The sequence below is a fragment of the Dasypus novemcinctus genome, chromosome 13 (genome assembly GCF_030445035.2).
Source record: "Dasypus novemcinctus isolate mDasNov1 chromosome 13, mDasNov1.1.hap2, whole genome shotgun sequence".
Taxonomy (NCBI): Eukaryota; Metazoa; Chordata; class Mammalia; order Cingulata; family Dasypodidae; genus Dasypus; species Dasypus novemcinctus.
Window position 1 is genome coordinate 61,783,724 of NC_080685.1, and position 576,716 is coordinate 62,360,439.

The 576,716-nt window shown below is 42.4% G+C and overlaps 1 protein-coding gene and 1 pseudogene across 1 annotated transcript; both read left to right on the forward strand.

Moving 5' to 3' along the window:
• The first annotated feature begins 21,291 nt into the window (after positions 1 to 21,291).
• Positions 21,292 to 460,882, forward strand: CACNA1E (calcium voltage-gated channel subunit alpha1 E). The gene is made up of 49 exons (XM_004461851.3): positions 21,292 to 21,478; positions 114,028 to 114,294; positions 138,570 to 138,675; positions 139,586 to 139,725; positions 223,973 to 224,076; positions 225,207 to 225,359; positions 226,438 to 226,619; positions 307,684 to 307,787; positions 366,947 to 367,062; positions 370,505 to 370,558; positions 371,163 to 371,252; positions 372,234 to 372,443; positions 373,182 to 373,294; positions 375,128 to 375,240; positions 375,571 to 375,702; positions 376,194 to 376,266; positions 377,001 to 377,118; positions 378,938 to 379,005; positions 380,489 to 380,586; positions 384,216 to 384,272; positions 385,438 to 386,088; positions 386,400 to 386,710; positions 388,674 to 388,833; positions 390,012 to 390,141; positions 390,901 to 390,960; positions 391,722 to 391,828; positions 402,348 to 402,359; positions 403,889 to 403,985; positions 407,317 to 407,477; positions 407,996 to 408,133; positions 409,014 to 409,215; positions 409,932 to 410,096; positions 410,760 to 410,870; positions 414,279 to 414,362; positions 415,505 to 415,630; positions 419,282 to 419,347; positions 424,295 to 424,386; positions 425,149 to 425,314; positions 430,439 to 430,566; positions 436,072 to 436,168; positions 438,202 to 438,307; positions 439,216 to 439,323; positions 439,913 to 440,013; positions 440,245 to 440,351; positions 444,584 to 444,695; positions 447,633 to 447,761; positions 448,790 to 448,970; positions 450,019 to 450,209; positions 452,334 to 460,882. The coding sequence occupies exons 1-49, from the start codon at positions 21,375 to 21,377 to the stop codon at positions 452,874 to 452,876; spliced, it is 7,044 nt and encodes a 2,347-aa protein (XP_004461908.2). The 5' UTR covers positions 21,292 to 21,374; the 3' UTR covers positions 452,877 to 460,882.
• On the forward strand, positions 66,146 to 71,345 carry LOC139436300 (RNA-binding protein PNO1 pseudogene; annotated as a pseudogene).
• Positions 460,883 to 576,716: the final 115,834 nt, after the last annotated feature.

The window sequence follows — 576,716 nt, forward strand, 5'->3', positions numbered from 1 at the left end:
TACTTTTCTTTTTTTTTTTTAAAGATTTATTTATTTTTAATCCCCGCCCCCCCCCCCCCGGCCAGTTGTCTGTTCTCTGTGTCTATTTGCTGCGTCTTGTTTCTTTGTCCGCTTCTGTTGTCCTCAGTGGCACGGGAAGTGTGGGCGACGCCATTCCCGGGCAGGCTGCACTTTCTTTCGCACTGGGCGGCTCTCCTTATGGGCGCACTCCTTGCATGTGGGGCTCCCCTACGCGGGGGACACCCCTGCGTGGCACGGCACTCCTTGCGTGCATCAGCACTGTGCATGGGCCAGCTCCACACGAGTCAAGGAGGCCCGGGGTTTGAACCGCGGACCTCCCATGTGGTAGACGGATGCCCTAACCACTGGGCCAAGTCCGTTTCCCCACTTGTACTTTTCTGTTTCTAAATATTAGACATTCTACTGTGTGTGAAATGGTAGTTCATTGTGGTTTTGATTTGCCTTTCCCTAATGGCTAATGATGTTGAGCATCCTTTTGTGGGCTTTTTGGCCATTTGTATATCTTCTTTGGAGAAATGTCTATTCAAGCATTTTAATTGAGCTGTCTTTTTTGTTGTTGAGTTGAAGGATTTCTTTATATATTCTGGATATTAAATCCTTATAATTTATGTGGTCTCCAAGTATTTTTACCCTTTGGGTGAGTTGATTTATTTTCATGATAAAGTGCTTTGAAGCTCAAAAGTTTCAAATTTTGATGAGGTCCCAAATATCTATTTTCTCTTTTGTTCCTTGTGCTTAGTTGGTAAGTCTAAGGAGCTATTGCCTAATGCAAGGTCCTGAAGATGGTTCCCTACATTTTCTTCTAGGAGTTTTAAAGTTCTGGCTTATAACTAGGTCTTTGATTTATTTTGAGTTGAGTTTTGGATATGGTGTGAGGTAGGAGTCTTTTGAAAATGGAGATTCCGTTTTCCCAGCACTGCTTGTTGAACAGACAGTTACTTCCCAATTGAGTGGTCTTTACCCCCTTGTAAAAAATCAGTTGGCCATAAATATGAGGCTGGATTTCTGAATTCTCAATTCGATTCCACTGGTCTATCTCTCTGTTCTTGTGACAGTACCATGCTGGTTTGATTACTGTGGCTTCATATTAAGTTTGAAGATCAGGAAGTATGGGGTCTCCAATACTTGTTTCTCAAAATGACTTTGGTTTACTGGGACGCTTACCCTTCCATATAAATTTGATGATGGGCTTTTTATATTTCTGCAGAAACATTTTTTTGGAACTTTTAGGGATTTTGTTGAATCTGTAAACTGCTTTGGGAGAATCGACAACAGTATTTAGTTTTCTAACCCATGAACACAGAATGTCCTTTCATTTATTTAGGTCTTTGATTTCTTTTAGCAATGTTTTAGTTTCCTATGTACAGTTCCTTTACATTATTGGTTAGATTTATTCTTAGATATTTGTTTCTTTTTGTTGCTATTGTAAATTGAAATTTTTCCGTGATTTCTTCATCAGATTGTTCATTCTTAGCATATAGAAACATATTGATTTTTGTGTGTTGATCTTTGCTGAATTCATTTGTTAGCGCTGGGAGATCTGATATGGAGATTTTCTGTATATAGGGTCATGTGGGCTTTTTTATTTTTCCTAATTGCTCTGGCTAACACTTCCAGTACAATATTGGAATAACATTAACTGTTGGTAACAGTGGTCACCCTTGTCTTGATCCTGATCTTATGGGGAAAGCTTTCAGTCTTTTACCATCACAATGTTAGATGTGGATTCTTCATATATGCCTTTTATCATGTTAAGGAAATTTCCTTCTATTTCTAGTTTTCTAAGTGTTTTTTTTCCTTCTTTATTTTCTTTTAAAATTTACGTTAAAAAATATGAGGTCCCTGTATACCCCCCACCCCCTCTATCCCACTCCTTCCACATCAACAACCTCTTCCATCATTGTGGCACATTCACTGTACCTGGTGAATACATTTTGGAGCACTGCTGCACCACATGGACAGTGGTCTACATTTTAGTCTACACTCTACCCCATTCCACCCAGTGGGCCATGGCAGAACATATTTTAATCCTTAGTTTTCTAAGAATTTTGTCAAATTCCTTTCGGCAACAATTGACATGATTGTGCGGTTTATTTCCTTCATTCTGTTAATGTGTGTTACATTAAATGATTTTCTTATGTTGAACTACCCTTGCACACCTTGGATAAATTTCATTTGATCATGGTGTAAAATTCTTTTAATATGCTGTTTGATTCAATTTGCTAGAATGTTGTTGAGTATTTTTGTATTTATAGTCATAATATTAGTCTGTAGTTTTCTTTTCTTGTGATATCCTTATCTGGGTTGGTAGTAATACCCACCTTTTCACTTCCAATATTAGTTATTTGTGCCCTTTCTCTTTTTCTCTTTGTCAGTCTAACTAAAGGTTTATCGATTTTACTAATCATTTCAAAGAATCAACTTTTGGTTCTGTTGATTCTATTATTTTTTATCCTCTATTTCATTTATCTGTGCCCTAATTTTGTTATTTCCTCCCTTCTACTCACTTTGGGTTTAGTTTGCTCTTCTTTCAGTTCTTCTAGTTTTTAGGTTAGGTCTCTTGATTTGAAATTTTCTTTTTTAATGTAAGCATTTAGAGCTATAAATTTCCCTGTCACCTCTGCTTTGCTGAATCCTATAAGTTTTGATGTGTTGTATTTTCATTTTCATTTGTCTCAAGATATTTCCTAATTTTCCTGGTGATTCCCTGTTTAACTCATTGGTTATTTAAGCATATGTTGTTTAATATTCACATATTTGTGAATTTTCCATTTTCCCCACTGTTATTGATTTCTAATTTCTTTCCATTGTGGTTGGAGAAGATACATTGTATGATTTCAGTATTTTTAAACTTATTGAGACTTGTTTTGTGACCTAATAAATGGCCTATCCTGGAGAATGATCCATGTGCACTAGAGAAGAATATGTATTCTGTTGTTGTCGGGTGCATTGCTACATATGTCTGTTAAGTCTGGGTGCTTTAGAGTGTCTTTCAAATCTTGTATTTCCTTATTTGTCTTGCATGTAGATGTTCTATCCCATTCTTGAATGTAGAGTATTATAGTCTCCTACTATTAATGTGAAACCATTTATTTATCCCTTCAAATTTCCCAATATTTGCTTCTTATATTTTGGGGCTCTGCTTTAGGTACATATATATTTACAAATGTTACATCTTCTGATGAATTGACCCTTTTGTAAGTTTATAATGACTTTGTCCCTCACAACAGGTTTTGATTTTAAGTCTACTTTATCTGATATTAATATAACTACCTCAGCTGCCATTTGGTTACTACTTGCATGGTGTATTTTTTCCAATCCTTTCACTTTCAACCTATTCGTGACTTTAAATTTAAGGTGAGTCTCTTATAGACAGCATATAGTTGGATCATGCTTTTTTATCCATTCTGCCAATTTCTGTCTTTTGACTGGAGAATTTACTTCATTTATATTTAAAGTTCCAAATGATAATGTGGGACTTTCTTTTGCCATTTTCCAATTTAGTCTTTGTAACTTTTATATCTTTTTTGTCCCTCAATTTTTCTGTTAATGCCTACATTCATATTTATTTGATATTTTGTCTTGTACCATATTGAATCCCTTCTCATTTCTTTCTTTATGTATTTTTCATATATTTTCCTTGTGGTTACCATGAGGTTAAAACTTAACATCCTAAATATATAACAAACATATTTGATTTGATACTAATTTACCTTCTATAGCAAATACATACACTCTTCATATAATTCTCTATCCGCCACCATTTTTGTGCTTCTTACAAATTATATTTATGTCCAAAACCATAGTCATAACATTTTATGCATTTGCATTTTAGCATCTATAGCGAGTAAGAAGTAGAGTCACTTACTAAAAAATACAATTGTACTAACATTTATAATTACCCAAAAGGTTACTGTTGCCATTGGTCTTTGTTTCTTTATGCTGTTTTGATCCACTGTCTAGTGTCTTTTCCTTTCAGTCTGAAGCTCTCCCTGCTTATAGGGCAGGTGTACTGGTGATGAACTCCCTCTTTTGTTTATCTGAGAAAGTTTTAATCTCTCCCTCATTTTTGAAAGAAGTCTCACCAAGTATGAAATTCCTGGCGAGCAATGGTTTTCTTTTGGCACTTTAAGTATTTCAACCCACTGCCTTCTTGCCTCCATGGTTTCTAGGGAGAAATCAACACTTAATCTAACTGGGACTCCTTTGTTTATAACATGATGCTTCTCTGTTGCATGTTTCAGAGCTCTCTCCTAGTCCTTTGCATTGAACAGTTCAATTAATATGTGACATATTGTATGTTTCTTCAGTTGTATCCTATTCTCTGGGCTCTTAGAGATGTATATTTATGTCTTTTACTAAGTTTGGGAAGTTTTCTGTCATTATTTTTTTGAACATTTCTTCTATCCCTTTCTTGTTTGCTATCTATCTGGAACTCCCATAATGCATATGTTGGTACACTTGAAGGTGTCCCATAGGTCTCAGGCTATTTTAACTCTTTATAAGTCTTTTGTTTTCCTGCCTCCTTAGCTCAACTCATTTCAATTTTTGTATCTTTGAGTGTACAGATTCTTTCTTCTGCCAGCTCTGTTCTATTGTTGAAACCCTCCCAGAAGTTTTTCATTTCATTTATTTTGGTCAACTCTATTAGTTCTCTTTGGCTCCTTTTAAAAATTTCTATCTCTTTGTTGAGATTCTCAAATTGTTCTTTTTTTATTTTCCTGATATCCTCCAGTTCTTTCTATTTATTTTCCTTCATCTCTTTGAGCATATTGAAGGTCTTTTTTTTTTTTTTTTTTTTTTTAAAGTCTGTCATGTCCTGTCTATAGTCTCATCTTTTTCATTGGTGTTTTCTGGATTTTTATCCTCTTGCTTTGGATGAACCATCATTTCCTGTTTCTTTGTTTATCTTGTAATCATATGTTGCACACTGTACATTTCAATACATTTAAATGTTGACTCTTGTATTTATTTCCTGAGATGTCTGTTTCTTGAGTTTGTTACCAGCTGGTGATATGACAGAGATTTTTCTTGAATGTCAGTAGCTGTATTAGTCAGCCAAAGGGGTGCTGATGCAAAATACCAGAAATTGGTTGTTTTTTATAAAGGGTATTTATTTGGAGTAGGAGCTTACAGATACCAGGCCACAAGCATAAGTTACTTCCAGGGGCTTTTTTCTTTGTGGGCTCAGGGTTTCTCTCTTCCTGGGTGGGGCTTGCTTCTGTTTCCTCTGTGAGCTTACTTCCTGGGGCTCCAGTTTAAGGCTTCAGCATTAAACGCCAACATCAAAACTCCAACATCAAAAACCTTCAACTCTGTCCTTTGCCATGTCTTTTATCTGTGAGTCCCAATGATGTGACCCAATCAAAGCCCTAATCATAACTTAATCATGCCCAGGTACAGACTAGATTACAAACATAATCCATATCTATTTTTGGAATTCATAACCATGTCAAACTGCTATAGGAGCTAACAAAACCAAGCAAATCTTTCTCCATCTTTGCAAATTGGCCTTGCTTTGGCTGGCACTCTGTCAGAGTTCAGTTTCCCCATCAGGAAGCTCAGCCCATGGCAAATGCCATGTGCAGGGCCCTCCCTGTCTTTTTAAAGGGCCTGGATCTTGTCCTGGACTTACACTTGCTAGCAGCTTTAGGAATTCCTCTGTTGACTGGAGTTTGAATGCCGTGTGTACATCCCTGGAAATAGATCTTCCCTCTCTCCTGCCTCCCACTGCAGGACTTAAAGCAGGTTGGCCTTTCCCCAGGCCACTGGCCTCAATAGTTTCGTACACTGCTTTTGTTGTCTCAAGCTGCTCTTGCCTGGAAGGATAATCCTGGGAGATGGGCACTACAGACAGGAATTTCCCAACTCAGTCTGTTCAAGCCTCTCTAATAAAAAAAATATTTTAAAAAAATTTTCTACTTTTAAAAATTAGAGCATTGTAGTTTTCAGAAAAATCATACAGAAAGTACATAGTTCCCATATACATCCCCCCATACCCACAGTTTTCTCTTTTATTAACATTTTGCGTTAATATGATACCCTTGTTACAATGATAAAATAGTATTTTTAATATTATGCTATTAGTTATAGACCATAATTTATATTAGTATTCTCTCTGTTGTATAGTTTTACGGGTTTGTTTTTTAAATTTTATTCCGGTAACATATATATTTAATACAACCTAAACTTTCCCATTTTTTCCACTTTCAAATATACAATTCAGTGGTATTAATTACCTTCTCAGTGTTGTGCCACCATCACCATGATCCATTGCCAAAACTTTCCCATCACCCCCAAACAGAAACTCCATACCAGTCAAGCATTGACTCCTCTGTTCCCCACTCCCACACTTGCCCCTGGTAATCTGTATGCTAGTTTCTGACTCTGAATTTGCAGTGAAATAAGCCAGACACAAAAGGACGAATACTGTATGAGCCCACTTACATGAAATAATTAGAATTCAAATTTATACACGTCCCTTTTTATCTTTGTTTATGTATAAGGGATTAACAGAGTAATAAATGCGGGAAAATGCAAATATTCAAGGAGTGCCAATATACTCTTTAGTGGTACTTCTTGGTCTATATTATAAAAATAGCTGTGCTGGGCCTAACCCTTTGCGCTTCTTTCTCGAATATTGTGGTACCAGAGTTTCCAGTGCCTTTCTTAATCCCCGTGTGTGGAAGGTGCTCGATATATGTTTGTTTAACTGATCTGTAGTCCTTTTCTATCATGATTTTTGCATAGTGGTGTATTAAGTCTTCCCTCCCTCATTAAAGAAACTTCTTTCCTTTTCCTTTTCATGTAGGCCCTGTGGAGGTTCTTAGCAGCCTCTTAAAGCAGAATAGGAAATGCAAATATCCAAGCAAATTGGAAAGTTGCAAAACCAAAGTCCCTTAAAACCACTCTTACCCACTCAAGTGTAGTGGTAAGGATTTCTGCAGAAGCTGACTCTTAATAAGGAGGACTAATTTACCATGACAACCAATTTATGGTGTGGGGAACTGTGGTGCATCTTCCTCCCTCATTCTTCTTTTCCCTCCCTCTCTCTCTTCTCCCCTCTCCCTATTCCTTTCTTTTCTAAATATTTATTGGATGCCCACAATTTCTGGGTGATGAGGATACAGTGGTTAATAAAGGAAGTGTGGTCTCTGGCTTCATGTAATGTAAAGGCTAGTGGCAGGGAGTAGTCATTAAGACTCACCAATGCCGAAAATTTTTGAGGTCTTGCATCCCATACGAATCATCAGGATCCTCTGGTGCATTAATGGATTGTCAAAACGTTTAGGATTTCTTCTTTTCTCTTTTATATAAAATATATCTTTTATCTTTTAGTTACATTATGATGTGGTAAATTTTCAGCAATTGAAAATTCCTACCCCTACCCCCCAGTAGATTGGTCAGTATTCAATGTATTTGACATATTTGTAAATATCTGCATTTGTATTTACTTTTATAATATCACAATAAAGATAGTAATCTTGTAATGGAGACTGCTTCTGCTTAACCAGATATGTTTTCTCCTTCCTAGACTATTTCTGCTCTCCTGCAGTTAAGTGGGGTAAAGCGACTAATGAAGTGTGGCTTGGCCTCTCAACCTCTCAAGATCCTCCCTCCAGGCGCTTTTTCCTTTTCTTTGTCCTAGGGCTGGAGAGGGAAAGTCCAGTGGAGGACTTGCTGCCCCTAGGCTCAGTGTTGGCAAACTACAGACTTCAGGACAGCTGCCTGTTTTTGTAAACAGAGTTTTATTGTGGAACACTTCCATTGCCCCCCAGTTACCCCTGCTTTCATCTATTCTATTCCTCTCTCCCCCTCCCCTCAGGGCCCATGGTGACAACCAAGCTCCATGCTTGAAGGACCAGATTCACAGATACTTGCAAGAAAGCTGAGGGCTTGACACACTAGACTGTCCTCCCCCACTGGGAGCCACCAATTCACTCTTGAGACACCCTTCCCCTGTTTGAGAAGATCAGGCCTTCCCAGGATGGGGGTAAACCTTCCCATTCATTGTATGGGTCTCCACCCATACAAGTGCTCTGACAAGATGAGCACTCACTCACTCCCTCGAAGCCTGCCCCTGTGCCAGATGCCCCCCATTAAGCACCATAAACAAGTAATCCTTCCTTATTATATTTTCTCAGTATTTTCTCAGCATTTTCTCAGTATTATAGTTTCAACCATATACCCGACAATCTCCCGTGTTCCTCTGTTCCCCTCAACCCTCCTTCCAATTCCTTGGGTCATCCGACCCATCCTCCAGGGAGGTGACAATGGTCAACCACCACAACAGGGAACCAAGAAGGCCTAAAACTGCAATCAGGAGAATCCCATCCATCAGCCATGTGGAATCTAAGCCCCCTCTTGATTTAGAGGTGGAGTGGGCATCCCCATCCTAGGACTTTTCAGTTGCTGAAAATTTATTCCTTCACAGGATGGAGGAATAAAATATGGATTAGAGTGGACTTACTGATTTTCTACTAAAGAACTATTGTGACTCTAGCCATGGAAGAAATTGCATCATTGATGTGGAGACAGTGGCCATGGTAGTTGCTGAGGGTAGGGAGAGGAAAGACGAAAGGTGATGTGGGGGCATTTTTAGGCCTTGGTGTTGTTCTAAATGATATCGCAGGGACAGAAGCTGGGCATTATATATCCTGCCATAGCCCATTGAATGGACTGGGGGGAGAGTGTAAACTACCATGTAAACTATAATCCATGCAGAGCAGGAGTGCTCCAAAATGTATTCAACAAATGCACTGAATGTGCCACAGTGATGAAAGAAGATATTGAAAGAAGGGGGTGTGGGGTGTGGGGTATATGGGAACTTCTTATATTTTTTAATGTAACATTTCTTGTGATCTATGTATCTTTTAAAAAAAGACAAAAAAGATTCTATCCATGCAAAAAAAAAAGCATTAATCTCAGATACCCTAAATAACTAGAGGTTATTATATTTTTCTAGTGTATTTAGAAAACAGAAGATTTCTTCATCTCTCTCCCCTATAGAACAGAATTACTTTTAGTAAAATTTTGATGTAAACAGTAGTCAGAAAAGAAATGCAGACAGTTAAAATTTTATTTTATTGAAAGTTGTATATATAATCATGCTTGTAAAATTAATGTTATTTTAATAATGCTGAAATATCTGAGAAAATTAAAATTTAGACAACTTCTAAACCATGCCATTGATGTAATATTTTATTTTCTTGACTTTTTCTTTAGTTTTAAAACAATTAAAAAGAATAAATTTCTGTTTTAAAAAGAAGAGAGTTTTACTGAAATCCAGCCATACCCATTTGTTTCTGGCTGCTTTTGCAGTACAGCAGCAGAGTTGGGTAGCTGTAGCTGAGACGTTATGGCCTTCAAGCCCTAAATTATTTACTGTCTGGCCCTTTAGAAAAAGCTTTTGTGGATTCCTGCCCTTGGGGATGCAGAGCTCCTGAATGAAAGGAACCTGGGTCCCCGCATGACTGGAGCAGAGCCTCTCTTTCTCATCTTTCAGGATAACTTACACCATTGGACTGTGACATGAGAGAGAAAGAAATATTTATTGTGTTAAGCCACTGATATCCCGCGGTTATTTGCCAGCAATTACCTACTTTATTAAAAACTTACATTATTTTAATTATAAAAATGATAGCTAATAGTTCCCAGGTATTTTGTATGTGCCAGGTACTGTTCTATAGGCTTGTATATTCAATTCTCACAGCAACCCCTGGGAATTATCTATTCTTGGACAACTATCTTACAGGGAGGAAATGAAAGGTGCCTAAGTATTTTGTGCAGAGATTCCTAGGTGGTGAGAGTGGAGCTGGGATACAGCCCAGGCAGCCTGGCTCCTGCGTGCAGGCTCCTAACCCCTTCTCATTCTCTCCTATTTATGTAACGTACAATCCCCACGTTCCTTCCCAGATGCTGTCTTATTTGATTCTCACCACAGACTTCTGCAGGACAGGCTATACTATTATCCCCATTATTCAGGCGAGGAAACTGACCTGGAGAAAAAAGGTGAATTGCCCTAGATTACTTGACTAGCAAGTGGCCGAACTGTAACTTGAACTCAAAGCCCCCTGGACTCCTCCACGCTGACTTAGTGAACATTCCGCATTTGAAGCCGACTATTTTCCTTGGGTCTTGGTTTACATTCAAAATGCACCAGCCAGTAAAATCTTGTTGGACATTAGCCCATCCTTGAACAGTAACCATAACAACATAGACGTATGGAGAGGAATGTGGGATGGACAACGCTATGCCAGTCCTGGGGAGGAAAGAGCTCCGTAAGGAGTGAGGGTTGACCAGGGAACTCCCCTTGGGTGTGCTTTGTAAGTATATTTCATGATATGGGCTGAAAATGGCTGAGAGGGACACTGTCCTAGGGGTCTTTAACGTCCTAATTCATCAAGGACAACACCTCTTTCCATCTCATGACAAGCTTTTAGGACTATATGCTGCTTTTAGGACAGTTTCTCAAGGCAGGACCCTGGGAAGCCAGGGATGGGGGGGTTGGGCAGGCTGGGATGGTGGGACAGGAGTGGTGCTTATAAAAAATGGAGATTTCTAAGCCCACTCAAAATCTACTGAATGAGACTCTCTGGAGGAATGTCCCAGGAATCTGTAGTTTTGAATCAGCAGTGTATATGATTCTGGTGTATACTAAAGTTTGAAAAGCACAGCTTTAGGGAGTCATAGCAAATGAAAATGATGTCCTGCTTTTACTCCTTTCTTTGTGGTCAGATAGCAAGCTGGCTCATATAAGAAAATCCCATCGATGAATGTTTATTTCTTCACTAGGAGTATTTCCTTTCAGAGCAGGTAGGTGACAATGATGTAAGGGATCCTGCCCTGCCTTCCCTTTGGTTCGGCAGAAAACCCTTTATATTAGTTCTCTTCTCAAGACAGTCACTTTTAGAAAGGAACTCAGTATTTTTTTTTATTGTCTTTTTAAAAAAAGATACATAGATCACACAAAATGTTACATTAAAAAAATATAAGATCAGTATAGTATCTTAATTGCACAGTAGCATAACTTAAACATGGTTTCTTTCTTATGATTTTTAACTTCTAACAATTGGGAGTTGAGGCCCTTCTGCCCTCTTCTCGCCCAGGCAGATAAGGGAGAGTAGAGCTGGGATGGTCCAGGACCAGTGGGAGGATGCTGTGTACCCATCACTCACCTTTCATACCCATCAGTCCCATTTAAGTCCATTATCTCCTGGTCCATGGTGTTTGGTGCTGTATGCAATGGCGAACTCTTCCTCCTTGCCAGACTCAACACTTTCAAGGTGTGAAGACAGTAAATTCACAAGAGCATGAGCTTTGTAGACTCCTTGGTGTTTCTGTTCCTCATGGAGGCTGTACGTGTTCTGGAGCAATTTGAAAGTGAGGGGCGGAGGGCAGCAGTGGGATGGACATAGATCCAGTGAGAGGTGGATGGATATCTTCACCATGGTGGGCTCACCTTTTGGGTGATAGTTGTTATTTTGAAAGCTTTTGAAAATAGATGAGTAAAAATTAAAATTCTTGGTAGGATATAAAAGGTGACAAAGAGAAAGATGGTGCAAAGAACATAAGATGGTGGATGAAGATCTTGGCTTTGCCTTGGGAAGGGTGAGAAGGAAGAAGGTTTTGGAGGCAGGCAAGAGTATAATGGTTCAAGCACGTCTGGCAGTGCAGGGTGCTTGGAACAGGGGTGAAGGAGGAGGGATCTGATCCCCAGCCCCCTTATCCCCTGCCAAACAGTGGAGGAATTTTTCTGGTGTTTCTGGGTTGCGAATGTGTCACTAAGCCCTCTTCCTCCTTAGGACCCCATAATTTAAAATCACATGCCAGGCCCATTAGAAAAAAATAGCAATGAAGAAAAAAAGAGGGGTGGTGGTGGAAAGTAAGGATTAGAGGTGTGAGACGGGGCTGTTGGAACTTGCATTCCCTCCTTCTTAGGCCAGTATCTCAGAGCAGTAAGACTTGCTTCTCCCTCCATTAGGGGGTGGGGGTGGAGGGCACAGGACAGCAACTTCGCCTTCAGGAAGCTTCTTACTGGTGTGTCCACCCAATTCTCTTTCGTGGACTTCCATTTTCTCCTTTTGCCTGGTTCTTTGTAGAAGCTGCCCCCACAGGCATAAACTGAGTGACAATGATGGAGTCCAAGACATGCGGTTGAGAGGTCAGCTAGTCCAGCCACCTGTCTGTAGTGCTCAGACTCTTATTGAATGACGGTAATATCTGAGAGCTTGTTATATGCCAGGCTTTCTGTTAAATTTATCTCTAATCTTTTTAAAAAACCCAGATAAAAGTAGGTGCTATTTTAAACTGCACCTTACAGATGAGGAAAGTAAGGCAAGAGAGATTAACTTGCCCAAGGTCATACAGCTGGCTTGTAGGCAGACTGGAGAGGAGCTCTTGACATTTAGGCCTCCTTCCACGCTTGGTTAGGTTGTGCCTCTCAGGAATTTCTTTTTCCACCTGCCTTGCCTGGAGTGAGTGTATCTTCTCCTGTCCTTGAACAGAACTGGCTATCCTCCAGAGAAGGTGTTGGGCTGAAAGCAGGTCTCAATTTATTCACAAAATGCTCTTTAAGCACCATTATCAATCAGGATAGGCCAGGTTTTGCTTCCATAATAAACAACCTTAAAATTTCAGTGGCCTTTTTGGTTCATTTCTCACTCATGTTCTATGTCCTTAGAAGTTTATCAAGGGGATACCTTGGATCTTATCACTGTCCTCACTCTACTATCCAAGCTGATAGCAGAGCCACCATCTAGATCATTGCCAGTGACTATGGCAGAGAGAGAGAGTGCTCTAGAGCAGGAGTCAGCAAACAACAGTCCATGGGCCAAAACCAACCCCATTCCACTTTTTGTAAATAAAGTTGTTTTTTTAATTTTTAAAAATTAATTTATTGAAGTACAGCATTCATACATAAATATACATAAACAATAAGTGTATAATAATAGTTGTGAACTTACAAAACAAACATATATAACATATAACTCTCATAACTCACCCTACCACCAATTATTTGCATTGCTTTATATTTTTTAATTGTCTTTTTTAAAAAAAAGATACAGAGATCACAAAAATGTTATTGGACTTACCCCACTCAGCTAACATGGAGTTGAAGAATGTCAACCACCACACCATGGAGCCTAGAGTGCCTACAACTGAAAGCAGGAGGATTGCATCCAGTATCCATGTGGAATCTAAGCCTCCTCTTGACATAGATGTGCAATGGACACAACCAATCCAAGGTCCACAGAGAAAAAGTGGCATTGGTGTGGGAAAAGTGGCCATGGTGGCTGCTGGGTGCGGGGAATGGGAGGAAGAGATGAGATGTGGAGGTGTTTTCGGGACTTGGAGTTGTCCTGGGTGGTGCTTCAGGGACAATTACCGGACATTGTAGATCCTCCCAGGGCCCACTGGATGGAACGTGGGAGAGTATGGGCTATGATGTGGACCATTGACCATGAGGTGCAGCGATGCTCAGAGATGAACTTACCAGGTGCAATGGATGTGTCATGATGATGGGAGAGAGTGTTGCTGTGGGGGGAGTGGTGGGGTGGGGGCGGTGGGGTTGAATGGGACCTCATATTTTTTGAATGTAATATTTTTTAAAAAATGAATAAAAAAATTAAACAAAAAAACAAAAACAAAACAACAAAGCAAACATGCATAACATCATAGAGGGGTCCCACACATCAACCCTCCACCAACACCTTGTATTTTCATGGGACGTTTGTCACAAGTTATGAAAGAATATTGTCAAAATCTTACTACCAGTCATAGTCCCTATGTTACGGTTGGTGCGTTTCCCACTCCCAACCCAGCCTATTATTACTTTTAAAATATATTTTTTTATGACAGAAGTTGTAAACTTATAAAACAATCATGCACACCTGCAGAATTCCCAACCAACACCCTTCCACCAATACACCACACTGTGGTGGAACATTTCCTCCTGATAAGATAATATCACCTGATTGTTACCATGTCCATGGTGTACATTTGGCTCACGTTTTCCGTATTGCCTGACTATCAATACAGTGCATCTTTCGCATAGATGCAAGAATATTATGTTATTACTGCTAACCACAGTCCATAGGTCACTCCAGCTGTACTTTTCCCATGCTTCTCCACATTCCCAACACCCTGCAGTAGTGATATACATTTGCTTTAGCTCACAAAGGACACTCTTGTATCTGTACCATCAACCACAATTCTCATCCACCTCTTGGTTTACTGTGCTGTTTACTTCCTAGATTATTCTCTAGCATTCTGTTATCAGCATTTACATACCTAGACTGCCATTTTCAGCCACATACCCATTTATAAACTATCTGTTACTCACTGTGTGTTACCATCCACTCTATACACTCCCACACTTTTACAGTAAAGCTAATTAAAACTTCTACATACATTAAACCTCAGTAGTCCACTCATGCCTCCTCTTTTTTTTTTAAAAGATTTATTTATTTATTTCTCTCCCCTTCCCCCTGACCCTGCCCCAGTTGTCTGTTCTCTGTGTCTATTTGCTGCGCGTTCTTCTTTGTCCGCTTCTGCTGTTGTCAGTGGCATGGGAATCTGTGTTTCTTTTTGTTGTGTCATCTTGTTGTGTCAGCTCTCCATGTGTGCGGCACCATTCCTGGGCAGGCTGCACTTTCTTTTGCGCTGGGTGGCTCTCCTTACGGGGCACACTCCTTGCGCGTGGGGCTCCCCTACACAGGGGACACCCCTTCGTGGCACGGCACTCCTTGCGTGCATCAGCACTGTGCATGGGCCTGTTCCGCACGGGTCAAGGAGGCCTGGGGTTTGAACTGCGGACCTCCCATGTGGTAGATGGACGCCCTAACCACTGGGCCGAGTCTGCTCCCCCAGGCCTCCTCTTATCTACTTTAAGAATCCACCACCTTAAACCAGGTCTTGAAGATATTTTCCTATAATTTATTCTTGAAGTTTCATGGTTCTTGCTTTTATTTTTAGGTTTTTGATCCATTTTGAGTTAATTTTTGGATAAGGTGTGAGATAGGTGTCCTCTTTCCTTCTTTTGGCTGTGGATATCCAATTCTTTTGGCACATTTGTTGAATGGATTGTTCTGTTCGAGCTGTGTGAGTTTGACAGGCTAGTCAAAAAACACTTGACCATACCTGTGAGGGTCCATTTCTGAACCATAAATTTGGTTCCATTGGTCTATTGTGTCTTTCTTTATGCCAGTACCATGCTGTTTTTTATCACTATAGCTAGGTAATATGATTTAAAGTCAGAGATGAGGGTTCACTTTTCCTTTTTATGATGTTTCTGGCTATTCAGGACCTCTTAGCCTTCCAATTAAATTTGATGATCGTGTTTTCAATTTTTTCTTTAATGCTGGTGGAATTTTTATCAGGACTGCATTATATCTGTATATCAATTTGAGTGGATTTGACATGATATTTAGTCTCCCAATCCATGAGCATGGACTGTTCTTCCAGTTATTTAGGCCTTTTTTGATTTCTTTTAACTTGAATTGCAGTTTTCTGAATACAAGTTCTTTCCATCATTGCTTAAGTTTATTCCTATTTGAGTTTTATCTGTCATATTTTATTTTCACTACTCTTTTGACACTTTTAGCACTTTTAGTTACTTTTATTGATCTAATTTTCATTTCTAGAGTCTCTTCCAGGCCTCTCTCTCCTGTCTTTTCTTTTCAGGCTCTAGCATACCCTTTAGTACTTCCTGAAAATCTGGGCTCTTGCTTAGAAATTCCCTCAGTTACTGTTTATCTGTCAATATTCTAACCTTGCCCTCATAGATAGTCTTGCCGGATATAAGATCCTTGGCTGGAAGTTTTTCTCTTGTAGTATCTTAAATATATCAGACCATGGTTTTCTTGCCTCCATGGTTTCTGGTGAGAAATCAGCACTTAATTTTATTGGGTATCCCTTATATGTTATATTTTGCTTTTTTCTTGCTGCTCTCAGAATTCTCTTTGTGTTTGGCATTTGACATTTGACATTCTGATGAGTATGTGTCTTGGAGTTGGTCTATTCGGATTTTTTTGAATGGGAGTACGTTGTGCTCCTTGGACATGGATATCTATGTCTTTCAATAGGACTGGGAAATTTTCTACCATTATCTCTTCAAATATTCCTTCTGCCCCTTTTTGCTTCCCTTCTCCTTCTAGGACACCCATGACACATATGTTTGCACTGCTTTTACTGTCATTTATTTCCCTGAGACCTTGTTCAATCTTTTCAGTTCTTTTCTTCATCTGTTCTGTTGTATATTCACTTTCAGAGGCCATTTCTTCAAGCTCACCAATTTTTTCTTCTGCCTCCCCAAATATGCTATTATATGATTCCAATGTTTTTAAAATTTCATTTATTGTACCTTTCATTCCTATAAGATCTGCTATTTTTCTATGCATGCTTTCAAATTCTTCTTTGTGCTCATCCAGTGTCTTCTTAATATCCTTAATTTCTTTAGCCATGTCATTGAATTTATTAAGGAGATTTGTTTGAACATCTATGATTAGTTCTTTCAACTCCTTTATGTCACCTGGAGGCTTATCTTGTTCCTTTAACTGGGCCATAGTTTCCTGTTTCTTGGCATGGATTGTAGTTTTTGTTGGTGTCTTCAGATCTGGCTTACTAGAGTATTTATTCTGGCTGCAGTTTTTCTCCTTAGTTTAGGGCTTCCTGCCCTTTTCCCCTTGCTGGTTGTGCAGTAGGAGCCAAGGTTGTAATTGGTGCTATAAGCTGTGGAGGCTCAAGCTGCCTTCATTGCGCCAGGGACCAATGAAGCTTCTCCCAACTTTCTCCTTTGCCGGGGGTGGGGACAGAGTCACAGCTGTGTGGAATAATCCAAGTCCAGGTCTAGAATGTAGTTGCCCAGAGAGACTGATGAAGCTTCACGCCCCTTTCTCCCCTGCCTGCAGTGGGGGTGGAGCTGCAGGTGTGGGCAGCAATCTCTGCAGTGTGAGTCCAAGATGACTGCAGTTGCCCTGGTAGATTTATGACTTTCAGTCTTTGCCAATCAAAGTTACCTGGATGTGCTAGTGCAGGGCCCACAGCCTACTGCCTGCCAGAGGCAGGGCTGATGCCTGGGCTAGGGCTGCAGGCTGATCTGGGTGACAGAAACTGGTTCCTCCCATCACTGAGATTTCGGTCAGCCCGGCTTCCCCTAAGGCTGGGGGCGGAGTCAAAATGGCAGCCACCAGCCTCCTTCCAACTTGGGCTGGTTCACACCCCAGCCATTCCCAGGGTTATATCTTAGCCAGCTGAGTCTACCAATCAGCAGCTGAAATCGGCAGCTAACCATTTTCTCCTCCCCTGTTTTTGGGAAATGGAGCCTCCAACTCCAGCCAGAGAACAGTTCCTGGGGCAGCTCATGCTGCCAGGGTAGGATAATCACCAGTCTCCACGGCTTGGCCGATAATTTCCTGGAAAGGCTGGCACAGGTCCCAGCAGCTTCCTCCCTGCTGGAGGTGGCACTGGGGCCTAGGCTGGAGCTGCAATCTGATCTGGATGGAAAGAAGCTGGTCCCCACCTGCACTGGATTTTCAGTCTGCCCCGCTTCCCCTCGTGCCAGATGCGAGTTAAGATGGCAGCTCCTGGCCTCTTTCTGGCTTGGACAGGCTCAAATTTTAGCTTTTCTCAAAATTATACTTTAGGCTGCTGAATTTACTCATCAGTAGGTGAAATTGGTACCCGACCATCTCTTCCTCCCCATTTTTTGTGAAGTGGAGCTTTCACTTCCAGCCACAGAACAGCTCCAGAGGCAACTTGTGCCTCCAGTGGAGGATGGGCACCGGCCTCCGGGGCGTGGAGCGCTCTACTTAAGAGTCTTCTTGGCAGATGGGCAGCCTCCTCCTTCCGTTCCTTCAAGGATGTTGCAGGATGCCCTTCTGGCCTCCTGGAGCTCCCAAACAGGTGCTTCAGCTAGCTCCAGATAGCTCTGGGTGTTTACTAACTGCCCTGTATCAAGAGCTGACTCTAGGAGCTACCTACTCCACTGCCATCTTGCTGGTTCTCTCTTGTAAATACAGTTTTATTGGAACACAACGACATGCTTTCATTTACATATTGTCTGGCTGCTTTAATGCTCCAAAGGCAGAGTTTAAGAAGTAGTTGCAACAGAGATCATAAGGACTTCAAAGGCTTAAGTTTTTACTGTCTGTCCCTTTCAAAAGTTTGCCAGCCCTGCTCTAGAGGATCCTATACTGGCATGTCAATGCTTAGCCTTGGCGCACTGAATCACTTCCACTCACAACTTAGTAGTCAGAACATCCATGTGGTCCCACAGGGGGCCAGGAAGTGCATCCTACTATGTGCCCAGCAGCAAACAGCACTAATGACCACCTCAAGCGCTCGCAATGTTACCCTCTCTTTCCCAGCCCATAGCTTTGGCCTCTTGGGGAGTCCCTTACAATCAGTTGACTGAGGAAGAGAAAACTCGGGCCTGATTTACAGATGGTTCTGCACGATATGCAGGTACCACCCAAAAGTGGACAGATGCTGCATGCAGAAAGATAAACAAGACACAACTCCCAAGCCCAAGGAGCTCAAGGAATACCAAAATTTAGGGGCTGGGGTGAGAGTAGACTAAGTACAGAGTAGCTTTAAGGGCCCTTCCCTGAAAGAGGGAGACGCTGTCTCATCTGAATTGCCTGGGATAGAAGAATGTTCTCTTGGTGTGATGATAGCCAGACCAGGGCCTGACCGGCTTGGCAAGCAGTGGGGGTGACAGATTCCCCTGATGAACATTTATATCAATAATAGAAGGGTTGTTTAACAGGAATTCTTAAAGGGAAGATGAGATAATTTCATGTTTTGATATTTGTAAAATTGATTCCGTTGAAGCTGGAGCTCTGCAGTGCATATTATTTCTGCTATAATTTTGGCAAAGATGTGATTCAAACTGGCAAAGTGTCTGGAAGGGGAAATGCAATCGGGAGAGAGGGGGTGGGGCGGACCAGGACACAGGCGAGGGGCCCGGCCCAGGAGCCCCCCGTCACGGAGCAAGGGGCACGAGTGAGAGGGGGCTGGGCGGCAGAGCCTGAGCCTACCTCCAGATGCCGGAGGTGCTGAAGCCTGGGGAGGGAGTGGGAGCAGCCTGGGGAGGGGTGTGTGCAAGTGTGTGGTGAGGGAGAGACATTTAAACATCGTAGGAATGCAGGATAATTTTAAAATCCATCAAGTGAAGTTGAGACAGAATGACAACGTGAGGATCATGAATCACTCTTTTTCCGGACCGACCCAGCCATTTGCAAGATTCTGTCTATTTGCCTTCATTTCTCCTTGCAGCCAAGCTCCTCCGGACCCTTTTCCTCCCTCCCCCTGCTCCCTTAACCCAGCCTTGGGAGCTGGCAGGGCTGGGAAGACCAGTGCAGATATTAGGGAGGAAGGAGACAAATGAGGTGGTACCTTAGGGTCCACTCTGCGGGGAAGCCAGGGTGTACGTATCGTTCACAGCAGGCTTGACTACATGTGCACTGAAAGAGGCTTCTATGGGTTCCCTTTTATGTGGCAGAGACAGTGTGATGGATACAGTGGAAAAAGCTATGAGCTCTGTGACCCTGGATGAGTCTCTCCACCTCCCTGGACCTCACTTCCCTCATCTGTGATAGGGTTAGAACACGAAGGTCCTGCCGTTTTAATATCCTTTTATTTTATGGTTTGCAGTTTGACTTGCCATCTAGACCAGGGCAGGTGGGGGCGTGGGTGGTGGTGATTCTGGAGGGCAGCATTCTGGGGGGCCCGGGGGCCCAGTGCAGTCCCCACTGTGTGGTGGGGGTCACTGACCACTGATTGGGTGATCTGGATGCCAGGGCTCCTCGGAGCACAGAGAGCAAGTGGCACTGCGCAGTCAACAGAGCTTGTGTGTCCTTTTCCCTCCAGCTTGACTCTGGAGGCAGCTTCTTGTAGGAAGGGGCCTGTTGGGGGGGTGGATGTTGGGAATTCAGTTGTTGGGCTCCTGGCTGGGAGGGAGAGAGTAAACATACCTTAAAATGCAGTAAGTTCAGCAACTTTTGGGTTGGAATGGCTGTCCCTGGACCTCAGGCTTGCTCTGGGAACGCTTTCTGAATCCTCTGGGCTCCCTAAATCCTCCTTGTACCTGCATTTCCTTTGCCTCTAATTCACTCTGCTTCCTCACTGGGAAACTCTGTTTACACCTGGCTTGAGGGTCATTTCCTCCCCAAACCCTCCAGACCACACCCAGACTGACGGAGGTGCCCCCCCGCTAAGAGCTCCAGCAGCCCCTACCTCAGTCACAGCACATCATGCTGGCACAGGCCTGGCACGTGGCGGGCCCTCAGTAAATGTTTATTGAATGAATGCTTCTTTCAGAGGCAAATCTGGCCTCCTCCTCCTTGGCATCGAGAAGGAAAAGGAGCCTCAGGGGAGCCAGCAGGTGCACCCGATTCCACACATACTCCCTGATCGTGAGGTGGAAACCAGCCTTACTAGGGAAGAAGGAAGCACCCACATAGGGGACCCACTTCTCAAGAGCAGGCCAGCCTAGGGGCTGTTCCTGGGGGACAGGGCGTGGGTGTGGGAGCAGCAGGTGGTGAGTGGAACTTCCTGAGACGCGTGGGTCACTCGGAAGGGGGTTAGGGGCTCCGTCCACTAAAAACTGGGGAGAATGGCCAGACAGCTGCCTGAGGTGGACAACCTTTGAATTCTCCCCCCTTTCTAGTCGTGCCCTGCTGCGCTGGAGTTGTGTATAGTCAGTTCTCCAGGATGCCTTTACTTCTTGTCTTCCGCCCTGGTCGACTTGGCTTAATTCTGGACACGCAGCACATGGCACAAGGTCTGCTCCTCAGTGGGCGCTGCTGATTTCACCCCTCATCTTTTGAACTCCTGCTGTGTGCCAGGCCCGGGAGGGAGCACCGGGCAAGCCAGAAGCCTTGCCCTCCCCGATAACTGCATTAACCCCCGTCTCTTCTCTGTTTCCCTCCTGCCCATTCCCTCTCCGTCACACCTCCCTGCCTCCCCCTCCCTTCTCTCTCGCCCACCCCGCGCCCCTCGCAGAGCAATGTTCTGGGATGGTGCCCGAGATGCGAGGACCGAGCCCAGGCCGCAGGCTGCCCGAGCCCCCCTGCGCCGCGGCGGGCGGGAGCCCTGAGCGCGGGCCCGCGGGCCGCCGCCGCCGCCACGTGCTGGCGCTGCCCGGGGAGGAGGCATGGCGGCCGCAGCAGTGCGCGCTGCTCGAGGCCGACGCCCTGGACGAGGCGAGCTCGCCGGCCGGCTCCCCGCGCGCCGCCGCCGCGGGCTTCGACAACTTCTTCCCGGTGCAGGAGGGCGAGGGCCCCGGCTGGGAGGGCGGCGCCACCCTGGAGGCCGGCTCGAGCCCCTTCCTCCCGGTGAGCCCGGAGGTCATGAAGCGGCGGCGCGGGGGCCTCATCGAGCAGCGCGACATCATCAAGGCCCACGAGGCGCACAAGATGCAGAGCACCCCGCAGGCTCGGCGCAAGGAGTGGGAGTGAGTAGGGGCCCGGGGGGCCGGGGGGGCCCCGCGAGGGGGGGAGGGCTCCGGAGGGGGCTGACGGGCTCCCAGAGGCTGCCGGGGAGGAGGGGGCGATGCATCGTGCCTCGGCGCAGCTAAGGAGGGCTGCGTCAGCTCCTGCTCTAACTGGCCAGCGCCAGCCCTCGGCGGACCTCCCTGGGCCCTCCCGCTGTCCAGCGGGGGTGAATCACTTGGCCCCGCTCCCAACCCCTCCCCCGCTCCTATTTTCCAAGGTCCTGTGGAGGAGGAACTGGGGTCTGTGCCACACTTACTTGGCCTGAAAAGAGGAACCCTAAAATCATGAAAAGTCCATCCAAACGGGAATCCTCTATCTCGTTTTTCCTTCAGGAACTGCTGCTACGCCTGCTCTTTCTAATGTCATCCTGGGATGGATGATTCCGTTTTGGGGCAGGCCCCCTTACGCAGATGGAGGACACTGAGCAAGATCTGTGGCCACCCAAGACCTTGTCTCTGTTCTTGTCGTGTAAAGCAAAAGGATTTACGTTCTGTCTTAGGCCGACTGTAACCTAATTAATGTCTGTTTAGGACTTGGGCTTGTGTTCCTAGGAGTCGTGAATTAAAGGAAGATGGTGTTTCTCAGTCGCCCCAGGTTGGTATCCTACAGAAGGACCTGATTTGTCTTTGGAAGCCAGTGTTTATTCTGCACATTTGCATGTTCTGTGGTCTGATTTATCTCCTCTTGCCTCAGATAGCTGAGTTGTTAGATGCTATCAAGTGCAGAAAGACTAGTAACAGATATTTTTTGGTGCTGGTTATGGCAGAATTTACCTCCCTGGTTTTAGTGGACATTCTGGTTAGTGGAAGTTTAGGTAGATGAGCTGGTCTCTTGGGCTTCACCCCTGGATGTCTGGCATGAGAACCCATGCTTTTGACCCCTTTTGGTGCAGTACCTTTTGCTCCAATTCCCACTGTCCCTCTTATCTCAGCCACCCTTGAGCTGGCCACTACGGGAAGAGCCCTGGCTTGGGGGTTGAGAAATGTGGGTCTACATCCCAGGGTGGCAGAATTAGTGCTGAGCTTGAGGGAACCACCTCATCATGGCTTTGAACCATGGCAGGGGGAGCCAGATGACCATTCGAGCTCCTTCCATATTCAGAGTGACTGTATTTTTCTGTACCTCTGTCTTGTCTTCCCAGAGGACACTGAACAACTTGAGAGCAGAGACCGTCTTACGCATTGCTCGTGCCCCTCAGTACCTGCCATGTGGCCTAGCCTGGCTCCCTGGTTCATGCCACCTTTCATTTTTACTCCAGAAACACTTATGTGGCATTACCAGGTGCCAGGTGCCTAAGTACTTTACAAATATAAATTCATTTAATGCTTAGAACAATCAAATGAAGCTGCTACCATTATTACCCCCATTTTTCGTAACTGAGGCATGGAGACTAAGTGATTTGCCCAAGAGGATTATGGCAACCTCTTAACCCCACCCCACCCTGCTCCCTCCTCTTCCCCTCCAGCCTATTTCCCTCCCTACTGCCAAGATTCCTTTTTTTTTTTTTCCAATTTATAGAGGAGTTGGAAATAATAGTACAGTTTCCATCAAAAATCTTTCTGAAATCTATCACGCAAGCCTCTGCTCAGAATCTTTAGTGTTTGCCTGTCACACACAGAACAAAACTCAAAGTCCTTAGCAGAGCCCACAAGGCCCTACAAGAGCTCCTCTCTCTGCGCCTTTGACTTCATATCTTAATCTCTCCTCCACTCACTCAATCCAGTTACATGGCCGCCTTGCCAGTCCACTCCAACCTCAGAGCCTTTGCCTGTGCTTTTCCCTCTGGAATGCTTTTCCCTGTACACCTGCCTGGCTCCTCCTTCACTTCGTCTAGGTCTCTGCTCAGAGACTCCTTCCAGCTCACCCTATGGAAATAGCATTTCTCCATTGACATTCTCTTTCCCTCTTGATTTTGGTTTATTTTTGTCATAGCACTTACTAAAGTTCCCCAATATGGGTACACACACACACAGACCACCTACGTTTGTGAGTGTGTGTCTGTCCCACACTGGAGTGTAAACTTCTTGAAAGCAGGGATTTTGTTTTATCTCTAGCATTCAGGGCCTATAACAGTGTCTAGTATATAGTTGGCTCACAAAAAGTATTTGTTGAATGAATAAAATACATGTAATAAGGGGAATTGATATCTACTGTAATCAGTTATCTTCCTGGAGGGAGGAAGCCGAGTTCTCTGGGTCAACTGTGTGGTTGTGCAAGTTGCTGACTGTCCAAGGTCCTCACAGTCGAACAACCAGCCAAGGCAGTGAGGAATCTGTTCTCTGCCCTTCTTCAGCAATCTGTGTCTACTCTGTACTTTGGAGAGATGGAGCCTCCCCTTTCCTTCTGTCTCCTGCCCTTTGGCTTTTCCTGACTCATATTCTGTATACAGGATTCTCCTTGGCACTAGCATAGGGGCCTCCTGGTCTTTTGCTACAGTAGTAGATCAGGAAGGATGTCTGTGGGTCAGCCCTGACAGCTTCCAGCCCCTCCCTCAGCTCCAGCCCCTGTGCACCACCCACACAGTTGACCGCCCACAGCACTTTCTTCTTCCCCAACCACACACACACACATGCACACGCACATGCACACACACACACACTGCCAGCTTTACAAACCCTGCATCCTTGGAGCCGAGTCAGGATTCTGGTGGAGCACGAAGCAGACTAGAAACCAACTGGGGAAGCTTCCAGCATTTTAGTCTTTGGCTGGGTGAGTGGGTATATCTTAGGGGCTGGGTGTAGAGGAAGTTGAGAGTGTAGGAGGAGACCTGCAGTGAAGGGTCCCCATTTTCTTATGAAAAGTACTTTAGGAGATTTGGATGAAGCACATTTTCTTCTGCAGAATTTTATTTCCCAAAGAACCTTTTAGAAGGTTTCCTCAGGGCCAGTGTATAGATTATGAGAACCTCTTGGTTAACACTTTCTTGTGTATTAAGGATTGCAGCTTTGGTGAAAGGGATGAAACTTTTTTTTTTTTTAAAGATTTATTTTATTTATTTCTTTTCCCTTCCCCCCGTTGTCTGCTCTCTGTGTCTATTTGCTGTGTGTTCTTCTGTATCTGCTTGTATTATCAGGGTGGCACTGGGAAACTGCATCTCTTTTTTGTCATGTCCTCTTGCTGTGTCAGCTCTCCTTGTGCGGCACCACTCCTGGGTGGGCTGTGCTTTTTTCACGCTGGGCAGCTCTCCTTGCAGGGTGCACTCCTTGCACATGGGGCTCCCCTACGTGGGGGTGCCCCTGCATGGCATGGCAACTTCTTGAGTGCGGCAGCACTGCGCGTGGGCCAGCTCACCACACAGGTCAGGAGACCCTGGGTATAGAACCCTGGACCCTCCATATGGCAGACAGACACACTATCAGTTGATCCTTGTCTGCTTCCCTGAAACAGTTTTTTATTAATACTTTAGTGTAATTCCCTCCAGCATACAAAATGCTTTAATATATACTACCTCATCTGAGCCTCACAATAATCCTGTGAGCTAGCTATTATTATTCCTAATTTACAGAAGAGAAAAACTGAGCCCCATAGCTAGAGGAGGTGCAAGGTCAAAACATACGTCTTTATAATGACACCATTAGTTATGGAGATCTGGCTCTGTACTAGGTGCATTGCATGTATTATTTGCTCTAATGAAAACAATAGGTACTATTATAGGGACTAGAAACATTCCATATGTGAGAGCCAAACTTTTGCATGCTTGCCCTCATGCAAAAGTTTGGCTCTCACATATGGGACTATTATCACACATAGATAAGGAAGAACTTTAAAGTCTGCATGGTACTTAAGTAAGTTCAACTTACTCCCCATAAAGATGGCAGTGGTATTTCCATAATCATAGCACTTATCACACTCCATTGTAATTGCCTATTTACAAGTCTGTGCCCCACACTAGACTATAAGCAGAGAGGTCTGTCTACTCCTTGTTGTGTCTCTGTCACTTAACACATTTCCTGGCACATAATAAACTCGTAATACCTATTAGCAGAATGAAAAAACACACAAACCCTGATAATTTTATTTTGCCCACTGGGAAACTAGAGCTTGAAGACATTGAGTTACTTGCCCAATACCACATAGCTGGGGAGGGGCTGAAGCAGGATTCACCCCAGGTCCTCTGACTCCAGCGCCTTCGCTTGTTCCTCTCAGGTGTTCTGCCCACTTTAGCAGCCCCTGCTGGATTTAGCGCAGCCTGGGGCAAATGACAGGAATCCAATAATACACATTTTGGGGGTTGAATTCTTAAGACACTGCTCGTAAACTGAGGCCTTGGATAGGTTGTAACCTCTCTGAATTTTTAAAGTGGAGGTGGGCAGGGATACCTACGTTGTAACTCTGTTGTAAATTTTGACCGTATTTATTAGACACAGTTGCTGGTGGGCAGATCCTCAAACTGTTGGTGAGCCCCAGAATTATTCTGGGCCTCCGCTCTTCTCTGTGTACACATTCTCCCTGGATGACCTGAACCAGGCCCACTTACCTGCAGTTGACTCCCAAGTGTCAATTTTCTTCGTGTCCTTGGTTCTCAGAGACAAATGCTTGGCTGGCATCTCTGCACTGTGGTTTAAACGAGCATCTAAAACTTCATGTGGCTAAATCAAAACTCTTGATCCTCGCCTGACCCAACCTTGGCTCCTCAGTCCTTCCTACCTTGTAAATGGCACCAGCATCAACCGAATGGCTCAAGCCCAAAGTTCTAAGTATCTTTATTTCTCTCTTTCCCTTTTCCCTCACTTCTGGTAAATTGGCAAACCCCACCAACACCATCTCCCCGGCATATTCCTAGACTAAACACCTCTCCATTCCCCACCACCATCCATCTCTTCCAACCCCCGTGCCTTCTTAGACCACTGCAATGGCCTCCCAACCAGGCTCTCTCCTGACCCCCTCCCTCGCCCGCTGGCCCTGTCTGCCCCCCGCCTGCCCCCTGGCCTTCTCTCAGGACAGGCCTGTTCCTGCTTAGGGCCTCCGCCCTGGCTCTTCCATCGGCCTGGGATGTTTCCTCCAGAGCTTCATGCTGTTGGCTCATTCAAATTTGTTTTTTTTCCCCATGAGGAACCTTCATTTCTTTTATTGAAATATAGCTTTTAAAATTTGTATCTGGATGCTAAGTGTGCTCATTGCCACTTGCATGTCCTTGCCCAGCCCTCTCAGCTGACAGTGCCAGAAAATTATGTGGGTATACTAATCTGTGTATATATACTTAAAAATATTTCCACGTGGAACAATCTATATTTACAGTAACTGAGTCACGCATTCGTACCGACGTCTCTACCTCCAGCCTGTCAGCACACGGGTCGCTCTGGCCTTCTGACTTATTTGTAACCCACTCCGACAGTGAGAAATCCGTCTCCCACCCTCTGCCGTCTATTTAATTGATGGTTCCTTTCCAGTATGCTTGTAGAATGGCTTCACGATTGCTAAATCCCAGGGCAGTGACTTTACTGAGTCTGCTACTTATTCACAGTTCCCTTTGTCTCCCCTACCTTTCAGTCTCAAATTGTGACAGTTTGGATGAGAAATTATATATGGTTGCTCTATAGAAAGCATAGTCTCTGAACTGGAGTGCTCATATTCAAATCTATGTGTCTTTCTCATCTAGCTGTGTGAGTTAGTAATTTAACTTTGTTTTTCCCCTCAAGAGCTAAACTTCAATATCCAAGATAATAGGAAAAATTACAGATATTAGTATATTCTGAGAGCAACCTTTCTTTGACTCTTTTAAAAAACAATTTAATAAACTTAATAAAGTTTACACTTGTTCCCCTATCTTCCTCCACCTGACCTAATCTACTTTCTATCTCCGTGAATTTCTATTCATCTCTTATGAGTGATATTATACAATCTTCTCCTTATGTGTCTTGCTTATTTCACTGAGCATAGTGTTTTCCAGGTTCTTCCATGTTGCAGCATGTCTCATAACGTCATTCTTTCTTATGGCCAAATAATATTCCTTTGTGTATATGGACAACATTTTGTTTATCCATTCATTTGTTGATGGACACTAGTTTTCTTTCCAGCTTTTGGCCATTGTGAATAATACTGCTATAAACATTGGTGCATAAGTACCCTTTGTGACCCTGTTTTCACTCTCATTGGGTATATTCCCAGAAGTGGGATTGCCAGGTCATATGGTAATGCTCTATTTAACTTTTTGAGGAACTGCCATATTGCTTCCCACATTGGCTACACTGCTTTGCAATCCCCTGTTGGTTCATTCCTGTCATTGTTTTGCTAGTTGTCCAGGCTAGGCCTGAAAAACAGAGTTGACTGCAACTCTGCTGGGTTTCAAGGCTCAGCTGGCTTATGAACAATCCAAAGATTTAAGTCTCTGAGAAATATACTTAACAGGTACATTGAAAATTATAGGTTTAAAAAAAGGAGTAGAAGAATCATGATTTGGGGAATTATAGTATAACTATGTTATATTGGGGAAATAGATTTTCATCTATTCCCGGTTGGGCCCACCAAGAGGGTGTTAGTTTCATGAGGCTTTGTGGCTTGTCTACGGTGTCTAGATGTCTCCAGAGCCCTCGGGAGCACTTTTATTTGAGGCTTCGTTTACTGTGACAGTTTGTGAAAACTGCCTGAGACCTGCATACATGAAACCTCTGGAATGACCACCTGACTCACTTTAAAATCTCTTAGCTATAAAAACTCTATGTTATTTGAGTTTTGGTCAATGTCTTTTTCCAAATACTGTGCTGATTAACCCTTGAGAATAATCACTCTGCCAGGGAAGCTCATCCCTGAGAGTCCTGTCCCATGTGTGTGTGAGGGGGGAAGGTAGTTTATTTGCAGAGCTTGGCTTAGAGAGAGGCCACATTTGAGAAACAAGGAGGTTTTCAGGAGGTTACTCTTAGGCATTAACTATAATTAGGCTTAGTTTCATTATCATAGGAGTAAGTCTCATTAGGGCAAGCATTGTGATCGAGTGCTTGGCTTATTGACCTGTTTTCTTTTATTAGGCAAGGCTTACATATTCCAGAGTTGGGCCCGTTTCTTCTCTCGCCTCTTGGAAGGCAGCCAAGCCCCAAGCATATCTAGTCTAAGTGGAGAAGTCATTCCATGTGCTGCCACCTGCCGGCAAAACCAGGCATCACTTGGTTCAGTTCTTGGGCTACTATAACCTATGCAGTGTGTTTGCTGATAAGGTCTCATGGGCTGAATTTGTTGGAAAGGTTTGATTGGATGAGCCCATATCTTTGGTGTGCTTTTAGGAGGGGCATGGACTCTCCAGGTCACTATAATCCCCGCCACTTCTCCTGCCTTAAGCAGGGCTAATTCACTTTTTTTAGATAAATTACTTGACCCTGAAGGCACCTGAGTTTGCAGCCCTGCATGATACCACCCCCTCCCTTGAAGATGAAACAGTTCAGGCTCTTAGGGCTGTAGTATAACAAGCTTGCAGAAACCAGAACTGGTGCCAAGGGAAGACAGAAATCACGAGCTTTCAACACACTGTGTTTTCACTAGCCAACAACACATTTAAAGCCGCAAGCCAAGAAGGGACCTGTAGCATATGCCCTGCCTTCTTGGAATTCTGAGCGGAACAGGAAGCCACTGAGAATCCAGAGAATTGGGCTCCCCTTGGGAAGTGACACGATTAGGGTGACTCCTAGAGATTTCCTTTAAGGAGGGGCCCTTTGGGGGAACTTCAGCACGCCCCTTTCCTTGGGGAATTATTATTTTAATAAGAGGTTTTCTTTCTATTTCCTTCTAGGTCTCGTCTCTAATGATTCTCCTTTCCCTGCATTGCTTTCCCCTTCAAACCTCCCAGCAGTTCTAGAAAAGCTTCCCCTAGAGAACAGGCTGTGGGAATAAGCAGGATGGCGAGCCTGAGCCGCGCAGGTTTGGATGCGGTGCCGCTGACGCTCTCCTCCGGCTCGGCAGGGCTGCGTGGGCAGCGTGGCCAGCCCCTGCCTAAAGAATGAACGTGCAGCCTCTCTGCTCTTTTGCAGAAGCCACTGGGTGCTCCAAAGAAAAGCAGAAGTCTTCCCCAGAGCACAGTGCCGGGAGCCAGGGCTTGGGTGGTTGTGCCGTTCTTCCCTTCAGGGGCCAAGCCGAGGAGGAGGAGGTCGGTGAGAAGAGTTTATAGCCTTGCAGCCTGGTTCTCAGTCCTGGCTGCTTGCCCCAGGTTTTGGACAGAGGCTGAATCGAGGTCTCTGCTTCCTTGTCCTGTCAGAGTCTTGTCCTTGTTTAGAGGGGCAGGTGAGCAAGTCGCTCTCCACCTGGCTGCCTCCTCTCAGCCGCATGGGTCATGTCTGGATATCTTCAGAGGGGAAGATTTCTGAACGTGTTCCAGATCTGAAGGGATTCTGCCCCCTTAGGCATCTTTCTGAAGAAAATAGGCAAAGCGGGGCCCTCTAGTGCGTGCTGCACAATTTGTCACATTTCCTTTTTATCCCGAGGTAAATTTTCCTGTCTTATGGTGCCCCCAAGTGGTTGTTTTCTTGTATTGCACCATAGTGCTCTCACTTGGAAGTTTAGAAGGGACTGAGTCACCCGTCTAATCACAGGTAAGGAAATGGCAGTCAGAAGGCAGAAGGGCCTTGCAATGCCCTGGGATTCCCACCTCAGTCCATTGTGTCCCCGTCCCTCACTGCCCTGCTCCGTCTTTCCATCCTTGAGACCTCACTTGAATATATAGCTGCAGATGATGAGTCAAAGGGGGGTTTCTCTTGGATGGGACAGGATGGATGAAGTCACATGTAGAAAACGAAATACCCGGTGCTGAAGAGGTGAATGTAATTGAAGGGATTTGCTCTGTCCTTTTTGGCTGATTATACACACACATGTATTTATGTATATGTGTGTGTGTATATATATATGAAATTGTTGAACACGGACGTACTCTGTATGTGTGGACACGTGTTTGCATGTACAGATATATAAAATACAGTTGAACACCTACAGTTTTTCAAGCACTTTGATAAACAAGACTCTCAAAAACATTATCTCATATTTTTCGTTTTAAGTTAACGAGAAGTAGATGGACTGGTCCCAGGCTATGCCGCCATTATGCTGGAGACAGCCCCTTTGAATCCGCAGGCTCTTTTCCGTGGCAGCGCCTCCTCTCGAGACATGGCGCTTCTTCAGAGGACTGCGCCTGAGCCAGGTTCCTACCTCACCCACACCTCCTCCTCCTTCATCTCTTCTGCTTTCGGCTCCTTTCACCATCTTCCTCTTTCTCTTTCCAAAGCCCAAAGCAGAGGGAATGAAGAAAAGCGGGGTGGTGTGAGTGAAGGAGGGGCTCCATTTCTTCTCTGCCTCTTCCCTTCCTCGTCTCTTGCCTGGGAACCTCCTTGCAGAGCCGCTGGAGCAAGGCACCCATGATGTCACCCAGGCTCACTGCTCTCGCTAAAATGTGACCCCTTCACCTACTGCTGCTAGTGGTGAGAAATCTGTGTCTCCGCCCATATTTATAATGAGAGCAGGGAGGAATTCGGCAATTCCCTTTCTGCTCTTAAGAGTAGGCCAAAACTGCAGTCAGTTCTGGGGACAGTGCCCTTTGGGGTGGGGGCGGTGGTGGCCCCACTTACCATCTTCACCCCCCTCCCACCTCTTCTAAGCCAGCCGCTCTCCGCGGGGGTTGCTCCCCTCTTCATTTCTATGCTTGTGCTGGGAACAAGCTGTTCCTCTCTTCCTAAACCCCTTCCTCTCTTTCTGTCATGAAAATGGCATCATATTACACATATAGATCTACATTTTTCTTTCCTTCTTTCACTTTTTAAATATGAACAATATGTCCTGGGCATCTTTCTTTGGCAGTGTCTCAAAAGATATCCACAACATTTCTTTGAAGCTGCATAATATTCCTTAACACTCTAACATGTAATTTATTCAAGAAGTCCCTTCTCAATGGGGGTTTCCAGTTGCTTTGTAATTACTAGCAGTAGTGCAGCAGTCTCCTTGTATGTACCTTTATGAACTTGCCCTTTCCTTTCCTTTCCTTTCCTTTTCTTTTCTCTTTTTTCTTTTCTCTCTCTCTTTCTCTTTCTTTCTCTCTGTCTTTCCCTTCCTCCCTCCCTTCTTTCCTTTCTTTTTTTTCTTGGAAAGGGAGTAGACTTTATTAAGAAAAGAGTAAAGTACATGGTCCGAGGCATGCACAGCGGACATACTGCAGGGTGAGTTGTGCTCCTGGAGCCCCAGGTCAGGGTTTTTTAAAGTCTGTTTGCTGTTCTGATTGGTTGCCCCACCTGTCATTTCTCAGGGGGCCAATGGGGAGGCCTTTTTAGGGTATCCGCGGCTTTCCCTTGATCCCAAATCTAATTCCAAATGAGATTCCCGTGGCCGGGCTCTCGCGGGGTCTTTCTGACAGCCATCTTCTCGGGGGGTTTCCGGGCAGGGTCTCACAGCCATGTGGTCTGTGGGCCACATTGTCTGCCGGGCCAGCTGCCTTGAGCTTGCACCTTTATTTCTGCAGAATGGAGTCCTAGATAAGCAGGTCTGTGGGAGGAGACTTTTCCACACTGTGGCCTCTTTGTCCCCAAGGACTGACACTTCTCCCCAACAGCCCTCCTCTGCATCTCAGCCTCAAACTGAAATGTGAACTTCTGTAGTCTGTGTTCTCTCTCTGGCCCCAATGGAGAGGCCCAATGAATTAATAATGCAGCAGCAGGAAACAGAGAGATAAAGTCATTAATTGTCAGTCAGTGTGCCCAACCTCTCGCGGTCCCTAATTAGCACGCTGACAACTTCAGTTTTATCCAGAGCCAGAGCAATGCTTTGGGGACGCTTGCGGCTCAGCTTGTGGCATCCGGCACAGAGGGGGAACCCTGCTGCCTTCCTGGGAGAGGTTGTGGGGCTGGGAGCAGGCTTGCAAGAGGCCTGCTGAATTCAGAACCCTGTGTGCCTCCCGGTGGGAAGAGGGGAAGAGGGATGGAAATGGGGCAGAGTGGGGCGGGCAGGGGATGTTAGTATCAGGTGGTGCTGGCTACGGGGCGCTGGTCTCGGGCCCAGGTGGCCTGTTGGTGAGCCGGACCTGCTGCAGGTGAGTGACGCTTGCGGAGCCAAGCCTTGTTGGATGAAGCATCTCAGGGAGGTGCTCTGCCCCCAATCACAGGCTCCCTGGCTGGAGGGGTGGCCTAGGAAGACGACCCCATGGCCCTCTTTCAAAGCGCATACATTCCTGCGAGGGGTGGCATTGAGCCTGGCACCTGGCAGTGTGCCAGGCCCACCGGGTGTTGCCCGGGTGGAGTCTGCCTCCAAGAAGCCCGGGACCTCCCTGGGCTCCCCGATGCAGATCAGACGAAGCCCTCGGTGGCTCTCGTAGGTAGTGTGGCGTAGCGGGGAAGAGCTCGAGGACGGAGTCAAACCGCCCACTTTGCATTCTGCTTCCTCCACCTAGAAACCGAGTGGCGTCGTGGAAGTCAAGTCCCCTGTCTGGGCCTCTGTTTCTCATCCTTTTCTTACATAGAGCTCTACTTTGCTACTGAGGTGAACTCCAATATGAAGAAAGCCATTGTTTTCCCGTGTGTGATTTAAAAGATCAGAGTCCAGGTGAAATGTCCTCCGTCATCCTGGCTGGGGCTCAGCCCTCCTCCCCCCGATGCCAGCTGTCTCCTCTGTCTTCTCAGGTGGACTCTGGACCCACTTTGGGACCACAGCCTCTGGCCTCTGCTGCTTGGCTCTGGTGCCTGAGGGCCAGCCTCTGTCATTCCCACCCTCGGTCCCTGCCACCTGGAACCTGTGGATGCCCTCCCGTGTTGCTCTCTGGCCTCCCAGCCCAGGCTGGGGCAGGGAGGCAGAAGCTGCCCTTTGTAGAATAGGCTCTGGGAAATGGACCCTGAGACTTAGACGAGTGCACAGGAAGTTTACTAGGAACTACTCCTGCATCACCAGCTGGGGAAGGGAAGGGAGCAGATTTGGACAGAGGGAAGAGTTGTGCTGGAAGCAGTCTGAACAAAGGCCCCCGGTGACCTCCCTGGGGTCATGCAGGATGCTCCTGCTGCCACAGAGAGAGAGGGTGCTGTGGACCCCACCCAGTCCATGACCCCACCCTGCCTCCCGCTCAGATGCTCAGATGGAGGCTCCAGAGCTGCTGCTGCTGGACACAGGGCCTGCAGAACCATCTGGAATGCCAGCCGGGACCTACCCCCAAGAGCGTGCCTCTGTTGTGGGTGGCTCGCCTCTGCTCTGACCTCTCTCCACACCCCTTGTGGAGGTGTTAGAACCTCTCAGGGAGCTCTGAGCTCCCCTCACTCTCAGCAGTGAGGATCCCCTGCCTTGGCATGCAGGCTTGGCTCTGCCTGTCTCAGAGCTTCCTCTCAACATGTTGCAGACAGCGGTGCTTAGTGGAAGCTGGAAATCTTTGGAATTAAGCGCACCTAGTTCTGTCACTTAATATCATAGTCTGGACACATCCTTTAATCTTTCTGGGATTGAGGACATGAACATTTCAGGGGTGTTTGAGAGGTGCTTGATATTCTTACTAATGTATATTATTCGTCTTTCTCTGTCCTGCTTTCCTTAGACTAGGGGTTTTTAACCTTTTTTCCACGGACCCCTTACTAAGTCCGCAGTATACTGTGTATTATTTAATAAATGTATCACACCTGCACAACACGTCCCCAGAAGAAAAATATTTTTTGAATTTAAAATCAAGCTCGTGGACCTGTTGTTAAGAACCCTGCCCTGAACTGTGGCTGGGGAAGGCAAAATGACCATCTCCACAGATGAGGCTACTCGGTGACTCCACCTCCTTCCATTCCTGGTTTGCTTTTAAAAATTATGGATGCCTCGATCCCAACCTTAAAAGATTCAGATTGTTAGTCTTAGGTGGAGTCTTGGCTTCATACTTCTTTTTACAAGCTCCTCAGGTGACCATAATGTGGGAACCTCTGATCCAGACCCATGGCTACAGGGTCTGTGGGCACCAGGTGCCTGCCCAGCCTTCGTCAGGAGGGAGATCCCTCTTACATCTTTCCAGGGCACAGCAGATTGTCTGGGACTTTCTCCTGATGACCTCACATATTCTTTATGGGGGTAGTTTGTTCTCCTGGTGCAGGACCCAGAAGATACAGAGATGTTCCAGAAGACCCAGAGAACATCTCTGAGATGTTATGGATTCTCTGGGTTATATGTGAAATAAGGGGCTAAGACTCACTCACTGGGTGATGATATATGGCTCTTAGATTGAGTCTAAGATTCACATAATGGGGATAGGGAAGGCTTATCTAGACTTGAGTCCAGGTTGAATCTAACAATTTTTAGTTGTCTGATTTGGGTAAATTACTTAACTTTCTTGAAATTCACTTTCCTGATCTGTACGGCAATATATGCCTTATAATAACAAGATTACATTTCTAGAACATTATGTAGTTGACAATGCACATTCACTACCTTATTTAAATTGAGCTTGTAACAACCTGGATAAAGTAAATGGCTCAGAAATTAAATGCCTTACCCCAAATCACATGATAGAGCTGGGACTTGAACCCACATTTTCATTTTCCAAGCAACTTGGCTGAAGGTGGACTTTGCAGTTCCATATGAGTGTAAATAAGTAAAGTCCATGTTACCAAGGAATAAGGCTACTTACATTTATCTTCCATAGGTTCAGCAATTGTTAGACCTAGAGCTATGGTGACTTTCCAGGCTTATGGACTCTTCCAAGGATTGCATGAAAGCTGTGGAACTTCCTAACCTCAGAAGCACACACACCCCAACATAAACAATTTGTGTTACTGATTAGAAAATCAGTATAGATTTTATGAAATAGAAAAAATTATATTCTAAGGAATTAAATCTCTTACTCGGGTTTTCATGTAAAAATTACATGAATGATTTTCTAGAAAAGTTAAATAAATTCAAAATGTGCCAGTAAAACAAAAGGTAAATTTAAGCTCTGCTTAAAATTCAGTTTCAATTGAAGATTGTTATTGTTTGCCTTGAGTTAGGAGCTGAACTTGTGGAGTGAATTTTGATGTGGCAGTATGTAACTCATCTTTGCTATCAAGTTTGAATTTTGGTTTTGATGGAAACATTTACTGACCTTGAATCTCAGAAGTATGTAATGTATCATCTTGAAGATATCCATAACTCTTGAAGTTTCAAAAAGGGCTCCCAAAATAGGAATTCTTTTGAGATGGGATTGGCTTGTTCTAAACTAATGAAAACCAGAGGTCAAGGTTGGCTGAATGACTAGATCTGGAAGTTTCTGACAGTTACAAATTGAAGAAAAGCAGCATAGCTGCTAATTCCTTCATGATCTGCTTCAGGATCCTAACAGCAATGCCAGTGACCCTGGGTGCTTCATGTGGCTTGACAGAGGCATCACTCCCACTTTCCCCCACTTCAAGCCACTGAGCAGGCTAACCATTTCCAGGGCACAAGGCTTCAAGAAGGTCTCTGCAGTTGCTCTTGACCCCTCTAGCTTGGCAATCTGTAGGATGCTCTGCCAAGTTTATTCTCTGGAGCAAATCTGAGATTTGGGGACATTCCTGCCTTTTAAAATTGTCTTCTCACAAAACTCATTTCATACCATGTGATGGACAGAGGCAGAAGAGGCATCTTAAGGTTTGTAGTCTCCTGTATCAGAAGTTGCATTTGGCTACTGTATACAGAGACCCAAAGAAATATGGATTAAACAAATTGGGGTTTTACTTCGCTTATCACAGCAAGCCTGGAGGAGGCAGACTAGGCTGGTGAGCAGTTCTGTGAGGTCTTGACGGTCAGTCCATCTTTAATGTGGGCTTGTTGTCTTGGAGTCCAGCATGGTGGACAATACAGGCAGAAAGGAAAGGAACCATGGTATTGAAGTCAGCCCCTTCTCCAAGGACTTTTCCTACAGCCCTACCTAGTAACATCCACATAGATCTCCTTGACCTGGCCTAGATCACATGACTTCCCTTTGCTGAAGGGGCTGCTGGGAAATGTAGTTTCATTAGAGGAGCACTTTGCTGTCCCTTAAAAAATTAGGGGTCTGTTAGAAGGAAAAAAGGAGAGAATGGCTGTTGGGTAGTGTAGCAGTTTGATATAGTTAGAATTCCAAAAATAGATATTGGATTATGTTTATAATTTGGGCTGTACCTTGGTATGATTATGTTACGATTAGGGCTTTGACTGGGCCATGTCATTAAGGCGTTGAGTCCTCACCCCTTGGTGGGCGGGGACTCACAGATAAAAGGCATGGCAAATAGAGTTGAGGGTTTCTGATGTTGGAGTTTTAATGTTGGACTTTGATGCTGAAGCCTTAAACTGGAGCCCTGGGAAGTAACCTCACAGAGGAAACAGAAGCAAGCCCCACGAAGAGAGGAATCCTGAGTCCAGGAAGAAGCAAGCCCTGAAAGAGAGGAACCCTGAACCCAGAGAGAAGCAAGACCCCGGAAGAGAGGAACCCAGGAAGCCTGAACCCTCACAGATGTCGGCAGCCATCTTGCTCCAACATGTGAAAATAGATTTTGGTAAGGGAAGTAACTTATACTTTATGACCTGGTATCTGTAAGCTCCTACCCCAATAAATACCCTTTATAAAAACCAACCAATTTCTGGTATTTTGCATCAGCACCCCTTTTGCTGGCCTATACATGTAGGCAACTTGCAGTCCCAGCTACAGCTCCATATTTCCCCTGGCAAGAATCTTGCCAGAAGCAAGAAGCAGTGCAGCATTGCCCCTTTGTGTTTGGCAATGAAAGTAAATCCAAAATGTGTGTAAGCTAGGGAGTGGAGGTGGCTCAATTAGTCGGGCACCTCCCTCCCACATTGGAGGTCTGGGGTTTGGCTCCTCTTGCCTCCTAAAGAAAACAAGGAAGAAGAACAGACACAGCAAGTGCAAATAACAAAGGGGTGGGGAGAAATAAGATAAATTAAAAAAAAAAGATTCACAATTACCTGCATGATATAGGAACCATTTTCATGCTGAGAAATTAACAATAAAATTGGTTGTGACAGACTTCCTACCAGAGCTGTCTCCTGCTTGGAAAGGCTAAATGGAGGATTAGTCAGGTGGAATTACTCAGCAAAATAACCAACAAAAGAAAACAAAAGCAAAAAAAAAAAAAAAAAGCTGACAATACATATGTAAGCTTTGTCCTGTTGTAATTTTTCAACTTAAGTGGGATCCAGTGAAAGCAAAGAATGATGTTCCTAGATGAAACGGCAGGGTCTAGTGCAATTTTTGTTGATGGAAAACTCCTCCAGGCCTCACTGCACAGCGATGGTCGTGACTGGGATTTCCCTGCCTCTGGAACATCCCACGCCACCTTACGCTTGCTTGGGTTGAAGTGATACACTAAGGCAAATGTTTAAAGAATGTTTTCACAAGGACAGCTTTCAAAGTAGCAAAAAAGGCCATTAGAAAAAAATAATTTTTAATTTTCCCAAGTTTATGAACCCTCAGATGACAATAATCTCCATTTTCCACAAAGAAATGAAGTATACCATTTAAATGCCCACCAGAATCAAACATGCAGTGTGTGTGTTGGGTGAAGAGCCAAGGGTACTGGATAGAGTGGCAGAAATTTAGAGTTTTAGCTCCGGTCCCTCACTAACTAGCTGTGTGGCTTTCATTAAATAGGTATAACCCCTTAACCTCAGTTTCGTTATCTATAGGAGGAAAAAGTTGGTTTAAAGATTACTTAAGCCACAAATGCAAGCCATCTGTGTAATTTAAAGATTTTATGACCACATCAAAAAAGTGAAAAGATGCAAGTGATATTAACTTTAATAATACATATTATTTGATCCAATATACCCAAAATATTACCATTTCAAAGGGTAGTCAATTAAAAAAAGCTGGTAATAAGGTATTTTACATTCTTCTTTTCATCCTAAGTCTTTGGAATTGGTGTATATTTTACACTCAGAACCCACGTCAGTTTGGGCTAGCCACATTTCACGTGCTTACCAGCCCACGTGGCCACGGGCTGCCTTTTTGACTGAGCTCCTCTAGTGGTCGGGTCTTGGTGATTCTAACCATGGCACTCAAGGTCTCCTCTCTGATTCAGTCTTCGCCAGATGGCTGAGCCACTCGCCACACAGAGCTCACCCAGAACATCAGGGAAGGAAGGGATCAGCCGCACCCACTGTCCCTTCTGTCTTCACCTTTACCTCTCTGCCCTGTGCTTTCCTGGTCGGCTCTTCCTTCCTTACTTGATCTCCCGTTAAGGAGTGGGGCCTTTCCCAGGGTGTCTTTTCATGGCCCGCCGCTGGAGAACCCGCAGCAGCCTCCCAGTCCTGCTTTATCTGCCCTGTTTAACGTTCTCTCAATTTCACATCCCATTAGGTTTGAAATGTTTCGACCATTTAAAAAGATGTACTAGTATAGATTTTTTTCCTCCCTCATTACAAAGACATGCTCTTTGGGAAAAAATTGGAAAATACAGAAGAGTATGAAGAAAAATATATAAAAAAATCTCTCAATCCAATCACTTCTGTCCAACCACTGTAAACATTTTGGTGTGTTCCCCTGTGGTTCTTTTCTAAGCATTATATATACACATAAGTATATTTTTAATTTCTTCTTTTTCCTCCAATTTAGCTCCTACGGAATATACAGTTTTCTGTTTTTCTTCTTCACTTTTCATTACATTGTGAGCACTACAACAATATCATTAAATTTTGTTTGAAAGCCTGATTGCAATGGCTAATGGCTGAAGCTATGGAGAGGGTCGGTGCTATTATGCTGTAGCAAAGCTGGGCGCCTGGATAAGCTATGTTCCTCGCTTGCTTCTTTTTCTTCTGCCCCAAAGAGCCCTTGACCAAGGGAACTACAAATATAAAGTGCAGCAGCCAAATTTGAAAGAAGGGGCAGCTTTATTAACAAAATGACAAGCTCTTGAGACCGGCACTTCCTGCCCCACATTTCCGTGCTCCTTGGTCTAAGCGAAGCCTAACAGTCCCCACCCCTGGAATCTAAGGTGAGCTGGGCGCTTTGAGCAGACCTGGGTGTGACTTAACTTTTTGGCTCTGGGTGGCTTTGGGCAAATTATAACCTCTCTGGGCATCTCCACTTTGATAATATGGAAGTAATAGTAGTGCCTGCCCCACGGAATTGTTGAGCAGATAAAATGAGGTCAACACATTATGGCCTAGTACGTGGAAAATTATCACTAAATGTTAGTTTTACCATTTCTCTATCATTAGACATCTTTGAGGTTTTACATTTTTCACCATTATAAATTAATCAATTGCCCAATAGTCAACAAGTATTTACTGAGTACTTACTATGTGCCAAGCATTTTTCTAAATGCTGGTAATTAAAGGGATAACCCTGACTAGACAAAGTGTCTAATCTTACGAAGCTTACGTTTTAGTGGGAAGATGGATGATATATAAAGAAGGCAAGTTCATGTGGTGATGAAGGCTATAAATAAGAGAAAATAAAACAAGATAATGGCCTGAGCTGAAGCATGGCAACTTCAGGTAGGGCCATCAAGGGGGGCCTTTCTGAATAGGTAACATTTGAGCTGAGACCTGAACGACAAGGAGAAGATCTGGGAAAGGGCAAGTTGAAAGGCCCTTGGTGGAGTGAACCTGGGGGTTAAATCAGAATTCAGGAACAGTGAGTGAGTGGGAGAGGGGATGGGAGGAGGAGGCCCAAGAGGTGGGCAGGACCACCCGGTCCTGGAGAGCTTTGGCAGTCAGCGAAGGCATGTGGGTTTTACTGTAAGCGTAATGGTCACGCAGGAGAGGGACACAAACTCAGTGGCGTGCTGGCTCACACGGCTTGCGAGACGTGGTTGTGGGCGGCTCTTCTAACGCTTTATTTGATGGCATCCTGCTGGTAACTTGAAATTGATCATGTTGAGAGTGTTTACACCAAGGAAATTTGTAGCAGATGCTACAAATCAGTGCTTTCTGTCCCAGAGAACCAGCAGTTAAACATGTACCAGCACACCAGTGAGGCACGCTGATTTAGGTTTTAGTAAAACCTCTTCAGCTGCTCTGTTGAGAATGAATTACAGGGAGGCAATACCTCAACGAACATCCTCAACATACAATTTTGACTATAGTTCTGAGAATTCCTTAGAATACTACAAGTGAAATTACTGCACAGAGTTATCTAATTGCCCCCCAAAGTGAAAATTTTCACAAATTTATCCTTCCGCCAATAGGTAGAGACCATTTCCCCAAACCGTTCCTAACACAGAATTAGCAAAAAAAAAATTTTTTTAAAATAACAAAATAATAAATTTGCTAGATGAATAATGTCTCATATTACTAACGATTGAATGTTTATTGGTCATTTGTATATCTTTATTGAATATTCACATTCTATTTTTCCTTTTTCTATTGTACTTATATTTTTCTTATTGATTTGTCAGAGCTTTTTACTTTATATACTAAAGGTATTAATCCTTTGTCATTTATGTTACAAGTATTTTCCTTAGTTTCTTTACTCCTTTTATGTATTTTTAAAAGGACATGAGGGAACGGACTTTGGCCCAGTGGTTAGGGCGTCCGTCTACCATATGGGAGGTCCGCGGTTCAAACCCCGGGCCTCCTTGACCCGTGTGGAGCTGGCCATGCACAGCGCTGATGCGCGCAAGGAGTGCCGTGCCACGCAAGGGTGTCCCCCGCTTGGGGGAGCCCCACGCGCAGAGTGCGCCCGTGAGGAAAGCCGCCCAGCGTGAAAAGAAAGAGCAGCCTGCCCAGGAATGGCGCCGCCCACACTTCCCGTGCCGCTGACGACAACAGAAGCGGACAAAGAAACAAGATGCAGCAAATAGACACCAAGAACAGACAACCAGGGGAGGGGGGGAAATTAAATAAATAAATAAATCTTAAAAAAAAAAAAAAAAAAAAAAGGACATGAAAGGAAGTAGATGTGGCTCAAGTGATTGAGCACCTGCCTCCCACATGGGAGGTCCTGGGTTCAGGGTCCAGTGCCTCCTAGAAACAAGGACAAACAACAAGCAAACAAAGAAACCAACTCAGGGGAATGGATATGGCTCAGTGGTTGAGCACTGGCTTCCCACATACGAGGTCCCAGGTTCGTTCTTCCGTCCTGGTACCTCAAGAATAAAATAAAATACATCTTTACTCCATCTGAAATCTATTTTGGTTTAAGGTCTTAGGTGAGAATTAAATTTCATTTTACTCTAAATAGCTAACCAACTTTCCCAGTACCATTTACTGAATAAAGTTTTTTTTCTTCATTGATTTTAGTGTTAACCTGTATCATCTGCTGCAACTTGATCAGGGTCTCATTCTGTCTCTGTTTGGCTCTCTGATCTATTACCTCCTCGTTTCCATGTTGTTTTAAGTTTTAGAGCTCTCTAATGTGTTAGAATATCAGATATTGTATTAGAATATCAGATAAAGTAAAGCCCCTTAAGTATCCTTTAGAATCACTTTATAATACAAAATATTATGATTTGCTGGAAATTATAACAAACTTTAATTGGTTTAATTTGAAAGGACATGTTATAATATTTACTTCTTCCATTAGGAATGTGGTGTTTATTCAAGGCTTCTCTTACTCTTCATAGTAAAATTGTTTGCTTCCTTTATGCAAATCCCATATCTACATATTTCTTCTGAAGGTTTTTTTCCTAGATCTAGTTTTCATTGCTATGAACAAATACTTTTTCTAGAAAATTGTTGCTGACATATAGCAAGGTGTTAAGTTTTTGTACATTTATATTGGTATCTCATTGAAACCTAAATTTCCAGGGCCTGCACAGCTCTTCCTGACCTGGCACCCCTGCCCCTCCAGCCTCATCTCCTACACTTATCCTCTCCCCCATGCTCAGGGCCCTCTGACTGCCTCTCACTTCCTCCGACACCCTGAACTCGTCTCTGTTTCTATCTACACTTTATGCCGGTTGTTCCTTCTAGAACAGGGATTCTTAACCTTTTCTGTTCCACTGATCCCTTTGTCTGCCAGGTGAAAACCACATACCCCTTACTAAGTCCACACTATACTGTGTTTTATTTAGTAAATATATCATACCCAACCAACACATCCCCACAAAAATAAAGTTTTTTTTTTTTTTTACAATTTCAGTTCAAGCTCACAGACCCCTTGTTAAGAACCCTTGTTGTATTATAGAACTTGGCATTCTTTTCTCTTTGCAGCTGATTCCTCTTGATTCTTCCTGTCTTGGCTCACACATCCTCACCTCCAGGAGGACATGCCTGACTCTTACCATGACCATTTTTTTAATCAAGTTACTCCCACTGCTTAGGGCAGTACCTGTCATATTGTATGCTGTCACTATATGCTCTTGGAATGAATGAATTTATCAGGCTACCTTCTGAATCCTCAAATTGATTCTTATACAGTCAAAGGAGTTCTTTTCCTTGAAATGTCCAGAAATGGCCTATTCCAGCTAAATGACATTTCTGGGGTTGAGGTATCTTAAGTCCAAAAAAGAGTAAGATGATTAATAATATATTACAGTGCAATTTCAAAACATGTGTTACCCATTAAACTGAGAACAACTAGGAATGACCACTGATTGCTGCTTCTAGTTGCTTGCCTCACCTCCCCTGAGCATTCCACCTGAAGCCCAGAAGATCCCCCTCCCCACGTGCAGCATATGTAGCCTCATATCTCCACAGGCTTCCCTTCTCATTAAGTGATGTGAGTAGTCCAACTTCTGAGGCTTTTATATTCTCTTTTGAGGATTCTTCACATTTGCTCTAGATCCCATTCCTTTTTCTGCCTGAACTATCAGTTTCTCCCTCTCTGTTCAGTCATTTCCATTAGCAGAAGGGCATGCTATAGAATTTCACATCTATTAAAAAAAAGCCCTCCCTTGACCTCATATTCCTCTTTATCCTGCGTCCCATTTCTCTCCTCTCCTTTACAGAGCTGCCCATAGTTGTAGTCTTCATTTGGGTGTGAATTCTTCCTGCTCTGCTATTGCTCTAGTGTAGGGGTGCTCAGCAGCCCACTTTCTTCTCTTCTACCCTCACTCCCTAGGATTTCATTCTCTCCCAAAGCTTTATATAAATCAACATGCAGACGACTCCCACATTTATAGCTCCAGCCTTCATCTCTTTTCTGGGCTCCTGAGGTTTAAGTTCAACTGCATAAGTGGCATCTTAAATCAGGTGTCTAATGGACATCTTCTGCTTAACCTGTACAAACCAGGGCTCCTGATTTCTCCCACACTCACCCTCTAGACTATTCCTTCCCCAGATCTTCCCTTCCCCACAAATGACATCATCATCTATACTATGGCTCCAGACCCAACATATGCTAAAGAGTTAAAGTGCTGGGAGTAACAGCTGCACTTTCCAAGGGCACTAGAAGCACAGCATGTCTTGTCTCTAATGTGTCCCTCCTCTGTAACACAGGTCTCAAGACAATGTGCACAGTTCTACTCACCACTCCTACTTCCTGCCCTTTTCTCTTAGGAGGTTTGGGCCCATAATGGCCTAGAAGTGGAGGAATTGAAGGCTAGAGTAGGCAGTAGTATTCTGTCTACTTCAAAAGTTATACCCATGCAAGAGAAAGTTGGCTTCCTGGTTTTCAGGCTAGTGTAACCTGAATCCCTGTGATATACACCAGGAATTTTTGGTGAGGAATGATGCATTTATGGAAGTCTCTCAGGCCAGTAGGTTTGTTCTGTTCCAATACAATGCTTAATTTTTATGCCATTGGTTTTTGTCTCATTTTCTTTATCATTTTGAGTGTCTTGGTGGGGAGTGAGAATCTTAAGAGATGGTCAGTCAGATGGTATTGTAAACTAGAAATCCCCAGAGGAATGAAAATATAAATGATTATGAGAAACTTCTTTATACTTACAAGAATGACAAAATTCATAAAGATGGATAATACCAATGTTGGCACTGATAGGGGGAGATGGGAACTTTCAGGTACTGCTGGGAAGTGTAATTATTAGAATATACTGAATTTAAATGTGTGTAGGACCTATGATCCAGCAATTCCACTCTTGGGTTTATATATCTTAGAAAATCATTTATATAGGTCTGAAAGGACATATACAAAATATTCATTGTAATATTGTGATTGCTGGGAGACAAAGGTAGCCTAGCTGGCTATCACAAAGGCAATAGATAAGTAAACTGTGGTGGATATAGCTCTGGAATTCTGTGCAGTAGAGAAGCATCAGCTTTGATATACATGCAGCAATGTGGATAGATTTTAAAAAGTGTTGATTGAAAAAAAAATTGGAACTGAATGAGGTTCATAACATGTTATGACTTAGGTAAATTAAAAGTGTATCCACCAAAAATTTCCTATTTTATATGGACACATGAATATTTAAGGTTACGTATTAAATTTATCAGAGGGGATGCCCATACTGGGAGAGAGGGTTGAAATTAGGTATTAGGCCACTTTGCTTCTTAAGTCATCTCTGTGATGGGGAATGACAACATGTTTAAAATCAAAGTCAGAACTCCCAGATTTGAAGTATTTTCCCCATGAGTTTCAGAAGGCTAGATTTATATTTCTCAAATGTGGTTATTTTTCAGAAAGAGCCACATTTAAAATCCAGGTCCATGAGTAGCTTGAGTAGGCCATGCCCTTGACTGTAGCAGTTAGAGCTGGACCCTTTCTCTTTTCTGCCCCCAAACTGCAGATGGTCCCATGAGCAATCAGTCATCCTACTGTCTGGAGGATGACCCCATTCTCTTTGGTGTCCCCAGCACATAGTGCAGTGATTGGCAGTAAATGGGTTCTCGGTACTTGCTTGTCACCTTTAACTTCATCACTTAATTAGCAGCCTCCCTAATGCATATGCTTACCCTGGCTTACCAAAACATTTCCCCTAAGAAAGGGCAGATATTGCCCAAAGAGATGATCTACCAAGAGAATAACATGTCTACTAGTCACAGGTATGAAAATATAAAAATGGATTTTCTTGAGTGATAGCCAATTCCATCCCCACAAGGACGCAGCAATTTTTCTGTGTAAGAAATACCATTTTTGAGGTCAAGTTAATCCAAGCCCACAGATATATATCAAATGCCTTCTAAGTGCCAGGGGACAGAGGCATAGGGGATAATTCCAACAAGATGACCAGAATGCTCTAGATTGAGAGGTAAGTGGAGTGTGGTACATTGAGTACAATTCTTTATGTAATAATAGTAATGATAGGAAATAATGACTTATATTTATAGAATGTTTTATACTTTGCAAAAGTACTTTCGCGTCAATTATCTCAGCATGATTTGGTGACCACAGTTTCAGGCAGTACCTGTGATCAGGTAGTTGTTTTCTTTGAAAAATGATCTCTAACATTGGGCTACCTATTATTTTTAGGTTGCATGAGGGTGTGGAGGGAAAGAGGCAATTGTCATATGCTTCCATAGAAGAGAAAGAAGCAGCTGAGATGGAAACGTTTCCCATCCCTAGGAGTAAAACCTCACATTGGTGATTTCCAGCCCTTCTTACTGATTTCTCAGGGGTGTCTTGAAATCCGTCAAAGGAAATTAATTGTAATTCACTTCAATTTTTAAAATACAAGTATATACTGTATAACATAATGCTTCTGGGCAGGGGTGGACTAGGGAGGTGGACTGGAAGTTGTATGTATATCAAAGAAGCTGACAATCAGCCAAAGAACAATATGTAGGTGAAACTCCCCCAAATTCCCAGAGGTATGTTCTGCAGTTTGTTCACACCTGCAGATAGAGGCAAAATGTGGTGGTTTTGGTTAGTTGAAAAAGTTGAAACAACCAGGGTGCCACCAAACTCTCAACAGAGTGACTGGGGCAGCTGCCACTAAGATGCCCAGCTCTCTCCAGCGTCTGGAAAAGCAGGATTCCTGGTCCCCAGGGGATAGGTCAAATCTGTGTTCCACATGGGTGGCTAGGCCTCATATTACCATTATTTAAAATTTATGATTAAAATTAATGGTTGGTTAATAATTAAGTCCTTTGAACATTTGTTGATACCAAGAAAGGGCTTTTGGATGGCTGCTCACACAATGGTGTTGGCCGTTCTTTTCCTTCCCTAACCAAGTAGGAAATGCCAAGTTTGTTCTTATTTGCAGCATCTGGTTATCACAGACTTGCAAATCACTGTGTGTTCATGTGCTCAAAACTTAAAAAGCATCTGTTGGATGTGGAGGAACTCACTGAAAGCTGGGCCTCAAAGGGATTCATCAAGCACTGCCTCTGTTTTTTTCTCCCTGCCCTTCTGGGTTTGCTTGGAAACTGGAATTTGTGGGCAGTTGCAAGTGTGTTTGGGCTGGAGGCCAACTCTTCTGTGTTCTTAGCCTGATTCTGCACAGAACAGTAGGAAAGGGGTCAGAGAATGTGGCTGGCAGTAGGAGAACCTCTGTTTTGGAACGGGGAAGCAGCATGGGAAAGGGTGGTGGAAGAAAGGAGGGGAGCTGAGAGTCAGGGAAGCTGTAATTCAGCTCCTCTAACAGCTCACTAACAGAAGATGCCATGTCTCCTGATTTGCAAGTTGTGATGTCACAAGATCACAGCATTTTGGAGCGCACAGGGACCTTAGACTCTAGCATGTCATGGAGCCAGTTTCCCAGAAGGAGTTAGAGGGCATGATCATTTCCTGGTTTTTAGTGTTCAGATAAACTCAACATTTTCATACCTTTCTTTCTCCTTTCTTTCTTCCATCTGCTAGAAGGTGGCAAACGTGGCATGCCCATGTTCAACTAGTGCTAGCAACTGATGTTTCAATTCATGCAAGAGAAAGCATCTACAGTGCAGCTGCAGTGATCTCTTATGGGCTGCTCCCTCAGAGAAGGCAGAGTGGAATTCTCATAAACCAAGGAGAAGAAAAGGACAAGTATGAATGGGCAGGCCAAGTGCAAAGGGCGGCATAACTTAATAGGCAGCACACTAGACTTGGCTTCGAGTCTGTCCCTGTCTTCGCAAGCTATATAAGCTTGCAAGAGCTGCTTCACCTTTTTCAGACCCAGATTTTTTATCTGCAAAATGTGGAAAACCATCCCTATTTCTCTGCCTCACAGGACTAATTTAGCAAACAGGTGAAAGCACTATGCAAAATGTTAGATACCAGATGAAAGTAAGTTACTGTAGGAATTGTCTAGCCTCTGGCTTCTTGACCAAAGCTCCGGGCCTACTCTTCAGTCTACCGCAAGTGGACACAAAGTTCATGGTTTCTTTGTCTCTTCCCTGGATTTTCCCCATCAATGAGAGAGTGATCAGAAAATTGGCTTTGTTTCTAAAATATTGAAGGTGACTAATAAAATGTCCTAAACATGGTTTGAGTCCTGGCACTCTGAAACAGTCAGTTGCTGAGAAGTACCAGGCGTGTTGCATGCCTTACAGAGAGGCAGACACCAAGACACACAAGTTCTGAGATGGGTTATCCCACAAGACCTACGAAAGGCAGAAATAGTTATCCCTGCTTTACAGATGAGAAAAACCTGGGGCTTTTGGATCAGACAAAGGTCATTCTGGTGGTAAGTGGTGAAGCCAGGATTGGATCCCAGGCCTGTCAAGCTCCAAAAGCCAGCCTTTCCCCACTGTAGCACATTATATTTGATTGTGCATGTAACCTAGATATGACAGGTCCCCATCCTGCACTCACCACAAAGCAGGACTTAGTGCTTTAATGAATCTGTAAAGTAAGTCCCGCTTCACACCACATCAATGGGAAATGGGACTTTTACTGAAGATTCTGTGTGGCCTGATGAGGAAGGTATTTTATATTGTACGTCATCTAGACAACTTTTGTAAAATTCCTTTTTAACATCTCTGTTCATTTCCCTAATGCTTTTCCCTCAGCTCCACTTCCAAGGTTGGTTTTTCTGTTTTCCCTCACTCTTACCCTCTGGCTACTTGGTGCCCCCTCTACTGTTCAAAGGAACTCAGTGCCACCCTCAGCTTGCATAAACAGCCAGGCAGAAACCCCGCGGTTAGTTCAGCCGACCTTTGATAGCAATGCAGTTAGTCTAGCATGTCCTCAAGTGGCTTATCAAAGTATTCACCCAACAGAGCAGGTGTCCTCCAGGGGTAGGGAGAATAGTGCTGTGAAAAAAATTTAAGATTTTCCTCTATTATTTCATGTGGGAAAGAATGAAATGGGAGAGAGTGTTAACAGAAAGGCATTCATGGAATTATGTTACACTACACAGACAGTGTACCCTAAATTAAACCATGGACTGTAGTTAATGGTACAGCTATAAAACTGGGCTTTCATCAATTATAAAATAAAGTGTTCCACACAAATGCAAGATGTTAATAACAGGGTGGCATATGGGAAACCTGTATTTTATGCATGAATGTTCTGTAAGCCCACAACTTCCCTAATAAATAACAAGGGGTGGGGTGGGGTGGACTAAGCTGTGGAAATGAATGGCCAGAGGGGAAAGAGAAGAGGAGAGAGATTGACATTAAAAGGTAGAATTATAGGACTTGGTGATTAAGGAGACAGATAAAGTAAAGGTTTTTGGCTATAGCAACAGATTGGAATGAGAGCGTTCTGGAAAAGAAACAGATTTGAGAATGGGTGGAAAGAAGAATAGGAATGATAATATGTTTTCTGAATGTAGTGCTTCTTTGTTATCTTCTTGGGACATGGCCATACCTGTCTGGCTCTGGCAGATGCCCTCCTTGCTTTAGCCTTCCTCATCTGCTGATGAGGCTTAGCACCAGTGGGGGAGATGGGGACAGTCGGCCAGCTCATGAGGTCAGACTACAGTTCCACGGTTCACCACTGCACGCGTGCTCCTTAGATCAATTGACTGCTTGGAGTCCCCTGGAACTGATCCCACCTCTGGGGTATCCTCTTCCATTTTTTCATACTGTGCTTCTACTGTCTTCTCTCTCCAACAATTTGTACCCATTGACCTTCTACCTTTTAGAAATTGCTCAAATCTCTGTTCACTGCTTGCATTTTTGCTTTCCAGCACTAGTTGTAGATGTATTCTTAAACAAAACAAAATAGAGGGAAAAGAAAGGAGACTGCTCTCTTGATCAGCTCTCCTATAATTATTTTTGCATTTCATTCCCCTTCATGAATTTGAAGTCTTTGAAGGCAGGAAAGCTGGCATATGCATCACTTTGTTTCTTAGCACTAGCCAATTCTTTTAAATGTACTATGGAATTTAGTATTGAAGATTTTATGATTACTCCATAGGTAAATTAAATACGTACATACATGTATATATACAATATATAATCTCCCAACTCAAGATGTTCCTTCCCTCTTTTCAATTCATCTTTATTCCTGAGTGAAGTTAATCAAACATGAGGGAAATATGAGCACACCAGAGGACCTAAAACCTTGAAGCGCTTTTCCCCAGGCTTCAGGGCTGGAGAGGATGGAGAAGGCGAGGGGCTCTGACCTGAAGACATTTCAGGTGTGGCTGGCTGGGTGTGTGAGCTTTCCTCAGTCCACCCACATGTCTTTATTGCATGCCTGCCCAGTGCTTGGCATTGCACTGGGGGTATGAGGTGCAGCAGGTGATGCACCACATGGGCTCTGTGCTCCAAGAGCCAGAGGGAGAAGCCTGACACAGGCAGCTGGGGAGCATTCCAAGTGAGAGAACTAAAAATGGTAGCATTTGATGGATCTGGCCTCAGCCCCATCTCACTTACTGAATTAATGCTTCATGTAGTAAGGATCATTCAGCTCTGAAAAGGGAGACATCAGTGTGGGGAGCCTTTGCTTTGGGCTCCTGAATTTTTGCTGGTTCAAAAGAAAGATTCCCACCTTTTGGGAGATAATTGGCTCTCCCAGTCCACCGTGCTGAGCACTCAGCATCCAGGGGAGGGAGAGGAATGTAAGGATGCATGCAGGCTCACCTCTGTGCAAATGACTGCCTCTGTGTCATTTTGGCTCCCACCTGACAGTTTGCTCTCAAGATAGAAGAGCATTGTTTTCCTAGGCTGGCTCCTTAAATGCTCTAGCAGGGCTGAGCTCGGATGCCTGGGCACGCTTAGTTATGTTGCTAGACTGTGGTGTTCTTTATGGGGACTTCACTTCCAGGACTGGAAGAGGGATATGGCTGGTGCCACTGGCCCATGGGCTGGGTGCGGCCTCCCAGGATTTGTGAGGTGGCCAACAAAGGGGCTGCCCTGGCTTCGCCGCACAGCCTGGGCCTTCTCAGGTCTTCAGCTTATAAAAGAGGATGAAATAAATCCCAGCCAAATGGGCCCCGGCTTGCTTGGTGCCAAGAGTTGCATTCTGAGCACGTCTCAGGATACAGTGGGCCTAATGGATAAAGCTATTATAGATGATCTAATTAATACAGCAGACCGCTGTTTCATTACAGGGGCTGCGGCTCCCATCAGCTCACGCTGCTTAGAGTTATTGCTGTCAGCTTCTTCTTGTTCCTGGCATTGGGGTGGCTAATGCACTATAGGAAGATTCAGAGGCATTTAATATGATGATCAAATGTCATGCTGAATTAATGCTTACAGCTTCTTGGCCTGAGCTCTCAAAATCTAGAAGTACTCAAGACTGAAAGCTCAGAACTTGTCTGGGTACAAATGCTCTCCCTGCTCACCCCAGGTTCTTCTCTTACAGCACATGCCCTTGGGCTTTTGCCTCCTGCCTTTCTTCCAAGTTGCATGCCACCCAGTTGCACAGCATATCCCATCATGATGAAATGTGCCTTATGTGTCACTGGCAAGCTCTTCTGGTGACTCGTGGGGCTGTGCACCTGCTGGATCATGGTGCTATTTCCAGGTACCCGTGTTTGGTCTAAATGGCACCTGGTTGGTTTCCTATCTCCAAAACACACCGTTCTTTCAATTGCTGTTCTTTGGAGCTGCACCTGTTAGAGCATTTCATAATCCCAGAAGAATCTGAGTTGCTCCTTTTTAAGCTTGCAATGTTATTCTACATTGAAGGGTGATATGGTCAGGCTATACTCCCAAGATTTTTAAGTTCTCCCCAAATGTTGTGCCTTTCACTAACTATGGCCAGGAAGAAAGTGTTTCTGGGTTAGAGCCTCAGGATTCAAATATCCAGAATATCCAGGCTTGCCTTAGGGGTGGTCAACTGAGTAAAGGAAACTTCCTTGTTATTTCCAGTTTGGGTTTTTTTTTTTTTCCAATAAAAATAGAACTCTACTAAAAAGTTAAATCTGTGTATTAGTTTGCTATCACTGCTATGACAAATGACCACAGATTTAGTGGCTTAAAACAGTGCAAATTTATGATCTTACAGTTCTGTGGGTCATAATCTGAAATGGGTGTCACTGCACCCAAGCCAAGGTATGGGCAGACTGCATTCCTTTCTGAAGGCTCTAGGGGAGAGTCTGTTCCCTGCTCATTTTGGTTGTTGGCAGAATTCATTTCCTAGTGTTTGTAGATTGTGGTCTCTGTTTTCTCATTGCCTGTAATCTGGGGGCTGTTTCCTGCTTCTAAAGGCTGCAGCATTCTTTGGCTCATGGTCCCCTTCCTCCATCATCAAAGGCAACAGTGGCAGGTTGAAGTTTTCTCATGCCACATCTCTGTGACCCACTCTTTACCCCCTGTTCTGCTTGTAGGTGTTCATATGATTGGATTGGGCTCACCCTGATAATCCAGGATAATCTCGCTATTTTAAGGTCAGCTGATAGGCAACCTTCACTCAACCTGCTACTATAATTCCTTAATTAACAGGCTCTGGAGATTAGGATGTGGAAATGTTTGGGGGGTATGATTTTGCCTTTCATATATAGTTTCTTCCACAAAGCCCACAGGGCATTACATTTAAATTCTAGAGGTTACAGTGGAGAGGGGAGAGATGAACATTTACTGAGCACCTACAGTATGCCAAGCACCCTGATATGCCTGCCTGTGCATTATCTCATTCTAACATCTTGATATCTGATGAGGTAAGTACTATCGTCATCTTGCTAACCCAGGGTTTAAAGAAATTAAATATGAAAGCTAGTAAATGACAGAGTCAAGATTTGGGCCCAAGAGGGAAGGACTCCAAAGTCTGAACATTGCTCTTTCTACCACATCATATTGCTTCTCCTAGGATCTCAACTGAAAGTCTCAGGAATAAAGACTTGTTTGAATATGTGTGTTTACTCTCGGTTTACTACAGGCTGTTTGAGGTGGAGTGTAGATTATCCATCTCCCTCCACTTCAGTCTCTGATTACAGTATGACTAGTTTTGTATTACTAGAACTTCGAACAAGAGAGGGGGGTGATGAAATGAGGAAAGTCCTCTATTCAAGGGCTTTGGCTGAGCAGAGTTCTAAGTCACTAAAGAGTGGCTTAAAGTGGAACCAGGCATCGTATTTCTGTAGTGTCCTACCCTGGGTGGGAGTGGTGGAGGTGGTCGTAGTTGGAAAGCTGGTTCTGGTCTATCCTCTGTTCTGGGCATCTGAGCTGCCTGGGGCTCTGCAGGGAAGTTGCTCTGGGGTGAGCAGCTCCTGCTATCACCATTTACTGGAAAGAGAGCCATTCCTGGAGTGGCTGTGCCAACTGAATCAGAACCAGACAAGCTCCTCAGAGAAAAACCTTCCAGGAATTGTGGGGTTGGAAGGAGACAGGATGAAGCAGAGGAAGTGCCAAGTTTGGTGTGGCTGTTGGAAGGGTATCTGGAGGCCTCAGATTCTGTAAAACACCTCGGAGGTGTGTTAATTGATCTCTTGCAGATGCAGTTGATTTGGCTTTGGGGAGACTGCTGATGCTGAGGAACGAGTGGCATTTGGGAAGCTCACATTTAGAAGCCAGGGATATTTGGTGCATGCCTCAATTAGGAAGATCTTTAGAGACATGCAGTTCCATCCCTAACATGCCTGCCACAGTAGCAACGTGGGGAGACTGCAGCTATTTTAATCCCATATACTCATATGCATACTCATGTACACACTTAAAAATTTTTTTTAATTTTAAATACTTTCATACTTCTGGGACAGTTACAAAAATAATACAAACCCCATTCAGAGAACTCTAACATATCCCTACTCCCCCCAGATACCCAGATCCATCCATCTTAACATTTTGCCACCTTTACCATATCATTCTCTCTCTCTCTCTGTCTCTTTCTTTCTTTCTTTCTCTCTCTCTCTCATTTATCTTTCTCCCAATCCGTTTTTTGAACACTTGAGTGTAGGTTGTATACATCATGCTCCTTGAACACTTAATACTGCCATTTGCATTTCCTAAGAACAAGGATATTCACTTAGATAACCACCTTAAGTGCAATTATCAAGTTCAAGAAATTTAACATTGATATACAGCTTACATCTATATTCCATTTTTTTTTCACGTCTCAGTAATGCCCTTTTGGGAAGTGGACTTGGCCCAGTGGATAGGGCATCCATCTACCACATGGAAGGTCTGCGGTTCAAACCCCGGGCCTCCTTGACCTGTGCAGAGCTGACCTTGGTAAGTTCAATTAACTGGAGAGTAGTTCAGCAATTCTGCTGAAGCTCAGGGCCCAGCTGGCACATGGATAGTCCAGAGATTCAAGTCTCTTGGGCATACACCAATCCCCGCACCAACCACAGGTTCAGTAAAAGCGACAGAGGAGGCATATATAGAGAGGTCACATCTAAGTCAACTCCATCACATTCAGGAGCACAAATTACGATGTAGGGACCACTGGCAAGGCACTGAATTCCAGAGCCATCTGCCATGACCATAGTACCTGGGTGTCTCCATAGCCATCAGGAGCACCACTATTTACTTTGGCTATCTCTGACAGTCTGCCGATATGCATAAGCATAATCCCTCTGATGACCTCCCGACTCATTTTGAAGTTTCTTAACCATATAAACTCATTTGTCTTTACCGTTTCCCTCTTTTATTCAAGGTCTTTTTCTAGTTGCATACCAGCCAGTGCTTGGTAGTAATCCCTCAGCACCGGTAACTCATCCCCTGGAGTCATGTCCCACACTGGGGGAAAGGTAATGCATTTACTTGCTGAGTTTGGCTTAGAAAGTGGCCACATTTGAGCAACATGGAGGCTCTCAGGAGGTAACTTTGAGGCACTCTGCAGCTCTAGGCCAAGTTGAAATTTCAAGCACACAGGCTCATAAGCATAGTCGTCAGTATCAAGGGCCCATCATTGAACCATCCTTCTTCACTGGTCTTTGCCCTTGCAATTGGGGGATTGTTGCTGTTCCATTGGGGAATGTGACAGAGCTTCCCAGGATGGGAACTTAGCACTTCCTCAGTTGTCATGTGAAACTTTGCCCATTATGTCAATGCCCAACGAACATCCAAACATCTATATACCCTATATTCATGCATCCCCCATCAATGCCACCCCACACCAGGGCTCCTCCCTTGCCATAGTTGAACCCCTCTGTGATCCAAAACTTCTTAAAAAATGAAGCTTAATATATTGCCAAATTCAATTAATAAGAAAATGAAATAGTAACGATAGGGTTAAGGATTAGAAATAAAATACATAATAATTTAGAAAAACTAAAAGTAAAAAGTAAATTGGGGTATTAAAAAATGAAAAATATCATAAAATTTTTTTGACATTTTGCCTTTCATCACTGTTGTGTTGCCTGTATGCACAGTGGCAAGATAGTCTCTTCCATTTCTTCCTCAGGGTCTTACATCATTTTTTTTTTTTTATGTCTTCAAAAAAGTCTTAGGTCACAGTAAAGCCACATTCAGAATATAGGGGACTCCCATATACCCAACATCAAACCCTTTTCCCCCTGCCCCAGCAATGATTTTTTTACATGTGGATGTTACATTTGCTACAACTGATGTACAAATATTGAAATATAGCTACTAACCATGGTTACATTATGGTTTACATTTTAGACTGTACATTTTTATACATTTTTGGGGAGATTTAACAAAGCTTGTATCCATCATTGCACAATCATGCAGAACACTTCCATTGCCCCCCAGGTACCCCCTCTTCCATCTGTTCTACTCCTCTCTCCCCTGCCCCTAGGGGCCAACAGTGACAACCAAGCTTCACTGCTTGAAGGACAAGATTCAGAGATACTTGCAGCAATGCTGCGGGCTTGACACATTAGTCTGACCTCCCCCACTGGGAGCCACCCATGCTCTCAAGAGACACCCTCCCCTCTGAAAACATCAGACCTCCCCTGGATGGGGGTACAACACCTTCCCACTCATTGTATGGGTCTCCACCCATTGATATAATACACTATGACGAGATGAGCACTCACTCCCTAGATGCCTGACCCAGGTGCACCCTGTGCCAGATGCCCCCCATCAAACTCTTTAGAAAATATAATAAGGATGGGTTACTGGTTTAAAGAGTTTTCTCAACATTATAGTTTCAACCATGTACCTGACAATTTCCCATGTTCACCTGGTTCCCCTCCAACCCTCCCCCCAATTCCATGGACCATCTGACCCATCCTCCCAACCCTAGCTCCCCTCAAGCCTTGCAAAGCCCAACCCAATAGTATCCCTATACTCCCATCTTATCCCTTCACTGCACAACTACTTACCTCCACTTTATCATAGATTTTGCCCATGTGGGTGTTGGCTCACAAACTTGCTCTCCTTCCACCCCACATTTCCTGTAAGCCTATCTTCCAGTCTCTAGCTCTCTGAGACAGCTTGGTTTACTTATTTCATATCAGAGAGGTCATGTAGTATTTGTCTTTCAATGCCTGGCTTGCTTCACTCAACATAAGGTCCTCAAGATTCATCCATGTTATCCCATGTGTTAGTACTGTATTCCTTCTTACAGCTGAGTAGTATTCCATTGTATGTATATACCACATTTTGTTTATCCATTCATCAGCTGATGGGCATTTGGGTTGATTGCAACTCTTGGCAATAGTGAATAATGCCACTATGAACACTGGTGTGCATATATTGATTCATGACCTTGTTTTCAATTCTTCTGGGTATATACCCAGCAGTGGAATTGCTGGGTCATATGGCTAATCTATAGCTAGTTTCTCGAGGAACCACCAAACTATCGTCCACAATGGCTGGATCCTTCTACATTCCCACCAGCAGTGGATAAGGGTTCCCATTCCTCCACATCCTCTCCAATACTTGTATTTTTTTAATAACCACCAGTCTGATGGGTATAAGATGGTATCTCATTGTAGTTTTGATTTGCATTTCCCTAATATCTAGTGATGTTGGGCATCTTTTCATTAGCTTTTTAGCCATTTCTATTTCTTCTTTGGAAAAACACCTGTTCAAATCTCTTGCCCCCCTTTTTTTTAAAATTAGAATCCCTACTTTGAGCTTGATTTATTTATTTTTTAAAAAAATTTTAAATTAAAATTAATAGATCATAAGGAATATTACATTAAAAAACTTAAAAAGAACAGGAAATATAAGAGGTTCCCAAATAACCACTCCCCACCACATCATTTTTGTAAATTATATATTTTTGAAGATATATACATCACAGAAAAAAAGTTACACTAAAAAATATAAGAGGTTCCTGTATACCCCTCGTCACCCCCCCACCCCACTCCTCCCACACCAACAACCTCCCTGATCATTGTGGCACAGTCATCGCACTTGGTGAACACGTTTTTGGGGCACTGCTGCACTACACAGATAATAGTTTACCCTGCAGTTTGCACTCTCCCCTAGTACATTCAGTGGGTTATGGCAGGATATATAAAATCCAGCATCTGACCCTGCACTATCATTAAGGACAACTCAAAATCCTAAAAATGCCCCCACATCACATCTCTTCTACCCTCTCTCTGCTCTCAGCAAGTACTGTGGCCACTTTCTTCACCTCGATGCTAAAATTTCTTCTATTACTCATCACAGTTTTATAGTAGACTATTAGTAAGTCCACTCTAGTCCATATTTTATTTCTCCATTCTGTGGACCCTGGGATGGTGATGTCCCCTCCACCTCTAGATCAAGAGGGGACTAGATTCCACATGGATGATGGATGCAATTCCTCTGCTTACAGTTATAGGCACTCTTGATTCCCTGGTGTGGTCTTTTGCCCATTTTAAAAAATGGGTTGTCTTTTTATTTTTGAGATATAGGATTTCTTTATATATGCTGGATATTAGGCTTCTATCAGATATATGGTTACCAAATATTTTCTCCCATTGGCTAGGCTGTCTTTTCACTTTCTTGATAAACTCCTTTGAGGTGCAAGAGGTTGTAATTTTGAGGAGGTCCCATTTATCTCTTTTTCCTTTTGCTGCTCGTGCTTTGGGTGTTAATTTCATGAAGCTGTTTCCTATTACACGATCCTGTAGCTGCTTCCCTACATTGTCTTTCAAGGTCTTCACGGTTTTTGCTTATATTTAAATCTTCGATACATCTTGAGTTGACTTTTGTGTAAGGTGTGAAATGGTATTCCTCTCCTATTCTTTTGCATATGGATATCCAGCTCTCCAAGCAGCATTTGTTGAGGAGGCTATTCTTTCCCAGTCAGGTTGGTGGCCTTGTCGAATATCAGATGATTGCATATGCAAGGGTCTATATCAGAACTCTCAATTAGGTTCTATTAGTATGTCTAGCCTTGTGCCAATATCATGCCATTTTGATCACTATAGCTTTGTAGTATGTTTTAAAGTCAGGTAGTATGATTCCTCTGATTTCATTTTTTTTTTCAATATGTCTTTGGCTATTTGGGGCCTCTTTCCCTTCCAAATAAATTTCATAGTTAGTTTTTCCAGTTCATTAAAAAGTGCTATTTACTTTTATTGGGATTGCATTAAATCTGTAGATCAGTTTGGGTAGGATAGACATCTCAATGATATTTAGTCTTCCTATCTATGAACAGGGAATATTCTTCCATTTATTTAAGTCTTCTTTGATTTCCTTTAACAGTATTATATAGGTTTTTGTGTCTTTTACATCTTTAAATTTATTCCTAGGTATTTGATTTTTAAATTTACTATTGTAAATGGTATTTTTTATTGATTTCCTCCTCAGATTGCTATTATTGGTGTACAGAAATGCTACTAATTTTTGCACATTTATCTTATAACCTGTGACTTTACTGAACCCATTTATAAGTTCTAGAAGCTTTGTTGTAGATTTCTCAGGGCTTTCTATTTATAGGATTGTGTTGTCTACAAATAGTGAAATTTTAACTTTTTCCTTTCCAATTTGGATGCCTTTTTATCTGTTTCTTCCTCAGTGCTTGAGCAAGTACTTCTAACACAATGTTAAATAGGAGGGATAACAGTGGGTATCCTTGTCTTGTTCCTGATCTTAAAGGGAAAGATTTTAGGATTACACCATTGTAAATAATGTTAGCTGTGGGTTTTTCATATATACTCTTTATGATGTTCAGAAAGTTTCCTTCTATTCCTATCTTTTGCAGTGTTTTTATCAGGAAAGGGTGCTGTATTTTGTTGAATGCTTTCTCTGCATCTATAGATATGATCATGTGATTTTTTTCTTTGATTTGTTCATGTGGTGTATTACATTGATTGATTTTCTTATGTCGAACCATCCTTGCATACTAGGGATGAAACCCACTTGGTCATGGTGTATAATTCATTTGATGTGTTGTTGAATATGATTAGCAAGTATTTTGTTGAGGATTTTAGCGTTTAGGTTCATTAGAGAGATTGATCTGTAATTTTCCTTTCTTATGGTGTCTGTTTGGCTTTGGTGTTAGGGTAATTTTGATATCATAGAATGAGTTAGGCAATGTTCCTTCTTTTTCAATTTTTTGAAAGAATTCAAGCAAGATTGGTGTTAGTTCTTTCTGGAATGTTTGGTAGAATTCACCTGTGAAGCCATTTGACCCAGGGCTCTTCTTAGTTGGGATTCTTTACATGTGACTGGTTTGTTGAGATCATCCATTTCTTCTTTCATCAATGTAGGCTGCTTATGTATTTCTAGGAATTTGTCCATTTCCTTTAGATTGTCCTTCTTGTTGGATATAGTTTTTCAAAGTATCCTCTTATGATATTCTTTATTTCTGTGGTGTCATTGGTGATATCCCCTTTTTCATTTCTTATTTTGTGTATTTGCATCTTCTCTTTTTTTTTTCTTTGTTACTCTAGCTAAGGGTTTGTCAATTTTATTGATCTTCTCAAAGAACCAGCTCTTTGTTCTGTTTATTTTTTCTAGTGCTTTCTTATTTTTTATTTCATTTAGTTCTGCTCTGATCTTCTTCCTTTGGGGTTACTTTGTTGTTTTTATACTAATTCCTTCAAGTGTGCTGTTAGGTCTTCGATTTTAGCCCTTTCTTCTTCTTTTTTTCTTAAAGATTTATTTTTTTTTCCCCCTGCCCCTTGTTTGCTCTCTGTGTCCATTCACTGTGTGTTCTTCTGTGTCTGCTTGTATTCTCATTAGGCAGCTCCAGGAACTGATCCTGGGAGCTTCTGGAGTAGGAGAGGCACAATTACTCTTTTGGGACACTTCAACTCCCTGTTCTGCTACATCTTCTTATTTTCTCTCCTCTGTGTCTCTTGTTGTGTTGTCTTGCTGCACCAGCTCTCCATGTTGGCTGGCACTCCTGACTGGGGTGGCTTTCCTATGCTGGGTAGCATTCCCACGCAGGGCAGCACTCCTGCATGGAGCGACATTGCCATGTGGGCTGGTGCTCTGCTTGGGAGAGCTTGCCACATGAGCCAGCTTGCCCTCACCAGGAGGCCCTGGGCATTGAACCCTGGACCTCCTATATGGTAGATGGGAACCCAATTGGTTGAGCCACATCCGTTTCCCTCTTCCTTATTTTCTGATATATGAATTTATGGCTATGAATTTCCCTCTCAGTACAGTTTTTGCTGCATCCCATATGTTTTGATACATTGTGTTGTCATTTTCATCGGTTTCATGGTAGTTACTAATTTCTTTTGAGATTTGCTCCTTGACCCACTGTTTGTCTAAGAGTGTGTTGCTTAACTTCCATATCTTTGTGTCTAATCTGCTTCTTTGGCCCTTGCAGATTTCCAGCTTCATTTCACTGTGGTCAGAGAAATTATTTTGTATGATTTCAATTTTTCTGAATTCATTGAGATTTTCTCTGTGGCCTAGCATGTGGTCTGTCTTGGAGAATGATCCATGTGTGCTTGAGAAGAATGTATATCCTGCTGTATTTGGGTGTAATGTTCTATATATGAGTATTAGGTCCAGATCCTCTAATATATAATTCAAAGTCTTTGTTTCTTTATTGATTCTCTTTGAGATGGTATGTCTAATGGTGATAATGGTATATTAAAGTTCCCCACTATAATTGTAGAGGCATCTGTTCCTCCACTTAGTTTGTCCAGTGTTTGCCTCATGTATTTCTAGGGCCCTGGTTAGTTGCATAAATGTTTATGATTGTTCTTTCTTCTTGAAAATTACCCCTTTTACTACTATGTGGTGTCCATCTTTGTCTCTCACAATAATTTTGCATTTAAAGTCTATTTTGTGCTATATTAGGATAGCTACTCCTGCCCTTTTTTGGTTATTGTTTGCTTGTAAGATTGCTTTTAGCCGTTCACTTTCAACCACCTTGAATCCCTGGGTCTAAGGTGGCTTTCTTGTAGACAGTATATAGATGGGTCATATTTCCTTATGCATTCTGCCAATCTGTGTCTCTTGACTGGTGAGTTTAATCCATTAACAATTCAGTGTTATTACTCTCAAGAAATTACTTACATTTGCCATATTTTCTTTGAATTTGTGTGTGTCATATGTTGTTTTTATTTCTCTTTTTGTCTTTTTAGTTGTTCTTACACTCTCCTCCAACTCTGTCTCTCCTGTTTTTCTCCTTCAACCTGTAGACCTCCCTTTAGTAATTCTTGAAGGGCAGGTTTCTTATTGGCATACTTTCTCAGTTTCTGTTTATCTGTGAATATTTTGAACTCTCCATCATTTTTGAATGCCAGCTTTGCTGGATAGAGTATTCTTGGTTTGGAAATTTTTTTCTTTTTGTACCTTGACTATGTCATACCATGGCCTTCTTGCCTCCATTGTTTCAGATGAGATATCAGCACTTAATCTTATTGAGTTTCCCTTGTATGTGATGATTTTCTTTTCTCTTGTGGCCTTCAGTATTTTCTCTTTGTCTTGAGCATTGGATAATTTGACAAGTATATGTCTTGGAGTAGGCCTGTTGGGATTTAAACTATTTGGGGTGCGCTGTGTTTCCTGGACATGTACATCCATCTCCCTCAATAGGTTTGGGAAGTTTTCAGCCATGATTTCCTCCAACATCCACTCTGTTCCCTTTCCCTTCTCTTCTCCTTCTGGGAGGCCTTTCATGCATATGTTTATGAGTTTTGTATTGTCATTCAAATCCCTAAATCCCTGCTGGATTTTTTTTGCATCTTTTAATCTATCAATTCTACTGTCTCTTTAATTTCAGATGTATTGTCTTCCATATCACTAATTCTTTCTTCTGCCTGTTCAAATCTGTTATTTGCTGAGAGTGTATTTTTGATTTCTTTGGTTGTGCCATTCATCACCATGATATCCATTATCTTCTTGTTTATGTTTACAATTTCATCAGTATACTCTCCAAGTGTTTTCTTAATATTATTAATCTCTTCCTTCACTTCATAAGTTGGTCCATGATATTTGTTTGGAAAGCTTTGATTAGTTGTTTGATGTTCTGTTCCTCTTCCTGGCTTTTAGTTTGGTCATTGGACAGGTCCATGTCTTCCTGATTATTGGTATGGTTTGTAATTTTTTGTTGCTGTCAGGTCATCATTTTATCTTGAACGATTTGTTCAGTTGATTAGCTTCTTCCTCTAGTCTTGGGTTTTATTTAGTTGCTGTTTTTTTGTGTGTGTGTGTTAAGTTTTCTCTTTGACACTTTGTTCTTCTCATTCTATTTCCTTGTTGTCTAAGTTCTCTTGAAGGAAAATTATTAGAGCCAGGGAAAGCAAAAGATGTAAGGGAAGAAAAAGTATATTTGTAATATTGATAGTAAAAGTTAGCCAAAGAACCATATCAGACCTAGGAGAATGAATATTTAACTAATGTAAGCTGTGTAGAGTTATAGGAATAAAAAAGTGGAGTACCTACATTGCAATGGAAACTGAATGTGGAGAAGAATATAGTTTGAATTAAAAGGCCAATGTGATGAGGAGAAAGGGAAAGAGAAAAGAAAGGACAAAAATAGAAAGAGTTAATAAAAGATAGAAAACAGAAGTATTAGAAATAAAAAGCCAGAAAAAGTGCAGGCTAAACAAAGAGAGGTGGAATGTAACAGCAAAAACAGAGGGAAGAAGACAGAAAGATGTAGGAAGGAAAAGAGATAGCATTGGTAGCCAAAATTAATATAAACAAAAAAGAGGAAATTGAGAAAGAGGAAACACCGCAAACAAGAAACAAGCTGGCAGCACCTAATTAAAAAAAAAAAAAGGATGGGAGGGGTGGCTAAAGAGGGAGGAAATAAAGAAAACAAGAAAACAGACAAGCCCACAAGGAAGGAGTCAACCCAACACTAAGAATAAACAGACTTCTCTCTTAAGCCACCACCGAGTTTGTCAGGGTGCTGGTGTTTATCAATAAATTACTCTGCAGCTTTCTCTCTGCAGATTTTGAAGTAAGTTTTAGTGAGTAAATTGAGTTAAATTATATAATAAAAGAAATTCCCACTCCTTGTTTAAGGAAAAATAAGAGACCCAAGGGAAGCTAATACAGGGATAATGTCTATGTTTTCCCTGTCGTAAAGTATCAGCAGATGTTTAATATCCTAGTGGGTCACTACTCTAATAGGAGCCAGGAATCAAACTAGAGACCTTGTATATTCAAGGCTGAAACTCCTCCACTGAGCTAAACTTTTTCTTGTTGCATTTATTAGCTCTTCAGGAAAAGTCCTTTCCCAGGGGCAGGATTGACTCTGCAATTGGATAAACTGCTGATTAGGAATCTGTCCTCCCCCGCCCCTTCTTTTTTTTTCTGACTACTTTCTCTCCCAGGGCAGCAGGAAGCAATATCCTCTGTGAGAGTTCCCTTTTGAAATTCAAATGGGACCCTGGTGACTTAACTCACCACAGAAAAAAATGACTCTCAGTCTCTTTGAGAGAAAGCACACACACCTTGCTGGGAACCCTAAATATGCTCTTGGAAGCTTATTAAGCACTTCTTACTCTCTGCCTCCCTTAGCTGAGTTGCACAGGACTAGTTAATTGCCTGACTCCACCTTCTCCCAGACCAATTTTCCCTATCCTGGGAAGGTTAGGTAAATCAGGCTGCGTCAGCAGATTTGCCCCTACCCTCTTCCTGGTTTCTCCTTAAGCCAGCTGGTATGCTCCTCAAAGCTCAAAAAAGGGGTCCATATAATTGAACCTGCACTTGGGTCATCCCTCTCCACCCTTCACTAGAACCCTCCCACTCTCAGAATTAATCTCCTCCAGCTGTATGACTGGTGAGAGTCGGGGATTGCTGCTGCTTCCTGCCCTGAGGAAGGGGCTTAGCCATCCCACAGCTCCCACCTGAAGAGCCAGAAACTCACAGTTTTACCTTGAGCAATCACTCTTTTTGTCGTGCTCTCTCCAGACTGAAGCCTCCTGCTTTGTGGGTTCCCAAAGAAGCTCACTCAGGCAAGATTTTGCCCCCACTCAGCCCTTTTTTTGTAGGAGAGATGATGTGTGTGCACGTAATCCAACATCATCTTGCCCCTCCTCCCTGAGCACTTTAAATATATCATCCCATGGGCTTCTTGCCTCCATGGTCTCCAATGAGAAATAAGCACCTAATCTTATTGAGGCTTCCTTGGACATGACACACTGCTTCTTTCTTGTGACTTTCAGAATTCTATCTTTGGCATCCAAGAGTTCAATTATGATATGATACAGTGTGGCTTTATTTGGATTTTTCTTGTTTGGGATTCATTGTATGTCTTGGATATGTATTTTAAAGACTTTTTGAAATTTGGTAAGTTTTCAACCATTATTTTTTTGGATACTCTCTCCTTCAGCCATCATTTCTTTGAATATTCCCTTTTTATTCTCCTTCTGGGGCTTCCACAATGCATATATTGGTATGCTTGATGGTGTCTCACAGGTTGCTCAGGCTCTGTTCACTTTGCTTCATTTTTTCTTCTTTCTGCTCCTCAGACTGAATGATTTCAATTGTCTTATCTTCCAGTTCACCGATTATATGTTCTGTCAGCTCCAATGTGCTATGGAACCCCTCTAGGGGACTTTAAATTTCTATTACTGTGGCCTTCAGCTCTGTTTTGTTATTTTTCATAATTTCCATCTCTCTGTTGATATTCTTTTTGTGTTCACTATCATTTCCCTGATTTCCTTTAGTTCCTTGTCCATATTTTCCTTAACTCTTTGAGCAGATTTAGGTCCACATATATTTTTAAGGCTCTCTCTCTCTATATATATTTTTTAAGATTTATTTATCTCCCCACTCATTTTGTGCTTGCTTTCTGCTCTCTATGTCTATTCATTGTGTGCTTGTCTTTTTTTTTTTTGTAGGAGGGACTGGGAACTGAATCTGGGACCTCCCATGTGGGGAGGTAGGCACCTAATAGTTTGAGCCACCTCTGCTCCTTGCTTGTTGTGTCTCTCATTGTGTTTCCTCATTGCATTTTCTCATTGCATCATCTTCTTATGCCAGCTTGCCATGCCAGCCCATTGTGTCAGCTTGCTGTCTTGTTTATCTTCTTTAGGAGGCACCAGGAGCTGAACCCAGGTCCTCCCATGTGGTAGGGGGACGCCCAACTGCTTGAGCCACATTCACTTCCCTAGGACCTTATTTCAAAATTATTAGGTATGTTCCAGATCTGGTTTTCCTTACAGATGGTTTCTAATGAGCTATTCTCCTTTGCCTAGGCCATTTCTTCCTATTTCTTTGTATATTTTGTAACTTTTTGTTGAAACCTGGACATTTTAATATTTTAATGTTATCATTAGAATTTAGACTCTGAGGCTTCTGTTTCTTAATAAGCTTGTATCCAGCCAGTATTATGACAGATGTTTCCTTGACTGCTAGGGCCTAACAAAACAAAAACAAAAATAAAAAGAAAAGAAAAAGAAAAAGCACAAAAAAACCATCTTTCCCAGTTTTTGAAGATTGACCTGTGTAAATGCTCCTTTTCAGGGCTTATGCATATGATGAGTTTAGGGACTAGCTCCAAGTGAAAGCATAGGGGCCTTCCTGGTCTTTTCTGTGTGGGTCCATACGTCTTATCTTGGGTATGCTTGTGTGGCCCTAAGAGTTCCCCTGTTTATGGTTCCAAATATACCCCTCTTTCCTAGGAAACAATTTCTTCATGGTTCCAGGTACTGCATTTCGTGTCCTACAGCCAGCAATCCCTTACCCCAAGCAGTATGACTTGACTGCTCTCCCACAGCGTTCTGTAGAGAGCTTTATGAGCTGCCTTGTATATGCAGGGCAAGGTTTTAGATGACAGGTCCCTTAGGCCACCACTAGAAAGATTAGGTCAGGCATCCATGCTCCCAGTATGTGCTTAAGGGTTGCTCTGGTCCTTCTGGAATCAGGACCAGGGATCTACACTAGCAGTATGGGCTGTCTCTGTGCCAAGCTGGTAAGAGGCAGGGGAGAGACCAGTCAGAGCACCATGAGATCCCATCATTTTTAAGTAAACTTTTTTCTTGATTTGGCACTTGCCCTGTTACTACAATCCATAAACTGTTTTCTAGAACTTTGAGAAAGATGTTTTTCTGCCAGTTCTTGCTTGTTGTTCAAAGCTTCTGTGGTGGGACAGAGCCATGAAACATCTCACTCTGCCATATTGAAAGGGGTGAGTTTCACGTATGCACTTTTAAATAAAGTGATTAGCTTATCTCCTGCTTCATTATTCTTGTTTTTTTCTCCCAGTTTTGGTATTGCTCTGACAGGCAGGCAGTGTACCATGATTCTGCCTTTTCACATTGATTATGTTGACTCTAACATGATAGGATTGGGAGTTGCTGACTTGGTTTTGAACACTGGATGCTGAGGAATTGATAGCATCTATATTAACATTTTCTCCCTTTAACTTTGCACAGTGAGTCAGCAGAACTGTATGAAATGATGTCAGTTTCTTTTTGCTTCTTCCAAGAGGGTGAGAGACCCAGACAGGAACGGGGTGAACAGACAGCTGGGACCTCTTTCTGTTGCATGACCACTACCTCCCCATGAACCACCTGTAGAAGAGGCTGGGCTGCAGACCTATTTGTTTTATTTAACAAATACTGATTACACATCTACTTTGTGCCTGGTTCTGGGCTAGGTGTAGGGATTCCAAGATGAAAAAAAGACAAATGCCTCCCTCAATTAAAAAAAAGAGTATTACAAATTCTGTGGGGTGGTAGGTAGTATATGACATGGGGGCACAGAGGAATGTGTCCAACCTTGTCTTCATGGTGGATGATCATGGAAGGCTTCTTTAAGGAACTGACATAAATGTCAAACCAAAAATCATATTAGAGACATTTAAGTAAGCAAAATGTGTGAATTTGTGTGCATTTATGTGCTTATGTGCATGTAAATATTGGGAGGGAATTTAAGAAGAAATGAAGAAGAGTTCAAGGTAGAATAAACAGCAAGGGCAAAAGCCCAGAGACAAGAGAGAATTTGGAAAATGAGAGACTTGAAAGAAGAAAACTATGGGTGGGTCTTTGAGTGTAGTAAAAGCAAGGATGGGGTGCGGGGTGCAGATGGCAGGAGATTAGGTTTGCAGGGCCTAAGAAACTAGATTATATTCTGTAGGTGAAGTTAAGACACTTTTACTTTAACCTCGGGGTAATGGAGAACTACTGAATATTATAAGGATTATAAAAAGAGTTAGGTACACGATTAAATTTTGGTTTTAAATGGATTATTTTAACTGGGATGTGAAGAATGTCTTGGGAGATGGGTAGCACCAGGGTAAATAAGACCCACTGTAGTTGTATACTTGCAAAAAAACAGTAGCCTGATTTAAAAACTGGCAGTAGAGAAAGTGGGTGAAGTTGAGAGAGATTTAGTAATTGCAATTGATAGAACATGGTGATTAATTGAATGGGGTTGAGGGAGAAGTGGTAGAATGAGATGACCCAGATTTCTGGGTTGGGCAACTGGATGGATAGTAGAGCCATTCATTGCTACTGGGGCCTAAAAGAGCAGGTGTGGGAGGCTGGGATAGAAAAGGTGAGGTCAGTATGGATATGTTGAATTTGAAGGACTTGTGGGATAATCAAGATTGAGTTTCAGTCAGTTTCCACTCATATGGCCAGGCTAATTATCAATACTTTAATACTTCTGAACTGTTGAAAAACACCAATTATCCTGAGCACCTCTCCCCCATATTCCCTCTTTTTACTTTGTTTGTCCTAGATAACCCAGTCTGTAGGACATCCCCAAAATCCAGCAGCTAAATGGTTAATATGTGGCATAGCAGTGGGTCTCCTATTCTGACCAAAGGGGTCTTTGCCCTTGCCAAAGCATATAAGTATTTTGAACCTTTCACTTTGGAGACAGAAAAGTGGAGATGACCTGTGGGCAAGTGGTTATAGAAAGTCAAGAGAACATTGGCTTCTGATCAACTGAGGTGGTGGAGTAAGATGCTCCATGGTGCTATTGCCCTGCAGAATCTTTGAAAAATTAGCAAAAACTGGCAAAGCCTTTTCCTTCAGAATTCCAGAAAACAGTTCAATATTACAGTAACTGGGTGAGTGCTGAATGAAGAAAACACAACTTTAAAAAATGGTAAGAGAAGCTCATGGCACCCTTGCTTACCCCTTTCCCACACCTTCCTGGCATCGTTTGGAGCTAGCCAGCACTCTCATTGTGGGTCCCTGGTCTTGTTCTAGAGGTATCAGACAACTGCAGTGTCTGTATGTCACTGCTAGTTTTTCAGATGGCAGCCTGAAAGACTGAACTGGGAAACTCATCTTGGTCTCATCCTCCCAGATCTTGCCCTTCAGGCAGAAGCGGCTTGAGGATGACTAAAGCAATCTAAGAAACAATTAAGTCAAAATGGCCTGGGGCAAAGGGTAACCTGCTTAAGTTATATAATAGAGCACCCAGAAGGACTAGAGAGTCTATTTCATAAGGGCTAGAGGAGGTATTTGAATTCCTACATACAGGGGAGTTCCTAAGGCCATGAGCAAGCAAAAGCCCAGGACAAGGCACAGGCTCAGAAAAGATGGAAATGACCCTGAATTTCACATTTGTCTTGGGCTGATCTTCTTGATAGGAGAATGCCATCCAACACAGAGGCAATTTGAAAAGACTGTGAAAGGTGTTTTTACTTGGTTTCTTTGTTTCTGTTACCTCCTGGCACTCAAGGGAATTTCTGTCATATCACTAGCTGGATACAAACTTAAGGAAGAGACAATGCAAGGGCTAAGTCCCAAAGTTAAGATTTTAAAATATTAAAATGTACAGTGTGCAGTTAAAGATTATAAGACAAACAAAGAAATAGGAAATGGTGGCCCATCCAAAGGACCATGATAAAAAATTCAGACACCGTCAAGGAAGAAGACCAGACTTTAGACATACCAGACAAAAATTTGAAAAAATGATCCTTGGGGGAGCTGTGCATGTGTTCCAGCTGGAATAGCCTGCCTGGGCTGGAAATTACTGGGGGTGGAAGCTGAAATGGAGGCACAGAGTGCTGGGGCCAAGGATGGCTTCACCCAGGTTACCTGCAAGGGTGACCAGAGGGTGAAGAAACAGCAAGCTGAGCAGCTGTCTGCAGCTATGGAGGGTGGGGATATAGGCCGCATGGACATGAAGGAGGCCCAGCTCATGAAGAGACCCATCTTCTCACCCTTTTCTGGGGTTGGACTCCTGAGTGGGAAAGAAGAAACTAGGAAAATTCCAGTCCTGGCTAACAGATATATGCCATTAAAAGAAAACTGGATGAAGATGTTTACTCCTGTTGTAGAATATTTGTGACTTCAGATATTTTTACGGATGTTAGTGCTCTGACAAAACAAGCTGATTTTGTGAAAGCTTTTATTCTTAGACTTCAGGTGGAGGATGCATTTGTCCTCATCAAGTTGGATGACTTTTCCTAAACACTTTTGAAATTACATATATTAAGCCTTTAAAGGGAGACCACCTCTCAAAGGCAAAAGGAAGAATTGCTTGCAAAGGAGGGAAAACCAAGTTCGTCATAGAGAATGTGATCAGGACATGAATAATTTTGGCTGATTTGAAAGTTCACATCCTTGACTCTTTTCAAAACATCAAGAGGGCAAGAACTGCCATTTGCAACCTTATACTGGGAAATCCTCCATCAAAGATTTATGGCAATATTTGAACTGTGGTCAGCAGAGCAGCAGATTGATTTAGATTTCAAATAAGAGACTTTATTTTGTCTTTGGACTCTAGTGAGAAAGACCTTACATTCTACAAGAATTCACAAAAAAATAGGGGAAGGATTTTTCAGTCACTTTTAAGCCTTGGTCCTTTCTTGCATTCTCAGAAGCATTGACACAAAGGAAAAGTTTGATAGTATTCACACTTAACTGCTTTTAGTATAATTTAAATATCAAAATTTAATACATTACTGTACTTAAACATTGAGTATAATTTAAATTTTCATTTTAAATCACATTTTCAGATTTACATTGTTTATAATTCTCATTTAGAGGGGAATGTCTTGCATAAACAGTTCAGTATAAATTTACAGGTTTTTAAATTTATACATTTATAACTTTTTATAAATTTATAAGCCTTTCTTCTCTATGGATTGTAATTAAGTTATCTTAGGAAAAAAATAATCCTCAGGGAGAAGTTGTGGCCTAAGTGTTTGAGCACCAGCTTCCCACATGGGAGGTCCTGGGTTCAGTTCTCAGTGCCTCCTAAAAACAAAAAAACAAACAACAAGTAAACAAATGTAAAAACCAACTAGGGGAAGCTGATGTGGCTGGCTTCCCACATAAGGGTACAGGTTTTAACCCCCAGCCCTGGTATGTAAAAAACAAAACAAAACAAAACAACAATCCTAAACATGCTCAAGCAAGGAGATAAAGGAAAACACAGAGAAAGAACTAAAGGATACCAGGAAAACAATGAATGAACAATATCAGAATCTCAGTAAAGAGATAGCAATTTTAAAAAGAACCAAACAGAAATCCTGGAGTTGAAAACCACAAAAACTGAAATGAAAAATTCCCTACAGCATTTCAATAGCAGATTGGAGCTAGCGGAAGAAAGAATCAGTGAACTTGAAGACAAGACAATTGGAGTGATATAGACTGAGAAGCCAAAAGAAAAATGAATAATAAAAAAATGAATAGAGCCTAAGAGACTTGTGGGACACCATAAAGCATATCAGCATATGAATTATAAAAGTCCCAGAAAAGGAAGAAAGAGAGAAATGGGCAGAAGGAAGATTCAAAGAAATAATGGCAGAAAACTTCCCAAATTTAATGAAAGACATGAATATGTACATTCAAAAAGCCCACTGAACCCCAAACAGGATAAACTTGAAGAGAACCATGCCAAGACACACAGTAGTCAAACTGTCAAATGCCAAAGACTAGGAGAGCATTCTGAAAGCTGCCAGATAAAACAACATGTTATGTACAAGGGAATCCCAATAAGATTAAGTACTGATTTCTTGTGTAAAATCATGGAGGCAAGAAGGCATGGGACAAAATATTTAAAGAATTGAAAGAAAACAATTGCCAACCAAAAATTTGATAGCTGACAAGACTGTCTTTCAAAAATGACATTCCCAAATAAACAAAAGCTGAGGGAATTCATCAGAACTAGACCTGCCCTACAAGCAATGCTAAAGGGAGTTCTTTGATTGAAAGGAAAGGACACTAGACATGGACTGAAGTGGCATAAAAAAAGATCTCTGGTAAAGGACCGTAAAGATAATTATAAATGCCATTACTATTGTATCGTGTTTTTTGGAATGTATTAATAACTCCACTTTTTATTTCTTATAGGTTCTAAAATGCATAAAAGTAATGAAAAATCTATGACTTTAGATATATAATGTATAAAGATATAATTTGTAACCAGCGGACAGAGGAGTATAGGAACAGTATATGTGTGTGCTATTGAACTTAAGTTGGTATCAAATCAAATGTGATTGTTACAGATTTAGGATGTTAAATTTAAGCCCATAGTCACCACAAAGAAAATATACGAAGAATGTATACAGAAAAAAATGCAAAGAGAGTCAAAATGTAAAATACAAAAAAAAAAAAACAAAAACAAATAAACATGAAAGTTAGCGTTAAAGGAAAAATTGAGGGACAAAAAAGGTATAAAACTTATAATGACCAAATAGCAAAATGTCAGAAGAAAGTCCTACATTATCAGCAGTTACTTTAAATATAAACGGATTAAACTCTCCAGTCACAAGGCATAGAGTGGCAGAATGGATAAAAAAGCATTGCCCAATTATATGTTGTTTACAAGAGACTCAAATTAAATTCAAAGACACATGTAGGTTGAAATGAAATGATGGGAAGATGCCATGCAATTAGTAACCAGAAGTGGGTTGGGGTAGCTATACTAATAGTAAATATACTAATAGTAAATATAGTAAATATATAATATACTAAATATAGAAACATAGTATATTAAATATACTAAATATAGTAAATATACTAATTAATGTCTAACTAAAATAGACATTAGCTTATTAACTTATTAACTTATTTAGTTAATGTCTAACTAAAATAGACATGAAGTGAAAAACTGATACAAGGGACAAAGAGGATCAAAATATAGTGATAAAGAGGTCAATTAAACAGTTAAACATAACAAGTATAAATATATATGCAACTAATGGCAGAACGTCAAGATATACGAAGCACATATTGATAGATTTGAAGGGACGACTAGATGAGTAGATTTGAAGGGAGGAGTAGATGAGTAGGAGACTTCAATATATCACTTTCAGTAATGCACAGAACATCTGACAAAAGATCAGTAAAGAAACAGAAAATTTGAACGATGTTATAAACTAACTAGACCTACAAGACCTACATAGCCCTTCACCCAACAGCAGCAGAATACGTATTCTTTATTGCACGTGGATCATTCTCCAGGGTAGACCATATGTTAGGTCATGGTAAGTCCCAATAAATTAAAAATATTGAAGTTATATGATATATCTTCTCCAATCACAGTGGAGTAAAACTTGAAATCAATAACAAAGGGAGAAATAGAAAATTCACAAACGTGGAAATTAAACAACACACTTTTAAACAACCAATGCTTCAAAGAAGAAATAACAAGGAAAAATAGGAGCTATCCTGAGGTAAATGAAAATGAAAGTACAACATACCTAAACTTATGGGAGGCTGCATAAGCACTGGGAGGGAAATTTATAGCTCTAAATGCTTACATTAAAAAAGAAGAAAGATAACAAATCAGAGACCTAACCTTACAACTGGAGGTTCTAGGAAAGAAGAGTAAACTAAACCCAAAGTATGCAGAAGGAAGGAAATAAGAAAGATTAGAGCAAAGAGAAATGAAATAGAGAATTTTAAAATAGCAGAAACAAACAAAACAACAGCAGAATCAAAGAAACCAAAAGTTGATTTTGTAATGATCAATAAAATTGACAAATCTTTAGCTAAGTTGACAGAAAAAGATGGAGAGGACACAAAAAACTAAAATGATAAATTAAATGGGGACATTACTACTGACCATACAGAAATAAAAAGGATTATAAGAGGATACTGTGAGCATCTGTACAGCAACAAATTAGATAATTTAGATGAAATGGGCAAGTTCCTAGAAGCACACAAACTACCTACACTGAATCAAGAAGAAATAGAAGATCTAAATAGACCAATAACAAGAAAAAATTAAATCAGTCATAAAAAACATCCCAGCAAAGAAATGACTAGTACCAGTTGACTTCACTGATAAATTTCACCAAACATAACAAGAAGGAATAACACCAGTCCTGCTTAAACTCTTCCATAAAATTGAAGAGCTGGGATCACTTCTTAACTTATTCTATGTGGCTAACATCACCCTGATACCAAAGCCTGATAAAGATACAGAAGAAAAGAAATTTACAGACTAATATCTCTTATGAATATAGATGCAAAAATCCTCAACAAAGTACTAGCCATCTGAATCCAACAAAACATTAAAAGAAATATACTCCATCGTCAAGTGGGATTTATTCCAGGTGTACAAGGGTAGTTCAATGTAAGAAACTCAATTAATATATATACCACATTAATAGAATGAAGGAAAAAACCTCATGATCATCCCAGTTGACAAAGAAGACATTTGACCAAATCCAGCACCTTTCTTGATAAAAAACATTTAGAAAACTAGGAATAGAAGGAAACTTCCTCAACATGATAAAGGGCATATATAAAAAATGCACATGGGAAGTGGCTGTGGCTCAATCAGATGAGCTGCCGTCTACCATGCGGTAGGCCCTTGGTTCATGTCCTGGGGCCTCCTTGTGAAGGCAGGCTTGCCCGCACACTGAGGATGCCGCAGAGCACCACCTGGCCAGCAGATCCATGGAGATCAGACTCAGCAAGGTGATGCAACAACAACAACAACAACAACAACAACAAAAAGAGAAGAGACACAAGCGAGAATACAGAAGAGCCTGCAGTGAATGAACACAGAGAGCAGACAGCAAGCAAGCCACAAGGGGTGGGGGTGGGGGTGTATAAAAAAACAAACAAACAAAAAACTCTGCACAGCTAACATCATAATCAATGGTGAAAGACTGAAAGGTTTCCTCTTAAGATCAGAATAAGACAAGGATGTCCACTGTCACCACTGTTATTCAACATTGTACTGGATATCCTAACCAGAGCAGCTAGGCAAGGAAAATAAATAAATGGCAACTAAATTGGAAATGATGAATTAAAACTTTCCCTATTTTTGGATGCCATGATCCAATATACAGAAAATCCTGAAAAATCCACAGCAAAGTTACTAGAGCTAATAAACAAAGTGGCAGGGTATAAGATCAACACAGAGAAATCAGTAGTGTTTCTATACACTACTAATAAACACTCTGAAGAGGAAATAAATTTTAAAAATCCATGTACAATAACAACTAAAAGAATCAAATATCTAAGAATAAATTTAACCAAGGATGTAAAATGTAACATTAAAAAAAATAAAGACAAAAAAAAAGAAGAAAAAAAAAAGGATTTATAAGCAGAACACTATAAAACATTGCTAAAAGAACTCAAAGAAGACTAAATAAATATTAGGACATTCTGTGTTCATGGATTGGTAGACTAAATATTGTTAAGATGTCAATTCTATCCAAAAAGTGATTCACAGATTCAACACTATCTCAACTGAAATAGCAAGAACATTCTTTTCAGAAATGGAAAAGCATATCACCAAATTTATATGGAAGGGCAAAGGGACCTGAATAGTCAAAATGATCTTGAAAAAGAGCAAAGGTGGAGGACCGACAGTGCCTGATTTTAAAAATTATTTCAAAGCTACAGCATTCAAAACTGCATGGTTCCAGCATAAGGGCAGACATATACACTAGTGTAATTGACTTCACAGCTCAGAAATCAACCCACACATTTATGGCCAAATGAGTTTTGACAAGGGGACAAAGACCACTCAATTGGGAAAGAATAGTCTCAACAAATGGTGCTGGGAAAGTAGCATATCCTCATGCAAAAGAATGAAGGTGAACTTCTACCTCACACGATAAGCAAAAATGAACTAAAAAGGCATCAAAGTCCTAAATGTAAGAACCACAACTATAAAATTCCTGGAAGAAAACAGGAAAACATTTTCAGCACCTTGTGTTAGTCAATGGTCTTGTCATCTTGGACTTTATACCAAAAACCCACAGTACAAAAGAAAAAATAGTTAAATAGGACTTCCTCAAAATTATAAATGTTTGTGCATCAAAGGACTTCATCAGGAAAGCAACAATGGAAGCATCAGGAAAGAAGAATGGAAGAAAATATTTGGAAACCACATAACCAGTAAGGATTTAATATATGCAAGTCAACAACAAAAAAGACAGACAACCCAATTAAATGGCAAAGTTTTGAATAGTCATTTCTTCAAAGGAGATATAAAAAATACCAGTAAGTACATGAGAAAAGCTCAACATCATTCACCATTAGGGAAATGCAAATCAAAACCACAGTGAGCAACCACCTTACACCCACTAGGGTGACTGCTGTTAAAATATAGAACATAACAAATGTTGGCGAGGATGTATAGATATCGGAACATTAATTCATTGTTGGTGGGAATGTAAAATGGTACAGCCAATGTGGAAAATGGTTTGGTGGTTCCTCAGAAAGTTAAGTATAGAATTATCATATGACCCAGCAATCCTACTTCTAAAGATTTGAGAGCAGGGACTTGAACAGATATTTTCACACCGATATTCACAGTTGCATTATTCACATTTGCCAAAAGATAGAAGCAACCCAAATGTGCACCAACAGATGAATGGATAAATAAAATTTGGTATACAAAATGTGGTAAAATAATCCATACAGCTATATTATTGAGCTGTAGAAAAGAATGAAGTTCTGATGCATATGACAAACATGGGTGTCTCTTAAAGACATCATGTTGAATGAAATAAACCAAACACAACAGGTCAAATATTGTATGATCTCACCGATATGAAATAATTAGAATAAACAAATTCATATGAATGGGTGTGGGGTGGGTGGGGAAGGAATGGGGAGTTAATCTTAATTGATGCAGAGTTTCTGCTTGGGATGATAGAAATGTTTTGGTAATGGATGGTAGTGATGGTAGCACAACATTGTGAATGCAATTAAAACCATTGAATTATATATTTGAATGTAGTTAAAAGGGGGGATTTTAGTTTGTATATATGTTACTAAAAAATAAAACAAACAAACAATAGGTCGGTACAACACTGTGAACCCTAATGTAAACTATGAACTATAGTTAATAGTATAATTACTATAATATTGTTTCATCAGTTATAACAAAAGTACCACCCTAATGCAAAATGTTTATAATAGGGCTAACTGTATGTGAGGTGTGGGGAATATATGAGAACAGTATATTTTCTGCATGATTTCTTGTAAACCTACAACTTGTCTAATAGAAAATGAAAAAAAAATTGGAGAGGTCAGGACTAGGAATGCTCTCTGAGTCATCAGCCTAAGGTTGAAGCCTTGGAGAGGATGACAGTCCCCAGGAAGAATCTACAGAGTATGAAGAGAGGTGCTCGGGCTAAGCGGTTCAGACTTTACCCTAGAGGAAGTGAGAAGCCACTAAATTATTTTAAGGAGGGTCATAAGATAACTGGCGGGGGTGGGGGTGGGGGTGGGGGTGGGGGTGGGTGGGGGGGTAGGTACTGAGGAGAATGAAAAAGAAGTCTGATAAGGTTGCTGTCTTCAAGGAACTTACAGTCTAATTGGGGTAGACAAGATAAATGCTTCCCCTTGGAAAGGAACTGGCTCACCAGGGGGTGATGGGAAGTAGCAAGTGAATAGCATAGAGAGTAATTGTTTCCAGAGAGAGTCATCAGTGGGAGAAGTCTTCCTCAACCTATCAGTTAGAGTTGCTGAGGGCTATTCAATTTATCTTTGGTGGCATTCCTAATAGAAAAGACTCCTCCTTCCCAGAGAAGATGACTAAGTGCCTTGAGTACTCTTTCAAAATCTTGAAGTAGCAAAGGCTCTTAATAAAAATATTTTAAAATGATGTTTTATAGTTTATAAAGCCCTCTCCTTTGAGTGTTTATTACCTCATGTCATCCCTTCAGCAGATATTTGACATTGTAGACATAAGAAAACTATACAGTTCACTAGTTGCAAGGTAACTAATAAATGATGGAGCCAGGCTACCTATCCAAGTCTTTTATATTCAAAGGTGGGCTCTTTCACACTTCTCCAGGGGTTTACAAAGTGTGTTTTGGAGCTCCTTCAGGGGCTTCTTGGGGTTGCAGGTGATGGGAAGCATCAAGGAAGCAGGGCTCCTACCTCAACTGGGTTGTCAGGTATTTGTCAGTTTCCTACCCCAGTTTTCTTTGCAACTTTCTTTGGAGAAAGCATTTCCCAGTGTATAAAACCTACATTATCCTGTCTAGAAGACTGTCTCTTGGCAAGCCTGTCCCTAAACCACCCTCCAAAGTTGGTGGTGATTCCTTTGCCAAACCACTCACAAGATCTAGCATCTGCCACCTCCTTGATTCCTCTAACCCTACCCTCTGACTCTGTCCCCAGTTTCCTCCCTCTGGACCTGTGCTCTGTGGTGCTGGTTTTTCTCAGCAGGATGTCTGTTTGCTTTCCAACCCCTCTCCCCTTCCCCATGGGCTCCTGGCACTCCAGACACTGGAAGAGTGAATATAAAATTTTACCAGCTTGGATTTGTTCTCAGAAATGCATTGTTGCTGACCCTGTGACCACCAATTTTAGTGTCTTCAAATCTTTTCTTTTAAAAGCATTTAGTTTTTCTCCTCTCCCTCCCCCGCACTGCCGTTTTTGCTGTGTCCATTCGCTGTGTGATCTTCTATATCTATTTATCTTTTTGTCTTCTCTTCTCATCTTTCTTCTCTAGGATTCACCAGGATTCGATCCTGGGACCTCTGATGTAGAGAGAGGTTCCTGTCAGTTGTGCCACCTCAGTTCCTGGTCTCTGCTGTACTTCACTTGACTCTTCCTTTTGTCTTTCTTTTGTTGCATCATCATCTTGCTGCATGACTCACTTGTGTGGGCACTGGCTCACTGCACAGGCACTTGGCTTGCCATGCAGGCACTGGCTTGCCATGTGGGCACTTGCAAGGGCACTTGGCTCACCGCATGGGCACTTGGTTCGCTGCGCAGGCACTCAGCTCACCGCATGGGCACTTGGCTCTCTGCGCAGGCACTCGACTCACCACACGGGCACTGGCTTGCCACTCAGGCTTGCCTTCTCGTCTTCTTTTTCACCAGGAGGCCCCAGGGATTGAACCCGGGTCCTCCCATTGGGTAGGAAGAGGCCTTTTCAGTTGAGCCACATCAATTCCCTGTCTTCAGATCTTGATGGACTTGTATTAGGACACATCATTGCAGCGTTTTCCTGAAACCAGGGTATCTCAAGCATTTGAGTCTACCAATTCCCAATTCTTCAGAAATTATACTTTCATTAGAATAACCCCTTTTCTATTAAAATATTTTTTAAAAGGCTACAGTTCATCCTGATGTATGAGTTGATGTGTGTTAGAGGGTAAAGAGAAAGGCCCAGAGGCAAAGAAAATCGTTTTACTTCCTAATTATGAAGTAAAATTAAGAATGACTATTTCTGCAGTTTTCATTTCTGAGAACTGTCTAGAATTTAATGGCAACTTCCCAGCTCTCACTTTGAGAAGCACTGGCCTAAGCCTTTCTCTTTTTCTTCAAATATTTTTTGAATACCTACACTGTAGATACAAAGCCTAATGCTAGACTCTGTAGGGGATACAACGATTTTAAATGATTTCTGCCCTCAAGGGAATTTATGGTCCAGTAGGAAGAAGCAGTTTATATTTAAATAATATTAAGATGCAGGGAAGGGTGGTTGGAATAAGGGCTGAGGATGGTCTGAAAATGGAAGTAATCAGTCTATTTTGAGTTTCCAAATTAGAACTTGGTATTATGACAGATGACCCTTTTATATCCTATTCCAGAGGTTTGGGGATTGATGGCAAAATCCTACTGGGGATAGAGCACAGGAAGCAGAATGGACATAAGGTTCTGCAGAGTGCAGGAAGCAGAATGGACATAAGATTCTACAAAGGAGAGTTGACACTTTTAAATCAAGTCCCAATTGCTAGTATAGTTGATGGTGGAGAATTCTATACTCAAGGGGAATTCTGATATTTGGAAAAACTCAAGATATTTTAGCTGTGTGTTTTTGAAAATGTATTTAATCACCAGTAGTCCTTGCTCTCATTGCACCCTACAGACTGGCGCTGTGAGAGACAATATTTCCTGCCATTCCACTGGAACAGCTCAGCTGCCAGATCCACAGCTGGGAGGCAGTGCTGTGTAGTGGAAAGGGCCCAGGCTCTGGAATCAGAGACCCAGGTTCAAATCTTTGCTCTTCTTTCCCACTGTCTTGGGTTTGTTACCTAACTTCACATGCTGCAGTTTCCTAACAGTGCAAACGGCAAATAACATTTACCCTGCTGGGTTGTTGAGAGGATGAGATATAGTGCAGGCAAAGTGCTTGGTCTATAGAAGGCACTCACTAAATATACTTTATTGCCTTGATTATGAATCTAAGGGCTTCATAGTGGATTCAAGGACCACAGGCTGTGGGCCTGAGTACAGTTGTTATACTTCACTCTTACAAGTGGTCAGGAAAGCCATGATGTATGGTGGAGTGAGGATCTTGAGATGGAAGGGGCCTTCCAAAGTAGACAATATAAAATAGGGCATTTATAAACAGGAAAGAAATCCAAGGCCTCAAAGAGGTGAAATGACCCCAAAGGCAAAGCAGGGAATGTAACCCGTTTTCTCATGCCCAAAATAATGCTCTTCCCCTACATAATTGCTTCTAGAGTAGGTGAAAAGTGGCCCCGCTCTGCACCTGTGCCGCACTCGGACATGGCCAGCCAAGCACACAGGCTGAGTGCTGAGGAGAGGAGCCCACTCCTGCCGAACCTGTGGGACGTGGGGTAAGAGGTGCTGGAAGGCCTCAGTGCCGTTTTCAAGCAGTTCTATTTCAAAGACTTCAGTAGGACATTTGGGTGCATGACTAGAGTGGCCCTGCAGCCTGAGAAACTGGACCATGTCCTGAATGGTTTAACATGTACAACAATTTCCACATCACCCTGAATGCCATGAGTGCGCAGGAATGTGAACCTGTCCAGTTTTGTCCGACAAGTAGCAGTGTCCATGACATAGACTCTGCCCTTCCTGGTTTAATTCCTTGGGGATAGGGGGTGACTGAACTGGGAATCCAGGGAGAGAACCAAGGAGACCTTGCTCAAGTAGAAAATGCCAAGTCAACCCTGTTGCTTCTGTTTGGGGTGTGCCCTTGCTGTGGAAATGGGTGATGACTGTTTCACTGCCAACACCAGAACTGGAGACCTTTCTCCCAACACCACTCCCCTCATCCTTGGGGCTCTGTTCTGTGTACAGTCATTTGAATAAGCTCTTCCATTTCTTTGTAACCTCCCAGCAGCAATTTCTTTCCTAGTTGCATCTTTCTCCCTCCCTAATTCGCTTCCCAAGAAGCTGTGATAGAACGTAAAACGAACTCCTCTCTTAGAAACCAGAACCCTAAAGTGATGAAAACACAATGTGCTTTTACATCTCAAATAAAACTCTTGTATTTCTTTCTGTCTCTCAAAAAAAAAAAAAAAAAAAAAAAGGAAAAAAATAGGTGACAGCTTTAATCTACCTGTCAGGGGTTTGGGAGTATTCATGAACTAATACATCTCAAGTACCCTTTGCTGGACCACATATATTATAGGCAATTCTTTTTTTTATCAGCATCATCTAAGCATTCATAACATAAAGGTATCAGAAAGTGGTAGGAGAAATGTGCTGTCTCTCCTCTTGCTTTTTATTGCTCAGCTCTCTTCTGCCCTTTGGTTCCTTAACTATTTCTTTGCTCACTCAGTTCATGTATCAGGGTATGTGTACTATGGGGAATACAAAGAAATATAAAGATCTTTCTATGTAGCATGTAGAGAAGACATGTCCAGTTGAAAAGTTGGATAAACAGTACCAGAAAAAAAAAAAAAAACAAGCAAAAATGCAAGCAGTATTGCAAGGAGCTGTATAATCAAATGCTAAATGGGAAATCTGCATCTATGGTTCCCAAATGCCAGTTTATGGATTGGTACCTGTTGATGATTACATTTTCATCAGTCAGCTGTGAAATGAGAAAAAAGGGCAAGTAGGAATTATTTCAGAATGTTAGATTTATTTTATAGGATTTTCTGAGATTATATACTTTAGATGTTTTAGTGCTGATGCCCTCTCCTTTTAGAAATGATGGATAGAAATAGTTGTGGTTGTTTTTCAAAGTTATACTTAGAAAAACAAAAAGTTGGCCATGTTACATTGATTTCTTTAAAAAATGTCCTGGTCCTTGAAATCCAAAAGTAAAGAAACCACTCATGTGCACAATGTCTGGAGTCAAGGAGAGGAGCAAGTATTGAGTACTGCAAAGTTGTGGGAAAGCTCCAAGGAAAAGGATAAACACTGGTAAGGAGCTGGAAGGATGGAAGGATTTGAAAAGGTAGAAAGGTAGTGGGAAGGCCTTCCCATTGAAGGAATAATGTAAGCAAACTTTGGGAGCAAGATTGGAGAATTTGTTTAGGGTAGTAGGGAGGAAAGTTTGGAAGCCTTGTCTATTTCCCCACTGTGTCCATAAAAACATTCACCCAGCTATTGCCATTATAAAAACAGACCTCTGGCTCTGTAAATGAGGCAAATCACTGTCCTGAGCAAGTTGTGCAGCCATGGAATCACTGACTCTAGTCGTCTTGTATTCCAGTTCTGGCCCTCTTACTCTCATGCCTGTGTTTGACCTTGCCTTAACCTTCCCATCTGGTGTGTAGTAACTCATCTCCAGTTCTGACCTCTTACATCCATTCTAGACCACAATTAAGATTCATTGTTGGGTCAGACTGACTTTGCTCTTTCTGGACTTGTCCCTGGGATCTGCACCCTAGCCATACCCTTGAAGGCAGCATGTACACAGAGGTGATCCAGGTTCCATGAGGAAGACCTGGTGAGTAGTGATATGCAGGATGCCTTGAAAGGGATGCCTAAGAGAATGGAAGAAGGCTCCATGGAACATGGTGACTGGGTAGAGAAGAAGGAATCAGTGGCCTAAGCCTGGGTGATAGGACTGGGACAGACACTGTTGACTGAAACAGGAGAGAGCCTATTTGGAGGAGAAGATGAATTTGATTTCAGGGATGTTGAGTTCAGGAGTAGGAAGGGAGGAGAAGGAAGAGAAGGTGTGGTAAAGGGAGGCTGGAAGAGAAGGACAAAGTCTATTTGGAGCTATCAAGGATTGATGATTAGAAACATCTGGAGAGAGACCTCATCATTGCTATAGGTCCAAGTGAATGTGGGGAAGGAGGAGAAGGCTGGAAATGTGTGCAGGGGAGGCTGGGCAGGTGGGCCAGAGACCATGAACTTGGGGCTGGAGGGGAATCTGTGCTTTCAGGACTGAAAGTGTGTTTCGCCAAAGGTGAGCAGCCGAGGGTGAGGGAGAAGAGTGCTTGTTCTGTGAAACTCCATGTGATCCGAGGTATTACCTTGGCACATATTCAAACCCCCACCTGCTTTTCTTGGTTTCTTTGCCCTTGCCTACCTCCTCCTCTTTCTCCTCCTCCTCCTTCTCAGGGGAAAGCCCCTGCTTTCAGGAACAAGTTGCTGGTAGGGCAGGGAGAAGTTAGGGACCAAGGGGGCCACCCCTTCTTTAGGCCTCCCTCAGGGAGGATTTATTTGAGCTTATTTATGGGCCTGGAGTTGAGAGCCCATGTTTTGCTTATTCAACCAGCTTCCCACGCTGCCAGGAAGGTGCTAAGCAGCAGAAATTCATATTCACCCTCTCCTCACCCTCCCCGCTCTCTCTGGTATTCTTCAACTCCAACGGGAGCTAATATTTACCTGCAGCATTAGCTGTGGGGCTGTGGGATGTGACAGCTGGGGGTGGAGAAGACTTTTTTTCTCTTCTTCTCCCCCACCCATCTTTCCCTAGAGGTTTAAAAAGGGGAAAATTTGTAATTGTAATCTTTAAGACTGCCTGGTTGAGATGTCAGAGGACGCCGGGAAGAAAGAGTCAAGGGATCTTGTGTTAGCTTCTCTACTAAAAACAAGGATGGAAGATAAGTGTGGAGGGAAAATGGCCATAGAGATGCCTAGTCACTGGGCAATCCAGAGAGGGGAGTAGCTCCCAGCCAAAGTACCTTGTTTCTTACAAGTGGTGGTGTAAATTCCAGTGCTGGGGATTAGCAGGCATGCATTCGAGAGTCCAAGGCATTTTTGTGATGGGACTTACCTGGCACTGGCCAACATGGGCAACTTTTTCTACAGAGGAGGCCCAGCAGATTTTTACATTGAGAGACACATCGTGCAGGGCTGGGACACACAGCTGCCCCTTATCCCCTGGGAATATGCATAAAGGGCCGCTCTGACAGCCTACTGGGAAGATGACCCATTGCTCCTTTGTGTTGACTTAGCCTGAGCACTAATCTGCTCACCTATCAATAGTCAAATATATAGTAAGTTAAAGCAAGTGTCCAGTGCCAGGAGTAGGAGAAATGTCTCAGTGCAAAATGGTTTGTGAATGACAGAAAGACAAGTAACTGGTAATGTTCTAAGGTCTTGATACATTCCTGCCATGGGGAAGAAGATTTCTCAGTGTTAAAAAAATATTAGACAAGATATCATTTATGGGAGTTTATCTGGGCTGTTTGTGATTCATGAATCAGATAGCATCTAAACCACAGGTGGAGAGGAGCTCCACTGAGAGAGTGGTAAGGGGAACCTTATATAGGGTGAACACAGAAGCAAGTGAGGAAATGTTCTGATTGCCTGACACTAAGTTTCTATAGCACATAGGGGGCTGGGCGTCTTACAAAGTAGGGAGCAGATATACATTGATTAGTATGGTATGCTTTTCAATTCTGAAAAGCTGTCTCCACTGGACTTAAACTGATTTATCACCAGGAGTTGCTTATCTGCAGTTCTGCAAGATGCATTCCATTTTCTCAGGTAGAAACAAGTTGTTTTATCCTCTGGAAAACCTTTTCTTGGAAAGGGGTCCCTCCCAGCAATGCCCAGTATAGGTGGCCATTTTATTTTACTTAATTCCCCCTTTTGGACACTTTTCCAATGATCTCATTAGAAACCTGGCCAGAACACTCCAGTCCCCACCATGGATTTCTTTCCTTGTCAGGCAGTTGAGTGGGCTTGGTCAGTCGTTCTGTTCCTTTCTTCCTTCCCTTTCTTGATTGCAGTGAGGTTCGTTGGGTATCTGTTCAATTACATTTAAGACCCTTGGAGTGGAGTTACTTTCTCAGCTGAGCAGTTTACAGGTATAGCCTTCTCTGAGTCAGGGTGTCTATTATTTTTATTTTTATCTTTAGTCTCAGTCTACTAGAGCCAGTCCCATTTCTAGCTCATTTTCTTTTTGATTAGCTATCTTAAGAGCAACCATCTGTCTTGAATGTGACAAGGAACTTGAACAGAATTCTTGAAACACAGTTCGTACAACAAGAAATAAAAACATATAGACTAAAAATCAGTATTAAAAGCATAAATCCAAGATAACGTCAATAATACGCTTTGTTGCCATATTCATTAAAACCAAGAACCTGGGCCAGGAACTAGGTCTGTCATTGAAATGTTTGGGCCTGACTGATATAATAAAAGACCTTAACTTGGTGCTTTACCTTAGTTAGGTTATTTATCACCGTGTCAGACTTATTAACACAAAGCCACATTTTCCATGGGCAATTAGGGTATCCAGAATCTGCTTGTTTTGCAAGACCATTGAAGCTAAGCTGTCAAGCTCAGCCTAGGGGCCTGGAAGAGCATTAGAGGGTGGTGTTAAGGCTCTGTTTCATAGCCTTAGATATGTTTATAACTGCTCACTCAGGGCATAGGTCCCTAGGGAAGTTATGATGGTGTGCAAGAAGAGTGAGCCTGTGTTACTGTAGGTCAAGGGCTTGATGGTGTATCCTCCCTCTTTTGTTGGTTTGAGGCCTGATGTACAAACGATCCTAAGTTAGCCATCTGACTGATATTTGGGGTAGATGATATATGCAAGATCACAGGATGCAGTCCAATTTATAGGTAGGTAAGAAAACTATGCAGTTATCTGCAGCTTACAAAGGGTATGCAAAATAGCTCAGGCAATGAACAGGGGCAGAGATAACCCACAATTGTTTTCTATCAAAACACAAAATTTCTCTACACTCCCCCTCCTTTAGATCAAAGAAAACCCCCAAAGAAAAATTATTCTTCATCATAAAATAAGGCTGGTTTCATTAGATTAGGCCTGATTATTTTCATAGGTGCAATAATAGTGATTTACCATAAGTTTGCCTGGCTGGAAGTTTTCATAAGGAACTCCAGATTGGACTTTTAAAAGCCTCTTGAGGTTCTGAGGGATTTGGGGAGAAGGAAAGATAGGTGTAATATGGGGGCATTTTTGGGACATTGGAATTTTCCTGAATGACATTGCAATGACAGATACAGGCCATTATATATCTTATCATAACTTACAAAATTGTGAAGGAGAGAGTGTAAACTATAATGTAAACTATAATCCACACTTAGCAGCAATGCTCCAATATGTGTTCCTCAGTTGTAACACAGTAATGAAGGATGTTGTTAATGCAGGAAAGTGTGGGAGGGGTAGGGTGTGGGTCAGGTGGGAATCGCCTATATTTTTAATAGAACATTTACATAATCTAAGTATCTAAGTATCTTTAAAAAATACAAAAAATAAAAAAAAATCAAGTATTAAAAAAAGCCTCGAGGCCTGGAAGCCAAGCCAAGAACTTGACATCAGATTTCATCTGTGGTACCTATATATTTTAGTGAGTTCCTCTTTTTCAAGGTTCTGAAAGTGTCATATGGTTCCTGTGATTGCCAGAAAGAGACCTTCCTTATTGACCTATAAGGCTGGGAACCCTGGAACCAGGTACCAGACCAGTTTTTCCAAGAGGATTTTATAAGTATTGGCTCCATACAGTCAACCTTACCTCCTTAAAAAGTCTCTGATCATGTCTAACTAAATGAGCATCATTCTCAAATATGACATTCTAGTCAAAGCCTTGGTTATATAACCAGTGTCTCCAATTCTGTCCTGTTAACAAGGAGGACAGATTCTTAATTGAAACTATGCAAGTAATTGTTTTACCATAAAATAAGAGTAGTCAATAAGAGTTTCCAAATTCTGGAGAGATCAGGCAGGGAGAAAAACATAAATGTTTTATGATTTATAGAAAGCTTAGGGGTAAAGAGTAAGGGATTCCTTGTGTCTAGAAAACAGAACATTGAAACATCAGTAATAATCCAAAGAAAACTTATAGTAATTCTTTATCAGTTCATTCAGTCCTAGATCTTTAGTCCTTGTTCCACTCAATCTAGTGTTAGCAAGCTCGTGAACCCAGGGGCTTCTTTACATGAAGTCTGGAGATCTTGACTCAGACCAGTAGTATGGTCTCAAAATTACTTAAGCAATGTTGTTAGAAGCCTGTACCCTAGAGTACATGGCCTAGTCCTTTCCATGGGTCTCTGAGACAGTCCTTTTTGTTGAAGAGGAAGTATTCAGGCCTGCATCTGATTGCAGATGTTTGGAAGCATCAGAATAAAAAATATCTGTAGATGACAAAAGATATAAAATGGCCATGGTTAATTTATTACTCTTTTACAAAAGTGAACAATCTGATGAAAGTTCATTAAACATTTTTTTTAAGAATAGCCAAAAATGTGCTAATAGCACTATACTGTTGTCTAATATCAGATAGATCAGTACTAGGCCATCTCATAGACAGTGAGGACATTGACAAATCTCTAGGAACTTTATAAAATTCCTGAGCTATTTATGTTAATAATATTTTACTCAGACAAATTTAGCCTACAGAAGGTTAGAAAATCTTTTTCAATTTGACAACACTTCCCATGCAACTCATAACATATCAAATAAACGTAACTATTTCTAGCACCTCTCTTTTTATAAAACGAAAGAGCAAATTATTTGTGATTTTCCAGGGCCCTCTGGAAAATCCCAAATAGTCTGAGATCAAGAAGATGTCGTATACTCCAGCACCTACAATCTGATTTATTGGACTTACCACACTCAGCTAAGATGGAGGTGAAGAAGGACAACCACCACACCATGGAGCCTAGAGTGATTACAACTGAAAATGGGAGGATTGCATCCAGCATCCAGGAGGAATCTGAGCCTCCTCTTGACATAAAGGTGCAACGGACACAACCAATCCAGTGTCCACATAGAAGAGGTGGCATTGGATTGGGAAAAGTGGACATAATGGACAAAGGGTATGGGGAAAGGCAGGAAGAGATGAGAGGTGGAGGCGTCTTCGGGACATGGAGCTGCCCTGGATGGTGCTTCAGAGGTAATCACCGGACATTGTAAATCCTCACAGGGCCTACATGATGGAATAGAGGAGAGTATGGGCCATGATGTGAACCAATGTATATGAGGTGCAGAGGTGCCCAAAGATGTACTTACCAAATCCAATGGATGTGTCATGATGATGGGAACGAGTGTTGTTGGGGGGGGGGAGAGGGGGGGGTGGGGGGGTGGGGTTGAATGGGACCTCACATATATATTTTTAATGTAATATTATTACAAAGTCAATAAAAAATAAAAAAATTAAAAAAAAAAAAAAAAGAAGATGTCGTATAGTGTTTGATTTGGGGAAGACAAAATATCAAAAGTTGTCAGGTTTGAACATTTTGTTAAATAGAGTAATGGGTCACTGAGAAAAATATTTGGTTTCCTATTTAACCAAAGTGACAGTAAAAAATTTTTGAAAGTAAATAGAGGTGTTAACCTGATTGTTAAAAACAACATCAAATATAAAACAAACACTTAGCTCTTTCAGAAGTGAGAAGACTTGTTCTCTAAAACAATAGAGGATGATAAGGTCAATATAAACTATAGGAGATTATTCTGATAAGATGCAGAATCTTTGTCTTCTAGGCAGATTATTCAGATGGTTAAGAAAAACTTTACAGTCTCTTACTAAGAGCAGACCAATAATGGAAGAAATTTTTTTTGTTTTAACAGAGAAAATCAAATTCTAGTTTTGCATAAAGATACTGTCACATAAGAAAACCCTTAAAAATCTTATAAACCTATCAAATCTAGGCCAACCTTGAAAATGACAAGTAAACATGAAAAATTCCTTTTTTCTGCAGACTTTCTGCATCTTTCTGTATCCATTCACATTTGTCCTACAACTTCTATTTCTCCTTCTGCAACAACCAATCATTTTACTTTAGGACAGAACACTGTAAGCCAACATTCTACAAAACACAATTACTCCTGAAAGTATGTTTGAATAAGAATTTAATTTGGTTAAACACAAATTTACATTTTTCATCATCTTAAATATCTAGTAGATCTAATGCTGGTTTATCTGATCAATAAACCTGTATAAATTTAGGAATAACATACCCAAGTAGGATAAAATTGTATGCTTGCATTGTGCTTAAAATTGATGACTTGGAAGAGAGAACTGTTTTTAACTTTACTAATAATATTAAACTAGTCCTGCATAACAAAGGTCTACCTAAATTATGCAACATTGTATTAAAAAATATAATAAAAATAGCATTCTTAGTTCTATGAATACTCTTTTGTTCATTGGAAATATTTGAAATTTGGTTTCTTTAATTTCCTGGACTTTAGGAGTGTTACTTTATATATAAGTGCTTATTCATCTTTAAGCCAATTTGAATAGATTTCTTTTAAGGTGTTTTATAAGTTAATTTGGTAATACCATCTGGAGGTAGGAAAGTATTATACATCAAATGTATAGACAGGCACAAATAGAGAGCTTATATAGCTTCAATATAAATTTTTTCAGTCATAATTCAGACATTAAAACACAGTAACACATAAAACATAGAAAACACAAGACTTGCTAGTTTATATAAAAGAGCTGGCTTTCTGTCTTTGCCCCACTTTTATATTTTTGTCAGAATTTGTTCTGGCAGATGGGACATGTTGAAGTTAGTTGCTTAATGGGAAGGCCAAAACTTCCTCATTGATGTTTGTGGAGGAGACTTTGATGATTTTTCTTTTCCTTGATGTGTAGTCTTATAGAAGCTTTGCCCTATTTCTTGGGCCTTATTGAATCTTGATCTATTGTGGAAAGAAGGAGCCTTTCTTGGTCAGACCAGTCAGCTCTTGCCTTCCAGTGTTTAGCATCTGAGGTTTGAACCAACATATGTACAAGCTGATATTGGTCAGATAACCCTGGATCATATGTACCCAAAAGAATTCTAAATTATTCTATGGATAATTATGCTTCTCAGTTCTGTCTTTGACCACAGGCTAAAGGTGGTGGTCATCAGAATGCCATGACTCTGTGAAGGGTCTAACTTTAGAAAGGTTAGAACTAGAAAGGGCATCTGTCTAGTTGCCTTTTTCCCCTCTTCTTCAAAGTCAAAGGGTAAAGGAGAAGGAGGGCTGGTAATTGGTCAAAGGGGATAAAGAGAAGGGGCTGAAGGCACAGTCAAAATCAAGTCAGTATATCTACAGTCCTTTCCAGTTGTCTTGACTTCTTGTTTTATTGGCTATTGTCAAGAGTCTTTTAATGAGGCTGTCTTGGAATCACTAATTCTTTTTGATGCCTCAGAATACCAATCAAAATATACATCCCATTGCTTTTGAGAGATGTGGGGTCTCTTATTTGGCAAATGTCTTCTGAGGAAAACTGTTTTATCTAAACTAAAACTACCCCCATTGTGGCCACTGCAATTTCAAACAATCCTTAGTAAAGTCTGACCAGTTTTGTAAAAATAGACAGGGTACACAACTGGCATCCCAGTTTGGGGGATCCCAGTGTCCAAATTTTTCTACAAAGAAGAACCTGTGTTACTTACTCAAGATTTCAAGTCCTTATGGTCAGATCCCCAGACTTGTTTTACCTGGACTCTTAACTGGAACCTCAGTCTAATCCCCAGGCTTTAGCATTGCTCAGAGTCAGAGCTTAATGCAATTTACCAAGCTCAGATCTGAGAGGAACTTCCCCATTTACCTTGGGGCTCTGTGAGAAAACAGAGAGCACAAAGGGTTCATTGGGTACCCTTTGTCTTTTTTTTTGCCTCTGGATCTCCTTTGAATCCCACTTCTGATGCCAAAACTGTTAAAAAAATCTATTAGACACAATATTATTTATGGGAGTTTATTTGAGTAGTTTATGATTCATGTATGGGGCAGCATCCAAAACACAGGTGGAAAGGAGCTCTACCGAGGAGGTGGAGAATGGGAGCTTTTACAGAAAACATGCAGAAGCAAGTGAAGAAATGTTCTGATTGGCTGTCATTAAATTTCCATTTTCCTTGGGGGGTCTTACAAAATGGGGAGCAGATATACATTAATTAGAACAGTATGCTTGTCTGTTCTGATAAGGTATCTCTGTTGGACCAAAATTGGTTTATTACCAGATGTTGCTCATCTGAAATTCTGCAGGGTGCATTCCATTTTCTCAGAAAGCCCATGTGGGTCAATTGTTTTGTCTTCTGGAAAATCTCTTCTCAAGAGAGGTCCCTCTGAGCAATGTCCAGTGTAGGTGGCCATTTTATTTTCCTGAATACCAGGGATGCTGTGGGAAGGGATCTGCATGGAGATGGGGTAAGGGTGAAAAGAGGAACCTCAAAGCTGGGAGTTGGGTGGGGGTGTCACCCTGTGTGGATTCTGGCTGTGGTGTGAGTCCATCTGTGTCTGTGAGCTGGCTCTCTGTAGCGGGCCAGATGCCCTTCCCCACCTACACTTTCAGCTGCCTTTTCCTGCCTTCCCAGCAGCTTACCAGAAGGCCTGTTCCTGTTCTTCAGATTGCTCTTTTAAGCTGTGTGTCATGATTTTCTCTCACCCCAATTTGTCCTCTTGTTGCCGTGGTAGCTGGCTAGGGGTCTTCCTCTGACTGGGGGTGTCCTGCTGGAAGAGTATGGAAGAGAAGACCTCGCACTGGTCCTGGGCTGACATGTCTTGAGCTTCTTGTGCTATAAGTCCCCTTCTCCTCTATGCCCCCCCCCCACCTCCTTGTAGTTCCCACACCTCCAGTGCCCACCCAAAGGCAAAAGCAAGGGCGAAAACAGTAGCAACATTTTTCTTTTGTTCTGGCCATTTCAGAAACAACGTGGTGAGACATGGACTGCCTCTTTCAGGGTGGAGTTCTGGCTGTTTGGGGAAGAAACCCAAGCATACACGATAGGCTGACTTGTCCCATCCACAACTAGAGAGAGAAAAGGAGGCAATAGACAGGGAGCCAAGGTCAGTCTGTGAAAAGCCACCTCTAAGAAACACAAAGAACATGATGTACTGTAGACACTTGACTTCTGTGAACTAAAGCAACCCAAAGCTTGGAATCTCCAAGCCCATGAAAACAGGCCAAGTACAGGCTCTTGATTTCCCTTTTGAGAGTCCTGTGCTTTTGGAGCATTGTATAACCCCATAATAGTCTTTTCACCTTTCTTTTTGGTTTTCTATCACTCTCCATGGCTATTTTCCACAAGATGTATTATAAATAATTTATTTACTTGTGCATGCATGCAAGCATTCATTCATTCAATAAATGTCCAAGAAATAATCATTAGGTACCTACTACATATCGTGTACTGCTCCAGCTCTGATGATACAACAGTGAACAAGATAGACAAAGTCTCTGCTTTCCAGGAGCTTATGTTCCTCTGAGATAGATTAACCGGTAAACAAAATACCAGGTAATCAAAAAGTGGAAGAGTAACATATAGTGATGTCATAGAGTATGATTGGGCTGTCCAGGAAGGCCTCTCTGAGAAGTTAACATTTAAGTGGTCATCTGGGCACCAGGAAGCAGCCACTATGGGAAGATGGGGAAGAGGATTTCTAGCACAGGGACCAACTAGCTTAAATTCCCTAAAGCAGAAACAAGCTTGGCATGTGTGAGGGCGATCAAGGAGGCCAGTGTGAGTGGAGTTAGGAGAGGGTGGAAAAGATACAGTCAGAGAAACAGTGTATGAGACCCCTCCTCTTGGCCTCACCTGCCTCTGGGACCTTTGGCTGCTTGTTCCAGCCCAAGCCCTGGCTCTATGTAGCCCTAGCCAACTCCATGCAGGTAAAACCTGACAGCACCTCACCCCACAACCATACACCAGTCGGCTCTTAATCTGGAGCTTCTCTGTTGACACTGAGGAACAAGATGCTCAGGACTCTCTTGGTAACTAGAAGTTGGAGAAGGAGATTAACAACCAGAGTGACAGCCTTTGACCAATGGGAGATGGAACCCAGCAGATGAATTCTCTTCTCTCCCCTAATGGATGTCCTGAGACACAGCTACCTGAGCTTTTAGCCAGTGTCCAGCTTGGTAATGCACCCTTGTGTTGGCTCTCCCTCCTCTGCCTTACTTCCCTTTTCTCTCACTTGTGCTTCCTTGGGCTTGCACACCTTAAGAAAGGTACCTAAACCTCTGTCTCAGGCTCTGCTTTCTGGGGAATCCAATCTTGGACAAAGAGGCAGGGTAACAGGAGTTTAAATATAATTCTGAGAATTAAGGGACACCATTAGAGAATATTGAACAGGAGAATGATATGATTTGATTTTTTAAAAAAAGTTAGTTGAAGGGAGGCCAAGAGAGGAAGCAGAATCCGTAAAGGCTGTTCCTGTAGTTCATGGATGATGGCTTGAACAAGAGTGGGAGCAGGGAGACCTTGAGCATGTTGTGCCTGTGAAAAGGGCTGTCACAAAACAAGGCTGCCCTGCGTTGGGACCTGGATGATTGGCTGAGAGGCTCTCAAGAACGGACTTGCTTCTTCGTGGCAACCTTTGTGCTTGGAATTCAAATATGTGGCTCAGCAAGATGATAAATTATAGCCTGCCATGGACCTTCATTACCTCTTAAACATAGAGAGGCTTCAGCATGGGGAACACTGCTAGGGGAGAAATGATGATTTTAAAAATAACTCAAGCCAATGTTTTCCACACTGCTCCCTGGGGTCCCATCAAGAGGAAGGAGCTTTTCTACCTTTATTTAATTTGTTTACACTTAAGAGTGGTGTTTCTTTTGCAGGAAGGGGTCCATGGCTAAATATGTAAGGAAATACGGTTTCCATTAATGAAAAGTAATTTAGCTTAAAAGAAGAGATTGGGTCTTGAATTCAGATAGCTCTGAGTTTCAATTCCAGCATTACTAGTTGTGTGGCTTCAGTCTAAGTTTCCTCATCTGCCATGTGGGGAGTAATAGCATGAACTCCCTGGGGTTGTGAAAATTAGATGATGCAAGTGTGCAAAAGGCCTGGCAATGCTCCTTTTCAGTAGCCCTTTTAAAAAAAAATTTTTTTAAGTTGTCTTATTTTTTAAAGACACATAGATCACAAAAAATGTTACATAAAAAAAATATATGAGAGGTTCCCATATATCCCCCCTACCCCCACACTCCTCCCACATCAACAACCTCTTTCATGGTTGTGACTCAGTAGCCCTTTTGAATAAATGCTGTGGGAAAGGGGAAGGTCAGTGCAGACCTAATCGAGGCACATCCTGTCCTCACTGGGAAGAACTCCTTCCTGGGCTTAGCCAGGAGGTTCTGGAGTTTGTGCCTTTCAGGGAAGGAATATATCCTTATAAAACATTTCTTCTGGAACCATTTAGGAGACTGGAATCTAGCCCTTTCTTTTGAGAAGCTCAAAACAGCATCCATCTATGAATTACTATGATGGTGCCCCTGTGAGATAGTTTGAGACAAGTGTTCAATCCATTTTATAGATGGAGCATTCTGACCCTTCCAGCAGTGTGCCTTCCCCCTTTGCAATCAAACTCTAAGGCATTTTTCTGGTTGATGCTGTCTTCTTCTCTTGCTCCACTAAAAATAATGCCAGACTTTGCAGAATAAATCATCAATCCCTGAGGGTGGCTGATGTGAGTAATTCACATGAATCTCAGACCCATCTCAGATTTAATAATGCTTTATTGAAGTTACAGAAGTATTTTGTGTTATTTTTTTTTGAAATATTGAAAAGCACACAAAGAGAAATAAAGTTATCCATAATACCATCATGTACAATTAATCACTAACACTGGATATCTATTCCTCTAGGGTTTTTCCCTCACATACACATATGTATAAACACTCACACACATATACCCACATACAGATTATTATATTAAATGGGGGTTATAAGTGCACCTCTTGCTTTTGTAACCTGCTTGGTCTGATTAATCATTTATTCTGAGCAGTTTTCCTTTGTCATCAATTATCACTTTAATTAATTGCACAATATTTAACTGTATGACTCTTCTGTATGCTAACCAATTTCATATTGCTCATTTTGCTTATAGATTTTTGTATTCAAATTAACAGTTCAGTAGCCAATTTTATACATGCATCTTCATTGCAAATATGATGATTTATAAGGCCAGATTCCTAGAATTGGAATTATTGGGGTGTAGGCTATGTGCATGTTTAATACTCTTAAGAAGTATTGCCAAATCTCCCTCAGAAAAGTTTGTACTAATTACACCCCTGCCAGTAGTGGATGAGATTGCCCATACTCTTGCCAACTTTGGATATTTTAATTAGTGAAACTATCTCCTGGACTTCTTTCAAAAATTTATTTTAATTATTATATCTATTTCAAATATTTAGGAGAGAAAACAATTGAGAGAGACCCATGTAAATGATGACCAAGATTAAAGGGATAATAATGTTTTGCCATATTTTCTTCATCTCTTTCATTTTTAAAGAAATAAAATGTTACAGATGCATTTATGCAATCTCATCCCTTATTCCTGCTACCAGAAGTCACCACCCCTCAGAAATTGGTATTTCATTACCACACATATTTTACTACATAGATATGTATTAATAAACTCTGTGTATGAGCTTTTTCTGAGTTTTTTATAAAGGATATATTGAGAGTGTCCTTTTGCAGCAAAGTGAGCATTTGTTTTTAAGATTTACCAGTGTGATTACATGCACTTTTAGTTCATTATTTCACTTTCTGCATAGAACTCCGTTATGTGAATAAATCACAGTTTATAATTCATTTCTCTTCTGAGGGCAGTTTGGGTAGCTCCAACATTTTTGCTATTACAAACAATGTTAACATCACCATCCTGGTACATGTGTCCTGGGACACATGCATGAGATTTTCTCTTGGGTAGATATCTAAAAGTGGAATTACTGGGTTTAGAAATGAGTATTTTCAACTTTACTAGGTATCAACACATCACTTTCTAGGATGCTTGTGCCATTTACCCTCCCATCATATGCAAAGTGTCCATTTCTGTAGATCTTTGACAACATCTGGGATTGGGATTATCCAGAGTTATTAAAATTTGCCAATCTGATGGGAGTGAAATGGAATCCAATTATGGCATTAATTACATTTTCCCTGATTACTAATGAAGAACTAATAAAATATTATTTATTGGCCTGAATTTCCTCCTATGCAAATGAGAGATTAATTTGTGCCTATATTTCTATCTTGAAGTTTGTGTTTTTCATATGATTTGTAGGTGTTCTTATATATATTCTAGATATAATTTATGGGTTATAAATATTTTCTTTCTGACATGGCTTGTCCTTCTCACTTTGTTTATGGTGCTTTTTGTCATATTGAGTTTTAGTGTGGTAAAATTTATCTTCTTTTTTTCTTTATGGTTCTCTCTCATTTTGTCTTAAGAATTCCTTCCACATACTGAGATAAAAGTCATATTTTTAAACTAAAATTTTTCCAGTTTGCTTACAGTTGGCTCTTTTAATCCAAATGGAATTTATTTTTTGTGTTTAGTGTTTGGTAGGCTCTAATTTTATCTGCCCCCCCCATTAGTCCTTTGTCCCAACACCATTTAATGACTGGACAGTTTGTTTCCACTCTTTCTGGGCTCCTCATAGTGTTCCTTTGTGTATATCCCATCCCCCATGTCTCACTAATTCAATTTTTATAGCTTTGTAGTTTTGATATGTTGGGGTGAATTCCCTATACCCCTGCCAGATTGCCTTGGCCATTGCCCCTTTATTCATCCATATGGTTTTGAGGATCAGCTAGCCATGTTTCATTTAAAAAATGAGATTTTGATTGGAATTGAAGGAAATTCATAGATTAATTTGAAAGAATTGCCATCTCTAAGCTATTTAGTTTTCCCAACACTAACATGACATGTTTCTTCCTATGTTTAGCTTTTCTGTAATGTTCCTCGGGAGATTTTAAATTTTTTCTCCACATCTTTTACTGTACATCTTTTATTGGGTTTACCTTTAGGTACCTTATAGTTTTGTTGCTATTTCAATGGCATCTTTTTAACAAAATATTTTCTGATTCTTTGTTGTAGATGTATCAGAACTTATAATTTTGTACACTGATTTTATAACCAGCATTCTTGTAAAACTCTCTTATTACTTTGAGTATATTGGGGGGGGGGTAGGTTCTGTTGTGTTTCATATGTAGACAACCTAATAGTGAATAATGACAGTTTTGTTTTTTCTGTTATGGTCCATAATACCTTTTCTTTTTCTTTACTTATTGCATTGACTAGTTCTTCCAGCACAATATTAAATAGAAGCAGTGTAAGTGGGTGTCCTAGTGTCATACCTCACTTCAAAGATATGATTTGGTCTAATGTTCTATACTTCTGAACAATACCTTATCTCTGATCACCACTCCCATTTATGTAGTATTGTTGTCTAGTATTTAGTTCCACTTTGTCTTTGTATATGCAAATATAATGTGAAAATAAACATTGTATATCTATATCAATATCTTCTTCTATATCTACATATTTACCTTCCTGTTCACCAACATCTTTGTTCATTATGCCATTTTCTTGCATGCCATTCTTTCCTTTCACATCAATATCCTTTTTGAGGAATTCTTATCATACTTATTTCACCTGAACCTGGGTGGTAATCTCTTCTTTATTTTTCTGAGGGAGTCTTTATTTCAATCTCAATTCTAAGTAATAATTTAACTACTTATTTGTAACACTTGAATATATTATTCTATTACTTTCTAGCTTGATAACTTTCTAGCTTTGATTATCTAATTGTTCTTTCTTGTAGATGATCTGTCTTCTTTCTCAGGATGCTTTTAAGATTTTTTCCTCCAAAATTTTTGGTCTTTAGATATTTCACTAGAATGTATCTAGGTTGGATTTACTTTTATTTATCTTCTCAGTTCTCATTGAATTTCATGACTGAGAATTCATGTCTTGTGCTAATACTAGAAAATTTATTATCCTTTAGCTCTGAAAATACTGTCTTTTCCTATTTTTTACATTTTCTCTTTCTAGAAATCCCATTGGATATATTTTGGAACTTTCCATTCTGTCCTCTGTGTCTTTTAACTTTATTCATATTTGCTAATCTCTTGCTGCAGTTCCCTGGGAATTTCGTCAGATGTGTCTTCCTGTTCACAAATTCTTTCTTTAGTTGTGTCTAATCTAATAGCCAATTTATCTACTGCTTTTAATTTCAATGACTATATTTATCACTCTTTCAACTCCATCATTTCTTTTTTTATTGTACCTTATCATTTTGTTTCTTCATCTATCTTTTCTTTCTTTAGATGTTTTTTCTATTATTCAAGTTTTGAGGACTCTATTCCTCTTGTGTATTATATCTGCTGACTTTTCCCTATTATGTTTCCTTGTATGATTTTAACATTTTGCTTTTAAGCTCAATTTCAGTTGTGCTTGTTTTTTCTATGGAAACGCAATATGGTTTGTGGGAGTGGCCTCAGAGAGTAGGTTTATTTGGTTCTCTTACTTGGCCCAGGGCTATTACTAGGATTAGTTTGAACATTTATTTCTTGGTCTACAGGTTCTTGAATCACATATGTAATGTAAACTCAGACTATAAATCCATTTAACTTGGAGACTTGGGTTTTGATTTCTCAGGGTTTTACTTTTCTCACTTGGGGCCAAGCAGAGGTAGAAGTTTCCTTGTTATCTCCTTGTGCTGTTGAGTTAAATTGGGTGCAATTGACTTTTAAACTAAGGTTGCAGTTCTTCAAATGTCACAGCTTAATGCAGGGTCTTAATTCCAACTCTATCTACATGAGCTCTTAAAACCTTATCTTCTGTGCCTGAATGGGCATTAAAATTTACCCATTAAATCCTCTAGGCTACCAGGACTAGCCACGGCCTCTCTGACTGTTGCAGTTTCAGTTCACATGCTTATCCTTTTGTTTTTCACTTCCTCCTGGGGATTTCCTTTTATTTCTTGCAAGTTCAGCAATATATCTTTAAAATATTTTAAAATATACTCCTGTACCTTATCTAGTTTTTCTAGAAATTTGTAGGAAGAGGTTTTCCTTATTCTGCCATCAGAGTACTGGATCTCTGAATGACTTTTACAAGGAGAATATTCTAAAAAAGGAAAGCATCAGATATTTCCTGGGGAACACACAGAGTCCTCCTAGACTTTATAAATGTGATGTTCCTAATGAAGAGTTAGTAGGAATCCTGGACTGAGCATAGGGGAAGACTTGAAGAAGGAAGTTGGGGAGAAGCAGCAGTGCATTCATGGGCAAGTACTTTCTGTACCTCAGATGGTACAGGAGTGCTTTGCTAATGGCAGTTCACTTAGGAAAGAGATCACTAATCAGTCCTTACTTGTAGCTCCAAAAATATCTTGCCTAAAGTGATTGAGTTCTTTTAGGAAACAAAAGAATCAGAATCATCAAGCAGGGAGATGGTTCTCAAGTTCTAGTGGAAATGAATTCTAGAAATAAAGTGGGAGTAACAGGGGTGTGGATGACAGTAGAAGTTCAAGGACTCAAGCTTTCTTCTAGCTTTAAAAATGAAACATAAAAGGAAAGAGAAGGAGAAGCAGGAGTGAAGGTATAAGGGGTTGTGTTGAAAACATTTGTGTAGGAGTTTTTACTGGGGGTGAAGGCAGTTTGGAAGGGGAAATGCTATTCTTTGTGGGGTCTCATGACTGCATTTCTTAGTATGGAGAAATCCTTGTCTGAGAACCATTTGCTAAGCCTTAAGTTGATGGTATTGGATTGTGATTACCCTGTGGGAGCTTTCAGACTGGGATCTCCTTAGAGACTCTGCTAAGAATATTTTCTTTTATAGGGAGCCATAGAACTCTATGTTGGGCTATGGATCCATCAGAAAAACAGAGGTGCATCTTGCGCCTCTGGGTTCATTCCGGCTCCCAAAGGCTGTGACATACCAGATATGATGGAGGAAAATGAAAGGCAGTGCATGGTGTGGCGAGAGCCATCCATTGGGAGTTACTTCATTTCTGGTTATGATGCTGATGAGTTGTGTGATCTTGAGCAAATCATTTGATCACTTTATACCAGTAGTCTTAGACCAGGGGTGATTTTGTCCCCTCACCCCGCAAGTGACTATTTGACAGTATCTGGAGGTATTTCTGAGTATCACAACTAGGTGATTGCTTCTAGTATCTAGTGGGTGGTGGCCCACGATACTTTTAAACATCCTGCAGTGCACAGGACTGACCCACAATGAGGAATTATCCAGTAATTATCAGTAGTGCCGGGGCTGAAAAACTCTAGTCTATACCTATTTTCTCATTTACAAAATGGATTGTTTAGAAGAGGTGATTTGGATGCATCTGACTGGATTGGATTAGGTCTGTATTCAAATTATCCATCTATCTAACACAGACCACTTTTATCCACATCATAACTATAGAGACATGAATCAAATAAAATAAGTAGAAAACATTTTCCTTTTTTCTACTAAAGAACAAAATCTTGTGCTCAAGATATTGTGAGATTTGCACATATACAACAGCCACTGTGAATGCTTCCACATTCTGGGACATCCATCTAGTTGTCTTACATTTGCAAATTGCACTTGTACCTGTGAGGTTATCCTTGAGGAGTTAAGGAGGATTCTCCCTGAGCTGAACTGATTATCCCTAGACCAGGTTTACCACTTTCAGCATCCTCATATCACCTTCCCAACATGGCTCAGATCCTAAGAGCCCATGTTCTGTTTGTGTCTACTTGGTTTTGCAGGTAGTTATTCAGACATTTACTCATTCATTCATCAGTCTTGTATTCAGCACTCACAAGGCAAAACGGAGTGCATTTGTTGCTATGGAGAATACAAGGATGAATAAGTCAAGCCCCTTGCAATGTAGTGGGGGTAAAGGAATTCATACAACACAGTACCTGAGGTAGGGAATCCTAAAGTGCCAGAGGTACTTAAAAGAGAGAGGGGTCACTTTGACCATATGATCACAAGAGACTCCATAGAAGAGGTATTTTAAATCTAAATAGTCTTTTGACAGGGGAATATGGAAAGAGGGGGAAAGAAGGGAGAAAGAAAAAATGAGAAATGGTATAAAGGAGGAATATTTCAAGATGCGTTTATGGAGCGGTGAGTAATTCAGCTGCATTGGAGAAGGCTGAGAGTACTGCAAAGTAGTAGGGCATAGTACTGGGAGCATAGACTGGTGAGGTTATTTTGTTGAGCCCCAGTCCTTGAAATGAGGGCTTGGATTGGATGATATTTATGTTTACTTCAACCCTAAGATGCTAAGATCTCATGAGTCTGTGTATTTAATAGGCATTAGAAAACTCATTCATTCATTCAACAAAAATTATTTGCTTGATGATTATGTACCAGCTCCAGTTCTAGGCACTGGGGTTACGATGTGAAACAAGCCCCTGAGTTCTCTTGCTCAGAAGGATGGGGATGGGGGCAGAATTGTGTTATGCACTGAACTGTTGTGGTAGAAACTGGAACAGGAAGGTGGACTACGAGCCTCTTCCCATCTTCTGAGCAGAAGGTAGGAAATTCTGAACTCAAATGGTGGTAGTGCAAATGGAAAGGAAAGGAAGGTTGTAAAAGTAGTGCAGAGGGAAAAAAAGAAAGTGACAGAACTCAGGGAATGGCTGGCGTGGGAGGTGGACAGGAGGAAGAGTCAAAGAGGCACCCAAAGTTTCGTGCTTGAGTTAGAGGGAATGTATAATGCTATAAAAAGAGTTAGAGACCTGGGAAGGAGATGGTTTTGAGGGAAAGATGAGGAGTTTGTTTATAAACTAGGGGATTCATGGTTCTTCTGGGCAGTCCAGGTGGAGGATCCCATGGAGCAACTGTAAACATGGTAAATGTGGAACCGGACTTTGAGAAGAATTGGGCTGAAGATAGAGAGATTAGCTTTAGTTGAAGCCATGGTGATGGATGAGATCACTGAGAGATCTTGTTTGCTTAGAGAAGAGGGTAGAAAACAGACTCGGAGGAATGTGCACAGTTAGGAGGTGGAAGAAGAAGAAGAAAAAGTGAAGAACAAGATGAAAATGCAGTGAGGGAGGTGGGAGGTGAATGGTGGATTGGAGATGCTCGGGTGAGGAAGGAGGAAGGTGAGGGAAGCCAATTCATTCTGAGTCCCTGGTGCATCAGAACATGCACATGCCCTAAGAGCCTTCAGGGAAAGACTCCAGTTTAAAAAAAAAATCCTTGAAATGTATTCAGCTGTAAAAGTGTTTAGCCACCTGATCACTTTATCATTTCTTAGTGCCTCAGCTAAAGGGTGAGAAGAGAGAGGGAGAGGAGGAGGCTTTCCAGTGAGTCATCCCTCCTGTATGTTAGAAGTTCTGCTGAAAAGGTTTACCCCGAGAGAAGGCGGCTTAATTTATTTTATAATAGGTTCCTGGAGCACTGTGGCAACAGTAGGACTAGGGAAGCTACAGCCTTTGCCCCTTAGAGGTGTACCACCAAGGGGCAGACCTCTGGGGACTGCCTGATTCATTTTGTCTGTGCCATCCTGTTCCCCATAGCCTGGAGGGCTGAGTGACTGTGTGGGGATTTGTAGCTCATACATATCCCGGCAAAGGCACTTTCAACCCTTTTCCTCTGGGTCTGGCAAGAGAAACCTCTGTGCCCATCTGCCTGACCCTCACTGAGTCCTGACAGACTTCACGCTCTTTCTCTCTGGGCCCTCAAAACCAGCTTGTCTAGCTGTCAGAGTCGGCGTTCGGGCCACATGTAGTCCTTCAGATTGCACCTTGTGGTAAGTGTGTGACCTCTGCCATCAGGCAGGTCTGGCTGCCCAGCTTAGCTGTTCCACTTACTAGCTGTGCAGTCTTAGCTGAAGGATTTAGCTTCTCTGATCTTCCCTTGCTTCTTCCGAAAAGTGGTGAAGCTAACTATGCCTAGCTCATGGGATTCTTGTGCAGGTTAACTGTAGTAACATTCGCAGCACTTGGCTCTTCCGTAAATGCTAGTTATTATTGCCTCTGTGCGGCCTTTTTTCTTTCTTCTGTTTAGCTCTCTTTTTGTTGAGATGTTTTCAGAATTCCTTTCCCTTTCTCCATGCAATGTTTTTCACTAAAAAAAATGTAATTAATTTGAAAAGAATTATAACTTAACACCCCTTAGCCAGCCTCTGTCTGGCTTCCTGGGCAAATGATGGGCCTCACAAGTTTTGATTGTGCTGGTATAATTCCTTCTTGGAAAGAGGGAGCTGTCTTTTGACATTATGTATAATGGCTGGTGTCTATCTCTGCAAACAGAACAATATACCACTCACATTGGCGTGACACTCTAAGTTTACCGTGCGTTTTCACACACATCATCTCAACATCACTCTGTCTGGGTCTTTCACCCCCAGGGAGTGGGCGCCTGGCTTCAGTTTTTAGACGTGTGTGTGTTTGAAGGATTGTTTCTTTTCTTTTAACACAAAAAGCTGACGTTTCAAAGCAGGTGGGGTGTGGGTTAAACACCGTTCTAAATGGCAGACCTGCTGTTCGTGGGGAGGAAGAGTGGCCTGGACGTTTAAAAATAACCTGAACATTATAGACTCCTGTGAATTCTACAGCCCGGAGCACTGTGAGTCTGTGGGTGTTTTACCTGCTGGAGTGTGGGCAAGAAAACAAGCTGAGAGTCAGGAGGATTTAAATTTGCCTAATCCTTTAGTGGCACGTGTTGGCAGCAGAAGCATTCACACACACAAAATAAAGCTAGACCCGAGGATCAGGGCTGATGTTCCTGAACAGTACCAAGAGTGATACCCTTGGACTTGCTGGGCACAGAGCCCTGGATAATATTTGGGTCTGCAGTGCCATGGACCCTCATTTTCTGCTGCTGCACAACTATCCACCCCATCATCCCTCCCCTCTCCTTTACACCTGCAGAGTTTGGCTGTTCACTTTGCTGAAGAGCTACTGGAGACCAAACCACCAGGGTGGGTCAGGGATTGGGACATCTTGGGTAGATATGGCCACTCACTGGAAAACAAGTAAATAATGTGTAAAATCATGCTCATCATGAGTCAGTTGTGGGCAGTAGCATAGCCATTAGGTTTTTAAAATTTATTTTTTATTTTATTTTATTTTTTAAAGATTTATTTATTTATTTATTTATTTATTTATTTATTTATTTATTTCTCTTCCCTACCCGCCCCCCCCCCCCCACCCCGGTTGTCTGTTCTCTGTGTCTATTTGCTGTGTCTTGTTTCTTTGTCTGCTTCTGTTGTTGTCAGCAGCACGGGAATCTGTGTCTCTTTTTGTTGCATCATCTTGTTGTGTCAGCTCTCCATGTGGGTGGCCATTGGGTTTTAAGTAGTTTTAAACAGTTTGGGATATGGCAATGCAGAACTGCAGCAGCAGAAGCAGCAGGTCGGGTTAATATACTCATGTTTTGGAATATAATGCACTTGAGAATCTATAGTCTCATTTGGTCTGTCAACAGCCCCCTGAGATTCAGAGGGCAAACATTACTATTGTCATTTGTGCATGTGGGGTTATTTATACAACCAGGACTGAAGTGCCAGTCTCCTGCTGTTATCTCACACCTTGAGGACTTGTTTATTCTGAGGCTCTTCACCACCTGCTGTAGACAATGGACAAGTTCTTCTCTCTTGGACTTGTAGGGTCATCATGAAAGAAAGTGACCAGTCCAAATCTCTACTAATGATATCGGTGAGAGGCCCTAATGTGGGCTAGTTAAGATAATGGGTTTTGGAGACACTGTTATGTCATTCACCACCTGTCTGACCCTAAGGGAATCAGCTAGTCTCTTTCAGTACTGCTTTTCCTATCTATAAAATGGGAATTATAATAGTACCTCCCACATAGAATTATGGGCTTAGCATGGTACCTTGCATATAAGTACTCAATACTTAATTGCAATGAACATTATTAATAACCCAGTAGCCTGTACTTTTCTTCATAATTATTCTTGTTAGATGGATGTTCATTTTTCTCTTTGATATGAAGTTATGACTTATTAGAGAATCGGAATGATTGTGACAAAGGGCAAATAGCATAATAGGAAGCTTTGGGTTATCATACTAATACTTGACTACTTTACATGTGGTTGTATCTGGTTGTACAATGAGTTATGTGAAAAAACTAATCTTTAAGGGAAAGCACTGTATTCTAGGTATATCTCTGTGCATATGTCTGTCCAAGGGATTGACTTGTTAAGGGTTGTAGGAGTATTTTAGAAATATAAAATCTCTCTTAATTGAGAATTCTGTTTCTACCTTTTCCATTTTTAAATGCCACCATTGGTAATACTTAGAAATATTCAAAAGAGCTTGTAATTTGTCTTATTTGAATGTACTGTATTAAGCCTGTTTGACAGCTCTCAACAGCAAAGACGAAAATTACTTGCATATGTATATATACTTGGCTGGCAAAACTCGAGATCAGATCAAAATTTAGTGTGTGTGCCTTTGCATATAGGTGAAAGTGTGTGTGTGTGTGTGTGTGTGTTTCTTTTACATGTACTACTTTAGAAGAGCAAGTGGCATGATGATATTTGTAGAGAGAAGATTTGGAACCAACTAAGGCTGTAATTGATTTTTTTAAAGCAGAATTTTATTCTTCTAAGTTTCATTTTCTGCATTAAAAAAAAGGGATCTGAGAAAATGTTCTTTATGTAGGGGTTCGGAATGTCTTGTCAGTAGCTGATTCCCCAAATCTTATTTCAACCACATTTTTAAAAGAATAGGAAAGACCACTCGTAAGTAATGAACCTATAATTTAACGATTGGTAAAATGAGGGTGACACTGTTATTGTGCTTGAAATGCTCCCTTTGAGTTAGAGTCACCTAATCTCCTACAAGAAAGGTATATATATATAAAGGTATTCTTCATATAACAGGAAGGTGACTGTTCAACCCAGGAGGAATATCTGGGAATATCTGGCAACAGAGCAGGGACTCTGTGTCAGAGCCAGAATGTGTTAGAGAATGGGCAGCCCCTCAGAAAGGGACCAGATACCTGAGTGTTGTCATTGACCCAAGAGTTGCAGGAGGTTCATTTATTCATTATTCATTCATTCATTGACTATATATTGAGTAAAAGCCAACTATAAGGGCAACATACTGCAGGACTATAGGTAATAAAATGAAGGGAAAGAAGCTCATGCTGTAATTGAGGCGATAAGGCAAATACAATTGAAAATTTAGATAAGAACATAATGGTTAAGTTACATTTATGACAACAATGACCGTAAGTAAACAAAATGGTATATGAATGATAGAGACATTGTGTGAGTTTATAGGAAGTGTATGTAGATCATGGAGTTAGAGAGATTATGGAAGTCTTCGTGAAAGAGGTAGAATTGAACTGGACAATGTCTCGAAGGGTGCCTAGGAGTTTAAAAAGCAGAAAAAAGAGGAAGAATGTTCTTGGTCAGGTACTATGAGTGAGGGCTTTGAGGTAAGAGTAGGTATGATGTGTTTGTTGTAACCCTGGTTGGAAGGGAGAGTTAATATTTTGGTACATGGGGAGATAATGTTGGAAAGAAGGGTTGATGTCAGTTTGTCTTGAATGTCAGGCTAAGGAGTTCGGCCATTTTTTTAGGCAGGGGGCAGCTGCTGTATTTAAGTGATTAAGTGATAGGGAGAATGACGGAAACTGTAACTTTGTGAGGGAGATTTTGCTTTGAAGGAATTATAATGACTTCACTTTTAAACACATGAGTTGATGTAGTGGAGGACTATCCATATAGAGATACTCATCATTTAATTGGACGTTTGGATCTGGAAATGAGTTGAGAGGTGAGGGCTGGAGATGAAGATGTGGGCATGTAGGGGATAGTTGAAATAATGGGTAAGCTATGACCTCTGAGAGAGCAAAGTTAGGGAAGATAAAGGGTGAGGATAGGCCTGTGGTATGCTCCTACAATAAGAAGAGAGGAAGAAGAGGAGTAAGAGAAGGAAACAGTGAGATACTAGAAGTCTGGTGATTGGGACATTGAGACGGGGACTTCTGAGAAGGAGAGAAAATCATGGTGCCAAATGCCGCAGAATGGTAAAGGAACAGGAGGGTAAAACAAGGACCATTAGTAGGTCTCTGGGTGGGTGGGGGTGTCTTAGTGCAATTTCTGGGAGTGCAAGGGGCAGGAGCCTGCAAATGGCCCCACACATCCTTCAAAGCCCAGGTGTACATTTCAAAACTGGCCTTAAGTCCAGATCATATGGAATGTCTTATTCACTCTTATTATTTTATACCAGGTGGGTGTAACCAGCTGCTCAGTGTAGGCGAGCGTGGGAGAGAGAGGGTGTGGTGATGGACAGGTGGTGGCTTAATCGGCTGATGATTCCAACTCAAAGCCCTATAAGAGGCAAGACTGGTAGGTGTGGGAGGATCTAGTTCTTTCATCTGGCCCTTCAGGGTCTTCTGGCCTCTGTTTGAGCCCTGAGCTGCTTTTCCTGTTCCTCTGACATTATCTCCAAGAGCAAAATGTGGCAGAGGTGGGGGGTGGTCAAGACAAGCAAGTTCAGAATACAAGCTGGGTACTTTCTCTCCTTTGCCCCAGCCCCTGACACAATGCCTGCCATGTGAAAGATGTTCATTTTATGTTTGCTGAATGAGTGAATCAGCCTGAGCCCAGCCCAGGCTGAGCAAGCTTCGCAATGTGTGGGCTCTGTTTTGTTTTCTGAGTCAAGAGGCCAAGGGGGCGGATGGATGGGTGTGCTTCCATCAATTGTTCTCACCCTTATGCTGCTGTGCCCTCTGCCCACTCTGGGGAATTGTCCTGCTGCACTTGGCCTGAGCTGGGCAGCAAGGTTGGGCCCCAAGGGTGGGAGCCGAGATGGATAGTGATGGGGCAAGGATTCTGTGCTGTCTTGGGCTAACCTCTGGACCACACACACTGATATTCCTAGTAAGAGTTAATGTCTGTTAGGTTATACCAGTTGGCTGTTGTCCGGGCAAAAGACTGACCTCCTCTTATGGAAAAGAAATTGAGGTGGTAATAGATACATTAACTGTCTGGATGATATATCTAGGTGATCCTGGCTAAGTGGAAAGAAACTAAGCATGGTGACAGATGAATTCATCCTACACATATTGCAGACCCTCCACATCCTGGATGCTCACGCCCCATGTTGCTTCTCTGTGCCTCCAAGACTTCTGCATGCTTTCTCCAGACTGCCCTCAGGAGAAGGTCTGATTCACGCAGTCTCCCTGACAGGAGGTAAAAGGTGTGTGTTTCTGGTTGGTTTTACAAAAGAATAAGAACGTGGATTTTTCTGTGGAACTTCCCTATCACAGAGTTGCTGCTATGCCAGGTGGTTGAGCCATCATTTGGAAGGGATACACAGAAGCAGGGTCCCTGCCCAGGCTCCTGCCCAGGTAAGCCCTGAAACAACATCCAGTTCATGTCAGGTGTGATTTGGGGCCTTGACTATCCATGCACTTAGGATGGGCAGCCTGAGTTTTAGATCCTTTGGGATTGTTTTTTGGAAACTGCATAGCAAGGGAATTATGTAGCAAGGTTATGTAGGAAAACGGTACAGGGAGTTGCATAGCAAGACTCCACGAGCAAAGAATAATTTTGCAAAAATTTTAAAGAAGTAAATGATACTCAGCTTCTGAGTTAAAAAGAGAAGAACACATAAAGCCCTTCTCATGCTCCAAAGCCCGGCTCCAGTAGTGTCTCTTTCAAAGTTTCGTCATTGATTCTTCCCTTTTCCTGCTTGTCTCCGGGGAGGGGCCTGACTCCGTCTCCTCCCAGTGCACTCTCTTAGGGTACACCCCATTCTCTGCCTTGTAGTGAAAGCCTTCATGAGTATGTTTCCCCCTTCTCTTTTAAACTGTAAGCTCTTAAACGCTGTGATTATGTCCAATTTATCTTTGAGCTTCAGAATTCCTGAGAACAATGTGTGGCACATAGAAAAGGCTTAGTGAGTATTTCTTAGATGCCTTTATGAAATCTTGCCTAAGTGAAAAACACGTCTCTGGTCTCTAATGTTTTTCCTTTCATTCTTTTCCCCCTATTCCTCTTTCTGACCCAGCCTCAGACACTTGCCCCTCGGTGCTCTTCTGTCCACTCCCCACCCCTCCCCTAAAGCCATCCCTGGGCTGCACTTCCAAATCGGCTTTCAGAAATAGAAGTCCATCCAATGTGCAGTGTTTGCTGTGTGTGACTGTGGTCATAGCTATGAAAGTGGAAATGTATTTGACAAACAGTTATGTAGCATTTACTGTGTTCCAGGTACTGTCCTAAGAACTTGATACATGATAACTAATATAATCTTCATAACAGCCTTTTGGGTCAGGATATATGCATTCCTGGAAATTTAACCCTCTGGGAGACTCCTTGGCTCAAGGCCACATCTTCCTTTTCCAGGACACTTGGGGTCAAGCCTATGACCTGCCTCATAAGCAAGGATAACATTGTTTTGACATCCATTATGCTAGTAGTGGTCCCACATTGTAAAGATCTGGTCTTGTTATCAGGAGATATGGCTCTGCTATTTCCTAGCTCTGTGCACAGGAACAAGTCTCTGAGTTGCAGATAATAGAATGTACCTCACAGTCCTGCAGTGAAGATATGATGAGCTAACACCACCACAGTTGGCACCTAGGAAATGTTGAGTTGTCATAAATGAATGGTTTTACAAACACTCAGCAAAAGTTGCAGATCTCTGGTTAGCTGATGGCTATTGGAGCTCTGGGGTTTCTCAGGCATAGGCTTGAGAGGTGCTAGTTCTAGAGATGGGCATTACATAAGGATGTGACGTTATGTTTTCACCCCCAGGAAAAGCTGCAAAGTACTGTGGAAGCCACCAGACTCCCGAGATGTCTGCATTGCCATAATGCTTGTCTGCTCTGCTAGGCGTTTGCACATGGTCTCCTGCCAACTTTTTTCTTAAGAACCCACTCCCAAATCCTCTCTGCATCATGTTCCTTAGATCACTGCTTTGCATAAGAGTCTATTTCTTGGGAAAGTTCAACAGAGAAAAAATAGAACAAAAGGGGCTCTGATAGCTTAGGCATAAACTATCGGAGTATAACTGGCAGGGTAGGGATGTTGAGGGAGCAGGGCTGATGGGATGGCACATGACTTTTTGAATGAGGTATAGATTTGCACACTCCTCAGTGAAGGGCTAACATCCTATGAATATGGCCACAGCCTAACAAATCTGGGAAGAGCTTTATGAATGAGGGAAATAGACAGTGTTTCTCATAATCTTGCCACTCATGTCATCTATCCATCTTAGTATAAGCTCCCTTGGTCTGCCTAGACTGGAGGGAGTGCAGTCACCTTATTACCTTCACTTTCCAGAGGGAGCTGTGGGATTGTCTATCAGCCTTCTCCCTCCCCTTCCCCTGCCCCTCCACTCCTACTCCTGCTTGGCCTTGGATGACAGACTGAAAGAGAGGGGCTACAGGAAGGCTTTGAAGTTTAACTGTCTGTATGGGTTAACAATCTGAGAAAGTTTTTCTCTCGTTTTCTCAGCTCCTTTTGGATTCCTATCTCAGGAGTTTGCAGGACACTCTGTGCATAAAAACACAAGCATTCAGGTGCCCCATATTAACTTCCGTGTGTGTGTGTGTGTGATGTCAGCACTTTTGCCCAGTGTGTGGGCCTGCCCTTCCCAGTGAGATAGGCTGGTTACATTGTGCTGAAATTTGGGGCTTGGACCGCAACAAAATCCCACAGTAGGGTAGAAGGCTGGTGATAAGAAGTCACCTCTTTTAGAACATCTAGTCCCTGAGACATTGGTGCATGGGGCCCCGGGCTGCCAAATACCTGTGCACACAGCAGTATAACAAGTGACCAGTAGATGGTGCTCTGACAACAGCAAAGTACAGCTACTCTGCCAGACCCTTCTAGGCTGGAAAGGGATTTTCAGATGGTCTTAAACTGACTTCTAATCCATTATGATCAGTTTCTGATTTTTCACATTTCCATTTGTGGGTTCTGAAGCAGGCAGTGGAATTAAGGGCACTGGAAGAAGGACGCCCACCAAATTCCTTTTACAAAGAGCATTATGGCAATGATCTGATCTTGGACTTGTTCTATGGACTCTCCTGCATCTCAAGGGAAATAGATGTGTTTCCTGTCAAGCACCTTCCCAACATGGTGCCAGGAGCATTTGGCTACTGATTAAATTCAATTTGAGGATGGCAGGCATAGCATTTCCCCAGGCTTAGAGTGACTGTATAGTTTCTTCTCTTGACCATGAACAATTTGGAAGTATACTATTAATTTCCTGAAGGGCAGCGAGGGTATTAGAACCATAAACTGAAAGTTAGAAGATCTGCTAGAAGTCCAAGCCCCCTACTAGATGTGGGCAAACTATTTAATGTTTCTGCAACTCTGCTGCTTTGTCTGCCAAATCAGGATCAAAACTCAGGCTGACATCAGAGGTTTGGAGTGAGAGTCAACTGTGGGGTCTGTGTACACCGAAAACCATTACAAACATATATTAGTCAATCATTAAAATTGTAGCCCTCTTGGGGGCCTGGAGAAAGGTGGGATTGGAGAGCATGAAACCAGTTTAGAAATTTATAGATCTCAAAGGTCTCAAAGAGGGTGGAAGATAAAGTGTGATTTCCTCCCAGAGACAGGTTTGCCTCTATCCCTTTGGGCTGCCTCCTTAAAGAATTCCCAGCCTCCAACTCCCCTACATAGGTGCTATTCAACTTAGTGTGTGCTACACAATCCCCAACCTCTGCTGTCTTTTTGGGAGGCAGGAAGGTTAGGCTCCAACCCCAGTGGGTCCTCACATTTCCATGTATAATATTCTGTCCTAGGGAATCTAGGTCTCTAAAGATTTACCACAGCCACAGAGAATGTAGACATTGTAGAGAGAGGAAAGGGAATTTGCACTGATTCTCTACTGAGTGGCTGACGCTGAGAGGAGACAAGTCAGGGGTCTCTGATCTTCCAAGCACCACTTCTAGGAAGTAAAAGGCTAGAGAGCCCTGCTCACCCTGAATGTTAAACAGACACAAGATAACAAGGCTGCAAGTGACTGGCCACCATCCAAGCTGTGAAGGACAGACCACAAAGGAAAGGGCTGATGTTGCAGCATGAGGATGAGGTCCATAAGGCATTCTAGCCAGTGAGGTGACAGAGTGGATACATTATTTTTGTCATCATCATTTTTTGTTCATTATTGTATCTCAGCACCTAAAACAGTGCCTGGCACATGGAAGATACTAAAAAATAATTGCCGAAGGAATGACTTGGACTATGGTCCTGCTTGAAGACATGGATGTGGGCTTCTTGATTTCTTAAAGGTTTGTCTAATCCTATGTAGTTTACATGGTTACTAAGACAGCAGCTTGTGACTGATTTTAAGTGACTAGCAAGCTGATGAGACTTCATGGTTCACAGAACCACCTCCCCTTTTACTTCTGACTAGGTGTTCAGACAAAAGAGAACCCTCCAGTTAAGATAGGTGAAAGGACAGAGGAAAGCAGTCATGTGAAATCAAAATACCAGTTAGAGCTGACTCACTTGGAATAGTAATTTGGGCCTGACATGGGCTCCACTGAATCCAAGGGTCAATACACTGTCCCCAGGGGTAGCAGTGCCTGCTGAGGATGGGCATGTTGAGAGCATTCCTTTGGATTTCCAGTACCCAGAGAGTTTTCCTTCACACACATTCACATACACACACATTCACATACCTTCTCACACAAAGGCAAAAGACACGTGTCAGTGCTCACATGGCCTTGCCCACACAGGCACACACACGTAGGAACACACACGCCTCTCACTCAGACGTCACCTCACTTTTCACCAATTAATCTCACACAGAGAAGCTGCCTTCCACACACTTTCATCCATGATTTCCAACCTCAGGGCTTTGGTCAGTCTTCTTATTTCCTTTGCCAGTCCCTCCCTCCACTTCTTCCCTTCCCTTTTTCAGGTGGAGAGGATATAAACAGGACTCTATGTTGAGGCCACGACAGGAAAAAGCAGAAGTGTGGACATGGAAGGGGACTGCTGGTCCTTGTCCTCAGTTTAAACCACCGACTCACTTGTGGGGAAGGGCTTGTTCACTAAACATGGAGCTCTTTCTCTGGGGCGTGGAGTGCTACCTTTCCCACTTCAACAGCTCAGGAACTAACTCTGCTTTGTTCTTCATTAATGGGGGTTGGGTTTGAGGTAGTCAGTGGAGCTAATTTGGGGCTAAAAGACTCAGGCAGGAGTCCTCCTCCTATTGTTTAGATTTCCAGGAGTGTGGTTTGAGCGCAGAACTCACAACCTAGAGCCCCAATATCTGGCCTACCATCCCAGGAGAGGAAGCAAAGCGCTCTGCTGGAACCCGATCCAGGAGACTGCCCCAGATAACCCAGTTTGGAGATTTGAGTGCAGAAGCTCTTGCCAGGAGCCAGCACCAGAGCGCGGGGCCTCCAGAGGTCCCTAGTGTCTTCCCAAGGGCCTCCAGGCTGCTAGGTGGGGAAAGGGGGTGGGTGAGCTGCCTCTTACGCGGACATCCCTTGGCAGCATTCGTGGAGCCCGGGAGGTGCAACGCAGTGGCAACGTGACTCTGGTGCGCAGGGCGCAAAGGCCCCAACTCCCCGACAGGGCGGGGGTGGCCCCGGCACAGCGCCGGGCACTGCGCGGGGCCCAGCACTAGCTGGACTGAAGGCGCCATGGGTGCGCGCTTGCGTGTGCGCCCCCTGCTCTTCCCCAGTCTCTTGCGGAGACTGGGCCGCCGCGCCGCCACCTGCGCTCGCTTCTCTCCTCGGCATTACTTGTGGCAAGGCGACTCTTCACTGGCCTTTGCAGAGGTGACCTATCCTTGGGCTAAATAAATAAATAAGCTACCCCAGCATTGAATCCCGGCGACCTCCTGCTGCAGTGGGCCGGGGTCCTTCCGGCCGCGTCCCCGCCCCTCCCCGCCAACCCCCTCCCCCACCTCGCCCTGAGCTCCAGTGCGCGCCTGGCTGCGCCTCTGCGCTCTCTCGCTGTCTTTCCTCTTGGCCTCCCCCTCTCCTTTCCTGCCTTCTTCTCTGCTCCGCGGAGGGGGGCTGTTAGGGTGGAAGAGGTTGACCAAGTCATTAGTGAGGAAGTTCAGTCCTTGGACAACTCCTGTGTCAGGCTACCGCTAATCCCTGCTGCAACCTGTTCCTCCCTCGCCAGTGCTCGCCGGCTCGCCCACCCGCCCTCTCCCGCCCTCTCCCCGGCGCAGCCGCGGATCGCTGTTGCATGCTGATCCGGGGAGGCGGTGGCAGCGGCGGCGGTGGCGGCGGCGAGCGCTTCGGGCGGAGGCTGACACTCGGACTTCGCTGCTCTCTGGATGCTGCTTAACTTCCATCCCAAGCGGAGGAGCTTTTAAGTCATTTGCCGCTCTCACGTTGGATCGGCTTCTTATTTTGGTATTTTGGGCGTTGCGATTTAGGCAGGAACCTCAGTACTGCTCTCTCCCTCCCTCCCTCCAACCTTCGGATGCGTCTGTGCTGGCAGATTTAAAGACCCAAGTCCTGGCTGTGGAATTTCTTAGACGGACTTAGAGGGACTGGCGTTATAAAGCATGTCATCGTGATCCCTTACTCATCTTTTTTTAAAATAAGTTCTTTGTTTTAATTTTTCCCCCCTCCCTCTCCACGCCCTTCCCCCAACCAATAAATCACCAAACTGTTACCTAGCGGGCCGGTGCCTGCCTCTCTCCCTGAACTAGGTGGTGCGTCTGCCAGAAGAGGAGCTATGTTTGAAGAGCAGCCTACTCCACCCCTCTCCTCTCCAGTCCCTGTACGCCACCACACACTGGCATTTTGAAAAAAAAAAAATTGTCTCCAGAAACTGAGCACCCCAAGCCCTCCCCCCCTTTTTTTTCCTTCCCGAGGAATGGAGCTTCGCAGAGGTTGTATTTAGATTCAACAGTTCAGAGCGGCGGGGCTGCTGCTGCCGCCTTTCCAAAGAGCTCGCCGGGCTCCCAGGAGACGGTGGTCGCGGTGCCCGTCTGGATGCTGCTCTGAGTCTCCGTGTGTCTTTCTGCTTGTTGCCGTGTGCCAGTGTTCGGCCGCGATCACCTTTGTGTGTCTTCTGTCTGTTTGAACTTCAGGATGGCTCGCTTCGGGGAGGCGGTGGTCGGCAGGCCGGGGTCGGGCGACGGAGACTCGGACCAGAGCAGGAACCGGCAAGGAACCCCCGTGCCGGCCTCGGGGCCAGCGGCCGCCTACAAGCAGTCGAAAGCGCAGAGGGCGCGGACTATGGCATTGTACAACCCCATTCCCGTCCGGCAGAACTGTTTCACCGTCAACAGATCCCTGTTCATCTTCGGAGAAGATAATATTGTCAGGAAATACGCCAAGAAGCTCATCGATTGGCCATATCCTTTCTTGCCCACCATAACTGCCCTCTCCCCCTTGGCATTTTTTTCGGGTGAGGGGGCGGGAGGCTAGCGTGGGATTTAGCCCCCACCACCTTCCCGGTGCCACTTTGCCCCTTTTTCTGACATGCACAATTTACTTTGGTGCTCTAAGGGGCGAGCTTGGTGCGGTAGAGACCGTTTTGCGCACTAGTGTTTTTCAAGGTAAGACTTTCGGCTTTTGGTTTTTCCTCTGTGGAAATCTGTAGCGCCCTGGGCGTGTGGCGCTGCTGTGTCTGCTCCTGTCTGGGCTGGGCTCTCATTCCCAGGCCTCCAGTTCCTTCACAAGCTGCAGTCTGCAGAGATTGGGTTGTCCCTAACCTCATGACTTTCTTTCATAATTGCGTCTCCCTTTTCTTCCTTTTAAGCCACCCCAGCACCCCAAGTTGGGGAGACACCTGCACAGCCTGCTTGCGGGGAAGTTGAGGTTCCATGAGGGGATTTATCAGTTCAGAGCGCCAAGAGCCCTTGGGCCAAAACTCTGTATACAAACAGACGAATGACCAAAGCAGGCTTTCGGCTGGGGACCCAGCTAACTCTCGGGACTAAGTTTAAGTTCCACTGAAAGTGGAGTGAGTGTCTGTCAGGGGAGGCGATTTCTAATGCCACAGCCCCAAACAGTTCAAAGTTGGAGTTCTTTTCTCAGCCAAGGAAGAACAGCTTGTCAGAGCCATCCTTTCCTTGGCCTTAGGTTGGGTACTCCCGCAGCTTAATATTTGACCCAGCTGAGTGTTTTCCCAGCACCCAGGATACAGGTATATCCTCTGGACCTGAATTCATCAGCTGAGAGCCAGAGGTGGGCAGACAATCTGTCATCCCCTAGTGCCAAAGGAACTGTCCTCCACAAAGAGCTCTTGGGGGCATCCACAAAATTAGCAATATCAGGGTGAATGGGACAGAAAGGAGCTTCTTTGCAGGTTCAATCAAGTGCATCAAACGCAGGCTGCTGATTAGGCATCTCATTGTCTTGTTCTTCACTAAGAATTGGACCTCTGGTAAGACCTTTAGGACTTAGGGGTGGTGGATGGTGAGGGTTTGGTTAGTAGGTGGCAAGCCAGTGGTGTGGTATTAAATATGGGGTTATGCTTGGAGACGCAGGATTTTGATGCTTGTGGAGGGAGATATCTTGAGAGTATGCACCTGCAAGGGAGGCCCCTCCCCTTCTCCCTCAGTCCTCCCCTTCCCGCCCCACCCTCCAGGTGTACAGTACGGAGACAGCTGGAGCTGTGTGGTGTCTCTAGTATCAGCCAGGCTTGCGGCTCGCTTCCCCCAGGGCCTGGACAGCTCCGTAACCCCCTTCCCCCCAGTCTCTGGCCTCGCCCTCCTTCCTCTCTAGTTTCCTGCTTCAGCAGCACCGGGATTGGCTGGCGCGTGGTGCTTCCAGGCAGCACCCCTCATTAGAATCGGAGGAGCATCTCTAAGCAGATATTCTTTCTCCTGCTGCTTGCATCCTCCCACAATCACCCCTGTCTGGGCTTCTCCCACTCTCCCCCTCCCTGCACACCTCTCTCCCGCATTCCCGCAGAGTGATCCCTAGGCCACACAGTGCCTGAGTTGAACGAGTCCAGGGTGGGGACTTGAAGGGAGGGTCCGGGCCCCGCAGTCACGCCTGCCGGTGCTGCACAAAGCAACACAACCCATTGTGTTCTGTGCTGCGGCTGCAAACCCTCCTCTAGGCAGGTCTCTACCGATTTTACCAGAGTTCGCGCTCCCCCCCCCACCCCCGCGCTTTCTACAATTCTACAAATTCCTCCCTCCCCTGCCTTCCCCCCACACATCAGGTGCTGCCATGCTGTTCCCCCCTCTCAGGGTGTGTTTACTCAGGCGCCCACCCTGCGGTAGAGAAAGCCCCCAGTCGCCCCGCGGGGGCCACGTGTGCCAGCAGCCATTCGCTAGCCCCTGGGACCGCGCCGGCGAAAGCCGGGGCCGCGGGGATCCCGACCAGCCGGGTTCAGCGCCTCGGCGCTTCCGGCGGCGGGGCCCAGTCTCCCGGGCTGGGAAACGAGGCACGCTTCCCACACCACGCGGTCGCCTCCCTTCACGTTTTCTCTTCCGCTGTGAAGACTCCGCCTTTCCATCAGGCTTTGCGAGTGCTAGGTGCGCCTGTGGGTCTCACCCCTCCCTTTGCTTGTCTTGGGGCAAAATGCATCAAAGAGCCAAAGGGGAGACTCCAGAGAGTTGATTTCAGAAACGTGCCTTGGCCATGAGCCCCGTCCCCATGATTTCTTCCACGCCGAGAGTTGGAAGTTTCCCAGAGGTTCTACAGTATGCAGGCTGTTGTAACAATATTCGGAAAACATCTGCTAAGATAGTCCCAGTTGGAAAATTAAAAATACACCATGTTTCTCTCTCTCTGGCTTTACGATATAATTGACTAATAATTCCCTCTGGTGGACCACGTGGAAACACTTCGTTTCTGCATGTTCTGCAATACTGTATCTAAATTCCTTATCTCACCTTCCTTTCGTTTCTGTTTAACCAGCTTTCCAAAATATCTTGCTTTTTCTTATTGGGAGTCAGTAAGAGTAGTGGTTACCAGTAAGGCTTTGGAGCTAGACTGCCTGGTTCAAATCCCAGGTCCTTCACCTATAAGCCCTGCCACCTTGTAAAGTTACTTAATTTTAATTGCTCTGTGCCTCAGTTTCCTTAGCTTCAAAATGAGGATAATAATGAGTTACTGAGAGAATTGAATGAATTAATATATGTGAAGTGCCTAATTATTAAGTAAATACTAGTTAATGTTACTAATGGACTGCTTCAGAAATTTTAGTATCCTAAAGGAAGGAGCCTTATTTCAAGATGAAATCTTCTAGATTCTTGTCTTTCAGAGAGAGCAAGCAGCAACATCCATGTCACTTGGGAGCTTGTTAAAAATGCAGAAACCTGGGCCCCACTTCAGACCTAATGAATCAGAATCTGCATAGTAACAAGGTCCCAGGTAATTTGTATGCACATTAAAGTTTGGGAAGTACTGCTTAAGAATTTCTCTTCTTTGTAAGTGCCACAAAAGGAAGGTTGTCCAGAAAACATGTCAATTCCTGCTTGCATACTGATATAGTTAGTGCACATGCAACGTGCTTGAGGATTTTGGTTATTTGTGCACAAAGCCTTTTGAGACACACTTTTATTGACTTCAGAAAGTCTCTGGACTAGGACGATATTGTGCATTTTTGTGTGTTGTGTTAGTGGTCTTTTAGTGTTGCATATTACTGGTCTTAGATTGGCCTGGAAACAAATAAATAAATAGAAAAGGAATGATTTACTTTAGGCTCATAGGACCCTCTGACTTGGGGAGTGACCTTATCCAGTTGTCATAGGGGAGGTCTAGTTATTCAAGGAAGAAATGCCTGAGAGAATCCGAATTTGGCATGAAAGATGGTGGCAAACACGCTGAATGTGTTTCCTTTTCTTTGGAAGCTACATCTGCATAGGGAGATAATTTAATTTTTTTATAGCACTCTCGTATGCAGTGGATGCCATAACCTTTTTGAAAATGCTAATCTGATTTAAAATGTGATACTGTATTTTATATGATTCCTCCTTTTCATTTCTTGCTCATCTAATATATCTAACAAAAAGGTTCTCTTCTTCTTGGGCAGTTATTCCACGTTCTCTATGCCACATGTTTACCAGCTTTTATTCTTCTGTGCCTAGTGCCCCTTACCCTGTGGACTTACAGGATCTCCCTTGTGGTTTGTGAGCTGCCCCACACTTGTTTGAACTTTTCCAGGTCAGGAGGTGAAGGGAAGAAATACTGTGTCTGAGTTGAAAGCTTTGCGCCACAGATGGGCAGTATGAGAGTTTTCCCCACCCACTTGGATGGGTCATCTCAACAGGGAAGCACATGTTTCATGTGGAGATGAACATGATTTAGAGTAGAAAGATGAAATGTGTTTGCAGGCACTGAGATGGCCAATCTTATTATAAGGAACTTGTGGATATTCGCCCATGATTTTTTGTAGAGAATTTCATTGTCACCCCAAAGTACTCTGATTGTGGGTCAGAGATTATGTGCTTTATGATGGTGATTTTCCCATGGTAAATTATCTATTTATTTTGGAAGATTTTTGGTCAGTATTACTGAAATCTTTAGTTCCCAAATCTCCCATTTTGGCGTATACTTTTCTCCTGTTTTGGTTGCCTATAAATATACAGCACTTTGCAGAATAGTAAACTGTAGCCCTGGTAAGAATTTCAGGTTTGATGCAAGTGAGTCACCAGCCAGGGTGTCTTGATTAGGGCAGAGGGTGCCTGCAAAGAAGGACGCGGTCTGTAATTATATCCAGTGATCAGGTGATGCAGAAAGGCTTCCCATCTTGTGTCTACCCAGGAACTGATGCAGGGAGTGGAAGCAGATAGCGCGTGTAGCTGGCATGGAGGCTGCAGGATAAAGGTCTTCATTTTCCTGGGCTTCCGGCACAATCTCTGAATTGTCTGTCAGCTTTGCCCTTGAAATGAGGTATAGGTAATGTTTTCTCCGGGAATCAGGCAGTGACTAGTTGTGGGGACCAGTTGTGATTGGGATACAGCTTGGAGTCAAGGAGTTTTGACAGAAATGAAATGACTTGAGGATGGAGACAAAAATGTCTTGGATGTGATAGTTTTGTCTGTTGGTTTGCATGTCATTATCTCTCCACTTCCCTTCACTTGCTTTCCCTGCAGTAGGTGCAGTGCACATTATGAATTAAAGGGGGGGGTTGAAAATAATGAGAACAGGGCTTTTTTTTTTTTTCCTTCGGCAAGATCTAGACTTTGGGATTATTAGCTTCATCTGAAATTGCTTATCTCTTTTTAGCTTGCTGTACTCAAACTCTGCTGCTTTTTCCTCCTTTTTATAGGAACATCTGGCTTCTTTCAACCTTCATATTCTTAGTTAAAATAAAACTTGAGTCAAAATTTGCTAAGCCCTCAGAACTCCTGCAAACCCTTTGACTCCATGCATTTAATCACATCAGTAGCCCCCCACATCAGCTGTGTGTCTGCCTGGGAGGCTGCAGCTCACCAAAGCTGGGCAGTGCCATACCAGCACTCTGCTGATATGTTTATCACTGATCACAAAGACATGAAAAGAGGGAACCTGAATGTGACTGTGATTAATCCCCTATTATTTGATGGGAGAGAGGCACCGGGCCTTTTCTTCACTTTCTCTGTCTGCCAGAGTTCTCTGCCCCTCTTTTCATCTTTCTATATTTCTCCCTCTCATTTTTAGGTCCAGCCTTTGTGAATAATTCATTATATGTGGGTTTTTCTTGGGATTTTCAGAAAAAGAAGGCTGTTTGTCTTCCTTTTACATATGAGCAGGGCCTTTTCCAGAGGCCACCTTCAGAATCAACTTTTTCTCCAAGCCCTCTGTTGCCTGCTGTGGATTGTGACACGTGAAAATGGAAGCAGGGTGGGGAGGGGAACGACACGGGAATTTCTCTTTTCACATGATTTTTCTGGTTTTTATAATGACTGCCTCTGGCCCTGCCCTATTACATTTGGATGCCTCATAAATTTGCAGCTACTCCCCACTTCTAGTCCAAGACCTTGATTAACTGCAGGGTATATATATGCCCAAGTACTTGTCACTCTGAATTCTCTCATCATCTTGGGTCTTCATACTGATAAAATGCTCTGCCTCTAAGCGAGAAGCTGCCTCTGTAACTGTTTCTTCTCAAATAAATTCCAGTGTGAATTCTTGTAGGGAATCATGGCTGGAGTGGGGGTGGGGGCTTGTAGGCAGGGAATAATCTCATCGTTTGTAGGGAGGTGCTGAAATTAGTGTATGGCTCCCCCCCACACACACACACCATGTGGCTTCTAAAGTTGTCTCTTTCAAAGAGGGATAAAAATGTCAGTGACTCGTATCAATGTTTCTCTTCCCAAGCATTCTAAACCTCCACAGAAAGGACTCATGCGTGGGCTCACATGTCGTGTTTCCAGCATCACTCTTAATTAAGGACAGAAAGTACAGCACAAAGTTTTTAGGTTCCTCCAAACCAGTGGTCTCTTGAATGTTAAACCTATTTAAGGGAGATGTCAGTGTATTTTTGCTCACTGAGTACTCCAAGTGTGCTTACTTATTTTCGCATTCCCTGTGTCTTTGGTCAGTCTTATTTATAAATTCCGCTGAGCCCCTGAGCCCCTGTCTCTGGAGAGGAAGGAACAACTAGAAGGCATGTCCTCAAGAGGGGAAAATGGGCTCGATTAAGGAGGATAGCATCGAATAACTTTAAAAGTGGCCAGTTTCCCAACACTCACCCCCCTCTCCTGCACCTCTGGCAGAGCAGTGGGGAGTTGTTTGGAGCTTCTTTTCTTACTGTCTTTTTGAGCTCCAAATTTGTAGGACTAAACAGTTATACTCTTAGCCCTATTGCAGATTTTTTGGGAAGGCCTGAAACAGGCCTATTTTTAAAGTGGTCGTGCTTCCCCGAAGCAGGTCGACAGGCTTGGGGGTGGAAGCCCTCACCAGGCCTGGGCCCCAGGCTCCTGAGGCCCAGCCCCGTGAGGCCTTCTGGAGAGCCCTGTGCCCAGTGCAGTCCTTTGGCCTGTGGGTGGTTGATTGCAGATGACAGATAATCTAGAATCACCATCCCATCTCTGCATAATTTTGAGGCTACGTTTTTTTGTTTCCCATCTGAGTCCCCATCTCTGGAGAATTTGGAAAACCTGTTTCAGATATACGCCTTAGTGTGCTCATGTTATTAAAACACAGTGCTTTTATCTTCCGTGTAGACTTTCTTCCTCCTCTTTAGGGGAGGGACAGAGGGGATCTAGCTGGATGGTAGTAAGTTAGGGAGGAAAAGAAGAAATGCTCTTCTTTTCTGTGGCCAGCTGTGCCCAGGGGCTGGTTGGTGATGAGAGTCTGGTTTCCTTCCTACTGCTGAGATGCAGGACACCATGAGTGGCCTCCGGACCCAGCAAAGCAGCTCTGAAACCCCACGTGAAGGAGGAAAATTAGTCTCACAAGTATTTCCAACCCTTTACCTTAACTGAAAATTTTTGAACTTTCTGTGCCTCTTTCTCAATTTCCACACCATTGTCTCATGGGGCTGGTCAAAGTCAAAAAGCATGAAATGGATTTTCGACTGTCTACTCACTAATGTCCTGACAATTTCCAGCTGTGTGCCCTTGGGAACTATTTTGTTACTGTTCTGCCAGCTATGTTTCCGTTCAGCAGGTGATTTCCATAGGCATGAAGGCTAATTCCTCATTTAGTCTCTTGGGGTTGAAAGTGTGCATTTACACTCTCCCTGATGCATCAACACCAGTGGCTCTCAGACTTCAGCATGGTACAGAGTCATGTGAGGGGCTTGTGGAAATACAGATTGCTGGTCCCACACCCACAGTGTTTGATCCAACAGATCTGAAGTAGGACCTGAGAATTTGCATTTGTCACAGGTTCCCAGGGCATGCTGATACTGCTGGCCTGGGAATGGTACTTGGAGAACCTCTGCCCTACAGTGTGTTGCTAGTTGTCTGACGAGGCCTCTAGATGAGGCCAGTCTCAGCGATTGCTGGGGAGACTTCCGTCCTCAAGCCCTTTTTCCTATACCAACCCGAAGCCCTGCTTTTAACAAAAGCTTATTCTTTGGGTTTAGGTAGTGAGGCTGTGGGGCTTCCCTGTCAAATGCATATGATCTTGGGAGTGGGAATATATTAAGCTAATATATGACAGTATTAACTTAGAGTTAGTCCTATTCTTTCTAGCCTTACAGCTAATAATAGGCTCTTTGGAGAATGGGCGTAGGACATACTCCATTTAAGTCCAGCATTTAGAGTGCTGGCACATGGTGAGCATTCAGTAAATATTTGTTGAGTGATTTAATTAATCAGTTACTATTGATTTAACAGCAAACATCAGTGAAGTGCCTATTACGTACCAAGTATAACACTGAGCAGGGCAAGATGTCGCCCTGTTGGATACAGGTTGGGTGGGCTTGCCTTGCTAGGAGGGCACCAGATGGCTGGGAGAGGATTGAAGGGTCTTTGCATGGGAAATGGGAGGTTGTAAAAGACAAGCTTTACTTACTTCGTAATTTCCTGAAGATTGGTCCAGTTACACAACACAGGCTTGCCCACTATGAAAAAAAGTACAGAATATCTGTTGTTATCTGGCATTTTGTTATATAGAACTCTATTAATTGGCACCTAGAGCACAATGACAATTGAGGTTTGTAACAATGGCCCGTAGGCACCACGAAATGCTGTAATGCTTTCTGAACATTGCCAATGAAGCATTCATTGTATTACATTATATTACATTACAGTATGTTCAACTTAGTTTGAATGGTATGTGCACTTTATTGTATTCTGTTTTGCAAATTATCAGCTATATTGATTATATCAGGTAACTATCACATTTTTAATTACTTCCCCAGCTACACCAGCTAATGGGAATCACTGAATTGTTCTAGAAATCAGTCCTCATTTCTAGAGATATGGTAGGACCTGGAGGTGAATCTTGGTACAATTGTCATATCATCAGGTGGTATTAGAACAAAGGCATTATTATTTTTTTAAATGGATTTATAGCTCAGCAGGCTTTAGGCTGGGCAAGTTCCTCAGCTGGTAAGCCGGTATTACATCTAAATGGGCGTGCTTGTTTCTGCAGGCTAATGTTGAAAATGAATTACCAAGATTTCTAAGAGGGCTTTCAGTAAGCATCTCAGCAAGAGGTTATCAGACAACACCATCTCCAACTTTCTCTGAATTGTCTAACTTTTGTGCTTGGGCTTGTTTCTATGTTATCATATATTCTCATCTTCCTTCTTGATCAGGGTCATGGGATGTTTAACTCAAAAACTGCTCAATTGTAGGGTGATAGTCTTTAGATGCTTCAGGATCAGTGGCAATCTAGATGACTCTTTGTGGAGTCATCTAGACTCTCATGGACTTGTTAGATCCCTTTAATATGGTATTTATTTGGTTATATTGGAATCACAAATTCTCTTGAAATCTGGTCAGTACTGTGGACCTCTCTTCCCCAGAAAATACACATACAATTTTGCATTCAAAAAAAATTTTGCATGCAATTTCAGGGAGTCCATAGATGGCAATTTTAAAGCACCTAGTATATTAGAAACTTCCCACTTACTGGGATGTTGGGATGCTGGGCTATCAGAATAGTGATTCTCATAAATCAAATCTTTTATGTACAAGTGTGACAAGATTTCTGTGTGAAGGAGATACACAGATATGTTTGGGCTAGTGCATCAGCAAGAGGGCTATGACAGAGAGAGAAGAAACATTTTAACCAAAGACCATTAACTCAATATAGGAACTTTTTCTATATCACCTTGATAAATGGTCATCAAGTTAGCACTTCCAGTGACAGGTGTGCTTCTATTAAGAAAAAACTTAAGGAATGGGAAGATGAAATATTTCTCATAGATTCCAGCTATTTTTCCTATTTCTATTCTGCAAAGCAATACGGAACAAATCTACTTCTTATCCATTTAATGGTTTTTTGACATAGCACAGCATTGTTGGATAGAACTTTCTGTGATGATGCCTGTGTTTTTCATCTGTGCTGTCCAGTACAGTAGCCACCAGCCACATGTGGCTCTTGAGCACTTGATAAGTGGCCAGTGAAGCTGAGTTTTAATTTGTTTAACTTTAATTAATTTAAATTGAAATAGCCACACGTGGCTAGTCTACAGTACAATAGAGCACAGGTAGAAAGGATACATAATGAGTCAGAAAACCTGAGTTACTGTTTGGGTTCTGTCATTTACTGGCTTGGTTTCCTTAGTTTGGTATGGGCTTCTCATGATCTGCTCTGCATCCCCAACTAACCTCAACCACCAAAAACACCTTTTCTCGGCTCTTGCCACAGCATTGCTAATCTCTGAAGGCACCCTCCTCTTCCAGGCCTTCGTACCTTTTGCTCGCTCTGTCTGAAATGTCTTCTCTCTCCCCTCTGCCCTCCTGGCTCTAAGATTTTGTTCCCAGGCCATTTCCTCTGTGAAGCCTTCCTTGATTTCTTTCGACAGAGTAAAGGCATCTCCTTCCTCTGGGCTCCCATATCGTCCCTCATTTATTTGTTATAACATTTACCACTTAATTCTAGTATAGGTTTAAATTATAAACCTATACTCCTGTTAGGGGAGGGGCCATTATCTATTAGTTGTTTGTTTGTTTGTTTTTAATTTTTTCTGTGGTACTGGGGCTGGGGATTGAATCCAGGGTCTCATATATGGTGAGCCGGTGCTCAACCATTGAGACCTATTGGCTCCCCTGAGATTGCTATTTTCATTTGTTTTGCTTGTTGTTTGTTTTTGTTGTTTGTTTTTTTTAGGAGGCACTGGGGACCAAACCCAGGACTTCCCATGTAGGAAGCAGATGCTCAACAGCTCGAGCCATATCCACTCCCTCTATTAGTTTTTGAATTAACAGAAGGTAGGACAGTGCGCATCTGCATTGCCACTCAATATAACTTCATTAGGTTTTTTTTTTTTTGGTAAGAAGTTGCATTTTATTTCTGACTTGAACTGAGGTTATAGTCAGCTAAAAGCTCTGGAACTTTTAAACATGAATTGATGACAATGTTAGTTTTCCCTCATTATGTTCTCATTCAATTTAATTTTTGAATTTAAATTCAGGACTCTGTGTCTATTTCCAGTACTTCCACCTCCTTGTATTAGGTCTGACAGTCCATACTGTAGAGCCTTTTTTTTGAGCAGGGAAACTTTCATTGAGTACCAAAACGTCAGCCTCTCTACATTTAAACAAAAGAAGAATCCAATGAGATAAGTGTTATCCACATTTTAAATGTGGGGAAATGGAAGCAAAAGAAGGTAAGTTGCTTGCTCAGGGTCACTTGAACCCAGGTGGGGACCCACTCTAAAGTTACAATGATTTCCCTCAAACTTTGATTCTGGGCTCTGCTGTTTAAAGAATGAGCACCCCTCCTCCGCCAGCGCTACATCATCTGCAGAATTGATAAGCAAGTGCTTTGTGTTTTCATTTAAGTAATTGATAAAATATCACTAGAATCGGGAACCTCCTTTCTGCTTATCATTAGTGCGTTAGCCAGTGCTCATCGACTGTTCAGCTTTTCTCAGATCCTCTGAACTCTGCTTTAGCCAGATGACGTTTCTCTATTTTGTGTGCAACAATATTGTGCAAGATAATCCTTGTCACCTGCTTTGCTGAAATCAATATACATTTTTAGGACTATTTAATGTCTATTTTAGGCTAGATGTAGTGTTTTGCTTTCTTTAAAGTCTGCTTTTGGTATCATTTCCAGAGGTTCACTTAGACTGTATTTTATTTCTTCAGTAGACAATAGATGCAGCGAACCCTAGGATCTCAAGAGTTGAAGAGATATTAGACGTTCTCCTGTCTGATCAATGCCCAGCTGATAAAAGCTTTGCCTTAGAGTTCAGGAAGGGCTTACCAGGTTCTGCGTGCAGGCATTAGAGTGGCATGGTTGAAAACATGGCTCCTGGGTCCAAATTTCAATGCCACCTCTGCCACTTCCTTACTGAGTGCCTTCAGTAAGCAACTTAAACTTTCTATGCCTCAGATCCCCCAAACATAAAATGGAAATAGTAATTTACCTATAGGGTATATCTATAGGATTGTCATGAAGAGTAGATGAGACAATACAGTAAAATGCATAGAGCATTGCCTGGCGCTTAGTAAGCAGGGAGTAAATCTTAATTGTTACTATATGGTTAATTCTGTATTAATCAATATTAAACTTCTGCAGCTAAGTGTTTTCTTTCTAAGAATTCCATCTTTCTCCTAACTCTTACCAGGTTTCTAATCTGAGCACTGCCAGATAATGTTTATGTGACCTTGCCTTGGTGTATTGACTTCTCTGAGCCTCAAAGTCTTCAGGTATGAGGTGGAGCTCAAATCTCCCTGCTTTGCCTACCTTGGAAAGCTGATGTGCAGCTAGCAGAAGCCAATATGCATGAAAGCCCTTTGTAAACATGCTGGGTATTAATACTAGTGTTAAGGTCAGTAAAGTTAATAAATAACTAAATTTAGTGAGTATGTACTATTTGCCAGATCATTGTGCTCAGTGCTTCCCATGGAATATTGCCTTTATTCCCCATGCCAATCCAGTGGAGACAGGTACTGTTTTCGACAGTGAGCAGGGGTGGGGATCAAGATGTAGAGAGGTTAATTAATTTTCCCAAGCTCATGTAGCAAGTGAGTGATAGAGGCCTGGATCCAGAGCCTGTGTTTGTAAACCACTGTGGCTAGGTGGTTCTTTCATGAGTTTGGGTTTTGTGTTTTTTTGGTCAAAATTATTGTTTAAATTTTAAAAATAAAATTTAAAATATCTACATCAAAACCTGTCTTTCTTCATATGTTTCTAATGCCAGTTTTACACCTCTGCTGTCCCAAAGGACACATTCAGATTCACATCTTCAGGAGCAATAATAATGCAGACTTTTCCCAGCAAGTTTACGTAACTTGGTAAAGGCAGATCCGATATTCAGAACCATCAACAGCCTGAAACAACAGTCATTTTGTTTTTATTTGCACAAAAATGATAGCCCAAATTTTTGCCTTGACCTGGTTGGTGGCAAGTGGAAGGATTATTTCTGGAGTACCAGCTTGAGCTCCGGGCGTTGCTTTTTTTTTAGGGGTTGCCAGCCTTCTAGCTAACTACTCTTTGCTGCTCAGGTTTCTCGGGTATTTCAGGTCTCTCTTTTTGTTCTGTCAAAGAAGGGAGTCACGATTGGACTCCATGAACTGTGGAGGAAGCTTCTGAAGGAGTTGGAGGGAAGCTGGAGGAGCCGTTGGAAGTTTGCCTAATGCGCTTGTTGAAGGTCACCTGACCCTGGGACACTTGAGAACATTTTACCTACTGGAACTGGATACGGGTGTGGGTTGGACCAGAGAATGAGGATGTGCTACTTGGCTTCAAGAAACCAGGCAAAAGGCTCAAAAGAAATTAGGGAGTGGGCCTAAAAAGAAAAGAAAGGAACTGCTTCTCCTTTCTGCTAACTTTGGATTTTTATTTGCATAGAAATTTGTATTTGTGAAATAACAGGGCCATATGGAGGCACAGCGATGCATGTGTTCTGGTCTGTTGATCTGAGGAGAGCAGTTGAAGGGTGTGGGCTTGTCTGGAGGTGGGGTGGGTGGGTGGATGTGGTAATGTGAGGAGGGGGCAGGTCTAGGGAATGGGGGCCTATGTAAATTCAGAGGATCTGGGCATTTTGGCAAGGTCATTGCTCCCTTTGCTTATAGAGTTAAGTATTATGTTTATTTTTGCATCCCCCTCCCACGGCACCCCCCACCCCCCAAAGTTCTGTGGATAAGGATCTCTGGGAAGTCTCTTTTCCCAGTGAAGATTAGAGAGTGGCAAATACCCACCCCTGAACTACAGGCTCAGAAAGCCAGAACTCATTTCTGCCACAAACATCAGTGGACAGACTCCAAAGAACAAAGCAAAGAAATAGATTCTAGGAAATGAGAACTGCCCAGCAGCCTTCCACTCTTTCACTGAGAAAGAGGCTGGGTTCAGGACAATCCCTGCACTATCATGGGATTTGTCAGCTCTTTTTCTCTTACCGTCCTTAAGTTTATATCATATAATTTTACTGACCTTCTATAAGGACCATGATTCAGGACTGGAGAGCCTTTCATTCCTCAGTTCACATCCTTTGAGGTCGGTGGAGGAAACAAACATCAACGAATGTCTCCTATTTGACAGGCACTACACAGGGTGCTTTAGACACATATATCACTTAATCCACCCGGTGTGAAGTGAGATTGCTGTTCTCATTTTGCAGATGATGAGCCCAAGGTCAAGGTCAGTGTGGTCTGACCGACTCCATTGACTACTCTCTTTCCATTGTATCATGCTGCTGCAAGTCAGACCAGAACGCTGGCAGGTACTCTTCCCTGACAGCATCTTTTTAATGAAGCTATGAACTGCTTGCCTGTATCTGCAGCACCCATGGGTTATGAGGCCAAATCCATGAGGGAGTGCAGAATCCATGGATGGGTGAAGAGCAAGGATCTCTCACCCAACATCATAAAATGGATCTGAGACACCTTGCCCTGTGTCATTGGAATGTGAGCTTGGGTTGGACTCCCAGCTCTTTGTTATTTCATCTTCCCTTCATCAAAAGCTCCACAGCCACCGTTCCCTCATCCTCTGTTGAGGGCCATTGACTTGAAAATGCCAGTTTCCCATTCAATATTAGTATGTAAAGTCCGCTTTCTTTTCTCCAGTCCTTGAAGAAGCCTACCCTTGGCCCTCTCTTTTCTGGGGAACCCTTAATGTGTGGGTTCCAGTGTAGAGGAGACAGCTTTTGAACTTTCTGAATGCTTCTGCCATTGTAGCTTTTTAAGGAAGATGGTAAGGGGAGGCTGGAGAAGAGTTTCTCGTATCTAAATAGAGAGGCTAGAAGGGAGTTACAGTGAGCTTATAGAAAGCAAACATATCTTACTCCCCACCCTCCACCAGCCACCAATACTAGGACCCAGCTAACTCATGGAGAAGTTTCTAGCCAATCCAGCTTGTGGACCTCCTACCTCTTAATCTCGAAAATTTAGAAATATTTCAGAAACTTTCAAGATGTTCCAAATTATGCCACGATTTCCGTTTTTGTGGGATTCTTGTTTCCTGGGTAGTTATCTCACCTGATTGAAGAGAACATCAGCTTTTATGGCCTCCTGCATCTAAAGCTGTGCTCTTTTCCCTGGGTGCACATTAGAATCAGCCTGGGAAATTTGAAAAGCCTGATGCCCGGACTGCCCTAGACAAATTAAATCAGCATCTCTGGAGATAGGGCCAGGTATCCTTAATTTTTAAAAGCTTCCCAGGTGATTACTGTGCAGCCAAGGCAAAGATCCACTAATCTTTTAGAGTGAGAGGTGAACCGTTTACCTGAGTTGTTTCTGTTTCTTGTGAGTGTATTTTATCATGTGTATTGGCTGATTTCTCTCTGTTCTCCTATAGGTTACAGTGAACTAGCAGGAGTTCCCCAGGTATCCCAGAAATCACCCTGAGAGAATGGGGCGATTATTTCTTATGTTTCACTGCACCTGCAAAGCCATTCACCTGTGGATGCTTTTGGCCTAGCCAGCTGCACAGGTACCAACCTGCTGTTATAAGACTTCCTGAGGCCAGGACTAACTCTTTAGGGCAATTGAGGCCAAGGGACACAGTGAGTAATGTGATCTAGGAGGCCCTTCCTTTCTACCTGTGTAGTTAACCCTTTGTGCCGATGTGGGTTAATCCAGATTTACTCCCATCAAATACCGGGATCACCTCCTCAGCCTCCTTGACAGTTACCTGGAGACGTGGAGCTTACAGTCAGTAGTGTGCTGGAACTGGCTCATCCTGGCTCTTGAGTATCTGTTGTGTGCATGTCATCTCCACTCCTTGTTCAGTGAGGTCAGGCTGGTAGCTTGAAATTGGCAGTAGAGAATATTTACCCCTCAGAAACTGGCAAATGCTACAAATCAGGGCTTTCTCTCCTTGGAGAACTGATTGTTAAATTCTCATTCGCATAACACGGGGCTTACCACTTGACAAAATAGTCCTTTTACTTGTTTGATGGTGGAAGTTCTATATATCGCCCACCCCCTCCCCCTAGTCAGCCTTTGGGTGGGTGCTCCACCTCTTGATCTTAGTTTTACCTTCCAGAGTGATTTAGAAAACACCTGAGTCCCCTATCCCAAGCTAACCCTTCGGGTATTTGAAAACAGCTGTGTTGTTTCTCACGCGTCTTCTCTTTCCCAAGCTCAGTATACTTAGTTCCTTCAACATTTTCTCATGTGGTTTGCAGGCTCAGTAGGTGTCTTTGAACACTGGGGTACAGTTGCAGGTTTTTCAAAGGAAAACAAAAATTCTACCAGAGATGCTCTCTGGATTCTTTCATAAAAGCCTTTTCATTTTCTTTGTACTTTCAGAGTACTTTCTGGTGCCCCATGAAGCAATTGTTGATAGAAAGCCGTCTGTAGTCTTGGGTGTGGTGGCTGATTGCAGCCCACAGTCTTCTTTCCCTGATGTGCAGGTGCTGCCAGAACTCTTGATGGGCTCAGATTCGTCAGAGTGTCATCAAAACACACATTATTCTGGTTTCTGAAACAGGTAATTTTCCCACCGCTGTTTTGTTTCCTTTCAAAGGCTTTTGATAGTCCCCTTTTCTTTCTTCCTTTTTCTGTAGCATTCAATCATTTGTCTCCTGATCACCAAAACTGTGTGTCGAATGACCGCATTTTGAGTCCAGGATCCAGTCAGACATGTAACAGGTAGATTTGTTAAGACTTATCCAGGTGCATGTAAATGAAAGGGGCCCATGCAACAGAGGAAGGAGGAAAGCCCAAGCTGTCTTAATTTCTCAGAACCACCACTCCCCATCTTTTTAGAATTTGGGGTTCAGATGAATCTGGAACCAACGTTAGTACCGGTTAACCAAAGTAGCAGAAATGGGAACTTCCTTTCAGTCATTTCAGATAGAGCGCAGGGTCAGGGAGTTGGGGAGGTGGGTTGGAGTTCTTTGGTCTAAAAGCAATGAAAAGTGGAATGTGGCTTCATAGCTGTGCTTAAAAGGGTAATGCCAGGGATCTTTTGTTTTCAACAACTGAGTCCATTGACCTCCATAAGAGAGCCGTGGTACCAACAAAAAAGAAGGCCTTTTGGGGGTTTTTCTGCCTCTTTGTTATGTTCTAGATATTGCTTTCTTTGTCTTTCATTCATTAGGTTTTAAGTCTTTAGGAGTAGGTGTAATGGCATTTCCATCTTCTTGACAGCCAAGGAGGGAGAGAGAGAGAGATGTATATGTGTGTTCAGGGCTGCCTGTCAGATGGTGAATTTGAACAGAGGCAGCTGTTGTCATGGTGATGGCAGGTTGCATCCCACCACCATGGAAACCAAAGTTAAAAAACTGATGTTAAGGCTGGAAGTCACATGATGCAATTTTGTTTTGTTTTGTTTTAAAAAAAGTGGTTTGGTTTTTCAATCTGATCTGATATTTTTTTTTTTTTTTTAAGGAAGAGCTTGGGTGGTGAGAAAATTGCAATAAGGAAAGCAAAGCAACAAGATAATGAAATGGGGCAACATGAAGTATGCAGAACCTTCCACCTCATTTTTTCTGCTTATTAACAGTGCATTCCTCCTGCCACGGGGGTGGGGAGGAGGAGAATAGTGTGAATTTCTAGATGTGCAGCCTGCGTCGTGTGCTGACTGTTCACATGGAGAGGCCCTGGGCTTAGCCCTGCTGCCCTTGGGGGGGGTGGGTGGCTCCCTCTTTGCTGATCAGCCCAGGGTGGAGATTGAAAACCTAAACATAAGGACTGAGAAAGGAGATGGAAATAGAGTTGAGGGCTTGATCTATCCCAAATATGAGGGTGGTCCAGAGATTGATAAATTCAGAAGATTGTTTATTGTCAGGAAATTGGAAAATCCATCTGTAGCCCCTGGGAACCTCAAGGACTGTGGTTTCCTCTCTTCAGTCTCTTTTCTGGGGTGGCCTCCTTTGGCCTGTAGACCTGACCTGCGAGGTCAGCTAGAGGAGTGACTGTGAATAAATCTGGAAGGAGCCCATTCAGGAGCTTATCAGCCTCTGGGACTGAGACTCCCATGAGCCTCTCGACTTGGGCTGCCTCCACTGTGTGGCCAGGAAGAAGAGCTGGCACCTGGCCTGTTTTAGCAGTGTTGGCTTTAATTTCATTTTCATTCTATGAAGGCTTGGAGAACTACACTCATGGCATGTGTGGATAGGCTTGGGGCCAGGAAGGGTGAGGAAGATCATCATGGAGGCAGAAGCACTCTGCTGAAGCCCTGCTCGTAGCTGTGACTGTGTCGAGGCTCTCGGTACCAGGTCCCAGCTTGGCACTATTACCTGTCCCTCCAAGACAGATGCAGCTTTATCAGGCTAGGGGGATATGATCTCACCAGCATGATCTCACTGCATTTCCATCAGGGCCTGTAGAAGCAGGAGCCGGACTTCTGTCATGGTTCTACCCCTCCTGTTCTTAGCCCTGGCCTATGGGTGTGATTAATGTCCTTTCTAATCATTGGGAGAGATTGCATCAGAGCCATCAGCTCCATAAATCCTCCTCTGGGGACTGGTGTTTGGATGTGCTCTCCGTATTCCCAGGAGGTTCTGGGCCAAATGTCTTTGCTCTATTCCCGGAGGCCCATTACCATCATTTTCTTTTAAATCCCTAATGGGCTGGGTCTCTTAATGTCAGCCTGTGGCTATAGCCAGCCAGTCAGCCCACTCCCAGAGGTTTTGACCACTAACAGATGCTTTCTCCAAGGCTTCAAGCCACAGCAGATGCTTAAAGACTGATTTATTCAGATAATAAAAATGACTGTGCATTTGTGCAGCACCTCACAGTTTTCACAGGGCTTTCATATTTATGTATCATATTAGGCTTTGGTCCCTTTTGAATTTCTCATTCGGTTCTGTCGATGGCAGTTGCCTTCCCCTGACTCTATAGTCTCACGTTGGGGCAGCGTTTGCAGTGAGAGCCAGGACTCGGTTTTCCACTGCCACTATGTATTCTCCATTACATTCTAGGTCTCAAGGAAGATTCTGCTTCTTCTTATATTAAAAAAAATAGCTTGAAAGTCTTGGATAGCTGTATTTCACTATTGTTCATATATAAAATATCTCTGGTATAGTACTATGGGAGCACCACAGACTAGACAGGGGCCTCTCCCTAATTCTGTCCTCAAGTCAAAATCCCACTTGTTAGAATGATATTTATATGCAGGTAAGGAAGGTGTGCAGAGACAGGCACAAAGACGTCCTGGCCTCATTCTGAAACTCTTACATCTCTTAGAATTAGGCATCCAACAACAGGAGGCTGGAGATATGGAAAAGAGAAAGAACTTTCTGTGGGTAGATTGTTCTGGGCCTTGTGTGAGGGGTGGAAAAGAGGAGATTGATACATGCCCCAGAGGCTGTGGCCTATTCCAGACTCCCACAGGAGTTTACAGGAAGCGCCCGAGTGGTCGCAGGCTACTCCCCACAGAAGCTCATCCTCCATTAGGCCTCGAGTCAGGGAGAGAGCACAGCATTTCTGTCAGCCTGCCTATCCCTGGTGGTTCTGCAGCCCCTTCAGAGCGCGTTCAGTCTCCTTAGTGTTCTGAGGTAAAAGGCTCTGGGAGGAGACAGCTGAGAGCAGAAGGGGCTAAGAGACACCTCCTGGTAGGATGGATGTTTCCCCTGGGGCCCCTAGATTGGCTGCATGAGGCCTGCACCTGAGAAGTGGTGACGGGCGGCTCTCCTGGTTGGGGGAGGGGAAGGGCTCTGCTTGGGGCCTGGCCCTGGCTCAGCTGACAGGCAGGGCCAGCGCTGCCCCCGCAGCCCACGGGTCAGCCCTCTCCCTTGCCCCAGCTTTCTTGTCTTCAGGAAGGAGATGAACAAATGGCAGGTGTGCAGGCCGAGCTGCACTGCTCAAATTAGCTGTGTTGCCAAGGAAACTAGTCAACCATTCGAAGGAAAGAGCATTGGGTAAAGGAGATAAATCAATAAGCAAACCTATTTTTATCATTTCCCTAATGATTGTCCTGAAGCTGCTAGATGGAAAGGGAGAGTTGGAGTGACACAGGTCCTCGTTAATGGGCTCAGAGGGAAAGAGGAGTGAAGGGGTGTGTGGGGAGATTGCCAGGAAAGTTTATGAAATGAGGCCTCTAGCGAGCAGACAGACAGGTGAGGGAGATGAGGCATCTTTACAGGTCTCGAAAGCACTTCCATGGTCATTTCCTTATTGGTCGGTTTCCTTTATTTTCTCCCATTTGATCTCCGAATTCTTGTGCTAATTTCCATGACCCACACCTTCTTTACTCTCAGGTTGGGATGGTTTTTTGTGTACATTTTTTTTTTCTTTTAGAGTAAACACAGTTTTAATTGATTTTATGATTATAAATTAATAATGCTCATTGTAATACTCAAGACAATGCGTAAAGGAGTAAAGAAGAAAGTGAAAATAACCCTACCACCCAGAGAGAGCTCCGTATCCTTCCTGCAAAACAGATTTTTTCCTTTTGTCTTTTTTTTTTCTTCTTTTTTTTTTTACTATGAAAGGGATCTTCTATGCATGCTGGTTTCTTCTTTTGAGTAGGTAATGTGTGTACACAGTGTCGAGTACAAAAGTTCAAATGGGTATACAATGTAAAGAAAGCCTGGGATATCTTTTGCAAGGATGCCTCTGGCTCTGGTTTCCCTATGTGATTCATTTATTAATTGATTGATTAATTGAAAACAGTTATTGGGTGCCTACTCTGTGCCAAGCGCAGCACTGGGCACCAGGGATGCCGCAGTGAACAAGACCAGCAAAGCCACTGCCCTCTGGCTCCCAGGCTGCCCTGCTCCATTGGCTCCATCTGTTCAAGATCTGAAAACACAGCAAACTTGAACCCCAGGGAGGGATGTTGTTCTCCAAATTGTGCTCAATGCCAGACCGAGAATGTAATGGAAGTCACTGAATTCCTGGACAGAAAGAATCACAGTGCTGGACAGACTTCCATCCTGCCTCTGATGGATGGTTACCAAGGATGTTGTGCGTGGAGTTTCCTTTGACCCCTCCAAGGCCCATCTTTGCCTGACCTGCAAGGTGCATTAGCCTGACCCATGACCCCTATTTCTGGGCCAGGCTCTCTCCTTCAGAGATGCAGCAGGGCCTTTGCTCTGAAGTGGGAGTGGTGCCTCTGAGTCAGGACCCGAGGGCGGGAGGGAGCAGGAGAGCTCCAGACCGGAGCCAGCAGGCGTGACCACAGCCAGGTCTTTACACTGGTCCTCAGCGGAGCTGCCCCTCAAGGGAGGCCTCGCATTCATTCACACGTTCTACACCGGGGAGCCTCCTAGGCGTACCAGCACTGCCAGTGGAGAGGTAAATGTTAGTTCTTATTCCAAAATACAGTTTCTTGGGGCAGATAAATATGAGAAGAAATAAATAAAATTCCACGCAGGGGCACAGGGAGAAAGCTTTACAGAGAAGGTGACACTTCAGCTTGGTCTTGACATATGACCAGAAAGGATAGACAGGCCACTGCAGACTGAGGTGAGAGCTGTTCTTTGTGCTTTCTTCAGAAAGAGAGGTTGAAAAGAGAAGAGAAAAGGGGTGTGAAAGAAGGTGAAGGGACAGAACCCAGGCAGAATTGGATGTTCCCTCTGCTCTCCCCTCCTAAGAGTTCTCTGTTCCTGTCCTTTCTTTCATCCAGTCCACAGACAGACAGGAAACCCCATGGTTTCACCTTTTTTGCTGGATGAGAATCTCACTTAGATTCTTAATTGCCCCAGACATGAATTCTCCCTGAGGTCTAGATGATCTGCCAGGCCTGGAGGGATACCCTCTCAAGGGTATGTGCATTTGAAAAGGTTCCAAAATTATAAGCCAAAGGATTGCCACTCCAATAGAATCTTTAGACATCAGGCAGTAGGCAGAGGGTTTGGCTGGGAGCAAGTGGGAATGAGGTCTTTTCAAAAGCAGTTGCCAGATTCCCACCTCTGGGTTCTAGCTTTCAGGGCCTTGGGTCATGCCAGTCACCGGTACTTCAGGAATTCTTAGCCATCCAGATGCCTGACCAGTCATGGGAAGTCTGACTCATCAACCCTCTGCCCTGAGCATCCTCGGTGTTGGAGGCCACGCTTCCTGAGGCCTGCCCCGTCTGTGTTTCCGGCACAGGCCTTGTATCGCCGTGCTTGGCCATTCAGGGCTGACTGCACTTAAGGGCCAGCAGAGGGCTATGTGTTTAGGTTACTTGACTAGGAAAATGCAGATGTGGAAAGGGGAGCAAGGAGGGTGGGCAACAGAGAAGCCAAGGCAGTCCAAGCCAGTATTGCCAGAGTCAGGGAGGCCTTGGAGGTGCCCAGCTGCCAGGACCTGACTGGCCTGCAGACTCAGCACCTGGCACCTGATGTACACCGAGGCCTGCGTTTATCACAGCCAGGTTTTCAGGTGTGTCTTGGGGGGACTTGTCCTGAGAAGATGGGCATGCACATTAGAAGGGCACTTGGGGTGTGTGCTGCCTGCATGTTTTGCCCTAGGGGCTGTGTAGCAGTTTGATATTATTGATGAATTCCAAAAAGAAATATTGGCTTATGTTTGTAAACTGATCTTTTCTTCTGGGCATATGACATTATATTGGATTAAGAGGTTTACTTGATTAAGGACTCAATTTGTAGGCATTGAGTCCCCACCCTTTGGTGGGTGGGGGCTTGCAGATTTGGAGTTTTGATGCTGAAGCCTTAAGCTAGAGCCCCAGGAAGTCAGCACGCAGAGGAAAGAGAAGCAAGCCCTGGGAAGAGAGAACTTGAGCCAGGAGAAGAACACAGAAGAATAGAGACATCTCCTTAGACACGGCAGAAACCCAGGCAGTGATAGACCATCACCTGATAGTCTACAGCTGATCTTGCGGAGAAAACAGAAGAGCTGAGCCCAGAGGAACCCAGGAAGCCTGAACCGTCTCAGACATCAGCAGCCATCTTGCTCCAACATGTGAAAATAAACTTTGGTGAGGGAAGTAACTTATGCTTTATGGGCTGGTAACTGTAAGCTCCTACCCCAAATAAATACCCTTATAAAAGCCAACCGATTTCTGGTATTTTGCATCAGCACCCCTTTGGCTGACTAATACAGGCTGCCTTGGTACCCAGGTATGCTGAGGCCTCTCCATGCAGTAAGGCTCCCCTCTGCCTGGGAAGGGTTAAGCCCCGTGGGGTGCAGAGGCCGGGGGCTGGTTCTGAGGTCATTGGAGCCCCATCCAGTTGTCCGATCTGGTCGCTGAGCCACAGTGCCCAGAGGCTGGCAGGACTATCCTGGGGTGTGTGTCCTTTGTGAGCATTGGGGCGTGGGAAGGAGGGAAGGCCATCTGCTGGAGGAGGGGCTGGGACTCAGCGAGGCAAGGAGAAGGGGGAGGAGATGGCGCTGCCAAATGAAAATGAAAAAGACCCTAGGTCAGTATGCAGCCAGCCACCTCCTTGCTGCCACCTCCCTTCCTAAGACCTGCTGGGGCGGCTCCCGGCCACTTGCACATGCCGCCTCTGCCTGGGTGGGGCAGCCTTCCCTGCCCCCTCCTCAGAGCTGCCCTGCATGTTCGTTTAACCTTGGTACGAACGTTATGGCGGGAGTGGAGGGACATAAGGGGTGTGTGTGTGATGCGCCCTCCTTCTGTCCTTGCTGGGGAGGCCTCTAGGCCCTGCACCCCCTTCAAGGCAGCCTGGGTATGTGGAGCGACAGGAGAGAGGTCCTTCCCATCCCTCCACTTCCCCAGAGCTACTACTCTTCTCTCTTGCGTGAATTTCAGAATCCGCCAGAACGCAGGCAGGACCAGTGGCAACAGCTAGCTCGTGTTTGTCATAACAGTAGTTTCTGAGTGAAATCGATGGTGCAGTGACTGCTGTGGGAGCTGGTGATCCCCTCTTTCCCTCTCTTCTAACAGGGCCCCCTGACCTCCTCCTGAGCTTGCATCAAAATCTTTCTGCTGGAATCAGGATGCTGGCACTTGATTCGTAGCCCTGGTGTTCAAAAAGGCACAGGGAGCCCCCTCACCTGTCTTCAGAAAAATGTAGCAGAATAAAGGCTGAATTCATTATCCATTCATTTGTAGTTTGGTTTCTAGAGGAACGGGCTTTGCTCTCCTGAATTCAGACTCATGAGGTGTCTCTTTGTTTCCTGTAGATACAGAAGCTTAGGGGAAAATAAGGTGGGGAAAAGCAAGCTTCCCGCCCCATAAGTATCTTTCTGAATTGGATATTAAAAGAGAAGGGGGCTCATATGGAGAGAATTGTTCTTTTCCAAGGCCTCTTTCTTTACTCGATTGAGCAGGGGTTCTAGATGAGGGGACTTGAGATGCGAGTCCTAGAGAAAGCCAACCAACAGCCACAGCTGGATCCTTGTTAAAGTATCTGTCTGCATTCCAGTGGTTGGGAATCTGCGGGGGACAGGCAGCCTAGGTGACTTCGGTCATCTCTCTTCCTCTCGTCTCTCTACCTCCATTTCCAGCCCCGGCAAATTCCCAATATGTTGTTGAATTCACTAAGCTCTGTGGGGTATCTGCCACAGGTCTAACTCTGTATTGGCTACATACTTCCTTTTCTTGGAGAAGTTGCTTTGTGTCAGAGCCCAATCAGAAGTGACTATGGTTTCATATGCTAAGGACTAGCCACTGTCCTGTCTGCCTGCTTGTTAATGCAAATCTTTCAAAACGCACAGACACAGTGTGGCTTCGTATACCTGTGTATTTACGCACATGGCCGTGTGGGTGTCTGCATCCTTCCCTCTCTGGTGAATTTGTTCCTTAACTCCTCCTTTCCCACGCCATTTGAGTACATGATCCTGGCCACCATCATTGCCAACTGCATCGTCTTGGCCCTGGAGCAGCATCTACCTGAGGATGACAAGACCCCGATGTCCCGCCGACTGGTACGTGCTTCCCTCCTCCTCACCTTTCCTTCTCCTTTTTCTTCCTTGGTTTTCCTTCTCCCTTGCTCCTTCGAGTTCCCACCTTCTCTCCTTCTTTATCCTACAGTTCTGTGGAGAGTTTATTCTTAGCTAAGGGAAAACTTAGTGGCAAGCGCTATTGGGATTTACGAGAAAAGAGGAATCTTTTTAGCACCTGATCCCAAGGAGTTTTGAAGGCATTGCTAACACCACATGGCAGCCAGACAAGAAGAAAGGGAGGGTGGCACAGGGTGCACTTGTTTTGCTCCCCTTTCCCCAGGGACTTCTTAAGTAGAGAGAGAATAAAAAGGGAGGGTAAAGGAGAGAGAATGGAGGATGCTCAAAGTCTATGTTTATTCATGATCATGAACTTCCCAAATGCTTATGCCCATATTAACTTTAGAGACATGATTTGCGTGTCTAATGTATTCTCTCTAAAAAGAGCAAATTGCTTAAAATCCCAATGTGTGGATAAGTGGCTCCAATCTGATTGCCTCTGGATAAGTTAAGCTTCCAACTTACATGAAGGCTAGCAGTGGAAGGCTAGTCTCCTCCAGGACAGGACCGGGTGACCAGTGATCATCAGGGGAGGAGGCCTGGTCCCCAGGTCAGACCCCCACATCCATCTGTTTCCACAGTTGGTTCCCCTGGGGCTCCCCTTGTTCTTGAACATGCCACGAACCATGGAGAGCCCGCAGCCCAAAGTCTGCCTTCGTCCCTCAGCATCCTCACTTCCCATCTGCACTTGGGACTGGCCCAGCACAGGTGTTCAGGTGTTCCTATAGGAGAAGAGAAAGGGTCAGAGCAGACGGGGTGGCCAGGGCGTGTCCTTGCCTGTGTCTGGTGAAGCACAGTCCTCTCTTACTGGAGCCTCTGTTCCCTGTCCCCACAGGAGAAAACAGAACCATATTTCATTGGGATCTTTTGCTTTGAAGCTGGGATCAAAATTGTGGCCCTGGGGTTCATCTTCCATAAGGGCTCGTACCTCCGCAATGGCTGGAATGTCATGGACTTCATCGTGGTCCTCAGTGGGTGAGTTCACCGCCTCTTTCTCCTTCACTTGTGGGCCTGTGGCATCGTGAAGTGGCTGGTGGGGGAATGACAGGGTGGCATCAAAGCAGAATGTGGAATAGGGGCAGAGGAAAAAAGTTAGAGGCTAAGATACCTGAAGGGGAGGTGGGAGGTGCTCGGTGGAGATACCTGTGACCTTAGATGGAGGCCCTGGAACTCTCAGCAAGACCTGCTGCTGCTGCTTCTGACTTCCCATTCTGTGCTTGGCTGCTGCTGAACACGTCCTTCCCTGGGGCGGGCAGTTTCCCAGCCAGCCTACAGCTTGTCCTTGCCTGAGGGATGCCCCCAAAAGATGGGTCAAAAGAGACAGTCAGTTGTAGTTTCTTTGGGGTGTTAGAGAGACTCCGGCCATATTTTCTGAACTGATAATTGAGACTCGTGTTCTGACAACAGGATTTTTAATGACTTGCACGTCTACTAATATGAGAAAGTATAAAACAACTTCACATTTCAACTTTTGATAAGACATTCCTTTGGAAATGAATGCAGCCCTATGCCAAGGGGGGCTGACCTAACACAGTTGGCACCATGGGCCTTGGGAAGGGTGCCCAGGTGGTGGGCAGGCGTCGCCTTCCTGCTGGTCTTTTTGTCAGGCTGTTCTTGTTACCTGCAGGGAGGGGAGTGGTCCACCCCCTGAGGGAGGCCACTTGGATGCGAGGAGCGTGACATGGAAATCCCCCTATCCAGCACCTGACAGGCACTCATTCAAACCTGCTACGAGCAAAAGTAGAAAGTATGGGGTAGAAAGGTGAGGAGGGGCATATAGGTAGCCAGCTATTATGATTGAAAGGGGAGCATTTAAGGTGAGAAAAAGGAAAAATTTTCAGGGAGTAGCCAGGGGAATTGGGATAGGTGGAGTCTGAGAAGGGTAAGGGCGTGGAGACATTTGCGTCCGCTTATTGTCTTGTGAAATAGACATATTTTGACCTGTAAGCCAATTGTGATTCCAATAATACACTGGAATATATGAAAGGAAGCTTGTAAGCAAACCTTTCAATATAGGGAATAGATAGATAGGGATGACTATTCATGTGTAAAAATATTCATTGCTTTATAAAGGACTTTCTGAAGTTTTTTTTTAATAGAAAATTTTAATACTGCATTTTAAATATGAGTTCATATATAAGGATATAATTTCTATACAGTATTTTGAAATATATTGTCATAGTAAACAGAGCACACCTGGGGCATTGTTTTAAATGACCTGAAAAGATAATATATTGTTGTAGAAAAGGCCTAAATGAGAATCTGAGCCATTTAGAAATGTTATGATTATGTCTAGAAGAAAAGTACTGTAATATATATGTATTACATGTTAAGATTATGGGAAATCTTGGTCCCACTGAGTTCTGTACATATCAGAGACCATTTGAAACTTCTTGTCTGCCTACTTATTTTTATTTTAAAGTTTTATTTGCTCATAAAAGAAAATATGGAACATACAATAAAGTCAAAAGAAAAGAAAAATGTTCACTGATTAAGAAGACTTCATTTTGTGGTACAGCCCTTTTTTATTCTAAGCATGCTCTCTTTTGTAATTTTGCTTTTTCTCAATATGGTATGAGCATATTACATGCTACTCCATATCTTAGTAAAAATCTGTAATGGCTGATAAGCAGTACGTGAAAGATATGTACACAGAGTATCTCTCTATTTTTGCAGTTATTGGACACAAATTGCATTTTTTTTCCTATTATAAATAATGATTAAAGAAGCTCCAATGCATATCTTTTGGATGTCAAATTTTAAGGGGCATTTTGACAGATTGAAGCAGTCCACAGGACAATCATGACCATGACAGTGAGGAGAGATGGAGGGGCTGGGAATGAGAGCTGGGAAGAGAAGACTAATCAGAACAGTAATCACTGCTGTCACATACAGCTTGTCACATAGCTGAGTGTGCCATTTGTTTTGGTTTTCCATAGGGTCCTTGTGCTAGAAGCCTGTGCGCACACGGTGCACGTGAGAGGGCGCAGGCACTGAGCTGATTGGTTGTCCTCTCTGTTCTCCCCATGCAGCCTCACACCTCCTTTTCTTAGCGGCTCTTAAAGCCTTGCTGGCTCTGCAGATTGCCTCTGAAGGTCACGACTGTCCATTGGAACCAATGGGACTTTGCTAGCCCTCTTCCCAGAGATCTTCCCAGTTCTTCAACTCTCCTTAATTCCCATGTGAATGTGCTCCAGGGGGAGGGGCTTGGCACTTCGAGACTCCTGCTGAGGGTTGTGGTTCTTTCTCACAGGAATGAAGAATCTTACAGGAATGAAGTCTCCTATTCACTCAGTGCTTTCATCTACTGCACATTTTCCACACCTGAACACCTCTAAGATCAGGGGTTGTCTGACAGTTAATGTCATGATATAGTTTAATTGGCAGCGTTTTTTCTTTTTTTCTTCCTTAATTGTACATAAAATAATGGGGCATCTTACAATTGATGGGATCTTAGATTCAGTGAAATATGTAATGATATTATGTAAGGCTCATAACAACCCAGGGAGGCAGGCAGAGCAGGCATGACAGTCCTGTCTTAGAGATGCGTTGTCTCATTCTCGGAGAGTTTGAGTCGTTAGTCCAAGATCACCTCATTTCTTGATGTCGGATCCAGGAGCTGAGGCCATACCTTTTGATCTGGGGCCAGTGACTTTAGCCCTGCCTCATGCACAGTTCTCCAGGCCACACAGTGCTCCCCTTTGTCTTCCCGACACTTGCACTCTCTGCAATCCCTGCTGACACCTCTTATTTCCCACCCAATCTCCGGGTGTCACCTCACATTTTCCTTGTGTGCACAGGAGGAATGACAGGTGCTGGAGCACAGCACAGTGCCTAGGGGCTGAGGCAGTGCAACTTCTCAGCTCTCAGTATGACAGGAGGGTGGGGCGGTGGGTGCTGAGGTGCCAGACAGAGCTGGCTCAGGGTGAGACCTGTCATTGATCTTTGCTAGAAGGCAGGTAGTAGGGGCCCTGGGCCACTGCATTCAGCCTGCCGATTCTGACTTTCTGAACTTTAGTTTTCATAAGCCTGTAAATTGAAGAGTTCATGGTTTAGAAAGTGCATTTAGGTTCATTACTTCATCTGATTATCATAGCCCTATGAAAAGGATCTTTTTATCCTCATTGTACAGATGAAGAGACAGAGGTTCAGAGGGAGTACCTGACTTATTTGTAGTACTCTAATACTGCAAGTTCCTTCTTCATGTTCATTTTCTCACCCTGTCAGTCACCTCACAAACTCAAGAGCTCCATGGATCTGTAGCTCTGAGTGCAAGTCCCTTCAATTCCCTTGAAGCACTATGGGGTAGGACAAGGGAGGGGCATAATAGGCAAATATTCCCAACCTAAAGCTGAGGTTTCATGGTGGGTCGAAGAGGATCAGAGCCTCATATATTCATCCTAAGACTTTTCTCTAAGGACTTGGAATAAAATCCCTGCTCTGTAGCTAAGAAGTTGTGTTATTACTTAACTCTTATCATAACGTGATTTAAGGCATAAAGCCAGGATCCGAAGTTCCAGTTGATTTTTTCCATTAATTGGTTTGTTTGTGTGTTCATTCATCAAGTCATTCTTTTATTCTGTGAAAGGAGCATTGTGGAATGCCGAAACAAACGCTGAGCCCAGAAGTACCAAAGTGAATGTAATTTCTGCTAAAAGACAGCTAATGGAATTTGTTATTACTTTAACAAACTTTTACCTTATGGAACTTGGGATCTCTCTTGTATTGGCAACAATCCAGGAGATGCTATTTCTAAACACTTGTCAGGTCACCCGGAGAATTCTAAATTATTTGATGTCAATCATCATTACACATTAGTCTTAATAATAACTCATAGAATCTGGAATACACGGCAAGTGGTAGGGGATGGTGAGAGCTCAGTGGCTCTCGTAAACCATGAAGAAGAGGGAAATAAGGGAGAGCCTTATTCATCCCTTTATTCTGTGTCTGGCATACAGTAGGTACTCCATGAATGCCAATTGAATTGAATCACATTCCCATCCCTAGATTCTCTTGCCATCAAGAGTGCCGAGAGGGGCTGAGGGCAGGGAGGGTTGTCTGTTTCCAGCTCTTCTTCTTGGTCTGGCTGAGCCACGCAGTATCTACATTTCCCTCACGTGTTGGGACTGTCCAGCTTGCTCGCATTTTGATCATTCTGTGAGGGAAATAAATGTTGGTAGCTCAATCTCTGGGCCACCAAGAGGTGTTGGGCTTCCAATCATTTGCATCTTTCCCACAGGTTGTCAGTAGTTACCACTTGGGGACTGCTTCCTGGAAGATGAGGCGCGGGTAGGGTAAATATTAAAAACCCAGCTTCCTAGAGGAGGCTAATCGATGAGCGGAGAGGCGGACAAGGAGAAAGCGGTGGTATCACCGGGCATTTACCGTAAAATCAAAGCTGCTGTTGATTGAGCCATATGCCAAGGATGACTTAGATATATCATTTCAAATCCTAAAAACGGTACCACAATAAATACTAGGACTGACTGTCCATGCCCCTTCACAGATGAGGAAGCTTGAGGCACAGAGGGTTTAAACCACTTGCTCAAAATAACAGTACGGTAAAGCCAGAATAGGAACCCAGGCCTTTTTGCCCCCAGCGTCTGGGCCCCGCCTCTAAGCGACACCACTTCCCAAGCTCAGTGATGGTACCCACTGCCCCTGTGTTGCCCTAGAAATTTAGTCTTCTCTCCTTATTTCCCTGTGCTGCTTCAGATTCAGTCCAAACGATGAGAAGCATGCTGTCCCTTTCGATTTAGGAAATCTTTATTTTCAATTGTGTGCTAAGGATTTGATGATATATTACAGAGCCACTCTTGTCTGTTTTCCCGTTAAAAAGCAAAACATGTTCTGCCATCGGTGTTGCTGGCTGTGCAGTGAAAGATGGCCGGTTTGGATTCTTCTCTGCTAAGGAGTGGAGAGTACAAACTGGGGAGTGGGTGGGTGTATCTGAGCCCGGGGTTTCTTTCTCCTTTCTCTGCTGAGGTTGTTATCCCAGGCACCAGGCAATCATCTGTCCCCACCAGGCTGTCTTTCTCGAACTCATTCAAGAGGTGTGCTTACCCATGATGTGCCAGGCACTGGGCAAGGTGTGGGTGGGTGGGCTGAGGGTTCCCCACCAAGGGGAATATGGCCAGTTGCCACAAAAACCCAGAAGAAGGGGAACTGGGGAAAGCTTCCTGAAGGAAGTAACATTTAAAATGGGATGTGGAATGTGGACAAGTAGGGCTTAGACAAGGAAGGAGCAGAGCTTTTCTGTGAGAAAGCATGCCGTGTGCAAATGCTTGGGGGTGAGAGAGACAGCGGGGCACTTCTGGTCCCTTGGTGAGTGGAATAGTGAAAGACAAGCCTAGAGAGGTCAGCAGGGGTCAGTTTAGGCCATGCAGAGGAGTTTGGACTTTATCTAGAGGGTAGTGGGGAGCTGCTGAAGGCTTTGGAATGATTCCTTCTAGCTCTGTTCTGGAGGCTGCGCTGGCTGTTCTCACCTGAAATCAGCTTTGCAGAAAGGGCAGCATGCAAAAGAGAAGGGAGCCATCTCCAAGTCCTGAGCTGCAGTTTGATAGAATGGGGATAAACATGCAGAGAGAGAGACGGCAAGGAGGAAAAGGAACAGGAAAGACAAAAGCTCAGGAAGCACTGAATTGCTGGGAGCTGTCATTGTATGTGCCCAGACTCCTGCCAGGGGCGCATACTGTGTGGTTCAGCCTGAAGCCTGTTGGTAGGGGGAGGATATCTGGAGCTAAATATATATCAATAGGTATTTTTAGAGGGTTTTCTGTAAGGAGGACGTCCTAATACACGAGCTTCCCCAGCAGCTAAAGATCGAGGAAAGCACAGTTGTCCTCGGGGAGTGCCGTCTCTCTGGTGCTGAGAATGTGGGGGAGGTGTTGCAAATGCAGTCCCGGGGCCCCCAGCCCGATTTAAATCTCTGTGACAATTGTATGATAACACTTGGTATATATATAGCATCTCCACGCCAGTGCCTGGCAAGATTTTAGAGACCTGCCATTTACTCATCCTCCCTGTTCAAGGTGGGTGAAGGGGAAAGGACGATGCAAGGAAAGCATGTGTGGAGGAAAGAGGCAGCAGAGCTTTGGAGGTGGGGAAGCCATGGCTGAGTGAGGAGATGTGAGAGGCTTGGGGCTGCTCAGCAGCCGAGTGCCTGAAAGGAGCAGGTGTGGAGTGCCTGGATGCTGATGCTGGGGACCTCTGCTAGTCCTGAAGCGGTGGCCTGTTCCTTTCTTCTCGCAGTGTAGTTGGCGGCTGCTCGTCTAATGGACCAGCGCTGCCTCTCCTCACTGCCTCACTTGAACAGGGAGGATGAGTAAATGGCAGGTCTGTAAAATCTTGCCACGCACTGTCATGGAGATGCTATATAAAGACCCTTCCTAGTCCACACCGGGGGAACAGGACTACGACTTGCAGCAACGCCTTTTGTCAGACAACATTATTTCTATTCCAGTCACCATTTCCCCCCAGATGGGTGAGTGATGGGAAAGAGAGTTGGAATATGGAATTTAAATTCAGGAGAAGAGCTGGGTGTATTAGTCAGGGTTCTCCAGAGACGCAGAATAGACAGGAGATATTTGTGTGTGCATTTAATATGTATATATGCATACATAGATATGTTTATTAAGGGATTTGTTATAGGAATTGGCTCACAGAACTGTGGGGATTGGTAAGTCCAAATTCTGTAGCACAAACCATGAGCAGGAAACCCTGATATACGTGATCCCGAAATACCCAGCGTGTCTGAACTCCAAAGGGCAGCCTGCACACTGGAAACTCTGATGGAAGTAGAGTTGAATTCCCTAGGAGAAGCTGGCTCGCTAAAGTAGAGGCAGAAATTCTTTCTGACTTCTGAAATCCTTAGTTCTGGCTCCAACTGTTTTGATGAGGAGACTCCTGTCATTGTGGAGGGCTGTCCCCTTTGCTGATTGTAGATTCAATCAGCTATAGATGTAACCAACTGATTATAGAGGCAAATCCATCTACAAAATACCTTCACAGTAATGACCTGGTCAGTGCTTGATTGACCAAACAAGTGGACACCATGAACTAGCCAAAAGGACACATGAAGTTAACCTACATGGTGGACAAAAGACCTACTAACTCTGCTATTGAAGACCTCATTTCCTTCAGGGATACTCCAAATGAAAGTCCAATTAGTAATTGAGTGGCTGTTGAGTTGGGATTATTCCTTGGGTAGTAGGTGATTTTTTGTCATATATGTCATCTGTGTCTTTGTATACCAAGATTCATCACTCATTCACTCCACAGATAGTTATTGAGCACCTACTATGTTCTAGGTGCAAGACATAGGCGTTGGGGTGTTTTTTCTTTCCTTTAAGTTTTCTTGTTGCCACCCCCTTGGATTGACAGAAGTTTAATCTGGATAGAACTGAGCAGGGGCCTAAATTGGCCTTGATGTCAACCAGGAGGAGGGAAAGCCAGAATGAGTGGAGGAAGCTTCACAATACCTGGGTGGTTAGATTTGGGACTTTCTTTTCTAACTTTAAGTGCTTTTAGGAGTGATACAGGGGAAAAATTATGGTAGGGTGCTTTCTAAATCATTTCTTCTTCCGGGGCATGGATCTCCTATTTTAAGGCATGTATATCAATATGTGTGATAGAGGCTGGTGGGGGTGAAAATGTTTGCAAAACAGAGGTGGATGTAGTGCAAATGTTCATACTATAGTTTCACAAGATTGAATTGAGAACTAAAGAAACTTTAACTGTCCAATTTGTGGATGATATATGTCTCCCCACATGGGTAGAGATTTGTGTACTTGTGTCTATGCTATAAATATAGTCCACAATTAAGTATAAATGTATTAGCGTGAAAGTCAGAAAATAGCGGATACGTTGATTGGAGAGAGGCTACCAAAGGTAAGGCATGAGGTGGAGCAGTGGAGATGTTAAAAGGACAAAGAGGGTTTGCTAGTCTAAGAGAGAATATATAAAGAAAAACTAAGTCTGAGGGTAGTAAAGCTTTTAGGATTCATACAGTCCTAAATTTTAGATCAGGAAGAATTACACATTTGTTCAACCTTCCCTTATTGATTTGTTTATTTATTTATTTTTCACAGAAAAGAAAGCCTGAGGCCCAAGTGGTTAAGCAACTTGCCCAGGGTCTTAGAGGTGCCATGTGGTAAGCTGGGGTCTAGATTTTGGTTTGTGTAATTACAAATCTAGGACAGGGTTGCAGTTACACTCCATTTTCCCTAGTAGCGAGAAGCTGCTGCTTCTTTAATGTGTTCAGGTCATTTAGCTGGGGATGTTAAAAAATACAATTCTTTATTATTTGGCTGGGATATATATATATGCCACTTAAATGGACACAGGATCTACTCTAATGAACTAAATGTGAGTCGGAGCCTTGAATTCCAATTCTGACCCTAACATTTGTTAGCTCTGGGACACTAAGTGATACGTAAACCAGCTCAGACTCAGCTTCCTTATTTTAGAAATGAAGGTGATTAGTACCTGCCTTGCTAGGTTTTTTATGACAGGCAAAAAAGGTAGTAATGATGCTGATGACGTCTGCTTTCATTTTACCAGGAGCTTGCATGTATTATTTCAAATATAGATGCTTTCATATATTATATAGTTGCTTTCATATGTTATTTTAAATATAGAATGCAAGGCAAGGCAGATAGCATCTCAGTTATACAGATGAGGAAACCAAAACACAAAGAAACTAAGTGACCTGCTTGAGGCCAAATAGCTACTAAGGGGAGGGATTGGCATTTTAATTCTGTTTAATTTTAATTCTAAAGCTGACCCTATATCTACTGCACAGCACAACCACTTCAGCAAAAGTGCTTTGAAAAACAATAAAATCATATCCCAAATCAGTGAACAATAATACCTTCTCCCAAGACAGCAGTGTTAGGATGACAAATGTTAAAATATGCTTAAAGCACCTTGAGTGCTTTGGAAAAAAGTGTGTGTAAATTGAAAGTATTTAGAAGTACGATGATTCTGTAGATCTCATTGAGAATAGTCATTTATCTCCATAAAACTTGCAAGCACAGAACTAAATCTCACTGAAACCAATACAAATAACAAAACTATGGCTAATTTAAATAATTCCATTAGTTGCCATTTTCTTTCCAAGCAGACGTCTTAAAACAAACTGAACATGGGATGCATCTTATTTCCTTTTAGTGGTGCATCTAATTTTATAAAAATTTGTCAAATCCTCCTATAGTTATCATCATCAACAACAACAAAGGAATTCCAGGAGCAAAAGTTAAAACAAAGACCTTCAGTTTTACCTTTACCAACCACGAAAATAGAACACTTCCCAGATTCCCACTTTTTATCTTCCTTTTCTTTGTGTTTTCCTTCTTACCTCCACCCCCCCTCCCCCCCACCTCTGCTCAACACAAAACATACAGAGGTCAGAAGGGTCTGACCCTTTTCTCCCAAGGCTGGATGTTATAGAAAAAAGCTGAAGAGAATGCCATTTTCATTCACCCTCCAGTCCTCCAGGAGGAATGTCGGATGGGAGAGACGGAGAACCGAGCTCCAGTCGGCGCCCTGAGGAGAGGTGACAGGAAAGCTGAGCTCTGACTTCCTCCCCCTAGTCTTTTATTTCCTTCCGTCTTGGCTGCAGCTCTTCTGTCAGGAGCCGGGGCCTCGGTGACAGAGTGGTTAGAGAAGGAAGCTCAGGTCATGGCTTTTCTCCCTGGCCTCGAGTTCTCGGACAGTGACTGGGAAGCACAGTGACAAGTGTGGCTGCTTCACACGTCAGATCACATTTGCAAAGACATCTCATAATTTAGACCACTGTGGGGTCCCCGGCCCCTCATCTCCTCCCTCACCGTTCCTCCAGGCCTGAGCTAGTCCTCGGGGAGTCAGTCTTTAGCCCAGGACCACGTGACTGACCACGGGGATGCTGAAACTGACAAGGAGCTGGAACTGAACTGGTTTGTGGTATCTTTACTGTTGAGTCTTGATCAAGACGCTGGTGTGAGAGGGGAGGCAACCAGAATGATGCACTTCTTGGCCCACTCAGGGCTGAGCTTGCCTCGGATCCATATGTGATACTTTGAATTATTGGGGGAGTGTGTAGCGGGGAGACAGGAGGGAAGGAAGAATAGACACAACAATATTAGTTGCGCTCTCCTATGTTCCAAACATTGTGCTGACCGCCAGGGATTCCGGAGTGGACAAAGAGATAGTTTCTCTTGTCTTGGAGCTCGCTCTCTAGTGAGAAGACAGATACTAAATTAAACTAAAAATTAATTAAGTTATTCCTGGTATATAAAGTGCTGCAAAGGGGCAATATAGCATGCTAGTGCGACTTTTAATTGGGGACCCTAAGCTAATGTGGGAGGAGGGTCAGGAAGCTGGTGTTAATGTCAAAGACCTAAAGACTGAGTAGTGGTTGGCTAGGAAAAGGAGGGAAGAGGGAAGGGCACAGGATGAGAGAGGTTTAGTCAGTGGATAGGGCAGGTGTGAAGGGCTGGAGATGGGATGAGGTGTCGCAGGTCTGGGAACAGAGAGGTGCCAGTGGGGCTTGTGGTGTAGTGGCTGAGGTGAGAGTCTGGGGTAGAAGGTAGGACCACGTCAGGCTGGACCTCAGTGACATCTCCAAGGATGTTCAGTGGGGAGCCATTGAATAATCTGAAGCAGGGAGGTGAACAGATTTGCAGAAATGAATGGAGGTGGGTGATGTTTGCTGAGAGGAAAGTAGAACAACTTCCATGAAGGACTGTGCCTGTTCAGAATTAGGGAAGCAGAAAGAACGTCCTCAGAGTCCATCTCTTCCCTCTTGCCTCCTCCTTACAGCACTGGCCCTTAACTGTAATTTTGTTGAACCTATTGGAGCTGTACCAAAACCCAGTCTATAGACCTTATAATCTAGCCCCATTACATGCTAAAGCTGTCCTAACCCTGCACAGAGTAGACACATATCCCTGCCCTCTGGGATCACACTCTAAGCATCTCCTACTGATTCAAATAATGGGTAAGAATTGATGAGTGTGTGGGCTTTTATTTTTGATGTTCGGTTGAGAAATTATTTTTAAAAATGCTTTGCTGAGAACATTGCTATATGATTATTATGATTTTATTTCTCTAATAGAACAATAGTCAAAAGATCAAGCCTGCCCACATGCTTGTTTATGGGATATTTCTCTTTTGTTTGCTCCTTAAGCCCATGACACATCGTGGTGCTGAATCTGTAACCCAATCTGCCGAATCTGTATCTATTAACTCTGTAATAACCACCGTAATTGTAACATTTTGTGATTTAGGGGAGCTCAGAAGGGCTCTGTAATTTATCCTCAAGCCATCCCCATCTTGGAAGGGAAAATAGAGGCCCCCTGTTCTCTCTCTGAGTGACCATGTTATATGTTCTAGAGATACACCACCCAGATGGACTTTTTTCACATCTGAATTCTGGTGCTTGAGATGGGGAGGTATTCAGTGGTTACCCCAGCCTCCTGCTCCCTGCTCTTTCTTTCTCCTCCTCCTGCTGTCCCTAGCCCTTCCTTGTTTTTGGTTTTTAACCCTGGTTCAAAATGAAAGGGTGGGCAAGTTGGGAGGAAGGACCAGGGAGGACAGTGCTAGTGCTTTGGTTGTGGTGAGTGAGTCCAGCTATTAGGATAACTCAGACATCCACCCTGCCTTCTCCAACAAACAAGTAAGTGAACAAACAAGTCCAGGTTTGGGCCAGATTCTTCCTGTTGGGAATCTGATCAGCTCCAAACTGAGCCAGCTATTATGACAAATGAAGAGGAGCCCTCATGGTTTAGACTCTCCCTACCCATGACAGATCTGAAACGAAACTAAAGCTAAGCACCGGGGAGGCACCCAGGAAGTCACGCTTCAGAATCACACACTCAAGGAAAGTTAAAAGCGGGAACAGCCCTGAAGAATCATCTCGTCGTTCCCTAGGCTTTCAGCCCATGGGGTCTGGGCCTCTGGAGACCCCTGAAATTACTGCAGTGAGCCTGCAGATCTGTGGCCACGCCCACCATTGTCCTGCCATAAATAACGCTTCCCGTAAATATGCCCCACAGTATAATTTTTCAAAAGTATGTCTATACTGTTGTGAATTAGAAAATTTAAGTACATTGAAAAGCATTGTTGACTAAATAGAGGCTTTAAAATTTTTTTGATTAATATTAAGTATAGTGGTTAACAATTCAGGCTTTGTAGACAAGCAAACCAGAATTCATACCTCTGCTTTGCTGTGTACTAGCTCTATGGCTTTGGGCAAGTGACCCAGCATCTCTAAGCCTCAGTGTCCTCACCTGTATTTAAAAAGGTTGTGTGTGTGTGTGGGTGGGTGGGTGGGTGCAGAGGATAATGCCAACTATTTCACAAAGTTGTTATGGGGCTCCATTAATTGAAATGACTCCTCTAGGGGAGTGAAGTGGGTCTTGAGGTTTGGGCGTTAAAAAGGGAGCTTCACACAAGGACAAGACCTGCCCACCTGGCGTACCCCCTTTACTACAGATGGAGGAGTTCAGTACAGAGAGGGTTCGAGGGGCCTGAACAGCAACCCATACGTGGTGACTCTTGTGTCTAGTTGGAAGCCCTTGACTGGTGCTAAAGCCAGATTTTAGTCAAGTCTGAAAATATTTCTGATGTTTGGTCTGGGGTAGGCACATGAGGGAAATAGAAGTAAAAGTTACAGACTTAGTGCTTGCATTCGTGAGCACAGCAGTCCAGAGCAGAAGTAAAGTATGAACATAGCACAGCTGGGAACAATGCAATCAGGACACAGCTGAGTCCTGGGCTAGGTGCCTCAGTCTGTGGGTTTTTAGGAGTTACTAGAAGAGAGAAAGATGTGAATTGGGCCAGTAGCATCCAGATCTCTGCCCAAGATTAGATTTCCCAAGGTCGGCTTGGGTTTTTTTTGGTCTGTTATTGATTAGAAATGGCTCCTTGGATAGTTCTCTTTTACTGGTTTTTGGTTATCTTTCCTCCACCTTGCATGTACGCATACTTTGTCTTGTTGTCTTAAAACATAGAGATATATCTTTTTTTTCAAACTTTCAGTTTGAATATAGATCTTGATATGATGACTGCTTAAGAAAGGAGAACAATGTTATATCTATAAAGGTGTATCCTTGGTCCCTGAAATTCACCTGTGGAGATTTATAGATTCATTGCAAGACTGAGAGAGACATTGTAGGGGAACTGAACAGGCAAGAAGGTATAATACTGAGTCTACAAAGTCAGCCTCTACTCTTGGTTGCTGCAGAAGGATGTGGGGTGGGGGGGGGAGAGGTAGTTGATACTCTTTTCTCTTGGTATATTTCTTTTCCATTCATCCATCTGTCCAACCAACCAACCAACCAACCAACCAATCATCCAATCATCATACATTGTTTTTTAAGTGCCTCATGAGTGCCAGGTACTACCCTGGGTGGTTGAATATATCAGTGATATGTTCCATGCCCATGTGAACCTATCATCAGTCCAGATTTAGGCGGGTATAAGGTTAATCTGATGTTGCCTGGATTACAGTTGGGAGGGTGGAGAAGTAGTAGTTTTGCGGTGTATACCTTCTGTTATCAACATCAAAGCACCTCAATAGTGCACCCTAGTGGGCAGACCTCAGCTTGAACTTCAGCTTTGTCATTCATGTATCACTTTTGGCAAGTTATTTAACCTATTTGAATTTGGCTTTTTAAATCTAAAATACCTTTCTTGCAAGATTGATGTACTAGATGGAGCAGGGCTAGATGTTTTCACAAATGACTCTCCAAATTTCAATGGAGTGACACAATAGAAGTGTATCTCTTGCTCTTAAACAGGCAAGCCAAGTGTGTTCTAAAAAGTAGAGATCTTTGTCAGCGGGTGACTTTCCTCTACTTGGTGGTTTAGAGTCTAGGCTACTTTGTTCTGGTGGATGTGCCTCCCCTACAACCTCATGGTTTGCATCCCCTCTGAGGAATCAGGAAGAGGATGAAGAAGGCATACTCATTTCATAAAGGTCTTGGCTGACAAGTGACACACAATTTCTATTCACGTGCTATTGGTGAGGGACCAACACGTGGCTTAACCCAGTTGCAAAGGAGACTGGGAAAGCTAATCCATAACTGGGCAGCTACTTCCCAGAAAAAACCCTATACTGTGGAAAGGAGAGCACCAATTTTGGAGGATAGCTAGTGGTCTCTTCATTGTCTATATGAGGGTTAAATAAGAAAATACCTGTGAATTGTCAGGTGTACAATAGATGCACAATAAATGTTTTCTTCTCATTCATAGCACCTATTAATTAAAAAAAAGGTGTAAATTTCTACTAAATATTGAGGCTCAAAAGACAAATGAGAAGATCTCTTCCCTCAAGGAGCTTCAGGCTGATAGAGAGATAATACATGTATATAGACAACATTAATTTGAGCTAAACCCCATTTGATCAGGAATGAAGGCTGTGGGAATAAGTTTATTCTGTTCTATCCACTCAGCTGTCCACAGCCACCATTTATTGAGTGCTTACCATGTGGAAGGCCTAGCAGTGAGCAGTAAGAGCGCTGGCAGTGGAGCAAAATGAGGAGGTGGAAGGTCACTGGGAATTTGGTTTGGTTTTGCTCTAATGCTAGTGTAAGCAATCTTTCAATCAGACAAGTAGTTTATAATATTTCATTTTATTTTTGTGGGTTGTTTTTCTTCTTCCCCAAGGCAATAAGTCTGTCTTGGCCTAGCTTGATCCCGTTCTCCCTGGATATCATTGCTGGTTAACATCTGTTAGACTACATTCTGTGGTGAGTAGGGCAGAAGCTCAGGAGCCAGTTTTAGAGGGAGAAGCAGTTCTCAGTTTACTAACATCTGTTCTGTCCTTAGCTGGCACGGAGGAGGTTGTGAAGTTAGGACTTTAGTCATGCAATGTGAATAACCACCACAAATAAATTGGAGGCAGTAACAATAAATGGTTGTCGTGGATCTTTGGGGACAGATGTTAGTGTGGCCTTAGTATTGGAATGGCCCTTGGGGATGCCAACTATGCTGTTCCTTCTTGCATCTTATGACCTGCCCTCTGTATGGGGTTCTAAAAGAGCTGTCCTCTTTCAAGGGAGGAGGCCAGTTTGGTTCCAGGTTTATGACCCTAAGGAAAGGAGATTCAGAAAGGAGTTGCCCAAGTTATTCCGCCTCCTTGGTATTTCCTATGCACAACTCTGGAAAAGGGCCCCTTGAGTCATCAGTTGACCTTTGTTGTGGTGTCATACCAGGTCAGGAAGTGGGTAGAGGTGGGGTCAGGGGGAGAAGGAGATGGGGTTGTGATGGGGGTAGAAAAGGGGCAAGAGAGCTGGGATCACCTAATTATTCAGGATGGCTGACTTGGGTAGAAGCTGATAGTCAGTGCTAAGTACTGTATTAAACATTCAAAGAATTTTCTCATTTAACTCTCACAACCACCCTATGGGGTGGGTTCATCACCACCAGAAGAGGAGCTGAGGCTCAGCTTGCTCAGTAACTTGCCTCATGGCACACTGCTAGGGGGTGGTAGAGCCAGGTTTCAAATGAGGCAGTCTGACTCCAGAACCCATGTTTTTAACTGCTGTGGTATGCTGCTTTTCTAATTAATAGCCTGCAGAGAGTACATGGATATTGTTGTGTCCGCCTACCCTGTCCTTTTGTTATTCCTGATGCATCTTAATTAACAAAGGTGAAAGGCTGTGTCTGTTGGTATGTCAAAATCCATTCAGGGGAAAATGAAACTCAGTACTGTTTTTAGTTTTGGGGGGAAAAAGTTCTTCTAGTGAAGGGGATTGAAAAACCAGTGGATTATTACATTTTCTGTGTCACTTTGATCTTGAAATCATTTTAGGCATATTGTCCTTTTAGCCCTGTAAAATAGGTTAGTGTTACAACACAGGGCAGCTTGGTAGAGTGGAAAGCACAGGGGCCCTGACATTAGATAGTTCTGCATTTGGAGTCTGAATCTGGCTTTATGACCCTGAGCAAGTTATTTAGCTTCTTAGCAAATAAGAAGTTTCCTCAATGGGAAATCAAGTTTCTGGGGATCCATGAGTATTTTATGAGGATCACATGATAATGATGTATGTAAAGCACCTGGCACAGTGCTTTGCACATAGTAGGTTTTCAATTAAGGATATCTATTACTATTTCCTAGTTTATTGATGAGGATGGGGAGGCACAAAGTGAGAAAATATATTCTCTGAGTTATTCTGTGCTCCACAGAAACTCTTGGTGTAGTTAGGTTGAGGCTGATGCTCCTACAGTTTCAGTTTGTTATTTGGACTGTGTCATACTAGCTTTTAGAATGTACTGCAATCTTGGGTGGGCTTCACCATCCCAGAATCACTTTGTGTTTGATCTGTATTCACAGCTCTTAGTTTACCCAAAATACAGGTTTAAAATTATAGATACATAACTACGATCAGTTCATGATAATAAAGTAGGTCTGTCCCCAGTAAGGCACAATATCAGTTGGACATAAACAAAAACAGTAGTAGGCTGATGTATGTGGCCTTCTTTTTCTCTCCTAACTCTTTTCAGAATTCTCTTTCCAGTTCTGGTTTTAAATTTACCTATTCAAAAATATCTATCCATATTATTTCCTTCCTATTTCCTTATTTATATCCCATCCCTTCATACTTATATTGTCAATATCCCATGATAATTTTATTTAATTCATCTTTTTTTAAAAATATATTTTTATTACAGAAGTGAACTTAAAAACAATCATACACATGTGCAGAATTGCCATACAATAGTCCTTCACCAACACACCACACCATTGTGGAACACTTGTTACAGATTATGAGATAATATTATCAGACTATTACTACTAACTATGGTCCATAGCACACATTTGGCATATTTTTTCCATACCCGCCTATTACAGTACATCTTTGGCATTGATACAAGAATCTTACAGTATTGCTGTTAACTATAGGCCATAGGTTACGTTAATTGTATTTTCCCCATGTTTCTCCACATTCCTACCTCCCTGCAATAGTGATGTACATCCTTTCTAGTTCACAGAAGAACATTCTTGCATTTGTACTATTAACTACAATTCTCATCCACCTCTGGGTTCACTGTATTATTCAGTCCCTACATTATTTTCTAGATTTCTTTCAATTGACATTTACATCCCTAGACTACCCTTTTCAGCCACAATCCCATTTGTAAGTCAGCTGCTACTCACCATAATGTGTTACCATCACCTCTCTCTATTTCCACACATTTACAGTCAAATTAATTAAAACTTCTACATACATTAAGCATCAGTACTCCTTCACAGCCCTCCTCTTATCTTCTAATAACCTATATGCTAGATGTTTATATTTTGTGTTTAATTCATATTAGTGGGACCATGCAGTATTTGTCCTTTTGTGTCTGGTTTATTTCACTTAGCATAATGTCTTCAAGTTTCATACATGTTCTCATATGTATCCCAATTTCATTTCTTCTTCTGCAACATAGTATTCCATTTTATGTACATATCACATTTTGTTTACCCATTCATTGGTTGATGGACACTTGGGTTGTTTCCATCTTTTGGTAATTGTGAATATCGCTGCTATGAGTGCGTCATCTTCTTTTAAGAGAAGAACATAACACATTAATATTTATTGTAATAAATGATTTATTCACTTTTATTGCTTTCATTTATTGTAGATGTTATTATTGTTTCTTCTTTTCTTTCCCTTTTTTTTGTTTTATGTTTTGATCAGGCTTTCCTATAATTATCAACCAGGTTATTAAATTCATGTGGTGAGTTCTATACTTTTTATCTTTTTTGTTTCTTTTATTCCCCATCCCCCGCCCCCCCGCCACTCCTTTCTAGGCTTGTAAGCATTTACACACATACAGCACCAAACATGATGCTGACTTTAGAGTAGATCCTTAATATTGTTTAACTGACAGTTTGATAGTCATACTCAGTTAATTAAAACGAGAAATTGTGTGTTGTAATGGAGAGTTCATCCAGATTAAAAATGATCAAATCCTGGTACTGGTCCTTATGGGTGGTAAGACTGTAAGGCTGGTTGCTTAACCTTCCTGAGTCTTGATTTTCTGCTCTGCAAAAAGAAGCTAATACCTGCCTTACAGAGGTTTTGAGGAATTAAATGGAATGGTATGTATGAGTGCCTGGCACATTCCTTGCTGTACCTGAGACATGTATTTCTTTTGATTTCATAATAGTATTAAGAATCTAAATTTAGGAGTAAAATGGGAATACCCCCTTAATATCCTTTACACAAATCTATTCTTTGGAGCAAAGTTGACCAGAGAATTTTTTTTGCTGCTCTTTGTCTGCTTTCCTCCCAGTCCTTCCACTCAATCAGTAGAAGGAGTCCTGGGAGCACCTTATGCAGTTATCTGTATTCAGGCTATGGTGCTGCAGAGAGTGGAGCCCATTAAAGTTTGATGGTGCTTCTGGATGCTGCTGGGTAGGAGAGGTGAGATGGAAGAGAAGAGAAAGAATAGGAAATCTGGCAGCTCTTGAAGAAGGAAGGAGCAGGCTTGTTTGTATCTGATCTGTGTGTAAATGTGCCTGCCTATGGGTCATTTTTATGCCTGCCTGAAGTTGCATCAAAGTATACCTGCATCTATGCTTTCATCCACACTGTCCATATATTATCCTAAGGAGAACTTTTGAATGCATACAGCTTGGCAGTTGTATTCCCTTTGTAGCTGTCCTTCTTTACCAGTGGTTTGGCTAAACACCTTTAAAAGCCTTTGGCTTCCTTTGGAGAGACCTTTGTTGATAAAAACAGCTCCAGAGCTGGACTCCCCTAGTCTTTCTTTAAGGTCCTCCAAGGGAATGTCCCTTTCTTCTCCCTGCCTCAATAGCATTCCCTGACTGCTGACCGGACTGGGTTTTTTCTTGTAAGAGGTCCCAACCCTAAGAGTTGACTGGGTATAAACTCCCCCAGGTTATCAGTCCTGCAGGTAAAGCCCATGCCTGGAGAGACATTTGAAAATGAGTTTCTGCAGCAAGAACAGTGATTTTGCCCTTACTTTTCTCATGTTTTTGGCCTGTTTAGGAGCAGACCCATTTCCCAACAGGGTCAGCTGAGATGGTTTTCTCTGTATGTATGAGAAGGAAGGATAGCCTGTTTGATGATTTTTGAAAGGCAAAACACCTGCAAACTTAATAATATATTAAAGACAAAAAAAGTGAAGAGATTACAAAAATGATTTGTATGTGTGTTTGTGTGTGTGTTAATGCAAAGAGACATTCCAGAAAGGGTGTCTTTACATACTATTGTTTAGTTTTAAATTGACTTTTTCTCTTTGAACAGTCCTGAAAAATGACTCCCTTTTCCAACATCACCATTTCTACCAGTGTTGTCAGTGGTCTGTATGGTTTCAATGGCGGGACTTTGAAGCTGATTAGGGCTGCTGGGTCTCCTCTGGACTCCACCAGCCCCTGCTGAGGAACTTTGGGCAAACCGCTTAACCATTCCAGGTCGGAATTGGTTTACTTGCAGTCTGGACATTTTGGATGGATGAACTTTAGGGAGTCTTGAACTGCCTAAAATGTCTATATGAGCATTTTCCACCAGGGTTTGATACCGTTTATCAGACAAGCCTATGCCTCACATTTTAAGATCATTCTCTTAAATGATCACTAAGGAATGAGTAAACTTGAGAATTTATTTCAATCTTCGTATCTTTCCTGTCATATATACTTTTTGTTAACATTTGATGTCTCCATCAACCCTAAAGTATAGTTGGTCCTTAAAATCTTATTTTTCTATCTCTTTCTACATCTCTCTCCCCTTGACTTGATCTTCAAGACTTGCATGGTTCCATTCCCTACAGGAGCATCGTAGCTTGACTTCCAGCCTGAGGTCTGTCCCTGTTCTGGTCCATTACCACATGTTCAGTTGGATAGTCTTTCTCTCCCAACCAGGACTTTGACAGCCTTTCCTTCCCTCTTTGATGTGGCTCTCTAGCTTGACCGTCCATACTCTCACTAACTGGAACCTTCTCCTCCCTGTCCTTATGCCTATTGCCCCTCTTGTCTCATTTCTGTTGTCAAGGGCTCCTTCACCCCAGGAAGGCCAGACTCTGTGTTCTTTCTCATCTCAAATCTTTATCCTCTGTCCCTTCACCGTGCTGTTGCCTCCTTTGGTCATATCCTTCCTGCTTTTTACCAGCCCATGCCTGTGACATTCTATCTTGTGCAGCTAGCTCTAGCTCCAGTGACTCCTCAGGAAGATAGCCTTCTTATCTTGGACCCACTCAGCATTTATCTGCATTTTCCCCCCATGAGCAGACACCATTCCCTCTTTTGCTGTTCTTGTGGCCCTCTTATTTCTACATTGCGATTGAGGGTAGAAATCATGTTCTTCTTTCCCTGTTCTCTAGGGTGACTTGAGTGTTCTCAAACATGTAATAGATGCCCAACAAATGTGGCATGAGTGAGGGGGTGAAAAGCAAGAGTCCATGCATACGTACCCATCAGCTGAGGTGGGAACAAAGTCTATGGTCATTATAGACCCAGCTTAAGCCTTATACTCCAGGTCCACCTCTCCAGGGTGTATTTCCCAGTCCTGAGCCCTGTAACAGGAATATAAATCTTGGCAATGACTGAACGTTGGGTTCAGTAATAGTATATGTGTGGGTGCTGAGCTCCCAGTCCAGGTGAAGGTGGAGGAGCTGAGGGTGGAGAATAGGTCACATGGAGTGGAGTCCTTTGATTAGGACCCTGGGGAAGGGCAGCAGTGTTTCTCCCCTCCTGTTTCAGAGACTGTCCATATTACTTATCCAATTAACTTAGAGGGGGCTATTTTCTTTTTCTTTGTGTCTTTTTAAAAATTTAATAAATGAAGTATTAATGCTGCCAATTGTCTGCATGGCACGTATTCCTTTTCCTTCAATCAGTTTCTCTCTCCCTCTTCTCCTTTCTCTCTCTCCCTCTCCCTTCCTTCCTCCTTCCCGCCCTCCCCCTTTCTGGACAATTAGCAAAGTGTTTGGTCTTTGGTTTGGATGAATAATTGATTTAGAGGCTTTGTGAATGATTCATGGGCCATATGCTGGGACAACAGGATGTGTGTGTGTGACACCATCACCTCATAAAAAGTTCAGAAGCTTCTCCAGGCTTGGTGAGGGGCTGGCACAGACTCATGGGGAGGGCAGGCTGCATGTGGTCTTTCCCCTGTATTCTCTTAAAGGTGAGAGGGCTGGAATGTCTCCAGAAAGGCAGGGCTCTTTGCTGTATGTACATTTCTGTTCTTCTAGACCAGTGGTTCTGTTTTTGGTCAGGTTAACCAATGAATTGGGTTTATTCCCTTTAAGCCAGCTAACCACTCTTTCCAAGATGGATGATTAATTTAATTTTCAAAGTAATCAAGGAGAGGAGGTATCTTACCTTTGAAACAGGTTAGCCAGGGAAATGAGGAGAAGAACGGTCACACCATGGCTGACAGACAACATGGCCAACAGACAACATGGCTGCAAGACCTGGCTGAGACCTTGAGTTTAACCTTGAGGTACCGGTTTGGGTTTCTCTTTCCATTACCTCCCCTTGACCCGGATATTCCAAACAGGCTTTACCATTGGCCCCCACCCTTGGTGGGGTAACCAATAACAGCTGGGGCCACTCCCCTTAGCATTAGCAAGGGGCTAGGAATAATTAACAGTTTAAAATGTGACTACACAGGGAGAGTGTGGTCATACTCTCTGCCTAGATGAGCCTGCACCAAATCTTGCTGTGTATTTCTGTCTTTCTCTCCTATTTCTCAGCAAGCTCTGTTGTGTCTCCCATTTCCCAAATAAATTCTTTTTACTGGCCTAACTAAATTGGTGTGTGCTTAATTTATGCAAATAGCCGAGAACCTAGAGGAATCCAACATTTACCTGTCCTCACTTTCTTTCTTTATATCAAAGTCTTTCAGACCTTGCCAGTCAGGGGACTTTTTTTCCTTTCCCCTTTGGGTCTTAACCTAGATATTCCCTGCTACTACGCTAATTCTGTTTCATTGGAGATAGAGAACACCTAGTTACCATTCATTTTATAGCTCTTCCTTGTCTGACTGTTATTAAATGCTTGTGTACAGAAGGCAGACATTCCCACTCTACAAACTCTCTCAATGTTATTCCTTTTGTAGGGGAAAGGTGAGACTCCTGAGTATGCCCTCATTTTTGGAAGCCTGCTAAGGAAAAAAAGAAAAAAGAAAGGTTGTTACATTAAGTCTTGAACCAAGGCTTAGGGAATCAGGCTCCATGTTTTATTATAAAGAGTTGAGACAGAGGCAGTGTGTGAATAAAATCTAAGACTCAGGTAGAGATTTGGCGTTATGCTTATTGGTCATTCAGGTTTCTATGGCAAGGTCGTAAAGATACTCCCCTGTATTTTCTAGTAAAACTTTAAGATTATGTTTATTATATTTAGATCCTTAATCCATCTGGAATTAATTTTTGTGTATTATGTGAGGTAGGCACATGTATCTATATGTTCTTCCGTAGTTTTCCAAAGCCGTTTAGTGAATTATATAGCCTTTGTCCACTGACTTGTAATGACACTTCTGTTCATTTATCAAGTTCCCATATATGCATAGTCTGTTTTGAGGCTCTTTTCTATTCCATTGGTTATTATTTGCCTATTCTATTAATGACTATATTTGTATAAAGGTTTTTCTTTTTTTAAAATTAAAAGAAAATTATTGAAGTATATCACTCATACATAAACATATATAAACAATAAGTGCGTAGTAATAGTTGTGAACTTACAAAACATACATATCATCATACGGGGCCCTCATACCTCAACCTGCCACTAATACCTTGCATTGTTGTTAAATATTACTATTAACCAAAGTATTTTTCCCCAAACCCACCCTATTATTATTATTATATTATTTATACATTAACATACATAAACAATAAGTATATACTAAAAGTGGTGAACTTACAAGGCAAACATGCATAACATCATACAGGGGCCCATGCATTGACTCATCATGAACACCTTGCATTGTTGTGAGACTTTTGTTAGAAATTATGGAAGAATATTGTCAAAATCTTATACTAATTATAGTCCTTATCTTACATTTTGTATTTTCCCCCAACCCACCCTATTTTTATTTTTAAAATGTATTTTAAGACAGAAGTTGTAAACTTAAACAATCATGCACATGTGCAGAATTCCCAAACAGCATTCTCTATCAACATACCACACTGTGGTAGAACATTTTTTACAGATTATGAGATAATATCATCTGATTATTACTAGGTCCATAGCATACATTTGGCATACTTTTTCCATACTTCCCCATTATCAACACAGTACATCTTTGGCATAGATGCATGAATATTACATTAGTACTGTTAACCACAGTCCATAGGTCACTTCAGTTGTATTTTTCCCATGCTTCTCCACATTCCCACCATCCTAAATAATGATGTACTTCTGCTCTAGCTCACAAAGGACGCTCTTGCATCTGTACCATCATCCACAATTCTCATCCACCTTTGGGTTTACTGTGTTATTTAGTCCCTAAATTATTCCCTAGCTTTCTGTCAGTTGGCATTTACATTTGTACACAACCGTTTTAGCCACATCCCCATTTATAAACCAGCTGTTACTCACTGTAATGTGTTACCATCAACTCTGTACATTTCCATATGTTTACAGTAAGTCTAATTAAGAGTTCTGTATTCATTAAACATCAGTAGTCCATCTCAATCCTTCTCTTATCTCCTTTAGGAATCTACCACCTACCACCAGGTCTTGAAGATATATTCCTACATTTTCTTCTAGAAACTTTAAGGTTCTTTCTTTTGTATTTAGGTTTTTGATCCATTTTGAGTTAATTTTTGTATAAGGTGTGAGATAGGGGTCTACTTTCCTTCTTTTTGGCTATGGATATCCAGTTCTCTCAGCACCATTTGTTGAATGGACTGTTCTGCCCGAACTGGGTGGGTTTGATAGGCTCATCAAAAATCACTTGACCTTAGAAGTGGGGGTCTGTTTCTGAACCATTGATTTGGTTCCATTGGACTGTCTTTATGCCAGTTACATGCTGTTTTTACCAGGTAGGTAATATGATTTAAAATCTGGAAATGAGGGTCATCCAACTTCACTTTTCCTTTTTAAGATGTTTCTGGCTATTCAGGACCCCTTATCCTTCCAAATAAACTTGATAATCATTTTTACCATTTATTTAAAAAATGCTGATGGAATTTTTATCAGGATTGCATTGAATCTGTATATCAACTTGAGTAGAACTGATATCTTAATGATACTTAGTTTTCCAATCTATGAACATGGAGTGTTTTTCCAATTATTTAGGCCTTTTTAAAATTTATTTTAACAATGAGTTGTAGTTTTCTGAATATAAGTGCTTTATATAATTGCTAGAGTTTATACCTGAATATTTGTGTTTAATCTGTCATATTTTATTTTCACCACTCTTTTGACACTTTTAGTTACTTTTATTGATATAATCTTCATTTCTAGACTCTCTTCCAGGCCTCTTTCTCCTGTCTTTTCTTTTCACGCTGTAGCACACTCTTTTTAATATTTCTTGCAAAGCTGTTCTCTCGGTTACAAACTCTCTCAGTTTCTGTTTATCCATGAATATTTTATTTATTTATTTAATTTTTTTTTTAAAGATTTATTTATTTTTTATTTATTTCCCCTCCCCCCCCCACCCTGGTTGTCTGTTCTCTGTGTCTATTTGCTGCGTCTTCTTTGTCCGCTTCTGTTGTTGTCAGCGGCACGGGAATCTGTGTTTCTTCTTGTTGCGTCATCTTGTTGTGTCAGCTCTTCGTGTGTGCGGCGCCATTCCTGGGCAGGCTGCACTTTCTTTTGTGCTGGGCGGCTCTCCTTAAGGGTTGCCTTCCTTGTGTGTGGGGCTCCTCTATGCGGGGGACACCCCTGCATGGCACTGCACTCCTTGTGTGCATCAGCACTGCGCATGGGCCAGCTCCACACAGGTCAAGGAGGCCCAGGGTTTGAACTGTGGACCTCCCATGTGATAGACGGACGCCCTAACCACTGGGCCAAGTCTGCCTCCTATCCATGAATATTTTAAACTCACCCTCATTTTTGAAAGACAGTCTTGCCAGATATAAGATTCTTGGCTGGAACTTTTTCTTTTGAAATTTCTTAAATATATCATACTACTGTCTTCTTGCTTCCATGGTTTCTGATGAGAAATTGGCACTTAATCTTATTAGGTATTCCTTATATGTTGTGCATTGCTTTTCTCTTGCTGCTCTCAGAATTTTCTCTTTGTCTGGTATCTGACATTCTGATTAGTATGTGTCTCAAAGTTGGTCTATTTGGATATTTTTATTCAGATGGGAGTACATTGTGCTTTTTGGACATGGATGTCTATGTCCTTCAATAGGATTGGGAAACTTTTTACTGTTATTTCTTCAAATATTCTTTCTGCCCCTTTTCCCTTCTCTTCTTCTGGGACACCCATGGCACATGTGTTTGCACATCTCTTGCTGTCATTTGGTTCCCTGAGACCTTGTTCAATATTTTCCATTCTTTTCTTCATTTGTTCTTTTGTATGTTCACTTTCAGAGGCCATTTCTTAAAGCTCACTAATCCTTTCTTCTGCCTCCTCAAATCTGCTATTATATGATTCCAGTGTATTTTTAATTTCGTTTATTGCACCTTTCATTCCCATAAAATCTGCTATTTTTCTATGAATGCTTTCAAATTCTTCTTTGTGCTCATCCAATGTCTTCTTAATATCCTTAATCTCTTTAGCCATCTCATTGAGTTTATTAAGGAGATTTGTTTGAACATCTATGATTAGTTGTCTCAAGTTCTTTATGTCATCTAGAGGCTTATCTTGTTCCCTTAACTGGGCCATATCTTCCTGTTTCTTGGTGTGGATTGTAATTTTTTGTTGGTGTTTTTGCATCTGGCTTACTAGAGTATTTATTCAGGGTGCAGTTTCTCTCTTTAGCTTAGGGCTTTCTTGCCCTTTCATCCTTGCTGCTTGTATAGTAGGAGCCAAGGATGTAGTTGGTGCTATAAGCTGTGGGGCTCAAGCTGCCTGCATTGCCCCAGGGACTGATGAAGCTTCTCTCACCTTTCTCCTTTGCCAGGGGTATGGGACAGAACCATACTTGTGTGTAATAATCCAGTTTGTGCAGGCCTACACTGTAGTTGCCCAGAGTGACTGATGAAGCTTCAAGCCCCTTTCTTCCCTGCCTGGGGTAAGATGGAGGTTGGGCTGTGGCTTGTGCTAGAGCTGCCATCTGATCTGGATGGAAAGAAGTAGGTTACTCCCAGCACTATGATATTTTCAGTCCTTTCAGCTTCCCCTCATGCCAGGGGCAGAGTTAAGATGGTGGCTACTGGCCTCTTTCTGACTTGGACAGTTTCAAACTTGAGCTGTTTTTAGGATTATACTTTAGCCCACCAAATTTACTCATCAGTAGCCAAAGTTGGTACCCAACTGCCTCTTCCTCCTCTGCTTTTGGGAAGTGGAGCTTCCAATTCTCGCTGCAGAATAGTTCCCAAGGCAGCTTGTGTCTCCACTGGAGGATGAGTACCAGCCTCTGTGGCATGAAGTGCTCTACTTACAAATGTTCTCTGCAGAGGGGAAGTCTCCTTCAGTGATGTTGCAGGATGCTCTTCTGGTATCCTGGAACCCCCAAACAGGTGCTTTAGATAGCTCTGGGTGATTACTAACTGCCCTGTAGCAGGAGCTGACTCTAGGAGCTCCTTACTCGGCCACCGTCTTGCTGGTTGTCTGTTTAATGACTTTTGATAATGATAGTGCTAATTATTTCCTCCCCATTTATCTTCAAAATGGACTAATCTTGGGCATTACAGTTTTATATGAATTTAGAATCACTTGTCAAAATCATAAGGTTTTATTTGGAAACACAGTGGATTTATTGACTGACTGGAGAGAATTGACATTTTCACAATATTGAATCTTACCAATATCTCTCCATTTATTTGGGATGTATTTTAGGTTCTATAAGAGTTTTGGAGAGTTCTCCATCTAGGATCTTCACATCTTTTATTAAGGTTATTCCTATGTATCTTATAATTTTATTATTATTGTGAATGGATTATTATTATTTGCATTTCTAATTGGATGTTGCTAGTGTATAGCAGTGTTACTGCTTCAATTTGTTGATGTTATATCTAGCAATCATGTCAAACCCTTTCATTAATTAAAATCATTTGTAAATTCTCTTGTATTTTCTATGTAGAAAATTACACTAACTGCAAATAACTGTAATTATTTATTTTTCTTTCCAATTCACCTACCATTTATTTCTTTTTCTTACCTTATTGCATTAACTAGAACTTCTTGGAAATTGTTGAACAATGGCAGTAATAGAAAGCTTCTTCTTGTCTTGTTCCTGACATTGAAGGGAATGTTTAAAAATTTTCCCTAGTAAGACGGATGTTTGCTATGAGTGTCATAGTGAAAACCTTTTTAAGAAAAGTAAAGGGTAATGGTTAAATTAATTTGAATAATAGCTCAATATTTTCAGTTAATTAATGAACTAAAATGTTTTGGAAATTCATTCTGTAGAGGGCTAAAATATTTGAAATTATTGTGAATGCTATTGAAAATTCTGTTAAAAATTTAAAAATTAATGATAGTCTTATTTATTTTTGCAGTGATAATATGCATATGGTTTTGGTGGAATATGGTATAACTGTGTATGCAAAGTTTGCACTAAATTAAGAAACCTCTGAAATAGAAACTTACGGATGGGCCCAAAATTCTTAAGATACAGATATCTTGCTATAACCCACTGAATGGACTGGGGGAGAGTATAAACTATAATCCATGCAATGTAGCAGTGCTCCAAAACCTATTCATCAAATGCAATGAATGTGCCACACTGATGAAAGAGGTTGTTGATGTGGGAGGAGTGGGGTGGGGTGGAGAGTTGGGTGTATGGGAACCTCTTAAATTTTTTTAATGAAACATTTTGTGTGATCTATGTATCTTAAAAAAAAGACAATAATATAAGTAAAAATTTTTAAAAAAGAAGATATGTTATTTTACAAGTTGAAATAGAAACAGCTGAAATTTAAAAAGTAACAAAGAGGGGAGTAGATGTTGCTCAGTAGTTGAGCCTTCCCATGTATGAGGTCCTGGGTTCAATTCTTGGTACCTCCTTAAAAAAAAAAAGTAACAAAGAAAATTCAGAAAGTCTATCAGTGAGCAAGACAGGAGAAAAAAGAAACAATTAGAAAGGCAAATAGGAAATATGACAGCAGAAATAAATCATAATAGCTATCAGAATAAATGCAACTAGATTAAATTTATCTTTTAAAGACATGGATCCTGCATTTTTAAATCTTATATATGTAAAAGTCTCATCCAAATAAAATGACACTGGAAAGTTGAACATAGATGGAATGTAAAAGATATACTAGACAAATACTAACTAAAAGAAAGTGGCTGTAACAGCATTTTTTAAAAAAGAATCGAGGTGAAAATTATTATAAAGGACAGTGATAACTTTCATTCTGATTAAAAGAAAATCATTCAAAAAGATTGAAAAGTTGTGACTTTATGCAACCTTCAGCATAAATGTCTGTTAAAAATTTAGTGGTAAGTATTAGATAAAGAGACTTCCAACTGGTTTTTAAACAAATGCAACCAAAATTTAGAGGCTTTTATATGAAGTTCTATACCATTTTAAGCACTTAGGTTGATTAACAAAGTAGGTTCTCAAAGGCTTGAACATTTATAAAAGCTGAGTGATGATGAAAGGCAAAGACTAAAAGCATGTACTGCAATTCTGCCATTCTTTTTTTATTCACCATCAGTATCTTATAAAACTTTTGTAATTCAGCGACTACGTGCATTTCTAAAGGTATATGAAGGATTGGATGTGGCTTGAGCAGTTGGGCGCCCACCTCCCACATGGGAGTCCTGGGTTTGGTTCCTGTGCCTCCTAAGGAAGACGAGCAGATACAATGGGTAGTGACAATGGGCAGGGACAACGACTAGAGACAGTGAGCAGACAGATGAGGGAGCCATCTTGGGGGTGAGGGGAGTAAAAGTATATGAAACTTTTGATGAAATTACATCATATGTATGTGTGTGTATATACATGTGTGTATACATGCATATATAAATATATGAAATACACCCCTGCCCAGCCAACCCTCTCACACATACACAGATTTTATATATATATGCTATAGTTTTAAAAAAGGTTTCAAATACTTTTAGAAATATACATGCATACACACGATTACCTTTATAATTTTTTTAAAGACACTATTATTGTCTTTTACCCATTGTGGCTGATGACAGTTCTAATATCAACCTGATTATTTCTTTAAAGAAAATGTTTTTTCCCTCTCTGGAAACTTTAGGATTTTTCCTTTATTTTTGAAATTCTAAAATTTCACTAATATGTGTCTTACATGATGGTTTTTATTTATTATTTGTTCTTCATGGCCCTTTCAATTCAGAATCACATCTTTATTCAATTCTGAGAGATCCTTTTGTATTGTTTCTACTTCCCTTCAAATTTCTTACTTTAACAAAAAATACTGCTTTTGCTCCGTTTTCTCTCTTCTCTCTTTCTATTATTCATTTTAGGTGATGTTGAAGCTTCTCTGTACATCCTCTGTGTCTTTTAACTTCCTTTATACTTTTCATCTTTTTATTGCTCTGTGTTCATTTCTGGTAAAATTCCACATTTTTCTTTTCCAAGTCTCTAATTCACCTGTCTATTTTGCTATTCAGTCTATTTAATCATTTTTCTTTAGATTTCAGTTTTCAAAATTTTCATTTGCACTATCTCTAGCAAATTTTTAAAAAATGTTTGCAACATCCTCATAATCTCTCCTAAGGCTTTTAATTATATGGATTCAGTCTCCTTGAATATAAATTCTTTTATGAGTTTTTCTCTCTTGATGGTATTGGGTTTCCCAAGCATTTGGTGATTTTTGAATGTAATGTCCTCTTCTGTCTGTCCTATCTGTTTGCGTAAACTGCTTGAAGGGAGAAGGGAATTGTTGGAGGGTTAGAGTCTAGCAAGTGTGGGAGGGGTGAGACCTGATGCTGAGTGGATGACTTTGATGGCCAGTCACCTGGATGCATGCATCCTTGTTCCTCTTAGGCACTGCCCCATCCTTCTCACCCAGCTTCCATGCCCAATGCCCCTGCTTGTGGCCACGTATTCCTTTATTGCCGTCTAGTCCAAAGTAGCTAAGGAGGAGCTAGTGAAAGTGCTTACTGGATCTCTTATGGTACCCAAACTGTCACACCATTGGTTACCCCTAGATACTTCTCCATCCCAGTATCCACCATCTTCAGATGTGGCACACATGTGGTGCCAGATCCACATCTTATAGCAGCCGTATCCTCCTCTCGGTGATATGGCTGTGATTTTCTTTTAAAAATCAGATTGCTTCTACTTTCTGTCCTGAGGATATTCTTCTTGATATCTGGCCTGCCAAAGGTTTGTTTCTCTTCTTGTTTTCCAGTGTGATTATCTTATGTATATATAAAATGGTTTCTAGGAATTTAGGGAAGGAGGAAGAAGCTACAGTGTGTACTCAGTCTGCCTGTCTATAGGAAAAGTTGGATGGTTTTGTTTTTCTCATGGTCAGAGTCAGATGATGATGATGATGATGATGATACCATCATGATGATACTTACCTAATATGGTACATGTTTGACACTATTAGAGACGTTTTGCAAGTGTGAACCTATTTAATTCTATAGCAACCCTGTGATATATATTCTATTACTATTGTCATTTTATAGATGAAGAAACTGAGCAGTAGAAAGGTTGTTAGAAGTCAAACTCAAATAAGTGGCTACTACTTCATAGTGTTAGTTTGAGATTATTGAGTTAATATATATAAAGCATTTAGTATGGCATCTGGAACATTAAAACCACACACACACAAATGGTAACTATTCTTTTTTCTCAGAGCCAGCAACATATCTAGCTGATAATAGGCACTCGTGTGTCAAATGAATGAAAAGACAACAAAAAGTTATATTCCTTTCTTTTGTAGAGAAGTAGTTAGATAAGAAACTCTGCCCTAGTGCTTTCCTATGTAATAAAAAAAAAAACTGTGGGTTTTTGAACATTGGCCACTTGATTCCCACTCTACCAACTTTAATTTTACATTTTTAGGTATTGGATTCTTGGTTCTTAAAATCATTTTACTCTTTCCACTTTGTCATGTAGTACAATTGCAAATAATTTAATCAGTTTATTTTTTAAATCAGTTTTTAATCTCATGTTCAGAGTACTGAAAACCATATGAATTTCTTAAAGGAAACTATGGTACTTTGAGATTATTTTATGAATCTTAAAAAGGGAAAGCTTGTATGTTTTAGTTAGTTTGTTCCTGTGGGTGTGATATCCTTTGAATGCATTAAATTTGGTAGAGGGTCCTTTGGTTAGATTGTTTGATAGGGTCACTTTAGGGCTTTTAATTAGTTGAGTCTCTACCCCCTTGCTGGGTCTGATATAAACCTAGAGACACAGAGAGAGAAAGTCAGTCACAGGAAAAGGAAGCCACCGTGTTTGATTCTGCAACGAGAAGAGAGAGGATTGCAGGAAAACAGAAACGCTGAGAGGCTCAAAAAGGCTGGGCCCACATAGCAGCTCAAGAGAAGACGAGCCCTGCTCTATGCCTGGTTGCCCTCAGCTGAGCTCAAACCTTGGCAGAGATCACAACCATCTTGCTTCAACATTTGGCAGATGACTTTGGTGAGAAAGCACCTCTTATGATGCCTCGATTTGGACATTTCACAGCCTTGGAACTATAAGCTTTTACCCCAAATAAATCCCCTTTATAAAAGCCAACCCATTCCTGGTGATTTGCATCGGTAGCCCTTTGGCAAGCTAAAATAGGAACTGACAATCTCAATTCTCTTTATGTATTACATACATGTTTACATATACAATGTGAGCAAAACTTCCTTCACTCAGTAGTACTGTATAGAGGACCAGCATCTTGTACAACGTCTGGTGCAGAGCCGGTGTGTGATAAAGTACTGCTGAGTAAATGGAATATTTCTCCTGTGTTATTCATAAATTAGAAGGCAAGTGTCTGCCTTCATGAGGCTAATAGTCTAATGAAAGGGGGAGACTTATAAGAACCAACTAGAATACAACACCACAGAAACTCTTATTGAATATATATTGGAGCATGGAAGAAGGAGAAGTTAACTGTTTGGGGGGACAAAAATCACAGGGAGGTGATGTTTGTTTAAGCTGGTTTTGAGGATGGGTAGGTGGTTGCCATTGAGAATGTGGAACAGGGCATTCAAGCAGGGAAGGTGGAGGTTATCACCGGACACAAGCAATCTGAGTAGGAAAGTCTTGAGAATCTACAAAGTGAAAATCTGTTTAATGATATAGTGTGAAACTGGAACGACATCTGTTGAATTTTGGAAAATATCTTGAAGAAGATGATAACTATAGATTTCCAAAATGCAATGTGATTATGCCACTCCTTCTTAAAACTTTGAGTGGTTAGCTGTTGTCTGCAGCAGAATCCGAGAGCCATTCAAGGTCCTCCGTGACCTGACCACTTGCATTCTCCCTTCCGGCTGTATTGGAGTACTTGCAGCTCCATGAATTGAGTGCTTTTTCATCTCTCCTCCCTTTTGTGCATGCTCTTTTGCCTACTATTATACCATCTTTGTCACCCCCCTGGCTCTGTGTGCTCGGCTAAGTGACCGTGCTTTTTCCTCATTTCCCTCTACCGTCCCTGCCTTTCTGGTCAGGCTACTCTAAGCTTTACTACCATAGTTGAGATTGTTAGTGCCTCTTCCACTAGATCTCCCCCACTAGCTGGGGAACTCACTGTGGGCTTGAGGACTTTGAATTACTTGTGTGCCTAGCACTTTGTAGTTGTACACAGCAAATATTGCTGAATGAGCAGATGAATGATTGAAAAAGCTGATGAATGAATGCATGGAAGGCAGATATGAAAGGAAGGAAAATTTAGAGAGGCAGGTAAAATATTTCGAGGATGTTCTTAAGGCTAAATGAAGAAATGCCAGGTTGATCTAATCTTTGTCTCCATGGAGAAAGATAATTCATTCCCAGTATCCTTCCCTCTCCCCTAATTGTCTCTTTAACAGTAATAATCCTGTAGATAAGCTAGCCCCTCAATCCCATGTGCCCTACAATGTCTGATTCCCACTAAAGCCTTACTTGTGCTGAGTAAAAGCAGCCTGAAAAAAAGATAAGCTTTTTTTTTCTTAGTTAATAGAAATCCAACCTCAGAGAAATAACCTCTGAATATTAGATATAAAACCACAACACTACTGAATGGATAAGGCTGCTGTTAAAATTAATTCCTCCACGGGAATGTAGACCAAGTCTAGACTTTGCTTCCCTTTAAGAAGTGATGTACACTGAAGGTGAATCATTTGACCGAAGGTTTTAAGTGAAAATAGGACAAAGTTGAAATTAGAAATAAGAATGTCTGATAACAAAAAAAATTTTCCCATTTGGTCTGTATCCTTATCATCAGCATCCACACATGCTTAATGAACACCTACTATTTGGGTTCAGCATCTTGTTGTATTCTGGTGATACAATGCACAATTAGTGTCTTCAGTTTGTTTATAATGGGAGTGATAGGGGATATTCACAAAATCCCCATAAAAAATTTTCCTAGATACCTTCTGGAGTTGATCATAATTATGTACATACACACAATAAAATTTGATTGGGCCCCTCATCATCAGGCATTTCCTGTATCCTCATCTCCCAACCCATGGCATAGGCCTATTTCCAGTTTACCATTATAATCTCTATGCTCTGTGGCAAAATGGCATGTGTTGTATGGGTTTATATATGTTAGTTTTCACTATGCCATGTGGGTCCTAAGATTTAACAGGATTTTAGGCAAAAAGATTATACCTATATTTTGAAAGGAGCCAAGGCTTTATAACTAACATTTTGCTGCCATAAAAGCAGCAGTTAAAAATATACCTAAAAAGAGATGGAGGGAATTTCTAAGGAGTAGGGTTTTAGGAACTAGGGATACAAGGGGTTATGAGTCTCCTAATTCATAGGTGGACAATGAAAAAAAGAAAAAGAGCATGATGTATATTTTAGTAGTAGCAGAATTGTTGAGAGCAGAAACAGAAGTAAATTGATGCTCATCTCCCAGATTAGTTAAGAACAGCCTAATTAGCTAACGAACAGTTCCAGTCCTGTGTTCTGAAGAGCTGGGTTTCTGGGCAGGCTGCATTGCTTAGCACCAGCTGCACAAGGGTGTGGACATGCTAACACCAAGCAGAGGAACACATGCTAAGGTCTGACCTGCACAGGCTGGTCTTTTTGAGTTACACATCCTTGAAGGAACATCAGAGAGCTCGTTAAGGCAGATGAACAGAGAAGCAGCAAGGCATAGTAGCATAGACTCCAGAGCAAGACTGCTGGGGTTCAACCCCCAGCTCTCTTTCTTACTAGTAGAAATTCCCACCTTCTGGTCTTCATGCCTTAGGTCCCTCCCACATTGTATCAGGGTTGGTCTGTGTGAACAAAGCAGAAAGGAGGATGTGACTTTCGAAGCTGGTCATAAGAGACATGAATGTCCCATGATGATGGAGGAGGAGGTTGTTTTGGGAGGAGTGGGGTGAAGGAGGTGGGGGGTATATGGGGACCTCATATTTTTTTAATGTAATGTTAAAAAAAAAATAAAGACAAAAAAAAAAGATATAGCTACTTCTGCTTGCTCTCTTGGATCACTTGCTCTGGGGGAAGCTAGCTGCTCTCATAAGGACACTCAAGGAACCCAATGGAGAAGTCCCTGTTGTGAGACTGAGGACTCTCAGCCCTGTGAGTGAGCCCTCCTGGGAGCCCAGAATTAGCCAGGCCTTCAGAGAACTGTTGTCCCAGGCTCAGGTCCTGAGCCAGAACCACCCAGCCTAGCCACTCTCTGATTCCTGCCACATTGTGCAAGATAATGAACACTTGTTGTTGCTTTTTTTTTAAAAAAGATTTATTTTTTATTTATTTCTCTCCCCCCCCCCGTTGTCTGCTCTCTGTGTCCATTCGCTGCATGTTCTTCCATGTCCGCTTGCATTCTTGTCAGCAGCACCAGGAATTTGTGTCTCTTTCTGTTGCATCATCTTGCTGTGTCAGCTCTCTGTGTGTGGCACCACTCCTGGGCAGGCTGTACTTTTTTCATGTGGGGCGGCTCTCCTTATGGGCATACTCCTTGTGCGTAGCATGGGGGCTCCCCTACGCCGGGGACACCGCTGTGTGTCACGGCACTCCTTGCGCACATCAGCACTGCGTGTGGGCCAGCTCATCACATGGATCAGGAGGCTCTGGGTTTGAACTCTGGGCCTCCCACATGGTAGGCTCTATCAGTCGAGCCAAATCCTCTTCCCAACACTTGTTGTTTTAAGCCACTAAATTTTACTATGCAGCAATAGATAGCTAGAGTAAGACTTTGTCAAGAACTAGTTTAAAAGATATTAACAGCAGTCTTGATTTGATAAAGAAAATAGTGGCATACTCTCAGTTTCTTTCGGAGTATTTTTGAAGTAATATTTCCCCAGGTAACTTCTAAAATACTAATCTATAGACGTGCTGCAAGATGGCCCACATAAAAGGGGTCTGATGCTTATATAACATTGGGAAATGCTAGATACTAGATCCCCTTCTTGAAAAATCACAGTGCTCATGAAGCATATTAAAGAATCTGAAAAGTCCCAAGTAGGGAGCTATGTGTTTAGTTCAGTGTTTCACAAACTTACATTACCAAGGAATTTCTTTATAAAATAACCCTTTGTAAAATACTGGGAAACCTGTAAGAAATATTCTGTGGTACTGATTGTCAGGGTTGTGTAGTGTCTATCAGAATCACCTAGAGACCACCCTGGGCCCAGAATTTATTATTCAGAAGATTTGGGGTAGGGCCTGAGATTTGCACTTCTAATGGGATCTAATAGGACTTGTACAATGCTGATGCTGGTGGTGGAGTGCTCAATAGGTAAAAGCATTAAAGAATGAGTGTGCAAATGACCAATAAGCACCTGAAAAGATGGTCAGCATCTTGGCCACTAGGGAAATGCAAATCAAAACCATGAGACACCACTTCACACTCACTAGGTGGCTGTAATTGAAAAGACAAACAGTAACAAGTGTTGATGAGGATGTGAAGAAATTGGCACCCTCCTACATTGTTGGTGGGAATGAAAAATGATGTAACCATTTTGGAAAATAGTTTGGCAGTTCCTCAAAACGTTCAACCAGGGGTTCTTAACAAGGGGTCAATGAGCTTGAATTGAAATTTAAAAAAACAACATTATTCTCGTGGGGACTTGTTGGTGCAGGTGTGATATATTTATCAAATAATACACAGTATAGTGTGGACTTGGCAGGGGGCCCATGGTGTTCACCTGACTGGCAAAGGGGTCCATGGAACAAAAATGGTTAAGGGCCCTGTGTAAAATAGAGAGTTACTGTATGACCCAATTTCACTTGTACGTGTGTACTCAAGAGAACTGAAAACCTATGTCCAAAAAACACTTGTACAAGAACATTCAGAACAGCATTAGAATAGCCAAAAGGTGGAAACAGCCCAAATGACACATCGACTGATTGTGTGGTTTATCCACACAATGGAATATTATTTGCAAGAGAAAGAAATGAAGTATTGATACTACCATTGCTGGATTTTGTCTACGGTCTTGACTATGCTGCAGAAATGAATTTCAAGAGGACGTCAAGTGAGTTAGGCCAGTAATTTATTCAGGTGGGGGGAGGGAAGAGAAAAGGGAGAAAATAACAGATCATGGTTCTAGATAGAGAGGAAGTGGCTGAAAAGTGATAAAGAGGGCTGCTTTACAGAGTACAATTCCCCACTATAGATTATAAATGCCCAGATTTTACTTGTGTGGCCATCATGGCAGAGGAAAAATGGCGAGAGCAGGGCGCAGAGGGCAGGAACAGGCACATGGAGATTGGCACCGGGACATGGCAAAGGCAAGTGCGAGGGTCCAAAGGTGAGAGAGCACGATTCAGGCTTTGTGCTTACTCTTTGAATGGCAGGGGAGCAGATCCAGCTGTTTGCTGTTTTGATTTATTACCCCACCCATCCATGCCCCAGGAGGGCCCACTGATAAAGTCCTTCGGGGATATCCGGGGCTTCTCCTGGCTTCCAGAGGAAATCTTTTCCAAATGGCAGAATCTTGTGTGTGTGTTTGGCGGGGGCGGGGTCTTCCGCAGCCATCTTGGGGTTACTGATGTTCACATCAACTCCTAGCCATATTCCACATCTATCTATTGATTCCCTATCTTATTGGCTGGCTTTACTGCAACATGGATGACCCTTGAAAACATTATGCTAAGTGAAAGAAAGACCACATTTAATATTATTCCATTTGTATGAAATGTCCAGAATAGGAGAATCCATGGAGGCAGAAAATGGAAGAGTGGTTGCCAAAGGCTGGAATAAGGGGAGATGGGCATGGACTGATGATTTCTTTTGGGTAATGGTTTCACAACTCTGTGAATATCCTAAAAAACACTGAATTGCACACTTTAAAAGGGTGAATTTTATGGCTTGTCAATTATATCTCAGTAAACTGTTATTAAAAGTGAGTATAGCTTCTAAATTAGGACAACAAAAATACAAATATCCAGTCACAATATACATTATAACTCTATTGTAATCTACAGGGTGCCAAAGACAAACCTCAAGCAGTGGCAGGAGTGGCCAAAGCAAACAGAAAATTGAGATATGGTCCTTTAGCTCTCTTCTCTCCCTCCCTCCTGTGAAAATAATAAATATTTTTGTTGTTTTATCTTGGCTCTGAGTGAGCTGTGGGAGTGATGGAGAAGAAGCGGGCTGGCCAAGACAGTTTTGTAAATGGAGAGTATAAGACCTGCCTCACCTGTCACTCACACAGAGCAGTGAATGGTGGTAACAGTTTAAAGGGTGACCCTTCCTAGGGTTGATTTATTTGCATTGATGAATATTTGTTTGTTTTGCATTTGAAAAAGGCTTAAAGTTCTGACTGGAAAAAGGCTCTGAAAACTTTAGTGTGCATCAGTATCACCAGGGGTTCTTGTTCAAAATTCAGAAATCCTGGCTTTCCCTGCAGAAGGTCAAGAATCTGCATGTTAAGCAATCACCCAGGTAATCCTGATGCTGGTGGTTCTTGGACCACATTTTAAAAAAAAGAAAGAACTGGGAACACTTTTAACCTCTGTTAGGAAAGTTCTTAAATGTGCCTTGCAGTGACATCACCAACTCCAGGACAGTGGGTTCTCTGGGATGGAGGGGCAGAAAGTTGGAGGTTGTAGGGATAGCTGTATCTGGAATGTTCATATCTTTTTGAAAATGAGTTGAAACAAATATAAAAGGTTAACTCCTGTGAGAGATGGAACTTTGTACATTGAGTCTTTTACATTGCTTCCTGAATATCTGAACTATTTCATAATAACAGTATATAGTACTATTTTGTAATTTTTGAACCCTTAGATTTTAGGGCCATTTCGGGGCTCCCTACACATTGAAACAGGGGAGGAGGATGTTCTGGTCCCGGGGGCCCTGGGTTTCCTGTAGTGATGAAGGCTATGGCCTGGCCCCACCGAGCTCCTCCTCCCACAGGCCCTGTGGGTGGGAGGTCCATGTGACTGCCCCTGGCTAGACACAAGCTGTCAAGCAGGGCAGGGTGCAGAGCTCCAGAAGCTTGAGGATGGAATTTCCACCGAGAGGGCAGGAAGGAGGAGGAACGAGAAAATCAGAAAAGCGCAGCCTGCCTGCTTTGTCCCAGCAGACCTCTGCTCGGGAGTTTGGGTGGATTCCCAATTTGGATCACTGTAGCTTCAGTTGTTATCTTCTTTGCCTCCCATCATTTTTAAGATTCCCTGGCTTTTCTCTTGCTTCTAGGAAAGAGAAATTTTTGTTTCTTGGCCAAAGCTAACTCAGGGATCCTCAGTCCAGTCATTTTCTTTGCTATTTTCTTCAGGCATATTCTTTCTTCAGTCACCTTTTACATGTGCAAATGAGGTCACCAAATAATTCTTCAGAGGTGACTGCCTGCAGGGGTGGGTACAAATTGAAGGCTCTGAGTGAGCTTGCAAGTGATGGGGAAGCAGCTGGCCAGCCCTAGACAGCTTTGTAAATGGAGAGGACACAAACAGCAGACACAAAGCTTGGTTTGGAAGGAGTTGTATGCCAAGTCATCAAGTTTCAAAGCGGCCTTGGGCCAACTGGGAAGCCTGCCAGTGTATCCCATCCCCGAGGAAGTGGGAGGTCTGGAAAAAAGAGCTCTGTTCTGAGATTTAGGACTCTCGGGATCTTGCCAGCTTCTTCCTTCCTGAAACTCTGCCCTCTTGTCTAAGAACGGCAGTGCCCTCCATCTTCCTCACGGGATGATGAGAATATATCAAAGCATGAAAAAGCTGATGCTTTTTAATTATGGAGTTGGTGCAATGCCTCACCCTCACTGTTAAGGGTTGAATTGTGTCTTCCCCAAAGACCAGGTCCTCACGCCCTGGTTCTGTGAATGTGAGCTTGTTTGTAAATAGGGTCTTTGAAGATGTTATTAGTTAAGGTGAGGCCAAACTGGATTAGGTCCTAACTTCTATGACTTGTGTCCTCATAAGGAGAGGAAATTTGGATATACACAGACAGAAACTGAGATAGATGGCCATGTGATGGAAGCAAAGGTTGAATTTTGTTGCCACAAGCCAAGGAACGCCATGGAATGCCATCCATGCACCAGATACCAGGAAGAGACATGGAACAGATTCTCCCTTTAAGGGGAAGCATGGCCCTATAGACACCTTGGTTTTGGATTTCTAGCCTCTAGAACCATAAGACAGAAACTTTTCATGCGGTACTTTGTCATAGCAACCCTGGCAAACAGACACCCACCCACTTTCTTCCTTACTCCCCAATTTTCTGTTGTCATTGATCGCTCCACGTGAACCCCTGCTGGGACTTAACTTCTGTTTTCTATCTCAAGCTTCTCTTCCCTTCCCAGATACACTCTCTTCTATGTTTGATGGCTTTTAAGGTTTTTTAAGTTATCTAAGGGACTCTTGAGGGCTCTGAGTCGAAGGGGGATTCTCAATGAATAGGCAAAGACTAGCTCTCCATCCTGTGCCGAGCCCTGGGCTAGCTGCTGTGGGCCAAGCAGTGTGCACTTGGCCTCTTCTCTATCTTAAGGATCTGTTGAGACTGTACCCACCAAGTCCTCTTCTGCCTCCTCATGTAAACTGCCCTTCTCCTGGGACTTGAGATGCTCTGGGCTTGGATGTGGGGCTCTGTTTCAGACCCTGGGGATTTGAAGTTAAGTGTTAGCCTGGGGTCAGAATAGTGAATAGGAATTTTATTCACCATATTTCTGCATTCTTCATACCTGACTGTTGCCCAATTCCTGTCTGTTCTTTTAAAACAAGCAATCTGTTTTTCTCTTCAGTGTCTTCCCAGCCACTGGCCCAGGCCTTCATCCTCTCATAGACTGAATTTCATGGCTCCTTGGTTGGCTTCTTGCCTTCATTCCCTCCCCAGTTTCAGTCTGTTGGACAGTCATGAGAATCTCCTTCAAGCCCCTTCCACAGCAAGGCACATCCCTGAGTGAGAGTCTAGAATGACTTTCTGTTTCCTTTCACCCCAAGTCTGACCTCTTCTGCATGGACTTTGAAGCCTTCCTCATTTTCATAAGGCTGCCTTAACTCTAGTTGTCCCACCATCGCCCCTGCCCCAAACCGTAGGCAGCTGCTTAGCTCTGTTTTCTTGAGCACACCTAGATTACTCTTTCATATTCTAGCTCATGGTCTGCCCACATCTGAAATCCCTCTTTTCTCCTCACTTTTTCATATCCCATGTATCCTTCTCATCTCTCCCCTCTTGAAGCCTTCCACTGTGACCTCAAGAGTCCTTTTGCATTGAGAACTACAGCTCATTAGAATTGGAAGGGACCTTGGAGATGCCTGGGTCCAGCCTCTATCCAGAGACTTTGGGAGTTGAAGTGGCTCGCCTGTGAGTCCATTATTCCAAAACCAGGGCTCTTGGTTCCTAGTGCAGTGTATCTTTGTCTCCCTGTGCTGCCTAGAGATGTAGAGGAAGTGTTCTCGCCCACAGCTAACTGGGATGCTGTCATCCACAGCAAAGGAGATGCAGGGGAAGTAAATAACAATGTTTGTGGAGGTTTTCTTATTCATGCCTTTGCCTTGCAATTAGCACTTTATTATAGCCTGTTCTCATTCTTATTGTCAGTTCCACACATTGAGCCCTTCATTATATCAGAATACAACACTGCCTTGTTGACTAATTATTTTATGCATGGAAGTCAAAACTGTCTTAACTATCTTCGTAGCCCATAGCATCTTGTACAGTTTTGGGCAAGGAGTGGAACTCCCTAGCTACTTGTTAATTCACTGAATTCCAAGGACTATTCCAAACAAGACTCATATTGGAACGGTGAGGACCTGCCCTCCCACCCCATTGCTGGCTTTGTCTCCTGGTTAGAGTTTGCTATGCCCTCCCTCCCTTCTGTTCTCATAGCACTCTGGTAGCACCTTCGTTGTTGCTCTTATCATGTGGATGATTAGGAGCAGCCTCCCCCTCCACCATCTCCTCCTGGATTTTGAGTTACCAGAGACAATAGGAAGTTTCTTTCTGTGTGGTCCATGGGTCCTAATGGTTTCTTTCACATGATTGAGTTGAATATTATGAATATTGACATAGTTAACAGCTTCCTATCCACATGCAGTTTATCTGAACAACCCAGAGCCTCTTTCCACACAGTGGCCAAACCCCAGGCTGGGACTAAGGCCAGGCTGGGAGGACTTGGGATGGCTTCCAGATGGGCAGAGATAGTCAGCATCTCTGAATGTGTCTCCAGCCACATTTCAAAGCCAAATGTACAATGAATTACTTGGTTTCAGCCATCATATTTAGTTGGCCAAGCCTCTTCCTTCCTCTACCAGCCCAGATAATGAAGAGATGGAATTTTTAGTGTTTACTATGTGGCATGGAGAATAAAGCAAATTTCCACGTAACAAGGCATTGGCTGCCTTTTCCAGTCACACTAACTAAAATGGTCTGGGAAGGGAAGGTGTGGCTATGGGTAACAAAGGAAAAGCCAGACAGAGGAAGAGACGTTCTTCATTAATTCTAAGCCTCTGAGTCTTGGAAGATCTAACTTATTTTACAAATAAAGAAATTAAGGCTTAAAGAAAGAAAGTTAGTCCAAGGCCACAGGGGTGCTGCAGAAATTGGGTCAGTACTAGCAGAAAGAAGCCTGAAGACTTGGGCCATTGCTCTGACCACCTGGTCTGGTTTTTCTTAATACCATGGCTACATCATGTCGTTAGGAGAAATGTCAGATATTGGATCGTCAGGCGGTGCTTTGAGGTCATTAAGGAAGGAATTGAAGTGGATGGGTTAGAATGGGAGTATAAGGAATCACCAAGAGGCTGGAGAGAGAAGGGAGGAAGATGGGTTTAAGAGAGAAGGATCCATAGTATTTGCTTCTGATTCAGAATACTTTTTCTCTGGAAAGAGGAATAAGTGAAAAAATAAGAGAAGGCCCAAATCAAACCATACCATAAATTAGCAGGGGTGGATAGGGGTACATACAACAGCTCACCTCCTGGCTGCTTTCAGATTCATTTATCGCTTTACCTTATAATAACACAGCCCAAATTTTTAGAATGTTCTGGAAACTTCTGGGTTTTCAAAATCCTCATGATAGAGGAACAAACAAACCTAAGGGAGGAATGCAACTATGGACTAAAGTAGACATTATTATTCTATTAATGGAAGAACTGGCAACATTGATAAAAAGACAGTGGTCACCGGAGGTTCTGAGGGGATGGAGAGGGAAGAATAGGTGTAATATGGGGCATTTTGGGACACTGGAATTGTTATGTGTGTTATTGAAACAATGGATACAAGCTATTATACATTTTGTCAAAACCTATAAAATTGTGTGATGCACAGTGAAAAACATAATGTAAAATATAGACCATGCTTAATAGCAATTCTTCTATATATATTTATCAATTGTAACAAATATACTACATGAAACATGTTAATATGGGAAAGTGGGGGATGGGGAGGGGTGGCGTATATGGGAATCCCCTATATTTTCTTTTCTTTTTTTTTTAGATTTATTTTATTTATTTATTTCTCTCCCCTTCCACTTCCCCATCCCCTCTGCCCTGGTTGTCTGTTCTCTGTGTCTATTTGCTGTGTCGTCTTCTTTGTCCACTTCTGTTGTTGTTAGCGGCATGGGAATCTGTGTTTCTTTTTGTTGCGTCATCTTGTGTCAGCTCTCCCTGTCGGTGGCACCATTCTTAGGCAGGCTTCACTTTCTTTTGCGCTGGGCGGCTCTCCTTATGGGGTGCACTCCTTGCAATTGGGGCTCCCCTACGCAGGGGACATCCCTGTGTAGCACGGCACTCCTTGTGCGCATCAGCACTGCATATGGGCCAGCTCCACACGGGTCAAGGAGGCCCGGAGTTTGAACCGCAGACCTCCCATGTGGTAGACGATGCCCTAACCACTGGGCCAAGTCCGCTTCCCTCCCCTATATTTTCAGTGTAACATTTGTGTAATCTAAAGCTCCTTTGAAGCTGCCCTGGATGGTGCTTCAGAGGTAATCACCGGACATTGTAAATCCTCACAGGGCCCACTGGATGGAATGGAGGAGAGTATGGGCCATGATGTGAACCATTGTCTATGAGGTGCAGAGGTGCCCAAAGATGTACTTACCAAATCCAATGGATGTGTCATGATGATGGGAACGAGTGTTGTTGGGGGGGGGGGAGAGGGGGGGTGGGGGGGTGGGGTTGAATGGGACCTCACATATATATTTTTAATGTAATATTATTACAAAGTCAATAAAAAAAAAATAAAGCTACCGTTTCAAAATAAAAACAAAAATCCCCAAACATAAAAAAAAAAAAAAAAAATAAAGCTCCTTTGAAAATAAAGAAACAAAAGAAAAAAGATCTTGGTTTTTATGGTTTGGCAATGTTAGTTTGCATCAGGAAAAGTTTAGGGTCCAGATAAAAGGCAGTAATAGTAGGGGTATGGGTGTGTTCTCTTGGCTTTGCCCCACCTTTACATGGTGTGCTCATCCCAGGGCCATGCGGTAGGAGGGGGCTTTCCTATCTGGAATGCTCCCAGAGTGGGGTGAGGTGGCAGGACAGTGCAGAGGCTGGAAATCAACACTTTGTGGGTAGATGTTTTTAAGTGCTTCGTAAATGAGGAGCCAGTGATAAGTTCTAGAGACATAAAAATGGAGGACACAGCCCCTTCCTGCAGGATTCAGAGCATCTTGGGAAATTACTTATAAGCCAATAATTTCAATAAAGGTGAGAAAGGAAAGTACAAGGTGTTCAAGGAGCCTGGAGGAGGAACCATCTAGATGTGCTTGAAGGAGTCAGGAAAAGGGAATCTCAGATGAGCCATTCCTTGAGCAGAGATTCATTTGGAAGGGGTTCATCAGGTGGGTGAGGGCTGGGGAAGACCACAGAGCAAGAATGCGAGCGAAGGCACAGGGGCAGAAGCAAACATGCTGTGCTTAGAGAACGGCAGGGATGAGGTGTGAGACTGCCAGGGTGTCGGGAGCACGAGGAAGTGGGAGGGCAGACCATTAGGGTCTGTGGCCACCTTTGCATGTTTGGGTTTTTTTGTGAAAGCAATAGAGGGTCATCAAAGGGTTTAAAGCAAGAAAGAGATAGAATCCCTGGATAGATCGACCTTCCAATTCTCAGAGGTTTGGATCCTTGCTATGGTGTACGAATCTGTGTGTGTCTGGGGAAGGGGTGATTCAGGAGGACAGGGTAAGGCTGGAGCCAGGAGGAGCAGGTAGGGGGCTATTTTCACATGTTTTACTGTGTAGAAAAAAATGGGGGTTTGAACTTGGACTATGTTGGTGGGACCAGAGAGGAGGGCACAGGTAGAAGAGATATTTAGCGATCTTTCCATTTAAGAGAAGAGGGAAAGGGAAGAATCCAAGACGAATCCCAGATTTGAGAGATGGTGGCTTCCTTCACTGGGAAGTGATAAAATAGCCAAGGAGCAGTCTGGGGCTGGAGGGGGCTGCGGATGACTCTGACTTTGCTGGGTTGGATGTGCCTTTTTGACCACTGGGTGGAGAGGTCTTGTAGGAAGGCAGTTATATGGATTAGCGGAGAAATGAGGGGGGATGGCTAAATGTCAGGAAGGAACTCATCCTGGCATTGGTTTGAGAAACTGGGACATTTTTCCATTCTCTTGCTAGAGATAAGTACCTTTTCTTTGCAGTTGGCAGTAATGTACAGGGGCCCTGAATTACTGCCCAGTGTCTTAGATTCCATCCACTGTCCCTTCTAGTTCTAGGCTTTTGTCAAAAAGCAGGAAACGGTTATCCTTGGGCAGTTTGCACTGAGAGGGAGAAGGGTGTGTATTAGTGCCTTAATTTTAGCAAGACTCTGAAGCTCCTTGGAAGGCAAGCTTTATATAAATAGAAAGTATTATTATTATTACATCCTCATGCTGTATCAGCGCCAAACATTGGAGTTCTCAATACTGTATTTATTTCTCGGGGCTTTGGGAGGGGTGGGGAAGAACGGGACATTTAGGTTGCTAAGTGATTGTGCTTCTAAAAATAATGAAATTCCCCAGTGGCTCCTTCTCCTGTTTTTTTTTTTTTTTTTTTTTTTTGGTATAGTATGAGGATGCCAAGGTCAGGTTCTAGATGACAGGCTGTGTCTCTCTCAAGGTGGCCTCGGGCAGCCTGTTGGGAAGGACAGGATAAACGTTCCCTCTCCAGTCCTCCTACCTGCATCCTCTTGGGGCCCACTACTTTGGGAAACTGCAGGAAAAACTGGGGCTCCCCCTGCTTGAATTGAAGAGCTTTGCTGAGGTAGTCAGCCCCAGTGGTTGCCATGGTAATGGTGGGTGGTGGGGGGAGGTGATGATGCAGCGTTTGGCCTGTGAGGCTGAGGCCCCTGGCGCAGGCTGCTTGGAGCCCTGGCTCCTGACGCTCTCCACATTTATTTAGGATTCCAGAGGGTCACTTGCGGCCCTTTTGAAATCTTCAGACAGGCCAGCCAGCCAGCTCAGTCTGCTGAATCCCTCATTGTTAAAAAACACATCACACAGGTGAAACTCGGGCGGTGTTCAGAGGATTGATTGGAGTGCCACAGTGACCTTGATGGGGGAAGGGGTGTGTGGACGATAGCTCTGGGCAGGGGGGAGGGGGCAGGATCAGAGATGGAGAATTGAAAGTGGCCTTCAAGATCCTCGAGTTCATCAGCTTCTCCTCTTCCCTTTGAAGGGGATCCCTTCAACAGCATCCCTGACAGCTGGTCACTAACTCCTGCTTGGACTTTCTCTGTGATGGAGAGTTCACTACTGGGGAAGGCATACCATTCCATTGCTGGGTGGGCCCAAGGCTTTTTGTTTTTTTGAGGCAAAACCTGGGCCCTTTAGTTTGATCCGTTGGCTCTAGTTATGCCAGGAAGAGAAGTGTAGGCCTTCATGAAAATGACGGCCCAAGACATTCATACTTTCCTCAATTACTCCTCACCTGGCATTGTTTCAAGACATCCTGGGTCCCTGTTTCCCCTAAACCCCAAGTTTCTCTGTGTTACTCTTAAAAGATGAATACAGTACCCCGACTGGTATGACTAATGCAGATCACTTGAGGATGGTAGGACCTGTCGGTAAACACAGCTCAAGATTACTTTTTAGCCCCCTCATCACACCACTGGCTGATAGTAAGCTTGTGATTATCTATCATTCCTAGATCTTTACATAGGAACAGCTGCCATTGCCTTCTATTTTTGTACTTTTTTTGTGATTGTCATCTAAGCTGTTGATAAATATATTGAAATGGACAGAAATAATGACAGAACTCAATTGCACCCCTCTAAATGCCTCCCTGCAGGTTGAAATCAATAATATCACATTAGCAGCTAATATTTGTGTATATATATGCGTGTGCAGGTATACATGTATATATGTATGTAATCTCACATCTTCTGAGATGGTTGCTATAATTACCCTTTTTATTTTTTTTTAACTGATAAGGAAATGGAACCACAGAGAGGTTAAGAAAGTTGCCCAAAGTCATAAGGCTCTAAATATTAATAGTAAAGGCAATTTTGAATTCAGGCTTTTATTCAATGATCAGTATAATCTGGGCAAGATTTTTCAAATGATGGAAACTTTTACCCAGTGGGTGAGCATGTCTACCATGCTGACAGTGTAGCATAAGAGATTTTGTCAAGGGTCTCTCTAAAACCCAGGCAATTCAAATCTTTAGTTTTTTCTTGATTTGTCTAATAATGCTATGGAAAACAGAACCAAGATTAGTTTGGATTGGTTCCTTCTAGCAAATCCTGTGTTAATTCCTGATGACAGTGATAGAAATGCTCCCCACATTTACTGACCCCTTGCCTGGGCTCGTGCGTTAATGATCATCTTGCTTTCTCATTGCTCACAACTTGTTATCCCTATATTGCTGAATTCTGCTAGGGTTGGTTTAATCACTGGTTAAAATTCAAGAATCTTCTTTTTGGAAACCTAGACATTTGCTTAGGTTTCCAGGGTCTCATTTTATACCCACAATTCCTCATAACTTCTGGTTTGTATGTTCTTTCTTTGCTGAGTCTAAAGGAGCGTCGAACCTGGGAGCTGGCGACTGTATTCACGCTCTAGTTCTGTTATAGCTTTTTATCTGAGATGAACAGGAAATCACTTAATCTTCTTCTCATCTCGAAATTGGGGACAATCATCCCTGCACAGAATATTTCCAGGGATGCTGGAAGGCTCATGTGGGAAAGTATTGATGTAAAGTGTTTCTTGGACTTTAAAGCTCCATATTTGAGCTGTTGTTATTATTTAAAATGGTTAGACACTCTCCCTTATATCTTCCTGGTTTTCACTTCTCTCTTTACAGAATTTAGGTTTTTTTTTTTAATGATTGTAAGACACCCAGAAGCATGGCTGAGTATTGGTCACCAGCCCCAGAAAGGGGTACCACACACCAACTTCCCTATTGGTTTGTGCTTGAAGTGGAAGAGATGGAGTTGCAAGACTTAAGGAGGAAAATGTGCATTTTTTTCCTATTTGAATTCCCTCATCCAGAGCACAGCTTTCCTGCCGGCCCCAAATCAGCAGAAGGTCTCAAAGAAGCCACATGGATCTACAAAAGGAGATTGAATACACTGATTTTCTTTTCCTTGTCTTTCCTTTCATTTACCCCAGACTCAGTGGGATAATGTACTGTGATTTCTTGGGATATGACACTGGAGAGCAAACAATTATTTGCCACCAGTAGCCCTGTTTTCTCATTGGGAAACTAAGGCACAAAGAATGGGCAAGGACTTAAATGGTGTCAGAAAGTCAGGAGAACCAGGAGCTGCCCTCTTCCATGCCTGCTCCTGGGTCTTGGAAGGTGCGGTCCACTAGAGCTTAAGAACTAAGAGGTTAGGGGCTGTGACCATCTCGCTTGCTATTGTATCCTTAGCTGCTCATGTTGTCTGGCACCCAATACCTAGACAATGAAGTACACCTACATGAATGAAAAAGTGAAGGGAGAATTCTTTTCCACTGTACTGTGGCTCCTCCAGCCTGAACAACATGCTGCCCTGCTTTGTGAAGAGGAGGCCCAAAGAGCAGTTCAGAAAAGCTCCACCAATTATTACTCTTCAAACCATGTCTGAAAAGAATGAAACGTTCTGAGACTGTTGGAAGCAGGCTAAGATGAGAAGATGATTTTTGAGTGACAAAGGTGTGCTTGGTTCTTCAGCTCCTGTCACCGGCTTCATTGTACAAATGTACACATGTCCTCTCTCACTGCTGAGAATACAGCCGAAGTGAAGGGTGCTGCTGTAGGAAGGGGACAGGAGAGATTTTCTGATTCCAAATCTGGTTGTATCCTAGAGTAGACTAGGGTGTGATACAACATGGCATCGACTCCCCTCTTCCCTCTAGGGTAGAAGGGGCCCAGTTTTCCTTCATATGGGGCTTATTCTAAATACTGCTGATTCTGGGGCGGTGAATTCACATATATTTTCATTCCACGATATCCATGAGGGATACTCTTGCCTCCTCATACTCCACAAATTGCCCTCTCCGTAATAAGAATATAAATAAGGAGGCAAAATTTCAGGTTCCTTTCCCAATCCCAACAAACCTTAACTGCTGGAAGGAACACAGAGGCAGGAAGTGGGGCAGGCAGATTCATCCTTCCCTGACAGCTCATCCCCAGAGAATCTCTGTGGGCTTCAGTCTTCCGATTGTCAGTATACTGAAAATATGTGCATGGGACCTTCTCCCTCAAAGAAGGGTCACCCTGGACTGAGAATCAACTTCCTGTGTCACATTTGCTGGGAGGGTATATGGCCTCAGGCCACACTGTGGGGCTTGAAGGAAGAAGTGAGGATGAGGGTACTGTGGTCAGACTGAGGTAACAAAGGGCTTAAGCTTCCCCTTCTAAAGGGCTGAGGTTCCTGACGAGTGTGGACACCAGAATGTGTGCCGTGCTGCTGGTGCTGCTGCTACAAGGAGGTGTAAACGGGTTTGTAAGGAGAATCAGGGATCGTTTGCTAGTTCACAGCCCTTCTCACAGTTCACACAGAATTTTTAGTATTCCTCCCCTCCCCCATTTCTTTTAAATATGTCAGAGGTGAGCTCAGCAGTCACAGAACATCATAGGTGTAGGAACAGGGAGCTGAGCCCCCCTCCCGCCCCCTTAGCTCTGGGAGAAGGGATTTCAGTGGGTGGGGGAGTGGGTGGGCCTCAGCTCAGGGAGGGTGGAATCAGCTCCCCTCCCTGTGACCTGGGTGCTGGCTTCTGGAAAGCTCAGCCTGCCTTTCCCCAGAGCTTTTCTGACATTGCCATACCAGAGACCCTGGCAGGAGAGAAGCAGGTGAGAGCTGTGGTGGGGGTCAGTGGAAAAGGCTGACTGCAAGTCTGTTACTTAGGAGCAGCTCCTGATTTTCTGGGCAGCCTTAGTTTTTCCCTCTGGAAAGTTAGACCAGCAACCGTAATCTTACTGCGGTCACCCTTGCCGTGCAGTGACTACCCCAATTCCCTTTGACAGCTTCAGACATTTTAACAATCCTTCTGCTGACAACCATGTGCAGCCGGCACGTCCTGTCAGCTTGCGGAGTATTCTGGGACAACCGAGATAATGAACTTCCTTTTCATTCCAGTTACTGCCACCCAAGTTCAGAACCTCATTACCTCGCAGCAGGACTGTGGCAGAAGCCTCCTCCTTCTCCCCCTATCCAGGCATCTCCCTCCTTCCTCTCTACTCTCCAAACCACTGCTGAGTGACCTTCCTAGAGCCTGGCTTTGTCATATTATTCCTCTGGTTGAGAACCATCAATGGCTTTCCAGCCTGAGAGGAGGGAGCATACCTGACTCAACAGTTCTTTGTGGGGGAAAGGACTCGGGGTTCATTTAGAGAGGGAAATGGGATGATGGTATCTGAGCCAGCTTTAACCGGAGTGTAGGGTCTGGAACAAGATTCAGAATGGCCCTGCCTTTTTTTTTTTTTATTAGAGAAGTCATGGGTTTACAGAATAATTATGCATAAAATACAAGATTCCTATATACCACTCTATTAATTAACACCTTACATTGGTGTGGAACATTTACAATTGATGAAAGCACATTTTTATAATTGTACTATTAACTATAGTCCATGGTTTCACTTAGGGTTCCCTTTCTAGTATAGTTTCATGGATTGAAAAAAAAATTTTGTTACCAGATGTACAATCTAACGTTTCCCCTTTTAATCACATTCAGATACATATTTCAGTGCTGTTTATTATGTTCACAATGTTGTGCTACCATCACCACCATTCATTACTAAAACATTTCCATCATTCCAAATAGGAATCCTATACATTGTAAACCTGAACTTCCCATTCTCACCATGTCCCCTGGTAACCAGTATTCTAGATTCTGACTGTATGAGTATGCTTATTCTAATTATTTCAAATCAGTGAGATCATACAGTATTTGTCCTTTTGTGTTTAACTTATTTCACTCAACATGTTATCTTCAAGGTTCATCCATGTTGCTGCATGTATCAGGACCTCATTCCTTCTTATGACTGAATAATATTCCATTGTGTTTCTATACCACATTTTATTTATCCATTCATCAGTGAACAGACACTTGGGTTGCTTCCATCTTTTGGCAATTGTGAATAATGCCACTATGAACATTGGTGTCCACATATCTCTGTTCAAGTCCTTGCTTTCATTTCTTTGGGTATATACCTAATAGTGGGATTGACAGGTCATATGGTAGTTCTGTACTTTGCTTTCTGAGGAACTGCCGAACTGTTTTCCACAGCGGCTGCACATTTTACATTGCCACCAGCAGTGAATGGAGGGCTCCTCTTTCTCTGTATCCTCTCCAACACTTGTTATTTTCCATTGTCTCATTTTTTAACTCAGTCCTGGTCAGACTGCCTCTGGAGTGTTTCTGAAATGGACACTATCTTTCAAGAGGCAAAAAGGAGTGGTTCTTCTGGATAAAATTGAATAATTTGAATAATTAGGGTTTGACTTAAAAAGTGAGTTATAGGAAAATGAGAGAAGAAATAAGGGATGTAAGCCTGGAGAAGAGAATAATTTTGGGAGAATGTGATATTTGTCTTTGAGTACTTGAAAGACTGTCTTACAACTAAATTAGAGTTAGTTTGTAGAACTCTGAGTCAGGTATAGGTGACCTTGGAAGAAAGTGAGCTGCCCATCCATCCCTGCCAAGGTCCAGAGGCTGGAATGATCCTAGCCCAGGAGCACTGGTACTGCAGTTTGGAGACGTGGCTTTTTGTTTTCCAAGGTCTCTTTCAGCTTGAAGTTTTCCTGCAACATACATTTATTGGATCCCTACTTTGTGCCAAGGACCTTGTTTGTACAGGAAATATGGCATGGGCCTTGCTCTCAGAGAACTCATTCCAGTAGGGAAGACAGAGAAGAAAACTGAATCATAAGAAATTACTGGGGGGTGATTTGGGAAGGCATCTGGAAGGAAGTGCATTCTGAATAGAGTTTTGAGGAGCACGTTTTGGAGGAGCTGGCGGTACCTAGCCAAGGAAAGGTATGCACAAAAATGCTGAGCTGTGAGAGCTTGGTACCTGTAGGAAATCGGAATTAGTTCATATGGCTGGAGTGTGACATGCGGGAGGTGTCACCAGAGAGGCTAGAAGATGAGGTGGGGCTAGACTGGTATTATTCTGAAGTCTGTGTGGAGGCACTGGAGGATTTAAAGCAGGAAGCCACATGCCAGACTTGTATTTTAGAAAGATCCCTCTTGGAGTGATGTGGAGATAGGATTGTGGGATGGAGGCCAGATAGTCAGAGAGAGAGAAAGCATTGGTATTCATGTGGAAAACAATGAGGTCATTGGCAGTGGGGATATATAGAGAGAATATGAATGGGGACAAAGCTACAGGAGCTACTATAGGACAGTCCCTAGAGAAAGATGGGTGAGGTGACATTTGAGTTGAGACCTGAATAATGAGAAGGAAGAGCCATGTGACGATGTGGGACAAAGAGAGTTCCAAATCAAAGGGCCAGCAAAGCCCTTGAAACAGACATAAGCCTGGAATCTTCCAGAAACAGAAAGGAGAATAGTGTGGCTTGATCATGGAGATGGTGGAAGGAGATGAAGTGAGAGAGGTAGGCAGGGCCTGTTCTGCCAGGGAAAGATTTGGGATTTTATTGTAAGTGTAATGAGAAGCTAGAAAGTTTTAAGCAAGTTCATCTGATTGTCACTTTAGAAAATTCACTCAGCTTTGTGAAGAAGGGACTGTAGAGAGTACCTGCAGGCTGGAAGCCCCAAGGAGCTTGTTGGGTCAGGAGGCAGGGTTGGGGCAGGGGTGGGGCTGGGGTGGTGGTGGTGGAGGTGGAGGGGTTGTCATTTGCATCCAAGTGGTGGCTGGAGGTTTGGTTGTAGGGAGGCACTAAGGGAGAGTGTGGTCTGAAAAAAAGGTGGAGAAATATGATACCTTAGGAAACACAGCTTTTAAGGAGTGGAGGAAGAGGAGTAGCAGAGGACAAAAGGGTGACTCAGCAGGTAAGGGAAGGATTTCAAAAAGAGCACCAAATACTGCAGAATTGTAAAGTACTACAGTGGATTTTGGACGTGGAGGCCACTGATGGCCTTTCATGAGAGTAATGTTCATAGAATGGTGAGGGCAGAAGGCAGACGGGGGTGGGCAGAGCAGGTGGAGGTTTTGTGGACCAGCCTGCTAAAAGGGACAGTGACTGAAGAAGGTGAAGAGGGGTGCCTTGAGCACACAAGGAAGAGCTCTGCCAGCAGTCTGAAGGTAGAGAGTTGAAGAAACAGGAGAGGGGGAATTCATAGCACAGCCCCACTGAGGGTGTGGGATCCAGAGCATCAGAGTAAGATTCCTTTGCAACGTGAAAGAAAATATCACCTCTGCTTCTTTTAGGAGCAATCAGTTCATAAAAGGTTTTAGTAGTTTTAAATAAAGATCCAGGGATTATTAGAGAATTTTTATATTTGTTGAATTTTACTCATAATTGAAATTTGGCAGTCCAAACATGTCTGTAGCTATTGATACGAATATAAAAGTCACCATCCAGTTCAGTGTCCCTCCCAGACAGGGCCACGAAGAGTGAGTTTTAGAAAGAGCTTATGAGTAGCTCTTTCTGACGCTGGCTTCAGAAGGTAAAAGAGATACTGGACTCAGATGGGATCTCTTTTCACAAGACTTTCATGCTACTTTACTGGAATTGTAGTTGGTGTTGGGGTTTAAGATATATTTAGGGGATTTGAATCTCTGGACTGACAATATGATAGCCACACCCTGAACCTCAATAGACTTCAACTCCTACACTCTGATTTATTGGACTTACCCCACTCAGCTAGCATGGAGTTGAAGAATGTCAACCACCACACCATGGAGCCTAGAGTGCCTACAACTGAAAGCAGGATTGCATCCAGCATCCATGTGGAATCTAAGTCCCCTCTTGACATAGATGTGCAATGGACACAACCAATGCAATGTCCACAGAGAAAATGTGGCATTGGTGTGGGAAGGGTGGCCATGGTGGCTGCTGGGTGCAGGGAATGGGAGGACGAGATGAGATGTGGAGGTGTTTTCGGGACTTGGAGTTGTCCTGGGTGGTGCTTCACAGACAATTACGGGACATTGTAGATCCCCCCAGGGCCCACTGGATGGAACGTGGGAGAGTGTGGGTTATGATGTGGACCATTGACTATGGGGTGCAGTGATGCCCAGAGATGTACTTACCAGGTGCAATGGATGTGTCATGATGATGGGAGAGAGTGTTGCTGTGGGGGGAGTGGGGGGTGGGGGCGGTGGGGTTGAGTGGGACTTCATATTGTTTGAATGTAATATTAAAAAAAAAATGAATTAAAAAAATGCTATAGGAAAAAAAAGAAGAAAACAAACAAAAAAAGTAAATTTCTTACTGAATAAAAAGATACAAATTTTTTAAGGCAAAAAAAAAAAAAAGAGATACTGCAAGCAACTTGTCCTTTTTTTCCCCCAATAGTTACGTTTTCTGATTATAGAAATAATAGATCCTCATTAAAGGAAACATCAGAAGTACAGATAAGCATAAAGAAAATAGAGATCACAATCTTACCACCAAAAAATAATCACTGTAGCCATTTTGGGGATATTTCCTTTCAATCTTTTCTCTTTTTTTATGCATTTTTTTCACATTGTTGAATTTATAGTATACATAAAGTATTTCTCTCTTAAAATTATACCGATTTTCCCTTAAGATTACGTGAACCCCTTTCTTTTGTTATGTAAAAGTTTTGTAGAAATAGCGTTTTAAAGGCTGCATAATATTCCATTGAGATTGTACTGTGCTTTCCCCTATTGTTAGCTGTTCTCCTGCTGTTAAAACAATGAGGACTCTTTTTGTAGTCTAGTTTACTGAGGTAATTTACATGCAGTAATATTCAGTCTTTTTAGATAAACACATTTATGTGTTTTGACAAATATATGTATTAGTGTAATCACTACCACAATCAAAATAAAGAATATTTCCATCACCTAAAAATTCCCTCAAACCATTTTGTAGTCAATTTCCTCTTCCCCAGCCCCTGGCAACTGCTGATCAGTTTTCTGCCCCTACAGTTTTTCCTTTTCCAGAATGTAATACAAATGCAAACATATAGTATGTAGCCATTTGATTCTGGCTTCTTGCATTTATCATAATGCTTTTGAGATTTATCTCTATTGTTGCATATATTAACAGTTCATCTTTTCATTGCTGACTGGTATTCCCTTGCACAACTTTTTTATTCCCCAGTTGATGGACATTGGGGTTTCTTCCAGTTTGGAGCAATTATAAATATAGCTGTGATAAATATTCATGTATAGGTTATGTAGATGTGTTTTAATTTCTCTTGGGTAAATACCTAGGAGTGGGATTGTTGGGTCATATGATAAATGTTTTATTTATTTATTTATTTATTTTTTATTTTATTTTTTAATTGATTTTGAAAAAATATTACATTAAAAAAACAATATGAGGTCCCATTCAACCCTATCACCCCCACCCCACCACTCCCCCCCAAGTAACACTCACTCCCATCATCATGACACATCCATTGCATTTGGTAAGTACATCTCTGGGCATCTCTGCACCTCATGGTCAATGGTCCACATCATGGCCCATACTCTCCCACATTCCATCCAGTGGGCCCTGGGAGGATTTACAATGGTCAGTGGTCCACATCATGGCCCATACTCTCCCACATTCCATCCAGTGGGCCCTGGGAGGATTTACAATGTCCAGTGATTGCCCCTGCAGCACCATCCAGGGCAACTCTAAGTCCCAAAGGTGCCTCCACATCTCATCTCTTCCTGCCATTCCCCATACCCATATCAGCCACCATGTCCACTTTTCCCACTCCACTCCAATGCCACCTTTTCTCTGTGGACCTTGGATTGGTTATGTCTGTGGCATCTCTATGTCAAGAGGAGGCTCAGATTCCACATGGATACTGGATGCAATCCTCCTGCTTTCAGTTGTAGGCACTCTAGGCTCCATGGTGTGGTGGTTGTCCTTCTTCAACTCCATCTTAGCTGAGTGGGGTGAGTCCAATAAATCAGATTGTAGGAGCTGAAGTCTGTTGAGGCTCAGGGCCTGGCTATCATATTGTCAGTCCAGAGATTCAAATCCCCTAAATATATCTTAAACCCCAACACCAACTATAATTCCAGTAAAGTAGCATGAAAGTCTAAATGAAAAGAGGGTAAATGTATTTTAACTCTAAGAAGCTGCCAAGCTGTTTTCCACAATGACTGAACCATTTTGCATTCCCATCTGCAATATATGAGAGCTCCAGTTGCCCTACATGCTTACCAACATCTGGTATTGTCAGTCATTTTACTGATTTGCTTTGTTTGTGTTTTAGCCTTCAAATAGGCATGTAGTGGTATCCATTGTGGTTTTAATTTGCATTTCCCTAATGACTAATAATGATGCATCTTTTTATGTGCTTATTTGTTATCAACATTTCTCTATGGTGAAGTATCTTTGGGTTATTTGATTTCTCCTTTAGTTGTGAGTGATTTTTAAATTTCTGCTATTATAGATAATGCTTCAGTGAACAACTTTGTATGTGAAACTTTGTCCTCATTTTGTAATAATTCCCTCAAAGTACCGAATCAAAGACAGTGAGCATTTTTAATGTTCTTAAATAAACATTGTCCAATTGTTTTTCAAAATGGTTGTATCAATTTACTGCCCTTCTAGCAGTGGTAATTTGATAGGCAGAACTGGCTATGTGTTGTTTTAATTTTAATTTCTTTGATTATAATGTTGAACTTTTTTCATATATTTATTCAGCATTCTCTATTTCTTCTTTTGTCACTTGTCTACAACCTTATCTTTTTTTTCTCATTGGTTGTTTATTGTTTTTGCTCATTGTCTGCTCATTGTTTTTGCTCGATGTTTGCTCATTGTTTGCGTGCTATTTGTTTGTCTTCTTTAGGAGGCTCCGGGAACCGAACCTGGGACCTCCCATGTGGGAGGTTGGTGCTCAACTGCTTGAGTCACATCTGCTCTCCGGCCTTACCTTTTTAATGGTAGATTAACACAGAGTTTTGTCATGGCTGTTTTTATACAGGGTCAGTTATATAGTATGTGAAGCACAGTGCCAAGATGGGTGGTTTATAGTGTATTCATTTATTCATAAAATATTTACTTGGTCTCAGCCTGATTTCTTTCATGCTCAGAGCTAATTTGCATAGCTGGCAAGGTAAAAATAACTTCAGAGCTGAAGTAAAGATAACTGCAATCATGTTAAACTTGGACCCTGGGTCTAGCACTTCCAGAGCCCCTTTCTTAGACTCTATTGCTAATAAACACCCTCTATTGTTCCTTAAAAATCTGAAAAAAAAAGTGTTCTCTTAAATTATTCTAAGAAAATAGCCATCCCACTTAGTTCCTCTGTTATAAGAGTAGCCTCTTGATTCTATTTTATTTATTCCCATTGAAAGTACAATTAAAAACACATACTTTGTTTTTGCTTACATGTAGCTAACAAATAGATTTAGGTAACAAACAGTTTCTGTATATAGTCAATTCTTTTTAATAATTAAAATTGCTTATATTGTATTGTATTACAAATAGATGGCATGGGATGCAATATGACTCAGAAGTACTAAAATGAGTTTTGGTTTAATGACTCTAAAAAGTAAAAAACATTTGTTTTCTCTGACAAATCTTTCTGGTACATTTTGGGGTTTTTCAGACAGTCAATATTTTATAACTTTATGGCTGCCTCTTCATTAAACACCATAATTATGGGTTTATTCTCTTTGCAAGTATGGGAGATAATCTGGGTATTTTTTTAATACTTGTCATCCTAGAAGACAGATAGCATATATACCTGTTATGCAGATCAATATCTCAGGCATAAAAGGCAAATTAAGTGGAACAATGGACAAATATATATTATATATATATATTTTTTTTTCTTTTTTCTAAAAATTAAGGATCCATGATTCATCTGAAGGAATCACTGATTTGAAAAGTCTTATAAACTAAAATAGATCATTTTGGTAGATATTTCCCAGTCATCCAAACAAAACGGCCCCCAACCTAACATAATATGAGAAGGTGGAGTCTTATTATTTAGGTATTTCTTTTCCTTCTACTTTGAAGGATTCCTTTTATCAACCTTCCATCCAGTGAGGACCTACACGCACCAGTGTTTTATATCTTTTGAAGAGAAATCTGGCTTTCTTGAGGATCATGAATGAATGTAATTTTTCAGTTTTTTTGGAAGTGGAAGAGAGAGCATTGTGTCAGTATCTTAGGAATTAAGCCTTTTGCTAAGGCAACATCAAGTATGAAGCATATGCATCCTTTATTTGGTATATTGGCTCCATGCATGGTTCTGAGTTTATCCTTGTTTTTTTTTTTTCCCCCATGTACTCTGTCTTAGATTGCCACAGGACTGCCAATGCAAAGTACCAGAAATGGGTTGGCTTTTATAATGGGGATTTTATTTAGGGTAAAAGCTTACAGTTCTGAAGCCATGAAATGTCCAAATCAAGGCACCCTCAGAGATGCTTTCTCACCAAAGTCAGCCACTGGTGATCCTGGTGTCCTGTCACATGCCAAGATGGTGGCTGATCTCTGCCAAGGTCCTTGCCTTTCCCTCCAGAATCTACCATGTCCCAGAGCTCAGCTGTGGGCAACCAGGCATAGGGCCTGGTCTCTTTCCGGGCCTCCTCTATCAGTCTTGGCTTCTCCTCTTTATTCTGAGTTCAGCTGTGGACCATCAGGCATGTGGTTCATCTCTTCTGCCTTGAGCTGCTCCATTAGTCCAGCCTTTTAGAGGCTTCATGCTTAAGCTTTGGCTGCTAGTGGTCCTGGAGTCCTCTCTCACAGTGCACGGTAAAAATTGGTGGCTTCCTTTCGCTGTATCTCTCTCTGTGTATCTCTATTTATATCAGACCTAGAAGAACCAACCTGGCTTATGGTGATGTAGTACAATCAAAGGCTCTAAAGGGATCTTATCAAGGAATCTAATCAAAGTCCCCTTAACTGAATTTAATGCAATCTAATGACCCCACACCTACAGGAATAGATTATTTTAAGAACATAATCATTTGGGATTAGAAAGAGAACTTCAAACTATCACAACCCCTCTTAGCTCTTACTAGCCCGATGATACCAATAGTATCAAATTTCCCTTTGGCTTCTTATCCAGGTGGTATTATGCAGATGGAATAGGTGAGTGAGTCATTATAAGTTACAGAAATCTAAGTTGGACTAGTTTAAGCAAGGAGGGTCTCACAGAACCACCACACTGCCAAAAGCACCAGAAAACAGACAGGTCTCAGCAGCTGCAGAAATAGGTCCCTGGCTCCAGGGGAATTCTTTCCTTCTTTCATTCCTTCTCACCTCTGTGGGGTCAGCTTTATTCTTCTCTGTCACTGCACCCAGCTTTCTCCTGTGGGAGAACACATAGACAATGACAGCATCCAATCCTTTTATTTAATAGCTTGAGCTGCTTCAGAAGAAATCAACCCAACTCTATTGGTCTCAAGTCCAAACATCACAGGGAAGGAACTTCCTGCTCCAGTTTGGGTTGGATGCCTACTTTCTACCCATAACTGTGGCCAGAAGTGTCATGTGAGAACACAGCAGCCTTTGGAAATACCCACAGGGATGGAGTTTTGCTGTCAGAGGAAGAGGGGATACTGACAATACAAACAAGAGGTGGCCACTTCGTATGGGCAGGGTTGGATGATATGGCTAGTCTTTGTAATCTGACACTGGGCATTAGTGCATTCTTCTAACATGGCAACAGTAGGGGGCTTGGCCCCCACATGGACAATTAGCTGGTCCTGTTCCTCAGCAGGGTTCTGTTCTATCCTAAGCCTGCCATCTCACTAATGCTTGTTTTTCGTCATGGGGGGAACCTGGTGAGAAAAAGTGTGTGGGTGGTAGATCAACAGAAATCCCTCACCACTACTAGAAAAAAGAACTCAGAGAACATGTATTTATGCTAGCGAGTTCTTATAATGTGGGATTTCCCTCTCCAGCAATTTTCCTTCTTTACCAGCTCTCTGAAGCACTGTTTTTGGTAACATTCATATGATGCTGCAATCACAGGGCACCATAAGACTGCAGAGAGTCAGCTCTGTGGTTGTCCTGGAGAAGGCATTTGTCAAATAGATGTGCCTTTGGGGTATATTTCTAGCTATTAGCCATTATCTTTTGATGTTACTGAAAGCACTCCAAATTTGGAATCTAAATTTCTAGTTTTGAGTCTCAGTTTGATTATTTACTATTGAGTGACCTTGGGCTAGCCACTTTATCCATCTGAGCCTTAATTCTCAAAATTATAAAATGGGATAATGGTACCTCTATGAAGCAGGACCATGAAAACTATGAAACAACTATGAGGTAGTTTTCTTTTTAATAGTACCATCATCATCATCATCTGGACCTGAATGACAGTTTTAAAGTTGCCACCCTTCTCGTAGCATTTCTTCTTGCTGTGTCTGAGTGAAAAATTAGGAACTTTCTCAGAAAAGTGAAAGAAACCCAGGGTCATGGATAGAAACTTGACCTTTGTTTCCATTATATTGAGGTTAAGCAAATAAAAGCTTCCTTTGTACATTTCTTTGTCCCTCATCTTACATCCTTTGGGGAGACTCATCTTTTGAATTGAAGTTTTCTTTGAAGATACACTGGGGCCAAGCTTTATGAAACCCCCTAAGAGGCATATAAAGAAGAAAGTGGAAAGGCATTTTTATCAATGCTGACAATCCCTCAGAATTATGGCTTGCAGCTGGGAGTCACCCTGACAATATACTCATTTCTTGAATAACCTGAGCGGGGTTGTGTGTGTTTCCACTCCTATGAACAGGTACCAGTTGTGAAACATGTAACCAGGGCATTTAATCAGCAATTAAGCATTGTTCAGTTTGACGGACCCATTATCTGAGAGATTCTGTTACACCTCAACCAGGGATGAGTTTGTCTGGCAGTGTCAGGAGATTCCTTTAGTTGTTACAACCGTCCCTAATGCGTAGAGACCAGGGATGATGCTAAGCATGCTGTGGTGCAAAAGGAAAGCTCTCCACAACAAAGAATTAACTGGCTCTAATGTCAGTAGAACTGAGGCTGAGAAGTTCATTATCTCCTGAAAATGGCAGTGATCCTGCATTGGAAGAGGGGCAAATTGACCCTATCCTTCTGCCCATTCTCCTCCAAAATATTAGGCCTTCTTGACTATCATTTATTATATATATGTGTATATATATATATTTTTTTAAAGATTTATTTATTTCTCCCCCGCTGTCTGCTTTCTGTGTCCACTTGCTGTGTCTTCTTCTGTGTCCGCTTGCATCCTCAGTGGCACTGGGAAACTGCTTCTCTTTTTTGTTGTGTCATCTTGCTGCATCAGCTCTCCGTGTGTGTGGTGCCAGTCCTGGGCAGACTGCCCTTTTTTTCTTGCAGGGTGGCTCTCCTTGCAGGGCACACTCCTTGCGTGTGGGACACCCCTATGCAGGGGCACCCCTGTGTGGCATGGCACTCCTTGCGTGTGGCAGCTCTGTGCATGGGCCAGCTCGTCACATGGGTCAGGAGGCCCTGCATATCGAACCCCAGACCCTCCCACATGGTAGGTGGACCATGTTCACTTCCCCCAAGGCAATGTATTTATCAAGCTATGATAAGGAAAATGAAACATTTTAATCAAACAGATACAGAAAACTGCTCCATGACAGTTTTGAAGTTTGTGTGTGGTCTCTCTGTAGACTGCCCATTCTGGAAGATGGCAAAATATTGTTGCTACTTCAAGTAGGGAAAGGGTTTCTCCTAGAATACTATGCCTGCAGTTCTTGGAAAAGTGCAGCAAAACCCTTCAAGGCAAACTGTTGCGCCATCCTGGGAAAACACCAAGAAGATGAATTGTGCTATTAAAGCACCAATTCATGTTGGTCCATGTTGTCCTCTTTAGAACACAGCCTCTTTAGAGAGAACTGAGGTGTGTATTGACTGCTCTCTATACCTGGATTTCCAAACTGTGGGTCAGTTCCATTAGAGAATCATGAAATCAATTTAGTTTGAGCAACCAGCATAAAACAAAAGAAAGGAAAATTGAAGATAAAATGTCAGAGTATAGCACATGTAGGAAGAGAATTATTGTTTTATGAAACATTATGTATATTATTATTTTTAAAGATTTATTTCTCTCCCCTTCCCCCCCACCCTGGTTGTCTGTTCTGTGTGTCTATTTGCTGCGTCTTCTTTGTCTGCTTCTGTTGTTGTCAGCGGCACAGGAATCTCTGTTTCTGTTTGTTGCGTCATCTTGTTGTGTCAGCTCTCGGTGTGTGCAGCACCATTCCTGGGCAGGCTGCACTTTCTTTCGTGCTGGACGGCTCTCCTTACGGGGCGCACTCCTTGCGTGTGGGGCTCCCTACGTGGGGGACACCCCTGCATGGCAGGGCACTCCTTGCGTGCATCAGCACTGAGCATGGGCCAGCTCCACATGGGTCAAGGAGGCTCAGGGTTTGAACTGTGGACCTCCAATGTGGTAGATGCTCTAACCACTGGGCCAAGTTCACCGCCCGACATTATGTATATTATATGTATATCCTGGCTTGTGATGAAAAATATGTTTTTTACTCTAGTCTATGGTTAAAAAAGTTTTAAAATCATTACTTTATATAATTTTACTTTTGTTCTAAGAACAGAGGTCAAGTGAAGCCCTGCAGCATAACCTGCAGCATATTGTCCCTCATAACTCTTTGGTCTGAGTTCTGTCTCCTGCCCATTCCTAAACCATATACTACCCAGGACAATGGAATGAAATGATTTGCTTAGACTAAATCTAGATGCATCTTGTTATCAGGGAAAATGGCTGTAGGGGAGGGGTCCTTGGGGACTATAAGGTACCATTGATTCAGGTTCAGATACTCAAGTAAAAACTCTTGTTATACCACCTGGAACTGGAGTTGGGGCTTGGGCATGAGGTGAGATATCAATGGTGAAACAAGGGAAACTTTCCAGCTCAGAGTAGTAGCATGGGTGACCTGATGTTCCGTCACCAAATTTAATCCTGCAGCTGTGTGTGTGGTTCAAACCTCTTAACACAGCCTACAATTTGACATTGTCCAGTCTCTCCAGCCTCCTCACTCTTTACTCTCTTCATCTCTAGGTTCTAGCTACACCAGCTTTGTTTCAGTTCTTCAAAAATGTCCATCTCCTTTCTGCATCTGGGATGCTCTTCCCACAGTGTTTCATCTGACCTGCTCATACTTCACTTTTGAGCTCATATGCCATTTCCACTGTGAAGCCTTCCTTATCTGACCTTACACTGACTGTAATTGTGATCTATTTAATGTCTCTCTCCTTCATGAGGTTTCATGAGGACATCTACCATCTCCATGTTGTTTTCCATGGTAACCCAGTATCGGCTATATAGAAGATGCTCAATAAATACCAGTTGATTGTAGAGTGAGTCCTGAGCTCTGGGATGGAGCTAAGCCTGAGTAAAATAAGGGGTCCTAGTGTAGGAAGGAGGGAGGAAGATGAGGCAGATGCTAATGAACAGCTTGCTTTTCGTGTGCTAATTAAGTTCTCCTTTTGGCTATCTGTGGGCAGGGGCAAACAGGTAACTTCTGGGCCTCTGGAGGGAATCCTGTGCCTAATGCTAACAGATTCCTGACTTTTATTCATGGAGCTCAGGAGAGAACTTGTAAATTTGTTTAGGGCTGGGGCACCAACTAAATGGGGAGCTCTTTAATTGATCTTTTCTGGTTACCTAAGTAGAGTTGCCAGATTTAGCAGATAAAAATATAAGATGAGTATATTTTTTTTAGTAGCATTATAACCCAAATATTGTATGGGCTACATCTAGACTAAAAATTATTCAAATTTTCAAAGAATTATAAATTATCCGAAATTCATTTATAACTGGACAAAATGTACTTTATCTGACAACTCTAAACCTAAGCCTACTATGTCAAGGTATTTTCAATCTTGTATGCATTCAGTGAAAGATGCCTGTGAAAACAGACTGTCAGATCTGGATTCAAAAGGAGGCTAAGACAGAACCCCAAGCTCAAAACAAATGCAGAGTTGAAGAATTCTTTGGGTGACTGATTTAGGGAGAGATGCTGTTATGGTAATTGCCCAGAGCAACACCTCAATCTTCTGCTCTGCTCTGCCATTGTAGCAGTGGCCACGACTAGAAGGAATGGTGATTCAGAATCACAACAGCCTCTCTTCTTTTCTTACCACTGATGAAAAGCAAAAACACAACAGGTAGGCCTAAGTGGTGATCTCCATCAGGAAACAATACCTGAACATGTACTGTGTGTAGAATACTACATTTATGTTGATGGTGACCATTGGTTTGCCTTTCTTTTGGGATGAAGTAATCATTAAACATCCTTCTGTGTACAGAGCTTTCCACGAGGCTCCATGCTTATGGTGACTAAAATAAAGGGAAAATATACCCTCTGCTCTTGAAGAGCTCATGCATATGCTTCTTTGGACAAGGAAGAGCTGAGGTTTTTATTAGCTCAAAATTGTAGTTTCTCAGTGGCCTTACTCTGATGTGTGTCTCTCCATGTGTGTATATGTAAATACTGCAGCAGTCCCCACCTATCATTTAACTTTTGTGTTATAATTGAGAGAGGTGCAAGGAACCATTGTACTCTGCTGGTCCTGAGTGTGATCGGAGGCAGGTCTTTGGGAATTGGTGGTTGGTGGCTATGGAATGAAGGGAATGAAGTTCACTAGTCTATTTGGAGACTAGTCGAACACTATGGCCTTGGTGTTTTTAGAAACACACTGGACTAAGGAACAGGCAAGTTGACCAGTACTAAGAAAATACTGCACAGCATAATGACATAGTAGAAAAGGATTGCCCTGACTTTAACTTCTGGTTTGCCAAATATTTTTAGCAATTTGATTTCTTTTTCTGAGCCTCCATTTCCTCTTCTATGAAATGGAGACAGTTGTAATATTTCGAGTATTTTTGAGGATGTAATGTATTATCATGTTTGGAAATGTTAGCAGATAGTAGGCACTCTGTATTTCCTCATAGCAGTTTTTAAACACCTCTGTTACAACATTCTTAATATTGCATCATAATTATTCATGCATATGCCTGTCTACTTCCCATAGATGAGGGGTTAAAGACCAGTTCCTATTGCTCACTTTTCCTCTAGCCTCCTGCAGAGGGCCTACAGCATAAGAGGCACATAGTTTTGCTGAGCTGTGTATACTTCAATATTGAGGTTTTGCTGGGTGGCAAGCTTTCCTATTTTGAGTCTTCCTTCTTCCCCACCTCCCCCTCTAATTGTCCTGCTGAGGACTGGGCAGATCCATCTTGAAGGATCTGCTCTGAAAGCAGGAGTCTTAGAATATGTTGGAAGAGCCTCACTAGACTATAAGGTGCTTGAGAGTGAATTTCTAGTAAACTCCTGTATGTTAAAACATAAGTAACATTCCAGCTTTGCTAGTGAACTCTTCTTATTGGTAAGTTCTAGGATATCTGTGGTAATTGTCTTCATTTGACCTCAGCACCAACAAGTTTATTAATTTCACCAGGACAGTTCAATGTATCAAGCATTATTAAGCACATGTTACCTGCCAGACTCTGGGCTAGGTGTGGGGGATGTAGATAAGAGCAAGACAAAATCTCCATTTGAGATATTTCAGTGGGAAAGACAGGTAAGTAGATAGGAAATTTTTCTAGGATGTGGTAAGGGCAACAGTGGAGGTAGATATAATTTTAAGGGATCTCAGAGCACAATTCTTTACCTCAGTTTTCTTTTTCCCTTAAGAATATTGTTGCCCCTAACTCTAACAGGTGGACAGGTGGACAAATTGTTATTCCCATCTTCATGATTGTTTGAACATGAGAATTAGGAAGCAGCCAATGACTGATATCCATTAGCTAAAGGCTCAATGAACAACACTTAGGCTCTTCTGCAGTGGAAGAAAAATGAGATGCTTTTGAGAGCCAGGAGAGCCAGGGGCCACAGGCTGCGTGACCCCAGCTGCAGTTTGGTTAGGCATGGCGGAATTTGAGGAGCAGGTTATGTTCAGCTGGGCTGCACCTGGAGGAGAGAGTGAACATATCTTGTGCCTACATGAGGCTCCCACAACAAATACCACATTTTTACTTTTCTCTTTCATATTGACTTTACTTTCGTTTGCTTTCACATGTGAGCGTCCTTATTTCTCTGACATTTGCTTCTTCAGCAGCTTTTATTTATTTCCCACCTTGTTTTTTTTTAGTCTCCATGCTTCCTTTCCCTGCTCATTTCTCTACCATCTCATTTTTCTTTCCCTCTACCATGTCTTCTTTTTCATTACACTTGCATCTTCTTGCCTTTTAATTTTTTCTTTCTGCTTCAATCCTGAGTTTAACATGATACTGAGGTTTTAATGTGGTTTAAGGATAGCAAAATTGGTTTAATTTGTTAAATTATTTTTAGGTAGAAACCTCTCTCAAAAACTTTAGTACTTAGTGTGTATTCAGTACTTGAAAGATAACTCTAATAAAGTTTTATGCTGTGTAGCTTTAGAAAGCAATGTGGGGTCTGTGAGTACAAGTAACACAGATTCAGAACAATGTAATCAGCAGCAATAACACCCAAACAAGTAGAGCTGGCCAACAATAAAGTGGACTGTGTTCTATAGTAGTAAACGTCCCGACATTGAACATATTTGAGAAAAGACTGTAGAACTATCTATAAGGAAGTAAAGAGGGCTTCTACATTGGGTTGCAGATTGTTTTAGATGACCAATAGAGATTTCTTTCAACTCTAATATAATTCTGTATTATTATTAACTCAAAAATATGGACCAGAAAGAAATTTCCCTATCATAAAGAATCACAAGCTAGGCAGACTTTATAAGTCTTCTCTATCTCTCCTGACCCAAAATTTCATCTCCTCTGAGAGGAGAAAGGGATAGAAAGACCTCAAGACAGGTATTAGGATAGAAACCATAGGAACAGTGTGGTTTCCTCGTTTAATGGAGGCTCTTGCCTCCATTATTGTTTCTCCTCTGTTTCTCTTTTTGTTGCATCATCTTGCTCTACCAGCTCTCCTTGCGGGCCAGCACTCTGCTTAGGCAAGTTTACCATGCAGGCCAGCTTGCCCTCATCAGGAGGTCCCAGGAATCGAACCCTGGACCTCCCATGTGGTAGATGGGAGCCCAATTGCTTGAGCCAAATCCGCTTCCCAATAACATCTTACATTAGTGTGGTACATTGTTACAATTGATGAACAAATATTGAAGCATGGCTACTAACCATGGTCTATAGTTTACATTATGGTTTACACCTTGCACCATATAATTTTATAGGTTTTGACATAATGGTTTGTAACAGCCATTGCAATATCACGCAGAACAGTTCCAGAGTCCTAAAATGCCCCATGTTTCACCTACTTTTCCCTCCCTCCTCAGAACCTCTTATGACCAGTATCTTTGTATCAGTGCTACAAGTTATTCCATTACTACAATAGTAATAAGTCTGCGTTGGTCCATGGTCTCATCTCTCCCTTATGTTTGCTCATTCCTCAATATTGAGGATTTGGGGATGGTGATGCCTGCTCTGCTTCATATTGAGAGGGGGCTTAGATCTTATAGGGTGGATGGAAGGAACTGGTTTGCTTGCAGTTGTACATACTCTTTGCTTTTTGGGATGTTGATTGCCCATCATCATTGTTTTGTTAGTTTTCTGGGGCAAGTCAGATGAGTAGGTATTGGATGCAACTCTCCTGAGATTCAGGGCTCTACTCGCATATGAACAGAACAAAGATTTAAGTCTCTGGGAAATATATTTAATGGGTATAGTGCTAATTATAGGTTCAAATAACAGTGGTAAAAGAATCTTGTGTAGGGAATTTATAAAGGAGTCTAATTCTATTATGTTGGGAAAATGGTTATCCTATCATATGTATTACACAGCAAAGCATTAATGGGGTGCTGATTTCATGGGGTTGTATGCCTTGCCTGTAGTGTCCAGATGTCTTTATTTATTTATTTACTTATTTATGTTTTAAAGATTTATTTATTTTTTTCCCTTTCCCCCCAACCCCGCCATTGTCTGCTGTCTGTGTTAATTCACTGTGTGTTCTGTGTCTGCTTGCATTCTTGTCAGGCGGCACCAGAATCTGTGTCTCTTTTTGTTGCATCATCTTGCTGCGTCACCTCTCCGTGTGTGCAGTGCCATGCCTTGGCGGGCTGCATTTTCATGTGGGGTGGCTCTCCTTATGGGGTGCACTCCTTGTGTGTGGGGTACCCCTACATGGGAGGAACCCCCGCATGGCACGGTACTCCTTGCGTGTGGCAGCACTGAGCATGGGCCAGTTTACCACATGGGCCAGCAGGCCCTGGGTATCGAACCCTGGACCTTGTGTATGGTAGATGGACACCCTATCAGTTGAGCCACATCTGCTTCCCTAGATGCCTTTAGAGCAATTGGGAGAACTTCTGTTTGAGGCTTTGTTTACTGTGGCAGTTAGTAAGAGCTACCTGAGAGATACATAAGCATAACCTCTGAAATGACCTGATTCACTTTGAAATCTCTTAGCCAAAAAACTCTTTCGTATTTGATTTTTTGATTAAGGTCTTTTTCCAAATACATCACTGGTTGGTACTTGGTAATAATTCTTTGGTGCCAGGGAAGCTTATCCCCAGGAGTCTTAGCCCATGATGTGGGGAAGGTAGTGAGTTTATTTGCTGATTTGGCTTAGAGAGAGGCCACATTTTGAACAACAAGGAGGTTTTCAGGAGGTAAGTCTTAGGCAATAGATATTATTGGACTAAGTTTTAATTTTACAAGAATAAGTTTCATAAGTACTAGCATTAATATCAAGGACTTGGTGTATCAGTCTGTTTTATTAGGCATTGCCTATGTACTCTAGAGATTCTTGGCACTCTGTTAGAGAATGTAGCAGGACTTCCCATGATTAGAATCTAATATTTTGTTAGTTATTGTGTTGGTCTCCACCCACAGAGATAACACCCTATGACCACGAGATCACGTTCATCTTCCATAGAGGCATGCCCCAGGGGTACTCTTCCCCACACCCCCCCCCCCCCCATTCCCTGCACCAGTGCCTCCCCTCCACCATAATTGCCAAAAGAATCTCAAGCGCAGTCTTCTACCTCCCCAGAGTTCACCTGCTCCTCCTTCCTCCAGCCCTCTTTGGATAGCCCACCCCACCCCCCAGCTCTATGGATAGCCCAACCCACCCATCCAACCTTGCTCACACTCACACTCCAGCATCATCAGCCTTGTTCACATCACTGTACCACCATCATACCCACAACTGCCAAACCTCTCCCATCCACCTTATCATAAATTCTGCCCAGATTGAACATTGGCTCACCACTGTCTACTTCTTTCTATCTCCTGGTAACCTATCTTCCAGACTGTACCTCTGTGAGTCTGTTCAATATCCTTACTTCATATCAGTGAGCTCATGGAATATTTGTCATTTAGTGCCTGGCTTACTTCATGCAACATATGGTCTTGGAGATTCATCCGTGTTGTCACTTTTATCAATACTTCATTCCTTCTTACAGCTGAGTAATATTCCATTGTATGTATACAACGCTTCTTTTTATATCCATTCATCTGCTGATGGACACTTGGATTGTTTCCAACTTTTGACAATTGTGACTAATGCTGCGATGAACATTGGTATGCATATATCTGTTCACATCCCTGCTTTCAATTCTTCTGGGTATATTCCTAATAATGGGATTGCTGGATCATATAGCAGTTCTTCCTGAGGAGCTGCCAAACCATCCTCCATAGTGGCTGGACCATTCTACATTCCTACCAGTAGTGGATGAGTGTTGATATTTCTCCACATCTTCTCCAAAAAACAGAAAGTATAGTTTTCTGTTTTTTAATAGCAGTCAGTTTAATAGGTGTAATCTGATATCTCTTACTTTTGATTTGCATTTCCCTAATAGCAAGTGACATTGAGCATATTTTAGTATGCTTTTTAGCTATTTGTATTTCCTTCTTGGAAAAGTATCTATTCAAATCTCTTGCCCATTTTAAAAAATGAGTTGTTTTACTTTTTATTTTCAAGATGTAAGATATATTTATATATGTTAAATATTAGGCCCTTATTAGATAGGTGGTTCTCCCATTGAATAGGCTGCCTTTTCACTTTCTTGACAAACTCCTTTGAAGCACAAAAGTTTTTAATTTTGAGGAGGTCCCATTTATCTATTTTTTTCTTTCATTGCTCTTGCTTTGGGCATAAAGTTTATGAAACCATTTCCTACTACCAGTTCTTGTAGAAACTTTCCCACATTATCTTCTAGGAACTTTATGGTCTTGGCTCTTATATTTAGGTTTTTGATCCATCTTGAGTTAATTTCTGTATAGGGCATTTGTTTCATTCTTTTGGATATGGATATCCATTTTCCCAAGCACCATTTGTTGAAGAGACTCATCTGTCCCAGTTGAGTAGGCTTGGTGGCCTTGTTGAATATCAGTTGGCTGAATATGCTTGGGTCTGTATCCATGAGCACTTGAGAAGAGTGTATATCCTGCTGCTTTTGAATGTAATATTCTGTATAAGTCCATTAGGTCTAGTTCCTTTAATGCGTTATTCTAGGGCTCTGTTTCTTTATTGAGCCACTGTCAAGATTTTCTGTCTAATGGTGATAGTGTTGTATTGAAATCCCCCACTATGATTGTAGAGGTGTCTATCCCCCCTTAATTTTGCCAGTATTTGCTTCATGTATTTTGGGGCTCCCAGGTTAGGTGCATAAACATTTATGATTGTTCTTTCTTCTTGGTAGAGTACCCATTTTATTAATATATAAATGTCCTTCTTTGTCTCTTACAACAGTTTTGCATTTAAAGTCTAGTATGTCTGATATTAGTATAGCTACTCCTGTACTTTTTTGGATACTGTTTGTGTGTAAAATCATTTTCCTATCTTTCACTTGCAACCTGTTTGTGTCCCTGTGTCTAAGGTGAGTTTCTTATAGACAGCATATAGATGGGTCATATTTCCTTGTCCATTTTTCCAGTCTATGTCTTTTGATTGGAGAGTTTAACTCATTAACATTCAAAATAAGGCAGTACTTACTTACGCAACTTTTCCTTTAGGTTTATATATGTCATATTTTTATTTATTTATTTATCCTTTTAGTTACTCTTACCAATAGTCTTCCAATCCACACTCTTCTCCAGCCCTCTCTTTCTTGTTTTTTTGCTTTCAACCTTCAGAACTCCCTTTAGTATTTCTTGAAGGGTAAGTCTCTTGTTGACAAATTTTCTGAATTTCTGTTTATCTGTGAATATTTTGAACTCCCTCTCATTTTTGAATGACAGTTTTGCTGGATACAGAATTCTGGGCAGGCAGTCTTTTTCTTTCAGCACCACAATGCCTTACCTCCATGGTTTCAGATGAGAAATCAGCACTTAATCTTATCAAGCTTCTCTTCTATATAATGCTTTCTCTTGCTGCTTTAAGGATTCTCTCTTTGTTTTGTCTTGAGCATTTGATAATCTGATAGGTATGTGTCTCAGGGTAGGCCTGTTAGGATTTATACTGAGTGTGCTGCACTGCCTGGACATATATATCTATGTCCCTTGTAAGTGTTGAGAAATTTTTGGCTGTTATTTCCTCAAACACTCCTACTGCCCCCTTCCCTTCTCTTCTCCCTCTGGAATTTCCATAATGCATATTTTTGTGTGTTTTGTATTGTCATTCAATTCCTAATCCCTGCCGAATTTTTTGTGTCTATCTGTTCTATCTGAATAATTTGGGTTTCCTAACTTTGATATCACTAATTCTTTCCTCTGCCTGTTCAAATCTGCTGTTATGTGCCTATGATGTATTTTTAATTTCTTGTATTGTCTTTCATCACTGTAAGATCTACTGTCTTTTTTATGTGTATTTACAGTTTCTTCTGTATGTCTCCCCAGTGTCTTCTTGATATCCTTTATCTCTTCCTTCATTTGTTTAGTTGATTCATGCTATTTGTTTGGCCATCCTTGATCAGTTTTTATACATTGTGGGTCTCTTCTTGCTTTTTAGTTTGTTCATTAGACTGGGTCATGATTTCCTGTTTCTTAATATGGCTTCTAATTTTTTGCTGATTTCTAGGCATCTCTTATCTTGATATGCTTATTCAGTTGGTTAGTTTCTCTTTCTACTCTAGGATTTTGTTTTTGTTTAGTTTCTATTAGAAATCCTCTTTATTACTTGGTTCCAATTATTCTATATTCTTGTAGTTTCCCATGTTCAACAGAAAAAATATTAGGTCCACAAAAAAGGAAAGAACAGAAAAAGAAAAAGAAAAAAAACAAAAAAGAAGGAAGGAAAAGGAACAAAAAAAAGAGACAATAAAAATAAGTAATAAGGGGAGATGGGCAAGATGGCGGCTGAGTGAACATCCCTGTTAGAGTCTTCTGCAGGGAATCGGCTGGGCGGCGTTGGAGACTCTTTGGGACCGGATTGTTTCGGGATTTTTGCTGGTCCGGAGGTGTCTGGACATCGATTTGGAGGGAAGGTAACAGAGAGGATTCATCTGTGAAATATACACGGAGATCCCAGCTACCTGTAGAGGATTCCCTTCTTGGATAGGCGGAGACGAGGCATCTAGCCCCGCTGGGTGGGGCTGAGCCAGGCCGGGCCGCAGCGGCGGACGCCGGAGCGGGGCCGGGCGGGGCCGAGCCAGGCCGAGCTGGGCCGCGGTAGCGTTTGGAGCCGGGCGGGGCCGGTGCAGGCCCCGGCTGCGGGCCGCGGTAGCGCTTGGAGCCGGGCGGGGCCGGTGCAGGCCCCGGCTGCGGGCCGCGGTAGCGCTTGGAGCCGGGCGGGGCCGGTGCAGGCCCCGGCTGCGGGCCGCGGTAGCGCTTGGAGCCGGGCGGGGCCGGTGCAGGCCCCGGCTGCGGGCCGCGGTAGCGCTTGGAGCCGGGCGGGGCCGGTGCAGGCCCCGGCTGCCGGCCGCGGTAGCGCTTGGAGCCGGGCGGGGCCGGTGCAGGCCCCGGCTGCCGGCCGCGGTAGCGCTTGGAGCCGGGCGGGGCCGGTGCAGGCCCCGGCTGCGGGCCGCGGTAGCGCTTGGAGCCGGGCGGGGCCGGTGCAGGCCCCGGCTGCGGGCCGCGGTAGCGCTTGGAGCCGGGCGGGGCCGGTGCAGGCCCCGGCTGCGGGCCGCGGTAGCGCTTGGAGCCGGGCGGGGCCGGTGCAGGCCCCGGCTGCGGGCCGCGGTAGCGCTTGGAGCCGGGCGGGGCCGGTGCAGGCCCCGGCTGCCGGCCGCGGTAGCGCTTGGAGCCGGGCGGGGCCGGTGCAGGCCCCGGCTGCGGGCCGCGGTAGCGCTTGGAGCCGGGCGGGGCCGGTGTAGGCCCCGGCTGCGGGCCGCGGTAGCGTTTGGAGCCGGGCGGGCCCGGGTCAGGCCGCCGCGGGTACGGAGCCGGGCAGGGCCGGTCCAGGCCGCGGTGGCGGGAGGTGGACGCCGGAGCCGGCTGGGCCGCTGTAGCGAGCGGAGCTGGGCGGAGCCAGGCCAGGCCAAGGCGGCGTGAGGAGCCGGGCAGAGCCGGTCCAAGCCTCCGCGGCGGGCGGAGCCGGGCCTGCGGAGGGGTTTCTGGTTTTGTTTTGTTTTGTTTTTTTTTTTTTAATTTTACTTAATTTTTTTTTTTTTTTTTTTTTGAGCATCTGCAGTACCGGGGAGTTCGTGGGCCCTGGGCGGCCTATTGGGGGTTTGTGGGAAGGGAGGTGCTTGCAGACCCATTTGGGCAGACAGACGGGGGGGTTTTAGGGCAAAGCGGGGGGAAGTTGTTGTTTTAGATAGTGTTGCAATTGTGACACGTGTGTACCTGTATCTCTCTTCTCCCTATCCGTTCCCCACTGTTTGCCCATCCTCTTTTTCTTTCTTCCTTTCTTCTTGCCTTTCTTTTTTCTTTATTATAATTAGTTTTTTTTTTTTTTTTTTTTCGGTTTTCTCTTTCCCTCTTGTCCCTCATCTTCCACTTATTTTTACTTTAATTCAAGTATACAATAGGTGCTACAGGGAACACCTCACATTTGCTGGGTTTTCCCATCCTCCACTGCCTCATTTCTGTGTGAACTGATTTAGGCTACCTACACTATCCCCCTTCCCCTGCATCTTGATATCCACTATCATCTACTGTCTCTCCTATATTCCACCCCCCACCTCCCGTTCTTTGATCCACAAAGTGTCTAACTCTTAATTTCTAATACCTTTGTTCTGTTTTCTGTCTATTATCCACTCTTGAAACTATTACCTTTCTTTTCTTTTTCCCTCTCTCATGAAAACAATAGCTGTGTAGTTCATACCATATTCCTCCCAAATTCAGTCATCAACTTCATAAAAGGTACTCTACCTACAGCTATAACTCTATACAATCTACATGAATCTAACCTCCATCCTTCCAGATCTCATATTCCTGCTTTATTAACATACATCACCAATACAACTTTACACTTTTCCCTTGCTTACACAATTGCCTTTCCCCAACACTAATACTTTCCTCTAAAGTGAACTTAACCAACAACAAGTAACTAGAATAAGAAGAAAAAAGTGACAAAGAGAAGATATAACACCTGTGCAAAAATAACAACTAATTAACCTCCAAGAGCAGACAAAGAAGCTAAGGAACTGATTAAATTCGTCAAAATAAAGAGATGACCAGAAAGCAACAAAAATCTACGAACCAAACCAATAATCAGGAAAACATGGCTGAATCCAATCAACAAACCAATAATCACGAAGGGGAGCAAAACTTGGCACAAGCAATGAAAGATCTCAGAACATTTATCACCGACAAATTTGATGCAGTAATGAAAGAGGTTAACAACCTGAAGACATCACTTGGAGGGGAAATTGCAGACATACGCAAAAACATAACAGATATGATGGGAATGAACACCACAGTTCAAGAAATCAAAAATACACTTGCAGCAAATATCAGCAGACTAGAAGAGACAGAGCAGAGAATTAGTGATGTGGAAGACAGTACATCAGAAATCAAACAGATAGTAGAAGGGGTCAATAAGAAGATAGAAAAAATCCAATTAGGATTTAGGGACCTGAATGACAATGCAAAACGCTCAAACATACGTATTATAGGCATTCCAGAAGGTGAAGAGAAGGGAAAGGGGTCAGAAAGAGTGTTGCAGGAAATAATGGCTGAAAACTTCCCAAATCTACTGAAAGAGACAGATGTACATATCCAAGAAGCACAGCGCACTCCACAAGTCATAAACCCCAACAGGCCCACCCCAAGACATATACTTGTCAAATTATCCAATGCTCAAGACAAAGAGAAAATCCTAAAAGCAGCAAGAGAAAAGAAAACCATCACATACAAGGGAAGCTCAATTAGATTAAGTGCTGATTTCTCTTCTGAAACCATGGAGGCAAGAAGACAGTGGTATGATATAGTCAAGGTACTAAAGGAAAAAAATTTCCAACCAAGAATACTCTATCCAGCTAAACTAGCATTCAAACATGGAGAGTTCAAAATATTCGCAGACAAACAGAAACTGAAAGAGTATACCAACAAGAAACCTCCCCTTCAAGAAATTCTAAAGGGAGTTCTGCAGGAAGAAAGGAAAAAACAGGAAAGGCAAAGTTGGAGGAGAGTATAAGACCAACAACAACAACAAAAAAGACAAAAAAAAATATACAAACAAAATATGACAAACACAAATCCAATCAAAATATGGCTAACACAAATAAATCCTTGATAGTAATAACACTGAATGTCAATGGATTAAACTCACCTATCAAAAGATTCAGACTGGGACACTGGATAAGGAAATATGACCCATCCATATGCTGTCTACAAGAGACACATCTTAGACCCAGAGACGCATGGAGATTGAAAGTGAAAGGCTGGAAAACAATCATACAAGCTAACAATAACCAAAAAAAGGCAGGAGTAGCTATATTAATATCAGACAAAATAGACTTTAAATGTGAAACAATTGTGAGAGACAAAGAAGGATACTACATTTTAGTCAAAGGGAAAATCTGTCAAGAAGATCGAACAATCATAAATATCTATGCCCCTAACAAGGGTGCCTCTAAATACGTCAGGCAAACGCTGGAAAAACTAAGTGAAAGAATAGATACATCTACAATTATAGTGGGGGATTTTAATACACCACTATCAACTCTGGACAGAACATCTCAAAAGAGAATCACCAAAGAAACAAAACATCTGAATAGTATAATAGAGGAGCTCGATCTAATAGACATATATAGATCGCTACACCCAAACACAGCAGGATATACATTTTTCTCAAGCGCACATGGATCATTCTCCAAGATAGATCATATGCTAGGCCACAAAGAAAGGCTGAACGAATTCAGAAAGATTGAAATCATACAAAACATTATCTCTGACCACAGTGGAGTCAAGCTGGAGATTTGCAAGGGACAGAAGCCCAGATTTCACACCACGATTTGGAAATTAAACAACACACTCTTAGAAAAACAGTGGGTCAAAGAGGAAATCTCAAAAGAAATCAATGACTACCTTGAAACAAATGATAATGATAACACAACATACCAAAATTTATGGGATGCAGCAAAAGCAGTACTGAGAGGGAAGTTTATAGCCATAAATTCATATATCAAAAAAGAAGAAAGAGCAAAAATTGAAGAACTAACTGCACATTTGAAGGAATTAGAAAAACAACAACAAAGTAACCCAACAGGAAGAAGAAGGAAGGAAATAACAAAGATAAGAGCAGAACTAAATGAAATAGAAAATAAGAAAGCACTTGAACAGATAAACAAGACCAAGAGCTGGTTTTTTGAGAAGATTAACAAAATTGACAAACCTTTAGCAACACTAACAAAGAAAAAAAGAGAGAAGATGCAAATACACAAAATAAGAAATGAGAAAGGCGATATCACCACTGACCCCACAGAAATAAAGACTATCATAAGAGGATATTTTGAAAAACTATATTCCAACAAAAATGACAATCTAGAGGAAATGGACAAATTCCTAGAAACACATAAACAGCCCATATTGACAAAAGAAGAAATTGATGATCTTAACAAACCAATCACAAGCAGAGAGATAGAATCAGTTATTAAAAATCTCCCAACTAAGAAGAGCCCAGGGCCAGATGGCTTCACAGGTGAATTCTATAAAACATTCCGGAAAGAACTGACACCAATCCTGCTGAAACTATTCCAAACCATCGAAACAGAAAGAACATTACCCAACTCCTTCTATGATGCCAACATTACCCTAGTACCAAAGCCAAACAAAGACATCACAAGAAAGGAAAATTACAGACCAATTTCTCTAATGAACCTAGACGCAAAAATACTTAACAAAATACTTGCTAATCGTATTCAACAACACATTAAACGAATTATACACCACGACCAAGTGGGATTCATCCCAGGTATGCAAGGATGGTTCAACATAAGAAAATCAATCAACGTAATACACCATATAAACAGATTGAAGGAAAAAAATCACATGATTATATCTATTGATGCAGAAAAAGCATTTGACAAAATACAGCACCCTTTCTTGATAAAAACACTCCAAATGATTGGAATACAAGGAAATTTTTTGAACATGATAAAGAGTATATATGAAAAACCTAAAGCCAATATTGTTTACAATGGAGAAATCCTAGACTCCTTCCCTCTAAACTCAGGAACAAGACAAGGATGCCCACTGTCGCCGCTCCTATTTAACATTGTCTTAGAAGTACTTGCTCGAGCACTGAGGCAAGAACCAGAAATAAAAGGCATTCAAATTGGAAAGGAAGAAGTCAAAATTTCATTATTTGCAGATGACATGATCCTATACATAGAAAACCCTGAGAGATCTACAACGAAGATTCTAGAACTCATAAATGAGTTTAGTAAAGTCGCAGGTTATAAGATCAATGCGCAAAAATCAGTAGCATTTCTGTACACCAATAATGAGCAAGATCAGGAGGAAATCAAGAAACAAATATCATTCACAATAGTAAATAAAAAAATCAAATACTTAGGAATAAATTTAACTAAAGAGGTAAAGAACTTATACACTGAGAACTATACAAGATTGTTCAAGGAAATCAAAGAAGACCTAAATAAATGGAAGACTATTCCTTGTTCATGGATAGGAAGACTGAACATTATTAAGATGTCTATCCTACCAAAATTGATCTACACATTCAATGCAATCCCAATAAAAATCAATGCAGCCTTCTTTAAGGAACTAGAAAAACTAACTATGAAATTTATTTGGAAAGGAAAGAGACCCCGAATAGCCAAAGACATACTGAAAAAGAAAAACGAAATTGGAGGAATCACACTACCTGACTTCAAAACATACTATAAAGCTACGGTGGTGAAAACAGCATGGTATTGGCATAAGGAGAGACATATAGACCAATGGAATCGAATTGAAAGCTCTGATATAGAACCTCACATATACAACCACATAATATTCGATAAAGCCACCAAACCCTCTCAACTGGGAGAGAGTGGCCTATTCAACAAATGGTGTCTGGAGAACTGGATAGCCATATGTAGAAGAATGAAAGAGGATTACCATCTCACACCTTATACAAAGATCAACTCAAGATGGATCAAAGACCTAAATATAAGAGCCAAGACCATAAAAACCTTAGAAAGCAGTGTAGGGAAACATCTACAGGACCTTGTAATAGGTAATGGATTTATGAATATCTCACCAAAAGCACGAGCAGCAAAAGAACTAATAGATAAATGGGACTTCCTCAAAATTAAAGCCTTCTGCACCTCAAAGGAGTTTGTCAAGAAAGTAAAAAGGGAGCCCACACAGTGGGAGAAAATATTTGGCAATCATATATCTGATAAGAAACTTATAACTTGCATATATAAAGAACTCCTACATCTTGAAAATAAAAAGATAAACAATCCATTTAAAAAATGGGAAAAAGACTTAAACAGACACTTCTCCGAAGAAGAAATACAAATGGCAAGAAAGCACATGAAAAAATGTTCCAAATCTCTAGCTATCAGGGAAATGCAAATCAAAACCACAATGAGATATCATCTTACACCCATAAGATTGGCAGCTATGAAAAAAACAGAAGAATACAAGTGCTGGAGAGGATGTGAAGGAAGGGGAACACTCATCCACTGCTGGTGGGAATGCAGAAGGATCCAACCATTCTGGAGAACAGTATGGCGGTTTCTCAAAAAACTAGCCATAGATTTGCCATATGACCCAGCAATACCACTGCTGGGAATATACCCAGCAGAACTGAAAACAAGAACACAAACCAATATATGTACACCAATGTTCATAGCAGCATTGTTCACTATTGCCAAAAGTTGGAATCAACCCAAATGCCCATCAACAGACGAGTGGATCAATAAAATGTGGTATATACACACAATGGAATACTACTCGGCTGTAAGAACAAACACACTACAAACACATGTGATAACATGGATGAATCTTGAGAACCTTATGTTGAGTGAAGCAACCCAGACATTGAAGGACAAATACTACATGACCTCAATGATATGAAATAAACAAGCTGCCCTAGATAGCAAGAGACTGAACGATAGGCTTGCAGGAAATCGGAGGGTGGAGGAAGGATATGAGCCGATGTCTGCAGGGGTGGAATTTAAGACGAGATGGTGGTAAGTATGAACACAAAGAAGAGATAAAAGGGGGGCAAGGGGTTGCCTTTGCTTGGGGCTTTGCGGGTTTGAGGGTGGCTGGGGAGGGACGGGTGGGTAACGTTGCCCAAAAGTGGGGGGAGGGAGGGGTAGCATACGAACCAGGAGAGGGTCAGGTGTTGGTGGAGAGTAAAATGCCAAGAAAATCATATCAAAATATAATAAAGAGGGTTACCTGTTTAGAATGCTTGGAGGGGAGGGTCTGATGCAGGAAGGGCTCCTGGGGAATGTCTAAATGCTCATTCTGCCAGAGTGGGTGACACCATGGGGTAGAAACCCAAGTAGTGAGAGTGGGGGTGGACCCACATCCTGGGGAGGACTAATGCCATCCAATAGAGGGAACTGTATCCCTCGAGAGAAAGGGTGGCTCCCAGGGCATTGGGGCAGTTGAGCAAGTTAGGCCCTGAACACTATTCCATCTATCTCTGGAAGTGGCTCCTCAGGAAACGGAGGTTGGTTATCACTGAGGGCACCAAGGTGGAAGGGAAAATGGACGTTAAATGTGTGGAACCAAAGTAAATGGGGGGTAAGAGAGGAGTTTCTTGAGAGTACACAAGGATGGATATAAAACATGTAATATTACACCATAACATATAGGAGATGACAGACTGATAATGTAAACCATAATGTAAAACATAGGATAACTAAAAATGTAAAGAACTGTGTATCCTAAAGTATGCACCATAATGTAAACACAGATGTCACCTTGTTAGAAAGCTAATGTCTCAGACTCTGTACATCACTTTAAGTAAATATGATATGAATAGGGCGTAAGAGTATCACTGTGGAAGGGAAAAGGTTTTCTGGTGGATGTGTGAGAGTGCTGTATATTATATATATACATTGCTGTGGTCTAGGACTCCTGTGAAGAAAAGCTGAATAATTAGGGGGGGGGGGGAAAAAAAAAAGAAAAAAAAAAAGAAAAAAATAGGATGTGGAATTTTTTCAAGTCAACATTCTTTATCTAAGTTCTTTATCTAACTTTATCCAAGTTCTTTATCTATCCTTTAAACTCATCGCTATATGCCATTCCCTAGTAAGGGACCATGACATTATATTGGGCTTCAAATTTCGGGGAGTTCTGGATCACAGAGTGTTTCAACAATGGCAATGGAGGGATACTGGTATGGGATACCAATGACAGGTGATATATGACTGACAGGGAGCGGTACAGAACATATGTCCAGGGTGCATGGCAATGTTTGGATATACTCATAGTGGCAACAATTAAAAACCACAGTAGGGGGGGTACTGGGTTCCTGGCCAGTGGTGCTCTGTCGTGGTCCCTAGGGGAGCAGCGACAGTCTCCCAGGTACAGTGGTGGGGACCGGGAGGGAGTGAGGGTTCAACAGTGAGCCCCTGATACTAATGACTATGCTTGTGAGCTGATAAACCCAAAATAATAACAAGGCCTAGAGCAACTTTGTGCCTGGGAATTTCCTTCTGTCAGCCTTCATGTTACTCAAATGTGGCCAGTCTCGAAGCCAAACTCAGCATGTAAATGCAATGCCTTCCCCCCAGCGTGGGACATGACACCCGGGGATGAGCCTCCCTGGCAACGAGGGACCACTATCAACTACCAACTGATGATGCAACTGGAAAATGACCTTATACGGAAGGTTCAATGCGGATCAGCAGAATATCCATGTCTACATAAAATACCATGACTTTAAAATGCTGTTTGACCTAAAGTAAGGGGGAAATGGAAAGGAGAAATGAGTTTATATGGCTACGAGTTTCTAAAAAAGAGTCTGGAGGCTGGCAGAAGGTTTGCCCTCATGCACAACTGAGCAGAGTCAGAGAGACAGATAAAGCAGATACAACCCCCAGATATTGGTTCCTTTGAGGGCTAAAGAGACCCATGGGAGTTATGGTCATGGCCGATGGGGTTAACTACCAGGGCAGATGGCCCCTCTTTGGAAATGGTGTTTATGTGTGATGAATCTGGACTCAGATGGGATCTCCCTTCATAAGACTTTCATGCTAATGTGCTGGAGGTGCAGTTAATGTTGGGGTTTAAGATATATTTAGGGGATTTGAATCTCTGGACTGACAATGTGATAGCCAGATCCTGAGCCTCAACAGACTCCAGCACCTACAATCTGATTTATTGGACTTACCACACTCAGCTAAGATGGAGGTGAAGAAGGACAACCACCACACCATGGAGCCTAGAGTGATTACAACTGAAAATGGGAGGATTGCATCCAGCATCCAGGTGGAATCTGAGCCTCCTCTTGACATAAAGGTGCAATGGACACAACCAATCCAGTGTCCACATAGAAGAGGTGGCATTGGATTGGGAAAAGTGGACATGGTGGACGATGGGTATGGGGAAAGGCAGGAAGAGATGAGAGGTGGAGGCATCTTTGGGACATGGAGCTGCCCTGGATGGTGCTTCAGAGGTAATCACCGGACATTGTAAATCCTCACAGGGCCTACATGATGGAATAGAGGAGAGTATGGGCCATGATGTGAACCAATGTATATGAGGTGCAGAGGTGCCCAAAGATGTACTTACCAAATCCAATGGATGTGTCATGATGATGGGAACGAGTGTTGTTGGGGGGGGGGGGAGAGGGGGGGGTGGGGGGGTGGGGTTGAATGGGACCTCACATATATATTTTTAATGTAATATTATTACAAAGTCAATAAAAAATTAAAAAATTAAAAAAAAAATAAGTAATAAGAGTGGAAAATAGTAAGCAAGAATAAAAATTTAAAAGGTGAAAAAAAGAAACAGGAAAAAAGTAAGATAAAAGGAGAAGGAGAGAGAAAAAAGAATAAGGGTGAAATAAAATATAAAAAGGAAGGAAGAAAAGAAAATATGAAAGGGCAAAAAATAAAAGACAAGAGAAATGGGAAGAGAAGAAAGAAAAGAAGAAAAATAGGAGAAGAAGGAAAGAAAATAAGGGAGAGGAAGAGAAAAAATAAGCAAAGCAAAACAAAAGGAAACAAAAATCTGGGTCTCCCTCTCAGACCACCAGGACATGCTGGGCTTCTCCTCTCAGGCTGCCTCTTTTGCCCCGTCAGTCATCCCCAACCCCTCTCTCTGCAGGTATCTGGGTGGAGAGAAACAGACAGAAAGAGACAGAGACAGACAGACCAAACAGACACACACACACACACACACAGAGGGAGAACAGGCCTCCCTCTCAGGCCACCAGTAACTCAATTAGTCTGCCCCTCTCCAGCTGTTTGTACCTGCCACTCACCCCACAGCCAACCTCTCTGCCAGTACCCGGATGAAGAGAAAACAAAACAAAACAAAAAGAAAGAAAGAAAGAAAAAAAAAAAGGGGAAAAAAGAGAGGGAAAAAATCCTCTCCAGATAAATTTCCCCATGACTCGCCTGGTTTTCCCGGGCCCTAAGCAGACTGGGCACAGGCCCGCCTGTGGGATTGCTCCTCAGTAGCTCCTGTCTCCCCAAGAGCCTGCTGCATGGCTTTCCCTTCCCCAGGGCTGGCTGGGCCGTTTTCATCTTCTTCTGGGCTGGTTGGCACCATCCCTTCTTCTCTGGGGCTGGCACGACTCCCCTTTACCCAGCTGGAACCCCTCCCTCTCCAGCTACCCTGACCTATTGCCCCCTGGCCTCCCTTATGCCTGGCAAGGCCTCCCTGTGCCTTCCTTCCCACAATTTCTAGAGGGAGAGTGCTGCCTGCGGTTCTCTACTCTGCCATCGTGGACTCACCCAGAACTCTCAATAGCCAATGACATGTCCTTTTAATTTTTGGATATTTTTTTACCTACGGCATGGTACTCTACATTTTTAGAGGAGGAAAGTGGGTTCATGTAGATGGAATGACTTGTCTAAAGTCACCCAATTCTCAAGTGAATGAGTCAGGACTTAAATCCAGTTCTTTGGACTCTTCATTTCCTGCTGTGCCTTTTATAAATAATCAAGTGTCTTTGTCCTTTAAAGTACCTGCAGTCTTATGGGATTATATGAAATAAATTGTCTTCTCAAGATGAGGTACTTGCTATACACAATCTAATAGGATTGTTATGAATTTGTGTATTTTTGTGTGTTCATTTCTGTATATGGCTGTGAAATGTGAAAAATGGAAGCAAAGATCCCCAATCCAGGTCATACAGTGGCTTTTGGCAATTATAAAATTGCTGCATGGGGACCAGTGAATTTAGTCCCCAATTATAAGTATGAATGTGATTGATTTGTTCAGTAAAAATTTTCAATGTCAAGGTAGATTATTGTAGTTAATCCTGAGAAATTTCCTGAATGACATAGAGGACAAGGGAATCCAAGAATATTTTGAAATAAAAAAGTAAAGACCTTGGTAAGATGGAAATGGGTAAAGAAGGTCGGCAATGCACAGAAGGGATAGTAGGGGACAAGGTTTGGGGTTAGGAATGGGACCTGTGAGGTCCTTGTGCTTTGTTCATAATTTTGAATTTTGATGATCAGTTTTCTTCCTTCAAAATGAAGATGGCTAAATTTAATTCCACTCAGAAGCACTGGTGATTCACTCAAATTCAGGTGCACTCACATGCAATAGGCATCAGCTTTGTGTGCTTTCTAGGCTGATCCTGCTTCAACCCCATTTTGCCTCTCAATGGAGCAGAGGGGTGAAAGCCAGCCTATGGTAACCTTGACCTTTCTGTTTTTCCATCTGCAGCATCCTGGCCACCGCAGGAACCCACTTCAACACACACGTGGACCTGAGGACCCTCCGGGCTGTGCGCGTCCTGAGGCCCCTGAAGCTCGTGTCAGGGATACCTAGTGAGCATCTGCCTTTCCTCTTCCTTCTCTACCAATAGCTTTCTTTACTCATGTGTCCTTAACAGGATCCAGGGCCTAAGAGAATTTAGGGTAAGAAAAAAAAATCCTACTGGGAGGAAGTCCCAGTGGTAACAAATAGTGGGGATGCAACAGTCTGGTAAGACGTTTTGTTTTTAAATTTAACACCTTTTTTTCTGATTTAAAAGACAATGGAAGACCTTCATAGAAAATGTGGAAAGTAAAAAAAATGGTAAAAAGAACAATGAAAAGCTCTCATTATCCTATTACTCAGAAACAACTTTTGGTAACATTTTAGTATATTTTTCATTTATTTTTTACTTATATATTTTAATATATTAATAATTGGGATCATACTGTATATACAGTTTTGGATCCTGTCATAAACATTGTTTTCCTGACATCAAAAATTACTAAAAAATATGAATTAAAAAATCTGTATTATGGTCTTTCTCATATGTGTCGTGACTTATCGAGCTGCTTCTATGTTGTTGAATATTTAGGTTATTTCCAATTTTCTGCAGACATAACTAGGACTGAAAAACCATCCTTTTACTTTAGTCTTTATTCAGATCTCTGATGATTTTCTTCTGCATTCTTAGAAGTACAGTTGCTGGGTCAAAGGGTATGGCATTTTATTAATAATGATTGTACTATTAATAAGTATGCATCTCCTGATGATGCATGGGAGAGCTGCTTCTGAGATAGAGTGATGGGAAAGATGGACTTGTGCCTGTTCTCATAGGACTTACAGTCCAGCAGGGATAGGCCTAATTTCGTTTAGGAAAGGAGCATATTCCAATAATTTTACTCTTTAAGAGAAATCCAGGAGATGGCATGGGTGGAACAAATGAAGAAAGAGTAATAGGCCTGCAGATGATGAGGAGATGGTGAGGAGGAAGAAGGGATTGATTTCTGGGGGAAGGGGTGAGGGCAATCTTTAGCTTGACTTGTCTGGATTATCCCGTTGGGAACTGTCTTCATCATCTCAGGCCCAGTGGGTCTTTTCCCTCAAAGACTTGTTCTCCTCCTAGGGCAGGACAAATGGGACCTTCTCTATCACATGGTGGCAAGCAAGCCTTCCATTTGCCCTTCCCTTTGCTTCCCTCCAGGTCTGCAGATTGTGCTGAAGTCCATCATGAAGGCCATGGTGCCTCTGCTCCAGATTGGCCTTCTGCTCTTCTTTGCTATCCTAATGTTTGCTATCATTGGCTTGGAGTTCTACAGTGGGAAGTTACATCGAGCATGCTTCATGAACAATTCAGGTAGAGTCACTACTTTCTGTCTTCTACTTCCTCCCTTCCTCTCTCATGTGGTCATTGTGGTGGTTGGAGAAGTATGTCCTATCCACACCCTGGAATTAGAATCTGAAGCTTCCTAGTCACCAGTTTTTTGAGGCTTAACCAACCTAGAAAGGTCACCATTTGACACTGATATTGTAATGTAGATAATCTCTTAGGCTTGCAGTTGGGGGGTTTCAAATAGGAAGTCTCAGCTTCGCCCATCCCCTGGCATAGGACTGTCAGAATGCACTTAAAAGCCACTGGTCTGAAGAAATGTCCTTTGTGCATTAGCCCATGGATCATTGAGATGCAGGAATCTAGAGTTTTACAAGGCCAACTAGGCACCCTCCAGATCTGTGGGGACATATTCCCTCATGTTCCATCTCATACCCTTCCTCCCTTTCTGTTGAGATCCACACCATGGGTGTGCAGGAAAGGAGGCTGACTTGGCTAGTGTGTGGGGGAGATTGGTGGGGAACCCTAAACCCAAATTCTAGTCTCCTTCTATCTTATGCATTTTTTGGAAATGAAGCTGAATCCCTCTGAGAGGAAAGGGGGTAAGGGAGAAATTGAAAACATAGTAACAAAAGTTACCACGCTTTCTTTCTGAAAATAATTTTCAAGGGACACGTTCTAACTTGGATTTTTAAATTTATAGTTTTGCCTTTTACTCAGTCCCATTGAAGGGACTATAGTTTATAACTGCCTCCAAGATACTCAGAGAGTCAGGGTCCATCCTGGAGTGCGAAGGGAGACAATCAGGAGGAGCCTGCCTTCACCTCAGGCTCTTCAGGGTGACCTGAGGCTGTAAATTTCCTACAGCCATGGAGGAAGTGAGGGGTTGGAGGAGAGGTTCCATTTTTCAGAAGAAGTTGGGCCTGAACACACTATGAGGATGCTATGAGGAGTAGAGAGGCCAGAGAGGAGCGAGCCTGAGGCCAAGAAAGGCCAACTGCTTTCTATGGGAAATAGAATGGCTTGAGTGAGGGTTCCTGGGGTCGTTTCCAGCTCATGCTAAGCACTGTGTGGTTCATCCCCCATCCCCCAAATGTGTCTACAGGTATTCTAGAAGGATTTGACCCCCCTCATCCATGTGGCGTGCAGGGCTGCCCAGCTGGTTATGAGTGCAGGGACTGGATCGGCCCCAATGATGGGATCACCCAGTTTGATAACATCCTTTTTGCTGTGCTGACTGTCTTCCAGTGCATCACCATGGAAGGGTGGACCACCGTGCTGTACAATGTGAGTGGAGCTGACGGAGGGGGAGGGGGGGAGAAGCCTGGAATGAGGCTTCTGGCGTTTGGACATGGGGAGAGAGAGCTGCATGCATGAGCTCAATCTAGAATGGCTGCTGACTATAAGCAGGCGGTTTAGCTGTGCTGGTACATACTGTCTAAACATCAGGCTTGGTTCTGGGTGTGTGGACATATGTGTGGAGGGTGTAGACTCAATCGTGGGAAGTCTTAACAGTTTGTATCCCTCCACTGTGTGGCTTATTGTTAAGTGGAAGTACATAGCTTCTTAATGCAATTAGGAAATTGCATCCCATTTTGGATGGCTTAACAAGACTAGTTAAATCAGATCAATTTAGCACTTACACAGTGTGTTCTGCTACAGGTTTGACATGGTGGAGGAGTGCAGGCAGAGGTACCAAGAGGTATAGATTTCTTGGTTGTTGTCTTCAAAGAGCTTACCATCAAGTTGGAAAGATAAGCAGTCATTTTCAAGCTTGGATGCACATTAGAACCAGCTGGGAGCTTTAAAAATTTTACACTGCCTGGGCTCCTCTCCAGACCAATTAAATAGGACTATCTAGGGGCAAGGGCCTGTCATTAATTTAAAAAAAAATCTTCCCAGCTGATTATGATGTACAACCACTGTTAAGAACTACATTACATGCACATAAGAAATATGCTTAATTGTTAAGACTTACCAAGTGCTTGTTAAAAATTCAGATTTACAGACCCCTTCTCTGGAGAATCTGATTTTGTATAGCTTTGTATAGTTTGTGAGCTGTTCTTTTTACAAGTGACCCTAATGATTCATATGATTAGGCATGTTTGGAAAGTTACGAACTGGTGCACAAGACGAGGCTGTCTAAATGCCTGTTACGGAGTTCCTGCATGGGATCAGAGTTAGAGAGGGTAACCACTGAAGTCTCTGCCACTTCCAGGGTCTAATTTTAATATGTTATCAATGGCATGGTGCAAATCTAAGTTCTAAAATGGGAGTAGGAGGGGAAGGTGGTCTAATGTTCATGGAGCTGGAGTGGGCAAAGTTGTGGGGCAGGTTTGCTTTGTAAATGGGTGCTGAGAAAGACCATTCCCCTCCTATGCATTCAGTTAGCTCACCCCAAGTCAGATACCTCTGGCATGCTCACCTTCTCTTCCCTTTGCTCCCACAGTCTGCCCCTACCTTAATGCAGGAGTTCTTAAACTTTTTTGTTCCACGGACCCCTTTGCCAGTCAGGTGAAAACCACAGACCCCTTACTAAGTTCACACTATACTGCGTGTTATTTAATAAATATATCACATCTGCATCAACACATCCCCACAAAAATATTGTTTTTTTTGAATTTCAATTCAGGCTCACAGACCTCTTGTTAAGAACCCCTGCCTAATGTTTTCTTTATTTCCTTCATTGTTTTCTTGATGATGTTTTTAACCTGAATCCACTTGTGTAAATCTTATTGGGTGGAGCGCAGGGTGGTTTACATAGAGTCCTTCAGAAGGTCCTCTGAATATAATTTATACTTGAAGGAAAGAACGTGATATGTCTCAGCAGAGATTCAACCAGATTGGAATCTCCAAGGAGCCAGGGCTACGTAAGGCCTGTAAAGGAGAGGGTTAGTAAATGTCTGTAGTGATCTGGATCCATTGCCATATGGGATAGGCAAGGCAGAACTAAGAAGCTTTGCAAAAAAGAGCCACAGGCTATTATGCTAAAGCTGTAAAGGGCAGTGAAGAATTCCCAAGGACAAGCTTGTAACCAGCAAGCCTGGGGGTTCAGTGTGACTCAGAAGCGCCTTGAGGACACTTTGGGGTTCTCAGTAGTTGGAGCGTGGGCAAGGGAAAGGAAGTAAGTGAGGCAAGGTCAGTATGTGCTCCTAGTTTGAGATGTGAAGGATGCTTGAGGCCGTGTCAATTAGGTTCCTCTGGAAATTACAGCACTGGTCCTGCAGTGGCTGGTGTCACTGGTGTCATTAGTGGGGCATTGGGAGAGATGGATTTCAATTATATGTGTAGACTCACCTAAGTGATGTGATAAATGCATTGAAAGCCTGAAAGGAGAAGTGTTGCATTTGAGAATGCAGGTGTGATCTGTTGGTCCTCTTTCACCCAGGTTCACATGGTACTGAGATAAGCAGGAACACAGCTGAGGAATCACTCATTGTTCTCGTATTAGTTCATTTATTCATTTTTTCAACAAACTAAGCATTTTTAAAAAAAACGAATTGAGGCTCTACTATATGCCAGCGCTGTACTAGGCACTAGGGATGTAGGAGGATAAAAAAGCGCCATGATTCCTACTTTCATGGCACTCTCTTCAAATTCCCATCCCTCTCCAGTTTTCTGTTTACTGAAACCACAGCAGCATGGAGAGATCACCTAGAGGCAGTGATCTTTCTGCTTTCTCTGCTTTTGCTCTATCAACAAAGCAGGAAAGAGAAGAGGTCCAACTGCAGATCCTCTGAAACCTTGCATGGCATTGCCTCCTGGGGCCACAGATGCACATGCCCACTGACTTACAGCCTGTCAGTCACTGAACATTTATTAAAAGCCTCCTGCTACCATGATTGTTAGAGCCAGAGCTAGGAGAACTGATTGACCTGTATGGCTGGTTCCCAAGAAGCTACTGTCTTTTCATGGGGAGGATGAACTCATATCTAACCCTGAAGTGGCATTGCTTTCCAAAGGATTGGATCTAGGGCCTGGGAAACTGGAGGCAGAGGTGATAGTCACAGTTAGGTGGATAACTGCATCTTTTTTTTTTTAAAGATTTATTTTTTATCTATTTCTCTCCCCTTCCCCGCCCCAGTTGTCTACTCTCTGTGTCCATTCACTATGTATTCTTCTGTGTCTGCTTGTATTCTTGTCAGCAGCACCGGGAATCTATGATTTGTTTTGTTGCGTCATCTTGCTGCGTCAGCTCTCCGTGTGTGCAGTGCCATTCCTGGGCAGGCTGCACTTTTTTCGCACTGGGTGGCTCTCCTTATGGGGAGCAGTCCTTGCACATAGGGCTCCCCTACGCGGGGGACATCCCTGCGTGGCATGGCACTCCTTGTGCGCATCAGCACTGCACATGGGCCAGCTCCACATGGGTCAAGGAGGCCCTGGGTTTGAACCTTGAACCTCCCATGTGGTAGGTGGATGCCCTATCCATTGGGCCAAATCTGCTTCCCGATAACTGCATCTTGATTCAGGAGAAGTTAGATGATAAGGTACCCAATTTTCATCCAGTGGAACAAGGACAGTCTGCTTTCTAGGAAGGATAAGCCTCAGTTGAGCAGGAACTGGCATGTCAGGTTAAGCCCAGGCAGAGACCTGTTATGAGAGCTGGACACATTTCTTGGAATTAGGTGTGTCTTCTGTTTGAGGGGTGGGTTCAGGATAGTAGACCCTACATTCTGTTGACTGTAAGGCTTACAAATGTATGATAGAACCACATCATACAAACCTTTAATTTACCTAAATCCAACCATTTAGCTTGGTTAGGAAATGGGAGGGGGGGCATAGAGGGAAGGGATGGAAGAAAAAAATTTTAACAATTCAGACTAATTCACTTCACATTCCTTTCAGTGAGCTCATGCCAATTGAAAGTGTGGAATGAGAGATGCCCAGGGTTCTTGGCTTGTAGCACATGTCAACCTGAATATTTTTCATTCTTATTTTTATTTTAACTCAGGACTTTGTAGTGAAAGAATTTATATATATATATATAAGACATATATATTATATATAGTAGAACTGGTTGCATACTGTGGAATTAACTATGAACAACTAAGTAGCTAATTTAAGCATAATAAATATATGTATGCAAATAAGTTTATTCACTCATGCAGAAAAATCACTACTGTGCCATTTCTACCACCACACCACCACCATCATTAATAAGAGACAAATATAATTCTGTTGACTTCCTTTTCTGCCACTCTTCATTCTGGGAAGGTCCAGTTTGCTTGGCTGCAGTATTTTCTCTAGTTCTGAACAACTCACAAAGGCCACTAGAAGAAGGGGAGCCCCTGTTTCCCAGTCCAAGTCTACTTCTATTCCATGGTGACAGCAAATATGTAAGATTTATTGGTGCCAGGTATACTCAAACCAGTAGAAGAACCTTCAGGCTTACATAGTACACAGAAGCTCTTTCAAGTGTGTTGTCATGGTTTAGCCATTTTTTTTAATTTACCTTTTTATTTATTTTTATTTTTATTTTTTCCTTTTTTTTTTAATTGATTTTGTAAAAATATTACATTAAAAAAAGATATGAGGTCCCATTCAACCCCACCACCCCCACCCCACCACTCCCCCCCCAGCAACCCTCACTCCCATCATCATGACACATCCGTTGCATTTGGTAAGCTCATCTCTGGGCATCTCTGCACCTCATGGTCAATGGTCCACATCATAGCCCATACTCTCCCCCATTCCATCCAGTGGGCCCTGTGAGGATTTACAGTGTCCGGTGATTGCCCCTGAAGCACCATCCAGGGCAACTCCAAGTCCCAAAGGCGCCTCCACCTCTCATCTCTTCCTGCCATTCCCCATACCCATCAGCCACCATGTCCACTTTTCCCACTCCAATGCCACCTTTTCTCTGTGGACCTTGGATTGGTTGTGTCCGTTGCACCTCTATGTCAAGAGGAGGCTCAGATTCCACATGGATACTAGATGCAATCCTCCTGCTTTCAGTTGTAGGCACTCTAGGCTCCCTGGTGTGGTGGTTGTCCTTCTTCAACTCCATCTTAGCTGAGTGAGGTGAGTCCGATAAATCAGATTGTAGGAGCTGGAGTCTGTTGAGCCTCAGGGCCTGGCTATCATATTGTCAGTCCAGAGATTCAAATCCCCTAAATATATCTTAAACCCCAACACCAACTACAATTCCAGTAAAGTAGCATGAAAGTCTTATGAAAAGAGATCCCATCTGAGTCCAGTTTCATCATGCAGAAACACCAGCTCCAAAGAAGGGCCACCTGACATGGCAGTGAACCCCATCTGCCATGACCATAGAACCCATGGGTCTCTTCAGCCCTCAAAGGAACCAATACCTGGGGATTGTATCTACTTTATCTGTCTCATTAGGCTCTGTTCAGTTGTGCATAAGGGCAATCCTTCTGGCAGCCTCCAGACTCTTTTTTAGAGACTTGTAGCCATATAAACTCATTTCTCCTTTCCATTTCCCCCTTACATTAGGTCAAACAGCATTTTAAAGTCATGTTATTATATGTAGACAGGGATATTCTGCTGATCCACATCGAACCTTCAATTCAAGGTCATTTTCTAGTTGCATCATTAGTTGGTAGTTGATAGTGATCTCTCAGTGCCAGGGAGGCTTATCCCCGGGTGTCATGTCCCACGCTGGGGGGAAGGCATTGCATGCTGAGTTTGGCTTCAAGACTGGCCAAATTTGAGTAACATGAAGGCTGTCAGGAGGAAATTCCCAGGCACAGTGCTGCTCTAGGCCTTGTTCTTATTTCAGGCATATAGGCTCACAAGCATAGTCATTAGTATCAGGGGCTCACTGTTGGACCCTCATTCCTTCCCGGTCCTTGCCGCTGCACCTGGGGGACTGCCGTTGCTCCCCTAGGGACCACAACAGAGCACCCCCGGCCAGTAACCCAGTACCCCCCCCAGCTGTTGTTTTTAATTGTTGCCACTATGAGTATATCCAAATATTACCATGCACCCTGGACATATGCCCTGTATAGCTCCCTGTCAGCCATATATCACCTGTCAATAGTATTCTATACCAGTATTCCTCTGCTGCCATTGTTTTTATATACAACTTATATTCTTCCCTCATGTTGCATCCCTTTTCTGCTGCAAGACTCTTTCTAAATGCCTCCCCTTGACCTTGTGTTGCTCTGCCATTGAGAGCATGTAGCTTTGCCATTCTAATGCCATTATGGTAAGTGGGAGAGTGTTACCATTGTCAGGGTAACCTGGAGTCATACCTGCTCAATTTAGGCTCTACCAGAACTTCAACTCTGCTTGGTCGGACTCCACCTTTGTCTTGGCTTCCCTCCCTCCTGTGGTGGAAAGAATGCAGTGCAATCTAGAGTTCTGGCTACTGCTCTTATTTTGACTGCCTCTCCAAAGATTTCCTCAACTTGCAAATTCTCTCCTATTCTTACTAATTTAACTATTTTATTTCTCCTCACCTTGATAGGTGTTCCTTCTCCAGCACAATACATTCTCCTCTGTTCAATACTGTTCAAGCAACAAATGTTACTGTCTCTGGTATTAACTTCTAATCCTCTTCATGTGGGCTCGACATGACTGAGAGAACAGGTCTTCTGATTCTGGTCTGAGTCATTTCTCTGTCATTCTGGTTTTATCTGCTAATCCAGTGAGCTGTTATCTTGTGTCAGGATTAATGTACAGATTGCAGAGGTACCCAGACCTTCTAGAATTGCTGAAATCTCCACTTTTAAAGTCCACTATTTCTTGTCTCTATTTCTGTAGCTTGAGCTATTTCTCTCTCACTTACTGTTGCTAAACTCATGCCAGTGCAGAAGTTTCTTGGAGGCATGCTGTTTCTCCAGCCTTGCAGGTATGCCTGCTCTGACAATTGTGACTGCCTAAGATGTGCTGTGATCCTGTGGTAGAAGAGGTTTTGCTTTACTGGCTTTTGGCAAGAAAAGGCAACATGTAGTCTGGATGCTTTCTGAGAGTCTTCCTCACTCCTCAGAAGTCCTTTGATCTGTAATTAATGCCCATGGCTCTCTTTAAAGTTGCTTTTTCCCAACTTCACATGATCAGTATTTGTTACGTAGTTGCCAGCTTTTAACTTTTTGCCTGAGATTTTGTTTATGTGTGTTATGCATAAGCACCTTGAATAACATCATATCCCAGTATTGATGAAAAACTTCCATTCTCCAGCTTCTTGACTTTTCTCTGATTTTGTGGCATCTACAGGGAATGATTTTGGTTCTGGGGTCCTTGGGACTAGTGATTGTATCTTCTCATCTTTGTATTAATCTCTCCCAGTCCCTTCACTCTATGTCCTGGGACCAGTAGAGCATAATAAAAAATCATTTGCCAAATAGAGGACAGGAGCCTATGACTGTTGCATGGTTATTGAGCAATAAGGTGTGCCATCTGACCTAGATCAGGGCTATACATTTGGTAAAATTTGTAGACACCTATATCCAGGATCAGGCAAGCTCTGGATATAGCAAGTAATAAAACAGAATAGAGGCCCTTCCCTCATGGAGTTTATATCCTTGTGAAAAAATACATGCAAAATAAAAAACTAAAACATGTAGTATAGCAAACAGGGAAGGAGGATACAGAATTCTATACTGGGTGAAGGTTGCAATTTTAAATGTAGTGGTAAGGGAAAGACCACATTGAGAAGATGGCATTTGAACAAAGACTTGAAAAAGGGAAGAGAATCAGCCATGTGCACATCTGGGGGAAGAATGTCCCGGGTAGACAAGACAATGTGTAAAAAGATTCTGAACTAGGGATGTGCTAGTATATTTAAAGAATAGCAGAGAGCCCAGTGGGTTGGAGTACCATATGTGAGGGGTAAAGTGGAGGAGATCAGATCAGGAGGTGATGGAACAGACAGCCAGATCATGTGGAGCCTTCTAGGCTATTGTAAAGATTCTGGATTTTTACTCTAAGTGATATTGGGAGCAACTGGATGGTTTTGAAGAGAAGAACAAGATGATCTGAGTTATATTTTCAAAGGATCACTCCAGCTGCTTTGCTGGAAACAGACTGAAGAAGCAAGGCTAGAAGCAGGCAAACAAGTTAGGAGGTTGTTGCCATAATCTGAGATGGAATTAATGGAGGCTTGAAACAGTAAGGCAGCAGTGGAAGGGGTGAAAAGTGGTTGGATTCTAGATATATTTTTAAGGTTGAGCCCCAGGGTTTCTCTGGTGAATTAGATGTAAGTATGAGAGAAAGCAACTAGAGGGATAGAGTTGCTGTTAACTGCGTTTGGGAAGATGATAGGTGGAGTAGGTTGGGAGGAAGATTAAGAATCCCTCTTGGACATGTTAAACTATGATGCTGGTGTGACATAGGTATGTAAGGAGGGAGTTGGATAAGTGACCCTGATTTCAGGGTGGAATCCTGAGCTGGAGATATAAATTTGGGTATTTTCCAGGCGTAGATGGTACTTAAAGTCATTAGCCTGGGTAAGACCCCCAAGGGACTGAATATAGATAGAGAGGAGGTTCCAGGACTGGATTCTAATGTTAGGATGTTAGGGGGATGAAAAATCAGGAAATAAGATAAGAAAGAGCAGTAACAGAAATACCCAGAAGCCAAGGGAAGTGAGTATTTCAAGGAGGGTGAAGTAGAGGGGTGGTCTGCTGTGTCAAGTGCTGCTGTTGGGTCAAATAAGATGAGGCTAAAAATTAACCAGTGATGAGTAACAGCATGAAGCATGCAAACATGTGTCATGGGTGTCCTGAAGGAGAAGAGAAAGGAAAAGAATATTTGAAGAAATAATGGCTGAAACTTTCCAATTCTTATAAAAGATGTAAATAGTCCAAGAAGCAAACATACTCCAAACAGAATAAATCCTAACAGACCTACTCTGAAACACATATTAATAAGAATGTCAAATGCCAAAGATAAAGAGAGAATTCTGAAAGCAGCAAAAGAAAAGCTATTTGTTACGTACAAGGAATCCTCAATAAGACCAAGTGCTGATTTCTCATCAGAAGCTATGGAGGTGAGAAGGCAGTGGTATGACATATTTAAGGTACTGAAAGAGAAAAACTGCCAACCAATAATTCTTTATTTTGCAAAGCTGTCCTTTAAAAATGAGAGAGAGTTTAAAATATTTACAGATAAATAGAAACTGAGATAGTTTGTCAATAAAAGACCTGCCCTACAAGAATTACTAAAGGGAGTTTTGCAGGTTGAAAGGAAAAAAAAAAGGAGTGGCTTAGAAGTGGTATGAAGAAATGAAGATCATCAGTAAGAATAACTAAAAGGGTAAATGCAAAACTCAATATACAACTCTACCCTTTAATTCTTATAAGAATTAGAATACATGTGAACCAGAAAAAGGCACATTTCCCGATAATACAAATGAAAAATATGAAGTGGTAAAGTAGGACAAAAACAATATAAAGAGGGAAAACAGAGGAATATGGGAGTAGAGAATGTGTATACTCTTGAAGCTAAGTTGGTATCTTTTTAAATTAGTAGGTTATAGATGGAGATTATGTAATATAAACCTTAAGGTAGCTAAAAAGAAAGCATTTAAAATATAAACAAACAGAAATGAGAAAGGGATCTGTCAGATATATCACAAAAGAGCAACTATACGGAAAAGGGAGTTTCAATAAAGGATGAAAGACCAAAAAAAAAAAAAAAGATACGACATAAAAACCAAAGCCAAAATGGCTGAAGTAAATACTGCCTTTTATAGTAATAACCCTGAAAGCTAATGGAGCAAACTACCTAATCAAAAGAAATAGGTTGGCAGAGTGGATAAAAAAGCATGATCCAACTAAGAATTGTTTACAAGAGACTCACCTTAGACCCAAAACACAAGTAGGTTGAAAGTGAAAGGATAGAAAAAGATGTTTCATGCAAATAGTACCAAAAAAAAAGACCTGGGTTAGCTATCCTAATATCAAAATATATTGTAAGTCAAAAGCTATTATAAGAGATGAGGACATTACATATTAATAAAAGGGACAATCCACCAAGTAGAAATAACAATCATAAATATTTATGTACCTAATCATAGTGCCCCAAACTACATGAGGCAAACACTGGCAAAACTGAAGGGAAAAATAGACAACATAGACTGATTCTAGAAGAAATAGAAGACCTCAAAAGACCAATTACAAGTAAAGAGATTGAAACAGTCATCAAAAACCTCCTAACAAAGAAAAGCCCAAGACCAGATGGCTTCAAAGGTGAATTCTATCAATCATTCCCAGAAAATTAATACCAATCCTGCTCAGACTCTTCCAGAAGATGGAAGAGGAGGGAATGCTACCTAACTCATTCTCTAAGGCCAATATCACTCTAATACTAAAGCCAGGTAAAGATACTGCAAGAAAAGAAAACTACAGACCAATTTCTCTTATGAATATGGATGTAAAAATCCTAAAGAAAATACTTGCAAATTGAATCCACGAGTACCTTAAGAGAATTACACACCCTGATCAAGTGGATTTTATCCCACATTTGCAAGGGTGGTTCAATATAAGAAAAGCAACTAATGTAATACACTACATCAGTAAAACTAAGGGTAAAAGCACATGATCATCTCAATTGATGCACAAAAGGCATTTGACAAAGTTCAGCATCCTTTATTGATAAAAACATTTAGAACACTAGACTAGAAGGAAACTTCCTCAACATGACAAATAGCATATATGAAAATCCCACAGCTAATATCCTATTATGTTGAAAAACTGAAAGCTTTCCTTCTAAGATCTGGAACAAGACAAGGATGCCCACTGTCATTGTTATTTCAACATTGTACTGGAAGTTCTAGCCAGAGCAGTTAGGCAACAGAAAGAAATAAAAGACATCCAAACTGGAAAGGAAGAAATAAAACTTTCACTGTTTGCAGATGACATGACCCTATATATAGAAAGTTCTGAAAAATCTATATTGAAGCAACTAGAGCTGATAAATGAATTCAGCAAAATGGCAAGGTACAAGGTCAATATGCAAAAATCAGTAGTGTTTCTATAGACTAGCATATAGCAATCTGAGAAGGAATGAAGAAAAACATTGCATTTATAATAGCAACTAAAAGAACCAAGTATCTAAGAATAAATTTAAACAAAAGTGTAAAGGATTTATGCACAGAAATCTATAAAACGTTGTTAAAAGAAATCAAAGAAGACCTAGATAAATGGACGTACATTCCGTATTCATGGACTGGAAAACTAAATATCATTAAGATGTCAATTCTACCCGAAATGATTTATCGATTCAATGCAATTCCAATGAAAATTCTAACAACCTTCTTTGCAGAAATGGAAAAACCAATTATCAAATTTTTTGGAAAGGTAAGGGCCCCCAAATGGTCAAAAACATCTAGAAAGAAGTTGAAGGACTTGCACTTCCTGACTTTAAAGCTATTACAAACTACAGGGGTCAAAGCAGCTTGGTACTGGCACAAGGACAGATATAGCAATGAAGGGAATTAAACTTTGATTTCAGAAGTAGACCCTCTCACACTTATGGCCAGTTGATTTTTTACAAGACTGCCATGTCCACTCAATTGGGAAAGAATAGTCTCTTGAACAAATGGTCTGGGAGAACTGGATATCCATAAGCAAAAGAATAAAAGAGGACACCTGTCTCACATCATATACAAAAATTAGCTCAATGTATCAAAGACTTAAATATAAGAGCCAGAATTATAAAACTCCTAGAAGAAAATGTAGGGAAGTATCTTCAGGATCTGGGGTTAGGCAATGGTTACTTAGACTTTACACCCAAAATACAAGCAATGAAAGAAAAAACAGATAAATGGGACCTCCTCAAAAGGAAAATTTGTGCACCAAAGAACTTGGTCATGAAAGTGAAAAAACAACTTACTCAATGGGAGACAATATTTGGAAATCACATATCCTATAAGGTTTTAATATCCAGACTATATAAAGAACCCCTATAATCCAACAATAAAAAGACAAACAATCTAAATAAAAATTGGGCAAGTGATGTGAATAGATATTCCTCCAGAGGATATATACAAATAGCTAAAAAGCACATGAAAAAATGCTCAATATCACTAGCTATTAGGGAAATGCACATCAAAACTACAATGAGATATCATTTTACACCCACTATAATGGCTGCTATTAGAAATGCAAAAGTACAAGTGTTGGAAAGGATATGAAGCCATAGGAACATTCATTCATTGCTGGTGGGAATGTAAAATGGTGCGGCTGCTGTGGAAGACAGTTTGGCAGTTCCTTAGGAAATCAAATATAGAATTACCATATGACCCGCCATCCTGGTACTAGGTGTATATCCAGAAGAATTGAAAGCAGGAACTCAAACAGATTTTTGCACACTGATGTTCATAGCAGCATTATTCACAATTGCCGGAAGATGGAAGAAATCCAGGGGTCCATCAACTGATGGATGGATAAACAAAATATGGTATATAATACAATGGAATATTATTTAGCTGTAAAAAGTATTGAAGTCATGATGCATGTGACAATGTGGATGAAACTTGAACACATGTTGAATGAAATAAGCTGACACTAAAGGACAAAGATTGTATATGTTCTCACTGATAAGAGCTAATTATAATAAGGAAACTCATAGAATTAGAATATGGAATGTAGGTTACCAGGGGATAGGTTGGGGGTAGAGAATGGGGATATGTTGCTTAATTTGTACAGAATTTCTTTCTAGGTTGATTGTAAAAATTTGGAAATGGATGGTGGTAATGGTAGGATATTATTATGAGTGAAATTACCAGTGCTGAATTATGTAAGTGAATATGGTTGAAAGGGGAAGTTTTGGGTCATGTGTGTTACTGGAATGAAAGTTAAAAGATAAAACATGGAACTGTGTAAAACATGGTGAACACTGTTGTGGATATATAAGAATGTTCTTTCATGAATTATAACAAATATACCACACTAATACAAGGTATTAATGATAAGGTAGTATATAGAGAAAAATACACCTAATGTTAACTGTAGACTATAATTAATAGTACTACTTTAATATTCTTTCATCACTTGTAACAAAGGTGTACTAATTCAGAGTGTCAACAATAGGGGGAGGTATATGGGAACACTTTCACATGACTTTTCTGTAAACCTACAACTTCTCTAATTTAAAAAATAATAGTAATTTAAAACATTATGCTAATGTTTTTGAAAGAAATCAGACACAGAGTACTACCTATTTAATTATTCCATTTATATAAAATATAAATATAAATAAATCTATAGAGTCAGAAATAGCTTAGTGGTTATGTAGAACTGGGATTTGAGAGTAAGGGCTATGAGTATGAGTTTTTCTTTTTGGAGTAATGAAAATGTTCTAAAATTGATTGTGGTTATGTATGCACAACTCTGAATATTCTAAAAGCTATTGTGCACTTTGGATGGATTGTTTAGTATGTGAATATATCTCAATAAAACTGCTTTTGAAAAAAAAAGAGCTAGCCATTGGATGTTGTAGCCAGGAGTTGTTTGAGTTGGAATGGTAGGGTGAAAACTTGATTGGAAAAGTTTTAAAAGAAGGTTGGAAACAGGGTGTACAGACCATGGTGTTGAGTTTTATTTTAAAGGGGAGCAGAGGAAGTGAGGCAGATGGGGGAAAGAATATATTTGTGTGCTGATGGGAATGGTCCATTAGAGATAAGAAACACTGGTGATAAGAGGGAGGAAAATTGCTGGAGTGACCTCATTTAGTAGATGAGAGGGGATGGGATTTTTTGTGTGTGTGTGCACAAGGTAGAGGGCTTGGCTTAGCTAGAGCTTGGATATTTCACCCGTAGTCCTAGGTGGGAAAGCAGAACAATGGACTGCAGAGGCTTTTATGTGGGTTGGGTTGATGTGGTAGCAGAAGCTGGTGGAAAATTCTCTTCCTATTGCTTCTGTTTTCCCAGTGAAATAGGAAGTAAGGTCATCAGCTAAGGGTGGCTGGAGGAGAATGTTGGAAGTTTTTGGAGAAAGTGCAAAATTATTTTCTAGGAGGGTGAGGGAGTGTTTTAGTTTGCAAAAAGCTGCCAAGGCAATATATCAGAAATGGGTTGGCTTTTACAATGGGGATTTATTAATTAATAAGATTGCAGTTATAAGGCCATGAAAATGTCCAAATCAAGGCATCAGCAAAAGATGCTTTCTCCTCTAGCTAGAACTGTGGGTGATCAGGCACATGGCAGTGTCTGCTTCCTCTGGATCTCATTGCTTTCAGCTTCTGGCTAAAGAGGATTCCTCTCAGCTTCTGTATTCTGTAGACTTCACCTTCTGGCTCCTGGGGCTTTCTCTCTCAGCTTCTGGGCATTTCTTACTGAGCTGCAGTGTGTCTCTTTGGCTCTTTGGCTCCAGACCTACTTGGGGTTAGCAGTGATGAGTTTGAAATGAGACCAGTCAACAGAGTGACACAGCCTCTGATTGTGTCAGATGCTTTAGGTTTAGGCAGAGGAAGTAGGTTGGCTTGTACCAGAGTGTAGTTTTACCAGGTAAGTACAATGACGTGAGAGAAGGCCAAGAAAATGATGGCAGCTAAATAAGGCGGAAAGAGGTGGGGCAGACTGTGAGAAGGTAGAATGGATGATGGGCCTCTTGTGAAATGTTCATCTTGGATCTGCTGGACAAATTCAGGCTGTGGAATTGGCTGAGAAACTTGTCTCCTTGCATGTAGTAAGAAGTGAGTCCAAATGTTCTGATTTTCAGTTTGGTGCTCTGCTGCCCCCAGGAAAGAGAATGAGTGAGCGAATGAGGAAGGCATGTGTACATGTGCTTGCGTTAGTGCATGTGTATGTGCAGTCAGCTGTGACTGCTGACTCCTGCACACCTCCTGCACCCTCTGTGACTTCCCTCCAGGGCACCTGGCCCTGCTCTGGTTGGCCACAGCTCAGTTCAGAATGTTGACTTGGGAACGTTTTGGGACTGAAACCCACCAGGCCGCCCGCCTACCTCACCAGCATTGTACTCTGTAATCTTGTTTTCCTCCTTGGAGTGTCTGTCTAACGCTTTTTTTAAACTCATTTACGTTTGCAGCTTCTGCTGCTGCCTTTGGCAGCCTGTTCTCCATGTTAATTACTTGTCCTCTCCTGCACAATGCGGCGCCGTCCTCCTGCGCCCTGCCTGCAGGGCCACGGCCCTTGGTCCCAAGCCCTCTGCTCCGTGGTTCCCCCAGTGGGAGGAAACTACTCTTCTTTTTTTTGTCACACTCATTTGTTCACATCCACAACTGCCTCCACCCCTGAAATTATTCCTCCTCTTTGCACATCCATCTCGGTTTCTTAATAGTTGGTCAGACCAGAGATGCTATTGTGTTTGGGTTTATTCCAGATGTGTTCTGTCTGCCTCCCTATCTGGAACCTGCGTTTCACACCTCATGCCAGGCCACTCTCTAGACCTTTGGTCTGTGCAGATCCATTAGGCTGGCTCAGCTTCCTTTTTTTTCTTTTAGCCCACTCTAATATACAGTTTAATTTCTAATCCATGACCAAGGGCCTCAGGTGCCTGATGTGTCAGGCAGCCTTTGGCTATGATCTCTCTGTTCTGGAGCACCACCAGGTCTTAGAACAAAGGAGTAGAAAATAGCTGGAGGTGGTGCTTTGGAGACTCAGCAGCTCCTTCAGGTTCTTTCCAGTGGATTTCTGTGGTGCCAGGATCCTTCTGGAATCTCTACCAGGTACAGTGCTGGTCTCTGGCACACTGTGCAAACCAAGAAGTCTCTTTTTATGTTTCCCCTCAATTTATCATCCATTGGAAAAAGTGCTTGTGGAGCAATTTCTTTCAGTGCCTCTCAAAGTGTGATCTGCACTAGAATCACCTGGGGATAATCAGTATAAATGCAGATTCCTGGGCCCCACTCCAGGATCACCAGAAGTAGGGTGAAGGGATCTGTATTCTTTACAATTTCCCTCATGATGCTGATACCACGCTGAAGTTCGAGAACCACCGATCCACGTGACTATAATTGCTGGGCACAGGGAGGGGAGGTGGGAAGAGTGCTGATGGAGATCTGCTTCCTGCTGCCAGCCTGTCTCCTTCACAAGATGGAGTTCCATGAGGCCATGCACTGCTCACATTCTTCTACACGAGGAGATTGCTGTACAGTGGGTTCTCAGGAAATAATTTATTGACTTGAGTCTAGAAGGAATGGTAAGTCGTATGTGAGGACACACATATTCTTGTAATAAGACACCCTAAATGAAGTGAGTGGTTGGGAGATGAATAAGGAGACATGTCTGGGAAGACTGAGCTGAGAGTGATTAATTTAAAGTGAGCTTCCAGAAAGCCTTAAAAGGAGTCCAAGAGTAGCAGTTGTATGTAGATTCTGCCCAGTTTTAAGTGAAGGTGGGTGGGCTCAAGGGGAGCCAGTGATGTTGAAATACGCAGCCCTTTAGTGCTGTGGGGCAAAGAAGTTAGAGCTACCAACAGGAGATCAGGGGTTTCATCTGTCCACTGGGTGCTTATATGCTACTTGACATTTTTACCTTTTTTCAGGGGCGAAACAAAAAAACCTGACTTTGAAAGGGTGGAAGGGTGTTGCGGATATTTTCTTTATCTACCCTCTCCTCAACCCTTCTTCATTTTGGGTCTGTTAAAAAACATTACGTGTAGATTTATATTGTATATCCAAGTCTAATATTTTACAGTTAGATCTCAACTTTTTTTTCCAGTGGTGACCTTCTAGCTGATGCTTCCCGCCATTTCCACCTCCTTATTGCCCAAAGGGAAGGAAGGGTTGAACAAGAGGCTCTTTCCTCCAGGGTGCTTGGTACTTTGCCACCACGCTTTACATTTCTGTACTTCTGGAGAGTTCTTTCTTGAAGGGACTCCTGAGAACCCCATTCTCCACAGTCTTTCTCCTCCATTTTATGGTCTCCCATCGTCTATGTACTAGAGGAAACAAAGGATTCTCTGTCCTCATGGGGAGGGAGAATGGTGGAGTTAATCAGAAGAAAAATATTTCCTATTTGCCTTGGGAGTATAGTTTTGGTTTATCATCTGCAAATGAATATGTCTGAAGTTCTGGGAAATCACAACACGTCAAGTACGATAAAGAAGCCGCAGTGATGAGACCAGCCCAGAGGACTGGGGATGCCTTCTAATTTGTATCCCTGTCAGCTTCTCCTTGATCCTTCTTTCTGAGAAACAGCACCACAAGGGGGGCCCTCTGAGGGGTTCTTGTGGTGTACAGCCTTCTTCACCCCCAGGCAGCAGGCAGGTCACAGCACCTTGTAAAGGTCAGAACATTTGCGTTTCCATCCTCCTGCAGGCATTTTGCTGAGAGCCTCTCCCCCTCCCTCCCCATCTTGCTCTCACTTCTTGCCATCCTTAGGTCACTGGCCTGCCCCTTCTGGACCAGGGATTTGTTAGCTGAGTTCCATGGATGGTCTTTGGTGGCTTCCACAAAATTTGTTTCAATTTTTAAAAAAAATTTCTTATCCACCATATTTCCTTGAACTCAAGATGCCACTGATTACCAAAAATATAGCAGCATTTCTGTGGGGAAGGGGGGACCCACTGATTGTGTATGTATTCATATATTCTTAGTTCCAAAGCCTTCAAGTACAAGGAAAATGTGTCTGAAAACTGAGGAAATAGAAAATTAAGAAAAAAAGCTAATTAAAAAACACCAAATTTGGTGTTAGAGACCAAATTTTCACACATGGAAACCACCCATGGTGTTACTGGCTTAATTCATTTTTGTGCAGACCTTGGAGTTAAAGCGCTGCCTTCATTTGAACTTTGTATAAATGTACTATTGATTAAAAAGCTTGTAGTTTCTCTGATTGTCTTTTAAAACTTCAGGCCTGAGCTTGATTGCACACATAAAATAATATAAGTGAGCATACTATTAGTTATCTGTATGATTCAGGATTTTCTCAATACTGTGAAACTAAAACAAAACACAGAAATAAACTAGATGCCAAGGCTGATTCAAGACTGCTACAGTCATCTATAACCCTGACTTCAAGTTTTTATCTCCCTAAAAGCAACCTCGCTCTTTTGAGTCTAGTGATTGAATGTATATTAAATAAATGTTCTGTATTATAAATTTATATTAAATCTATAAAATACACTGATGCCAAAAGATGTCCCTTTTTGTAAGCATTATATAGTGGTGTTCTGATGAAGATCTTTTTTAATAAAGTGATTCCCGATGTTAAAGGTGGTATAATATATGTAGTGATTAAGAATTCTGGTCTCACCTTTTCTGTTTGTGGGACTTGGGAAACTTACTTAAGCACCGTGCCTTAGTTTCCTCATCGGTAAAGTGAGGTTAATTGTGGTACCCACCTCATAGGACTATAGTGAATAATTAAGTGAGATAGGAAATATATAGAAAGCCCTTTGTATGTGCCTGGCACAAAGTGCTGTGGTTTTAGCTATTATTATTATTTTTAAATTGTGAAAAACACTCATCTAGAGTACATAGACAAAGTGTCTTCTTCCACTGCCCAGTGAACAGATCTGCTTCTCTCAGACCAGTCCCTTTGTGTCGCTCAGACTAGCCATCTTGTACCTTCTAATTCCATCTTTGTTCTGCACATTACCAATGTTGACTCCACGTTCTTTGAATAACCTGAATGCAGTTCTTCCTCCAAAACCCTGATCAATTGCCACCTCCTCCAAAGTGCCCTTTCTTACTATCCCTGGGAAATGCAAAGGAGAGGAGAGCTTGCCTCCTCTGAGCTCTCTCCCCCAGACCTGAATTTCAAGAGCATCCCTTGGCCGCTTTTCTCCAGGTCCCCGGTATGATCACTTGTCTTGTAGGTGCATAAACATCGTTCTGTCTTCCAGCATCAACCACGATATCTGAGACATGGTTAGGTGTTCAGTGAATATCCATTGATTTGTTGATTTCACAGAGTGGCTCATGAACCCGCTAAGGATGGCACAACTTCCATCTTTGAGAGAGCCAGGCTAGCAGGGAATCGCGGCCCATGGTGTGTTTGCAGATGAGGGAGCTGCCACCAGGAGGAACACAGTGCTCAACAATGGGCTGTCACCTCTGTCCACTGCAGTCTCTGCTTTTCTTGCTTCACGCCAACTCAGTGCCCTGCTCCCTTCTGTGGCAGGGAGAAAGGGGAAAAACCTAGGGAAAAGTAGGGGAACAGAATTATTTCAGTGTTTAAAGAAAGGTTTGAGTGTAATTAGCAGTTTATTTCTATGACGTGGTTTGCCTACCTGGTTTGAAACCTGACTCTGAAATGCTCTTAAAGAGACAATCAGAGAGATGTTTAGGTTTGTGGAACAGAATGAAGAAAAAGCATGCCCTGTCTTAGAATGGCCCCCAATTAAAGATTCCCTGGCCCTCCTTTTCTCTCTCTGATACCACCCTCCACACACATACATGCATATGCACACATACACGATTTGTGTTTTGAATCACTTTCTGTTGCTGACCCCTTTGACTTGGCTCACTCAGAGTCTCCAGTTTTGTACTCTTGTTAACATCAGCCTGAAAATGGATCTTGCACCAAGGAGAGGGCAGGGGCCGCTGCTGTACGAATGAGCCCTGGGTCTCCTCCTGCCACGAAACGCTTAACCTCTCTTTTAGAGTATTATATAGATGAATAAATAAATGTGCATCAGTCTTCTCATCAGTAACACAGCAGTGATACTGCCCACTGTATCTGCCTCAAGAGTCTTGTAGGAATTACACGAGCTCATGTAAATGGAAGTGCTTTGAGAAAAGCATCATCCCTTACTATATAAGTGCTCTTTTCATAATATGGAATGTGCACTTCTAAACTCAATTTTGCTAAGTGAGCAAAAAAAAAATTTTTTTTTTTCACATTCAAAGAGGGTGCCTGGATGCCTTCTCCTCAGGGGGCTTGCAAGGCAAATTCTCCCCTCATGCTTTATGTGTATGTATCTGTTTGCTGTAAATCTCAGTGTACCGGGAACTCTCATGTTCTGTGTTCCTGCTTAGTAATACAGTGTTGTTTATATTCTATATATACTGAAACACATAACCTGTATTTGGTGGAAAAAAGGCTTTGAAATGCATTTTAAGTGTTCGTACCAATTCTTGCTACCTTGTGTAACCTCTGAATAACTGGTGAAATGCTGATGTTGCAGCTGCTACCGAATTCTAATATGCTTCAGGACTTTTTACATTTTGTGAGTGTTAGGACAGACCTCACATTTATAGGTACAGCAGTTTTCCCAAGTGGCCTGTAGCTGAGGTCTTGATGAAGTTTTTATCAGTCTGGGATAAAGAAAAACTAATGACAATATACTTTTCATGAAACTAAATTTGTTCAACTTGACATTGAATTTTTAAAAATTAAATGTTAATGTCCTTCCTTGACAAAATTAAAAGTCAGCCACCCTTTCGCAACCCCCAAGTTCTTTTGTTTTTATTTGGGGAGAATTTTCTGATCTGTGAAAACCAAAAATTCTGCGATCATTAATGTAAATATATAATTGTGAATGCATGGCTTTGCTATTACCAGCTTGATGCTTGAGCTTTCTTTTCCATTTCAGTAACTTTGAGCTTTTGCATTAATTTTGAAAGGAATCACTTATGTGAGTTGTCACTGAAGAATGAATATCTCGAAAAACCAATTAGGCTGATAGAGTAAATCCCCTAAGGGTAAGGTAGTATTAGACACTGGACTGTACTTGGAAACCTTAGGTTCCAGTACAGGTTTTATTTTTTATTCATCCTCTTTGCCCACCTCCAGGCCTTAGGCAAGTCCCATGACCTCCATGAGACTTATTTTCCTCTTCTGTTAAACTGAAATTCAGTTCAGTACTTAGTTCATACTATGGTCGTAAGAATCAAATAAGAACATACATGTGAGAGTGCTTTGTGCACCAAGATGTGCCTTATAAATGCAACGTATTATTAAAATACTTGAGGGTGATGAACAGTAACAGTAGGAGGATTTCTATTATCGAGCTTCATAATGCAGATTTTTTGTACCATCTTTATATGTATCTTGACAGATATGGTCAATGGGTTCCCTTGGAAAAAAGGTAAAATATATATTCAAAATATTGTTAGGATCTCTCTCTTTCCTTTGTGCACAAAACATCATAATAGCATGACCCTTTTTCAACTGTTTCCTTGCTAATGTAAAAGAAAGCCACCATTGCCTGAGTAATCTTTGTAAAAACAGCAGATTTATAGGTGAAGCAGCAAAGAAAGGGAGTGAGGGAGCTTGAGTCATTTCCCCAGGGACTCCATCTTTCTCTGAATGTTTCCAGGTGTGTGCCCCACCTGCCTCTGAGGGTACCTCACACAGATGCCACCAATGACCCAGCAGTGCCTTATTGAATTAGAGGGGCTACTGTTAAAGATTTGGAAGGACAGACAGGCCCAGTGGGCAGCAAAGGCAGGACACCCAGATGGTCACACCCCCTTCACACCCCTCTCTCCCATGCATTCAAATTCTTGGCACATACGTTCTCCAAACACAGGTGGGGCTGGGGCAGCCAGATGGGCGAGCCCATCTCCATAGGTATCTTCCCTTTATCCCAGTGTTGCCAACCAGGCCTGTGTCTCCACCTGCCTCACTTCTCACCGGTTTCCCACAGGCTCCTTTTCCTTGCCAGTTGCATTAGAGTGTGTGACACAGGGGGCATGCACCCAACCAGCTTGGGAAGGAATAGGAGAGAGGCACCCCTGACTAGCCAAGTTACAGAGATAACACTCCCCAAAAGGGAGGGTGTCTGTGGCTGGAACAACAGACTTCATTGCCTTCTTGCAGCCAGCAGTCCTAGTAACCTTCTAGGACCTCAGTCTACCCAGGAACGTGGACTTTGCCTACCTTCCTGTGCTACTGTAAACAGCTGAGAGTATTGGCACGCCATGCCTGGGAAAGGTTACCACGGAGAGTAATTGCTGGTGTTGAGTCTGTGTGTGCATGTGTGTGACAGAGCAAGCGGGAGGGTGTGTGCCTCTCTTTTGTACCCAAGTTATTTATTGCATTTGTCTTACGACTTCCATTTAGAGCTAAATAAACTGCAAACTAGGTTATTTAAACTGGATCTTGGGTGCCTTTAGCAAGGGGGAAGTGGGCGGTAAGGAGAGAGAAAGATGGGAGATTGGGCTGAAAAGATTCAGAGAAAGGGGCCAGAGAAACACAGCACGGCTTTTTCCAAACCTTCCTTAGGGTACAGCACAAGTGTGCTGTAGCTTGTGTACATCGATCCCCTTCGAAGGAGGATCTTGAAGACCTTTCTCTGTCTTGTGCATTCGGGAAGCAGCCTTCTGTGGATGTATCTCCTTTTATAATTTATTTTTAAAAACTGAGGCACGGCCCAGGACTGTAGGTTGCACACAACCTGGATCTGGCTGCCTTCCCTGGAAGGGAGGGCCTGTCATTTTGCCTTCCTGTCATGGCTACGTCCCTCCCCTACCTGCCCTGGCCTTGTGTAGCTTAACAGATGACAGAAATGAGAAGAAGGGCATATTGTATCCCTGGAGCAAACAATAGTCATTTTTTCCAAGTGAGATTTTGGAGTGGTTGCATCTCCCCAGAATAGAGCCCTCCCCATGCTCACACACGTATGTGTGTCTATTTAAGCTCAAATTCCCTAAAGACCTGGGTTGCTTTTTGTTGTTTCAGGAGACTCGGTTGGTCAGAATCACTCATGAATTCTCTTTTGTTCAGATTTGATAAAGAGTTTTTCTTAGTACTAGAAGTACTGTATGTAATTCACCACGTGAAACAAGATGGAGTGAAGTAGAAAGAGTGAGAAAAGATAAAAACTGGATGATTAAAAGTTTTAAGCTTTGTTATAAGCTGAGAGTATGAGTCAGCCACACATATGTCTTGAGGGAGAGCTTTGTGCAAGGCCAGGTTTTGGGGCAGGGGCTTAGGTGTCCAAAAATAAGGGAGAAGGATGCCCAGGAGGAGTTGGGGGGGGGGGGGGAAGGGGTAGTGTGGAGGAGACGGGGAGAGGGCAAGGAGGAAAGGGGCAGATTGTAAGTGGGGGCGAGTCCTCGCTCTGCCCAGCCTCCTCCCTTCGCCTCAAAGGAAGGAAAGATCCTGGGGCTTTAATCATCTCCCCATCTCTCATTTATCTCCTGGTTTAATTAAATTCCTGTTCTAATTTGGAAGAGCTTGCATATCCTTTTCTGCTGTGGCAACTGATCTCTTTTATGAGACCCACCCTGGCACTCAGAGGAGCTTATGACCTCTATGTGGGTTCTCTATGGCTTTTGCAGTTGTGGTCAGCTCAGCAGTGAGCAGAGGTTGGCTTGAGCAGAAGAAAGGGAATATCTCGCTCTTGTCAGTGCCTCGTTATTTCTCTGGCTTCCTACTCTGCCACCTTCCCTTGTTAGCACCTGGGGAGGGAAGCATCTCCTCTCATGCACGTACCTTTCCATCTTTTTCATTGTGTTGCTTCTCTTCTCTTAGGATGAAACACACTTGCTTGGAATCTCTTTGAACTTTGGGTAATGCTGAAAAGAGATATGAAAGACCTGAAATACATGGCTATTCATAGTAGCTGCCATTCATTTTCTGCCTACTGTGTGCCAGGCACAGTGCTAGGTACTTTACACACGTGACCTCAAATTCTTACAGTAACCTTGAAGGTGATTCTGACTCTTAAAAATGAGGCATTTGAAAGACAGAGAGGCTAAGTGACCTGCCTAAGATCACACAGCTATTAAGGTGGAACCTGGGTTAGAACCTAGTTTTGTCTCACTAGAAAAGACCAGACTTCTTCCATATTGCCATATGATAGAGCAGAATGGGAGAGGAGGTAGTGGATGGTTTGGGCAGTTCAGTTCAACTTAATTTGTAGGACAAACATTAGAGTGCCAGGACCTGTGCTAGGTGTTTGAAGGTAGAAGAGAGTTTTTCCTGCCCTTAAGGAAAGAAGATAGAATTGTGTTCAATGGATGGCAAGATAAAGTACTATAATCCTTTCAGGATTATGGACCAAGTACTGTGAGGGCATAAAGAAGTGCCCAGTAATTCTGCTGAGGTGGTCAAGAAAGGATTCATAGAGAAACCTTATGGAGACAAAGAATTTCACCAGATGGAAAAGGTGGGCAGGAGGGGGGATGATAAGAGCAAAAGCACAGTGGGGGCATAAAATTTGTACACCATGTTCAAGAAGTGGCCACAATATAAGCAAATGTCTAGAGATGAAACTGGGAAGGAGATTGGGGGCAAATTATAAAGGACTTTGAATGTCCATTGATGTCTACAGAATTTCTTCTATGAGGGCAATGGTCTCATTACTTGGTATAGTCAATAACTTATCTGCACTTCCTTTTGTCTGACACTGACTTCATTCAGGCTCTTGGCAGAGATCCTAAGGTTCAGATGTGGAACGGATTAAATGAGCCTGAGTTTGTCCTTTTCATATTTCTCATGATCTTTAAAAAATTTTTTAAAATTGATTTTGGTAACAAATGTATATATAACACAAAATTTGCCATTTAAACCATTTTTTAAGTATATAATACAATTGCATTAATTACATATACAGTATTGTACTACCATCACCACCATTTTCATCACCCCAAACAGCAGAAGCTGTGTACCCAGTAAGTAATAATTCCCTATTTCCCCTTCTCCCCAGCCCCTGGTAACTTCTAATTTACTTTCTATCTTGATGAATTTGGTTTTCTGGGTATTTCATAAGCAGAATCATACAATATTTGTCATTTGTGTCTGGCTTCTTTCTCTTAGCATAATTATTTCAAGGTTCATTCATATTGTAGCATGTATTGGAACTTCATTCCTTTTTATTACTGAATAATTTTCCATGAGTGTATATACCACTTTTTGTTTATCCATTCGTTTGTTGATGGATACTTACGTGGGTTATTTCCACCTTTTGGCTATTGTGAATAATACTGTTATGAACATGGGTGTGAAGTATCTGAGTCCCTGTTTTCAATTCTCTTAGAATGCTGGGTCATATGGTAACTCTGTTTAACCTTTTGAAGAATTGCCAAACTGTTTACAACATTGGCTGCACCATTTTACATTCCCATCCACAACACATGAGGATCCTAGCGGGTGTGAAGTGGTATCTCATTGCGGTTTTGACTTGCATTTCCATAATGACTAAAGGTGTTGAGCATCTTTTAATATGCATGTTGGCTATGTGTACATTTTCTTTGGAGAACTTTCTATTCAAGTCCTTTGCCTATTTTTTAATGCAGTTGTTTGTCTTTTTGATGCTGAGTTATAGGAGTTCCTCGTGATCTTTTAATATGGCCTACATAGCCATGATTATCTGCTCCCTGCCTGCTCTTCTGTCTTATTTCAGGCCCCTGCCTTCTTCCTTCATGCCACAGTGACCTCTGACTTTCCAGCCTCTTCCCCACTTTAAGGCCTTTGCTCACACTGTCCCCTCCCTATTCTTCATCTGGTCATCTCTTACTGATCTTCCAGGTCTCAGCCTGTTAGTCCCTCAGAGAGGCATCTAGTAGATGTTCAGTAAAGATCTGATGAATTACTGAATGGATGGAGAAATAAGTTAATGAATGGCATGGCTTTGAGCTATCAGCAAGGAAGTTCCTTATGCGAGGTGAGAACACAAAACCTATATTAAATTGTGCATGTTCACAGGAATTTTCTAATAACTGCATCGTTTATTCAACCCATATTTGTTGAGCACCTACTGTGGCTAGGCACTGGGGATACGGTGCTGAATCAGCAAAATCCCTGCCCTCGCGGGCAGTGTCATCTACTCTGACCCACTGGTCTTCACTCTGTTCACATGTTACTCACCTGTTACATCATTCTTAGACCCAGTAGCTACCCGGTCTTAGAACCATGATTGACTCCTCTCTTTTTCTTATCCCACATTTAATTCATCAATAATTCCCGTTGGCTCTATATTCAAAATTTGTCTGGAATTGACCACTGTACGTCATGACCTCCAGACCTACACCCCAGTCCAAGCTACCGCCACCCCTAGTCGGAGTTACTGCAGGGCCTCCTGACTGTGCTCCCTGATTGTACTGTCATTCACTTCAGACAGTCCCTATGATCCTGGTAAATGTAAACCAGAGCATGTCCCTCCTCTGCACAGAACCCTCCAATGGTTCCTCCTCTCTCTCTGAGTAAAAGCCAGAGCTCTTACGGAGGTCTCCAGGGTTCTGCACGACCTGCTCCCCATGACCTCTGCTCACTTCCTGCTCTTCCCCTTGCTGACTGTGCGCTAGCCACATCAGGCACACTCCTGCCCCAAGCCCTGCCGCCGTTCTGTTCTGTCTTCCTGGAATGTTCTTCCCAGTTACCAGCATGGACTCACTTTTGCCCCTCCTCAAGTCCTTTCTTGACGCCCCTATGTAAAAACAAACTTTCCCCTTCTTACTCGCTTTCTCTCCAGAGAACTTATCACCACCTACCAGAGTGTATTCTTTCCGTAGTTATTTTGTTTGTAGCTAACTTGTCCCACTAGTGTAAGCTCCAGGAGGGTAGATGTTTTGTCTCATTACTGCTGTGATCAGTTCCAATCAGATCAATACCTACAAAGTAAATACATCATAATTATTTGCTGAGTGAGTAAATGACAGAATATGAGTTCCTGGGGGTGGGTGGTCAGCATACTGTATCTTTCCCTGTTACTCCCCTGGACTTGCACATGCGCTCTGATGACCAGTGGGGTATATTTGTGAGATGGTTGTCTGCAGTCAGAGACCCAATCTATGCTCTTAGAACAGCATTCCCACGGGAGAGACTAGCTGGCCCTAGCAGGGATACATTTTCCTGGTGTTCTTATTATCAGGCCAACTAGCCAGCCCAGCTTTGGGGTTGGATGACTCTGCAGAGGAGCGCTATGAGGTCATATTAACAAAAGCAGCGGTCATTCATGGAGCATCCACAAGCTCCATATTCATGCATGAAAGTAGCTGTGAAGTCCCTGGCTGGGAGATGGGCAATGAGATCAGAATTCTCAAGGAAGCCCTCATGAGGCCTTCTCCAGGCCTGCGTCTGGTGCCACAGCAAGCCTCAAACACCACTGGGTAGAGGGGAAACGGTGAATGCATCAGAGATAAGTGAAATGTAAAACCAGGAAGGAAACCAGGCTTTAAGAATCAGAACACTCCTTGCTTATGTCTTCGGTGATATTTCATGTGGTCAAAGGACCAGGGTGTGGAGCGATAGAGAAAATTGTGTGCAGGCAACTTTCTAAGCACTTTACAGATATTAGCCCATTTAATTTTCCCAACAATCCTTTGAGAAAAAAGAAACCTACTCTATTTCCATTTTACAGTTGAGAAACCAAGGTAGTCTGTGCTCTTAAGCTTTATGCTATAGCTCTCTCCAAGTAAGTGTTGTTAGAGAAGCATTTAGAAGGAATAGAGAAGTTGTTTTATATACCTACATGTTACATTTTGATTTGTAATATTGTTGTGGGGAGTAGCTGTGTGTGAAAACTGACTTTAAAATTCAGCATGGATGTGTGAACACTGTAATTAGTATTTGCAAGAGAGAACAGGTTTTCTTTTTTTTCCCCCACTGCACCTAGCTGGAGGCTTTGCTCATGACACTTTTTATTTTTTACTTTTTGTATTTTCATAAGAGAGAATGTTAAAGTAGGGCCGTCCTTTTGATGAAAGTACTGGAGGATTTGGGACCCTTGTAGCCCAGCTGGGTGCTATCAAGCGTGTTTCACTTTGATCCCTTGGACTGAGGAATTCTTGCTCACCCAGGAGTGAGTCTGTGGCCCATGGAAGACCCAATTCCTTGTTGTCTCCTGATTTTTCCTCTGCTGGCCCATCTTCCCTCCCTGGCCTCCTAGAAGGTGGCCACGGGAGAGTGGAGATCGGGCTCGCAGCCATCCACCACGGGGGCCTCTGGGGCAGCTCAGACAGAAGACAGGGCTTGGGGATCAGCCTCTGACACATCTCCCTCCACACTCTGCTCTCTCTGTGGGCAGCTCTTCTCGTTCTGGAAGCACTGATTTTAAGAGGGGGGCCAGGCTTCCTGCATTTGCTAGACTCACCCTGATTTGAGAGGAAAGTCCTCACTGCCACCCAGAAATGGTTCGCAGCTGTCCAGTCTTCAAATTCTATTTCCTTCTGAGGCCTGTGGCGGGTGGGCAGTTCCACCTTGACCCTGTCTCAGACTGGGGTCCCATTTGCCACCTGGGTGTCGGCCTTTGGGGAACCCTCCCTGCCTCTGTCTCCCTTCTTTGCGGGGAGTAATCAGGGCCCTGCACCTCTCTACCTTCTTCCCGATACCTGAGTTCAACAAAACACAGAGAACTTCCCCCCTTCTTCTGGGTTGGCACTTTACATGAAAGGGGGCAGTTGTGGAGTTATTTGGGAATGGGAGCTGAGACTGGCCGTGCTTTCCTGGGGACAGGACTGGGAAATGGGGAGCAGGAGGAGAGGGGGCTTGGCTTCCAGAGGCCACCAGGTTCTCTGCACAGTGCCAGGCCTCAGGCTGCCTGTCATGAGGCTTCTAGTTCCGCTTTCTCTCGACATAGCGAGGCTGCTGCCAAGCCACCTGAGATGAAACTGGGTCGCCTGTCACGATCCCTGAGGGACTGGGTAGAACTGTGCTTACTACACACCCTGCCCTACTTTCACCTCAAGCTGGATCCAATCCCGTTCCCAGGTGTAGAAGAGAGGAGGCTTCCGCAAGCTACTTCGGTTTCCTCAGGCGGGGATGTGGACCAGGGGTGCTTGCTTCCTCCAGCTGAGTTTCTGAACAGAGGTCAGATTAAACCTCTGAACCCTTTCGAAGTCCAGTTTGTAGAACAAGCGGAGGACAGTGACCCTAATACCTTCCCCGTGTGATGAAATGAGAATGGCCCCATTTGTCATTCTGGGGGTGGAGGAAGGGATAGGCCGCTATTTGTCTTCTCTCAGAAAGCTGTGCTCTCTAGATAGCTGTTCTCTGAGATTGGAAATAAGAAGAGGTGTCCAGAGAATAAGGCTGCGTGGGGAGGGAGAGAAAATAGAAAGTCATTTTGAGTGTATGCATGCATGCCCATACATTCACGTGTGTAACTTAGGAGGAAATTGAGGAGGAAAAAGAAAGAAATTAGAGCAAGCAGGAGGAGAGCCGAGATAGGGGAGAAGGAGGCAGGAGGTGGGCAAAAGGAAGCTTGTCTGAGGAGGCAGTGTCTCAGATTCCTAAGAAAACACCACAGGCTCGGTGGCCTAAAACAGCAGAGATCTCTTCTCTCACGGTTCTGGAGGCAAGAGGTCTGAAACCAAGGTGTTGGTAGGGCCATGCTGCCTCCTCTGAAACTGGTGGGAAGGATCCTTCCCGGCCTCCTCTAGCTTCTGGTGTCTGCCGGCAATCCTTGGTGTTTCCGTGTTTGCAGCAACAGCACTTGAATCTCTGCCTCAGTCATCACATTCTCCCTTGTGTCTGTCCCTCCATCTGTCCGAATTTCCCTCTTCTTATAAGGACATCAGGCATTGGTGATGTGGCCCACCCTTCTCCATTGTGACCTCACCTTAATTAAACTAATTCTGTCTGCAATGGCCCGTTTCCAAATAAGATCACATTTTTAGGTATAGGAAGTTAAGACTTGAAAATATCTACCTGGGGTACACAAATCAAACATAGCAGGCAGGGAAAGAACCACCTTTAAGGGGAGAGAGAGAAGGAAGCGAGGGAAGAAAGCAGATAGGGTTGGGAGGTCGCGTGTGCGCCCAGTTTTCCAAGGGCTGGGTCACCACTTATCCTCTGAGGCAGGGCAGTGAGACACGTACAAGAAAAGAAGAAGCCCTTTTATTGTGTTTTCTTTTCTTTATGTTTTTGAAACAGGAACAGTAATAAACAAAACAGAAACATGGGGGAAAAAAAGAAGGGAATAATCTGTTATGGAGGTATGAAAATTTAATCAACACTCTGTGTCCTTAGCAGTTTGGGAGCAAGCACAGACCTTATCATCTGTGCAGCTATTTCTGTCACCTCCCAACGGCCCTCCAAGCAGCACCCACCACTGTCCGAGTCAGGAAGACAGAGCCTGGGACCCCACGGACCCTGCTGAGGACCTAAAGGGGAAGGTATCTTCTTGGGGAGGTTTCAGCAGGCAGAGATTTCAGGCTCTACATGGTAGGTAATCATCCGGATGGAGAATTTAATGTTGAAATTTATCCTGATGTGCTGGGTATAAATGTGAGGTAATTCAACCATGATGCCTTCAGTACATAGGTCAGTATATCTTGCTTTACCTCTTAGAGGCATTCAGCACAGATACCCCCTTTCTCCCTGTCCCTGGCTTTAGCACCATCACACTGTCCTGTGTCCTTTCATCTTTTTGGCTGTTCCTTCTCCTTTGGGGCCTCTTTTCACTCATTCTCTCCCTAGAATATCCTGGTGAAAATCCTTTGACTATATGCTGATGACTCAAATTTATATTTCTAGCCCAGAACTCTCTTCTGAGCTCCATGTATCTAATTACCTACTGTTGGCACTGTTTCTAAATACCTCAGACCAATAAATTTTACATGGAAATCTTGATTCCCCTACTATTCTCTTTTTCAAGTCTACTCCATCTCAGTAAAAGAGACCCACAGTTAGTAGTGGCACAAACCAAAAGCCTTCATGTCATCCCTGGCTCTTCCCAGCTCTTCATCTGCTGCTTCCCATGAAACACCAAATCTTATGGCTGCTACCTCCAAAATCTATCTGGGACTGTGCCCATTTCTCCATCTCCCTTGCTACTGCTCTAATCCAAGTCATCATCTTCTTTCCCCTAGATAACTGCAACTGCCTCTTGGCAATCTTCCCAGTTTTCCTTCTTGTTTCTCTTCTGTCATTCTCTACCCTGCAACTGAAATGACCTTTAAACAATGCAAATCTCCCATGTCACTTCATTTTTATGACCCTTCATTGGGTTCCTGCTGTTCTTTGAGATATAGACCAAAATCCTTAATGTGATCCACGAAGCATTTAGCCTCTGCCAGTTGTTGTAGCCTCATTGGCCCTTGTTTTTTGCGTGGTAGCCTCTGGTCTTTGTTGGATCCCCCCCACCAACCTCAGAACCGTTGGACATGCTATTCTGTATGTGTGGTAGTTTCTCCCCCTTCTGGTTATCTCTTCCTCATCTTCTAGATCTGAGTTTAAAGGAAATAATCTCAGGAAAATCTCCCCTGATCTTTAGCCCTACAAAAACTCAGCTTTCTCCAGAAATCACACTCAATTATTTTTTGGGAGAACTTATCATGATTTTAATATTCTAGTTATTTGTGGAACACTTAATGCCTTTCCTCCTACTAAATGTAAACTCTGTGAGAACAGGGTTGTGTCTGTTCTGTTCACTGTGCCAGGATATGGAATAATACCAGGCCCATTGTAGAGGTTGAACACATAAGTAAATCTATCTTGAACACCCTCTGAGGGTGGAGCTTTGATTCAAGCCCAGGGTGATGGTGGGGCGGGGCAGGATGATCAAAAAGGTATAATTAGGTCCCTGTCCTCCCTGGCCCCTTTCTGTTTTGTGTTATCATTATCAGCTTCTATATGCTGACATACGCATTTCTCCCAAGGAGATATTATAGGATTTTTGAGGATTTTGTCTTAAACTTGGTTGTCACATTCTCTGGACTTTATTTCCTTTGACTCTGTGTACCCATAGGTACCTCCCAGCCCCCCTCTTGCCAGATGCATCTTCCTCCCCTTCCTTACTGGCCCATATCCTCAGGATCCCAGCATGCTCTGTGGCCCAAGCTGCCTGAGTTATGACAACTAATAGCTTGTGTTTTCAGCCATGTCTCTTATTCTCTAGAAGCTTCAACTCTCTGCAAAATGAGATTATTAAGGGTAATTGATACCTTGTCTATCTTTCAAGGTTGTTGTGAAGAAAGGATGAGTTCACTTTTGTCAAGTACTCTGAAAACCAGAGTGGGTATTAAGTAAGGAGGTTGGGGAGTGCTAAGAGATGAGCAATCAGCCTAAGTAGAGTGGAGAAGAAAGGTTCCTGGAAGAGGTGGGATTTGGATGGAGTCTGCAAAGATGGTGTGGCAGGCAGGAACCTGTCTGGAAATGGAAGGCACACTCAGCTGTGTTTTGTTTGTTTGTTTTTAAAACTTTATTTTGTACATTTAATAATTGAAAATATAAACAATATTTGAAAAATAAAAAGAAAACACACATGAATAAAAACATTATTTGAAAAAAGAAAATACTCATGAATAAAAACATACATTTCTCTATTAAATGTACTTTTTTTTGAATCATACAATATGCTACACAATATATTTGGTTCATAGTAATGCAGTCACGTACTATTTGTCCTTTTGTGTCTGGCTTGCTTTTCTCAACATACTGCTCACCAGATTCATTCATGTTCAGCTGGGTTTTTGAGGAGGATCTAATAAAGGGAATACTTAAGAGATGTGGACAGGAATAATGGAACGAACCTAGTGATGTTTACAGGCTGGCTACACTGGGAAGTCATATCCAGTCAGGAGGAAATGGGGTTATCAGAGCCCAGTGAGAACTGGAACCAAGGAAGAGGGGCTGCTGGACCATGGTTAGCATGGTTAGAATTGGAAGAGCGACCTAGTCCTTGCCAGACTTGACATATTGATGCTAGGAAGCAGTGTGGAAAGACATACCTCCAACTGGTGCCTTCCATTAGAAGTTAGAGGGCAAGGGAGCCAAATGACAGAGTTCGTAGAAAGTATTAATAGCTTCTTGGGACATCAAGAAAAGTGAAAAAGAGATGATCAGGCAGATAGAGAATAACCAGCAGAGATGGGTATAATTTGGGAAGACAGAAAGGAGCAAAGAGTGATGAGGATATCCAGGTAAGGATAAGGGTGTGATGACAAAAAGGAGACAGGCTGGAAAGTATTTGACAAGCAGTTGCAGAAACCTATGGGAAATAATAGTTTTGAAGTAGGGTGGTTGGACCAAACCATGAAGGCTATTGGATTTATTCTGCAGACAGAGGGAAGTTACAGCAGATGTTTAAACAGAGAAGTACCATTTTGAAAACTGTGTTTGGGAAAATGCCTTTGGCAGAGGTGTGTGGGTGGAGGGATGTAAGGAGTGACAGGGAAGCTGTAGTAAAGGGGACAGATGAGGGAACAGAAGGCCTTGAGTGAAATGATAGCTGAATGAGAATGGAAAGTGCTGGATAAATGTGAGGACATCCACAATATGGATGGATGAGACTTGGATGTGGGGTCCTCAGCCATTAGATAGGTCCACAGGATATCTGGATGCATAGAGAGTCCCCAGACCCTGGCATTTCTGGGAAGGATTCTTTATCTCCCTGTCTTCTATTCCAGTCCCAAGCTAGGGTCTTTGTGACCAGTGCCTTTCTGTTCTCTTCCTTGGGACAGCCCTGCTACTGCTGCCTTCTTTCTTATTTCTGGAGATTTCTCCATTCCATATTACTAATTGCTTTTTACTACTGTAGGTTCAGGAATGATGGATCAAGGTTTTTGATCCTGTGGGGCTGGTGCAATGGTGTCTCCTGATTGTTTCAAGTCTTCTGCCACAACCTGCACCTGGCAGGCAGTGCTAGACGCAGAGAAGACAGCCGGACCCAGGGGTGGGCCCCCAGGATCCACAAAGGGTGTTAAGCTTGGGAAGTGGAAATGGAGAGAAAGCATGCCTTTCTTGGCTTTTTTCCTGCACCTGAATGAATGCTTTACTCACCAGTAGCACTTCCTGCCCATCTATCTGGTGCTATTCCTTTATTGTAATGCCAGTTCTTAGTTAACATCTGCTGAGCACAAAAGGGTGCATCAGGGCGATGTGGAGAACAAAGTGAAATACTGGCAGTGCCCCCTGGGCTTCAGCCTGAAATAAGACAAACGAGAAAACAAAATAAAAAATGTAACCCCATTCGATGAGAGCCTCAGGAGAAGGAATGGCAGTGGCATTTTTTCTTTTGTTCTGGCTGTCTGGCCCTCTCTTCTCTCTCTCCTTTTTTTCTGCCTTCTCTCCCTTCCCTTTGCTCTCAGAGAGGTTTGTGTTGTGTTTTATTTTGGCCAATAGTCATAGAATGGACACAAGATGTTTGGAAGGGGTGAATATTGAGGGGAAGTGGATGTTAGACAGAAAAATAGCCAGGGATGCTAGGAAGGGATTAGGAATAATTACTCCAAATGTGGCAGAATAGAAGTTAGGAGAAGGATAGAGTGGGCAGCTGAATGGGGCCCATCAGATTCAATGTGGTAGAATGAGCTCAGGGACAGGGTGGGTAGTTCGTGCAGCCTCTGCATGGGCATCTGTGTGTGAATTTTACGAAAATTACCAGTAAACCAATACAAACCATAATAATCATTTATTCATTATGTCTGAAAGAACTGTATTTAGCCCCTCATTGCATTATCTCATATAATTCTTATTATCTCATTTAATGTCACAACAATCAACAATTCTGAGCTGGAAGTCCTTTTAGCCTCAGTTTATAGATGATAGAACTGAGGCTAAGAGTAAGTCATTTGTAAGTGGCACAGCTGGACCTCAAAATCAGGTGGGCCAGACTGGGGCTGTCCAGGGGATGTTCCATCTGGCCCACACTCCTAGACAAGAGCTGATTGGCTAGGACAGAGCACGCCTCCACCCTCATCTCCATCCTCCTCATGTGCATTGAGTTGGCCCATCTCGTATCTAGCACTGAGGCCCAGAGATGCCAACCCACTGTCCCTTAGATGGATGGTCAAGTAAGGCTGGGAAAGCTGTATCTGTTGGGTGTGTAGAAGGTGACTTTCTGACCTTGGACATGTCCTTTTACTGTAAAAGCCTTGCTTCCTACATCATGCAAGAGAAAGAGAGAAAAGCTGTTTGCTTCTAGTACTTCAGAGAAGGTTTGTAGCTTGGGCTAATTACCAGAAGGCCAGTCTTTGCAGAATCCCTTCACATAAGTGCCAACTGGCTATTTTTTGTTTGTTTAAATTATTTACCAGTTTTTATTGTTAATAATCACCAAAAAATGTACTAATGCTTTTCAATCTAAATTTTTGGACTACTTGAAAAAGGCTTACTAGTTTGGGGATAGAGTTGTGTGGAAGAATAACTAAAAAAAATAAAAATCTTTTTATGTCTATTGAAAATGGGGTTATCTAAGGCCATAGAATGGAAGGCCCATGGCTTAGGGTAACCTAAGAATGTAAAAAAATATTTCCCAGGGAGTAGTCATCACCTAGTTTTTAAAAAAGTTTTTCATTGATTTTTAAAAATTTCTTCCTGGCCGGGGGGTCACTGTTGTGGGCCCTGGGAGAGCAGCGGCAATCCTTCAGGTGCAACGGCAAGAACCAGGAAGGAAGGAGGGCCCAACAGTGGGCTCTTGATACTAATGGCTACACTTTTGAGCCTATGCACCTGCAATAAGAACAAGGCCCAGAGTAGCATTGTGCCTGGGGGTTTCCTCCTGACAGCCTTCATGTTACTCAAATGTGGCCACTCTCACAGCCAAATTCAGCGTGTAGATGTGATGCATTCCCCCCAGCGTGGGACACGACACCCGGGGATGAGCCTCCCTGGCACCAAGGGATCACTACCACATACCAGCTGAAGAAGCAACTAGAAAATGACCTTGAATTAAAGATTCAATGCGGAACAGCAGAATATACCTGTCTACATATAATAACATGACTTCGGGAAGCGGTTTGACCTAATGTAAGGGGGAAATGGAAAGGAGAAATGAGATTATAAGGCTGTGAGTCTCTAAAAAAGAGTCTGGAGGTTGTCAGAAGGAATAGCCCTATGTACAACTGAACAGAGTCTAAGAGACAGATAAGGTAGATACAACCCCAGGTATTGGTTCTTTTGAGGGATAAAGAGACCCACAGGTTCTATGGTCATGGCAGAAGGGGTTCACTGCCATGACAGATGGCCCTTCTTTGGAGCTGGTGTTTCTGCGTGATGGAAATGGACTCAGAGGGGATCTCTTTTCACAAGACTTGCATGCTACTTTATTGGAATTGTAGTTGGTGCTGAGTTTAAGATATATGTAGGGGATTTGAATCTCTGGACTGATAATATGACACCCAGGCCCAGAGCCTCAACAGACTTCAGCTCCTACACTTTGATTTATTGGACTTACTCCACTCAGCTAACATGGAGTTGAAGAAGGTCAACCACCACAACATGGAGCCTAGAGTGTCTACAACTAGAAGCGGGAAGAGTGCATCCAGTACCCATGTGGAATCTAAGCCCTCACTTGACATAGGTGTGCAATGGACACAACCAATCCAATGTCCACAGAGAAAATGTGAAATGGGTGTGGGAACGGTAGCCATGGGGGCTGCTGGGTGTGGGGAACGGGAGGAAGAGATGAGATGTGGAGGCGTTTTCGGGACGTGGAGTTGTCCTGGATAGTGCTTCACGGACAATTACGGGACACTGTAGATCCCCCCAGGGCCCACTGGATGGAACGTGAGAGAGTCTGGGCTATGATGTGGACCATTGACTATGGGGTGCAGTGATGCTCAGAGATGAACTTACCAGGTGCAATGGATGTATCACGATGATGGGAGAGAGTGTTGCTGTGGGGGGAGTGGGGGGCGGGGGCGGTGGGGTTGAATGGGACCTCATATATATTTTTTAATGTAATTAAAAAATAATAATAAATAAATATTTTAAAAAAATAAAATAAAATATAAACTTGACAAAAAAAAATAAAAAAATAAAAATTTCTTGTTGCCAGATTCTAAAGATACAAGGAAATTCAAAGAAGAAAATTAAATATGAGCAAATAAAAATTAGATTTAATTTGGCAAGTTTCATCCTCTGCCTAGGAGAAAATAACTACATGAACTTCACCACTGTCACAGGCATTCTGGCTTTGCTTTCATCTTTTTTTTTTGGTAGCTAACAATATGTGATTTCATTGGAATATAAACTGGATAATTTTTCCAGCCTTTCTCCTCACCAGCATCCCAAATCACATACCAGTAATCTACGCATAAAAGTTTGCAAAGAGAGGAAGTCTCCTCCCAACTATGTCTTCAGATAATTGGGAGGATTTGTGGAATATGTATGAGGAGTTGGTGGAAGATAACATAAGAACATATCCTTTTCTACAGCACTCTCTACTCTCTACTATCTACTAAAAGATAGCCAGCCTCTGTTGGGAATATATAATTAAAAATAAAATCTTTCCCAATCCAGAAAACCTTAGTACAAAGGTAGAAGAGAAAGAAAAGCTATTTTGTTATTGAATAAGCATTACCAGAATGTAATGCATCACAGGCAATCCACTAAACAGACTGCAAAGACAGAAAGCAAACTCACCCTTTTTATGTAGCTAAGTGGATACAACCCATAACATACATGTTCTCAAGATATTTCTTTTATCTTTATGACCAGAGGAAGGTTAGCCATTTGGAGTCAGGCCTATTGAAGATGGGCCCTTCGCCCCCAAGAAATTGGGAGATTGAGCATTATCTTCCTTGGTGATTGCATTTCGAAGAGATGGGTCTCAAGTCCTGGAGGAGACGCTGCTGAGTTGTGAGACTGGCAGGGAACTTCTTTAACATTTGACCTTACACCTCATTCCACAATAATGTGTACCTTTGATTTTGAAGTTTGACCTGGCAAATATTCTAAATCATTCCCTGAAATAGAGCAAAAAGGTCTGATCCCAATGTTGTTTCTCATGCTTAAGTCATCAAAGAAGTTGAGAGCAGTAGGTCTTGTGATTTTGAAAATCTAAAGTCATATTTTCAAAGATACTTAGGTAGCTATGATAGCACTGGCATTCTGAGATTCAAGTCATACCTGTTCACATCAAGGTGGACTTCTCAGTGTCAGCGGGGCATCTTACCTCATTCTGATGAGGCCAGGCCATGCTTGCACAACATCATGGGGCTCTGCTCTGGTGTAAGTAAAAACAATGGAAAATGGCTATTTTTCATTGAACTTTGTGAATTAGGAAGCACTATGTTGAGAGCCTTAAATATATCGTCTCCAAATCTTACAACAACTTTGCAGTATAACATTATTACTGTTTTTTAGATGAGGTCTGTGGTAGTTTGAGATTATTGTATGAATCCCAAAAAGAGAAAGATTATGTTTGTAAACTAATCTCTTCTGGGCACAATACCCTTTGATTGAATTAAATTCAATTGAGGGATCTTTGATTAGACTACCTGTTAAGATTGCTTTTAGGGCTTTTTGATTCAATCAAATGAGTAAGGTTGAGTCCTTGCCCCCTTGGCTGGGTCTGATATAAATGGGCACCCACAAAGACACACTGGAAGAGAGAGCTCTGTCATTTTTTATCTTGCCATGTGACGGAAAGGAAAAGGCTCAAACAGCTAAGGCCTCGGGATGAGGCCTCGAGATGAACCATTTTGCCTAACAGCTTACAGCTGAAACCAGGAAGACAGGCGAATGGCTGAGACTGATACAGAGGACCCAGAAAGAAACAAGCCCTATGCCAGGAGAAAGAGGACTACAGGATCACTTAAGCATGAAATCTCAAGAGGTTGGGGCCCATGGAGCTCAAAAGGAAGAGGAAACCCAGAGGGGAAGGAGAAACCAGGCAGAGATTGTCCATCATCATGCTTCAACACGTGGCAACTGACTGGTGAGAAAGCACCTCTTGTGGTACCTTGAGTTGGACTTTCCATGGCATTGGGATTGAAAGCTTTTACCCCATATAAATATCCTTTATAAAAGCCAATAGATTTCTGGTACTTTGCATTGACACCCCTTTGGCAGACTCTAAGACAAGGTCACACAATGAATAGGTCTGTCTGAAGACCCATTAGTTCATACTCTTAATCTTTACCCAGTACTGAAAGACCTGCCTCCTGCTGCTTGGTTGACTCTACGAGGCATCTTTTAGATACCTGAGCATCATGAGCCAGACCTTGGGAAAATTAGGACATGGTAAGTTATGTCTTCTAGCTGCTAGCCTTCCATTCCTTTCCTAGTAAATCCTTTTTAAAACTCCCCAGCCCTATCACCACCCCCAACACACACTTTTATCTCTTAGGACTCTCCCCTATCACGTTGTCTTCCTCATTCATTCAGTTTATCAACTGATATTTATTACATCTTCACTGTGTATCAGGCACCCTCGTGGGCACTGTTCTTAGTGAGGGTTAAGTCAGTATTTACTCTTGGAAGCAGTTTGTACTAAGGACTTACTTCTGACTGGAGAATGGAAGACCTTGTCAACAGTCAAAGAAACATAAGACATAAGCAGGCAGATGGAGAGGTGTTTGGGGCAAGTGCATTCCTGCTCTGAAGCAGATAGCTGTCTTCTCTCCTCAAGGGTAAGATCGACCTGAGGAACCTGAGAAATACCTGGGTGAATTCAACATGATTTGCATCCCCTTCCACAGCTTCCTATCCTATTTGGTGTTTTGCAGATTCAGTAAGGCCAGGGTGCTATCTCATGGTGAAAATAAAGTCTCCCTCTAAATGTCAATGTCCAAAGCTAAGAGAAGAGGCTTTCAAGTCACCTTGCAGAAGCTCTCCCTCCCGGGACAGAGGCAACACTGTTAGGGGGTTAACATATCAGAAGAAAGTGTGGCCATCAGAGAGGGTGCTGGTGACTGTGGAAGTAAGGGAAAGACCAGCCTCAGAGGAAAGCATAGATAGGACCTATCTCAACATCTGCAGGGGAGATGGTGTTCTGCCCAAAGGCTGGACTCTCAGGTCTGTCTGGAGTAGAGCTAGCTGAACCATGCTGTTGCAGCCTACTACCACTGATTCCAATCCCTCTTCTTGCTCTGAGCAATCTTCCAATTATAAATTGGCTTCATACATATTTTGCCTCTGGTGGGTTAACTGAGCATATGGTGGGCCCCTCCCTGCATGGTTTTATTTATCATTGGAAAACTTGGTCATGGTGAGTCTGACCTGAGAAACAAATCCACGCTCATTGCTGTTGATGCATTTGGTATTTGAGCCTCCCATGCTAAGGGTAAGACCTTGGAATGTGTGGAGCTTCCTCAAGGAAATGTATCACTAGGGGCTACCTAGAAGAAGCTTGTCTGGCTCTCCTATGATAACCTTTCGCACCTTCCCTTCTCTGATTTGATGCTATCCAGCCCCCTGGGCCTTCTTCAGTAAGAGCCAGTGGGTACTCCCACGTCGTGTAGATGGAGATTTCATGCTCTTTCCTGCACCACCACTCCCATCTACAGTGTCTAGCAAGATACCCCTTCATTCACATTCCGAAAATACACAAAACTGCCAGATTGACGAAGCGACTTTGTGTATCCCAAGGTCATAAAGATATTCTCCTATCTTACTTTCTAGAAGTTTTATTGATTTACTTTTCACATTTAGTTTGCAATCCAACTGGAATTGATTTTTATGTATTGTGAGTGGGAGTTAAATTTCATTTTTTCCCCCATATGAGCATCCAATGCACCTAGCCTCATTTATTGAAAAACCTATTTTTCTCTATTACTGTCTCTGTCACCTTTATCATAAATCATGTGACACAGGTATGTGAGTCTCTTTCTGGACTCTCGATTCTGTTTCATTTTGTCTCCTTGTCTCTCCTTGTGTCATTACCAAAGTTTCTTAATAACAGTAGCTTTATAATAATAGATTTTAATATGTAGTAATGCAATTTCTCCTAATTTATTCTCCCTTTTAAGGTTTGTCTTGGCTATTTTTTAAACGATATCAGCAATTCCATATACATTTTAGAATTTACTTGTCAATTTTCACCAAAAAATTTTTTCTAGGTTTTGGTAGGAACTGTCTTGAATCTGTAGATCACTGGGGATAACTGATATTTTTACAACACTGAACCTTCCAATTTTTGAAAATAATATATATATCTCCATTTATTGAATTTTATTTTTTAACTTTTCTCAGTAGTATGTAGTTTTAAGTGTAGAGGTCTGATGTATTTTTTTTTTAATACCCCCCCTCGTGGCTTTTTGCATGCTGTCTACTTTCTGTGTCCATTCGCTGTGAGTTCTTGTCTGTATTTATTTTATTTAATTTATTTTTTTAATTTCCCCTCCCCCCTGCGACTTGCTTGCTGTCTGCTCTCTGTGTCCATTCACTGCGTGCTCTTCTGTGTTTTTGCTTGTCTCCCTTTGTTGTTGTGTCACCTTGTTGAGTTGGCTCCCTGTGGTGCTTGCCCCCTGGGTGGCACTCTGTGGCACTTTTGGACTGGGCAGCATTCCGTAGTGTGCAGACAAGCCTGCCTTCACAAGGAGGCCCTGGGATGTGAACCCAGGGCCTCCCATATGGTAGATGGGAGCCCAACTGATTGAGCCACAGCCACTTTCCCTGTCTGATGTATTTTTTAAAGTTTTGCTGCTGTTGTAGTTGGAATTATTTTTAAAGTTTTGTTTTCTAATTTTTTGTTGCTATTAGATAAACATACAAATGAATTTTGTATAATTTAATGTGTGTCCAGTTTTGCTAAATTCACTTAATTTTAATAATATATCTGAAGATCCTTTGGATTTTCTACATACATAATCCTGTCATCTGCAAATAATGGTAATTTTATTTCTTCCCTTCTAATCCTTATGCCTTTTCTTTTTCTTTTTTGTCTTATCTACATGGTTATATCTTTAGTACAAATTGAATAGAACTGATAATAATGAATATTCTCATCTTATGCACAGTCTCAGTGGAAAAGCTTTCAATAGTTCCCTGTTAACTATGATGTTTGCTGTATGTTTTTCATGGATACCCTTTTTACAGATTAAGAAAGTTTCTTTCTATTTCAAATTTGCTAAAGTTTTTTGTCAAAGTCAGGAGGTGAGTTTTATTTTCCTGCATCTATTGCATTTATCACATGATTTTTTCCCTATATTCTCTTAATATGGTGAATGGCATTGATTTGCCAACATTAAACAAACTTGTAGCTTTGGACTAATGCCAACTTTGCTGTGTTGTGTTATGTTTTTCCTATGTGATAATAGACATTGGCTTGTAAAATTTTCCGTTTTTGAAATGTTCTTGTCAGGTTTTGAGGTCAAGGTGGATTTCCCCCATGAAACAAGTCAACATATGGTCCCTCCTATTCTGTGGAAGATTTTGTAAGACTGGAATTCTGTTTTTCTTAGAAGTCACTCATAAAGGCATCAAGCTTGGAGGATTTTTAAAACTTTTCTTTTGTTAGGGCTTTATTCCAAGTTGCAAGTTTGTGTAACAGTGGAACATCTATCAGTGTAATTCACCATATTAAAAGAATAAAGGAAAAACTTACATGATCAATGTGATGATGAAGAAGAATAAATAAAGTTCAAGTTTTGTTTTTTTGTTTCTTTTGTTTTGTGCTTTGAAAATTACAAAATTAATTTTTTTGATAGATTCAGAACTATTCAGTTTTCCAACTTCTTGTGTCAGTTATTGTAAGTTTTGTTTTTTAAGTAATTTATTCATTGTATCTTACTTATCAAATTAAGTACCTGCATACTATCTTTTTAATGTTCATAGGCTCTGTAGTGATATTCTCTTTTTTCATTCCCTATATTGGTAACCTCTGCCTTCTCTCTTCTCTTTTATTGGTTGATTGATTGGTCTTGCTAGAGGTTTATCAATTTTATTAGTCTTCTCAAAGAAACAATTCCTGGCCTTTGTTGATCTTTTGCATTGTAAATTTATTTTTTATGTATTTGTTTCTGTACATGTCTTTATTATTTCTTTCTAATTTGGGGGGTGTAATGTGCTATTCTCTTTCAGTCTTTTTGTGTCTCTTAATATGTAAGGAGCATTTCTTGTAAGCAAAGTTTGTCCTTGAATTAGAGTATTTAGGGCCTGGTGTTTCATCATGATGTACCTGGCATAATACCTAGCACTTCCTAAATGTTCCATCAGAAAATATTTAATGGAGGAGTGAATGAGCACCAAGGTCTTTGTCAAGAGCAGGAGGTTGGGACAGAGATGGTCTGAATTTGTCTAGAGATAAGTAAATTACTGCAACTCTCTTGGGGGCCCCTTGTTTATTTGCCTCAGACTAACATTTAGCCAGCTTTCCTGCTTCTCTGTTTTGTGCCAGTCTTCCTATCAAGGACTTCTGTTTCTCTTCTTCCCAGCCTGCATCACTCACAAGTATAGCAGTGAGAGTTAGTGAAGGCTTAAGTATGTAGCATGTCCTTTGCCAACATTCCCAACAGTCCCTCGTTTTCACTGTTCTCCCGGAGAAAGATTGCCTCCCACACCTCTCTCTTTTACAAAAGAGCCCAAATAATTCTGGTTATTTTAAGGGGCACAACGTTGTGACAGTGATAGAGTGATGTGGTATTAGCACAGTGACTCCATTGGAAGTGCCATTAGGGCTTTTCATGTCATCTGGGTGACTGCTGCTTTGTCCAGATTTAGCTGAGTGAGCCCCAAAGCTGAGGGCGTTTATTTTCAGTGTGGGAAGAAAAGGTTCTGGATCTGCTTGGCAGTTCCTTTTTTTTTTAAGACTCTAAACTCAATATGGCTTTTACCCCCTGCCTTGCTCCAGAGACCCTGTGCTGCAGACAGATGAGTCCCTACATGCCATTTAATTTGTCTACAGAGGTGTTTTTAAGATTTACTGCTGAACCAACTATGAATTGGCTATATGTCTCTGTATGGAGGATATATAAGACAGAGGAAATAGATGAACAAGAGAGAAATGTTCTTGGAAAGAGTGGGAAGATACCAGAGAAGGGATGACAGTAAGCATGGCATGTAATCTTTAGAAATCGTCTGGTGTTCTCCCCTTTCCTTGAGTAAGTAAAATATCCTCATCTATATTTTATATACAAGAAAATTGAGTCCAGAGACATTTTGTTACTTGAAGAAGTTGAAATCTGATTGTGCTAGACTGAAAATTTCCAGGATCAAAGACTATATTTACCTTGGCCACTGTTACATTTCCAGAACCTAGCTGCTCAATAAATATTTGTTGAATTAACACCAAGCACATACTTGCTGCCAGAAAAACATCTTTAAGGATGCTTTTTAAGATATTCTTCAGAGTATCTGGTTAGTCTGACCCTAAAGTACTTCATTACTGTCATGTTTTTGATTCATAGATTCAGTATGGTAACAGATAAAATAAACAGCTCTCATATTGATTAAATTAAGGTTCATTGATTTAACAGATTTTTATTGAGCATCTGTCATGTGCTAGGAACTGGTCTGAGTACTAGGATGCAGCAGGGAGCAAAACAGTCCAAATCCTTGCCTTCATGGGACTAATGCTTTAAACAATGTAAAAAACAAAATAAATCAGTAACAGATATAGTGCATTAGATCTTGATACAATACAAAGGGACATGTATACATGATACAATCCAAGGGGACAAGGAAGGGCATGGACAATTTTGGTGAGAAGTCTTGATGGTGTAATTTTCTATAGGGTATTCAGGAAAGGCCTCATAAATAATTTGCTTTTACCTTCTCGATACAGAGGTGGAGCGGACATAACCATCCCAGGGTCCACAGGATGGAGAAATAAAGTATGGATTAGAGTGGACTTACTGATATTCTATTTTGGAACTACTGGAATAGTAATGGAAGTAAGTGTAGCACTGAGATGGAGAAAGTGGCCATGGTAGCTGTTGAGGGTGGGGAGTGGGAAGAAGAGATGTGATGTGGGAGCATTTTCAGAACTTGGAGTTGTCCTGGATGGTACTGCAGGGACAGTTGCTGGATATTTTCTGTCCTGCCATGGCCCATTGGGTGGACTGGGGGAGAGTGTAAACTATAATGTGGACCATTGACCATGTGGTGCAGCAGTGCTTAGAGATGTATTCACCAAGGGCAATGAATGTCCCATGATGATGGAGGAGGTTGTTGTTATGGGAGGAGTGGGGTAAGGGGGAGGTATATGGGGACCTCATATTTTTTGAATGTAACATTAAAAAAAAAAAAAAGACAAAGAAAAACAAATATTTGGAGAAAAAAAAAAGAATTTGCTTTTGAAGAAGACCTGAAGGAAGCTAGGGAATGAGCCATGTGGATATTGGGACTGAAGGAACAACATGTGTGAAGGCTCTGGGGTAGGAGTCTACCTAGAGAGCTAAGAGTGTAAATGGGCTTAGTTAATACAGGGAAATAGTAGGAGAATGAGGTCAGATATAAGGAGCCAGGTCATGTGTGGTCGTGTAGACCATGATGAAACTTTGACTTGGGTGAGACAGGAAGCCTGTGGAGAGTTTTGAAGAAGGCAGGGACTTGATTCAGCTTATATTTTAACAGGGTGACCCTGGCTGTTATGTTGAGAATTGACTGAAAGAGGGCAATGGTGGAAAAAGGAAGATCAGCTAGGAGGTTATTATTTTAATCCAGGCAAGAGATGATGATGGTGGTTTATACCGGGGTACTAGCTGTGTGTGAGTGGCGAGGAGTAAAATTCTGGATAGGTTATGGAGAAAGGCTGATCAATTTATTGATGGACCAGAAGTGGGATTTGAGAGACAGAGGGGTAAAGGGTGATTTGAAGGTTTTTGGTCTGAGTAACTGGTAGGGTGACATTTCTACTAACTAAGATGGGGAAAATTGGGGAGAGGAACAGGTGTGTGAGGGAAATATCGGGAATTCAATTTTAGACATGTTAGATTTTAAATAGCTATTGAACATCCAAGGAGGATCTTGAGTAAGCACATGGAGATGACTCTGAAACTCAGAGGAGAGGTTTGTGGTGAAAATATATATTTCAGAGTTATACAAAACATGTAGATATTTTTAAGGCCATGAAAATTAGATGTGAACAAAGCTGATGCCTTGAGTTCTATTGCTATATGGCCTAGATGGGTTTGCCTAGTTTGGGACAACTGATTATTTTCAGGGCCACTAACCCAGGTGAGCTGTATAGTGCAAGTCTGTAGTAACTCTCCAGGTGAGCCTGGTGAGAGAAGAGCAATGGATCAGCATAAACCAGGTATATTACTGGGAAAGCAGCCTCATGTGATGAGTCAGCTATGCCATCATCTGTGCTGTGAAGGGGAGCATAGCCTGATTGTTATTACAGATATGCAGATACACTTTAGCTGAATAATATCATCTCACAATGCTGACACCCTCATCCATATGTTGAGATATGGGCCAACATGTGCCATTGAATTCATTTCTAGTTTTTCTTAGTGTTTTATTCATATCAAGGTGAGAACTAAAATGGGCCAGAAGTAACACAAATCAAAGCAAGATTGGTTAACACTTGACTGCCCATGAACTCTGAGAACATAGCTGCTCTCAATAAGTTGTCAGAAGGCATCCTCTTCCAGGGAATCCCCAGTGGACTGTGTTACATTCATAGCAATATGCTGTTTACTGGGGGTGCAGAGAGGTAGACGACATGGAGATTTCCCATAAAAGACTTATTTTCTGATGGATTTACATGGAAGGTCAAATAATAAGGCAAGATGGAGGACTCTTGATGGCAGGGGGATGGGGTAGGTAATATGTGCTATGAGAAATTCATCAAAGAGAAAGACTCCTGAGTGCCATGAAGTCAGGAAAGGCTTTTTCACACAGGAAATGGGGCATGAGCTGGCCTTTGAGGAATGGAGGGACTTAAGAAAAAGAAAGAGGGGAGAGAGGAAAGGCTGCCCTGTGTGGTTGTACAGGTAGTGCATGGACAAATCTACAGCATCATTTATATCATAATCCATGTGCATAATCAGTGGTCCCAAGAGTAAAGAACAGCATGGGCAAAAGCAAGAGAGAGAATTGTGCATGGAATGTTCATTTGTTTGATGCTAGTCAAATATTTATCTGCTTATTCAGCAAATGTTTATTATCTGCCATCATTGAGCATGCCAAGTTGACTAGAGTGGAAAATTCAAGTAGGAAAATAATGACAAATATGTGGAGGTTGGTGCTACATTATGTGAGGCCTCAAATGCAAGCTAAGGAGTTAGAACTTCACTTTCTGTGCAACCAGGTAGCTATTGAAGTTTCTTGATAAGTGGTTGAATGTTTTAAAAATATTGCTCTGGGAAGTTATCTTGGCAGCAGTGTGCATGGTGGCTTTGGTGGCTTTGGTTGTGAGATGACTGGTGATGGGAGAGTGAAGGAAGATCATAGGCCAGGAGAAGAGTTGGGAGTGTTAAAATAATGCAATTAGGGATAAGAGGAAGTCATGGAAACAAACATAGAGTCTCAGGGTTGACTGTACACCTGCCAAGTAGGTGCTTGGAAAGTGCTAACTGCATCCATGGTTCCCTTATAGATGTAAAAGAGAGACAGAAAAAATAAATGCAGGTATGTCTCTCTCCCTCAATAACCCAAAGTCTTTGAGTATAAACTGCATGTCTACATTGATATGTGGATAAGTACAAGTCAGCCTGCCAATAAGTGAAGACTGAACTTAGATAAGCAGAAAGTGATATGGTGGGTAAATTTAATAATCACTGAGACAGCTAGCATTTATTCGCTCCTAAATGACTTAAATCATGACCATATATCATCACACTGGATTCTTATTACAACCCTATGAGATTGGTATTATCATCCTCATTTTATGATGAGGAAGCTAAGATGTTGAGAGGCTAAATGACTTATGTCAACCAGCCTGTAAGTGGCAAGGCATGTCTCAAGCTCCTGACTGCAGTCCAAAGATGGTGCTTTGTTCACTCCCATGTCGCCTTGTGGTGTATTTTGTGTATTTCTTCTGTAGCCACAGGAGACACTCTGGGTAGGACTATATGTGTGGTAGTGGGGCTTTCTCCAATGCCAGTTCTTTTTCTCATGGGCTGGGCCCTGGCAGAGCCCTTACCTGTGCTAATCCCACTTGCTCTACCATGGATAGGTAAGGACACTTCTACACACAGGGTCAGCTTTATCAGCTATAGTGAAGGTCATGACCGGCTGTAAGTATATACCCTTTTCAAGGGGCATATAAGATCCTGTTAGAGCCAAAACAGGCTCTAGTTTGGGACAAACTAGAATAATTACATTGTCTTGGGGTGGCAGGGTCCCCAGTCCCTGTTGTTAGATGGCTTAGGTCAACAGGCAGTGATTCATCAGAGCTGCCTCATGCCCATTTCCATTCTCAGGTTATATTGTAGGAAGCACTGGCATATCCAAGGGTAGAGCCTGTATTTTCTTCCCATGATTATCTTCCAAAACCACTTGGAACTCTGGCAAAGCCAGCTCTGGCTTAGTGGATGGCTGTTTTCTTCAAAAGGGTCATGACCCTTTTATCATTGACCCTTCCCTGATTATGAAGCAATTTTAGAGTAGTTGAAAGGGCAGTTTTTTCCCACTCCACACTTAGTCCTCCTATTGTCTCTCCCACCTCCAACCCTCTTTCCGGAGGGTCCTTTGGAGGCTGGATCCAGAAGATACAAGGGTGGGTTCAGATGTGATAGGTTAAAAAGACTTGATAGTCCACTTTGCTTAGGAAGAAGCTTTATCCAGGCACCTCCCAGCAGCAACCACCAACCTCACAATTGGACCTCCTGTGGTGAAGAAAATTTTCCAATTTCCTTTATTAAGCTAATTAGGGAAAGAGAAAAAAAAGACCTTTCTTCTGAAATCAGGTATTGCAGCTCTGACACAATGATTACCAACCATCACCAGCTGCAATTAAAGTTAATTCGGTCATTCAGCAAGCATTCTCCCACCCCATTCCCACTTTTCTGATTATTCAACCTCTCATTAAAACCTTCAACATCTTCAAGAAGTTTTCTCTGACTGATAGGGCCTACATCATTTCTTCATTGTAAAATTTCATGCCTCCTTCTCAAAACTTCTATATCATTTGATATCTATATTACCTTAGAATCTACTTTTATGTATATATAAACACATACAAGGACAAGGAGTATACTTTGTATTATTTTTGTCTGCCAAAGTTTAGTAGACAGTAGGCAGAGTAGATGCTCAAATGTTTATTGAATGACTGAATAATTAGGGGACTAGTCTGAAGCAGGAGTATTTCTTTGGTTTCATAAATTTAGAAAATTCTATGTAATCAAAAACAGTACTTAATAGATTATGTAGATGCTGAAGATTATGAATTTTGAACAACTCAAACTGAAATAAAATGCATTTTAAATTTGAACAATATGGAACAAACCCATTTTTCTTAGATGTGGGACATAAAACAAAGTGCACAGGAGTAATCTTAGATAACCTGAGTCCTACTTCTGACCTGCTCCTCATGAGCTTTTGAACATTGGGCAGTTAGCCTCTTTCAGGACCTTTCACCATATGAACAATGAGGGGATGGACTCTTAGATAACAACTAGGTTTTACCTTGCATGCAGTTTTCAGCCTGGAGTAGTGTATTAAGAAGGATTCTGTTCTAGCCTATCTATGAAGAATGGCTTGATTGCTTAGCCATGTCTACCAAATACAGAGGAGGGAGGAAAGGTGGAGAGATGCTTTGAGCAATAAAGTTCTGTGAATTTATGGTTCAGAGAAAGTACTTCAGAAACTTGCTTGCTCCCATAGTCATCACTAAGAACATTTGTTTGCATTGCTCTGTTGATAAGTAGGAGTGCTCATTAACAGAGATTTCTGGTCAACCAAATACTGGGTTGGTCTAAATTCAGGAAAACATGCACAAGGCTTAGGACTTCATACATAAATTAGCTTAATTGTATTGAGGTAAAATGTGCAATTAAGAGGGTAGTAGAGTGGTTATCTCAAGCTGGTGATTGTGGGTAATTGTCCTGTTTATGCTCTCTGTATTTTTCAAATGTTCTTGTATTATTTTTATAATTAGAAGAAAATAATCCTATTAAAAATGATTAGCACTTTAGCAGGGTAAAAGAACAATAGAAATACCATTCAGTTCAGTTCATTTCAACAAACATTTATCTATATCATTTGATAAGTATTTATTTAGCATTTGCAATGTTACAGGTACTGTGGTGGTTACCAATAAATATGATTCAGATGGACAGCTGTGCATAGGATGTTTTAATTTGCTAGGTTGCCAAAATGCAGATACCATGAAATGGGTTGGCTTTTTAACAATGGGGAGTTATTGGCTTACAAGCTTACCATTCCAAAGCTGAGAAAAATCCAAATCAAGGCATCATCATGGGATGCTTTTTCTCTGAAAACTAGCTGCCAGTGATCCTGGACTCCTCTGTCACATGGCAAGGCACACAGCGGCATCTATTTCCCTCTCCTTTCTCCTCTGGGCTTCCTTGCCTGCAACTTCCTGTTTCCATGGCTCTCTCACTTTCTTTCTCCATATTCATCCCATTTGTAAAGGACTCCAGTAAGAGGACTAAGACCCACCTTGGACCATGCTTTCATTGAAGTAACCTAATCGAAAGGTCCCACTTACAGTAGGTTCACACCCACAGGAATGGATGAGCTCTCAGGTCATGACTTTTCTGGGATCCATAAAAGCTGCAAGCCATCACACAGGACAAGATGTACAGAAGAGAAGGCTATTGCACTAGGCCTTGGAGGAAGAGTTAGCAATGTGTAGATCGAATATGGAAGGTGGACATGTCAGGCAGTGCAAACATCACCTGTATCTAGAAAACACAAGGTGATTTAGGAACTGCAGAAAGTCACGTGTAGGAGATAAGGCTCAACAGACAGATTGGGCTCAGAGTGTTGTGCTCATGGCTGTAATTAGTAGGCAAAGTGGAGACATGCAGGGCTTGGGAGAGAGGAAGGCCATCATGAGAGCAGTTATTGGGAAAGCTGGCAGTGGCTGTGGGGTGAGTTAGAGTGGACTTGTCAGGCCAGGTATAGTTAGCTCAGGTGTGAAGGACTGTTGTTCAAGCCTCTCTAGAGTTTTTAGAAAAAGGCCTTTCAAGATGGTAGGTACCTTTGTGATCACTAGGCTTCTCTCTGATGTTCTTAATTAGGGAGAGGAAGGCTTAAGTTGTGTCACTAACATGCTTAGCTAGTGGGTGAGGCTAGAGGGTGCTAAGCTTTTGAAATTGTAATACAATAATTTCATTGGTTTTGTGTGTCACATCCTCTCAACCCAATTCTGCTTTCTCCCTCTAGCTTTTTTCATTTTTGTTTTAGTACTAAAGTAAATAATTTTTTATTAAGAAATCACACGTGAGATTTAGAAACATTCTGTAATGTTGTAAACCAGAGTTTTTAGTCACAGGGCTACATAAGTCATATTTTTACCAAAGCAAAGTCACTAAGAATCTAGATGGGGATGAAAGGTGTTGAGAAGGGCCAGTAGCCCTCAGGTGAGTGGGTTTTGTCAATAACCTTTGAATCTTGTCCTAGGTGAAGAGCTCAGCTGTCTTACCCCAAATTCATGAGTCCACTTCCTGAGCTAGTACTGGTGATCTTTGGGAGAGTCTCAGGAACCCTCCACATTCACACACTCTGTAGCACTCTACCAGGAATAGAAACACTCTTGAGTAATGCACAGGATCATGTGTGGCAGTCAATGTCCACAGCACTTACACGGCGGAAAAGTGGCTCTGTTTCTAAGGAACTCTGTATAACCACATGATCTTTCTTTTGCTAAAAAATTACAATCTTTTCCCCAGGGGATCATTACCAGTGGCCTTCATATGTAGTCTCATAGTCAATTCAAAAATATGTTGCTTCTGGAAGATGTGAGCTTCCAGAATACCACCACATAATCATTTGTTATCATAGAAAAGTCTTTTAGATGGGGTGTTGATGTCAAGATTAACTCAGAGAAAATTGGCTGCACTTAGGGCTGAATGATAGTGATCATTCCAAAACTCATTAAGAGTCTGAAAAATGAATAGTTAGACATTATCCTTGACCAAAACCATTTGTCCCAGAGTGAAATATGGTACTATAGAATGGCAGTACAGCAACCCTGAAGTGTAGGCGGGCCTTTCTTTATGAACCATGCATGTTCTTGAAATCTTGTATGTCAATCAGCTTTTTGTAAATAGGATCCTCCCCCCCCCCCCCCACAATTACTTACCCTGTAATTTTGGCAATGTTTAACATTTGCATTCCTGATTGATCTTGATTTGGCTGTTAACTGCTAACATTCAGTTTGGGATTTTTTTTAGTGCTTCTTTCTTGATTTCTTGCCTTTTCTCTTTGCTTTCTTTCAGCAAGTACTTAAGGAGCAAATACTATGTGTCAGGCACAGAAATAGGTGCTGGAAATGTAAATAAGAATGACAAGTAAGAAATTACCATAATCACCATATGCGGCCGTAAGTGCATGAGTTGGATTGAATAGTGTCGCTGCAAAATTAACCTCTACCTGGAACCTCAAATATGACCTTATTTGGACGTAGAGTCTTTGCAGATGTAATTAGCTAAGTTAAGATGAGGACATTCTACATTAGGGTGGATCCTAAATCTAGTGACTGGTATCCTTATAAAAAGGCCGTGTGAAGATAACAGAGACAAACACATGGAAGAAGGCGATGTGACGATGGAGGCAGAGATTGGAGTGATGCAGCTCCGAGCCAAGGAATGCCGAGATTGCCGACAACCACCAGAAGCTTGGAAGAGGCAAGGATGGAGTCTGCCCTAGAGCTTTCAGAGGAAGCAAGGCCCTGCTGGCACCTTGATTTTGGAACCAGGAGTGATTAAATTCTAAACCACCCAGTTTGTGGTGATTTGTTACAGCATCCCTAGGAAATTAATAGTGTGGTGCAGAGGAATGCAGACAGGCCTGCCGTAGGGCAGGATAGCTCTGAAAGGAGGAGTAGGGAAGGCTTTCCTGGGTAAATGTTGCTTGAGCTAAAGGATACAAAGATGGAAGGAGGAACTTGCATTCTGGGTAGTGCCTGCCCAGAGATGACTGGGGTTAGAAACATGCTGGATTTAACCAACTGAATGGGCTTTGGTGTTGAGCAGGGTCTGTATCGGGACAAGCAGTCTGCAGTTGATTGTCTTTACTTAGCTTTCTACATGGAATGAATAGAGGGAAAGAGCTGTTTTGCAATCTTATTTCCCTAGTTTCGGGGAAGGGTTATTTTATTTCCTTTTTCCCACCTTTTCTGTCAAACACACTTGTAGAGTTTCTGTAGTATGAATCCTTTTGTCTTAGTTCAATCTGCAAGATTAAAATCTTATTTTTCATGAAGCAGAGTTCCCCAAATAAGATTGAGAGGGAAAAGGACAAGAATATTTTAATACCCAGTGGAAAACTTTAATATTTGACTCAGAAACTTTTAAGAAGTGATTATGTATGAAGCACAATATTTTCTATGGAAAAAGACATGATAGGTTAAATCAGAAGATAATTGATAGAGAAAAGTAATACATAAAGCTAAGTTCTAAGTATACAAAGAGCCCCTACAACCTTATAAGAAAAATACAAAGAATCATGTAGAAAATGAACAAAGGATATAAGTAAGCAATTCAAAGAAAAATAAATCCATATGGCTAATACAGTATGGCTGAACAGACACTAATACTCAGAGAAATGCAGATTAAAGCAATAAATAGGGCCTAATTTTCATCTATCAGTTTGGCCAACACTTGTGAAGGTGTGGAAGAACAGGCATCCATGAATATTTGTTGGAGTATTTGGTGGATTGCTACAACCTTTGCAGAATATTTGACAAATACCATTAGTACTGAAAATACATATACTCTTTGACCCTGCCAGCCGAAGTGGAGACATCCACCTATTGAAATAAAAGTACCAGTTGGTAAAGATTAAATATATAAGAGAATGTATTGCAGCATTGTTTACAGCTCCAAAAACTAAAACAAACAGCGGGTTGATCAGTGAAATATTGGATAGCTCTTTGTGCATGTATGAATGTGTGTATTTTAATGAATCTGATCTTTATGTTTGTCCTGGAAGGACATTCTTAATATTTTAAGATAAGAAAGAAAGTTATAGAGTAATGTGTATAGTATGATCCCATTTTTACAAATAAACAATAGGAAAATGTTATGTATGTTTGTGTAAGTTTGAATGCACAAGGGAATAGGTGGGGACACATACACATCATGCTGGGAAAATTTACCACAGGGCCGTGGAATGAAGGGAAGGTGGAGGGGGGCGGTGAACAAACCTTTTTTCCCCCAAGATTTGACCATTACTTGTTCATACTGTCTCTGTAATTTAAAATTTTTAAAGTTTATAAATAAAATGTAAATAAAGTTAAAATAAGCACTTAAAAATTAGAACAGATAGGATGCTTTTCATGCTACCATCTGGCCATAACGTTCTTTAAATCAGCTCTATAACAATTACATGATACCAAGTGAAATCAACCCAGCCTCCTGTCAGTGGCTTTGTCATCACGCATAGGACAAGGCTATGTAATTAACATTAAACATTAGCCCCCCCCTCCTCCCCAGCAATAGGACCTAATATTCATTCATTTCTTACTTTGGTTATTATTTAAAGAGGAAACATTTGTTAATTACCTACAAGAATTCCATGTGTACTGGCTTTGAGCCTTCCTCACCTCCCAGGTGTTTTTTTTCCAATTCTGACTTCATTCCTCCCATGCCTGGCAGGCCAATACTTTCTGGAATTGCCCTCAGGCACCTGGAAGGAGCCCTGTTTGTCACCCTCAGCTGGGGCTGTTGCTCCTTGGGGGCCTGCTCTCCAAGAACAAACAAACCTGGCCTGCCGCTGCATCATAGGGCAGCTTTCCTGGGCCTGGTGCCCAGGGCATGGACCTGCCAGCCTGGTTCTTGATCCTCAGCTAATTGGGTGATTATCCTCAGTCTCGCAGTCTGGGCTGTGGTGCTAATGAGCCTGGGCTGAGGTTGGAGACCTGGGACAGAGAATGGACTTATTCTGGAAAAAGATCTAATATTTCAGGTTCAAGGATGAGTTTTCTTTTGATATAGAGTCTTGTAGGACTGGGACCACTCAAGCCCTCAGACCAAAAGACCATATTCCCTTCCTCTGAAAGTCTTTTTTGTTCTTTGTTTCTCTCTATCATTTGTTATGCCTTGAGTCATTATAGTTTCACATTTCCCTGATTGGATTTTTATTATTATTATTTTTTTATAGATCACACAAAATATTACGTTAAAAAATATAAGAGGTTCCCATATACCCCACTCCCCACATCCCTCACATCTCCCACATCAACAACTTCTTTCATTAGTGTAGTACTTTGATTGCATTTGATGAATACATTTTGGAGCACTGCCACACAGCATGGTATTAGTTTACATTGTAGTTTACTGTCCCTCCCAGTCCTTTCAGTGGGTTATGGCAGAATATATAATGTCATGCATCTGTCCCTGTAATATCATCCAGGACAACTCCAAGTCTCGAAAATGCCCCCATATCACACCTCTTTTTCCCTCTTCCTACCTTCGGCAACTCCAGTGGCCACTGTCTCAATGATATAATTTCTTCCATTACTAGAGTCACAATAATTCTATAGTAGAATACCAGTAAGTCCACTTTAATCCATATTTTATTCCTCCATCCTGAGGACCCTGGGATGGCAATGCCCACTCCATCTCTAAATTGAGAGGGGGCTTAGATCCTACATGGCTAATGGATGGGATTCTCCTGCTTGCAGTTATAGACTCTCTTGTTTCCTTGGTGTGATGGATTACCATCCTCACCTCCTTGTTAGCTGACCTGGGTAAGTCCAATGAACTGGAAATTAGGTGCTGCAACACTGCTGAGGCTCAGGGCTCAGCTGGCACATGGACTGTCCAGAGAGTCAAGTATCCTGAGCATACACCATCCCTAGTGCCAACCACAGGTTCAGTAAAAGTGACAGAAGAGGCATGTGTAGAGAAGTCACATCTAAGTTCAACCCCATCACACTCAGGAGCACAAATTTCAAAGTAGGGCCCACTGGCAAGGCACTGAACTCCAGAGCCAATCTGCCATGACCATAGGACCTAGGTGTCTCCATAGCCCTTAGGAGCACCACTAGCTGGGGTTGTATGTACTTTGTCTGTCTCTGAGATCCTGCTAAGACATGCATAAACGCAACCCCTCTGATGACCTCCCAACTCATTTGTCTTTACTTTCCCACTTTTATTCAAGGTCTTTTTCTAGTTGCATTACCAGTCAGTGCTTGATAGTAATCCCTTGGCACCAGGGAGGCTCATCCCCAGGAGTCATGTCCCATGCTGGGGGGAAGGTAATGCATCTATATGCTGGGTTTTGCTTAGAGAGTGGCCACATTTGAGTAACATGGAGGCTCTCAGAAGGTAACTCTTTGGCACTCTGCAGCTCTAGGCCAAGTTGAAATTTCAGGCACACAGGCTCATAAGCATAGTCATCAGTATCAAGGGCCTATCCTTGGACCATCGTTCTTCACTGGTCTTTGCCCTTGAACTTGGGGGATTGTTGCTGTTCCATTGGAGAATGCAACAGAGTTCCCCAGGATGGGAACTCACTACTCCCTCTGTTGTTTGTGAAACTCTTCCCACTATGTCAATACCCAATGAACATCTGAACATATTTGTATATCCTATATGCATGACCTGGAGAAGAACTCCTTCCCACCCATGCATCCCCTATCAATGATACCCCACACCAATACTTCTCCCCTGCCTGAGGTTAGGGCATGTCTTCTAATAGCTCTGTGCCTACCTTCTCTGCCGCCATCTATGCTCTGGACATTAGATGGTGCTTAGTAAATAGGTAGGAGCCAGGAGTGTTTTCAGGATTCTGGGAGACTGTTTTGGATTTTATCCCCAAACAAAGGCGGCCTTGTTGCAGTGTGGCTGGACAGTAGGGTTGGGCTTTCATCCCAGGATGTCCCTACAGGCCCCCTTAGCCCAGTGAAACTCTTCAGTGTAAAGTGAACCTTTGAGTAGTTGGGAGGAGGAGAAGGAGAGGCGAGGTCCTGGGGTTCCAGGGACCCATACTGAAGGTGATCCTATTGAAATACCTGCTGTATTCCCTCTCATCCCAAGCTGAAAGCAGAGAGTGGAGGAAACCTCAGTTTTACTGTTGTTGTTGTTGTTGTTGTTTTTGTTTTTTTGATGATGATGATGACTGACTCTGTTGGGGCCTGTAGAAGGTGCCTGATCCACACAGGCCTGGCTCCACAAGACCAGGAAGACTAGCTTTACCTCAGGTTTTGCATGGTATTAGGAACATGGCCCAGTGGTCCCAGAATTGCACTAGAACTCAGATTTTCAGGGGATTTCAGAGTCAATGCACAAAGCTCAGGAGACCCATGTAAAAAGCAACAAATCTGGGGAATTCTGAGGGGAGAATTCATCCTAGTGTGACCCCCAAGGACCTCAGATGGAACCAGCTTCACCCTGGCACCAAATAAGCTGATGCAATATTGTCAGCTACGCATTCTTCATATGAAACATCTTTTCTCAGCCTCTCTACCTCTACCCGGCATAGGGCTATGATTGAGGGATATCAAGAGAGGGGTGAGCTTACCTGTTTCTTTGTGCTGAAAGAGCAATATTTGTTCATTTTCCCTTTTCTCTTATACCTCTGTTTCCAAAAGAGCCAGTTATAGAAGGTATAGCATAACCCATGAATACAGGTTTGGGAATAAGGGAGCTAACCTCTTCCAAGCATTGTCACTGGCTTTCTATGTCACCTTGGAAGGAGGTAGGTTGGAGGGAGAATTCTTCTGGGGATCTTCCCTTCCCCAAAGAGCTTATAAATGCTCTCACAGGGATGCTGAAGCATCAAGTCAGCAACATCTGTCTTTACACATGTGAGCCAAGTTTAATATTTGATTTTTAAAGAATTAATCATAATAGCTCCTATAGCCTACTTCTTTGGTTTGATATGTGTGGCCCATTTTTACAGAGTCCCTCTATTAGAGGGATTTCATTTATGAAGTTGCTTATTGCTCTGTGTGCCTTGGTTATAAGCCATGGGTATAATGTGGAAATGAAATTTATACCCCCTGAACCCAGGCAGATTGATTTGATTCTGGGTTGAACAGAATATAGCCTGTACAAGTCGAATTTGTTTCTGGAGAATCTCCTGTCTAAGGTGCTTGGAGGAAACAGAGACATTCAAGACCTACTTCCTCTCCTCAAAGAATGTACAGTCCAGCCAACAATTTTATGAAGTTTCCAGGAGATACACATGTGATAGCATAGCCTTCTGAGTTTAAAGACTCAGCACTTATTATTTCTAATGTCAACTCCTTTATATTAAGCACTGACTGAGACATAGGTAGTATCTTAGATTAGGTACCCTGAAGTTGACTGTGCCTGGGAGAATTGCATGTAGAATGTTTATTGGGGTGTGCTTTTAGGAGATACACCTGAAGGAGGTAAGGAAGGCAAGGCTACACAAAGGAGAGTGATCCCACAGAAGGAGAGGCTGACTTAAGATGCCAGAGCTTCATGGCCCTTCAGAGTTGTCTAAAATGGAGGCAAGGGCAGTTCCCAGTGAGGAGTACAGCTGTGATCTGCCATTGGCAGATATTCCTAGCAGCTGGAGGAATGGGAGCCTCTGCCCCAAAGAGGGGGGCTGGATGGGGCACCATGGTATCTATTCCAGGTATTTTCATTCATTATCATCACCAGGGCTAACATTTACTGTACTTACAGAAAACTTTCTGCCTGCCATACCTTGAGCTGAGTGTTGTAGCTACATTATTTCTAATCTGTACATTTTAGAGATGAGGCAGTTAAGGGACAGAAAAGGTTAAGTAACTTACCCAAGACTGTTCAGCTGACATATGGTAAGCTAGATTGGGGGAGAGGGCAGGTGTTAACTATCAAAACTACTCAATCTCCACAGTACTGTTCTGTGATAGAGGTTATCATTCCCATCATACAAATTGGGAAACTGAGACACTGAGAGGTTAGGTGATTTCCCTGTTGTCACAGAGCTAATAAGTGAGACTGGGGTTTTCCCATTAGACTATATTGCCTCACAGAAATAACCTATTCAGTGAGAGATACTCAGTTTGGGCCAGAGTATATAGCACAAACTTGGGGTAATTTATGGCTCTTTTCTCTATTATTTGAACAAAATCATGTCCTTTATTTTGGGTAAAAGAACATGGTCTTTAAAGTCAGGCAGGCATAGGTACAAAACCTTACTCTTCCCTTTACTAGTTCATACTACTTAACTTCTCTGAGCTTAGTTTCCTCATTCATAAAATGGGAGTACTGGCAGTTCCGTTTTGAGGTTCAAGTGAAATCAGGTATGAAGAATCTCTCAGCATATTCTTTCTCCATCCTAAAAAGTAGCATTCAAGTGTGGACCGAGATTTTGACACCAGAGACCCTGAACAAAGAAGTGGTTTATTGATTTCCTCATTTGCTTCCTTCTCTCACCTGGAGAGAAAGTGAGACCACATTCTTTCAAGCAGTTTGCTGAGAACTCTAACACAAGTCTGTTAATCTAATCAGAACACAGTTCTTCTTGGAGACAAACATAGCAACAGCAATTATATCTTACTTTTAATGTCTAATTGACTGTAAACTCACCTTTACTAAGTTATTTCCATAAAACATATGGAGCATTGTGCATTTATCTTGTGTCCTCCCCCTGCAGCCACCATCTTGCCTTTATTAGTGAAGCCACTGAGACATGTGCTGGCCTTGGGGGTTCTCTGGGTGCCCCAGGCATTCCCAGCACTGGGCTGTGACAGTCTTGTGGGCCTTCTGCTCCTCCTGTCTCCTTCCTTCTCTCACTAGAGAGAATCTTCATGCCAGTTCTGTTCTTATTCTCCTTCTTCACCTCGGTCTCCTTGCCTGGCTTCTGGAGTAACCCTTTTCTGGATTCTGAACCTGCCTTCTCTGCTTCTAACCCAGCAACACCTTGGAGCTCTCTCCTTTTCTTCTAACGCTAGTCATTCTTTCTCACCGCAAGTCTCAGCGCAAGCTCTCCAGGCTAGACTGTGTTAAAGGTGGGAATTGGGGTGGAGTGGGGCAATCCCTGGTGCTTCTACAGTGATTTTCAGCCAGGTATGTCTTCACTGCCTATCAATATTCATAAAGAAGCAGCTTTCCAGGAACCCAGCCAGGAGCCAGAGCCTGTGTGGGGAGATTTTTTCCTTTAAGCTTTCCCTTCACTGTTTTTTCCACCTCACTGAAGCTTTCAGGACTCAGTGTCTAATGACTGGTCATCCTAGAGGAGGTGGGAGGGACTGTATCTGTTGCTATGGCAGCATCCAGCTGAGATCAGGAACCCATTTCATTCATTCCCGGGCAGTTGTGAGGTGAATCAGTCTCTCCTCGCCCACACTTCTTTCTCCATCTCTCCCCATGGCCTTCATTCTTGTCATCATTCTTCCTCCCCACTCAAGTGCAGGCTTCTTCCTTTCTCACATGCCTCTTTCTTTTCCCCAAGAAAAAAAACCATGTTTATTATTAATTCTTTTACATACCTCTATAATACCTTAGTCTTACTTTTTTGGCTGCATCTTCTTTGTTTGCGTCTTCATAAGACAGTGATTTTGTAATGTCATTTTCTATAGAGTAAATAGAGATAATTAAAACTTTATGTGTGGTTGATGAAATTTTGATTTTTAGAAATATTATTAGTTTAGTTAATTTGTTTCAGCCTCACACAACATCATTGTAATGTGATAGAGTTTTTTATAATTATTGTCAGATAACAATAATTACCTAACAAGGTTTTTTGGTGTGGTATTTTTTTCCGGTTTGTTTGCTTTGTTTTGCTTATATCTAATGCCATTTTTTAGAGAGTAGTTGTGGGTTTCCAGAAGAATCATGCATAAAATGCAGGATTCCTGTATATCATCCTATTATTTACACCTTGCATTGGTGTGGGACATTTGTTACAATTGATGAAAGCACATTTTTATAATCGTACTATTAATGATAGTCCATGGTTTAATTTAGAGTTCACTGTTTGTGTTGTAGAGTTCCATGGATTTTAAAAAAATTTTATTCTAGTAACATATATACAACCTACAATTTTGCCTTTTAACTACATTCAAATGTATACTTCAGTGTGGTTAATTGTGTTCTCAATGTTGTGCTACCATCACCACCATCCATTACTGAAATTTGCCCATTGTCCCAAATAGAAACTTTATACACTCTAAGTCTTAAGGCCCTACTCCCTATCCCCACCTCAGCCCTTGGTAGCCTATATTCTAGATTCTGACTCTTATTGAGTTTACTTATTCAAATTATTTCATATCAGTGAGATCATACAGTATTTGCTGTTTTGTGTCTAGCTTATTTCACTCATCAGGATGTCTTCAAGGTTCATCCATGTTGTCACATATACCAGAACTTCCTTTCTTTTTAGGGCTAAATAATATTCCATTGTATGTATATACCACACTTTCCTTATCCATCATCGGTTGATGGACACTTGGGTTGCTTCCATTTTTTGGCAATTGTGAATAGTGTTGCTATAAACATTAGTGTGCAAGTATCTATTCGAGTCCCTGCTTTTCAGTTCTTCTGTGTATATACCTAGAAGTGGTATCACTGGGTCATGTGGTAATTCTATGTTTAACTTTCTTAGGTCCTGCCAAACTGTCTTTCAGATGCATCTGTTTCTCTTGGATATATTAGCAAAGTAATTGAGACCACCAATGGCTTCCCTTTTTTCTAACTAAACCAGTAGTTCCCAAACTTTAGTGGGCATTGTTGTCCCCTGGAGGACTTCTTAAAAACACAGATGGCTGGGCCTCATCCTCAGGGTACTAATCTGGAGCACCACTGATCTTTTGAGAATTACTGGTCTAGACTGCATTAGCCCAATTTGAATTAGTTGTGGCTGTAATATTCATGTAGATTTTGATTCTTAATGACTAGCTCATTCATCCATTCATACAACAGATGTTTACAAAGAACCTATTAGTGTCAAATACTGTGTTAGACACTTGCCATACAAAGAAACAAAAATCCCTGCCCTCCAAGAGCTCACAGATTTTTATGAAAGACAGACAAGTGAATAAATCATTATTATTATACTGTGCGATAAATATTATACTGATCAGCAAATAGTAAGAGGTTTAGGAATAGGCACCAATCACATTTCTCAAGTAAGTAAAATAGGTAGGTGAAATGAATAGAAATAATAGTAGTTTGTTCTATTTTATATCTTTTTCTTTATCAAGGGTTGAATAAGGGGAACTGAGCCTAAGCTATGGAAATAATAATATTAACATCCAATGTTTGTGACACATCTGCCATTTCATATACTACACCAAGTACAGAGCACATGGTAGAGAGGGCTGGGGTCAGACTGCCTGGATTGTAGTCCTGGCCCAGTTGCTGACCCACTCTGAGCCTCAGTTTCCTTCTCAGGGAGAAAGACTGCTGGTGCTGTTTGTATTAACTGGGTATTTTCCTAGCAATGTCCATCAGGCAAAGAGATTGTTTTCTGCTGCTTCTCCAAAGAAGCCGCCACTCTTCTCTTAGATACCCCACCCTTTCCTGAGAGATGTGGTTCCTTGTTCTTCCAGATCAGGGAGAGTTTCCTTAATGTCTGGGGCCCCACAGGAGCCACAGTCCACATTTGTTTTGAGTGTGACTGCCTCCCTCCCATCCAGTGTCACAGCTGAAACTGTAGCTGTAAGAGAAGACAGTCTACCAGTGTTGTTTTAATCCTTTTCTGAGCTCATCAGAGATAAGAACTATAGAGCCTTTCTTCTGGATAGGATTATAGAATGAAGTCCTTTGTGGCAGTCCTTTGTGGCAAGATAAACCTGGGAAGGGCTTATGCAGTGATAATCCCTGATAAACCCCTCTAATCATCCACTAATTCTGCCCTCTTAGCATGAGAAAAACCTCTAGGCATTTAATTAGCGCTTTGAGAAATCCTCTCTCTCAACCTTTCTTTCTCTTCTCCCTCCTGCTTGCCTTAGATTTCATCAGAACCATACATTCAGCTTATTAAGTTATTCGTTTATTTATTCACGTAACAAACACTTGCTGAGCACCCACTGTGAGATAGGTTGGATTCTGAAGCAGATACATTAAACAAGTAAAACCTAGTGCTTGTTATCAAAGGGTGTCATGTCTCATAGAGGAGGGTGCTTTGTAAGCCAACATTGATTGAGTGACCGAATTCCGAGTGGCATGACAGAATGAAGAGTGGGGAGTGGTGGGAATGACTGACTGGCAAGGTTTCCTAGAGGAGATAACATTGAATCAGGGTATGAGTAGAGGCTTTCCAGTGGAAAAGGTGGGGAAGACATTTTAGGCAGTGGAGTTGGCATAAGTAAAAGCATAGAGACATGAAAGAACATGGCAAATGGGCAATTGCAAGATGCTGGGGGTGGTTATGTGACTTGGTGCACAGGGAGGCAGGGACTGGCAAGAGATGAGCTAGAGATGTTAGTCATGGTAATGGAGTTGGCAAGGGCAGCCCTTGGTGGGTTTTAAGCAGGGAGACAGAGAGAGAGAGAGATTGGTTAGAAATGACAATTCTTCCTCTTCTCTGAAGACTGAAACTGTGGTTGGAATTGCTTGTCCCTCTTGAGTGTTGTTCAGAGCTCCCTGATAATAGGATGGCAGGTGCATAGCTAGCCAGGGGACTTGCTGTGACATTCTCCAGACCTTATAAGTCAGACATCCAGGGCAGAGAAGAAACCACTAAGTTAGGGTGTAGATGCAAGGCCATTGAAACAATAGGCTCTGCTGATATTTGCTCAGGATTACAGTATGAAATTGGTCAAGTTCTCTGCTGGCACAGTTGTTGTAAATATCTGCATCCAGATAGTTCTCAAAAAATTGATTACTTCTCCTTACCCTCCCCCCTCCCCTAAGAGGCAGCACAATATAGTATCTTGAAAAGAGGTCAAACCTGGGTTTGGAGTCTGGCTCCACAACATACTACCATAGGTGGGGCCTTGGACAAGACCTCTAGCTTTTCTGAGGCTGGGTTTCCTTGTTTTTTACATGTAAAATTACAATAACATTTCTCTTGCAAGTAGTCATGTGGATTAGAATGAATGTATGTTATATGCCTAGCTCAGTCTCCAGCATAGAGTGGATGTTCATTAAGTGAAAGCAATGATTATTTTTTTATCCTAAGTTACATACATTAGAGCAGGGGTCCCCAGGCCCCCAAGTGGTCCATGGAGAGATTTCAGGAGGTCTGTGAGCTTGAATTGAAAAAAAAATTAACTTACTATCTTTATTTTCTCTGACTTCTAATGTCAAGTGTCATAAAACTACCACTACATTATGAAAACGGGTCCCTGGAACAAAAAATGTTACGAACCCCTGTACTAGAACCTTAAGGTCTAAGTCATGGGAAAATGTTTAGAGAAAGATGTTTTAATCAGGTCTCCTCAGCACTTGCAGGAGTAGGTCTGATTGGGTTCAGGTTGGGTCTGTCATCCAACCATTTATATAAATTCTCATATTTCTCACCCATCATCATGGACCTTAGTGCATTCCACCCTAATGAACAGTTGTGAAAAGAATGGAAAAAGTAAAAAAGGATTTTTCTCCATTGGTTTCCAGATTTGGAATAATCACAAACATTATTATTTTATTATCGGAATTATGTTTCAACCTTGTATCCAAAAACTACCAGGAATGTTGGTTGGAATGAGAGTGGTGTATCTTAGAAGAAAGAGGATGAACCAAGATGAATTTCTACAAAGGCAGCAGGAAAGTGAATAAGACAGTAGAAATCAAGAGATACGGAAAAGAAAGGGGTTTGGGGAGTGGTCCAATTGGAACTTGAGAGTTAGGGTCTGTGAGAGAAGCAAAGTAAGAAATATGGGATTTGAGTTGGAAGGGACCTCACACCTGTCATCTGATATAGGCATCTACTCAAAGGAGGAATTCCTCCTCAATGCCCCTGACAGGTAGAAGTCTGTCATAGGATTTCCTGTTCTCTTTCACATCATGGCATACAAAGAAAACTGATAACATTTATTGGGGAAAATGGACAAGCATGAGACTTCTCACAAATGGAGAGGACCAGCCCAGGGATTCTGGCCGCCCCAGGTTCTGCCAGTGGCCTTGAAGGCTAAGGGAAGTGATCTGTAACCTATTGTGATACCCCAGAATGTTATGAGAAATTCTAATCCAGTAGGACCATCTTGGAGAGCTTCACTCTTCTTTTTTTTTAATGGATTTTTTAAACTTTATATTGTACTTTTAATAATTGAAAATATAAACAAAAACTAAAAAGAAAACACAGTTGAATAAAAGCATACATTTCTCAATTAAATGTACTGGATACCTATACTTTTTTTTTGACTCATACAATATATTACACAATATATTTGGTTCATAGTAATGCAATCATTACTATGGCTTATTTGTCCTTGAGCCTCACTCTTGTACTCTCAGCTTCTCAGGTGATAAATAGGTACCTAAGATTGGACATTTCATACCACCAGCATCGACACCAATGCACGTTTATTGAGCACATTTTCCACAGGTGCCATCTTGGGTTCTGGAGATACAAAGACTTAAAAGCCACGGTTCCTTGCTTTCAAGCAGTTCTTATTCTAAGGAGTAAGAGTGCTTCCTGTGGCCACAAAATAAATGAAAGTAACTGTCCTGGGGCTTCTTTACGGAACCAGCTGAGCTAACCAGCTTACATGGGAAGTATTTGACACAAAATCATTAATTAAAAGAGAGCTGTCCAACAATAAATTAATTCACCTCCTGCTCAGAAACCATTAAGAAGGGAATAATGAAAGTCAAGGCAAATGATTATCTGGAGCTGTTTTCTTGATACTCTGTTGTTATATGTTGTGCTGAATATTTAAGTTGGTTAAATGCATTTGCTATATGTTAACAGAGATACCATTTTACAGGTGATACCTGAAGTTCCAGAGCAGGAAACTCATAGAAGCCTGTGAAACAGAAGAATGCCATTGATTTTATAATCTCCTATTAGTCCACAACATTATTAGGAATCTTCTGTTTGTAGAATAACGTTTCTAGGCATTAGTAGAATGAACAGAGAAATAAAAGGTGCACTTCTATCTTTGAAAAACATTTAGCCCTAATGGAAATGGAAGATTAATATGTGGAAGAAACAGAACACACATAAAGGAAGTCTGTAAATAAGTATAAATACTTACCTAAGTGCAGCACTTAATGTTCTATTTTCTATTATAGGTATTTGCACTCATGACTTAGGCTCCTTAGGGATAACAAAACCTTTGAGGGCTGTTTTGCTTTCTCATTCATCTTGTGCATAGTACACATTCTGAAATGTTGAATGAGTATGTTTTCTACCATGGGGCTTGTCTAAGGACTGGGGGAATTCTGGAGGGAAGGAGAGTAATGTGCTCAGGGGAAGCCCCATAGAGGCTGAGCAATGTTTTCAAGTCTGATTGGATGCAAGGTTTGTCAGAAAAGGAGACAGAAGAGGGAAGAAACAAGGAAGAGCTCATGGGAAGTGAGAAAATCCAAACAGTTTAGGCTCAGGGTCTTCCATGACCTGCTCCTTGTCTTACCTGTTGTGCCTGCTACTGCCAACAGCAACCCTTTGTGGCTTCATCATTCCCAACCTCTTCCCTCTCCTTGGAATATCTTTCTCTATTGATCGGCCAATCTAAAGCCTCCTTTTATTTAAGTCCAGGTGAAGGAATAGCTCCAGAAAGCCTTCCATGACATCTTTAACTCCCTTTGCTTCTTTCTTCGTTTAATCTATCAACAGTGTTTGCTGGTCTGAGTGGAGTGCTCTGGCTCTTCAGAGGAAGCAAGAGACACAATCATAGTCTTTGACCTCGTAGAGCTTCCAAGTGAGATCATGAAGCTAGATGAATTTCATACAAAATAATGAGAGAGAACCAGGCCATCTGTAATTAAGTACTAAACTGAGTGGTCTAGAATAGAAGGGCTATGCAAAGGGGACTGGAGGCCAGGAATCCTGCCTTCTAGCTCTACATCTGTGACCAGCTAGTGGAAAATCTTTTGGCAGTCACTTAGCTTTTGACCCTCAGTTTCTTTATCCATGCAATGTGGGATTTGTGGAAGATACTGTGATCCCACCTAGCTTTACAATCTGCAAGATGATGAAGGTTAGAGTTCTTATATGAGGCCGAATGAAAAATAGTGATTGGTTAGCTGGAGAGTCAAGGGAACCAATGAAAAAGCAACAGATAATGGTTTAGAAGGATGAATTCAGGATTATTCCTTAAGGACTATGGGATAAGAGAGAGAACCAGCTTGGAACTGGTTGAGGACCTGTTACCCTGTATATCCAGCATGTTCTTTCTAGAATATGATGACTCCTACACCAAGCTTTATGTGGAGGTCTGTCAAGCCTTATGTACTGTCTTCTTTGCCCCTGGACCTCAAAAGAGGAATTTTTTTTTTTTAGATTTATTTTTTATTTATTTTTCTTCCCTCCCCCCACCCCCCCAGTTGTCTGCTTTCTGTGTCCATTTGCTGTGTTCTTCTGTGACCGCTTCTGTCCTTATCAGCGGCATCGGGAATCTGTGTTTCTTTTTGTTGCATTATCTTGTGTCTGCTCTCCGTGTGTGCAGTGCCATTCTTGGGCAGGCTGCACTTTCCTTCGTGCTGGACAGCTGTCCTTACGGGGTGCACTCCTTGCGTGTGGGGCTCCCCTACACAGGGGCACCCCTATGCAGGGGCACCCCTTGCGCATATCAGCGCCGCGCGTGGGCCAGCTCCACACGGGTCAAGGAGGCCCGGGGTTTGAACCGTGAACCTCCCATGTGGTAGGCAGACACCCTATCCATCGGGCCAAGTCCGCTTCCCAAAAGAGGATCTTAAATTCACCTCTTCTCTCATTGTCTGAGCCCTACTGGTGTTTGGCCATCTTAAAAGAATGTGTCAAGTTTCCCACCAGCAGGCCCTGTAGAAGGAGTAATGTAGTTCATCACCCCAGAGTACATTTTCTTTAACTTACCGGCTTTGGCCAGGAAAATGACCTATATATGATGGTGTCTGGGAGACCCACTAAACTGAGGGACAATATACCTGCCTTTTCCCATAGTAAAATTTAGGGTCAGCTGCCTCTTTTTGGGCTTCCCAGCGGCCCCAGGAATGCCCGACTGCCCAGCACCCTGTGTGGCAGTTGTAGGGAAAGAGAATCTTCTTGTTTATTTTTTTCTAGTAATCTTTAATTTTTTTCCTGTGACCATAAAACAAAACTTTCCAACTTTACTGCAAAAAAGTTGAAAAGTATATAAAAGTATAAAAAGTTTTAAAAATCACCCATTTCTATCCTCCATTTATCATCACTGTTAACATTTTTTACTATTTCTCTATTTCAGCTAGAAAGGGTTCATCTTAAAATGCACGCTATTTAAAATAAATTATTAAACTAATAAAATATTTGATTTTATATTGTAAAAGTTTTAAGCCTTTTATTATTAAAAATTTCAAATATACACAAAAGTATAGAGAATGATATAATGAACCCCCATGTAATCCAAGTCCAGCTTTAGTAATTATGAGACCTTTTTTAAAGGATTCATTATGTTGGGCTTGTGGGATAGAGCTCAGAAAGAGAGGTGATAGGGTAAACATCCCATGACCAAAATGATATTGAAATTATTGGGATTTAACCAAAAAGATTTTAAGCAAAGCAGGGTCCTGAGCCATGTGGGTGTTAAGGCACTTGCTTGAGTGACCATGAAAATAGCAACTGCTTCCACCCCTCAGTTTGCTATTTACTCTTGAATGTATCCCAGGAGTGAGGATGAATTTACAGTGACACATCAGTACCTGCGTTCTCAGCACCGCTGGGCGATTAGCTGCTGACATCCAGCATGGGAGGCAGTGTGTGGTCCCGAAGTTGAACAGAGCTTCCTGGCTTTGAGCTCCTGACCCTGGTCTCCTTAGCATCAGATTGCTGGGGCACTCTTGTTCTCTGGTACTCCTCTTTGCTAGAGTGAGTCTTCTTAGTTTTCCCTCTGGCAAGAGAAAGCAGAAAATAGGTGGTAAAATGCCCACATCATAAGTTACTCTTTGAAGTACTTGTAGATCTGAAGCAAGATCCAGTGACATCCTATTTTAGTTTCCTGGCTGCTAAACAAATATCATCCAAAGGGCTGACTTAAACAATGGGAATTTACTGGCTCATGGTTTTGAGGCTAAGAGAAGTGGAGGCATCATTAAGATGGTGCTTTCTCCCTGAAAACTGGCGTTCTGGAGCTGGCTGCCAATGATCCTTGGTCCTTGGCTTTGCCCCACATGGAAATGTTTATGGCAGTGTCTTCTCCTTTCTCCTCCGGTTTCCATTAACTTCTGTTTGTTTGTTTGTTTTTTTCTCTTTCTCCTTGGCTTCTCCCCTTGTGTCCAATTTCCTTTGTGTATAAGGACTTCAACCACGTTGCGTTAAGGCCCACCCTCATTCAGTTTGGGCACACCTTAACTGACATCTTCAGAGGTTCTGCTTACAGATAGGTTCACACCCACAGGACCAGGGGTTGGGACCTGAACATGCCTTTTGTTGGGGACATGAGTCAATCCCTAATACATCTTCAATGGCAGTCACTGTATTATTCAGGTAAGTGGGGAGAAAGTAACTGCTAGCCATCAAGTCGAGGGGGCTTGAAACAGCCAAAATGTGTGGGGAGCTTTGATTACTTATAATGGGCCCCTGGCTAAGCCAGATGCTGCCTTCAGAGCTTATTTATGTGGGGAGACTTAGTGTGTGTATTAAATATGCTCAGACATCTGAGACATAATAAAATGCTTTGCCTCCTGGGACTGACAGGTTCAGCCTCCTTGCTGAGTGGCCGCAGGTGGTTATATTTCACTTGAGGCTCTCTGTCCTCAATCTTCCCACCTGCTCCCCTACCCTTTTCTCTTGCCTGTGGGCTGGGAAGACAGTTCTTTTTCCTGCTGCCAGATCACAGAGTTGACTTGGCGATCTTTTGTTCTCCTCTAGAAGGAGGTAATGTATGGGTAGGATTGCTTTTGAGGGACATGGGGCTAAACAGGGTTTAGAGAATCAAGTGTTCTCAAGATGTGCAGCCATTATTGTTCTAGATTGTGGGTGCAGTTCTGCTAGTAACTTGCTTATATCCTCAGGGAAGTCACTTCCCTTTTCTGAACTTCAGTTTTCTCTTCTAGCAAGTAATGGGGTTGGACAGTGTGTTCTCATAATCTTCTTACACGACTATTGTTGGACTTCCTGGTATTCAGGAATTCATGTTGGACCTTTCAGAGGCATTTAACTGCTCAGTGGCTTCCAAAGCAGGCTGTGCACTGTATCCTTTCCCAGGTGGGTGTGGTAAGAGGCGTACAAGTGGCTCTGCCCTTAGAAACCCCATCCAACTGGCAGGACTCACGAGAGGAGTTCACCAGCTTTGTGAAATCCTCTGTTCATTCTGTTCAACTGTTATTTTTTGTTTGTTTTTATTCTATTAATATATATACAACCTAAAATTTACCCTTTAACCAAAATCACATCTATAATTCCGTGCTGTTAATTATTTTCATAGTGTTATGCTACCATTACTACCACCCATTACTGAAACTTTACAATCAACCCAAATACAAACTTTGTACAATGTAAGCATTAACTCCCTCTTCCTTATTCCTACCCCATTTCCCTGGTAACCTGTATTCTAGATTCTGACTCTATGAGCTTGCTTATTCTAATTATTTAATATCAATGAGATCATACAATATTGGTCCTTTTGTGTCTGACTTATTTCATTCAACATGATGTCTTCAAGATTCATCCTTGTTTTCGCATATGTAGAACTTCATTCCTTTTTACAGCTGAATAATATTCCACCATATCTATATACCACATATTGTTTATCCATTTACTGGTTGGTAGACACTTGGGTTGCTTCCCATTTTTGGCAATCATTAGTAATGCCACTATGAACGTCAATGTGTTAATATCTGTTCGAGCCCCTACTTTCAGAACTTCTGGGTATATATTGGAAGTGGGATTAGGGATTGCCAGTTCATATAGTAATTCTATACTTAACTTTCTGAAGAATCGCCAAACTTTCTTCCACTGCAGCTGCACCATTTTACATTCCCACCAATGAGAATGAGTGTTCCTATATGTCCACATCCTCCCCAACATTTGTAATTTCCTATTTTTTAAAAGTAGCCATTCTAGTGAGTGTGAAGTGATATCTCACTATGGTTTTAATTTGCATTTTCCTAATAGCTAATAATGCTGGCATCTTTTTATGTACTTTTTGAGCATTTGTACATATTCTTTGGAGAAATGTCTATTCAAATCTTTTGCCTATTTTTCAATTGAGTTGTCTTTTTCATTGTTACCCTGTAGGATTTCTTTATATATTCTAAATATTAATTCCTTATCATATATGTGGTTTTCAAATATTTTCTCCCATTGAGTAGGTTGTCTTCTAACTTTCATGATAAGTCCTTTGGGACACAAAAGTTTTAAGTTTTCATGAGGCCCCATTTATCTATTTTTTCTTTTGTTATTTGTACTTTGGGTATAAAATCTAATTAACCATTGCCTAGCACAAGGTTCTAAAAATGCTTCCCTATTTTTTTCTAGGAGTTTTATAATTTTGTTTCTTACATATAGCTCTTTGATCCATTTTTTATTCAACTTTTATATGTGGTCTGAGGTAAGGGTCTCCATTCATTCTTTTGCATGTGGACATCCAACTTTCCCATTTGTGGAAGAGACAATTCTTTCTGAATTGAGTGGACTTGGCATCCTTGTCAGTAATCAGTCAGTCATCAATGTGAAGGATTATTTCTGAAATCTCAGTTTGAATCCATTGGTGTGCCAGTACCTTGATGTTTTTATTACTGTGGTTTTGTGTAATTAGTTTTAAGATCAGGAAGTGTGAGTCCTCCAACTTCATTCTTCTTTTTCAAGATGGCTTTGTCTATTTGGGATTCCTTACCCTTCCATATATATTTGATGGTTGGCTTTTCCAGTTCTGCAGAGATGGCTCTGGGAATTTTGATTGGGATTATGCCAAAGAAGAAACTGACATCTCAAAAATTTTTGGTTTCCCAATCCATGAATACAGAATGTCCTTCCACTTATTTAGGTCTTCTTTCCCTTCTTTTAGCAATGTTTTTAAATTATTCTTTGTACAAGTCCTTTACATCCTTGGTTAGAGTTATTCTTATATATTTGATTCTTTTAGTTGCTATTGCAAATGGAATTTCTTTCTTGATATCCTCTTCAGATAGTTCATAACGAGTATATAGAAACATTACTGATTTCTGCATGCTGCTCTTGTACCCTGCCATTGTGCTGAATTTGTTTATTAGTTCCATAGCTTTCTTGTGGATTTTTCAGAGTTTTCTATACATAGAATTATGTCATTTGCAAATAGGGGAAGTTTTGCTTCATCCTTTCCGCTGTGGATGCTTTTTATTTCTTTTTCTTGCCTAATTGCTCTAGCTAGAACTTCCAGCACAATGTTAACAGTGGTTATGACAGTGGGAATACTTGTCTTGTTCCTGACCTTACAGGGAAAGCTTTCAGTCTTTCACCATAGAGTTGGATATTATCTGTAGGTTTTTCATATACTTCTTTATCATGTTAAGGAAGTTTCCTTTTATTCCTAGTTTTCTAAGTGTTTTTATCCAGAGAAGATGCTGGTTTTTTTCAAATGTCTTTTCTATATTAATTCACATGATCATGTAGCTTTTTTCCCCTTTGTTTTGCTAATGTGGCTCATTACATTATTCGATTTTTAAATATTGAACTACCCTTGCATACCTTGGATAAATCCCACTTGATCATGGTGTATAATTCATTTGCTGTGCTCTTGGATTTGGAATTTGGTATTTGGTATATTATTAACCACAATCCTCACCCACCTCCAGGTTCACTATGCTATTCAGTCCCTAGATTATTCTCTAGCTTTCTTTCAATTGACATTTATATCCCTTTCAGCCACTGTCCTATTTATAAACCAGCTGTGCTAGTTATATTCACTATAATGTGCTACCATCAACTCTATCCATTTCCACACTTTTACAGTCAGCTAATTGAAAATCGTATATACATTAAGCATTAGTATCCCTTCTTAGTCCTTATCCTATCTCCTAGTAACCTATAGTGTAAGCTTTAACTCCATCTGTTTATTCTTCATATTTAGTTCATATTAGTGAGAACATATAATATTTGTCCTTTTGGGTCTGGCTTATTTCACTTAGCATAATGTCCTCAAGGTTCATCCATGTCATTGTATGTGTCCCAATTTCATTTCTTTTTATAGCATCACAGTATTCCATTGTATGTATATTCCATATTTTTTTATCCGTTTATTGGTTGATTGACACTTGGTTGTTTCCATCTTTTGGCATTTGTGAATAATGCTGCTATGCACATTGGTGTGCAGATGTCTTTTCACATCACTGTTTTCAGTTCCTTTAGATATATCGCTAGTAGAGTGATTGCTGGATCATACGGCAGTTTCATATTTAGCTTCCTGAAGAACTGCCAAACTGTCTTCTACAAAGTCTGCACCATTCTACATTCCCACCACATCTTCTCCAGCACCTGTTTTCTGTTTTTTAAAATAATCCATTCTAAGAGGTGTGAGATGGATATCTCATTGCAGTTTTGATTTGTAGTTCCCTAATTGCTAGTGATAGTGATGTCTTTTTTTTCATGTGCTTTTTTGCCATTTGTATTTCCTCTTGGGAGAAATGTCTATTTAAGTCTTTTGGCCAATTTTTATTTGGATTGCTTTCCCTTTTATTGTTCAGTTTTATGATCTCATTATATAGCATGGAAATCAAACCCTTATCAACCCTTATTTGATATGTGGTTTCCACATGTTTTATCCCATTGAGTGGGTTGCTTCTTTACGTTCTTGACAAAGTCCTTTGAAACAAAAAGTGTTTAAGTTTGAGGAGGTCCCATTTATTCATTTTTTCTTTCATTGCTTGTGGAATTTATGCTTCTTTATCCATTCTGCCAATCTCGGTCTTTTGACTGGAGAATTTAATTCACTTACATTTAAAGTATCTACTGGTAATGCAGTAATTTCTTCTGTCATTTTGCTACTTTTTCTTTTCAAGTCTTATACCTTTTTGGACCCTGAATTCTTCCATTAATACTTACTTCCATATCTATTTGTTTTATTTTTTGTTGTTGTTGTTATTGTGCCAATTTGAGCCCCTTCTCATTTCTTTCTGAATATGTTTTTTTAAAGATTTATTTTATTTATTTCTCTCCCCTTCCCCCCTGCCCCCCATTGTCTGCTCTCTGTGTCCATTTGCTGTGTGTTCTTCTGCGTCTGCCTGCATTATCAGGCAGCACTGGGAATCTGTGTCTCTTTTTTGTTACAACATCTTGCTGCATCAGCTCTTAGTGTGTGCGGCACCACTCCTGGGTGGGCTGCACTTTTTTTCACGTGGGGTAACTTTTTTTGTGGGGTGCACACCTTGTGCATGGGGCACCCTTATGTGGGGGCGCCCCTGCCTGGCACTCCTTGCATGTGGCAGCACTGCGCGTGAGCCAGTTTACCACACGAGTCAGGAGGCCCTGGGGAACGAACCCTGGACCCTCCATATGGTAGACTTATGCTCTATCAATTGAGCCATGTCCACGTCCCCAAATATGTTTTTTATGTGTTTTCTTTTGGCTACCATGAGGTTAAAATTTAACATCCTAAATCTATAACAATCATATTTGATTTTAAACCAACTTATCTTCATTTGCATTCACTGTTCCTCTACCCCTTTGTCCTTGGAGTTACATGGCAAAAATGCAACACAATAGCACTGGCATTTGTGATTATTCATATGGCTACTTTTATGGGCGTTCTTTACTTCTTTATGCTAGTTTGAGCCACTGTGTAGTGTCCTCTCCTTTTCATCTTGTGAACTCTCTTTAGCATTGCTTGTAGGCCAGGTCTAGAGATAGGAACTCTCTTAGCTTTTATCTCAAAACATTTTAATATCTCACCCATTTTTTAAAATCTCATTTTATTTTAGGATTTATTTTAACTTATTCCCCTTACCTCATTGTTTGCAGTCACTGTGTCTATTCATTGTGGCTCATCTTGTGCTTGTCTTCTTTTTCAGAGGCACCAGGAACCAAATCTGGGACCTCTCATGTGGGAGGAAGGTGCCCAACCACTTGAGGCATCTCCACTCCCTGCTTTGTTGTTGTCTCTCATTATGTTTTCCTCCTTGTATCTCTCGTTGCATCATCTTGTTGTGTCAGCTTGCTGTGCCAGCCTGCTGTCCTGCTTGCCCTCTCTAGGAGGAAGCAGAAACTGAACCCAGAACCTTCCATGTGGTAGGTGGGAGCCCAATCACTAGAGCCACATTTGCCTCCCATTATTCTAATTTTAAAGAAGATCCTGGGCATCTCTGGCAGGTTTGGTTAGGGTCCCAGACTTCCATGTTTCTAAAAAATTTCCTGGTGAGGCCAAGTGTGGTGGTCCAGGGAACCCACTTTGAGTACCCAGGGATTCAAAGACTTTCATTAGAGGTAACTTTTGTGAGTTACAGCTTTAGGATGCCCATTAGTTTCTGCTTATTGCCAGTCAATGAGGGAAGAAGGGGCAGGATTTCCTTCTTAGCTTGCCAAGCAGAAATCAGAAGGGCCTAAAATTTCAAAACTAATTCTAATAGTTCTCAGTGGGAAAAGGGCAAGTCTGAGAAAATGGAAAAGGACAGGTCAGAATTATGAATGAGGCTTCATAATGGTTGGAGACTTGATAAGTTGCCCCCTCTGTGGGAAGGCCACATGTCACCCCATGTGGGCATGCCCCATTCCTGCCCCTGCTCTTGGGCTTTCCTAAAGTCATGTTTTCTCACCTCTGGGCCCTGGCATTTGCTATCCCCACTGCCTGGAACCCCTTCACCCCCCTGGTATCTGTTCCACCCCTCACCCTTCAGATTCCAGATCCTCAGGCCCTCTGCAGCAAAGATCAGAGCTCCTCTCCTTGTCATTCAATCTCAGAGCCCGCTGGACTTCCCAGTGCTGAAGGGGAGGTCAAGGACACTTACTGGCTGAGTGGCTGGTGAGAAGATGCTCCATGAATGATATTCCCACAATGAAGCTCTGGGCTTGTCCTCACAACATTTATTAAAGAGTGTTGAATTAAGAGCCATTCCCCTTTTTTCCTTTCAATTAAAACCCCACTGTTGGGAGAGTGGGTGTGGCTCAAGCAGTTGAATGCCTGCCTTCAACATGGGAGGTCCTAGATTCAGTTCCCTGTGCTTCCTGAAAAAAAACAACAATAAACAACTAGCGACAAACAAAACAAATGAAAAAAACAGCTCAGGGAAGGCAATGTGGCTATGGTTGAGTGCCGGCTTTCCACATATGAAGTCCCAGGTTCAATCCCCGGCCCCCAGTACCTTCCAAACAAAACAAAACAAAAAAACACTGTTCAAGTCAAGATGGGATCAAGGGCGTTGGGAGAAACTGGGTTGCTCACTACCCCTGGGTGCCAATTCTGGATTATTTACCCTAGAAATTCCATTCCCCTTTCCAACGACTGGTTCAGGCATGGACATGTTCCATCTTTCCAATCAAGAAGTTATGGGACATTGCTGGTGGCATAAGGCCCTTGGAGCTTGGGATAATGTCTAGAGCTGTGGCAGCCATTATAACACCATGAGAGACAAAATCCCTGAAGTTGGCAAAAATCTAAGAGGGTATAAAAAATGATGTCTTTGATGATGTTGTTGAGTCATCTCACTTGCAGTCTTCTTGTGGAGTGAGATAAACCCCTGTCTTTTTGTTGGCAAGGCTGTGGGGAAAACAAGTACCTATGATAATGGTGGGAGTGCCATTTGGTACAACCACCAAAGAAGGGAAGCTGGGGACATCTCTCCAAAGTACAAACAGACGCTCTGACCCAAGCAAATCCTCTTCTGGAAATCTGTCCTACAGATAAATCTGTGCCGGAAAAATGACAACACTCCTGACATTCCCTGCTGTATCACATGTAACAGCAAACTGGGTAATAACCCAAAAGCCATCAAGAAGAGTTAAAAAGAAAAAAAAAAAAAAAAAAAACTGCAGGTGAGCAGATGTAGTTCAAGTGGTTGAGCATCTGCATCCCATGTACAAGGTCCCAGCTTCAATCCCTGGCACCTCCTAAAAACAAAACGAATGAAAAAAAAAAAACAAAAAACCCAGCTCTCACTGGGGAGCAGATGTAGTTCATTAGTTGGACACCTACTTCCCATGTATGAGGTCCAGGGTTCAATCCCAGCACCTCCTAAAAACAAAACAAAACAAAAACAACCAACAGGACTGTCATGCAATGGAGGATGCTGCAGCTAGAAAGGGATGAGAAAGATCTTTAGACACCCACTTGGAATTAATGCCAATATATGGTGAAAAGAGTTAACATGCACAATTTGGGATATGGTTTGCTATCATTTATGCAAAAAAACACAGACCAGGAAGTGCATTTTTGCTTGTAACATGCCATGGTATCTCTGGAAGGACTCAGAAGGCACTGGAAAGCTCACCACTGAACTGGGGACAGGGTCTCATCCATTTTTAAAAGAAAGTCTTTCTGGATATGAAATTCTTGGTTGGCAGTTGCTTTCTTTTAGTACTTTAGTTATTTCATACCACTGCCTCTTGTCTTCATGATTTCTGATGCTAAATCAGCTCTAAATCTTATTGGAATTTCCATAACTCCTTGCTTTTCCCTTGTAGCTCTCAGAGCTCTTTCCTTGTCTTTGGCATTGGAAAATTTAATTATCATATGTCTGTGTGTTTTCCTCTTTGAGTTTATCTTCTTCAGGACTCACTGCACCTTTTGAGTATGCATATTCATGTCTTTCACTAAATTTGACAGTCCCCACTCCTGCTTGCCCTGAGGCTGGGGAAAAGGAGATAGTAGCCACTGCAGGGAGGGTGAAACTCATCAGTAATTTTTTAAAAATCATAATTTACCAGCCTCTTTCTCCCATTCCTCTCTAGATGCTGCATAGTGATCTGCTAGATTCTAGAGTTTCGAAATGGGTGATTCAGACAGTTCCTGCCACTTAAATCATTGTTTTGTTGGAGGGACTGATTCCTGAATCTTCCTACTCTACCATCTTCCCACAATCCTCTCCCTGCCCAGCTCCTAATTGTTTGGTCTCGCTATCTCCATCTTTTTCTCTAATTGTGCTTCTCCACCCCTGCCTTCCATCCATCTTCCCCCACCTTCCAGAGATTAATGCGATAATTGCCGCATGTGCCTGTTTACGCAGGGAGTGGGTGAGCTCACCACCCCCACTTAGGCTGGTTCCCAAAGGAACACATTCCCACCGTGTCAAGACTGGTACCTGCTGAGCACACCCTGCGCAGGTGGGCTGCCACCCCCAAACTGCTTTCCCTGTCTGTCATCACCCCTGTCATGTGCACATGTGCTCATGTGTGTCACTCAGGCAATCAGCAGGTGAGGAAGACAGAGAGCTGTCAGCATGTCAGTCTAGGGGAGGGTGCTGGGGGCCCCTTAAATAAGATGACATTGCCACAAAGAAAAGCTTTCTCTTCTGGAATGCCTGTCTCATGGAAGGTGGTCCATAAAATGGTGTGGAATGAAGAGGCTGGCACTCTTTGTGCAGCATTTTTTGTAGGGTGGAGCCCTGATTTATACTTAGCTGTTCCCAATAGAGGTCTGCACAGTGAAGATTCCACTATGAAGGATCGCTCTTGGAGAAGTTAACATGTCTGTACATGAAAGGAGACTCCTGAAAGGAGACTTGCTGGGGGAAATGGTGTTATGATCCCTCAGGAAAGCAGCTTGAGACAATTGTGACTCTGTCACAGTAGAAAAGGGGGTGCAGCGGAGAAAGGATGAAAAGGAGGAATTCTCCCTCTTTACACAACCCTCTCTTCCACTGAGACAGACACATGCGCATGCCGCAAAAGAGACAACAGTCACCCTGGGGTTGAACTGGCACCTTTCTGCTTGGCATTCCTGACTCCTTTGCACAGCCTTCAGGCCCTCTATGCCTTCAGATCATGAAAAAAATCACAAAAAAAACTGTGATTTTTTTTTTTTTAAATCTCAAAAGGCACTTGATCAGTTGTCTCTCCTACACTGGACATTTTTAAGGTTTTAATAATGATGAATCAGAATAGATTGAAGCCTTAATTAGCATCAGAAAGAATCTTGCCATTTTGGAGGAGGTAAGTGTGAAGCCCTTTGCTTGCCTACTCCCTGCTGAGGTGTGTCCCCTTCTCCTTCTGGACATATCCTTGATCCATTGACAAGCAGGTGATGTGACGGGGAGTCCACCTGGTGACGCAGGAGAGGAGGGGACGGACTGAGAGGAAGTTGAGGGAGAGAGGAAAGGAGTAGAGAGGGTGCGGCGGGTCTATTAAAAGGTTTGTGAATAATCTGGGGGGAACTGCTGCTCTGCTTCCACAGAAGAACCTTTTAAGCTGTCAGTCATCTTTAATAATCCCTTAGGACATAGTGCTTCGGTGTCCTGTGTCCTCCCAGCTCTTTTTTTCTTTCTCTCTTCCTTCTCTTCCCCTTCCTCCTCTATTTTCATTCAGTAGGCCCCAAGACTGTAATGGAGAAAATTTGTAACAATTCAAACAAATCTCTACCACTTGAAAGGGGGCAGCAGAATGAATTCGATTGGTATATTTTTAATGAGAGAACTATCTTACAAAAATTCTGGCCATTTATTGATTAATTGATTGTGCTGCCTAAATCTTCTACAAAATGTTGATGATGAACCATGTCTTTTAATTCAGTGGTTTGTTAAAATATTTTGGTTTTGCTTTATCCTGCATTAAAGCAGGAACTATGTTTGCTCACTTCTGTACCTGGTACCTCTCACAGTGTTTGGCACAGATGGAAGTTCAATTATGGTCATCCAAATGAAATTGCTCTGAACCATTCACAACTAGCACAGTCACTCTGGAAACAATGGCACCTTAAAAATAACAATTTCTTCATTATCATTTGATGTACCAATTAATGTGTATGGGCTGCTGAGATCTGGTCTAGATGCTGGGAGCAAACTCACTTCTTTCCAAAGATTGCATGGCTAAGGTGAATGAACCAATTGTTGGGAGCACTACTGCGGAATCATCCAGGCTAACCAACCTTTGCAGGATATTTGATTTATAATCATGAATAAAGATGGTGTTAGTTATTCAAGTGTCATTCAGTTCATCCATCACCTCACAGGAAGGTCCATGCCTCAACTATCTCAGAAAAACACAATTTTCTGTTTTCATTAAACCCCTTCACTGTCCTTGGAAGTTAGTTCTGCATCTTCCCTCTGATCATCAGGAACAGTTTTCTCCAAGGTTTGGCCCACAACCTCCCTGCTTGCATTTAACTAACTAGACCTGGTTGAACCAAAGAGCTAGATCTTGCACACTGAAATGGGAAGCTCACTGCCATTGTGCTATTCAATTCAGAAGATGTGTTTTTGTTTTTGTTTTTGTTTTTTTAACTTTTATTCTGCATCATTTGCAATCATATCTCTCTGAACAGTGTAGGGGCAAAACAAAAGATGCAAATTTGGGAAAGGAGGTTGCCTTAAAAGCTATTTGTAATGGAAGAATCTACTATCCAGGGATAGTTGCCCTGTTAAGGGAAATGGATAATGCATGATGAATGGAAAGCTGTATTCTATGGACTGAAATGTTTGAATGGGAGGCAGAGAAAAATATGAGATAATTAGGGAGAAAAGCAAGATAGAATGTTATTGAATTCCAGAGGATGCAAGAGGACTATCAATCAAAGCAATTTTGCAAAATTTAGTGGTTAGGGAAAAACTGGGTAAGTCACAGGGATCAGAAACATTTTACCTTAGAAATTTTGGATTCAGAAGAGGCGTATGTAAGAAGATCACATCTGAGTCCAGCTCCATCACACTCAGGAGCACAAATTCCAAAGTATGGCCCTCTGGCATGGCACAGAGCTCCAAATCCATCTGCCATGACCAGGTCTGTGGATCTCTGTAGCCTTCAGGAGAACCAGCACCGAGGGTCCCTACTTTGGTTCTCCCTGGGGTCCTGCTGAAGTGTATGTAAGCATGACCCCTCTGATGACCTCCAGACTCTTTTTGGAAGACTCTTAGCCATATAAACTCCTTTGTCTTTGCCATTTTCCCCTTTTATTCAAGGTCAAAAAGCAGTTTTTAACACTTGATCCAACATGTAGGCTGAGATATTCTGTTCGTTGGAGTTGACCTTTTTATTCAAGGTCTATTTCTAGTTACATCACCAGACCTAAGGAGACATTCTGCAAGTGTTACTTCTTTTGGCTAAGTCATGTGATATAACCCTCCCTCGGCCCCCTACCGTTCAAGGGTGGTACCCATCTTGTGGTCCTAGGTCAGAATATGGATTTGCGTGCTGTTTTTAGTTCATGTGTGTTAGCATTAGAGAGACCAGTCTTCAAATCTAGATTATTCCTTTGTCTTTGTTCTGTCCAGGGCCTTCTTGGGGCCCACCTCTGTACTATGATGGAAGAAAGAAAGCCAGAGCCCATGGTCAAGGGCTGAGCTGGGTATAGATGACCCTAATTTCCCTCAAAAAGTTCTGTCAAGGCCTTTGCCAGTGCCCATGGAATAAGGTATTGGCACAGTCTGCCTTCACCTCTTTGAGAATCTGTCCATATTAGAGTGCTAGGGCTTAGAGGCCACATCCCCAATCACTGTACAACTAGTGAATGTTTGCATGACCTTGGACAAGTATTTGACTTTACTTGGTACAGTTTTCCCATCTGCTAAGTGAGGGTGTTACAGTATTCCAACTCAGGATATTATGGTGAGGCTGATGCAGAGTCTTTCGCTATGTACATGGGACAGTAGATTTAGCAGACAATAATCCCAAACTGGGAGTGGAGGGAGGCAATGTGTAACCATATTGTTCTGTGCTTGTTACATCATCCTATGTGTGAAGCTGCAGGAATGAATGTCGACTGCCTTCTGGTAGACGGTTTTGATTGATTAAATAATAAGGAACTATTTTTCTTTCTTTTAGACCAATGATGCCTTAGGAGCCACCTGGAATTGGCTGTACTTCATCCCCCTCATCATCATTGGATCCTTCTTTGTTCTCAACCTAGTCCTGGGAGTGCTTTCCGGGTAAGCCAGATGTTTCTCTGTCCTCTTACCTTCTCTGCTGACTGTAAACCACTGCCTCCTGATTCATGGCAGATTCATTCATTCAGCCTTCATTTAGAAGACGTTTATGAGCAGCCCCTGTGCATCATATACTATTCTGGATCCTGGGAATGCCATAATGAACAGCCATTCTAATCATCTTGATTATTCTTAGAAACCCTCAAAAATCTTGTGATTGGGTCCAACAGTAGACACCAACCATATCCAGTGAGAGTTCATTTATCCATCCATCGTTTCCTCTAGCCTCTTCACTGGGCTGGTTGTTAAATAAGATACAGGATTTACCCTCCAAAGATTTCCTATTCTTGTGTATAACAGATAAGAAATCCCTTATTTGTGGCTCAAATTAGTTTACATCACTCAGCAAATACTCAGTGTCTAATACCATGGTAACTTTTGCAAGGAGCATGTGAAGTATAAGGTAGGCATAGTTCCTGCCCTTTGGAAGCCTATGGTTTCTTGAGAACCCAACACAAACACTTGAAACAAGGAATAGAAGTTCTTTTAAAGTCTGATATAAGAGAGAGATATTTGTTTGGGAGTTGGGACAAATCTCTATAGTCTGAAGTCAGAGATTACTTCAAGAAGAACTGAAATTTTGCTTTGAATATGAATAAGTAATAGGTTAAATGGAGTATTTGGGAGTGAACCTTCCAGGAAAGGGAAAAACATAAAGATATAGAAATGAAAGTTATCATTGAGTATAAAGAGATTGCAATGAAACCTAACCTAACTAGAGTGTAAGTTTTACTTTGGGGAATAAAAAGTATAAAATACGATGGCTAAGACAGGGATAGATTTTAGAGAATCATGCTGTTTTCTAAACAAAACTGAACTTAATTTCTTGTCAGAGTGAGCCCCCATAAATTCTTCAATTGAGTATTTATAAGGTGGTGCTTCTGGTTAAACATGGCAGATTGAACTAAATGGTCATCTTTTAAAAAATCGATTAATACAGGAAATACATTTTTAAATGGGCACAAGTAGAAGAAATGACAACAGATGAGAAATGTCAACAAAACTTTTGAAGTTATGGAGTGAATGGTAACTGACTTAGTGGTAGGAAGCTGAGTTGCCTGCAGTGGAGAATTCCAGTTAAAAAGGCAAAATGATTGTCCTATAGAACTGTAGAAAGTCTCAGGGATAAGAGACAGCAGGTATCTCCGTGATCTGGAGTGTGGGTGGCACTAAAAACAAGAGGATTGGTTGAAAGTTCTTTGTGAGGAACACCTACGTGAACTTCACCCTCCTCTCCCCCAGCTCCCTGCTGTGTTGATACCTTAAATCGTCTATGCCTAGACAATGCTGGCAGGTATCTGCCCCATCCAAACCCCATCCCAACAAAAGTCAAGAGATTATTCTCTGGAGAGGCTGCATCAGAGAAGCTTTGAATGGTGACATTAGGTACCTGTGAGGGTGTGGATGACAGGCTGTACTGAAAATGGAAGGGTTAAATGAAAGTCCACCTACTGGATACCAATATACCTAGTCTACTTATTCTGCTTGACTGTCATAAATATAGCGATCTAGCAGAAGTTTAGAGGATTCCTTTCTGGGGAAATAATCTGTTTTAGAAAGATCTATGTGTACTGACCAGAGAAACAGCTTTCCATCCCATCATCCTCAATCAGGCTCACTATGCTAGCTTCCTATGGTGACCACAAGAAAGCAGAAAACTAGGTGGCTTAAAACAACAGAAATTCTGGAGCCTAGAAGTCCCAAACTGGGCAGGACCGTGCTACCTCTGGGAGCTCTAGGATAGAATTCATTTTCATTCTCCTCCAGTTTCTGTGGCTCTATATGTTCCTTAGCTTGTGGCCACATCAGTCTAATGACTGTCCCCTCCTCTGTATCTGTGCAGTCTCCCTCTACCCTCCCTCCTATAAAGACACTGGTCATTGGATTTAGGGCCTACCTAGATAATCCAGGATGATCTCTTTATCTCAAGATTCTTAATTATATTGTCAGACACTCTTTTTCCCAAATAAGATAGCATTTTCAGATTGCTGGAATAAGAATTTTGTGTGTGTGTGTGTGTATGTGTGGCCACCATTCAACCCATTCCATAAGATGCAGCCGTGCACACAAGAGTTTCCAATAAAATTTCTGTGTCTTGTTCTTAAATATGAACACACAGCTAGGGATCATCAGCATTTGAGGAAAATGTCCAAGACAAAAGTCCGGAAACAAAATGATTAATAGGAAAAAGGAAATTAAGGGAATATGAGCAATGCAGGGAGCAGAAGACAACTATTTTTTTTTCTTTTTAACGTTTTTAATTCTTATTTTTAAAGAAGCTTTAGATTACATAAATGTTACTTCAAAAATGTAGGGAACTCCCATTTACCTCACTGCCTCCCCCCTCCCACAATTTCCACATTAAAATTTTTTACCAGTGTGGTACATTTGTTACAATTGATGAACACATATTGAAGCATTATAGTAACCAAGGACTATAGTTTACACTTTGTCTGAGGCAATTTTATAGGTTTTGACAAAATGTATAATGGCCTGTACCTATCATTGCAGTGTCATGCAGGACAATTCCAGTGTTCCAGAAATGCTCCAGGTTACACCTGTTCTTTCCTCTCTCTCCCCTCAGAACCTCTGGTGGCCACTGCCTTTATATCAGTGATACAAGTTCTTCCATTGCTAAAATCATCCTATGTCTACTTTAGTCCATAATTGCATTCCCCTCTTATGTTTGTTCATTCCTTGATCTTGAGGATTTGGGGATGGTGATGCCCAGCCTGTCTCCAATTGAGAGAGGGCTTAGATCCCAAGGGGCAGATGGATAGAACTGTATTGCTTACAGTTGCAGACATTCTCCACTTCTCGGGATGAGCATTGCAGAAGACAACTTTAAAAACTTAATCTTTAGCAGAGAGAGAAGAGAAATAATAATAGGTTGCTATAAAAAATTTTTTTTGAAGTTCAAGAAAGATCTTGGGAATTAAAAATGTAATAAATAAAAAATAGTAAATGATTGGAATATAAAATTGATGAAATCCCCTGGAAAGTAAAACAAAAGTAGAAAAATCAGAGGATTGATCCAACATTCAACTAATAGGAGCTGTGGAAAAAGAACTGAAAAATTGAGAGGAAGAAATAAAGAAAAATAAAAGAAACTTTCCCAGAAGTGAAAGACTCAAGTTGCCAGATTAAAAAATCTATTGAGATGTGTGTAAGAACATTCTTTTCAGTATTGTTTGGTAGTGGTGGGGAATTAGAAAATACCACATACACATGGCAGCACAAAGTATCTTTAAAATACAGAATTTAGTGAAAACAAGAAGGAAAAAATGCAATGTAAAATACCATTAGCAGTTAATATCTCCTGCTAAGGTTGCCACTACAGATGCAAGGAAAAGAAAGTTCTTGTGCTTTCTGTCTGCCTGGTTGTGGCAGCCAAGATTGAATGGGAGAATACAGGAAATTATAAAAACATGGGGAAGGGGAAATAATCTTTGCAACCAGAAATAAACTTGTAAACAAAAAAAAAAAAGAGAAAAAAATATGTGCATACAAAACATAATATATACTTTGTAAAAATACATTAAAATATACATTAACTATATTGTAATGATTGCTTGTATGGCTGGAGAATGGCAGATGAGTTTAGAGATAAAAGTGAACAAATAAATTTAAATAACTAATGGTGAAAATGTCCACTGAGTACTCAGCACAACTACTGAAAAAAGACCTAGACAATGATAAATCATCATGAAATTTCAGAACATCTGAGTAAAGAGAATATCCTAAAACCTTCCATCAATTGGGAAAGGGGTAGAGTTTACCCAAAAGGTCTCAGGAATCAGAATGGCATTGGAATGGCATATTCCATGACAATGTTGAGTGTTGGAAAACAGTGGATAAAGTCCTGAAACTTTTGAGGGAAAATAAGTTTCACCATAGAGTTCTATATCAAACCAAAATACCAATTATTTTGGTATAGCAGTATTTTCAAACACCTTTGCTCAAGAAGTTACTAGAGAATATGCTTCTTCCAAAATAAGAATGTAATTTAAGAAAGAAAAAGACAAGATGCTCATGAAAGAAGGGATTCCATAGAGAAGAGAGGTAAAGGGAATTCCAGGATGATGGTGAAGGGAAGTTTAGCAGGCCTATGGAGCATCAAGTTCAGATTTGAATAGGATGACAGAAGGCTCTAAAAATATCTTAAAGAAAAAAGTGAAACTGATATATTTCCTATGTTTGATTTTATCTACAAGTGTTTTCTGGTTTTTTCAAAACTAGATATATACACACACATACGTATAATATGTATACATACATATATACACACGTATATATAAATATATATGTGTGTATGTATGCATTTGTACACACAGACACACACTGATCTAAGAAATTTCACAAAATACAAAAGTATTACCACCAACGAAATATAAGCATAGTAAGTCTTTTATGCAGATGAGCTGTCAACCAGATTTGCATTATTAACTTTGAATCTTGAGATTCCCCTGTATGGTGCTATAATTGCCTTGAAGGAATGGGGGAGGAAAAGGGATGTCCAAAGCTAGACTTTTCACTTCTACACTAAGGAAATCATGAAGCAATATCTGAAATTCAAAGATAAATTTCAGTGTAAGTATGTTATTTAAAAACTCTGCACCTTTCATTCCCATTCCCACCCCCCTGCTCTTGGTAGCCTGTACTCTACTTTCTGCCTCTATGAGTGTGTATATTCTAGTTATTTCAGACAACTGTAATCATAAAGTCTTTATCCTTTTGTGTCTGGCTTATTTCACTCAACCTGATGTCAAGGGTAATCCATGTTGTAGCATGTATTAGAACTTCATTCCTTTTTATGGTTGAGTAATATTTTATTGTATGTATATACTACATTTTGTTTACCCATTCACTTGTTGATGGACATTTGGGTTACTTTCACCTTTTGGCTACTGTGAATTTGCTAGTACACTGTGAACATTTGTGTACAATTATCTGTTGGAGTGCCTGCTTATCAAGTCATGGTGGGATTGCCAGGTTCTATGGTAGGATTGCTGGGTCATACGGTAGTCCTGTGTTTAAAGTTTTCAGGAACCATCAAACTGTTTTTCCCCAGAAGCTGTACCATTTTACATTCCCACCAACAATGCACCAAGGTTCCTATTTCTCCATATACTTACCAACACGGCTCTCTTAAGGCTCTAGGAAAGGATCCTTCCTAGCCTCTTCCCAGCTTCTGGCAATCCTTAGCATCCCCTGCCTCTATCTTCACATGCCATATTCTCTCTGTTGCTGTGTTCAAATTTCCCTCTTCTATAAAGACAACAGTCCTATTGGGTCAGGGCCCATCCTGACCAGTATGAGCTCATCTTAATTAATTACATCAGTAAAGGTCCTACTCCAAATTAGGTCGCACTCACAGATACTGGGAGTCAGGACTTGAACATATATTTTAGGGGACTATGATTCAACCCATAACATTGTCATAATAATGCATAACAATTCAAACCATAATAATTCAATCCATAACAATTCAAATAATAATTCAATCCATAACATGGGAGAGGCCTGACTGCAGTCTTCTTTCTTCATGTGTTCCAACTAGGAGTTCATCTCTATTTTGTTTAATTTGATCTGATGTTCTATATTCTTATACATATCCTAAGTGTGTCCATATTTTAGTTTAGAAAATTCAAGTTAGGTTCTTAATATTTGATAAGAGAGAAAGGCAGATGATATGCTACCAAAAGTGGCTGGTGTTGCAGCTAAGGCTCAAATTATTGGTCAAGATATTTCTCGACATAGCTGGAAATGGAACAGAGCATCACCATCCAGGATAGTGCCTAGTGGCTGACTGTATTCACCCTGATAAACTCTCTCTGGTTTGGAATTTTATCCTTTTCATTCTCCTATACCTTTCCGAGGGTGGGAAAGAGTGAAAGAAGAAGCACAGGTTTTAGCATCTGAGGGTCCTGGGTGAGAAGCTTAACCCTGTCACTTATTAGCATTTTGCATTTGAACAAGTTACTCAGTCTCTCTGAGCCTGCTTCCTCCTCTGTAAAATGGCACAGTAATGTCTTTCTCACAGGAAAGGTGTGGCTTGGGGTCTGGCATGGAGTCTTTCCTAATTCTTATTAAATAACTGCCAGTACCCTCTGATAATATTGGCATTCATCCTCTCCACCTGGTCGGCCATGGTGGCCATTATCTGAAGTGGATGATTGACTCCATCCAGTAAGGGGCCATCAGCTCCTCTCCAGCCAGTTGGGAGATGTCACAGAACTGAATGGCAGGTACCTCCTTAGCACTTCTGAAGAAGCCTAGGAAGTCACAACAGCAGCTGGGAACAGCTGGTGTGAATAAATTCTGACATTTAAAGGAGTGTTAACAATAGGGGCCTTACAGGCTGGGATGGAAGTATTTCTGTCCTTGTTTCTTTTTCACATTCTAATATACAACCCGTTGGGGGAGGGGCTCACTGTTGTCTACAGGGGTCAGCAGCAGCTGGTGCTTGTGTGGGAGGGACCATGGGCTCTCCCTTCCACTTATTCTGGCTCTCAGTGCCTCCTTGGAGTGAGGGATTGATTGGGATTTGCCTTCCAAAGAGCCGGGGAAATAGCTCTGAAGGTTTCATCACCAGGGCACATGTTCCCAGTGACCTGTGGGCAGTTTGGATGTTCTTATAAAGCTGCCCCTAAAGCAGAGAGAGAAGGCAGTGGAAGGAGGAGCACATGTCGCACCTGTGCCGGGCAAGGGATAAAGACTGTTGGGGTGAGAAGGGGCAGAGAGCCTGTACTGGTGCTCGGGGACCATTGCATACCAGGCGTGGCCATGACTGAGGCACCCATCCCAGGGGCATGGGCACTCGGGGAGGTGGGCTGTGAGGTCTGAGCTTGTGGGTTTCAGTGTATTTAAAGAGGAAGTGTGGATAGAAGCACTGTAGCATTTTCACTTGTCTCAGAGGAAATGGGATTTGATGAAAACCATTAGCTTAGGCTTGAAGAGAAGCAGAGCTTCCTGTCTCCATGGAAACAAACCAGGGCTGCACAAGAATGTCCTGAGGTACCGTCAGGGGCTACAGGGCAGGAGACACACAAACAAAAGATGACCTTGAGCTATCCCAATGCCAACACCCACTCCTTCCCGAGGCTTCTGGGGAGAGGGAGGTAGACTTGGAGGAGCAGATGAGCTCTTTCCAAACCAGGGCAGGGACAGACAAGCCAGGAACTGCTTACGTATACAAACCAGGAACAGCGTGGAAATGTCATAGGTTTTAAAAACACCTTTGCTTCCATGATCTTATTCATTCCTTGCAACAACTCTGTACGGTAGATGGACATGGTCTTTATAGATGAGAAGAGGGGGTTTAGAGATGCTAATCTTCAGCTAGTTATAATGGCAGAGACAGGGCCAAGGGTAACATTTTCCAACTTCTGGTGAGATGCTTGTTTAATATACCAGATGGCCTCCATCCAGGGAATCTGGCATTCAAGGTGGCACAACTAGAGAAAGACTGGCAAGGGTTAGCCCAGAATATTGTCCTGACCATACGGATTTTTTTTCAAAAAATTTTTAATTTTGATATAATTTCAAACTTATAGGATAGTTGCAAAAATAATACAAACTCCATACAGAGAACTTCAACTTCGATATACCCCCACCCAGATAACCAGATCCACCAACTTTTAACTTTTTGCCTCATTTGCCATGTTGTTTTTTTCCCTATTCATTTATCTGTATTTCTTACTTTCTAGATATTTGAGAATAGATTGTATACATCGTGCTCAATGTACTTTTCCTAAGAAAAAGGATATTCTTCTTAAATGCAGGTACCAAGTTCAGAAAATTTGAACTTAAATATAGTTACCAAGTTCAGGAAATTTGACATTGAGATAAAGCTTATAGCGTATGTTCTAGTTTTTCCATATTTCCAATAAAGTCCTTTTGGACATTTTTCCCTCCATTATTAGATCCAGTCCAGGATCATGTATTGACCTTAGCTGTGATTATTTCTTTAATCTTTTTCTCTCAATTGTATGAACATACAGACCATTTAGAACACATGGAAATGATATAAACATCATTTCTCATCCACTCCCAGGCATGTAGTTCAGTATGATTGATTACACTCACAATATTGTGCAACCCTCACCACTGTCCATTTCCAGCACCTTCCTTCTACCTCAAATAGAAACCCACACCCATTATGCCCTTCTTCCTCCTCCCCCTCCCTGGTAACCTGTACTCTGCTTTCTGTCTGTATGAATCTATACACCCTCCTTATTTCATATAAGCAGACTCACACAATATCCATTCCTCTGTCTGACCATACTGATTTTGAAGCAGCTTATCTCTTGTTCATGCACTGACTCACACAATCTGGTCTTTTCATAATATAACATGACCTAGTACATACAGGGTAGAAGATGCCAAGGCCACCTGTCAGTTTCTTCCCACCTGCAAGGCTTATCCCTGGGTTGGGCTTCACTGCTTTGGTTTTCTGTACCCACTGTTCAGATTCTCTTGCCCTAAGACTTGTGGGGAGTTGTGAACTGTCCGTGTTAGAGGAAGACTTTTTCTGGTTGCATCTCTTTAATGAGTGGAATGGCTGCTATCACCAGAAAGACAACAGCCACCTGTCTTACTACCAAGTCAATTGCTGACTGGGTTTAATGATTAAGTGCAGTTCATCAAATGTTTGTGGAGTGCCTACTATGTACACGACATCTTGCTGGTCTCTTAGATTACAAAAATGTGGTCACCACTAGAAGCTCATAGACTAATTAAGGAAATCATTCAAAATACATATAATGTAAGTTCAAATATATCCTGAATTCTAGCCCCCTTAAAAGCTATTTATTTAAAATTTATTTATCCAGGTCACATATTTTGCACACCTATTATTTTGCAAGAAATTTTTGAAGATAGAAAAGAGAACAAAACATAGCTCCTGATTACAATGAATAGACTAAAAAATGTATCTTCAGGGTTAAACACTGATTTTCTGAGTCACCTGCCATTGCTTCTCTGGAGTATTTCTCAAACCTGATATAAGATACAAAGGGCTGGTAGTCTTAAGAAGGAAATTATTTATGTGCAGTGCAGTGGTCCAGATGAGATCTCTGAGGGATGTTGGCAGATAATAGTCTGATGGGTGTCTGATCCTTCTGAAGCAGGCAGACATCAAAGGCAACTGGCTAAGATGAGCATGTGAGTAACCTGCATGGTAATTCTTCTTCTGGGCTGCTGAGCCTGGAGTCAACCAGGGGGAATTCTGACCTTCACTCAACCAACAGTTATTGAGCAGGGGCACCAGACCAAACAAGGACCATGAGGTGCTATCTTCAAGGAGCTTATAAGTTCAAGTAGAGAGACAACACAGGGTGGGCATTTAAATTGGAAAGGGACAAGGATCTGGTAAGGCAAACTAAAGAAGGTGACATTGGTACATACTTCTGAAGAATAAGTAATAGGTAGCTAAGTGAAGAAGAGAGGAAGGCAAGAGGCCTTCTGGCATGTGAGGAGAAGGAGAAAAGATGAAGTTAAAGGGGTAGTCAGAGGTTCAACATAAAGACCCACATGTGCTAAGCTAATGGTTTAAACTCGATCCCAGACATTTGTGGAAGCTACTTAGGTGTTAAGGGGGAGTATGACCAAATTTGCATTTGAAGATGATCACTCTGGAGAAAGTATATAGAGAAGCAAGACTGGAGACAGGGAGACATGTTAGGAGGTTATTGCCAACAACTCAGGAGAGAAGCAATGAGGCCTCAAAGGAGTGCATCAGTGTGGGGATGGAGAGGACAGGGAGGATCCAGATGTTGATGACATGGGATCTATAGGACTTGGTGACTTTGCTGGTGTGTCTGAGTATGTATGGGGATGGAAGTAAAGGGGAGGTCTCTTGGACTACTTCTGGTTTCTGAATTGAGCCACTGTGTGGCTATGAGGAGCCTAGACAGAGAATAGTTTTGAGGGAAAGAATTTAGGTTTTGGACCTAATGAATTTGGGAAAACATAACACACCCTTTTGACTAGTTCACAGCAGAGTAGGGTTTCTTTTACATTGATTATTATTTTTCAGGTTATAATTTATTGAGACATACCAAGCATTGTGCCAATCCTACAACATGCACTGTTTCATGTAATTCTCATAACAACCCTATGAGGTATTACTATTCTCTTTTTATAAATAGAGTAACTGCGACAGGGAGTTTGGTAATTTGCCTAAGCTCACAAAGCTGTTAAGCAGCTGATTCAGAATGTGGACTGAGGTTTGCCAGGCCCAAAGAAATGGACTCTCTCCTGGGTCAACTGCATGACCATGAGGTCAGATGTAAAGCTAATGAGAGTGTCTTTGTTGAAAGGTGCTGCATTTCCCTAAGATAGTGCTTTGTATGTTAATTGTCAGAATGATGTCTTAGAGTGAGATAAAGCCAATTTACGAAAGAAGGGACTTTACTGCTAGCCTCCATGTCACCTGAGGAGACGTGCATGGAATGTGATGTGACTGCTCAGGTTACATGCAGTTCTTTGGTGCATTTTGGCTAGAGCCTAGGTCCCCTAGCTCCCTGTGCTCTTTTCCTCTGCTATTGGTATAGCCTAATAGTTAAGATACAGATTCTGTAGATGCTGTATCTTGATTTGAATCCCATTTCTATTACTTCTATTACTTGTTGGCTATATGACATTAAGCAAGTTGTTTCACTTTCTATACCCTCAGTCAACCAGTTACAAAGAATGATTCTAGTATGTACATATAGGATTATTGGGGAAACTGAGTCAGATCATGCACATTAAGTGGTTAGTACCTGGGAAAGAGTAAAAACTTAATACTGTAAATGTTGGCTGTTGGTAGCAGATTTCTTCTCTGTAGGACCCGGTGCATCCTACAATGGGGTGGTGCTGGCAAAGAGCCATTCTTCTTACCCACTCGGTACTCATTGACTCAGATCTTTTCCGATAACACTGACCACCGATGGGGCCTTACAAGGAACATGGTGTCCTTAAAGATGGGCTGTGGGCTTATGCCCCGTATCTGGCCATCACGTTAGTTATCGAGCCATTGGCCTTTCTGACCTCTGCTCCTGTGGCATGGAGTAGCCCACCTCTTAGCTCTCTCACAGCCTGTTTCACTTTGGATCTCCTTCCTGAGATCTTCCCAGATCCGTACCCCCATTCCCATTCCACAATTAGAATTAAAACCCATCTCCCACATGCTCCCTTCACACTCTGTATCTGCCCTCTATAGACTCTGCTACTAGTTAAAAGCATTATAGAACGTTATAGAATTTAATAATAACAGAAAGGTAGAGCTAACATGTACTGAGAGCTTGTCATTTTCCCAGTACTGTGCTAAGAAATTTATATACATTATTCCAATTAATTTTTATAACACCCTTATGATTAGGTACTATTATTAATCCCATTTATGAGGCAGTGGAGACTGAGAGACTTTAATAGTCTTGCCTAACCTGGCACAGCTAGGGAGAAGCAGAACTACCTGGCCTCCCTAAGGGTCCTCTGACTTTCTGGTTTTGGGGTTGTCAATGTCCCTGTCACCCATTAGGTTTTGTTTCTTATGCTGGAGATGACTTTCCATATATTTAAATCTCCTAAAACATAGTGTTTTGTTGTTGTGCTCAATGAATGATTGCTAACTTGAAGGGAAATCCAGTAACAACAAGCCCCTCTTAGTTGGCTCTATACCCCTTTATGATATCCTGGAGGATAATATTACAGAGAACTATGGAAGAGGCTGGTATCGTAAAAGTCAGGAACTTAATCACTGGTTTAGAAATGTAGACCAAAGTCTAGAAAAGTTGGTTTACTTTGCAGTGTCCTATTCTATGAGATCAGTATCATCACCCCATATTAAATGATGGTCAGAGCTTATAGCTTATAGGGGTTACAGACAAACAATTATCATAGGTTCAATACTTTTTAACCTAGATATTGGTAATTTTTTTTCTTTTAGTTAATGGTTCATCTCCTTTGCCCATTTTCCTATTGGCATTATTTATTGTTTTCATATGAACTTAAAACGTTTGTTTGTATAGTAAGGATAATAACTTTTTGTGTCATATATGGCAAATATTTAGGGAATAATCACCTGAAAGGATAGTTAAAGCTATCATCCTATTGGGAATTGTGGGCAACTAAAGCTGTTAGAAGCAGAAAAAGACTAAATAGTTACTCTTTTTTACTTGTGTAGCACTTCATTAGGAAAACATTTCATGTGTATTCACTTGTTTGATTCTCACAAAAATCCTAGAAAGTGTATAATCATTCTTTTACACAAGAGGAGATTGAAGGCCAAGGTGATATACTCTAAATCATACATCTGGAAGTGTGGTTTCCTGAGGTTTAGTCCAGTGCTCCTTGTTCCACAAAGCACTGTCTCCCATGATAGAGTTGGGCATTTCCCTTAGGCTTTTGGCTGCCTGACCTCTATTCAAAATGTCGAGGGGTGATTTAGCAAGCCAAAATTGGGCTTTTTAAAATTCCATTTATTAATTCGACAAATATTTATTGAGCACCTACTCTGGGTGCTGGGGATACAAAATCTCTGCCCTCATGGAGCTTATATTCTTGTGTTACAGACATAATCTATATTATATAAAATATCACTCCCCATTCTAGGACTCATTAATATCAAGGAAGAGGAATAATCAGTGCTAATATTCTGAAATTGCCCTGTGTTGGTTACACTGATCTTATGGGCTGAGATTTTGGGGATGTGAAAATGTAATTCAGATGAAGAAGGCTCTAATTCTCTTATTTTGTTTAAAATTATGTCCCCTCTGAAAATCAAACTCTAGTGCACTCTTGCTTTTATCTATCTAGGGAAGCAGAAATGGTGCCAGGATAGGAGGCTCTGGGGGCCTGGACTAAGGTAGGAGGATCTTTGCCTAAAGATGGAAAGATCATTGCCAAATCGAAAGGTAAAGTCGTGTCTGGGAGAAGCTGAAAATCATATCCAGAGAAATCAAGCCTGAGAGGCAGAGTAAAAGAGTTAAGGAAAAAGGCATAATCATTGAGTAGAACACTCAGGATAAATAATCAAAACAGGGGACTATTTTACATGGATTCCTCCTTTTTATAGAGAGGTTAAAAAATTGGATTTGGGATTTCATTAGATGGTCTTTTTTTGTGGTAAAGACAACTGCCAAATACAGATATGCCTCCATTCAACAGAAAAATTCTGTTGAAGAATTTTTCACTCATACAGAATTTCTGGTTGCTGAAACAATCTTGGTTCTCTCCTCAGCTGTATCCTAACTAACTTAGTATAGATTAGTCCGATACCTTTTCATGGGTGCACATACACATCTATACACACATAAACATGAAGACATACATACATATTTTCATACATGTGCATGATGGCTTATATTCAAGCACAGACTCTCATACAGACACATAATGTGTTCCAGTCTTTGTCCTTCTATGAAGTACTTAAGAAATTAACCATTCTCTGAATTTGCCTTGCTCAGTGGCTCTATTTAAACCTATTTCAAGAATGTTGCCATCTTCAAATCCAAATTTACTTATCTGTTTTTCACTGGAAGAGCTAATTTTTTAAAATACATTTTTAATTTTTTTAAAAGTTACCTAGATTACACAAAATGTTAAACAAAAAAATATAAGTGATTCCCACATGCCCCACTCCCCACACCTCCCACCCTTCGCCACATTAACAACTTCTTTCATTAGTGAGGTACATTCATTTCAATTGATGAACATATTTGGAGCATTGCCACTAAGTATGGATTATAGTTTACTTTGTAGTTTACAATTTCTCCCACTCAATTCTGTAGGTTATGGCCGGACATATAATGGCCTTTATCAGTCATTACAGTGTCATTCAGGACAATGGAAGAACTAATTTTTACTTAACATAATAAAATAATATGAAGTAATGTGTTAGAAGATAGCTTTGCTGACAGACAAACCTGGATTTAATTTATTTCTTTGCCGCTTAATACATGTGTGATGACGTTGGGCAACTTCCTTAAAATCACTAAGCTCCAGCTTACTCACCAATAAAGTAGGGTTGTTATGAAGGTTGAATGAGATGGATTGAATGCATATAAAATGCTTACCATACTGTCTATCACACAATAAGTACAAAATGTCAGTACTATTATTACAACCCTAAACATATATAATAACATTAATGACAATGATTATAACCAGTCTGAACTTACTTTCTCATTTTCTGCCCTCTGCATGATTTTACACTTTCTCTGTATGTTCTTCATGTTACTTACTCCGAAGTCCCTGTTCTTATTTTACCCCAGGCATCATTCTATACCAATACCTAGATGTAATATATGCTTAGTGAGTATTCGGGGATGATGAGTTGATACCCCTTCCTCTTGATCTCTTTCCTGAGCTCCAAAGCACATATCTTTGCTTAGGTGACCCTTAGGTATCTCAAACTGATTTTTTTCCTCCTATTTCCTCCACTAAACACATCCACTACTCTTCTATATTCTCTATTATTGTTCATTATATTCATTATCCACAGTAGAACACTTCGTCAATCATGTTACTTTCTTCTCGCTTATTTGCCACATCTAATTGCTCATCAGGACCTATTGCTTCCACTTTTGAAAGGTTTCATGAACTATATCCTGGCCTATAGCAATTACCTTTTTAAATGATCTCCCTACTCTATTCCAACCTGTTCTCCGTGACTAGAGCAGCCTTTCCAAACCAGACTAAATTATACCATTTGTTTATTTATAATGACTTCGCATTGCCTAAAAATAATAGAATCATCTATTTATCCATTTAAGTTTTGACAAATAAGTATAGTGCTTATACTGTTGTGCAGGGAATGTTCTAGATGCTAGGAATAAAGCAGAGAACAAAACAAAGGAAAATTTCTTCCCTCATGGAAATTACATTCTCATAGGGGGAGATTCTAATGGACATATATTCTGATTTAGGTAAATGAAAAGATAAAAACGCTCTTCTTGAAAAGGAATACTTTAAATTACAAAAGAAGTCTGTTTTTCCTACTTTAGTCTTCAACTTTACTATAATGTTAATCAAAATACAAACAAGATTTTTACTTTACTAAATTATATTAAAATTTATCTGAAGACATAAGCATGTAAAAATAGCCAGGCCATAGCTTAAAAAGAACAATGAGGAACAGGGACATTTTCTAACAGATAGTAAAATATATTATGAAGCTACAATAATTGAAACAATGTGCTATAATGCAGGAATAGAGTGATCAAAAGGAGACCCAAATATATATGTGGAATATTATAAGAGGAACATTTCAAATTAATGAATCATTCAGTGAAGAGTGATGAGTCAACTGGTTAGTCATTTGGATCACCATCTCATATCTTATATCAAAAAAACTGCAGATGGAGCAAGTACATATGTTTTTTAAATTAAACCATAAAAGTATTCATATAGTAAGTTATGGACACTTTCAAGAATCTTTAAGGGGGAAGGCCTTTCTAAGCATAATACAAATCAATAAGCCATAAAGGAAACAATTGATACATTTAAATATGTAGAAATAAAAATACACAGCAAACTATAATTCATAAGGAAGATCAAAAGTCAAAAATTGAGTTAGTTTTGGATTTTAGATTATTTGGAAATAGGAGAAAGGTGGGAAAAAGGGTGATTGATTAATAGTGATTCTGTAAAGAAACTCTAGTTGAGGGTGAAAAATGCTCTCAAACATTGATACTGAAACGTACAGGGAAAAACAGAAGTGAAGATTTTAGGTGGTAAAATAGTCAGGACATGGTAAGTGAATGGCAGTAATTGATTAGGGTAGGTCGCCTAGGATAGATACCAAGATTCAGTGGCAGATGTCTTGGAGAATTTTGGTTCCATTTACTGAGATGAATAATAGAGGAAGAAGAAAGCTCTTATTTTGGGAGAACGATAAGCTAAATTTTGAGCATAAAGATTTTGAGGCTTAGAAGGGCCAAACAAATAGAATCAACTAATATCTGGGTGTTTAGAACAAGGGAGAAAGATGTGACATACTGCCTGTCAGAACATGATAGAGAAAATGGTGCAAATAGATGAGGTTATCCATGGAGGTCACACAGAGATGAGAACACAGAAGGATAGGAATAAAGATTCCTGGAAACCCTAACCATTAAAAAGTTAGAATATCAAGGTTGTTCGAAAGAATATCAGAAAAGCTCATGTCATTAAGGGCAAAGAAGTACAGAGTTTTGAAAATGAATGAGAAGACCCCAAATGCAGAATATGTGATACAGAGATCCAATACAATGACCACTAAAAATATAATTGTTGAAGTTGGCAATATGGAGGATCTGGCTGGCCTTTTTTTTTTTTTAATTAAAAAAAAATTACAGAGCCACAGAAGTTGTAAAAATATCTTGAATAGCTATTGTACAGTATCAAAACCAGGAAATTGCCATTGGTATAATCCATAAAAGTATTCAGATTACACCAGTTTTACACACACTCATTTATACATGTGTTCTGCACACACTTATTTATACATGTGTTTGTGTAGTTATTGTTAGTGTAGCAATGTTATTATGTGTGGATTCATGCAACCACCCCCACAATCAAGATAAAAAGCTATTCCATCACCGCAAGACTTCTTCATGTTACTCTTTTATAGCTACACCTACTGCTATCCACCCCAACCCCAACCTCTAGCAAACACAGATGTGTTCTCAATCTCTATAACTTTGTTATTTCAAGAATGAAATAAATAAATAGAATCATACAATATGTAATCTTTTGAAATTGACTTTTTCCGTTCACCATAATTCCCTTGAGATCCATGTAGGATGTTGCACATATCAGTGGTTCGTTCCTTTTTATTGCTGAATTCTATCTCATGGTATGGATGTTCCACAGTTTGTTTAATCATTCACCATTTGAAAGACGTTCGGGATGTTTTCAGTTTGGGGCTATTATGAATAAGGTTGCTATGAACATTTGTATACTGGTTTTTGTGTGCACATAAAATTTTGTTTCTCTGGAATAAATAAATGCCTAAGAGTGTAATTGCTGGGCCAAACAATAACTGCATGTTCAGTTTTATAAGAAACTGCCAATCTATTTTTCAGAACAGCTGTGCCATTTTACATTCCCACCAGCAATGCGTGAGAGTTCAGATTTTTCTACACCCTCAGCTGCTGGCTTAAATTTTTAAAAATCTGTAACATACAATAAACATTGACAAGGGTCACAAATTTATGCAGAAATTATAAGACAATATAAATAATGTAGACCATTGATTTCTGAATAGATCATATTTTAAAAAATATTTTGGCCCAGTAAATTCTCAGAGAAGGGGAACAAACAGAAAACCTTCCAACATTGGATAGGTAGAAAAGATGAATATGAATTTAATAACTTTTTAATTTTAATATTTAAAGGCTTCAAAACAGATTAGTCACAAGCAAAACCTCAACTTATAGCTTCCCTCACCATCAATTTATTAAAGAAAGAGCCCAAATTAATATTCCTTGACTGTTATGACCTCTCAAAGCTCAGTGCCAACCTACTTTTCCAACCTCAACCCCATGCTCCCTCTCCATTAGCCCCATCACACAGTTCACTGTTCCTGGATTCCCCAGGTCTGCCTAACTTTTTGTTGTTGTTGTTAAGAAGTAACTAACCACCACTATCATACCCTCCCCCACCCAGCTGCCTTAGTTGCCTCAGGAACTCTGCCTCATCCTTCAAGATCAAATCCCCTTAAGTTTTCTGATCCGTGTTCCCTTTACACTATGTAAGACCCCTCTCTTGAGCATCTGTTGTCTCATTTTATAATCATCCATGGAGGTCTCTGCCCCTTTCACAGGATCATGAAGGCAGACACCAGGGAGAATTCATTTTTATTTCCCCAGCACTCAGCAAGCATAGTTAAAAGGCAACACAGTAGGCTCCCAGTAAATGCCCTCAAATGAATGAAGTAAAGGTCCACTTCACGGCTGTATTCCTCAGAGATTTGTCTGCATTTCTAAGTATTGTTTCCTCTATGTATAATTCCCCTGAAATCCAAGTTTAAAGTTAGCTGAGGAGCTGAGCCCAGAGAACTTTAATAGAACCCCATTATTTTGGGGGGTCAAGGGACAACTTACCATAGACCTTCTCCATTACATGGATAAAGAGGGAACATTTGTCATTATCATCATGATGGATACAACCCAGGACAATTAATCACTACTGTTGTGAGGGGCTTTTTAATGAATTTTTACAGTCATGATTTATCCTGTATGCTAACTTCATTGTAACTTTATGCCAAAATCTTACACTTTTCAAGGTTAGAAAAGTATTTCTTTGCTTTCATGTATGTCTCTTTTTCTGGTCTATGGAATCTCATAGTAACTGACTTCACTACATGGAAATTTGTAATAGTGTCAGAGCCTCACTTCTTTTTGTGTTTATAACCCACAGTCAAGTCCCTATAATTAGACGTGTATTCTGTGCACTTGAAGACATGTGCAAACTGAGGTAGCTGAATAATACCTCCCAGTTTCCCTGGTTGATAATCACAGCCTTTACAACCTGGTTATATACTGGGTGCTTGGCATTTCTAGCTGTTAAGTTTGGAGTCTGCTAGAGGTATAGTAGAATTAAAAGTTCTTTGTTTTCCCCTTGGTGTCAAGTACATCACTACATTCTCAACACTTAATTATCATTGCGTCCCAAAATATTCCTCATTTATAGAAAAATATTGAAATTATCCTTTTCCACTGAAGAAGCAAACTCTGATATACAAGGAAAGCACTGGGAAGTCATGTTCCATAGAGGGCCCAGGAAACAAACAGCAGTTAAGAGCATTTGAGGGGAGCAGGCGGAACCCCAAAGCCTATTAAATGTGCCACACTACTCTTACCTCTATTAGACTAAACTTGATAACAGATCTGTTCAGCTGCTGACAAGTCCCTAGGCTAAAGTTTGTTCCTTCAGGATTTTTTAGGCTCACCAACCCTCACCCTCGCTGACTGAAAGAAAAGTTATGACGTCCGCTCACAACCTGCTGTGCTATACATAGAGAAGTGTCTCCTCATCATCTTGCTACCACAATGCCACTTTATTCTGTCCATTTAGGTCAAGGCACCCCATATGGGGGAAGGATGAGGATATTACTAGCCATTCATACCTCAGGCAACAGGTGTCTGAGACCAAGAACTGAGGGAAGAAGTACAAGCTATTTTGTTTTTTGTATGTAAAGGGAGGTAAGGGGGAGAGATGTTCAAGTGATCATTTATGAAAACATTTGTTCAGCCAACACTTAAGCCTCATGTGTTGGTCACTCTGGATTTAATAGTGAACAAGGAGGTATGGTTGTTTGCTAATCCTCATAGACATCATGTTCTACTGGGTAAGACAGAAAATAAGTAAACAAATAACACATATAATGGTAAATTTATGAAGAAAATGAACAGAGTTTGGATAACAGCTTTGGCTCTCTGAGGAATAATTCAGACTTGAGAGAATTGCTGCCAGAGCCCCACTGCCTTAGCATGACCCTATATAAATTCTATGGCTACTCTTTCCTCTGCCGACATTCCACCCCCTCATGGTTCCTCGCACGGGAAATGGCGTGTTTTTCTCGAGGACACAATGTGAGTTACTCTGAAAATGGGATTTCCCATCCAAAATGGCTTAAAAAAAAAAAAGTAACAGAGCAGCAGGATCTTGAATGCATTAATAACCGTGTGTGGGGCTCCCCGTGCCTGTACTGGACAGTGTTAAAGTGGATGCCTCTCATTTAAGCAGCAAGGAAAGTTGCCCTAGTGGATTAAAGAACTTAATATTATTTCTAGAGAAAACGAGGTGGAATCCAGGACTGTGAATTTATTGGCATCTCCAGCCTCTCCATCCCCTCATTGTAATCTGTATATATCTATGAATAGAACAGACAAACAAAAAAATAACAGGCCTTAACCAGTCAGAGGGACCCTCAAGACCAACTTGTGCCCCAGTTTGAATATCCCCCGGAGAGGAGGCACTTTGTTCAAACAGTCTTTCTTTTATGGCCTCTTTCCTCAGCACTGTCCTCAGAAGCAGTGTCTTGTTTCTAGGTTGGGCTAGGCTGGTCATTTTTACAGATAAGTTAAATAGAAATTATCTCTTCCTTCTAGGAATTCTTGCCCATGTAGTTTTTCAACCCTGGTCAAGACTTGCTCCTGGTAAAATTTGACTAACAGGTGGTATTTGTATTTGAGATTACTCATCTTTGCTTTTCCTCAGTGAAGTGCCACCCCTCCTCCTCCCCATCCTTTTGTCAGGGAGGAAAGTTATGCAGACCCTAAGGAAAGGGCTTGGGTGTGGATGGTTTATTTGGGAGGTGATACTTCACTGCAAAAGGGAAGGAGTGGAGAAATTGAGGCAGAGAAGGGGAAAAGAAACAAAAAAGCCTGTCTTAATTGGGAGGGTTACCAGGATGGACTGCTGAGGCTTTAATCCACAGGGGAACCCTCTAAGGAGCCATGTGGAATGTTCCTCAGAATTGTTGGGGACTTGGAGTGTGTGTGTATGTGTGTGTGTATCCATCACCTCCTGTCCCTCCTTCAGTGAGGACGCTTTGGGGCTGCCGCGCTTGTGGTCTAAGCCAGCTCCTGGGGAGACCAGAAAGCCTTAGGCAGAGAAGCAGAGCTGTGAGGACACTTGAGGGGAGAGCAGTCAGACCCACAGGATCTGCCCACCGCAGCTTCAGGTGAACTCAGAAGTGGTCCAAGGGGATATAGGGTGGGGCTTCCAGAGCATACACTACTTGCTGTCCTTTCAGGGACTATTTCTTTCATTCATTCAACTTGTGTTACCATCCACTGGGTACCAGGAACAGTTCTTTTTATTTAGTGTTAAGGAAGGCTAAAAGAAGAAAGGTAGAGAACAGAACCAAGGTCTGGAGTGGGCTGGGAGGACGGGTGGTCTACTGCCCAGAAAGAGGACGTCCCTCAAAAGACCAGGGCATAGGTGCTCTGGGGATTGTATGATGCTTAGAAGCCATGAACTGGGCAGGACGTTCCTATCACTCCCTACAAGGCTCACCAGAGTCCCCAAATTTTCATTCGACATGACCTCACCCCTCTCTTGCAGCCTGACCTCCTCCTGCCAGCTCCGTTCTGCTTCTGCCCCTTCAGCTGTCCATGCCCTGACACCCAGCCTGGCAGCTCCGAGTCGTTATCCATTTCACTTCTGCTGTCTCTTCTCCCCACACACACACACTATTCCATGAGACCCCAGTGTGCACTTGTCCTGCCCAGCCTTCCTGCCCTCTTCACCCTCCTCACCCTGAAGTACGGTGCTCTCATTATCATTATTTCATTCCCCATCTATGCAGCTAATCTTATTAAGGGCCAATTTAAGCTGTATTAGAGTCTGGAGCTTGTATGACTTAAGCAACTGGGATCTCCTTTTATTACTGATAATGAATGATTTAATAAGTAAGCAGAGTCTCAGTTAAAATATCCATGTTTGATGTCACAGAGTCTAGTCTCAAACTCAGGAGGTCTGTAAATTAAAAATATTGGGTCTCAGTAGCCAGACGGTCATTCTCACTTAGAGCCTTTGGACACTGTCCCCCACATCTGGCTCAGGCCCCATCTGTCGGTTCCATACCCCTCAGCCTGGAATTCCTATGTCTTCAACCCCAGTCTTTACCTCTCCCTGGTGGGAAGTGAAGCAGGCGCGTGGGGCAGTCAGGAGGAAGGAGGCACCCTGCTGCAGGCCACGGCCCTGTGCACGGCTGGGATACCTCTCCCAGCCTTCTGGAACCCAGGATGCAGAGCCAGAGAAGGTGCTGACCCCTCTAGCAGCTTCGAGTGCCAAACAACCTTTCACCCGCATGCCAGAGCACGAAAGCTTCCTTCACTGGCGTCAATCAACCAGGTGGGAAGCAAGCATCAGCCTTTCTCCGTCTGTTCCCTGTAGAAGTTCAGGCTCTCTCTTTCCTGTTTTGGTTTCTGATCCCTCTCTGTCTCCTCCCAGTTTTTTGATAGCAAAGGTTAATGTTATAATTAAACAATCCATTTAGCAAATTTTCTTTGTCTTGGGATTTCCTTTCCTTTCTTTTTGGCAATAGTAGCTCCTCTGCTCTCCAGAGAGAAATCCCCTGTGAAGCACGTCCGTGGTGTTTTCACTTTCCCTCATCTACAGTTATTTTAATGCTGTTTTCAAGGGCTACAAATGGTAAATAAGATACAGCATGCCCATGGTTTATAGAAGCAAGAAGGGATACATCTGCCTCTTTCTGCAGGAAGAGAGAAGGCGGAGAGGAGGAGGAGGCACAGCTAATGGCCTTGGCCAAGGCCTTGCTCCCAAATGACACGGGTGAATTGGAGTCTAAGAATATTAATTGAGACTGTGAGAAGAGGGGCAATTTCCAGTACCCAATAGGGACGTGCTGCGTTGAAACGGGGTGTGAGGGAATTTTACCTGGGGGTAATATTGGTCTTATTTTCTCCTGCATTGTTTTTTGTGCTAAACACGTATGTATGTGGCAAGAGACGGGGATTGGGAAGGAGAGTTCATGGAAGGGAGAAGAGGAGGAGAAATAAACTTTGAAAATTCCAGTTGCCATGGCAACATAATGAGCTCCAAAAGTGGTATCTCTGAACCAGTTTTGCATTGGAAGGCAGCAGAGCCCAGAAGGGAAAGAATTAAAATAATAAAAATAATAAAACAGTGATCATCAAGCAAAGGGCACATCTGAAGAGGCTGTTAGCACTTTCTTGCCGTTCTCCCAGGGCTTGGGTTGTTGACGCTGCTTGTTCCTGGCTGACCTTGGCTGAGAACGCAGGATTACCATTGGGGCTAGAATGCTTTTCACAGCCTCCCGGGCCCTGGACAATGCGCAGCTAAGGGATTCTGACAAAAGAAACCGCATTGTGTGTGAAGCCCATTGTGTACAGTCCTCTGAAATCCAGGCTATCTTCCTGTTCTGTTTCTCCTTGCTTTCCTCCCTCCCTCCCATCCCTGGCTACCTACCCACCCTTTTTTATAGCCTAATTTTGCTCCTTTAAGTGAATTTCACTGTAACCCAAGTGACAGTGTGTGTCGCATCTCTCTTAGCATAACAGTTTAGAACATAAAGTCCCTGTTACTGGGCACTGATTATAATGATCAGGCTCTTCTCTCCAGTGAAGTGCCCTAGAGCTGTTTGGGATTTACACCAAAGGAGGAAGCATTTAGAAGCAAAAAGTGTGAAGGCAGAGAAGGATTTGTATGTAATAATTTGTTTGTCTACCATACGCAAATTGAAAATGTACCCAAAGCTTCAGTGTTTACCCTGAAAAAATTTTTTTTCTCAAGGATATATCCTAGCATTTCCTTGGCTTGGTTCAAGTATCATTCATTTTTTTCCTCACTGGAATGGTTATGGACATGGCAATACATAACCTTCTGTCATATACTCAGTGTTTATCTAACAGCGTTTTGAACCAGTCCATGGAATTAACATACTTGTTCTTAGCATTGGTTGAATCTGGGGATCCTGCTGCCACCTTGTGCTTGCTTGATATTGGTATACACTAGACTGTCTATTCCTGCATGCCATCTTATCTCTACCACCAAGCAGGGTACCTGGCAGACCATAATTATTTAATAAATGTTGTCGAATGAATGAATGAGTGCTTGATTATGGTTGAATTATCAGGCCCTCCCTTTTATGTGTGCTCTGGCTAGACTCCAACAAATGGTTGTGTGGCACTAAGCCACGTCAGCGTCAGTCCCCTAAGGAGAACAGCGACTGTCCCTGAAACACACCAGTCATTAAGTTCTTTGAATCAGCAAAGACTAAATCTGCTCATTTTCTGGCTCCTTCTTTAACAGTTAAATTTTTCTTGTTTACATAATGCTCCCTGTGTTTTAGAACATGTATCCTTTTCCCTGGCTTCAGTGTGGAGGAATTCCCTTCAGAAAACACTGTGGGCCTCTTTCACCACGCTTACTCGTTCCTCTTGATTCGTAATTCGTGAGCTTAGAACGGGGTAAGTTCCTCCCAGCCTTCCTCTTTCTTAGAACTGGCCCACCCTCCAGATGCACGTGTCCGCCCTCCTTTCCACTCTCTGTGTACAGGGATAGCCCCACAGGGCAGGCCTGGGCTCATCCAAATGTGGGGGCAAACTTTTCTGAGGCCATTAATCCATGATCTAAAGCCATGTCTCCAATTGGTTTTGTCAGAAATATGCTCATATTTTGTCTTCATTTATCTGGATCCTGTATTCCCATATCTCTCATTTGGTTCCATAATCAGGAGGAGAATAAAAGGACAATTATATATTGATCCCCATGGTACTGCTTTGTTTGATTAGAAAGTCATTTTTTTTTTTACCTTTAAATGTAATTCAAAAGGATGAAGTATAATCTCAGGTGTGGTTTTTCTCACATGCAAAGAATCCGGAGATTTCAGGGCCACACAATGTAGATGTTTGTATTGAGAGTCAGTTGGCAAAAGAGTTGTCACATCTTAGAAAATATCTTTATAGCACACTTTGCTGGCATATGACCTCTGGGGAGTTTGAAAGTAGTCTGAGAACTTTTTTGTCCTCCCCAGGGAGCTAAAATTTACCAGCCACATTATTTCGTATCAGTGGTCACTGCAATAGGCCATCTGTGGCTGGAGAAATCACCGAGGCGTCCATCCTAGGAGGCAGCTCTGTGAAAGAGGTGGGATTTGAACTGGGCTTTGAAGGGTGGCTCCAACTGAAATAAGGTGAAGGGTGGTAGGGTGTGGGACTGGATGGGGTGAGGGCATTTTAGGCAGGAGGAACAGGGAGGGCATCAGCTTTGAGGCAAGCCCTCATTTAATGCGGGTTGGAAAGGATATTGCATCTGAGAGTGGTGGAAACAAGGTGGGCTTAGTCAGGTCTGACCCAATTATGGAGGGACTCACATCAAAAACAATTAGGGGGAAGCAGATGTGACTCAAATGATAAGGCCTCCGCCTACCATATGGGAGGACCCAGGTTCAATCCCTGGGACCTCCTGGTGAAAAAGAAGAAGAGAAAGTGTGCCTGCACACCAAGCTAGTGCCTGTGTGGTGAGCCAAGTGCCCACCTGGTGAGTCAAGTGCCCACGTGGTGAGCTGAGTGCCCATGTGAGGGCCTGCTTGGCAAGCCAAATGCCCGTGTGGCGAGCCGAGTGCCCCCCATGGTGAGCCAGTGCCCATACAAGTGAGTCACGCAGCAAGATGACTACGCAATGAAAGAGAGATGAAGAGGGGAGTCAAGGTGAAACACAGCAGAGACCAGGAACTGAGGTGGCGCAATTGATAGGGAACCTCTTTCCGTATCAGGAGTCCCCAGGATCGAATCCTGATGAATCCTAGAGGAGAAAGACAAGAAGAGAAGACAAAAAGAGAAATATATTCAGAAGATCACACAGCAAATGGGCACAGCAAAAACAGCAGGGCGGGGGAGGGGAAGAAAAATAAAATAAATAAAGTGCAAAAAAAAAAATGCAATTAGGCTTTATCCTGAAGGCAGTAGTTACTGTGGGTGCTAGATCAAGGAAGCAGGATAACCATGCCAGGAATGGTATTTTAGGAAGATTTAACTTGCAGACCTGTTATGTGGGCAAGGACACTGGCTTGTCTAGGTCCTCCCCAACTCTGTAATCTTCTAGGAGCTCTGATCTGCCCTAACATGATGACCATGGCTTTAATCTTCTAGGAGCTCTGATCTGCCCTAACACGATGACCATGGCTTAGCCCTTCTGCCAGCTACTCGGTGCTGCAGGCAGACATCGTAGCACAGAAGTTAGGTTAGACTGCTTCCGAAAGAAGACCGGGAGAGCATTTATTCCTCCCAGACCACAGCACTGAGATTGGACATTGTGATGCAGATTCTTCAAAACAGTGGGTTTAGTTTGTTTGGATAAATGTGAAAACAGAAGCAATAAATGTTACCATTCACCCGTATAACCTACCACCACCTAGGAATAGTAGCAAAGGGCAGTACATAGTATTAATGATGGCAGTAATAGCAGCTAGTCTCTACAAAGCGTTTACTTTGTGTCAGGACTTTCCTTACTGTGTTTCACTGCATCTCTAGCATAGATGTCTCTAACAGTTTGTCTTTAACAAGGGCACGCTGGACAGGGATTAGGATTTTTATAGCAGGGATAATATGAACAAAAAAGGCAAGCCCTGATGTGAAATCTCTGGAAGGGCCTCTTCCCCCAAATGGGAGGCAGTCTAGTATGTGGTTTTGGAATTAGAGGGCTCAGGCTTGAATCTTAACTCTTCATTTAACCAGTTGTATGGCCATGAACAGATGCCCTAGCCTCTAGGTTTTCCAATCTATAAAATGGGGATTATTATATTTCATAGGGTTTTTTTTTTATTGATTAAGTGAGATGATGGATGCAAAGAACTTAACAAAATGCCTGGCATGTAATAAATGTTCAATAACTTACAGCTATTATTGTTTTTGGCCTCCTGTGAAACATAAATTTTCTATTATCCACTTTATATTTGAGGTAAAGATTTATAGGAGCTTCTAAATAACTACAAATATAATATACGGTGAGAGTTATACGTTTCCTCCGTCATGCTCCTTTAATACTTTTGCCTGATTCATTTATTAGAACCTAAGAATGACAGAGCCCCAGGAGAGAGCAACCCAGGCAGGGCGGGATCACGTTAATAACTAGGGAGTGGAGTTGTAAAAGATGAAAGGATCTGGAAGAAGGAAGGAAGAAAAGGGAAAGTTAACAAAATGTATTGAATAACCACAATATACCTGGAACTTAAAATATACATATTATCAATTTAATCCTTACAATATCCCACTAAGGTAGGCTATGTTCTTCCCAATATAAGGATGCAAAAATAAGGACTGGGGGAACCTGAGTAATTTGCCTGTGTATTTCCAGCATGTCAGTAGGAAATCAGGATTTGAATTTAGGGTTCTCTAGACCCAAAGCCAACTGCTTAGTGCTATGCTTGGCCGCCCCTCAGGGCAAATGCCTAGTGGAAGAAGGCAGCCTCAGCAGGTCAAGAGTCCAGGGGGCAGCCTGTGGTAGAATGAGGACATAATGCCTAATATAAACATTGAAGACAAGTGGTGTGTGTGGGGGGGTGGGGGGTGGGGGGGGGCGGAAGTATGCTTTCCAGCCCCTTAGGGCTACTTCCAGCCCCTTAGGGCTGATTTGACCTAACAGAAAGGAGAGCGAGCCTTCAGCTACGCTCGCAGGGCACACTACCCATTGGGACACAGCTGCAGTGGGTGGGGTTCTGCGAAGGGCTTGGGATGCCATGCTGCTCAGCACCCTTCCCTGTCAGTGGCTGGGCACAAAGCAGTCCCGATTGGGCAGCGACCCAGGGAGCCTAGGACAGGCAGACACCTGGTACTTACCTTGGCAGTGCACGGAATCTATAAATAAACCCACGTCCAGGAGGGCACCAAAATCAGAGTGAGGGCCGTTGTGCTAACGCTGGCTCACCAATCTAACGAGCTCGACAGAGAGCAGGAGTCAGGTACAGACTGGAGGACCAGTGAGTAGAAGAAAGACAGTGAGTGAAGAGAATCAAAATGGGCGCTTTGAAGATGGCCCTGGAGGTATATTCCCTGGGCAGAGGGTGGGCTTTTGATGTGGTTCCTGGGCCCTTTTTGTGAAGGTGGAACGGGCAGTTTTTGAGGAGCCAGGTCTGATGAAAGATGTTTGCATCTCCAATGATTGGGGTGATGACTGTGATTTGGGCTGGGAGCATAAACCAAGGATATGACATACAAATGGGTCTGAGTAAGTGAAAACTGCCACAGTGAGAAGTGTGTAGGCTGCAAACCAACAGGGCCAAGGAGAGTCAAAGAACTGTGTGTTCTGCCAGTGCATATTCTCCAGTTCATGCGCAAACCATCCCGGTGCACCCTGCTTCTCAGGCTCCCTGTCTCCAAGAACCAAAACAAAGAAAAATCTCCTAAAAGTGTTTTTTACGTTTTGCCAGACATAGGGCCACTTACTTAATGGCAAGTTTCACCACACCCCTGTACCTCTTCTCTGTTATCGTCAATGAATTCATATTGCCAAATCAATGTTCTCTTTCAGTCATTAAGCTCTTTCATCTCCTTGAAGCTTTTGAAAATGTTGATGACTTCATTGAGACCTTTTCTCTTCCCCTAGATCTCTCTTTTCTTCCTACACTTCTGACCACTCCCTTTCAGTATGAGAGTGTATTAGGCTTTGTCGCTGAAACAAACAGCTCCACAAACTCAGTAGCTTAAAACAACAGTTATTTTTGCTGCAGCTCCAAGGTCAAAGTCACTTACCATAAATTCCAGAGACTCAGGCAGACAGAGACTCCATTATTTTACAATGCCACTGTCTCCATAGATGTTTCCACAGAAGAGAGGACTTGCAGAGTCACCGGCAGTTAAATACTTCAGCACATAAATGCTACATAATAATTCTAGCCACGTTTCATTAGTCAAAACTAGACACATGGCCATCTAACATCAGAGGGGAAGAAGAGCAGGCCTTGTGTACTTGGAGGTATAGGAGAACTGGAGATGGGTGAGCATTAGTAATGTCAACTTCACTCTCTGTGCTGATTTCTTTTTCTCTAGGCTCCTGTGAAACATTGTGTCCCTGTAGAATCAGATGTCTACCCATAAAGAGCTATTCCAAGCCTTGTTGTCTTGGCCGCCCTGTGGGGTCTCATTTACTTCTATAGCTATCAACTTTCTATGGACTGATGGGCCTTGGGCCACATCTCCAACCTCTGCCTCTATTCTGTACTACAAAGCCATGTCATTGACTGCCAGATAGATCTGAATGAATTACTTCAAGTTTACCATACTGCAAACCAAACTAATTTCTCAAACTAAAATTCCACCTCCTCTTGTTTTTGGTACTCTCTACTAACACACCCAATTAATTAGTCAATTTGGGGGTCTTTAGAATTCTTGGTTCTTTCTTATCTGACCAATAAACTCCTTCTTGTTCTGTAAAATGTCTGTTGATCTATCCTCCTTTCCATTTTCCATGTCCTTAGTCACGTCAGGCCCAGGTTCCTGCACAGCCTTGCAAATGGTGCCCCTTCCTTATCTGTAGTCTTCTGCACAGAGGTAGTGATTTTCCTGAAAAAGATTTAATCATGTTGCTCCTTCTGTGAAGAACTTCCTACTACCCACAGAATAGAGTATATCACATAAAGTCCTAGGGGGTTGGGGTTGTACTTGAACAGAGCCAGACAAGATTTTAATCCTGGCCTACCACCTACGAGCTGTGAGTAAGTAATTTAACCTCATTGACTCTCAATTTTCTAATCTATAAAAAGAAGATAATAACACCTGCCTCACAGGATTGCTTTATTTTTTGCTCATATTACATGCCCATCATCAGGCCAGCTGGGGGCTCTGTACTGAGTTATTGTTGTCCCTTCACCAGGAGTTTAGGCCCGTGGAGCTCTACCCACTGACCTCATCACCTCCTACTCTCTTCCTTGCCTTCCCTATTTCAGCCACTCTCACCATGGCAGAGGGTAAAGAGAGCTTTGGAGGCTTTTGCATGGGCAGTTAAGTATTTGGTCCCAAACATATTGGCCAGAACTGGTTAGTCGCTGCCCCCTTTCACCCAGAGAGTCAAAATTATTATTGAGTGGCATTAACGACTACACCAGTGTGCTGCAGCAGTTCCCGTGACCCTTCCCTGGGCACAGCCTCTGTGCTTGATCCAGCTCTAACTCTGGGACTCCACATGACCCCAGCTCAGTCAGCCTCCTCAGGCTCTTCCTCAGGAGAGGATGGGACACACAATATTTAAAATACACCAGGAATCTGCAAAGGTGCTTTAACTAGAAGGATTGCAAACTATGCCCAATATCTTTTAGTGAGTTCTCATCACCAATGAAGAAACTGAAGGACCAAGAGGTGTAAGACACCCCACTTAGCTGCTCCCTGGCATCTCAGACTCAGCCTGTCCAACCCTGAACTCTCATGACCCTGTTCAGCTGATTCCACCATCTAGTCTAAATGTTCTCAGTGCCTGAAGTCACCATTGATTCTCTTCTTCTTTTCAAAACCCAATGTCCTCTTCCCTAGATACTTTCTCTTACTTCTCCATCAAGGCTGGGGCCTCTCTCCTCTCTCTACTTTATCCAATCCCCATTATGGCATACACCATTTTTTAGTGGCTTGCTCATCTGTCTCCTTGGAAGATTGGAGTTCCTTAAACAAGGAATGGCATCTTCTGTGTATTTGTATTTTCCAATCTAGTAAGTGGGAATTTAACCAGTGACATTGGATACAATTCTGTAACTGCATGATTGGGAACAAAAATTCCCTCAGCCACACAAACAGGCACTGGCAGAGTTTGTACCAAAATCTAGAACTCCTGATTCTTATTTCCAATCACTTTCTACTGAATTTTATTTAACATGAAAGTATGCATTCTCTTACTGGATTTTTATACTCAAGCTTAATATTCAGTTTATAATCTTTTAGTCTCTTATAGGAATGTGTTCCTTGCTCTTATTTAAGAGAATCAGACTGTTTTAACTTATTCCTCACTAGGTTTGCCAACTTGCATTATTTGTTTCTTGCTTGGTAATAATACCACATCCATTCAAGATCGCTGTTCTCCCTAAACAAAAGGTTTTTCTAATTTTTATTTTTTTTCCTTTTTAGTGTCACACTCAAGAAAATGAACAGGTTAATTCTAATTGGCAGTTTGACAGCCTTTGATTTAAAGTACTCTATATGGCTTTGAGGACTTTACTGTATTGCAAAACCTGTATTACTCTTGAAATACGCGGGGTCAAAGTGTTTTGTAAACTGTGACATGGTATAAAACTATAGATAATATATATAATACCCAGTATAATGTCTGGTACATAGTAGATGCTGAACAAGAATTTGGTGAACAAATGAAGTTTGTTTTGTTTTGTTTTTCAGGATGCATGCTTGTACAGAAAATGTTTCTTTGCCTAGCTAGGTAGCACATAGTCCAGTTTTAAATTTTCAAATTATTTTTACACCTATTATTTCATGTTGTCCTCACAGCAGTTTTGTTGCCACGGATTATACTCCACAGTTAGACAAGCTATGTACTGAATGCCTGTATAGGTCTCATAGGGAACCTGTAATCATCGTGCTCTCTATCCCTTACCAATGCATCATTGCACCATCTTCCCTCTTGGAAGTCACTCCCAATTCTCCACCCAGCTCAGACTTTCTTGCGATGCTTCTTTTTATTTCTGAAAGGGTCCCAGACTCTTCTCCTAATGCTCCAATTTGTCATGTTTGGGCAGGCATTTCCAATTGTGAAAACTATTAAATGTATCAGTAGTCCCCTCTCTAACATGTGAATAAACATCTATAGAGTCCCTACTATGAACCAGGTGCTGTGTGAGGGTCTGTGGGAAAATCATGAATAAACCTACTTTTAAGGGACCCTCTCAAACTTTGTCTAGCAGCTTTTTGCAATAATTCCCCTATATCCCATAGTTTTATCACCCATGGTTTCCCAAAGCATGCTCATTAGTACCCCAGTTGTTTTGCATCTTATATAGCATGCCCCTTTCCTTTATATTTTTCGGCCACTGCATCCTAGCTCTCTAAATTTCACTTCCTGGGAGCAGCTGGATGTGACTCTCATTGGGCTTCATTTGAGTTGTAACCATAGAGTGCTCAGGCTAGAAAGGCCCTTTGAGAACATTTTATGGTTGAGGGAAAGGCCCCCGAGGGCCAGCAGTAGGGCTAGTGTCCTAGCCTCCTGGCTTCTAATGGCTTCTTTGTCTGTTTACCCTTGTCAGATGGGCCTTTTGACATTTGATTTCCATCCTTGTTTTCTCCTCCCAATTTGGTGCTGAGGTCATAGTCTCCATCCTTCATTACAGAGCCTTGGAAGCCAGAAAGCACCCAGGTTTCCATTACAGAGCCTTGGAAGCCAAAAAGCACCCAGGTTTCCAAGTGATAGCTTCATGTCTGTGAGGGTCGACCTTTCAGGCTGACATACCATGGCAGGTATCAGGATGATAAGGTTCTTTTAACCCTTATCAATATCCGAATAGTGCATCTTGGTTTGCAAGCAGTAGGAATTATAAGGCCATCCTCACCCAGTGAGGGCATGTTAATAGGGCGGTCCAAGGCATGGATGCCAGTGGGAACTCCCCTGGAGAGTGTCCTGTAAAGACTCTCTAGCCCACTCAAAGAGGGATGGAGAACGATGGTGACTTGTGATGTTAATTTTTATTATTATGCCTATCGGTACTATAAGTATGCCTTTAGATATCTGCTTGGAAGGCAGAGGGGGAGGTTCCTCAAGTTCCTCTTAACTCACAGATTTCAAGAAAAACATGTGGTGGGAGTACAGAAGGGCTCCCATTGATGGGAGGAGTGTGCCAGCCGAGGAGAGGAGTAGCCGGAGGAGAGGGCTATTGGGGCCGGTAGGTGCCTGGGCAGAGCGAACAGATGCCATTCTCCCACCAACCTTCCCAGTCTCCTCATGGGATTTTCCTGTTCTGTCCTGCTCTTTACTGTTCCTTCAATGAGCTCTGGTGTCTGTGACCCTTTCTGTTCTGGAGAGTATTCATGGCAAGATTCATCTCCTCACTGGGAGGTAGGGCCTTGCCACTGACTTGAATGACCATGGGAGTGGGGAGGGCTCCCCACCTTGTTCTTTTTGGCCTGTCAAGCCCACCCCTCGGTCTGCTAGATCTTGGGCCTTTGAAAGGATGGCTATGTGCACAGCTCAGGAGGAAGGTGTGCCAGAGGCTGCCGGCTGGGTCTGAGAGCCCCAGAGGCTCTCCTCTACATCTTATGAGAGTCAAAATACAGATGGCTTTTTGCTACTTTTATGACTTTTTGAAAAAAGTGTTATGTGGGGCATTTGTAAAAGGATACAGCTGACAGGCACAGTTCCTTGAATGGAAGAAAAACCATTTCCTGTTTGTGTTTTTAGGGTTTTTATATTCATCTGCAATAGTATTTCATTTATTACTGTTTTCAGAACACCTCCATATGTATTTTATTCCTTTATCCCCACCAGAACTCCAAGAGACATTATTATCACCATTTTGTAAAGTAAGAAACTGAGGCTGATCCATGACTTACCAAGATTCACGGAACTAGGATCTTTGAGAGTCTGGACTTGAAATTAGTTCTTCTCCTCCAACTCGAATATATTCATTTTTTTCCCCCTTTGTTTTTCCTTTTCAATTAGCAGGGATTCTTAACCTCTTTTGTTCCATGACCCCTTTGCCAATCAGGTAAAAACCATGGACTCCTCAGAATGTAGCAGCAGATAGTTTTATGACACACCGCACCAAGATTAATGTTTTTTTGAATTTTCAATTCAAGCTCACGGACCCCTGAAATCTTTCCACAGACCCCCCAGGCTGACCCCTGGTTAAAAAGCCCTGAATTAGAGAAATTGTAGGTTTATAGAACCATCATGCAGAAAATAGAGTCCCCATATATCACCCTTCACCACATACATACATTTTCTTTATTAACACTTTGCATTAGTTTGCATTAGTGTGGTACCTTAGTTACAATTGATGAAACAATATTATCATAATCATACTATTAACAATAGTGCAGAGTTTATGTTAGGGTTCACGGTTTATGTTGGACAATCCTCTAGTTGTTGTTGTTGTTGTTTTGTTTTTTATTCTGGTAACATATATACAACCTAAAATTTCCTCTCTTAACCACATTCAAATATATAATTGAGTGGTGGTAATTCTGTTCACAATATTGTGCTGCCATCACCAACCATCCATTGCCAAACCCTTTCCAGTATCCCAAACAGACACTCTGTATTAATTAAAAATTATCCCTCATTCCCTGCCCCCACCCCAGTCCCTGGTAACCTGTATTTTAGTTTCTCACTCTGTAAATTTGTTTATTCTAATTATTTCATATCAGTGAGATCAGGCAATATTTGTCCCAGTACGTTTTTTATTATGCAGCATAACTCCCTCATAACCATAAATGCAGTATGCTTTCTTGACTCACTGTTCATTGACATAAAAAAAGTTTCATCTGAAATATTTCATATATGCAAAGAAAAAAATATATATTATTTTATGCATTTTTGCACTGTATATGAGATATAAGTAAAACAAAATGACTATCTGGGCATTCACAAAGAAGCTTTAGAAATACAGCATTACCAATACAGGAAAGCTGGCAACACTTCCCCAACTATAGTTTCTCCTCCTCCCCCTCCAAGGTACTGTTTGTTATCTCTTTGTTTTTCATTTAGGTTAACCACTTATGTATGCTTCTCTACACAATATATTATTGTTTGAATGTTATATGAATTGTAACATACAGTGTATGTTTCTGAGTTCCGTTCATGTTGATTCATTTACTTTCATTGCTGTTTAGAATTCCACTGTATAAATGTGCTACGAATTATTTACCCATTCTCCAGGTGGGAGCTACTGCTAGGTTTTTCCTGATGCAAATGATGCTGCCATGAACAGTCAGGAATTGGGTCTCTAGGCTCATATGCCTGTTCAACTCTACAAAATAATGCCCAATTGTTTTTTAAGCTGTTTATGCCAATTTACCATTTTGCCAACATTTATAAAAGAGCCTTTTGTTCTACATCCTTGTCAGCACTTAAACTGTTTGGCTTCTTACTGTGTGCCAATTTGATGGGTGTAAACAGCATCTCATGGTTTTAATTTGCATTTTCTTGATCACTAATGAGGTTGAGCACATTTTCAAATGTTTATTGCCCATTCGTATTTCCTCTACTGAAAAATACCATTTCCATTTATTGTCCATATTTCTTTTGGATTGTTTGTCCTTTTCTTATTGATTTATTAAATTTCTTTGTATAGTCTGGATAAGCATTCATTAGTTTTGGGTTTTCTTGTTTGTTTGTTTGGTTGGTTCATTTTATGTCTTAAAACAACCTCCCTCAGTTTGTGGCAGGTCATCATTTTGTTCTATGGTGTCTTAACTATAAACACAAGTTCCAAGTTTTGCTGTGCTTGTATTTATCCATCTTATTCTTTATGATTTGTGTTTCTTTTAAATCTTGTTTAAAATCCTTCTCTGCTCTAACATAATAAAGATACTTTATTCTCAAGTTTTTTATGTTTTCATTTTACATGTAAGTCTTTCATCTACTTAGAATTGTTGGCTGTTTGTGTGTGTTAATGGGTTGAGATAGGGACCCATTTTCATTTGTTTTCCATATAGATAGTGAATTGTCCAGCACTATTTATAAGAAAAATCTTGGCTATTCTGGGCAACTTTTCTTTTCCTTGTAAATTTTAGCATCCTTATCAAGTTCCAAGAAAACCTCTGTTTTGGCATTTTAATTGGAATGTTTTGTATCTATAGCTTAGTTTAGGAAGAACTGACATTTACAATAATAAGTCTATCCATAAACATATGGGTGCCTTTATTTATTTGTGCCTTCTTTCCTGGTTTTCAGTATAATTTTATAACTCCAGAAAGTTCATGTATATCTTTTGTTAGATTTATCCTAGGTACCTCATGTTTTTTGTTGCAGTTATAAATGGTATGTTTTTGGTGTTAATTTTCTAATTGTTTTGGTATTTAGAGTTTCAGCTGATTTGGGGAATTTTTGTTTTTTTAGACATTGGGGCCTGGGATTGAACCCAGGGCAGAGAATCCTTGTATGTGGGAAGCCAGCACTCAATCACTGAGCTGCATCAGCTTCCCTGAGTTGGTTTCTTCGTTTGATTGCTTGTTGTTTCCATTTTCCTTAGGCAGCCCTAGGATCCAAACCCAGGGCCTCCATGTGGGAAGCAGGTGCTCAACTGCTGGAGCCACATTTGCTCTCCGGATATTGATTTTTTATTCATCAATCTTATAATACACTCTTAATTCTGCTACATTGTATGTACATTCTTTAGGGTTTTCAACACATTGACAATCTTATCAGAGAATCTTAGGTTTTAGTTCTTTTTTCCACTCTTTCTGCTCTTTTAATACTTGTTTTACTTCACTATCTAAGCTCTCCAATCATTTTAAAGGAAGTGCTTGCTTTTTTTTTATCAAGTTTAATGCATGTTGTAGGTCACGGGAGTTCCTTTCATGTCTAGTTTGTTAAGTTTTCTTGTCATTAATCAGTGTTAGACTTTATAAATGCTTTTTCTCTGCCTCAATTGGAATGATTATATAGCTTTTAACCTTTAATTTGTTAATGCTATGAATTATATTAATAGATTTCCTAAGGATAAGCCAACCTAATCTTCCTTTGATAGACACAGGTTGGTCATAATATATTATTTACACATTGCTGTATTTTATTTTGAGTAGGATTTTTCCATCTATTTTAATGAGTGGAACTGATCATAAATTTCTTTTCTCATACCAACCTGTATTTGCCTGATTTTAGTATCAAAGTTTAGCTTCATAAAACATTTCCTCTTTTTTATTCTCCCCCTGAAAGATTTTTACAAGTTCGAAATTATCTGCTTCTTCTAAGTTTAATGAACACATGAAAAATCATTTGATGCTGATGGTTTTTTGGGTACGTGTGGAAAATTTTTACTGATTCACTTTCTCTGATGGTTATACAACTATTCAGACTTTGTACTTTTTAAATTCAGTTTGGTTCATAACATATTTTCTATAAATATGTCCATTTTCTTTTAACATTTACATTTATTGGCAAAAATTGTTCTTAATATTCTCTTATCTTTTGAAACACTGCTGTATTAGTAATGTGTCATCTTTTCCTTTCAAATTGCTTGTTTGTGACTTTTATTTATTCTTTTTTTTTTTTAAGATTTATTTTTTTGATTTATTTCTCTCCCCTTCCCCATGCGCCCCCCCCTGCCACCCCCTTCCCCCGGGTGTCTGTTCTCTGTGTCCATTTGCTGTGTGTTCTTCTGTGACCGCTTCTACCCTTAGCAGCAGCACCAGGAATCTGTGTTTGTTTTTGTCGCGTCATCTTGTTGTGTCAGCTCTCCATGTGTGCGGCGCCATTCTTGGGCAGGCTGCACTTTCTTTCCCGCTAGGTGGCCTTCCTTCAGGGCATACTTCTTTCGCACTCCTTGCACGTGGAACTCCCCTACGCGGGGGACAACCCTGCGTGACAGGGCACTTCTTGTGTGCATCAGCACTGAGCATGGGCCAGCTCCACATGGGTCAAGGAGGCCGGGGGATTGAACCGCGGACCTCCCATGTGGTAGATGGACGCCCTATCCATTGGGCCAAGTCCGCTTCCCTATTTATTCTTGATCAACCTCACCAGAGGTTTGTCTGTTCAATGAAACACCTTTTTACTTTTCTGATCACACCTGAATCATCATTTTCTATTTAATTTTTGCTATTATCTTTATATCCTTCTTTCTTCTATTTTATTTATACTCTTCTAACTCCTTGTTCTTTTTTATACCCCTTTGAATGATTAATTAATTTTCAATCTTTCTTATTTTCTGATATTCACATCCACTGTTATGCATCTTCCTTGAAGGACCTTTTTTTTCCTCTCCCCTTCCCCACCCTCCCCAGCCCAGTTGTCTGCTCTCTCTGTCCATTCGCTGTGTGTTCTTCTGTGTTCACTTGCATTCTTGTTGATGGCACCCGGAATCTGTGTCGCGTTTTGTTGCGTCATCTTGCTGCATCAGCTTTCTGTGCGTGTGGTGCCATTCCTGGGCAGGCTGCGCTTTTTTGGCACTGGGCAGCTCTCCTTACGGAGCACACTCCTGCGTGTGGGGTTACCCCACGTGGGGGACATCCCTGTGTGGCACGGCACTCCTTGCGCACATAAGCACTGCGCGTAGGCCAGCTCACCACACAGGCCAGGAGGCCCTGGGTTTGAACCTTGCACCTCCCATGTGTTAGGCTTATGCCCTATCCGTTGGGCCAAGTTTGCTTCCCTTGGAGGACCATTTTAACAGCAGTCTGTAGTTTATGTTTTATATAAAATTTTCAATTTCATGCAAATTGGAGCTTTTAAAATTTCTTTTTGATTTTTGTCTTTGACCAATGAATCACTTAGAAGTTAGGTTTTAAATTTCTAAATATATAGAGGGGCTTGGATTATCTTTTGTTATTATTTCTAATTTAATTATATTGTGGATAGAACATATGATCCATATGCTACCAATTCTCTGAAATATATTGAACTTTAGGTTGTAGTAAGGGGTCAAGTTTTTAAAATGTTCTAAGTGTGCTTGAGAAGAAGAATATGTATTCTGTAATGTTAGGGTGTTCATTAAATAAATATTTTAATTTATGTTTTTAAAATCTTCCATATCTTTATTGCTTCTTTTTGTATGTTTGATCTGTCAATTATTTTAAGAAAGACTGTAGATTAATCAGGGATCTCCAGAGAAACAGAACCAACAGGGAAGACAGATAAATTTACTGTTAGAATCGCTGTGTAAGAATTGGCTCATGCGCCCATGGAAATTGGGAAGTCTGAAATCCGTAGGAGAGGTTGCAAGTTGGAAATTCAGTGAAGGTTGATGTTGGATTCCCCAGGAGAAGCTTGCTGTCTGAAGTAGAGAAAGAAACTCTACTTTCTGACTGCTGAAATCCTTGTTTCTCCCTTCAAGGCCTTGTACTGATTGGGTGAGGAGACGTCTGTCATTGCTGAAGATAATCTCCTTTATTGATGGTAGATGTAAACAGCCATACATGTCATCAACTAATTATTTAAATCCATGATATACCCTCACAGTAACAATCAGACCAGTGCTTGCTTGACCAAACAGCTGGACACCATCACCTGGCCAAGGGGACACATGAAATGAACCATCACGGGCTTGTTGAATTCTTCCACTAAGAAAGTATTTACCAGCTTCTCCTTAGAGTTCTACCCATTTTTGTTTTATTCATTTTGAGACTATTTTATTAGGTACACATGTATTCAGAAGTGTTAATGTCCTGTGAATTCCACCTTTACCCAATAGCAAATTTGTCTTTTTATATTCTGATATATTCATATAGTATTGCTTTTCTTTCTTTTGTTTTCAGACTTATTTAGACCTTATATTTTAAGTTTATCTCTTTGGCTGGATCCTTAAAATCTAATCTGACAATCTTCTGTCAACTGGATAGTTTAATACGTTTTTATATTTTATTTCTTAAGAATTTGGATTTATTTTGGACCTTGTTTGTGCTTTTTTTTTTAAAGTACTTTTTCTATACCTCCTTTTTTTTTTTTTGCATCTGGCTTCCTATGATTATTATTTTTCTTATTTCACTTATGCTCTCTATCAATATTGAAGTTAACATTCTATTTCTGTTCTTTCCATGGCTATATTTTAAATTTTCAAGGTATTCTTAACTTAATGAACTTTCTTAGAAACCTAATACCTTAACTCCTCTGCCACAAAAATCTAAGTACTTGGGAACTCATGTCACCCTGTTTTGGAGCTTAGAAGTTATTACTGACCAGAATCTAGTTCTTATTTGTATTTTTTTAACCCAGCAAACAATAAAACAATGATTATTTTAAACAAATATTTTTGGTTAGATTTACCCAAATGTCAACCAGATATTTTGCTTATGATGCTTTCTTCCATCTTAGACTTTCTCTTTTCAAGAGTAAGAGTACCTCCCTCAGAAATTCCTTTAGTGGAGTTTTTGGTACCTGCTCTTTCAGTTTTTATTTATCTGAAAATATTTTTACTTTGATTTCATTCTTAAAAGTAAGTTTTTCAAGATTCACAACTAAATGTTGACTATTACTTTGTCTCAGCATTCTGAAGATATATAATCCTTGTGTCCTGGCTTACATCACTGCTGATGAGATGTAATTTTGATTCCTTAATAAATTAAATATTTTTATCTCTTAGGCTCCTTTTAAGACTGTCTTTTTGTTGTTCTGTAGTATTACTCTAATGATTCCAGTTATAGATTTTTTTAATCATGTATGTATATATCTTATCTGTGCATTTGCATTGTTCATCAGTCTGGGAAATTTGGCATAATCTTTTAAAGTATTACCTCTCTCTTGTCTTCCTATTTTTTATGAAATTCTGACTAGACTTATATCATGCCTCTATCCTATCTAAGATTTCTGTTAACTTCTCTTTGATATTTTTTTAAACTTTATTTCAACTTCAAAAAATAAAATAACAGACAAAGGGCAGCTAAACAAATTATGGAAGGATTACTCTAAAAAATCCTGTCCTGTACATTTATCTTATTTAATTCTAAAAACAAACTGAGTTGTTGCTCCAGTTTTTGAAAATATGAATAAATGAGCACAGGTTAGTTAAATGGCATGACCAAGGTCTCCTTGTCAATGATGAAAATGAAAAACAAATAGTTGATCATATTCATATTTCATAAAATTAAATCCCATATTCTTCTAAAAATCTTTAGCATTGGTATAGTACCTTCTTTGCCTTTTCTACAAAAGTATTACAATATTAACTGTTAACTAGAGTCTATAAATTAGTTGTATTTTTCCCGTGTTTCACCACATACTTAATACCTTGTAATAGAGGAACATACTCGTATTTGTATTAATTAACCACAATCCTTGGGAAGCGGACTTGGCCCAGTGGTTATGGCGTCCGTCTACCACATGGGAGGTCCGCAGTTCAAGCCCCAGGCCTCCTTGACCCGTGTGGAGCTGGCCCATGTGCAGTGCTGATGCATACAAGGAGTGCCATGCCACACAGGGTTGTCCCCGCGTAGGGGGGCCCCATGCACAAGGAGTGCGCCCCATAAGGAGAGCCGCCCAGCATGAAAGAAAGTGCAGCCTGCCCAGGAATGGTGCCACACACACGGAGAGCTGACACAACAAGATGACGCAACAAAAAAAGAAACACAGATTCTTGTGCTGCTGACAACAACAGAAGTGGACAAAGAGAACATGCAGCAAATAGACACAGAGACCAGACAACTGGTGCGAGGGGGAGAGGAGAGAAATAAAAAAAAAATTTAAAAAAAATTAACCACAATCCTCATCTACCACCAAAAAATCACTATATTATACAGTCCCTAGATTATCCTCTAGCTGTCTGTCAATTAACATTAACCTCCCTAGACTACCTTTCAGCCATAACCACATTTATAAATCAGCAGTGTTAGTTATACTCATTATAATGTATAACTCTACCTGTTTCCACATATTTACAATCAACTTTACTAAACATTCTACATACATTCAGCTTCAGCTCCCCCTTTTCAACCCACATTCTGTCTCCTACTAACCTATACTCTATTATTTGCCTCCAGAAGTTTACTAATCGTACTTAGTTTTTATCAGTGAGAGCATACAATATTCATCCTTTTGTGTCTTATTTCACTCAACATAATATCCTCAAGGTTCATCCACATTGTCATATGCATCCCAAGTTCATTTCTTCTTATAGCTGAACAGTATTCCATCATGTGTATATACCACATTTTGTTAATTCATCAGTTGACAGGCACTTGTGTTGTTTCCATCTTTTTGCAATTTTGAATAATGCTGCAAATATCTGTTCACATCCTTGCTTTCAATTCTTCTGAATGTATTTCTAGTAGTGGGATTGCTGGATAATATGGCAATTCTGTATTTAGCTTCCTGAGGAACCACCAAACTCCAGAGAAGCTGCACCGTTTTATACTCCCACCGTGAAGAACTGTTCTATTTCTCTGCTCCTTCTCCACCAGCACTTGGAATTTTCTGGTTTTTTTTTTTTTTTTAATAATGACCATTCTGTGAGGCATGAAATGATATCACATTTTAGGGTTTTTTTTTTTGTTTATTATTTTTATTCCCCCACCTCCACCCCAAGATGGCTCCCTCATCTATCTGCTCATTGTCTGCTTGTCTTGTTTAGGAGGCACCGGGAACCAAACCCAGAACTTCCCATGTGGGAGGCAAGTGCCCAACTGCTTGAGCCACTTCCACTCTCTGCTGGTTGTGGCATCTGCTGGTTGTGGCATCTGCTCATTGCAGCATCTTGCTGGTTGTGGCATCTGCTTGTTACAGCATCTGCTTGTCATCTCTAGGAGGCACTGGGAATTGAAACTGGGGCCTCTTGTGTGGGAGGTGGACACCCAATTGCTTGAACCACATCTGCTCCCCTGCATTGTAGTTTTGATCTGGATTTCCCTAATAGCTAGCCATGTTGAGCATCTTTTCATGTGGTTTTTGACCATTTGTTTTTCCTCTTTGGAAAAATGCCTATTCAAGTCTCTTACCCATTTTTAAAATTGGATTGCTTGTCTCTTTATTGTTGAATTGTGCAATCTCTTATATAACATGGAAATCAAACTCTTATCAGTTATCTGGTTTCTGGAAAATTTCTCCCCTTGAGTAGGCTCCCTTTTCACCTTCTTTATAAGGTCATTTGAATAGTAGGTGTCTCAGAGTAGGTCTATTCAGTTTATTGTGGGGAGTGTGTTGTCCTTCTTAACTATTGGTAATCAATGTCCTTCATAAGAATTGGGAAGCTTTCAGTTATTATTTCCTCAAATATTCTTTCCACCCCTTTTCCATTCTCACTCCTTCTGGGACATCTATAATAAATGTGTTTGTATATTTATACTGTCATTTAATTTCCTGAGATCGTGTTCAATTTTTTCCATTCTTTGCTCTTTCTACTCTTCTGACTTCTCAAGTTCAGATTCTTCAATGTCCATTCCACTTATTCTGTCCTTAGCCAATTCAAATATGCTATTATATACCTCTAGTATAGTGTTCTGTTTTATTTTTGAGGTACCGGGACTAGGGACCGAACCTGGGACCTCATATGTAGAGAGCCAACGCTCAACCACTGAGCCACGTGGGCTTCCCTGAGTTAATTTGCTCATTTGTTTTATTTGCTGTTTGTTGTTGTTTTTTTCAATAGACACCAGGAACTGAACCCAGGACCTCCCATGTGGGAGGTGGGTGTTCAATCACTTGAGCCACAGTTGTTCCCCTTTAATGTTGTTTTAATCTCATCCATTATGTCTCTCATTCCCTTAAGCTGTTACTTTTCTTTGTAGCCTTTCGAAGTCTTCTTTATGCTCACACACTATCTTCTTAATACCCTTTATCTCTCTAGTCATAGTTTCCTTTAACTTCTTTAATTGATTTAGGAGATTTGTGTGACCATCATTGATTAGTTATCTTGAATCCTGTGTTCATCAAGATTATTGGTTTCTTCCTTTGGCTGGCACTATCTTTCTGTTTGTTAGTATGACGTGTAATTTTTGCTGATATTTAGGTATCTGATTATGTTGGTGATTTTACTCTGTTGGTCAATTTCTCTCTCTCACCTAGTGTTTTTTTTTCCACAACTCTTCTTTGATTTTTGGCTCAGCTTTTCCTAAAACTTTATGATTGCCCTGTTTAAGTTATCAAAACAAGGCCAGGGACCCACTAATGGAGCACAGACCAGACCAGTGGGGCTTGGGAAAAAAACAAGAGACAAGCCTTGTCTTTCTTTGTTTTCCCAGCCAGATAGCAAACGGCACTCTTTGGCAATCCTTTCTATAGAAACGGATCTTTCGATTTCCACTCACTGTATTTTCTGAACCAGTGATCTAAAGCCAGGCTATGCTGTTTATACTTGTTGGAGAGAAACCATGCTCAGCCCTCCACCATACCCTCCCCCTTACAGGAAGGAAAATGTCCTTTCCTCTTGCTGTTGACCACTCAGCTGCAAGTTTTACTGAGGCTGTTCGCCTTGAGTGTAGGGAATGGGTGGCATTTCCAGCACGGGGGCTAGTAACTCATGGTTTTTCTTTTGACCTCTTCATCTCTCTGTCCCCAATACCTCCTGGACAATGTATGCAACACTCTCCTGATCTGCACATCCCCAAACCAGCTCCTCAGACAACTTCTGCAATTTCTTCCCTGTTTTTTAAAAGAGCTACACCCTGCCTAACCTACCCTAACAATGATTTTCCCTTTTCATTTTTCGCATCTATTTCACTGCATTATCAGATATATCCCCTAGTTCACTGACATTTTCTTCAACACTGTTCTGCTGTATAACTTAGCTTTGAAATTAAATTTGTATTGAAAGCAAAAACAAATTATCAACATCAGGGATGAAAAGGGAGACATCACTGCAGAGCCTACAGACATTAGAAGAGCATTCTATGAATAATTTATGCCAGTAAATTCAACAACTTAGATCAAATGGAAAGTTCCTTGAAAGTATAAATTGCAAAAACTGACACAAGAAATGGAGAATCTAAATAAATCCAAATCAATTAAAGAAATTAAACTCATAATCTAAAACTTTTTCATCAAGAAACCTTCAGGCTAATTAGCTTCACCAGTCAATTCTACCATATTTTAAGGAAGGAAAAATACCAATCCTTGACAAACTCCTTTAGAAAAGAGAAGATAATGGAACACTTCTCAATTAATTGCATGAAGCCAGCAGAACTCTAATTCTTAAGCCTGACAAATATAAGAAAAGAAAATTACAGAACAATATTCATCATGAACATTGATACAAAATTTCTTAACAAAATATTATCAAACAAATCTGGCAGAACATAAAAGATGACCAAATGCAAGATTGGTTTAACATTTGAAAATCAATCAATGTAGTATACCACATTAACAGTATAAAATGAAAAAAACATAAGCATCTCAATAGATGCACAAAAAGAACTTAAAATTCAGTACTCCTTTATGATGAGAACTCATAGTAAACTAATAATAGAAGGGAACTTTCTCAGTTTAATAAAGGGCATCTGCAAAAATCCTACAGCTAACATACTGAATGGTAAAATATTAATCCCTTTTTCGCTATGATCTAGAAACAGACAAGGGCTTTCACTTTCACCTCTTCTATTCAGCACTGACTATAGATCTTAGCCATTGTAATAATACAAGACAAAGGGGCACACAATTTGGAAATGAAGTAAAACTAATTTTTTCAATATAAAAATTATATGAAATGGTTGTATATTTTGATAATCTAACAATAAACTCTACAAACTGCTTGAGCCAATAGTGAATTTAGCAAAGTCAGCATAAAAATTGTGTCATGTATACTTCCAACAATTTAAATGTCAATTTAAATGAATTAAAAATGAATTTAGATTTCCAATCCAAGAACACAAAATGCCCTTCCATTTATTAAGGTGGTCTTTGATTTATTTTAGCAAGACTTTGTAGTTTTCCATGTATATGTCCTTCACATTCTGGTTTAGATTTATTCTTAAATGTTTGTTTCTTCTAGTTGCCATTGCGGGTGGATTTTTTCCTTGATTTCCCCATCAGACTGTTACTAGTGCATAGAAACAATATTGATTTTTTATGTTGATCTTTTACTCTACCATTTTGCTGTATTCATTTATTAGTGCTAGTAGCTTTGCTGTGGATTTTTCATGATTTTCTGTATATAGGATCATGTTGTCTACAATCAAGGAAAGTTTTACATCTTCCTTTCAATTTGGATGCCTTTATTTCTTTTTCTTGCCTAATTACTCTGGCTGGAACTTCCAGTACAATGTTGAATAATAGTGGCGATTGTGGATATCCTTGTCTTGTTCCAGGTCATAGGGGGAAATCTTTCAATCTTTCTTCGAGTATAGTATTAGCTGTTAGATCATGGACCTAAATAGAAAACTCAAATCCATAAAGCTTCTAGAACAAAATATAGAAAAATATCTTTGAGACCTCAGGGTAGGGAAATTTTTATTGGGCAGAATACAAAAAGTGCAAACAATAAAACCCAAAAATTTATGTTGTAATTTGTCAAAAAATGTCTGCTGATCAAAAGACACTATGAAGAAAATGAATACAGGCAAGCCACAAACTGGGAAAAAATATTTATATAGCATGGATTTGTTTTTGTTTCTTGACCTTAAATATTTCTTTTACTTTCCTGAAAGCTTAGTAATGCATTAACTACTGTAACTAATGCTTATTGTAATTTATCCAACATCCTGGTATTTTGTGTAAAGTATTTCAGAACACTCTTGCACCATTTCTGCCAGAAGTAGAAGTTAGTTCATTGCCTTTGCAGATTCTCTATAAAATACAATGATTTTTCCATCAATGTTAGATGGAAATATAGTTATATCATAAGAAACGCTATCTTATTTCATACCTAAACAAAATTTTTATCCAAATCCTATCTAATTACCCCTTCAGAAGTAAGGCCTGTACTAAGTAGTTTTCTGATAGGAGGCATTATTACAAAGTAGTCAGTAAACTTCTGGGAAAAAAATGTTGACATGATCTTTCTTTTCAGGTGTCAGCCTTCCTGTAAGTGGGGCTCTGGGTACACACAAGTGTATGTGTATACCCATATGCGTGCATGTACATTTTCCTGGTTGTGGATATATCTACATGTATTCACAGATAATATTTTCAGATAAGATATGTTTTCAGAAGAATAAAGATGTGGAAAGAAATAATATTTTAACTTGAACTTAGAATTCATTGCAATGTTTGGATGCAAGATATATGAGAAAAATGATCATTATTAGCAGAGCCTGTTTACTTGCAAAAGAATATGACTTATTTACACTGTTATACATTAGTGATTTTAGTGGGCATCTGTTTCTAGTAACTACCATTTGAGAATGTGGGGGCAATGTAAATTTCCTCCTTGTACACAGTGAGAATGTGAATTCAGTGCCTCCTGTGGCTCTCTCCCCTAAGCTCCTCAGAGTAGGGCAGAGTGAAGACATACAGCATCTATGTCCACAAAGTGCTTTCAATTTCTGAATTCTTCTTATCAAGGACTTTTAACAGTTTGTAGGTGAGCATCAGTGCACGGACCATACAATGAGTGGTACTGCTCTGGGAGAAGCAGGTCTACTCTGAAGGAAGGTTTTCCCTTCTGCTGAATGTAAATACATAAGAATGAACTTTGGTAGGGGAAGAACTTTGATATTTCTTGTAAATCATGCTGGCTGGAGATTATGGTCCAAGCTGTCAGTTCCTTTGCTAATGCTTTTATGTACATGCATGTCCAAATTCTGGAGTCTTCTATGAAGAAATCCTCACCAAAAACTGTATTTAAAAATGCTCCTTCTAAAGGTAGCAGAATTATTTTAAAGCCTATGAGGTGTGAGCAGTTAGAGTTGAGAAGTAGTCAGTGGACAAATGCTCAGTCACAGACTTTGTAAGAAGATAAGCTTTTCTCCTCTCTGAATGTCACCTTCCTTTTCAGTGTGTATTTATATTCTCCTTGACTCAAATGTCTATTTGAATTAATAATCCAAGGTGATAAATTAACAAGAATTATCCATTCATAATACTTTGGACTTTAAGAGGACAGCTACTTTATGGTTTCAAATTTGGGTTTAACTCACATGTATTGAAGGTGAGGTACTATAAGTGCCTTTGCTTATGTGAACCCATTGACACAATAGCCGAGTGAGGCTGGTATTTTTATCAATGCCATTTATTAGGAAATGGAGCCTGAAAGACCTCCAATGACTTGCCCATAGTCTATGATTCAAAACTACTCCAAACCCAGTTCTTGTACTATACCACAGGTTTAATTATCTTGTATGATATTTTGTCACTTCAGTTTTTTTCCTATTGTTTTTGAGTCCTGATTAGAACAGTCCAAAATACAAAATACCCACCATAAGCCAACCTTTTAGGAGGAGAACATCTTTGTACATCACTTGCTTTCATAGTATTTACCTCTAATAGGCACTGACATTTTCAATGAAGTAATAATTGCATTTTAATGAGGAACCAGGTTAAAGACAGGCTAAAGGAATTGGTGATTTATCACATATCCTCAATTTAAGAAAGACTTCTAGATAAAAAGTGATAACCATCAACTTAGTTGAGGCTCTGAAGGCATAAAGCCTCAATTGTAGCAGAAAGTATTTAAGCTGAATATACTGAAGAATTTCATATCATGAAGATGCTTTAAAGTTTCAGAATGGTTTTGGAAGTTCATATAAAGTGTCAAAGAAAAGATGCACAACTTTTTTTCAGATTGGCTTGATTGAGGCATAATTCTTGGAGGTAGAGGGATGGACCACATTACTGAAGATATGGCCTGCAGTGGTCATGACTTATACAGGTGACATCCTGAGGAAGGAATATATAATTCTGAATGTTCTGTTGCTTTGATACATTCATTCAATATTCATATACATTGAGTTCTTTCTGAGCACCAGGAACTCTTTTGCCCACTGAGGACCTAATGGTAACCGTAGGATACCATAGGTAACCATAGCATAAGAGAGCCCTAGCTTACATTCTTGTGGACAGACAAAATATTTGAATAAAGTAGCTTTTTTAGTGATAAGTACTATTGATTAAATGAAACAGGTTAATGTAGTAAGGTAGGTAGTAGAGTTGTTAATTTGAATTTGTGATCAGGGAAGGCCTGCCCAAAGCCAAGGACACAGACAAGGGTCAGATCCATGGAGGATCTTGCAGGCCAAAGTGAAGTGCTTTGATTTTAACAGTGAGGAACCAGTGGAGAGTTTTACGGAGGGGGGTGACATGACTTATTTCACGGTTTCAGACTGGTTGCTGTGAGAAACATAGGGGGATTGGGGCAAGGGTGGAAATAGAAGACAGTTAGGGAGGCTACTGAAGGTAGGAAACATTGAGGCAATAGGTGATATCAGAGTGGATGAGGACGGTAGCAGTGGAGTTGGAGAGAAGTGGAGCAGCAGCAATCGCTCAGTCCCTTGTCCTCCCAGAGTTCACAGCATAGTAGGGTCACATGTAAGAGGGCAATTACAACACAAGAAATGGGAAATTGTTGAGGTACAGCTACTTCTAGAATGGATTGTGTGATTTGGGGCAAGTCTAGGTGCTACTCTAAGCCTTGATTTTTTTTGTCTGAAAAAATGGAATTACATATGAGGGGCATTCTACTATGCCCTGAATGCATACATGAGTGGATGCATAATGAAAACTCTTAACCATCCCATCATGGGAACATTTAAAGGATAATGAGTGGACAGGCCTGTTCAGCACTAGCCTACTACCCCAAGTTTCTACATTTCTTCCCCTCTCTTCAGGAGTCTTTCCTCATTAGGCTCTTTCGGGCTGTTTTTCTTCAGGCTTCTGCTTCTTTCCTCACTCACACCATTCTCTTTCTCTTAACCTTGGGCCATATCTTGGTTCCACTTCTTCCACCAAAAAGCATAAGAAAGGATTTGTTTTAAGCTGATCTGCTAGGAAAGGGGGAGAATCTTTTGTTGTTAAACCAGGAGATTTTATCTTCCTGAAAGGAATCTTTAATGTTTAAATTATCAGGGGATTTAAACAAAGGATTATGGGAAATTGCAAGATTTTTACAAAGGAGAAAAATGCCCACACAGTCTTAAGTGTGTGAAGACTCAACCTGGCTAATAAACTCTCAGTCACTGCCTGGAACGTGGGCACACCCACTCCTCAGGTGCCTCTGAAACTTTCGGGGAGGGAGTTGATGCCACTTCTCAGAGGAAAATGTGTCTTTTAAAAGAACACAGCCATTTGTTCGTTGTCAAGATGCCTCTTTCATACCGTAATTAGAGTGTGGTGGGGGGTCTAAGAGGAATAGAAAGAAGAATATGAAATGCTCACTTCCCCATGGCTCATTCTTCCTGCTCCACAGGCTTTCAACCCACTGAAATATTGTGACTGAAACATACACTATTATGTGCAGATAGAGAAAGAAAGCAACATGCGTGCCTCTGAGTTCATGCCTTCATAGAGCCGTGTGCCAAAACGAGGTGACACAGACTAATGGATAATTAAATGAAGGAAGGAGAGCTGAATTCTGCTTGATAAACTCTGCCCTTCAGTACATCACTTTGACTCTTTGGCCTTCGTTTATCCCATCTGCAAAATAGAATAAATGGGCATTCCCCTCGTTCCCTTCTTAAAAGGTCGTGAGGACAAACCTGGGAGAATTCGATTCATAACCTTTCAGTCTTCAGGGTGCCTGCTGTTTCCTGATCACCCCAGCTTGTGGAAAGGAATGATGAAGTAGTTGGAATGAAACAGCATGGCATTCAAGAATATTCATGTTTATTTTTTGTTTTATTTTGAATTTTATTTGGAGCAATAGCAACAGTGATTTCTTGATTTTGTTTTGCTGAAAAATCAGTTAACATCTTCCTAGCACATGCCAGCAGGAGAGAAGAAGGAAAGGTGGTGGAGTCAGTCCAGGATGAATGTATTTAATTCAGTGTGTCATTCTTGAAGTGATGGATAACAAAGAATTGGCGCTTTGGAACCCAACAATTTTCAATATAAGTGGGTCAAGATATCTGGCTGCCTACTCAGTTTTCTAATAGACATCTCAAACTCAGGTACACAGCAGACTCCTGATCTTCCCCCAAAACCTGTTCCAGCACCTTTTCCATCTCCATTCATTTAATTTCATCCTCCCAGTTGCTTAAACTAAAAGCCTTGGGGTCATCATTGACTCACTCCTCTCTTACACTCCTATTAGCTCCACCGTCACAATACCCAGGCCCCTGGTATTTCTCAGCGTCTCCATTCCTCAGTCGGGCCAAGGCCCCCACCGCCTCTAACCTGCAAGGTCTCCCTGCTTCCACCCCACACCCTCGTCACTCTATTCTCAACAGGAAAACCAGAGACATTCTTTAAGAATGTAAAGCTTGAAACTTTAGAAAGGTCATGTATTCCTCTGATGAAACCCTGCTAATGGTTTCCTGCTTATACCAAGTAGAAGACAAATCTCTGTAGGGTCTCTCCGGCCCTCCACTATCTCTACCTCCAGGCGGTCTGTTCCCCACACTGGCCTCATGGCGCTCGTTTCCCTTTTACTCGGTCTCCACCAGCCACGTTGGTCCCTTTCTGTGCCGCAGAAGCTCCCGCAGGCCTGCTTTCGGCCTCGCGGCTCTGTTCCTGCCCTGACCATTGCTTCTTGCCAGACTGTTCTTCCCTGGATATATCGCAGGGCATACTCCCTCACACCTCTCTGTCTTTTCTCAAAAATTCTGCTCAGTGAGGCCTTTCTGGGCCTTGCACTTATTAGTATATAGCATATTTTATACTGTGCTTATATATCTTGTTTAACTCTTGTGAGCTTCACTAGATTTTAGGCTTCCTGGGGGCAAGAATTTTGCTGTTAGGTTTGCTACTGTACCCCCATGTTCTAGAACTTCCATATTGTAGGCACTCAATAGTTTTTAGAGGTTGAATGAAAGCTTGATAATAGATTATCTGTAATAAGATACACTCTCAGGAGTGTCCATAGTACTAATGATGACCGCTCGGAGCACCTGCTGTGTGCCAGACACTATACTTTGCACTTTCCATCCATTATTTAATTTAATCCTTACAACAATTCTCTGAGATGGGTGTGGTTTTAGTCCCATTTTAAAACAAGGAAACAGACTCAGAGAGGTTAAGAACTTGCCCCAGATCACACAGTGATGGAGCCAGGGGTCAATCCCAGGTGTGTCCAACTCCAGAACTGTTAATCATCATTCTTTAACACTCTATTAAGCTGACTTCAGGGTTAAAAAAAGCAAAAAGCAAACAGGAAACATATTCCAGCTCCTTCATCATCTCCTTTTCGTTAATTGCCTGGCCTTTGACTGAAACCATTCAAATAAGCAAACGAACCAGATTTCAATATCAGAAGAGAAAAACAAGCCATCCTAAAAGAATGAGCCTCCTTTGAGTCCCCATAACTCCTATGTCATGAAGACGTAGAATAGCACTGGCTCTGGAACTTGGAGCTCTACGTGATACTCCCTGATCAGCTACCACATGCTGTAGACCTTGGACAGGTAAATTGCCTGGCTTCTCTTTGCCTTAGTTTCCTTGTACATAAAAGGCTGGGCTTGGACAGTGATATATCAGTGCTGCTCTACCTGCTCCTCTGGTCTCTGAGTCTAAGCTGTTTTCTTTCTTTCATGACTTTTGGGTGCAGGGTGAGGTATAGGTTACAGCATTGCATGTAAGGCCAGTTATTTGCTTTTACCACATTAGAGGAACCCCTCCCAAAGCTCCTGATCTCTGTGGAGGAGCGCTACAGTACAATATGACACCTGAGTGTCTGTATCCTGCTTATTAGAATCAACACTGGGTGGGAATTTAAAGCTGTTTTGGCCTTTATGTGTTGACACCCTAAGTCTCCTTAAATCCTTTCTGGAACAAGTCAAGGTATAATGCTTAAATAACTGTAATACTGCTGAACTGTGTGACCTTCAGTAAGGTGTTTACCTTCTCCAGGATTATGTTTGTTCCTCTGAAAAATGGGAGGAAGATGTTCTCCAGGCCCATAAGAGCACCAAAAGGCAGTCTTAGCCCCTACCCCCCAGCCCATCTTCTGATGGGACTGAAATTAAACTCTTCTCAACACACAGTTGCCTATCTGACTTTCTACCAATTTCTCTGTTGGTTTTAGAACATTTAAGGTTGAGGAATTGTATCTTGATGCCTAACCCAGGGTCCTCGTTCCTGAAGCAAACATCGTACAGGAACAGCGGCAAGGCTGCCTGGAAGGTAGCAAAGCCCTCTGCAAATATGGACTCTCAAAATGAACGCGGCCATTAGTGTGCTTGCAAAGCCCGTCTACATATGCTTCTGCGTGCCAGTGTGAGCACGTGTTTGTCCATGCCGATATGTGTGATGCAGCATACGAGTGTGTACAGGAGTGTGGGTAAACAGACCGTTGAGTTGCACAGGCCAGCCCATCCTGGCGGGCTTTGTCTTTGTTTTGGTTGCCATGACAGCAGTGAGGGCCTCTGCATCCACAAACAAAGCTCTGTGTCTACTGTCTCAGGAGGAGGGGTCTGGAGCTGGAGGCTAAAACCGGAGCCAGAGAGTCTTCCAACAGAGGGTTTCTTGCCACTGCCAACCCAACAGAACATCTCCCTCACTAGATAAATATAGATACTGTCATTTGTTCTGTGACTCTGAGGTGATATAACATGGATAGGAATTTCAGGCCGGAGCAAGGCTTCAGCGAATCTCGCTTTTCGTCCCCAAGAGTTAGAAACCTTGTAAGAAATTTTAGAAATATGAATGACCAAAACCCTTCGCCTCACCCTCTGGGCTAACGCCAGTCACTTTCATTTATTAATATACAAATTAGCCACTTTGCAAATTACCCATCTCAATGGCTCCTTAGTAGGCCCATAACTTCATGAACTGTAAATCAATTTCAATATTAACCTAAAGATTATTCAGAAGACAACTCTGCCTTCAACACCCACATGTCCCCAGTCACACAAGATAGATGTTTGGGTTTTATATGTCTGAGATTATCTATATGATTCTTCTACTTCTTGAGCATAATATAATTTTGGCTATGTCTGAATATTTGTATTTTTACAAATTGTGCATCTCATGCAAACTGCCAGAAAACAAAAACAGTCACATATGTAAATTCATTGACTAAAAGGAGAGAAGAAAATTGTGCTTCACTATGCAGTGCAAGGAGACTAGCTTTCCTCTAGGAAGCAAATCACGCATACTTTTGTGGGAACCAGAATAAAGCCTCCTCCAGGGTCGACTCTAACTCACCTCACTTTACTGTAGGGGGGCATTGCTTCATCAGGGGTACTGCAGGCTATCCTCCCAGAAAAAAAAAAAAGAGCCTAAAATCTGAATAACAGAATTGGGTAAGGAGAGGTACCAACAGTGGAACCCATTTTGGATTTTTGTCCATGACACAATCTCTTACAAGAATTCAGTCAATTCAGTCACGATGCCCAGCATACGCCAGATTTGTTCCTGCTTCCAGCAGTGAGCAGAGGGTTGTTCCGTGTCCTCCTAACGCTAACTGTTTGATGAGGGAACTGAGACTGAGAGGTTATTGCCCAAAGTATTAGCTGCAGAAGAAAACGAAGATACCTAGCTCAGAGAAAAGACCTTGTAGTACCCCTGCTATATCACACAGGGATTTCTTTTTGCCCCCTTGTTTGGAATTCTAAAATCTAGATGCATCCCATCCTGACTTCTTTACCTCTATGGGTGTAGAAATTCTGAATGGAGCAGTGAAAAGGAGCTGGTCACAGATTCTCCTCCCTTAAGCCACAGGCCAGTGTCAAGAGGCCTTAGGAACCAATGTAAATCAGATTTCTCCCTTATAAATTTCTGTTTCCTGCTCCGAGGAGGTGGATACATTGAGATGATCAGGTGGCCACTCTTAGAGGTACTCTTCAATAGGCAGTTTGGCAGTGGCCATCTGAGTCACAGAGTGAGGACATCCTAAGCTTTTCCTTTGTAGCCTTTGGAAAAGAATCACCAGGAGCCTCAGGATCGTCTGTGAAGAGGAGACATTTTTCAGGTCCTCAGGGAAGAGAGCGGGTCCAGGGGGTAGAACATGTACTTTCCAACATGCTTCCCTTTTCCAGGCCTGAGTTAGGTATATACTCATGAGCCTGGTGGGCAGATTGAAGCCAAGTTAGAATATTCACTTTTTTTTGCCAGGTAATAAATAGATTTGAATTCTGTTTGCCCTTGTTCTCTTCAGAATGCAGTATGCATATGAATAAATGGTGACAATGATATGGACACAAAATCAAGTAGGACATAACCAGTTTGACTAATGTTGTGAAATTTATTCTAGGCCCTTGTGTTAACACAACACAGAGCAATGGTGCTTCTGTCTCAATGGAAAGGACAGTCCCTTTAAAAAAAGAAAAGAAAAGACAACTCTGTTTTTATGTGCTTATTTTCCCTAACATTGGAGTGCAACCAAATCTCTTCTGTAGATATGAAAGATTGCCTTCTAGATAGCATGGAAGACATTTCTAGGCATTGTGGAAACAGCACTTAGTCTGGAATGGAAGAAATTGGTTTGAATCCCGAGTCTGCCTCTTGCTACTTAAGGGGCTTTGGGCAAGTAAGGAAACCTTCTGGATCTCCCAGTTTTTTGTAAATGCAAATGAAATAATTTTCCTGTAAATGACTGATAAATTAAAGTTTCCATGAATGTGTTATGAATATTAGCTACTCTTAATATTTTATTTCCTTAATCTATGTATTTGTTTCTCCAGATACCTTCTACCAATGCAAGGCGCTGTGTTAAGCTCCCTAGGTCCTCATTAGGATGTGATATGATGCGGCATTAACTTGCCCTCAAGGAGTCTGCAGACTAGTCAGTTTTAAGATATGGGGATAAGCAATTATGACAGCAAAAGAGAGAATGAGAAGTTTTGCTAAAGAGACAGGTGCCCAGATTTTCTGCTTGAGACACCCCAGGAAAAAAACAGAAAAGGTTCCTTGCTATATCAACTGCTTAATAAAAAAGGGCCACACATTCAGCCTCTTTCTCCTCCACTCAGGAGCAGGAGCTGCTTAAGAAGTATCCCCACCTGTGCAAGTTCCCAGCTTTACTTCTTTTAGCCAAGAAATTTTTAAAAAGATGAGGCCTGATTTGTTTGGGCTCTGAGCCTATGAGTTTCAGCTAAGGTGCCAAGTGGAAGGATAGGAAGAATGGAGGCCTGCAGTGGCAGAGGAGAGCTGGGAAGCCAGCTGGTGAGATTAGAGCCAGAAAATTTCCAAATACACAGAGAGATTAGACTGGGATTTGTTGGCCTGTCAAACTGGAAACCAAGCTACATGGTCATTCTGGGGACCAGATGAGATGGCACACTTTATGTTTCAAAGACAAATTCCACAGAGATTTTAATGAAACTCAACAAAGAGAAACTGTGGTGGCGGTGTCCAGGAATTCCTTGGAAATACTGCATTTCGACTAGCTCACCTGGCTCCCTTTGGGTGCATGCAGAGATGGAGAACTCCATCATTTAACCCTTTGGGAACCAGGGCAGAGTAGCAGTGTGCTTACAGTCAGCCTGATATTTTTCATTTTAAAAAAATCTATTGAACATATACCATGTACCAGGCCTCTTTGAGATAAGTGGGCAATGATGAGTAAGGTGCTATATTTCCACACAAAGGTCAGGTAGAGGCAGAAACAGTCACATCTGCTATCTCAACACAGGGCTGACTGTAAGATAAGCCCTAAGGGAAAGGTACAACGGGGGCTGGAAGACTAGGAAAACTAAGTAGAAGAGGTAACATTTCAACCTGGTCGTAAAGAAGGATTTTGACAGGCTATTAGATGACAAGAGAATCCACACAAAGAAGCAGCCTAAATAAGTCTTGAAAAGTTGTACTACATTTTCAGGAACAATTGAGCAGCATGCTCTGGTTGAAGTCTGGGCTGTGGTGGGCCTCAGGCAGGGGCTGAATGGGAAATGTGGGAGATGAGGTTTCAAGAGGAGAGTTAGGTTCAGATTATCAAAGACTTTGAAGGCCATGTTGAGCGTCCTTCCTTCAGCAGCTGGTGGAGGAAGTTGTCAAGGAGGCTGGGTCATAGAGTAGAAAGAAGATGGAATTTAGAAAATGAGAGTCATGGTTTCTCCTATTATTTATTTGTCCTTGGACGTTTGTCCTCTCAAAGAGCCACTTCCTTAGTTTCTTTTTTTCTGAGCTGGAAAATGGGGATGTTGATGGTAATGCAAGCACTGTATGCCACAGGATAATTGTATTCTTTGGTCATAGGCTGGTTAAATTCTACTTCTTTCTCAAGGTCTTAGTGAAAATATTATCTCCTTAATTAACCTTCCTGGATTCTCACACAGTTTTTTTGTTTTTTCAAACCAATATATATACATATGAAAAGATAGTTCCCCTGGGCTAGGTGGATATCGGAGAGTATGAAGAACATGGGTTCTTAGAGAGACAGACTGGGTTCCAATCCTAGTTCTATTTCTTACTTGAACTCTAACAAGTACTTAATTTTTTTAAAGTAGAAAGGAATTTAATATAGGGTATGAGGGACTTACAAAATCATGGGGGATGAAGGGGGCAAGGAACAGACTTTTGACTAGACCTCCCGAAATAACTCCACAGCAATCCCAGAGTCTGACCTCTGAGGGAATTTGCTGCCTCTGTCACAACAGGGACACTGCCATCCCAGCTGCTGGTTCCAGAATTACACCCCTTAACAACAGTTTAGGGGTCAGGAAGCCACCAGCAGAACTTCTCTTCCCATTTAAGTCAGTTCTGATTGAGGGTCTCATGGGTGCATCTGATTGGTGAAATTAAATCTATCTGGAATCCTAGCTTGAAGGGAGTCTGGAAAATATGTCTTTAGCTTTCTAGCTTTGAAGGAACCAAGTCGTTGGTGTTGTGAAATTTCTCAAGTCTGAATTTTGCAAATTGCATTTCTATGTTGTGGTGGAATATTTTCTTATCTTCTGTGTTTCCTGTAAATTGGAAGTGAGATCTAAAGGTTTGATCATATTTGGATTTGACCTTTATGTCAAGAATACATCCTAGGGGTGTGTGTTCCTCCATCAGGAGACACATAATGTCTGGGTGTTTAACTTTGAAATTGAGGACTACCTGTTCTACCTTCTTTTCAAAATTGTTGCAAAGATTAAATCAACAAACTGTATGATGGTGCTTGGTAAACTGGAAAGTGTTCTGCAAATATTGCTCATTACTGTTGTGTTCTAAGTTTGGAAGTGATAAGATCCAATGTAGTCATTAGAAATAGAATGCTATTGTGAGATGGATAAAATGAAGGGAAGAAGATGGTTATTAAGAGTCCAGTTAGGTAGCTTTTGCAGTAGTCCAACCAGGAGAGGCTGAGGTCCCAGACTGAGACTCTGGCAATGGGGATGAAGAGAAAGGCTGGATTCAAAGGCTCTTTTGAAGATAGAACCAACAGAACAATGGCACTAATTGGATATGAGGAATAGAAAGAAGCCAAAGAGCCAAAGGTGAGAACTTTGGTAGATGGCAAGGCCATGGACCAAGCTAGCACCTTGTTACCTGTTCATTGCTGGTGGCCAGAAAGGAAGGTAAGGAAAGGAAGCACCCCAGGATTTGAATTTTGTTACCCTGACCTTCATTGGCCCTGGTCACTCCTCATTTTCACTTCCCCCTCTCACATCACCTTTACTAAAAGCCTCTGAACGTGCAATTAAGCCCAGGAGAATACATTTCTCCTTCCTGTATGCTTGGGCCTCTTGCCCTCGCCCTGACTGTAAACCTTGTGAGCAGTTGCCTGTGCCCGAGGAAGCCCACTCTATCTGGGCAAGATGGCCATGTGAGGGGCAAGCGGGTATCTCTCTGCGTCATGGCCAACCAGTGTCTCCCCCTCCCTCCTGCCTTGTGGCTGGGGCACTTCCCTCAGCCCCTGGCTCATTTCTTCCTCCCTGGACATGGAAGGGAACTGCCAGCACCCCCATGTTCATGCTTCAACTGTTTGTTTATGGGGATATCCATGTATAAATGGAACTGCTTCCAGGGCAGAAAGAGGACCTAAGCCATGAATGGAGGGCAAGGGGGTGTTCTAGCCTGGAAGGGTGTTTAGTGGTGAGAAGGGCACTCACAGAGGTGATTTCTGGGAGGACCTATTAGCAAATGAATTTTTTTTTTATTCCCATTTGCTCGCCCATTAAATTTTATCATCTTCCTTTCTTCCAGGGAGCCCCCATCCCTCTCCCCTCTTCTTTTTCCCATGGGGCTTTACCCTTCTCTTCCTCTTGTGCCATAGAGTGGCCTTGGTCCCTGTGTCTGTCTGGACTTTGTCTTCTTCCTGACCTGTACCCTGGTTTTCCCTTTACCTGTTCCCATTCCCTTTCCCCCAGCTCTGTCCCACCTTATCTTCTTCTGGAGCCATGTGCCCTTCCTTTGTCACTTGCTTTCTTTTTTCTCTCTCTTTAATTAGGAGATAATGAGGAGTGAACCCAGGACCTTATGCATGGGAAGCAGGCACTCAGTCACTGAGCTACATCCACTCCCAAATGAGAATTGGTTTTGTTGTTTGTTTGTTTTTCGGAGGTACGGGAACCTCTTACGTGGGAAGCAGGTGCTCAACCACTTGAGCTACGTCTGCTCCCCAATTTATTGCTTATTTAACCCACTCCAGCCACCTTCAGGCAGCATGTCAGTCCTTCAGGTCATCTGTATCATTGATTCTCGGTGACAGCCCGAACATAATAATTGGTCAATATACACTAATCACTGTTTTTATTAAAAGCATAAAGGGCAGCTGTGCCCCTCAGTTAAAGGCATATATTGTGACTAGGGAAATGGAAGACTGCATTTTGAAAGCAAGTATGTCAGAAGTCATGGCTAAGCAAGGACCTTTCCAAATAGAGCAAGCAGGGGGTGTCAGTGCTGAGTGGAATGAAGCTCATCTGGAAGGACTTCCTGCTTGGTGCTGAATGAAGTGCTTTCCTGTGCAGCAGTTTAAGGAGATCATAGTTGCAGCCAGGGACAAAAAAGGGGAAATGGGCATACAAAAATGTCTACCCAATCACTCTCTTTTATTTGCTTCACCATTTCTCTTAGTCACGGCACTATCCAAACCCAGTGACCCTCTTTCTTGTCCACAGAGAATTTGCCAAAGAGAGAGAGAGAGTAGAGAACCGAAGAGCTTTCATGAAACTGCGGCGTCAGCAGCAGATCGAGCGTGAGTTGAATGGCTACCGTGCCTGGATAGACAAAGCAGGTAAGGCGGCTGGAGGAGGCGCTGAGCGGCTGCGCCCTGCACAGACCGGCAAGCACCTCTCTCCCTGGTGCTTCCATTCAAAGGGGTCACCTAGACTGAGAAGACAAAGCTCTGGATGCTTTGTCTGCTTTCTTCCTCCTGGGCTCCTTCTCCCAAAGACCTTTCAAGGGGCAGGCATTTTGGCAAGGTGATCTTCCCAGAGCTGAAGTTGTGCTGGTGACACTATATTACAAAACAACATTTCTTCAACAAACATTGAGTGTTTACTTTGCGCTGGGCCCTGTTCTAGACACTAGGGATGTAAGAATGAATAAAAGTGACCACCAACACAATGAGCTTGGGAAACTTGCCATCTAATTGGGGAAGGCAGCAATAAGCAATAAACAAGTAACTTTCAGCGTATGTTATAAGGTGATAAGTACAATGGCAAAATAGGTCAAAGTGGGGTTCTGGGGTATGGGGTGGGTTGCTGTTTTAAATCGGGTGGTCAGGGTAGGCCCATTTCCAGGGAGACTTGAGGGAGACCAGAGAGTTAGCCAGGGGAAGAAGGCCTGGGGTGGAGCATCCCAGGACCAAGGCCCTGGTGCGGGAGCTCACCAGGAGTGCTGATGGAACAGGAGATGGAGTGAGCAGGAGACAAGATCCAAGGGAGGATAGGGGGACTGGGCAGCAGATCATGTAGGCCCTCATGGGTCATTGTAAAGACTTTGGATTTTACTCTGAGGGAGGCATGAACCCTTGGGGGTTTTGAGCAGAAGAGTGACATGCTCTGGTTTAAGGTTTTAAAGGATCACTTGTTTGCTGCATGGAGCATAAACTGTAGGAGGGCAAGGCAAGAAGCAGGGAGGTGGTTGCAATAATCTGTGCAATAGCCAATGGTTAGAACCAGTTGTTTCCAAAGTCCTCAGCTATCATCAGTTCCCCACCCTGTGGTTCAGCCTCGGGAATAGTTCTTTGCCAGCTGTGAAAGTCAGTACAAACCTATCATGATTTCATCAATCCACAGTCGCTAGATTCTACTTTGCCTTGGCTCCTTATGAGAGCATCCATCACCCCATATTTGTCAGTAAAAAGCATGCATTTTGTTTCTTTATTATTTTAAAGGTACATTGCGTTGGTGTTATATATCTTCATTTTCTTCCTGAACAAAGAGTAATTTTTTTTAATGAAAAAGAATGCATATGGCAGTCAGCATCTTTTCTGTGTTCCTGGTAGAAAGCATAGCATAAATGTGAGCACTGCCAGGGAAAGTTTGGAGTATGAGTCAGTGCTGAATTGCCCAAGCCTTCTTCTTTGTAGAAGCTTTGGAATGACACCATGACTCTTAATCCTACTACCAAAACACAAAAGCTCTCTCTAAGGTCTGCAGTCAACTTTTGATTATAAGGAGGGAAAGAGTACAGGTGTGATCAAAGGTACCATTTCAAAGCCAGATAGAAACCTTGCCTTTTGGGGACTATTCGCATTTTCTTGCTGCCTCTGAGTGTGAGCCCTGTGCGGTGACTGTGCTTGCATTTCCCCCTTTCTCCTCCACGGTTGTTATGAGGCAGGGAGGGGGTGTCGGGGGGATGGTGAACATGAATCCTCCCTACTTCTTCCCAGAATGGTAACTCAGCCTTAACCATGAGCAGATTTGCCTCTGGGCCAGGCAGGCAGCCCGGTCTTGGCTTCCTCAGTGGAGGCACTGTCTGACAGGCCATCAAGCAAGCTGGCAGTGGAGCCGAAAGAGCCTGCTGGCTGGCCCTACCACCTCACAAGGACAGGCAGTGCAGCTCGTGGCTCCTTGTGGCTCTGCTTTTCAAATTCATACAAAATCCCAAGGCATCACTTTCTTCCAGTTGGCAAAGACAGCTTTCTCCTCCTTCTAAGAAAAAAGACGCACAGCGACGTCAGATTGTGCTTCCTGGCCCTTCCCTTTACAAATGGAGTGTGAGTGAATCAGAGACATATGGGTTACATTTCCCTGGAAAGACGCTCAAGTTCGAAAGCGAACTTGGCAAAAGGCATCGGGGTGGGGGCGGGGGCGGTTTCGGCATATCCAGAGCCCTTGAAGACTTTCCAGAGGTAGTTGGCAGCACCACACCCTCTGGCTCTACCTTGAAGGTCCTCAGATCTGGCCCCCGCAAAGCCCAGATACCGTGCAGAGAAAAAGCAACTCCTTGACTGAGGCAATTCATGTTGCTGCTATGAGGTATTTTAAACAAGTACCTCGTTTTAAAATGATGCCCTCTGAACATGTGCTATAAAATGACTTAAAAACCCTCTATGTCTGCATAAAGGAGCACCCCACCAATAACATTTGACCTGTTAACTTAGAGTTTTGCCAGAGGCTGTACTTAAAGAAGGAAGCTAAGCGTTTATGATTTGGTACAATGGCCATCCTGTGCAGTAAATCCAAGTCTCAAAATGGTCCCCTCCCTGGGGAATATGTTATTTACTCTCAGTTTTATAGGCAGGTGGAATTATGGTAATGGCTTTGCCCTCTCCTGCTTGTCCTTTTACTTGTTACAAGTGCTTACATTAAAACATTGTTTAATAGGCTCTGCCACAAGCTTTTGTCCCAGCAGCCGAGATCTGTAGGAGGTGGCTTAGGCCTCTAGCTCCTGGGCCTTTGGGCTAAGAGAGATGGGGTCAGAACCATCCACAGCACTCAGGACCCACCCAGTGTGGAATGGAGGGGCTCTTTTGTAGGGACATTTGGAGGGATGCTAGTGAGGCTCATTCCAACCAATTTTGGTAGGAAATAACGTCTCTCTGATGATGAGACCTCTGTGGAATACATGGCTGCTCCTTGAGAGACCACATGGGAAGAGCCGGAGCCTGGGGCCAGGCGTCTTTGGCTCAAGCTGTGCTCAACCAAGGCAGGGTGGAGGTGGTGGGGACTGGAGGAGGCAAGCCCGCGAGCCCCGCTCCTCCCTTGAGGGCCATCAGCCATCTTCCCCTATCCCTCTTCAAAAAAGCAAACAAGATAGACCCCAAAACATGGGGGGAGATGTTAGGACACAGCAGAGAAACTGAGGAACTCCTATTGCTAGGAAAAGCCTCAAGGGGTTAGGAAAGACAGGAAAGTGGTGGAAGAAGAAAAAAAAAAACAAATGGAAATTTTTCATTCGTATCAATTTAGGACATTTTCATTCAAAATTGATCACTTCTTTCTCTCCCCTCTGGGTGTCCCTGGAACAAGTGTATCACACACAAAGCTGAATTCCCCCCACCATCCCTCAGGGCCCCTCATTGCAGACTCCCTTCTGTCCTTATGTGCCCTCCCCAGAGCTCCTTCTGTGACCCTTCATTTCTTTCCAGTGCTGGTGCCTGTGACCAGCTCTGAACTCTTTGCTCTCTCCCTGTTGCCCTGGAGCCAGAGCAGTCCCTGAGGGATTTTCATTTTGCAAAATCATTTGGCATTTACAGATAATTTACTAAACCATTTGTTTCCCTACAGAGGAAGTCATGCTTGCTGAGGAAAATAAAAATGCTGGAACATCGGCCTTAGAAGGTAAGGGGGTGCTCCAACATCCTCCATCTGCATTTGTCCCGTCTTTAAACAGTGGCAATTTCTTTTGATCAAAAAAGAGGCACTCTGGGATTTGAGATGAAAATCTGCCATAAAATCCCTCATGCTTTAAAATGAAGGGAATTGAGTCACAGATGTAAATGCCTTTAAAGTGGTGGAAATGGAATCCAAGAGTTGCTTTGTTCCAGGGCGTGTGATGAATAATGTGCATTGAGAAGGGCACCTCATAACTAATGGTAGATAAAGGGATTTTCTTTTAAAATGTGTGGGGGTCATCTTGGGACCACTTCCGTGACCAGGACGTAGCACTGTTGATGAAGAGCCAGGACAAATAGATAAGGAGTACTTACCTACTGCATTTAGAGAAGCTCTAGCAGTGATTCTCCAGCCCTTGGATTCCAGAGGGCACTTCAGAGCAAGGGACTCATGTTTCCTAGACGACCTCAATTTCTATAACAAGCTCAGGTATTAAGGCAAGTGCCTGTGTCACAGGCATCTAGCCCAAGGCCTCTTGCCTTAAAGTCTTGACCAGAACGATCTGGTTGTCCTGGTGGCCTCTCACTGGCCTTTCCCCTTCACTGGTTAGTGCTTCGAAGGGCAACAATCAAAAGGAGCCGGACAGAAGCCATGACCCGAGATTCCAGTGATGAACACTGTGTTGATATCTCTTCTGTGGGTGAGTAGAAACAGTTAGAGCTTCTTTTCCTTCTCTGAATCTTCCATAAAAGGGAAGAACCTGCTTTTGAGAAGTACCTCCCCTGCCTACAGAGGGAAGAAAATCCAAAGAATCCATACCTTGAGGATGTAATCAGGGAAGATGTGACTCTAGATGACAATGATTTACAGAAAAAACTGGACCAGGGCGGGAATGGTGCTCAGATAAAACAAGGAGTTCTGAGCTAAAAATCTAATCCAGGTTCTTCAGTTTTGGCAGATGTGTCCCTTTGGAAGATGTAGATTGTAGATGTAGCTCCTGGGTGTGATAAAGAGAACCCATGTTGGAATATTGTTCAAAAGGATCCTGAGAACCTCTTGCTTCTTAGACCAGTGGCCCGGATTAAAGAATTGGAAGTCATTTGCTTAATTCACTAATACCCAAATGCTTCCATTGTGTGACATTAAATAATTCCTACTGACAACCCTTAAACATGACTGGTGTTCTAGCCCAGGTTCTCATAGAGATTCTGGTCGATGGCAGGTTTTTCCTTCCCAGAAAAGGGAAAGTTCTCACTTCATACTTAAAAGTAGAAAGGATTTACAGAGCTCACTGCTGCTTTATGCTGCCAGCTGTAGAAATATCACAAATGCGGCAGATTCCAGTGTCTGAAGCATATTTAAAAGGAAAGGCCAGAGAAAAGTCCAATCTGTTACAAATATAAACAGGATCCCATTAGGATTCAAAATGCTTGGTGTTTGCTTGGTGTCGTGCAGGAAATCTGTCAATTTCCTAAAACCAATAATGTCCAGACAGGAAAAACAGGGATCTCTGCTTGTGGAAACGACTTGGGCTGCAACATGGGGATTCCCCAGGCCTGCAGTGAGGTGGTCTCTAGTCCGGGGACTGAAGCTGCCCACCCAGCCCTTTGACTGTCTCTTGTCATGCCAGGGGATCACAGGAAATTTTGCTCCTCATTCTTCTTATTTCTCTGCCCACCAGGCACACCCCTTGCCCGAGCGAGTATCAAAAGTACAAAGGTAGACGGGGCCTCCTATTTCCGGCACAAGGAAAGGCTGCTGCGCATCTCTATTCGCCACATGGTGAAGTCCCAGGTGTTTTACTGGATTGTGCTGAGCCTTGTGGCTCTCAACACTGCCTGCGTGGCCATCGTCCATCACAACCAGCCCCCCTGGCTCACCCACCTCCTCTGTAAGTGAACTGTGGCTGGTGGCCCTTCCTATGGGACTGCTTGACTGGAGTGTGGCTATAAGAGGACAAGACTTAATGCAAGGCCTGGCAGTGGTTCAGGCAGCCCAGAGCTCTGCCTCTTTACCTTACCTTAGGGGAATACTGAGGGAGGTCAGAGCTGTCCTCAGGAGACCAGATTGTCTCAAACAAATCTTTGCTGATGAGTCAACAAGATGGTGTTATATCTTGGATAATATAAGGCCTTCCGCTAGTTCCCTCTGGAGTCACAGTGAAGAAAGTTATTGGGAGCAGTGGACATCTCAACTAGACCAGAAAGGAAACTTGCAGGTCAGCTCTGGGTGAGGCTGCCTCTGAGTGTGAGCGGAGCCCGGAGTCTGTCAGGGCTAGGGCAATTGAGAAGGGTTCAGCTCTTTCATCAAAGCCACAGTAAAGCACTTTCTTTCTCCCCTGGGAACTGTCTACCCTATAAAGGCCAGTGACAGACCCACCTGCTGAAAGAGAACAAGGCTGATCTGTTGAGTGTTCCTAGAACTCACCCCAGGCCAGAGTGTTCAGACATCCTGAGACTTGGCCCTGCACTGACCTGACAGTCATCGACAGCCTTCCCAGTTGTGTGGGTCCTGCTTGTGTCTCGTGTCGCTGGGTGCTCCTCTGTGCCCGTGGGGGGTCCGTTAGGATGGGGAGTGGAAGAGTACACACCATCTGTGGAACAAATGTTTCTGCTTTTAATGCTTTCAGACTATGCAGAATTTTTGTTTCTGGGACTTTTCCTCTTGGAAATGTCCCTGAAGATGTATGGCATGGGGCCTCGCCTTTATTTTCACTCTTCATTCAACTGCTTTGATTTTGGGGTAAGTGTTGGGAAACCTGCCCATCCTTCTGCTTCATGTTGATATGCCAAAGTTTTAGATAAGCAGCTTGTTCCATTACTCAGCATGAAGCATTGCCATCAGAATCTATAAAAGGAGACTAGATAAGACTAGGAGAGCTCAGGAGGGAGTGAATCCTAGCCAGAGGGGTTTGTTTGGGTTTTCTAAGCTTTTTAAAAAAATTGTTTATTAAAGTGTAACATATATACTGTAGAGTGTGCATGTCTTAAGTGTACAGCTCTATGAATTTTTAAAAAACAAATACAGCCATAGCCAGAATTCCAAATCACTTCTCTTTCATAGAAGCCTGGTGGGGGGTGGGGGTGGAGGACTTGAATTTTCAGAAGGTGATTTGATTCGAAAGAGAAATGTATTAAATGTATATATATATATATATACTTGTGTATTAAATATATATATATATGTTTGTTTTCTAGTTCAATTTAAAACTGAGAAAATAATCCAGATATACCCTCGTACACACACACACACACACATACTTCAAATCCCCACAGTGTTTCACACAGCTCTCCAATTTACAAATAATAATGGTATATACATTTGTATATTGCCAACATTTTTTTTTTTTTTCCTTCTCTGCTCCCTTACAAGAGTCCTATACAACTCTATTATGTTATCAAGAGTTAGCTTTTTGGAAGTGGATGTGTTCATTGAGCACCCACCTCCCATGTGGGAGGTCTCAGGGAAGCCAGTGTGGCTCTATGGTTGAGGGCTGACTTCCCATATGTGAGGTCCTGTGTTCAATACCTGGTCCCTGGTACCTTAAAGGAGAAAAAAGGGCGGGGGGGGAGGGGTAGCCTTTCTGTTTACACATGAGTAACTAGAGGCCGACTCATGTTAGGTCATATAGCTAGTTAGCAGCAGAACTAGGCCGCAGAACTTTGGGTTCCTGAACCACTTCTCTTCCTGCCAAACCCACTTCTTTTCTGCCAAATCTTCAGTTAGGTGCTAAAGATTTTGAGTACTTGCCAATCTGCAATTTAACTTGGAACATATGGTTCTGGGTACAGGCAATTTTCAGGCATAAGAGCCAGTGAAAGACCATTTTAACCTTAGCTTCCTCATGTTCAAGTTGGAAATAATGACAAATAGTTTTCAGGGTTGCTATGAGGATTAATTTTCATTAATTCTCCTAGCACACTGTCTGGAACATAGTAGACATTCAATAAATACATAATGAAAACAAAGAATAAGTTGAATTTTATTTTAAAATTAGTATTTTCTATACCATCACATTGGGGTATATGAGGCCTGAATGACTGAAAGATTTTTAATATATAGTTGTCCAAAACATTCTTGTTAGCACCAAAGACTAGGACAATGAGAGAATGTGGATTTTGTCTCAGAGATTTTGTATGAGAACACAACCTGTCTTAATTCAAATTGGTTTCCCAGTTTTGGGTAGCATGCCTTTATCTGTTTGTTCTTAGTGTTACGATGTAAGAAGAGTCATGGCTGCCGAACTTGTACAGCATGGAGCCATGTGATTGACTGTTGTAGTTTTCACTCAGGACGGGACAGGAGTCAGAAAACCAGTCTTCAGTATGAAAGATTAAAGTTACCGAGAGAAATGGAGAACAGTCGAGAGGATGGTGGCAGAGTCTCATTTTAATGAGACAAGCTTCACAAATGGGTCGCCCTATCTGAAGTGAGAGTGAGGGCTGAGTGGGAGGAGAGAGTTTGAGTTTCACCATTGCCCACTGAGAGTGTTTGTTTTGTGCTGAATCCCAGGGTGTTCCTTTCTTTTTCTCTTTTTCCTCCTGCTCTCACCGTGACTGGATTTGGCTTCTTCAGGTCACTGTGGGCAGTATCTTTGAAGTAGTCTGGGCAATTTTCAGACCTGGTACATCTTTTGGAATCAGTGTCTTGCGAGCTCTCCGGCTTCTAAGAATATTTAAAGTAACCAAGTAAGTGATCAGAATTTGGACCTCCTCTCTCCCTTGTTGTATTTCTGTTCCCATCTCCAAAGACCCCTTACCACATGTTTCGCTTCCCCACCCCAAACCCTGCCCCTCCATTCTTCAGCTTCTTCTCCTCTAAAGATCAAACCAGAAAAATATCTATAATGCCAGATCCTGTGCCACATGTCCAAAGGAAGCACATATTGCTGCTATCTCCACTGCCTACAAGTTTACAAATGCAGCTTATTTCATAGATCCCCCAGGCAGATGCCCAGCTGGACTTGAGGATGACTCAGCCCTTAGTGTTCACAACTGTATCGTCTGGGTTTATTATAGATATTGGGCATCCCTACGGAATCTGGTGGTTTCCTTGATGAGTTCCATGAAGTCTATCATCAGTTTGCTCTTCCTCCTCTTCCTCTTCATTGTTGTCTTTGCTCTCCTAGGAATGCAGCTGTTTGGAGGCAGGTAAGCACCACAGAGCTTTCTATCCAAATGAGCTGTTCAGTGCTGTGCCTGAAAACCCAGTCTTTAGCCTATGAGCTCTGGGGTCATTAGTTTGATCATCATGCTACCATTTTGTTTCCTCTTATTCTTGGCCCAAATCTACCACTGAATCCATCTGTGGAACAAACGTCTCTGCTTTTAAACCTTTTAGACTATACAGAATTCTTATTCCCAGGACTTGTCCTTTTGGAATTGTCTTTGAAATGTACAGCATGGAGCCAGGCAACTGAGGATCAACCCTTTTTATTTCTGGCACCCTTCGAAGTGCATAGTCCATCAGTAGAAGTCACTAATGTCATCTTTATAAAGTTACATGGAACTGGGGAAAAGTAGAGAAGAGGGGGCTATAGAGAAAGGGGAAAAGAAATGATGCAAAGTGTGTAATCTTGGGAAGGGGATACTTCCTGTGTGAGATTTTTCATCCCTTTCTTCTCTCTGAATTTCCTTTTTAGGTTTAATTTTAATGATGGGACCCCTTCAGCAAACTTTGACACCTTCCCTGCAGCCATCATGACTGTATTCCAGGTATGAAGCCATCTGACAGTCAAAACACTGTTACAGAGGTCTCTTGGACTACACACTACAAGGTGGTGGTGTCTTAAATGTTAGGAGAACCCTGTTTTTCCTCTCCAGACTCCTACCAGAATATATTAAAAGAGCTTTATTGTGATTATGTCATTGGCCATCCACCTTCACTTGTGAGGTTGTAGGAGATACCAAGTCTCAGACTTTCAGTCACAAATCACTTTTATACTTTTCTGAAATCTGGGAGCATCTTTTAATCTATGTGTCCATTTAATGAGGTATCTTTGTCACTCCTCCCAAAGCTTTTTAAATCATAGGACAAACTCACAATTAGTGGTATCTTAAAGAAAAACACTTTTTAGCCAGAATCAGAGGCTAAACCAGAACCCAGGCTTCCTCTGGCAGCTCTGGGCTATTCTGGCCAAGAGCTCCCACCTCGCCTGTGTGTGTGATTTCCACCTGGGCTGGCAAAGCTGGAGGTTAAGGCTACTCTGCGGTTGGAGGAATCATAGCTTTCTTTTCTTCCCTAACATTTTCAGTGCCTAAAATTCTCTTTCATATCAAAAGGAAGTTTATGACTATGCATGAAAGTGTTGTTTTTCTTCTCTCTGGTAGGATGGTCAAGCAAGGAGGTAGATGGAAAAGACCTAAGCCAAGAACACTGCCCTTTATAGTTAGCCCCATTTTCTCAACCAGCCCAGGTCCCTGATCTGCCTGTTGTTTCCTCCATGTAGATCCTGACAGGCGAGGACTGGAATGAGGTGATGTACAATGGAATTCGCTCCCAGGGTGGGGTCAGCTCAGGCATGTGGTCAGCCATCTATTTCATTGTACTCACCTTGTTTGGAAACTGTATCCTTTTTAAGATGCTCCTCTTTGTGTTGCCTGCCTGGTGGTGGTGGTGATAGAACTGGAGATGGGTGGGCAGGGGAGATGGACATTGCCTGATATACTAAGGGAAATAGGGGTCCTGATCTTAAGGTACTTGTCTGCTGATTGGGTAAATAACTAACATTTATTGTATCTGTGCTATATGTGAGACCCCAAACTAAGTGCTTTACTTGCACTATTTCATCTAATCCTTACCCCATGAGTCTTAGAAGAAATAATTTCATCAAAATCAGCTAGTAAATTGTAATGGGAGACTATAAGCCAAAGTCCATCCAAATCCAAAGTCCATACCTGGTCTCATCATCTAGACTAGGAAGATTAAATCCCAGCTACTCTGTTTTCTAGCTCTCTGACCTTGGGAAAGTCACTTACTTTCACTTAACTTCTGTTTTCACATCTGAAAGGAGGATATTAATAACAATATCTATCTCCTTTGTTAGTTGTGAAGACTATTAAATGAGAAAGTCATTGTGAATGGGCCCTAAGGAACTACAAATTGTTCTACAATCATTAGGTATTTGGCGGAGGCGGGGAGGGGGAGTAGTATTTGCTTTGACTTGGGATTAGTATAGTAAAAACAGGGAGCCATAGAACACAACTGTATTTTTGCATTTTCCATAGTCTCACAGAGAAGAGATGTTCCTTTAAGTTTTCTGCTCTAAAAAACTTTTAGGGTCCACAGCTGACTATAAAACCAAACAGAAGAAATTCATAAAAAGAAAGCCAGGTGGTGAGTCACAGAAATGGTAAGCCAGTTTGTCACTGTGACATCTTTTTTTTTTCCCTAAATTATTATGTACTCCACTTCCAATGTTTAAACCCATCACTACTACTTCACCTTCCCACCAGATGAACTCAGCAACACACCAAGCCTCATCTTTGAAGAAGCCCTGGACCACCAAGGGGCCCAACCATGGCAGGGGATGAGCACCGGCCCCGAGTGTCACCGATGGGGGGCTCATGGGAGGGAGCTCACCCGGGCATGCACATAGAGCACATAGATATGTTCGGATGTTTGCCGGGCATTGACACAGCAGGTAGAGCTTCACACAACAACTGAGAGAATGATTTCCCTTTTATGCTGAAGTTAGTGAGACCTGGACTCTTATGCTAGGACCAGTTCTGTACTCCACAAAACACTGACCTCAAAGGCAGTTGGAAAATTGACACTTTGGGGTTTAGAGCATGGAACAGAAATGGGTGACATGATGATTCTTGCCTGTTCTGTGACATTTTGTTAAATGAAATATGGTAGCTTGGCAGGACCTTAAGAAGACTGAGCAAAGGTAAGTGAGCATCCCATTATTGTGAACTGGTCAGTGACAGGAGCTGCAGGATCACATTTCTTTTCATCTTTAAGGACAGAAATAGCATGATGCCCTTTGGTCTAGGTAGGCTACAACTTCAGCCTCCCAGAAAGGAGAGAAGGAACTCATTGAGCTGCCTATACAGCTTCTTGTTCAATAATGCTTGCTATTGCCATGGGGAGAGGCCATAGCTCTCTAAAGGACTCCTCACCTCATCTTGGACCCCTTGGTGGTTTGATTCATGTATTTCCTTGTCCCATGCAAAGAGATGATATGTGGAAGGAGGGAAGACATCCTTTTTCTCCCCCAGAGTTACATAATATCCTCTTCCTTCTCTCAAAGTCCCTTCTATACTCCTTGGGGCAGCTTCTGTTCCCATTAGTGTCCTTGGCAGGAAAGACAGGAGAAGCCCTCTCAGCCTTGCTGAAGCTTCTTGTTTCTTTTACTTGCCCATCCTTAACACATCACTTCAGACACGCTGCTGAATGTGTTCTTGGCCATTGCTGTGGACAATCTGGCCAATGCCCAGGAGCTGACCAAGGTAAGCATTATTCTCTGGGGATCTGAGAGTTCTTTAGTACCATTGGGTGCCTTCTGGCCTTTGGGAGTCTCCCCAGAAGTCTCCTGGATGGGCTTAGGAATGCCCCTTCTAGAAGTATCAGGACAGTTGGAGAACCATGCACCCATGAAGGAAGACTTGTTCACTGTCATTGAGTTGTGAACCTTAGACCTGTCTGGGTCTCTGTGGGACACAGAAAATAACAACTCAAGCTCCATGAGCCCTCAAAGGGGTCCTCTGCAGGTTGTGACATGAGTAAAGAAAACACTAGAGCCCTGGATTTAAGTTCCATCTCTGCTACTGTGGCCTGTGGCAGTGTAAGCTCAATCATGTGACTTAACCCTCTGGGTTTTGGTGTGAGAGGAGGCAGGGGCATCACGGTCCCTAGGCTGTGACCACCATGAATTTCCAGGGGTTCTGGTCATCCTGGAGAAGTGTCAGTGTAGCCAATCACTACATATCTCAAAGAACAGATCCTTTTTTGACAGATTCATTGCTCCAGGGGGAAGAGGCAATACTAATTGCAGTGGGATGGACTCTGGAGATGAGCAAAAAACCTTCCCCACACAATGAAATTTTGGGCACAGGCACCTTGCATCCAGGTGATAGTTTTTGAGCATCCTCTGTGTCTCTGTGCTACACTGGCTGCTCTTCCCTACCTTCCTGAGGGTCTTCTCATCTGCAGGGAATGGTAGGGAAAACACCAGTTTCAGAATCTGAAAATCTGGGTCTAAGTCCCCCATTTGCTGGCTGTCTTAGCCTGGGCTAGATCCCTGGTCTTGACTAGCATCAGTTTTCTCATCTGTAAAATGGGAATGATATATCTGCCCTGCACACCTCTCAGGATTACTGTGCTGATGAAGTAAAATAATGTATGTGAAATCGATAGCATACTATGAAGATTCAAGTATTATTAGTAACTGTAGTCATTTTACCTGAGCTAGATTTCCTTGGTGCCATCACATAGAGGGACATTTACAAGCAGAAATGTGGGGCGGAGGGGTGTCTGACTACTTGGCTGTGCACAGAGCCTTCACAGCCTCTGTGCTTTACTCCAGGAGTTCTGAAAGGAAGAACTCTCCTTGATTACTTCTACCCTTACAGAACATCTGGGAAGTGCTGGCTTTTGCTACTGACCTCCACAACTCTGGCCAGCTCCACTGAGGGCTAGGTATTGGAGGAGACTTTCATCAGCTCTCCTAAGTGGCCTGAAGGCAGGGAAGAGAGGAGCATGGTCGACTCTGCTAGTGGGGGGAGGCTCTGTATATCACTTCCCCTGTCCCTTAGGGGCCTTGTCCCTGGCCATCTGATTCTCTGGGCCAACCCAACCTCATACTGCTTTGTTTAACCTCTTCCCCACTTTCCTCACTTCACCTGGTCTTCAGAACTCCTTCCAGGTAGAGGCAAGGGAAGCTAATCTCCTTCAAAGGGCTCCCAGGCAAAGCCATCTTTGCTTTGTGTCTAGGATGAGCAGGAGGAAGAGGAGGCCTTCAACCAGAAACACGCGCTGCAGAAGGCCAAGGAGGTCAGCCCGATGTCTGCACCCAACATGCCTTCTATGGAGTGAGTCAACTCTCCCCACCTAACTGACCACTGCGCTCCTGTGGTAACAGCCCATTCATCAATTCCAAAAGCTCTTTACTGTAGGAGCTTGCCTAATCTATGCCAGGAACGGTTCCTGGGAATAGAAGCAGTAGGATGGGTCTCTCTTCTCATGAAACTTTTATTTCAGTGAGGGCGATAGACAGTAAACACACAAATAAGTGCAAATAGAGATAAATGTGATAAAATAAAACAGAGTAGTAAGGCAGAGTGTCAAGGGTCAGGGGAAGTACTTTAGTTAGCACAATCAGGAAGGGGTTTCCTGAGGAGGCTCTATTTTAGCAGAGACCTGAATGAGCAGAAGGAAGTGGTCACATGACATTTTGAGAGTAGTGTTCCCTCCAGGCTCAGCAAGGTCCAGCATGGCCGGTGTGTAGTGAGTGCAGGGGAATAGAAAGAGATAAGGCCAGGGAGATACAAGACAGCTCATGGAGGTCCTTAAGGCTCATTTTTCTCTGCATAGAATGGATTGTAAGAGTCAAGAGCAGAGGCAGGGACACCAGGTAGATGGGGGGATGAGGGAAAGAGAAGAGACAAAAATGGTTCCCAGGTTTTAAGATTTGGGGACTAAGCAATGGGTTCATAGTGTTTACTGATACCTCGGGAAATGGTGGAAATCAAATGTTCATCTTGGCCACGTTAGAGATATTTATAGCACAGCCCAGTGGAGATGTGGAATAGGCCAGTGGTGACATGAGTCTAGAGCCCAAAAAACAAGTCAGCATTAGAAATAAAGGTTTGGGGGTGGTTGTTTGCATGGAGATGGTACAGAAGCCATCAGCATGGGTGACACGACCTCAGGGAGAGTGTGAATTGAGGGGCAATTGCTGATGACAGAGGGCTGAAATACTCTTGTTTATAGGTCTGGCCAAGAAGATGAAGGAGGAATACCCAGGAGTTAGGAGAAAGAATAGGGAAACATGGTGTCCTGGAAACTTCAGAAGAAAACTTTTCAGGAAGGATAAAGTGGACAGTGGTGTTCAGTGTGGTTGAAATATCATATAAGATGAGGACAGAAAAGTGACCATTGGATTTATCAAAGTTAAAGTTGTTAGTGAGGTTTTAGCAGTAAGGTGGGAACAGAAATCAATTGAAGTGGATTATGGCAAGAATGGGAGGATGAGAAAATGGAGCAGCAAATACAGACTCTTGTAAGGAGCCGATCTAAAACTTAAGTTGTTAACTAAGGTAGGGTTTCAGCCCTACCCTGCCGAATTCTGAAGGGTGAGAGAGGAATATGTTGGAGGAGAGGCTAAGAAGAGGCTCTAGAACCACAAAATTCCTGTTGTTGCTTCTGGCCCTGTGTGAATGGCCCTGGGGTGTCTCGGGGGAGGGACTGGGATCCGGGTGGGTGGAACTCTATCCTGGCACCAGACCCTGCCGTCCATGACCTGAAGTCCATGAGGAAGGAGCCCACAGAGGCTGGTTGCCAAGAGCTTGTGTGGCGGGGCTCCTGAACGGCCTGCCTCACCTTACAAGGCCATTCAGGAGGTACATGGGGGCCTCTTTTCCCTGCATGCCAACCGTCTTGCACTCACCCTTCAAACTGTGGAGGTCACACCTCTGTGAGTGAGAGAGCGTTCTCCTCAAACTCATTAAAATCAGTGGTGAAAGACAACGCCTCACCTTCCTCTCAAATATTCTCTTGGCCTTGATGATTTCTACTCCATCTTTCCTGAACTCACGGGTTTGAGTTTAACACAGGCACACACACAAGTAGACAAAATGATGATGGGTAGGAATTCCTGTCACTTAGATCCCTTAGGAGTGGCACTGTTTCCTGGAATGAGAATGCCTGCAGGAGGAGTGGGTTTGGAGAGGTGTGAGTGGGAAGATGCTTGACCCTGAGAAGAAACTCGGCATGTAAGGGAGGAAAGAATGAATGGAATGCCGGTAGGCGGAGGGCTGTGAGGACCCAGCAGTGCATGCATCAGGGCACGTGAGGGGAAGGAGGTGCAGCGGCCATCCAGGTGCAGTGGAAGCCCAGGCTTGTGTTGTGGAACATGCGCCAGGAGGGTGGGTACCACTGGTCTGTGCCCCCAGGAGATGTGCGGGCTGCCTGGGTGTGCAGGCAAGAGTGTTATCTAGACTGCAATATAGATAAGTGTGGACATCCATGGAGTGACACGGAAGAAGCATTGTCAGGAACAAAAAGGCCTGAGTGCCAGTCCTAGTTCAGTCACTGATGTGCTCTGTGACCTTGGAGGGCACCTTAGGATCTCTGAACATTGGGTTCCCCATCTTTGAAATGGGAAGGAAAAAATTGGCCCTTCCTGTTCCGTGAGGTTATTGAGGGGTATACCAGGGGTCAGGTTTGCACGAGGTGGAGTTGTATGGATGCTCCTCTGTGTGTTTTTAAATACAAAGGTATATGTTAATGATGCTGGGAGGGCTGTGGATTTGGATCTTTGCAAATGTAAGCGGAGCAGTGACGGGAAGGTTGTCTGATTTGTGTGGGACCTGGAGGTGTGTCTGTCCTTTGCTTGGCCTGTGTGTGTGCGCATGTGTGTGAGTGTGAGAGAGACATGAGAGAATTCTTCCATGTAATTACACTTTCACGCTCATGCTTTTGTCGGACTGGCATTTGGATATTTGAGAATTTGCAGATAGGTGGTATAATGTGCTTTTCCCGGTGGGTATGCATGCTGGCTGTCTGGAATGAGTGCTTCTATTTCTATATGTTCCCGTGCTTCTCGGCACACACCCCCACCCCTCCTGTGCATTGCCGCATGGCAATGATGCATTCGGTTGGAGAGCACACAGGCATCTCCACCTTGATGTCAGTATCAGCGGGTGTGTACGTTCTGCTTGAGTGTGGCTGCACACATGTGCAGACACCAAGAGAGGCTCCCGACCAGCTGCCTCTCCTCCCTGTGTCCCACCCTGTGTCAGACTCCTCTGCAGACGTGAGACGTGGCAGCTGAGCAGCGTTAGTTTGCCTCGCATGTTCTTCATGGATGGGTCAGTTTTGTCAGGTGAGGGGCACCATTCACATCACAGAGTTCATGAACGGCAGCCCGTGGAGTGGTGGCCCTACCTTTGGCCATGCGCTACTTTCCTCCTTCCCACAGTGGCCTCATTGTGTGCACAACAGAGCATTTGTTTGTTCACCTGCATGTTTTGGGAGCTTAAGACAGGATCTGCTGTGGTTGGGATGAGCTGAGAAGTCACATCCATGTGGATACACTATGCTGTCCTAGACATGCTCAGGGGAAAATACTTCATTTGAAGATGTTTATAGGTTTTCCAAAATAGGCCTCTGTGGATATTTAGGTGCAAGTATGCGTGCTGGTGGGGCATGAGTTTTGAGCATCTGAAGCAGTTTATTATATGAAATGGTACATATCCTTTGGGTCTCTGCCTGTGTACTCCAAAAACTAGATCCACAGATCTGCACATATCTAAGAATTCAAAAGTAACCTTGGAGAACTGAAGGTTGGGAGTCTACAGAGGGCAGACAGGCAGGCACAGGGAGGCTGCAGGGACCTGCAGAGGACTCTGTGCCTCTGTCTGGAAAGGTGCTGGTGGCTGTGGGGCTTGAGGGTCCTAGCAGTTGGGGTGAACTGAACCTGTTCGTTTTTCTTTCCCAGAAGAGACAGAAGGAGAAGACACCACATGTCGATGTGGGAGCCACGCAGCAGCCACCTGTATGTGTGTACCGGTTTGCGTGTTTGTGAGTGGTTACGTGTGGGTGCGGGAACAATGTGTCTTTGTCCTTGCCCTGGACAGAGCAGCACTGGGTGTGTCTATCAGCGTGGGCCTTGGTGTGTGTGTGTGTTCTGTGCACATGATTTGTGGGTATGCCCCTCTGCACCCTCCCACATGTGCTTACTTCCGTGTGTGTCTAAATTTTGTGGACCCGTGTGTTGTTTGCTCTTCTCTTTGGCCTGTGAGTGGTCATGTGTTGGTGTTGGGAATTAGTGTTGGTCGGTGGTCCTTAGGCAGTTGTGTACAGTTATACGTGTGTCTCAGTGAGGGTGCGTGCGGCACATGTGAGTGACCCCTTAGCAGTTGGTAGGTGTGTGCCCACGGGCATATGTGAGAGGAGGAGGGGCCCACCCTCTGCCAGGTGCCTTCTCCTGTGTGCTCCTCCATACATGCCATGTTCGTGTGTTCTCGCCAAGTCATGAATGCTCGTCTAGGCCCCCGAGCTGGCGGTCTCCACACGTACTCTTCTGTGACCTTAATTCACTGTTGTGGATGAGACCCATAGCACTCTTCTCTTCTGAGGGCGATTCCATGACTTCTTGGAACGTGCTTCTGCTTGCCATCGTCCTCTCTCTTTGATGGTGTCTGTACCTCTCAGCCCTTGCTACCCCAGCTGTAACCTAAAAGGGAAAGGAGAGGGAGAGGACAGGAGGAGGAGGAAAGGATCTGGGGCCTCAAATTCAGGGCCATTGGTGGGCACAGAGTGGGTGCAGGGTGATGCCCTGGAAGCTGAGCAGGGCAGGCGAGTGAAGACCCGGTAAGCCTTTGTACTGCCTGCCCTACGAGCAGGCTAGAAGACCTCCTGACCCCCGGGACTTGGAACTCAGTCCTGGGGCTAATTACCCACTCCCGACCCCCATCCCACCCGCCCTTCGGGGACTGCAGGGCAGGGTTAAGAGTGGGAGAGCCCCACGGCCTGGGAGGCACTGGTCCAGCGGCCTGCTCGTGTGTGGCCCACTCCTGCGCCTTGCATCATTTTTCTGTGCTTCCTGTCTGCAGGTCCCGGGCTTTCCCCTTTGCGCCCCCCCCCCCCCCCCCCGTGTCCTGCCCTCGGGCCTACAGTTGCCAGGCTCTGACTCCGGCCCCGCACTTTCGCCTTTGCAGGAGGGAGCGGCGGCGCCGACACCACATGTCGGTGTGGGAGCAGCGTACCAGCCAGCTGCGCAGGCACATGCAGATGTCCAGCCAGGAGGCCCTCAACAAAGAGGAGGCCCCACCAATGAACCCCCTCAACCCCCTCAACCCCCTGAGCCCCCTTAACCCGCTCAATGCCCACCCCAGCCTCTACCGGAGAGCCCGGCCCATCGAAGGCCTGGGTCTGGGCCTGGGCCTGGAGAAGTGTGAGGAGGAGCGCATCAGCCGCGGGGGGTCCCTCAAGGGGGACGGAGGGGACCTGTCGAGCACCCTGGACAACCAGAGGAGTTCCCTGTCCCTGGGCAAGCGGGAGCCGCTGTGGCTGGCCCGGCCCTGCCATGGGAACTGTGACCCGACCCAGCAGGAGGCTGGGGGAGGAGAGACGGTGGTGACCTTCGAGGACCGGGCCAGGCACAGGCAGAGCCAGCGGCGCAGCCGGCACCGCCGCGTTAGGACAGAGGGCAAGGAGTCCGCCTCGGCCTCCCGGAGCAGGTCTGCCAGCCAGGAGCGGGCTCTAGATGAAGAGGTGCCCGCCGAGGGGGAGAAGGATCGGGAGCCCAGGGGCAGCCACGGGGGCAAGGAGGCAGCCATCCAAGAAGAGAGAACCCAGGATTTAAGGAGGTAAACTAAGGAGCGTCCTGGAGGCCCTGAGCATGAGCTGGCTTTACGAGATCTTTGATCTAAGCCCTTCTGGGCCCCCTGTTGAAAATGGGTCATTCAAGTCCACGTGGTGGGCGGATGGACTGGAACGAGGCAGTGGACACTGCCTGCAGGCCTTCGCTCCCCTCTGCCTGGTTGTGCGGGTGGTGAAGTGGGAGGCTGTGGAAGGTAGTGAACACTCTGTGGCCCCCTCACCTTTCCCTCTTGCCAGGCCATCTTGGAACAGCTTCTTAAGATCTGAGCACCAGTTCTCTTTTCCTCTGCCTTCACAGGACCAACAGTCTGATGGTGCCCAGAGGCTCTGGGCTGGCAGGAGCTGTGGATGAGGCTGACACCCCTCTAGTCCTGCCTCATCCAGAGCCAGAAGTGGGGAAGGGCGCAGTGCTGACAGAGCAGGAGCCGGAGGGCACCAGTGAGCAAGCCCTGCTGGGGGACGTGCAGCTCGACGTGGGCCGGGCCATCAGCCAGAGTGAGCCAGACCTCTCCTGCATCACGGCCAACACGGACAAGGCCACGGAGAGCACCAGCGTCACCGTGGCCATCCCTGACGTGGACCCCCTGGTGGATTCGACTGTGGTGCACAGTGAGCACACAGTCCCTGCCCCTCTCCCCCCTTGCTGCCCATCCCACAGGGCTGGGGACACTGGGCATCGGCGTCATTACGGTAAAGCGTCACTGAAAGCCCAGCCAGCTTTCTTCTTCTGCAGATACCAAAGAGTGGCAATTTGCAAGAAACCGTGAATTAGGATTTTCCTAATCTTAAATTTTGCCCATATAATTTCCGTAAACCTTTGGCTCCTGTGAATACACTAGAAGCTCTAAAGAGATCAAATTTGATTTTTTTTACCCAGTTATATATTCAGCTATTTTGATTTAATGTATGGATATTTGATAGCATTTGTCATGACCTCCAAGGTGCTCTACCATCTGGACAATTAGGGAGCCTCGGGTGTGGTGGAAGGAGCCTTGAGTGAGGTTGGCAGGAGGCTTCGCTTTGGTTCTGCCTCTGCCTGGTGACTGACCTCACAAAAACCTGAGTCTCTCGAGGCCTCAGTTTACCATCTATAAAGTGAGCACATTGATCTAGGTGACCTTGAGGCCTTTCCTGGGACTAACGGTTTATGATTCTATTATTCTTATCAACTCTTTTTCTCTCAGGAGCTTTTATTCACTTTCTCTCAATCCCAGTTCCCTCAGGCAACAGATTTTAATCTAAGAGACGTTGAAGGGAAAAACCAGGAAAAAAAAGCCCTTGACCTCCTACCCCATCCCTGCCCTCACCCCATACCCCACCGTGAACTAACCCCACACCCTGGCCTGCGCTAACCCCTCCCACTGCCCTGACCACTCCACTGTGACAACAGAGCTCTGCCTTTGCCCCTTTTCCTCCCTGACTTCTTCCATAGCTCTCTTTTCAAATGATAGTTAGTCCCTTCTTGCACTCCCTGTTTTTCTTCCTTCCACTGCCCCGTCTCTATTCCTTCACCTTCACTATACTCAAAACAACATTGTTTTAAAAAGTAAAACCTCCCATGTCCAGTCCTTTCTGGCATTGACCAGGACATGTCTTGGGGTCTCAGAGTTGGATCCTCTTTTGGTCCTGCTTTATTTTATATTCTAACTAATAAGTGTTTTAGATCCACTTTTGTGAGAAATAACCTTCTCTTCTCATTCTGTGGCTAGTCCATGGCCTTGGCCATAGGTAAGAGAGCGTTATCAAGAGGCTTTTAGAAGGTTCCTGATAGGTTATCCTTTAGAAGGTTTGGCCAGGGACAGAGCAGTAGAAGTTTGCTTGTACAAGGCTCCGGTGTTGAGTCATTCAGTGAGCAGAACAGTGGGACAAGTTAACATATCCTGGTGTCCTCAGCCTTGTGCTGACTTAACCGGCACTATGACTTGAATATAGGCACAGAGTGGGCCCTAGGGCTCTACTCTGGCCCCAGCTCCTTCATCCTCCAAATCCTGGAATGCAGTCATGGACCCATATTGACAGGAATATTGCATTTTCATTTCTTCATTCATCATGACTGAAAAAGGCCTAGCCAGAGAGCCAGCTGCAAACAGGAATGTTTTCTTTACATCTTCCGTGGCAGCTGACTACTTCATTGAAAGGATGGAGGAACCTATACTAGCTATATGACCTTAGGAAAGCTAATTATATTCCTTGGCCTTCAGTTTTCCCCTTGTGTATTGGGAATATTCATACATGTTGCTCAGGATATGTGAAAATTTCATAAGTAGATATAAAGAGAGAATCCAGTATAAACTCTAAACAATAAAACCATAGAAGGAGAAACATGATTATTATTTTTATGGCATAAAAGGCTATACCATATAAAATTAAGGAGAGGATGGGCATAAGAGGAGAAGAAGGGCTTCACTCAGGGCAGTCTGACAGTACTCACCCCCACTGTGTGCTGGGTACCTTGCAAGGTGCATCCCTCTAGCCTTGTCCCACCTGTCCGTCCTGTTCCCAGTTGAAAATAAAGGACACTATGCTCACATGTAGCAGGGTTTCTGAAGATTTGAATATGTTTCTCTTGCAGTTAGCAACAAAACCGATGGAGAAGCTAGTCCTCTGAAGGAGGCAGAGATCAAAGAGGATGAGGAAGAGGTAGAGAAGAAGAAGCAAAAGAAGGAAAAGCGTGAGACAGGCAAAGCCATGGTGCCCCACAGCTCCATGTTCATCTTTAGCACCACTAACCCGTAAGACATCCCGCATCCCCTCCCCTTCAGGGTCAGAGTAAACAGCCAGGGCTCGAGCCAGGGTGGGTGATGAGGAGAGAGCAGGGTGAGGCCCAGTCATCTTCCTGGACTTCCCCGGTGGGGTGGGGTAAGACTCCTGAACATCCAGGATGCCCACTAGGCAAGGTGGGTTATGGTCTTAAACTGCCACTGCCTTCTGTGTCCATAGCCAAGAGTGTCTTAAGACAGGATGCATGAGGAGTGTTGGTGGGTGGGGTTGGGGGAAGAAGGAGCTCTACTTGAGGTCGTGTCATTGAATATTCTAGTGGTGGACAGAGCCAGGAATGTGGAGCCCAGAATGCCCAGATCATCCATTGGCACTTAAGAGTATTGATCCTACTGCCCTATATGGGAATTCTGAAATGGGCTTGATCCTCAAAGCCGAGGTAGGGGTATGAAATGGGGTTGGCTTCAAAGAATCTGTAAGGTTAAAATTAAGAAAGATGTAACTTGGAAAAGGAAGCTGACTTCTGCCCTTGAAGTGATCAGATAGACATGTAGAGTAGCTTCTGAGGCCAGGATGGCAAGAAGGCTGTCAGATACCATGTGAGCAGGGCTCAGGCAAAGATCTGGAACCCAGTTTAAGATATGTCGGGCATCCAAAAACTAGAACATAATTATTTAGAGGACGTAGTTCCTAAAAAAAAAAAAAAAAAAGAAAAAATGTAATTCCTTTAATCACAATATTTGGGGCCCATGGCAAACCTGTTTCAGCTGTCATCTGTAATCTTAGAACCAAGGTCTATGTTTATATGTTCTCCAGTTCTTTATAATTCCCTTGGTGTTCCCAGTTCCCTTGGAGTGGGAGAATAGACACAGATACATTGGAGTGTCTCCTCAAGTTTGTTAGTCTGATGCTGGCTGCTACCCATGGCTCAGACATGCTTGCAGATAATTGTGTCTTGGCTTGCATGCTGTAGCCACTAACCAATCTGATTACCTTCCCCCACTGGGGCTTTAAATCAAGGGGCAGCCTGAGAAATTAAATTGTTTTCCCTGGCGGCTTCCTCTGGGGAGGGCCTGGCTGTCTGGAAGAGGCTGGCATGAGTGTGTGTTCTGGGGGAGGAGGGTGCTGAAGTAAGAGGGGTGGGACTGGGAGGAACGTGGGGCCAGCTCACCGGAGCTCACACAACCCACAGGATTCGGAGGGCCTGCCACTACATCGTGAACCTGCGCTACTTTGAGATGTGCATCCTCCTGGTGATCGCAGCCAGCAGCATTGCCCTGGCCGCCGAGGACCCTGTCTTGACCAACTCTGAACGCAACAAAGTGGGTGCCACTGATTAGTCTCCTTAGTACCTGGTACCCAGCCCATCCCGGCACCTCCACATCCCAGCAATGGAGGTGAACTGGGATGGGCAGGAGGAGAAGGCTGTTCCTGGGAAATAAGAAAGGTTTGAGAATTGTTCATCATCTTCCTTAGGGTGACGTATGAGTCATAACAAAGGACAGCCCCCTCCTGAGCTGCCCCACACAGCTTTATGCTGCCACAGCAGGCTGCACACCCAGAGCCAGCCAGGCTTTGAAGGGGTTTGCAACCAGCTGTGGGCTTGGATGTGGGGTCTCATATGGGGTGATGGGTTATGTGTGTGAAATTGGGGAGCTGCAGTGCTACCACAGAGAGTGGAAACCTCCTGGAGGTCCCAAGGAGTATGAGGAAATATGGGGGAGGTGGAGAAGAAGAGTTGGCAAGAACTCCAGACCCTGAGCCAGAACTGGAGGGAGAGGTTTGTGGGCCATTTCAGACTCAAGAATTTAAGTTCTAGACAAGGGAAAGGAAGGCCCAAGGGTCAGCCATGGGCCCTGTCATTCCAGTAGGTTCCATGCCCCTTTTCTCGATGCATTCATCCCCTCTCCAGTTAGGGGTTATAACCCCAAACCTTCATTCTGAGATAGGAATGAGTGGGGGGGAGGGGGTGGCATGCAGGGCTGCATGTGTCAGTGGCAAGGCGGGAGTGTGTGTGGAGCCTGGTGGCCACACGTGGTCCTCTTCCCCTCCCCTGCCCTATCACCATATGTGTCTTACAGGTCCTGAGGTATTTTGACTATGTTTTCACTGGCGTGTTCACCTTTGAGATGGTTATAAAGGTAAAAGCCTCTAGAGAAAACAGGGGCTCTGGGGCTTGGATGGGTCATCTCTCTACTCCTCTTAGTGTAGGGCCTTTCCCCAGTGCTGTCACCTCAGAAAGGCCTCTGCTGACTCCATCTCTGGCCTCAGAATCCTGGAGAAATCTATCTTGGCAAGACACAAGTGGCTGGAAATGTTTAGTGTGAGGCAGACCTGTGGCTGTAGCCACAGGAGGTGGCAGGTCTACTCCCAGGCAAGCAGTAGGAGGAGCAGACAGTCCTCCCCAGAGGACTTCCTAGTTGGAGCTTAGGTGAGTGCCAAGGCTAAGGGTTAGGTAGAGATGGTCTTCTAGGACTCCATCTAGTCCCAGCCACATTCACTCCCCTCCAGTCCATTCTCCACCCCCCTAACACCCTACATTTCTATCTTGTTCCTAGTCCCCATCTCACCATGGGTGTGCCACCCATCTGGGATTTTACCCATCTCTGCATTTGTGGGGCTGCTTGGTACTCTGAGCCACTAATGAATTGAGGAGTGTGGCAGGGTTCTGTGACTGTCAGGGTCCAGTTGAACCCGGGCAGATATGAGAAGGTACCTCAGTCCTCACAGTTATGTGGAGAGAGCCTGTTTGACCTCTCCTTCTCCTCATCTGGTCCCAGTATAGGTTTGTTCAGATAGTGGCAGTGGAGGGATTGCCATGATGAACCCAGAGCTCATGGCAAGCACTGTCCACACCTCCTGGGCTCACCTGGGGCTATTCACCTGCAACCTTCTCTTGCAGATGATAGATCAGGGCTTGATCCTGCAGGATGGGTCCTACTTCCGAGACCTGTGGAACATCCTGGACTTTGTGGTGGTGGTTGGAGCATTGGTGGCCTTTGCTTTGGCGTAAGTGGCCCTTTCTTTTCCTGTTCTATTTCCTTCCCTCCCCTCTTCCTGGAGACCCTGTGGCTGATTTGAAACCTTCTTTAGTGTCAGCCTGAGAAAGGATGCACTCAGAGTGGGGCCAAAGAGTGCTACCCTGGAGACCTGCTTCCAGGTACCCTCAGCAGAGCTAAGACCCTCACAGCTTCAGCTCACATTCCCTAAATGGTGGGACTGGGGAAGTGGGGGATAGTGGGTGGGGAGGAACATGGAAAATGGCTCAAAGGTCCTGGGATTTCATTTCTTGGTGAATAGCAAGCAGGGGCAGTCATTGACCATGTGGGTGGTATAGACCCAGGGATGGACTCAGAGACAGCTGATGTGGCCTTTCATTGCTTGATTCTGTCAAACAAAGGAGCAGGTTGGAAGAAAGCAGGGTGCAGTGGGTGGAACAAAGTTGGAGGTCACAGAACACTGGGCATGGGGAGCTCTTCTGTCCATGAATGAGCATGGACACCACCACCTCATTCTGAGGCCATAAGAACCATACCGATATGCTTCATCTCCAAAAGGAAAGACATCCCCAGCCTTCCTTGGTAAAACACTTAGGAAAACCATCTTTAACTGTTCAGATAACTCTAAGCCGTGTTCATTACATTTGGGGAATTTTTTTCTTCAAACATGATTCCAGTTCTAGCAGCTTTTTAGCCATGTTCTGACATTTTCTGTAGACTCTACCCCAAGGAGAGGGCTCTTCCAGTCCTCCATGGTATAGCTAGGAATAGGGATGCTGCCAGGGCCTTATCCTAATCAGGTGTCTGGAGTATTGCCCAGTAGGACAAAGGACGGCTTTTTGGGCACTGTCTGTACCTTGTTCTACTGCCAGAGTAGCTTCACCCTCTTCCCAGGTGGCATAGAATTCCCTGAACCATCCCGCCAGCTTCTCTGAGTACAAGTGGGAGCCAGGTCTTCAAAGCAAGGCTCTAGCTATACTACGTGATAGGGCAGAAGGAAATATTCAGGAGCTGCAGTCGTGGAGGGCTGCTGCAAAAGGAAAGGAATGAAGTATCTCTAGGTGCCCTGCCCAGGTCCAAGTGGTCAGAAAGGAATCATCCCATCCCTCCTTCTTTGCAAACACCATCGGCTTCCATCCTTCATCCATTCTGGCAGAGAAGGAGGTGGGATGAGAATTAAAAAGGAATTTGTCCTCAAGTGACCCAGGGTAGGGTGCTCTGACCATAGAAGAGATGAAAGGCCCTGGCTGTGCTAAGAGTCTAAGATCTTCCAGACCTGAAAGTGGAGTGTGTGTCCATTGTTGTCCAGCCAAGGGGGGTGGGAAGACCCTCCAAGGAGAACCAGGCTGAGGATGGCTTGTGGCCCTGAGCTAGGCTGGCGATGAGGACAACTCCAGTGTCCCTGTTTCCATGTGCTCTAATGCTAATCCCATTAGAGTTGTGCAGAATCACCTGTGTCCTTCACAAAAAGGAAGTCTCCCACTAGACATGAAATTGTACAAAAGCACCTGAACTCTGTATGGTTTCATACCTGGGTAGAAAGAAACTTCCTACCGAGGAGACTCCCTGCTCCTCTTCCGTCTTCCTGGAAAAGCAGCATTAAGTCTGCCTTTGTCCTAAATAGGCCCACATTTTTTGTTAGAGATAAATATTACCCATGGATTTTGAAAAGGTCAAGTTGCCTTCTCGTTTTATCAATTCATTTACATACATTAATTACCATATTGTTGTTCTCTCTAATGTCAATAAAACATATTGTTTCTGAAGAAATACAAAAAGAGGCGAGAGAAGCATGTAGGAAACAACCCACCCTGTCTTTAGGAAGAACAGAATTCTTGGGGGCGACAGGACAAGGAGGCAGAAAGCATGTGGATTTGGAGGCAGGCGGATCCTGGTGGGAATTCCAGCACCTCTACTTGCCGGCTGTGTGTCCTTGAGCAAGTTACTAGCCCTCTTAGCCTCCCTTTCTTCATCTCTGAAATGGAAACAAAATAATGAGCGTAAAGTGCTTACACGGGACCTAGCACAGTGAGCAACTGATACATGGAAATTTCCTTCCTCATCCTTCCATTCTTCCATCACATCATGAAATCTGAATATTGGAGCAAAGTATGGTTGAAGATGAACCCAGGCTGGTTTCCAAGATTCGGGTGTCTTACACACACACGTGCCCGCACATGCGTGCACGCACCTGTGCACTTAGTAACCGGGTAGGCATGTTGGTGGAGGGTGGGGGTGTGGGGAGAAGGGGCCCTTTAGAGGGGCCCCCTGTTTATGGTCCAGCTATCTTGCCTCAGATCCAGACCAGTGACAATGTGCTGTAGGGTTGTCATCTGTCTTGTTCTTTCTTTATGCCCCTTGAAACATGGCAGTGGTGGCTTTGGTACTGGTGGCAACGGGAAGCCTTAACAGCCCCGGAACCGAAGCCTCTCTGTTGGTCCTCAGACCAGGTACAGTTCAAGGGACACCAGGGATCCCCTGGTCCTGGGGTTCACGCTCGTATGATGGATCGAGAGCTTATGATCCATCATTTGCGTTTGGCAATGTCACTTCTTGAGATATTTTCTTCATTTCTGTCTGAAATGTAGATAGTTGTTGCTCATCCTTCTCCATCCACTCTCTTTTATGTTCACCCTCCCAGGCTTGCCATATACATTTCCCCTCCCCTTTCATCTGCTCATGAAATAGGCTCACACTCTACCCTCCTCAGTTCTCTGTCACCTTTGCTGAGGTCCAGGTAACGCTTTTTCTTGCTTATATCCCTGATTCTACTCTCTCCCATTCCTCGTGAAGGGCACCAGAGAATTCAGCTTTCCCATCACTTTGGTAGGGCCAGCAAGAGTTCTGCTTTCTGGCAGAGTGAGGGCCTGACCTGGGGCAGAGAGTGACAGGGAGTCCCTGAGCCTATGTCGCACCTCAGGGCTCGTGGTCTGGGGCTCAGGCCAGCAGGGAGTCAAATCCAGATTTGTCTGTGGCATTTCAAGTCTCCCCTCCTTGTGGTTACAACTTTTGTTGTCCGGATATATTTGCCCACTGTGAATGTTTACCATTCAGGTAACCTTACTTCTGTACTAGTGTTTTTCCTCCCTCCTTGAAATTGAACCTTGCCCTACGGGGCCTCCTAGGAAGACTGGTGCTCAGTCAATTTGAGCAATTTGGTTGCCATGGCAATCTTTCGTGGCTGGTAAGAAATCAGAGGTGACTTGAGCCCTACCTCCACCAATAGCAGCCAGAGCCCTCAGGACCCAGCCCAGCTCCTGAGAGCCAGAGCCCCTAACCAATGGGAGGGAATGACCTCTAGCTGAATTCTCAAAGAAAGCAACTTTGTTCACCATGTCCTTCTACCGCAGGCCTGCACAGAGGTGGCTGCACCTGCCATCATGTATGTTTTCTATAAGCATATATGTTTATGTAGTGGCTGAAGAGAAATCTCTGTTCTCTATAGCTGCATACATCACGTAAAGGGATTCTTTATAATGTAAACCTGACAAATTCTGTTTGGGAACTTTGTTGACTTTAGAGGAGGAGGGAAGGGGATTTATTTTGTAAGCATGGGTGTATCAGGGGTTAAGAAAATAAATGGAAAGACAGCCGTTATTGAAACTTTTCTGCTCTTCCCAGTGCACTTTTACATTATAAAGCATTTCTAAGATCACACAGGTTTCCCCCCTGAAGCCCAACACCTCCGCAGGGAGGTGGGTGGAGTTGGGCCGAGGCTGGGCACTGCTCTCCCTCATCCCATTGTCCTCACAACACCCCACTTTCTGGGCCATATGGAGACCCAGAGTGTTTGCCAACTATAAACATCCTGAGCTGTGCCTTTTCCTCTTTGAGATTTCAAGAAAAGTCTGGTGAGTGACTGGGTCTGTGAAACCTTTCTTTTATCTTTTTTCTTTCTTAAAAAGGGGGATTCTTCTGTTTTATCATTATTTTATTCTGAAGGACCAGAAACTGTTTTCTCCAGCTTCTTCACACCCTATTGCCATCACTTCTGCATCCTGGCCCCCTTGGTGGGAAGGCAGAGATGGATACAGCCTTGGCATTTCTGGGTATCAGCACTTCAGGCACATTTCTTCACTTCAGGGCACCCTTCACGGTCAGCTGCCTTGTAGGGTAGTCATAGGATCACCAGGCCAGCTTGTATGCAAGAGTCTTACAGGATGCTGCATGGTGAGGATGATGCTGTCTGGGTCCTCATGCTTTGTGTCTTTAGTGTTTAGTTAAGGGATTTGAGCAGGCAGGTGGACAGGGACAGGAGCTGGCAGAGGGTTGGAATATGTATGTGCATGTATGTGTAATATTACCCCTGCACTCAATCCAGGAACCTTACCCTCTCCATTTCCATTGCTCTACAACATGTTACTTGACTAACTCAAGTTGAATCAGAAGGTGAGAGATCCTGGATTGGGTTCTAAATAGTAAGCTCACAGCTTATAATTGCTTGTCAGTACAGATGGTTTAATAGAAAATAACTAGCAGTTCTCCTCCCACCTCCTCCCCCACCTTGGGACTTCCTCTGACCTGTGCCTCAGTTAGTCATGCAGGCTCTCTGGCAGCTGAATGCCAAGGCCTCCCATTGCCATTTGCCATTGTAGCAGGGCACGGGGTGAGGTCAGGACTCCTTGGCGCACGAGGGAGCTGGATCACAGCCACACTTGGCCTTTGGTTATTCAGTCCTTAGCCAGAAAGGAAAAACATGAGTCAGTCTGTCTCTTGATGCCAGAAGGCACCAGAGTTCTCACATTAGCTTTTATTACATCCTTTTCATTGAAGTGTGTCACTTTCCTGACACTTGACACTCTGCCCTAGTCTTGAAGATGGATGAGGTCCACTGAAAGCATTCAGAACTAGTAGAGCAGCAGAGCCTGTGGAATACACGGGCGCAGACAACAGAACATGCTACCTGGTTCTGGTTTTGTATTTGGGGTTTGTGTTTGTGAATGTGTGACTGTACACACATGAGAAAAGTGAATCTTCAGAACAGAAATGCTTGTACCTGCTCACACTCAGCAGATCATATAAACAATAGAACCAACACTTCACCACATACCTGGCTGTCCCTTGTTCCTTTTTTGTGCTATTTGCCTGTGTTCAAGGCAGATACCCTCAAGCCTCATGCTTTGCCTATAGGACTTCTTTCTTGACAGCCCCTGTTCTTCTAGAACATAAAAGGGAGTCTCCCAAAGAAAGCGCTGACTACACATTAATCTTGTAGGGAAACCAAAACAGCAAGAGTGGACAAAATCCTGCTTCAAGCAAAGAGGACCCATTTAGCACTGAACAGACAGGCCATTCCATTCTACTGCTCTGTGGAAGAGAATGAAGAATTATAGTTAAATCTAGCCATTAGGTAGCCCATTAACTGTGGATTTAGGACACTGGCTGAGAAGGAATTAGAAATCTCCAGCAGAGAGAAGGATGTTGTTCCATGAAACTCTAGCTTTGTCACCTCAAAAGTGACTTCATTTGACTTCGCTTCCAGGCATGGTCTCTAAGAAAATTAATGCCTTTGGGCTTTGGGAATACTCACTGCTGTATTATACCTTAGGTACCTTGAGAATGGGGTTTGGGAGGGAAAAGGGAGGCACCAAGTGGAAGCCACGATGAGAGAGTTTCTGAAAGAAAGAAGTTCCTAGTCTACCCACACTGGCTGTTAAGCTCAACGTGCATGTTTTTTGGTGAACACTGGGAGATGTGTTGTCTGTTGCATGTGAAATTGGTGCTGCTGAGCAACCCTCTATAGAATGTGCCTTTGGAGTCCTTTAGTGGAGTCAGTGGGTGTGAAAGCCCAGGTGTTTCTCTTTATCAGCAACACAAATGGTTGCTCTGAAATGGGATCTCAGCTTGTGGCCACAGAGCCGTGGAAAATGAAACGTTCCAATCAGGGAACAGAGTCCCAACCACATGGTAACCAGCAATTGGGCTAATGATCTACAGAACACACCCTGTACAGGAGCCGAACCTTCCTGAAGGGAAGAACCCAGTTATCTAGGGTTAGTGAAAACCCGTCACAGTGCCTTCTAGATTTAAAAGTGGATTTTGAGTAACTCAAGGTCAGGAGCCCTCATGATGAGACCCAGAAAAGTATCACCTCAAGTCATCTGAGTCACCTTCAGTCACCTCCCACCATAGAAGAATCGCCTAGCATTATGAATTAGTCTCCAGCCGGGGGAAGTAAATTGGCTGGACTTCAGCCGGCATCAAAGCCACTGATGTTCTAGTAAGTTCTAAGCCATTAATCCCCGTAAACTGAGTGATGGCCTGGTATGATGGATCTCTCCTCAACCCACAGCACCTTCTGTCTCTCCCGGAAGACAGATAAGAGCCAGGCAGGGAAGGACATTCCTAACCTTGCCGTCAGGGTGCTCTGCCTGTGACTTTTTCCTTCCCATGGACCCTCCAAGGATCAGATGGGTTAAGAGGAGAAGGATAGAGGGCATGATATTTGAGCTCAGAAGCTTCTGCCTTTCTTTGCTGTTTCCTTCTCTGGTTAAAATTCCCCAGTGCTTCCCATTTCAACTGGCAGTGTGAAATAGTAGATGAGAACATAGGCTACCAAGTCAGACAAACTTAGGTTTAAATCCAAGCCCAATAAATTATTAACTGTCTTAAATTCTCTGAAGCTTTGCTTCCTCATCTGTAAACAGAAATTAAAAATAACTATATTTTAGTCTTGTGAGAATTAAATAAGGCAGTGTTCAGTCTGTGGCCAGGTACTTAGTAGGTACGTAATAAATAGTAGTTATTATTGCCCACCAAATAGTATTCCAGATGTTCTGGCAAACCTTGAAGACTTCTCACCCTAAGACCCCTGGTCCTCCCACCTTGCACTCCAGCAAGCCTGGGGCACTGGCCAGGCCCCTAATGAAAGAGATTCCTTCCGATCCCTGTGCCATTTCCTCCTAAGTTTGTGGGGGAAGGTGCACTTAAAGGATGGAGGGGGGAAGTGGATGTGGCTCAACTGATAGAGTGTCCATTTACCATATGGGAGAGTCCAAGGCTCGATCCCCAGGGCCTCCTGACCTGTGTGGTGAGCTGGCCCACATGCAGAGCTGCCGTGCGCAATGAGTGCCATGCCCCACGTGCAAGGTGTGCAGCCCGCAAGGAGAGCCGCCCTGGGTGAAAAAGAAAAGAGCGCAGCCTGCCCAGGAGTGGTGCTGCACACACAAATAACACAACAAAAAAGAGACTCAGTTTCCTGGTGCCACCAAGAATGCAAGTGGACACAGAAGAACATGCAGCAAATGGACACAGAGAGCAGACAATGGGGCGGAGGGAAGGGAAGAAAAATAAATAAAAATAAATCTTAAAAAAAAAAGAAAGGATGAAGGACTCTTTAGAACCTGCTGTTCCCGCTCTGTCCCCATGGAAAGAGAGGCAACTCCCAGCAGAAATCAATTTGAGAGCATGCCCTTTGAGCAGAGGGGGAGCTGGGACCTGAAGAGCCAGATTACAGTGAATGATGAGTGATTACATATGAGAGATTTGGAGGACAACTTCACAATTGAGCTGGAAGATTCTCCTCTTTAACTGATGAGATGAGAGAAGAAACATGGCACTTTTTTGGAAACCAGCCAGGAACTCACCAAATAAGTAGGAAATAAATGGGTAATAGGTGGCCCAAGTGAGTCCTAATTAGAGTAAGACCAGTGCACACTAGTGTTTGGTATCAGCCACAGATTTTAGTATGAGAGTCAATTTTTAAACCTGATGAAATTTTACTAATTATCTAGGTAACAAGTCTAAAATTTTGAATTTAAAGATATTGAAATCTGGTTATACATTTAGTAGTATAGACTAGCAAAGTGTCTAATATATTTAAATGATTTCTAAAAAGCCTAGGAATTATTTCCAAAACGCTGTATCTCAATCTGCTTGAAGAGTTTGTCTTCCCCTACAATCTTTCTGATCATCATAATGTCTTAGACAACTCTTGTATGCGTGGATTTGGGAAAGGTGCTTTGGCCCAGTGCATGTTGAAATTATAATATAATTTAATTGATGGGGGCTAAATTGTTATGTTTTTCCTGACTCTGTGGCTTTGTTATCTCATACCCCTTTCATTTCAAATCAATCCTGAGCCTGTTTAATAAAACCAATGATGCAAACATAATTTTTTGCCATCATTCAAAATCATAGCCTTTCAGTGGTTTCTCTGCAGTAAGAGACCTGTTTGAAAGACATGTATATAATAACTAATCTTTATTTCACCTTTGGCCTGTGCCTGATTGCTGACCCAGTCTTAGGTCCGTGGAGTCAGAAAAGGACAAATAACCCCCTAGTACTTTGGCAGCTTACAATCAGCTCTTAAGCTCAGAGTGTACCATCAAGGAACCCCATTTTCCAAAACAAGAGAAACACACACACAATGGTCAGAAATCCCCCTTGTTCCATGACATGATAGTTTGCTAGGATAGGATTCTGGGAAAAACTAATTATAGAGAACAAATTCTACCCTTTGTCCAAGTGTGTGAGAGGAAAAAGAAATACTGGGTCTTCCTTCATAAGATCAATATCTGTGAGTATGGCCCATTCAGATGCTACTGGGATATAAAAGACTCTCTAGATTAAGGACCTGGGCTAAGCAGAAGGTTAAAGCTCAGAGTTTGTGAACCACATGTGGATTTCCTACCCTGTTATCTCATTTTAGGGATACAGAAGATTCTCCCTTGGTTTTTCCTTAAGACACCATTAGCCTGGGTAAACAAGGGTGACCTATGTATTTGTTTAGGTAAATTTTTCAATCCTATGAGTGTATTTTTCCAGTGGCACTAGCTTACTATTACACTTTTATTTGTTTGCTTATTTACTTAAGATCTATCCTTCCTGCTAGACTAGGTAAGTGCCAAGAGGTTAGGGACCTCAATTATTTTGCTCGCTATTGTATGTCCAGCACCTAGCACAGTGCCTGGCATATTAAAGGACTCCACAAACACTGTTACAAGAATGAAGGAAGATATAATTGGCTGATCTACAAGTACCCAGTCTTGTATGGGACTAGATCCTGTTATCACTCAAAGGAAGATATGATCTCTGCCCTCTGAGTACTTGGAGGTTATCTCATTAGGCATTTAAGATTTATAAGACCTTGGTTTTAATTCCCAAATCACCATTCAGTTGGCATTTATAGTGCAAATTAATATAACTTTGAATATGGGATGGTTTACTGAGTAAAATGGTCATTAGAGGTCTTTGCATGTGAGACATGGTGTTATAACATAGGCTTGTGGTGCATTTTAAAAAATTAAGAAAAGAAAGGGAAAAAAAATAACTTTCATAGCAACCATCACCTGTACCCCAGAGGACCTCTTAATCATTCACTGGGTTCCCCTTCCTACTCTCCAGCAACTAAGGACCAAAGCCCAAACTCTGGGCACTTCAACATAGAAACAACCCAGGATGGGGCGTCATTAGATAGCGGTTCACCTCTGGCACTGCAGCTGACTCACTTAGTGAGGTATTTTTTCTTGGGGCTTCAGTTTCCTCCACAGTTCAGTAGATTTGTAGGGTCTTTTTCAGCTCCAAAATCCTGTGAGCTGTTTGATCAACCCTTGAACCAATGCTTATTGATGCAGAGGCTGAGTGGTTAAGAGCAAGAGCTCCTTGCATCATATAGATTTGGGTTCAGGTCCCAGCTCCACCAGCCATACTAACCCTCATCTGTGAAATGGGCATAATAATACCTGCATCATAGGATTATTGGGAAGTTTCAATAAGAGTGTACTGAAAGTGCTTAGCACAGAGTCAAGCCCAGAATAAATATTCAAAAATATTCACTCTTATTATTTCTGTCTCAGAAATATTTATATGCTTATTCCTTTTTCTGGCTAAACCTCACCAATAGAGCTGGAATGATTTTTCTTTGGGTTGCATAGTAAATAGATCCTGATGGACAGTGGGTCATTTAGTTTACCATGTGGCATCCTTTTGTGTCACATGGTACCAGGGCGTAGACAGACAAACACCTCTCTTCTTATTTAAAGGTGACTTTATAGTTTTGCTCATCTGTAATTTGTGAGAAGCCAGAGTAGCCTTCTCAGAGTGGTCACATGTCCTTCCTTAAATGAACTCCTCCATAAGTATAAATACTCGACTGTGACTTGAGATGCCTTTCTCAAGAATACCATTTCAGGCCCAGAAGAAGATTAATTTCTCTAACCTGGTTTCGAATAAATTCCCTGGAAACAGAGTCTAAAGATCACTAAGGAAACGAAAGTGAAAGCCTACATTTAGGAAACTTCAATTAAACAAGGCTCCATGGAATACAGTGCAATCCCTGGGACGATATCTATAAGAGAGAGACTCACTAGGGCTTGCAAAGGGCCTTTGCCTGCACAGGTTGGAGAGGTGAGTTTGGAGCAAATGGTATACTGGCTTTTCCTTTCACAAAGTGTGGACCCTACGAGTGCCAAGGCTGTGGGCAGGTCCCCTGGGGCCTGTGCTTGTAAGCTTTTCTTTTTCTCCTCGAAGTTTTCTGACTGTCTGCCTTCTCTCCACCCTTGACTGCTTTCTGATTGGATCCTTCATAGGAACGCTTTGGGGTAAATAACTTCCATTTTTTTTAAGTAAAGTACCGGGGGTGGGGGAGTGGGTTGGAGGAGGGAGCATGTATGGTTGGGAGAGGAGGAGCTGGCTCATTGAGAAAGGAACTGTTAGTTGATAATGAGTGGTGAGTTTTCATTGATATCCAAGAGACCAAGCTGAGGAGCCACCAAGCCGCCTTGGGAAAGTGAGTGTTCCTACTGTTTTGGATATATTTAGTTTATGTATTGCCTCTTTTAGATAGGCAGCTAGCTGGACCAAATACAATAAAAGAGTTCATAAAATATACTAAAACCCCTGGGTGCAAAAGACCATATACAGTGATATTTGGGAATTGACTATCTTCAGATTTAGGGTTGAATAAAAGTGAGTTGTAGGCCATGGCCTGTAATCATTAAGAAAGACTTAAAATTAACATTGTGCAAAATCAGCATCCCTTGGATTACCTTAAATGCCTTCCTGCCCAGCCTTCTGTGAAGGAATAGATGGACCTGTATCTCCCTGCTGGGCAATGAGTGTGGTGGCAGGGAGGGTAGAGTAAAGAGCAGGTGGAATACTCCTAGTTGCCACCTGATGATCTGGTTCCCACTCCCTCCAATTGTTGATGTCATGGTAATTTTGGACCAACATGCAAAAAGAACCCAAGCTTGAGTTTGCCATGGAGGGTCTCATTTTCCACTGTCTGTGTGTTTTACGGTTTGCAGTTGTTTGAGTTGAAGGCAGAGCTCTCAGGAAATGAACAGCGAGGAAGGAGAAATGCAGGCTGATTTAGTCATCTTATTCCTGAAAATAAAGAGAAATGTATTTTCTCTATTTTGGAGCAAGCACTTCTAAGAGGCTGAATATGAATGGATATTAGCCACAGGGCAAGGGTAGAGGTGGCCAGGGGCTGCTCTCCACAGCTGGCACTAAGTGCAGAGGCTACCTGAAAGAGGAAGGGATTCTGTGGGAAGACCCAGCCACACAGGGATAATTGGGGTGCAAGCCCAAGTCCTGGCAAGAAGCCTGCCTGATCTGCTTCCTCTAGCGCTCCTCTACTGCCCTTCCTCGCCTTGCTTTCTCCCTGCACTAGTGAACCATGCAGAGGTGACAAAGGAAGTGCTTTCAGCTGTGGGGTCCTATTCAGCATACACCATTTGAGAGCCTGCTACTGGCAAAACCCAGCGCAGGTTACCAGTCAAGTTCCCGAGAATTTGCCAGTGCGGTAACGAGCAGCATTATACTGGCTGTTAGGGAGAGAAAGAGTTGGTTAGCGTGTATGTGCAGGGGTGGCTCTTGGGTGTGATGCATCCCTGTGCGTGCATGAGCATGCCTCTGTGGGCGTGTGCATGAGCGTATGTGTGCCTGGATACAGGCCAATAAGGGACTTGGGAATTTTCTTGAAGCATTCTTCTATGGAGTCTCCTTAAAGACGCAATCTATTCTCACCCCATTTCTGACTCCTCCTTGTCACAAGTGCAGTCATGGGACTACCGCTTTTTCTTCTCCCCCGTGTTCTCACGATGCCCTGGGCCCCTTCCCCCTGCAGGACCAACAAGGGCCGGGACATCAAGACCATCAAGTCTCTGCGGGTGCTCCGTGTTCTGAGGCCTTTAAAGACCATCAAGCGCCTGCCCAAGCTCAAGGTAACGTTTGCAGAGTTTCCCGTCTTCTCCCTAACCATGGCTGGCCTGCATTTGAGAATTCAGTCTGGAAATAATCCTTTTACGCACGTGAAGATGGAGGTTATTTTCGTCTGCCTGGGCTAAGGGTCTTAGTTTCAGAGGAAAATAACCAAAAGCCCAAGAAATCTGTATGGGGCTTTTGCCTCCTGAGTCCCCGGCCGGGCAGTCTGTGACCCCTTTGCTGTGGCTGTCCTACTGGAGGAGCCCTGCAGCTTTGCCGTGACACCTCCCGTGAGCTTAAGCTGGGCCCAGAACACCAACACTGCAGCAGGAGGAGCCTTCCGTCTGCGCTGTAGTCTGCACGCCAGGTCAGCCAGGTGCCTGGGACATTTCCTTTTCTCATCAACTTGCTTGAAAACAGAGAGTCCATTTTTAGCAGAAGCTGGGGCCAGGCCCTGAGCTTTAAGGTGCCTCTGTCCGGTGATCTCCCTGCTAACCCCAGTGGGCGTCACCCTCCATGGCCTTTCTGCCTGTCAGGTGTGGGGTTCTCTAGCATTCAAGTCACAGGTGCTGGCATGTTGACCTTGCCACCCCACAAACATGCACACGTGGCCTTACTGTTGTTCATGGAAGCTGGGGCTCCATGGCAGAAAACTTCCTCCACCCTGAATTCCTGTAACTGAGAGCCAGCCAGTGCCAGGGAGAGGTCCAGGTCTGCTGGCTCGCAGGCCCCTCCCGCCACTGCACAGGCCACACAGCCAGCTGAGCAAGCCTGGGTCCCAGCCCTGAGCTGCATCTTTCTGGTGCTACAACGGGATGCTTCCCAGAAGGCAGATTGAATCACCCACCTGCAACGTCACATGGAAAAGTGCAGCGCTTCTTGAGGCGTGGGTCCCAGACTCTGCATCAGGATCAGTGGGGATACTTTTTTTAAAGATTTTTATTTTTTCTCTATATACCACAGAACTTGTCATGTTAAGTGTACAATTCAGTGTCATTACATTTACAGTGCTGTGCCACCATCACCACCATCAATTACCAGAACTTTTCTTCACGCCCAACAGAAATGCTGTCCCCGTTAAGCAGTAACTTCCCATTTCCCCCTCCCCCCGCCCCTGGTAACCTCTATCCTACTTTCTGTCTCTACATCGTAGCTATTGCATGTAAGTAGACTCATGCGATAGCTATCCTCTCTCTGGCTTATTTTACCTTCAAGGTTCATCCATGTTGTTCCATGTATCAAAACTTCATTCTTTTTAAAGCCAATATTCCATTGTGTATATATACCATATTGTGTTTACCCACTCCTCTATGGATGGACATGTGAGTTGATTCCACCTTTTAGTCATAGAGAATAATGCCACTGTGAACACCAGTATCTATTTGAGTCCCTGCTTTCAATTCTTTGAGTACCTGGGTTGCTTCTTAAAATGCTGATTCCTAGGCCTACCCCAGCTAAGCAGAGTCAGCCTTCTTAACAGGCTCCCCCATCAACATGAAAAGATCCTGCTTGAGCGCCAGACTCTGCTCTGGGACTTGGGACCTATATGACCCAGGCAATTTACTTACAATTTTATCTTCTTTTAGCTGGAAAATGGAGATAACCTTATAACCCATACATTTGTGGTATACACAAAATGAGCTGACATGAGTGGTCCCTATAAGAAAACCCAACAATGCCTCTGGCATGTCTGGGCATGCCATGACTGCCTCAGAGGACAAAGGTGGGGGAGGGATCTTACAAATGGCACTGTCCTCTATTTTCCAATCAATCCCAGTTTCCACTGGCTCTCAGAATTACTAATATCCTCTAACCACCAACCCATCCTATACCGGTCTGGGAGCATTGCTTCCTTTAGCCCTCTGGCTCTGCAGAGAAGAAGGTGAATGAATAAGGATCCTCAAAGGCTGGGGACTGCAGGAGACTTACTTCTGAATGGCCCTGGGCTGGCTGAGTCGTGGCTTCCTCTTAGAGCCTGTGCCCTGGCCCACCCAGGGACTCCGTGCAGGGGAGACACGTTTGTGCTCCTAACGAAGTGGCCCCCGTGACCTTGCCGCAGCCTCTGGTGGTCTTTTACACAAGGCTGTTCATTATAATCCTCTCCACCAGGTAACAGGGCTTGGTGCGGTTCAGTGTCCATAAATACTCATTCCTTTCTGCTGGTCCTTCAACAGAATCTGGGTAGGATGCCGGGGGCTTAACCGTTGTTTGCAGCAGCCCAGGCTCCAGTGGTAGCATCTCCTCTGAGCTGTGTTCGAGTCCCGAGGAACTTACAGATGGCTTGATGAGATTAGTGCACAAGCTGGAGGAGGAGGCCCCAACCTTGGTTAATTCTGTTAAATGAGAAAGTGCCGGTTCCTCACTCTGCAGCTCAATAACCCGAGGGAAATGTAGGTGACTCTGTGATTCCAGCAGGCTGTGTGCCACTCTCATTCCCCTCAGTGTTGAACTAATTAAACCAGTGATGCTTCACCAACACTGTGGAGAAGCAAGTCACAAATGTGGCACTACTGTGGGGCTGGACTCTCCAGCAAGCTAAACCTAAAAACCTAGAAAATAACCTAAAAAGGGCTTAAAATGTGTCAAATTCCCATGTAACTCTTCACAGCTTAGGACCTGGGATGAAGGTCTCCAGAGATTCAAAACTGAAGTGTAAGTTCCTGATTCTGTCTGTCCAAGCCTCCCCTTTCCAAGAGAGGGAGGCGATCAGTCACTTCCCACATCACCTCTGGTAAATCTTCATCCCAAATAATTAAGTGCTTAACTTAATTGGAGCCAATGTATGAACTTATTATAAAAATGATTAAAAATGATAGCTCATTTATTCCCTTATCCTTCTAGAAAGCTAAGGATAAACAGTGTATTTTCAGAATACAAATCAAATCTAAGAACGTCACCAAATAGTTGTAAGGTAAGGGACAAGCTGTTTAACATCCCTGAACTTCTCTTTCCTCGGTTGTAAAATGAAGCAAATGGGTATAACTGATCTCCAAGCAAGCTCCCTTTCTGCTCTAAACATCTGCATTTCACACCAAGGGGAACATCCCTCTTGGGGTCCCACAAAGGACCCCCTCAGTTGCCTGATGTCCTCTAGTAGAGTCTCTATTGTTTGGTTTTATTTTCAGATTCAGAGCTTGTGTTTGTTTCCCTTCCCAGGTGGGGGGGGGTCTTGCAGCTGTGACCAGCTTGGAAGCCAGCTCTCAGTCCCCTGAGCGTCATCTCTTAGGGGGTGATACCTCCTGGGGCACTTCTCCATGGCTGGGTGGCAGTGGCACAGCCCCGCCCAGCTCTAGGCAAGCACGCAGGCCTGTTGCGGGGCCCCGCCCCAGGACTCTTGGCTTCTCTCCGCAGGCTGTCTTCGACTGCGTGGTAACCTCCTTAAAGAATGTCTTCAACATCCTCATCGTCTACAAGCTTTTCATGTTCATCTTCGCGGTCATTGCAGTTCAGCTCTTCAAAGGAAAGTTCTTCTATTGCACAGACAGTTCCAAGGACACAGAGAAGGAGTGCATGTGAGTGCTACTGGCACGTCCCATGCACGTTCTGTAAAGCATGTCCTGGTGAGGCCTACTGGACCCTCCCTGTATCTCCTCCTCCTCTCTCTTTCTTACCTATCTCCATTCCTATTTTAGGAGAACAAGAAAATAGGAAATCTGTTAACTTTCATTGAGACCTCTTTCGTGCCAGACACAGTACAAGGTGTTTTTCATTCAGATTATCATTTTAAATCCTTATAATTACCTTGTAAGATTGGTTTTATTTGAATATTACACATGGGAAAACTGAGGCTTAGAAAATTTGAGTTGCTCAAGGTTACACAGCTGAGTAGAAAAAGGATTAAGATTTGGTGCTGTATCTGTTGGGTGCCAAATCCCTTTTTTAATCCAAGATAATACCATGTGTTTATTAAAATTCCTTCTTCCTGGCATTAGTATGCTGGTCATTACTATATCACAGAATTGAAGTCTACAGGTTTTTTTTCTCTTCCATGAGCTATAGTGAAGAGGCCCTATTTTATCTCTGGTTTTAGAGGCAACTATGTAGATCATGAGAAAAACAAGATGGAGGTGAAGGGCCGGGAATGGAAGCGCCATGAATTCCACTATGACAACATTATCTGGGCCCTGCTGACTCTCTTCACCGTCTCCACAGGGGAAGGATGGCCTCAGTGAGTGATGGGGTCGAGTTGGCATGCTTGTGTGTGAGCTGTGAGAGGGCCACGTGGTTGCCTTAAGAAGCTGATTCAAGCTGAACAAAGCTAACCCTTTGCTATTGTTCCAGTAGAAGTAAGTGGTTGTGAGTGGGTGAGAAAGGCAGAGGAGAGAAAGAATGAAAATCCTTAAGGCAGAAATCGAGAGGGAGAAGACAAAGTCAGGGAAATATTTGAAACCCTTGATGTTTTAGCCCATAGTTGAGGAGTGGAGTGGAGCTATCTGACTTCTAGAGAACAGATGCGTTGTGAACAGCTCTCCATTCCTTAGAGGAGAACAAGAGGAGGGACGTTCCTGCAGACCAGTTTAGACAGATTTTCCTCTAGGCTGGCCCTGCACTGAGAACCTGATGATTAAGGTTTTAGGATGAGCTGTAAAAACTCGGAGGTACTACCTGTGATCACGCCTCTTATAAATAAGATAACAATGCCATTTTCTATACTGTTCATAGCTGAAGGCTAATTTTTTCAGAGGCTTGGAAATTACTAAGACTACTTTCTGGTGGCAGCATACTCTAATTGACAGCAAAACACCAATGGTAAACCAGGAGTCTATTGGTATTGGACATGACAGCCTCAACTATAAAATAATGTCACTCCAACTGCTTAGGAGTTGTAGGCATGGTGGAATAGGGGCTATAAAGAGCAGTGGATTGGATGCCAACTAAGTCTTCACCAACTCGGTTATGGATATCCAAAGTTAATGGAAGATATGCCAAGTCAGGATCATCAGATGGAAAAAATATAATAGGAGGCCTGTCTCCGAGTGAAGCCTTGAGTCAAAGCAGTTGCCAAGACTGCCATCAACCATTCGTGCCTCCTTCTTCTATCCTCACAGAGTTTTGCAGCACTCTGTAGATGTGACAGAGGAAGACCGAGGCCCAAGCCGCAGCAACCGCATGGAGATGTCCATCTTTTACGTCGTCTACTTCGTGGTCTTCCCTTTCTTCTTTGTCAATATCTTTGTGGCCCTCATCATCATCACCTTCCAGGAGCAAGGAGACAAGATGATGGAGGAGTGCAGCCTAGAGAAGAACGAGGTAACAAGAGGTGATCTGGAGTGTAGGACAGCAGGGGTTCCACAAAGGACCCTCAGACCAGCAGAGTTAGGAAGGAAGACTGAATTTTCTTGACTTTATTAAGAGAGAGAGAGAGGATGGGATATTATTTATTCAGTCATTAAATAAACATTTTTAGTACCTACTCTATCTAGGGCCCAGGTATAAGGTGCAGGGAACTAGAAGGTACATAAGATGTTTAATATACGGTCCATATCTTTAAGCAGCCTATTGTGTAGAGTGGGAGTCAAAGATGAGTGCTTTTCCAGCAAAAAGCATAGTTCTGGCACTGTAAGATTTTTTTTTCCAGAATTGTACTGAGCCAATAATTGTTGGGGATCATAAGAAAAATGCAAATAAAGTACTATGGGCATAGGTAAGGAGATAGATTTTTACTTCTGACTAAGAGCATCAGGGACAATTTTCTGTCTGAACGTCTTAGGCATATACTGTGTGAAAAATATTAATAATCACTAAGTCTTTGCACCACATGACAGAAAGCCCTCACCTCACCCCAGCTCTATGTGTTCATTTAAGGTGAAAAAACACCTAGAGTTTTGCCAAGATAATCCCTGATTGTCCAAGCTGTTCTACTTTTTTTCTCACACCATCCTCTTCTAATCATCTAATGGAGAGCACACCAGTGTGCAAGGTGTAGGGAATTTGAACTTGGACTAATAACCATAACTTTCCTGCAGAGGGCATGCATTGACTTCGCCATCAGTGCCAAACCGCTCACCCGCTACATGCCACAGAACAGGCACACCTTCCAGTACCGCGTCTGGCACTTCGTGGTGTCCCCGTCTTTTGAGTACACCATCATGGCCATGATCGCCTTGAACACTGTCGTGCTCATGATGAAGGTGAGTGGATGGAGATGGGGAGAGTGGAGCAGGCTGACTGCTTCCTCAGAGAGCAGCTGGGTGTGCCCCTGAGACACCGGAAATAGGCTCCACTTTACCCATCTGTGCCTCCTTACCTAGTTTTCCACCATGGAACCTCTTTCTGATCGTATTCAGTAGCCCCGCTCTGGGCCTCTTAGGGTCCAGTGAATCAAAATGCAGTGAAAAATACAGTAGCAGTCCAGCAGCTTCTGAGGCCTGAGGTGGTGATGGGACTCAGCTTCAGACAAGGGTAGAAAATGTCAGGGCACACAAAGAGCGGTCTGGTTCTGAAGGAGTGCTGGAACATTGAGAGATTTGATCCTGTTTAACACACCTGACCCTACTGAATGACTAAGTCGAAAATGTCTCTACCTTGCCCACCTCCATTCCTTTAGGAAGACTGGCTGTTTTGCTAATATGTATGGGTGGGCCATGGGAATGTTTTCTAGGTTTTATTTTGTTTTATGGTGCTATATAGGATATGAAGTTGCCCTCTCCAGCACACAGCACCCACCTCTCCTCCTGCACCACTCACGAGGGTCTCATAAGGGCAGGGATGACTGATGGCCAGCCTTCGTGCCATGTGCTGTGCCTCACCCGAGGGCTGTCATCTCCTCCTCTCCCCCTTCCTCTTCCTGGCAGTACTACTCTGCTCCCTGCACCTATGAACTGGCTCTGAAGTACCTGAATATTGCCTTCACCATGGTGTTTTCCCTGGAATGTGTCCTGAAGATCATCGCTTTTGGCTTCTTGGTATGTCACTGGCTCTCTGCTCGCACTGGGCCTGCCTTCACTTCCTTTGGGTATGTTCCTGGCTTTTGCGGTAAAGGGGTGGTTACTGCTCTTTCAGAAACAGTTCACACACCTGCCCACCTAATTGACTGCTCAGGAAACTGCTGCAGAGACAAGATGATGTATGAGGGTGTTAGGGGAACGGGCAAAAGGAGCAGAGCCACCGGCGCATGCTCATCTTGCCGTCAGCCCTGTTCCTTGTGAATTCTGTCAGCGGTCAGGGGTGACTGGGTTTTACTAGAGCTGCGATTTATGCATAGATAAGGCTGCAAACAAGGATTGCACTAAGAAACCTTGAGTGCTTACTTACTGGTAACACATGTAAGAATCCTGCAACTAAAATGGGACGATATCTGTCCCTCTTAGCCTCAAACATAACAGGTAATAGTTTACCTGTAATCTTTCTGTTAGTTACATGGAGGGTGTTCTCTGCAACAAAAAATAAATGTTTATTACATAAGATGACAAAAGCGAATGGCCTTTAATGTGTGTGTTTAGTTATGTGTATGTGGTGGTATTCTGGAATTCGATTTTGCAGGGTTGGGGTAAATTTTTCTGGCACGAGCCCTCCTTTTACTTCTCAACTCCTAATTATAATTGGTGATTCCTTGCATCTGTTCTCAATGGTGTTAGAAGTTTGCTTCAGTGTCCTATAAACAAAACAATCCCCCTGACATCCCCCACGACTTGCTTCAGCATGTTCATTGCAATCAGTGGTACAGATAAACCCACTTGACAGCTGTTTCACACTCATTTAGGATGCGAGCTACAATTTCAAATTATATGTATATATGGCTTTCCCCACAAGAAGAAAAACTTGGCTTATTATCTAAATAAGTGTTTGTCTGGTAGCAGCTTTCACAGGGATTCTGGGTTGGATTTGGTAATAGTGAACAGTGACTCTGGGGATTGCTTTTGGTCTCCTAATGGGTCTTTTAAGTCATTAATTGGATCATTTGGGGTGGAGAGTTGTCCCACTTCATGCAGGTGGCTGCATTGTTGCTTGCTTGACCCCCTTTGGAGTGTTTTGAGACTTGGGAAAATAAAAAAATACAAAGAAACTACTACCAACAAAGGTGCTTTTATAATACAGTCTAGCCCTGAGCAGGGTGAACTGAAAGAGAGGGAGAAGCTGGCACCACAAAAGGGCAAGTTTTTCTATGCTTCTTGTTTAGAACTTAAGTCCCCAATTACATGTCTAGTTGTGGTGACTGCTGAATACATACTTACAGGTTTAACTAGATGATTCGGCCCAAAGCCTGCCTCCTTACCCCCACATTTTCATTCAAGGTCTAGAAGCATTTTCATACTATAAAAGGCACCACCAGTCCCAAATAAGTCTTTACATTGACAGCACCTTAGGTTTCCAGAATGCCCCTATATGTTCTTTTTTGTCAGATCTTTTCAGTGACTCAATGAAGTAGGCATGGCAGGTGTCATCATTATCATTATCATCGTTATTATCATTTTAATTGGGGACATTGAAGTTCAGAAAAATTATATAGCTTTTAAAATTACACAATAAAAGATAGTGGAATTGGAAAGCAAAGTGGAGTGAAAAGGGAAGGGAGAAGAAAAAAGAAAGGAGAGAATATACATTGGTTGCCTGTTAAGTTGCAAACTTTATATATTATTCATTTTGTCTTCATAATAACTCTATTAGATAGGCATTATTATTTTCTTTTATAGGTGGACTGGGGCTCAGGAAGTATGCATAATTTGCCCACTGATGATAGTAAAAGGCAGAGTCAGGATTCAGATCCAGCTCTGTCTGCCTTCAAAAACCATACTTTCCCCACCATAATCTACTCTCCTGTACTGTACTATGCTATTCTATACATTCTGTATTGTAAAAAATCCTCATTTGGAATCCAGGGGTCTGGTCCTCTGAGATCTAGACCTGTGCTCTCTCTAGGATATCTGGACCTAGCCAAGAAATAGAAAGCTCACCCCAGTTTGGGCATTAGGAGAGCCCTGAGAATAGAGAAATTCAGATGCTCAACTTGGTTCCACCAGTGATTGACTAAGTATCCAAATGGAAAGTAAGTTCGTGAGGCTGTGTCCTTCAGTTTCTCTCAATGTCCCAGAGATACATGTGGTTTTGGAATCACACAGACCTCTCCATGCCTCAGTGTTCTCATACATAAAATGGGATAAGAAAAGCTACCTTATATGGTTACTGTACGTATCTAATTAGGTAACATACATGAGTGCAGTCTTGAGGAGGTGCTCCTGAAATGTAACTTCTTTCTCTCCATATTCCTTTTCTGTCTCTATTGTGCATCTCTCCCCTCTCTCCCTGCTAACCCTACCATCCAACACTTACGAATATAGTGCATTTATCACTACCTCCCTGTAGGATCTGTGGGAAGATTAAATGTGTCGAAACGATGCCAAGGGCCTGGCCTATGCCTAGAATATGTGCTAGGGATTCAGTAATGCTGGTTCCCCTCCTATAAAGATGCTGTGAGGATAGGAAGGGATATACTTTTGCAGCTTTCCAAGAGTCTCTTAAGAGGGGTGCTGCCCAAGAGCACGTGGATGGCTTTTTGGAGACCTGTGTTGCATTCTTTTAAGGAATATAGTCCAAGGTCTGTGTTCACCAGAGCCCAAGAGATGCATACATAGCCCTCTGTCCTATTAAGCAAATGTGATCTGGTGGGTGGATTTTCCAGGTCCTTCATTTCTCCTCCATCTCCTTCAACCCACTCATTTTGTCACTGCTTCCTCATTTTTTACTTAGTTATATCTCCATGCAAGATGTAACAGAGCAGAGTAGGAGGGAAAAGATGAAGTCTATTCACCCTATTTCCATTCAGCAGTTGATTTGACAGGGCTCAGTGGATTTAGAAGGAGATTTTTGGAACACCTGCAACATTTACTCACTTATGATCTTTGTGACTTTTGTTGATAGTTGAAAGCCAGAACTGTATTTTATAGGGTCACATGATACAATAAAGATAATTTGAAAGTTGTAGTTGTAGAAAATCTCAGAGTAATAATTGGAAGTAATCTTATTGTCTTGTAGGTGACTATGATGATCTTTTCTATTTTGGATTTTATGTTTGTGGCCACATATCTCTTTCTTAATTATGACCTTTTTAGTGAAATCTTAAAAAACAAGATTTTCAAATAGTTATGGAGCTGCTTTCCAGATGAGAAATTCCCAAATTAGTGAAAGAGAAACAGCATTTTGGGTTAGAAATAGGAAACTGAAGCCAAAGTTAGAATGAACTGGTGCCTGAATCGACAAGGTTTAATTCCAAGTGACAAAGTTACATAATGAAAGAGGTCTTTTTTCCTTTTTTTTTTTTTTCCCTTTGTTTTCTCTCCTTTTCTGATGTTCTCATGGCTGAATTCACTTGGCAGAACTATTTCCGAGACACCTGGAATATCTTTGACTTCATCACAGTGATTGGAAGTATCACAGAAATTATCCTGACAGACAGCAAGGTAAATGGCTCATAAAACACTCCCTTGTCTTTAAGCGTTGCCCTGAAGTAGCATTTTAAAAAAAAATCCTTTGCATATTCAGTTCATCTTTTTTTAAAAGATTTATTTATTTATTTATTACTCTCCCCTTCCCCCCCACCCCAGTTGTCTGTTCTTTGTGTCTATTCGCTGTGCGTTCTTCTTTGTCTGCTTCTGTTGTTGTCAGCGGCATGGGAATCTGTGTTTCTTTTTGTTGTATCATCTTGCTGTGTCAGCTCTCCGTGTGTGCAGCGCCATTCCTGGGCAGGCTGCACTTTCTTTTGTGCTGGGCGGCTCTCCTTACGGGGCATGCTCCTTGCACGTGGGACTTCCCTACGCGGGGACACCCCTGCGTGGCTTGGCACTCCTCGCGCACGTCAGCACTGTGCATGGGCCAGCTGCACATGGGTCAAGGAGGCCCAGGGTTTGAACTGTGGACCTCCCATGTGGTAGGCAGACGCCCTATCCACTGGGCCAAGTTCACTTTCATTCAGTTCATTTTTAATCCATCAAACCAAGTATGTAGTCCTCTATGTTGGAAGTTCTGCCTCGCTCCTGAGCATTACCAGAATGCAAACATTGCAATGGCGCTGGTTCCACAAGAAGCCTAGCTGCATTTACATAGCTCAAATAGTAGGCATCTAATAGGGTGAGTGGACTAGAGGGTGTCAAAGAGTCCTGTTCTGTCAGATACTTTGGAAGATACAAAGAGGCACTGTGTCTTTGCCCTCAAAGTTCTTAGAGCTGAAATGTCTTCCTAAATATGTTCATCCTAAAGAGGACTTGGAAAGCTCATCTTTGACTATTGGAGGGGTCCCTGGACGTGCTCTCTTTGCCGTCTAAGTCCAGTTAGGGCCACTTGGTAGAAGAGCAGGGAGGCAGGTTTTGTCTGACGTGGGCAGGGCACCACTATGAATGACTTCTCTTGGTCCTTTTACCTGGGAATAGAGGGAGGCCTGGGAAGGACCTTGCTGCCTGCCACCTGGATTCAGGGTTATAAACGAAAGACAGAAACCTCATCTCATTTTATGATCTGAAGAAGGTTTAAACATGCCAGTACTGGTGGCTAGATTTTCTAAATGACCATAATGGCACTAATTACGTGTTTGCCTTTGTTCCACCAGCTGGTGAACACCAGTGGCTTCAATATGAGCTTTCTGAAGCTCTTCCGAGCTGCACGCCTCATAAAGCTCCTGCGGCAGGGCTACACCATACGTATTTTACTTTGGACCTTCGTGCAGTCCTTTAAGGTAAGAGGACAGAGGTGGCCCTGTCACAGCAGATGGTGCAGCCAGGCAACTCTGGGTCACTCGGTATCATTACTCAAGTCCCTTTACCTCTGAGAAGTTGACACTAGTAGAATGAGCAATTGTCAGAAGCATTAGATAAATACAGCAGTCCTTAGTTACAGCACGGCTCTGATGGGCAGTGGTCAGCTTATGTCTACTGCATAAAACCTCATCCTACAAAAACACCTCAACTTTGTCACTCAGGCATTCTCTGTGCCCCTGAAGCAGGGGGTGTGTTTGAGAAGTTGCTCCCCTCCCTACGTGTTCCAGATTGCCCCGAGCAGTATCATCCATATACAGAGGCAGCTGACTGTGGCCGATGTCTCCTGCATCTTCAGGGAACTAGTCAGAGGATTTATTTCATGTCATCACTTTCTAACGGTCTCCTTGAGTTGTTTCATGGCAGATGCCTCACACCAGTCCCACCTGTGTGTCTTTACCAGTAACTCCTGAGCCACTGAATATATGGCATGCTGATGCTTACCCCCAAGTCCTAGAACAAATAGGAATGCCTGGCAAGGTTAATAAGGTGAGCTGCCTTTGAACGGGCTCACGGTTCCATATAGAGGCGTAGTGAGTGTGAGTTAAAATTTGACACCCAAGATCCACTTTAATGGCAGAGACCTTATAGTAAAAGAAATTTTCCAAACATATTTTAAATATCTTCAGGCTCTACCAAATATCATAAATAGTTGTTTTTTAAGGTTTGGGGAATCCTAGGTCTGTTCAAATACTTACTATTTTGCTTTTCTACTAAAAAAAAACTTTTCAATGAATGTGTTTTGAAAATAAATTTTAAGACGTTAAGTGACTCAAAGGTGAAAAGCCGTGAATTCACTGAATTGCCTTAATTTTAATTATTTGTTAATTTTAATTAGAAATTAAAGAAGGCAAGCCAGTGAATGTGTGGTTTCTTGTCATTTGAAGAGGGAGCCCACCCCACATCTTCATTATTGATTTATTTCTTTGTTGAGGACCACACGGTTTGATATGTGAGATCATTTGTAAGGATGTTCAGGCTCCTAGGGCATTTTTTATCACATCTAAAATTTGTCATGATAGGTGCCGCAAAGGCCTCAAGGAAAACTGTTTTCCCCAAGCCAGAGGACAGAGGAAAGATCTGAAACCTCAGCACGGGTTTACCATTTGAGTCTCCGGTGAATTTGGATTTAGAATTTGAAACACAGCCACCCTAAAACCTTCTTTTTAAAGACCTGCCCAACAAACTACAGGTGTTAGTGAGAAATATACATCAGATTTTCATATTATCATGATCAACAATCCTCTGTAAAATTATGTGCTATTGAGGATAAAGAAAAGGATGTCAACAATTGATAGTCAAGTGTTTGGCTTATTCCAGTGAATACTATAGAGAACAGTGAAGATGGGGGAGTCTTCCACTGGGTGACACTGTCATAGATAGGTATTTTCTTTCCAGGACAGTCCAAGGACATAGTATAAAAGTTGTTTCTTTTTTTTCAAACTTTATTTCAAAACCAAAAAATTAAAAAAGAGGGCAGCTTAATAATTAGTGAGGAAGCATTATCTAAAAAAGTTCTGTCCATGCACTTTTATCTCATCTAATCCTAAAAACAAGCTCAATTTTCCTCCAGTGTTTAGAAAGAGAAACAATGATCACAGATTTGGTTAAATGATATGATCATGGTCTCTTTGTTAATGAAGTAAACGAAGAAGAGAAGGGGAAAAAAGCTTAATCATATTCATATCTCATAAAACTTAATATTCTTTTTTTAACCTTCACAATTGATATTGTACCTTCTTTGCTTTTGTGACAAAAATATTACAATATCATTGTTAATTATACTCTATAAGTTACATTAGTTTTATTTCCCCATGTATCACCATATTCTTAACACCATATAGTAGAACATTTCTGTTTTATGTTAACCAAAATCCTCATCTACAGCCAGAATTACTGTTATACATTCCCTGTATTAATCTCCAGCTACCTTCCAACTCACATTAACCTCCTTAGACTGCCTGTTAGCCACACTCACATCACAGATCAACAGTGTTTTTACTCTACATACATCCAGCATTGGCTCTCTCATTCCGTCTCCCACCAACCTACACTCCATAGTCCAACTCCGTAAGTCTACTCATTTTGTTTCTTAATTCAGTTTAACAAAAGCTGCCTCTGCAACTACAGAGCAGAGAGCCACACAATTTAAAAAGAACCTTTCCATTGCCTCTACCTCCCCCACCCAAACCTGAGCAACACACTGTCCTACCACTACTGGACGCCCCTCAGAATGTCTTCCCTCTTTTCCCTTATTCTGTGTTCATGATAACAGAGAACAGAATGAATCTTTGGTTCTCTCCCCAAAGCTGGGGTAGGAGGAGCTGAACTAGGAACTGGAGGTAATGACGTGGAGAGGGGCAGGGAGAAAAGAGGAGAAGGCAGCAGCACCCCACGTGGCAAGAATCCTGCCTCCCTGATACCCCCTTTCAGCGGGAGGATCCACATCACCTCTCGATGCAGCCACTCCTCTTCACAGGTCCTGGGTATCAGCACTTCATCAGAAAGTACTTCATCAGCACCAACTTTTATTTGCATTTGCATTTTATCCTGTAGTCAAGTTGTAATCAGACTCCCAAGACTCTTCATTTAGTTAGCTCAGTTGATAAGCTCTGCCCCTCATGCCATCTAAAAGCTTTCAGTCCCATCTGTTAGGATTCAGAGTGTGCATTCAGGACAGAGGGTGGAGACTCATAGTGGCACATCCGCCAATATGGTAAAGAAGGACTTCCATGTCTACGCTGAAATCACTCTAGAACTATAGTCACCCACCCTGGCCCCAGTGCCAAACTGCCTTACCTCTGCTTTTTCCCAAAGTCCCCAAAGATGAGTCCCTGCCTTAACATTCCTTTACTCCTTCACTCCTCCCATTCCCACAACTGAAATGTTTTTTTCCCCCAAAGTGACAGTAAGCTGGCACAGTGTGGAATTTTGTAGATATATGCCATGTAGATATATGGCAAGGTTTTGTGGTTGCTAATACTAAAGTGGGCTTTTTGGAAATTTGTACAACACATAATGGAACATCAGGAGACTTAAGCATTGGACAGTAATGTTTCATCAGAGGATGAAAGAACTTTCTAGGAACTGACAAACAAAGGAGCCCTTGGCCATTTTGCTTTGCTTCCAGGTTCTCCTCCATGAGCTTTGCATAGTGTGTGGGAGTCAGATGGGATAATATAGGGATTTGGAAGCCAGAGCTAGATGCTTGCAGTGTAATTTGCATCACAATTACCCAGGTTATTAATATTCTACTGCCAAAGTGGGATGAATCCCAAGGCCAGGACATTTTCCTAGATCTTCTTGGAGATAAGGGCAGTGCTCTTGGGTGAGTGGGTATTCTTGACGGAAGATAAGTTTCAAGGCACTCGGTGGCTAACAGATTCCATATGTCAGAGGACACGGGCACCAGCTCAAGCCTTATACCTGAAAACTGAATAGCCCCAGGGAGTAAAGAGTCCCAGTCTTCTGTAAAAGTCAGCCTCAGGAGGCAAGAGTTAGTGACTGCAGGGTATTGAGCCTGGAAGCTGTCTACCTTTTAATTAATGGTCATATTTCTACTTTCCTTCTAGGCCCTCCCCTACGTCTGCCTTTTGATTGCCATGCTCTTCTTCATTTATGCCATCATTGGGATGCAGGTGAGCTGGTGCATCAGGGGCCTGGTGGGGGACAGCTGTCACTCAGATATCCCTGGCTTAGTAGCCTGAGCGCGCAGGACTGAGGGTGGTGTGCACCTCTTCTTGCTTAGGGGATACTCCCAAGGGCCCTGCTGCAATGTGATCTTGGAAATTCCACATGTGCAGTGGTTTCCATTCAGGTCACCCAGGGCACCAGGCGATGGTGATGCTGACATATCGGCAGCTGGACTTCTGTGGAGGAAATCACAGAACTGAATTAAAGACAATGTCATGGTTCTGAGCTAGAGGGAGCCCCCATGAGGCTGGGGAGGGAGAAGAGCTTGTGGTGACCCATTTCTCACAATGGTATTTGGATCTCTGGTACTTGGTGTAGGCCTAAAAGGTCAGATGGTTGTTCTCTGTCCACGGTGAAACCACAAGAGCCTGAGTTAAGTCTTGAATGGCTGAGATTTATGCCGTAAGACCTCTTCCTCCCCCACTGAGGAACCCTGCTGGAGTTGCATTTTCCTGGAGAGACCAAAGGGGCACAATTCAGCTAATTTCTTTCTTAAAGGAACTTGCAGCTTGCTGCATAGTTTCTTGAGATACCACATTCTTTCCACTTTCAGGACTAGAGGCAGGAAAGGTTCCCAGGGAGGGGCCTGCTAAGCAGAAGAGGCCAAAAGGAGACAGTTTCAAAAGCAACTGTCATTTGTGGTGGGTGAATTCCTGCTGTAAACAACCAGCAACACCTCCCATGAACATATCGGGGTGGATACATAAGTTTCTGCTTGTCTCAGGGTGGTTCTCTCTGAAGCAAAGCCCCTCAGATTGGAGTTGTCGTGACTAAAACCCGGCAAAGAATTTCAGCCAAGTTGCGGCATCCTGCAGTCAGGCAGTCTGGCTGCCTTTGGCCTGGCGGCCGTCTTCTCCCTGTATCTGCCATCTGGGGTAGCAGCAGCGTCTCCCAGGCTTGCTGCATCAGCAGCGCTTTGCAGAGGGTCTCTGAAATGTCTCTTCTTCTTGCTCCTCTCTTTTGCCTGTACTTCATAGTTTTGTTCTTCCTCTAGCTCCATTACTGGAGAGTTTTGTTCTCCTCAAATGCAACAGAATGTCAAGTGCCGAAAAACTGTGAGCCTTGGTTGAGAAGTAATAAGGGCTCCTTAGCAGGTGCTATTTCATTAGAGGGTTAATGACAATACCAGGGGTTTTGTAAGCAGAATTACTGCTGATGACTTCTCAACTGCCTAATATTTAAGTCTAGAATGAAAATGTTCTCAAATAGCAAAATAAGAACATGATTAAATCAACATCTTTTTGCCCATGCTTACCCTCCTTTCATCTTCAAGCAAAATAATCTAGAAAAAGACCTTCTCCAATACTGACCTGCTACTACCGGTACTATAATAATAATAATGCTGATTTCCATTACCTGAGTTTCGTGGTATGTCAGGCACTGTGCTTAATATGCATTTTTCTCCTTCCCTCCACAGTCTTCCTTTTCTTCCCACTCCCTTCCCAACTTCTTATTAATATATAATCAAGATATAGGAATAATGTGTTTGGGAGTGATGTGATGCATGATTAGGTAACTTATAAAATGCTCAAGGTCTTAGATACTAATGGAAGAGAACTGAGATTTAAACTCAGCTTGGTTTTCTCCATAGCCATGTTCTCAACTCTCTTCCCACAAACAAACAGAAGTATTTATTTGACCCGTTAGTGAGAAGTGGGAGCCGTTCAGTTATGAAATTGTAACCATTACAATCACTGTAATGTCTAACATATCATTCTCCTTAGACTTCTTTCCAAAAAATCAGAGCACTGTCTCCATTCCACAGAGACACAAATGGCATTCCCACTGTGACTTGCCCTTAGTTGACCCTTCCCTCATCCTGGTTCGTGCCGAGACCCAGCACTGTTCACGAAGCAGGAGCCTGAGGTTGTTACTAGAGAGATGCCATCCAGTGTAGTCAAAAACAGTAATCCATACAAATACAGAGAAAAAAGTGCAGGACTTAAGCTTTGGAAAAACATAAATAGCAACAGGATGTATCTAGGAAAAGTATCCTTATTCTGAACTTTCAACGACTTAAGGAGAGAGAGCTTTGCAGAAGGATCTGAAGATGGAGGGAAGAACTAACCTGCTGGGTTTTGGAAAGAGCCCTGGGGCTACAGGTAGTTAGGGGATGAGGTATTGAGCCTCAGCCCTGCCACTATCCAGCTGTGCAAATTTGGTCAAGTCACCAAACCTGGGGAACGGACGTGGCCCAGTGGTTAAGGCGTCCGTCTACCATATGGGAGGTCCGCGGTTCAAGCCCCGGGCCTCCTTGACCCGTGTGGAGCTGGCCCATGCGCAGTGCTGATGCGCGCAGGGAGTGCCGCCCCACGCAGGGGTGTCCCCCGCGCAGGGGTGTCCCCCGCGTAGGGGAGCCCCACACACAAGGAGTGCACCCGTAAGGAGAGCCACCCAGCGCGAAGGAGGGAGCAGCCTGCCGAGGAATGGCGCCGCCCACACTTCCCGTGCTGCTGACAACAACAGAAGCGGACAAAGAAACAAGACGCAGCAAATGGACGCAGAGAACAGACAACAGGGGGGAGGGGTGGGATTTAAATAAATAAATAAATCTTTAAAAAAAAAATGTCACCAAACCCCTCTGGGCCTTAATTTTCTTACCAACAGGGGTTAGATAGATAGTTCACAGGTCCTTTCTAGTTCCAAAGTTCTGTGGATCCAAGAAAATGGATTTAAACCTATATTCTTGCTATGCCTTCTGGTAGGTCTCAGCATCCAGCATCCTTTCTTTCTCTTCCATGCCCTTTTTTTTATGCAGTGTTGGGGAATGAACCCGAAACCTCGTACATTTAACCACCGAGCTACTCCCACTCCCCTCTTCCACGCCCTTTTGATGTAGGAGAGTTGGGTTACTGACAAGTGAAATGCTTAAAAAAAATAGTGAAAGAAAGTTTTAAAGGCCACTTATCACAATAAATATGTATTTTTGGTTTGGAAAGTATCTTAGAAGAGATTAAAAATAGCTGTAGTTTCTTTGGCTGTTACACACATGCCATGTGCAAAATGACAGTGAGCCCTCCAAATAGTTCATAATTGGATGCCTGTTTGAGAAAATCATAACAAGGGCAACTAACAATGGTTTCACAAGTGTTATAGGGAGAGAAAACTCGGTAGGTTGTGTGTATGTGACACAACAGGGATAAATTGTGGCTTCTCTACCACGAGTGTTGAATGAAAGAAGAGAGAAGGCGATGGGAACAATGGCAAGGATGTAGGACAGTTTCCTCCCAGGGTATCCAGGACTAATTAGATTAGGTTGTTTGGGTAGGTTTGTTTTAATGCTACTATTTATCTTTTGGGTGTGCTCTACCTTCTTATGCTCCTCTTTCCTTTCTTCCCCCCTACAGCAAGGTTGCCACCTCCATACCCCCTGACAGACAAGTAATATTTGGGTTTTGAAAAACAACTATCGAGAACAAATTCCCAAAGCAGGTGTCAGTGGGAGTTACTTGAGCAAAATAGCTGGGGGCAGAGATTGTTCCTCAATTGCATATTGTAAAAACTGAGAGGGGAAAAATGTGTTCCATTTAGCATATACTAGATAAACTGAAGCATGTTAAATGTAGGCTGAACATTATCTCAAATGGCTGGAAAAGTAACCCAGAAAGCCTTCAGTTGTTTAAGCACTGACTTCTGAAACATGGTTGAGGATGGAGGGTACTTGGGTAAAAGCACCATCTTCATCCAGAGAGACTTAGGGTTGATCTCAGCTCTAGGCAGACTGTCATTACTCACTGTCTGTGGCTGAAGATCTCTGGGTGGTCCCTCTTTTTCACATGAATTGCTCTGGCCTCATGCTAAGTTCAATGACCAGGAATGGAGTGGTAAGCTTCACCCTGTGGCCAGATCTACCCAAAGCCTTTTTCTTTTTCCTATTCAAAGTATCCAGTTGTCCAGACATTCTCCATCCTATTGGTCTAGACTTCATTTTAGCATCTACATAATGATCTCTTTGGAATGGGAATTGGGTCTGTTGGATGGTATATGTATACATGTGGCTATGTGTGTGGGCTTTTTCTCACAGACTTAGATTATAGACCTCTCAAGCGGAGATTTGACTGCCTGGAGAAAAACATATTATAGGAAGATAGAGAGCTCCCTCTCTGACCTAGGTGGCTTGAAAATTCCAGGGCAGTATCTTCCCAAACCATAATTCATATATATATATATTTTTTTTCTTTTTTTCCCAAATACAGATGTTCCTATTACTACTACCTGTGACAGGAAGAGAAGGATGATTCCTTCCCTGTACTCCTGTTATGGGATAATGCTTTTTTTTTTTTATTGATTTTGTAAAAATATTACATTAAAAAAAATATGAAGTCCCATTCAACCCTACCACCCCCACTCCACCACTCCCCCCTCAGCAACCCTCACTCCCATCATCATGACACATCCATTGCATTTGGTAAGCTCATCTCAGGGCATCTCTGCACCTCATGGTAAATGGTCCACATTATAGCCCATACTCTCCCCCATTCCATCCAGTGGGCCCTGGGAGGATTTACAATGTCCGGTGATATGGGATAATGCTTTTGATAAACTCCTTGAGTACCATGGTGACAGGAACCATGGGAATAAAGAGACCAAATTAGGGGTGGGTGGAACTACATATAGGCAGAATGACTTTAGAAGGCCTCGCCTCCTGCAGCCCTGGCAAGCATTAGTTCCTTTGACTTTCCAGAGCAGTGGATACAAGCACAGCTGCATATCAGGCCAGGAAGTGGGCATCCACCAGTCTCTCTGGCTTTGCATTGTCTTTTCAGGGTGAGGCCACTTGAAAAAACCATGTGTGTGGACTTGCAAACCCTGCAGGTTCATCTCATGCCATGTGCTGGACACATGACACAGCTCAAGAGTTCTCATTGTCTGCTGTTCCTTTTCTCCCCAAGGTGTTTGGAAACATAAAACTAGATGAGGAGAGTCACATCAATCGGCACAACAACTTCCGGAGTTTCTTTGGTTCCCTCATGCTGCTCTTCAGGTACCTGGATGCATAACTGTTGTGGCTGGGCTCTCAGATGGCAGGGAAGAGAATCGGTCTGCCTCTTCCTTCTGGCTCCCTTTACCTCTCTCTCTTTTTTTAAAAATTTATTATTGATTTTATTTATTTATTATTATTTTTGAAGATACATAGATCACACAAAATCTTACATTAAAAAATATAAGAGGTTCCCATATTCCCCACTCCACACACCCCCCACTTCTCCCACATCGACAACTTCTTTTATTCTGCCTCCTCTGTGGAATGAGGTAGGGAAAGTGTGTGTACTGTGAGCACAATGCCTTCGTGAAACCACCCTGATAACATTAGAAAAGTTATATCACCCCCTTGACTCCGTAGTTAGTTTGCAAGTTGCAATTTCAATGTGTACATTCCAGAGTTCTGGGAGGAAAAAGTGGAGGACAGTTGCTTACAGACCAAATCCCATTTAAGGGCTGAAACTATGAATGGCCAGATTTATGTGGGTGTCTTAGAGAGTCCCTCCACTATCTCTACCACTCTCCGCAGAGACCCCGCAATAACGGAGAAGCAGTGGGTTAGGTGGCCCAACTCAAGAGGGACCTCATTGGTGCTCTTCATCGCTGAAGGGAAAGCACTAGAGGGAGCTGGAGCTGGTGGGTGGAAAGGTGCCTGCTGGGGCCTAGGGCAAGAGGAAGACAGGATGGGTGAATTGGGAAAGGGCTGAAGACAGGATGGGACATGCAGACCTGCTACTGCTAACCAAAATGGCTTTGGGCTCAGGAGTGCAACAGGTGAGGCCTGGCAGGAGATCATGCTGTCATGCCTGGGGGAGAAGGGCTGTGAGCCTGACACCACCGCGCCTTCCGGCCAGAGCGAGAACGAGCGCTGCGGCACCGACCTGGCGTACGTTTACTTTGTCTCCTTCATCTTCTTCTGCTCCTTCTTGGTGAGTAAACTTATGCTTTTGGCTTGAGATGTGGCCCATCCCATCCACCCCAGCCTCTCTGATAAACACACAAGACATGTTTCCTCAGAGTGCATTTGTCTGTCCCTGTCTCCGTCCCTCCCTCCCTCCCTCCCTCTCTCTCTCCCTCTCTCTCTCTCTTACACACACACACACACACACACCCCAGCCCATATTAACAAATAGGTCCTCAAGAGAATTCTTGGAGGCCAGGATGTTTATTCCACTTCTGGGTACATGGCTTCAAATGATTGAGAAAGTCCTTGCTGCTGCTAGGGATGGAGTGTGAGAAGAGGTGATACGTGGAGTATCGTTGAGGGAATAGAGCTATGAGCTTCATGCTGAATCTGTTGCAACCTAGAATAAATCCTTTCTTCTCTATACTTCAGGTATTTTATCTTACAAGTGGGGGTGAAAATATATTGCCTATTTATAGACTTTTGAACTGTTTGCAAGTACCTTGAAAATATAAGGTGATGGCATTAATAAGAGGAGAATGGTGACAATAACAATGCCATAAATGTGGTTCTTACTTGAGATGTCATTACATTTTATGACAAGTGGCCAACTAGGTAGATGTGATAGGATATGACTGATCTGGGCATTAGTAAATATTGAGTAATATCTGTAGAGCACACTACTTAAAAAGTGGCAAGGAGCCCAAGGTGCCGTCTTAATTTTTTCTTTCGGGAGAAAACATGAATCAGCACACCAACATCTAGAAATCTTACCCCACACCGTCAGAAAAGCAGTGATAAATCAAGTAAATGGACGAGATGCTGCCAGATCAATAAGCAGGTCAGTCTGGAGTTTCTGGCCATGCTGACCTCTCTCGGCTGAGCTTCACTGCTAATGTCACATGGGCTATACAAAAGGCAGATGATTGAAACAAGCATGACACTGAAAAGTGGTCAGTTTCATAGCCATTCTTCAAAAAAAAATTAATTATCTCATCTCATTCTCTTTAAAGTGAACAGAAGAGCTCAAGGAACTATTAAATGTAGCTGACAGGCTAATGTAGCAGGGCGTGCACTGCTGGAGCCTTCGGTCTCCCATGTTGCGGTTTTAGCTTTGTCATTGGTCTAGCCTTGGCCAATTCACTTTCCCTTTTGCAGCTTCTGTAAAATAGGAGTAAAAATGACTTGGTGAAAAGAATATATATGCATGGTGAGCTGATACATATGTTGAATATAGTTCCTTCTTTTGTGTGTGAAAGATTTTTCAATTTAAGAAAAAGAACAGTAGACCATTTAGAACTATGTGAGTGCAATGGATAAAATTAGCAAATAACTGAAAGAGACTTTATTATGATGATATTAATTGGAGTTTAAAGGTTTTTTTAATTCCTGTATTTAGCACAGTCAGCACATTTTTATTCAGTAGCTATTATAAGACTTGCCCTGAGCTAGGCACTGCATGTAGAACTGTCAGTGTAACACAGTCCCTCCTTCACCTACAATTGAAGGGGTGAAACAGGCTTATGGGGGTATCAGCGCTTGGTGGTGGGTGAAAGCTAGCATGTAGGAGGCATATACGTGTCTCAATTTTACCCTACATGGTTTAAGTGCTTAATAATAAATATTTAAAAGAAACAAGATATAACTGGCACATTAGAGACTACAAAGTTACTTTTAGAATTTTGAGATGGAGAGATGCTGCATAAGTCACATTACCATTCATTTTAAAGAGGCCACATTCAGTATTAGATGATCTATTTTCAAATTTTGTTCCTACATGAAACTGATTTTGTGACCTTGGGCAAGTCACATAGCTTCTCAGTTCAAATCAATCGCTCTACAAAGATTTCCTGATGCCCTTTAGGGTGCCAGGCTGTGTGCTTGGAGATAAGAATACAAATGTGAAGAAGCAGCACCTCTGCCCTCCAAAGGGTTAGAGTGGGCTCTTCAACAAGCAGTGGTTATGGATGTCATAGCATAGTATTAAAGACTTGACAGATGTAGAACAATAATAATAGTTATTTTTATTAACATTAATATTTAGTTACTGTGATTGGGGTATAAAAGAAATGTGTGGATACATGGAAAACCCTTTATGACCCAAGGCAGTGGTTACATTAAATCTCTGCAGCTCCACTTTCAGAGACAAAAAGAAAGGCCCATTTTAAGATTAAGTTCAGCTGCATGAGACAGAATCCCCAAATAACAGAGGCTTAAGCAAGATGAATGTTGATGTCCTTCCTCTAACAGCCAAGTCTGGGGGGAGGCAGTGCATGCCTATTCTGGTGACTCTACAGAGTTGTGAGGGCCCCAGACTCCTTCCTATTTTCTGCTCCATCACCCCAGGGAATGGCCCTTGTTCTCATGATAGGTATTGATAGCTAGACCTTCGGCCATTCACTTATATTCCAGGCATCAGGACAGAGGAAGGAAGGAAAGAAGGAAAGAGGGAGGGAGGGAGGAGACTGGCTATTAGGATGCAGCCATCATTCTCTGAATTACAGAGATTTAAACCATTTTCTTCTTTCAGACTTTCTCCTTATCCTGTATACCCTGTCTCCATCCACTTGGCTATATAATCTGGAAATCATCAATAGACTCCTGTTCTCTAACCCCATAGCCCAATGGTCTCTATAAGGCAGGACTCTTTCACGTGCAAGTGACAGAAAGGCCAGATAAATCTGACCTAAACAAAAGGGATTTTACAGGCTTGTGTAAATGAAGAGTCCTGGGGCAGGATAGGTTCCTGAAAGGCTTGATCTAAGGACATCACCAAGACCAGGTTTCTCTCTATTAATAGAACTCTTGGCTCCACCCACCTCTGTATTAGCTCTCGCTTCAAATACCCGCACCCCTATGGCTCCAAGATGAATGGAGCAGCAGCTCTAGACTGCACTCCTCACCCATTCGAGACCAACAGGGAAGAACAAGAGTCTTACCCACGAGCTTCAGTACTGCTTCATTGGTGCTCTCTGGATCACCACTCACTTGGCCTGGGAGAATGAGATTTAGTGATTGGTAGAGGCCTGAGTCACAGGTGGTTGATGAATTGTATTAACTAGGAATAGACAAGGGGTGGATGCCCAAAGAGACTGGAAGTACAGTAAACAGGTGGCTAAAACCCAGTAAGACAGTGCTGACAGTGTGGTCCTCAGCCCTGGAGATTTCCCAGGCTGTCACTCCACTCTGGTGTGTGCTCCTATCCTTATCCCTGGCTTGGTTTGAGAGCCCCACAGCACCCTCCTACCTATCCTCAGTCCCCCTCCTGTGTCCTGTTTCTGCCTACCCTCCACACTGCTATGAAGGGTTCTTTCTGAATATAGATACCCTTTGTTCTCTCCTAGTTTAAACCTCTTCAGTGGCTTCTGTTGCCTGTTGAATAATCTAGACCAGAGGTTGGCACACTATGACTCAGAGGCAAAACCTGTTTTTGTATGGATGTCCCACAAGCTAAGAATGACTTCAACATTTTTTAATCATTGGGAAAAAATTAAAAGATAAATAATGTTTCACTGTGTGAAAATTATATGATATTCAAATTTCAGTGTCTACAAATAAAGTTTTATTCGAACACAGGCATGCTCATTCATATACATCTCTATGGCTGCTTCTGTGTGACAGCAACAGAAGTGAATAGTTATAAAAGAGATCATATGGCCTAAAACATTTACTATCTGACCAGTTTGTCGACCCCTGATCTAGTCTCTTAAATGTGGTTTACAAGGTGCTTCTGCAACCAGGCACATGGGCTCAGCTGTGCTGCCCTCCTTGAGTTCCCTGGATGCTCCCACCCTGCATGCCTCTGTGTTCTTGTTCATCCGTGGCTCCTCTTAACACCTCATCTACCTGGCAAACAGTTTCTGGTCTTTCAGGACTCATCTCAAGCCTCAATCCTGTTACAATTATTTTTTTGGCCAGGAGATATTTCCTTCATATTCCTTTCTGCCCCATTGTAACCTGTGTATCTGTCTTTCATGGCTTTTCATATTTGTGGCATTCCTGTGTTTCCTTATGTTTTAGTTTGCTAGGCTGCCAAAATGCAATATTCCAGAAATGGGTTGGCTTTTACAATGGAGATTTATTTGCTTGCAAGCTTATAGTTCTGAGGATGTGAAAATATCCAAATCAAGGCTTTATCAGGTGATGCTTTCGCCCTAAAGCCCAGATGCTGGTGATCCTGCACTCCTGTGTCATGTGGCAAGGCACATGGTGGCGGCTGCTGGTCTCTCCCTTTTCTTCTGGGTTTTGTTGCTTCAGCTTCTGGCTTCCTCTGGCATTCTCTCTCTCTCTCTTTCTCCAAGTTCATCTGGATTATAAAAAATTCCAGTAGGAGGATTAAGACTCTCCCTAGGCCATGCTTTATTGAAATAATCTAATCAAAAGGTTCTACTCACAACAGGTTTACATCCACAGGAATGGATTAACTCTAAGCATATAATTTCCAGGGATCCATCTAGCTTGCAAACTCATATTATGCATGTTCTCTACTAAATATGTCTTTGAGAGTATTCAAATAACAATACTTGCAGAAGGTCTGCTATGCTTTAAGCACCGTGCTAGGCATGAGAATACATGTCTCGACAAGAACTTCCTTTTCTTGAACCTCCAGCCCCTGGAGCTCTGTTTGGAACCTGGGGGGAGGACAATAAATGTTTGTTGAACAAGTGAGTAGACAAACAGGTTCCTGGAAACCATGTGAAAGCCATGAACAGCTTCAAGTAGTCAAACAGTGAGCCATGCATTCAGCTCTGAGGTTTCTCACCAATTCTCCTTTTTGCTCCCTTTGCGGAGCAAAGATGGGATACGAGGCAGAATCGGGCCTTGAATTCATCTAGCCTCTCAGAATGTTTTGGCTGCTGTGCTCCCCCTGCTGCTACAATAACAATTAAATAAATTGAACAGATAATAAAAGTGACCATGGAGTACTTTGCAAGTATAGCATGGCATACTAAAGTGAAGTAACAGTGCTCACACAATGAGATATGTGGTACAAATAATGAAAATGTGTTGCACTCAGCAAGATCAGCAGTACTTTAGTTAGGAACTTCAGCATTTACAAACTCTTGAATTCTTTATTTGCCTTGAAACCTTTTTTTTTCCTGCTTCCTTTGGGTTTACTGTAACTCCTCTTCTCCTCCTTGCCCTTCAGATGCTTAACCTGTTTGTGGCCGTCATCATGGACAACTTTGAGTACCTGACTCGGGACTCCTCCATCCTGGGGCCTCATCACCTGGACGAGTTTGTCCGTGTCTGGGCAGAATATGACCGAGCTGCATGGTGCGTAAGCTGCTCAGACACCCCAGCAGGGCACCTATCAAGGGCCTCAGTTGTTCTCAAGGAAGAGGTTGAAATCAGAGCCCCCTAAGTGCTTGTCTGTTACAGAAGGAGAGGAGATTTCTCCTAGTTGTGGTCTGAGAAAGAGTGCTAGTCCTCAGTTTGGCTCTGGTATTAAGACAGTCATCAAAGACTTGTCTTTTCTTATCTTCCTCTACTCTCTCTTTCCTTCCGTGATAGGACTTGCCCTTTCTTTGCCAATCCCATCACACAGTCCTCACTTCACAGTATTTGGGTGAATATTCAGGGGATCTTCTAATGATTTCTCTCTTCTCCTCTTCCCTTGGTGGTCAGTGGACTCCTCTGAGTCACCAAGGAGGTTGACAAAAGTTGTTTGGATCAGCTGGACATCTGGCCACATGGTCAGTACATCAGTGTCTTTTCTCTCATAACTTTGAAAATATATAAAGAACATAGCAAGTTGTTCTTCCCACTATTCCCTTAAACACTTTTTGATTTTTCTTGCTTGGGACTAAATTAAGTGGCAAGAATTTGCAGGGGTAACCTTTCCAAGTCTCTTCCACTCGCCATTGATCCTGAAGTGATATTGTGCCTTCTAGGCTTTATAGCAGGGATTGGCAAACTACAACCTGTGGGCTAAATTCAGCCCACTGCCTGTGTCTGTAAATAAAGCTTTATTGGGACAGCCACATCCAATCATGTATGTATTATATATGACTGTTTTTGCATGGCAAGGTCAGAGTTGAGTAGCCATGGCAGAGAAGATATCCACAAATCCTAAAATATTTACTCTCTGCCCCTTTACAGAAAAAGTGTGCTGGCCCTGCTTTAGAGTACAGGAGGGCAGCATGTCAGCCCTCACAGTAGAGGAAAAGGAAAGAGTTCTTATGAATGCTCACTTTATGTGAACTTTTCTGCCCCTGGTCATCTTAGGCTTAGGATCTCAACTCACCAGTCAATCCATTCTGGTCCCCCTCTGAAAATATTTTGGGAAATGTCATCATCCTTTACAGGAATGGGCCGTGTTGCTTCCACCTGGAACCCCCTTTCATAATCTGAGACTCATCCCCACATCTGTCCTTCTGTGAGGCTCCTGAACTTGGGTTAATGCTCTAGGGACTGGTAGGGTGAATCACAAATCCTCTGTAATCATTACTGTCTTAGGACCCAGAGTTCTCAAAATTCATGCTTGTTATAATGACTGAGACACACCTTTTACTTTCTGGGCTTGCTTCATGGTGGATTGCCTCCTTCAAAAAGAAAGGACTGTGTTAGAGGGGCTACAGCCAGGCCCGCATCTTATCAGCTCCGTGGCCCTGGACAAGTCATGTGTGAACTCATGTGTGTAACTGTTACTGTAATTGACAATAACCATGTGGAGTATAACTGGAATGGAGGGAAAATTGAGAAGAAGCATGAATGCCCATGGGATTGGAGCCTAAGAACGGACCTCTTCATCCCCCTGGGAGAGGAGAAACCAACTGACAGCAAAGGAGTTCATTGCTTGCCCGGCTCCACTCAGGTGTCACTGGCACTTAGAAAGCCCAGCTTCCCATGGTTTCAACGTTATCTTTGGATCCAAATGCTATCTGCATTAAACTTACTCCTCCCCACTCATTTCAACTGCTGGGAAGAAATGATTCCATGAGGACTAATGTTGGAGATTTGGACCCGAAGGGTATCAGGAATGAAAGAAAGAGAGAAAGAGAGAGTGAAACAAAGAGAGAAAGAAAGAGAGAGAGCTGGGATCAGGGGGTCACTCCTCAGACAACTTTATTTTCTACATGTGGCATTATATATACTCAAACTATCAGGATAACAAGCAGTGTAACTACACATTAACAAGACTCGTAAATTAAAGAACTTATCTCAAAGTACAAAGATTTAGTATTCCTTTCAAACTACAGAGTGTGTTTGCTTGTGTTTCTCCCTGCCCCAGACAGCTCTATACTGTTGACTTGAGAGGCTTAATTGCTGCCTTCCTATGTTAAAAGCATAGCCATGGAAACAGCACGTCTCCCTTTGTGAGACCACCATGCCTCAGTTTCCAATAGACTAATGAGGTGACTCAGGCACGGGAACTTTGCACAAGCAAAGAGGTAAAGGAAAACCTTTCTGTGTGTGCTTTGAAATCCACAGTGTGGCTTATTTTGACAAAGTTTCACTGGTCTTGTCTATGAGATGAGGAGGGTGGGGCGGGCGGTAACTGACAAAAGCTAAGCGAGCCAGAGTCTTCAAAAGGAAGACTGACTGCAGGTTGCAAAGAACATCAGCCTGTGGCCACTGCCAACTCATACGGTTCCCAATCTCACTAAGAAACAAACTAAAAGACTAAAAGGTTAAATTACATCTCAGGAGTTCAGAGACTTGGAAGTACTGATGAGCTGCTGTTGGGAAGGACAGAAAGCAACACCACCAAAATCAAGAAAAGTCTATACAAAGTAAAGCTGGGCCAAAGCACTGGCCTAGATGTGGCCTCTGGTAAGGGCTGGATGTGCAGAGGTGGAGCTACTATGCTTTTGATTTCCAGTGGAATCCCTGCTGTGTACCAGCTTTCGTCTCCAGAGCCCTGGCCTGGTGCTCCCTTGTTCTTGCCCCTAACCGGGCAGATGCTTGAAGCCCCTGGAAATGAAACCAGTGTTAATTCTGACCCTTCCACAGGGGGCCAGAACTCTCTAGAGGGTTTGTACAAAAGGAGGCTGGTGAGCTGGGCCCCACTGCTCCCGGAATTCTGACTGGATCTGACTGAGCTGCCTGTGAGTGGACGGCGGGAGCCAGCTGGGGGGAGACTGCACACGGCCCTTCCCAGAGCACTCTGAACACAGATCCCAGCAGGCTCCTGCTGAGCAGAGAGGAGCTTGCCCAAGCCAGAAGGAGGAGGGAAAGATCTGTCACAAAGAGAAGCAAAGCCTTTTACAAATTCACTTGTGCCAACTGGACTTCTTGCTGGTTAACCTAATGGGAAATTTGTCTCTCACGGTCTGCAGAAAGACACTGACTTTCCTGGTTACTCAGACCTGACAAGCAGGTCTGAGTAACTGAATGTAATCAGTGTCTGTGAAAAGCAAACAGTTCTGCAGTCCACTTCGCGACAGCTTGACATCTGCTCTCGACAGCTGTCAGGCGCATTTGCAAACTGGCATGCTTTGATTCTGAGAGGCCTGGCTCAAGCCACAGTCCAGCTTCTGCATCTGGCCAGGGATTGAGAGATATGTATCTTGGGGTGCTCTTGGTCATTAAGGAAATTATGTTAGGCATTGGTGGGCTCTGATTTCCCATAAAAGTAGTGGAACAGGAATTCCGCAAGCTGATGGTTTTCCGATGCTTACCATTCTTGGTCTCTCCTGGTCTGGCTTTGCCAGGCCCAAGGAAAGAAGCCGCTGCTACCTCCCGCAGCCCTCCCCTTCAAGGCTAAGCTGCCATTTCTTTCCCACCCTTCTCCAAGTGTCCTTATTAACCCACCTGTGCTTCCTTTACAGCGGCAGGATCCCGTATAAGGATATGTACAAATTAGTGCGGGTGATCTCGCCTCCTCTGGGCCTGGGAGAGAACTGCCCCTACAGGGTGGCTTGCAAGGTTTGCCTCCCAGTCCCCAGCCATGGCGCGGCAGTGGGATACACCAACTAACCCTCCTCTCCCTCCTCTGCTCACCACCACTGCTCCACACAAGGGAACCTTCATGTTGCTTTCCTTTGAGTTTAAAGAGGTCCGAACCCTCCCAGAACCAGCAGCTGTTACATAAGGAAGAGGGCACGACTTGAGGGGAAGTCAGAAAAGAGCTAAGGACTTAACAATGAAGGCTGATTTGACCTCTCTCACCTGTATGCGTAGTCACACACACACTCTCACACACACAATCCACTCCACTTTGGTCTATAGATTTAACCAGAGGAACTTTTCCTTCCTCCAGAGAATCTTTTTAATCCAGCAAAGAGTGCCAGTTTCCCTTCACTGGAGACAGCAAAATGGCATGCCCATCAGCCATATATACTGTATCAAAGCGTGATTCCAGCCTTCCCTTCCTCAGCCACACTCACAGCTCCTGGGTATCTTGGCCTGCAGTGATTATAAAAGGAGATAGGACAGAAAGGAGGTGAGAAACAGTCGAGAATGGGAGGAAGAGGTAAGAGTAGGTAAAAGAGTCAGATTTGGTGGTGTGTAGAGGAATGTAACAGCTCAGAGAGCCTGGGAAGGGCTCAGTAGATGACGAAGGGCTCAGTAGATGACCAAGGGCTACTGAGCGGCTTCCTTGCCTTGGAGTCCTGCCTTTTATTGTTGTGGTGGGGCTGTGGGGCCTGTCATTTGCCAAGTCACTGCTTGTGGGTGAGACCACAGACAATGTTCAGGGGCACACAGGACCTCCCTCTTCGACTCTCTAATGTCCCAGCGGCTCTACCAAGCTCCCATCCAAAGGCAAGCCTGCTAGTTAAGGAAAACTCTCCAGGTGCTATTGGAGGGAGGCGTGGGCTTCCTGGAGCACACACAGCTCAGGCAGCTGGAAGAAGATGTAGACCCAGGAAGGATACCAGCCCGGGCAGCGGGAAGAAACTGGCTGGGGATGGGGACACAGTGATTCCCATACTCGGGAGGCTGAACAGCTGCCTCTGCTGAGACTCTTTAAACTCCACCCTGGTGAAACCTGCAGCCGCATGTCGGGAGAGCCGGGGAGGGCCGCATGGCATGCAAGATGCTCTTCCTCTTCCTGGTTTTGTTTCTTCTGTCCCCAGCATGCCGTTGGCCTGGTGCATGCTGGGGAATAAAGAGCTCTCTCTCCCACAGAGCCAGGTGGAAGCAACTCAGCCAACCCTTTGACAAGCAACCACAGCCTACCACATTTCCGTGCAAGACGCTGCCTCCTGCTGCAAACACACCACAGAGAGGGGATACACGACGTTCCACCTGTGGGTGCAGGGAAAGAGAAGGGCCTGATTTCCAGGCCAGCACCCTCAATCCCAGCTGGGGCCAGCAGTTCCAAAGGCCTGACTTGCAGGCCAGCACCCCAGCCCCATTGCTGGAGCACCGTCTATCCGGTTTATACCACTCGCGCACAGCCCTGGGAATTAAAAACAGCCTTGTGTCATATTGGGGATGAATGACGTGAACAGGGAAGCCAGAGTCCTGCCAACCCAGGAGGAGACAATGAGTCCTGCTGACGGTGCACAAGGAGAGTCAGAGGGACCAAAGGTTCCACCGGTGTTCCCGGGTCTGTGTGGGGCGTGATATAAATCCGCACCAGGATGGAGTCACATGTATGATTTGCCTTGATTAACGGGTTTCCTATTCTTTTCCTGTTTGTCCATTTTGGTTTTTTTGTTTGTTTGTTTCTCTTCTGTTTTCTGTATTATTTTGTTTGTTTGCTCTTTGGGAATGCCTGTTTCTCCCCTCCTACCTGTCTGCATCCTTCTCCCCACCTCCTTTCCCTTTCCCTGCCACCCTTCCTGCCCTGCCACCCCACCCCATCCCTACTTACCACCCCTCCATGAGCAGTGGCCGCATCCATTACACTGAGATGTATGAAATGCTGACTCTCATGTCACCACCGCTAGGCCTCGGCAAGAGATGTCCCTCCAAAGTGGCATATAAGGTAGACCACCCCTTCCTTTGTTCGGGGTTAGTGACCAACAGGAAATGGGATCCAGTTGTGGGGAGGCTAGAACATGGGAGGAACCTGGGCTGGGGAGGCGGAGGAGGGAACTAGGGAGAAAAGAAACAATGAGACCGAAGAGGCAGGAAGGTTCTCCAAAGGTGCACAGAAGGATGATGTCATCGAACAATGCAAGGAATGATTTGCAATACTATTCAAAGTTTTTTCGTGTTTTTTTTTTTAACTTTTTATTTTTTTATGTGTTACTCTTTCTTCAGGTGTGTGGCTTCTTGTGAGTGGATGGATAGAAAAGAAGTGCTAAATAGTGTGTACCCATTTAGTGGAAGTGGAATGGTAGCCTCTAGGGTAGCATATATGGGCAAAAAGGAAGCCTAGAGAAAAACAGTTATCTGAACTGATAAAAAGAGAAACATCATCAATCAGATTAACCAAGGATATAACACAGAAATTCCCCAACATTGTTCAAGGAGAAATTTTTAGGAGAGAAAAATGCTCATAAAAAATTTCTTCTTCCAAGCATAGGAAGAAACTATGGCCTAGGAGCAAGTCTGCTAGTCCATGATATACTCAGGAATGCAGCTTTCTTCCCCCATTAGTCCAAATACTGGGTTCTCTTAGAAATACTCAAGAGAAAGGGTGATGAGGGGCCTAAGTTGCATTCAGCACTGGATCCACCTTGGCACAGCTGAGTCATGGAGCCTGGCACTGGAACCTCTGGGTGAATCCCCATGGCTTGCTTAGAGCAGCAGTGTAAACTGGGAGTCACCTGCCATTGTAGTGCTCATAAATTTGGGGCATAAATGTTGCACGTTAGTAATAGAGTCTGTTATTGCCCTTTGGTTTGTAAACTGACCCAAAACTCTGGAACGCACCCAGATTATACCACAGTAATGTCACCACTTCTCCAGAAATTTAAATGAGTGGGAGATAGGTGGGACTAAGATCCAAACATGAAACTGACTTTACACTTCATGGCACCATGTCTGTAGAATTACTTTAAGCAAGAGGCCCTAATGAAGTATTAGAGACCCTCCCTTGGCCAGGCTGGTGGTTCTGCCAGAGGACCTTCTGCTGCTACTTCCACGTTGGACCGCGGGCCATTGCCTTCTACCCCAGGACATGGCTCCTCATGCATAACTTAGCGGCTGGCATCCTTTTGGTTCATGATGGCCACATCCAAAAGTGCTAGGCGGAGGAATGTGGCCTTGAGTTCTTTGCATTTCTGGGCTGAGGCTTGTGGGAGAAGGGGTATGGGGATGAAAAGAAAAGTCTCAAGAATTCCAAAAGCAAGATACTCTCTGGAAAGTGGATTTGGCCATTTCAGTTTGATTCCTTACTCTGGGGGAAGGGAACAAGGCCTGCCCACTCTGCTCCTGCCTTGGACACCCTTCTCTCATTCTCTTTTCTCTGCTCTCCCCATCCTTCTTCCCCTATACCCTGTTTGCACTCTCTCCCTTTTCCATCCTGCTCTACCTCATCCTTGGATAAATTGGACTTATGCATGTTTGATCATGTGCTGGCAAATTCCATCTTTTAAAGACTCAAAAAGGGGGCGCCAGGATGCATCATTCAAGTCAGATAAATCAAAATCTCCCCTGTCACTATCTTTTCTTCACAGTTTTGGGGGCATTCATGAGACAAGCAGCCCTATGGAGCTGTCTTGGAACAGAGAATGGAGCCACCTCCCAGAGCTGACTCCTTTCCCTGAGCCATTTCTCTTAGTAATCACCTCCCATCCCTATAAAAGACATTCTTAGGACTGTGGGGGAGTCCTACAGAATAATCAGGGAAAACACTTTCCCTTGGAATTTGGCATCATTTCCTAGGAAAACAAAATAGCAGCAAACGAACCTTAAGTGAGAAGTAGGGAGAGGAGGACTGGGAAAGGGGCTGGGAATCCTTGCCCTTCTTTTTTGTCTGTGCATTTGAGCTCTGCACTTTTCATCCCTTCTCGCCATGGTGTCTTTCGATATTTGTTTTTGCCTGCTGTTTCTTTTCTCTCTTTCATACAGAGATTGGTCCTGATGAATATGCCGGTGGCTGAGGACATGACAGTCCATTTCACGTCCACACTTATGGCTCTGATCCGGACTGCTCTAGACATCAAAATTGCAAAAGGTGAGCTTAAGAAGGGGGAAAAAAAGGAAAGAAAGTGCTTCTGGAGCAATTCACACAAGGCAATGAATGATAGAAATAATTGAACATTTATTCACCTGGCTAGTAGCACACCAATACAATCCAGTGACCCAGAAATCAAATGACAAGGGTGCTAGTTTCACCTGAAACACTCAGTAATTGTAATATTTGTCATTTCCTCATAATAAAGCAAATGATTTGCTCATCTCTAAGGCTCCTTTCATACTGAGTAGTATATGATCTTCAGTGTGTGGCACATCAGTCATTCTAGAAATATTTGTTGATGGAATAAATGAATTTTAATTATGTTCTTTTTTACATGGTGTTGCTACTCTAAAGTCTCAGAAGGCCCCTGTGACAGGTGTGATCATAAAGGCTACGGTGACCCTTTACTCAGCTTGATTTCTAATACAGTGATTTAGGAGAGAAAGAGTTTCCTACTTCCAGATAAACCATCAGTGCTCTGCTCTTGCTAGCTCCAAATTGTTTTTAACACCAGGCTGCTCATGCTATGCAGTCAGAATTGCTGGAAGAATATATGTGTGTATAATAAGGCAGAGAAACTTGCTTGTGACTATTTCCATTTTCTCCTCTGACATATTGAGCACCTGGGAGGCTTTTAGAATCAATGAGGAAGTTGATATTGGTCTCGGGCCTCAGATCTCTGTGACAGGATATCCCTGAGTCACTGAAAATGGAAGCCAAAATGAGTTTTGCTTCTTCAGCAGGACGACCTGGTATTGCGAAATCCACTGTCACTAAGTGCCAAGAATTCCTCAAAGAATATGAGTTGATGTGCTGATTCTGCTTCTACCCCCACCTGCTCCCTCAGTCCTTGTTATTTCTGTGCATGTTCTAGTTTATTGACTCGTAGTTGGTCTGATTCCCAGGTGGTGCAGACAGGCTGCAGCTAGACTCGGAGCTACAAAAGGAGACCCTGGCCATCTGGCCTCACCTCTCCCAAAAGATGCTGGATCTGCTTGTGCCCATGCCCAAAGGTGTGGGGCTCCTCCCGCGTATCCTCACTCCTGTGGGCCCCACATGCCAGGGCCACGTATTTGGGGGCACACAGAGTGATCAAGGAGATAAGGAAAGGTTGCTCTTTGATCCTTAGGAAACTAAAATCCCCTGCTTTGTAAGTCCCTTTTGCCATTTTGAGTTGAAATAAATTTTCTTCAGAAAGGGCAACGTGGGTTATGGGTGAAGTTTCTTGAATGTATAGCTCTTTCCCTGCACATGAGACTGTTCAGCAAACCCTTATGCAATTAGAAAATGGGTGCTGTTGCTTAGATATGGAAATCTAGAACAGTAGGAGGTGACGCTTACTAATGTATTGTTTATTGTCAGTATCATCACCATCTGTGGGTGTCTCAGGGGACAGAGACAAGGCACCTGTTCACTTTGTCTCATTGGTGCCTAGCACCATACCTGGCACGCCAGGAGCCCTCCATAAATGTCAAATATTTGGGTAAAAGTGACTGAGGGTGCAAACCTGTTTCAAAAAGTACTTAACAAAGCTTGGGCGGTGTCATCACTTTCTCACCGGTCTTCTCCCCATTCACCACCATGCCACATTTGTGTTTCTAGCCTCTGACCTGACTGTGGGCAAAATCTATGCAGCTATGATGATCATGGACTACTATAAACAGAGTAAGGTGAAGAAGCAGAGGCAGCAGCTGGAGGAACAGGTGAAGGTCAACCACAGTGCAGCGGGTGGGTGGGACATGAGATACTTTAGGGGCATGAGGAGTCCTGTGATCCTGGAGAAGAGTGCCCTGAGAGTGCTCAGAAGCAGGAATCAGGGTCAAAGGCCAAACTGATGGAAACAGCATCAGTCCTGTGCCTGTATTGTCCCCTCCCTCCACAGCATATCCCACAAAGTCACTTGAGTTCTTTTTTCTCCCCAACTTTTCATACAGAAAAATGCTCCCATGTTCCAGCGCATGGAGCCCTCGTCTCTGCCACAGGAGATCATCGCTAATGCCAAGGCCCTGCCTTACCTCCAGCAGGATGCTGTGTCAGGCCTGTGAGTAAAACTTAGCCATCCATGGGCTCCCATGCCATCGTGCCCTCCCAGAAACCTATTGCCCAGAAGTGCCAGAGGAATAACGTAACTTTGAACCAAACACTTTCTCTTCGAGGCTCAGCAATGTTTGCATTTAAGTGGGTTTTCTGCAGGGATAAAAGGAAAGCAAAGTAAGCATGGGTACTACCATGGCCAGGTGCAGAGTCAGTGAGCACTGGGAAAGGACAAGGGAAGAAGGCCTTTTGACAACTCCCCCCCCCACCAGGGACTAGATAGGGCCTTAGTTGTAGTTCAATTGTGAAAAATCATCATTTTCTAATCTAATTCTTGGTTATGACTTGCCTTTGACTCTGGTATCCTGCTAGGAAATATAACTTCCCTCACTGGTGCAATGTTTGCTGAAAGAAAAAGGGGAAGTTCCTGAGTACCTTCTTTGGTGGAGGCTTCTAAGAAGCACTACTTGCATTCTCACTTCATTTTCCCTACAGTAGCCTACCATATCCTAGAGGCGTATCTTAGTAGCCCCACTGTACAAATGAAGAAACTCTAGGCTAAGAGAGGTTAAATAAGTTGCCAAAAGCCATGTGGTGAGTAAGAAACTGAACTTAGATTTAAATCAATTACTTCTGACTCCAGAGTCTTTCCACCATACCATGTTATCTGTAATGAACAACAAAGTACTTAGAGCAGTCATAACACACACACACACACACACACACACACAGTGTGTTTTAAGCTCTCTATAATGGGAATTTGCCAATTCTTCTACATTGTAGTCCTTAGCCCCAATTTAGTTGTTAGTCATAAATGATCTACTATAGCATACATATCTCATTATAACATTATCTTTCAATTATCATCAAGCATGGCACTGAGTACCCAAAAGGCATGAGACCCTCTACTCATTGTAAGTGACTTTTTATGGTTGGGTTTAACACATCCTGTTACTCACAGAACCACTAATCAGTAATTAGCACAACTTAAAGTCATTATCAGGAGAATGAAATCCAGGGCTTAGGAATGAGACCTCTCTTGGAATGCCTTTTAGAATCTCTTACACTATTAATTTCTTTCTGCCTGTGGTCTCAGAGACCTGTTTTTGAGAAGTGCTGTTTTTGGAGGTCACAGTCCCACACATTGGAAGAGGAGGACCAGAGTCATGACAGGTCATTTTTCAAACAGTTTCGTGTGTTGAGTTAGCAGGGTGTGAATTCTCCCATCTGTAGAAAGCAAGTAGCTGCTTATCTTTGGTCTTTGCAGAAAGGAGGTAAGACTGTGTGGTGTGAGCAGTAAGGCCTCTTCATTGGAAGGGTTTACAATATTTTTCATAAGGATGAAGGACCCCCCATTCCACCATTTAGATCTCTCTTTTATCTCCAACTTGCTCTACAAATTAACCCCCACACACAAAGGATCACCCCAGCCTCTCTCCCATATGTTTATGGATTCGCTTATTCATTAATCAATATTATTGAGAGCCAGTTTGACCCAAGTGCTTATCTGGGCACTGGGGATTCAGCAGTGAACACGATCACTGTCCCTGTGGAGACAAATCTTGAAAAAGAAATGACAAGGCTGATAAAGGTTACAAGTACAGAAGGATAGGCTATTGTGAGGCCACATAAAGGAAATAGCTCAACAGTTTTGAGGGTTTGTGAAGCCTCCCTGAAGAAGAAACTTTGAAACTGAGACTTGAAAGAAACCTCTCCAAGAGAAATGAAAGTGTAAGTTTAAGGAACCTAAGATCTGTCAGACTGGTTGGAACACAGAGAGCTCAGAAGATGTGGCATATGATGAGTTTGGAGAGCTAAGCAGGGGCCAGGCCTTTGGAGGACTTATAAGCAGGAGAATGGGGTTTTTAGCACCAGAGTGACACAATCAGATCTGTGCTTTTAAAAGACCATTCTTGAATGCAGTGTGAAGGATGGGTTGGAGGGGAGCATTTCTATAGACAGGAACATGTTTTAGTAGTTTATTGCATTGTGCAAATAATCAATGATTGAGGTTTGGACTCCTAGGATGAAAATGGGAGGAGGTGGGTGGATATGAGAGATAGTTAGAAGGCAGGGTGAATAAGATTTGGTGACTGAGTTGCTACATAGAGTGAAGGAGAGGGAGGAATCAAAGATGACACTCGGGTTTCTGATTTGAGCCTTCGAGCAGTTGACAGAGCATTTACTGAGATGGCGATACTAGTAGAGCAGCAGGCTGCTTTCTCAGGACCGACTGGATCCTGTGTCTCTAGAACCACGTATTCAAGGAGAGACTGTGCTGGGAGTATGGTGGTGAACCTGACAGGCAAGGTCCCTGCCCTCCCTGCATTTACATCTGGTGGAAAACCAGACAGCAAGCTGCTCATTATTGGAAAGAAGAAAAGTTGTCATTTCAGTGATTCAGTTCCAGTTCTGGTAAATGCTAGGAAGGAAAAAACAGTGTGATATGAGTGGAATATTGGGAGGGAGGGGGGTGGTCAGAGAGAATTTTCTTAAGGAAGTGACATTTGATATTTTAAATAAGCGTTTCAGAGAATGAATCCCAAATAACATGGGAATATGTTTTGGGCTTTTGGAGGGTGGGGGAGATTGGAGAGAAGCATTGTATACTTTGGGAACAGTATGTATTAAAGTCTTGAGGCAGAAAGAAGCCTGGCCCATTCAAAGCACTAAAAATGGCCAGTGTGTTTAGAATTCAGGGAGTAAGGGGGAAAGGGATGCAAGATGAGGCTGGTGAAGCAGGGACCAGATCATGAAAGGATAGAGGCCATTTAAGGATTCTGGGCTTTATTGCAAAAGCAATGAGAAGCCTGGCAAAGATTTTAAGCAGGAGATCATTCTGGGTTCCAATTATTCAATTCCTTGAGGTTCTTCAGTGATTCTAAGGGGCCTGTCTACCTACTGTGTGTTCTGCAGTTATTCATTCTCTGTAGGACAAAAAAGAGCCCAATATTTATCATAGCTTTGCTCATCTCATTCCCAGTGGTTCTCAGAAAAGACACAGTGAGGAAGATGGCTGACATTTCAGCAGGTCATTTAAATATCAGATCACTCTGCAGCAGTTGTGAAAACTTAGCTAAGCCCTCATTGGCAGCATGGGGACAGATTAGGTGATTCTCTACTCTTTTCATCTTTCCTTGTGATCCCAATCTAAGGGAGGTTGTACCTGCTGATTATTTTTAAAAGTAACTGGCAATCCAAATTTTCCACTAGATGCAGAATCATTTGCATTATGATCCACCTCATGAAGTGGCTCTCTCTGGAAAGATGGGTTTCCTTCTTTCCCTTATAGCTCCAACATAGCTGGTAGAGCTGCTTCCCAGCCACTGACCTCTCTCTCTTCCCCCATCACCAGGAAGTCCACTCTGGGTTCTTAAACACATTAAATTGTACCTGTTTCGTACTGATGGAAGTAAATGGCAGTGGGAGCCAAATTCCCAGGGAAAGGTGGCTGCTGTCTCTTTCTCTCCTAACCATTTCAGTGGATCCCATTGGCTAAGAGTGTCTGAAGGTATCAAACAAAAGGTTTATTAACAATCATTCTGTAACAGTTCTCTACTGCTTTCATTCAGAGGCCTCTAAACGCATGGCAGGCTTTGTCCCTGTCCTCTTCCCTCACCACCAACTGAGCGTCCTCCTATATAGCCATCAACTCAGAGGTTTTTCCCTCCTCAACCCACCTGTAAAATCATTCTACCCAGTTCATAGAACCAATAGGCACAGTGTCTGACACAGAGCAATCCTTCCATAAATGTTCATTGAATTGAAGTGAAATTTTTTAGTTTGGCCAGGGATGTTGGCACAATAAGAGAGTCGGAGAAATTTTTAAAGACCATGGCTGCTTAATATTTAAACAAACTGTTCACTGTTTAAACTATGGCATTTTTCTGCCACATGAAACAGGTTTAAAATCCAGCATTGGTCTCCCATATGGCTGAGTGTGACAAATGATGTCATTTGTCACAGATATGCTAGTTGCCAGCAAATGATGAATGGTTCCAAATGCAAGTTGAAAACAAAAATTTCCCTTTTTTTTTCCAGCGTATTTTTAAAAAATCTTCCATTCTAGGGCCAGGCCACATGTAAGTTACCAGGCTTACAAGCCAGCCAAGTCTACAGGATGCTGCCCTTTCTGAGGTCTTGTCTGGTGTGGGAATTGGTAGTTGCTATGCATGACTGTTTCTCTCTCTCTCTCTCCCTTTCTCTCTCATTTCTTCTGAATTTGGCGTCATTTTTCAGGAGTGGCCGGAGTGGATACCCTTCAATGAGTCCACTCTCCCCCCAGGAAATATTCCAGTTGGCTTGTATGGACCCAACGGATGATGGACAGTTCCAGGAACAACAGTCTCTGGTGAATGAATGAATTACATGACCTCAAAAGTACTTCCTTCGTTTCCTGATCCCTTCCACTCTTCATTTTCAAATTTTACATCATAACCATGATCAATCAGAAAACCCCTTTCTGGCAATCTGACCAGTTAAACCTGTGTGTCCTCACCCAACTTTAGAGCTGAGTTTCTCATGTTCTCTGACAGAAGCCCCTAATCTACTGCAGGAACTTGTATTGCTCCTGCCCCTGAGCATCAAGTATAAAAGCAAAAGTCACATATAAAATCTTGCCTTTGATGGGGAGCCTTGAGATCAGTCACTATAGAATGAATGGTACCAACAGTGTAGCATAGGGTAGGGAAGTACTACTTATGGGAACACAGAAATGTCCCATACCAGTCCTTAGGGATGGCTGCCTCTTTGAGAATACAGGAAGAGCATGTATGGCCATTACTAGGTATCTCCAGGAGAAACAGAGGAATCTCTTGCCTCTGAATGGTGTGGGTTTGGGCAAATTGACCCTTTTGGTCACAATTCTGCAAGGTCACATACAGATTAACAAGTCCCTAAAGTCACTTTCCTGAACTCAAAATGAGTTTGCCATTAGTGTAAATGGTGAAATTCTATTGAGTCATGTTACATAGCTTGGAGAAGAGACAGCAGATTGAAGTTTAGGTTGTGCTAAAGTTAAAATACAATTCCCAAAGATAATAGATTACCATTATTCCAAGTTCAGGGGCCGGGAAAGCAAGTTCCTTCCCGAGCTTAGAATTAAAGCCCAAGTGTTCATTGGCCTGTAGAAAGAAGACAGAGCTGCAGCCTTTGTAGAAGTCCATATAGACAACTTGCTATAAATGAGTTCCACATTGCTTTGGTTATAATACATATGTGATTTTTCTTTCCCTTTCATTTTCCTCCTGACCCCTCCCCTCTATCATCTACCCCAGTTCCATCCTGAATGGACGTCCTGGGCAGGGTGTGGGTGTGGCCTCCTTGTGGAGTGCACGTCTGATGGAATGAGTGCCCTTCAGAGGTGGAACAGATAGCTCAGCAGCTCCCACAGATGGGTGATTACATCTCCTGCAATAGCCAAGACAGAGAATTGTGCATGGTTGTATTAGAGGAGGCAGCCAGGTCAGATTCCTCCAGGAAGTGAGTGAGTGCTGAGGGTGTTCTTGAGGGGATAGTGATTCTTGGCGTAATTCCCTGCCTTTCCCTCTCAGGAACTTAGCACAAAGGCCTGAGGAAGAATTGGTACTGATAATTTGATCGTTGGAAGGGCCTCTCAGCATCCTGCAGCTTGCCTGCCTGGTGACATATCTGCTGGGGGTAAAAATAAAAATCTCAATAATGCGTCCTTTCTTTCACAGGGAGGCTTCCTTGATTGTTACATCATTTCTGCGGGTTGCCCAGGGCTGAACCATAGTGCCAGGACTCTCTGGATATGTGTTCATCTCATTGTCAGCACTGGTGTCTGTAATTCAATTCAGATGTCAGCCCGTGCCACCCGCTCACCACTGTGTATTCTGCCCATCCCCCGGGCCCCTGCTCCACATCTTGAGGCGTGGCCTTGACTCGTGTGTGTGCACATGGAGTGTGCGTATGTGTGTTTCACACTGCCTCTGGCACCGTGGACTGCAATGTTGTTACCACATCTGTTTGGAGTCGGACCTGTGTGCTGTATAAAGCGTGTCCTGCAAACTCTGTAACTCCCTCAAGTGCACACCTCACACGACCTAAGAAGGCCCAGGGGTCATGGAGGCTGAGGGATTTCCTGGGCGCACTTTCCTCTGGGCAATGCCCTACTCTTATATCCATGTTTTAAGGGTGGCATTTCCTACAAATAACGTAGCTTTTCTCTGGTATACTCTCTAGATGGCTCAGATGTTCCTAGGTCACTTTCTTTGGTGGCCCATGTAAAGCTTTCTGAGGCAGCTCCATTCTTTATGCAGTGACACCATCTATCTGTATAGAACATATTACATTTGCCAAACTGGCATTCATTAGCCAGAAAGATAATATAAAAGACAAGACCTTAGCGATTTCCAGTTCAACCTTGGAATCCTCTAGAGCAGTGCTGTCCAAGACGCTCGTCAGGGGCTACATGTGAGTAGTCTGAATCAAGACTTGCTCTAAGTATAAAATATGCAGCAGATGTGAAAGACAGTATGAAAAAAGAATGTAACATATCTCATTACTTTTTATATTGATTACATGTTGACATAATATTTAGATATATTGGGTTAAGTAAAATGTTACTAATATTTCACCTTTTTCTGTTTACTTTTTAAAATGTGGCTGCTAGACAATTTAACATTGCACGTGTGGCTTGCATTCTCTCTTTTGCACTGCACTGGTAGAGAGCATCTCTGACAGGCAGTCACATGCTTTAATGGTTTCAATCTTAAGAAAACTGATCTAATAAAGTTGTGTATCATAAGGCTTGAGAAGATATCTTTTACTGACATCAAGAACTGGTGATCTCCCTTAAAATACTGCTATTTAACTGACTAAAGGCTTATTAAATTCAAAACAAAGCAAAATCCCAATACCACCACCTCTCAGAAAATAAATTTGACATATCTAAAAGTTTTCTTAGGGCAATGTTTGTTCCACAAAACTATAAAATCTGAAGCAGTAATCAATGAAAAAGATGATTCTTGACTAGAAAAGATGACCTTGACCTCTCAATCCTGATTAAGGAAGTTTAATTTAAAAAGAGGAGCCTCACTGAATTCAGAGTATATTCCTGAGTTGTTTGGGACATTTGGTATACCACATAATGTGTGCACATAGACATGTATACACACACACACACACACACAAGTGAAAGCTTGAAAATACAGGTCCATTGTCTGAAAGCCATTCTCAGTATGAAGGAGGCAGAATCATCCGCTGGAGGGGAGAAGAAATGAGACGGAACCAAGTCCCACAAGCTTGGCTGTGTGTTTATTTCCAGGAGCCAGAGGTTAGTGAATTAAAAAGCGTGCAGTCCTCTAACCATGGCATCTACCTTCCTTCGGACACCCAGGAGCATGCGGGATCTGGGAGGGCATCCTCTATGCCACGCCTGACTGTGGATCCCCAGGTAAAAAGCAGCTACCCCCCACAAATGCAGTGGCTTCCCGGGCTGTATGGAATTGGTGGGCTACAAAACAGTATCTGATACTTTCAGGTGCACCCTTGACCTGCCCCTGCCTGCTTCCTTTTGACAGGCCTCTTTAATAGAGCCTGCTTCTCCACAGTGTGTTTTCCAGGAACCCTCAGCCACTACAGCCTGGCCAGCAAAATGGCATAACTCCCCCTGGAGGGACTTAGCAATCTCAAGACTCAATCAGCCGTGCAACAAATGTTTTCCAAGGTTTTCTCCCTGTATTTTTCCTTCCTTTTCTCTTGTCCTGGCTCCCCCAACATATGTGTAGTTACTCACACACACAGCTCTGTGTCAGGACTGTCTGTCCTAAGCAGTGCAGGCCACGCCTCATTTCTTTGTTTGTTTACTTGGCTTCTATTTTTCTGTCTGTCTGTCTTACATCAAGTTTTGACAGAGACAAGAAGGTTTTGTGGATCTGTTTTGACGTCTGTGGCAAATCAAAGTGCCAGCGTTTCAGGTGGGGCTGGGGCAGGCCTGAAGTTGGGGGGAGTGCAGTGCATTCCCAGTAGATGTTAAACGGCCAGCTCTCTTATTAAACTTCAGTTGCTATGGGACAGTGCCTTCTCTGGGCTGGGCAATGTTAAAAAAGGGCAGACAAAGCCATGATGGTTTAGTCTTTTTACAGTTGTCCTCCCATATTTCAAAAGAGGTTCAGTGTTTGCTACAGAAGCTCTCCCAGTGCCTGCCTGCATTCTGCTTGGTGTTGCCCTCATGCAATCAGCTATTTGCTTTCCTGAGTATGAAGAGAAGACCCTGGACCAGTCCCAGTTCCTGTTAAATTACCTAAGGACACTTTCTGGAAAAGCCTCCTCTAGCTAAGTTCTGAGCAAGAGGGATTCAATGGAATGACGCCTTGAAGTTACAATTTGCAACCTTCAACTTTCAGTCCTCTTCTTCCTTACCTTTAGATCCTTTCAGTAATTAACACAGACCTTGTGATCCTCTGGGGTTCTTATTTCCAGGTGGTGACCGACCCTAGCTCCATGAGACGTTCTTTTTCCACTATTCGGGATAAGCGGTCAAATTCCTCATGGTTGGAGGAATTCTCCATGGAGCGAAGCAGTGAAAACACCTACAAGTCCCGTCGCCGGAGTTACCACTCCTCCCTGCGACTGTCAGCCCATCGCCTAAACTCCGACTCAGGTGAGACTTCTTCAGTGTTGGCCTTATTTGTCAGGCAGCAGGCTCCTGCCCAGGGACCATTCCCACAAGAGCTGAAACTCACCTGGAACAGAATTCAGATAAAGGTAATGGAAGGAAGAGAGTTTGTTACCATTGGGGGACGTGTGCCAGATTTAGCCAGTAATAGGCCAGCACCCTCTATTTTCATCACTGAGGTTGATGAGATGCCTTTCTTCAGCAGTAGGGATATAGAATCATTAGCATTGAGGTTTTCAAACCATCTTCTGTAAAACCTCTGCGGTTGCTTGGGAAGTTACCTCCCTAGAGGAAGACTCCCTAGGGGAAACAGAAAAAAAGAGAGTCAAATAGGCTGGACTTTGACCACCAATTCCACTTCAGTCAAAACAGTGCTACTTGAAATTGTCTTATATATTTGAGTTTCATTTAAGCTTTTTACTTTTTTAAGGAAGAGGGGTCATGCTGCTAGAAAATATTAGAAAAGCATTTGTTTGGTTCAAACCTCTTTATTTCACTAGATAAGGAAATCAAAGATAAAAGAGCAGTGACCTGTCCCATATCATAGGGCCAGTAAGTAGTAGGATTGCAACTAGAGTTGAGATCGTTTGACTTCAAGCCCAGTGTTCTCCCTATGTCATTGTTTAATTCATAGAAACTTGATTTCCCTCTGCTGGTGCCATCTCCACCTCCCCCCGCCCCCCATCCCACCAAGAAGCTACATTCCTGTGTTTATGGAGTTCCTGGTCCATATTACTGGCAAGATTCTGTCTTTATTGTGTCTAGGGTAAACGAAAGTAGAAGAGGGAGATTACATTCTTTGATGGACATGTCTTTCCAGTGGCAACTTGTGACCTTACCTTTTGGTCGCAAAAGGGTTTGCTAGCTTTTTTCTTCTGCCTCCCTTTCAAATCACCTGTCGACATGCCTGGAGTAGCCGGGATCCCTTAGGGACCCTATCCAGGTGTGATGTGAATCCTGGTGAGACTTCTTTTCATCTTCAGTGGCAGGTGTGGGCTGAGTTATGACCAGTCACTATTGTCATCTCTCACAGGCCACAAGTCCGACACCCACCGCTCAGGGGGCAGAGAGCGGGGGCGATCAAAAGAGCGAAAGCATCTTCTCTCACCTGATGTCTCCCGCTGCAATTCAGAGGAGCGAGGGACCCAGGCCGACTGGGAGTCCCCAGAGCGTCGTCAGTCCAGGTCCCCCAGTGAGGGCAGGTCACAGACCCCCAACCGACAGGTGAGCATGGAGAGGAAGCTGAGCCTTCAGCAGGAAGACAGGCAAGAGTGGGTCTGTAACATTAGGTGCAGAATTAGATGTCTTTAAGCACCCATAAGGACCACAGTTTCACAGGGACCTACATCCAATGTGCATAGAGATTAGCTACTTAATGCTGTGTACTCAGAAATAAAATGAATTCACTGAAAACCAGATTTTTCACAAAGAATGATAATGGTGTCTAGACGTCATCCCAAATCACTCCTCAGAATCCATAGGTACAAAGTCCTGACAAATAAGTTCACAAATATCTCTGCCAGATTTGGAAGGATTGTCCTTTAGCCAGAAAGGTTACTTTGACCAGTCACTTGATCCTTAATTTTTGTGGCCATAATGATTCATCTCTCAGCCCAGGCTTCATTAGTCCAAGCAATTCAGCCTCATTTACCTTACTGCCAGCCATTCCAAGAGGAAAACCATACCTCTCTTTCTAGCTTTTTGCTGAAATGCCAACATCTGCCTGAGAAATAACTGCTAGAGCTGAGTGAAAAAATTCTTGGGCCCTGCCAGCTTTGCCTCCCACTCCCGGCCCTCACTTCAGCCCTATCTGCATTCAGGGCTCTATGAGTCCAGTCTGGACCCGCTCTCAACAAAAATGATCAGTGTGGAAGGGGAGGGCTGCCGCAGCAGACTTCCAGCGACAGGCAGTTAAGTTTATCTTCAAAAGCGGTGGTTTTCAAATTTCTATTTTCAAATTTCTACGCAGCTCAGAATCACCCAGGGAGCTTGTTAAAATGGCACATTCCTGGGACCTCTGGGATTCTATTTCAGTACTTGAAAGTAAGACCCAGAAATCTGCATTTTAAAGGACCCTTTCCCAGGAGAGTCTTAAGCAGGTGGTTCTTAAGTCACACCCTATCTGAGAAACATTGCCAGGCAGTGCATTTACCAACACCTAGGCTCAGCTACCTTTGGGGGGCTAGGTGAGGAGGTCAAGGAAGGCCTGAACCCATAGATGAGCATGTGGGATGTAGAGAATGAGTTAACCCTCTTCTTACCCACAGCAAACCACTGAAGACAAGAAGTGAGGGAATGGAATTTGCAGTTGCCTTAGACCTGCTTCCGGAGAAGGGTTTCCCACACAGAGCAACTCTAGTACATACAGTCACCTTTAATGTAGTCATATTTCTCAAAATTTGAACAGGTAGCATCAGCATCACCTGGAAGTTTAATAGAAATGCAGAATCTCAGGCCCCACCACAGATCCTCTGAATCCAGGAAAGTCATATGCACATTAAAAGTTGAGTATCCCTGATATGAATCCCTGCCTCTCTGAGTAGACATGAATTGTAGGTAGAGGGCATGCTGTCAGAAGCTGAGCTGAGCTGAGGGAGGGCTGAGCTGCCAGATATCAATATAGCCGATTAAAATAATCAAGCAAAAGTGAAAGCAGTTAAGTTGTGGGTCATTTACTGCAATAGTATGAGCAAGATGTTAAACTGAAGAAGATGTCAACTTTAGTTTTATTTTTCCCATGGAATTGCACCACCAGTAGAGCGTCAGTCAGATAGATCCGCACAGACGTGGGATCCCAAACAAAAGGCTGCTGCAGTTTTATGGACCCAGAAGCTGTGGGGAAGGAGAAGGGGTGCTAGGAGACAAAGAGTACTGAATACTGAGTCAGAAAGGATAAGTCTTCAGTCTCCCCACCCTCCACCTCCGCTGTAAGGAGGTCTCAGCAGAGACGCCTAAGGAGGGCCTTGGTTTTGAGCCCATGAATGAGAAGCCAGTGAATGAAGGTCCTGTGCTAGGAATGCAGATTTGCACAAGAGCAGTCTTTGACTACTGCAATTCCCTTCAAAAACTGCAATGCCTGGCTGTGCACCGAGTCCAGTGCGGGGAGGGCAGCTTTCTACCAGGGAGGCCTGTCAGGTAGTCTTTGTAATTGCCTGTGGTCAGGCCTGAAATATCGCACATGAGTTTTTGGCCATGATTGCTTAGCTTCCAGTTGAGCCCTCCCTCTCCCAGAATTCAGACTTTGCAGGCTCTCTGTAGGAGGGGGTAGGGACCCCGAATAGAGTCCCAAATGGGGTTCCTATTGGCCTATTGGCCCAGTCTGACACACCATGTCTCTCCTATGTACAGGGCACGGGTTCCCTGAGTGAAAGCTCCATCCCCTCCATCTCTGACACCAGCACCCCAAGACGAAGTCGTCGGCAGCTCCCACCAGTCCCTCCAAAGCCTCGGCCCCTCCTTTCCTACAGCTCCCTGATGCGACACTCCGGGAGCATGTCCCCACCCGCCAACGGAAGCGAGGGTGGCTCCCCGCTGACCTCCAAAGCTCTGGAGAGCAATGATGCCTGCCTGACCGAGTCTTCCAACTCCCCTCACGCCAAGCACAGCCAACACTCCTCCCCACAGCGCTACATCTCCGAGCCCTACCTGGCCCTGCATGAAGACTCCCATGCCTCGGACTGTGGCGAGGAGGAGACGCTCACCTTCGAAGCTGCAGTGGCCACTAGCCTGGGCCGCTCCAACACCATCGGCTCAGCGCCGCCCCTACGGCACAGCTGGCAGGTGCCCAACGGGCACTATCGGCGGCGGAGGCGTGGGGGGCCTGGGCCAGGCGTGATGTGTGGAGCTGTCAGTGACCTCCTCAGTGACACGGAAGAAGACGACAGATGCTAGAGGCTGCTCCCCCCTCCGATGCATGCTCTTCTCTCACGCGGAGAAAACCAAGACCGACGGAATTAGGAAGCCAGTGCGGCCCGGGGGGGGAGGAAGAGGGAGGAGGAAGATGGAAGGACAAAATGCAGTATCACAGAAGAGGAAGGACAGAAGGAAAATCAAACCCACAAATTGCTTCATTTCCCTTTGCAAGATGGGCACTGCCATAGTTCTGCCTCTTTGCAGGGGAAAGAAGATGCAGGAACACGGAGGGCTCTTCCCATGGGAGAAGGGACATGAGGATGGCTTTGCTTCCCCCTGCCCCTTCCCACTTTTCTAAAGGCTGTGGAGGGATCTAGGTGTCCTGTGCCTCCATTCATTGCCCTGAGACATCTGGAAGATTTCGTGGCTCATCGCTGGAGAGCAGTGGAGGCCACAGGAGAGAAATCTCCTTCCTCACCAACTCTTGCTCCTCAGTCAGCTCTACTGTCACTAGGTCCAGGGGCAACAGCATCTCATGCATTATCCTGTGGCTTGCTTCCCGTGAAGAAGCACAGGCCAAGTTGAAGAGTATTGGATGACAAGGGTAGGAGGCAGGGAGGGAGGACAAAGCTGAAGTGAATGGGGTCAGGGTGCTGTGACAGCAGCAGCAAGGGCTGGTCTGGTTGAGAAAAGCCATAGCCCAGCAGCCCAGGCCGTGGGAGAGAGGGGCGGAGAAATAGAGAACGGGTGATGCTGGTGGGTACCGTCCTGCGTCTTTGAGACCCGTTGCCCACACACTAGGTGCTGTGAGTGTTGGTTAGATTAGGCTAAGGAGGGCCCTGGAGGTCCACAAAGGTGCCCCAGGCTCTGGCAAGGGGTGAAATTAAAAGTATTTAATAACCCATATAGCAGGGCAGATTTCAGCTGGAGGGCAGGAGCCCCGGGTAACCTATTTATTAGATGCTGGCCATGGGGGAAGGGTAGCAGGAGGTCCTTAAGGGACTCAAGACAGAGTCAGTCTGCTGGCCTATCTAGCAGTAATTCAGAATGTGAATCATGCTATGGCCATACCTGTGCATTCTGGCTCAATGTCAGCCCAGGTCCTGGTCAGAGGCAGTGGGCCTTTGCCAAGCAGCATGGCCAGTGCTGTACCAAGCCCAGGGAGGCCGAGTGCCAGAGGCCACACCTTCCCTTCCACTGCCCTGAGGGAACAGTACACACGTGTCTAAGGTGGGCCACACACCGTCCATTAGGGACTTTAATGAAGATAGGAATGGCAGATGGGTTGAAATAAGAGAGGCTTCAATTGAAGAGCCAGTTTCTGTTTACTGAGGCCCTCCTATGAGAAGAGACCTTCAGCCTGGCAGCTTCTGCAGCTGGCTTGTAGTTGAGGGTCAGGATGTCTGTAAGGTGATGAGTAAATATACCTCAGCTTAGACCTGGGCTCCAGGCCTTGGAGGGGCCTCATCATACATGTGACAAGACGGGGTCCCAGTGGCCCTGAACATTTCCCTGGGGAGGACTGGGGTTCATCCCTCCCCAGAATGCCAGCAGGGCAGGAGAGAGCCTCAGGCCACTTGTATGTCATTCCTAATCCCCAAAACTCAGAAACTCCGCCATTTCTTGGCTAAGCATTACCCCTTTGGTATAGAATATTCATCTGTTTGGTTGAACAAATCATGGTCTTTACCTGAAACAGGCTGGGACATGCACCATCCCCTGAAGTCCCTCTCCAACCCCCAACACTGTCACAGTAGATAGAAGGATCCCCTGGAGAGGGGTGCCAGGCAGGGCCCCTGGTCCAGCCAGCAGCAGACAGAGCCCTCCTCCCGGGACCCCCTAGGGGAGACTCTGGGGAACCCTGGGCTCAGATCTCAGTGGATACACACTCGAGTGCCTCCTCCAGCTCAGACAGATCCCGCCTCTTGGGCAGGAGCAGTTCATGGTTATTTTTCTTAAAAGGAGTCTCTGTTTTCTGAAGAAGTTGTTTCTTTTTCTTTTTCTTTTTTTCTTTTCTGGTTGAAATAGAAATAAGAATAGTGGCTTCATCTCTGAAAGCCAAATTTACCTTTGTAGCCACAGAACCACTTGCCTTGGCCCTCATTTTCTAGATAGTGATGGAGCTTCATGAACTGTGGTCAGCCCCCAAACCAAAGTGGTCCCAGGGCCAGAGGCCAGTGAGGCAGACCTCCCACTCTTAGACCCTCTTTTTCCGTTTTCCTCTCCCACTCAGCACGCCTGTGCTCAGGGGTAGCTGGGGTTGTGAAGGTGACTAGGTGACACCCAGATCTTACCAGGCATGGTCATTACATAAGACCCTGACACTGGGCCTTGTATCGTTTTGAAGGTTTCTTCTGCGCAGTGTCATTTCATACCAAAGTGCTGCTATGGCCTGTTTTGTGTGCACAAAATTACTTTCTTCCCCCTTGGAAATGCAGCTCTACCAAGGGCAAGGCCCACAACAGGACAACCATTCTGAGCCAGCATGTCTATTGCATGGTGTGTTGAGAGAGGGAATTGAAGCAATACCTTAGGCCATTTCAACAGTGGCAGAAATTTAGGCTGGCAGAGCAATTACCAGAAATGGAATTTGCCTGCAAATGGCATCGTGAACACTAAATTTACTGTGTCAGGAAACCTTCCAGGACACCTGGACCCCTTGAACTCCCACACACAGAGGCACAAAAGCATTTGAATCCTGAATACAGTGTTGTAAAGCACTGCAGGTATGGTCCCCTGACAGACTGGTTGATTTTTTCTAGTACCCATGAACTTATGAACTCATTTCTTTTATTCATCTTACCCTGGCTAAGAAATCTAGTTTCATTTCCCTTAGCCTGTGCTTACCCTTTCATTAAGACCAGAAAATAAAAGAGAATTCTCTGCTAAGTTACAGAATCCATTATCATCCTGTTCTTTGGTTCTCTTTGATTCTGAATAAATGTGAGCTCCAGCTTTCCCTGTAATTGTCAGCCAGGACATCCCTTCTTAAATTTCATATTGTGCCTCTTTTTCTCTTTCAAAGAGGCACCTTTAGATATCAAAACCCATACTTCCCTTTGCTTTAAAAATTTTATCAGCATCTTGAGGAATTCTAAGCAAAAGAAAATTACTACCAGTGTTTGGGATACATAGCCTGATAAAATTTTGGAACTGGAATTCCCTTCAGAAGAGTCTTTAGCCATGTGGTCAGCTTCCCTTGCTAGTGTTAGTCTTTAGCATCTCCTCAAAATAAGAAAGAAAGAGGGAGGGAGGAAGGGAGGGAGGGAGAGAAGAAGAGAAAGACGGAGAAGAAAGACTAGAGAAAGAGACAGACAGAAGGAGGAAAAGAGAGGAAACCAAGGCAGGGAGATGTTCTAACTAGGTATGTATTTAGATACTCCTTCACTTAAGGTTCCAGACATACTTCTGGCAGGGAATGCATCTCTCTGTATCTGTCTGTCTGTCTCTCCCTCCCTCTCTTTCTTTCTCACTCACTCACCAAAAGAGCAGAGTGCCAGATCTCCAGACATGGGGGTAGAGCCCTAGGCTCTAGGCCAAGGTGCCATGTGAGGCAGGTGTCCCTGCCCCAAAGAAGGGAGGGTGGTCCTCTAGTGCTTGCCCCAGGCTCCATGTGAGCCTTGAGCATGATTGCCTGATTTGGGGCTGTGCCACTCTTCTGACTTAAGAAGCTATTTCTACTCCAGGCTTGACCTCTACTCCCCACGTGATGTCCTTCCTGATAGAGTACTGAGATCATGAGAACATTTCCCTGAAGATGTTCTGGACTGTGCCCTCTCTTGAATCTGGGGCCACAAAGAGAAGACCCCTGATTCCACCACTCAGCCAGCATCTCCCCTCCCTACTCACATCCACCACCACCACCCCATATAGTCTATGTTATGAGACTGACTGACCTTTGCCCTTTATTTCCCCATCCTGGCCCTTGTTTCCTGCATGTTAGCATTGACCCAACTCCTGAGATGGTTAGATCTATCAGTGCAAGCTTATTGGCTGATCTGATGCCCTCAGCTGTGCTCTCTGCTATTGGTATATGTTCTCTTTCTTGTGAAATACAGTTTGGAACTCACCAGATGATATTCATAAGGTAATCTGAAAAGGGTGCAAGGTGCAGGGACTCTTGAGGTATGTGTATGTGAAATGTTTACATACTAGATAAAAAACCTCACTGCAGGGAAATTGGGTCTCTTCTGGCATAATAGAACATGATTTTGAAATAATTTTGAGTTTTTTTTTAAGGAAAGTTCTCAATTTTTCATTGCACCCTATTTATAGTTTGCTTTGAATGTATCCTTAGTAGGAGGAGTCAGGGAAAAGTTTAGGGATACGTTAGCTCATTTCTTGACTAAGTTATAATACATAAATTTAAGATATATATGAAAAGAGAGTGCGTATGTATAACAGGATGGCAGCAGATAGTCATTACCTTGCAGGGGATTTGTAAGACTTGAAGTCAAGGAATCTTTCACTGCTGTTTTATTTATCAGTTTCATATCCATTGTGTTTTGAGAATGATCCAGTGCTAGTGTGTGCAGAGAATAATGGCAAGGAGAAATGCTCCCATGCCTTGGGGTAGACCAGGAGGTACAGGAGAGGACTGTGTGATGTAGAAAGAAGCAAGAAGTGAGATCCTTGCAAGTGGCCAGTCAGGGCATGAAGGCATGACTCTAGACAAGAGCCCCATGCGGAATCAGGTTCAGGTTTGGATAAGGAAGCCTTCATCTCCACACTGAGACTCTTATTTTAACAAAGCCAAACAAAATTAACTCAGGGGTTGTGATCTAATCTTTCCGTGAGGTGATCAGAGGAGATTCCAGATTGATAAGCATGTCTATCCCAGCAGCTTTGGTTTTCTTGGTTGGTTTGGTTGATGTTTTTCCTCTGCACCATGCAGTCCATCATAGCCAGGTCTACCTGAAAGAGAGCAGCAGCAGGTGCCTTCCCTGCCGGCTGCAGTGGGTAGGCTCCGTTACAGGTTGCTGAGGTCTTTTGTCGCCCACACAGTCAGAAATCATACACATGGCACTTGGAAAGACAAAGGACTAAGAATAGAAGAACTATCTTTGTTTTTTTGGCGGCCATCTTTTTCCTCCCTCGAATCCTCCTTTCTTCTTTGACTTTCTGAGGCTTGTGCATCCCAGAAAGGTTCCACCAAAAAGAATGGATTCACAGATTGTCCCAACTGACCTGAAGGACTGGGAAAGTTCGTCTTAATAAAACTAAAGCCAAGTGGTTGGGAAGGATGAATGGGACTCACAGCTGAGTCTAATCAGATGACTCATGAGGCTGAGGTTACCCCAAACTGCCCTCCCATTTTGGAATTCTTGCTACTGCTCCTCCACTCCATGCCCAGCTGGCCCCTGCTGTAAATAATGGAATCAGTATCTTGACCTTTTAAATGCAACAAGAGATCTTATGATAAGCCATGTTATTATGTAAATACATCATCAACACTTGATTTTTTTAAATTCCTGGGCTTATGAAAGAGTTGAATAGATAGAAAGTGGTATAGGCATTTAAGTTTATATTATTTGAGTTTTTTGTTTGTAACATACCTTCTCTAGGGCAACAAAGAAAGAAATTTGTGCTCTGCAATATTTCTGAATCAGCTTCTCCTTAGTAATAATTTCAGTCAAATTTTACAATATTTTAGTCAAAAACCTAAAGTTACAGTACCTGCTCTGCTTCTGTCTCTGGTCAGTTCTTTGTCTCCTTTTGCTTTCTGTCTAAGTCTGTCTTGTTTCTTGTCTCTCCATGTCTCTGTCTCTTCTCTTTCTAGGAACTTAAAATATAACCTAGGTTAATGAAAAACCAACAACTTTAGAGAAAGGCAAGGAAAAATGGAACGGATACAGAAAATTTCAGGATATCTTTAACCAATAAATAAAAAACTTAAGTCTTAATGGGAAGATAATTTTTAACAAATAAAATAAAAAGTATAATGTGGTAAGTGAAAGTTATTAAGGGGTCAAAATAATTATATTTCAGGCTTCTTATACTGACTTGTGTCTTCAGCAAGAATATTCACATCTACTTTCTTTTCCTTCTTAGGAAAATTGAAATACTAATGCTTGGATAGTTTATGGATATATCAAATGTTTGGAAGTAACATACTTAAAACATTTAGTCTCCACCAATCAATTTAGGAAAACCTTCACTCTTTATATCCCACTAAGGATCATGAAATTCTTGGCATTGTTATATTTAATTTTTTCAAAGAAATATCCTATTTAGTGGAATCTGAATCCATGATCTGCTTTAATTTCATCCACTATTCTTCCCATTTTCCCTTCCTCTTCCTATTAGCTCTCTAATTTGGAAAACGAAAAATCTAGACTTTGTTTTTTGTTTACCACTATCTTCTCTGTATGGGCACCTAAGCCAGTCATAGAGTACATAGCCACAATCTAACACGTAAGAGTCCTTACCCATACATCTTCTCCAACCCAGCACTGGAAGTAAAAGCGAATAATTTCTTCTCTTTGTACTGCAAGTTTTCCTGAGATGAGAAGGGATTGCTTTCTATATTGGAGAGCCAGATCCTAGAATTTGCACCAGATAGTGCCACTTCCTCCTTATTTCACTCAAAGGATGACTCTAAAATTAAAAATTTGATGAAATTGGTCTAAGTTGCCAAGTCTGAATTTGACCTTATTTGGTGACTCAGTTGTTTCCTTTCCAGTCTAATTTCTTATAGCAATGACCTGTACCACTCAAGAACCACCACTTAAAGCAAGTCTATTAGAAACTTTATAAGGGACAGACAGGAAAAAAATACACTCCTAAATTTCAAAGTGCCATTAATTAATTTTTAAAAACAAAGGTAATATGAACTGAGGGCTAAACAATGTATTCTAACTGCCAATTAAATATACAGTAGTTCTGGTCTTAGTTACATTTGATATGGAGTTGTATAACATTGAGCAGATCCCAACAGATTTAGTAGAAACATAGGTTTTGAATTTTAATGGCTACCATTGGAGATATCCCTTAGCCTACTGGCTGAACTTCAGTCAATGGTTTTATATCCTAGTGTTTTGTGAACAAGCCAAAATTTATACAAAGCCAACCTAAGTGCTGCAATTACAGAGGAACCTCCTCTTGGTGACATTAGAGAAACAGTTAAACTTCACTCAAACTGAGTCCAAGATTTGGAACTCACCCAGAAACACAAATGGAAGAGAAAAACATAATGCACGAAGCTTACTTGGCATTTCATAGCCAGGACAATAGGGGTAGAATGTAGGAAGGCAAGCTATAGAACAAAGAAGAGGTTGAATTGGAAAATACCAGCTACTTCCAGGAAGACTGTGTTAGCAATGTAGGACCTTGAATCCTCTTTTCCTCTTAGATAATGGGTAAACTTGTTAGCATGATACTGGATTCAGAGAGGTTCTTACCTTTAAACTTACCTAGGGTAGTGGATTCAAAGGCCTCAGAGGATTAATATATCCATGAAAAACTTTTCCAGACCTGGGAGATGGAGAGAAATAAAGTTCTTGCTTTAAATCAGTCCAAAGACAATCTTTATGGCTTTGACTCTTCTGTAGGGTAATGGCAATAGTGAAGAGATTACATTGGTGCAAGAGCCATGGGAGGGGAGAGGGGCTGGTGAGTGGGACAGGGATGGGCTTTATCAGGAATAGATTTCAAACTCTGCAGGATGCACAGTTACTAGCTTCAAAAGATGACGTTGAAAGGAGGTAGATTACAGGGTGTCTGGTCCATGCCCTCTGTCCTTTGGGTAAGATGAGTTCAAGAAGGAAATTGGGTGCTCTGCCTCGGGCTGTTCAATCTCTGTACCTGCGTTTTAAGACGTGTGAGTCAAGGCCCGTGAGATACTTCCTTGCCAGCAGCATCACTGTGGCACACCAGCCCAACACCCCACCAAGAATGGTGTTTGGCAGCCACTGCTGGCCCACCCAGAGTATTGGTGCATCTCTCCTAAAGCCAGAGTTCAGCACTGCATGTTGACCAGGTGGATATGGATATCCTGTAATATAAAATGCTCGTTTGGATCCAAAAGGAAAACCATTATAAATAAATGAAAGATGAATAACTTTAATGTTTTTTGGGGGGTGGGGTGGTGGGGGTGGGAGGGGACCAAAGAAAAGATTAAGTAAATAAAAACTTGTTGTAAAGAATTAACTGGTCCGATTCCCCTTACTTGACTTGTCTCTTTGCTCCTGTTAAAAAGGGAGACCACAGGAGTGGAGTCTCACCAAGATCTTGGGGTGCGTTGGGGGCAGGCTTTGCAGGCAGGTGGTTTAGACCTACCCAGCCCAACTAATTTTGAGGAACTCTGGAGTTTTTCAAAGTCCAAGGACATCCTGGACCTGGAGAGTTTTCTTTCATTAAAAAGCCTTTTACCTTGGAGGAAAGAGAAAATCACAGGCTCCAGACAAACTGGTTCACTGAAAAAGTTGAGCAGATTTTCTAATCAGAAAAATATCTCCAGATACAGAGTTTAAATGGTAAGCAGATAATCTCTTCATGGAACAACAGGGTTTCATGACTCAGGGAACTTTGACCAGCCTCTCTTCCCAAAGAAGGTGAGATTTATGGGACACCAGCTTACCTGCAAGGTCCTGGAAGGAGCCGACTCCCCAAGACTCTGAGGAGAACCATTCTTCCCTTTACCTGCATCACTGCTCAGTTAACCACATAGCTTCCTTAATTAGTACAAGGACAGAAACAAGGCCTGGATGTAGTGAGTCATTTGATTCTTCAGTCTGAGAACAACTTTCTGTTTCATTCGCACTAGGGACACAACATCTTCTAACCCTACTGCCAAGTCTATTATTTTAATCTGAAAAGGTTTTGTTTTTTTTAATCAATTAAGCATTCTCTAGGGAAGTCATCAATTTCTGAAGTTCGATCAAAGAAATCTCCTTGAGCCCTAAGAACACAGGTTTAGGATTTTAGTAGGTAAAGTATTTCTTATGATCAAAACCACCTAAAAATGTGGTGGATGGCCATCTCTCAAAGATGGTCTAGGTCCTTGGAGGCTGGATTGGAAATCTCTAGATCCTGCCCATCTCTTAGATTTGTGTTATTTTCTAATTATAATTTCTTTCTCATGCTGTCTTCATCATCGGAGTTGAAAAGACAAATTTGTTTCTTCCAATGTACTATTTTTATGTGATGACTAGTGTGTTTGGGCAAAGATGGGTCCAATATATGGATTGATGAGTTTTTCTGGTTTCCATCTTGTCTAGAGTGTTTCAGGGGCTAATTGGCACTAGGAAACACCTAAGGAAAAAAACAGACATTGTTCTCTCCAGTGTTTCTGTATTATGCTTCCTAGTATTGGTTATCTTTATACAAAATGTCTGTAAACTAAATTTTGCCTCTGGGATATTACAAACTTGCCTGTATTGTGTACTACATTACTTTACTAATGAGCTGGGAAATTTTCCAAATCAAAAATCAAGATTTCAGTTCCATAGATATGTAAACAAAAAATACTAGGTCTAGTTACAGGTGCATACTGCTCAGAACATCTTAAGCATAAGAGGCTATAGCTCAAATCTGTGTACCATCCACCATTCATTAACTGTGAGCCCTTGAGCAAAATACTTCACATCTTGAAGATTCACTCTCTTCATCTTTAAATTGGGAACAATAATAACTCTTCCATAGGGTCATTGTGCAGAGAGAACAAGTTATTAAGAGAGCAGCCAATGTCTGTTCCACAATATGCATTTAAATAACACCAGGCTTCACCATCATCATCATCATTGTTATCTAAAAGTCCATTCCCCAAAGACAAGTATATAACCCACCAAACTTGAAGGACTGAATCATGCTAACCAGAAGAATGTGCAACTTCTGTTAATGAAACACAGAGGACAATTTGATCCTTAGGTTTCTAAGGAAAAGGGAATAAATTAGCTTTTAAAAGCAAGCAAATCATTATTACCTATTTTTAAATAATGCCTCTACTCTTGTCTCAGAAACAAGTTTTAATTTGCTTATTCTTCACTTCTAATTTCCATATTCATTTAATAACAAAATGGGAGAAACATTAGTGGGAGATAGTAATTGTAAAAGTAGCAATAAAGTTAATGGTGACATTAGAAATACTGTATGCACATAAACAGCAATATTCAAGGGAATTTGAAATATCAAGTAACTAATAATGGCACATGTAAGTGCCTCATAAATTCAGCATCAATGGCCTGATTATTACTCCATTAAAAGAAAGAATACATGTAAGAATAATCCTTTTAAGACCATTCATAGGTGGTCAATAAAGAACAATTAGCTCATAAGACCTCAGTTCTGGATATAAGTAAAAGTGCACAAGTCTTCCTAGGGGACTGCTGGAGAAAAATCCAGGATGCCACAAAAACAAAGCGGTGTGACTGAAGCCAGCTGCTATGAGGCCATCCAGGAGGAGAACTCCCGGGCCTCAGACCACTGCTTCCTGAACTCTGTCTTCTGCCAAGTGTTGCCAGGGCTGGTTCCTTCTGGAAGCCCTGAGAGATAAATCTCTTTCCTGGCCACCTGAATACCTGGCACAGGGCCCCTTCCTCCATCTTCAAAGTACATCACTCCGGCCTCTGCTTCCATGCTCATCGTATCACCTTCCCCTTTGAGTTGGGCTCCTCCTTCATCCTTCATATAAGAAGCATTGTGATTATATCAGCCTACCCAGTTAATCCAGGATATCTTTCCATCTCAAGATCCTTAATCACATATATTGCTTTGGCTATATGAAGTAACATTCCCAGGTTCCAGGGATTAGAACATGAACAATTTTGAGGGACTGTTATTCAAACTGCCACAGATAGTACCCTTCATTCCTCTGAGCAACAGCAGCTCCATGCATCTTTAACCCCCAGTAGAAGGCAGTGGGCTTAACTAGGACTGGTGGAGCCTTCTGGTTTCCCCTGCCTAGTGTTGTACTGCCTGTGTGAGAACTTTCCAGTTTCCCACAATGGCATATACTGCTCCATCACTCACATACTCAGCTTCTGTAGAATATTTCTCATGGAGCAAGACAAAGAGCAAAAGAAATCAGATCAGAGTCTCATTTTCTAATAAGAAAATTCTCTCTCAGAATCATAACAAACAGTTGAGATAAATCACAGAAGTTTGACTTATATTGTCTAAGCATTCTTTGTTTCATTAAAATAAGTAGTGTTCCCTTTATATGTTTACAATTTGATTTTGTTCACAATAAATTGATTCATAAACATCTTTGAGGAGTACATCTTAAACATAAAGCAAAATAGACATCAAATATTGTCTCAGGAGAAAGAAACTAGTTGCTGAGGTAAAATTTGGCCGGTGGATTGTTCTTCAAGTATCCAATTAAAGCACTAAGTCCTTGGCCCAGGACTCGCTTGCCATTATTTGTCTGTCCCAGACCTACCTGACCACCTTTCTTTCTTAACTTCCAGGTATTTGGAAACTGTCTTTGTTTCTCAATCACTTTTCTTTGCTATATTAGTGTAGCACTTTTCTTTTGCTTTTTAACTATAGGGCATTCAGTAAAAATGGAAGGGAGATCTTCACAGAGAAATCATAATTGTGAACAGTTCCTAGTGAAGTTTTAAATATTTTCTTGCCACTTAGAAACAATTCAAAATAAAGCATCTTGCATGGACATGAGTGCTTCTTCAGGGGAATTGCTAACCCTCCTTTGCCAGGTACTAATGGGTGGGTAAGGTAGAGCTAACAGAGGTTCAAAGGCACTGAGGGGGCCACCTGACTCCAACTGAGGCAACCTGTGGTGGGGTTTTGCAAACTGAGCTGGACTCTCCTATGGAGAAGAAGCTGCCCCTCAGATCGTAGCTGAAATGTGATGACTTCAATATTGGTCAACCACTGGAGTTTCATATGCCAGCTGCTTTAGAAGACTGAGGGGCTAATAGAGATTTTGAGGCACCATAATTGGCCACCTGCCTTCTTTTCCAGCATAAATTTTCTTGAGAGAGGGACAACAAGAAAAGGCATAGGAGAGGGAGAAAGGGGTGGGGGTGGGGAAAGGAGAAGGAGGAGGAAGGGGGAAGGGAAGGGGAAGGGCAAGAAGGAGGAGAAGGAGAGCTAATGTAAACAACACACAACTCCAATGTTACCATGCATCACAGTCTAGTCGCCAAGTGAGGAAGAAAGGCTCTTTTTTAATTAGAAAAATAAGCAGGTTAGTCACACACTAATAGAGACCTATTTTTGCTTGAATTAGGTCAGTCTTCGTTAAATGCCTCTCTAGAAATAGGCGGAGGTCGAACTCCTCATGGGTGGTTTGCACTAATGCAGCAGAGATGACTCACTTTCCCTGATCTTACAAGCTGCACAGATGGCTGGGAGCAGCTGACTGAAGCCTCCCTGCCAACACCTCCTCTCCCCACCCAAATGAAGTCCCCCACAATCCCCCACACCTCCATACCCTACTCTCACCCCTGCCATCTTTCCTAGGAGCAATGAAAATGTACTGCACAGTGAACAATAGTGGTTTCTGGTTTGATCCTCACACCAGTGGGACAAAAAGCATCTTAATACTTTGCTAACCAAAGCACCAGGGGCAAATAATTCTTGGCTAGTTGTGTACTTGTGGCTGGCACAGAGGAGCTGCTGGCATCTTTGGGAACTGGTAGGTCTCTCCAGTGATATAAACAATCATTGTATCTGGGTCCTCATGGGGTGGCCAAATCCTCTGTTTGCCAGGATTGTGTCTGTTTTAAAACTGCAAGGCCCAGGAATATTCTCAGTCCCAGGCAAATGTGACAGTTGGTTATCCTAGGCTTCTACACAAAGAGAAAGCTGCATGGCCAAATCTTTACTTGGAAGATTTTCCAGGTCCCCAACAGTGGATGAAAAATTATTAAAAGAGAAATATTGAAATTGGATCATCTGATGAAATAGTTTTTAAACTCTACATCAGAATCCTGAGCACATTATTAAAAATGTAAATTCCTGGGTTCTACCTCAAGAAATTCTGATTCAGTAAGTCTTGGGTGCCACCCCAAATTTGCAATTTTACAAGCACCTTGGATGACTCTGATTATAAGTGGTCCAAAGACACATGTGAAAAACAGGGTTTTAATTCCAGCCACACATTTTATTGATAAGAAAACTGGGACCAAAAAAAGATTATGTTGGTTTCTTGAGTTGATACAATAAGCCAAAATCAGCCTGATCTAAAATAACTCCTCAAATACACATATTCCTCCTAGACCAAAGTTATTTCCGTTTATAGCATTTGGGAACTACATGGTCCTTTGCGATTGCAAAAGTCTGTTTATCTCGTCTTAGGAAATAGCATCTACCCTAAAAAATATTTACAAAAAGGAAAACTGAGACTCACAAGAGGATGCCATATTTTATGGAGTTTGACTTTTCTTTCTGTTTGAGACACTGATGTCAGCTTCAAAGGAATGGACGCTGTAATGTCTTGTTTTCCTTCTTGGGGAGTTTCTTAGAAGTGCCAGATTCTTTGAGCCAGTTTGCTCTTCTATACACAGTTCTCTCTTTCTCTCTTCCCCTGCCATTTGATTTTATATTTTGCTTTTATACCTGAAATTATACTGCAAGTATTCAGGAATCTCCCTAGTGTAATTTTCATCTATTGCTCATAGGCTTGTCTTCTGAGGCTGCCTAAATCTAACTCCTCATCCAGGGGACATTTCTTCAAATATTTGATGACAGTTATCCAGACTTCTCCAGGCTAAACATCCTAATTTCTTCACATGCCCACTCCTCTTTCCAAACTCCTCATTACCCTCCAGTTGTGATCTAGAACATTGCTGTCTTCTTAAAATATGTCATCCAGAGGTGAACCCAGCTCCCCAGCTCCCCTTACTTCCCCCACACCCAGGATCCTTTGTAAGAACTAGCTGAGAAAGGTGAAGAGGAGACTTACATATCACAGGGAAGTTTGAAGATTTCCAAGACAAAGAAGAATCAGCAAAGAGGACCCTACAGAGGGAATGGAGGGGAGATTTACAAGGGGATGACAGAAAAGCTTTTAAAACAGGGCAAGGGAAGAAAAAGTGAGACTGGAAGAGACACATTGTGAGTGCAACAAAACATCCATTTGGACACTCAGAGTCTGGTCAAAGATTCTGACCTCATACATGTCACACAAAAGATGGGTTGGATACTTTGGTGTTGGGGTAGGGAGAGACTAATTTTCACATTCCTTTTGATTGTGTGTACCATAAAGATATTGCTGAGGACCTGAAGAATAGAACTGACTGAAAATTCTTCAGTCTTCAGTTCATATAGCAGAAGGAGTGAAGAAAACACCTGTACCTCCTACCTTTCAGGTGTGAACTGGGGATTACTTTAGCAATGATGACAATAAATTGACTGGGAAAGTTCTTTCCAACATGCCTGTCCTTCCAGAATTTGCCCTCCCATAATATTAAAAACTATAGAGGCAGACAGTATGGGACAAAGGTCTGCTGGTTTCAAACACCAGGGAGAGGGAGGTTTATCTCCTGGGAGAGAGAGGGGACAACCAAACTCCAGTAAATAGGGTAGCTCCAAAGCAACTAATAAGCAAAGCCCAGGACAAGACAGAGGTCCAGAAAGACAGGGAAAACCCTGCACACGGCATTTGTCTTGGGCAGATCTTCCTGATAGGAAGACTGAAGCTCAAAAAAATCTCTGTCTTAACATAAACTGGCTAAAAAACCAGGAAGCAGATATCACAGGGAATAAATCCCAGAGTTAACATTTTAAAATATTCAAATGTACAGTGCACAAAAGAACACAAGACAAAAAAGAAATAAGTGATGACCCATCCAATGGAAGAGATAAAAACCCAGGAAACATCAACAAAGAAGATGAGAATGTGGGCATTCTGAACAAAGCCTTTAAAAACATGATGTTAAAAATGCTCAAGGAGTTGAAGTAAAATATAGAGAAAGAACTAAAGCAAATAATGAAAGCACTGAATGAGCAACATGAAAGTCTAAGGAATGAGATAGAAATCTTAAAAAGGAACTAAACAGAACTAGTGGAGTTGAAGACCACAATAACTGAAATGAAAAATATCCATGAAGTTTTCAAGAGCATATTGAAGCTGGCAGGAGAATCAGTGAACTTGAAGACAAAACATTTGAAATGGGTCAGGCTGAGGAGCAGAAAAATATATGTATCAAAAGAGAAAATAGCCTAAGACACCTCTGAGATACCATTAAGAGCCCCAATATATGCCTTGGGGGAGTACCAGAAGGAGAAAGAAAGAAAAAAAGGGGCAGAAGGAATATTCAAAGAAAAAATGACAGAGAATTAACCGAAGTTAGCAAAAGACATGAATGTTCACATCCAAGGAACTCAGAGAACACCAAACAGGATAAACATGAAGAAAAATATACCCCATCATATACTGATCACAATATTGAATGAAAAGGACAAGGAGAGAGTTTTGAAAGCTGTAAGAAAAAAAGAACTGTGTACATACAAGGGAGTGCCAGTTAAATTGAATGCCAATTTCTCACCAGAAAATGTGGAGCAAGAAGGCAATAGATTTCCCATCAGAAAATGTGGAGCAAGAAGGCAGTAGATTGGGATATCTAAAATGCTGAAAGGAAACAATTGCAGCCAAGAATTTTATATCCAGTGAGATTCTTTTTCAAAAAACTAGAGATGGATTAAGACAATCTCAGAAAAACAGGTGTTCATCACCACCAGACCTGCCTGCCTTTTAAGCAATGCTAAAGAGAGTTCTTCAGACAGAAAGGAAAGGACACTAGACAGTGGTTCAAAGCAGTATAAATACATAAAGACATGTGGTAAAGTATAATTACTGTTTGGGTAATTGTAAATGCCAGATTATTGTATTGTATTGTTTCCTATGTAATTCCATTTCTTACTTCCTACAGGTGCAAAAGTGCAAATGCACAAAAAGTAATGATAAAGCTGTTTTTGGATAAAAAAGGTACAAAGATGTAAGTGATAACAATTACAAAAAAATGGTGGTGGTACAGAGGGGTATAGGAAAAACATATGTACTTTCTATTGAAGTTAAGTTGGTATCAAACCAAATATGACTACTATATATTTAGGATGTTAAATTTAAGCCCCATGGTAACCATAAGCAAAATGGATGAAAAGTGTATCAAGATAGAAATGAGAAGGCACCCAGTATGGTAAACACACACAAAAAAAACAAATGTAAAAATAGGCATTCATGGGAGGGAGGGACAAAAATGGTATAAGACTTACAAAGGCTAAATAGCAAAATGGCAGAAGAAAATCCTGTATTAACAGTAGTGACTTTAAAAGTAAATGGATTAAACTTTTGAGTCAAAAGTTATCTGTTGGGAGAATGTCTGAAAAAGCATGACCTAACTGTATGCTGTCTGCAAGAGACTCACCTAAAATTAAAAGATACAAGTAGATTGAGGGTGAAAGGAAGGAAAAAAATATACCATGCAAAAGAAGTTATGGTAGCTATACAAATATCATAGAAAATACATTGTAAGTCAAAATAAGTAAGAAGGGCAAAGGTAGTCATTATATACTGATAAAGCAGACAATTAAACAGGAAGATGTAATGATTTAAAAGTATGTGTGCACCTAACAACAGGGCCCAAAATATGTGAAGCAAATACTGACAGGTCTGAAGAGAGAAACTGACAAAAGGAGAAATTAATAGTAAGAGACTGTACCACAACACTTTCAATAATGGATAGAGTTTCTGGGAAGATAGAGAATTAGAGAGGTAGAGGGTTCACTTCTATCCCAGAAAAATACAAAGAGGACAAACAGAAACTGTCTGGAAAACTGTTCAAGGGCCTAGGACACCAAGGTGAAGGTTAGACACCACCCAGAAGAGAGAGAAACAAAGAAAAGGAGACTTCCAGCTGGGAAGATCCCCGAGTAAAGCTGCAGCAGCAGCTGCTGGCACCCATCTCCCACCCTCAGAACAAAGAGCAGTGTATCTTCTGGTGTCTGGCCAGTAGCTATGGACTGAAGGGGTTGCAGGGGTCCACTTCCCCTAGAAAGAGGAAAGGGAAGGATACAGCCTATGGAAGATTTTGGTCTGCTGCATCCCAGTGGTCCCACACTTCCAGGTGGGTGGAGCTGTAATACTGTTTGTCCTGGGATTCAGCAGGGAACTAAAGATAACCTTCCTTCTCAAGCACCTTCCCTACTGACCTGACTGGTTGCTGACAATGCAAAGGGAAGTAGAGTGGAAATATATTTCCTCCCTGGGAAAAGGGAGGGTGTGGCCATCCAAGGGAGGAAAGCAGCTTGTGAGAAAGTTTGATTTGCCAGGCTTGGCTCTGAAGATCCTTCCCTGAGGTATACTGCTTCTGCATTGCCAGGAAGCACTGCCCACCCAGAATGAGTTCCAGTGAATGCACCCCCCCCCTCCCTTCTGGGATTGGAGCAGAGAGGATTGTCACAGAGTGCTATCTGCTGGCAGGCTAGTAAAGTGCTTGCCAAGAATGGAAATAAATAAATAAACAAACAAATAAATAGGGCAATCTGGTACCTTTATTGCCCCTCTCTCCAAGGCCCTTAGAAAATTGTCTGCACCTCCTTACAGGGTCCATAGCCCTGGTTTGAGCAGTTGAACGGGCAATCTTAAAGATCTAGAACAAGCTGGACCAAGAATCAAAGAATGGTAGCATACAGCTACTTACAAGTAAATCCCTAGACAAGAGAGATAAATTATCAGAGTAAACTCACTATCATAATCAGATGTTCAGACATCAGCAAAAAATCCATACTTAGAGAAATGAAGATATGGCTCGGTGAAGGAACAAATGCAAATGCAAGCTCCACACAGGACACAGGACTTGAAACAACTAATCAATGATGTTCATACAAATCTCCTAAATCAAATCATGGAGTTGAAGGGGGAAAAATGGCTGAAAAAATAAAAGACATTAAGAAGACACTGGATGAGCACAAAGAATTTGAAAATTTGAATAAAAAAAATAACAGAGCTTATAGGAATGAAAGACACAATAGGTGAGCCCAAAAATACAACAGAGGCATACAACAGCAGATTTGAAATCATAGAAGAAAGATTCAGTGATGTAAAGGACAGAACAAATGAAATTGAAAAGGGAAAAGATCAGGAAAAAATTGAGCAGAGGCTCAGGAAGTTGAATGACAGCATGAAGTGCACCCAAACGTGTGTCATGGAAGTTCCAGAAGATGAGAAGGGAAAAGGGGCAGAAGTGGTATTTGAGAAAACAATGTCTGAAAATGTCCCAACTCTCATAAAGACATGAATATACATGTCCAAGAAGCACAGTGTACTTCAATCAGAATAAATTCAAATAGAACTATTCCAAGCCACATAATATTCATCATATCAAATGCCAAAGATAAAGAGACAATTCTAAAAGCAGCAAGGGTGAAGTGAAACATCACAAACAAGATACACCCAGCAAGACTTAGTGCATATTTCTCTTCAGAAACCGTGGAAGTGAGAAGTATGATACAATTAAGATACTAAAGGAAAAAACTGCCAACCAAGAAACCTTTTCTGGCAAAATTGTCCTTCAAATATAACAGTAATTTTAAAATAGTCACAGATAAACAGAAACTGGGAAAGTCTGTCAACAAGAGTCCAACTCTGCAGTAAATACTAAAAGGAGTTCTTCTGCCAGAAAAGAAAAGAGGTTTGAAGGAGAGTGTAGAAGTGAAGACTATCAGAAAGGGTAACCAAAATGGTAAGAAGACAGACAAAAGTGAGATGTGACATCTGAAAGCCAAAGGATAACAAAGTTGAAATAAGTAAAGATTTTACAGTAATAACATCTAATATTAATGGATTAAACTTCCCAGTCAAAAGTCATAGGTTGGCAGAATGGATAAAAAACATGAGCCACCCATATGCTTCCAGCAGGAGACTCACTTTAGACCCTAGGATGCAAATAGGCTGAAAGTGAAAAGTTGGAAAAGATATTTCATGCTAACAGTAACCAAAAAGAGAACAGGGTTTCTATACTGAAGTCAGATAAAACAGAATTTAAATGCAAAAAAGTGATAAGGGATGCAGAAGGTCATAATGTATATAAATTGAAAGTCCACCAGGAAAGTGTGACAGTCATAAATATCTATGCACCTAACAAGGGTGCCCCAATATAGATAAGGCAAATGGGAAAAACTGAAAGGAAAAATAGACATCACACCACTCACATCCATAGGTAGAAGATCAACAAGGAAACAAAACTTGAACAATGTGGTAAATAAGCTGGACCTGACAGACATATATGGAACATTGTACCCCAAATCAGCATGTTATATATTCATTTTAAGTGCTTATGGATCTTTTGACAGGATAGACCACATGTTGGGTCACAAAACAGGTGTCACTAAATATAAAAAGATAAAAAGATTGCAATTAGGGAAGGAGATGTGGCTCAAGTGATTGGGCTTCCCCTAACCATGTGGGAGTTCCCAGGTTCATTCCCTGGGGCCTCCTGGTAGTAAAAACAAAAACAAAAACAAAAACAGCATGTCCTTGTGGTGAGCCTGCAGAAGTGCAAGTGAGTCACACAGCAAGATGAAGATGCAACAAAAGAGAGCTGAAGGGGAGAATCAAGGTGAGGTACAACAGAAACCAGGAACTGAGGTGGCACAAGTGACAGGGAGCCTCTCCCCACACCAGAGGTTCCCAGGATCAAATCCTGGTGAATCCTAGAGGATAAAATGAGAAGAGAAGACAAAAAGAGAAATAGATAGAGAAGATCACAAAGTGAATGGACACAGACAGCACAAAAATATCAGGGCAGGGGAGGAGGGGGAGGGGAAAAAAGACTGCAATTATACAAATCACCTTCTCTGATCATAATGGAATGAAGTTGGAAATCAATAATATTAATGTGTGGAAAGGGAGAAAATTCACAAATGTATGGAGGCTAATCAACACACCCCTAAACAACCAACAGGTTAAAGAACTTGCAAGAAAAATTAGTAGATATGTTGAGATAAATGAAAATGAGAGCACAATTTATCAAAACTTACGGGATACAGCAAAGGCAGTGCTGAGAGGGAAATTTATACCTCTAAATGCCTATAGTAAAAAAGAAGAAAGAGCTAAAATCAAAGACCTAACTGAACACCTGGAGGAACTTGGAAAAGAATAGCAAACCAATTTTAAAGCAAGCAGAAAGAAAGAAATCACAAAGATTAGGCCACAATTAAATGAAACTGAGAACAACAACAACTACAACAACAAAACAATAAAGAAAAATAAACAAAACCCAAAGCTGGCTCATGGAGAAATCAATAAAATCAACAAGTCCTTAACAAGACTAATAAAGAAAACAAGAGAAAAGATACAAATAAAATAATAAATGAAAGGGGGGACATTATGACTAACCCCACAGAAATAAAATGGATCATAAGAAGATATTTGAGAAAGAGTATGCCAACAAATTAGGCAACCTGGATGAAATGGACAAATTCCTAGAAATGCCCAGAAAACCTCCATTGACTCTACAATAAATACTGGAACTCAACAAACCAATCACAAATAAAGAGATTGAATCAGTCATCAAAAATCTTCCAACAAAGAAAAGTCCAGGACCAGATGCTTCACAAGTGAATTCTCCCAAACATTTCAAGAAGAATTAACACCAATCCTGTTTAAACTCTTCAAAAAAAAATTGAAAAAGAGGGAAAATTACCCAACACATTTTATGAAACCAACATCACTCTAATACCAAAGCCTGATAAGGATACTACAAGAAAAGAAAATTACAGACCAATCCATCTAATGAACATAGATGCAAAAATTCTCAACAAAATACTTGCAAATCAAATCCAACAGCATATACAAACAATCATACATCACGTTGAAGTGGTTTTTATTCCTGGTATGCAAGGGTGGTTCAACATAAGAAAATCAATTAATGAAATATACCAGATTAACAAATCAAAGGGAAAAACACATGATCACCTTGATTGATGAAGAAAAGGCCTTGGGCAGAATTCCACATCTTTTCTTGATAAAAACACTTTGAAAGTTAGGAATAGAAGAAAAGTTCCTCTTCATGATAAAGGCATATATGAACACCCTACAACCAACATTTTACTCAATGGGGAATGGTTGGATGCCCACTGTCACTTTTGTTATTCAAAATTTTGCTAGAAGTTCTAGCTAGAGTAGCTGGGCAAAAAAAAAAAAAAAAAAAAGGAAATAAAAGGCATCTAAATTGGAAAAGAGAAAGTGACATTCTCACTATTTGCAGATGGCATGATCTTATATTTTAAAAATTACAAAAATCTACAACAAAGATACTAGAGCTAATAAATACGTTAAACAACGTGGCAGGATACAAGATGAACATGCAAAAATCAGTAGCATTTCTGTACACTAGAAATTTACAATCTGAAGAGTAAATCGGGAAACATTCCATTTACAATAGTAACAAAAAGACTTAAATATCTAGGAATTAATTTAACAAGAAATGTAAAGGATCTGTGGTCAGAAAACTACAAAACACTGCTAAGAGACCTAAACAAATGTAAGGACATTCCTTGTTCATGGATTGGAAAACTAAATATGAGGACGTCAATTCTTCCCAAACTGATTTATAGGTTCAATTCAATCTCAATAAAAATTCCAGCAGCCTATTTCACAGAAATAGAAAAGTCAATTATCAAATTTATTTGGAAGGGAAAGGTGTCTCTGATAGTCAAAAACATCCTCATAAAGAACAAAGTCAAAGACCTCATACTTCCTGACCTTGTATTATCTAGCTACACTAGTCCAAAGAGCCTGGGACTAGCATAAGGACACACCTATTGATTAATGCAATTGAATTGAGAGTTCCCAGAAGTAGATCCACACTACCAAGGTCAACTGATTTTTTAATTATTATCTTTTTTAAAAAAATACATAGATCACACAAAATCACAAAATATTACATTAAAATATATAAGAGGTTCCCAAATACCACACTCCCCACCCCACTGCCACTCCTCCCACATCAACAACCTCTTTCATCAGTGTGGCACATTCATTGCATTTAATTAACACATTTTGGAGCACTTCTACACTGCATGGATTGCAGTTTACATTGTAGTTTACAGTCTTCCTCCAGTCCATTCAGTGGGTTATGGCAGGATATACAATGTTCTGCATCTGTCCCTGCATATCATTCAGGACAACTCCAAGTCTCAAAAATGCCCCCATATCATACCTCTTCTTCCCTCTCTCTGCTCTCAGCAACTTCCATGGGCACTGTCCCCACCCCAATGATACAATTTCTTCCATTGCCTGAGTCACAATAGTTCTATAGTAGAATACCAGTAGGTCCACTCTAATCCATATTTTATTCCTCCATCCTGTGGACCCTGGGATGGCTATGTCCATTCCACCTCTAAATCAAGAGGGGGCTTAGATCCCACATGGCTGATGGATGTGATTCTCCTACTTGCAGTTGTAGACTCTTTTGGTTCCCTGGTGTGGTGTTTGACCATCCTCACCTTCCTGTTAACGGACCTGTGTAAGTCCAATGAATTGGAGAGTAAGTGTTGCAACTCTGCTGAGTCTCAGGGCCCAGCTGACACATGGACAGTCTAGAAATTCAAGTCTTCTGAGCATACACCAACCACAGGTTCAGTAAAAGTAACAGAAGGGGAGGGAACCAAGATGGCAGCAGAGTAAGGAGCTCATGGAGTAAGCTCGTGATACAGGGCAGTTGGTGGTCATCCAGAGCTAACTAAAGCACCTGTTTGGAGGACCCAGGAGACCAGAGGAGTATCCTGCAACATCCTTGAGAGTGTGGAAAGAGGAGATGGCCCATCTGCACAGAGGATTCATGAGTAGAGCCCTCCACATCACAGTGGTACACCAGCTGCCTCAGGAGCTATTCTGTGGCTGGAGTTGGAAGCTCCATTTCCCTCAAAACAAACAAACAAACAAACAAACAAACAAACACACACACACACACACACACACAAAAACAGGGGAGGAAGGCATGGTGTGGCACTGACTTCAGCTACTGATTAGTGGACTTGGCTGGCTAAAGTATAATCCTAGAGCCAGCTAGGGTCTGAGCCTATCCAAGTGGTAAAGAGTCTGGTAGCCACAATTTTGACTCTGCCCTTGGCATGAGGGGAAGCCAAGCTGACTGAAATCCTGTGAAGTTAGGGGCTGGCTTCTTTCCACCAAGATCTGATTGCAGGCCTAGCCTAGGCTCCAAGGCCACCTCCAGCAGAGAGGTAGGTGGTGGGACTTGCACTGGGCTCTCCAGGCAACTGCAAGTGCACTCCACTGGCATAGCTGAATAGCTAGACACTTAGGGCTGCCTCCCCACACTCCAAGAGAATAGGAGAGGAGCTGGGTATCCTTGGCATCTCCAGGCAATGGCAGGAGTTTTCAGTCCACACAATCAGGTTTGTTGAGTGCCTTTGCGCCCATCTCAACCTCTGTCCCTCCACAGGATAGGAGGGGACTGGTGTTCTCTCTCAGGGAAACTTCAGGCAGTTTTAGCCTGCACAAGCCTGACTGTTGGGCACTCTGTGGCTCTACCTCCATCCCCAATAGGACAAGAGATGGACTGTATTTGCTCAGCCTCTCTGGGTAACTGCAGGTGTTACCCATAGTAACCAGAGTGGGCTTTTGGTTTACACAGACTGAACTGGGGGGTACTTGTAGACCCACCCTCACCCCCTAATAGGAAAGAAGGGGTCTGGTGTTTCCACAGCCTTTTTGGGCAATGGCAGACCTTCAGCCTGCATGTATTGGACAATTGGATGCCTATGAATCCACCCCACCCCCAATAGGATAGGAGGGGTCTGGTGTCTCCGTAGCCTCTCTGGACAATGGTGGGTACTTTTGGCCAACAGAGACTGAACTGTTGGGTGCTTATGGATCCAGCCTCATACCTTAAGAGGATAGAAGGGGACTGGTGTTTTCTCAGCCTCTCCAGGCAATGACAGGTATTCTCAGGCTAAAGGGACTGAACTGTTGAGTGCCCATGGAACCACCCCACCACCCAATAGGATAGGAAAGGACTGGTGCTTCCTCAGCCTCTCTTGGCAATGGTGGGTACTTTTGGCTTACAGGACTGAACTGTTGAGCATTGGTGGTTCCATTCCCACCCCTAAAGGGCAGAAGGGACTGTACTCTCTCACCCTCTCAGGGCAACTGCAAATGTAGTTGGCCCACAGAGATTAGATTGTTGGGCACTCCAGAGAGTCCATTCCCACCCCCAGCAGGGAGAGGGTTTGGTGCTACATCAGTTTATCTGAGCAACTGTGGTCATTTTGGACCCACACAGCATAGATTGCTGACCATAACATAGCTCCATCCTTGTCTAAGGTAGGGGAGGAAGGGGTGTGAAGCCTCATCAATGCTTCCAGGAGATTACAGGTAGTCTTGTGCCCAACTTGGATTATTATACATGGCTGCAGCTCTGTCCCTATCCCAGCAGAGGAGAAAGATGGGAGCAGCTACATCAATTCCTGGGGCAATGTGGGCAGCTTCAGCCTCCATAGCTTATAGCACCAACTACATCTGTGGCTCCCACTACACAACCAGCAAAGGAGAAAAGACAAGAAATCCCTTAACTAAAGGGAGAAACTGCACCCAGAACAAATACATCTAGCAAGCCAGATGTGGAAACACCAACCAAAAATTATAATCCATACCAAGAAACAGGAAGAGATGGCCCAGTTAAAGGAACAAGATAAGCCTGTAGATGACATAAAGGAGTTGAAATAACTAATCTTACATGTTCAAACAAATCTCCTTAATAAACTCAATGAGATGGCTAAAGAGATTAAGGATATTAAGAAGACTTTGGATGAGCACAAAGAAGAATTTGAAAGCATACATAGAAAAATAGCAGAACTTATGGGAATGAAAGGTGCAATAAATGAAATTAAAAATAAACTGGAGGCATATAATAGCAGATTTAAGGAAGCAGAAGAAAGGATCAGCAAGCTTGAAGACATGGCTTCCAAAAGTGAACATACGAAAGAAAAGATGAAGAAAAGAATGGAAAAAATTGATCAGGGTCTCAAGGAATTAAATGACAGCAAGAGACATGCAAACATACATGTCATGGGTGTCCAAGAAGGAGAATGGAAGGGAAAAGGGGCAGAAGGAATATTTGAAAAAATAATTGTGGAAAATTTCCCAACCCTGTTGAAGGACATAGATATCCATGTCCAAGAAGCATAATGTACTCCCGTCTGAATAAATCCAAATAGACCAACTCTGAGACACATACTAATCAGAATGTCAAATGCCAGAGACAAAGAGAATTTTGAGAGCAGAAAGAGAAAAGGAATGCATAACATATAAGGGACACCCAGTAAGATTAAGTGCTGATTTCTCATCAGAAAACATAGTGGCAAGAAGGCAGTGGTATGATATATTTAAGATACTGCAGGAGAAAAACTGCTAGCTGAGAATTTTATACCCAGCAAAATTATCTTTTTAAAATGCAGGTGAGATAAGAATATTCACAGATAAACAGAACCGAGAGAGTTTATAAAAAGACCAGGATTTTCAGGAAATACTAAAGGGAGTGTCACAACCTGAAAAAAAAAGACAGGAGAGAGAGGCCTGGAAGAAAGTCTAGAAATGACAACTGTATCAATAACAGTAACTAAAAATGTCAACAATTAAATGACAGATAAAATGCAAAGATCAAAATGGATGAAATAAGAACTGCCTTTACAGTAATAACATTGAATGTTAATGGATTAAACTCCCCAATCAAAAGACATAGACTGATATAAGTATAGCTACCCCAGCTTTTTATTTTTTGGTTACTGCATGCATGGAATATCTTTTTCCAACCTTTCATTCTCAATTTATTGGTACCCTTGGGTCTAAGGTGAGTCTCTTGTAGACAACATATACATGGCTTATATTTTCTTATCCATTCTGCCAGTCTGTGTCTTTTGATTGGGGAGTTTAATCCATTAACATTCAACGTTATTACATGATCTTATCAATTGATGCAGAAAAGGCATTTGACAAAATACAGCATCCTTTCTTGATAAAAACACTACAAAAAATAGGGATTGAAGGAAACTTTTTCAACATGATAAAGGCCATCTATGAAAAACCCCAGCTAATACTGTACTCAATGGTGAAAGACTGTAAGCTTTCCCATTGAGATCAGGGACAAGACAAGGATGCCCACTGTCACCACTGTTGTTCAATACAATGCTATAGGTTCTAGCTAGAGCAATCAGGCAAAAAAAAAAAAAAAAAAAAGAAATAAAAGGCATCCAAATTGGAAAGGAAGAATTAAAACTTTCACTATTCACAGATGATATGATTGTATATCTAGAAAGTCCAGAAAAACCTACAACAAAGTGGCTAGAGCTAAGATGTGATTTCAGTAGAGTGTCAGGATACAAGATCAATACACAAAAATCAGTGGTGTTTCTATACCCTAATAATGTACAATCAGAGGAGGAAGTCAAGAAAAACATTCCATTTATAATAGCAACTAAAAGAATCAAATATTTGGGAATAAACTTAACCAAGGATGCAAAACACTTCTATTCAGAAAACTATAATGCACTGGTAAAAGAAATTTAAAAAGACCTAAATAATTGGAAGAACATTCCATGCTCATAGATTGGAAGACTAAATATCACTAAGATGTCAATTCTACCTAAAGTGATATACAGATTCAATGCAATCCCAATAAAAATTCCACCAGCATTTTTTAAGCAAATGGAAAACACAATTATCAAATTTATCTGGAAGGGCAAGAGGCCCCAAATAGCCAGAAACATCTTAAAAAGGATAAGTGAAGTTGGAGGTCTCTCACTTGCTGGCTTTAAATCATATTACCTACCTACAGTGGTAAAAAACAGCATGGTATTAGCATAAAGATAGATACAGACCAATGGAACCAAATTGATGTTTCAGGAACAGATCTTTACATCTATGGCCAAGTGATTTTTGACAAGCCTGTCAAGCCCACCCAGTTGGGGCAGAACAGTTTATTCAACAAATGGTATTGGGAAAACTGGATATCCATAGCCAAAAGAAAAAAAGAAGACTCTTATCTCACACCTTATATACAAAAATTAACTCAAAATGGATCAAAGACCTAAATATAAAAGGAAGTACAATAAAGCTCCTAGAAGAAAATGTAGGGAAACATCTTTAAGACCTGGTGGGAAGTGGTGGATTCTTAAACCTTACACCAAAAGCACAAGCAATGAAAGAAAACATAGATAAATAGAACCTCCTCAAACTTAAACACTTCTGTGATTCAAAGGACTTCATCAAGAAGGTGAAAAGGCAGTCCACTCAATGGGAGAAAATATTTGGAAACCACTTATCTGATAGGGTTTGATTTCCATTCTATATAAAGAGATCATACAACTCAACAATAAAAGAACAATCCAATTAAAAAATGGGCAAAGGATTTAAATAGACATTTCTCCAAAGAGGAAATAACAATGGCCAAAAAGCACATGAAAAAATGTTCCATATTACTAGTTATTAGGGAAATGCAAATTAAAACAACAATGAGATATTGCCTAACACCGCATAGAATGGCCATTATTTAAAAAACAGACAACAATAAGTGCTAGAGAGGATGTGGAGAAACAGGGCCACTCCTTCACAGTTGGCGGGAGTGTAAAGTGGTGCAGCCTCTATGGAAAACAGTTTGGCGGTTCCTCAGGAAGCTAAATATAGAACTGCCATATGATCCAGCAATTCCTCTACTAGGAATATATCCAGAAGAACTAAAAATTATGCCACGAACAGACATCTGCACACCAATGTTCATAGTGACATTATTCACAATTGTCAAAAGATGGAAGCAACCTAAGTGTCCATCCACCAATGAGTGGATAAACAAAATGTGGTATATACATACAATGGAATACTATGCTGCAGTAAGAAGAAATGAAATTGGGACACATGTGATAACATGAATGACTCTTGAAGACATTATACTAAGCAAAGTAAGCCAAACACAAAAGGATATATATTGCATGGCTTCATTAATATGAACTAAACATGAATAATTAACACATGGAATTAATAACCTAGAGATTAGGTTATTAGGAGATAAGAGGAGGGTTGAGAAGAACTGCTGATGCTTAATGTACATAAAAGTTTTAATTAACTTGACTGTAAAAGTGTGGAAATGGATAGAGTTGATGGTAACACATTATAGTGAGTAGCAACTGGTTTATAAATGAGATTGTGGCTGAAAAAGGTAGTCTGGGGAAGTAAATGTCAATAGAAAGAAAGCTAAAGAGTAATCTAGGGACTGAAAAATACAGTGAACCCAGAGGTGGATGAGGATAGTGGCTGAGGGTACAAATGAAAGAGAGTCCTTCTGTGAGCTAGAGCAGATGAACATCACTATTACAGGGTGATGGGAATATGGAGAGGCATAGGAAAACTATAATTGGTGTGACCTAGACTGTGGTTAACAGAAATACTGCAATAGTATTGCATCCATGCCAAAGCTGTACTGTGTTGATAATAGAGGTGTATGGAAAAAGTGTGCCAAATGTATGCTATGGACCACGATTGGTGGTAATAGTCTGGTGATATTATCTCATAATCTGTCTCAAATGTCCCACCATGGTGTGGTGTTGTATGGGAAATCTACACATCTGTATGATTGTTTTGCAAATTCACAACATCTGTAACAAATATATATATATATATGTATTTTAAAAATAGTATGGGTTGGGGGAAAAATAAGGACTGTAACTGATAATAATATTTTGATGATGCTCTTGCATAGTTTGTAACAAATGTTTCACAACAATGCAAAGTGTTGGTGGAGGGGTGATGTATGAGACCCATGTGATGTTAGGTATGTTTATTTTGTAAGTTCACAATCTTTACTATACACTTATTGTTTATATGTGTTCATGTATGAATGATATACTTCAATAAAAATATATTAAAAAAATATATATGGAGGGTTCCCAGGTGCCCCCCCCCACTCATCCCACAATGGCAGCCTCTTTCATCAGTGAGGTGCATTCATGGCACTTGGTGGACATGTCTTGGAGCACTGCTACACCACATGGGTTGTGGTTTACATTGTAGTTAACAGTTTCCCCCAGTCCATTCAGTCAGTTATGGCAGGATATATAATGTCCTGATGGCCCTTTTAAAAATATAGTCTTACGTTCTTCTTCCATGGATGCCTACCATACTTAGAAGGAAATACCATATCTCCATGAGAGGGGACAGATCATTTAGTTCTTTTATTTTTTTTAATTTTTACTTATTTCTCTCTCCTTCCCCTCCCCCCAGTTGCCTGCTCTCTGTGTCCATTCACTGTGTGTTCTTCTGTGTCCACTTGTATTCTTGTCAGTGGCACCAAGAATCTGTGTCTCATTTTGTTGAGTCATCTTGCTGCATCAGTTCTTCCTGTGTTTGGCGCCATTTCTGGGCAGGCTGCACTTTTCCGCACTGGGTGGCTCTCCTTATGGGGCACACTCCTTGCGTGTGGGGCTCCCCTATGCAGAGGAAACCCCTGCATGGCAGGGCATTCCTTGTGCGCATCAGCACTGTGTGTGGGCCAGCTCATCACATGGGTCAGGAAGCCCTGGGTTTGAACCTTGGGCCTCCCATGTGGTAGGCAGACACCCTATCCATTGAGCCAATCTGCTTCCCTCATTTGGTTCTTAATATCAGTTGGAGAAACCCTCAGCTCCTATTAACACAATATATTAAAACTAAATACCCAGGATGAGACTCCCTGGCACTGAGGGAGTATTACCAAGTGCCAACTAGCAATGCCTTTAGCAAAAGGCCTTGAACAAAGGGCAAAATATTAGATACAAATGAGTTTTTATGGCTAAGAGATTTCTAAGTGAGTTGGGAGGTCATTCCAAAGTTATGCTTATACACATCTCAGGAAGAGCTCTCTGACTGGCACAGTAAACTGTGCCTCAAGCAGGGGGCTCCTGAGGGCTGTAGAGACATCTGGACTCTACAGGCAGGGAAGACAACCCAGGAATTCAGGACCCTGTCAGTGGGCCTTACCTTGGACTATATGATAACCTATCTCCCCAGTGTATCAGAGTTGGACTCATTTAAAATTTTCCTACACATGGCTCTTATGCCCCTTTTATTTGAACCTATAATTAGCAGTATACCTGTTTAATATATGTCCTAGAGACTTAAATCTTCCAGCTGTTCATATGCCAGTTGAGCCCTGAATCTCAGCAGAGTTGCAGCCAACACCTACTTTCCAGTTCATCAGACTCACTCAGGACATCCAACAAAAGGATGATGATGGGCAATGCCCATCCCAAAAAACAGAGAGTATCTACAACTGCAAGCAAGGCAGTTCCATCCTTCTGCTCCATGGGATCTAATCCCCCTCTCAATCTGAAGTGGAGTGGGCATCACCGTCCCCAAATCCTCAAGACTGAGGAATGAACAAACATAAGGGGGGAATGCAACTATGAACTAAAGAGACTTATTATTTTTCTAGTAATGGAAAAACTTGTAACATTGGTATAAAGGCAATGTCACCAGAGGTTCTGAGGGGAGGAAGAGGGAAGAATAGGTATAATATAGGGCATTTTGAGGACATTGGAATTGTTCTGCATGAAATTGCAGTGACAGATACAGGCCACAATACATTTTGTTAAAACCTATAAAACTGTGTGGTGCAGAGTATAAGCCATAATGTGAGCTATGAACCATGGTAAGTGGCAGTGCTTCAGCACATGCTTGTCAGTTGTGGTGGGTGTGCTGTGCTGGTGCAAGATGTTGTTAATGGGAAAAATTGGTGTCACCAATTGGGGATGGATGTATGAGAATCCCCTATATTTTCTATGTAACATTTATATAATCTAAAGCTTCTTTAGAAATAAAATTTTTAGAAAAGAAAATTTCTAACAGAAGAGGCATGTGTAGAGAAGTAACATCTGAGTCCAACTCCATCACACTCAGGAGCACAAATTCCAAAGTTGGGATGACTGGCAAGGCCCTGAACTCCAGAGCCATCTGCCATGACTGTAGGACCTGGGTGTCTCCATAGCCCTCAGGAGCACCACTAGCTGGGGTTGTATCTACTTTGGCTGTCTCTGAGATCCTGCTGAGACATGCATAAGCATGACCCCTCTAATGATCTCACAACTCATTTTGAAGTCTCTTAGCTATATGAACTCATTTGTTTTTACCTTTTCCTCCTTTTATTCAAGGTCTTTTTCTAGTTGCATCACCAGCCAGTGCTTGGTAGTAATCCCTTGGCTGGTGCTCATCCCCAGGAGTCATGTCCCATGCTGGGGGAAGGTAATGCATTTACATGCTGAGTTTGGTTTAGAGAGTGGCCACATCTGAGCAACATGTAGGCTCTCAGGAGATAACTCTTAGGCACCCTGCGGCTCTAGGCCTAGTTGAAATTTCAAGCACACAGGCTCATAAGCATAGTCAGCAATATCATTGGACCATCCTTCTACACTGGTCTTTGCCCTTGCACTTGGGAGGATTGTTGCTGTTCCATTGGGGAATGCAATAGAGCTCCCCAGGATGAGAACTCAGCAGTTCCTCGGTTGTTATGTGTAACTCTACATACTATGACAATACCCAAGCCTAAAAAGTCCAACTTACTAGGACAGAACAATCTCTTCAACAAATAGAGCTAGGAGAACTGGATATCCATAACCAAAAGTATGAAAGAAGACCCCTATCTCACCCTCTATAGAAGAATCAACTCAAAATAGATCAAACCTAAACATAAAAACCAGGACTATAAAACTTCTAGAAGATAATGTAGGTAAACATCTTCAAGATCTTGTGGTTGGTGGAGTTTGCTTAAACCTACACCCAAAGCACAAGCAATGAAAGAAAAAAATAGATAAATGGAACCTCTTCAAATTAAACACTTTTGCACCTCAAAGGACTTTGTAAAGAGGGTTAAAAAAAAAAAAGCAGCCTTGTCAATGGGAGAAAATATTTGGAAATCACACACTCAACAAGGAGTTAATATCCATGATATATAAAGCAATTCTACAAATCAACAATAAAAAGACAAACGACCTGATTGAAAAATGGTCAAAAGACCTGGATAAATATTTTTCTAAAGAAGAAATATAAAGGAAAAAAAAAAAACATGAAAAATGTTCAACATCACTGGCTATTTGGGAAATGCAAATCAAAGTTATAATGGGATATCATTTCATACCTATTAGAAGGACCACTATTTTTAAAAAAAACAGTAAACTACAAGTGTTGGAGAGGTTGTAGAGAGATAGGAACACTTATTTACTATTAGTGGGAATGTAGAATATTACAGCTGCTGTGGAAGATTCTTTAGCAGTTCCTAATGAAGTTAGATAAGGATCTGCCATGTGATCCAGCAATGTCACTACTAGACATAAACTACCATGAGGAACTGAAAAAGGTACATGAACAGACATCTTTGTACAAATGTGCATAGTGGCAATATTCACAATTACCGAAAGATGGAAACAACCCAGGTGTCCATCAACTGATGAATGGATAAATAAAATGTGGTATAAATATACAATGGAATATTATTCAACTGTAAGAATAAAAGAAGTAGTGAAGCATAGGACAACATGGGTGAATCTGAAGGACATTATGTTGAGTGAGTCAAGCTATACACTAAAGGACAAATATTGCATAATTTTGCTATTATGATTTACATATAATCAGCAAACTCATGGAGTTAATAACTAGAATATAAATCACCAGAAAATAGAATGAAAAACAGGTTTAATCTGTGCAGAATTTACACATATAATGCAGAACTATTCCAATGTCCCCAAAATGCCCCAGGTTACACCAATTCTTCCCTCTTCCTGCTCTCAGAACCTCTGGTGACCACTATCATTACATCAATGTTTCAAGTTCTTCCATTACTAGAATAAAAATAAGCCTACTTTCGTCCATAGTTCCATTCTGCCTTTATATTTGTACATTCCTCGGTATTGAGTATCTGGGGATTGTGATGCAAATTCTGTTTCTGATTGAGAGGGGCTTAGATCCCATCAGGTAGATGGATGGAACTGTCTTGCTTGCAGTGGCAGATACTCTCTCTTTTTTGGGATGGGTGTTGTCTGTCATCATCCTTTTGTTAGTTTTCCTGGGTGAGTCTGATGAACTGGAGAGTAGGTGTTGGTCACAACTTAGCTGAGATTCAGGGCTTAACCAGCATATGAAGAGACTGAAGATTTAAGCTTCTGGGATGTGTATTTAATGTGCATAGTGCTAATTATAGGTTCCTTTTTGGTTTCATTATTGCAACATGTTCTCTAACACCTCAGGACTTAATTACAAATTTTTATTTACCTCAAAAGTCTTTCCCAGCTATTTTTTCTTAGCTTCCTACTCAATCTTAAGGAAGAACTGAGGCAGGAATCCTTTCCTGATTCTATAAGTCTGGATTAAGCACCTGTCCTATATGCTCCCATAGCACTCTGTACTTCCCCTATTATTGCAATAGCACATGATCACACCAAAATACATTGTGTCAGTCCACTCTACTAGAATGTAAGCTATATGAGGATCAGGAACTGTGATTTTTTAAAAAAACTTTTTTATTGCTTGCACACAGGAACCTAGTAATAGTTTTAGATTTACATTAGAAATTGTGGAAGAACTTGCTGAGTGTTTCACAGTATTCATTCCCCTTATTCTTTTTAGAAATAGAATCCCTCCCAATATTTTAGAAGGACGTATGACTACCAAACCAGAGACAACATTTCCCAGTCAACATTACAGATAGGTGTGGCCACTAAGTTTTCACTAATGAAATGTAAGCAGAAGTGATACATACAACTTCCTTAAAAATAAATGTTTGTCACTTAGAAAGAAACTGGGTCCCTGAATGACATTCTAGAGTAGAACTACCTGACCTAGGATGGACTGACTGCCTAACTTTGGGCTATTAGATGAGGAAGATATAAACCCATACTTAGTTTGAGTTATCCTGTTTTGGGGTATTTTTGTTATACCAGCATAGGCTTTAACTAAAATAAAAACAAAAAAACAAAACCAAAGAATGAGGATTTGAAACAGGCAGAGGAGAAGTGCTGACTTTTCAGAGCCTTTGAAATTCTAAGTCCTAACATAATAGAAGCTCTGTCGATTGTAAGCGATGGCAATAGCACTCAGGTCCCCCTAATACTGGAAGGGATTTCATAAGACTGCATATGGACATAAGAAGAAGAAGAATCTTAGCCTTTGATCCAGGTATCACTGAGACTGGGGGATCTTCATGATACTGCAGCGCTCTGATGACTTGACCAACATGTTTAATAACTGATTCCTCAGAAGTGGGCATCCACAATGGTAGCCCTAGTGCCCCCTTGTCCTCATTTTCATGATTCGGCTGCTTTCCCCATAGTTTATGCCCTCTGGGTCTTTCCACTTCTTTCTCCTTTTCCCACTGATCTGAATCCCTCAACTCTCTGGATTAAAGAAAGGTTCAAGAAAAAAGTTTGATGAATCTGATTTAATTGCCATCATCCAACTTGGAGAGAGTACTACCTTCATCTTATGGATCACTGATCAGACTATAGATGGGCTGCCCTTCTGTAAGATATTCCCCATGGACCAATGAGCCTGGCTTAGATGTGATTGGGGGTCATATGGTACAGAGTATGGCCATGTCTGTGTAAGAAACTATGATATTTTTACCCTCAGCAAGAGTGTGGGAGTACTATATGTCCATCTTTACACCAACACCACACTGTCATGATTACAGCAGCTTTATAATGAATCTTGAAACCAGAGAGTGTTAGTCCTCCAATTTTTTCCTTTTTCAAGATTATTATAGCTATTCTAAGTCCTTTGTATTTTGATGTAAATTCAGGATCAACTTGTTAATTTCCTCAAAAATAGCTTAATGTACCAATAAGTGGTATTGCATTGAATCCTCTTTATACATTGCTAGTAGTGATGAATTCAATTTACTAATATTTTATCAAGATTTTTCCATTTATGTTCATGAGAGATATTGGTTGGTAGTTTTCTTTAACATTTTTGGGATAAGAATAATGCTAGCTTTATAAAATGAATTGGGAATTTTTCTCTCCTTCATAATTTTCTGAAAGAATTTGCATAGGATTCATATGATTTTTCCTTAAAAGATTGATGAAATTCACCAGTTAAAGCCACATGGACATGGAGCTTTCCTTGTGGGAAGGTTCCTAATTTCAAATACAATTTATTAAATAGATATAGGGCTAGTCAGAATTTCTGTTTCTTCTTGAGTGATCATTGGTAGCTTGTTATCTTCCAAGGAATTTTTCCATTAAATTTGCATTATCAAATGTATTGCTATACAGTGATTCATAATATTCCCTTATTATTCTTTTAATGTCTGTGGATTCTGTGATGATGTCTTTTCTTTCATTCCTGATAATGTAAATTTTTGTGATTTTTAAAATTTTCCTTTTAATTAGTCTACCTAGAAGTTTATTGACTTTGATTTTTTTTAAAAAAACTAGCTTTTATTTACTTGTTTGTACATTTTCTATTGCATTGAGTTCTATCTTATCTTTGTTTTCTTTTTTGCTACCTACTTAGAGTATAATTGATATTCTATTTGTAGACAGTTAAAACTAAATTTCCCTCTAAATATTCCTTTATCTGCCGTTATTTATTTCATATGTTACATTTCATTTAAAATATTTTTCTGATATCATCTTTGATACATAAATTATTTAGAAGTTTCTTCTCAAATTTTAAAATAATTATAAATTTCCCATATTTTTTTATTACTAGTTTCTGATTTAATTCCATGAGGTCAGACACCATACCATGCATGAGTTTATATACCTTTTAAATCTGTTGAGACTTATCTTATGCTCTAGCATATCATCTGTTTTGATGAGTGTTTTTCCAACTTGAACTTCTCTTAGGTCAAGCTATTTGACATGTTGTTCAAGTCTCTTATATCCGTCCATGTTTTCTGTCTGCTTGTTCTATCAATCATTGTCTTAGTTTACCAGGCTGCTATGACAAATACCACACAGTGAACTGGCTTAAACCATAAGAATTTATTAGCTCACTGTTTTAGAGGCCAGAAGTCCAAAATCAAGAAGTGAGCAAGACCATACTTTTCTTCTTAAAGTCTGTAGCATTCTGATGCTGGCTTGCCACAATCTTTGGGGTTCCTTGGTTTGCATTTTGCTTACCATCACATGGAAAAGTCCTTGATCTCTTCCTGTGTTTCTCTAACTGACTGTATCCTACTTTCTTCTGCTTATAAAGTACTCATAGTCTACGGATTAAGGCCCATCCTGATTCAGGTGAAGCACACCTCTGTAAGATCTTACAAAATACTATGCACAAATGAGATCACACCTTAACTGATAATACATCTAGAAAGGGTCCTATTTACAAATGGGTTCACACCCACAGGAATATGGATTAAGATTAAGAACATGCCTTTTTTTGGATATGTAACTCAATCTACCATAATCGCTAAGATAGGAATGTTGAAATCTCCATCTATAATTGCCAGTTTGTCTCTTGGTCCTTTCAGTTCTTTACTTCATATGTTCAAAGATCTGTTATTGGGTGCCTATACATTAAGATTGTTATGTTTTTAAGATGTATTGACCCCTTGATCATTATGAAATATCCCTCTTTATCTCTGCTACTATTTCTTGTTCTAAAGTCTACTTTGTCTATTATTAGTAGGTACTAAAAGCTTTTTTATAGTTAGTATTGACATATGTGACAGTTTGAAGCTGGGTGGATCCCAGAAAACCCTGTTCTTAAAGCTAATCCATTTCTGTGCATGTAAATATATTGTAGATGGGGACGTTTAATGAAATTACCTCTATTAAGGGCCTTTGATTAGATTGTGACTCAGGTTAGATCTTAATCCAATTATTGGAGTCCTTTATAAATGTAGGAATAAAAAGCCACAGACACGGAAAAAACCTGAAGAGATGGAGAGAAACAGGTTAATAATAACATGTTAAAATTCATTTAAAGAATTTTAAAAATAAGAAAACAAAGTATTTCATATTTACCTACATGTTTACTGTTTCTGCTACTTTTCACTCTTTTCTATAAATTTAAATTTATACAATGATTTCTGTAGTGCAAGTTAGCTAGTGAAAATTCTCTCAGCTTTTGTTTATCTTTAAAAAATTTTACTTTCTCCTTCATTTTTTTTTTAAATTTGTTTTTATTTATTTATCTCCCCTTCCCCCCACCCCCGCCCCAGTTGTCTGTTCTCTGTGTCCATTTGCTGTGTGTTCTTCTTTTTGTCTGCTTCTGTTGTTGTCAGTGGCATGGGATCTATGTTTCTTTTTGTTGCGTTCTCTTGTTACATCAGCTCTCTGTGAGTGCGGTGCCATTCCTGGGCAGGCTGAACTTTCTTTTGCACCGGGTGGCTTTCCTTACGGGATGCACTCCTTGTGCGTGGGAATCCCCTACGCGGGGGGGCACCCCTGCCTGGCAGGGCACTCCTTGCACGCATCAGCACTGCACATGGGCCAGCTCCACACGGGTCAAGGAGGCCCCGGGTTTGAACCACAGACCTCCCATGTGGTAGACGTACACCCTATCCACTGGGCCAAGTCTACTTCCCCTCACCTTCATTTTTGAAAGGTATTTTCACTGGGTATAGGATTATAGGTTAATAGCTTTTATTCCCTTTCATCAATTTAAAGCTGCCATTTTATTGTCTTCTGGACAATATTGTCCAATATTATATTGTTTCCAATGAGAAAGCTACAGAAATTCTTTCTCTGGACATAATGTGACTTTTTTTCTTGGCTGTCATTAATCTTTTATTTTTATCATTGTGTATTGGGAGTCCTAAAGACCACTTTCAGGTTCACAAGAATGACTCACAGAACTCAAAAAAGCTGTTACACTCCTAGTAAGGGTTTATTACAGTAAAAGCATACTGATTAAAATCAGCAAAAGTAAAATACAGATAGGGAAGTGTTCAGGAGAGACAAGGCACGAGCTCCTACTTTTCATCTCCCACTGGTATTATACAGCCAGTGCTTAATCTTTCCAGCAACAATGTGTGACAATACATATGAAGTATTGCCAACCAGGAAAGCTTGCATGAGTCTTCATGACCTGGGTTTTATTGGGGATCAGTCATTAGCCATGGAGCAATCATGTGACTGACCTTAGTTACTCAATTTGTAGCTCCTCCAGAGGTCAAGCTATTACTCATGGCCCAAGGTCCTTGCTGAAAATCACATTCTTAGCAGAAACCACTGGCATGGTCCAAGGAAGCAGGTTTACAGAGATACTATTATCAAGCAGGATGTTCCCAGGGCTTGGAGGTTATCTCCCAAGGGCAAGGTCAAGGGCCAGTCTTTCTTTAGGTATGTTCAGGGTTTTAATATCTCAATCTCACTTGAGTTAACTCTTTATATACAGTTAACACTCATGCCTGCTGAGGTAACCCTTTACTGCAAAAGTTTTCAGCAATTTTACTCACAATGTGCCTCAATGTGGAACGTGCTCATGTATGTGTATATCGGTGTGTGTGTTAATCCTAGTTGGGGTTTGTTAAGTGTTTTAAGCCATTGGCTATAGTTTTTTTTTTTTAAATCAAATTTAGAAAATTTGCAGCCATTATTTCTGCAAATACTGTTTCTATCCTTCCTTCTCTCCTTCCCTTTTGGGACTCCACTTCTATATATGTTAGACTTACTAATATTATACACAGGTCCCTGAGCCTTGGTTACCATTATTAATATTATTCCTACTAATAATAGTAATAGCCTTTATCCTCTTTCAATTTTTTAAACTTTCTTGCTAGTTCTTCAGGTTCACTGATTTATTGCTGCAGTATCTAATCTTCTGTTAATCCTATCCAGTGAAAGTTTCATTTTGAATATTTTATTTTTCATGTTGGAAGCTCATTTGATTATTACTTTTATATATCCCATTGGTTTTCTCATTATTTTCATGGTTTCATTTAAATACTTGTATAAAATTATAGTTATAGTAGCTATTCTAACATTTGTATCTCCTACTTCTATCATGTCTGTCATTTCTGCATCTGTTTCTACTGAATAATTTTTACCATGCTTATGAGTCAGATTTTCCTGTTTCTTGGCATGTCTAGTAATTTTTATTGGATACTGAAATTTGTAAATGTTATGTGTGTCTTTGTTTGCTTGGTTGCTGAAAGCAGATACCATAAAATGTGTTGGCTTAACAATGGGAATTTATTAGCTTATAGTTTTGAGACTGAGAAAATGTCCAAATCAAGGCAATGCTTTCTTTCTGAAGACTGGCTGCAGGTGATCCTTGACTCCTCTGCCACATGGCAAGGCACATGGTGGCATCTGCTGGTCTCTTCCTTTTTTTCTGGGTTTCATTGCTTTCAGCTTCTTGCCTCTCTCTTTCTTTCTCTCTCTCTCTCTCTCTCTCTCTCTCTCTCTCTCTCTCTCTCTAGCTCTCTTGCTCTCTATCTCTCTCTCTTTCTCTCTCTCTCTCCAGTTTATAAAGGACCCAAGTAAGAGAATTAAGACCCACCCTGGGCTATGCCTTAACTGAAGTAACTGTATCCAGAGGTCTTATTTAAAATAGGTTTATACACATAGGGATGGATTACCTTTAAGAACATGATTTTCTGGGGTACATACATTTCCCAAACCACCGCAATGTGATAGTATCTGAGTTGTGTTACCTTTCTTTAAAGAATATTGGGCAGGTAGTTAAGTGATTTGCAGACCATTTGATCCCTTTGATGCATATTGTTTTAGTTTGTGAAAGGCTGCTGATGCAAAGTACCAGAACTGTGTTGGCTTTTATAAAGGGTATTTATTTGGGGTAAAAGCTTATAGTTACAAGGCTCTGCAAAGTCCAAATGTGAAAGCACCATAAGAGGTGATTTCTCACCAAAGTCAGCTACTGTTGATTCTGTTGTCTGGGCATTTGGCAAATCAAGATGTTGATCTCCATTGAGGTCTCAGCCTTCCCCTCCTGGCTTACCATCTCCTTTTGAGCTTCTCTGTGGGCCCAGCCTCTTTGAGACTCTCAGAGCTTCTTTTTTCCAGCAGTCCTCTCTCTCACACTACAGAATCAAATATGCCAGCTCCCTTTTCCTCTGTTTCTCTTTCTCTGTGTTTTCATTTATATCAGACCCAGCAAAAGCACAGAAACTCAACCTGAGTCAGGCTCACTGAGGTAGTCGAATCAAAAGCCCTAAAGCAATCTTATCAATTAATCTAATCAAATTCCCTTCAAGTGAATTTAGTGCAATCAAAGGATATCACATCCAGAGGAATAGATTAGTTTACAAACATAATCGTTCTCTTTTTGGGATTCATAAATTTCAAACTGCCACATCTATTTTTAAATTTTGCTAAGACAGGTGTAGAGTAGTCCTCAGCCTGTGATAGAGTAGCCCGACAACCAACGTGTGTTCTATTTGGGGTCTCCACTGAATGCCCTAGGGTGATCACCAATGACTCTCAGATCTGGCTGATCTGAGTTTGACCACCTCCTCACAGCTCAACATCTCACAGAGCTAGCTATATGATATCCAAAGATTATTCTGATTACAATTCTTTGGGTGTTCTTTGCCTGGCTTTGTGGAGTTTTTCCTCTGTGAATACAAAGCCTAGCTTTCAGAAAAGACTCATGAGAATCCTTATGCAGGTTTCAGAGTTCTTTTTCTACTCAGATACCATATTTATGGCATTTTGCACTATAACAGCTATCCATCTTAGCTGCCTTGAGCTCTAATTTTCTGATTTCCATCCCTTGAACTCAGTGAAGCCACTGGACCCACTTGAGTTGATGACCACCACAACCACTACCACAAAGCCCATGGTCCAGGAATGCCTCCAAGTAGAACTTTCTCCATTTAGCCATTTTGGGGTTATAATCCTGTGCTGTCTGTTGTTCAATGTCTGAAAACAGTTGTTTTGTGTATTTTGTTCAGTTTTCTAGGCACTTATGACAGGTTTACTTTTGTCCTTATTATTTCATCATGGCTGTAACCAGAAGTCCAGCTAAAAACATTTTAATCCAATTCTATAAAAATAGTTTCCATATTTATGCAATCATTTTAATAAAATAATCATAAGCAATATATTGAGAAGAAAGAACAAAGACAGAGAAGAGGGTGAAAGAGGATGATTGCAAAATATGAATTTAGGCCCCCAATTGAGGCAGGTTAGTAGAGGGAAACAAGGAGAAGACAAGCCACAATATGACCTACAGACAACATGGCCATGAGACCTTTCACCTTGAGGTCCCAGCTGGGACTTGACCTTAAGGTCCCAGTTAGGACTCTTTTCAGGGCCCCAGATAATCCCAAACAGGTCTCCCCATTGGTCCCACATAACTTCAAACAAAAGGACCTTCCATTGGACCCCACCATTAGTGGGGTAATCAAGAACAGCTGGGGTCCCTCCACTTAGCATTAGCAAGGGAAGGAATAAATAATAGCTTCAAAGGTGACCACACAAGCCAAAACCCTCTCTCTCTGCCTAAAGGAGCCTGCACCAAATCTCAGTGCATATTTCCATCCTCTCTCATTTCTCAGCAAGTTCTGTTCTTTTCTCCCATTTCCCAACAAATTCTTTCTACTGGCCTGAAAATAAGTTGGTGTGTTCTTAAATTACTTTATGAGACATAGCCAAGAACCTAGAGGAATCCAACACTTCCCTGGCTTCATGACTTTTTAACCCAAATTTGAAACTGTTTATCATTAGTTTTGTTTTAAAAATATAAAAGGAAATATTTAGCTATTTTAGCATAAGCCTTTTCTCATTGGCCTCTAGATAAATACTGCAAACTCTAAAAATATTTAGGCTGAAAGGAATAGAGTCTCTTGCCTTGAGGGAATTTTTGATACGTACCTGTAACTCCACAGATTTAGATTTAGTTACCAGTAATAAACCCATCCTGGTGTCCCTAAAGTCCTTTCATCCTGAAGACTGATCAGCCTTCCTTGTGAACCTGAGAGATTAGATCAACAAAAGCCCACTGATGTAGCCCTGAAGGTATACAGCTGAGTGAATATGTGGAGAAGATAAATGGGGTGACCAGAAGCCAATACCAAAACCTGGTGAAATTTATGAAATAACTAAATGGATGCGTCAAAAGTGCCTAAATGAAGCTGAAAATATCATCTGCTGAAAACTGTCATTTAAAAGCCCTTACTTGTTGTCATTTACTCCGAGCTGAAAGCTATTGGGGGAAACAGGTGGTATTTATATATGTCTGGACTACCTTTGCTGCCTCTCAGTCTATAGCTATAGTACATTCACAGAAATCATTATGTCCCATCACTGTAAATGATTAGCATCATAATTCCCAAGTACCTTCCTCTTACAAGTATTCACATTCACAAGAAATAAAACCCTCTACCTTGTAAATTCAATAATGAGGGCCTCTTGGGGGATTCTTCCCTTTGCTTTGATCAAACTTGTAGAGCAGAAACTATTACTGCTGAAAGAAGAAAACTTTTAGAAAGAAGTATATTGTCTCCTCGAAATTGTTTTCTGTGTGAAAGCTGCAAGGCAGTAAGTAAGGAGTACACACACAAGTAGGCTATATGTCTATACATTTAAAAACATAAACGTGTATTTGATTTAACCGTTCATTCCAAATGGAAATCATTTACTGAGACCTTTCTAGATACTAGGAACTATATATATGGGATATAACAGTGACAAATAAGGCAAGAACATTGAATGAAAGAAGCTCAAAATCAGATGAGGAGACTGAAATCTAAATATATTATTTAAGATGCAGCAAACAGTGATAATGTAATATGCTAAAGAAAGGTACATATATACAATCTGAGAGAATTAAAGTGCCAACTAGTGCCTGACATGTAGTAGTGAGGCAGGATAGGATAGGGATCTAAAAAAGAGGGGCAGAAAACCCAATAAGCCACACAAACACCACATGATAAGAGAGACTGAGGCAACAGCCTGCCAACTTGCAACAGCCTGCTGACTGGCACAAACAAGTTATCACAAGGCAATTTGCAGCACACTCCCAATGGCTGCATTATCAGAAGGCAGCCTGCAACTCATCACATCAAGGAAGAGAGGGAAGGGGCAGGAGGCACACCCACACCATCACCCACCCACTTTCATATCACCTCACAGAGCAAACTCCAGCAGGGCTCATGAGCAGTGGCCAGAGACCAATCACCGCCATGTAACGTGCCCTACAGAGCTTGCGGACAGAAGACAGAAGCCAATTACCACTGGACCATAACTTCTAAAAATCAAACCACCCAATTAATCTTCCCTACTTTATCTCAAATATGCCAATCAGTACAGACCTAACTCCTGGGGTGGCCCATAAAACAGGGAACCTCAGAACAGAAGGCATGTGTCTCTACCTTACTCATGTCTGAGTGTGTACTTTATCTTCATTAAACTCATTGTTTAACTTTCTTATAACTGTGATGCATCTCTAAATTCTTTTTTACAATGTAACCAAGAACCTAGACACCAACTCCAGCAACATATTTGCGGTGAGCCAGGCAGGAGATAATCTCTGGTAACCCACTCCTCCACCTGACAAGACCAATGAGTATTTGGCTTCTAACAAAAATTTGCCTATGTGTGTGTGTCTCTCTCTTTCTCTCTCTTTGCCATTCTGAACAGGTCTTCAGCTCTGCTCCTAAAGGACACAGCCTCGGTTTACCCAGAGTTCTCCTGCTCCTTCTTCAAAGGTGGTAGGGGCAAACCTCATGCCATGCAGATCCAAGGAGGCTCTGGGTGACAGGTGACACAGTGCTTGAAACCTGACTGGGGACATTCCCCAAGTCAAGTAGGAGTCCAACAGAAGCACAGGAACCCAGGAGATCTATATCATCCTAAAATACTTTCTAATTCTGCTCACCCACCCCCCAAGAAGTCATGAAATCAATCTTAGGCACTTCAAGGGGGAAAAGGGTCTGTAGAAGAGTTGTGTTCCCTTACGAGTCAGGTCCCTGACCTGTAATCTCTAGCCATTTAGACAAGGATCAAAAGTTTACCCCTCAAGAGAGTAGACTTAAAAACTGCTGGGGGGAGCTTACCCTCCTTCTGGGGAAAAAAACTCACCTTGGTGGTTTCGTTCTGGAAACTAGGTCCAGACATCCACCAAGACCTAAGGTGCCACGGGGATGCCTGGCAGAATGGCTTCTGTGTTTTCTGGATGCCAGGAACCAGAGCAGTAGTTCCAAATGTCTCCCAAGACCTAAGCATCTTGGGGGCTTTGGTTTAGAGGACTTCACACGTCTCCCAGAGCCTAAGTAACCTAAAGACTCTGATTGGAGGGCAAAAGTATCTCCAAATGTCTCCCAAGAACATACTGGCTTGGGGTCTTTTGTTTGGAGGGTTCCAAATGTCTCCCAAGTCTATGTGACATGGGGACTTCAGTTTGGAGGGCAAAAAGGTTTAGTCAGGTGAGAATCTGGGATACCAGATCAGCTGACAAACAGCTCTTCTCCATTTTCCCTAGAAAAATGGGCATGGCTTTGCCCATTCCAGCAGACTCCCCATTGGGGTTTCTTCTCAGGAATTAGGACAAACTAATTCAGTAGGCACTGATGGTCTAAAAAGAAAAAAAAGACAAATTAGAGGACAGCAAGAGTGGCCTCTGATCAGGACCCTAAATTCCAGTTAAATCTATGTAAGAGGGAAGGATGGGAAAAGTAGATATAAAGGCAAGACACCATGTGCTCACATGTCTACTCAAAAGGATGAGGAAATACACTACCAAACTGGTCAATTATAACAAGCTCAGGGAAATTACTCAGAGGTAGGATGAAAAGATTCTGACTCTAGAAAACAACAAATCCTCCTAGAAACTCATTTTATTAGCCAGTCTGCCTCAGATTTTGTAGGAAGCTGCAAAAACTTTCCCTGGGTCCCCACACTTCCATTAACTCCTTTTCAGAAACAGCCTTCACAGTTATCAATAATTGAGACTGCCACCAAGAGGAAGCAGGTAAGGCGGGGCAGGTAAAAAAAGGCCTGGGGATAGGTTCAGCTTTTAGCTGCCACCATTGAAGGTACCCTGTCACCTCAGGGCCAACTGAATTCAGGCTTCCTCATCAGCAAGAACCTCCCTCGAGTGTGGTGAGGCAGGCCACATCCAGGGTAGGATGTCAGGGACCTAGGCCAGGCATGGCTCCCTGGACAACACTGCAAACCATCAATCTGGATGGAGGAGGATAGGGTAACTCTTGACATAGCAGGTAAGATTATTAATTTCTTAATTAACACAGGAGCCCTTATTTGGTCCTGACCTGCCACTCCAGACCTCTCTCATCTCGGTTGTACCTGATAAGGGGAGTGACTGGGGAATAAAAATCCAGGCTATTTACTAAACCTCTCCCCTGTAGAATAAGCAGTACCACCTCACAAAAGGGCATTTGACAAAATACAGCATCAATTCTCGATAAAAGCACTCCAAAAGATAGAAATTTAAGGAAATGTTCTCAAAATGATAAAAGGCATATATGAAAAACCCACAGCTAAGATTGCACTTAATGGTGAAAGACTGAAAGCTTTCCTATTGAGATGGAGAACAAAGCAACAATGCCCACTGTCACTGTTGCTGTTCAATATAGTGCTAGAAGTTGTAGCTAGAGCAATCAAGCAAGAAAAGGAAAGAAAAGGTATCTAAATTGTAAAGGAAAGGGAAGTGGATATAGCTCAAGCAATTTGTCTACCATGTGGGAGGTCCTGGGTTTGGTTCCTGGGGCCTCCTGGTGAAGGTGAGCTGGCCTGCATGGAGAGCCAGCACACACAGGGAGCTGATGCAACAAGATGATGCAACAAAAAAGAGACACAGAGGAAAGACATTGAAAGACATAACAAAACCAGGAGCTAAGGTGGCTCAAGCAATTGAGTGCCTCTTTCCCATATCAGAAGGTCCCAGGATCACTTACTGGTGCTCCTAAAGAGAAGAAAAGAAGAGGAGATAAGCAGACACAGAAGAACATGCAGCAAATGGACACAGAGAGCAGACAGTGCAAGCAGCAAGGATGGGGGTGGGGGATAAAAAAAACACAAATTTAAAAAAAAGAAGTAAAACTTTCACTATTCACAGATGATAATATTCTAAACTTAAAAGTCTTGAAAAATCTACAGTAAATTTATTAGAGCTCATAAACAAATTCAGCAGAGTGGCAGGATACAAGATTAATATCTTAGTCAAGAAGGTGAAGACAGCCTACTCATTGGGGAAATTATTTGGAAACCACATATCTGATATGGATTTGATTTACATACTATGTAAAGAGATCATTCAACTTAAAAATAAAAGAGGAAGCAATCCAATTAAAAATAGGCAAAAGACTTCAATAGACATATTTCCAAAGAGGAACTGCAAATGGCCAAAAAGCACATGAAAAAATGTTCAATATCATTAGCTATTAGGCAAATGCAAATCAAAACTACAAAGAGATATTATTTCATACCTTACAGAATGGCCATGATTTTAAAAACCCAAAACAGTAAACTACAAGTGCTGGGGAGGATGTGGAGAAACAGGAACACTCCTTCACTGTTGATGGGAATATAGACTGGTGCAACCTCTGTGGAAGACAGTTTGGCAGTTCCTCAAGAAGCTAAATATAGAACTGCCATATGCTCTGGCAATCCCACTTCTAGGAATGTATCCAGAAGAACTGTAAACAGGGATGTGAACAGACATTTGCACACCAATGTTCATAGTGCCATTATTCGCAATTGCCAAAAGATGGAGACAACATAAGTATCCATCAACTGATGAATGGATAAAAAAATGTGGTATATGCATATGATAAGAAGAAATGAAATTGGGACACATATGCCAACATGCATGAACCTTGAGGACATAATTCTGGGTTATATAAGCCAGACACTAGAGTACAAATATTGTATGGTCTCACTAATATGAACTAATTATGAAAAATAAACTCATGGAATTGAAATCTAGAGAATAGGTTACTAGGAGATAGGAGGAGGGCTGAGAAGGAGTACTGATGCTTAATGTATGTAGAATTTTTAACTAGCTTGACTGTAAAAGTGTGGAAATGGGTAGAGTTGAACATAACACATTATAGTGACTATAACTAACATGGCATGTATATAAATGTGACTGTGGCTGAAAGGGGTAGTCTAGGGATGTAAATGCTAATTGAAAGAAAGCTAAAGTGTAATCTAGGGACTGGATAACATAGTGAACCTAGCAGTGGATGAGGATTGTGGTTATTAGTACAAATCAAGAATGTTCTTCTATGAACTAGAACAAATGCATGTCATTATTTCAAGGCAGTAAATATATAGTGATGCATGGAAAAAATACAATTAATGTAACTAATGGACTATAGTTCACATCAATATTGTAATATTCTTGCATCAATGTCAAAGAAGGCACTATATCAATGCTAGTAGTCGCTAATGGAGGGATAACAGGATTTTTCCTGTTGGACTAAGAAAAATATTCAAAAATTTACTGAGGTGATGACTGCACAACTGTAGGCAGAGCCCCTCCCCCTAGGGCTGGCAGCCCGGCCACAGTGATTCCTGAAAGCTTTGTTGTGCTGAGGTGTTCCCAAACCCTGAGCGGGCTGTTTCAGGGGCTTGCAGGGCAGGAGGTATCTGGATGTCGATTTGGTGAGACAGTGACAGAAGAGATTCTTGTGAGAGGTGGAATTTTGGGTTTCTGACACGGAGGTCAGAAGTTGTGGGTGGGACCCCTCCCCCTAGGGCTGGCAGCCCGGCCACAGCGACCCCTGAAAACTTTGTTGTGCTGCAGTATTCCAAACCCAGTGTTAACTGTATACGTGGTTCCAGGTCTGTATCCCCTAAACCCTGGTAGCCCACGCTCCAGAGACTCACACACCTTGAGTCTGCAATATCATGGACTTCCCATTCCTGAATGCACCATGTCCTGAGGTCTGTCTGAGGTCCTTGATTACCCTAGCCCTCTGCATTTTTTTTTTCTCCTTGAGCTTGGAGGAGTATACCAGCTGACCTGGGGAGAGTCTGGGAAGAAAGGAGAGGTGAATCTGCTGAGGAAGCCCAATTAACCTAAACATCCTGGGATAGGAAACTCGGTCTAGGAGAAGGTGGAGTCAGAAAATCAATTAGACCTTCCCTAGCACATGTAAGGGGGAGGGACTATAGGATGTGCTAGCCAAGCTTCCAATAGCATATTTGGGGTTTCTGGTGAGGTGTAGGTGCTCTCACACTGGAAATAAAGAGTCGTAGTCTTCTGTGTTGAGATGGTTCAACAAGGACCCACTTGAATCTCCTACCAGACCTCTCAGGCAGCTTTCCTGCTGCCCTGGGAGAGAGAAAAGTGAGAAAGGGAGAAAGGGGAAAGGTCAGATCCCTAAGCATTTTATTAAACTGCAAAGAAGATTCCTAGCTAGAAATGTTGGTTCTTTTCTTTTTTCTTTCTTTTTTTTTTTTTTTTTTGGCGTGGTTGCTAATATTGCATTGTCTCCTGGTCTTTTCTCCTATTTTATCCCCCCATGTCCATTTTCATTTATTTAGTTTTCTTTTCTCTTTTTTTCCTTGCTTGTTCCCCCTCCCCTTTTCTTTTGCCCCCCCATTTTCTCTCCACTTTTTTTCCTTTTCTCTCTTTTTCTTTTTTCTTTTGTTTTCTTTATATAATAGGTGCTGCAGGGAATGCTTCACATTTGTTGTTTTTCCTCATCCTCCACCTACACTATTCCCTTTCCCCTACATCTTTCTATCTTCCATCATCTACTGTCTCTCTTACATTCCACCTCCCTTTCTTTGGCCCCTGAATTGTCTGACTTTTTATTTCTAATACCTTTGTTCTGTTTTCTGTCTTTTATCCACTCTTGATATTATTGTCTTTCTTTTCTCTCCCCCTCTCTCATGAAAACACTGGCCTTTTAATTCATACTATATTCCTCCCCATATTCAGTTGACTGTCTCGTTATGGGTACTCTACTTACTACTGTACCTCTACACAACTTACATGAGTCTAATATCCATTCTCCTAGATCTCACCTTGTTGCTCTAGTAACATTTATTACCAATACTAGTTTATACATTTTCTTTTCTTACCCATTTTGCTTACCCTGGTCCTAATATTTTCCTTCAAAGTGAACTTAGCTAGCAACAAGAAAATAGAGTAAGAAGAACAAAGTGACAAAGGGAAGACATAACACTTACACATGAACAACAACTAAATAATCCCCAAGACTAGACAAAGAAGTTAAGGAACTGATTAAACATGTCAAGATAAAATGATGACCAGACATCAACAAAAAACTACAAACCAAACCAATAATCAGGAGAACATGGCGGAATTCCAATGAACAAACCAAAAACCAGGAAGAGGAGCAGAACATCAGACAAGTAATTAAAGATCTCAAAACATATATTAGAGATCAACTTAATGAAGTAAAGGAAGAGATTAACAATATGAAGAAACCACTTGGAGAGAATGAAGAAGAAATTGCAGACATATGCAAAAAGATAACAGATATGATGGTAATGAACACCACAGTTCAAGAAATCAAAAATACGCTCTCAGCAAATAGCAGCAGAAGAGAGCAAATAGCAGCAAATAGCAGCAAATAGAAGAGGCAGAGGAGAGATTTAGCAACATGGAAGACAGTACATCTGAAATCAAACCGATAGTAGAACTGATTGATAAAAAGAAGGAAAAAATCCACCTGGGATTCAGGGACCTGAATGACAATGCAAAATGCACAAACATATGTATTATAGGCATCCCAGAAGGAGAAGAGAATGGAAAGGGGACAGAAGAGGTGCTGGAGGAAATAATGGCTGAAACCTTCCCAAATCTACTGAGGGAGATGGATGTACATGTCCAGGAAGCCCAATGCACCCCAAACACCATAAATCCCAACAGGCCGACCCCAAGACATATACTTGTCAAATTATCCAATGCTCAAGACAAAAAGAAAATTCTAAAAGCAGCAAGAGAAAAGAGAACCATCACATACAAGGGAGGCTCCATAAGATTAAGTGCCGATCTCTCATATGAAACCATGGAGGCAAAAAGGCAGTGGTATGATATAGTCAAGGTATTAAAGAAAAAAATTCCCAACCAAGAATACTCTACCCAGCTAAGCCAGCATTCAAAAATGATGGAGAGTTCAAAATATTCACAGATAAACAGAATATAAAAGAGTATGCCAACAAGAACCCAGCCCTTCAAGAAATACTAAAGGAGTACTACAGGAAGAAAAAAAAAAAAAAAAACAGGAGAGGCAGAGATGGAAGAGAGTGTAAGAGCAACAAAAAAGACAAAAAGAGAAGGAAAAAAAACAAACAAAATATGACAAACACAAGTCCAACAAAATATGGCTAACATAAATAATTCCTTGAAAGTAATAACACTGAATGTCAATGGATTAAACTCACCTGTCAAAAGATTCAGACTGGAAGATTGGATAAGGAAATATAACCCATCTATATGCTGTCTACAAGAAACACATCTTAGACCCAGGGATTCAAGGAGGTTGAACGTGAGTGGCTGGAAAACAATCTTAAAAGCAAACAATAACCAAAAAAAAGGCAGGAGTAGCTATATTAATATCAGACAAAATAGATTTTGAATGCAAAAAAAAAATGTGAGAGACAAAGATGGATACTAAATATTAGTGAAAGGGATAATCTTTCAAGAAGAATGAACAATCATAAATATTTATGCTCCTAACAAGGGCGCCTCCAAATATGTAAGGCAAACACTGGAAAAACTAAGTGAAAGAATAGATGCCTCTACAATTATAGTAGGGGATGTTAATACACCACTATCAACTCTGGATAGAACATCTCAAAAGAGAATCAATAAAGAAACAAAAACTTTGAACAGTATTTTAGAGGAGCTGGACCTAATAGACATATACAGATCATTACACCTGAATACAGCAGGATATACATTTTTCTCAAGTGCACATGGATCATTCTCCAAGATAGACCATATGCTAGGTCACAAAGAAAGGCTCAATGAATTCAGAGAGATCAAAATCATACAAAATAATATCTCTGACCACAGTGGAGTGAAGCTGGAAATCTGCAAGGGCCAGAGGCCCAGATTTCACACCAAGATATGGAAATTAAACAGCACACTCTTAGAAAACAGTGTGTCAAAGAGGAAATCTCAAAAGAAATTAATAACTACCTTGAAACTAATGAAAATGATAACACAACATACCAAAACTTATGGGATGCAGCAAAAGCAGTACTGAAAGGAAAATTTACAGCCATAAATTCATACATCAAAAAAGAAGAAAGAGCTGAAATTGAAGAACTAACTGCACTTTTGGAGGAATTAGTGAAAAAACTACAATGTAACCCCACAGGAAGAAGAAAGAAAGAAAGAACAAAGATGAGAGCAGAACTAAATGAAATAGAAAATAAGAAAGCACGTGAAAAGATAAACAAAACCAAGAGCTGGTTCTTTGAGAAGATCCATAAAATTGACAAACCCTTACTAGACTGACAAAGAAAAAAAGAGAGACGATGCAAATACACAAAATAAGAAATGAGAAAGGAGATATCACCACTGACCCCACAGAAATAAAACTATCATAGGAGGATACTTTGAAAAACTATATTCCTACATAAATGACAATTCAGAGGAAATGGACAAATTCCCAGAAACACATAAACAGCCTACACCGATGAAAGAAGAAATTGATGATCTCAACAAACCAATCACAAGTAAAGAGATAGAATCAGTCATTAAAAACCTCCCAACTAAGAAGAGCCCCAGGCCAGATGTCTTCCCAGGTGAATTCTACGAAACATTCCGGAAAGAACTAATGCCAATCTTGCTGAACTCTTCCAAAAAATTGAAACAGAAGGAACATTACCTAACTCATTCTATGATGCCAACATTACCCTGGTACCAAAGCCAAACAAAGACACCACAAGAAAGGAAAATTACAGACCAATTTCTCAAATGAATGTAGATGCAAAAATCCTCAACAAAATACTTGCTAACCATATTCAACAGCACATTAAATGAATTATACACCATGAACAAGTGGGATTCATTCCGGGTATGCAAGAATGGTTCAACATAAGAAAATCAATTAATGTAATACACCATATAAACAGATTGAAGGAAAAAAATCACATGATTCTATCTATAGGTGCAAAAAAGCATTTGACAAAATACAGCACCCTTTCTTGATAAAAAATACTGTAAAAGATCAGAATACAAGGAAATTTTCTGAACATGATAAAGAGTATATATGAAGAACCCAGAGCCAACATCATTTACAATGGTGAAGTCCTAAAATCTTTCCCTCTAAGATCAGGAACAAGACAAGGATGCCCGCTATCATCTCTTCTATTTAACATTGTCTCAGAAGTACTTGCTTGAGCACTGAGGCAAGAACCAGATATAAAAGGCATTCAGATTGGAAAGGAAGAAGTCAAAATTTCATTATTTGCCTATGACATGATCCTATACATAGAAAACCCTGAGAGGTCTACAACAAAGCTTCTAGAACTCATAAATGAGTTTAGTAAAGTCGCAGGTTTTAAGATCAATGCACAAAAATCAGTAGCATTTCTGTACACTAATAATGAGCAAACTCAGGAGCAAATCAAGAAACAAATACCATTTACCACAGTAAATTAAAAAAACCAAATACCTAGGAATAAATTTTTTAAAAAGATCTATTTATTTCTCTCCCCTTCTCCCCTCACCCCCCTGCCCCCCACCCCAGTTGGCTGTTCTCTGTGTCTATTTGCTTCATGTTCCTTGTCCGCTTCTGTTGTTGTCAGTGGCATGGGAATCTGTGTTTCTTTTGGTTGCATCATCTTGTTGTGTCAGCTCTCCTGTGTGCGGTGCCATTCCTGGGCAAGCTGCACTTTCTTACATGCTGGGCAACTCTCCTACGGGGTGCAATCCTTGCGTGTGGGGCTCCCCAGCACGGGGACACCACTGCATGGCATGGCACTCCTTGCATGCATCTGCACTGTGCATGGGCCAGCTCCACATGGGTCAAGGAGGCCTGGGGTTTCAACCGCAGACCTCCCATGTGGTAAACGGACACCCTAACCACAGGGCCAAGTCTGCTGTCCCCTAGGAATAAATTTAACTAAAGATGTAAAAAACTTATACAGAGAGAATTACACAACACTGTTCAAGGAAATCAAAGAAGACCTAAATAAATGGAAGAATATTCCCTATTCATGGATAGGGAGACTAAATATTATTAAGATGTCTATCCTACCAAAACTGATCTACACATTCAATGCAATCTCAATAAAAATCAACACAGCATTCTTTAATGAACTAGAAAAACTAGCTATGAAATTAATTTGGAAAGGAAAGAGGGCTCAAATAGCCAAAGATATATTGGAAAAGTAAAACGAAATTGGAAGAATCACACTACCCAACTTCAAAACATACTACAAAGCTATAGTAGTGAAAACAGCATGGTATTGGCACAAGGAGATACACACAGACCAATGGAACCAAATTGAGAGTTCTGATATAGATCCTCATATATATAGTCATATAATATTTGATAAAGCCACCAAACCCTCTCAACTGGGAGAGAATGGCCTATTCAACAAATGGTGCCTGGAGAACTGGATATCCACATGTAAAAGAATGAAAGAGGATTACCAACCAACACCTTATACAAAAATCAACTCAGGATGGATCAAATACTTAAATATAAGAGCCAAGACCATAAAGACTTTGGAAAGCAGTGTAGGGAAGCATCTATAGGAACTCATAATAGGAAATGGTTCCATGAAATTCACACCAAAAGCACGAGCAGCAAAAGAACAAATAGATAAATGGGACTTCCTCAAAATTAAAGCCTTCTGCACCTCAAAGGTTTTTGTCAAGAAAGTGAAAAGAGAGCCTACACAATGGGAGAAAATATTTGGTAACCATATATCTGATAGGAGACTTATAACCTGCATATACAAAGAACTCCCATATCTCGAAAATAAAAAGACAAACAATCCATTTAAAAAATGGGAAAAAGATTTAAACAGACCCTCTCCAAAGAAGAAATACACATGGCCAAAAGCACATGAAAAAATGCTCCAAATCTCTAGCTATCAGGGAAATGCAAATCAAAACTACAATGAGATACCATCTTACTCCCATAAGATTGGCAGCTATGAAAAAAACAGAAGAATACAAACGCTGGAGAGGATGTGGAGGAATGGGAACACTCATCCACTGCTAGTGGGAATGCAAAAGGATCCAGCCATTCTGGAGGACAGTATTCTAAAAAAACTACCTACATATTTACCATATGACCCAGAAATTCCACTGCTGGGTATATACCCAGTAGAACTGAAAACAAGGACACAAACCGATATATGCACACCAATGTTCATAGCAACATTGTACACTATTGCCAAAAGTTGGAATCAACCCAAATGCCCACCAACAGATGAATGAATAAATAAAATGTGGTGTATACATACAATGGAATACTACTCAGCTTTAAGAACGAATACATTACAAACACATGTGATAACATGGATTAATCTTGAGAACCTTATGTTGTGTGAAGCAACCCAGGCTTTGAAGGACAAATACTACATGACCTCAATGATATGCAGTAAGTAAACCAAGCTGCCTCAGAGAGCTAGAGACTGGATGATAGGCTTACAGCAAATTGGGGGGTAGAGGAAGGATGTAAGTTGACACCTACATGGGTGAAATCTATGATAAACAGGAGGTAAGTATTTGTACAAGGAAGGGATGAAATGGGGGCATAGGGTTACCTTTGGGTGGGACTTTGCAGGCTCGAGGGGCCTAGGGATGGGAGAATGGGTAATACTGCCCAAGAAATTGGGAGGAGGGTGGGGCAACATATGAACATAGGAGATTGTCAGGTATTTGGTTGAGAGTATAATGCTGAAAAAACTTTTTCAAAAATATAATAAGGAAGGTTACCTGCGGCGGCTTGCTCGGTCGGTAGAGGTGGGGTCTGGCTGCGGACGAGGGGTGGGTCTGGCTGCGGACGAGGGGTCGGTCCCGCTTGGGACGAGGGGTCGGTCCCACCTGGGACGAGGGGTCGGTCCGGCAGCAGACGAGGGATCGGTCTCACAAGGGGTTGCGCGGTTCGGCTGACGGGGTCGCCCGGCAAAGCCGGCGACGAAGGGGTCGCCCGGAGAAGCCGGCGACGAAGGGGTCGCCCGGAGAAGCAGGCGACGAACTGGGGACAAGGGAGGCCAGGCCCTTGTCGGGGGCTCTCAGGACTGGAGGGCGCACGGCAGAAGAACTACCGCGGAGACAAGGTAAACACGCAAGTCCACTTTACTGAGGGAGAGGCAACAGTTTTATAGGGGCTGGGGAAGGCTGATTGGTCGAAGCCACGCCCTGTTCTGATTGGTTGCCGGCGAAAGGTCAGTGGGCGGTACTGGACGGGGGAGGGGTGGTGGTTAGGGATTGGCTGTCGCTGTTGCTGGGGGAAGGGGCAGGGTCCAGGGATTGGTGGCTGCTGTTGCTGGGGTGGAGGGCAGACTTGAGTTTCCCGCCCACACCTGGCTGTTGCTGCTGTCGGGGGAGGGGAAAAGGGCGGGCTGGATTTTTCCGCCCACACCTGGCTGTTGCTGCTGTCGGGGGAGGGGAAAAGGGCAGACTGGAATTTTCTGCCCTGCGCCTGCGCAGGGAGAAGGAAGAAGAAGGGTGCCGCCCCACAGGCATCGTGTGGCGCCATCCGGGAGGAGGGGCGGCCACGGAAGCATGGCCGCTGAGAAGGGGAGACCCGAGGGCACTCTGCGCCCATGCCGAGCTCCCTTCGGGGGTGGCGGTGAGTCCGACCAGCCACCCTATTATGGGGGCAGCGGCTTGGCCTGCCGCGGCCACTCCCCTGCCAGGCCAGCAAACCACACTTCAGCCCGAGGGGTGACCGCATTTCCCCCTTCTTTTCAAATAAGGGCCAGGATGGCAGCAGCAACAAGTAGCCGAGGCCCAAGAGGCAGTAAGCAATGAGGGAAGCGGGGCTGAAGAGGGAGGTGAGTATGCCGCGGATATAAATGTACAATTTGGGGGGCGGTATCTTGCCGTTGCAAGCAAGGGTGGCCAATGTCCAATTCTTGTTGATCTCGGTGGCTATAAGGTCCATGTGCTGTTAAAAGTCCAGGATGACAGCACGTTGTAGATATTTGATCTCTTCTTGGCGGCGAAGAGCGGTAGAGGCAGACTGTGTGATGGTCTGGAGGATCGCAGCGGTGAGGACAAGTCGCGTCAGGGCACCAGCAGCGATGGTGGCGGCAGCGTCGGGAGTGGTGGAGACGTAGGCGAGGACAATAAGAAGGCCAAAGTCTTCACGGGCGCGAGAGAGGCCGATGTTAATGGGGCGGGCCGACATGGGGCGGCCCAATCTGCAACGCAGTAGGGGTTCAAGCGAAAAAAGGAGGGGGGCGGGGGACGAGAAAGGACGCTTTGGATGGCTGAGAAGAGGAGTGAGGTTGAGACAGGAGGAAGTTCCGCAGAAGTATAGGGAGGCAAAAGCAGAAATGTTATTAGATGCTAGAAAGCAGGCCGCGGGCCGGGGAAAGCAGGTTGCGGGCCGTTTAGCGGGGCTGGAGCTGCTTGAGAGCGATGGCGGCATGGGGGGCTGTGGTTACAATCTTCTGGGGCGGTAGTGGCTAGACAGATGGTGGAAAATATTATCAAGAAAGCAAAGGTTATGAGGAAGAAATGAAGTATTAAAGGCTGTGGGGGAAGTGAGAAGATCATTTAGAGGATAGGGTTGAGAATGGTATGTTTAAGACAGAAGCTTTGTGGTTTGTAGGAGACTGCTTTATAAACGAAGGAGAATGAGGGCAGTAAATATAGTAACGATAGATAGGAAGATGACAGTGAGGAGGAGTCTTTGTTTAAGGTTCCAATTGTCCAGCGCAACAGTGGCTAGGCCGATAGCGAGGGGTGTTGCTAAATAGACAATGGCTGCAAAGACAAAATCATCCTCTGTTTCCTTAAGAATAACTTTTCTTTAAATACTTAGTAGCATGCAATATTAGAAACTGTTTCCTAAAAGCAAGTTGGCAGGGGAGCTTGGTTGCTGTTAATCTTTCCTGTTATAAAATTACCTTTTATTATTATTATCATCAATTTAGTTTTATATATATATATTTAAGAATGACCTTTTGGAATTAGCCATTTAATACCTTAATGTAAACTATTGAAGATAAATTTTATCTTTTCAGAACACATTCCCTTACGTAAAGTTATCACAATACCTTTTACACTTGCCGCATGCAAATTAAATTTCAAGAGTTTATGAAAAATTAGCCATCTTACTTTAGGACAAAATACGTCTTTTTGCAAAACTTATTACATTTCCGTTAGCATTTTTACAAACTTTTAACCTTTTTAATATTCATATAAGTTTTACATTCTTTATATTATCCTGTGAAGAAAAATAAGTTATTCATTTTAATCTAGGCAAGAACAACTTTTTATGAAGACGTACAGTTAATTTTGTTAATTAAGACTTACAATTTTTTTTTTTAATTGTAGATATCTTATTAACATTTAAACTTATGTATTAATATAATAAACTTAAGTATTAATATAAGCGCTTATTTAATTTTTGGCCATTTGAATAGAGCTCTTTTAAAGATTTCTAGTAATTTATATTTACCATCCGGAGGTATCACAATATATGTTGACATTGAACGAACAGACATACAAACACAGAACAATTACAACACATTAACAGAAATATATAATTTATTTACAGTTGACTCATAACTCTTACTTTCTTGGTATAGCTGCTTTTAAATCCTTTTTTATATAGCATATCATAGATTATACCCTTCAAGATTTCTTCTGGACTTCATGTTGCCTGTAATAAGCCAGGAGGGAATCTTTTACCTTCCTGCTCCACAGCAAAAGTGACCCTATCTATAAGGCGAGTATAGGTGTCCAGGTCCCAAAGCTGACACGTGGTAAGCCACGGATTAAAGGGGAGAAGAAGGTCCCAATATACTTGAAGCTGTTTGAAAGAGATCTTACACCGGTGAGTGTCTAGGAGACCGGCGAGGGCCCGAACTTGTGGGGCTTGCTTAGCAGATAGGATGTTACCCATTGCTAATGGCCTTTTGGAGCCGATAAGAAAAGGGGCCCTTACCTTGAGAGTGCGGCGATGGGAGCCGAGGTGCGCGGTGAGACGAGGGGTCGGAGCCGATGGGACTCCGACGGTGGTCGTGGGCCAAGAGAAGGCCCCGACGAGGGGAGGGCGGGACGACGAGCAGTGGAGCAAGGCAAAGGGGAGCAAGCACAGAGGGGAGGAGGCAGAGGTGAAGGCAGGGGTGGAGGTGCTCAGGCACGCGCTCCTGAGAGTTTTATTGGCGCCTCTTAATCATAGCGGGTCGGTATAAGCCCCCGACATGGAAGGAGAAAGCCATCCAGCGATTCTCCCAGACCGCCGTGGATCATATGAGGTCACCAAGGTTCAGGAGCAGCAATGCAGAGTGAAAAGATAGGGGTGAGAAGAGAGGAGAGCGTAGGGCTATGGTAGGGTTACTTCAGACGTGCAAGCGCGTGCTCCCGAGAAATCCAAGGCTCCTCTTAATCATAGCGGGTCGGTATAAGCCCCCGACATGGAAGGAGAAAGCCATCCAGCGATTCTCCCAGACCGCCGTGGATCGTATGAGGTAGCCAAGGCTCAGGTAGCAGCAATGTTGCACGAGAGAAGTCCCAAGGTGAGAAGAGAGGAGGGGGGGTGCCGCCAGGTTATGGAGTGAGGCTGTGGTGGAGTTGCCTTGCCCCACGTTGTGCTGTAGTGGGATTGCCTTGCCCCACGTTGGGCGCCAACTGCGGCGGCTTGCTCGGTCGGTAGAGGTGGGGTCTGGCTGCGGACGAGGGGTGGGTCTGGCTGCGGACGAGGGGTCGGTCCCGCTTGGGATGAGGGGTCGGTCCCACCTGGGACGAGGGGTCGGTCCGGCAGCAGACGAGGGATCGGTCTCACAAGGGGTTGCGCGGTTCGGCTGACGGGGTCGCCCGGCAAAGCCGGCGACGAAGGGGTCGCCCGGAGAAGCCGGCGACGAAGGGGTCGCCCGGAGAAGCAGGCGACGAACTGGGGACAAGGGAGGCCAGGCCCTTGTCGGGGGCTCTCAGGACTGGAGGGCGCACGGCAGAAGAACTACCGCGGAGACAAGGTAAACACGCAAGTCCACTTTACTGAGGGAGAGGCAACAGTTTTATAGGGGCTGGGGAAGGCTGATTGGTCGAAGCCACGCCCTGTTCTGATTGGTTGCCGGCGAAAGGTCAGTGGGCGGTACTGGACGGGGGAGGGGTGGTGGTTAGGGATTGGCTGTCGCTGTTGCTGGGGGAAGGGGCAGGGTTTAGGGATTGGTGGCTGCTGTTGCTGGGGTGGAGGGCAGACTTGAGTTTCCCGCCCACACCTGGCTGTTGCTGCTGTCGGGGGAGGGGAAAAGGGCGGGCTGGATTTTTCCGCCCACACCTGGCTGTTGCTGCTGTCGGGGGAGGGGAAAAGGGCAGACTGGAATTTTCTGCCCTGCGCCTGCGCAGGGAGAAGGAAGAAGAAGGGTGCCGCCCCACAGGCATCGTGTGGCGCCATCCGGGAGGAGGGGCGGCCACGGAAGCATGGCCGCTGAGAAGGGGAGACCCGAGGGCACTCTGCGCCCATGCCGAGCTCCCTTCGGGGGTGGCGGTGAGTCCGACCAGCCACCCTATTATGGGGGCAGCGGCTTGGCCTGCCGCGGCCACTCCCCTGCCAGGCCAGCAAACCACACTTCAGCCCGAGGGGTGACCGCAGTTACCTGTTTAAGAAGCTTAAAGGGGATAATCTGACACAGGACAGGTTTCTAGGGAGTGTGTGAGTGCTCATTTTGTCATGGTGGGTTATATCATTGGATAGAGACCCATATAATGAGAGTGAAGGTATACCCACATCCTGGGGAGGACTGATGTTCTCAAATAGAGGGAATTGTATCTCTCGAGAGAAATGATGGCTCCCAATGCATTAGGGCAGTTGAGCATGTCAAGTCTTCAACACTGTTGCAAGTATCTCTGAACATGGCCCTTCAAGCAATGAAGATTGACTATCACTGTGGGCCCTGAGGGGAGGGGGGAAGAGGTATTGAATAGATGGATTCAGTGTAACTGTGTGAGCCATAGAAGTGTTCCACAAGATTATGCAAGGATGGATCTAAGACATATTAAATTATACCAAAAATGTATAGGGTCTGATAGGCTAAAATGTAAATCATACTGTAAAACATAAGATAACTAAAAATTTAGAAAATTGTATAGTCTAAAATATAACCCACAGTAGTAAACCCAAATGTTACCTTGTTTGAAAGCTATTGTCTCAATATCTGTACATCAGTTTCAGTAAATATAGTATGAACATGTAAAAAGATTATGTTGGATATGTGGGAGTATTGTATATTGTATATATGAATTACTGTGATCTAAATCTTTTGTGAAGATAAGCTTAATAATTAGGGGAAAAAAAGAAAAAGAAAGGACATAGACACTGAGGAAAAGATGGAAGAAGTTGCCTTGCCAATTTACATACAGGGCAACACTTATTGCAGTGATGGAAGGCAAAACATCAAAAACAAAGCTTTTGCATTTTTAAATTTTTTGATACACCAATTTATTTTTACCTTAATTTTTCTAAATTAATATGTATTCTATATCTAACCTTTAAACTCATCATATATTCCATTTCATTATTATAATAGAGCCTGGCAATATATTGGGCTTCATTTTTGAAGAAGTTTTGGATCACAGAGAGGTTCGACAATGGCAGGGGAGGAATACTGGTGTGGGATGTTACTAACAGGGGACATATGGTTGGCAGGGAGTTCTACAGGACATACATCCAGGGTACATAAAAATGTTTGGATATTTTCATATTTGTTACAATTTAAAACAACAACTGAGGGAGTGCTGAGGTCCTAGCCAGGGGAGTTCTATCACAATCCCTAAAGGAACAGCAACAATCCCCCAAGTGCAACGGCAAAGACCAAAAAAGAAGGAAGGTCCAACAATGAGTTTTTTATACTAATGACTATGCTTGTAAGCCTGTACACCTGAAATAAGAACAAGGCCTAGAGCTGCAGGGTGCCTAAGAGTTACCTCCTGAGAGCCTCTGTGTTGCTCAAATATGGCCAGTCTCGAAGCCAAACTCAGCATGTAAATGCACTGCCTTCCCCCCAGCATGGGACATGACTCCTGGGGATGAGCCTCCCTGGTGCCAAGGGATTACTACCAAGTACCAGCTGATGATGTAACTAGAAAATGACCTTGGATAAAAGGGTCAACTCAGACCAGCAGAATATCTCAGTCTACATATAATACCAGGAGTTAAAAATGCTTTTTGACCTGAATAAAAGGAGGAAATGGAAAGCACAAATAAGGTATATGGCTATAAGTCTCCAAAAAGAGCGAGGAGTTTATCAGAGGGGTTGCCTTTATGCACACCTGAGCAGAGTCCCAGAGACAGATAAAGTAGATACAACCCCAGGTATTGGTTCTTCTGAGAGCTACAGAGACCCACAGGTTCTGTGGTTATGGCAGATGGAGATCAGTGCCATGTCAGTTGGTCTACTTTGGAGTTTGTGTTTCTGTGTGATGGAGCTGGACTCAGATGTGATCTTTGTCCACAAGCCTCTCCTATTACTTTTAATGGATCTGTAGTTGGTGCTGGGGTTTAGCGTATACCCAGGGGACCTGAATCTCTGGACTGACCATGTGATAGCCAGGCCCTGAGCCTCAACAGACTTGAAACTCCTACACTCTGGTTTATTGGACTTGCCCCACTCAGCTAACATGGAGGTGAAGAAGGTCAACCACACAACAGGCTGCCAAGATTGCCTACAACTGAAAGCAGGAGAATTGCATCCAGCATCCATGTAGAATCTAAGCCCCCTCTTGATATAGATGTGGAGTGGATACAACCATTCTAAGGTCCACAGGATGGAGGAATAGAGTATGGATTAGAGTGGACTTACTGATATTCTATTCATGAACTATTGTGATTAGTAATCAAAGAAAATGTGGCATTGGTGTGGAGAAAGTGGCCATGGTGGTTGCTGGGGGTAGGGAATGGGGAGGAAGAGATGTGATGTGGGGACATTTTTGGGGGTTGGAGTTGTCCTGGGTGGTGCTGCAGGGACAGTTACTGGGCATTGTATGTCCTTCCATGGTCCACTGGGTGGACTGTGGGAGAGCGTGGGCTATGGTGTGGATCAATGACCATGAGGTGCAGCGGTGCTCAGAGATGTATTCACCAAGTGCAATGAATGTCTCATGATGATGGAGGAGATTGTTGTTATGGGGGGAGGAGTAGGGTGAGGGGGGTGGGGGGTATATGGGGACCTCATATTTTTTGAATGTAATATTAAAAAAATAAGTAAAGACAAAAAAATAGAAAGAGACCACAGAAGAAATGTTAAAGGAAGTCCAGTGCTCAGGCAGAAGGAAATGGCACCAGATGGAAATACGGATCTACACAAAGAAATGAAGAGCACTGGAAATGATAACTACATGAATAACTATAAAATGTTTTTAAAAATTATCTGAATATTTATAAAAATAATAATATACATTGTGGTTTATAACATCTAAAAGTAAAATGTATGGTAGCAATGGGACAAAGGCTGAGAGGGGAAAAGAACATATGCTACTGTAAATCTCTTATATTATACTAGACATGGTATAAAATCACTTGAAAATAGACTGTGATAAGTTAAATATGTATACTATAAAACCAAAAGTAATCACTAAAATAATAAACAGGAGTTATAGTGAATAAGTAAACAAAAAAGATTTTAAAAAGTACTCAATTAACCCAAAAGAAGGCAGATGAAAAGACAAAAACAAAACAGATGGAACAAACAGAAAGAGATAGGAAGATGATAAATTTAAACCTAAATATTTAAATAATAACAATAAAAGTACATAGTCTGAATACATCAGTTAAAGGTAAAGATTGTCAGATTGAGTGGAAAAGACCCAACTATATTTTGCACTTTAAGAAATGCACTGCATGTAAAATGATTTAGGGAGCCCCAGATGACTTGACTGATGAAGCCCCTTGGTGGCATTCAAGGGAAGGTTGAAGAGTTTGCAATGTTTTCCACAAAACAGAAATACTTTCAGCAGCAGAGCAACCTGATCCTTCTTTGTAGTTTCTCAAAAGCAGGGATTTTCATTCTTACTCCCCTCTAATATGGAAATGCCTATTAATGGCTTAAAAGGGTGGCTCTCAAGTTAAGTGAGGAGCACCCAGAAAATGCTCTCCTGCGGGCAATGGTCATATTCACCCGATTTACAAACCCAGGTTAGAGCCCCGACTATTATTCTGAAAAGGCCCAGCCAAGCCACATGTTCGATGATCAAATCAAAACACATGGGGTGCCTGTAGGGGGGAGCGACCAGTCCAGACTGCACACTAGGTTCTTGAAGTTGAATATTTTCTCTCTTTGTGGCTACTGCCTGGTTGCATTTGGACATCAGAGAGTGGTTTCAGTGGGAAAACTTCAGCGACTGGGGATTAAGGACTGTAATTCTGACATGGGCCTAGAAACTTGACATAAACTCAAGCAAAGGTCACCCTCTGAAATGTAGTAAATCCTGTGATGGAAGATGGATTGTAGTTAATAAAACAAATCTGAGAATGTTCTCTCATGAATATAACAAATATATAATACTAATACAGGGTGTTAATAATCAGGTGGGTTGGGGGAAAATACACCAAATGCAAGATATGGGCTACAGTTAGTAGTAATATTTTGACAATGCTCTTTCATAGTTTAACAAATGTTTCACAATAATGCAAGGTGTTGGTGGTGGGGTGACATAAGGAAGCCCTGTATGATGATATGCATGTTTGTTTTGGAAGTTCACAACATACTATACACTTATTGTTCATGCATATTCATGTGTGAATGATACACTTAAATAGAATTTTTTAAAAATCTATAAATAATATATCTCTAACAGTAAAATAATTAATGTGAAAAAAATGTGCTTCAGAATGTACTGGTATTCTACTATAGAATAATTGGGACTCTAGCAATGGAAGAAAGTATATCATTGATGTGGAGACAGTGGCCACAGAAGTTGCTGAGGGCAGGGAGAGGGAAGAAGAGGTATGATACGGGGGCATTTTTGGGACTTGGAGTTGTCCTGAATGATACTGCAGGGACAGATGCAGGACATTATATATCCTGCCATAGCCCACTGAATAGATTGGGAGAGAGTATAAACTACAACATAAAGTATAATCCATGCTGTGTAGCAATGCTCCAAAATGTATTCATCAAAAGCAATGAATGCACCACGCTGATAAAGGAGGTTGTTGATGTGGGAAGAATGGGAGTAGGGTAGGGAGTGGGGTATATGGGAACTTTCTATAATTTTTAGTGTAACATTTTGTGTGATCTATGTATCTTTAAAAAAATACAATAAAAGGATTTCATTTTTTAAAAAACTACATAAGATATCATTTCATGCCTTTAAAAAAAAAGTAATTTTGAAAAGCCAAAGTGCTAAACTAATATCAAAGTATATTGCAGAGCAATTATTTATCATAATGACAAATGGATCAATTCATCCAGAGGAAATAAGTAGATTAAGTTTGTGCATTAAATAAAGTTTAAAAACACATGAAACAAAAAACCAAAAAAACCTCATGAAACAAAACTGATAGAACTGCAAGGATAAATAGACATATTCATAATTATTATTGGAGATTTCAATACTGATCTCACAATTGATAAAAACAAGTAGACAGTTAACTTGAATAACACTATAACCTAATTTGACCTAACTGTAAGGCATAGAACATTCCACAAAGAAATACTAGAATACACATTATTTCCAACTGTAAAACAATATTTACAAAGATCATATTCTGAACCATAAAATAAGACTCAATAAATTTAAAAGGATTCAAATATACAAATTATAATATCTGTTTACAAAGGAATTAAATAAAAAATCAATAACAAAAAACAAAACAAAACAAAGATCTCAGGAAAAATTCCCAAATATTTGGAAACTAAATAATCTTTTTCTAAATAACACATTAGTCAAAGATTAAATTAAAAGTTAAAAAGTATTTTGAATTGAGTGAAAATAAAAGCACTACACATAAAATATGTGAGATGGTACTAAAGCAATATTTAGGGGAAATTTATATCAGCAGTACAAATATTAAAAAATAAGGTCTCAAATCAATGACCTCTGCTTTCGCCTCAAGCAAGTACATAAAGAAGAGCAAATTAAAGTGAAAGGAAGTAGAAGAAAGGAAATAAAGATCAGAACATAACATAGATCAATGAAACAGAAAACAGGAAAACGCTAGAGAAATATCAATGAAACCAAAATCTGGTTCTTTGAGAATTCAAATGTTAATTCTCTAGTCAAACTAATTGTTAAAAAAAGAGAGAAGACACAAACTACTAGTATCATAAATGAGATAAAGAACATTACTACAGATACTAGAGATATTGAAAGTTAATAAGGGAATATTATAAATAAATTATGCTAATAAATTTGTTAACTTTAGACGAAATTTGTAAGTAAAAACATTTCTACAAGGAAAACTCCAGGTTCAGAAGGCATCACTGGTTAATTCTACTAAATATTTTAAGGAATAATTAATACCAATTCTACATAAACTTCTACTAAATTGAAAAGGAGGGACTACTAGGACGCTAACATTACTCTGATACCCAAACAAGACAAAAAAACATTACAAGAAGTACACTATCACTCAATAACTTCATAAGAATAGATACAAAAATTCTGAACTATAATTTAGCAAATTGAATTCAACAATATATAAAATGGATAATATATCATGGTCAAGTAGGATTTTCCAGGAATGCAAGGTTGGTTTAACATTAAAAAATCAACAATTAACATAATTTGCCTTATTAATAATCTTTAAAAGATTATTAGTCTTTTTATTTTTTAATAATTTCAATTGATGCAGAAAAAGTATTTGACAAAATCCAGCATTCATTCTTCATTAAATCTCTCAGCAAAATAGGAATAGAAGGTAACTTCTTCAAACTGATATACAGCATATATGAAAAACTTAGCACTAGTATATTCTAATGGTTATGTTTACAAATTTCAATATTCATCTTTTACTTATTAAAATCTATCTTAAATATTGTAAATATCTCCCCATAAAACAGTTTAACTGAATTTAACCCCAACGACTTGCCATTTGTTGTTATATCCTCTAGTACATACATAATAAAAGCCACAGGACATTATGTCATGTTCATCATCACCATCATTGTCATCATTGTTTTAAACCAGTCAGCATTCTTTTATAGTTACCCTCTCCAGGACTTTGCATTCCTTCCTACAATTCCATGATTCAATGGCATATTTACCTTCAACCTGAAGAACTTCTAATATTTCTTTAATGCTGATCTGTTTGTAAAAAATTCTGTCTATATTTTTCTGAAGATGTTTTTATTTTATCAGTTTTTCTGTTTTAACTTTTTACTTTGAAAATTTCAGTGATAAAAACATTGAAAGAATTATGCAAGTTGGAAGAATAATACAAATAATTCCTATATACCTTTCACCTAGATTCTCCAAATAACATTTTTTACATTTGCTTTGCTCCTCTCTCCCTCTTTATTTCTCCCAATATATGCATGACTGTCTGTCTGTAATTTTTATGAACTCTTGAGAGTCAACTGCAGACATGATTCTCCTTTATCCTTCAATACTTCAATATGAATATCCTAAAACTGTAGCTATATTCTTTTACAGAGCCACAGCATGGTAACCAAAATAGGGAAAACTGATACAGGTATCTAATCTGCATATTGTATTCACTTTTATGCAGTTGTCCCAATAATATTCTTCACAGCTATATTTCTCAATCTTTTTTTTTCATTATTTCCCCTCCGAAGGGGAATTTTAGACAAATTTTCTTAATTCTACCATGAAATTTTAATAACACAGATCTACTAATATATGTATGTCTATGTATATTTTGTTTTTGTATTGTGAAATTTTGGAAGCCTGTTGTAATATCTGACATTTGAGTCCCTCTCCCAAGAATGAATTTTTGTCCCCGTGAGGGGACCTTGTTGAGAACTCATTCTTCATAGCAAAAGAAAATCCTGGATCATGTATTACATTCAGTTGTCACATTCCTTAATTTACTTTAATCTGGAATAGTTCCCCACTTTTTAAAATTTTCTTTTATTTATTTCTCTCCCCTCACCCCACACCCCACCCCACCTCCAGTTGTCTGTTCTCTTTGTCTATTTGCTGCATGTTCTTCTTTGTCCGCTTCTGTTATCAGTGGCAGGGGAATGTGTGTTTCTTTTTTTGTGTCATCTTGCTATGTCAGCTCTCTATGTGTGCGGTGCCATTCCTGGACAGGCTGTATTTTCTTTTGTGCTGGGCAGCTGCCTTACAGAGTGCACTCCTTGCATGTGGGGCTCCACTACACGGGGACACCCCTACATGGCACGGTACTCATTGGCCCAGTGGTTAGGGCGTCCGTCTACCACATAGGAGGTCCATGGTTAAAACCCTGGGCCTCCTTGACCTGTGTGGAACTGGCCCACTTATTCTTTGTGTTTCATCAGACATTTTTTAAGTATACTGACCAGTTACATTGTAGAATGTCCATTGATTTGGATTTACCTGATGTTTTATCATGATTACATTCAGGTTTGTACATAACGTCCATTTGTCCTATTACTGGTGGTTAACTTTGCTCACTTGTTAAGGTGGTATCTACCAGGTTTCTCCTCTTTAAAGTTACTATTTTCCCTTTATAATTAATGAATATCTGTGGACAAAGAATTTTAGCATGTTTAAATATCCTGTTATTTCTCAAGTTTTCATCCACTTGTTTTAGCCGCATTGATGACTTTTGCCTGTTAAGTATTATGATTCTGATTGCCATAATTATTATGATTGCCAAATAATTGATTTTCTAATTGCATCATTTCTTCTACATTGACTTTTTACCATATGAAAGAACTTTCTATTTTTTCCCTTTTTTTTTTTAAATTGATATCAGCATGGAATTGGGAGTTATTTTTTCATTTCACCTTCATTTTTTGAAAGATAATTTCTCAGCTATAAAATCATAGGTTGGTAGCTTTAAAAAATCTGCCATTCCATTGTGTTATGGTTTCTGCTGAATGGTCAGATGTTTGATTTATTATTGCAACTTTTAAAGTAATGTATTCCTCCTCCTCTACCCCACCCCATTTTTTGGCAGCTTTTAGGATTTTATCTTTGCATTTGGTTTTCAGTGGTTTGGCAGTTTGGCTATAGGTACTTAGTTTGTTTTTCTTTGTATTTATCCTGTTTGGGATTTGCTGAACATTTTAAGTCTATGCATTGAAGTCTTTCACAGCTTTGGTAAATTCTTATCCACTATCTCTTCAATTATTGCTCTGTCCCAAACCTTTCTCCTTTCCTTGTAGGATTCCAATGTTAGACATTTTTACTGTGTTACACACATCTATTACTCTCTTGTGGTTTTAAAAAAATTCCTTTTTTCACTCTCTCTGCTCCATAGTGAGTATTTTATCTAGATAGGCCTTAATTTAATTAACTCTATCTTCTCCTGTGTCTAGTGTGCTGTTAAACCTATCCAACAAGGCCCTGAATTTCAGATATTTTATCTTTTAGTTCTAGAATATTTCCTCTAATACTTTTATGGTTTCCAATTATCTGATGAAATGCTTAATTGATCCACTTGATCATCTTTTTCACCATGTTGTTTAAGATAGTAATCACTGTTACATTAAAGTCCTTGTTTACTAACATCAGTATCTGGATTATCTGAGGATCTCTTTCTTTCTTCTTGTGTTTCTTGTTGTGTTATCTTGTTGTGTCAGCTTGCCATGCCTACCCATCACGGCTACTCACTATCTTCTTAAGGGGTACCAGGAACCTATGGATCCACAGACTTCCCGTGTGGTTGATGGGAGCTCGGTCATTTGAGTCACATCTGCTTCCCTCCTCTCACTTTTAAATTATTAATTAAAATAAATTAACTGAATAATTTCAGAAATTTGGAAAGCCTAAACATCCACTTATCATAATGATGTCTTATTTGGGTGTCTGTGAAATTAAAGGAGGAATTTTATAAGATATTGGATTCAATGTTAAAAGATACTAAAATCTTAAACATTTTTTTTTACAGATTTATTTTATTTATTTCTTTCTCCTTCCCCCCCCACTTGTCTGCTCTCCGTGTCCATTCACTGAGTATTCTTCTGTGACTGCTTCTATCCTTATCCGCGGCATTGAGAATCTGTGTTTCTTTTTGTTGCATCATCTTGCTGCGTTAGCTCTCTGTGTGTGTGGCGCCATTCTTGGGCAGGCTGCACTTTCTTTCACACTGGGCGGCTCTCCATATAGGGCACACTCCTTGCGTGTGGGGCTCTCCTATGTGGGGGACACCCCTGCGTGGCATAGCACTCCTTGAGCACATCAGCACTGTGCCTGGGCCAGCTCCTCATGGGTCAAGGAGGCCCGGGGTTTGAACTGCAGACCTCCCATTTGGTAGGCGGATGCCCTATCCATTGGGCCAAGTCTGCTTCCCAAAATCTTAAACATGTTAAAGAAATATCATATAGAAATATTGAGAGAAAATGAGATAAAATAGTTGTTGCACTTATGGCTTGTTTATATTCATAAATTAATTGTGATTATACATTTAAAATGGAGGAGGCATGAATTAAGAAGCCATTTTCAGTTCCCTATGAGATTTAATTTTCTGGATCTCCACCCTTGGTCTCCTCTGAACGCACCTGACACAGAGCCATGCCATAATCTTGAATAATGGCATGCTAGTAAATATGTTAACATTGCATTCTTCAAGGAAAAAAAAAATCCCTCCAATGTATAGCATTTGTCAGTTTCTGTGATGTAAATACTCCCACCCAAGCCAAAATAAACCACTAGCACAGCACTGAGTCTTAGAACTGACTGAGCAGAGGGTGTTGAAAGGTAATTCTTTAACGAAGTTCACTCGAGCTCACTTGAGGCCTTATCACTAGCCACTCTGGCATGTTTGGATTGTGCTCCAGGTTTCCCTGAGTGGCTTGCCCTTGTTCCCTGGGCCATTATTTATTCAACCAGACAATTCAGAAAACCAGCAACTCCTACAGAAGTGCTAAGGTAATTATAATAATAGCATAAAAATGTTCCTAAAATCCAGGAGTGCTGTTTCAGGTGGGACATTTACAAAAATGGTAGGCACAGATTTGTAGTGAGAGCCAGCTCTCTCTGTGGGAAAGGAATCTCAGCATAAGAAAGAGAGAGCCCACTGATAAAACCTGGAGCAACTGCTGGACGTAGAGTTATCCCCCCCCCGCCCCCGCCAGAGAGAGTGGCAGAGAAGCCTAAGAATCCTGAATCTGCTAGACTCTCGGGGTTAGCAGAGCTCTTGGGGATCATTTTTCATTAGCTCCCATTCAGGACAGGGGTCACTGCCATGGGAGAATGCAAACATTCTTCTCTGATTTAGAGATTTATTTCTAACTCTTTACTCAGTTTCTCTACCCTCTAATTAAGTATTGTCCTAAGAAAATTATGATTCAGACAACTCTAAATTATACTGAGTATCTATCTCCTAAACAAATATGGACAAAACTTAAAAGAGGGGTAGGAGTATTTTCTATTGATTGCAAACTTCAGATGATTGGCTCAGGCACAGTCCGTATGTGAAACCTGCCATAGACACAGGAGAGGCAAGTGACTACACTAATACCAAAAATTTGGCATCACTGGCTTAAAGAATCTGCCCCTCTCAAGTTCTCCTAGGTCTGATAATTGATCGTCACAGCAGTAAGGAAGTTGAGATGAAGGGAAACCTCAAAGCAGAGAGAAGTTGTTTACTTTCTTTCATGCAGTTCTTCATCTTTTATAATTCATAGGTGAGACATAGATATAAAAATAAGGTGCCATCAAGAATTTGGAAAGAGGATAAATTTGCCTTCCAGAATAATGACTCAGCACATAATAGACTATAACAGAGACAGCCAAATTTGGCTTAAAAGACAGCAAAATTTGATCATAACCTGAATGAATGGATGTATGCGCAGACCCAAAGAGAGAATACAATGATCAGAATGGGGTTAGTCATCAAAGGAAACTTAGATAAAGATAATTCAGAGAGGGATGACTTAAGCTACATAAAGGGGACAGAAAGTACAAAGCAAAAGGTCAATATTGCAGAACTTCCTAGCAAAGTCCAGGCCAGAAGTTCTGCCTGGAAAGTTGGCTTATTATGATCCTTGTAAGGTCCTCTCTTTGGTGTACTGAAACGTTTCTAGCCTTCTTACCTGAGGAGCAGACTCTTTTCTAAATAAATGCCTTTGTTCTAGAATACTTAGCTTTCTATATAGATCTGGTTATATTTAGAAAGAATTTGGTCAACTGGAGGAAGGAGGTTGTCCCAGAGAGTTGAGAATAAGGGGAGTAATAGTTCATGCTTTAATCACAATATCACCTTCCTCAACACTGAAAAATGTTTGTATCATTTATCTACTATGGTATGTGCAAAGTGCTGTGAAAATAAGCCAGAAGATTATCCTGACTTCTAGACTGATTATGCCTACAGAAATCTTATTAGCACACTTGAATTACGTTCTCTATGAAGAATGAGTTTGTAAATCAAAGATAAACCTCAGGGCCTGTTGGAACAAATCCCAAATCAATAAAGTACTAGGATGCCTGCAAAAGTGCTTTTAGAAATATTGAGTATTATCTAAATTATTATTAAGGGCAATGGTTGTCTATGTGGTTGGAAGATTCTCTGTGGGAGTCATAAAGATCCTTCCCACTCCTGCCTGACCCAACAGAGTCAAGTTAAGTATTTTGTGGAAATACTCAGAAGAAACTACAGTGGATTTTTTTTCCTGAAGAAAACCGAGCACCATAATTTCCAACATGACCATATTAAACCTGATTTGGTTTCTTGAACATTTCTCCCAAATAATCAAAGGGGTAACAGAATTTCCTAGTAGAGAAAGACCTAGTAAAGTGGTCTTATGGCTTGTGGCATCCAGCAACTTTTGCACTAGGTAAGCAGATCTCGGAGGCTGTGTCTCGAGATTTCAGGGGGTATTTTCTATGAAACCTCAGTTCTTTGATTTTCAATCTGTCCAGCTTTTTCTTGGTATAAGAAACACCAAGAAACGTCTAAGTTCATTACATGTCAGGGCGGAAATTGTAAATTGATATATTTTCTTAAGGTAAATATCCATTGACAATGGAAGACTAAATCCTAATGCTTTTTTCTCCTTCTTCATACCTTATCACCTTATTTAGTTGGAGAATCTTCACCCTCTTAGCTTCCTGGATGTGCTAAGAAAAGTTGTTCCAACCTTAGAGGTTTGTCCCGGAGGAGGGATGAGCTTGTGTTCATCCAGTTGAAGAGGGTAGAGAGGGGATTACAGGTGAAGGAAGGAGCGTAGGCGAAGGGAGGGAGGAGTAACCAGAACCTCAGGCGCTGGTCAGAAGAGGCTGTGAGAGAACAATAAAGGCATATGGAAAATGCAGTGGGGACTTGGGAGGAAAAAAGGAGAGGAAAAGGCACAGGGATAAATGACTGAGACAAGATGGGAGGTTGCCAGAGTGCTGATTAGACCAAAGAAATGTATTATAGTAGTCATAATGCCTTGAATTAATTTAGTGATTTACAGGGTCCGACATCATTTCATATCTGTTATTTCCTGTACACCTCACAGCTTCCTGTTTTATAGGTGATAAAATTAAGAAGCCAAGAATTTAAGGGGCTTGTCCAGAGCTGGGTTAGAGCACAAGAGTGACTGGCTCCAGCCTGGGCTATTTCCACATCATGTGAGTTCTGAGAGGCTTCTTAAAGTCCAAATTGGAGGAGTAAGTATACCATCGTCATCCATCCTACAAAGGACCGGCTGTGTGGTGATGGAATCCTGCTGGAGCAGGTTCTTTTGAGAACCTGCAGGGCAGGAGGTGTCTGGACGTCATTCTGGAGAGACTGCAGCAGAATTGGTGTTTGCTCAAGGTAGAATTGTGGGTTTCTAACATTGAACTCACAAGCTGTGGAAAGGTAAATCCCTTCCCCCTAGGGCTAAGATCCACAGCATTCACTGAGAACTGAGAGTCCTGGGGCTGAGTTTCCAAGCCCCATGTTCCCCAAACGTGTGACTCCCAAGCCTGTGTCACCTGAACCCCCACGGCCCACGTTTCACAGACCTACATACCCCGAGTCCACATTCTCCTGGTCCTCTATTTCCCAAGCCCAGCACTCCCGGAAATCTGGCATTGCCCTACCCCTCCGGTCTCAGACTAACTCTGGGTGAGAGAGGGTTTAGGTGGGAGTTGCAGAAGGGTGCAAGGAGTGCAGATTCAATTTTCTGGTCCCCCTCTTTTATTGACTTTGGAGAAGTATATCAGCCTAGGAAGAGAGAAGAGGTGAATCTACTGGGAGAGGCTGATTTACCTAAACACCCTGGGATAGGAAACTTGGTCTGGGAGAAGGTGGAATCAGAAAATTAACTAGCCCCCCTGTAGCACACCTAAGGGAGAGGGACAGTAGGACGTGCTCTATAGGTACCCAATATCAAGCATATGTAGGGTTCCTCTCAAGAAATTAAAAGACATTACTTTCTGGGAAACGGACTTTGGCCCAGTGGTTAGGGCGTCCGTCTACCATATGGGAGGTCGGCGGTTCAAACCCTGGCCTCCCTGACCCGTGTGGAGCTGGCCATGCTCAGTGCTGATGCACGCAAGGAGTGCCTTGCCATGCAAGGGTGTCCCCTGCGTGGGGGAGCCCCACGCGCAAGGAGTGCGCCCGTGAGGAGAGCCGCCCAGCGTGAAAAGAAAGAGCAGCCTGCCCAGGAATGGCGCCGCCCACACTTCCTGTGCCGCTGACGACAACAGAAGCGGACAAAGAAACAAGACGCAGCAAACAGACACCAAGAACAGACAAACGGGGGGGGGGGGGGCGGGGAAGGAATTAAATAAATAAATAAATCTTTAAAAAAAAAAAAAGAAAAACTTGTAAAAAAAATAAATAAATAAAAGACATTACTTTCTGAGGTGAGATGGTTCACCAACGACCCATTTGAATTTCCTACAGGAGCCTTAATGCAGCCTTCCTGCTGCCTTGGGAGAGAGGGAAGTGAGGGAGGGAGAAAGGGGAAAGTCAGACTCCTAAGCAGTTTATTCAATTGCAAAGAGTATTCCTTGCCTGAGACCTTGTCTGGTCTTTTTTGTTGGTTTGTTTTCTTTGTTTTTCCTTCTTCTTTATCCCCCCCAACAGCCCCCTTTTTTCTTTTTTTTTTTTCCCATTCTCTTTTTCTTGCTTCCTTTTTTTTCTTCTCTCTTTCTTTTTCCTTTTTCTTTCTTTCTTTTTTTATATTAGGTGCTGTACGCAACATTTCTTATTTGCTGTGCTTCCTCACCCTCAATTTCCTGTTTTCTGTATGTATTGATTTCAGCTACCAATGCGATCCCCTTTCCTTTATACCATTCTCTCCATCATTTATTGTTTCTTTGACATTCCACCTCTCTTTGTTTAGCCTCCAATATTTCTGACTTTTTACACCTAATACCTCTAATCTATTTTCTATCATTTACTCCCTCTTTATATTATTGTCCTTTCTTTTCTTTTTCCCTCTCTCCTGACCACACTGGCCTTTTAATTCATACTATATTCCTCGCATATTCAGTTTACTATCTCATTAGAGGTACTCCACTTTTTTATGGTTATAACTATACATAGCTTAAATGAGTTCAATATCCATTCTCCTAGCTATCACATGGTTCTTCTGCTAACATTCACTATCAATACTACTATTATATTTTTCTTTTCTGACCCCTTTTGTCTTCTCTGGACCTAATATTTTCCTTCAAGGGAACATAGCCAACAACGAGGAAATAAAATAAGAAAAACAAAGTGAAAAAGAGAAGACTTAACATGCACACAAAAACAACAACTAATTAAACCCCAAGACGAGATGAAGAAGATAATCAACAGAATAAACCCAACAAGATAAAATGATGATCAGACAGCAACAAAAACTACAGACCATACCAATAATCAGGAAAACATGGCCCAATCCAATGAACAAACTAAAAACCAGGAAGAAAAGTGGAACATCGAACAAGTAATTGAAGCTCTCAAAACATCTATCATGGACCAATTCAATGAAGTGAAGGAAGATATTAAGCATATTCAGAAAACACTTGGAGAGCATACAGAAGAAATTGTGATCATGCACAAAAAGATAACAGATATGATGGGGATCAATAGCACAGTCCAAGAAATCAAAAATACCCTTTCAGCAAATAACAGCAGATTTGAAGAGGGAGAGGAAAGAATAAGTGATGTGGAAGACAGTACATCTGAAATCAAACAGATAGTAGAATTAACTGATAAAAAGATAGAAAAAATCCAGCAGGGACTTAGGGACATGAATGACAATGCAAAACATGCAAACATATGCATTACAGGCATCCCAGAAGAGGAAGAGAAGGGAAAGGGGACAGAAGGGGTGTTGGAGGAAATAATGGCTAAAAGCTTTCCACACTATTGAGGGAGATGGATGTACATATCCAGGAAGCACAACAAACCCCAAACAGCATAAATCCCAATAGGCCTACCCCAAGACATATACTTGCCAAATTAACCAATGCGCAAGACAAAGAGAAAATACTAAAAGCAGCAAGATACAATGGAGCACATACAATGGAGATTCCATAAGATTAAGTGCTGATTTCTCATCTGAAACCTTGGAGGCAAGAAGGAGTGGTATGACATAGTCAAGGTACTAAAAGAAAATAATTTTCAGCCAACAACACTCTATCCAGCAAAGCTTGCACTCAAAAATGATGGAGAGTTCAAAATATTCACAGATAAACAGAAACTAAGAGAGTATGCCAAAAAGAAACATGCCTTTCCAGAAATACTAAAGGGTGTTCTGCAGGAGGAAAGAAGAAAACAGGGTAGACAGAGTTGGAGAAGAATGTAATTACAAATAAAAACTACAAAAAGAGGGGAAAAAATCAAGCAATATATGACAAACACAAATCCAAAGAAAATATGGCTACTATAAGTAATTCCTTGAAAGTAATAACACTGAATGTCAATGGATTAAACTCACTTGTTAAGAGACACAGACTGGAAGATTGGATAAGGAAATATGACTCATTTATATGTCACCTACATCTTAGACCCAGGGATTCAAGGAGATTGAAAGTGAATGGCTGGAAAAGAATCTTACAGGCAAACAGTAACCAAAAAAGGGCAGGTGTAGTTATATTAATATTGGACAAAATAGACTTTAAATGCACAACCATTGTGAGAGACAAAGATGGACACTACATATTGGTGGAAGGGTTAATCTTTCAAGAAGAAAGAATCATAAACATTTATGCCCCTAATAAGGGCCCTTCCAAATCTATGAGGTAAACACTGGAGGAACTAAGTGAAGGAATAGGTGCTACTACAATTATACTTGGGGACTTTAACACACCACTCTCACCATTGGACAGAACATCTCAAAAGAGAATCAATAAAGAAACAGAGACTTTGAACAATATATTAGAGGATCTGGACCTAATTGACATATACAGAATATTACACCCAAATACAGCAGGATATACATTTTTCTCAAGTGCACATGGATCATTCTCCAAGATAGACCACATGCTAGGCCACAAAGGACGTCTCAATGAATTCAGAAAGATTGAAATCATATAAAATAATTTCTCTGACCACAGTGGAATGAAGCTAGAAATCTGCAAGGGCTAGAGGCCCAGATTTGGCACCAAGATATGGAAATTAAACAGCACAGTCTTAGAAAAACAGTGGGTCAAGGAGGAAATTTCAACAGAAATCAATAACTATCTTGAAACTAATGAAAATGATAATACAACATACCAAAATTAATGGGATGTAGCAAAAGCTGTACTGAGAGGGTAATTCATAGTCATAAATTCATACATCAAAAAAGAAGAAAGAGCTAAAATTGAAGAACTAGTTGAACAATTGGATGAATTAGTGAAAAAAATAAAAATAAACAAAACCCAAAGAAAGAAGAAAAAAGGGAATAACAAAGATTAGAGCAGAACTAAATGAAATAGAAAATAGGAAAGCACTTGAAAAAATAAACAAAATCAAGAGCTGGTTCTTTGAGAAGATCAATAAAATTGACAAACCCTTAGCTAGACTAAGAAAGAAAAAAATACTTGCTAATTGTATTCAACAACACATTAAACAAATTATACACCACGACTAAGTGAGTTTCATTCCTGGTGCAAGGATGGTTCAACATAAGAAAATCAATTAATGTAATACACTACAAAAACAGATTGAAGGGAAAAAAAACACGTGATCATATCTATAGATGCAGAAAAAGCATTTGACAAAATACAGAGCCCTTTCTTGATGAAAACATTGCAAATGATAGGAATAGAAGGAAACTTTCTGAACATGATAAAGGGTATATATAAAAAACTCACAGCTAACATCATTTACAATGGTGAAATCTTGAAATCTTGCGGTCACCCCTCGGGCTGAAGTGTGGTTTGCTGGCCTGGCAGGGGAGTGGCCGCGGTAGGCCTAATTCCGCTGCCCCCATAATAGGGTGGTTGGTCGGGCCCACCGCCACCCCTGAAGGAAGCTCGGCATGGGTGCAGAGTGCCCTCGGGTCTCCCCTTCTCGGCAGCCATGCTTCCGCAGCCGCCCCTCCTCCCAGATGGCGCCACCCGATGCCTTGTGGGGCGGCACCCTTCTTCTTCCTTCTCCCTGCGCAGGCGCAGGGTGGAAAATTCCAGTCTGCCCTTTTCCCCTCCCCCGACAGCAGCAACAGCCAGGTGTGGGCGGAAGAATCCAGCCTGCCCTTTTCCCCTCCCCCGACAGCAGCAATAGCCAGGTGTGGGCGGAAAAATCCAGCCCGCCCTTTTCCCTTCCCCCGACAGCGGCGGCAGCCAGGCGTGGGCGGGAAACTCGAGTCTGCCCTCCACCCGGGCAACAGCAGCCACCAATCCCTGGACCCTGCCCCTTCCCCCAGCAACAGCGACAGCCAATCCCTAACCACCACCCCTCCCCCGTCCAGTGCCGCCCACTGACCTTTCGCCAGCAACCAATCAGAACAGGGCACGGCTTCGACCAATCAGCCTTCCCCAGCCCCTATAAAACTGTTGCCTCTCCCTCAGTAAAGTGGACTTGCGTGTTTACCTTGTCTCCGCGGTAGTTCTTCTGCCGTGCGCCCTCCAGTCCTGAGAGCCCCCGACAAGGGCCTGGCCTCCCTTGTCCCCAGTTCGTCGCCTGCTTCTCCGGGCGACCCCTTCGTCGCCTGCTTCTCCGGGTGACCCCTTCGTCGCCGGCTTCGCCGGGCGACCCCGTCAGCCGAACCGCGCAACCCCTTGTGAGACCGATCCCTCGTCTGCTGCCGGACCGACCCCTCGTCCCAAGTGGGACCGACCCCTCGTCCCAAGCGGGACCGACCCCTCGTCCAGAGCTGGACCGACCCCTTGTCCGCAGCCAGACCCCACCTCTACCGACCGAGCAAGCCGCCGCAGTTGGCGCCCAACGTGGGGCAAGGCAACCCCACCACAGCACAACGTGGGGCAAGGCAACTCCACCACAGCCTCACTCCATAACCTGGCGGCCCCCCCCTCCTTTCTTCTCACCGTGGGGCTTCTCTCGTGCAACATTGCTGCTACCTGAGCCTTGGCTACCTCATATGATCCACGGCGGTCTGGGAGAATCGCTGGATGGCTTTCTCCTTCCATGTCGGGGGCTTATACCGACCCGCTATGATTAAGAGGAGCCTTGGATTTCTCGGGAGCGCGCGCTTGCACGTCTGAAGTAATCCTACCACAGCCCTACGCCTTCCTCTCTTCTCACCTTGGGACTTCTCTCGTGCAACATTGCTGCTACCTGAGCCTTGGCTACCTCATACGATCCACGGCGGTCTGGGAGAATCGCTGGATGGCTTTCTCCTTCCATGTCGGGGCTTATACTGACCCGCTATGATTAAGAGGAGCCTTGGATTTCTCGGGAGCACGCGCTTGCACGTCTGAAGTAACCCTACCATAGCCCTATGCTCTCCTCTCTTCTCACCCCTATCTTTTCGCTCTGCATTGCTGCTCCTGAACCTTGGTGACCTCATATGATCCACGGCGGTCTGGGAGAATCACTGGATGGCTTTCTCCTTCCATGTCGGGGGCTTATACCGACCCGCTATGATTAAGAGGCGCCAATAAAACTCTCAGGAGTGCGTGCCTGAGCACCTCCACCCCTGCCTTCACCTCTGCCTCCTCCCCTCTGCGCTTGCTCCCCTTTGCCTTGCTCCACTGCTCGTCATCCCGCCCTCCCCTCATCGGGGCCTTCTCTTGGCCCGCGACCACCGTCGGAGCCCCACCGGCTCCGACCCCTCGTCTCACCGCACACCTCGGCTCCCATCGCCGCGCTCTCAAGGTAAGGGCCCCTTTTCTTATCGGCTCCAAAAGGCCATTAGCAATGGGTAACATCCTATCTGCTAAGCAAGCCCCACAAGTTCGGGCCCTCACCGGTCTCCTAGACACTCACCGGTGTAAGATCTCTTTCAAACAGCTTCAAGTATATTGGGACCTTCTTCTCCCCTTTAATCTGTGGCTTACCACGTGTCAGCTTTGGGACCCGGACACCTATACTCGCCTTATAGATAGGGTCACTTTTGCTGTGGAGCAGGAAGGTAAAAGATTCCCTCCTGGCTTATTACAGGCAACATGAAGTCCACAAGAAATCTTGAAGGGTATAATCTATGATATGCTATATAAAAAAAGATTTAAAAGCAGCTATACCAAGAAAGTAAGAATTATGAGTCAACTGTAAATAAATTATATATTTCTGTTAATGTGTTGTAATTGTTCTGTGTTTGTCTGTCTGTTCGTTCAATGTCAACGTATATTGTGATACCTCCGGATGGTAAATATAAATTACTAGAAATCTTTAAAAGAGCTCTATTCAAATGGCCAAAAATTAAATAAGCGCTTATATTAATACTTAAGTTTATTATATTAATACATAAGTTTAAATGTTAATAAGATATCTACAATTTAAAAAAAAATTGTAAGTCTTAATTAACAAAATTAACTGTGCGTCTTCATAAAAAGTTGTTCTTGCCTAGATTAAAATGAATAACTTATTTTTCTTCACAGGATAATATAAAGAATATAAAACTTATATGAATATTAAAAAGGTTAAAAGTTTGTAAAAATGCTAACGGAAATGTAATAAGTTTTGCAAAAAGACGTATTTTGTCCTAAAGTAGGATGGCTAATTTTTCATAAACTCTTGAAATTTAATTTGCATGCGGCAAGTGTAAAAGGTATTGTGATAACTTTACGTAAGGGAATGTGTTCTGTAAAGATAAAATTTATCTTCAATAGTTTACATTAAGGTATTAAATGGCTAATTCCAAAAGGTCATTCTTAAATATATATATATAAAACTAAATTGATGATAATAATAATAAAAGGTAATTTTATAACAGGAAAGATTAACAGCAACCAAGCTCCCCTGCCAACTTGCTTTTAGGAAACGGTTTCTAATATTGCATGCTACTAAGTATTTAAAGAAAAGTTATTCTTAAGGAAACAGAGGATGATTTTGTCTTTGCAGCCATTGTCTACTTAGCAACACCCCTCGCTATCGGCCTAGCCACTGTTGCGCCGGACGATTGAAACCTTAAACAAAGACTCCTCCTCACTGTCATCTTCCTATCTATCGTTACTATATTTACTGCCCTCATTCTCCTTCGTTTATAAAGCAGTCTCCTACAAACCACAAAGCTTCTGTCTTAAACATACCATTCTCAACCCTATCCTCTAAATGATCTTCTCACTTCCCCCACAGCCTTTAATACTCTATTTCTTTCTCATAACCTTTGCTTTCTTGATAATATTTTCCGCCATCTGTCTAGCCACTACCACCCCAGAAGATTGTAACCACGGCCCCCCATGCCGCCATCGCTCTCAAGCAGCTCCAGCCCCGCGAAACGGCCCGCAACCTGCTTTCCCCGGCCTGCGGCCTGCTTTCTAGCATCTAATAACGTTTCTGCTTTTAACAGCTCCCCATACTTCTGCGGAGCTTCCTCCTGTCTCGACCTCACTCCTCTTCTCAGCCATCCAAAGCGTCCTTTCTCGTCCCCCGCCCCCCTCCTTTTTTCGCTTGAACTCCTACTGTGTTGCAGATTGGGCCGCCCCATGTCGGCCCGCCCCATTAACATCGGCCTCTCTCGCGCCCGTGAAGACTTTGGCCTTCTTATTGTCCTCGCCTACGTCTCCACCACTCCCGACGCTGCCGCCACCACCATCGCTGGTGCCCTGACGCGACTTGTCCTCACCGCTGCGATCCTCCAGACCATCACACAGTCTGCCTCTACCGCTCTTCGCTGCCAAGAAGAGATCAACTACCTGTAACGCGCTGTCATCCTGGACTTTTAACAAGCAGATGGACCTTATAGCCACCAAGATCAACAAGAATTGGACATTGGCCACCCTTGCTTGCAACGGCAAGATACTGCCCCCCAAATTGTACATTTGTATCCCCGTCATACTCACCTCCCTCTTCAGCCCCGCTTCCCTCATTGCTTACTGCCTCTTGGGCCTCGGCTACTTATTGCTGCTGCCATCCTGGCCCTTATTTGAAAAGAAGGGGGAAATGCGGTCACCCCTCGGGCTGAAGTGTGGTTTGCTGGCCTGGCAGGGGAGTGGCCGCGGTAGGCCTAATTCCGCTGCCCCCATAATAGGGTGGTTGGTCGGGCCCACCACCACCCCAGAAGGAAGCTCGGCATGGGCGCAGAGTGCCCTCGGGTCTCCCCTTCTCGGCAGCCATGCTTCCGCAGCCGCCCCTCCTCCCAGATGGCGCCACCCGATGCCTTGTGGGGCGGCACCCTTCTTCTTCCTTCTCCCTGCGCAGGCGCAGGGCGGAAAATTCCAGTCTGCCCTTTTCCCCTCCCCCGACAGCAGCAACAGCCAGGTGTGGGCGGAAGAATCCAGCCCGCCCTTTTCCCCTCCCCCGACAGCAGCAATAGCCAGGTGTGGGCGGAAAAATCCAGCCCGCCCTTTTCCCTTCCCCCGACAGCGGCGGCAGCCAGGCGTGGGCGGGAAACTCGAGTCTGCCCTCCACCCCAGCAACAGCAGCCACCAATCCCTGGACCCTGCCCCTTCCCCCAGCAACAGCGACAGCCAATCCCTAACCACCACCCCTCCCCCGTCCAGTGCCGCCCACTGACCTTTCGCCAGCAACCAATCAGAACAGGGCGTGGCTTCGACCAATCAGCCTTCCCCAGCCCCTATAAAACTGTTGCCTCTCCCTCAGTAAAGTGGACTTGCGTGTTTACCTTGTCTCCGCGGTAGTTCTTCTGCCGTGCGCCCTCCAGTCCTGAGAGCCCCCGACAAGGGCCTGGCCTCCCTTGTCCCCAGTTCGTCGCCTGCTTCTCCGGGCGACCCCTTCGTCGCCTGCTTCTCCGGGCGACCCCTTCGTCGCCGGCTTCGCCGGGCGACCCCGTCAGCCGAACCGCGCAACCCCTTGTGAGACCGATCCCTCGTCTGCTGCCGGACCGACCCCTCGTCCCAAGTGGGACCGACCCCTCGTCCCAAGCGGGACCGACCCCTCGTCCAGAGCTGGACCGACCCCTCGTCCGCAGCCAGACCCCACCTCTACCGACCGAGCAAGCCGCCGCAGTTGGCGCCCAACGTGGGGCAAGGCAACCCCACCACAGCACAACGTGGGGCAAGGCAACTCCACCACAGCCTCACTCCATAACCTGGCGGCCCCCCCCCTCCTTTCTTCTCACCGTGGGGCTTCTCTCGTGCAACATTGCTGCTACCTGAGCCTTGGCTACCTCATATGATCCACGGCGGTCTGGGAGAATCGCTGGATGGCTTTCTCCTTCCATGTCGGGGGCTTATACCGACCCGCTATGATTAAGAGGAGCCTTGGATTTCTCGGGAGCGCGCGCTTGCACGTCTGAAGTAATCCTACCACAGCCCTACGCCTTCCTCTCTTCTCACCTTGGGACTTCTCTCGTGCAACATTGCTGCTACCTGAGCCTTGGCTACCTCATACGATCCACGGCGGTCTGGGAGAATCGCTGGATGGCTTTCTCCTTCCATGTCGGGGGCTTATACTGACCCGCTATGATTAAGAGGAGCCTTGGATTTCTCGGGAGCACGCGCTTGCACGTCTGAAGTAACCCTACCATAGCCCTACGCTCTCCTCTCTTCTCACCCCTATCTTTTCGCTCTGCATTGCTGCTCCTGAACCTTGGTGACCTCATATGATCCACGGCGGTCTGGGAGAATCGCTGGATGGCTTTCTCCTTCCATGTCGGGGGCTTATACCGACCCGCTATGATTAAGAGGCGCCAATAAAACTCTCAGGAGTGCGTGCCTGAGCACCTCCACCCCTGCCTTCACCTCTGCCTCCTCCCCTCTGCGCTTGCTCCCCTTTGCCTTGCTCCACTGCTCGTCGTCCCGCCCTCCCCTCATCGGGGCCTTCTCTTGGCCCGCGACCACCGTCGGAGCCCCACCGGCTCCGACCCCTCGTCTCACCGCACACCTCGGCTCCCATCGCCGCGCTCTCAAGGTAAGGGCCCCTTTTCTTATCGGCTCCAAAAGGCCATTAGCAATGGGTAACATCCTATCTGCTAAGCAAGCCCCACAAGTTCGGGCCCTCACCGGTCTCCTAGACACTCACCGGTGTAAGATCTCTTTCAAACAGCTTCAAGTATATTGGGACCTTCTTCTCCCCTTTAATCTGTGGCTTACCACGTGTCAGCTTTGGGACCCGGACACCTATACTCGCCTTATAGATAGGGTCACTTTTGCTGTGGAGCAGGAAGGTAAAAGATTCCCTCCTGGCTTATTACAGGCAACATGAAGTCCACAAGAAATCTTGAAGGGTATAATCTATGATATGCTATATAAAAAAAGATTTAAAAGCAGCTATACCAAGAAAGTAAGAATTATGAGTCAACTGTAAATAAATTATATATTTCTGTTAATGTGTTGTAATTGTTCTGTGTTTGTCTGTCTGTTCGTTCAATGTCAACGTATATTGTGATACCTCCGGATGGTAAATATAAATTACTAGAAATCTTTAAAAGAGCTCTATTCAAATGGCCAAAAATTAAATAAGCGCTTATATTAATACTTAAGTTTATTATATTAATACATAAGTTTAAATGTTAATAAGATATCTACAATTTAAAAAAAAAATGTAAGTCTTAATTAACAAAATTAACTGTGCGTCTTCATAAAAAGTTGTTCTTGCCTAGATTAAAATGAATAACTTATTTTTCTTCACAGGATAATATAAAGAATATAAAACTTATATGAATATTAAAAAGGTTAAAAGTTTGTAAAAATGCTAACGGAAATGTAATAAGTTTTGCAAAAAGACGTATTTTGTCCTAAAGTAGGATGGCTAATTTTTCATAAACTCTTGAAATTTAATTTGCATGCGGCAAGTGTAAAAGGTATTGTGATAACTTTACGTAAGGGAATGTGTTCTGTAAAGATAAAATTTATCTTCAATAGTTTACATTAAGGTATTAAATGGCTAATTCCAAAAGGTCATTCTTAAATATATATATATAAAACTAAATTGATGATAATAATAATAAAAGGTAATTTTATAACAGGAAAGATTAACAGCAACCAAGCTCCCCTGCCAACTTGCTTTTAGGAAACGGTTTCTAATATTGCATGCTACTAAGTATTTAAAGAAAAGTTATTCTTAAGGAAACAGAGGATGATTTTGTCTTTGCAGCCATTGTCTACTTAGCAACACCCCTCGCTATCGGCCTAGCCACTGTTGCGCCGGACGATTGAAACCTTAAACAAAGACTCCTCCTCACTGTCATCTTCCTATCTATCGTTACTATATTTACTGCCCTCATTCTCCTTCGTTTATAAAGCAGTCTCCTACAAACCACAAAGCTTCTGTCTTAAACATACCATTCTCAACCCTATCCTCTAAATGATCTTCTCACTTCCCCCACAGCCTTTAATACTCTATTTCTTTCTCATAACCTTTGCTTTCTTGATAATATTTTCCGCCATCTGTCTAGCCACTACCACCCCAGAAGATTGTAACCACGGCCCCCCATGCCGCCATCGCTCTCAAGCAGCTCCAGCCCCGCGAAACGGCCCGCAACCTGCTTTCCCCGGCCTGCGGCTTGCTTTCTAGCATCTAATAACGTTTCTGCTTTTAACAGCTCCCCATACTTCTGCGGAGCTTCCTCCTGTCTCGACCTCACTCCTCTTCTCAGCCATCCAAAGCGTCCTTTCTCGTCCCCCGCCCCCCTCCTTTTTTCGCTTGAACTCCTACTGTGTTGCAGATTGGGCCGCCCCATGTCGGCCCGCCCCATTAACATCGGCCTCTCTCGCGCCCGTGAAGACTTTGGCCTTCTTATTGTCCTCGCCTACGTCTCCACCACTCCCGACGCTGCCGCCACCACCATCGCTGGTGCCCTGACGCGACTTGTCCTCACCGCTGCGATCCTCCAGACCATCACACAGTCTGCCTCTACCGCTCTTCGCTGCCAAGAAGAGATCAACTACCTGTAACGCGCTGTCATCCTGGACTTTTAACAAGCAGATGGACCTTATAGCCACCAAGATCAACAAGAATTGGACATTGGCCACCCTTGCTTGCAACGGCAAGATACTGCCCCCCAAATTGTACATTTGTATCCCCGTCATACTCACCTCCCTCTTCAGCCCCGCTTCCCTCATTGCTTACTGCCTCTTGGGCCTCGGCTACTTATTGCTGCTGCCATCCTGGCCCTTATTTGAAAAGAAGGGGGAAATGCGGTCACCCCTCGGGCTGAAGTGTGGTTTGCTGGCCTGGCAGGGGAGTGGCCGCGGTAGGCCTAATTCCGCTGCCCCCATAATAGGGTGGTTGGTCGGGCCCACCACCACCCCAGAAGGAAGCTCGGCATGGGCGCAGAGTGCCCTCGGGTCTCCCCTTCTCGGCAGCCATGCTTCCGCAGCCGCCCCTCCTCCCAGATGGCGCCACCCGATGCCTTGTGGGGCGGCACCCTTCTTCTTCCTTCTCCCTGCGCAGGCGCAGGGCGGAAAATTCCAGTCTGCCCTTTTCCCCTCCCCCGACAGCAGCAACAGCCAGGTGTGGGCGGAAGAATCCAGCCCGCCCTTTTCCCCTCCCCCGACAGCAGCAATAGCCAGGTGTGGGCGGAAAAATCCAGCCCGCCCTTTTCCCTTCCCCCGACAGCGGCGGCAGCCAGGCGTGGGCGGGAAACTCGAGTCTGCCCTCCACCCCAGCAACAGCAGCCACCAATCCCTGGACCCTGCCCCTTCCCCCAGCAACAGCGACAGCCAATCCCTAACCACCACCCCTCCCCCGTCCAGTGCCGCCCACTGACCTTTCGCCAGCAACCAATCAGAACAGGGCGTGGCTTCGACCAATCAGCCTTCCCCAGCCCCTATAAAACTGTTGCCTCTCCCTCAGTAAAGTGGACTTGCGTGTTTACCTTGTCTCCGCGGTAGTTCTTCTGCCGTGCGCCCTCCAGTCCTGAGAGCCCCCGACAAGGGCCTGGCCTCCCTTGTCCCCAGTTCGTCGCCTGCTTCTCCGGGCGACCCCTTCGTCGCCTGCTTCTCCGGGCGACCCCTTCGTCGCCGGCTTCGCCGGGCGACCCCGTCAGCCGAACCGCGCAACCCCTTGTGAGACCGATCCCTCGTCTGCTGCCGGACCGACCCCTCGTCCCAAGTGGGACCGACCCCTCGTCCCAAGCGGGACCGACCCCTCGTCCAGAGCTGGACCGACCCCTCGTCCGCAGCCAGACCCCACCTCTACCGACCGAGCAAGCCGCCGCAAAATCTTTCTCTCTAAGATCAGGAACAAGACAAGGATGCCCACTATCACCCCTTCTATTTAACATTGTGTTAGAAGTACTTGCTCGAGCACTGAGGCAAGAACCAGATATAAAAGGGATCCAAACAGGAAAGGAAGAAGTCAAAATTTGACTATTTGCAGATGACATCATCCTATACATAGAAAACCTTGAGAAGTCTACAACAAAGCTTCTAGAACTTATAAATGAATTCAGTAAAGTTGCAGGGTGTAAGATCAAAACACAAAAATCAGTAGCATTTCTGTAACTGATGATGAGCAATCTGAGGAGGAAATCAAGAAACAAATACCATTTACAATAGTAAATTAAAAAATCAAATACCTAGGAATAAATAAGTAAAGATGTAAAAGACTTATACACAGAAAACTACACAAAACTGTTCAAGGAAATAAAAGAAGACCTAAATAAATGGAAGAATATTCCCTGTTCATGGATAGGAAGACTAAATATTATTAAGTTGTCTATCCTACTAAAACTGATCTATACATTCAATGCAATCCCAATAAAATGAACACAGCATTTTTTAATGAACTAGAAAAACTAACTGTGAAATTTATTTGGAAAGGAAAGATACCCTGAATGGCCAAAGATATATTGAAAAAGAAAAATAAAATCAGAGGAATCACACTGCTGGATTTCAGAACATACTATAAAGCTACAGTAGTGAAAACAGCATGGTATTGGCACACAGATAGACACACTGACCAATGGAACTGAATTGATAGTTCTGATACAGATCCTCATATATACAATCATCTGATATTTGACAAGACCACCAAACCCACTCAACTGGGAGAGAATGGCCTCTTCAACAACAGGTGCTTAGACAATTGGATATCCATATGCAAAAGAAGGAAAGAGGATTACCATCTCACACCTTATCCAAAAATCAACTCAAGATGGATCAAAGACCTAAACGTAAGAGCCAAGAACATAAAGACCTTGGAAAACAATGTAGGGAAGCATCTACAGGACCTTGTAATAGAAAATGGCTTCATGAACTTCACACCCAAATAATGAGAAGCAAAAGAACAAATAGGTAAATGGGACTTCCTCAAAATTAAAGCCTTTTGCACCTGAAAGGAGTTTGTCATGAAAGTGAAAAGAGAGCCTACCCAATGGGAGAAAATATTTGGTAACCATATATCTGATAGGCAACTTATATCCTGCATATATAAAGAACTCCTGTATCTTGAAAATAAAAAGACAAACCATTTAAAAAATGGGAAAAAGATTTGAACAGACAATTCTGCAAAGAAGAAATACAAATGGCTAAAAAGCACATAAAAATGCTCAAAATCACTAGCTATTAGGGAACTGCAAATTGAAACAACAATGAGATGCCATCTTACTCCCATAAGACTGGCAGCTATCAAAAAAAACAGAAGACTACATGTGCTGGAGAGGATGTGGAGGAATGTGAACACTCATCCACTGCTGGTGGGAATGCAGAAGGATCCAGCCATTCTGGAGGACAGTTTGGGAGTTTCTCAAAAAGTTAGCTATAGATTTGCCATATAACTCAGCAATTCCACTGCTGGGTATATATCCAGAAGATCTGAAAATAAGGACACAAACCAATATATGCACACCAATATTCATAGCAGCATTATTCACTATTGCAAAAAGTTGGATCATCCCAAATGTCCATCAATGGATGAATGGATAAATAAAATGTGGTATATACATATAGTGGAATACTACTCAGCTATAAGAAAGAATACATTACAAACACATCTGATAACATGGATGAATCTTGAGGACCTTATGTTGAGTGAAGCAAGCCAGGCATTGAAGAACAAATACTATATGACCTCTCTGATATGAAACAAAAACGAAGCTGTCTCAGAGAGCTAAAGACTGGAAGACAGACTTAAAGGAATTTGGGGGCTAGAGGAAGGCTGTGAGCTGATGCCTACATGGGTGAAGTCTATGATAAGCTGGAGGTAATTTTTTGTACAGGGAAGGGATAAAATAGGGGCAGGGGCTAGAGAAAGGCTGTGAGCTGATGCCTACTTGGGTGAAGTCTATGATAAGCTGGAGGTAAGTATTTGTACAGGGAAGGGATAAAATAGGGGCATCGGGATAATTTTTAGGTGGGGTTTTGTGGGCTTGAGGGGAGCTAGGGTTGGGAGGATGGGTCATATGACCCAAGGAATTGGGGGAAGAGCTGGGGAAAACAGTTGAATATGGGAGAATGTCAGGTATATGGTTTAAACTATACTGTTGAAAAAACCCTTTAGAAAATATAATAAGGAAGAATCATGTGTTTAAGGTGCTTAAAGAGGGGGCGGGATCTGGTACAGGAGAAAGCTTCTAGGGAGTATGTGAGTGTGAGTGCTCATTTTGTCATAGTGTGTTATATCATTGGGTGGAGACCCATACAATGAGTGTGAAGGTGTACCCACATCCCTGGGAGACCGGATATTCCCAAATAGAGGGAATTGTGTCTCTTGAGAGAATTGCTGGCTCTCAATTAGTTAGGGCAGTCTAGTATGTCAAGCCTCCAAGATTATTGTAGTATCTGTAAATCTGGTCCCTCAAGTAGTGAAGATTGATTGTCACAGTTGCCCTGAGGGGAGGGGGAGAGAGGTATAGCATAGATTGAAGCAGGGCAACTGGGGGAGGGGGGGCAATGGAACTGCTCCACAAGATCATGCAGTGATGGATATAGGACATGTTAACTTACAACTAAAGTGTATAAAAGTCTATAAACTAAAATGTAAACCATAATGTAAAACATAAGGAAACTAAAAATTTAGAAATTTATACAGTATAAAATATATACAATAATGTAAATCAAATGGTACCATGTTTGATAGCTATGTTTCAAAATCTGTACATCAGCTGTGGCAAATATAACATGAACATGTACAAAGATCATTGCTGGGAAAAGGGGAAAAGGGTTTGATGTTGGATATCTGGGAGTCCCCTTTATTGTGTATGTGAATTACTGTGATCTAAAACTTTTTTGAAGACAAAATTAACAATTAGAAAAAAAAAAGAAAGGATGTAGACACTGAGGAAGAAATGAAAGAAAGTGCCTTGCCACTGTGCATACAGGGCAACACCTATTACAGTGATGAAAGACAAAATGTTAGAAACAAAGATTTATAATATTTTTCATTTGATTAATACACCAATTTATTTTTACTTTATTTTAATATTTCTAAATTATTATGTATTCTATTTCTAAACTTTAAACCCATCACTATATTTCAATTTCCTATTAATTGAATTTGGCAATATATTAAGATTCATTTTTGAAGAAGTTTTGGACCACAGAAAGTTTCAAATATGGCTGGGGAGGAACTCTGGTGTGGGGTGTTATTGATGGGGGGCGACAGGTGGGTGGGAGTTCTCCAGGGCATGTATATAGGGGACATAAATATGTTATGATATATGTTGGGTATTTTTATAGTAGTTACAGTTACAAACGTCAACTGAGGGAGTGCTGAGTTCCTACCCTGGGGAGCTCTGACACATTCCCCAATGGAACAACAATAATCCCCCAAGTGCAACGGCAAAGATCAACAAGGAAGCATGGTCCAATAATGAGCCCTTGATATTGATGACTATACTTAGGAACCTGTGTGCCTGAAATATGACCTAGGCCTAGAACTGCATGTTCTAAGTGTTACCTCCTGAGAACCTCCATGTTGCTCAAATGTGGCCAATCTCTAAGCCAAACTCAGCATGTAAGTGCATTACCTTCCCCCCAGCATGGGACACGATTCCTGGGGATAAGCCTCCCTGGCACCAAGGGATTACTACCAATCACTAACTGATAAAGCAACTAGAAAGAGACCTCGAATAAAAGGGTCAACTCAGACCAGCAGAATATCTCAGCCTACATGTTGGATCAAGTGTTAAAAACTGTTTTTGACCTTGAATAAAAGGGGGAAATGGCAAAGACAAATGAGTTTACATGGCTAAGGGTTTTCCAAAAAGAGTGGGGAGGTAATCAAAGGGGTCATGCTTATGCATACCTCAGCAGGACCCCAGAAAAAGCCAAAGTAGATACAACCCTAGGTACTGGTTCTCCTGAAAGCTATGGAGATCCACAGGGTATATGGTCAGGGCAGATGGATTTGGAGTTCTGTGCCATGTCAGAGGGCCCTATTTTGGAGTTTGTGCTCCTGAGTGTGATGGAGCTGGACTCAGATGTGCCTTGTCTACACGTTCCTTTTCTGTCACTTTTACTGAACCTGCAGTTGGTGCTAGGGATGGTGCATACTCAGGAGACTTGAATCTCTGGACTGTCCATGTGCCAGCTGGGCCCTGAGCCTCAGCAGAGTGGCTACTCCTACTCTCTGGTTTGTTGGTCTTCCCCAGGCCAGCTAACAGGGAGGTGAAGATGGTCAACCACCACACCAGGGAAACAAGAGTGCCTACAACTGCAAGCAGAGGAATTGCATTCATCATCCATGTGGAATCTAAGCCCCTCTTGATCTAGAGGTGAAGAGGACATCACCATCCCAAGGTCCACAAAATGGAGAAATAAAATATGGACTATAGTGGACTTACTCTTATTCTACTATAAAACTATGTGATGGGAAGGAGACTTGGCCCAATGGATAGGGATAGGGCATCCACCTACCACATGGAAGGTCTGTGGTTCAAACCCTGGGCCTCCTTGACCCATGTGGAGTTGTCCCATGTGCAGTGCTGATGCACGCAAGAAGTGCCGTGCCATGCAAGGGTGTCCCCTGCGTAGGGGAGTCCCACGCGCAAGGAGTGTGCCCCATAAGGAAAGCCACGCATTGCAAAAGAAAGTGCAGCCTGCCCAAGAATGGCGCCGCACATACGGAGAGCTGACACAACAAGATGACGCAACAAAAAGAAACACAGATTCCCGATGCCACTGATAAGGATAGAAGCGGTCACAGAAGAACACACAGTGAATGGACACAGAGAGCAGACAACCAGGGGAGGGGAGAGAAATAAATAAAATATAAATCTTTAAAAAAAACTATCGTGACTAGTAATAGAAGAAATTTTAGCATTGAGGTGGAGAAAGTGGCCACAGTAGTTGCTGAGGATAGGGAGAAGGAAGAAGAGATGTGATGTGGGGTCATTTTGGGATTTTAAGTTGTCCTAAATGATATTGCATAGTCAGATGTTGGACATTATATATCCTGCCATAACCCACTGAATGTACTGGGGAAGAGTGTGAACTACAGGGTAAACTGTTATTTATGTAATGTAGCAGTGCCCCAAAATGTGTTCACTAATGCAATGAGAGTGCCACAATGATGGGGGAGGTTGTTGGTGTGGGAGGAGTGGGGTGGGGGGTTGGGGAGTATACAGGAACTTCTCATATTTTTAATGTAATTTTTTTGTGATGTATATATCTTCAAAAAGTACAACTTACAAAAACGATGAGGTGTGAGATGGGGAGTGGGTTATATGGAAACCTCATATGTTTTTTGTTTTTTTATGTTTTTCAATGTAATTTTCCTTTTGATCTATTAACTTTAATAAAAATAAATAAAATTAAATTAAAAAGACCAAGTTGCCCTGAGAGGGGTCACTGTGCAGGTCCTAGCACAACCATTGGCAGCACAGACGGTGACACATATGTGTGAAGATGTGGCTATGGTTCTCCAAAATATTAGGGTAGAAAATATTTTCAACGTAAACAACGGTCCATGAGATAATTCACTTGTCCATTCCTGAGGCCCTTTTCTAAAAGTCTATTATTAGTGACTGTGAGCCATAGAGCTCCTGTCTGAAGCTGCTGTGACACATTACACAAAGCTATCTATCTAGCCATGTTGGAATGAGTTCAGTAGAGTGGACTACCATTATTTCCTGTGGATTAAGTACTTAAAGTGTGCAGGTCTAAAGTGTCAGTAAGTGCACCTGTCCAAACAGTAGCTAACTATCATTCTGTTCCCTGGGGGGATATGCCTCTCTTCCTAAACCATTGTCTAAACAGAACATTGACCTTGGTGAAACTGTCTTAGAGTTACACTTCAATCTACGATCTTTCTTCTGTCCCTGCCTCCCTTCCCCTCTCCTTCCTTCCTCTTTCCCTTCCTCTTTCCTTCACAGAGGTCAGAACTGCATTGTGGTCTGATTTCTCTTCCAGCTTCCTTCAGTGCTCTCCCCACATTCCCTTACTAGCATTCCTCCTAAGACATCTCCTGCATGATTAACCCCATGTTGGCATCTGCTTTGTGGAGGACCCTGACTAGCAAAGTGTACACACACATACACACACATATAACCCAATTCATTCTGGTTATCAAATTCTGATGGTTTGAAAACAACAATAGCAACAAATCAACTGCTCTATATGTGATTCTCAGTCATCCAAAACATTGCTGAGATCTGTTTGGCTGAATTTGATTGTGATTCAGTTGGTCTGACCATCAGTGAGTGGATCTCTTTCACAAGGGAGCAGAGCTTGATAATCATTCTGGTACATGATAGAGGCCAGTTGGGGGGGGGGGGGGGGGAGGGTGGAAGGGCAGTGTGTGTTACCTTGTCTTGCATTGTAATCTAATGTGGAGGCAGAGGACACTGAAGTTTTGCATCTTCAAGGTCCTAAGCACTCACCTAGTTCTCCTCAAAACAGAGCTATCTCTGATCAGGCCCATAACCAAATCTCAGGATCTGTTTGATCATCATGAAATGGGGATAATATATAACATCCTCTTAGGCCTCAGGTGCCTAAGTGAGTGACGTCTTCTCTAGGGAATTCTTCTGATTCTGGGGCAGTGAGACAATAAGGTTTCCAAACAGTGTTTGGGTTCCCCTCTCTCCCATAGTTCAGTGAAGATAAAAATCTCCTTTAGCTGGATTCCAGAGGAGGAACTGATATCTGAAGTGGTGAGCAAGTTAGAAAAGCCACTGTGTTTTTATCCCAAATTAGAGCCTTGAGGACAAGAATAGCTTTTGCAGCAGCACTCATCTGGGTGAAATTACAAGGGACATCAGTCTACATACAGGTCTCTTGCTGTAGGTTGCCAGTATTGGGCTCTCCCCCAAGGGCTGTGTTCCTTCCTCTGTTCAAATCTATGGGTTCCCAAGGGAACTCAGAGATTTTCTTGTTAAATTAACCTCGGGTTGGGGCCCTTTGCAATTCATTAGTCCTTGGGCCTCAATTGTTCAGTCTTTTGAATAGAGTAACATAAAATCAATATCTATCTCCCTCAAAAGGAGACGGTCAGCTTTACTGGTAGCTAAGAGTGAGGGAGATAGAAGACATCTTAGAGCCAGATAAGAGTAGACAACTATAAGAAACACTTCCTGGAATATAAGCATTGAAGTAAGACAATGTAGGATTGACTGGCTTTAGGCAAGACAAAGGGCCATAGCATCAGAAAGGAAGTATCTTCCAATTTTGTATTATCAAGGGAGGAAAACAGGACTTCCCTATATTGAATTGCTTACTTGACTTTGGGAAGGGAAGATACCATTTTCTCTGAGGTTGTTTTTTAGCATAGAGCTATGGTTCTCAAGCTTGGTTGTGCATCAGAATCACTTATTGAACCCAATCCTACACTTACTGAAAGAATCTGGGGGACTACTGCTTTTGGCTAAGATGGACTATCAGGGACCATATTTATTCATCTAAATAAAGCAACCAAAAAATGAACAAAATATATAAAACAATGGTTTTCAAGACAATGGACACCAGGATTTGAAAAACAGTGATCCCCCAAACAATGGAAAGACATGAGGTGAGCCTTATAATTACCGCAGTTTTCCACCTTGAGCAAGTTTCTAGGCTTTGGTGCAAGGTGGGTCCCAGTGAACTCCCTGAGCTAAGGAGAGAGGGCTGAGTGTCTGGTGAGAGGAAAATGGTAGACCTCCTAGGACAGTACCAGGGAGGAAAGGGCTACACAGAGAACCCTGAATATCTGCACAGTACCCCTTAGCTTCATCTGAGTATTGTTCAATGCTTTAGTGTATGAAAACAATCTGAGGCTGGGAAAAAACTGTCTGAAAGGATGAGCAGTAACAGTAACTGGCACTCACATAGAGCCAGGAATAGTGTCTCTTCTCAGTATTCAAAATGGAAATCCCCAAGATTCATGGGGCATTAGGTAGTTTAAGCAGAAATGTTTTGCCTCAGTTATGAGGAATAATTAGCCATAGAATGATCACTGTTCCAATCCTGCCTAACAAATCATAAAGGTAAGACTGGAAAGAAACAAATTGCTTCCAAGTAACTTAGCTATGTCCTAGAACAAAACCCTTGGGTTAGCCAAACATTTCTTATATAAGACACCAAAAGCAAATTTTAGAAGAAATGGGTAAACCAGACTTTTTCAAAATAAAATCTGTTCCTTGAAAAAAACTGTTAAGAGAATGAAAAAAAGGTCACAGACTTGAAGGAAACATTTGCAAAGCTCATTATTTGATAAAGGACTTGTACAGAAAAAATATAAAGAACTTTCATACCTTAATAATAAGAAAATAAACAACGTATTAAAAATAGGCAAAAGATTTGCCCAGTCAATTTACCAAAGAATATACATGAATGCCACACAAGGACATGAAAAGATAGACAACTTCATTAGACATTAGGGAAATGCAAATTAAATTTACAATGAGATACCACTACACATTTACTAGAACCAGAAATTGGACTGATAAATGATTTTACTAACTAAACCGTCTTGATTTGCCTGAGTTTCCATTTTATCCAGGGAATTATAAAGAAGAAATGGAGGTTAACTGAAACAGGGTGACATACCAATAATCCTTTGTGGTGTTGATAAAAACCCCTGCCCCAGCCTGGGAGGAAGAACTGTAACAAAGAGTTCAAGCTGACACCAGCTAAGTCTGCTGAGCTTCACCAAATGGCCATAATCTTACAACAACCTCCTGCTTGCTCATTAGGGAACTGGGCCTCAAGGACACCCTGCCCTCACAACCCCTGTGGTGCCTGTAGTAACCATAAACCATATTCCCTTTATCCCTGCACATTCCCCCATATCTTCCTTCGTTTCAAGCACCGTATAAGCTGCCCCCTCCCCCAATTCACCCCAACAACCTCCTTTGGTGCTGCTCCTGCATTAATGCAACTTTAGCTTAACAAATTTGCCCTGCACCCCCTTTTTAAAGTGTTTATTTTATTTTCAGCACAACAGTACAAATCTGTAAATCACTCATTAGTATTGATATCTATACTAATTAATGAACATGGGATTTGTTTCATTTAGTTAGGTCTTCTTTAATTTCTTTCAACAATTATTTGTAGATTTCTATGTACAAGTCCTTTACAACATGAGTTAAATTTATTCCTAGGTATTTTACTCTTTTAGTTGCTATTGTAAATGAAATTGTTTCCTTGATTTCCTTTTCAGATTGTTCATTGTTGGTGTATAGAAACACCACTGATTTTCGTGTGTTGATCTTGGACCCCAACACTTTACTGAATTCATTTATTAGCTCTAGTAGCTTTCTGGTAGATTCTGGTAGAGTTATTGGAGTTTTTTATATATAGGAACTTTCTGTTTATAGGATTGTGTCATCTGCAAATAGGCATAGTTACACTTTTTTCACATTAGAGGCCTTTTATTTCTTCTGCTTGTCTAATTGCTTTTGCTAGAACTTCCAGTACAATGTTGAAAGGGAAAGCTTTCAGTCTTGTCTTTCACCATTGATTAAGATGTTGGCTGCGGGTTTTTCATACATGCCCTTTATCAAGCGCAGGAAGTTCCTTTCTATTCCTAGTTTCCTGAGTGTTTTTATCAAAAAAGGGTGCTGGATTTTGTCAAATGCCTTTTCTATGTCAATTGAGATGATTGTGTGAGGTTTTTTTCCTTCATTATATTAATGTGGTGTATTACACTGATTGTTTTCTTATGTTGAAAGTAACTACTGATAATGTAGGATTTATTTCCAACATTTTGCAATTTGGTTTTTGTAAGACATATCTATTTTGCGCTTCATTTTTTTCATTACTGCCTTCCTTTCTCTTTAACTGATCTTTTGTAATGAACCATTTGGTATCCCTTCTCATTTCTTCTGTTTATGTTTTTCAGATATTTTCATTGTGGCTATTTAACACTCTATGTATATAATAATCTAATTTGATTTGATAACAGCTTAACTTCAATAGCTCACACAAACTGCATTGCTACACTCCTCTGTCATACTGTCTTTATGTTGTTATTGTCATGTTATGTCTTTTATGTGTAAAACCATAGATTTTTCATTACCACTTGCATTTTAGATCCTGTAAGAAGTCAAAAGTAGAGTTACAAACCAAAAATGCAATAGTACTGGCATTTATATTTACCTGTGTAGTTACCTTTACAGTGAGCTATTTCTTCATGTGCCTTTGATTTACTGTCTAGTGTCCTTTTCTTTCAAACTGAAGAACTCCCTTTAGCAATTTTGTAGGATCAATCTAGTAATGACAAAAATCTCTTGGGTTTTGTTTATCTGGAAATGTCTTAATCTCTCCCTCATTTCAGAAAGGCAGTTTGCCAGATATAGAATTCTTGCTTGATAATTTTTTTCTTTTAGCACTTTAAATATGACATCATATTGCCTTCTTGTTTCTATGGTATCTGATAAGAAATTGGCACACAATGTTATTGAAGTTGTCTTTTACATGACATGTTGCTTCTCTTTTGTGGCTTTCAGGAATCTCTCTTTGTCTTTGGCATTCAACAGTTTGATTATATGTCTGGTGGTGGGTCTCTTTCAGAGTTTGTCCTGCTTGGAGTTCATCAAATTTTTTTAATGTATATAATCATGACTTGCATTAAATTTGGGAGGTTTTCAACCATTATTATTCAACTATTATTTCTTCCCCTTTCTTTCTCTCTTCTCTTTCTTGGACATAATGCATACATTGATATACTTAATGGTGTCCCATAGGACTCTTAGACTTTGTTATTCTTTTTTCCTTTCTGATTCTTAGACTGAGTAATTTCAATCATCTTATCTTTAAGTTTACTGATTCTTTCTTCTGCAAGCTCCATCTGCTGCTGAACCTCTACAGATCTTCAGCTCCAGTATTTCTGTTTGGTTCCTTTTTATGATTTCTATTTCTTTATTAAAATTCTCTTTCTGGTCATCTATCATTTTCCTGATTTCCGTCAGTTTTTCTGTAGTATTAGATAAACTCAGCATGGCTAAAATATTATGGTATTACACTGTACCTTATAATGTTAGAAAAGGTCAGTGCAACTCTTGCTCACATGTCAGCAGGCACACACAGCTACAGATTTAAATTTTTTTGTAAAGATCAATTTTTTATTTTATTTCTCTCCCCTACCCCCCAACCCCCCCCATTGTCTGCTCTCTGTGTCCATTTGCTGTGTGTTCTTCTTTGTCTGCTTCTGTTGTTGTCAGCAGCATGGGAATCTATGTTTCTTTTTGTTGTGTCATCTTGTGTGTCAGCTCTCTGTGTGTGCAGTGCCATTCCTGGGCGTGCTGAATTTTCTTTTGCGCTGGGTGGCTCTCCTCATGGGGCGCACTCCTTGCGTGCATCAGCACTGCACGTGGGCCAGCTCCACATGGGTCAAGGAAGCCCAGGGTTTGAACCGGAGACCTCCCATGTGGTAGACGGATGCCCTATCCACTGGGCCAAGTCCGCTTCCCCAGATTTAAAATTAACCAGCTTTAGCTCTACCAGAAATGTATAACTATTCACTTCCTTACTCATTATCTTTACTCACAGCCATCATTATCTGTATCTTCACATCTGTGTTATCTGTGTCTTCACATTCATACCACTCCCCATCCCCAAGATTACTTGACCCCCAGTACTATATGTATTTTAAGATTAACTGAGAAAGCAAAAACTAATTTTTCCAGACCCATCTTAGAAATGTCACCTTCATGATTAACTTTGTTTCAACTGGCATAAAAGTTGTGAGAAAAATCCTTAACAGGAAGGCCAATTTGAGAATGTATATCTCTCAACTCCCACCAGCAAATAAATCCTCTTTTCCTTCCTAGCCTACTTCAATGTGTCTGTCTGTTCTGCCATCCAAGCAAATGAACCCAGCTAAGGACCACCTTCTTCAATTTGGTACCCAACATGGGGCAGGCATCTTTGTGAGAATGACACTGCTCAGTGAACCCCTGGACCCCTAAGGTAAGACATCCATGAATTCCAGCTCAGTGGTTGCTGGAGGGCTTTACTTTGGAAGTCAAATGGGAATCTCTTGCCCTAGGCATCTGGAATCCCTGAAGGAAGTGGGCTACTGTATCAAGCACCTAAATAGTCCAACTCAGGTTACTTCCTCACCAAAGTCTGTTGCCACATGTTGAAGCAAGATGGTTCAGTCTTCCTCATCCCTTTAAGGTTCTGTGGGTCCAGCTTCTTCTGATCTCAGCTGTAGGCTAGAGGCTCTTTTCTTTTCAGGCCTTCTCAGCTGCTCAGGGCTCTGGAATCTTCAGCTGCAAACTGTCAGGCAAAAGGCTCATCTCTGTCTGGGGCTTTAGCTGTTTGAGCATTCTCCTTTCTGTCACATGGCAGGACCGAAATAACCAAGTTCTCTCCTCCTCTGAGTTTATGGAGCTCTCTTTATTCCAGTGCTTTCTACTCTGTCTCCTTGAATGAGTGTCCATTTATATAGCCCACCAAGGGGGTACAGACTTAAACTGAGTTACAACCCTACTGACGTGGTCAAATCAAAGCCCTAATCTTGATTTAATCAAGCAAATGCAAAACTTTTAAATTTAATGCAACCAGAGAGAATCATACCCAGAGGAAAAGACCAGTTTACAAACATAATCTCTCTTTTTGGAATTCATAAATAATCTTAAACTGCCACCGCACAAAGGAAAATGGGTTCTGGTCTGCATGTGTATGTGTGTTTGTGTTACTCTTGTCATCCTCAGCAGCATGTTAGCTCCTGTCAAAGCTGTAAGTGGCATTTTGCTAGGTTCGGTTTTTAGACTTGAAAGGAATAGGGAAGGGAGCAGTCCCAGGCATAAGAAAGTGTTGCTGAGCTTGGTTGCCTAGGTGTTGATTTCTGTACTTGTTTAACTGGAACGGGAAATAACCAGAGTTCTGAAGTGAAGAGAAAAAGCAATCAACTGGGTTGCATCATTAAACATTGGGAACAATTTGGGTATGAACCTATGACTAAAAAGAGAATGAGCCATCTTTATAAGGAAGTTTGGCTTCAATAAACATTAGAAGGTGAGCAGAAATGGCCAGCACAAGGAGCTTTAGAGTATACTACTATTCTACAGTTAGAGCAATTCTGTAGAAATTGAAGTAAATTCCTTACATCCAATGTTTTATGGCATTAGCCCAAAATGAGAAATTTCAGAAAAAATGTTCTGGACATGGTGTACTGCCAATTAGTTAGGCCCCAGGTCCCCAGCACACTAAAATTAGAGAAAACAATGACTCGCCACCCCAGCTGGCTAAGGAATTAGTTAATCAACCGTCTGTACAAAAGCCGGAGTTCTGTAATTGCAAAGACAAGGGGAATAGAAAACCAGAAAAAACCCTCCCAGACTCTACAACTCGGCTGATGAGATCTTAGATGCTATTATTGTCTCAAGTACCTTGAGAACTGAGAATGCCATTGCTCCTATACCTTCCCCACCTCCAGATCAGGGGGATGAAAACAGATTTAAATTGCCATTAGATCCCTCAGAAATGACCTTCCCAGGGTGGTGTAGCTCTTAGGCAGAGTGACTCTGCTTCAGGAGGGCAAAGCCAGGGCCAATTCCCTCACCAGCAAGTACCTGCAAGGACAACCTAGGGGCTTTATATATACATACTCCATTCTCAACATTGGATTTATGTAATTGGAAAGATTGGGTCCCTAGTTATGTAGAGGGCCCCAGAAAAACGGAAAATCTTTTTAAGTCTACATTTGGAACTCATAATCTGAATTGGGCAGATATTCAGTCTTTACTGAATATTCTTTTAACCTTAGAGGAAAAGTGAATTGTACCAGAAAAAGTTTAAGATGATGCTGAATTTCTGGCCAAGAGCAGCCCTAACAATTCCATTCGCGTCCCTGGAAGCCAGGCAGTCTCAGTACCTGATCCTAATTGGAAGCTGAATGAACAGGGGAACCAAACAAAACCGGATCATTACAAAGCATGTGTAATTGCTGGGCTTAGAAGCGGGGTCCCAACAAAACAATTTGGCAAAATTCAGGAAATTGTCCAAATGCCAGATGAAAATCCACCGGTATTCCTCAAAAGGTTCCTTAAGGCATATAATCAATTCACTGACTTAGACCCAGAAGCTCTTGTTAACCGGTGAAATGTTAATCAATCTTTTATTTGTCAGATTGCTCCTGATATTTGTCACAAATTGCAAAAAAGTAGAAGGAGGGTTAGGACTGCCAGTTTCAGCCCTGGTAGGGACTGCTTTTAAGGTGTTCCAAAACTGAGAAGTGGCCCAAGAAGAATATCAGAAAAACAGACAAACAAACAAATAAAACAAACAAACAAACAATCCCACATGAAGCTAACTCAAATGCTAATCTTTTAGGAGCAGTCCTGAGCAAAACCCTCCAGCAACCAAGGGAGCCAACCAAAGGTAAGACCAAGATCTCCTGGGCCCCTAAAAGCCTCTGGACCTCCAGCAGTGTGCTTATTGCCAGGAAGATGGGCATTGGAAGTGAGAATGTCCCAGTCTCACCGGAAAAGCGCCGCAAAGACTCCTAACCCGGCAGCCCAACACCCACAATTTATGCAGGACGAATATAGCCATCTAGAGTGATGGGGCCTGGGGCACTTCCCATCAGTTGGGTAAGGGAAACATCCAGATAGCCACAAGGAACCTTGGATCTCTCTCAAGTGGATAAGAAATTAGGAAACTTTCTGTTGGGTACAGGAGCAACTTTTTCAGTTTTGAATCAAAACCTTACTCATAAATTAAAGGAGTCTGTGTCTGTTATCGGAGTGTCAGGAATAATAACTGATTCTTCCTACAGCCACTTCAATGTTAGGTTGAAGACACCCAAATGAAGCATGGATTTCTCTACATGCCTGAAGCCCCATCCTCGGCTTACTTTCAGAGTTAAAAGACTTACTTTCAAAGTTACAAGCCTCCCTCTCTTTTTCACCCAATGAAATTAACATACAGGTTCTGGCAGTGCACTCTTGCAAGCAACCTTTCTGTGCCTGATACAAAGCACCAAGAAGTTTGGAGTGCCTGAAGAAATAAAACAACAAGTATGGGCTACTGGGGGGACCTGCAGGGCAGGCAAGAGATGCACAAGAAGTAAAGGTAAGACTGCAGCCAAACGGCACTCTCCACACTTAAAACAGTACCCACTTAGATGTGGAGCTAAAACAGGCATCTCGCCTCTGATTAAGAAATTTCTTGGCTGTGGACAAATTAGACCCTGCCAGTTGGACTTTAACACACCTATCTCACCAGTCTTAGTAATACAGATATGCACAAGATTTACGAGCTATCTGTAAGAAATAAATCTTCTTCTGGAAGAAAACAAGGCTCAACTAATTGTGAAGAAGAAAAGAATTTATTCTCTATCTTGTAAGAAGGGGTGCATGACCAGAAAAGATGGCTGATGCCCCAAACAAAGGAAAATGATACAATTTACACCCCTAAGCCTAGCACACAAGCCCTTCCTCTGCTTCTCCATAGGTTGGATACTTCAGAGGTTACAGCCTATCCGAGAAGTCTAACTTTCCTGTCAAGTCTTCCAGTTTAAGATTAACAGTTCCCACCCATCACATTCCAACCCTTTTGGCTTTTACCTGCTTTTTTTGCCACATAAAGAATGGAATTTATTGGTATTGACTTAGCTCTTTTCTGTGCATCTTTTTTTTTTTTTTTTTTCTGGCTATGGATTGGCTTAAGCTGGTTTTTGTTTGTTTGTTTGTTTCTGCTTAACCTGGGAGTGGGAGACTGAGGCAGTAGGCTGCCAGGTTACATTAATTAATATTTTCTTCCTCCCTGCTTTATATTACCTTTATGTGAAAACTAAACTGATCCCTGTCTCTTACATATCGACCAGGAATTAGAAGATAATCATCCAAAAGCACCCAATCCATATACATTCCTTGTCAATATCTCAGATGCTTATACTTGATGCACTGTTTTAAACTTAAAAGACACCTTTTACTGCATTCCCTTAGAAAGAGAATCATAAAAGTTTTTTGCTTTTGAAAGAGAAGATCCAGATACTGGAATGAAACAACAGTATTGTTGGATTGTATTGCCACAAGGACTTAAAATGCCTGACTCATTTGGACAGGCACCGTCCTAGGACTTACAGTGCACACAGTTCCTAAAAGGGCCTTCCTCAAATCAGAATACGATAATATTGATAAAAAAGGCTAGCGGAAAAAAGGATATAAAGTATCTGAAAAGAAAGACCAGTTTCACAGAGCCATTCAAAATGTAGCTGATCAATGTGGAACATGTGCTTAGGTTAACGCTCTACCAGTCCAAAGGTGCCCGCATTAACCAAGGGAGTACAGTACCTAGGTTTGGGCAAATTGATTTCACTGTGATGCTAGAAGCCCCTGGAAATAAAAAAAAAAAAAATGTTTAGTGTTTGTTGGCACCTTTACTGAATGGGCAGAAACTTTCCCTTGTCAGACTGAAAAAGCCCATGAGGTTGCTAAATGCCTCCTAAAAGACTCCCACTCTCCATTCAAAGTGACAATGTTGCCGCTTTTGTCTCTAAAGTAGTTAAAGATGTTTCCAGTTTGCTGGGTATTGATTGGTGACTACACTCTTCTTATAGACCTCAATCCATGGGAGAAACAGAACATATGAACTGAATATTAAGTGAACATCTAGCAAAAAAAAATCTGCCTAAAGACACAATTAAAATGGGTTAAAGCTCTACCCATTGCAATCCTGAGGATAAAAGTAGCACACCAAAGCAGGCTAGGTCTAAGTCCTTATGAAATGACCTATGGAAGGCCATTTCTAAAAGTTGAATAGCTGGCAATATGCATCCTAGCTCTGAATTAGCTACCAAACAATATGTAAAATCCCTGGGAGCTACCCTGACTCAGATAAATAACCATGCTTCCAACTATTTTAAATTCCTCACAGATACTCCATTACACAATTATCAGCCTGGAGACTGGGTGTGGCTGCATACTTGCAAAGACCAACATCCATCCCCAGGCACAACTAAACCCAAACAGGGTTGGACCCTACCTGGTGTTACTTATCACTTACTCTTCTTTTAAGTTACAGGGCATCACCTTGCATACATCCTACCAGAGTTAAGCTACAAATGTTCCTGTATGGCAATACCCCACCAATCAGCAGGAAAGCAGCTGTGGCCATTGACCCTCCCAAAGACCCGGAGTATATGTCCACTTGTGAACCATTAGAGGACTCAAACACTTGTTTGAAAGAATACCTGCATAAATAAACTATTTTTTTTAATGTTCTTTTCTAAAGTTAGTTGACTAATGTTCTCATGTATTTAATTTCTAACTCTCATGTCCTGCCTGCAAAAACACAAGATAATAATCTATTCCTTCAATGGATATACTCTTATGCCACCTTTATAAATCAATCTAACCATTGTATTTATGGACAATTACCTATTTCTAGTGCATCTGGCCTGCCTTGGTGAATATCTCCACTACAAGGAACGGACCGGAAAGCTTCAAAGTCATTATATAAAAGAAGTGCAAACTAGACAAAAAGCACTAAGTGACAGCTACCATAGCATAGCCCTAACAAACACAGCCATGACTTTAATGTGTCAGGTTGTTTTCCAAAACCAAATGGCCCTAGATATCTTAATTGCCTCCCAAGGAGGGATTCATTCTATACTAAAAACAGAATGTCATAACTATATCCCTGATGAATCAAGGAATGTCTCCTCTCTTTTAGCCCATATGATTAATCAGATTCAAGCCTCATCTGCTCCCACCACTAGCTTTAGTCTCTATGATTTATTCAGTTGGTTACCTGCAGGAATTGGTTCCTAGTAAGGATCTTCCACCAAACAGGGCATGTAATTTTTCTAATAATAATTCCAAACCTTGTGCTTCTTAAATGTAACATCTCCTTGTGTGATTGAATATTAATGCAAATGATTACCAAACCTTTTTCCTTATTCAGAATTTTCAAAACACCTTCCTCTTCTGAGTTGAATCAGCATTATCTGCATGTCATACGTCAACATTTCCATCAAACTACCGCTTAACTATGATGCTCCATCTCAGCAGGAAGTAGCCAGTTTGAATGACACCCAAATTTCCAAGATTGAAAACGTATACTTAACCTGGGGGATATTGAAGTACTAGAAAAACCCAGTATAGCTTAAATATTAAGGCATTGTACTGTACCTTAGAATGCTAAAAAAAATTCAGTGTAACTCTTGTTCACAGGAGGCACACAGAGCTACAGATTTAACATTAACCAGATTTAGCTCCACCAAAGATGTGTAATTATGCACATCCTCACTCATTATCTTTCCTTGTTATCTGTATCTTCACATCCATGCCATCCCTCATCCTTACCATCCCAAGATTACCCGACCCCTGATACTGTGCATATTTTAAGATTAACTGAGAGAGCAAAAACTAATTTTTCTGAACCCTTCTTAAACATGTCACCCTAATAATTAACTTTCTTTGTTTCAATAAAAGCTGTAGGAAAACCCTTAACAGGGAGCTGGTTTGAGATTGTACATCTCTGATCTCCTTCTGGTAAATAAAGCCACTTTTTCTTCCTAGACTAGTTTGGTGTGTCTATCTATTTTGCTGTGCCAAGCAAATGAACCCAGTCGAGGACCATCCTGGCCCCTCTTCATTTCTTTAGTTCTTTGGGCAATGTTTAAGACAATTTTTAAGAAGTCTTTGTCTTGTATGTACAAAATCTGGTTTTGCTTAATGATCGTTTCTAATGCCTTTTCTTGCTCCTTTGCATGGGCCATTGTTTCCTATTTCTTTGCATGCCTTCTAATCTTTTGTTGCATATTGAGCACTTTAATATTTTAATGTGTTATTTCTGGAATTTAGTCACTGAGGTGGCTGTTTCTTAAGCTTGTATCCAGCTAGAGTTATGACTGAGATTTGCTTGAATGTCAAGGTCCTCAGGATGGAGGAATAAAATATGGATTAGAGTGGACTTACTGGTATTCTACTACAAAATTATTGTGACTCTACCAATGGAAGAAATTGTATCATTGATGTGGAGACAGTGGCCACAGGAGTTGCTGAGGGCAGGGAAAGGGAAGAAAAGGTGTCATGGGGGGCATTTTCAGGACTTGGAGTTGTACTGAATGATATTGCAGGAACAGATGCAGGACATTATATATCCTGCCATAACCCACTGAATGGACTGGGGGAGAGTGTAAACTACAATGTAAACTATAATCCATGTGGTATAGCAGTGCTCCAAAATGTATTCATGAAATGCAATGAATGTGCCACACAGATGAAAGAGGTTGTAGATGTGGGAAGAGTGGGGTGGAGGTGAGCAGTGGAGTATATGGTAACCTCTTATATTTTTTAATGTAACATTTTATGTGATCTATGTATCTTTTAAAAAAATATATAAAAAAAGAAGAGAGGAGAGGAAAAAGACTTTCCCCAGTTTTTGCAGATTGGTGTGTGCAAGTGTTCTCCTTTAGAGGTTAGCTGTTACAACAATAGCCTAAATAACAACCATTATGGGCTCCTGGTCTTTTTGAGCATTCATCTTGTCCTAGGTATGCACACGTGGCCTTGGACATTCTCCTGTTGATAAAGATCTGAATGCCCACTTTCCCCCTAAGATGTAGTCTTTTCTTCCTGCCTGGGGTGCTATATTGTGTATCTTAAAACCCTAAGATCTACAATTTGATTTTTTTTTTCTCCTTATAGTGTATTAGCTATCCTTTGGGCCACTTCTACATGCTGAGAAAATTCTGGTTTGGCAAGCCTGCTATGTGTGTCCTGGTTCAGTCCTTCAGGCTACCATCAGGTAGATGGGTAAATACATATGCACCCTAGTGTTGCTGGATTTTCTCTAGATTCTTGGCTAAGCTACATAAATGAATTTTAAGAGTAAGCCAGATTAGTTAGGTCAGTATTTATTAAGGAATGGAGAGAAGAGAAATGGGAGAAATAACAGATTAATGGACCCAGGTAGAGATGAAGGGGCTGAAAGGTGATAAAGGGGGCTGATTTACAGACAACAATATCCCATTACAGATTAGGAAATGCCCAGGTTTTACTCGTGTGCTGGTCCAGGAAGGGGGGAAAAAGGCAAGAACAAGGAAAAAAGGCAAGAGCAGGGCCGGTCTCTTTGGTGCTTGCTTCTTAAACCATTAATTATTCTGCCCCTTTGCTAATGACAGGGGAGGAGTCCCAGTTGTTCCCTGTTTTGATTGATTACCCCACCTATCAACTCCCAGGAAGGCCCAGTGATAAGGCCCCTGGGGAATATCCACGGCTTTTCTTGGCTTCCAGAGGAAATCTCATTCTGAATGGGAGTTCTTGCAAAGGTCTTCTGGCAGCCATCTTGTGGGGTATTGATGATCATGTGTTTGATGGTGGCAGTTTTTCTGCCAGGTTCCAGATCTGCCTATTGATTCCCTAACTAGCCTGTCTCATTAGTGTGTGCATAAGAGTTACTTTGCTCCCTCCAGAACTGGGACCAGAGTCGTGGCACTGAGAGTGAAGGGCAGCTCCACAATGGGCAGAGGGAGGGGATAGGGAGGGGCCAGTAATGGCATCATGAAGTTTTCCTATTGTATTTAAGTTGTCTTTTTCTTGATTTGTCCCTTGCCCAGTTACTGAAAACCTTTTTACTGTTTTCTGAGCTCTAAGAAGGATGTTACTGCCTGTTTTTGCTTATTGTTCAAAACTTCTTTAGGAGAATGGAACTCTGGAGTGTCTTACTCCACAATATTGGTGATGACACTTGTGATTTTTTAAGCATGATATTTCCATGTTTCTTCTGATCCCACTTGTAGGTCTCCAATTTCAGTCTGTCATAAAATAGTTGCTTAGATATATGTTCAGCTGTCATCTGTCCTTTAAACATACTCACCACAAAAGGTTAGTACACATCTGGAATTTTGAAACTGCCAAATGACTTTTAGTGAGAACATCCTTTAATTTCTATATAGGTTTGCACTTCCTCCCCTAACCCTTACTCACCATTTCCAGAGAAGGAAGATGGCTGGTTTGTTTCTTCAGTAGAGTCCAAAAAATAACAGTTTTACCACCTTGTGACAGAGACTTAGGATTTTTTTTTTCAAAATTATTAAGGTAATTATTCGCCTGCTCAAAAAATCCTCCACAAAAAATACTGTAGGAGAAATATGCTGGCTTCGTGAAAAAGAGCCTGCTGAGACCCACCAAACACTCTAATGACTTTTAGCCCCCACGATTCCTGACTATAGGAATGCCTTCATCAGGAAAAATATAGGGATGCACTGCTTGGGTTTATGAAGGCCTTGGTCAAGGGGCTTGTGTTAGTCAGCCAACAAGATGATGATATAAAATACAAGAAATTGGTTGGTTTTTATAAAGGGTATTTATTTGGGGTAGGAGCTTACAGATACCAGGCCATAAAGCATAAGTTACTTCCCTCACCAAAGTCTAGTTTCACATTTTGGAGCAAGATGGCTGCCAACAGCTGCGAGGGTTCAGGTTTCCTGGGTTCATCCCCTCCAGGGTCTTGCTTCTCTCTGGATTCAGGGTTACTCTGTTCCTGGGGCTTGTTTCTCTTTCCTCTGTGTGCTTAATTCCTGGGTCTCCAGCTTAAGACTTCAGCATCAAACTCCAACATCAAAACTCCAACATTAAGAACCCTTAACTCTGTCCTTTGCCATGCCTTCTACCTGTGAGTCCCCATCCCTCGGTGGATGGGGATTCAATGCCCTACTAGCATAAGAGGTTACTTAATCAAGTAAACCTATGAATCTGGTATAATCTAATATGCCCAGAGGAAAAGATCAATTTACAAACATAATCCAATATTTCTTTTTGGAATTCATCAATAATATCAAACTGCTACTGGGCTGAAGTCTTGAAGAGCCTGTGGCTAGGGATTTGGATAAGGTAAGTTCTGAGAAGTGAACAGCCAGCTTTTATCTTACTGAAGTGATTGAGATCTGGACTTTCCAAATCGAATCTATACCATCACTGGACACTCAATGCTTCCTAGCTGCCCTTCTCTGTATCACCCATTTATCTTGCCCCTTTCTGTTTCCCCACCTGCATGGGGCTATTTCTGACCTACTCCCCCACTCTTCAACCTCTGACCCTACAATGTGCCCTCACAATATCTGAATCCCATCTGAGTGCCAGAATTGGCTCTTAGTTCCAAATAAGTATCTGAATAAGCAGAGGTGGAGGAGGAGGAGCTTAGCAACGGCACATATGAGAGAGACTTTGGGGATTACGGGACAGGAGGCTAAGGATGAGTCAGTGCTCTGTGCTGTGGAAGCCAAAGAACAGATTCAACTTCAGCAGTATTGACATAAGTTAGGGGATTTGAAAGAGGGAAGTGGTGGCTCTTCTACATTCTACAGCTGTTGGAGCTTGCACCTGGAGCATTGTGGTCACTTTGGGACTTTGAGCTTTGGATATAAAACAGACAAATAAATGACATTTAGAAGAAATTAACTAGCAAGATATTGGAAATTGAAAATATGTGAACTGAGGTACTATTGAAGGGTCAGTCTGGACTACATAGACCATCTTCAAATAAAGATTCACACCAATACTGAGTTTCTACAGTTATGGAGCTCTGTCTCTTAATTTAAAAATGCAGGTTGCCTAAGAGTGATGGAAGACAAATATATTTGTTGTTTGATCAAGGTTACTTTAGCAAATATTGAGGCTGGGTTTGTTTGTTTGTTTGTTTTTAACAGTAGACTCTTTGGTTTTCTAATTCCTGTTAATACTGCATAGTTTGGATATAATACTATTTCTTTTTTTTTTTTTAAATCAAATATTTTATGGTCTTTTTAGAAAAAGATACATAGATCACACAAAATGTTACAATAAAAAATATAACAGGTTCCTCTATAACCCCCCTCTCCACCTCTGACCCCCACTCTTCCCACATCAACAACCTCTTTCATCAGTGTGGCACATTCAATGAATTTTATGAATACATTTTGGAGCACTGCTATACCACATAGATTATAGTTTACATTGTAGTTTACACTCTCCCCCAGTCCATTCAGTGGGTTATGGCAGGATAAATAATGTCCTGCATCTGTCCCTGCAATATCATTCAGTACAACTCCAAATCCTGAAAAATGCCCCATATCACACCTCTTCTTCCCTTTCCCTACCCTCAGCAACTCCCATGGCCACTGTCTCCACATCAATGATACAATTTCTTCCATTGGTAGAGTCACAATAGTTCTATAGTAGAATCCAGTAAGTCCACTTTAATCCATATTTTATTCCCCCATCCGGTGGACCCTGGGATAGTGATGTCCACTCCACCTCTAAAACTAGATGGGGCTAAGATCCCACATGGCTGATGGATGGGATTCTTCTGCTTGCAATTGTAGAATCTCTCCATTCCCTGGTGTACTGGTTGACCGTCCTCACCTCCCTGTTAACTGACTTGGGTAAGCCCAACGAATTGGAGAGTAGGTGTTGCAACTCTGCTCAGGCTCAGGGCCCAGCTGGACAGTCCAGAGAGTCAAGTTTTCTGAGCATACACCACCTCCAGCAACAACCACAAGCTCAGTAAAAGTGACAGAAAAGGCATGTACAGAGAGGTCACACCTGAATCCAATCCCATCATATTCAGGAGCACAAATTCCAAAGTAGGGCCCTACTAAGTAGGGCCCACTGGCAAGGCACTGAACTCCAGAGACATCTGCCATGACCATAGGACCTGGGTGTTTCCATAGCTTCAGGAGCACCAGTGCCTGGGGTCCTTAATACTTTGGCTGTCTCTAAGATCCTGCTGAAATGTGTGTATGTGCAACTCCTCTAATGACCTCCTGACTCATTTTGAAGTCTCTTAGCCATAAAAAACTCATTTGTCTTTACCATATCACCCTTTTGTTCAAGGTCTATTTCTAGTTGCATCACCAGCTGGTGATTGGTAGTAATCCCTTGGCACCAGGAAGGCTCATCCCTGGGAGTCATGTCTTATGCTGGGGGGAAGGTAATGCATTTAAATGCTGAGTTTGGCTTAGAGAGTTGGCCACATTTGAGCAACATGAAGGTTCTTAGGAGGTAACTCTTAGGCACCCTGCAGCTCTAGGCCAAGTTGAAATTTCAAGCACATACACTCATAAGCATAGTTTTCACTATCAAGGCCCCATCATTGGACCAGCCTTCTTCACTGGTCTTTGCCCTTGCACTTGGAGGATTGTTGCTGTTCCATTGGGGAATGCAACAAAGCTCACCCAGATGGGAACTCTGCACTCCCTCAGTTGTTGTGTGTAACTCTACCTACTATGACAAAAAGCAATGAATATCTGAACATGTCTATATACCTTATATGCATGCCCTGGAGAACTCATTCCCACCCAGGCATCCCCCATCAATGACACCCCACACCAGTGCTCCTCCTCTGCCATAGTTGAATCCCTCTGTGATCCAAAACTTCTTCAAAAATGAAGTGTAATATTTTGCCAAATTCATTTAGTAGGAAAAGGAAATTGTAATGATAGGTTTAAAGATTAGAAATAGAATACATAGTAATTTAGAAAAACTAAAATAAAGTAAAAAGTAAATTGGGGTATTAAAAAATGAAAAACATCATGCAACTTTGTTTTTGACATTTTGCCTTTCATCACTGTAATAGGTGGTGCCCTGTATCTACTTTGGCAATCTCTTCCATTTCTTTCTCAGTGTCTACATTCTTTTTCTTAAAAAAAATTTTATTATGTCTTCAAAAAAGTTTTAGATTCACAGTAAAGTCACATATACAATATAGGGGACTCCCATATACCCAACTTCAAACCCTTTTCCCCCTTCCCCAGCAATGATCTTTTCACATGTGGATGTTGTATTTGCTACAGTTGATGTACAGATCTTGAAACATAGCTACTAACCATGGTTTCATAATGGTTTACATTATGGTTTATACTTTAGACTGTACACTTTTATAAATTTTTGTTTACATTATGTTTTACATTTTAGATAATACACTTCTATAAATTTTTGGTGAAATTTAACAAAGCTTGTATCCATCATTGCACAATCATGCAGAACACTTCCATTGCCCCCCAGTTACTCCCTCTTCCATCTATTCTATCCCTCTCTCCCCCTCCCCTCGGGGTCCACAGTGACAACCAAGCTTCACTGCTTGAAGGACAAGATTCACAGTTACTTGCAACAATGCTGAGGGCTTGATACACTAGTCTGTCCTCCCCCATTGGGAATCACCCATGCTCTCTAGAGACAACCTCCCCTCTGTTTGAGAACATCAGGCTTCCCCAGGTGGGGGTGCAACAACTTCCTGCTCATTGTATACATCTCCACCCACTGATATAACACACTATGAAAAGATGAGCACTCACACACCCCCTAGAAACCTGCCCCAGGTGTACCCTGTGCCAGATGCCCCCCATCAAACACCTTAAACCAGTAACCCTTCCTTATTATATATTCTAAAGGGTTTTCTTAACATTATAATTTCAACCACATATCCGGCAATCTGCCATGTTCACCCACTCTCTCCAAACCCTCCCCCCAATTCTGTGGGTCATCTGACCCATCCTTCCAAACCTAGCCCTCCTCAAGCCTGCAAAGTCCAACCCAATATTATCCCTGAGCCCCCGTCCTATCCCTTCACTGCACAGCTACTTACCTCCATTTTATCAAAGATTTCACCCGTGTAGGCATCAGCTCACAACTTCTTCTCCCCCTCTATTTCCTGTAAGCCTATCTTCCAGTCTCTAGCTCTCTGAGGCAGCTTGATTTGCTTAATTCATATCAGAGAGGTCATGTAGTATTAGTCCCACAGTGCCTGGCTTGCTTCACTCAACATAAGGTCCTCAAGATTCATCCATTTTATCCCATGTATTAGTATTGTATTCCTTCTTACAGCTGAGTAGTATTCCATTGTATGTATATACCACATTTTGTTTATCCATTCATCTGTTGGTGGGCATTTTGGGTGATTCAAACTTTTGGCAATAGTGAATAATGCCACTATGAACTTTGGTGTGTGTATATCGGTTTGTGTTGTTATTTTCAGTTCTTCTGGGTATATACCCAGCAGTGGAATTGCTGGGTTATATGGCAAATCTATAGCAAATTTTTTGAGGAACTTCCAAACTGCCCTCCAGAATGGCTGGATCATTCTACATTCCCATCAGCAATGGATGAGGGTTCCCATTCCTCCATATTCTCTCCAACATTTATTGTCCTCTGTTTTTTTTAATAGCCACCAGTCTAATGGATGTAAGATGGTATTTCATTGTAGTTTTGATTTGCATTTTCCTAATAGCTAGTGATATTGAGAATCTTTTCATGTGCTTTTTATCCATTTGTATTTTTTCTTTGGAGAAGTGTCCATTCAAGTCTCTTGACCATTTTTTGAATGGGTTGTTTGTCTTTGTTTTCAAGATACAGGATTTCTTTATATATTTGGATATTAGGCTCCTATCAGATATATGGTTACCAAATATTTTCTACCATTGGGCAGGCTGTCTTTTCACGTTCTTGATAATCTCCTTTGAGGTGCAAAAGGCTTTAATTTTGAGGAGGTCCCATTTATCTATATTTTTTTGCTGCTCGTGCTTTGGGTGTGAAATTCATGAAGCCATTTCCTATTACAAGTTCCTGTAGATGCTTCCCTACATTGTCTTCCAAATTATGGTCTTGGCTCTTATATTGAGATCTTTGATCCATCTTGAGTTGATTTTTTGTATAAGGTATGAGATGGTAATCCTCTTTCTTTGCTAATGCATATCCAGTTCTCCAAATACTATTTGTTGGAGAGGCTATTCTCTCCCAGTTGAGTGGACTTGATGCCCTTGTCGAATGTCAGATGACTATATATGCAAGGATCTATATCAGAACTCTCAATTCAGTTCCATTGGTCAGTATGTCTGTCCTTGTGCCAACACCATGCCGATTTAACCACTATAGCTTTCTAATATGTTTTAAAGTCAGGTAATGTGATTCCTCCAATTTCATTTTTCTTTTTCAATATGTGTTTGGCTATTCAGGGCCTCTTTCCCTTCCAAATTAATTTCATCGTTAGTTTTTCCAGTTCAATAAAAATGCTGTGTTGATTTTTATTAGGATTGCATTGAAGCTGCAGATCAGTTTGGGTAGGATAGACATCTTGATGATATTTAGATGAACAGTGAATATTCTTCCATTTATTTAAGTCTTCTTTGATTTCCTTTAACAGCGTTGTGTAGTTTTCTGTGTATAAGTCTTTTACGTATTTACTTATTTATTCCTAGGTATTTGATTTTTTACTTACTATTATAAATGGTATTTTTTTCCTCCATTTCCTCCTCAGATTGCTCTTTATTGGTGTACAGAAATACTACTGATTTTTGCACATTGATCTTATAACCTGCAACTTTACTGAACTCATTTATAAGTTCTAGAAGCTCTGTTGTAGATTTCTCAGGGCTTTCTATTTATAGGATCATGTCATCTGCAAAGAGTGAAATTTTGACTTCTTCCTTTCCAATCTGGATGCCTTTTATATCTGGCTCTTGCCTCAGTGATCGAGTGAGTACTTCCAACACTATCTTAAATAGGACGGGTGATAGTGGGCATCCTTGCCTTATTTCTGATTTTAGAGGGAAAGATTTTAGGATTTTACCATTGTAAATGATGTTAGCTCTGGGTTTTTCATATATACCCTTTATCATGCTCAGAAGGTTTCCTTCTATTCCTATCTTTTTCAGTGTTTTTTTTTTTTTCAGGAAAGGGTTCTGTATTTTGTCAAATGCTATTTCTGCATCTATAGATGGCCATGTGATTTTTTTCCTTCAATCTGTTCATGTGGTGTATTACATTGATTGATTTTCTTATGTTGAACCATCTTTGCATACCAGGGATGAAACCCACTTGGTCATGGTGTATAGTTCATTTGATGTGTTGCTGAATATGATTAACAAGTATTTTCTTGAGGATTTTAGCATCTAATTTCATTAGAGAGATTGGTCTGTAATTTTCCTTTCTTGTGGTGTCTTTGTTTGGCTTTGGTATTAGGGTAATGTTGGCATCACAGGCTGAGTTAGGCAATGTTCCTTCTATTTCAATTTTTGAAAGAGTTTAAGCAAGATTGGTGTTAGTCTTTTTTGGAATGTTTGGTAGAATTCACCTGTGAAGCCATCTGGCCTGGGGCTCTTCTTACTTGCGATGTTTTTAATGACTGATTTTATCTCTTTACTTATGATTGGTCTGTTGAGATGATCAATTTCTTCTTTTGTTAATCAGGGTGCTTATGTGTTTCTAGGAATTTGTCCATTTCCTGTAAATTGTCCTTCTTGTTGGCATATAGTTTTTCAAAGTATCCTCTTACCACAGTCTTTATTTCTGTGGGGTCAGTGGTGATATCCCCTTTCTCATTTCTTATTTTGTGTATTTGCATTTTCTCTTTCTTTTTCTTTGTTAGTCTAGGTAAAGGTTTGTCAATTTTATTGAACTTTTTGAAGAGCCAGCTCTTTGTTTTGTATGTTTCTTCTAGTGATTTCTTGTTTTCTATTTCATTTATTTCTGCTCTGATATTTGTTATTTCTTTCTTCTTCCTCTGGGGTTAGTTTGTTGTTTTTTTTTTAACTAATTCCTCCCAGTGTGCAGTTAGGTCTTCAGTTTTAACTCTTTCTTCTTTTTCATTGTATGAATTTATGGCTATGGATTTCCCTATCAGTACAGCTTTTGCAGCATTCCATAAGTTTTGATATGTTTTGTCATTTTCATTGGTTTCAAGGTAGTTACTGATTTCTTTTGAGATTTCCTCCTTGACCCATTATTTGTCTAAAAGTGTGTTGCTTAACTTCCATATCTTTGTGCCTAATCTTGTTCTCTGGCCCTTGCAAACTTCCGGCTTCATTCCACTGTGGTCAGAGAAATTATTTTATATGATTTCAATTTTTCTGAATTCATTGAGACTTTCTCTGTGGTCTGGCATGTGGTCTATCTTGGAGAATGATCCATGTGTGCTTGAGAAGAATGTGTTTCATGATGTATCTGTGTGTAATGTTCTGTATGTGTCTATTAGGTCCAGATCCTTTAATATATTATTCAAAGCTTTTATTTCTTTATTGAAATGTTCTGTCTAATGGTGATAATGGTGTATTAAAGTTCCTCACTATAATTGTAGAGGCATCTATTCCTCCACTTCGTTTTTCCATGTTTTACCTCATGTATTTGGAGGCACCTGGTTAGGTGCATAAATGTTTGATTGTTCTTTCTTCTTGAAAGATTACCCCTTTTACTAATATGTATATCCATCTTTGTCTTTCACAATTGTTTTGCATTTAAAGTCTATATTTTGCCTGATATTAGTATAGCTACTCCTGCCCTTTTTTGGTTATTGTTTGCTTGTAAGATTGTTTCCCAGCTGTTCATTTTCAATCACTTTAAATCCCTGGGTCTAAGGTGGGTTTCTTGTAGACAGCGTATAGATGGGTCATGTTTCCTTATCCATTCTGCCAATTTGTGTCTCTTGATTGGTGAGTTTAATCCATTAATATTCAGTGTTATTACTCTCAAGGAATTACTTACATTAGCCATATTTTCTTTCAATTTGTATATGTCATATGTTGTTTAAATTTATTTTTGTCCTTTTAGCTGTTCTTACACTCTCCTCCAACTCTGTGTCTCCTGTTTTTCTCTTTTCTCCTGGAGAACTCCCTTAAGTATTTCTTGAAGGGCAGGTTTCTTATTGGCATACTCTCTTAGTTTCTGTTTTCTGTGAATATTTTGAACTCTCCATCATTTTTGAATGCTAGATTTCCTTCCAAGAGGACGGAAACAAACATACAAACAAACATACAAACAAAAAATTCTTGGCTGGAAATTTTTTTCATTTAGTAAATTGACTATGTCATACCACTGCCTTCTTGCTTCCATGGTTTCAGATGAAAAATCAGCACTTAATCTTATTGAGCTTCCCTTGTATGTGATGGGTCTCTTTTCTCTTGCTGCCTTCAGTATTTTCTCTTTGCTTGACCATTAGATAATTTGACAAGTATGTGTCTTGAGGTAGGCCTGTTGGTATTTATTTTGTTTGGGGTGTGCTGTACTTTCTGGATATGTACATCCATCTCCCTCAATAGGTTTGGGAAGTTTTCAGGCATTATTTCCTCCAGCTTCTGCTCTGTTCCCTTTCCCTTCTCTTCTCCTTCTGGGATGCCTATAATGCATTTATTTGTGCATTTTGTGTTGTCATTCAAATCCCTAAGTCCCTGCTGGATTTTTTCTATCTTTTTATCTACCAGTTTTACGATCTGTTTGATTTCTGATGTACTGTCTTCCACATCACTAATTCTTTCCTCTGCCTCTTCAAATCTGCCCTTATTTACTAAAAGTGTATTTTTGATTTCTTGGATTGTGCCACTCATCACCATCATATCCATTATCTTTTTGCATATCTTTATAATTTCTTCTGTATGCTCTCCAAGTATTTTCTTAATAACCTTAATCTCTTCCTTCACTTCATTAAGTTGGCCCATGATATTTGTTTGGAGAGCTTTGATTAGTTGTTCAATGTTCTGCTCCTCTTCCTGGTTTTTAGTTTGTTAATTGGATTGGGCCATATCTTCCTGATTATTGGTGTGGTTTGTTATTTTTTGTTGCTCTCTGGTCATCATTTTATCTTGACGGGTTTGTTCCATTGATTAGCTTCTCCATATAATCTCTGGCTTTATTTATGTGCTGTTTTTGTGTGTATGTTAAGTCTTCTCTTTGACACTTTGTTCTTCTTATTCTATTTCCTTGTTGTTGACTAATTTCCCTTGAAGGAAAAAGATTAGGCCCAGGGAAAGCAAAAGAGGTAAGAAAATAAAAAGTATAACAGTAGTGTTGATAGTAAATGTTAGCAGAAGAACCATGTATGACATAGGAGAAGGAATATTATACTCATGTAAGCGTGTAGAGTTATAGGAATAAAAAAAGTGGAGTACTTACAATGATGGGAAACTGGATATGGAGGAGAATATAGTATGAATTAAAAGGACAGCATGATCAGGAGAGAGGGAAAGAGAACAGAAAGGACAATAACATAAAGAGTGAATAAAGATAGAAAACAGAATAGAGGTGTTAGAAATGAAAAGCTAGAAAAATTGGGGGCTAAATAAAGAGAGGTGGAATGTAAGAGCAACAACAGAAGATAGAAGATAGAAAGATGTAAAGAAGATAGCATTGGTTGCCAAAATCAGTACACACAGAAAAGAGGTAATTGAGAATGAAGAAGCACAGCAAAGAAACACTGCCAGCAGCACCTAATAGATGAAAAAAAAAGAGGAAAAAAAAAAAAAAAAAAAGGGAGGTGGGCATTTAAAGAGGAAGGAAAAACAAAAAAAAAGCAAACATACAAACAAAAACCAGACAAGCCCATGAGCAAGGAGTCCTTTTGCAATTGAATAAACTGAATAGGAATCTGCCCTTTCCTTTTTCTCTCTTCCTTACTTCCCTCTCTCCCAGGGTAGCAGGAAGCATGTATGAGAGCTCCCCTCCAAGATTCAAATGGGACTCTGGTGAACCAACTCACCACAGAAAATAACCACTCTCAGTCTCTTTGAGAGAGAGCACCCACACCTTCCAGGAACTCTAAATATGCTATTGGAAGCCTACTAAGCACTTCCTATTGTCCCCCTCCCTTAGGTGTGTTGCACAGGACTAGTTAATTGCCTGACCCCACCTTCTCCCAGACCATTTTTCCCTATCCCAGGGCATTTAGGTAAATTAAGTTGCCTCAGCAGATTTGCCTCTCACGTCTTCCTAGTTTCTCCTCAAGCCAGCTGGTATGCTCCTCAAAGTTCAAACAAGGGGGACCAGACAATTGAACCCACACTCCTTGGGCCCCTCTGAACCCTTCACCAGAACCCTCCCACTCTTGGAGTTTGTCTGAGACTGGCCAGCTTGGGGAATGCCAGGGTTCAGGGAGCACAGGGTTTGGGGAATGCAGGTTCGCGGAACACAGGGTTCAGGGAACACATGTTCAGGGATCATGGGTTTGGGGAATGCCGCCATGTGACCGGCAATGTTTGGGGAATACTGTGGCTATCAGCCCTAAGGGAAGGGTTTAGCCTTCCCACAGCTTCAGGCACAAGCACCAGAAGCCCACTGGTTTTACCTTGAGCAATCACTCTTTTTGTTGCTCTCTCTCCAGATCGAAGTCCAAAAGATTCCTGCTTTGTGGGTTCCCAAAACTGCTCACTCAGGCAGGATTTTGTCCCCACTCAGCTGGGTTTTTTTTGTAGGAGAGATGATGAAAGTACACTTAGTCCAACACCATCTTGCCCCGCCTCCTATTTCTATTTTTCTCAATTCTTTGGCATCTCTTGGTGGAGCAGTGAGGAGGGTTTTCTGCCTTGGGGAAATTTGGCTTCTGGGCTTTTGGGGGGGGAAGTAGATTGTTGGCAAGGATATTTAATTACCTTCCAGGCTCTCTAAAGAGGTGTGGGATTCCAAACTTCATGGTCCTTGATAACCACAACCAGCTTGTGTAAAACTGCTCAAAGTAGCTCTTTCTTTCTTTTTCTTTCTGAAATTTTCTGAAAGTATCTGAGATGCAACAGTCGCATGCCCAGTGGGTATGCTCAATCCTGTAAATGTGCTGGGTGTGAAACAGTCCACCCAAAATATGGTCTATGTTCTTGGGGTAAATTAAATGAGATACCAAATGTGGTAGAATACCGTATATAGTAAGTGCTCAGTAATAGTTGAACCTGGTGGAAAAGGACTATCTTGCCTCTGGGCCTCAGGTGGCAATCCTTCCAGTTCTTTCCTTCCAATAACAGCAACATTCCTTTCCTAAATAGTTAAAAGACAAGCCTCAGGATACTGGTTGTGAGCTGGTGATGGATCAGAAAATCTTGAAACACTGCATTCCTTAGAAGTTCTGCTGCCCCTCACTGAATTTCCCACTGCAGGTAGACCTGCACTATAAAAGATCCCTTTTATATAAAAGTCCCCTTTGCAGGGGAGTGGGGATGTTTGCGTTCAGGAAATACTATCTCTCCTCCCACCCCACCAAGGATCCTATGGAAGCCTCCTAAATAAATGCTCATTATTGGCCAAGCTGGACATGTCCAGGCCTTTCTTTGCTCTGACATATTCATTCTCAGTTCCACGAGATGCTGCCATATACACAGCTCCTCACCATACTTGAGACACCTCATTTTTGAGAATCAGCTTTAAATATTGGCTAGTGAGTCTAGGCATAGCTATATCCATTATAGACAGTGGGAAAAAAGTATCTGTTCTCCTTAATCTGGATGCTCCATGGTACAAACTGTGCAGGCCTTAGGTATCCTCTGGAGAAGAAAGGAGAGAAGAAAATGGGGTACAGCCACGGTATCACTAAAGCTCATGGATCTCATTCACGAGGGCTTTTGAGACAGGCAGTCTTTCACATCTAAAGCATGGAAGATGGAGACAGACATCCTCACTCAATACTATTGACAGGAGAGTGGGTAATTTATTCCTTCACATTTATTCCTTGTGAAAATTTGTTCCATGAAATAAGAACACAGAAGCTAGGTTGCTCAGTGTAATGTCCATGGATCTCTGATTGGTTGATTGACAGATTGATTATTCTGGTAAGAGCACTCCTCTGGAAGTGTTTAAGATGTTTATCATGTAATTTAGAACAAATTAAGGACACTTGCAAAGACTAGGTATTGAGACTACTTGAGTGTGGTGAATTCTTTAACTATTCAAATGGCAACATTCACAGTTTGTACTCATGTGCAAAGTTTCTGTCAATATGCCCAGCAAGGTTATATAATATAATTACATTGTTTCTGACGTATATAATAATAACAGTTCACATTTATTGAGTGCTTACTATGTGCCAGACATGGTGCCAAGAGCTTGCATAGGCATTTTTTTTTAAAGATTTATTTTTTTATTTATTTCTCTCCCCTTCCCCCTCCCAGTTGTCTGTTCTCTGTGTCTATTTGCTGCGTGTTCTTCTTTGTCTGCTTCTGTTATTGTCAGCGGCATGGGAATCTGTGTTTCTTTTTGTTGTGTCATCTTGCTGTGTCAGCTCTCCGTGTGTGCAGTGCCATTCCTGGGCAGGCTGCACTTTCTTTCGCGCTGGGCGGCATTCCTTGCGGGGCACATTCCTTGCACATGGGGCTCCCCTACATGGAGGACAGCCCTGCGTGGCAGGGCCCTCCTTGTGCGCATCAGCACTGCACATGGCCCAGCTCCACACGGGTCAAGAAGGCCCGGGGTTTGAACCGCGGACCTCCGATGTGGTAGACGGATGCCCTAACCACTGGGCCAAGTCCGCTTCCCTAGACTTTCTTATTCAAATATAGTAAATCTAGTAAATTTAGTAAATTTAGATATAGTAAATGTGGAGTAAAACAGTTAATTTCCCCATTTTACAAGTAATGATTTTTTTAATTTTTAATTTATTTCTCTTCCCTTCCCTGTCCCCACCTCAGTTGTCTGTTCTCTGTGTCTATTTGCTGCGTCGTCTTCTTTGTCCACTTCTGTTGTTGTCAGCGGCATGGGAATCTGTGTTTCTTTTTGTTGCGTCATCTTCTTGTGTCAGCCCTCTGTGTGTGCAACGCCATTCCTGGGCAGGCTGCATTTTCTTTCGTGTTAGGCAGCTCTCCTTATGGGGCACACTCCTTGCTCATGGGGCTCCCCTATGCAGGGACAGCCCTGCATGGCACAGCACTCCTTGGGCGCATCAGCACTGCATGTGGGTCAGCTGTTTATTTTTTAAAAATTTTACTTTCTCCTTCATTTTTTTTAAAGATTTGTTTTTATTTATTTATCTCCCCTTCCCCCCATCCCCGCCCCAGTTGTCTGTTCTCTGTGTCCATTTGCTGTGTGTTCTTCTTTTTGTCCGCTTCTGTTGTTGTCAGTGGCATGGGATCTATGTTTCTTTTTGTTGCGTTATCTTGCTACATCAGCTCTCTGTGAGTGCCACGCCATTCCTGGGCAGGCTGAACTTTCTTTTGCACCGGGTAGCTCTCCTTAAGGGATGCACTCCTTGTGCGTGGGACTCCCCTACGCGGGGGGCACCCCTGCCTGGCAGGGCACTCCTTGTGCACATCAGCACTGCACATGGCCAGCTAGCTCCACACGGGTCAAGGAGGCCCGGGGTTTGAACCGCCGACCTCCCATGTGGTAGACGGTCACCCTAACCACTGGGCCAAGTCTGCTTCCCTATAAGTAATGCTTTAAACACCTAAAATTTATTGAGCACTTATTAGACCCATTCCAAGGGTTTTATGAGCATTGTTGCATTTAATCCTTTTACGTAAATTAATCTAAAATTTGGAGATAAGGCAAAAAGACTATCTGCATGATCTTTCAAAGTCTTACAGAGCAATGTCTACCAAACCTGCCTAAACATCACATGAGTCTCTAGGGGAAGTAACTTTGACTTAACCATTTACTATTAATCAGGGCCCAGGCTCTGTAAAGTTAGTTTTTAACATTCAGAAAATTCAATCCATTACAAATGATTTCTGTTCTGTAGAGATGCAAATTATCCGTCTGATAGAATAGATAACCCCAAAGATCACAGTTCTTTACTTAGGACATCAATGAATTTTGCAACAAACCCTGCAATCTTAACTCCAGCATTCTGTTTGCTTTCCAATGTCTGTGATCAAAGAAAAACTTCATGCAGTTTAGGATCTCCCAACATTACTGAGCAATTCAATAATCGGGCAGCATCCCATTCAAAAAGTAGAAGAGAGCTCCGCCAAAGGGGTGGAAAAGGGAAGGGAATATAGGGCAAACGTGGGAGCAAGTGAGGAAATGTTCTGATTGGCTTATGTTGAATTGCCATTTTACCTAGAGGGGTCTTACAAAGTGGGGGACGATATATATTGACTGGTATGGTTTGCCTCTCTGTGCTGATAAGCTCTCCCTACTGGGCCAAAACTAGTTTTATCACCAGGTGTTGCTTATCTATTTTCAGAAAACCCCTGCAGGTCAATTGCTTTTGTCTTCTGGAAAACCTTCTGGGAGAGGGATACCTCCTGGCAGTGCCCAATACAGGTGGCCATTTTTCTTTTACCTCACTGTATACATCAGTTTTTTGCATCCTCCTTTAAACCAGTTTTGTCATCTTGCTCTTTCCATCATTAATGAATCAAATAAATCTTTGATACAACCCTTACCACACATTTGTGTGAGAGTTATGTTTTTAACTTTTTGAAAATTATTCTTGACAATCCTCATTCCTGTGAGGCTATTGCTGTAGTCATTACCCCTGTATTAAAGTTGGGGAAACTGTGACAAAAAGGAGTCAATTGCTTGCCTAAGGACATATGCACAATACATAATAAATCAGGGTACAGACCCAGGTAGACTGATGTCAGAACTTACCCCTTAACTTCTGAGTTTTCTTCTAAGAAGGCTAGGCATTAGAGGAGTTAAATAAATGGACCACTAAGACAATGCTGTAATAAGTGCAAGAGCTAAGCTATTTGGCTCTCATCCCATGTGTTTCACTTCTGTGTTTTTCTGTGTATCTTGTGTAGGCATTGCACACAGACTAAAGGAGTTAAATCGTGAAGGTGAGGAAGGTGGATTGAAACTAAAACTGCCTTTGTTAATTCTGCCAGGTTTCATGACAAGAAACTGAAACCAAAATAAGGCAATGAAACCAAACACACCAGTGCAGGGACCATAAAAGTGACAGAGAACTTTTCTACATCAGCTTTTTCCCCCTTGCCAAGTCAGTTTGCTAATTGCCTGAGTTCCAAGCCCTTGGTTTTGTATTCATTCTGATTTGCACTTCAGGTCCATTAGGGAAAATTCTGGAGAAGAACTGAGCAGATGAGTCCACTGCTGATGCCTATGCCTGTGGGAAAGGCAAATTTACTGCTTACGGAGTGAATCAGTGTGAGAAGAAACTTAGCCTGGGTACTGACCAAAGAGATTTTCAGGATGTCAGGAAAACATGTCTTCTACTAACTTCTGCTAGCCCTCTAATTTTGGGCCTCTTCAGGAAAGCTGTTGGGTAGAATCCTTCCCACTCTCCACTTGCTCTTCCCATGCTTTATGTGACCTAGAGAGAGATATAATACGTCTTAAACCAAGAGGTTAAGAAAGCAAAATACACACAGGGAGTGAGGGAGTCAGGTGTAGACTGTG

Excerpts from the sequence above, each read along its gene's own strand:
- CACNA1E (XM_004461851.3), top strand. The coding sequence starts at position 21,375 with ATGAAGCGGCGGCGCGGGGGCCTCATCGAGCAGCGCGACATCATCAAG. Across the intron at positions 372,444-373,181 it reads CTGGCTCACCCACCTCCTCT|ACTATGCAGAATTTTTGTTT; the intron begins GTAAGTGAACTG and ends TAATGCTTTCAG. Across the intron at positions 376,267-377,000 it reads CCATCATGACTGTATTCCAG|ATCCTGACAGGCGAGGACTG; the intron begins GTATGAAGCCAT and ends TCCTCCATGTAG.